This window comes from Podarcis vaucheri (genome assembly GCF_965113315.1).
Source record: "Podarcis vaucheri genome assembly, chromosome: 7".
NCBI lineage: Eukaryota > Metazoa > Chordata > Lepidosauria > Squamata > Lacertidae > Podarcis > Podarcis vaucheri.
Genome location: NC_138765.1, coordinates 75,241,159 through 75,713,343, shown reverse-complemented (window position 1 = coordinate 75,713,343; position 472,185 = coordinate 75,241,159). Strand labels below are relative to the sequence as shown.

The following is a 472,185-nucleotide window of genomic DNA, read 5'->3' as shown; positions in this document are numbered from 1 at the left end:
ACAGCACCCCAAAGAGTCAGCGTAAGGGACTGTCAGGAGGGGAAGAGGGGAGAGCTCTAGGAAATAAGTGACTCGCTTTCCTCGCGTTCCCAGTTGTTTGGGGGCTTTCTTTTCTTTCCCAGACTTTGAGCCCCTATTTACTTACTTACTTACTTACTTATTAAATTTGTATACCACCTTCCACCCAAAGATCTTGGGGAGCTTCACAGCATAAGTAAACAAAACAATAACAATAACCCCCTGTCCCACTGCCACAAACACATTTAAAAGTACAATCCACAAAAGCACACCGCGACACCACTTTAACAAGTCATGGCTTCCCCCCGCCCAAAGAATTATGGAAACTGTAGTTTGTTAAGGGTGCTGCTAGAGAGCTACAGTTTCCAGAGTTCCTTGCAAAGAGGGATTGATTGTTAAACTACGATGGGAGGGGAATAAGAGTGGGGAGAGTCTCCTGGCAACTCTCAGCACCCTTAGCAAATGACAGGTCAGAGAATTCTTTGGGGGAAGCCGTGAATGTTTAAAGCGTCATCATAGTGCTTTAAATGCATGATGTGAATGTGGTCACAGTCGAAGCACCATCCGGTTCTCGGAGGATGGCCAAACCGATGGCTATGGGAAGCCCACAAACAGGGCTTGAGAACAACAGCACTTGTCTCTACCCTACAGCTGAGTGGCTTCTGAGAGCAGAGTGAGGTTGGTGGAGCACCAATGGACTAGCCCCCGCTCTGCAGACAGAATTATAAATAAAATAGGGCTAAAGTCCTTCATAGGACGCGGGTGGCGCTGTGGGTTAAACCACAGAGTCTAGGACTTGCCGATCAGAAGGTCAGCGATTCGAATCCCCGTGACGGGGTGAGCTCCCGTTGCTCGGTCCCAGGTCCTGCCCACCTAGCAGTTTGAAAGCATGTCAAAGTGCAAGTAGATTAATAGGTACCGCTCCTGCGGGAAGGTAAACGGCATTTCCGTCCACTGCTCTGGTTCGCCAGAAGCGGCTTAGTCATGCTGGCCACATGACCCGGAAGCTGTACGCCGGCTCCCTCGGCCAATAAAGCGAGATGAGTGCCGCAACCCCAGAGTCGGTCACGACTGGACCTAATGGTCAGGGGTCCCTTTACCTTTACCTTAAAAGCCCTTCATTATGACGGGGTTTAAAAAGTCTCCGGCTCTGCCTCCTCCTCCTCCTGCTGCTGCTGATCAAAGCCCTGATTCCACTGCAGGAAGATCAGAGAGTGTGAAGAGCTGGCAATGTACTGTAGTATTTAGAGTGCCAGATTATGACCTGGGAGACCAGGAATCAAATCCCTACTTGGCCATGAAGCTCACTGGGTGTGACCTTAGGCCAGTCACTAAACTACTTCACGGGGTTGTTGTAGGGATTAAACAAGGAAGAACCATGTGCATTTCAACCTGGTCCAGCCTTGACCTCCTTGGAGGAGTAAGCGGGACAAAAATGCAATTTAAAAAACGCATCTCTGCTCCCTTTTCCTATGTGGCTGAAGTTTGGGTGGGTGGGGAGAGATCCCCACTCCTCCATCTTAGGCTTCAGATACACATGCCCAGACACAGACAGACACACAGACTGCTTCCTCCTCCTCTCAATCCAAGCCAAACCCCACTGGTGCTGTGGGGCTCATGACCGATGGTCATTTTTTTCTCATAACAGTTGGAAGACATCTGGCTGGGAGCAACGTATTGGACAGGATGGGCCTTGAGTCTGATCTAGCAAGCCTCATGGTCTTATGCCTTAGCGCACATGTGCTGTGACAGCCCACGCATGCACACTAGCCACAAGAACAGATTGCTGCCTGGCTCTCCTAGTCAAATCCTGGGACAGAGTAAAAGGGCGGGACATCATCACCTTTGCCTACTTTCAGAAGCTTCCTTGAGCCACCAGCAATCATTCACGGCCAGTAAGACTCACCCGTTGCTGAATAAGTGCATGCTTGTGTTCCATTTCCCTCTTCTCCACAGCAGAGTCGATCACCAACTGGTCCAGCTACAAGCAAGAAGAGGGGGGGGAACACAGTTGTGAGGTTTTCCCCTCTGTCCCTTGCTTCATGCCTCTCTAGGCTTACCTACATCAAGGGCTTAAAATGAGGGAAGATCGAAAGCACATTCGCTCTCCAAACATGTTAATCATACGTAAAGAGTAAGCCTGTTATACTTACCCTCTGTACCTTGTAAGTATAGTAAGTGTACTTAATAGTTATAGGTGACATCCACACTATATAGTCAAAGTACTCATATACCACTTTAAATAGTCATGGTTTCTCCCAGAGAATCCTGGGAACTGCAGCTCGTTAAAGGTGCTGGGAATTGTAGCTCTGTGAGTTGGGGGTGTCTCCTAACTGCTCTGGGCTCCTTTGGCAATAAAGGGCAGGATATAGCACACTTAAAATTGTGCGTATAAACCTAACAGTGTTTAGTTTTCCTTTCGGTTGCTATATTGATAATGTTGTTGATATTGTTTAATAAATTATAAGAGTTGTACTGATTTGTTAATCATACAATATGACTTTTGCTTCAATTGTGATGTTTAGCTTATTTTTTAGTCGTGTTTTATAGATTGTAATTGTTTTAATTATTCTATATGGTTTATGCTGTATTTGTGATATTCTATTATGTTCTATCTTCCTGTTGCTGCTGATTGTTTGTAAGCCACTTTGGAATTCAGCCGAATGAAAGGAGGCACGGGAATATAACAAATCAAACCAATCAAATCAGTTCCCAGGATTCCTTGAGGAAGCTATGATGACTGAAGCGGTATAAAAGTGCTTTAAATGTATATATCACCTGGTATTTATATACTTCCCAATAACCGGGCAGTAAACAGGTTTAAAACTATGCAAACCAGCAGACACAAACGTGAAATCTAAAACAAAATAAAACCCGTCTAAGGGGGGGGAGAGAGTAAAAATGTCTCTGGTTCTGCTGGCGAAGTAAAAAACTCATGTTAAGAATCTCTTGGCACAATACTGCACCCTTCACTTTAAAGACCCTAAATGGAGGCTGGGTAGGCAAGGCAAGGGATGCCTCTCATCTGACTCTGAGGTCACATCCACACTGCACAATTAAACTACGCTTATAGCACTGCCAGTCATGGAATCATAGAATTGTAGAGAGTCATCTAGTCCAAGACCCTGCAATGCAAGAATCTCAACTAGAACATAAATGGCAGGTGCCCATGAAATCTCTGCTAGTTGGACCAATGGTCAGATTTTGAACTAGGCAGCTTCCAATCTGACATTTCTAATGAACTGGTTCTGTATAAAGAAAGCTTCTTAGAGTCTTTTGGGGTGCAGAGCAGCTTGGTCCAATGGCCCCGATTCTATCAAAGCCAAACAATCGAGTTTGCTCCACTGCTTCCCAGCCACTTCCGCCCTCCTGAGCAAGGCCGAGGACGTCAAGAGAGACGCAGAAACCTTGCAGGGGCTGGCCAGGGCACAACCGCCACGTGAGGGCACCTGAGAGATTAGCACGCTGATGCTTTGCGACAGCTCTGAGGATTAGCTGGGAGGCTCTTATCCAGAGTTGACGTCAGGGGCACGAACGATCCCCGCAGGGGCTTGTAGCAACAGAGGCCCAGAGGTGAAGGCCTTAAAGCAAGCATTGACAGGCCTATGGCAGTCGCTGCCAGGCCTTCCCCTCACAAGCACATCCCTACACCCCCAGGACTTGAAAACTGCTGAGGGTCTTGGTGGAGAGCCCTGAAATGTTTTTTTTCTGCCTCTTGTTTCCTAGCAACTGTGCAACTACGGTGCATAGACCTATAAGAAAAGGGGTTCTGGTTATGTCATTGTTCTTTTGTGTTTCAAGTGACTCCTTCCCCCTGTTGTTTCTTCTCCTGCTTTCACCTTCCAGGAGGACCCACGGGTTTGAAGAATGATGGAGAAGCCATTACACACACACACACCCTCTAATTTACAGTGATGTAGCCATAGCTGTCAACTTTTCCCTTTTTTAAAGGGAAATTCCCTTATTCCAAATAGGATTCCTCGCAAGAAAAGAGAAAAGTTGACAGCTATGGATGTAGCCAACATTGACCTTACTCGAAGTAGACCCATTGCTGTTCAAGAACATGGCTAACTTAGGTCCATTCTTCTTCTATAAGTCTGCTCCAAGAAGGATTTAGTTGGATGCAAGCCAATGTTTCCCGTTTCGTCCCAATTCTGTGTCCAGGGCAGCTGTTTACCAGCTCCACCTGGTACGCAGGCTGAGACCCTACCTGCCCGCGGACTGTCTCACCAGAGTGGTGCATGCTCTGGTTATCTCCCGCTTGGACTACTGCAACGCGCTCTACGTGGGGCTACCTTTGAAGGCGACCCAGAAACTACAATTAATCCAGAATGCGGCAGCTAGACTGGTGACTGGGAGTGGCCGCCAAAACACTGGTCCTGAAAGACCTACATTGGCTCCCAGTATGTTTCTGAGCACAATTCAAAGTGTTGGTGCTGACCGTTAAAGGCCTAAACAGCCTTGGCCCAGTATTCCTGAAGGAGCCATTGTTCAGCCCGCACACTGAGGTCCAGCTCCGAGGGCCTTCTGGAAGTTCCCTCCCTGTGAGAAGTGAGGTTACAGGGAACCAGGCAGAGGACCTTCTTGGTAGTGGTGCCCACCCTGTGGAACAATCTCCCATCAGATGTCAAAGAAATAAACAACTATCTGACGTTTATAAGACATCTGAAGGCAGCCCTGTTTAGGGAAGTTTTTTAATGTTTGATGTTTTTAATCATTTGTTGGGGAAACCCAGCCACATGGGCGGGGTATAAATAATAAATTACTACTACTACTACTACTACTACTACTACTACTACTACAACTACTACCGGGAAACCATGGTTAGCAAGTTCAGTACAAGCCAGGGCATTTGAAGGCTCAACTCAGCCCTGGCTCAATACCCTGGCTCATTCTGAAGCTCCTTACCTTCCTATTGCTTCTTACCTCAGTGGCCAGCTTCTTCATATAGGGGTCCAGTTCGTGAAGGAGGCTGTAGCCCTGCTGGAAAAAGGTGTACTGAGCCTGCATGAAGGACAGCATCTGGAGGAGAAAAGAAGAACATGTCTATGGGTCTACTCTGAGTGGATGCCACCCATTGATATAAGTGCATTTATTTGATTTTTTTTAAAAAAATACCCCACAAATATACTGTTCGACTGCAATAAAACCTCCAAGCGCTTCACAAGAAAATATTAAAATTATAAGTAAAAACAAGTTAGAACGATTTAAAACATTTATAGTAATTAAAATTAATAGTAAAAAAAAGATTTTTCCACACCAACATTTTTAATATTCTGTTGGAAGCCGCCCAGAGTGGCTGGAGAGGCCTGGTCAGATTGTGAGTGTGAGTAATAAATTATTATTATTATTATTATTATTATTATTATTATTATTATTATTGATATTACTTGTCAGTTCAGGCTTGCCTAAACAAAAATGCTTTAAGCAGGCGTCAAAAGGAGTGTAGCAGAGGCAACTGGCTAATGTCAAAATAATTAAGGGCTTGATCAAACTAAGCCTTATTCAGAGTTCAGCCCACTGAAATGAATGGGCCTGATTAAGTCATGCCCATTAATTTCAATAGGTCTGCTCTGAGTAGGAGCAATGCTTGATACAACCGCAGATCTCCAGATCCTCAGCCTATCTTCCAATCCAGTCATAGGGTTGTATCCAATGCTAGTCCTACTCAGAGTAGATCCACTGAAGTTAACGTGCGTGACTAACTTAGGCCCATTACTCTGAGTAAGAGTGGGATGTGGGTGGCGTTGTAGTCTAAACCACAGAGCCTCGGGCTTGTGGATCAGAAGGTCGGTGGTTCGAATCCCCGCGACGGGATGAGCTCCCATTGTTCGGTCCCTGCTCCTGCCAACCTAGCAGTTCGAAAGCACGTCAAAGTGCAAGTAGATAAATAGGTACCACTCCAGCGGAAAGGTAAACGGTGTTTCTGTGCGCTGCTCTGGTTCGCCAGAAGCGGCTTAGTCATGCTGGCCACATGACCTGGAAGCTGTCTGCAGACAAACGCCAGCTCTCTTCGCCAATAAAGCGAGATGAGTGCCGCAACCCGAGTCGTCCGCGACTGGACCTAATGGTCAGGGGTACCTTTACCTTTTTACTCTGAGTAAAGCACAGTTGGATGCAACTTAAGAAGAGCCTAATGGATCAACACATTTTAACTTAATGGGCAGGAGAAAGTTGCCCACACAGCAACCTCCTTAGCAAACATGGCGTCCCTCTGCAAGGCATGCTGGGAGCTGCAATTTACCCACAGTTTGGGTGAAGCCAGGGGCAGCAAGGAGAGCTCAGAACAGTTCTTACCGCATCGAGGATTTCAAATTTCTTCTTGGCTTGGAGGACATTGATCTATAAGCAAAAGAAGAAGGGGGGGATGAGGTTTCTGGGTAGCCAACAGAGTAGCCAGCCTGCTCCCTGGGAGCCCTCCAAAAATACAAGCAAGAGCCAGTAGAGGGCTAGACTAGGAGCTGGGAGAGCAGGGTTCGAATCCCAACTTGGCCATGAAGTTCACTGGATGACACAGGGCAGGTCACGGTCTTTGCAAAAGTGCGAAACATTTTAGAGAGGGGGCGGGAAACCAAGGCAGAGTAGTTAACCTAAACAATGGCATTCATCTTCCGAACGCCAGAAACAAGAAGGAAAGTTTGCTCTCAAAAAGTTATAATGCTGGCAAACTGCAGCACCATGGAGCCACCTTGTGGCAAAATTGAGATACTACTTCTGGTTGTTCCTGGTTGCCAATATATATATATATATTTCCCAGTTTCGCATCCTGTTGCTAAAATTGCTACAATGTGGATTTTTGAAAGCAAACGAAGAACGGCTTGGCAACGGTTGAGTTTGGCAAAAGGTTTTGTGTGCGACCAATTTGTAGGAGGAAGGGCCACTTCAGAGAGGCTGGTTCCTATATGAATTGCAAACCGAGCCAGAGAAGATTTGGACCCTGTCAGGCCCAGAGGCGAAATGGTGGCCCTCTAGATCTCTCTGTCTGGGCCTCAGAATTTTCCCCAAGCTACAACCCCTCACCACAGACCCCCGCCTTGAGTGTTTTAGCCTGACTGGACCGTGTCCCTGAATTCCAATTATGCCTCTTGCTTGCAAAGATGATGAAGGGTGTTTCTAAAAACTAGCCTACAGTACGAAGGTAATATTTACATTTACAGCCCTTGCTCCGCCCACTTTTGCCTCTAGCCCTGCCCAGCACTGGGACATGGCCCTTGGGAGATTGCCCAGGAGGAAACATGGCCCTCAGGCTGAAAAAATTATCTCCACTCCTGCCATTACGGTTACATATGGGATTATTAGGTTTGAACAGCACAAGCTACTTCCTCCATGTGACCTTTTTTAAAAAAACAGCAACAGGATTAGATCATTCATGGTGGGTAGATCTATCAGAAGCCATCAACTGTGATAACAAAATGGAGCCTCCATGTTCAGTAGCAATATACCTCCGAAAACCAGAAGCCCTGGAGAAGCAAGAAGGAAAAACTGCCTTGTCCTTAGGAATGGGGAAATCTCTCAATTTAGGTTTCAATTTCCTAACTTCAATTTCTCACATTTTTACATCTGCTCGCAATTGATTGGTTGATTTCCTCATGAAAATTCACAGAGCAGATCTGAGTTGGATACAACCCTGTATTTCCATATGGAATCACAGTGGTACCTCGGGTTAAGAACTTAATTCGTTCCGGAGGTCCGTTCTTAACCTGAAACTGTTCTTAACCTGAAGTACCACTTTAGCTAATGGGGCTTCCTGCTGCCGCTACACCGCTGGAGCACAATTTCTGTTCTCATCCTGAAGCAAAGTTCTTAACCTGAGGTACTACTTCCGGGTTAGCGGAGTCTGTAACCTGAAGCATCTGTAACCCGAGGTACCACTGTATAAGGATTTTAAATCCACACAGAAGCAGGATAGACTTTTTTATCACCACCACCACCATCATTACTTATTACAGTGGTATTTCAGGTTAAGTACTTAATTCGTTCCGGAGGTCTGTACTTAACCTGAAACTGTTCTTAACCTGAAGCACCACTTTAGCTAATGGGGCTTCCTGCTGCCGCTACACCGCTGGAGCACAATTTCTGTTCTCATCCTGAAGCAAAGTTCTTAACCTGAGGTAATATTTCTGGGTTAGCGGAGTCTGTAACCTGAAGCGTATGTAACCTGAAGCATATGTAACCCAAGGTACCACTGTATTACATTTCTATCCCATTCTTGCCTCCCAGGGAGCTCAAGGTAGCATACTCACTGCTCTGCCTCTCCATTTCAACTCTGCACAACACCCCTCTGAGGTAGGTTAGGTTGAGAGGCAGAGGCTGGCCCAGCCCCCAATGGGTTCTATGGCTTCCATGGGACCATCGACCCCAGACCGTGAAATGAATAAACAAAATCAGTGGGTGCATAATTATGGTGACTCCTGGGAGCTAGACACTTTCCCAAGGCCCATTTTGTCACCAGCGGAGGCAAAGAGGACAGTTCTGACCTACGGGACCGCCTCTCCTGGTATGTCCCACAGAGGACCTTACGGTCTTCAAACAAAAACATCTTGGAGATCCCGGGCCACAGGGAGGTTAGGCTGGCCTCAACCAGAGCCAGGGCTTTTTCGGCTGTGGCTCCGATCTGGTGGAACGCTCTGTCACAAGAGACTAGGGCCCTGCGGGGCTTGACATCTTTCCGCAGGGCCTGGAAGACAGAGCTGTTCCACCAGGCCTTTGGCCAAGGCACAGTCCTTTGGTAATCCTCACAGAACTCTAGCCCAATGGTTGCCATTAATTTGATTTTGAATTGATTTTAGAATGAATTGGTTTTAGAATGCTGTGTTACTTTTATTGTTGTTAGCCGCTCTGAGCCCGGCTTCAGCTGGGGAAGGCGGGATATAAATAACAATTTATTATTTTTATTATTATTCAACATCTTCTCTTCCTCATCTCTCCGCCGCCGCCCCACCCACCCACCCTGCTCATCCCTGGTGATCAACAGGATATGACAGTGTTAGCTGTCCCAGGATGAGACAGAAGGTGTCAGCAGATGGTTTCACTATAAAAGGGTGGGAAGAGGGGGGGGAGCTAATGGAACAGCTTGGATCAATATTAGCTTTGACTCTAGTTTGTAGCACAACACAAAGCCATTACAAGCGACGTGGGAGGAGAAATCGGTCCGGAAATCGCTTCTCGGGAGAGTAACGATTCCACAATTCCCGAGGGAAGGTTGGCAGGAAAAGGCTTGATGTTGAGCAGCAGTCCAGTCCTTGCAAATACATGTCCAGTCAAGATGCTACCTTATATCAGGCCAAAGGGTTTCCTCCATCACTAGCCCTGCTCAGAGTAGTGGCATTTATTACGTTTACCTTTCCTCCAAGGCAATGTACATTGATCCTCACAACAATCCTGTGAGGTAGGTGAAGCTGAGAGCGAGTGACTGGGCCAAGGTGAGCTTCAAGGTCTCCCAGGTCCTAATCCAACATTGCAACCACTACACCACACTGCCCATGGCTAACTTAGATCCATTTATTTCAATGGGTCCATTCAGAAGTGGATTATTATTCTTATTCAAAATTTACACACCGCTTAATTTATAAAAGAAACCTCAAAGCTGCTCACAAAACTATAAAACGCAACATTAAAAGTGTCTATAAAAGAGTTAATAACAGGTATTTAGAATAATATAATTCTATAGAGTTGGAAGGGGCCCTAGGGTCATCTAGTCCAACCCACTGCAATGCATGAATCTTTACCCAACGTGGGGCTCAAACCCATGACCCTGAGATGAAGAGTCTCATGCTCTACTGATTGAGCTATTCTTGAAAAAGTTCCACTTGGGAGAATTTCAGCCTTAGCAGGGATGTCTAGGGGAAGACCTCACCTGTAAGACGTAGTCGAGGGCTAAGTGTCGGAAGCATTTCCTGGTGATTGTCAAGGTGCCAGTGGCCTCTTCGACCTCATGGGGCTTGTGCCGTGGAGCTTGTGCGTTCTTGACCAAGGCAATCTCCATGTCTTCCCGTACCTTATCAAACTGTTTTTTGGTCTCCTTGAATTTCCGGACGTCACTGCAAGGTAATTTTACTCATTTACGAAATTGTTCAAAAAAGAAAGAGAGAATCTGTTTACTTACCAATCACTTCCCACTGAAGAAATAAAGTAAAAGCATCGTGCAACAAAAAGAATTCGAAAACAATGCTATATCTAAAAGCAAGGAAAATGATAAGGAGAGCCGGGCTGCTGTATCAAGCCAAATGGCCCCTCTAGTCCAGCGCTCTGTTCTCACACTGGCCAACCAGATGCCCCAATGGGAAGCGCTGTCCTTTTCTTTCTTTCTTTTTTCCAATTTTTCCAATTGATTTTCCATATTTATAAACAGACAAATAAACGAACAAACATAAATCTCAAGTGGAGTAATTCCACTTTTGTTTACATTGTTGAGTGACTTCCTTGACTCCCCCTAGCTGAGTTTCAATGCATATCATTGTAACAGTTTTCCAAAGCTATTTTCACATAAAATTTACTTAGTCACTTAACACCTTTCTTTCTTTTCATTTTAACTTTAAACATATTATTCCATAACATCACATATTTAAATCCTAGGCCAATCTGGTACTTGCAAGTATTTCTATTTAGATTATCTTAGCATATTTAGCTAAATAGTCTTTAAATTTCTTCCATTCCTCCTGGTACTCCTCCTCCTTCTGGTCACGGACTCTTCCGGTCAGGTCAGCTAGCTCCCAAAAGTCCACCATCTTCATCTGCCATTCCTCCACTGTTGGCACTTCTTGCGCTTTCCAATTTTTAGCCAGCAATGGAAGCGCTGTCATTTTCTAGCTGCTTTACAGCGCCTGCTCTTTATTTTATTTTCACTTTCCTAGTCCTCATGGAAACATACGGCTGGAGTAGACACCAAGCCTGCCCCCCCAGATGTGCAAAGAGGATTGTGAAGGGGGCGGGGTGGCCTATTCCAGCTGCTCCAGCTGCTCTCCTAACATTATAGGGCAGCAATCATATCCATAATCTAGGTGGCATGTAACCCCATGCATACCTTAGCCTCCTTCCCCAGACAGAAAATTAAGAATGCAGCTCAGGAGGGATTATATCTGTGGAAATTATTATTTTTTTGTTAAAGAGTCCCCAAACCCAAAGAATTACGATTAGTTACATTTTTGTATTATTTCACCCTTCTTCTAAATAGCTCAAGGAGGAGCAGGCAGCAGATTTTCCTAGCCTTGGGTCAGCAGAAGTTTCTGCCTTGGACTAGATGATTCACACGATCCCTTCCAACTCTACAGTTCTATGAGTTTATGGTCTACAAACAGCCACACAGGCATGAGGGATGGGAACCAACATGCGAGATCAAGCACGGCTCCAAAAACTGGCTTTCAAATCCCCTCTTACTCATCCTTCTTGCCCCACCAAGCAGTTATGTCAGCCGAAATTTAAGCAGCTCAGAAATTTTGGGGAAGGTGAAGGCCGCCTGAACTCCTTCAGCAGCAGGGAGGGTGCTAGGAGGTCCATGTTTCCCCCCTTGTTCTCCCCCTCCCACCCACTTGATGAAGTCGCCTGCAGTGCCTGACAGGCTCCGCGTCTACGGCCTGTTCCCATAGAAACAGGCTCTTACTTAGCTGAAGGCCTCGGCTGCCTCACTGACCTATATTCTGTGGCTTACGATGTCGTCTTCGTACCTGCCCCTTTTTCTTTTATTTAAAGAGGATTAGGAGCTCAAAGGAGGTGTGTGCCCTCCACAACATTAGGAACACAGGAATTTGGCCTGTTCTGAATACACCCAGCTGAGGGCTGTCAACACTGACTGGGAGCGCTTCTCTTCCCAACCCTACCTGTTGAACCTGGGACTTTCCGCATAAGATGTCAGCAGGCCCTGCTCAGGCACTTCCAAGGACATCTTTGCAACCATAAGGACTACAAATCTGCCCATTCAGGAACATAGGAAGCTGTGATATACAGCCACTGGGCCCATCTAGCTCAACAGAATCTACACCGACTGGCTTAAGCTGTCCAGGGTTTCACAAGGGGGAGATTCCCAGCCCTACCATGAGATGCCAGAGATTGAACCTGGGGCCTTCTGCATGCAGAGCAGATGCTCCACGGCTGAGCTGCACCCCTTCCCTTGCTGCAAGAGGCTTCCTTATACTATTGGTCCATGCTGTGGGTTAAACCACTGAACCTAGGACTTGCTGATCAGAAGGTCGGAGGTTCGAATCCCCGCAACAGGGTGAGCTCCCATTGCTCGGTCCCAGCTCCTGTCAACCTAGCAGTTTGAAAGCACGTCAAAGTGCAAATAGATAAATAGGCTGCTCTGGCGGGAAGGTAAACGGTGTTTCCGTGCGCTGCTCTGGTTCGCCAGAAGCACCTTAGTCATGCTGGCCACATGACCCGGAAGCTGTACGCCGGCTCCCTCGGCCAATAAAGCGAGATGAGCACTGCAACCCCAGAGTCATCCATGACTGGACTTAACAGTCAGGGGTCCCTTTACCTTTACCTTTAGGTCAATAGTGTCTACACTGACTGGCAGAAGATCTCCGGGGTTTCAGGCAGGAGGTCTTCCCAACCCTACCTGGAGAAGCTGGGTAATGAACCCAGGACCTTCTGCATGCAAATCAGATGCTCTGCTACTAAGCCATTGCCATTCTCCTTTCCCACTGATGAAAATAAGGGTAATTATGTTGATGCGTCAGTGTTTGAGCTTCCCTGCCATACACATTGCTCTTCTGTGCTTGCTATATACAGCGGTACCTTGGTTTTCGAACGTAATCCGTTCCGGAAGACCATTCGAGTTCTGAAACATTCCAAAACTGAAAACTCAATAGCTGACAGCTAGGCCTCAGGATCTTGCATTCAGTGGAAGCCGCGTGGCACGTTCAACTTACGAGGCGTGTTTGAAAACCGAAGCATTTACTTCCGGGTTTATGGCATTCGAAAACCGAAATGTTCGTCAACGGAGACGTTCAAAAACCGAGGTACGCCCCCTTCGCAGCCCATCCTTACAGCCATCCTAACAGATCTTCCAGTTGATCTCACCTGGTTATCAGTGGCATGTGCTGTGATCCACTATGACAGATTCGACCCTCCCCTTCTTCAAAATATACACACACAAAAGAAACAAATACTCACTCTTTCACGAAATTGTGCAACTGTTGCCGGACAGACCTCTGAGCCTGGTCGAAAAGGATCTAAGGCAGAGGGAAGAGGAAGCAGGGAAGAGAAAGAAAGTAAGAATATGTGAAGAAAACTCACTTAATCAAAGATCTTAAATGTCACCAGACAGCACGGGAGCAGAGGTGCTGCTGAGAGTGGTGTTCTTCTAGGGATTGCCCCAGAAACGCTTCCCAATAGGATAAAACTGTTGAATGGTCACTGTAAAATGTGAAGGTTCATTATCGTTTCACAAGTTGTGTATGTCTTTAAGGGCCAGGGCAAATAACGAGACCCAGTCTTGCAGCTGTGAAACATAGCAGGTGCTGCTAGGTTGTGTTAATTAAGCATTTGGGCATAGTACCTTATTTTTTGCTCTATAAGACGCACCACACCACAACACGCACCTAGTTTTTGGAGGAGGAAAACAAGAAAAAAAATATTCTGAATCTCAGAAGCCAGAACAGCAAGAGGGGTCGCTACGCAGCGAAAGCAGCGATCCCTCTTGCTGTTCTGGCTTCTGGGATAGCTGTGCAGCCTGCATTCGCTCCATAAGACGCACACACATTTCCCCTTACTTTTTAGGAGGGAAAAAGTGAGTCTTATAGAGCAAAAAACACAGTATATAAGGAGCAGCACCTAGCTCTCCCATTACCCTGGGGGATGGGTTGGTGGTTGAGTCTGGTTTGTTGTTGTTATCTTTAGTGTAAAAGGAGTTTTTGTTTTGTTATTAAAACCTTGTTAAAGTTATTTTTGAGTTCCTTGTTATTTATGGTCTCCCCAGCAAGCTCTCTGCAGCGCTACTAAACTGCAAATAACCAACAAAAACCACCAAGAACATAAAACGAGCCCTGCTGAATCAGGCCAAAGTCTCAGAGACAGTAGAACTTGAGCACGACAGCACCGCTTCTCCTGGCTACTGGATCAGGCCAAAGGCCCACCTAGTCCACATTCCTGGTCTCACAGTGGCCAACCAGATGCCTCTGAAAAGACTGCCAACAGTACCTGTGAGTCCAAAATCGCTCTACCCACTTGTGACCCCCAGAAACTGGTGTTCAGAAGCAGGCTGCCAGCTAGTGCAGTTTATTTTGTAATTTTTTTAAAAGGAGGTGCTCGCATCTTGATAGAAGTGCCATGGGTGTCGGCACAAAATGGCGACCAAGGACAGCCATAGACAAGAGGCAAGGGTACTTCATGAGTGCCATCACACACAAAACTGTGAATTCAATTCAATTTCTCTCTCATTGCAAAGCAAAGCTTCATTTTAAAACTTTTTTTTTTAAGGCAATAAAACTGGTTCTCAAAGGGTGTGGTGTGTCACACTGGTGTGGCAGGAGAGGATGGCAAGCATGGCAGAATGATTCAAAGACCATCAAAGAAACATTTAAACATTTCAGTGTAGTGTAGTATCAATGTTGTTGTTTTTTAAATTTGCACAATATGGATAGATATCTTTTCAAAATGGGAGCAAGAGGGTCAAGCGATACCGAGGACAATCCTAGTTGTAGTTTGTCATTATACTTTGGGCATGATTCATGTTCTTATGTAGATGCATTGTTTTATACTTTTTGGATGCCCCACAATCATATTCTAATGTAGTTTTGTTCTATGCTATAAATCAAGCACTGCTAGGAGTTGCTTCATTTTGAATTCCAATGTATTTCTTATCAATTAAAAATCCGGTGTGGCACGAGCAAATTTTTATTCCGAAAGTGCAGCCCGGAGAAAAAAGTTCGAGAACCACTGCAATAAAATAACACTGTTTAAACCATTGTTTTCTTTTTAAAAAATAAACACCCCAAAACCTGTTGTGTTCTGCTCAGGAAAAGCAGCAAGGCCATATGGCTGGACCACGGACAGCTCCCAGCGATCCACTTGCTCTGAAAGAGATTGGGAGGAGACAGAGGCCTTTTATACCTCCTCCAGGCTCCACCCCTTTGAGAGAATTTAAAGGGTCTTAAAGGGCCAGTCCTCTGGTCTGAAGATGGACACACAAACTCGCACCTGGTGCTCTCCTTGAGCCTCTGGACTGGTGATGTGTGATGGGAGGTCAAGATGCCTCCTCCTTCAATGAACGTCTGTGTTCCCAATTCCTCCCTCCCTCTCGGGTCTTCTTGAGAGGCACTTCAGCTGCCAAATGTTTTGCGCAGAACTACTTCTCAAATGTTTTGTGCAGAACCGGGACGCAGGTGGCGCTGTGGGTAAAACCTCAGCGCCTAGGACTTGCCGATCGCATGGTCGGCATTTCGAATCCCCGTGGCGGGGTGAGCTCCTGTCGTTCGGTCCCAGCTCCTGCCCACCTAGCAGTTCGAAAGCACCCTTAAGCGCAAGTAGATAAATAGGTACCGCTTTATAGCGGGAAGGTAAACGGCGTTTCCGTGTGCTGCTCTGGTGCCAGTTCGCCAGAGCAGCTTCGTCACACTGGCCACGTGACCCGGAAGTGTCTGTGGACAGTGCTGGCTCCCGGCCTCTTAAGTGAGATGAGCGCACAACCCTAGAGTCTGTCAAGACTGGCCCGTGCAGGCAGGGGTACCTTTACCTTTACTTCTCAAATATTTTGAACAAGGTCTGTCTACAGTGGTACCTCGGGTACATACGCTTCAGGTTACATACGCTTCAGGTTACAGACTCCGCTAAGCCAGAAATAGTACCTCGGGTTAAGAACTTTGCTTCAGAATGAGAACAGAAATTGCGCAGTGGTGGTGCGGTGGCAGCAGCAGGAGGCCACATTAGCTAAAGTGGTACCTCAGGTTAAGAACAGTTTCAGGTTAAGAACAGACTTAAGGTTAAGTTCTTAACCTGAGGTACCACTGTATATTTGAATTCCTCATTTCTACCACTAGAGGGCACCATCTTCTCATGCTCCAACTTCTACTGGCGCCATATAAAGAAGGCTGCCCCCTTTTGTCAGGCAAAACTGACAAAGCCATTTGCATAGAAACATCGAACCAATAAGCGTTTAGCTAGAACTATATAATAAAACAGCCAAGACCAGTATCAAGGATTTGGGGACGGGAACATATGAAGAGCCCGGTGGCTGGATCAGGCTGCTGGCCTATCTAGTCCAGCATCCTGTTCTCCCATTGTTCAACCCGATGCCTGTAGGAATCTCGCTTTACAGGCCAAGGGAGCCGCCGTTTGTCCGCATTGTTTTCCCAGGTCATGTGGCCAGCATGACTAAGTCGTTTCTGGTGAACTAGAGCAGCGCACGGAAACGCCGTTTACCTTCCCACTGGAGTGGTACCTATTTATCTACTTGCACTTTGACATGCTTTCAAACTGCTAGGTTGGCAGGATCTGGGACCGAGCAACAGGAGCTCACCCCATCGTGGGGATTCGAACCGCCGACCTTCTGATCAGCAAGCCTTGGGCTCTGTGGTTTAACCCACCCTTGATAGCTGACTTCAATTATCTGATAAGTTTGAGCTCCTGACATGAGACCACAGCGCCACCCGCTTCCCTTATTTACTCAGAGTAGACCACTGAAATCGATGACCATGGGGCTGTTTAGAGCCATTGATTTCAATAGGTCTACACTGAGTAAAACCAAGTTAAACACACCCCTTGGACACAATGCTTTAAGAAAATCAGCTCTTTCCCCATAAGCTGCAATATTGAATTGACTACTGGCCAATATCTTGTGGAGAGGGTTTGCAGAGGGCTCCTCCATTTATTTATTTAAAAAATCAAATTAAATTGATTGGATTTTTTTTAAAAGAGCTCAGCTTACTATTTTTATTTTTATTTTTAAGTCTGATTTTTAACAACACAGTCGTTTTTTGGGCTTCCGATCCATGCTTGGAAGGGTTCGTATGAAATAAAAAGTTTCCAGAAAGTCTGTCTCGCCTTCCCACCCATCTCTCAGCCCCAAAGAAGTCATCAAGATTCCAGGATGTGACTCACTCAGATGCTGGTCACTTTGGATGGAGATTTTCCTCCGGGATCAGGGGCTAATCCTTAAAGCTTCCTGGTTGCAAAGCTAGCCCAGCCACAGAGGCAAGCTAAGCAAGAGTCTGGGGTGCCAAAATTCCAGGGGTCACCTCTCAATGAGATGTGGGAAGGCGAAGAGATTTCTTTTCCCCCATCGTTTCGTTTCCCTTCCTGAATTCTATGGAGATTCCTGTGCATGCACCATTTGCCACATCTTTTCATACACACACACACACCCGCAATCTTAATATGCTTGTCGTATCAGCAGTCCTCCTCTTGTTGTTCGACCAACATGAAGGAGACCAGGATGCATCTCAGTGGCAGAACATCTGCTTTGGATGCAGAAGGTCTCAGGTTCAATCCCTGGCTTCTCCAGGTAGGGTTGGGAATGTCCCCTGCCTAAAACCCTAGTGAACCGCTGCCAGTCAGAGTAGACAATACTGATCTAGATGCAGTTTATAACACAGCTTTCTGTGTTCTTAAACAATGCAAAGGAAGAACATTCGTGCCAACTCTGAAATACAGCCACATCAAGATCTGCCCACCCAGTGTTCCATCCATAAGCAGCTGTGAACTGGTGATTTGCTCTAAAATACAGGTGGATTTTCAACAACAACAACAACAACAACAACAACAACAACAATAAATAATGTGTTACTTATACCCTGCCAATCTGGCCAGGCCTCCCCAGCCACTCTGGGCGACTCCCAACTGAATATTAAAAACACAATAAAACATCAAACATAAGAAACTTCCCTAAACAGGGCTGCCTTCAGATGTCTTCTGAAGAGTCAGATAGTTGTTTATTTCCTTGACATCTGATGGGAGGGCGTTCTACAGGGTGGGCGCCACTACCGAGAAGGCCCTCTGCCTAGTTCCCTGTAACCTCACTTCTCGCAATGAGGGAACTGCCAGAAGGCCCTCGACATGTACTAATGTGGAAATGAACTTTTGATCGGAAACATGAGAAATTGCCAGGTTCACCCATCACTTCCTACCAGGATCTCTGCCTTGCCATTGGGAAAAGCAAGGACATTTTGCAGCATTGCAAGGAAGGGAGTTGGCCAGCCAGGGAGGAGATAGCAGTTCCACTTTGCCGTTTAATGGCCCAGAGGAAAGGTCCATGAGCTCCTGCACTGATGCGATCCCTAATGCCATTGCATTGCTGCGTTACCCTAAGCGCAGAAGCCTGAAACAGTAAAGGCTATCGATCCGTAACTGGCAGAGACTTTAATAGCTGGGAGCAAGACCACGGACTGCTCTGGCTTTTTGCAGGGATGCTTCCCAAAGCCTCAACGCCTGCATTTCTCTCCTGGGTTTTGGGCTTCCAAATGGCCCAGTCTCATTTCCGAAGCAGGAGCAAGGCATGTTTGAATCTCCCAATGTTCTCAGGGCGCCTTGGCTAACCTGGTGCCTTCCTGATGTTTTGGACCACAACTCCCATCAGCCCCAGGGAGCTGTAGTCTGAAACAGCTGGAGGTCAGTGAAGGCTTTTTCTTGGAGATGCTAGAGGAATTCATTCTTAGGAAGGAGCATGTAGAAGACCTCCTTACGCTGAGTCTATCTCTGAGGTATGACATTTCCTGCAAAGATAAAAGTAAGGCGCGAGTCCTCATGGTTTGAAGTAAAGGGCTGGTTTCAATAAACAGATAGGAAACTTTGACTGGATAGCTCAGTTGGTGAGAGCGTGGTGCTGATAATGCCAAGGTTGCAGGTTCGATCCCCATATGGGACAGCTGCATATTCCTGCACTGCAGGGGGTTGGACTAGATTATCCTATGGGTCCCTTCCAACTCTACGATTCTATGAAACTGCCTTAAACCAACTCAGATTACTGGTCTGTCTAGCTCAGTGTTGCCTACTGGGCACTCCAGAGTCTCAGGGAGGAATATCTCCCACCACTAACTGGTGATGCTGAGGATTGACCCTGGAACCTTCTGCATGCAAAGCAAGTGCACTATGGCCCCTCTTCACAAATCCCTACACGAAATGACTTCTGGGACGAAATGTGTGGCTCGGAAACTAGCCCGTACATCCTAAGGATTGGAAGCTGGAAAAATGTACTCCCAGCAGAAGGAAAACAAGCCTTTGAAATAGAGTGTGACTTGGTAAAGGTAAAGGGACCCCTGACCATTAGGTCCAGTCATGGCCGACTCTGGGGTTGTGGCGCTCATCTCGCTTTATTGGCCAAGGGAGCCAGCGTACAGCTTCCGGGTCATGTGGCCAGCCAGAGCTTCTGGGTCATCTGGCGAGCCAGAGCAGCACACGGAAACGCCGTTTACCTTCCCGCCAGAGCGGTACCTATTTAGCTACTTGCACTTTGATGTGCTTTCGAACTGCTAGGTTGGCAGGAGCAGGGACTGAGCAATGGGAGCTCACCCCGTCGCGGGGATTCGAACCGCCGACCTTCTGATCAGCAAGTCCTAGGCGCTGTGGTTTAACCCACAGCACCACCCGCGTTCCTCCCAGAGTGTGACACAGTGCCACCCTTTTATTTTTGCCAGGGTAGGCTGCCAGATTTGGGATCCAGCAAAAGTCACCCCGCCTTGTCCCTGCCACTCCCACATAACGCCCATATTGGGGGTACTTAGGCTGCCACAGAAGATGATGCTTCTCTGCAATGATACTGAAAGGCCAAACCCTCGTGTGATGCACACCCAGAGCAAGCTCTGCTTGCAGCCTCACAACTCCCTCTGACTTTACACAGGGAGCAGGGGGTGAGCCAACGTGCTAAATCCCACCCCCATGCGCACACAAGGGTTGGGGGGGACACGAAGCACAGAAACAGAAAAACCACTAAAAATAACTTTTCCTCCCCCTCCAGATTGCTCCAGGCTTCGCCGCCCGGCAGAAAGATGTTTGAGTCAATCTACAGACATTCCCCGGAGACAGATCTCCGCGCATGAGAGCGCAGGACCCTGTGTGGAGCAGCATGCCCTTGGGAAAGGAGAGTTGCAAGCGGCGGCAGTTTTGTGGATTTCTCATTTGGTGTGGAAGGCAGAAGCAGGTGCTTTTGTGAAAAAGAGCTGCAGTTCCCAAAGTGAGCAGTACTCCCCACCGCCACAGGGGGCAGTATAATTACCTTTGGGGGGGAGCTGCTAAGAGGCAAGGGGGTGGCTGGGGGTACCCTAAGAGGCTTCAAAAAGCTGGTATCGCCGGACCAAGTTCATCAGCTTTGTCAAAATAATTATACTAAATCGTTTCACTTGGATTCTGAACAAATGTGCAATGAATTGTTACAGCTTTGAATGTTATTGCCTTGTTATCTTCCTCAGTGGGTTGTGGAAAACCGCTCTTCTGAATAATGCTTTTTAAACCAGTGGTTCTCAAAGGGTGTGGCACGCCGCATTGATGTGGCAGGAGAGGATGGCAAGTGTGGCAGGAAGATTCAAGGGCAATCAAAGAAGCATTTAAACATTTCAGTAAAGGTAAAGGTAAAGGGACCCCTGACCATTAGGTCCAGTCGTGGCCGACTCTGGGGTTGCAGCGCTCATCTCGCTTTATTGGCTAAGGGAGCCGGCGTACGGCTTCCAGGTCATGTGGCCAGGCGAATCAGAGCATCGCACAGAAACACCGTTTACCTTCCCGCCGGAGTGGTACTTATTTATGTACTTGCACTTTGACGTGCTTTTGAACAGCTAGGTGTGCAGGAGCAGGGACCAAGCAATGGGAGCTCACCCCGTCGCGGGGATTCGAACCGCCGACCTTCTGATTGGCAAGCCCTAGGCTCTGTGGTTTTATAGTATAGTACACTATAAAAAAAGTTTTCATTTGCAGAATATACAAGAGGTTTATTTATAACTATCTTTTGGTTCATGTTCTTATGTAGCTGTATTACATTATAAAGTAGTTGTGCTCTAATATAACATAGAGCATATATATCAAGCACTGGTAGTTGTTTCTTTTTGCTTTCCAATGTATTCCTTAGCAATAAAGAATTCGGTTTGGTGTGCTCAAATTTCTATACTGAAGGTGTGGCCCAGAGAAAAATGTTTGAGAACGTTCAGCAAAGGCTGAAACCTGCGTTGCAGGTCTGGGAGCACTCAGGGCAGGGTACATAAAATGTTGCACACTGGTCCATCTAACCTTTTTCAAGAGAGCCTCTGGAGAGCCTAGGAGAGGCTCGCCCGGCACCCAACCTGCCAGCCTTGCAGCAAAAAGCAAAAAGCTTTTCAGGCTCCAGCAACAGGGAGCCTTCGGCCTGGCGACCAGAAGCAGAGATGGGTGCGGCCACAGATGCAGATCTCACCTTTGTCCAGCAGGCTAATTTCTAAACACAGCCCTCTCTGTCCTCCCATCCAGGCAAGCAGGAAGAGGCACGATCAGAACTAAAGGATGCTTTCCAGCTAACCACAAAAACCCCCAAAGGAGAGTTCAGAGCAGGGCTGGGGAGGGGTGTGGCCTGAGGAGAGGGGGCGTGGCCTGGGAAAGTGTCCTTAGGCTCAGGCAGAGAGGTCCAGAATGCCTCATTTGATTCCCCCAGGCCTGCTGTTGTTCCCCATCCCTGTCACACGCTAACAACTGGTGCTGAACTGAAAAATACACACACACCCCACCGTGTTTCCCTCCCAACCATCAGTAACGGAAAAATAAATTGCATTTGGAAATTATCTGCTGAAAATCTGGGGGAGGACAGATTTCGGCACGGTGCTACCAACAACTTTTCAAAAAATAATAGAAATTATCCCCCGCAAATGCCAATCCAACGCCCTGCGAGTATTTTAAGCTTGCTGCTCAGCAGGAGATGCACAAACTTGAAAGCTGAACGAACTGAAGGGTGTTTGGGCTGTGTGTGTGTGTGTGCGTGTGTATGACCTAGATTTTTTCCCTACACCGTCTCTTGTCTCTCTCCATTAAGGGAGGGCATCTAGTTTTAGAATCACAGCTAACTGCGCCCAGATGTGGTGCATTTGAAAGGATATAGAGGCTGCTGAGAAGATCTACAACAGGGGTGGGAAACCTTTTCCAGCCCAGGGGCCGCACTCCCTCCTGGGCAGCCTTCCAAGGGCCGCATGCCAGTGGTGGGCGGGGCCGGGGGCTAAAGTGGGTGGAGTGACCAATGTACATCTCACCACCACCCTCCTAGTCAGGCTAGAGGCATAAGACACATTCCAACCATGCAAGAAATATTGTGGTCTAAAACAGGACAGGTGAGGGGTGTGGCCTGAGGAGAGGGGGTGTGGCCTGGGGATAATTGGGAGGGCCAGGTAGAGACACATGGAGGGCCACATTAGGCCCCCAGGCCTGAGGTTCTCCCTGCCCCCAACCTACAAGGACCTTTCCTTAGATATGTTTTTAACAATGGATGGACCCCTTCTCAATGCCTGGCTTTACTCGGTGCCATCTCTGCACCTAATGGTCAGTGTGGTAAAGTGGTTAGAGCATTTGACTACAACACGAGAGACTCTGGTTCAAACCCTGACTCAGCCACTGACTTTGGGCCAGTCAGATTAACCTACCCCACAGGGCTGTTGTGAGGATAAAATAAGCAACTGAGGACCATGTATATGTTGCCTTGAACTCCTTGCAGGAAAGGGAGGATCTAAAAGCAGCAAGCAAATGATTGAATTCTTATCAGCGCAATCTAGACCTGCACTTCCTGTTTTAATTGCTGTGTTGTTTTACTGTTCTTGCCTATTGCATATTCTAATAACTCATGCTTATATTTTAATTGCCTGTGTAACTGGATAGAATCCTGTTTTGGGCATCAAGTGGCATATTAAATAATTAAGAATAAAAACTAATTAATATTTACTGAGGCCAAGTCCATACCACTACAGTGGTACCTCGGGTTACATACGCTTCAGGTTACAGACTCTGCTAACCCAGAAATAGTACCTCGGGTTAAGAACTTTGCTTCAGGATGGGAACAGAAATTGTGCTCCAACGGCATGGCGGCAGCGGGAGTCCCCATTAGCTAAAGTAGTACTTCAGGTTAAGAATAGTTTCAGGTTAAGAACAGACCTCCGGAACGAATTAAGTACTCAACCAGAGGTACCACTGTACTAGAATGAACGTCAATAGACCCATGGAAAAACTGAGGTCGAAATTGTATGGCCCTCGTCCTTCACCCCAGGAGTGTCATTGAGAAGGAAACCGTTTTATGCCTTCCCCTTCTGGACGCCGATTTTACAGCCCTGAGGATTAGACGCCCCTGCCAGACTTTCTCCCGGCGACTAATTTCCCCCAAAAAAAAATTGAAACATGGAGCGGAAACACAGCCTGCACCATCCCTGACCTGCTGCGGCTGGGCGGGGGCGAAAACCTTTCCTTATTTCAAAGCCCCCTCGCCCCACTCCAAAAGAGTGGCAGCCGTCCTGTGCCGTCCACTCCCTCTGTCTGGAGTTACTCTGCAGACACAGTTCCTGGCTTGCTGAAGAGCTAACTCAGCAGCTTATGTGGAACGCCCTGGCTAGAGGGATGGGTGAACTCAGATCACAGCAACGGCAGTCAGGAAGGACTATATAAATGCTATTATTAATGAGCATCGAACGAGAGCAGTATTTGAGGCAGGGGTGGGGAGATCTCAAAGCTGGGGGGGGGGTTCAAATGCAGCCCTCCAGACCTCTCCAGCTGGCCATGGGGACCCTCCCTAGGCCACACCCCTCCTTCCTAAGCCATGCCCTTCTGCTTAGCACCCTTCCTCAAGTGTTTTTGCCTGGGATAGAACAAAACAGGTGCTCCAGCCCTGAGCTGTGACCCTTTTCCTTAAATTTTAGGGCCACGGGAAGCTGCCTCACACTGAGCTGTTCCAATGTGCTCAGTATTGCCCACACTGGCTGGCAGCAGCTGTCCAGCCCTACCTGGACCTCCTCCATGGAAAATGGATGCTCTACCACTGAGCGACACCAACTCCCCTTAAGACAGGGACATAGAAAGCTACCTTATACCAAGTCAGACCGTTGGTCCACCTACCCCAGCATTGTCTACACTGGCTGGCAGCTGATCTCCAGGTATTCGGACAGAGAGTCTCTCCCAATCCTACCTCGAGATGCTGGGGATTGAACCTGGGACCTTTGGCATGCAAAGCAGATGCTCTGTCACTGAGCTATGGGCCTTCCCTTGAGAAGCAACTCCTCCAGCCCATATCTGCACTGCCTACAATCCTGAGCTGGACACTCCTGCCCCAAGACCAAAGGTCCCCACACTAGCAGTCTGGGTTCCTGTCCAGCTCTCAAGTGCCACCACCCCACCTCCTCCATAGTCACAGGAACAGAGGAGACCATGAGCCAGGCAAGAACGCCAGAGCTGCCCCACCCAAGTGCCCTGATAGTTGATGTTGCACCCCAAGTCCTGCTTGGGGGCTTCCTAGAGGGATCTCGTTGGCAGCTGTTGGAATATGATATGGTGTTAAAAGGGCCTTTGACCCGATCCAGCAGAGTTCATCTTATTTCCTTAAGAGACAGTGCTCCTTGGAACTTCCTGGACACTGGAGAGTCTGTGCTGTCCACTCTCGGAGGCAGGACAGTGGGAGAGGTCAGCCTTGATCTCAATCAGCAAGGCAGCTCAGTTGCGACCTTCAGGTCTGTTAACGGCACTGCGTGTGCAAGGCTTTTATAATGTTTACGAAACATCACTTAATGCAGCCACAGCCGCACCGCACCAAGGAACTCGTGGCAGGATGTGACTTACCATGTGGTAGTTGACCATTTCCTGCAGGCTGTCTCCAAACTTGTTCAGGCATTCCTGCAGAAGGAAGAGAGGCATGGCAGTGAGAGAAGAACAGAGGCCTGAAAGGGAGAGTGGGGGGTGGATATACAGTGGTACCTTGGGTTACCTTTAAAGCACTAAACGGCCTCGGTCCTGTATACCTGAAGGAGCGTCTCCACCCCCATCGTTCTACCCGGACATTGAGATACAGCGACAAGGGCCTTCTGGCGGTTCCCTCATTGCAAGAAGTGAGGCTACAGGGAACCAGACAGAGGGCCTTCTCGGTAGTGGCACCCGCCCTGTGGAACGCCCTCCCATCAGATGTCAAAGAGATAAACAACTACCTGACATTCAGAAGACATCTTAAGGCAGGCCTGTTCAGGGAAGTTTTTAATATTTAATGCTGTACTGTTTTTAACACTTGATTGGGAGCCGCCCAGAGTGGCTGGGGAAACTCAGCCAGATGGGCGGGGTATAAATAAATTATTATTATTATTATTATTATTATTATTATTATTATTATTATTATTATTACATACGCTTCAGGTTACAGACTCTGATAACCCAGAAATAGTACTTCAGGTTAAGAATTGTGCTTCAGGATGAGAACAGAAATTGTGCTCCTGCGGCGCGGTGGCAGCAAGAGGCCCCATTAGCTAAAGTGGTGCTTCAGGTTAAGAACAGTTTCAGGTTAAGAATGGACCTCCGGAATGAATTAAGTACTTAACCTGAGGTAGCACTGTAGATGTAAACACCCCCCCCCCATCTTAATTTAGCTCCAGTCTCAACAAGCACCACTCTACTCATCCCTCTGCTCACGTGCTCATCCTTCACTTTCTGGGTCACCTGCGGTCAGCCTCACCCACCTATCAACCTTGGGCAATTGTGGGCAGTGGGGGTGGATAGAGGAGATAAGGGTTGGGTCTGCAGGCCAGTCCCACTTCCTCGCTCCTAGATTACAAGATGAAGACCCCTCATATTTACATTGTCTTGAGCTCTTTGGGAGACTGGCTGGACGTGATGGTGAACCCCAATTTGCTGTGGTGAGATTTCTACAAGTGCTCTGTGCCAGGGGCGCCGACTTATAAAAAATATTGGGGGAGCCCGCAAAAGCTCATGAATAATAAATAAGCTCATGAATATGCAGATAAAGTGGCGCCGCCTCCTCGTGAGCGAATAGGGGAGAGCGTGCTGCGCCTATTAATCAGCTCCGAAGGAAATTGGGTGGAGCTTTTGCTCGGGAGGGAGGGCAGGAGGCATGCAGCCCGACCCTGTGCATTTTGGGCTGGGGGAGGGGCGGCGGTGGCACTCTGCTGGAGGGGCGCCCGAGATTATTGGGGGGGCAGAGCCCCCCCAAACGAATTTTTGAGGGGGCTCGGGCCCCATGGAGTCGGCGCCTATGCTCTGTGCACAGGGCAAAGAGTAGCCCACTTTTCAAAGAACACAGTGCTTCCCTGAGCAAAACGAACAGGCAAATCCATCCTGATGTTCTCTGAGGTGCAGCTCAGAACCAGTGATGCTCAAGTCTGCATTTCACTTTCTCATTCTTCCAGTCAAGTTCAGTTCCCAACACTGCCACATCAGTGTGGAATATACACATCAGCACTGCAGTGCATATTTCTCCAAATATACACACATTTGTGTGCAATTTTGACTATAAAACACAATTTTGCAAAACCATTTTGCCCAATAATGTCCAATGTTTGCATATCTCTCTCTCTCTCTCTCTCTCTCTCTCTTTCTCTCTCTCACACACAAATATATATATGTATATACAATTTACTCCAATTATATGTGTTTTTGTACACAGTGCTTGCCTGGGGCTATTTTGCCTAATCTACACACATTTGCAAACCATGTTTCTCCTAATATTTACATTTTCCCTAATACAATGTATATGTAATGTGATTTTTGCTCATATGCATTTCTATGCACACTTTACCCCAGTTACATGCATTTCTTGTATGCATGACTTGGCCAGAGCACTGAATTGCAAAAATTGGAAAAGTGCGGATTTTGAAGGATGGCTGTCTTTCAGGTCTCATATTGTTTTGGCCTGTGCAAATCAGGTAGGTCCGCCTTTAAATGCAATAGGAATTGAAATTCTACCCACCCACCCCCCAATTCGTGTTATGAACTCAAGAGGCTTCTCCCTGTCCTTCTGATCCCCATCCCAAAGGTACCGCCTCGACTCCTGTTCAGTTCCCTCTGCAACGACTTATCCTCCCTCTTCCCAAATAGCGGATGTTCGCTGACCTACTTCAGATGCATCATCTCTGCTTTCTGGCTTTTCAGAAAGAGATGCGATTCCTTGAGGCATCCAACTCCTCAGATATTTTTAGCTTGGTGTGTGTGCGAGAGAGTGTGTGTGTTGCTTAAGCTTGAGTTACCAGATCCAAACAGCTTTATGCATTTACCCTTTTCGCAAAAATACAGAAAATGGTGGGTTTGTGCCTGCAATTGCAGGAAGGATAATTTTGCACGTGTCTGATTTGGTGCCTTAATTTGCAAAAAGGAAAAACGAAAGAAACACAAACCCACAGTGTTCCTCTGGAAACGCTGAAATTCTCAGCTCTCAAATACTCAAGACTGACCTTGCTCAGAAATTGTTGTCACTGCCGCATTGTTGTGCAAATGTCACATGTATCTAATTCTCAACCCCTCCTCCAGGAACACTAATTCAACGGCTGAATCTGCTTCCCTGCATTAGATTTTACGAATAGATAGGAAGCTGCCTTATCCAGAATCAGAACATGGGCACTTCTAACTCAGCAATGACCACACTGATCAGCAGTGGCTCTCCAGGGTTGCAGGCAGGCAACATTCGAAGCAGTACCAAATGTGGGTGGACTGTGGCTTGCTGTGGATGGTAGAGGTTGTAGCCTAACAATGTATGAGGAACCAAGGTTGATGAACACTGGCAGGCAATGACTCTCTGGCGTTTCAGACAGAGATTTCTCCCTGTCCTACCTGGAAATACCAGAGACTGAATTACGTTCAGTCTACCACCAGGTGCTCTGCATCCTATTCGTCACATTAGCACAGTGGTTCCTAAACCATTGCCCGCTTGGTTCCATAACCTCATCCCCAGTGCCCCCTACCCTAAAGGTAAAGGTAAAGGGACCCCTGATCATTAGGTCCAGTCGTGGCCAACTCTGGAGTTGCGGCGCTCATCTCGCTTTACTGGCCGAGGGAGCCGGCGTACAGCTTCCGGGTCATGTGGCCAGCATGACTAAGCCGCTTCTGGCGAAACGCTGTTTACCTTCCCGCCGGAGCAGTACCTATTTATCTACTTGCACTTTGAGGTGCTTTCGAACTGCTAGGTTGGCAGGAGCTAGGACCGAGGAACAGGAGCTCACCCCGTCACAGGGATTCGAACCGCCGACCTTCTGATCGGCAAGCCCTAGGCTCTGTGGTTTAACCCACAGCGCCACCCGCATCCCTTACCCTACCCTACCATGCCCTATAAAATGTATTATCAAGAACAGCAGTTTGCACAACCCACTAAGGGAGATGGTAACACCATAAAATCCAAACCAATAACAATTAATTTCACATTTATTCAAAATCCAGTGAAAACTATTTAGTTCAATGAATTCAACAAAATGGTTGAACTTGATCCAGTGATACCAGCTTTTCCAAGTCTGATAGATTTGGGGGTTTTGTTTGTTTGCTTGCTTGCTTGCTTTTTTTACCCCTTCCTGTCACCCCCTTGCCTCTGAGCACAACACTAGGTAATCTCATTGGCCTCCCAGGGGCAATCCTGCCCTCTTTGGTAACTACTGCATTAGTAGATTAGTAGAGTTTGCCCGCCCAGGCCCACCTATGGTATTTTGCTGCCTGAGGCAGTGCAGCAAATTTTAAACACACACACACACGGTTTAAGGTGTCCAGTCTAAGCCACTTCCTCTCCCTGTCAGTAAGAATAGAGCAATAATAAATCACGCTCTTTCACGATGCCTAAAATCAGCCTCCCGAGGTGGCTGCCTCCCTCTCCCTAAGGGTAGGGCCGGCTCTAATGGCTCAGTGCTGAGAGGGCAGGCACCCTGTGCACCTCACCCTTTAGCTCCTCATAGATCTGGGTTTTGGTGGGGCAGTGCTGCATGCCGTCTGCTTACCGAGATCATTTCGTCCTTCTTGCATTGCTGTGAAAGGTCCCGGACCCCTCCGACAAAATGCTTGTTGGTGATGAGGTAGGCCTTCCCGGCATCTATCATATTACTGCATAGCTTTACCAGCTGAGAAGGAAAGAAGTGTGGGACAAGGGGCATCGGTCAGAAATGGGCACAACAATAACTGGCGCCTGAGTTTGCTTTTCCGCCTTCTTCCTTCCCTGTCTCTTTCCCCCCATGTGTGTTGTGCATTTTTAGATTGCACACCTGTGAGCAGAGACCGTCTTGTTTTAAACTGGCTACACACAAGCTGCTCTGGGAGCCTTTTTGGCAGAATGACGGAGTGCAAATGTTCCAAATAAGTAAACAGAGGGCAAGGAGAGTTGCCCAAGGCCGAGACGTAGGTGCAAGTCAGAGCCAGCACACAGAATAACCTTTGGCTGCTCCACTCATGTTCCCTCTGTTTCTGTCATCTGGCAGGGCCGAGAAATGGGTGCTGGCAAACGTCTCCGAGCTGCTGCATCCGATTCCAGGGAACGAAAAAAGAAAAACCCAAAAAGATGCAGCTGCCGGCCACATCTGGCTCCCAGATGGACACACCAGCGTGGCTTGGAGGAAGCCTCTGGAAGCGAAAGGGAGGCGTATTCTGCAACGTGGCAGTTTCTGCAACGCTGTTCGGTCCCCACACACAGCAGACCGAGCTGCATGCCATTTGCTGTGAGCAGATGCTTTGGGAGGAATTCTACCCAACCGAGCCCTACTCAGAGGAGGCCCACTGAAATTAAAGGACCCAAGTGAGTCAAGCTCATTAACGTCAGTGGGTCCAGGGCTAGTGTTAGATGCAAACCAGTGCCTTTGGGAAGGGGGCGCATGCATCCAGGGAACCCCTGAAATATTGTTAGAAACGTAACAAAGTGTAGGGAAATCTAACACAACAGCCTAAAGAAGCAAAAACGAGGCCATCCAGGGATGCAGCAGTAGGGCAAAAAAAATAATTTTAAAAAGTAGCAGCTTTAAAACTACTGAGATACAGGCCACAGTCACATAAAGTGCTATGATGCCACTTTAAGCGGTCACGGCTTCCCCACAAAGAATCCTGGGAGGATCTGCAGTTTGTTAAGGGTGCTGAGATTTGTTAAGGTAAAGGTAAAGGGACCCCTGACAATTAGGTCCAGTCGTGGCCGACTCTGGGGTTGCGGCGCTCATCTCGCTTTATTGGCTGAGGGAGCCGGCGTACAGCTTCCGGGTCATGTGGCCAGCATGACTAAGCCGCTTCTGGCAAACAGAGCAGCGCACGGAAACGCCATTTACCTTCCCTATTTATCTACTTGCACTTTGACGTGCTTTCGAACTGCTAGGTTGGCAGGAGCAGGAGATCCTTTTCCCCCTTCCAGAGCTACAATTCCCAGTGGTTTAACAGTCAATCCCTCTTCACAGGCCCTTCATGGACTCCCAACTCCCAGCCTGGGCCAATGGTCAGACAGGATGGGAGTAGGAGTCCAGAAGCATCTCGAGGGTCACATATTTGTTAACCACCTTGCCACTTGATTTGCCTGCCTCTGTGCATCTTTGTATGAGCTCCACCAACTTACCTTGTCAAGCTTGGCTTCTATTTCCACAACATCTGTTTCCACCTCATCTATGGTCGCCCTGCAAGAAGGGAGACAGAGACATAAGCTCTTGCTTGAGACTGTGTGAGATTCATTGCATACCCTCCAACGTGCCACAGAGGAAAATCAGGACTGCGTCTTTCAGGGCTGCACCCCCCCCCCCCAAAGTTTCAGGAGCGTGCTGGACAGACAGCAGCGTGCTGATTGGTGGCTGAGAGGCATGAAGAGGGACAGACATAAATATAGGGAAAGGTGTAGAGTCACAATGCAACCTAAACTTCCGGTAAACAATCTGGAAACTCCAAATATCTATGGTGCAAAATGGCGCCACTCCAGCTCTTAGCAACTCGATGATGAACCACCCCCTGTTCTCCAAGGCACACTTTTGCACTGAGAGAGTGGATATCCAATTTTTTTCTTGGAGGCTGGAAGTGCTAGCAGGGGAGGAGGAAGAGCTGGAAGTGGCACTTGTTGTGTTTCCACTTTGGGTGGGCAAGCATCAGGGGGAGGCAGGCAGGTGGGTGGGAAAAGAGAGGCACGGGAGCCAAAAAGAGACATCTCAAGATCCAATCAGAAGCTGGGATGGCTTCTGTAATTACAGGATGTCCCGGTCAAATCAGAACAGTTGACAAATATATGACTATCGGGCCCAAAGCCAGGAAGGCTGAAAGCAGGGGCACATGGAGACAGGGCCAAACGATGACCCATTTCTCCAACTTCTGAATACCTTACAGAATCATAGCGTTGGAAAGGACATCAAAAATCAACTCCCTCTACCAGTTCAGGAAAGCCATGGATACTGGTGGACATCCAGCCTCTGCTTACATCTCTAACACAACCAGTCTTCTCCTGACATGAACAGTTTGCACCATCAGGAAGTTCTTCCTAATAGCTTATGGGCAGCTAGTTGTTGTGGCTTGTTGGGGAGTGTGAAAACTTCTCTCCCAAAACACAAGGCAACAACCCTTAACTAGCAAGCAAGACTGAGATCTATATTCGGCTAATAGCATCGGCACCGCCATTTCTCTATTTGCAGTCAACAGACCATTTAAACGTTTTAGAACCATTTTATGAATATTATTTAATTAATTGCCTTCCATACATGTCCCAAATGTATGTGCTCAATATGTAATTAAAAACAGCTAAGAACAAAACACCAGTTACAAAACATTAAAAACAACAACACAGGATGAGCTTTAAAATAAATCAAAATGGACACCTGTGGCAGACTTATTCATCCAGCTGGAGTAGGATACTGAATGATCAAGCTGTTCCAAGCATCAACCCCAATGAAGATCGATCCCCACATCATCCAGCCCACAGGGCTTCCCAACCGACCAGAGAACAGACACATCGCTGCGGCACACCAGCTGTGCCGAATAGTCTTGCACTACAACTCCCATCAGCCCCAGAGAGCATGTCCAATGGCCAGGGATGATGGGAGTTCTAGTTCAGTAACATCCTGAGATTCCCCACACCTACTGCACAATATGCTAAAGTTGCTGCAGAACACCAATCCACACACTTGATAGTGTCAGAACAACCCTCCCCAAAACGGTTCAGATGTTGTTGGACTCTGACTCCTACCCTTGCTGGCCACTGGCCATGCTGGCTGGGGCGAATGGGAGTTGTAGTCCAAAACAAATTCGGAGGCACCAAATGAGGGAAGGAATGTTGGACAAGGTGGGCTATTGGCCCCGTACAACCGACGAAATGTTGATATTCTTAACTGGGAGTCGAAGAGGCTTAAAATTAAGCAGTGGGAAACATTGGCGTTCCAGTCAGTAATGTGAAGAAAGGAATTTCCAGGTCAAATCTCCTCGCAGCTCTGGAAATACAGGAAGCCCAAAGCTTCCAGCGTGTTCCTTCGGGAGAATTGGATAGCAGTTCTTTTATGGGCAACGTTCCAGGCTTTGGTAACTGCAGCATGAAAGGAGTTTGGGGGTGGATGGGAGTGGGTGAGCGAGGGAGGGAGTCTTTGCTGACAGGGGTAAGCCTGTGTCAGGACTGTACCAGTTCAGACTGCAAAGCACAGTGGGCTTCCGTGATTTTATGTTCCTGCACAGAGAGAGAGAATCCCTCCATGCAGAAAAAGAGCATGCCAGGCGAATAGCTCTAAAACAGCATTCTCCCTGAATGGCTAGCTTTCTATGTGTGGGGAATGGATGCTTCCATTGTACAGTGGTGCCTCGCAAGACGAAATTAATCCGTTCCGCGAGTCTCTTCGTCTTGCGTTTTTTTCGTCTTGCGAAGCACGGCTATTAGCGGCTTAGCGGCTATTAACGGCTTAGCGGCTTTAAGAAAAAGGAAACAAACTCGCAAGAACTCGCAAGACATTTCGTCTTGCGAAGCAAGCCCATAGGGAAATTCGTCTTGCGGAACGACTCAAAAAATGGAAAACTCTTTCGTCTAGCGAGTTTTTCGTCTAGCGAGGCATTCGTCTTGCGGGGCACCACTGTATTGTGTTGTTGTGTTGTATGGAAAAATTGAGTTATCATGGCAGCCCTCACTTGCTGTCGGAAGTGGTACACACCAGCGACAGATTTACTGCCTCGGACCACTTCCTGGTGGCTTAAGGGGTTTCCTGAGGGTGTCTTGCTCAAGTGCTTCCCCTGCCCCACTCGACCCCATAACAGCACAAGAGCCCCACAAGACTGTGGCCTATCTGGTCCAACATCCTGTTCCCACAGTGGCCAACAAGAAGCCCTAATGGGAAGCCCACAAATAAGACCTGGGTGCCACAGCAAGACTCCCCTCCCATGGTTTGCAGCACCTCCTGAGGTAAAATAACAGCATCGTGGCTAGTAGCCACTGAGAAGCTTATCCTCCATAAATTTGTCAAATCCTCCTTTAAAGTTATCCAGGTTGATGGCTGTCGCTACCTCTTGTGGCAGTGAGTTCCAGAGTTTAACTATGTGCTGTGCAACCCATTTTAAGGGACAAGGAGTTCAGAGAGATGTTTTCTCATCAGTAGACTCACTGGCGGAGGACATTTTCAAGAGGCAACCTAAGAAGACCCCCCCTCTGGATGATGCCAGCGACCCATCTGGCCTAGTCTCTGGTTCTCACAGACGCCAAGCAGACGCCTCTCAGAAGCTGGCAAGCAGGACCTGAGCTACTTTCCTCACGTGTGATTCTCAGCAATAGGTATCCAAAGACATTCTGAGGGGGGAAACATCCTTGCAGAGGCACGGCAGGCTTGGGCAGAAGCACCCACAGTGGTTGTCTCGCTGCATTTTGAAAGGAGCCAAGCAAAGCACATGCTTCCCTCGAAAGACTGGGGTGGGAAGGCACCCCCCATAAGTCTGTCCCCCATAAGTCCAGTGTTTAATTTCAACTAACTGCACACCTGCTTTCAGCCACGTGTCAGGGCCAAGGGCATCCTCAGAGGACTTTGGACAGCTTTTTTTCCTGCATTCTGAAGGTATTATTATTATTATTATTATTATTATTATTATTATTATTATTATTATTTGGAGCCAGAGATTGACATCCTGTAATATTTCTGAGCAAAGGCCTATAGGTTATATGCTATTTACACACACAAATACACAGAGAGAGAGAGAAAGAGAGCACAACCATACACACACACACAACACACACCACAGGAAAAATATACGAACATCCAATAAGCATTCAAGAGGGTAGCATTCCCAGGCCAAAACCTGTGGCCCAAAATTCACTCATCCCTGGAAATGTGGATGAGCCAAACAGACAAACCCCAAACGAATGTTTTTCCAAGAGCTCATTCCTGTGGCGGAGCTGGCCAAGCGTTCCCTTAAACTGGCACCTGAAAGGAAGTATGGGCAACCGAGCACTTGCCCACTTCTCAGTGGGGAAAGTTCTTAACCTTGTGGTCTGTCCTGGGAAGAGCAAAAGGGGCCTGCAAAATGTCTAGGCCGAGGTTTTGAAGTATCCCGGCCCCAAACATGCCCCACCCCCTGCTGGGTTCCAGCATCCCAGTTCCACACAGCAAGACTTTCCTCAAAGATTTGTGGGTTTCTTCAAGGCAACTTTAACCTGGGCTCATCACTCTCGCCGGGCCTACCTTCTGGAGCAGTAGCTGTTTCATAGAATCATAAAATCATAGAATTGTAGAGTTGGAAGGTATCCTGAGGATCATTTAATCCGACCCCCTGCAATACAAGCATATGCAGCTGTCCCATATGGAGATTGAACCTGTGACCTTGTTATTATCAGCACCACTCTCTAACCAACTGAGCTAGAATTCCGGTCCAGAGGTGCTTGTATACCAGGCATAGGGCATGGATAGGTAAAAAGCAGCAGCAGCAATAATATATTGTGGCTCTCCTGTTTTTGTTGTCCTCAGAGCAACAGCACTCTCCCCTCCTGCGGTTTCCAGGAACACAGGTATTCAAAGACATACAGCCTGCTTGAATCCCAGAGCTGCAAGGACAGAGAGGGGAAGAGAAGGAACCTCTTTTGCTGAGGCCCTTTTGCCCTCTGCTCAAGCTGAAGGGAGCTCAAAACACACACACCCCACTTCCTTTATATGCGCCATACACCTCAGCTGATAATCCCTGGCACTGAGTTACTTGCAAACACCCACCCACAGCACCCCTTGGGAAATGGGCCAAGATTCAGAGTTGCACAGCCAGAACGTCAGCAGGGATAACTCGCTAAAATAAACAGAGACTTCTGCTAGCTTCTAAGAATGTATGAACAGCCCTGCAGGATCAGGCCAGCGGACCTTCTAGCCTAGCATCCTGTTCTCAAGGCAGTCAACCAAATTCCTAACAGCCTTTTTCAACCTGTGGGTCCCCAGATGTTGTTGAACTACAACTCCCATCACCCCTAGCTAGCAAGGCCAGGGCTCTGGGGTGATGGGAGTTGTAGTCCAACAACATCTGGGGATCCACAGGTTGAGAACCGCTGCTGCAGTCAGGACCTCAGAGCAACAACACTCTCCCAACATGTAACTAATACTCAAGAACACAACTTGTTCAACCTGCCCTTCAGCAACTTGTAACAGTCAAGCTTGAACCCTGAGCAGCTAATCAGAAAAGTCAGAGAGAAGTGGGATCTGCAACAAAATGTTGCACTGCTGAATCTCCTGTTCAGGGTGCCTCTTCCAGGATTCTACATTCCATTCCCACCCCCCACCCCCGGTTTTCCATTACACATACAACATTTTGTAGTTACCAAGCGTGTTCAGTTCTTACTGGGCTGCTTAGGGGAGGCAGGAGTTGCTCCCTTAGGTTTTTATTTCCCAAATTTGTTTTCTGTACTTCTGTAAACCTTGGGATTCCCCTAAATACGCCAGCCCTTGTTTCTAGGGGACTCAGTTTTGCCTGCATAACCATTGGCACTCAGCACCAGAGTTCAGTATTACAGGGAGTGATTCCATCAGCACACACACAAAACACACATTTAATTTAAGTCATTTCAAATGAATAGGCGTCCTTGTGAAACAAGCAAAGGAGCTATTGTTGTACCTTGTACAGAAGAACGTATTCCCCATCAGATATGGCTAAGATGCTTCCACCGTTGGTTCTTGTTTGTAATCAAGATGGGCTAAGCCCCAAAAGATACCCCTGTTTCCCCACCATCCAAGAAGCTGGAGAAAGCAGGAAGAGTTGGGTCTTTCAGAGCCGTGACCTCTCCTCTCTCCCGGATCTCTGCTCCAGCAGACAAAACAATCTGCCTCGGGACAGGAGAAGACATCCTGGACACGCTCGTGGAGGTGAATCAGCACCTGAATAGTATGTGCTTCATCGCCAGCACACCAGCACCTACTGTAAGGCGGAGCCACGTGAGTGTAAATACGACATCCGATCTCTCCCTTGCGTGCTTTGAACACCTTTTCTCTTGCAACCTTGTCTTCAAAGGTTTTCTGGTTACGTAACCCCTGAGAGAGTTCAATCCAAAGCACAATCACGATTGTGAAGATACTGCCATACACACCCCGTTCTTTGAGTGGTTAGAAGTTTCAGGGGTTCCTCCACATACCCGGAGTTTGGTTTCCTTAGAACAAAGATAAAAGCGCCCTCTGGGCCTCTCCAGGCGATCTATTTGTTGAGCATTTTATGAGCTCTTTTTTATTATTTTTAGCTCAGCGGTAGAGCACCTGCTTTGCATCCAGAAAGTCCCAAGCTGAATTCTCAGCATCTCTAGATAAGGCTGGGAATGTCCCCTGTCTAAACCCTGGATAGCTGCTGCCTGTCCGTGTAGAAAATACTGAGCTAGATAGGCCAATGGCCCTGTATAAATCAACTTCCTGTGTTCCCATGTTTTCAGGGAAGGGTCACAGCTCAGTGGTTAGAGCATCTGCTTTGCAAGCAGAAGGTTCAATCTCTAGCATTTCCAGGTAGGGTGAAACCCTGGAAACCTCTGAAACCCTGGAAAGCTGCTACCAGTTAAGTGCAAACAATACTGACCCAGATGGACAAATTTTCTGACTCAGTGCAAAGCAGTTTCCTATGTTCAAGGCTGGCTGGCAACAAAAGCACCCTTTGTTTGAACTCATCTGCTGCTCGGTGACGTAATAATTTTTTATTTTTTATTTTTGCAATGTTCAGTTTTTGGTACAAATGAGAGAAAAAATCCCATCTTGAGGGCTTTGGAATTTTTTGGCAGATGTCCTGTGCTCCTCCGTCAAAAACTCATTTATCTCTGTGTGAGTTTGTGGTGGAAGCAATTGCTCACATGTTTATCACACTGGCAATAAGTGATTTGGATTAAATGGTTGAAAACGATCCTTTAAATCCTGGGCAAACAACATCATGTCTTCCAGATGTTGCTGAGAGCCAACTCACTTCGGTCCCAAGCAACACGGACAATAGCTACAGATGATGGAAGTTGCCCGACCACATCTGAAGAACACTGTGATTACCACCTTGCATTTAAACCAGAGACTGGGGACCTACGGTGCCCTCCAGACTTTGTTGGACCACAACTCCCATCATCCCTGGCCCCTGGCCATGCTGGCTGGGGCTGATGGAGATTGGAGTTCAACAACATCTGGCGGGCACAGGTTTCCCATCCCTGCTTAAACACTCTTGTTGATTGGCCTGCAATTCCCATTGTGTTCCAGGTTCTCCTTCCATGCTATGTCATGTTCTCTGCTCCTTAGCCCTACCAGGGTCCCCGCATTCTCAAAATCAATCTTCTGTTAGGTCTAATCCTGTAAAGACTCTGTGATTACTTCCCAGGAGTTCTAATGTGTCCACTATACCAGTCCTGGATGTCTGAAAACCATGTTTCCTAGCCATGCAGTCCTAGATGGACTTCACAAAAGCCTAGGCTAGCAACATAGTGCCCTCCAGATGTTTTGGATCACAACTCCCATCAGCCCCAGCCAGCATGGCCAATGCCCAGGAACGATGGGAGCTGCAGTCCAAAGGCACCATATTGTCTTCCCCTGGCCTAGCAGAATCTGGCTGGGCATTCTTTCCAGCCAGAATTGCCTTTGGCCTACTGTCTATTTCATTCCTCATCTGGTTTCCTTTGTTGGAAGGGAACAGCAGAGATCATTCTGTATGTCACTTAGAAGTTAGTTCTGTTAATATTAAAGTCAACTAGCCAAAAGGGGGACATGGTGGTGGTGTTACCTAGCAACCAGGCAGAGGGGAATGATCTTTACTGAGGTAGCACATGCTCTGATTGGCTGTGTAGTTCTGAGGAAGTTTTCCTCTGCACGTTTTAGTAGAACATCTTCCTGCCATGCACTGGTCCTGAAGTAAGAAAGACAAAACTTCTCTGTTTATTTCTCCTTGAATTACACACTCTCCCCACCCCCATTTCCTCAACAAAAGTGTTAACAGGATTTCTTTTTTCTCTGGACTCCGTCTGCATTATTTAAGTGACTCTGCTAACATCCTTGAGCGGAAGGGCCTGTAGTTTCAACATGAGGCATTCTGCCTCCCTCCGACAGTGCAAAGCCTAGATCCACAGCCCAACAGGTGGGGGCGCTTGCTCCCTGTCTGCTTCAGCGTGCAATGGCATTCCTGAGCCCCCCATGCCCCCAATAAAATGACCCTCCACACCAAAACAAATTGACTTCCTGACACATAAAGCCCCAAACATCAAAAGTGGAAGAAACACTCCGAGTTATTAATCAACGCTCTGGATTACATACGGAAGACAGGAGAGATCTGGTTTCGTTCAACAATAGCCGATTTGGAAAAGCCAAAAGCAGAACAGGGACAAGCCTTGCAGTCTAGGTGAATGTGGCCAGCCTCCTCCGTTTCGTTCCCGTAACGCAAGCGGAAGAATTCACTAACATCCAGTGAGAAAGAGAGGAAACAAGTGATTCCATCTGCTGGGCATTTATTTTAGCATCTCCTACACCACAATACTTATCTTCTACTTCTTTTCATATTCCCTGTGCTGAGTGGTTGGCTGGATTCACACCAAAACCCATCTAGCTCCTGACATTCCATGTCCAGACAGACAGATCTGGGAAGCCCACTACCAAAGCATAAAGGTGATGGCCTTCATCTGAACTATGTCTGCAGCATCTCAACACCTCAGAGGTAGACTGCCTCAGAACTGGGAGGCTCCCTCCTTAACTATCGTAGCCAACAAGTTCCTAAGTGTGGGTGCTGGGAGTAGGCACCACTGGGCAAATGCCAAGGCCCACAATCCATCCAAGGGCACCCACTGCCGCTCTCAAGTGGGAACTGCAATGAAATATGGCGTGTAATCTTGCCTCCTAATAGGAGTGCTTCCATTCTGGGTGCACGCCAGTCAGCCATGCACACCTTCGGGATATGCCATCTCATTCCCCCACCCCAATCCCACGTTTGCAACATTTAAAGTACATAGCTCCCCCCCCCCCCGGCAACCAGAGATTCCTATGAGCTGTAGTTTTCCCCCCAGAGCTATAGTTCCCAGCACCAGTAACAAACAATAGTTCCCAGGATTCTTGGGGGGAGGTCACGTGCTTTAAATGTACATTGGGTGTGCTTCGAATGCACGGTGTGGGTCTGCCCTTAAAGAGTCCCTGCCCCCCCCAAACCCCTGAGAGCCGCTGCCCACCAACGCAAGCTTATCTTGAGCTAATGGTCTGACTCTGTATAAGGCAACTTCCTATGTCTTAAGGGAAGGGCCACAGTGGTTTAAAACTCAACCCCTTTATCCAGGGAGCTCTGGGAACTATGGCTCTGTGAGGGGAATGGGGGGGGCGTGTCTCCTAACTGCTCTGAGCATCCTTTAGCAAACTACAGTTCCCAGCATTCTTCGAAGGATAAAGTGCCATAATGGTGATTTAAATGTGTGGTGCAGATGTGGCCCACCAAAATTCTATAGACATTCTCAAGGACCCGGAGAATGAGGCAGAAAGATGAGAGCCTCTTTCTCAGAAGGAAACCTTTGTGGAACTGGAAGGCAGATACTGCATGGCTGTGGTTTTTTTCTCCCTTCTTTCAGAAGAACAACCAAAAACAGTGACTCATGCTCTACGGCTTCGCCTGTTGCCCACCAGCAACAGGGAGCCACAAGCCCTGACCACAGCGGAGCCGTCCCTTTTGAAACTGCTTCCAAAAATAAGAGGCAAACAGCAGATGCCCTGTAGAAATGCGAGCTGCCTTCTTTCTCGCCCATCTCACTGGCAGGGCCCTGCACATGAAATAGAATAATGCAAGTGTTTCTCTTGGGCAGATGCCTTCTTTCTGCTATTTTTGTCCTCCCAAGCCTGGAAATCATGTGAGACGTCGAGGGCATCTCTCTCCCAGCTCATCCAGAGACAATGTTTCCACACCGTTTCATCTCGGCTGGTTTTTGAAAATCTGGAGGTGCCCACAAACAGAGAAAGACGTTTGAAGAAAACAACACACACACACAAACACCCTTCTTTTAAAAAGGAGCACGCGAGAGAGATTTGCATGCTCTGTTAAAAAAAAATGCCACAAAATAAATTACAGGCACCGATTGCGTGGGAGGTGCCACTGTCAGCTCAGAGCTGCCACACTCTCCTGCTGTGGACCGGCTGAGAGAGCATCTGCAAAGCCCTGCCCACTTTATTACATTGTCTCCGGAAAGAAGAGTGTTGCTTTTTCTCTCCATTTGGCATTTCGCTAGTTTGGATCGTGCAAGCCAAGTTCTGAAGCTCTCCCAACACTGACATGGTTTTGCAAAGAGGAAGTGTGGTGTCAGGGAAGGAACTAGAGAGAGGCAGACAAACAGGGTTGCAGGTGGTGGTAAAAGCACTGCATGGGAGCAAAAGCAGAGGAAGTTTGAAGCGTTTGCTCTATCTTTGTTTGCAAAAAAAATCCGGCACACACAGTGCCAGGTGCTTTTGAGCATGTACAGAATTCCCAATTTATTACGTTGTTATATGCAGAGGTTGTTTCAACCGGCCTCTGAGCGCTTTATAATACAGAGCAGTTAAGCCATCCAGTCCCAGAACTTTATCAATCTTCGCTTCTTTTCATTGTCTGTTCTGTTTCCATTATCAATATTGGAACATTTAGCGTTTCCACTTGTTCTTTTGTTAAATTTCTCTCTTTTAGATAGCTTTCCATTTCTCCAGCATACTCCTTCTTGCCTTGATACAATTTAGAACAATACCTACAAAATTCCAGTCTCGTCGCTTTTTCATTATATGTTGTTCTGCCACCCGTATTTATTTTGTTTATACAGTGGTACCTCTGGTTAAGAACTTAATTCGATCTGGAGGTCCGTTCTTAACCTGAAACTGTTCTTAACCTGAAGCATCACTTTAACTAATGGGGCCTCCTGCTGCCGCCGCGACGCCGGAGCACAATTTCTGTTCTCATCCTGAAGCAAAGTTCTTAACCTGAGGTACTATTTCTGGGTTAGCAGAGTCTGTAACCTGAAGCATATGTAACCCAAAGTACCACTGTAATTTTGCCTGTTTCATTTGCAACGTCTCGTATATTTTAATTTCTGCTCCATTTCTTGCATAACTAACATTGAAATCTGTGTTCGCAACATTTTAAAAGTTTGTATTGCCTCTGTGTCGTGTGGCTTTTCCAGCAGAATTTTTTTTCATTCCAGGTAGTCTCCTTCATGATCTCTCGTTTCCTTTTCTCTTTTAACTTTTTTTTTGGATGGCAAAATGAGATAAATCAGTGGTGGCTGGTCTGTCAGGGCAGGTGGGGCTTTGCCCCCACCAAGCTCAATCTGTCTTCAGCCAACCTCTGTACGTGCATCCAGTCCAGGCGCTAGCACTGCCTGCCAGCTTCCTGCTCCTTAGTCTCAGTGTTGCAGCCAAAACGATTGAGGGGATGAAGCGACTCCCCTACGAAGACACGCTGCAGAATCAGGGAATTTTTAGTCACATGAGAGACATCTGTCACGTTATCCATGGCATGGAGAAATCAGAGAAAGCTTTTTCCCCTCTCTCATAAATCTAGAATTATGGGCACCCAAAGAAGCTGAATGTTGAGGGCAATGTTGATAGGCAAATGAAATTACTTCTTCACACAGCACGTAGTTAAACTGTTGGTTTCCCTAACTTCTGCCCTAACTGTCCCAATGCATCCCAGCCTCCACTGCTGTAAAGCATGTAAGCAACATGTTCTGTTTATGAAGGAAAGGCTTCCCTGCATGAAGAGACTTCAGGCTGCTGAACTGAGCATGCTCCCAAGACTGCCAGTATTTGTGGAAGGGATTCAAATGCGCACTCTGGAACTGCAGGTTTGCAGGATTACTAAGCGCTCTGTCGCTGAAGTGCAACAAATCTGTGTTGTAATAATAATAATAATAATAATAATAATAATAATAATAATAATAATAATTTATTATATTTATACCCCACCCACCTGCCTGGGTTTCCCGAGCCACTCTGGGCGGCTTCCAACAAAGTATTAAAATACAGTAGTCTGTTAAACATTAAAAGCTTCCCTAAAGAGGGCTGCCTTCAGATGTTGTTGTTGTTGTTGTTGTTTGTTTGTTTGTTTGTTTGTTTGTTGTTTGTTTGTTTGTTTGTTTGTTGTTGCAAAGCTTAGAACAATGTGGTTAGCTCAATCAGTAGAGCATGAGACTCTTAATCCAGGGTTGTGGGTTCGAGCCCCATGTTGGGTAAAAGATTCTTGCATTGCAGGGGGTTGGACTAGATGACCCTCGGGGTCCCTCCCAACTCTACAATTCTGTGACCCATAGGAATGAGACTGGTATCCAGTCAAACCATTGTTCCATCTAGCTCAGCACTGCCTGAACTGACAGGCAGCAGTTCTCTCAGCTTTAAGGCCTGGGTTTCTCCCGATCTGGAGATGTGGGGGATGGAACCTGCGCCCCTCTGCGTGCAAAGCAGATGCTCAACCACCGAGCTATGGCTCTTCCCTTAAGACATAGGAACATAGGAAGCTGCCTTCTTCAGAGTCCATCTAGCTCAGGATTGCCTATGGCGGCAGGCAGTGGCTCTCCAGGTCTTTAGGCAGGGATTATTTAAGGGCAGGTCCACACCATACATTTAAAGCACACCTAGTGCACATGACCTCCCCCAAAGAATCCTGGGAAATGTAGTTTATTCAGGGTCCTGGGCACTATAGCTGTGAGAGGGAACTACAGTTCCCAGGATTCCTTTGGCGAAATCATGCACACTGGATGGTGTGGATCTGCATTTTCCCAGCCCTACCTGGAGGTGCCAGGGATTGAACATGGCACCTTCCCCATGCAAAGCAGATGCTCTCAGCAGGCTGCCAGGAAGAAAAGAGGTTGGTGTTGAAGAGATAAGCCTTTCTGCCTCTGGTGGGCCCTCCTTGCTCCTGCGTCCTGTTCCAGCTCCCTCCTTGACTGCTCCTTCTCAGCTCCTGCTCAATCATTAGATGCTGGTTGTGGATGGGGGACAGGGCAACCGCGACTATCTCCCCAGTTCATCAAGATGCACTCTTCCACCTCCCTTCCCTGCAATGGGATCACACGCAACAGACACATCAACTCCGGGCAAATTGCTTATGATCCCCGCTATTATGGCACTCCGCCAGCCAGCCGGTAATGAGTTAGAGCAGTGTCGGATGTGATTGCCCTTGACAGGGAGCGGCTAGGAATCGCGGGGTTAATCTTGGCTTCCTCTCCGCCCTTCCCAACCAACAAGCATCACCGAAAGAGAGAAAGGAAGGTGACACAGCGTGTTTAATCTGCCCTTTAAAACACACACAAAGATGAATTCTAAACCCAGCCGTTGCCTTGAGCTACAGAAAGCTGGGTTTTGCAATCTGTACACATTAAGAAGAGCCAGGCCAGTGGCCGATCTAGTCTGGCATCCTGTCCTCACAGCGGCCAACCGGGTGCCACAGTGGAAAGCCCACAAGCAGGGTCTGGGTTCGACAGCAACTCTACACACCAGCCATTCCCAGCAGCTGGCACTCAGGATCATCCTGCCTCCGCTGGTGGGAGGCATAACATAGCCATTGTGGCTAGAAGCCATTGACTGGCCTTATCCTCTGTGAATTAGCCTTATGCACCTTTAAAGCTATCTAAGCTTAGTTTTTTTATGTTGAGTGTCAAACCATATTTTGCGCTCTCCTCTTTTAATGAGGGTGAAAGAGGAGAGCGCAAAATATGGTTTGACACTCAACATAAAAAAAACTGAGTTCATGGCCACTGGGCCCATCACCTCCTGTCAAATAGAAGGGGAAGAAATGGAGGCAGTGAGAGATTTTACTTTCTTGGGCTCCATGATCACTGCAGATGGTGACAGTAGTCACGAAATTAAAAGACGCCTGCTTCTTGGGAGGAAAGCAATGACAAACCTAGACAGCATGTTAAAAAGCAGAGACATCACCTTGCCGACAAAGGTCCATATAGTTAAAGCTATGGTTTTCCCAGTAGTGATGTATGGAAGTGAGAGCTGGACCATCAAGAAGGCTGATCGCCGAAGAATTGGTGCTTTTGAATTATGGTGCTGGAGGAGATTCTTGAGAGTCCCATGGACTGCAAGAAGATCAAACCTATCCATTCTGAAGGAAATCAGCCCTGAGTGCTCACTGGAAGGACAGATCCTGAAGCTGAGGCTCCAATACTTTGGCCACTTCATGAGAAGAGAAGACTCCCTGGAAAAGACTCTGATGTTGGGAAAGATTGAGGGCACAGGGAGAAGGGGATGACAGAAGACGTGATGGTTGGACAGTGTTCTCGAAGCTACCAGCATGAGTTTGACCAAACTGCGGGAGGCAGTGGAAGACAGGAGTGCCTGGCGTGCTCTGGTCCATGAGGTCACAACTAAACGACTAAACAACAACAAAAGCTGGCAGCCGTCACCATGTACCAAGTATTGAATTCCATCAATTTAAAGGTGTGTTGTGTGAAGAAGTATTTCCTTTTGTCTGTCCTGGAATCTTCTGCCATTCTGCTTCATTGGATGGCTCTGAGTTCTAGTCTTACAGGAGAAGGAGAAAAACTGTGCTCGCACCATGTTTAATTGTATAAACCCCTATCACATGCCCTCTTTACTCATGACCAAAAAGCCTCAAACACGGCAACCATTTTGGATGCCCTTTTCCAAACCCTTTCCAGCTTTAAAACATCCCTTCCGGGGTGAGGCAACCAGAAATGCACATAGTTATTCCAAAAGAGGCGGCAGCACAGATTTGAAAAATCTGTGTTATTTTCAGTCCCTTTTCTAATGATCTCTAAATCTGAACTAAACTCTCTGGGAAAGGTGTTATGTGGTGATACAACATGATTCCCAGGGCATTCTGGGGGAGAAAGAGCAGCCACTGTCACTGCTATGGTGAAATGACCACAGCATCCTCTAGCCGTTGCCGCCCCCCCCCCCCCATTATCACTACCTACAAATAAGGCAGTGGGGCATTTCAGCTAAGCTATGTACCTATCTGAAGTTGCTTTTTACAGAGTCAGACCATCAGTCCACCTTTTCCAAAATCACCTGCTCTAACTGGCAGCAGGCCTTGATTAAAGGTCTTACCCCAATCACCTGCTAGCTGGTTCCTTTCTAATAAATAAAAATATTGTAACGTTATACGTAGGGCTGCCTCCGAAGACAGTTCAGAAACTTCAGCTGGTGCAGAATTTGGCAGCCAGACTGCTTACCGGGGCAAGACAGTTTGGCCATATCACACCGATCCTGGCCCAACTGCACTGGCTGCCAATTAACTTCCAGGCCCAGTTCAAAGTGCTGCTTTGGACCTATAAAGCCTTAAACGGCTCAGGACCACAATACCTCAAGGACAATACCTCTCCATATAAACCTACCTAGACCTTGAGATCATCCTCTGAGCCCCTTCTTCATGTATTTCCTCCACAAGAGGTCCGGAGGGCATCAACACAAAAACGAGCCTTTTCTGTGGTGGTTCCCTGCTTGTGGAATGTTCTCCCCAGGGAGATTCTCCTAGCACCTTCATTATTCGCCTTTAGGCAGCAAGTGAAAATATTCCTCTTCAACCAGGCCTTGGGTTGATTGACAACTGATGCCCTTTTAAATGCGTTGTGGGAGAAGGGGTTATTGGGTTGTCTTTGTTTTTGTTTTTCATTATGTATTTTGTGTTTATTTTATACAGTGGTACCTCGGGTTAAGAACTTAATTCATTCTGGAGGTCCACTCTTAACCTGAAACTGTTCTTAACCTGAGGTACCACTTTAGTTAATGGGGCCTCCCGCTGCCGCCGCATGATTTCTGTTCTTATCCTGAAGCAAAGTTCTTAACCCAAGGTACTATTTCTGGGTTAGTGGAGTGTGTAACCTGAAGCGTCTGTAACCCGAGGTACCACTGAATTTTGATTTTATGTTATGAACCGCCCTGAGAGCTATGGATGAAGGGTGGTTATACAAATTTAAAAAATAATAAAATAATTCTAATATTGAACTGCCAAGCTGTTGGACCATCTAGCTTAGTACTGCCTACACTGACAGGCAACAACGCTACATCAGTCCAGGCAGACGTCTCTCCTAGTCGTATCTGGAGATGCCGGGGATTGAACCTAGGACCTCCTGCATGAAAAGCAGATGCTCTACCACTGAGCTACAGTCTCCCCCGCCCCACCCAGGACCCGTTTTTTTCCTGCGCTCTACCACTGGGACCAAAACAAGGCCTCCTCTTTCTGAAAGCCCAGCAGGAGTCCCCATAGCAGCTGACGAGGATTGATGAGAATACGCTGCAGAAAATGCCCAGAGGGATTTGTTTCGAAACACAGTCAGGCCCAGAATAAATCTTGCTTCGAGCACCTGTACCGCTGGGGCTCTTGTGATACATACTCCTTTAAAAGCCACAGATTCTTCCTGCTCCTTTGACGTCCTGGCGTACGCCAGACGTATCCAAAAAACAATGTTGGTGGCTATTTAGAAGGAAGCAATTAAGTCTCAGGATGCCTTAGATGTGCCTGCGCTGAAGCAGCCAGTCACAAAGCCGAGGTGTTGACTCAGGCGGCAGGCACCCTCAGAGATGCAAGTTTCTCCTAATCCCCAGACAGTGCTGGATGATGCTGTCATCTCCTGGCTGGGTGCCCTTCCTGCTTCCCAACCATGAGCTGTTTGCCTTCATGCTTTTCCAGCCCTCAGGCTATTTCCATCGTGATCAGGACAGGGGCAGGGGGTGGGGAATAAAATCTACAACCAAAACACTGGAGCCATCTTTGCAAACCTAGTGCCCTCCAGACACTTTGGACTAAAACTCTCACAACTATAAACTGCCCATCGAAATGCACACCTTTGCATAAATGGCATGAATAAAAATATACATTAAATGTTTATAGTGCTTGGTCGTTAAAAAAAACAAGAACACCTCAAAGCAGTTTACAAAAAGAACAAAACAATTAAACAATCAATACACACAGTTAAGAACAACTACAGTGGTACCTCGGGTTACAGACGCTTCAGGTTACAGACTCCACTAACCCAGAAATAGTACCTCAGGTTAAGAACTTTGCTTCAGGATGAGAACAAAAATTGCGTGGCGGCGGCAGCGGGAGGCCCCATTAGCTAAAGTGGTACCTCAGGTTAAGAACAGTTTCAGGTTAAGAACGGAACTCCGGAACGAATTAAGTTCTTAAAATGAGGTACCACTGTATTTAAATAATTCAATAACAATAATTGCAGTCAACGAAGAGCTAAAAATCAGACTGAAGCACATGCCAGCATTCTACATATCTGGAGAGGCTTGCCTAAAGAAAAAACGCTTTTAGCAGGTGGCAAAAAGAGTTCAGCAAAGGCGCCTGCCTGGTGTCAATAGGAAGAGAGTTCCAAAGTGTAGGCACTACCGCACTAAAAGAGCTATTTCTTACAAGTGTTGGACAGGAATTAAACGACACATGTATGAGTGCCAGTACTGCAAATTGAAGTGGTCAAAGGGGCATGTATGGGGTAAGGTGATCTCATCTCACAGGTAAACTGGTCCCAAGTTCTGAAGGGCTTTGCATACTTATAGCAACATGCTGAAATTAGCTTGGCAGCAAATCAGCAACCAGTGCAGGTCTCTGAGCAAAGCTCTGGTTATATGCTCCGGTCATAAGAAACTGGAATTGACAAACTCCTTCATTCCCTAGACTGATACCTTGAGTTCTAACCTGCTTCAGCAGCGAATTCTGGACCTTTGGTCTGATTCGGGAATGTGACCCTTGCGCTCTATCAGAGATTTATATATTTTAAAATTACACATTCGGAATGTGAGGCACAAGGCCTAAAACAACCAAAAGAGAGTATTTCAGATGTGCATATTTAAAGTTTCTCCCAAGTATCTGCCTTCGAGAAGCCTCCCACACGTCTCATGTTGTCCTCCCCCGCTTTTTAGACGCTCCTTTGCATCTTTTCCCCTCTCCCATAGCTGCCAATGTAGGAAAACGGCACCATGGCAACAGCCTCCATGGCAACCGTCTCCATGATCACCGGATCCAGCTACTGCCACAGCATCTGCTCTGTGAGCGTTAAGAGGGCTCCCGGTTTTTTGTGTGGCCTGACAAACATGGCACCTGGCCAGCTGCATCAGGCTTGGCAGCAACCGGGAAGAGAGAGAGAGAGAGATTGTGTATTTGCCGGGAATCTTCAAGGTGGTATGACAAATTGCAGGGGAAACGGCACCAAAATGAATCACTTTTTTATTTTTAATGAAACCCGGCTTCAGAAGTTGGCTATCGCTTTTTAAAAAACCATTATTTCCTGCATGGCGAAGCAACTTTCTCTTTCAGCTGTCCTGCAATTGATTTCCAGATTTCTGAAATCAAAACTCTGAATTTCAAGGAATTGATAAGCTAATCTGCATCCTGTTCCTATATATCTTTGCTTGGAAGCAGGCATCTCTGAGATCAATCGGATTTGCTTACTAGTGTATGGGCTTATGTAGGAGTAGACCCCCTTGAGTGCAAGGGATGGAGGAATCTGCCCAGCATATTTTGCACTGTTTTAAAGATTTTTCCAATCTTAAATTCAATTTGCTCCTTATATCCTCATATACATTTCAACTGTATAAAGTCTACCAAAAGATTCGCACTCATACACAATTCTCCTAATGTAAATATTTCAACAATTTCGCATTATAGATGCATTGTCCCATGTCCTTCTCCCCTAAAAGTATGCATTTTTAACCTTATTTTCACCAATACATACATGCATTTACAGGTGCACTTTTCTTTAATGTGCACACAAACATCTCTAAATGTTCTTTGGTTTGAGAACTGTGCCACAAAATTCATAGAAGGGCACATTTCGAATGAGAGCTTTATTTTGCTGCCTGCATTAGATCAGCAACTGCAAGTTCAGGAGCTTTGCATTAACACGTAAACTGAACAAATTTCTTCTCTATCGAACATACTAGCTGCTGTGGTTTAACCCACTGAGCCTGGGGCTTGCCGATCAGAAGGTTGGCAGTTCGAATCCCCGCAACAGGGTGAGCTCCTGTTGTTCGGTCCCAGCTCCTGCCCACCTAGCAGTTTGAAAGCACGTCAAAAATGCAAGTAGATAAATAGGTACAGCTCCGGCGGGAAGGTAAACGGTGTTTCCGTGCTCTGCTCTGGTTTCACCAGAAGCGGCTTAGTCATGCTGGCCACATGACCCAGAAGCTGTCTGCGGACAAACGCCAGCTCTCTCGGCCTATAGAGTGAGATGAGCATCGCAACCCCAGAGTCATCCGCGACTGGACCTAACGGTCAGGGGTACCTTTACCTTTATTCGCAGTAAACAAGCACTGGGTTTTGGCTGACTTTGGACGCTTGCTCTAACCAGTGCCCATACTAGTCTCAGGGATCTAGCCGTAGGGATCTGCACTATTTCCCCATCCCCAGTCTTAGAAAAAGTCCAGAGCTAGATGAGTGGGGAACCATGTAGACACCACAGATGACAACAACTGTATTCTTCCTTGCCCTGCAGCCTCCAGATGGTTAATGTCTGTCGATGTGGCTGCCTCTTTAAGACAAACTCCCAGAGGACTTCTAGCCCAGGCATAGGCAAACTCTGCCCTCCCTCCAGATCTTTTGAGACTACAATTCCCATCATCCCTGACCACTGGTCCTGTTAGCTAGGGATGATGGGAGTTGTAGTCAGAAAACATCTGGAGGGCCGAGTTTGCCTATGCCTGTTCTAGCCAGAAAATATTGGTCACAAGGCTAGATCCTGGGTGGTTATTTGATTGTAGCCTGGGTGAGACCTGCTAACACTGGCTTAATCAATGACTTGTTCACCTCTGAAACTGTTATCTAAGAAATACTACCACATCCCCTTGCCCTGTCAGCTTGGCAAAGCTTGAGAAGTTCATCTTTTAAAAAAAAATGAATTCTAATATGTCCCAAAATCAATATGTCCCAAAAGGACATATTTCAGTTCAGACCTGTCCCTTTGGAAAGTAAAGTGGTCCAGATCAATTCAAGTTCATCCATAAGAACATAGGATGAGTTGGAGATCAGGCCGGTAGCCCATCTAGTTCAGCATCCTGTTCTCACAGAAGCCAGCCAGAAGCCCAAAAGAAAAACTCACAAGCAGGACTAGAGCAACAATTGGTGTGGTTTACAGCAACTGGTGGTTTCCAGAAACTGGCATTCAATTCAGCTGTGGAGGCAGAGCTACGTAATAGCCTTCATGGCTAGTAGCCTTCGATAGCCCTCTCCAAATGATCATCAGCAAAACAAAACAAAAATCAGCATCTTACAAGCTGCAGTGCTGAAGCATAAAGTATACTTCGGACAACTAAGAAAACAATGAAACACATAATGCATCGTGAATGGTTTAATTCAGAAGTTCCCAAACTGGTCCATTGGCCACCAATGGTCTACAAGATTCATCAAAGTAGTCCGTGGCATATTAAGTCCCCACTTGACCATGAAGCTCACTGGGTGATCTTGGGGCCAGTTGCATTTTCTCAGTCTGACCAGCTTCACAGGATTGTTGCAAGGATAAGTTGGAAGTGGGGGAAGAACTATGTATGCCACCTTGAAGGAAAGGTGGGATATAAATGTAATAAATAAGTATCTGTAGATTTGTGGTTGGGAATGGCACATTCAGTGGATTAAATATTCATATTTCTATTGCTTCTGTTGAATTCATATTGTAATAATATATATATATATGAAATAAAAGAAGCAATAAAAATTTGTACAGCATCTGGCACAGAGCAATTCAATTGTTAACAGCAAGCAGAAAAATCGTTCAGTGGTCCACCAAGACCCTCCACAATTTTCAACTGGTCCATGGGGATAAAGGTTTGAGAACCACTGACTGAATTTATCTCCCCCAACAATTATCTTTAAGCTTTAAGGTCCTAAGAATCTACAGAGTAAAAAAAACCCAACCAAACAATGAAAGAGAATGGATTTGAAGATGGACCAGAAAACGTTTGAAGTTTTACCCCCAAAACAAACTTGATTCATGTTCAGTTCACTTGGCAATTATGGGAACTATTTTCAAGTGTAGTTCAGAGATTTGAGGGACTAATTCAGAAACCTGAACCTGAGACCTAGGGGTAGCCCCCGGTGATGTTGGGGGTGGGGAATAGAGGGGAGGTTATTTGGTAGAGGGCAGCAGAGAAGGGCAGAATCCTTCCAGAATGTCAGTGCTGTAATTTGCAGCCAGCTCCTGCTGGCTTGCCAGCTGCATGCAGTCTTCTCTCTCTCATAATAATAATAATAATAATAATAATAATAATAATAATGAATTATTTATACCCCGCCCACTCTGGGCATCTCCCAATCGACTGTTAAAAGCAATACAGCATTAAATATTAAAAGCTTCCCTAAACAGGGCTGCCTTCAGATGTCTTCTAAAGATAGGATAGCTGCTTATTTCCTTCACATCTGAAAGGAGGGCGTTCCACAGGGCGGGCGCCACTACCGAGAAGGCCCTCTGTCTGGTTCCCTGTAACCTCACTTCTCGCAATGAGGGAACCGCCAGAAGGCCCTCAGCGCTGGATCTCAGTGTCCGGGCTGAACGATGGGGGTGGAGACGCTCCTACAGGTACACACACACACACACACACACACAGTATTTTAATTCTTAAAAAGTATATTTTTATTGGTACTAGTAAAAGCCCTCTCGCCCACCTAGGAATCCAAACTCTCCATCTGCCACTTGGAGAGGGCCAGGCAAACTTGGTGTTTTCGCATCAGACCTGGATGGAGGTCTGGCAACGCTATCGTTAAACAAAACGAATTCATTCCAAGCACTGCAGCTGGGTGCATTCTGCCACCATCTTCCTGCGCCTCACCTCACCTATGGCCTTCCTGTTGCGACACACTCCCCACCCCCACCCCCAGGGCTGACACCGATGGCTTCTGACAGCACCGGCTAAGCTGCAGAAAGTGAACCTGTTAGGAGATAAAGGGGACATGCAGTTGGGCTGCTCAAATCATCTTCATGTGACACAGAGGGCAACTGTCGTCAATTATCACGGGTTTTGCTTTTTTATGCTGGATTCACGGCAATGAGACTGATGGCAGGTTTCCTGTAGGCATCCGGCTGGCATGTGCAGAGGACAGGACGTTGGACGAGATGGACCTTCCTTGTTTGTTTAAAGGCATTTAAACAAAAGAAAGAAATCTCTAAGCAGTGTGCACATGGTAGCATTCAAACAAAAGCAAAGCCTAAAAGAGCAACATAAAAACAAATCCAATGGGCATCTGGAGAAGTCAAACCAATAAAGCTAGGTCCGATCTTATGGGTTAGAGAAAGGCTAGGCAAAAAAAAAAAAAGGAATTTTTACCTGATCCTGCAAGGCTTCTAGTTGTGATTCCTGCATTGCAGGGGGTTGGACTAGATGACCCTTGTGGGTCCCTTCCAATTCTACAATGCTATGATTCTGATGTTCTTATTCATCATGCCTTTCACAGGATTCATAGGAACCTGCCTTATACAGAGTCGGATCATCAGTCCATCTTGCTCAGTACTGACTACACTGACTGCCAGACGGTTTCCAGGGTTTTTGGCAGGGAGTCTCTCCCAGATCTACCTGGAGATGCCACTAGGGACCGAACCTGGAGCCTTCTGCATGCAGGGCAATAGCCTCTGGCCCTTCTACCAAACCTTCCCAACTCTTCATGGAAGGGTTGCAAATGGGATTAGACAAATCCACGGAGAAGGCGATTCCTTACTGAGCTCACCGTTAGCATATATGGTGATAGATTTGGGTCGCATCCATACCATACATTTAAAGACCGTATGAACTGCATAACTTTCCCCCCAAAGAATCCCGGGAACTATAGTTTTTTCCCCCAGCACTGTTCGCAAACTGCACTTCCCAGGATTCTTAGGAAAAAGCAATGTGCTTTAAACATATGGTGTGCATATGACTCACCCATAATTAGTCTCATTCTTTTAAAATGAGCCATCTGAAGAAGAAGCAGCCGCCGCCACGGTTTGCAGCAGCAAATTACATACATTTAGATTAGGCACGGTGCAAAGAAACCCTTTCCTTTCGCCTCCTCCCGACACCAGCCAAGCATCTGGGCAACTTCTGGATTTTGGTGTTGTTGACTTTGCCATTCACTTCAACAAACGCCTCAGCCTGGCAGTGTGCATTTGTGAGCCTTGCTTGCTGGGCGCTCTGCCAGGCCTCTTGAACTTTTGCCTGTCTAGTCTAGATTTCTTTCTCGAATGCTTCCTGAAGACCACATGTCCTCTCTCGGGGACTGGTGGTGATGGAGAGCATCCAGACACATGCTGCTCCACCCTTCCGCTCATGACCCTCCTTCCCGCCGCAGCTCCATTCCTTACATATCATTCCCGCTATTTCCGACGTTCAAAGGTGAGCGCCAATGCTTTTCAGCTGAGAGAAAAGGCAAGTGAGAGCACCCGCCACAAGAGTACAAATCCCCAAAACGGAAGTTTGTAAAATTACGAGTTGCATGGAGAGAGTGGATACAGACAAAGTTTTCCTCCCTCTCCCATAACAGTAGAACTCATGGGCATTCAACAAAGCTGGAAGATTCAGGACAGATAGAAGAATTCATGCAGCACAAATCAATACAGTACAATAAATAATAATCAGAAAAGAAGTACAAAACGTCTCCGTGTATTGGGGAAGGCAGGTGATCTCTGTGCCTGCTCAGCCTCCTTTTCAGGTGCCAATTGAAGGCGAGAAGCTTCTAAGTCCCTCTCTTATTCTCCCTTCTCCAAGTTAAAATAAAATCTTTCAACAGGACTTGGACCAGATACCCCTTCAAACAGAAGAATGTCATTTGTAAATTAGGGTACCCTGTTCCCAGATTAAGGTCCCTGATCAGCATCTTATTAAAAAGGAAGACTTGTATAGAAGGATCTCTCAGTCAAGAGGGGTATTCCTCAAAATATGAGATCCAAGTATGGATGTCCTGTGTGACATTTCTTTTTAGTCCCATTTCATACAAAAGCCTAGCAACCAATGTCGGGAGTGCTCCTTGTTTTGTGCATTCATCTTGACAATTCCCTGTTACACACATGCACCACAACCTAAAAGCTCGTGGATTAAAAAACTGTCCTTGCCCATTTAAAATTGCCACTACCACATTGGTATGTCCCATGGAAAATTGATTCCAAAGCTTAAAACTGGGTTTCTAGGAGAATGATCAGTTACAACTGACGTTGACCTCCAGCTGCTGTTGTACTACAACACCCATCATCCCTGAGCATTGGCCATGATGGCGGGGACTGATGGGAACTGGGAGTCCAACATTTGGAGAGTCACTAGTCCCCCACCCCTCCACTTTGACTACAGCTTTAATGAATCAAATCACTAACTTGCTGCCTCAGTTGCATAGTACTTGTTGTGGAGGGAAAGGCACTCAGGACATGCTTAAAGGCACTCTTGTTTATTCCATCCAGGACTCAGCTTTTCCTCCTAATAACTTTCATGTCTCAAATCTGCTAATTGCTAAGGCCCGTTATCTTCTATCAGCTGCTTCTGAAATCAAAAGACCTGGAGTGTCTCTTCAGTTCGTTAAGACACAACAGGCCAGCTAATTATGGGTTACTTTCTCATGCCAAGATACACAGAGCCACAACCCAGATTTCTCTCTCTCTCTCTCTCTCTCTCTCTCTCTCTCTCTAGACAAAAGGTCTCAGAAATGGATCAGACTAATGCTTGGTGTTCATTGGAGTTGGATGGGTTTCTCGTGAGGGAGGTTGATTATATGAAGCAGATTCCAAGATTGCTTCCAAAACAATGTTGTATTTGACAAATGGGGTCTGGCTGGCTTTGGGAAGAAAATAACAGGGATTTAAAAAAATTGAAGTCAACCCGAGAAAAATATTTAAACTGAATGTCTCATAAGTGACACGTTTGCCCTCACTGAAATATCTTTCTGAGAGAATTCTGGTTCTGGCATGAAAATCAAATACACACTCTCCAAAAAGCCTATATACAAAGTCCCTTTCCATATTTAGAAAATCAGACTGGCTTCCATGCCTCATGACCATTCTCAACTTGCTGAGCACATTTTCCTGGTGCACCTTTACCATAATCCTGCAAGACAGGGCAGAATTTTCAGCTCTCCACGTGGGGACAGCTAAAAGTAGAGTGGCTTGGGGGGGAAACCATGCATTTTCAGAAGGCCTGAAGTTATTCAGAATGTGCTGTTAGGGCACAACATGACTGCAAAGGTTTAAGGGGAGAAACTGAGGAGTTTGTGGAGGGGGCGGCTCTAGATGTCCCTTCCAGGAAGCCCTCCCTATAGCGCTGCGCATAACAGACACCATTAAAAATATGATCCTATGTGCATTAGATATTCCTTCATAACTGATTGGCTGAAGATTCTGTTCTGACAAAAGGAAGTACTTAGGGAACAAAGTAAGCAGATCACCTGGTCCATCTAGCTCTACACTGTCTGCACTGACTGGCAGCATCCCTGCCAGCCTATTAATGTAACTGCTCCTATACATGGCCGGCACAAACTCCAGGGTCAGGATGGTGGAGAAATTCGATTCAGCTCACACTTAAAGGCATGAGTTGCCTTTATTTTATTCCCACTTTCTGAAGCGATATGCAAACCGAAGCACAGCCATCCTTTGAAATCTGCGCTTCTCTGACTTTTGCAATGCAGTTCTCAAGCCAAGTAATGTTCTACAAAGATGCGTATAACCGGAGTAAATGCATTCTCACCAAGTAGCAGCTGTTGGTGGGAAGCAGAGCTCATTCCATCAGTTTGGTCAAAAGACCAGCTCCATTGGGCACCTCCTGCCCCTGAGTTGTCTCTATGCCAGATGATCATCATAAGAACTACTACTATTTAAGCATTTGTGCCTGACTTCACTGCTGCTGCTGCTTTTTTCCTCCTCCCTCCTTGTCCCTTTCCCCTTGTGTGTCGTGTTCTTTAGACTCCAAACCTGCAGGCAGGGACCATCTTCTTCTAATTCATTTGTATGTTAAGTCACCCTGAGAGCTTTTGCTGGCTGAAGAGCAGGGTAAAAATGCTCTAAGTGAATAGAGTGTTCATGTAAGCACATGTATTGATGCAAATGGCATAGTAAAGTGCATTATACTGGGCAAATTTGCTCTATAAAGTGATTCCTAAAGTGTTCCCTGTATCCCGCCCCTCTATAGTACTGTAGCTGTTTACACAGAGCCAGCAGCCTTCCAGAAGCTTCCTTCCCTTTCCAGGACTGCTCCACTGCAGGGTTAAGCCGAGACCCATGGGAAGGCAAAAATGCTCCACAGGAATGGAGTGTAGCCTTCCTCTAGGCTAGGGAAACATGAGGAGCTTTTGAGGAATGAATTTCCACTACATCTGAGCTTCAGTTATATAGCCCATTGCCAGTAAGGAGCCGTTTATGTTATGCTGTTGTGTTGTGTTGCGTTGCGTTGCGTTGCGTTGCGTTGCATTGCATTGCATTGCATTGCGTTATGTTATGTTATGTTATTTTTGTTTGTAGCATTTATATCTCACCGTTTTCTTCAAGGAGCTAAAGATGGCATCCTTGGTTCTTTCCCTCCTGAATAAATCCCCACAACAACCCTGTGAGTAAGGTAAGCTGGGCTGAGAGCCACTGTATGCATGGAGATTTGAACCTGGCCTCCCAGGTCCAGCACTCTAACCATTATACCACACCACTAATAAAAATAATCCCCTTTCTACATCTATCTTACCACCGTCAATTGTGCTTGGGTTATCTATTTGGACACAGCGATTGCTTGCATTAAGATGTTTAAGTGAGGGTTGATGGGTTATTTTTTAAAATTTTAAATGCGAACTGAAAAATTCCTTTTGTTATAGTTGCAAAATAAACCAAAGAAATACCATTGCAATAATGATGGGGTTCTAACTGCTCACTTTTCTCCCAAAATTTAAGTGACTAAATACTGAGGGCGAACCAAGTTAGACAACAGAGGGCCGTAAGAGCCCTTCTGCTCTCTAGAAATAATTTGCCCTTTCCGTCTCTCATCCGAGGCTATTTGTAGCTGGCATTCGCTTCGGTGGCAAACATTTCTGCCAGTTCTTTCCTGGCCTGGATCCTGCATCCTTTTTATTTTCGCAGCAGGCTGGACGCAGGGACGGTGGGGAGGGGGGAGGGAGGGAGCCCTGCCATTGATTTCGACAGCTGCAATGACAGAGTCTTTCATTTCAACTTCCTTCTTTTTTTGCAACTCTGTGTAACTGCGCTCCGGCCTCATTCATAAACTGAGCTGGCAGCTGGCACTGTCTGCCGGGGGACTCGGAAGCGTGAAAGCCAGGGAAGATGCTGGCGGAAGCGCTTTAACCCTTCCCAATCCAGCCATCCCAGCTCCATCTTGCAGGTGTTTCTACTTGGCAGAGATGGGCACCAGCCATGGACATCATAAAGCTGCACACTCCGTCGCTTGTTTTCCCCGTCAAGTCCACAACAATTGACTACAGACAAGCCCAACAATCTGCACAGAGCATGTATTTTGCAACTGATAGTTACTCATCCCTCTTGACTATATATTTTTTATTTTTAAAAAGAAGACGAGAGAGAGAGAGAATTGGATGCTAATGACTTTTTCCCTTTGTTTCCGATGAACACTGGAGCATTTTCAAGGCCCAGCAGCAGATAATATTCTCCCTTTCTCGTCTGGCCTCTGCTACAGGAACTCAATTGTCAAGCTTCAACACTGACAGCTGTGTTTTCTGCAACGGGCCTCCAACAAACCCCCCCACTGTGCAATATTTCCGCACATTGGACTATCTCACCAAGCCTTGTGGCTCCTGAATCTGCAGAGGAGATGGCAAACTGGCCACATGCACCCTTAGAAGCAGTAGGGGAAGGGGCCGAGTTTGGTGTGGCGGACTATGGCAGTCCCTCTTCTCAAGCGTTGTAAAAGAACACGACACACAAGGAAAACGGGGTAGGGAGGGAGAAGGGGGAAAAGCAGGCTCAGGGAACATTTCTCAAATTTGCTGTTCTGAAAGAGAAGCAGCAGGAGTGGAAACAGTTCAGGGAGCTGAACAGAATGGCTGAGTCTAGCAAAAGCAGGTGGTGGGGCAGCAGCAGCACTCACCTGACCTCCTGGTAGTTGAGTGCACCCTGGCAAAGGGAGGAGCATTGATGACCCAGTGGGGAGGTTGGTGTGCCGCAGTGCAAATGCACTGGCAGGAACACCTGAGTGGCTCTGTCTATGCATTTGCACCGTGCCAGCCTCCCTGCTGTCCCGTTCACTCCTGACACCCAAGGGAGCTTCTGCCAGTCAGTGTTGACTATATTGAGCTTGGTGGACCAGTGGGTCTGGTTCAGTATAAGGCAAGCGTCCTGGGTGTAGAAGGGCTGGAGCTCAGTGGCTTTGCATGCAGAAGGTCCCAGGTTCAATTTCTGGCATCTCCAGGTAGGGCTGGGAATGTTCTGTCTGAAACCTCTAGAGAGCCTATGCCAGTCAGTGTAGACCAAAGGTAGACAACAATATGACGCTTCTCCAGACCAACTCCCATCAGCCCCTGCCAGAAAGGCCAAACATCAGCACCTGAACGCGCACCACACCGGCTATCCCTGGTGTAGACAATACTAAACTAGCTAGCTCAAGGATGTGGCTTGGCATATAGCAGCCTCTCATGTTCCTTTGTGAATGGCAGAATAGATTCCAGCGCTCTTTCACTACCCTTAGTCTGAAGACTATTAATTCCTCTCACGGATTCTCCAACAAAGGCTTGGCGGAAACCCAGCTCTCTGTTCTCCCGCCTGCTGGCAGGATCGCATTGTCAGAAGCAGTGAGATAGTCTCTTATCACTTTGATTGGCTAATCCCCCAATAATCCAAATAATCCAATTTCTCCAAATTTATGCCACAGCAATACACACACACACACAAGCAAGGCTGAAAAGATGGCATCTTATCCCATCAGTAATTTCCTGAGAGGCTTACGGTCACATCTGCACCTTCCATTTAAAGCGCTGTTATAGCACTTTAACAGTGGTAGTTTTCCCCACCACCAAAGAATCTTGGGAACTATAGTTTGTTAAGGGTGCCTGGGAGTTGTTAGGAGACCACCTATTGCTGTCACAAAGCTACAATTCCCAGAGTGGTTTAGCAAACCAATTTCTCTTCCCATGGAACTCTAGGGATTGTTGCTCTGTGTGGGGAATAGGGTGCTCCTAATGACCCTTAAAAAACTACAGTTCCCAGGATTCTTCAGTGGAAGCCTTGGCTTTTTAAAGTTGTTTCCTAGTACTTCAGATATATGGTGCAGACATGGTCTGTGGGTGTAAATAGAAAGAACTACTTGATGCAAGAACAGAGAGAAATACAATTGTGTTTTCCTCTGTGTATCAGATGGTATGCATGCCATCACATCCATTAGCAAACTGAAGCTTCCAACAGCCCTGCAAGGTTAGCAAGCCAGTATTGTTATCCCCCCACAACACAAACGGGAGGTGCTGAGGCAGAAGGGCATTAATTAAATGCATTTATAGCCTGCTTTTTGTCCAAGGAACTCAAGGTAGCACAGGTGTCCCTCACCTTCGAGGTTGGTTAGGCTGAGAGAGTGCGATTGGCAAAGTCATCTGCAGCGGGAATTTGAACCTGGGACTTCTCAGTCCTAGCTTGACACGCTAACCACTACATCCCATTTTGGAGCTTGCGACTGAGGTGGAATTGGGAACTGGCAACTTCCAACCTCATCACTCCTGATCTCGGCCAGGAATTTTGGTTTAGGCCTGGTTCTCCAAACAGCCACCATGTTTCTTGACACAAGGGCGGGCATCTTTGAACATGGGCTGCCTCCTCTTCAGATTGCCATTATTGCACATGTGCCGTATAAACGAATCTCTCTGTCAGACACCCAGGTATTTTTGTTCCTTCTCGCTAAAGAATATGGGGGGAAAGGTCATCGGAAAGGGGGAGAGGGAAGCCCCCAGAACCACTTGTTCTGCCAGAGCTCTCTTTGAGTAAATCCTGAATAGCAATGGGACGCCGTCTGAGAAGGTCTCCGCCTTTTGCCAGAAAAAACAAGCCTCTTTCACTCAAAAAGCTCTCCAAGGGGGGATATAGTTAGCCTGAGGTCTGACTCCCTCTCTCCTCTTTCTTTTCCCCTCTTTCTCTCTCCCGGCTTCCTCTACCCTGCTCTGATTCATAACCAGAAACCGCAAATGCAAACATGAGGGCCATATTAGATGAAGCCTGAACGAGAGGGCCCCGTTTCCGCTGAAGTTGTGAACTCTTGTTTCCCCCCTGGCTGCCTATCGCCCCTGGTTTGGCGGATTTGAGGTGGGTGAGGTGGAAAGTCATAATAAGCTAAGGTAAAAAGTGTGCCTGAACTAGTCAGGAGACAGTGTGTGAAGAAAAGCCACATTGTGGCGGGTGATTTAAAGCACAATGGGAAAGGTGTGGGGAGCTGACATTTCAGCCCACGCACTGAACTTTTACTTGTTTGTTTATTTTTATAGGTTGCTTAGTCCTGTTGTGCCTCCGGAACCAGAAGTGAGCCTGCCTTTAAAATGAAAGGAGAAACACTGCTTTAAAAGCGGTTGCGGTTAGAAATGCGTAGGGGAGCAGGTCCAGCTCAAGATGTTTTGCCGCCTGAGGCGAAGGACAAGATGGCAGCACCTTGGCGTCCCTCGGTTTCCATGGGCAGAAGCTGGGGGTGAGGAAGGCATTCAGCTCAGCTCATATTGAATGGCAGACCCACGTAACTGCTGCTTCCAGTAACAACACCTGTGCTGAAACGCAACCACCTTTTGAAAGCTGACACAGCAAAGCAGTTCTCCAGCCAGGTAATTTGTACAGAAAGGCATATATTGGGGGGGAGGGGGGAGTGTGCATATTAGTATTAGTAATAGCTGCATTCAAAAACCCATACTATCATGGAAAACCACTTTGCGAAAAATGTGTGTATAAGGCAGACCTGCACACGAATGTGTATATAAGTAGAAATTTGCACTAAAACGCTGGTGAGTTTTCAAAATGACTTAAAAAGATAATTAAATCCGTAAAGCAATGTAGAACAACAACAACAACAACATTATCCGCCCAACAACAACAAGAACAATATTGCTGAAGTTGCAACAGTATTACCCACTCTTCAACCTAAGGTCCCAGGTCATGTTACAGCAATTAAACCACAATGTTAAAAACATCTTAAAACAACTTACAGTCACAGAAATAAGGTGGGTTCTAAAACATCTGAAGTGTCAAAAAGCCAGAGTAAAGAAGAGGAGAATTGAGCTTAAAAGGCTGGAAAAATGGGAAACAGAAAAGGCAAAACAGATTTGCCGATCCCCAACAGAAATAGGCTCTACTGGAAGATAGCTTTTACATCAGACACTGTCCACCAACAGCATATGAGCACAGCTACCAATATGTGGACTTCAGTGGCCAAGCTCTCCTGATTCAGATTTAGCCACAGCTGACATACTTCGTGGAGCTGGTATATAAGACACCCCTAGTCACAGAGGCCACTTGGTCCTCCAATGACAGAGATTTATCCAAGAGATATTTATGGGGAGACAGATGTCTAGGTGAGATCCCAGCCACACATCATCTTAATTTCCCAGGGGGATCTAGACACACACAAATTAACATAAATACATTTTATGCAGATTTGTGCCATGAACCTGTGGCCGTAGCCCTTAGGTACCTAGCAAAGCCCTTGGGATGATCCGAACAAAGGACAAAAATGCCTAGGAGGCAAAAAGCCAAAGACTTTTAAAATCCAGTATAACAGCGAACTCAGTTCTCTGAGAGCGGATCCTTCACCAAGAAGATAGGAAGCTGCCTTATACTAAATCAGAGCATTGCTTCAGTACTGTCAACACTGACTGGCAGTAGCTTTCCAGGATTTCAGGCAGGGGTTAAATCCCAGCCCTACCTAAAGATACCCAGGATTGAACCTGGGATCTTCTGCATGCAAAGCAGATGCTCTACTACTGAGCAACAGCCCTTCCATTAAGACATAAGGAAGCTGCCTTATGCCGAATCAGACCCTTGGTCCATCTTGCTCAGTACTGTCTACACTGACTAGCAGCAGCTCTCCAGGATCTCAGGCAGGACTCTTTCCCAGCCCTACCTGGAAAAATCAGTTGAACCTGAGACCTTTTGCATGCAAAGCAGACCATCTTAGCATGGAGCTATGGTCCTTTCACAAATTTATAGGAATCTACTTTACACCAAGTCGAAGCATTGGTTTGACTAGCGAAACACTGCCAACACTGGCTGGTAGCTGCTCTCCAGGAGACATTGCCAGTCCTATCTGTAGATGTCAGGTATTGAACCTGTGAACTTTCTTTGCATGCAAAGAACATGCTCTAGCACTGAGCTATGGCCCTTCCCCCAAAACCAAAACAGCACCCCCAACTACGTGGTGGGGGCTCAAGGTTTGTGAACGCTCCAGCATTTCTCCCGAACAAATCAGAATATTTCCCACCCCTGTCCCACTGCCGCTGCTTGTCAGCTCACATCCCCCATCCTGCCACCACCACTTGTCAGACCTCAGCATTCCTCTCCCACCATCCCACCACCACTTGCCAGCTTACGAACCCTCCCATCCCACTGCCATCACCGTTTGCTAGATAGCATCATTCACCCACGAGGAGGGCTGCAACTTCCTGACGTTTAACACTACAGCCCTCCTCACATGTATTTTGGTTCTGCACTCTTTTTTGTTTGTTTGTTTTATAAATTTTATTTTTTGGTTTTTCAAAAAAAATTTACAAACATGCAAATAACAAAAACACAAATTGCATACATTTCTAATACAGTGGAACTTCAGTTCCCGAACACCCCCGTTGTCGTATGTTTTGGTTCCCAATACTGAAAACCCGGAAGTAAATGCTTCCGTTTTCGAACGTTTTTCGGAACCAGAACGTGCGACGTGGCTTCCACTGAGTGCAAGAAGCTCTTGCAACCAATGGGAAGCCACACCTTGGTTTTTGAACATTTTGGAAGCTTCCGGGAAAGATTTCGTTCAAGAAGCGAGGTACCACTGTACACATATATTCAACTTCCCTCTCCCCACTTTTTGTGGTTTTTTGAATTTTAATTTTCATACTGTATTTTCCACATTACTCCATCTTTAAGTTATTCTTTAGTTTCCCATAATAATCTGTTTAAATGCTACTTTTACATTAGTCCTGCTAATGAGCTTATTTGGGTTCTGCGCTCTTTTGGTCCTCCTTGTCTGAAATCCTGGGACATCCCAGGATGGAATTAGAAGCCAAAATGGGTTCTGTAATTCTGTAATGTCCCAGTAAAAACGGGACAGTTGGGCACTATGGATTTGCAGAAGTACAAAATCATTTGTGGGAGTAGGAACAGAGTGAGAATGCTCAGTCCATCGCAGGATGCTGTCTGGTGGTTGGAAGGGGGAATGACCAGAATACTGGGCAACGGAATGGAGTGTCTTGAAAAGGGGTTTGGCGGGCTCGCTGTGACCATAAGTAGGACTACTACATGCTACAGCATTCTGTTGCAAGTCACACTGGTTGTACAAAATGCAGAGCTCTGGCAGGTCTCCAGGGACTGGATTCAGACATGCAGGTTCATTGTGGGATTCTTGGAATGATTATACCGTGGTGCCTCGGAAGACGAACGGAATCCTTTCTGGAAGTCCGTTCGACTTCCAAAACATTCAGAAACCAAGGTGTGGCTTCCGATTGGCTGCAGGAAGCTCCTGCAGCCAATCGGAAGCAGTGCAAGCCGCGTCGGACATTCGGGTTCCAAAGAATGTTTGCAAACCGCAACACTCACTATGCGGCGTTCGGGAGCCAAAACATTCAACTCACAAGGAGTTTGAGATCCAACGTACGACTGTCCAAGAAAACAAAAAAAGCAGGATTTATACAATGTAGTTTGTGTGCATTATTTTGCAGGGAGGAACAGAAAATGCTCTCTGGCTATTGTGGGGTTAACAGCAAAAAAGAGTTCGGGAGGGGGCGGCTTAGAAAACTCCCGAATGAGGATGGCAAGCAACCCTCCCCTCTTGACAGATGGCCCAGAAGCCAGTGAACTGCCCTTCTCCTCCCAGGAGACCTCCCCACCTTCTGTAATCTAATTAGATTTATATTCTGGGAAATTCAAGAAATGGTTGTGTTAAAAGAGGAGTAAATTGTGCAGGGTGGAGGGTGCTCATCCATGGGATTCAGGAAGAGGGCAATTAAATGCCAACAGGCTGCTCTAATCCAATTTGTAGGTCGACCCTACAAATTGCATCTCCATTTTAGAGGGATGAAAAAGCTGAAAAAGCTTTGCATGCCTGATGCCAAGAATACGTCTGTGTTTGGACCTAAGGATAAACCAGGAAGACCGTCATAGCAAAAGGTTAGATTATCATCTTCATTATATTGGCATTTTTATGCTGCTATTTGGCCAAAAAATGGTTCCCAGAGAGGCTTACAAAGATCAGAAGGCAGCCAGCCCTCAACTTCAGTTTCACAATCTCAGAGACACAACACAAAAGGAAAAGGGGCTGGGAGGGAGAAGGAAATAGAGGTTGACGTGGCCCAATCCAGTGGATAAAGGAGCAGCAGCTGCACGAAATTCTAGTGCCTCAATTGGGAGGTGTGGCATTTCCACCTCCCTCCCAATCCTTTTTCCTTTTGTGTTGTGTCTTTTAGATTGTAAGCCTGAGAGGACAGGGGCCATCTTATTATTGTTGTAAGCCCCCTTAGTTCCTTTCTCACCTGAAGAGTGTTCTGCCTCCACAATGAGCAGCAGTATGCCTCTTTATACCAGTTGCTGGAAAACCACAGGAGGGGAGAGTTGCTGTGGCACCCAGGTTATGCTTGTGGGCTTCCCACGGGCATCTGGTAGTCCACTGTGAGAAGCGAATGCTGGACTAGATGGACCATTGGCATAAACTTGGAGGGCTCTTCTTATGCAAAAACATAAGGGAGAATGGCTCAAAAGCCTTCACTGGGGTGGGATCTAAACCGCCTATCTTTTTGGCTCATCTTTCTTCAAGTGTTTCTGAGTTGGCCCTCCAAAGCTATCATTTAAGACGCTCCACAGTCAGCTTCCTGGCTTTGAATACAAAGGTCTGGATTGCTGAAGCTGATCTCGAGCCAGGCCTAGGAGAACAGATTTCCTTTCAAGAGCTGCCAAGATCTGTCAAAATTGCCTGAACCACAGTGGCCAAATTGTGTGGACGGTGCTTCTGTGAGGTGGAATCCAGCTGACAAGCACTGGAGAGATGGGAAAGGGATCGCAAGAGAGGGACAGCCTATCTCAGAAAAGATCACGGGGGCCATATAGTCAACTCCCCGGCTCAGTGCAGTTGCAGCAACCCTGCTGGCCATCCAGCTTGCTTCTCCACTCCCTGCTGAACCATGAGAGGCCCTATCTTCATTGGCATGCCGCTGGCATTTGCAGATGCACACGTTTTTAGACAGAGATGTGTTCCCAAGTCTCCTGTTTGAACTGCTGTACTGTTTTAATGGGATCGATTGACATGGGTGGTGCTGTGGTCTAAACCACAGAGCCTAGGGCTTGCTGATCAGAAGGTTGGCGGTTCGAGTCCCTGCGACGGGGTGAGCTCCTGTTACTCAGTCCTAGCTCCTGCCCACCTAGCAGTTCGAAAGCATGTCAAAGTGCAAGTAGATAAATAGGTACCGCTCCAGCGGGAAGGTAAATGGCGTTTCCGTGCGCTGCTCGGGTTCACCAGAAGCAGCTTAGTCATGCTGGCCACATGACTGTACACCGGCTCCCTCAGCCAATAAAGCATGATGAGTGCCGCAACCCCAGAGTTGTCCGCGACTGGACCTAACAGTCAGGGGTCCCTTTAAGTTTAATGTCCCTCTAATCTCCAAGGGATGAGAGAATCCAGGGGCTCCAGGTACTTGCCCAGGTACAGTTTCTCTGGAATAAAATGGAGGGGCTCACAGCAATAACACCCCTAAAAGATCTAGCTTCTCCACAACAGCCAAAGCCGCTAGCTAGACAAAGGAACTGGTTGGGCAAGCTGGCTCTCATACATTCTGCCACACAGATACAGGATCCCAAGAACTGGAAGGGACTCAGGGCATTATCCAGACTGATTCTCGCAAAGTCATAAAATCATTTTCATTATGGATGCTTGCTTTCATGTTTTCAGGACATTATTTTATTTCAGCTAATGTAGTGTCCTCCAGATGTTGTGGACTACAACTCCCATCACTCCTGACCTTTAATAATCCAAGTGGTTTAATTTGGGGAGCAAAAGCTCATGAGTGCAATAAGGCACTGTTTTCCGCTCTGCTCTGTATCCGTCACATGCAGCCCCGTTTCCATTCTGCTGCAGGCTATCACCTGCCAAAAAGTTACATTATTTGCCTATCTCTGGCACGCGGCCCTCAGAAGGTTTCTTAGAATGGAATGTGGCCCTCAGGCTGAAAACCAGAAAGGCAACACTGGATCACTCACACCTCACCTCTGACCTGGAGCCATATCCCATTGAGCCAGTCCTAGGAACTCCTACACAGCTTTGGTGACAGGCATCGGCTGATACACATCTTTCTTAAGTCAAAGAAAAGGAACTGCTGGTTGATCCAGAAAAACCTTCTTTCTCATTTTTCCCCTCAGCAGAGATTCCCACAGGTGGGCAGGGAGATGCCCCTCTAATGATCACACTATATCATTAACGACCAACGGTGATTAACAGGTGGGTGGCTACGCCCGCCTGTCAAATTTGGGCCCGTGAGACTGATCCTGATAAGAGTATCTGCCTTGCATGTAAAAGGTCCCAAGGTTCAATCTCCAGGCATCTCCAGGTGTTGCTGGGAAGACTCCTTGTCTGAAGAGCCGGAAGAGGCCTTTAATCAGGCCTTTGGCTGATTGACACCTGATGCCCTTTTAAAAGCTGTTGTGGGAGTGGGGATTATTGGGTTGTTTTTGTTTTTATTATGTATTCTGTGTTTTTTATATTGTGATTTTATGCTGTGAACCGCCCTGAGATATATGGGTATAGGGTGGTATACGAATAGCAATAACAACAACAACAACAACAATAATGATGATGATGTCTCTCTGGAGAGTCAGTGTACACTATACAGTGGTACCTCGGATTACATACACTTGAGGTTACATACGCTTCAGGTTACGGACTCCACTAACCCAGAAATATTACCTCGGGTTAAGAACTTTGCTTCAGGATGAGAACAGAAATCATGCTCCGGCGGCGCAGCAGCAGGCCCCATTAGCTAAAGTGGTGCTTCAGGTTAAGAACAGTTTCAGGTTAAGAACGGACCTCCGGAACGAATTAAGTACTTAACCCGAGGTACCACTGTATTGAGCTAGATGGACAAATGGCCTAACTCAGGATAAGACAGCTTCCTATGTCCCAGTGGCACAAAAGTGTTGGTTTAAGCAATCCCTTCTGCCTGGCTAGCTGGTTTGTCTACCTCTTTCATGTGGGCTGGACAGCAAAGGAATTCCCTTGTCGGAATCATCCAGGAAGTATCCACCCAGGGTCACAATGACCAGTGACAAAAGTGTAAGCTTTTGTTCAGTTCCAGCTGGTAACCTTATGTATAACAGGAAGAGAGGTCCAAGGGTAAGCAGAGTGCCTCACACAAACAGCTGAACAAGATCAGGCCCATGTAAATACCACAGAAGAGCATAGCTGTCAACTTTCAGATTTGAAAATCAGCAGCCTCACCTGTCCCGGGGACAGTCTACGGGATATCTAACAATCCGGGATAGCAGCGGGAAGCAGCGGGAAACGGCACTGGAATAAGGGAATTTCCCGCCCAAAAAGGGAAGGTTGACAGCTATGCAGAAGAGCCCTGTTGGATCTGGCCAAAGGCCTATCAAGGCCTGCCTCCTGTTTCCCAGTCAAACAGGAACATAGGAAGATGCCTTACACCAAGTCAGACCATTGGTCGATTTAGCTCAGTGCTGTCCCTACTGACTGACAGGGGCGCTTCAGGTTTTCAGGCAGGAAGTCTCTCCCAGCCCTATTTGGAGATGCCAGCGATTGGACCTGGGGCATTCTGCATGTAAGCAATGGCCCTTCCCCTATAGAAGGGGCAGGGGGCCTTTTCCCCCCTCCACATGCCAGATCCTTATCAGTATCGGTCTTGAAATCCAAATTTGACCTGACCAGCAACAGCTCTCCAATATTTCAGATGGGCAATCTTCTCTGGAAATGCTGGGAATCAGAAATGGAGAATGCGTCGTTGCATTCCTGCTTCTGGGCTTTCTATGAACATCTGGCTGGCCACTGTGAGAAGATGCTGAGCTAGATGGGCCTGATGCAAGAGAGAGTTCACCTCCACTATACTGTCCTTGGGCGGCTTTAAAGCAGCATGTGATGAATCCATAGAGGATAAAGTTAGCAAGGGGTACTAGATAAGGTGGCTGCACACAGTTCCCACTTGTGAGCTCCCATTGCCATCTGGTTGGCCAGTGTGAGAACAGGAGGCTAGACTAGATGGGCCATTGGCCTAATCCAACAGCCAGTCTATACCTTCTTGTGCTTATATCATCTATAAATCACAATACCATTGGAATTCAGCTTCCACAGTTGCCACAGGCAACAGCAGTTTCCCCTGAGCTGGCAAGCCTATTCATGTGGATCATTTGTAACCATCAGAAGAGCCGTCAGCTCTCCCCATTTGCCTCGCTCCATCTTATTCTCATCCCACCTTCAATTAACGACGAAACTGTCCTTCTGCTAGCAGGCCGAGGCAAGCCACTTACGATGACGGATCTTCAACCTGCCTGAATTGTTGCAGCTCCCTCCGAGACAGCGGACAAAGAGACAGCGGCAAGGAGGTTAACTGCAGCGAGAACCAACCTTGGGAGTGATCAGAGCAGAATCATCTTTCTAGAAGAGAGTTGTCTAAACCAGGGGCTGTGGAGTGGGGGAGGGTCTCAAGGGCCTGAATGAGAGGCCTGGGGGCCGCATTCAGGTCCCAGGCCTGAGGGTCCCCACCCCAGCAATATTATTATTATTATTACTATTATTATTACTACTACTATTACTGTCTTGCTTTCTTGCTAGACCAGGACTCAAGGCAGCTTACACAAATTAAAACAACCCAGATAAAATATAAAAAGCTAAAAATCTATAAAAGATAATCATTAAAAAGTAATTAAACTCTAACAAAACCAAAACAATATAAAAAGAAATCTGTTAAAATACAAATAATAAAAACAGCACAACACTCTTAAAAGCCATTACCATAAAAAGCAGTCAGCTCCCAAAGGCCTGTTTGAATACAACAGTCTTCACCTGCTTGCAGAAGGACAACAAGGAGGGAGCCAGTCTAGCGTCTCTAGGAAGGGAGTTCCAAAGTCTGGGAGCCACCACCGGGAAGGCCCTCTCCTGCCTCCACACAAAGTGTCCCTGCGAGGGTGGTGGGACTAAGAGAAGAGACTCCCCCAAAGATCTCAGAGATCAAGCAGATTCACGTGGGAAGATACAGTCCTTCAGATAGCCTGGGCCTAAGCCATATAGGGCACAGATGTAAGAGAGGGTTGTGTCAAAGGCTTCCTGAAGTTTTGAGAAGGGTTTTGAAGGAAGATGGCATTGCTGCTGCCCTCAAACTCCAGGGTCTGAAAGATCCAACCCTACATAGGCTTGCATTCAGTATAGGAAACAGAACAGGCTGTCCTGGTCCGCCCTACGAGGACATGCCTGACTTTGTGAACTCCCAGGCCTGGGCAGATGACAAAACTCTTAGGGCAATCATGAGGAAAGAAAAATTAAAAACTGGACCAGTGCCGCTCGAAAAGGAAATGAATGGGGGGAGTTGTATGCCAGGCGCTGCGGCCCCATCTCCTTCCCATGGAATCGGAAACAAGGGAAGCTTTATGAGTGGGCTGCACTGTGGTATGTGGAGGAAAGTTTCAGGGGTCATCACAACAAAGCCTAACCCAGAGGGCATCTCCAGAGCTCCTTCCCAAATTCTTCTCGTCTCCAGTCTGGGGTGTGGCTGCACTGCTGGACTCTGAGGAGCTTCCAAGCACAGAGCATCAACCGCTTCTCCTCCCGTTTCACGCTTGGGTTCTTCTCTCCATTTTTGGCCTGCCTTTCCCTTCTTGCGATCTGACATGGGATTCTGTGCCTACGTGAGAGCCTTCGGGAGCCCCAAAGTGGGTCTGGTTTTCTGCAAGAGTCGTTCAGCTAAGCCCCACGTCAGGTTTCGGGGACGTCCTTTGCAGTGTGCCCTGTGGCTGTGGGCATGCGGTCAGAGGCTGATTCCAGGACCCACCTATCTTGCAATGCCCCACAGCAGGGATGGAGACTGGCTACATCTTAGTGGTGTGAAACTCCCAGGTTTGATACCCAGCACCTCCAGACTAAGCTAGGCGTGTCCCTTGCCTGAAATTCTGAAGAGCCCCTGCCACTCACTGTAAACAATAATAAGGTAGATGATTCAGTGTAAAATAGTTTCCCATATCCCTGTGTCTTTAGGGAAGGACCATGGCTCAGTGGCAGAACTTCTGGTTTGCATGCATAAGGTCTTAAAGGGAAAGGGAAAGGGACCCCTGACTATTAGGTCCAGTTGTGACCGACTCTGGGGTTGCGGCGCTCATCTCACTTTAATGGCCGAGGGAGCCAGCGTACAGCTTCCGGGTCATGTGGCCAGCATGACTAAGCCGCTTCTGGCAAACCAGAGCAGCGCACGGAAACGCCGTTTACCTTCCTGCCAGAGCGGTACCTACTGTATTTTTTGCACCATAACACTCACTTTTTTCCTCCTAGAAAGTAAGGGGAAATGTCTGTGCGTGTTATGGTGGGAATGCCTACGGATGGCGGGGGGATCTGCTGCGGTCGTGAGCAGAGGATCCATGGTTCCCTTTCCTTCCCTCCTCTGTGGCTCGCTTTGAAACAGCAAAGACAGAGAAGAGCCGCTGAGTGGGGAGGAGAGAGGGACAGAGAGCCTGCTTCTTTAAAGGAGCAAAGCGGGAGAGGAGAGGAGCCGCTTACATGAGTGTAAGCGGCTCCTGTCTGGTTGGTTCCTTTAAAGCAAGCAGGCTCTCTGTCCAAAAAAGTTCTCTCTCATGACACCAGGACTTGTGGGCATTCAGTGAAGCTGAATGTTGGAAGATTTAGGACAGATTTTGAAAAGTAATTCTTCACAGGGCACAAAGTTGTACTTCGGAACTCATAGCCACAGGAGACAGCGATGGCCATCAACTTGGGTGGCTTTAAAAGAGGATTAGACACATTCATGGAGGAGAGGGCTGGCAATGACTACTAGCCGTGATGGCTGTGCTCTGCTACCACAATTGGAGGCAGCAATGAATACCAGTTGCTGGAAACCACAAGGAGAATTCTCTTGAGCTCAAATCCTCCTTTCAGGCTTCCCTTGGTGGCATCTGGCTAGCCACCGTAAGGACAGGATGCTGGACTAGCTTGGCCACTGGCCTGTTCCTGTTCCTTATCCATTTCAGTGTGTTTACTCTGAGTAGGCCTGATGTTGGATACATCCCTTACTTTTTCAGCCAGGGGCTTGGAACTGGAGAGTGATCAGCTGACAGCAGGCTGAGGGCTGCAGTCCTTGAGATTTTTATTTATCTTGTAACATTTCTATACCGCTTGATTAAGAAAACAACCTTCTGATCGGCAAGTCCTAGGCTCTGTGGTTTAACCCACAGCGCCACCCGTGTCCCGCATAAGGTCTTAGGTTCCACCAATATGACCTAGAGCCTAGATAGCTCAGTTGGTGAGAGTGTGGTGCTGATAATGCCAAGGTTGCAGGTTTGATCCCCATATGGGGTAGCTGCATATTCCTGCATTGCAGAGGGTTGGACTAGATGATCCGCAGAGTCCCTTCCAACTCTACAATTCTATTGTATATGTTGGGGATTGAACCGGAGAGCTTCTGAATGCCAAACAGTTGCTCTACCACTGAGCTGTGGCCCGTCCTGTTAAAAGCTGCTCCCTCTGGGAGCAAAGGATACCAAGGGAACTGGCTCTCCAGCAACGCCATCCTGAAAAGTAGAGGAAGTCTGGGCTTCCTTGCTGCTCTTTGAACTGCATTTCCTCCAGACCTGCTTCCAGAAGGCCACCCTGAGGCCAAAGTCTCCCGACTGTGCTTCCCCGGTTTATTTTCTTAGCCCACTTTCTGCTTCCCATCCCATCACTTCAACCCCCCTCTCCCCACCGGCTGCTCTCTTCCTCTGCCTGATATCAGCAAGTACATCCTTTCTCGGGACAGCTGTGGCATTGCAAAATGCTGAAACCAAGTCATCTATCCCACCGAGGAAGGGCCTAGCTCAGTGGTAGAGCTCTCCAGGCATTAGAGTTCAAGTATACCCACAGAGCTGGTTGGAGTGTGGGTTAGGAGTGGGTTTGGCCTGAGGATTGTCCTGTGGGCAAGACTGAGGGGCCTGGAGGACCATATTCAGAGCCCAGGCCTGAGGTTCCCCACTAGTGGAATGCAAAATGCAATTCACAATGAACCATGAACTGCAGAATGCAATTCATTTTTATATATATACTGAAACCAAAATAAAACAAATCACAAAAGAAAGAAAAGAAAAGTTGAAAAGCAAAACATTAGTTCAGGAAGTGGGGATCACGTGAGCCGGTATGGAATTCAAAGGCATCAAAGTATCCAGGCATCCTTCTCTCTCTCTCTCTTTCTCTCTCTCTCTCATACACACCAGGGATTACAATGTTCCTGCAAGTTGTCAAAACATGAGGATCCCCATCCCCTCACAAGGCCAAGGCTTCTGCTGCCCACATCCTTTATGAAGAGCAAATGCTTTTGCTAATGAATAAGGTGACCATTATCAAGTCCCGATTACTGCAAGGGAACATATTCTGCCTGTTGGGGATGGGGGAAAGAAGGGGGATTATCTTGCACGCCAGAATTACATAAATCTGTTTAGACTGGGCTAACTCTGCTTATTTAGGAGCTGAGTGATCATTTCCTCTTCGGCTCCGCCACCCCTGAATCGTGACATCACGCCCTAATCCTTTGTAATAAATATATGCTGTTATCCCAGCTCGGCCTCTGAGTATTTTGTCTCCCTTGCTTTCCACAGGCAGGCTATTAAAAATGGACCATACTTGGAAGCTGATGAGGCTCATGGGCCATTAAGGGGGAAATCGGAGGCCAATATACATAGGACACATTAGCTTGTGTGTGTTTTCCCAGATCTAAATCCATCCAATTGGCTTTCCAGACCTTCTCAATAGCAATGAAGGCATGGGGCTTCAGTCAACGAAGTCCTACTCGGAGAAGACCTATTAAAATAACCCTGACATGGTAGAAATTTATGACAGAAGTTTAAAAAATACCGTATTTTTTGCTCTATAAGACGCACCAGACCACAAGACACATCTAGTTTTTGGAGGAGGAAAGCAAGAAAAAAAATATTCTGAATCTCAGAAGCCCCAGAATAGCAAGAGGGATCGCTGTGCAGTGAAAGCAGCAATCCCTCTTGCTGTTCTGGCTTCTGTGATAGCAGCGCAGCCTGCATTCGCTCCATAAGACGCACACACATTTCCCCTTACTTTTTTGGACCAAAAAAATATGGTAATGCATGCCATGGCACAGAGAAAGTGCATAGAGAGAAAAAGTTCTCTCTCATAACACCAGGACTTGTGGGCATTCAATGAAGCAGAACATTGGAAGATTCAGTACAGATTTTAAAAAGTACTTCTTCACGGGGCACAAAGTTGTACTTTGGAACTCACAGCGATAGGAGACAGCGATGGCCATCAACTTGGGTGGCTTTAAAAGAGGATTAGACACATTCATGGAAGAGAGGGCTGGCAATGGCTACTAGCCATGATGGCTGTGCTCTGCTACCACAATTGGAGGCAGCAATGAATACTAGTTGCTGGAAACCACAGGGAGGGAGAGTTCTCTTGAGCTCAAATCCTCCTTTCAGGCTTCCCTTGGTGGCATCTGGCTAGCCACTGTAAGAACAGGATATTGGACTAGGTTGGCCACTTGCCTGATCCTGTTCCTTATTTCCATTTCAGGCCTGATGTTGGATACATCCCTTACTTTTTCAGCCAGGGGCTTGGAACTGGAGAGTGATCAGCTGACAGCAGGCTGAGGGCTGCAGTCCTTGAGATTTTTATTTTTTATTCATCTTGTAACATTTCTATACTGCTTGATTGTTTAAGAAAACAAAACCGCAAAGCAGTCTACAAAAAGAATAAAGCAATGAAATAATCGGGGGGGGGGTGAGTTTTTAAAAACTATTTAAAAAAACTATTTTAAACCTTCAAAAAAATTAAAATCAATGAGGAGCTTAAACTCAGTTTAAAACACATGCCAACATTCTGCATGTCTGGGTAGGCTTGTTTTATTTTATTTATATTTATAAAAATTATTTATTTTATTTATAAAAATATCTCTGCTGCCTTTTTACATTATGCGAATCAGCAATCTATACAACAACGTGTAAAACACTGCTTTCAAAAGGACAAAATTATCATTAAAATATTGTAATCCGCCTCCCATCATCCCTGGGCGCTTGGCCATGCTGGATGGGGCAGATAAGGAGAACCATAGGTTCACCTCTCTCTGGTCTATGCTGACTGGCAGAGGCCCTCCAGAAGTTCAGACACTGCTTCTTTTCAACCCTGCCTGGAGGTGTTGCGGATTTCAACTGGAATCTCCTGTGTTCAAAGCAGATGCTCTTCCACAAAGCTACAATCCTTCCCTCAAGATAAGGAACATAGGAAGCCTTATTGATCTATCCAACTCCATACCGTCCGCACTGACTGGCAGTGGCTCTCCAGGGCTTTGATTTCCTCCAGTCCTAACTGGTGGGGCTGGGGACTGAACTTGGTACCTACTGCATGCAAAGCAGAGAGGCTCTTCCGCCAAGCTACAGCCTATTCTAGCTTTTCCTTGCTGGGAAGATGCTCTCTGCCACCCCCTGCAGAAGTGTCCTCTGAAGCATATGCAGGAACTCCAGGTGATCGCTTGGGAACATAATGCAGCTGACAGACATGCAGAGAGGCAGCGGAGCAGCTGAAGAAGCCTCCATTAGAGGAGAAGGCTCCTGGGGTGCGGTTGTCACATTGGCGCTCTCTGCATGGCGTGAGAAGCATACGCGTTTGGCGTCTGTGGAATGGATGCTGGGCTACCTTTGAGATCTGTCCCTCTTCTAAAGCCATGGTTGGACTAGCGCCATAGTACACCGACCTACTGGCGTGGCACCAGGCTGTCTGCAAGGCTGCTTCGAGATGTTTTGCTTCCTTCCAAAACATTGATTTTGGGGAGCTTGGGAAATGAGAGTGGCTGGGGGCCCCCAACTCTTATCTTTTTTTAAAGTATAATTTTTATTAATTTTTACATATTAGTTATCATTCATACAACAGAACTTCGCATCTCATACAATCTTTTTGCACTTCCATCAGCCCCTCTGATGGTTTTCCGTTCTTATCACTTATTCTGTATTTCTTAAATTCCTATTGCCTTTAATTATCTTAACTGTCCCCCTCGTTACCTTTTTTTGTGTGTGTGCAATATTTCAAATAGTCCACCTTACAAAACTTCTCACAAACCTACAAGCGTAATATGATCATCACAATTACTCTCCAAATAGTCCGTAAATTTATGCCAGTCTTCTGTGAATCTCTGGTCCCGCAGATTTCGAATTCTTCCTGTTAATTTATCTAATTCTGCATAGTCCATCAGTTTCATCCTCCACTCTTCTTTTGTCGGTAATTCTTCTTGTTTCCAATTTTGTGCCAGTAATATTCTTGCTGCCGTCATTGCATATAGAAATAATTTACAATCCTTTCTTTTTATATCATCTCCTACAATGCCAAGTAAAAATACTTCTGGTTTCTTAATAAATGTATATTTCAACATTTTTTTCATCTCATTATATATTGTTTCCCAGAAGTTTTTCACTTTTTTACATTCCCACCGCATATGGTAAAATGTTCCTTCTCCTTCTTTACATTTCCAACATTTATTATTCACTTTACACATTTTAGCTAATTTAACAGGTGTAATATACCATCTGTACATCATTTTCATCACATTTTCTTTTAAGGCATTGCATGCAGTAAATTTTAAATCTTCTTTCCATAATTTTTCCCAGGGGGCCCCTGACTCTATCAATTAAGCTGGAAGGTATTGGGAATGCAGACAGCAAACTGAGCACTACCAGGTCTTGGCCTTAAACCTGGGTGCCAGTGTAAGAGGACCAGATCAGCCCTCCCACATTCAAAAACCAAAGAAACTTCTTCACAGAGTGCATAGTTAAACTACAGAACTCTCTTCCATAGGAGGCAGAGGTGGCCGCGAACTCGGATGACTTTAAAAGAAGATGAAGCAAATTCACAGAAGACAAAGCTATTAATGTCTATTCTCAGCCTTTCAGAGGCAATATGTCTCTGAACACCTGTTGCAGGGAACCATAGGAATGAAGAGTGCTCCTGTGATCGGGTCCTGCCCTCAGGCTTCTCACTGGCATCTGGTTGGCCATTGTGAGAACAGGATGCTGAACAATATGGACAATTGGCCTGATTCAGTAGGCTCTTCTTATGTCCTTATATTCCTATGAAAGGAGGGGCTATAGCTGAGTACTAGAACATCTGCTTTGCATGCAGAATGTCCCACATTCAGCCCCTGACATTTCAGGTGGGAATGCCCTCCCCATCTGAAATCCAGGAGAGATGAAGTGAAGTCATCATAAATGGGCCTTTTTTGTGGTGGCTCCCTGATTGTGGAATGCTCTCCCCAGAGAGGCAAAAACATTCCTCTTTACCTAGGCCATATGGCTGTTAAATAATCTATGGCCTGTGAAAAGGGATGGGGGAGTGGAGAAAGAGAGGACTGTTATTATGATGACTATTATGATAACTATTTTGTTCTTAGGCTGTCTGTCAGTATGCTTTTTATCACTGATGCTTTGTAATGTATTTTTAATGTTGTACACCACCCTGGGATCTTTTGATGAACGGCGATATATAATTTTAAAGTAGTAGTAGTAGTAACAACAACAACAACAACAATAATAATAATAATACAGTGGTACCTCGGGTTAAGTACTTAATTCGTTCCAGAGGTCCATACTTAACCTTAATTTACTTAATTTGTTCTGGAGGTCCATACTTAACCTGAAACTGTTCTTAACCTGAAGCACCACTTTAGCTAATGGGGCCTCCTGCTGCTGCTGTGCCACCAGAGCATGATTTCTGTTCTCATCCTGAAGCAAAGTTCTTAACCTGAAGCACTATTTCTGGGTTAGTGGAGTTTGTAACCTGAAGCGTATGTAACCTGAAGAGTATGTAACCCGAGGTACCACTGTAATCGACCACTGGGTTTGTATCCAACTATGGTATATGCATAGTACTGTACACCCATTGAAATTTGTAGAAATTTGTATTGAATTGGCAAAACGCAGTTTCCTAAAGTCTTTGCTTTGCATCTCTGGGTTTCCTAACTGTGCATGATGAGGAGTCAGCAATGCTTTTTGGGTGACTGAGGAACAACTGTGGCTGTATTAGCCAGGCGACAAAAGGCGTCTGTGTGCCAACTGGATGACAGCATCAAGCGGAAGGGGAAAAATGCACTCCAAACAGGTCTTTCAAGGTAATTAGGTGTGTTTACCTGAGCGCAAACTATGCATGCCTCTACAAGGTGCACAAAAGGAACTAGCCTACAGATTGGAGGTTCCAAAATTTACGGGAGCTGCGGCACACTTCTCCCACCCTGAATTAAAACCAATTGAATTAAAGTTGGACGTTCTATTGCCATTTTTACCATCCAAAAGATTTACTTTTACAGCGCCAAAGGTGCAAATGATCTACCCTTAGATGAACCAGGTCAGATCATGTTCCTAGTCTGAGTCACAGCTCTGAATGGTCTTGGTTCCTTGATCATTCCAGCTGCAAATTCCAGTGTGTTGATGTTGCACTTTGACAGCAAACTAAAATTTCTGAGAGAGACCCCGGTGTGAAGCAAAGTTTGCAAAGTTTGGCGTCATCAGAGTTGGGCTCAGCAGGGAACTGGGTGCTTGCTCATTCACAACTGAGAAGTGATTGCCCTTTTTAGAAATCTGTGTGTGCTATCTGTCGTGCTTTGCCAATTCGTATGCTTCGGGAGCAGGTCACACTCCCTGCCCCAAGCCTAATGACTCAGGTAGAAAGGCTGTAAAGCAGATTCATCTGAGGACAGGTAATTCTGCTGAGTCTTTGCAGTAAGGAAAAGAACAAAGAGCTTTGCAGCACCTTGAAAAACTTATTGTGGCAAAAGCTTTTATAGCTCTGCTTTGTGTGCTTCTTGAATTGTTAACCTCAGTGGGAATGTTTTTCCAAGGCAGAGAGGGAATGCCAAAAGGTCAATAAACCCCAAGGGATATTCCACAGGGCAGAATAAATTACAATGAGATCCAGTCAAAAGACAAGTTCCAATCAGGGTAGGTGTGGCCCGCTCCAAAAGACGAGGCAAAGATAGCATATAGAAACACCTAGAGAGGGACCATTAATTTCTGTACAGTGAGCCACACCCAGTCCCTATTGAGCCTGGGCTTGATAGCGTCAAATTTTGCAAATTATATATCCCAACTCAGCAGCTCAACTCAAGAGGCTCGCTTTGAAAAAAATTATGGATGCATATGGAAGAGAAGGTGCCTCATTTTTGCTGCAAAAGGGGAAAAGCAAAATAGTGCCCTCACCCTCAATTCCACCTGCAGAATCTGGCTGGGCTGGCAGATGAATTGTAGGGCTTTCCTAGATGGTTGCTGTTTTCAGGTGGGATCCAATCACAACCCGGCAGATTTAGGCCACACAATTCTGGTGATCTTCACACATTTAAAGCACGTGGCTTCTCCCAAATATCCCGGAAATTTGTAGTTTAGTGAGAATTGCCAGCACCCTTAACAAACTGCAGTTCGCAAGTTTCTTTGGAAAAGCCATGTGCTCTAAATTTGCGGTATAGATAGCTGATTGGGAGGTCTTGTGCAAAAACCCTGCTTCCCCCAAAATAACAGGCTTTCTGCAACAAGGAAAAAAGCAGGACTAGTACATGATTGGACACAACATTCTTTAGCTTCCCCAAAAATATATCATTAAATAGCAAACTTTATATAATCTCCCTGCAAAGAAATAAGGATGGAGGCTCAAGAAATGGACCATCTGGAAGTGCCCTTACCACACCTGAAGACTATTGTTATTATTATAATCTATTATATTTATATACCACCTTTTCTTCCAAAGAGCTCAAGGTGGTGTACATATTTCTCCTCTCCTCCATTTCATCTTCACAATAGCCCTGTGAGGTGGGTTAGGCTGAGAGAAAGTGACTAGCCCAGGGTCACCCAGTGAGCTTCATTCCTGAGTGGGGATTTGAACCCTGGTCTCCCAGGCGATATAGGACAGAATAGCTTAGGTGGGCAGCTGCCTCACTCTTAACTATGCAAGAAGCAACTTGTCTTGAGGAACCAGCTCAAAGCATCTCCACACAGTGCCATGAGCCTCTTTTTCGTGATGCAAGTCCACCTCAACCCTGACTGGTCCAACTGCGCATGACTCAGAGACACAGAAGAACGACCCTCATTCAGCAGAGGCTGATGGGAAAGGCAGCAAGACACGAGTCCTGAATTGCACAGCAGACAGGCATTTGGTCTCACCAGAGCTACAAGAGAGGAGTCTACTGGATCAGACCCATCTCTTCCAGCATCCTGTTTTCATAATGGCCAATCAGAAGCCCCTCTGGAAAGCCCACAAGCAGGACCCACACATAACAGCACTATCTCCCCACTTGTGATTCCCAGCAGCTGGCATTCAGAAGCATACTGTCGTTTCTTCCTTAACGAATTACTCACAGTGCCCAGCTTGAAATGACTTGCCACAGATCATGACATATATATGAGAGGAGGGGATCATAGGTGTACTGTTTCAGCGGGGCGATTAAAAGAAGAAATGGATGTGTTTTCACCTGAATCGGTGACACAGATGATTTAATGAGTTTGATGGTTTGTTGCTGTTTTTCCCCACCCCCTTTAATTGCACGAGATATTAAAGGATGTATCACCCCGAAAGAATGTTAGGCAGTCATCGAATTCTGAGGGATTTCCCTTTCAGTCAGCACTTGCTGGGAGAGCCAGCCCAGTATCTGTTTCCAATGTGCTGGAATGTGTGGTGCCTCTGAGAATGTGCAGAGTGTGCGTTTCTGTCACTTCTGAGTAACCACAAACAGCCCAGACACCCGGGGTTGAGAACGCCCCTGGGGTTTGGAAACGCAGGCCTCATGCCAGGAAAGGTTCTCCGTTACAAAAACCAACAGAGATAGAGAATATTGGGCCACGAATCGGACTGTGGGGATTGTGCTTGCAACAATGGGACCCTAATGAATAGCCCAGCGTCACTCCCAGCAAGCAAAGGCATTTGGCCCCAAGCCTACTCGTGCTTAGCCACTAAGTAAATAAACACGCAGACCTATACAATTCATCTTGACGTCACCTAGCAAAGGGTCACGGCCACAGGGACAGAGACATCTGGCCGGTGAAGTCACTGCTCTGGCATGATGCTATGGAGGCACTGGTGGGCAACCCCTATGTGGCTCTCCTCTGTTTGCTGGGCTAAGCCATCAGAGGCATTTGAGTGAGGCCCAAAAGAAAATGTACCATGCAGTCTAAGAGCAGCTAAATAGGCACTAAAGGTAAAGGGACCCCTGACCAATAGGTCCAGTCGTGACCGACTCTGGGGTTGCGGCACTCATCTCGCTTTATTGGCCAAGGGAGCCGGTGTACAGCTTCCAGGTCATGTGGCCAGCATGACAAAGCCGCTTCTGGCGAACCAGAGCAGTGCACGGAAACGCCGTTTACCTTTCCGCCGGAGTGGTACCTATTTATCTACTTGCACTTTGACATGCTTTCGAATTGCTAGGTTGGCAGAAGCAGGGACCGAGTAACGGGAGCTCACCCCGTCATGGGGATTCGAACCGCCAACCTTCTGATCGGCAAGTCCTAGGCTCTGTGGTTTAAACCACAGCGCCACCCATGTCCCTCCATAGGCACTAGCTGTTATTTACAGTAAATCGGCCACTTGGGTTCCTGTTCATAGTAGGAATACATATAACTCCCTGGATCTGTTGCTCCAAGTCTTTGTTCTGCCTGGGTATCTGTTCTGACTTTCTTCAAATGTAAGATGAGGAATGTGGGTCGGCAGGGTGAGACCACAACACAGTGGGTATATAAGGGATGTGGGAGACATATTATACAGTTCCCATTTAGAGCCAGTATGGTGTAGTGGTTAGAGTGTCAGACTAGGACCTTGGAGACCAGGGTTCAAATCGTCACTCAGCCATGAAGTTCACTGGGCCAGTTAGTGCTTCTCAGACTATCCTACCTCGCAGGGCTGTTGTGGGGATTAAATGACGATTGGCAGAACAATGTATACCACCGTGAGCCCCTTGGAGAGGAAAAGGCAGAACACAAATACAATAAATAAATAAAGGCGTATCTACACAAATCACACTTTTAAAAGCAATACTCAAAATGAAACAGCAGTCCCTCGAAATTTGCACTTCTCTGAATTTTGCAATGCAAAATTCCAGCCAAGGAATGTGTGAAAATAAAAAGGAAAGAAATGCATAAACTGGGGTAAAGTGTGCATATTAATGAAAATTAGTGAAAATAACATAAAGTCATTATGTTTAGGAAAATGGCTGTGCAAAAATGTGTTGTGCAAAATTTCACCCATATGTGAGAAATTTACTGGTGATTTTTTTGAGGACTAAGAGAGAGAGATTTGCAAACTTGGTTGGGAAATGTGAAAAATGGAACTTAAGGCTAGAAAAGTGAGAACCAGAGTGAGACCAAAATGGGCTGATTCACCCATCCGTAGTGGTGAAGCACATGGTTCCTTCTACTACATTAAATTTGTATACCACGCTTCATCTGAAGATCCCAGGGTGGTTCACAAAAAAAAAAAATACAAAACAAGAATAGAAAATAACCAATGAGTCCCTGGCTGAACCATTAGAGCGGTGATGTGAAAGATCTTGTTGAACTACAACTCCCATCAGCCCCAGCCAGAAATTATGGCCAAATCTACTATTCCCAAAGTTCCCTTGGAAGATGAGCTGATTCTTAAACCACTCTGAGAATTGAAGCTCTGTGCACTCTCAGCACCCTTCATAAACTACAGTTCCCAGGATTCTTGAGGAGGAGCCATGACTGTTTAAAATAGTATCATTTGGGGTTTTTTTGAATGCATAGTGTAGATGTGGCCTTCATTACTAATTTCTAAGTAGGAACGGACAAATTTTGGTTTCTCTCTGTTTCTCATTTTTCGGCGCGTACTTTTTTGTAAGCCTCTTTCAGGGTTTTGCTTTTACAATCAAGCGGTTTATAAATAAAAGTTCAGCACTCCACATTTCCATCTCAGTTTGCAATTTATTTGTTTCATTTAAAAGCCCTCCTAAGAATTCATCAACATTTTAACGTGAGTCTCTTCCATGAAATCTGTATACAATTCTGCCCAATACACACGTTTTTGCAAAGATATTTCCCATAGAATGTTGCATTTTGTATGTTTATCATCACAAATATCTGCAGTTTTGTACACATCACCACGATGCAAAATCCGGAGAAGTGAGGATTTTGAAGGGCAGCTGCATGTTGGCCCATGAATTGTGCCAAAAAAGTGTGAGCGAAGCAGATTTGCTTTTAAATCCAAACTGAATCAGATTTCCCACTGACACCACAGAGAACTAATTCCAGAAATAGAAAAGGTTACTGCAGCTTGAATTTCCTTCCATTTATTCTGGTCTTTTATTCCGCTCCTCCTTACTGATGTGCACAAGTGATCCCCAACATCATGCAGAATCGCACGAGTGCATCAAAATGGCTTTTTGTGTGTGCCGCGTTTAATCGATGTGTACAGGGGCTCGTTTGCAGCTTGGGGGGGGGGCAGGGAGGAGAAAAGCCAAGGATGAACGGAAGGAAATCAAAACTCTGGCCAACTGCCTAGACTTGGCAAACGGAGGACCTTCACAAAGTACAGAGTTAAACTATGGAATTTTCTCCCACAAGCAACAGTGAGGGCCACCAACTTAGATGAGGATGTAACCAACTCATGGAGGAGAAAGCTATCAATGACTACTAGCTGAATACAAAGCTCCTGGGAGTCAGAAGTGGGGGAAGTTGTTGTGCTTAGGTCCTGCTAGTTTGGTCATGTCCACAGAATGGAAGATGGTAGGTTCCCCCAAGGATGTGCTCTATGGGGAGCTGGCTTCAGGCCCCAGACCCGTTGGCAGACCAACTCTGTGCTACAAAGATGTCTGCGAACATCACATGAAGAAGGCTGGCAAAATCAATCCTTTGCAGTCAACCGCAGTGCCTGGAGACAGGCAGCCAAGTTGTGCATCCATAGCAGTGACCAGAAGAGGAATGACCACTGGGAGGAGCACAGAGAGAAGAAACGTTATGGTGCATCTGCAGCAGCACAACTGGACACCTCCATTTGCCCCAGCTGCAACAAAGCATGTCTCTCCCATATTGGTCTCTACAGCCACAGTAGGCGCTGCAGCCTTCCAATGGTTTGACTTCACTCCCAAAGACGCACTCCTTCGTTGTCTCCCGAGATAGGAAAGCAGGAGAAATGTTGGATATACAGTGGTACCTCGGGTTGCATACGCTTCAGGTTACAGACTCCGCTAACCCAGAAATAGTGCTTCAGGTTAAGAACTTTGCTTCAGGATGAGAACAGAAATCGTGTTCCGGTGGTGCGGCGGCAGCAGGAGGCCCCATTAGCTAAAGTGGTGCTTCAGGTTAAGAACAGTTTCAGGTTAAGTATGGACCTCCAGAACAAATTAAGTACTTAACCTGAGGTACCACTGTAACCTAATTTTTCTCATTCTTATGAGGTGGGTAGGGGCAGAATATAATACACATTTATAAAATGATGCATGGGTGGAAACAATATTTTTTAAAAGAGAGTTTTTCACCCTAACTCATAGGATTTGAACTCAGGATCACCCAATGAAGCAGAATGTTGGAAGAGTCAGTACAGACAAAAGAAAGGGCTTTTCAACGCAGTGCATAGTTAAACTATGGAGCTCGCTTCCGGAAGAGGGAGAAATGGCCACCAACTTGGATGGCATTAAAAGGAGTAGACAAATTCATGGAGAATATATAAATGACTACTAGCCCAAATAGCTATGCTCTGCCTCCACAGCTAGAGACAGCAATGCTTCCTAACACCAGTACAGTGGTACCTCGGGTTACATATGCTTCAGGTTACAGACGCTTCAGGTTACAGACTCCGCTAACCCAGGATTAGTACTTTGGGTTAAGAACTTTGCTTCAGGATAAGACTTTGCTTCAGGATGAGAACAGAAATTCCGCGGTGGCAACACAGCAGCAGCGGGAGGCCCCATTAGCTAACGTGGTGCTTCAGGTTAAGAACAGACCTCCAGAACTAATTAAGTTCTTAACCTGAGGTACCACTGTAATCCCCCTTTCCTAGGTCAGTTGCATGATGAAGCACAGATTTTTAACGAGGGTAGATGTCATGACTTCTGAACCCAGCAGTGATCTGGACACAGAGTTGGAGGATGGGAAGCCAGGTCTGGGTCCGGGCTCAGAGCTGATGGCAGAAGGCAGCGAGACCAGTGTGCCAGACCCTGGACCTTCATGGACACCTTTCCCGACCAGATGCCTCCTAGGAAGCAATAGGCCAGAGCCAATGTTGCTTGAAGGAGGTACACAAGTATACAAAGCTCACTCAGAGCTGTCTATGGTCCAGCAATCTTTGACCAGTCTTGTTGCTTTCTCTGTGGGCTCCTGCATTGGAGCAGAACATTACAGTAGACGACCTGCCTATACCTTTCCTGCTGTCGGAGCCACAAGTAGGCTTGGAGATGCCCAGAGCAAAGCACGCTTTAGTGGGCCCTCTTCCTCACCTGGTGAGGTGGACCACTAGTCAGCTTGTTGGGCCCTGGAACTCCCATTTAAATTTTGTACCCAACCTGGTTGTCAGTCAGTCTCTCTCTCCGTATATATTTCACCACAACTTCCAGCATCCCTTAACTTTTCATGGTGTCTGGAGTTGATGTGATCTGTACTCCAAAACCTCTGGAAAGCACCAGATATGGGGCTGTGCCCAGTGTTAGCCCTATTCAAAACAGACTTCTTGAGTTTGAGGTACATGGCTAATTTAGCTTCGTTAACTTCAATGAGTCCACTCTGAGTAGGACTCGGGAAGGCTGCTCTGCAGCACTGCAGGAAATTTAATTGGCACTTTCTGGCCGCAGATAGTTTTTCAAAGGCTGATACAGAGCAAGTGTCAATGGTTGGTGCTGCTGGGATACTGAGGGTCTGGCACCAGGTCTTCCCAACACCTCTGCCCCAGAGCAGGAAGTGGATGATAATCAGATGAGTACCATTATCAATCAAAAGTTGGGGGAAGAGACTTGGACAGTCCAGCCATGTTAACCCAGAAAAAAGTCCATCTTGAGTCCAGTGTCACTTACATTTGTACCACACATTTAAAGTGGTGCCATACCACTTTAACAGTCCTGGCTTCCACTGAAGAATCCTGGGAACTGTAGTTTAAGAGTGTTGAGAGTTGTTACGAGAACCCCTAACTCCCTTCGCAGAGCTGCAATTCCCAGACTTTCCTGGAAAGAGGGATTGACTGTAAACTACTCTGCAGGTCGTGGCTCTATAAGGGCAACAGGGGTCTCTTATCAACTCTCAGGATTCTTTTGGGGAAGCCATGGCTGATAAATAGTGCTTTAAGTGTATGGTACAGATTGGGGGCGGGTCGGTCTTACTCCCAAGAAAGTATACAGAGCTTCACAGCCTTAGCTGAACAGATAGACTAATCAGCTCTCTGGCAACAAATTAACCAATGAAGTAGCACATTGATTTAAATTGGATTGGACTGAATTCACTTTGCAGATTACCAAAACCTCGGTTAAAGCACCTTTTTGCAAGGTTTTGTTTATTAAATGATAAACGACCATTCCTAATGGGTTGACTTTTTAAAATTTTCTTTTAATGCTATTATTACAACAGGGCTGCATTTATAGACCCACCTACTCGGGAGTAAGCCCTGTCAAATGCAGCACCTAAGTGGATATGCTCAAGACTGTGTTGTAAAATATCTCGACCTCTTGTTTGCAGGTGTGCGGATTAAAAATTTGCCTTCGCCAAGTGGAATGGAACCTCAATCTTCATCAGCTTCTGCGGCTCTGATTGATTAGCCAAACCATGTAAACCGACTGGTGTTTTTGCAGCTCCGGTGATGAGGTCTTCAAAGGAAAGACAGCGTGGCCCAGGACTGTTATGCAGGCCAATGCGTTCTACTCAAAGGTAAGTCTCCCTGGCTTACTCCATATAAGCATCTTTAGCACTGTGGTCTGAGCCTGGGCCAGCAATTCCAGGTTTAAAGATGTAATGGACATCTTTCCTCTGTCAGTAGACCTAGGCACATCAGAAGAGCCCTGCTGGATCAGGCCAAAGGCCTACTTAGCCCAACATCCTGTTCTCACGGTGGCCAACTAGATGTCTCCGTGGGAAGTCCCCAAGCAGGATCTTGGCACAACAGCAACTCTCTGACAGAGGAGGCAGGACACAGCCATCATGGCTAGTAGCCGCTGATGGCCTTCTCCTTTGTGAATTTGTCCAATCCTCTTATAAAGCCATCCTAGTTGGTGGCCATCACTGCCCCCTATGGGAGCGAATCCCATACTTTGCACTGCCTGGAGAAATACTTCCTTTTGACAGTGATATTCAGACACACTTTGAACTTCCCAGAATACCCAAGGATGATTTTGGGTTACAGGCCTTGTGGGAAAAGGAAAGGGTGTCTTGATTCAGCTGCCCAGTGCAACTTGGACAGGGAGAGAGCCCACCAGAGGATGCTTTGCTCAGACCGACAACAAGCCCAGCCTATGGCATTTTGTGCATATAAACCTATATGTTCAAACATGTACAGGCATGCACATACAAGCAAATATTACATGCAGCAATGGGGAAGCTTATTTCAGCCCAAGGGCCACATTCCCTGCTGGGCAACCTTCCAGGGGCCACATGCCAATAGTGCGTGGAGCAACAGTTGCAAATTATGCCTTTGTACAGGAGACTAATTTCTACGCACATTTTCTCACACCCCTCTGCATCCTCCACCCAGGCAAGCAGAAAGGCAGGATCAGAGTTCAAGGGCACATTCCAGCCAGGCAAAAACACTCAAGGAGGGCCAGTGAGGCGTATGGAGGGGGGAGATTTCCGAGGGCCAGAGAGGCCTGAGGGCCACTTCTGGCCCCCGGACCTGAGGTTCCCTACTCCTGATTAAATGCATGGATGCATACAGAGATCTTTCTCAGTCTCTCTCCTCCCTAATTTAAGGTATACTTTTGCCCTTCCAGGAAATCTGCGGCTGGCGATGCTCCATTCCTGCACTCTAAGCCCGTATCACTGACCAATATCTCCACGGCTCCAAACACGAGAGCCATCACATCCTTTCTGGTGGGTGGTCTCTGCGGCATAACCCTGTCCCCCGCCATCTCAGACACACACGCGTGGCTGCAGATGACCTTGATGTCTCCCCATCCTTGAGTTCTCTCCTTTTCCCTCCTCGCTTAGTCGCTCAAAAAAACCGTCTTTGGGGAGCAGGAGGAGAAACGACACCCCCCCTCCAGCTTAATCAATATGAGTTTTCTTGCTCTCTTTATTATTATTATTTAAATAATATTTATAATGTTTTGCTTCTTTTGCCATTCCGGACGTCTTCTGGCTTGCCTTTCTAGACGAGGCTTCTTGACACCACCCATCTTTCCTTTATCTGTTCTCACGCCCAGCTGAGATCCCTCCGGATGAATGGATGTGTGTGCGTGCGTGCCCCTTTGTACAACACCAGCCGTTCAAGTCTCTGCGATTGGAGGGACCCAGCCAGACAAAACACACACACACAGTCTTTTGGTGTTTTTTTTTTTAAGGCTGGGCGGTATACCATATTTCCACTCCTTGTAGAAGAGGATGACATTGAGCCCCCATCCTCCGTAGAGGGGATCGTCAGGCCTGCATCCTAGATTCTCCTTTCCCCAAAACACTACCTATGCCGCTAGACCTCATGAGGCTCATTAAGGGGGACAAGGCTGTTTGCATCGGACAGAACCGCCTTTCCGTGGATCCATTTGATCACCCCTGCTCCCTGGATCCGTCTGTCTCTTTCCCACCTCCCTTAATGAGATTAGAGGGGGAAGAGCCTTTGTAAGGCAAGAAGACAGTCCTAGACAGGCAGTCCTAGACAGGCTTCCCTCCCTCTCCCCCTCTCTCTCTTTTTCTCTGCCAGAGCCAGCTGCTCATCTTACAGGGACTAGAGGCTTAAAAAAAAAATCATTATCAAGATGTTGAGGGGGGTGGCTTGAAAAACGAAGCCCCCCCTTTCCCTACCAAACCTACCATTATGTTCCACGGCAACTCGTGTGTGTGTGTGTGTGTGAGAGAGAGAGAGAGAGAGAGAAATCCTCCATGAAAGCTGTTGAATTCTTCCATGCGGTTTTTGCACAGACCAAACCTGAATCTCTCTCTCGCCTGCATTCTAAGGGCAGGACATCATGCATTTCGCCCCCCAAAAAGGGGGAACGCGGGGAGAAGAGGCATTTTGCTCCTTGCACAACCCAACCCAACCCAACCACGACCATTTCTTCCTTTCCCCGCCTTTAACAACGAATAAATTAAACAAACCCCTGTCACTGTGTGTGTGTGTGTGTGTGTGTGTGACGCCAACCTGCTTCCAAACCGCGACGCCGAACGCACCCCGTACAAACGCCAAAAGCAGGTCACGGTTTGGGTTGGGGAGGGGGAAAGGATGGAGAAAACCGGCTCCGAGGGGAGACCTGGTCCAGCCCCATCAAGACTGCGCCTTGTTCTTGGGCGGGGAACCAGAGCGGGGTGGGGGGCGGCTGTTGAATCCGAAGCGATTTCAGCGCGATCCGTTTTGCAACCGCAACAAGAAAAAGAGACGGAGATTAGCGAGACTCTTTCTTACCGGAATCGGGGCGAATCCTTGATGCACTCCTCGAATTCGACCGTCATCTTGGCTTCTTTTTTCCCCTTCTTCTTTTTTGGAGGGATGGGGGTAGGGGTTAGGGATTGGGAGAGGGGGGTGGAAGAGAAAGCGACTCAAAATCCGGAGAGGCGCATCTCCTGCGGCAGCGAGCCCCGCGCACAGCCTCGCCACCCGGCGCCCTGCTTGCCTCCAGCGGCGCGGGCTGAGCGCAGGAGGAGCGGCGGCAGCGCCAGTCCGTCGGCGCGCAAGCTCTCGCCTTGGCTCGCAGCTCCCTCCCTCTCTCTATCCCTCCCTCCCTTTCTCTCCTTCCTGGGCTGTCAAGGGGGTTGGCTGGGGAACGAGCCAGCGAGCGAGCGAGCTGCAGAGCTTGCCAAAGAGTTGTGTCACACATACACACCAACACACCCAGGGAGCATCTACCAATTACCTTGGAGAGCAGAGGAACACAGGACGGAATCGGAGCGCGGTTTTTTTTTGTTTTTTTTTTTACTTCAGAGAATTATAGAGTTGGAAGGGACCCCTGAGCATCATCTAGTCCAGCCCGCGGACATGCAGCAGGAATATGCCGCTATCCCACATGGAGATCACACCTGCAACCTTGGCATGATCAGCACCACCAACCAACCGAGCTATCCAGAGCTTATTTCTTTTATGGCTCCATTCATATCCCCCTTTCCTCTCCAACGAGCTGAAGGTGATGTGTATGGTTCTACCCCTCCTCCTTGAATCCCCGCAACAACCCTGTGAGGTAGAATAGAGAGGCCGAGAGGCTTCCAAGCAGGGGTGCCCATTATGGTGGGGCCATAGCTGTCAACTTTTCCCATTTTTTAAAGGAAAATTCCCTTATTTCGAATAGGATTCCTTGCAAGAAAAGGGAAAAGTTGACAGCTACGGCCCCACCCTGCATAATCACATGACATGACACTTGCACACGATTTGAATGGCAATGCCCATCAAATCTGAAGGGGGGCGGCCCCTCAAATATTTTAGGGGGGCAAAGGGACCTCAGCCCCTAGGAGTTGACTCCTATGCTTCCAAGGTCGCCGCCAGTGAGCTCCAGGGCTGAGTGGCAGAATTGAACTCTGGCCTCCCAGAGTCTTCTTCCGGCATTCAAACCTCTACTGCACCACACTGATTGTCGTTTGTCCATCTGAGCTCTGACTGGCAGCCACTCTCCAGGGTTTGGGGCAGGGTGCCTTTCCCCAGAAATGCCATTGGGGATTGGGCCTGGTTGTGTCGCAATATGAAGCAGATTATCTGCCCCTGAACAGGAGGAGTGCTGGGGCAGATAAATAAATAAAATAATGTCATTAACATGGGACCATAGTAAATAGGACAGTTTAGGACATCCTCTGCCAACCCGGTGCCCGCCAAATGTTTGGTGCTGGCAGGAGTTGTGGCCCAAAATATCTGGAGGGCAACCAGCTTGGTGCAGGCTGATTTAGAACACAATGCTGCTGCTGCAGTTTACCATATTAACTCCATCTGATTTCAGCAGAGGAGTTGAATACATTTGGCAAGACCCATGCCCTCGACATTTGTATAGTACGGTGTCTGAGAGGGTTCCAAGCACTTTCCACAGGTTAATTTGTTGCACTGCTTACAACAAGCCTGTAAGGTAGACTGAAAGGATTGGAAGGGGCCAGTTTAACAGCACCTGGTTTGCTGGCAAGATGTCCCTGGTTCATTCCCTGGCATCTCTGAGGGGGGGACGGGACCCTGAGTACTGAGATAGATCAGCGTTTCCCCCAGCGCGTCACAATCCTATGCAAGTGGGTCGCTAACTTTGTAAGTAAACCCCAAATAATAATTGATTGTAATCCCTAACTAGCAGGATGAGCGCCTCTTGCAACTTTCCTGTTTCGTTGTCATGTCGTAAAGGCTAGATGACCTTAGGTGTCTCTTCCAACTCTACAGTTCTATGATTTTATGACAACTGTGACAATAAATCAATGGGTCATGCTGCCAAGCAATTCTGGCCTTGAGGGCTGCCACACCAAAAAGGCTGGGAGCCACTGAAATAGATGGACCATTGGTTTGACTTGGGAAGGCCTATCCTTGGAGGAGGCGGTTTGTTGTGTCTCTGTAGGGTTGACTATATTATTATTATTATTATTATTATTATTATTATTATTATTATTATAAATTAATTTCTATACCACCCTTCATTCGAGGATCACAGGGTGGTTTTCAATATAAAGTACAAAAATATTTGCAATATAAAAAGAGAAAAATGCATACCATAGTAGCAAACAAAAGCAATAGCCCCCACCCTAGGCAGGGATGCACTGGAATATGATAGATCCACGCTGCATTGCTATACTTCATAAAGATGCAGTAGAAAAGTGAGATAATGAAATATACAAATGTTTCAAGTCAACTTCTCTAACTGCCCATGTTTAAAGTCCTGATATTATTATTATTATTATTATTATTATTAGATGTAGGTTTGGCCTTTTCCAATCGATCTCCACTGGCGCTGGGCAAATGCTGCCAAGTCTCTGCCACGGGTGTGCAATAGTCTTGTCCCAGCGAAAGGTGGGGTAGGCTCCCAGTTGCAGGAGTCATTACTCTGGGCTCAATTCCTCACAACCAGGAGACACTCCACAGAGAAGCAATGTGGTCTCTCTTAACGGTAGGTAGCCCACCTTCCTTCCTTCCTTTTTAAAGAGCACATTTCTAGTCATTAGGATGCCAAAGATAGGCTTGAAAGGGTGGACAGTGGTTGCTGCAATCTCTGAAATGACTTTGTCTGTGTGTGGTTTGTTGCCCTGCTGTTCCGCACTCGGAGAGGGAAGCTTTTGGGGCATCCCGGTGAGACATGCCTTCGATCGAGGCCATCAGGGCTCTACATGGCAGAAGGCAGATGTCATCATGCTCTAAACCAGGAGCTTCCTAAGCCCCCCAGCACTTCAGCAGCCCAGAAGGGACACAGAGGGCGCGCCCGTCCCTGGACTCTGTGAATGGAGTGGCTCACACACAGATCAGATTAAATTAATCTGGGGTGGCTGAAAAGTAATAAAAAGTGCTGGATGTGCTGGTTTAATCCTGATCCTCCCGCACATCATCAGCAGAAGCTGTGGGAACATTTTCTGTGCACTGAGCGACACACACAAACAGAATCGATTGCATAAGTCCTCTGGCAGGTTGCATCAAGCACATCTGTTTAAAATGCTGATATATTGGAACCTTTGGGGATGAATAGGTTTTTCTTCTTGAAAGTAGCACAGGCCTTGTGGAAATCAGACCCAAATGTTGCCAGGAAATTAGATTTCTTCCACTGGTGTATTAATCTGAGTGCATCTTGACCAGGAGTAGATTGGTACCAGAACTTTTTGTTTTTATTTATTTGCCACACTTTTTATCCTGCTAGAAGGACAATACATCCATTATCCTCCTTCATCTCATTTTAACCTCACAAATGTTGGAAGTGCAACAGCAAGGATCATTCAGTTTGTAATTTAAGGGTTAATTCCATTACGTTAAAGTCAGCCAAGAGGGAAAACAGGTGCTAAGCACTGCTTAGCAATCAGGAAGAGTGGTGTGATCTCTAGTGAGGTAGCATGTGCGCCGACTGGCTACGTAGTTCTGGAGATTTCCCTCTGTATAGTTGGTTCTATGCCTCCCTGCTATGTACAAAGGCTGTAGAGCGAAAGGCAAAAACCTCGCTGTTAGTTTCTCCTGAATTATACACTGTTTATGTTCAGTTTCTTCAGTAAAGTGTTATCAGGGTTTCTTTTCCCTCTGGACTCTCTTTGCATTATCCGAGTGACTTTGCTTACAACAACAAGACCCTGTAAAGTACCGTATTTTTTGCACCATAACACTCACTTTTTTCCTCCTAGAAAGTAAGGGGAAATGTCTGTGCGTGTTATGGAGGGTATGCCTACGGGTGGCATGCCTACGGATTTTCCTCTTCTAAAAACTATGTGCGTGTTATGGTCGGCTGCGTGTTACAGAGCGAAAAATACGGTAGGTTACTACGTGACACTGAATAGCCCATGATCACTCAGTGAACTTCATGACAGAGTGTGGATTTGAACCATAGGTTCACCCTTGATTCTCTAAGCAATACCCTTGTGCGTACTCCACATCGAGAAATTCAGATTCTCAATGCTGCACTGCATAAATTATACAATGTTGCACTCCCCTGGCATAAATTATGCAAAACACAAAATATTCAGGATAGATTCTGATCCATCCTGAATATTTGCTGTTTTTGCATAATTTAGGCCTTGTTCCTCAACCGCTGCAAATCGAATTCAGCTATTCTTGTTTCTTAGATTTCAGTGTGGCTTCCAAACATGCTGAAATCTCAAAGCGACTTACAGTGGTACCTCGGGTTAAGTACTTAATTCGTTCTGGAGGTCCGTTCTTAACCTGAAACTGTTCTTAACCTGAAGCACCACTTTAGCTAATGGGGCCTCCTGCTGCTGCCACGCCGCCGGAGCACGATTTCTGTTCTCATCCTGAAGCAACATTCTTAACCCGAGGTACTATTTCTGGGTTAGCAGAGTCCATAACCTGAAGCATATGTAATCTGAAGCGTATGTAACCCGAGGTACCACTGTACAAGAATGCAGGTGGAGGGCTTGAACCCACAGGTTTGCGACAGTGCCTATATTACACGAAGAAGACTGTATATGGCCTGCAAGTTTCAGCCCAGCAGGAGCTGGCAGCAAATTATAGTGTAGATAGTCTGTGGGATGGCCTGCCCTTCTTTATTCCCCTGTCCCAATTAATCGCTGTCTCCCAAGCCCACCCCTGTGGTATCAGATTTGGGCCCTGAAATCTCTGAGTCTGGGATTATCCTGATTTGGGGATGTCCATGGATGATGGCTGATGCGGCACAACATCTGAGGACCCAAGGCTGGGAAAGACTGCTCTAGACATATGATAATTCAAAAGAGGAAGCAACCTCTGTACATGAGCAGGGCCAATTCACCCTTGGTCCCTTAAAATGTGGGGAAGGTACCGTATTCTGCATACACTCAAAGGTCTTGAATCCAAGATGCCTTAACTTTTGAGTTGTACCACCTTACGCTGATGAGAGATCCCGTCAAGTCTGCTCTCAGGTGTTTTGGGCTTGGGAGAGATCAATGCAACGAAGTCAATTGCAAAAAAAAAGAAAATCAAAGGGGGAAAGTCTGTTTTTTGAAGGAAGTCTTTAAGCCTTAAAAAGGGGTTGGTGGGTTGGAAGCAACGCTGCATTTAAACAGCACACACACATTCACCATATTTCTCGACAATAATAATACATTATTAATAATCACAAAGGAGATTGGACGTTTTTGTTCACAGATGGGAATTTCCCTCCTATCCCTAAAGAGAATCACCGCGGAATCTCGGCTCCTCCTACCCAGCTGGCGGTGTGTCCATTTGTGGCCGAAAAAAATCGCAATCAAGTCGAGACACGGATTGCTCTAGGCCCTCGTGAAAGCGCCCTATCTCTTCAATGGCACCAATTTGAGCTGCCTAAGAAGCTGCCTGCGGAGTGGGGCGATTCAAGCCCTCTCTCAAACGGGGAAGAAGTTTTGTTTCTCCCCCAAAGGCGGAGAGAAAAAAATAATATCGCAAAATAAGAAACACTTTGGGACTCTATTAAAAAAAAAATCTCTCACTATAATTAGTTTAAGAAAAGGCAATTGGGAAGACACTCCAAGATGGGGCTTTTGTTACCAGGCACCTAAACTTTCAAACGCAGGTGAAAGCCATGCTGCATCAGGCAGGACGCTGCTGAGACCGGTCGGAGGTGCCAGTTTATCCCCTTAATTAGCATTTTTAAAAGCGGGGGGCAATAGGTGTTTTTTTTAAAAAAAAATATTGCAACAAGAGCTTTCCACTTCCAGACTCAGGCAGCTGTGAAATTTGCCAGCAGTTGTTAATAATGGCAATGTTAATTGTTCAGAGCATCATATTCATGATTCATAGCTGAAATTTCACGGCGGCTTTTGAAAAACCAACATGGTTTCTCCAAAAAATCGGTATCTACTGTTCTTTCAATACCTTGGGACCAAGTATTGGTGAGTACGGTATGTTTAGAAGCATTCTCAAATGCTCCCTGCGTGAAACTCGGGAGAGCCGCTGCCAGTCACTGCAGACAATACTGAGCTAGATGGACCAAGTGGCTTGGTATGGCATACAGAAACTTTCTGTGCTCCTGTTACAGGAAGGTCTGTCGCTCAGTGGTAAAACTTCTGCTTTGCACACAGAATGGCCCAGATTCAGTTCCCCAGCATCTGCAGGTAGGACTGGAAAAGGCTCCAAGTCTGAGGAGATTTCTCCTCAGCCTCCAAGCCTGGAGATTTACTGCTGGTCAGTGTAGACAACAGTGCTAAAAATTAGTCAAGCAGCAGGTGTGTTTTGCTACTAGTGCGGGTCCAGTTGTGACCACGTAGAGATCTCTGGATGCCAGGTGGCGACTGGTTACATACGCTTCAGGTTACAGACTCCGCTAACCCAGAAATAGTGCTTCAGGTTAAGAACTTTGCTTCAGGATGAGAACAGAAATCATGCTCTGGCGGTGCGCCGGCAGCAGGAGGCCCCATTAGCTAAAGTGGTGCTTCAGGTTAAGAACAGTTTCAGGTTAAGTACGGACCTCTGGAACGAATTAAGTACTTAACCTGAGGTACCACTGTATATGGTTCAACCCCTCCTCTGTTAATCCTTACAACGACCCTGTGAGGGAGGTTAAGAGGCTGTGGTTGCCCAAGGTTGCCCAGTGAGCTTCATGACAGAGTGGGCTCAGACTTTCTGCTAATCCAGCCCAGTACCTGGTGCACCCCACCGTTAACTGTCTAAGCGGATGAGAATTTATACAGGGCTACACAGCATATTTTAGGTGACATATTACCTATTTTAGGTACCTTATATTACCTAGTTCTCTTCGGTGCGTTTGTGACGGGCGAATGGAACCGAAGTTGATCAAAGCTGTGTCCACACCATACGTTTAAAGCACATAGCGCCCACCCCCCAAGGAATCCTGGAGTTAAAATTCCCAGAACCCTTAACAAACTATAGTTCCCAGGATTCTTTGGGGGAAGTCTTGCTCTTTAAAGGCAAGGTGCATATACAGCCCAAGTTTCTTTGGGAATGGGGGATCTTTCTCATGAGGCTGGTAAAACCATTGTTCCTACGTTGGGATCCACGCCGACAGCTGAGATTTTCCGTTTCTAGATGACACATTAGGTAAGACAATGGGAAATTGGTAGCGGGGAAGAGGGAGAGTGAAGAGAAGAGGAATAATGAGAATTAAGATTGCAAATGACATCTGTTGCTAATGTACTGATAGCTCTTGCTTTTGCACCTGCTGCTAAAATATTTTCCTTCGTCTTTAACCTTGTTAGGTTCTTTTGTTATTAATAGGGCAATTATTTCACTCAACATGCGGGTTCCTTGTGCAAGTTCTTTTTCTTTTTTAAAAGGGGATTATTATTATTATTATTATTATTATTATTATTATTATTATTATTTGCTCTCCAGATTAGCTGTGGGAACACATTTCTGTGCCTTGATTTGGCGTAGTGGCAAAGAGATTGAATCAGGAAGGGTGATAGAGAAATTCTCAAGGGCCAGTGAGCCTTTGGCCCTCCAGATGTTGCTGAACAGCAACTCCCATTGATCCCAGAAAGCATGGCTGATGACCGGGGATGATGGGAATTGTAGTTTAGTACATCTACTGGGATAAATCTTTCCCTTAGCTGCCCTACTCAATTTGATTCAGCACAATAAAAGTTAGGGCGATGGTCAATGCCTATGAACCACAGTCACCTTCCACTTTCTTCTGCTTGAGGTAATTATGTTTTTTCCTTTGCTGCAGTGGCGTGAAGGAGGTTCGCCCTGACCAGGCGGTGCTTGGAGTACAGAATCACTTGGAGGTATGTACCACAGCTAAGGTTTTCAAATTGGGTTGGGATGGGCTATAGGCAGAGGTGTGACATTTTTGCTCTCCTGGTTGGGGGGCTTCCAGGAGCCAAAGGGCTGGAAGAGATGCCTGGAATTTTATGGAAATCCTAAGACCAATGAAAGCTATTCTCTGAAGGGCAGTGGGTTGTTCAGTGGACCAGTGACAAGAGGTGCTTCGACCCGGATGTAAGTGTTCTAGGCAGCCAATCAGAATATTTTCAGATGCTGCTTTCACCTCCTTAGTGATGTTGAACTGGGATTGCACAAGAGCAAGCCAGGTCTGACCAGTTATGTTACTGCAAAAGAAGAAGGGATTGAACTGAAGACAATCTGTGTTTGGAAATTATATTTGCCTATTTAAGAGTTCCCGTAAGGCTGCCAAATTGCAGACACTGTAGGTGTCTGTGTAGATCGACATCTGAATATAGGGATTTGTCTTAATCATGAGCTCTCTCTCTGACCAAGTTTTTTTATTGAGGTGGTTAACCTGTGTCTGTCTCGGCTGTCTTAGAATGGAGCTGACAGTACAACAGTTTGCTGCATGTAGAAAGCACAAATATTGGGGTGAAGGCTAGACTGGGACCCCTTCTGCCAACACCCAGTTTTTGTAGGCGCAGACAATTTTTTGTTGCACTCGTGAACAATCCTCCATGCAGCACAGCAAAAATTCCCTTCACTTACAAAACCACTGTCAGGATTCCCGTATGGCCTTCGTCCTGATAGCCCGCCTTTCTATGGGTGGGGGAGTCTGTCAGCCACCTTAGTAGATTTGGACTTTTGAGTGAGTACCATTAACTGTCTCTTCTCTCTCCATCTTAGAACAGGAGAGCATGTGTGCGCATACAAAATTCACTTTTCCAAGGGATCTGGGTAAAAGTCACATCTGGTAGAAGCAGGCTGAGCCTTGACAGAACCCATAGAGCTGAAGGAGGAAGTGGGAAAGAGTGCCATTCTTCCAACTTCCTCCTTCAACTCTAGGCACTTTTCAAGGGAGAAAAAGGAAACTACCCTCAGCACCTTGTGACCAAGGGTGGGTGGGGTTGCTCAGAAGCTTTGTGGGCACCAGGGAAAGACCACATGGGCACCATTGCACCCGCAAGCACCACATTGGCGACCCCTGCTACCAAAGCCTCTGAGATAAGTCTTCGTTGTGGTCCACAGCATCAGGGGCGAGGACAATTCAAACACAGGGTTTTGTTAAGTGTCGAATCGGGCCAGCAGGGTGAAGCCATACTATGGAAAGGGGAAGCTGGATTTTCTGGGGAGTTGAGTACCCCTGGAGATTTCGGTTTGGACTTGGTCTTCAGTTAAGACTTGCTTTCGAGCCCATCTGTGGCAGGTCTCCCGAATGGAACATGCTGGGAATCTGCATGCCTGTTGGAATGCTGGATCATTCTTTTTCCAAGCGGGGTTGACTCACTCCCGCTGTAGTCACCCACCCTTCTGGAGCCAGACGTTGGGGATGTAAGGGAGAAGGCGGGCGGTGCACAGCTCAGAGGTGCACAGCTCCCTCCATCTGTTTCAGCTTCAGTTTTGGCCCGAGCTGCTGCAGGGCGTTTTCATGTGAGAGGCAAAAGAGTCCCCTGCCAAAGCACCTGAAAATGTGCTCAGATTCAACTCTGTATCAAGGCAAATTAGTGGATTTCTCATAAATAAAGGTTTTCATTAATTACAACATCAAAACTGCAAGCAGACAGGAAATGGCGTAATCAAAGTTCCAAAGCAGTACAGAAGTTGCATTTTCCAGAACAAATAACATGGAAAAATAAAAAGAAGCAAAACAGATAAAAGCCAAGTCTTGCATCAAGACAGATTAGTGTGTGTGTATCTTTTTCTCTCTCTCTTTCTCTGTGTACATATTTGGCCACACTGAGAAGAGGATGCTGGACTGGACACTAGGTCTCTTCTGATGTTCTTACTGTACAAAGTCTAGGTGCCATCCCACCCATGAAATTATTATTATTATTATTATTACTTTTATTTCTATACTGTTTTATATTTTAAAGAGAAAATCTGAAACACATTAAAACAATCCAGAACAGAATGAATTCCAGCTTCAATTAACATATTTCAAATCGTTTTCGAAGTGACATTTCCCTTTTCTGATATTTATTTACCTACTTAATTTATATAGCTGCCCCATAGCAGAAGCACTGTAGCAAGCCAGTGTGGTGTGGAAAAGGACCTGGGAGACCAGGATTCAAATCCCTCCCTACTCCGTCATGAAGCTCACAGGGTGACCTTGGGCCAGTCACAGCCTCTTAACCTACTTCATAGGGTTGTTGTAGTCGGGATTTACTGAGGAGGGGAGTGAACCATGTCCTCCTTGGAGAAAAAGGTGAGATATAAATGCAGTACATAAGCTGTTCTGCTTTCCAGCTTAAGAAAGCTGGAGGGGCTAGCCAGATGGAGATGTTAGTTGAAATTGGACCCGCCTCGGTAGCAAAACACACCTGGCTAATATCTAACAGTGTTTCCAGCATCTCCATGCCCATTGGGACTGGTAGGGCAGAAGGCAGGGAGCCGAACAGTAGGTGGCGCCAGAGCCAATGACAGGCAGAGCCAACTTCTTCTAGGTTTGTCCCCATCCACCTCCTCACTACCGAGTTCTCCTAGGGCAAAAGCTGAGACGGAGGAGGAAGCCAACAGGAACCGTTGTGAGTAAGAAGGCAGACAGACAGGGGCTGGCTGAGGTTGGTGGGGCAGTGCCCCATCTGTCTCAGCAGACCAGCCTCCCCTCATGGTATGTCATCATAGGAAAGGATGACTGTTGGTGGCTTTTTGAGGGGAGGAATGTGCATTCCCAGCTTGCTACTGGAGATGTGAAGTTTCGAGGCTACTCCAGAGGCAAAATTCTCTCTGTGTGTGTGACTTCACCTAGGGAAGGGAAACAGTGTGTCTGTCCTGGGGAAATATGATTTGTTTCCATCCCTCTGTTTTGCATGTTCTGCGATATCAGGACCTTCTCCCTCCCTCTCCCAAACCAGCCCTTCTGCATTTTCTCTCTGCTTCTCCTCCTTTGCAACGAAGGCTGCCCAGGGCGAAATCTTTTTCTATGCAAATTGTCTTTTTCTTGGCCCTCGAACGTGCGCTCCGGGTCCAAGAATTTCTTCCCATGCATGAGGAAACAGCAAAGGGAGTGTTACGGGACAGGCGCCCGGGACAGCTTGAGTCTTTGTTTCTCCAAAGGGAGAGAGGGGGGGGACGAGGGGGGGGGGACAAACCACGAGAGGTGGACGCGAGAGGGAAGCATCTGGAAATCCTACATGACTTGGAAAGGGTTCTTGGCGACTCGTAAGAGATATATAATTCCTCTCTTTCCCAAATCGCTCCCCCTGCATGGCTGATCTAGACAGTGGTATTCTCTTTTGGGCCTCTGCCGGCAGCTGACTCAAAAGGGTGGGATGGAGGACTTTCTGATAAACATTTGCAGATCACCGTTCGCCCCCTGATCGCCTAGGACAAGTAAGACCCCAATGAAGCGAAGGGGCCTACGTTGGTTGTGTCTGTTAACTTCAGTGGGCTGACTCTGAGTAGGGCTAACATTGGATGCAGCACTGTTATTAGTAGTAATGCTTATTTGTTATGCCCCAGCTTTCCTCCGGTGAGCTGTCGGTGGCAAACCTGGCTCTCATGCCTCTGCTGTGGTGTAGTGGTTAAGAGCAGTAGACTCATAATCTGGGGAACCGGGTTCGATTCCCCGCTCCTCCACATGCAGCTGCTGGGTGACCTTGGGCCAGTCACACTTCTGTGAAGTCTCTCAGCCCCTCTCACCTCACAGAGTGTTTGTTGTGGGGGAGGAAGGGAAAAGGAGAATCTTAGCCGCTTTGAGACTCCTTCAGGTAGTGATAAAGCTGGATATCAAATCCAAACTCATCTTTTTCTTCAACCCTGTGAGGTAGGTTAGAAATACTTTTACTGGTGCCCCTAAGGCCACCCAGTGAACTTTATGGCTGAGTGGGGATTTGAACCCTGGTCTCCTAGGTTCTCATCCACCATTCCAGCCCAGGTGTGGGGAAACTTTAGCCCCCCAGATGCTGCTGAACTGCAGCCCCCATCAGCCCCAGTGAGTATGGCCCAATGGCCCGGGATGATGATGATGATAATATTTTATTTATATCCCGCCCTCCCCAGCCAAAGCCGGGCTCAGAGCGGCTAACAGCAATCAAAGTAACACAGCATTCTAAAATTGATATTCTAAAATCAATTCAAAATCAGTTGGCAACCACTGGGCCAGAGTTCTACGAGGATCACCAAAGGAGGGGGTCAGACTGTGCCTTGGCCAAACAGCTCTGTCTTGCAGGCCCTGCGGAAAGATGTCAAGTCCCGCAGGGCCCTAGTCTCTTGTGACAGAGTGTTCCACCAGATCGGGGCCACAGCCGAAAAAGCCCTGGCTCTGGTTGATGGAATGATGGATGATGGGAGTTGTAGTTCAGCAATATCCGGAGGAACAAAGGGTCCCCAAATCATAATCATCATTATCATATTTTTTTGTTTATACCCGACCCTTCTGTCTGGGTTGCCTCAGCTACTCTTCCAACACACATATATATAAACATATAACAACAGAAATTAACAGTAACTATCTGATCCAATATAAAAAGTAATAATAACTTTAAAAGAAACAACCTATGTCAAATAAAGCAATATTCAATCATCCATTAGAATCTAATAGTGAATGCATCACATCTGGCTGTTTCAGATAGCCTAGTTAACAACCTTTGCTAGAATGACTTCAGAGTGATGGAAATATCTCTAGGAGGGGTTTACAGAACAGCCCCTTCCCTCCGGCCACATTTACACCATACATTTAAAGCACTCTGGTATCACTTCAAACATTTATGGCTTCCCCCGGAGAATTCTGGGAGCTGCAGTCTGTTAAGGATGCTGAGTGGTGTGGAGAGAACCTCCCTGCCCCCATCCCAGCCCACTCCAAGAGCTACAGTTCCCAGATGGCTTAACGGTCAATCCCTCTTTCCAGGGAGTTCTGGGAATTGTTGCTCTGCAAGGGGAATAGGGGCCTCCTCATGACTCTCATGGGACGTGGGTGGTCCTGTGGGTTAAACCACAGAGCCTAGGACTTGCCGATCAGGTCAGCGGTTCGAATCCCCGTGACAGGGTGAGCTCCTGTGCTCGGTCCCTGCTCCTGCCAACCTAGCAGTTCGAAAGCACGTCAAAGTGCAAGTAGATAAATAGGTACCGCTCCGGCAGGAAGGTAAACGGCGCTTCTGTGCGCTGCTCTGGTTCGCCATGACCTGTACGCCGGCTCCCTCGGCCAATAAAGCGAGATGAGCGCCACAATCCCAGAGTCGGTCATGACTAGACCTAATGGTCAGGGGTCCCTTTACATGACTCTCAGCACCCTTAACAGACTACAGTTCCCAGGATTCTTTGGGGGAAACCATGACTGTTTAAAGTGGTAGCATAGTGCTTTAAGTTACTGGTGTGAATGTGGACTAAGCTCACAATCTTCAAGCAGCAATTTACATGTCACATGGGGGGGAGGAATGGGCTCTGGTGCTCAGCACATCACCGCCAACAGTCAGGGGTGATGGGAGCTGGAGAACACCAACATCTGGGTGGGCCACAGTTTCCCCATTCATGGACCAAAGGTTCTTGGCAGCAGCAGCCAGAAAAGGAGGTTCCCTGCTGTGTCTCTGCACAAGTAGCCACTATGGCTTTTCTTAAGCTGCACCAAGGATTCCCTGCCCGAGCTGCTTCAGGTTGTGGCGGATATGCTCCTGGAGACACCTAGCTGGGTTGTCCTGGGGGATTTTAACATCCATGCCGACACAACCTTACAAGGGGCCGCCCGGGACTTCGTGGAAAGCATGACCTCCATGGGGCTGTCCCTGAATAAGTTTGGCCCAACTCATAGCCGCGGACATGCCTTAGACTTGGTGTTTACCTCTACGGATGTTGGTGATCTGACATTAACTAAAAGTGAAACAAAAGAAGTGCCATGGTCAGATCACTTCCTGGTGCAACTGGACTTCTCCGCAACCCTTCCCCTCTGCAGGGAGGTGGGACCGATTCGGATGGTCCGCCCCCGCCACTTAATGGATCCAATTGGCTTCCAGAGAGTGGTAGAGAATGTTTTATCCCAAGTTGATGGCCTTTCAGCTGATTCCCTGGTGGCCCGCTGGAATGCGGAGTTAACCAGGGCTATTGACTGTCTGGCTCCGAAGCGCCCTCTCCGATTGCATGGAGCCCGGACAGCCCCGTGGTTTTCCCCAGAGCTGAGGGTGATGAAACAATCGTTGAGACGGCTAGAGCGCCGGTGGCGGAAAACTCATTCTGAATCAGACCGGACACGGGCTAGAGCTCAACGTCGAGCCTACCAAGTGGCAATGGCGACAGCGAAGAGGGCCTTCTTCGCCGCCTCCATTGCATCTGAAGAAAACAGCAGCAGGAGACTTTTTCAAGTGGTTCGCAATCTATCGGAACCACCGGGGCCTGGTAGGGACCCCAAGATCTCCTGCAATGCTTTTGCAAAGTTTTTTGCAGATAAAGTCGCTCATATTCAGAAGGAGGTAGACTCCACCATGGGAGCAGGGCCAGGGTGGGAGAGTGCTAGAGTTCTGTCTAGTCCTGTTACATGGGATCAATTCCAATCTGTTACCTCTGAGGATGTGGACAGGCTGCTTGGACAAGTGAAACCGACCACCTGTCTCCTTGATCCTTGCCCATCCTGGCTGATAAAAGCGAGCCGGGAAGGGCTGGGCGATGGGCTCTGCGGGGTGGTGAATGCTTCCCTCTGCGAGGGAGCCTTCCCAGACCCGCTGAAAGAGGAGGTCATTAAACCGCTTCTTAAAAAAACATCTTTAGACCCTGCCAATTTGGCCAACTATCCCCCAGTCTCAAATTTACCATTCTTGGGCAAGGTGATTGAGCGGGTGGTTGCCAAACAACTCCAAGCACGCCTGGAGGATGCGGACCATTTGGATCCCTTCCAATCGGGATTCAGGCCTCACCATGGGACTGAAACTGCCTTGGTCGCGCTGGTTGATGATTTCTGGCAGGCTAGGGACAAAGGTGAGAGCTGTTTCCTAGTTCTGCTGGATCTCTCAGCGGCCTTTGACACCATCGACCATAACATCCTTCTGGACCGTCTTGAGGGGCTGGGAGCTGGGGGCACTGTTATACGGTGGTTCCGCTCCTTTCTCCTGGGCCGTGTCCAGAAAGTGGTGGTGGGGGGTGAGTGTTCAGACCCCTGGGCTCTCACTTGTGGGGTGCCTCAGGGTTCCATCCTCTCCCCCATGCTTTTTAATATCTATATGAAGCCGCTGGGAGAGATCGTCAGGGGGTTTGGGGTGGGTGTTCATCAGTATGCAGATGACACCCAGCTCTACCTCTCCTTTAAATCAGAACCAGTGAAGGCAGTGAAGGTCCTGTGTGAGTGCCTGGAGGCTGTTGGAGGATGGATGGCGGCTAACAGTTTGAGGTTGAATCCTGACAAGACAGAAGTACTGTTTTGGGGGGACAGGGGGTGGGCAGGTGTGGGGGATTCCCTGGTCCTGAATGTGGTAGCTGTGCCCCTGAAGGACCAGGTGCGCAGCCTGGGAGTCATTTTGGACTCACAGCTGTCCATGGAGGCACAGGTTAATTCTGTGTCCAGGGCAGCTGTCTACCAGCTCCACCTGGTACGCAGGCTAAGACCTTACCTGCTCGCGGACTGTCTTGCCAGAGTGGTGCATGCTCTGGTTATCTCCTGCTTGGACTACTGCAATGCGCTCTACGTGGGGCTACCTTTGAAGGTGACCCGGAAACTGCAATTAATCCAGAATGCGGCAGCTAGACTGGTGACTGGGAGTGGCCGCCGGGACCACATAACACCGGTTCTGAGAGATCTGCATTGGCTCCCGGTACGTTTCCAAGCACAATTCAAAGTGTTGGTGCTGACCTTTAAAGCCCTAAACGGCCTTGGTCCTGTATACCTGAAGGAGCGTCTCCACCCCCATCGTTCAGCCCAGACACTGAGATCCAGTGCCGAGGGCCTTCTGGCGGTTACCTCATTGCGAGAAGTAAGGTTACAGGGAACCAGGCAGAGGGCCTTCTTGGTAGTGGCGCCTGCCCTGTGGAATGCCCTCCCAGCAGATGTCAAAGCAATAAACAACTATTTTACTTTTAAAAGACAACTGAAGGCAGCCCTCTTTAGGGAGTTTTTAATGTTTGATGCTGTACTGTTTTTAATATTCAGTTGGAAGCCGCCCAGAGTGGCTGGGGTATAAATAATAAATTATTATTATTATTAAGATCGATTACACCATGGGGGGCAACCCTTGGCCCTCCAGGTGTTGCTGGACCCCAATTCCCATAAGCCCAAGCCCAGTGGCCAGGGATGATGGGAATTGGAGTCCAGGAACATCTGGGGGTGCACCAGCTTCTCCAGTCTTATGACCTTGGTTGAAAGCCTCCCAGAGTGACTGGGGCAACCCAGTCAGATGAGTGGGGTACAAATAATAAGATTACTATTATTATTTCAAGTAGCATTTGGCTGGCTGCTTTTGGAAAGAGGTTCCCAGACCAGATGTTCGATGCTGTTCCCCTTTCCGCACAGATGTTCTTTCGAGGTGCACCAAAGTGCCCATTCCACCACCTGCCCTCCTTGTTGGCGTGGCACACCATTAATTGGGATTATTGGGGGCCGTTTCCCCAGCAACCGGCACGCAAGCAAATTACAGCTATTCAAATGATGGGTCTCTTCTCAATCTGGCATGATTGATGCTAGCAGATTATCGTTGCGGTGGATGATAAATAAAAGTGGCAGATGTGCAGGGCAGCTCAGAGGGCACCAGGAGAGGACACAGAGAGGTCATTTGTGAACAGGGTCAGGAGTTCGGCAGGTTGCACCCGCCAGCATGTGTTGTGCGGTGCTTTTCGGCCAAACTGCTGATGGGAAGGATTCCGCTGGTTGGCTGAGTTAGGGTGGAGCCCTGCTTTTGCCTCTGATTCTGTGTTAAAAATTGCAGAATTAAGCATCCTAAAACCCAGGTCTTCATCCTAATGGGGAACCTCAGGACTGGGGGCTGAGTGTGGCCCTCCAGGCTTCTCCAGGCCACCCCCCTTCCCAAGCCACATACCTTGCCAGCTCTGCTTGTCAGTCTCCTTGAGTGTTTGTGCCTAGCTGGAAACACTGATCCTGCCTCTTGCTTGCCTGGGTGGAAGATGGAGAGGGGTGAGCTTATGCGTAGAATCTAACCTAGAGTAAAAAGGTAAAGGTACCCCTGACCATTAGGTCCAGTCGGGACCGACTCTGGGGTAGTGGCGCTCATCTCGCTTTGCTGGCCGAGGGAGCCGTACCTAGTTATCTACTTGCACTTTGACATGCTTTTGAACTGCTAGGTTGGCAGGAGCAGGGACCGAGCAACGGGAGCTCACCCCGTTGTGGGGATTCGAACTGCCGACCTTCTGATCGGCAAGTCCTAGGCTCTGTGGTTTAACCCACAGCGCCACTTGCATCCCAACCTAGAGTACAATGGGTAAAATTCACATTCATTGCTCCGCCCACTGTTGCCTCTGGCCCCGCCCATCACTGGAATATGGCCCCCAGAAGGGAATGCAGCCCTCGGGCTGGAACGGGTTTCCCACACATTCTTCAGTGTATGGAAATTGGGTCTGGTTTGGAACAAAGCTCAGTCCTCCAGGCTGAAGAGGAGATGAAATAGTGGGGCAGTGGGAAGTAAGGTTTCGGAAGTGCATTACGGGATGGTTTGGTATCCGTGGATTTATGGCTCTGTCCAGCATGGTGCGTGTTGCCGCCATAGTGTCCGTGGTACCCATGAAGGCCTTTCCTGTTCATCCCTTGGGCACGAGGTGCTGTGGTTGCTTACCTTTCACCTCCCTTGAAAAGTACTTAGAGCTGAATTAGGAAGTTAGAAAAATGAGTCTCCTTCCCACATCCTCCTTCAGCTCTATCTGCTTTTCGAGACTCAGCATAGTTCTGCCAGATCTGATTTTTACCCAGATCCTTGGAAAGCAAAGTGTGTATACATGCGCGCTCTCTCTCTCTTTCTGTGTTTTTTTTTTGGGGGGGTGGGGGAGGTTGCTGATCCAGGATAGGGGTGGGGAGAGAAGTGTCCGGAGGGGGTGCAGACTCAAAAATCCAGCTCGTTGACAAGTACATAGAGCAGGGTTGCCACAAAAGCTATTGATCTTTTTTGAGACTTTTAAAAGGAAATTCGCCAAAATCTAAACTTCTGACATGGCTTGCGATTTCCGCCCAGACACTGTTTTCCATTGCCATATTCCGGCTGTGTCCGGGAATTTCCGGATGTACAGCTGCCCTAACCGAGAGCTGAATGAAGAAGTTAGAAAAGTGACTGCCCTTCTCACTTCCTCTTGCATCTCTAGGTACTGTTTTCACTGAGAGCCAGTGTGGTGTAGTGGTTAAGAGCGGTGGACTCGTAATCTGGTGAACCGGGTTCGAGTCTCCGCTCCTCCACATGCAGCTGCTGGATGACCTTGGGCTAGTCACACTTCTCTGAAGTCTCTCAGCTTCACCTCACAGAGTGTTTGTTGTGTGAGAGGAAGGGAAAGGAGAATGTTAGCCACTTTGAGACTCCTTTGGGTAGTGATAAAGCGGGATATCAAAGCCAAACTACTTCATGACATGGATCCCTTCTACTGGATTCAACAGTTTGCTTTTCAAAGGGGCAAAGTTTGTATGTGCATGTGTGTGTGTGTGTGTGTGTGTGGTGGTTGTTGTTGTTTTAGGGCTGCCAGATCAGGGGCATCCCAGACCCTGAGATTTCAGGGCCCAAACCCGAGACTTAAGGCAGGCCCTATAAATGCGGGAGGCAGTGGAAGACAGGAGTGCCTGGCGTGCTCTGGTCCATGGGGTCACAAAGAGTCGGACACAACTAAGCAACAACATAAATGGAGGTTAAAGGGGAGCAGAGGATGGCAGACTCCCCCGCCGCCGTGCTGTCATTTGAAGCCAGCTCCCACCAGGCTGAAGCCTCATGCATAGTCTTAATATATCATTATCATTACCATCCAAGTGTCCCTATTTTCCAGAAACAGTCCCGGATTTGCAGAAGGCATTCCGGTTTCTGATTTGATCCCAGAATGTTCCGCTTTCCCTCAGGACATCCTTATTTTCATTGGAGAAATGTTGGAGGGTATGGAGTTATCCACACACACACACCCAAGCCATCTGAAGGGAGCCCTGTACAGGGAAGTGTTTTTTTAATGTTTGATGTTTTAATATATGTTGGAAGCTGCCCAGAGTGCCTGGGGCAACACAGTCAGATGAGTGGGGTATATTGGATAGATGTTGGAAGGTATGCATTATCATTGTCATTAAATACATGCTCAAACACCCGTGTGTGTGTGTGTGACCTGAAGGAGAGGCATCCACAGCACTCATTTCAAAATCCAGATGAGCCCATGGACCTAAAATGGCAACATATTAGGTGCCCAGTTCCTGGTGCAGAGAAGCTGCTTTAGACAAAGGAGCTAATGTGTTGATGAGGGTTGATGTGCAACTCAAAAGTGTGTGTGTGTGTGTGAGAGAGAGGGGGGGGGCCCTCTTTGTGCAGGCTGGGCAGAGAATCTAGAGGTAACTCCCCGACCAGCTTCTTGTAAGGACAGTTAATTACCCATTTAGCTGGAAATCTCGTCATCTTTCCCAGCAAGGGATAATTTCCAGAGCCGGAGCATCACCCGTTGGATTTGCTGCTTTCTACCCCCCACCCCCACCCCCACCCCCAGTCTTCTTATTGTTGCCAATTCTCCACGGATGGTGGAGATTGAGGGCATAAATATAGCATTCCACCCACCCCACCCCAAAAAAGGATTCTTACGTAAGTGACGCCCCCGCAAGCCCTCTTCCCTCGAATATTATTATTTCCGCCTGTTTACCACCCATGCTGGAGTTCTCCAAATGGCTTGGATTGTGTGCTTTTTTTTGTCTTATTTGTTTTGGTTCTCAAGTTTTTATTTTCTGCGTTTGAAAAAATAAATAAATGTAAGAATTGCTTTGCTGGAAGAAATCAAAGGGCATCAAGGAAATTGCCTTGCACCAAGGCAGATCGTTGTTCTATCATCTATAAGCCTTGGGAACCTTCTGAGTACCACATGCCAGTGGTGGGCGGAGCCAAACATTGGCAGAGCAACAGGTGCCCATTTTACCTGTGTGCAGCAGGCTGCTTTCTACACATGCTCACACATCCTTCTCCACCCTTCATCCTGGCAAGCAAAAGACATAGAAGCATAGCTGCTGGATAGATCAGTCGGTAAATCATTAGCCTCTTAATTTCAGGGTTGTGGATTCAAGCCCCACGTTGGTCAAAAGATTCCTGCATTGCAGGAATGACCCTCGTGGTCTCTTCCTGTGGGGAGGAGGTGTGGCTTGGGGGAGGTTTCTGAGGGCCACATAGTGAGACCTGGAGGGCCTGAGGTTTCCCAGCCCTGTAGAATTATGAGAGAGATTTTAAAAAAACCTGTTTTTTTACATCTGTAATGCTGGCAGACCTACCCATCGCTTTATAAACCTCTGTCGTGTCTCACTTCCCCTCCCCCATATCCTTTTTACTTTCTTCCTGAACTGCAAAGCCCCAGGCGTTAGTTTTGCTTCATAGGTAAGGCGTTCCAGCCCTTTGATCATTTTTTTATATATATTTTTTACCCCCCAAAAAATTTGCTATCAAAGCAATTCCATCCTCGGAACTATTTTCCAGCATGCAAAAAAGAACAAACCTGTTTAATTTGCTGATGGGCTCGTCTCGGCTTTATTTACTTCTCCTGTCGGGATTGCCAGCAGATTAAAGGTCTTACTTTAAATGTCGATTAAAGCCAGTTCTCTGCCTGGCTTTTAATCGGTTAACTCTGTTTGATTTACATGTTGCAGAAGCTCTGCAGAAGTCCTTCCCTACCCCACCCACCGCAGGATGCTTCAGGGAAAAGAGAGGATTTTCTGATAATGTGTTTGAAACGCAAAGTGAAAGGAAAACAATATGGTCCTGTCTGATGTTGTTGTCACTTTAAACCGGTGTTAGGGAGCCTCTTTCCCATAGGCCAAATGAAACTCGGTCTGCTCCCCATATTTGACTTGCCAGATGGTTTTGCCCAAGCCATGCCCACCTGCCTTGCACCTGATGTCATACGAGAGGCTGGAATGCCGGACTAGGACCTTGGGAGACCAGGGTTCGAATCCCGACTTGGTCATGAAGCTCACTGGGGGTGTGACCTTGGCGCCGGTCACTGCCTCTCAACCTGACCTACCACACAGGGTTGTTGTGGGGGTTGAATGAGGGGGTGGGGAGAACCATGGGCACCACCTTGAGCTCTTTGGAGAGAAAAATGGCGGGATACAAATGTGAATACATGGGATTAGGAGTGCATCCTGACCCTGTTCTGGACAAGCTGAAGGTTTTGATAATTGGTGATGGGGGGTGGGGTGGGGGCTAATGGCATTGGATGACATCACTCCTCTGCGGACCACTTGCCTGGCCTCTCGGCAGCCTCGTTGGCTTTAATAATTGATGGGCACTCTCATTCTCTTTTACAAGACGTTTCCCGTCAGGGATGGCAGAGGCCGTAAACCGTGATGGATGGGTGCATTGTGCTGAACAACAGTAGCCTGCCCTTGCTGGTCCTGGCAGGACGGAATCGACCTGTGACCTTCACATTCTGGATCTGGCCCTTCGCCCTTTCCTTGCAGCATCCTCAAAACGATCAGCTGCTCATACTCTTATTCTGTCGGAGAACAACATTGCAGCCTCCCGTTCTGGGCCTAAGCGCTTGATGTGGGAAGCTCCCCTTTACACCAAGTCAAACCAATGATCCGCCCAGCTCAGTGTTGCCTACACTGACTGGCAGCAGCTGTCCAGAGTCTCAGGCAGGAGGCCTTCCTAGCCCTACGTACTTGGAGATACCAGGGATCGAACTTGAGACCTTCTCCATGCAAGGCAGATACCCTGCCACTGAGCTGCGGCCCTCTGCTTAAGGCATAGGAACCTAGGAAGCTGTCATATAGGGAGGCAAACCGTTGGTCCACTTTTTCAGCTGGAGGGCTGCATTCCCTTCTGGGCAAAGAGGCTTACATTGTTTTCCCCCTCCTCCTTCAATCCCCGCAAGAACCCTGTGAGTGTCAGGCACCGTGCAGAGGAGGGCGGCTCCGGGGAGGAATGGTGGGAGCCTCCCTCCTCCCCGCTCCTAATCAGGATCCTGACTCTTCCTAGGAGCAGGAGGACAGTATAGATTTGGAGCAATGGTTTGCAGAAGGACATAGTTCAGAAGGCAGAAGTTGGGAAGAACTGGGGGGTGAACAGTTAGGAGAAGAATAACTGGGAGCGAGAGAGTTAACAGACTCACTGTTGCTGCAAAGCGTCCATCGGATCAGCCCAAGGTCAAGGAGGACAGATAAAGTAACAACACAGGCAGGACAGTGGTTGCGAGGTCAGGTTACAAGACGCGGTAGTGATGTGGGTGATGAGGGAGGAAGTGGGTGGGACCCTTAATTGGGAGCACCTTCATCCCGAGGAACAGGTGCTGTGATCATTAAAATCTCTAACTGGTGAGAGACTCCTTTCACTTTGTTCTGCTTATCTATTGCCGGGGGGGGGGGGGGAGAGGGAGGAAGCTGAGGCCCTGAAGCCTGACAGCGAGGTGGGTTAGGCTAAGAGGCAGTGAATGACTCCAGGGTCACACCCAGTGAATTTCTGAGAGCTGAATGGGGACGAGAACCCCAGACAATGAGAAAAGCCTGCTGCATAAGGCCAATGGCCCTAATCCTGTTCTCACAGTGGCCAACCAGCTGCTGCTGGGAAGCCTTCAAGCAGAACACAAGCACCACAACCCTCCCCCCCCCTGTGGTTTACAGCAACTGATATTCAGAAGCATTGCCACTGATAGCCCTCTCCTCCACAAATTTCTCCCATCCTCTTTTAAAGCCGTCCAAATTGGTGGCCGCCCTGGGGGAGAGACTTCCACAGCCGGCCTATGCGCGGTGTCAAGAAATGCTTTCTTTTGTCTGTCCCGAATCTTCCAGCTTCACTTGGACGTCCACGAGTCCTAGTGTGATGAGGGAGGAAAAACTTCTCTCTGTGCACTTCCTCCAAGCTGGGCATGATTTTACCAACTACTTCTGTGTCACCTCTCACTCACCTTTTCTCTAAACTAAACTAGGGATTCGAACCCTGGCCCCCCAGGTCCTCGTCCCACACTCTAACCACCACACCGGTTGTCATCTCATCCCATAACCAGAAGGCACCATGTTGGTCCTGTACTTAGGTGTTCCTATGTTAGAGGCGTCTGTTGAGAAACCTGCACCCAGTTCTCCCACCTGTGTCTGTGAAAATGGCAAAGGGCGTTCCACCTGTTAGAATTTCTGCTCCATGATTGCAGTCATGGGATTTTTGTCTATCACATGATGGTATATGTTTTGACTCCACGGAGTGGGAAGTGACGGAGACAGGATGTTTATGTTACTGTGTTCCGTGAAGTTGTCCTTTGTTCTTTTTTCCTTTGCTGTCTGATGCTAGAGAGAGAGAGGGAGCCATGTTGCAGTGCTCCGTGTGTGTTTATATGTAAATAAAGTAGATTAGCTAAAATGCTGAGTTGCTGAGGTCTGTTACGCAACTGCGCAAACTCTGTGGATCCTTAAGTGTGCCGGCGTCTGTTGGCATTGGTCGCTGTGACGTTCGGGCTGAAGAAAGCTCTTGAAGCTCCCGAACGAAAGACCAGGAGGGAGAGAACATGCCAGTCAGGCATGTGCCTCTGCCAGGATCCGACTCAAGTGTAGGCTGAGCTCCTGACACCACCCTGGTTAGTACACCCCCTATTTCTGCCACAGCAACCCCACACAGTTAAGTTTCTTCTGTCCCTCAGATGGCAGCAGAGAAGCTCCGGCATTCCACGCCGAGCAAGTTCACCATCTCGAGCCGCACGGACTCTGGGGTGCATGCCCTCTGCAACGCCGCCCACCTCGACATTGAGAGATCAGACGGGAAGCCGCCTTTCACAGTAAACATCCTCACCGACTCTCTCAACCACCACCTGAAGCCTGAGCCCATCCGGTGAGTTCCCTGCAGCTGCAAAGCACTCACCATGTTGTCACCAGCAAGCAGTGGCAGATGCAGAAATCCTATTTGACTTGGGTTTGTTTATTTGTTTATTATTTTTATCTATTCTATATATACACCACCTTTCTCAAGGTGGCTTGTCTGGTTCTCCTCCTCCCCATTTCACCTTCACAACAACCCTGTGAGGTAAGTTAGGCTAAGAGGCAGTGACTGGCTCAAAGTCACTGAGTGAGCGGATTTGAACCCTGCTCTCTCAGGTCCCAGTCCAGCACTCGTAACCGCTGCTCCACGCTGGTTTAAAGTCAAGCTTACCTAATTCTCATTTTCTTTCTTTTTTTAAAAAAATTGTTTTTATTAAGATTTTCTTGGGTTACAAAAGTACATGCGTCATCTCTGCTTTCAGTTCATGGAATCCTTTATATGAATCAGTTAGATTTGATGCGAGGCACTACTCTAATTCGCACTTTCTGAAACAGTTTGTAAACGAAACACACCAATGCTCTAACCACTGAGCTACAGCCTTCCCTTAAGACATCAGAAGCTGCCTTACATTGAGAGTCAGGCCAGTGGGTCCATTGTCTACACCCATCAGCAGGGCTTACCAGACATGGGTCGGATCACTCCCGCAGAGATCGCTTGCGGGCCGGACCAGTGCAGTGCGATGCCGGAAATCACGTCTGTGCATGTCCGCGGTGCGGGAAATCGCTTCTGCGCATGCCCAGACACCGAAAATCATGCCTGCGTGGAAGTGATTTTCGGCATCTGGGATGCGCAGATGCGATTTCCAGAGAAAAAAATGGCGCAGCCTGAATGATATGAATCAGAACCATGCAGCGATTTCTGGACTGGGCCGGATCCCAAACTCATTCAGGCCGGAATTGGCCCGCGGGCCTTAGGTTGCCGACCTGTGGTCTACACAGACTGGCAGCTGCTCTCCAGGATTTTGGACGGGATAATTTCCATTCCTACCTCCTGGGGACACTGGGGATTGAACCTGGGACCTTCTGCATGCAAAGCAGATGCTCTAACCACTCAGCTACAGCCCTTCCCTTTGAAGGCATGCAGGAGCGGCTCTAGTTAAGTCGGCCCCTTTGCCCTCCTGAGGTTGCCAGCTCCCCAGCGCTGGAGATTGTTCAATGATTGCACGGCGTGTTGCCAGGCTCCTGCTGGCCATCTTTGGGACCATTGCGGGGGGGGGGAGGGGAGGGAGGTCCTTATACACCCAGGGTGGTGTAGTGGTTAAGAGCAGTGGACTCGTAATCTGGTGAACCGGGTTCGATTCCCCGCTCCTCCACATGCAGCTGCTGGGTGACCTTGGGCCAGTCACACTTCTCTGAAGTCTCTCAGCCCCACTCACCTCACAGAGTGTTTGTTGTGGGGGAGGAAGGGAAAGGAGATTGTTAGCCGCTTTGAGACTCCTTAGGGTAGTGATAAAGCGGGATATCAAATCCAAACTCTTCTTCTTATTCTATTCTGACAGCCCTGAGCAAACAGGCATGAGAGGATCTTCTTGACATTTATTTTCTGTTATGCTATTCTAGCGGTTGTCATGGATCCCATGCAACGTGGGCAACAATCCTGAGTTTCAGCTCCCCTGCTCCCCAAGGCCTGCGCGTTCCTTGCGGTACGGCTCTTCTCCCTCCTTTGTTGAGATGTTGCATAAGTAGATTCACCACCCCCTTAATAATAATAATAATAATAAATTTTATTTATATCCCGCCCTCCCCAGCCGAAGCTGGGCTCAGGGCGGCTAACAACAATCAAAATAACTCAACATTCTAAAACATTCATTATAAAATTAATTAAATCAAATTAAAATCAAATTAATGGCAACCATCAAGCAAAATTTTGTGCAGATTGCCAGAGGAGGGGGTCAGGCTGCGCCCTGACAAAAGGCCTGGTGGAACAGCTCTGTCTTGCAGGCCCTGCGGAAGGATGTCAAGTCCTGCAGGGCCCTAGTCTCTTGTGACAGAGCGTTCCACCAGATTGGAGCCGCGGCCGAGAAGGCCCTGGCTCTAGTTGAAGCCAGCCTAACCTCTCTGAGGCCTGGGATCTTTAGGGTGTTTTTATTTGCAGACCGTAAATTTCTCTGTGGGACATACCAGGAGAGGCGGTCCCGTAGGTACGAGGGTCCTAGGCCGTATAGGCCTTAGACAGAGGCACCGCTAAGTCAGGGAAATGACTCCACTGTTCCAAAGACTTTTGGAGGTGGGGGAGAGGGATCCTTGCCAGGGTTTTGTGTGTATCTGAGCTCCTGCGATTGATTGATTGATTGATTGATTGATGGATGGATTTGAAAGCACACGTTCATAAAAACTCAGCAAGACCTTGTGCATCATGCAGAATGACTTTGAAATACAGTGGTACCTCGGGTTACAGACGCTTCAGGTTACATACACTTCAGGTTACAGACTCCGCTAACCCAGAAATAGTACCTCGGGTTAAGAACTTTGCTTCAGGATGAGAACAGAAATCGCATGCTGGTGGTGCAGCGGCAGCAGGAGGCCCCATTAGCTAAAGCGGTGCTTCAAGTTAAGAACAGTTTCAGGTTAAGAATGGACCTCCGGAACGAATTAAGTTCTTAACCCGAGGTACCACTGTAAATAAAAGCATCAGTAGAGACTGGTTGGCAGGAAGAAATGAAAGGGGATTTGAAAGCCTATATGGTACAATGGTTACAGCGCTAGACTAGGACCTGGAAGGCCAGGGTTCGAATTCTCACTCGGCTTGGAAAGTCATTGGGAGCGACTGCCTCTTGGCCGAACTGACCTCGCAGCAGGGTTGTTGTGCAGATAAAATGGGGAGGACAACTCTGTACACTACCTTGAGCTCACTGGAGAAAAAGGCAGAATACAAATGCAATAAGTAAATAATTGCAAAGGCCTGACAGGGTATCACAGTTTTTAGGAGGTATCTAATGCTGCCTTTCCCAACCTGTGGGTTGCGAAGTTGTAAGATACTGTCTCTTACAAAGCCTAAATAAATCAGTTGCAGGCTTTAGCAGTAACTCCTGAAATAATTGCTTGTAATTCTTAGCTGATAGGATCCATATACAGTGGTAAAAAGTAAAGGTAAAGGGACCCTGACCATTAGGTCCAGTTGCGGGCAACTCTGGGGTTGCTGCGCTCATCTTGCTTTATTGGCCGAGGGAGCCTGCGTACAGCTTCCGGGTCATGTGGCCAGCATGACTAAGCCAGAGCAGCACACGGAAATGCCGTTTACCTTCCCGCTGGAGCAGTACCTATTTATCTACTTACACTTTGACGTGCTTTCGAACTGCTAGGTTGGCAGGAGCAGGGACTAAGCAATGGGAGGTCACCCCATCGCAGGGATTTGAACCACCGACCTTCTGATCAACAAGTCCTAGGCTCTGTGGTTTAACCCACAGCGCCACCCACGTCCCACTATACAGTGGTACCTCGGGTTAAGTACTTAATTCGTTCCAGAGGTCTGTTCTTAACCTGAAACTGTTCTTAACCTGAAGCACCACTTTAGCTAATGGGGCCTCCTGCTGCTGCCGTGCTGCCGGAGCGCGATTTCTGTTCTCATCCTGAAGCAAAGTTCTTAACCCAAGGTACTATTTCTGGGTTAGCGGTGTCTGTAACCTGAAGCGTCTGTAACCCGAGGTACCACTGTACAGTATCTTTCAACTTCTTGTTTCGTTGGCTTACCATCAATGGAGAGTCAGTGTGGCATTGTGGTTTAGAGTGTAGGGCCAGGACCTTGGAGAACAGGGTTCAAATCCTCCATTTAGCCATGAAGCTCTCAACTGGGCGGCGTTGGGCCAGTCACTGCCTCTCAGCCTAGCCTACCTCATAGGGCCGTTGTTGTGGGGATTAAATGAGAAAGGGGAGAACCACTTTTGCCACCTTGAGCTCCTTGGGAGAAAAAGAGGGATGAAAATGCAACAAACAATAAATCAATGGGTCACTTTGCCAACTGACTCTGAGCTTGCGGGCCACCATACCAAAAAGGCTGGGAACCACTGGTCTAAAAGAAGGCAGGAATTGTTCCTGCCGAACCTCTGGTGGCAGGGAGTTCCATGGGGCAGGGCCCTAGCACACTAAAGGCTCAGTCCCTAGTAAAGGCTGACCATGCTGGATTTTTTTAGATTGTAAGCCCCTCTGGGCAGAGACCTGCCCTCCTGCAAGCGGTAAAATGTCATGTGTGCTGATACGGTGCTGCGTAAAAAGTGGAAGCGAGAGTTCGCTGCCTCTGTTGCGGGGGGCATTGAGCTTTCGTCTGCCTTCCGGTGGCTTGAATTTTTTATTTTTGTTTTTTAAAAAAGAAAGAAAGAAACAGAAGGCCGATTAGAGTGTCCAGTTGGCGCCTGGCCCCTGCTTTGCACAAAGAATAGCAAGTAGTTCTGATTGTCGACCCGTCCATCTTCCCTCTCCCCTCCTGCACCCCCAACTCTCTGGCTCCGGGTTTGCTTTTCCACCCTAATCCTTGTTTTGTTTAACACAACTTGGCTCAGAGGCAGATGCATCACATTCAGGTTGATAGGGCTGATGTCAGTCTTTTTTTTGTTTGTTTCGTTTTTACTCTCCAATTTTCCTCCAGGGTTTGGGGGGGTGGGTGGGCATGGAATCTAACACCTCCTGTTCATGAGGTAACAGTGCAAATATTTAAAATAGTGGTTCCCGAATTTTTCCAGGCTACCGTTCCCCACTTGGTTCCATAAACTCATCTCCAGCGCTCTCTACCCTACCCTATAAAAAGGAATTATTCAGATTAGCGGTTTGCACAGCCCACTAAGGAAAATAATAACACAATAAAATTCACAACTGTAACCATTAATAATTGCATGTTTATTCAACATCCAGTTGAAACTAAAGTTCCCTAAAAGTTTAAAGTATTTTTTTTAAGGTTCCTGTCTGCTGGGGTCGCTTAGGCTAATAGAGGTGTGTACCCAACGGATTCTTACTCAGAGTAGACCCATTAAAATAAATGGACTTAAGTTAGCTAGCCATCTCCATTCCTGTTAGTGGATCTAGGCCACACTCACACTATGCATTTATAGCACTGCGGCACTATTTTGAACAGGCATGGCTTCCCCCAAAGAATCATGGGAGTTGTAGTTTGTTAAGGGAGTTGCTGGGAGATCCTCTCCCTCCCAGAACTACAGTTCCCAGAGTTCCCTGGGAAAAGAGGGGTTCTTAAACTGCTCTGGGATTTAACTGTAGCTCTGTGGGGGAAATAGCACTGCCAAGTGCTCATTCCTTTTGGGCTTCAGAGGCCCCGATACAGTGTTCAGGCACTGTTTTTAGAAGAGGGCATCTGGAAGAGAGCCAGCATTAGGCCCCAACCCTGCTGTTACCTGCACCGCAGGCGCATCCCCAAGGAACCTTTCTTAGACCAATAGGCACATTCCCTTCAGGATGGCCCTCTAAGGGCCACGTGCCACAGGTGGGCGGGGCCAGGGCAAAAGTGGGCGGAGCAACAGATGTAGATGCTACTCTTGCAGAGCAGGCTGGCTTTTCACAATCTCTGCCTTCCACCCAGGCAAGCAGGAGGCTAGACTGTGTTCAAGCACATCCCAATGAGGCCAATACATTCTGGAAGCAAAGCAGGGTCAGTGAGAGGGAGCGTGGCCTGGGGAGCATCCCAAGGGCCAGATGCAAAGTCATGGAGGGCCCTGGCCTCAGGGGCAGGAAAAACTTTCTCAGCCTACCAGCTAAGACCTCTGAAGTTCCAGGCTCAACGCCGGATGGAAGGCCATGTTTTCTTCCTCCTATTGTTCTCCTGGCTGCCTCTCTACCCCTCTGTCCCGCACGCAAATATTTCTCTTAACACCAGAAGACAGCTCAGCTGCTTTGCATTTGAGAGGAACACCAGCCAAGAAGAGCCCAGCGACGGAGGCCTCTCCTCTCTCTAAATATTCCTGCACTGAGAAAACTACTTCTTCTGATGGCAGAAGAAGGAGACGTGGGTGGGGAGCCAGGCCCTTTCGGAGCCCTTCTTGCCGACAGAGTTTGGAGAGGGAAATGGGATCCTAGGCTTGACTCTTCTCCCCAGTTTTTACCTCTGAGCCGCCCCTCCCACTTTTCTTGGCTTTCTGTTCTCCCACTGCAAAGCTGGCTGCAGCAGTGAGGGCTGGAGGTCTCTGCTTAGGGAGGTTCGGAGACCTGTGTAGCTGCATGTCTCACCCTCCCTTCCAAACGGCCAAAGGGAGTGCAATGTGCCTCATAATCTGCTCCAAATTTAAGGATTCAAAGCCGCCACCCCTGGCCAAAATGAGGACTGGGAGTGGGGGCAATGCTTTGCACCAAACCATGCTTGGCGTCTCTGTTTGACAATCCCCCCTCGAGGCCATTAAGGGTAAGAAACAAGGGTGGAGCAGCTATTTATTTCTTCAGCTTCTGTCCTACCCTTCTTCCCAGCGCGTCAAGCATTGCAAAATTAAAAGCAATGCAATTCAAAAGAAAATTGGTCAAAGCAAAATTGTAATTTAAAAACCAGCTCGAAATATTTTAAATGCCGTCGACCATTGAAAGCTTGGAACAACGCAATTTAAAGTGAAACGAATCAGAATGATGAAGGTCATTTAAAAACTGACTCAAACCATTTTAAAAGCTCTCAGAACATAGAACTGCACAGTCGGAAGGGACCATGAGGGTTCTGCAATCCAGGAATCTTTTGCCCAAAGTGGGGCTTGAACCCACAACCCTGAGATTAAGTCTCATGCTCTACCGACTGAGGTATCCAGCAGATATCATTTAACATTCAAGTTGCTAAGTTAAAGGTCCCTATGGCCAATATCAATAAGCTATCAGATGCCCGAATGAACAGAAATGCTTTTAAATTTCTCCTATAGCCAATTATTATTATGAATAATGATAATACATTTATATCCCACTTTTCCTCCAAGGAGCTCGAGGTGGCATGCACACTTCTGCCTGTTCCCACATTTTCCTCACAGAAACCCTATGAGGTGGTTTGGGTTAAGAGATGGCAGCTGGCCCAAGGCCACCCAGTGAGCTTCCTGGCAGAGGAGAGGGGGTGCACCTCACCCAGGGAAAGCCTTTCACAAAATGGGGAGCCACCACCGAGGAGGCCCTGTCATGGGTCGACACCAGCTAGCCAGCAGCCGGGGCAATAGCCGGGCTTCCCTTTCTGAGCATAAGGCTGAAGCTGGTGGATACATCGTTTAGGTATTTGGATCCCAAGCCCTTTGGGCTTTTTTATTCTAGTTCTAACCACTGACAGGTAAAGATGCAGCTAGGCCAAAAGGAGGGGTTGCAATCACAGCCATTGAACTGCAAAAAGAGAGCCAGCCGAATGCAGGCAGGTACAGTCCTATCTAATCCTGCATCCTATTCTCATAGTGACCAGCCCAGTGCTCCCATGCGAAGCCTGAAGCAGCAATCTGCCCACCTTTGATTCTCAGCAATTTACTTTGTCATACTGCCTCCAACTGTGGTGGCTAGTAGCCATTGATAGTTTTATCCTCTGTGAATTTGTCCACATTGCAGATATTAATATTGTGCAGTTTGAAGCGACTGGAAGCGTAAGAACTGAGTCCTTTTGGAAGAAATCATTGTGCAGACCCCATAAAAATATTGTTCAAACTTTTACACAGCAAGAGTTCAGAGTGCTCTGTTTGCTTTTCTAAGGCTTCAGTGGAATCTCCCTGTATTGAAACTTTTTCACCAATACGCAGAGATTCTCATTTCATTGTCAATTAAACTTAACAGTCCAGGCCTCTTTTTAAAGCCATCCAAGTGGCAGGTCGTCGCTGTCTCTTGCAGGGGCGAGTTCCATAGCTGCAACTCACATGAAGAAGGATTGCAAAGCCTTGCAACCCCGACCATAAGCCAACCCCCTGTATTTTAAAGCCCTGATGTTCAGCTGATCATCATGACTTCAAAGCGCAGCGCACAGCTCCCTGCAGTCCTTGTGGGCCAAAACTGGCCCCCTGCCCAGCATTATGGCGACATCATCAGGCGATGGGCAGCTGGGCAGCCCCGCCCACCTGTGAAAACTCAGTCCCTGAAGGTAAAATCCAATCCCCCCCCCCATTTATACACTGTGATCTCATGGGGTGAAGAAGGTGAGTCATCCTCACTCCACCCTGAGTCTTTGGCACAGTGGAAATGTACCCACCTTTTTGGGGTGGGTGGGGGAGAGCCAATTTATGTAACATCTTAATGAAAACAAAAGACGATCTCCATCTGTGTGCTCCCCCCTGGCCAGCAGCAGTCTCTCTTAGGAGTAGGTGTGCTTGAGGCTTGCTATGTGCCCACATTAATACGGATTCCATGACAACAGCTCGGAAGCGTCATGGAGAATAAATGTCAGGCAGATCCTCCCAATCCCTTTTAGCTCGGGGCTGTCAAAACAAGGCTCTAGGGAGTCCCAATGCTCCCCCCCCCCAGCTCCATAACAGGGCCACATTCTCTCTGGGCAACTTGCCAGGGGCCACATGCCGAGGTGGGCGGGGCCAGAGGCCAAAGTAGGTGGGGCAATGGGTGCAAAGGTCATCTCTGCCTAGCAAGCTAGTCTCTGCCCAGCTGCACACACCCCGCAAGACGTTCCTCCAAGCTCAGTGTTGTCAACACTGGCTGGCAGCGGTTCCCCAGGGTTTCAGGGGATCTTTCCAGCCCTGCCTAGGAGGTGCCTTTGGGGACTGAACCTAGGACCTTCTGGTGCAAAGGAGCTATGGCCTCCTCCCAAGATATAGAAACCCAGAAGGCAGCTGCCTTGTACCAAATCCCAGACCCTTGGCCCATCTGGGCTCAGTTTTGCATGTGTGGGTTCCACTGTCATCTGGGGAGCAAACATTCCACCAGGCTGCCTCAGTGGAAGAAATACAAAGCAGAAGGCTCATTCCATCAGGTTCGCCAGAACTCAAGCTCCATCTGGAACCTCCTTGCCCCTAAACTGTGCCATCTGGTTAGTTAACTGCTAGCACATTTGCAAAGCTAAGCAGGGTACAGTATGGTTTAAAATTGGATGGGGGACCACATGTTGAGATTCCTGCGTTGCAGCGGGCTGGACTAGATGACCCTGTCGCTTTCCCCTTGGACGTCATGTCATGCTTCGTTTCACATTTTGAGAATCCCAGCCTGCAAGTAGGGCACGTCTTGCTTTGATGGTATATAAGCTGCTTGGGGAGCCTTTCTGACTCAAGAGTCCAGCACAAATGCCCTAAACAAATAATAATTGTCAACATTGACTGGCGGCAGCTCTCCAGAATTTCAGAAAGGGGGCCTCTCCTAGCCCTACCCGGAGATGCTGCGGATCGACCCTCAAATTTTCTTCCTGCAAGGCAAATGCTCTCCCACCGAGCTACAGCCTTTCTCCTTGCCCATCCTGCAACAGGTCGGCAACACTGAGACTATGATCTCAATGTCCTCAGTGGGCCCTCGTCCCCTCCATCCCCGGTCGGCGTTAACTTGGTGCTTTATCTCCTCTAAAAGGATTTTACACGGCCAGTGATCCTGTTATTCCCCAGAAGCTAATCTGGCTGCCAGGGCTTAGCAGCCGCTGCTGCCTCTCCTCCTAATGGTCCGTCTCCCTGCTCTCTTCTGCCTTCGTTCTGTTTTGTGGCTGCGATCCATGTGCTCTGAGAGGCCTTTGTGGGAGCCATTTTGTTGTCATGGCAATTTGAGCCAAGGGGGACCAGTAATCTTATCCACCTGTTTGCTCTCAGCGGAAGCTTTTTTAAAATTTCTTTTTTCTGGCATTTGCAAGGAGAGGAAAGGCTGGAACATCTGCCTGGATCCCTCTGCTTCGCCTGAACCGCTGGAAGCCTTCTTAGGCCACATTCACACCACGGACTTAAAGCACCGTGATGCCACTTTAAGCAGCCAAAAGCATGATGGGAGTTGTAGTTCATTAAGGGTGCTGAGAGTTGTTAGGCGGTCCCCATTCCCCTCACAGAGCTTCAGTTCCCAGACTGACTTATCCATCAACCCCCCTTCCAAGGGAACTCTGGGAGCCAGCTGATACTCATGCGTAATATTTCATTTCCAGATGTTTGGAGGATATTTTGTTTCACAGCTGGAGGCAGCAATGTTTCTGAATACCAGTTGCTGGAAGCTGCAAGAGGGGAGAGGGATCTAGTGCTCGATTCCTGCTGGTGGGCTTTCCGCAGGGATCTGGTCGGCTACTGTGAGAACAGGATGCTGGACTCGATGGGTCGCTGACCTGATCCCTTAGGGCTCTTCTTAGGTTCTGAGCTAGCTGGACCAAAGGCCCAGCTCTCAATCCAAGGCTCAGGAATCCTTTGTTCCTGCATTCCTAACCCCAGCATGGGATCCAAAGGTCCACACTGTGGATGAACCCTGAGCAAATGCACACCTGGCTGCCCAGGAGCGTCTCATCCTGTCTGCGATGTTTTCAAATGGCTGGTAATCGCTTCACTGCAGCAGATGGAGAGAGAGAGAGAGAGAGAGAGAGAAGAAAACTAGGTCATTCTTCCTGCCCCCCCCCTTCCCTGCTGCTTCCGACACTTGACTCCGTCTAGGGCCGGGCTGCATCCTGAGATGCCGTGAGGAAGCCGCCAGGCTAGTGGCTGACGATGCCATCCCCCTACATCCAGGGCCAGCTGCATGTTGAGCCCTGTGGTGCCCTGCACTTAGAGAGCTAGCATGTCAGGGGAGGACAGGACTCATTTCGCCCTGGTGTTCCATTATGTGTGGGTTTGTGCAAGGAATTTCAGCACGCAGATGTGTGTCAGGCAAGGAACAGGTGAAGGCATGCCTTTGCAGGTGCTGATGGATCAGCTGACCGTTGACACCTGCAAAGTGCTGGGTGCCTTCCTAGATGCCTGGAGAGCTGCCCTACACCAAGTCAGGCACATGGGCCTGCCTAGCTCAGCACAGTGCGCACACTGACTGGCAGCAGCTCTCCAGCCTTTCAGGTAGGAGTGGTTTCCCCAGCCCATACATGGAGAAGCTGGGGGTTGGACCTGGGACCTTCGGCAGGCAGGCAGGCTGGGCAGGTACTCTATCACTGAGCAGCTCCCCCCCACAAACATAGGAAGCTAACCTGTTAGGATGCTTGGCCCAGCTAGCTTAGTATTGTCTGCTCTGACTGGCAGTAGCTCTCCAGGGTTTCAGACTGGGGGTGCCTCTAGCTCTACCTGGAGATGCTGAGGATTGGACCTGAGGCCTTCTACATGCAAGGCAGATGCTCTACCCCTGAGCAATGGGCCTTCCCAGACTTCTAACCAATCACAGGGCCTGGTGCTCTTCGTGGGCTGGACAAATCTGAGGCAGTTAACAAGGCTCAGTTGCAGCCTTATGGCAAGAAGTTTGCAGACCCAATAATAATAATAATAATAATAATAATAATAATAATTAATAATAATAATAAAATTTATTTATACCCTGCCCTCCCTGGCCAGAGGGCACCAGTAAAATTGCAGTAAAAACATAATAGGGGGGAAAAAAACCAATTTAAAATACAGGTTAAAATGCAATTTAAAATGCAGCCTCATTTTAAAAGTAGCCCATAGATCAAAACCATCAGGGAAGGGAAACATAAGGTTCAGACTGAGTCCAAACCAAAGGCCAGGCGGAACAGCTCTGTCCTGCAGGCCCTGCGGAAAGATGTCAAGTCCTGCAGGGCCCTAGTCTCTTGTGACAGAGTGTTCCACCAAGTCGGGGCCAGTACTGAAAAGGCCCTGGCCCTAGTTGAGACCAATCGAACCACCTTGCGACCTGGACCTCCAAAATGTTGTCATTTGTGGACCTTAAGGTCCTCCGCGGGGCATACCAGGAGAGGCGGTCCCGTAGGTACATGGGTCCTAGGCTGCATAGGGCTTTAAAGGTCAAAACCTTCTAGAACATAAGGCCGTGACATCTGCTTATGCAAACTGATCCTGGGAACCAGACCTTTGCTATTTAAATTGCACCCACTTCCCTATCTACATTTTGGAAAACGGCCCTCCTTTCTCTCAACAGCATCCTGGGTGCTCGTCATGTCCCCAGCACCTTCCACGCCCGCTTCTCGGCCCGGTCGAGGACGTACGTCTACCGGGTGGCGACCGGGTGCTCTCATCATTTGGAGCTGCCTGTCTTTGAGCGGAACCGCTGCTGGGCAACGTATCGAGGGTGAGTTTGTGACACTGAGGGATATGTAGGTCAGGATAAAGGGTAAAGGGACCCCTGACCATTAGGTCCAGTCGTGGCCGACTCTGGGGTTGCGGCGCTCATCTCGCTTTACTGGCCGAGGGAGCCGGCGTACAGCTTCCAGGTCATGTGGCCAGCATGACGAAGCCGCTTCTGGCGAACCAGAGCAGCGCAAAGAAACGCCATTTACCTTTCCGCCAGAGTGGTACCTATTTATCTACTTGCACTTTGACGTGCTTTTGAACTGCTAGGTTGGCAGGAGCAGGGACCGAACAACGGGAGCTCACCCCGTTGCAGGGATTCGAACTGTCGACCTTCCGATCGGCAAGCCCTAGGCTCTGTGGTTTAACCCACAGCACCACCCGCGTCTCTGTAGGTCAAGGAGTTGGGTACATAAATGGCACTGGCTGCCTACTATTTATTGAGTTATTTATTTAAGGCTGATTTATATACTGCAGAATCATTAGAGGAACAGAGGAAGCTGCCTTATACACAACCAGACCACTGGCCCATTTAGCTCAGTGCTGTCTACACTGGCTGGCAGCTGCTTTTTAGGATTTCTGGCAGAAGACTCTCCCAGCCCTGCCTGCAGATGCCAGCGATTGAACCTGGAGCATTCTGCTTGCAAGGCAGATGCGCAAACACTAAGCCATTGCTTCTCAAACTTGGGTCCCCAGCTGTTGTTGGACTCCCAGCATCCCCAGCTAGCAGGACCGGTGGTCAGGGATGATGGGAGTTGTAGTCCAACAACAAATTTGAGATGTTCTTCGACCTGGGGCCCTCTCAATGTGTAGGACCACAACTCCCATCAGCCCCAGCTGAGTGATGGGAGTTGTGGTCCAACACAACCAGAGGACCCCCAGGCTGGCATAGGGCTGGCCTAGATCAGGGTTTGCCAAACTTGAGTTTCCAGCTGTTTCTCGACTACACTTCCCATCATCCCTGACCACTGGTCCTGCTAGCTAGGGATGATGGGAGTTGTAGTCCCAAAACAGCTGGAGGCTCACATTTGGGAAACCGTGGTCTAGATGATCTTGCCTTCTGTGAAGCAGCTCCCGATGTCCTTCCGCTGTTCTCCGAGTCTTTTCCCTGTCTCCCTTCAGCCATCTGAACCCGCTGGCCATGCAGGAGGCAGCGTCCTTCCTACTGGGCACCCATGACTTCAGCACCTTTCGCTCAGCCTCTGCAGAACTCCCCAAGCGAGACCCAGTTAAGAGCCTTTCGCGGGTGGAGGTCAGGCCTGTTCCTGGCTTTCTCTCGGAGCACAGCAAAGACAGGTAACATCACTGGGGGTGTTTTATGGTGGGAGGCCCGGTTCAGTGGACCCATTAAAAATAAAGTAATGGGTTGCATTCCGTGCTAGCCCTATTCAGAGTAGGTCCATTGAAATTAATGGATATGGCAGTTGGTTAGAGCATGGTGCTGATAACCCCAAGGTGGCAGTTTCAATTCCTGTATGGGACAGATACATATCCCTGCATTGCAGGGGGTTGGACTAGATGATCCTCAGGGTCCCTTCCACTTTGATGATTGTAAGACTAAGGTCCATTCATTTCAATGGGTCTTCTCTGAGTAGGTCTTAGATTGTGTGCGCACTATACATTTAAGGCCCATCTCATTAACAGCCCCCTAAAAAAGTTCCTGAGAACTGTAGTTTACTATTCCAAGTGCCAGTTTTCAGCACCCTTAACAAACTACAGTTCCCAGGATTCTTAGGTGTGCACATGCTTTAAATGTTTGGGGTGTGTGCAGCATTAGTTGGATATGACCCATTAATTCTATATCGTTTGCTTGCTTGTTTGCTGTTTTTGAACAATTTATTCCCGTTGTTTGCTAATCACTTTTGCAGGAGGAATGCAGGACATAGGATCAAAGAAAGGCCCCTTGCCTCAAGTTAGACCCTCAATCCACCCAGTTCAATAGTGTCCTTGCCATGGCAGGGTTGCAGATGTGCTGCTCTGGGTTGTTTCCAAGTAAAACAGCCTTTCTCAACCTGTGGGTCCGCAGATGTTGTTGAACTACAACTCCCATCACCCCTAGCTAGCAAGGCCAGAGCTCAGGGATGATGGGAGTTGTAGTCTAGCAACATCTGGGGACCCGCAGGTTGAGAACCACTGAACTAAAAGGATACTCGAGGATAAACCCACTGAAATCAACCAACCCAAGTTAGTTGTGTCCGTCAATTTTAAACGTAGGCCTGTCAATTCCAATGCATAGCTCTCTCTGTTCTCCATTTTAGAAGCCTCTCTCACGCCTCCCACAGGAACCCAGCAAGGCTTATACAGAGTCAGACCCCTTGATCCATCTGTCTTGGTATTGTCAACACTGACTGGCAGCGGCTCCTCAAGGTTTCAGGCAGGGGACACCCCAGTCCTGAACCCGGGACCCTCTTCATGGAAGGAAGTCAATCCATCAGTGAGCTATGACATTCTCTTATGACATAATAATATTAATAATAATAATAATAATTTATACCCCACCCTCCCCAGCCAAGACTGGGCTCAGGCTGGCTAACACCAAGTATAAAAACAATTGATTAAAATACAACTTAAAAACAAGATTAAACTACAACATTAAAATGCAGCCTCATTTCAGTGGAAACTCAAATCAAAAACTTTTTTGGGGGATGAAAACGTCAAGTCTTCACCAACTATCCAGACTGGTCCTACGTGGGCCAGAAAAAAAGCCAGAGAAGTCCCCAAATAGGAGTTCCATCACAGAAGGAGAAAGGAAAGAGGAAAGAGGAAAGCGGGGGAGGGGATCAAGTTGATTCCAAGCCAAAGGCCAGGTGGAACAACTCTGTGTTACAGGCCCTGCGGAAAGAAATCAGATCCTGCAGGGCCTTGGTCTCATGAGACAGAGCGTTCCACCAGGCCGGAGCCAGTGTTGAAAAGGCCCTGGCTCTGGTTGAGGCTAATCTAACTTCCTTAGGGCTCGGGACCTCTAGGGTGTTATTTTTATGGACCTTAAGGTCCTCTGTGGGGCATACTGGGAGAGGCGGTTCCATAGCCATCAATAGCCCACTTCTCCATTGTCTACTGATGCAGGGCTGCAAATACTAACTGGCAGTGGATCTCCAGGGTTTCGGGTTGGAGACCTACCTGGAGATGCTGTGGATTGAACTCAGGGCCTTCTGCATGAAGGCAGCTGCTCTACTGCCGAGTTACGTGCAGCTGATTGCAGCCCTTGACCTGAGAGTCCAACAGATAGATAGATAGATGCTCTAACCACTGAGCCATGACCCTTCTTCGAAGCCTTGGAACTCCCTTTCAGTCATCTTTGCTCCCCAGCTCCTGTCCCTCGACAGTGTACATGGACAGAAACAGGTGGCCACAGACAGCCCATTACGGCGCAACACAGTGCCGAAGCTCAGGATCATGGCCTCGATGCTCCTCTTGATGGGACGTTGCCAATCCCCTCTCCAGAGTTGCTTAGCAACTCCCCTGCTCGAGAGAAAAGGCCTGTTTCCAACAGATGCCCTTAAGACGCCGGGTTCGGAAGCCGCACTCCATTGTTTGAAGGGGAAGCGAGAAAGCGGGGGGGGGGAGAGAATAGGAGGATTATTTGAAACTGGAAGGACACGGAGTAATTCTACTTGGAAGCACATTGTTGGAAAGAGAAAGGAGAGGGGGGGGGAAATAAGGAAAACAAACTTGGATTACTATAATGCAGGAGCCTTTTTTCTTGCTGTGTCGAAGGATAAGTGCGTTCCCAAGGTTATCCCGCATTGTCTGCCCTGCTTTCAGAAGCGGAGGTCTTTCAAGGAGTTGTGTGGACGTGTCTGTTTTATTTGGCAAAGAAGGAGCCAGAGGAAGCAGCTGTCAAGGCAGAGAGCCTGGGAAGAGGAGTGGGGAATTGAGGGGCAGGGAGCTGTCTGTGGTGCTGAAGTGCCACCCTGCCTGCCAGCAGCCCCTGCTGAAACCTGCCTCTTAGATTCAGAGATTGAACAAAACGCTGCTCACATTTCTTCACCACGTCCCAGGACTAGGAGTTTGTCTCTACAATTAGAACCCCATGGAACCCCTGCTTTTGAAAACGTTGATATCTCTGCGGTAGTTTTTGTTATGCGAATGGTGCCACTGTACCCTTTAACATGTCCCAGAGCAAAACTGGTGTGGTGCGAGCAATTTTATATTTTTATTTGAAAGTGTGGCCCAGAGGAAAAGAGATTGAGAACCCACTAACCTAAGTGAGGGACGTGGGTGGTGCTGTGGGTTAAACCACAGAGACTAGGACTTGCCGATCAGAAGGTCGGCGGTTCGAATCCCCGCGACAGGGTGAGCTCCCGTTGCTCGGTCCCTGCTCCTGCCAACCTAGCAGTTTGAAAGCACAAAGTGCAAGTAGATAAATAGGTACCGCTCTGGCGGGAAGGTAAACGGCGTTTCCGTGCACTGCTCTGGTTCACCAGAAGTGGTTTAGTCATGCTGGCCACATGACCCAGAAGCTGTATGCTGGCTCCCTCGGCCGATAAAGTGAGATGAGCACCGCAACCCCAGAGTCAGTCACGACTGGACCTAATGGTCAGGGGTCCCTTTACCTTTAACCTAAGTAAATCGTGCCCATTAATTTCAGTGGGTCTGCTTTGCGTAGGACAACCCTTCGTAACAGATTGTCTTTCTCTCCACACCCCCCCCAGCTTATCCCATAACGTCCAATAAAGGCAGATTAATTCTTGTTCAGAATAAACAAAGAAAATTGAGCGTTAAGGGTGCCAACCGTTTGAACAGGATGCTGGAGGCGGGTGGGGAGGAGGGGGCACAGGAGGAGAGTGAGGAATCTTGCATTTTCAAAAAGAGAAAACCAACACGATTCCTATTGTTTCTCTTTCCTGGGCCCGCTGGGCCCTGCCAGGTTGTGGGAGAAAGACCAGCTGTCTCAGAGCAAAGTCTCCATGTGATCCGAAAACGGATTGAATAATAGTCATGGAATTGCGGGTGGGTGTTTACAGGCTCTCTTGTGCAACCCAGGAATTTCAGAGCGAGGGCTTCGCACACAGGTGGTGGAAGACCCTCCATGAAGGGAGAGACGCCATCCACGGTCATTGTTTCCATTATCCATTGGCATTACTGCAGGTGACACGTAACACCCGTTCCACATTTGTAAGGGCTCTGTGACCGTTTCATGTGGCATCACTTACACTTTGGAACTGCCCGCCTCATGAGATCAGGCAGTCACCTTCATTGCACTCTTTTTGGTGCCTGCTAAAATTCTAGTTTGGACAAACCTACCCAGATGCTTAGAAAGTTGATGTGGATTTTAACCCATTCAAAGTATTTTAACATTTGGAATGTTTTAAACTATTGTAATTTTTTTCTTTATTTTATTGTTGGGGGGGTTGTACATCGCTTTGAGGTTTTGGGATTGTTTTCAGCCATCAAGCTATGTATAGATTTTGTTAAATAATAAAATAATTGTTATCAGCAAACAGCACTTAACTACCAACTTCTAACTTTCAGCTGATTCAGGGCAGAAAGGAAAGGATATTTTAAAGGAGCGTGTGGTTTGCCTCACCTCAAAATAAGGATATTGTAGGGCTGGAAAAGTTTCAGGATTAAGAGAAGAACCAATCTTTTGGTTTCCTCTTTTTCTTGTAAAGTGCTTTGAGGATGTTGGTTTCTTACAATCTTAAGTGGTGTGTCATTTTCATGAAATGAATGAAAGCAAATGATCGAGGGGGTGGAGCAACTTGCTCCGATGAGGAAAGGTTGCATAATTTGGGACTTTTTACTTTAGGGAAAGGGGGAATAAGGGGCAATTAGTAGTACAAGTGTTTAAAATATTCATGGCGTGGAAAAAGTGGATGGGGAAACTTTTTTTCTCCCTCTCTCAAAGCACTCGGAACTCATGGGCACCCAGTGAAGCTGATGGCTGGAAGATTCAGGAGAGATAAAAAAGGATTTCTTCACGCATAGTGGAACTGTGGAACTCACTCCCGCAGCAGGCAGTGGATGGGACAAATTCATGGAGGATGGGACAAATTGTGGCTATTAGCCACGATGGCTATGCTCTGCCTCCACAGCTGGAAGCAGAAATGCTCCTGAATGCCAGTCTCTGGTAATCACAAATTGGACAGTGCTGTTGTTTGCACTCAGGTCCTGCTTTCAGGCTTCCCTGATGAACATCTTGTTTGTTGCTGTGAAGACCAGATCCTTTGGCCCAATCCTACAGGGATTTTCTGATGTTCTTTTTTTTTTTTTTATAAAATTTTTATTAGTTTTACAAAAGTTTTTATAACAAACAAACATAAAAAAAAACAGACAAACAAACAAATATAATTTCAAAATATCCTTTCATAGATTTCTTTCCTCGGACTTCCCCATACCTCCCCTTTCTGCATCCTCATGTCCAAATTTTATAACAACTTATAAATGTTCTTTCCCATCCTAATTCATCATAGTCCTTTCTTAATCTGATCTTATATTACTGCAACCCTTTCTCTCTGTAAAATCTCGACATTCTAAGCTTCATCAAGTTTATAATAGTTCTTAAGATAAATCTTAAATTTCTTCCAGTCTTCTTCCGCAGTCTCCTTTCCCTGGTCACGAATTCTGCTCGTCATTTCCGCCAATGTCATATAGTCAATCACTTTCATCTGCCATTCTTCCAAGGTGGGTAAATCTTGTGTCTTCCAATACTTTGCGATCAGTATTCTTGCTGCTGTTGTTGCATACATGAAAAAAGTTCTATCCTTTTTTGGCACCAATTGGCCGACAATGCCCAAGAGAAAGGCCTCTGGTTTCTTAAGGAAGGTATATTTAAATACCTTTTTCATTTCATTATATATCATCTCCCAGAAAGCCTTAATCTTCGGGCATGTCCACCAAAGATGATAAAAAGTACCTTCAGTTTCCTTACATTTCCAACATTTGTTATCAGGCAAATGGTAAATTTTTGCTAGCTTAACTGGGGTCATGTACCACCTATAGACCATTTTCATAACATTTTCCTTTAAAGCACTACATGCCGTAAATTTAATACCAGTGTTCCACAACCTTTCCCAGTCAGCAGACATAATATTATGACCAATATCCTGTGCCCACTTAATCATAACTGATTTAACTGTTTCGTCTTGTGTATTCCATTTCAACAGCAAGTTATACATTCTTGACAAGTTCTTAGTATTGGGTTCTAACAATTCTGTCTCAAGTTTTGATTTTTCCACCTGGAAGCCAATTTTCCTGTCTTGTTTGAAAACCTCCATTATTTGATAATAGTGGAGCCAATCTTGTACTTTGGGTTTTAGTTTTTCATGGCTCTTTAATTTCAGTTTCTCTCCATCCTGTTCTAAGATCTCACAATACTTTGGCCATCCGTCCTCCATATTAACTTTCTTGTGGGCCTTAGCCTCTAAGGGTGACAACCATCTAGGGGTTTTGTTTTCCAACAGATCTTTATATCTCATCCAAACATTGAACAACGCTTTCCTTACAATATGATTTTTAAAGGCACTATGCACTTTGATTTTGTCATAGCATAGATATGCATGCCAGCCAAATGCATTATTGAAACCTTCTAAGTCCAAGATATCTGTATTCTCGAGGAGCATCCACTCTTTCAGCCAGCAGAATGCTGCTGCTTCATAGTACAATTTTAAGTCCGGCAGGGCAAATCCCCCTCTTTCTTTTGCATCTGTTAATATTTTATATTTTATTCTGGGCTTTTTGCCCTGCCAGACAAATTTCGCAATATCTTTCTGCCACCTCTTGAAACAGTCCATCTTGTCAATAATCTGCAAAGTTTGAAATAAAAATAACATTCTAGGCAATACATTCATCTTAATCACTGCAATTCGGCCTAACATTGACAATCTCAAATTTGACCATATTTCTAGATCTTTTTTAATTTCTGACCAGCATTTTTCATAATTATCCTTATACAGATTCAAATTTTTAGATGTTAAATTAACCCCTAGATATTTCACCTTCTTAACCACCGTCAGACCTGTCTCTTCTTGAAACTTATTCTTTTCCATATCTGTTAGGTTTTTCCCTAAGACTTTAGTTTTTTGTTTATTCAATTTAAATCCGGCTACCTGCCCAAATTGTTGGATTATTTCCAACACTCTTTTTGTACTAGTGTTTGGCTCCTGCAAAGTCAATACAAGGTCATCTGCGAACGCTCTTAACTTATAGTGTTTAGTTCCGACCTGTACACCTTTAACTTGCTGGTCATCTCTAATCATGTTCAGCAACACCTCCAGGACCGAAATAAAAAGCAATGGGGAAATTGGGCACCCCTGTCGTGTTCCTTTTTCTATCTTAAGTTCCTCAGTTATTACATTGTTTACAATTAGCTTAGCTTTTTGTTCAGAATATATTGCACCCATACCATTCTCAAATCCTTGTCCTACCCCCATCCCATGAAGATTCTTTTTCATAAAACTCCACGAAATATTGTCAAAGGCTTTCTCCGCATCCACAAATATCAAAACTGCTTTAGTATTTATATTCACCTCTAACTTTTCCAAAATGTCTATTATGTTCCTAACATTGTCTGAGAGGTGTCTTTTTGGGAGAAAGCCTGCTTGGTCTCTGTGAATCTTCTCCATCAATACTCTTTTAAATCTTTTTGCTAAAATGTCTGCAAAAATTTTGTAATCCACATTCAATAACGAAATTGGGCGGTAGTTCTTCAGTTGAGTCTTTTCAGTCTCTGTCTTTGGTATGAGTGAGATATATGCTTCTTTCCACGATTCGGGTGCCTTTTTTCCCTCTAAGATCTCGTTACAAACTTCCTTCAACGGTTGTATTAGCCATTCCTTTAAAGATTTGTAGTATCTGGAAGTCAGTCCATCTGGCCCTGGAGATTTGCCCAATTGCATATCCTGAATGGCACCCTCTATCTCTTGTTCTGTTATTCTCTGGTTTAGCTCCACCTTGCTATGATGAGAGATTTTTTGTAATCCATATTTATTAAGGAATTTATCTATGTCCTCTTCATTTTGTAATCCTTGGGAATAGAGTTTTTTAAAATAACTCACAAAGCAATTTCTTATCTCGTTGGGTTTAGATATATTTTTTCCATCCACTTCTAGACTTGTGACTGTATTTAATTTCTGTCTTTTCTTAAGTTGCCATGCCAGAAGTTTACCACATTTGTCTGCCGACTCAAATGTCTTTTGTTTCATTTGCTTTATTTTCCATTCTATCTCTTGGTTCATCAATTCCATATATTGTGTTTGATACAACTTAATCTCCCTCAAAATCTCCTGGGACTTTGGTTTTGATCTTAATTTTTTCTCTCCTTCTTTTATCTTTTCCAAAATTTTTTCCTTTTTCTCATTCTGTTTTCTCTTCTTTATTGAGTTTTGTTGAATCAAAAATCCTCGCATCACAGCTTTACTTGCGTCCCAGATCACTCTTTTTTCCACATCGCCCTTTAGATTGATTTCAAAATAGTCCTTTAGAGTTTTTTGGGCCTTCATGTGGATCTCTCTATCTCGAAATAGGGTGTCATTCATTCTCCATCTAAACTGACCAGTTGTTGTAGATTTCATTTCCATCTTCACGGCGTTATGGTCGGAACAGGTTTTTGGGCAGATTTCTACCTTCTTAATCTTCGGAGCCATTCCACTAGTAACCCAGATTTGGTCGATTCTGGTCCAGGTCATCTTTGCATGGGAGAAAAAGGTTCCCTCTCTTTCAAGAGGGTTCCTTGTTCTCCAAATGTCTATTAAGTCCATATTTTCAGTCATTTCGAAAAAAGTCTTCGGGAGTCTCCCTTCTTTAGTAAGAGTCAGTCTTTGTGTCTTGTCCATGTTTGTAGAAACTACACCATTCATATCTCCCATAATTATCATATTGTATTCCAAATAATCCGTCAAAGTTTCATGAAGTTTTTTGAAAAATTCTGCTTTACCTTCATTTGGCGCATAGATCCCAATTATCAAAAATTTTTCTCCTTGTACCTGAATCTCCACCGCTAAATATCTTCCTTGTTCATCTTTAAACATCATTTTTGGAGCCCACTTCTCTTTTACATAAATCACAACTCCTCTTTTTTTAACTTTGTCCGACGAAATAAATTCTTGTCCCAATTTTTTATTCATAAGCAGTCTCCTGTGTGCTCTGGTTATATGGGTTTCCTGTAAGCAAATCAAGTCCAGTTGTTCTCTGTTCAAAATATGGAATATTTGTCGTCTCTTCAAAGGGCTGTTCATCCCATTACAATTCCAACTAAGGAATTGCAGGGCCATCTTGTTATTTTTCTGGTATTCCTCCAACAGCTCCCAGTTGTTGTTCCTCCTCTGTTGGTGGTGGAAGGTTCTGTCCAAACGAAAGGTTCAGGATGTCAATTACACTCCTTTGCTCAGCAATTGGGTCTACAGTTCCTTTCTGTAGGTCTTCCTGATTTCTTTGCAGGAACCTGTCTTTATCCTGTATCGTCTTTATTTTCACCTTCTTCCCTCTATAGTCAAAAGACAGTCCCTGTGGAAATTCCCACCTGAAAAGAATGGTGTTCTTCTTCAACAGGTAGACCAAATCCTTATAAGAAGCTCTCAAGTCCAAAATATGTTTAGGAATATCTTTAAAGATCTGTATCGGAGAGTTCCCAATTTGTAAGGCCTTTTCAAAGTGCAGTCTTAGAATTTTGTCTCTTTCCTCCTTCGATCTCAAGGTAATCAGACAGTCTCTCGGCGCCTTTCTGTTCTGTCTTCTGCCCAGTCTAAATGCTGTTGTGATTTTAAATTCGTCTTCCTCTAGGTCTTCCCAGAAATCAGCAAACTCTTTCGTTAAAAAGTCCGTAAGATTGTCTCCTTCGTCCTCTGGAATTGATCGTAATTTCAAATTCCTTTCTTTTCTTTGTAGTTCCCACAATGCCAGAGTTGTGTCGTGGTCATAGACCTTCCTGGCAATCGGTTCTAATTTTTCCTGGGTCTCTCCAGCAATAGTTCTGGCTTCCTCCGCAATTTGTCGTGTGGCAGAATTTTCTTGCGTAAGCCTATTTATAGATTCTGTATTCAGGTCAAGTCTTGTTGTTAAATCTGTCAATTTCTGTGAATTCTCTGTCAATTTCTTGGTATTTTCTGCCGTCTGCTTTGTTAGATTCTCCAGAGACTGGTTTATCTTAAGAAGGGCTTGCGACACTGCATCCATGGAGACTGCTGTACCTTTTTCTTGTCCTGTTGTCACTGTAGGAGTTATGCCTGAGATCGAGCCTCTTTTCTTGTGTTGCTGTAGCTGTTGTTGATATTGCCTTGTCTTGGCTCTCGTGCTTATCTCATCTGCTGGGCCACTCATATCCCAAGGTCGTTTCCCACGAGAGCCTTCTCCTAAAGGAAAATTCCACTGTCCCGAAGCGTAGCAACTTTTAATTTACCCTCTAGAGGGAGCAAATCAAAATGTCCGCAAACAAAGGCAAGGAGTATTTGAAAAGCAAATTTATCGGGAGGCTTCTATATGTATATTGCAACACTTTCTCATTAAATAAAGTCCCAGCCTTCCCTGATATATTGTGTCCACAAAGTCCCAAAACTTTGTATCAAATAAGCAATGAGACTTCCACTTTGTTACTTTCACAAGAGTCTAAAGTCAGTTCAGTGTTCCTTTGTTCTAATAGCAGTTTGTGCCAGGTTGAAGGCTGCAGAGAGTTCCCTTTCCTTTAAGTTGGTCATGCAGCTTATAAAGTCACTTATTCCTCCCCTCTGCCCTGCAAGCTAGAGGGGATAGTCAAAGTCCAAATGTCGGATTCAAGCAGTTAAAAACAATATCCCATACGGATGCAGCTCAGTAACTTTCGTTGCTTTAATTGTCATGCAGTCGGGGGAAGGCAGACTTCCTTAATTTTCGCCTTTCCCGTTTTCAGCCTAATTTCAGATAGTTTTGGCACGAATAGAGGTTCAATCTTACTCACGGGTCTTTTTTGTCCAAATTGTTCAGGAAGGGAATCGGCGCTCTCCACTAATGGCGACGCGGCTTCACCCTGCGGGCTGGGTAGCGATTCTCAGCACCGCGCTCCCCGTTGTCGTTCCGGAGCCTTTAAAAAGGCTCTTTCTGCGGTAAAGGGGGGCGCTTCAGGTGCCCACCGAATCTCCTTGTTCACAGGCTCCGTTCCTGTGATTTTAGGGGTCCCCCGCTTGCCGTAGCGGGTCAGACCCGAACTCGCAGAGCCGTCCTCTCTCCGGAGCTCGGAGAGGGAGCAGCCATTAGCGCTGGCGCCGAACCGGAAGTCCCACGATGGCTATGCTCTGCCTCCACAGCTGGAAGCAGAAATGCTCCTGAATGCCAGTCTCTGGTAATCACAAATTGGACAGTGCTGTTGTTTGCACTCAGGTCCTGCTTTCAGGCTTCCCTGATGAACATCTTGTTTGTTGCTGTGAAGACCAGATCCTTTGGCCCAATCCTACAGGGATTTTCTGATGTTCTTGTTCATTGTTCTCTCATTGGATATATTTAAAGGGGGATGATGATGATGATGATTAAAACTGATTATTCATTCTTTTTGGAAACCGCTTTGAGGTTTTAGTTTTAGGTTTTTTTAAAACTACAGTGGACGCTCGGGTTGCAAACATGATCCATGCAGGATGCACGTTTGCAACCCGCGCCTGTGCACGCGCAGGGTGCGATTCAGTGCTTCTGTGCATGCGCAAAGCGCAATTTAGTGCTTTTGCGCAAGCGCCGAAACCCAGAAGTAACCCGTTCCAGTACTTCCGTGTTTCGGCGGTCCGTAACCTGAAAAAACGCAACCTGAAGCGTCTGTAACCCAAGGTATGACTGTAAGTGGCATATAAATTTTGTGAAATACAATAAATAAATTATACTTTCCTTGTGTTGGCACGGGTAGATTTTACCAGGGTGGTGGCATCATGAAGCAACATGAAAAAGTAACAATTAGTGGAATGCCCCCTCCCCAAATGTTGCCTGTGAATGGAGTGATGAATTCAGGGCAGGGGGCAGATTTGGTCTCCACCATATTTTCTCACCCCCCCCCCATGGCGCTGCTGGAAGTGGTACAGTCCAGGCGAAGCTTTACCACCTGGCTGTGCCGCCTGCCCGGTTTCCCTGACTGCTAGAAACCCTCTGAGCTTTAAACGCTGTCAGATTTGCTGACTTTTCTGTTAGCCCACCCTAGACTGCTGAGCGAGGAAATCACATTCTTTTAAAAACCCATCTGAAAGAGTCCAGTGAGAGAGAGAGAGAGGATGGATAGCTGCCTCCCTCATGAAATCACATGCTAGGTGATTACAGACCTATTATCCCACCCTCTCCCTTGTCAGCACTATTTATTTTTGGCTGAATTGTTAGAAGCGGGAGGCCTGGAAAACAACATGCCATGGATCCTGCAAGTCGGCATAAAACGTAAACCTTTTGACTTCCATGGTGGTGGTGTTTCCGTTTTTGTTTTAAGTTCCTAGTCCTCAAGATTCTTCTGGCAAACCCTCCCCACAAATAAATACACAGTGGATTATTATTAGTAATAGTAGTGAAAATGTAACGCATCCTTAAAGATTGTTCTGCAAATAAGCAAGTGGTGGTTTTTTTGTTATTTGTCCTCAAGGGTTGTTCTGGCAACCCTGCCACACAAATAAGCAAGTGGTGGCTTAAAAAAAATTAAAACTAAAATTACTGGTCCTCAAGGCTGGTTCTGCCAAGCCCTCCATGTGGATGAAGCAGGCAGTGACTGCTTCTAGCCCCTCAGTCCAAAGTAAGCCTTGGGTTGGGAGTAAACTTGGCCAAGCTTGCTCTACAGCCTTTTTGGGGGACGGTGAACAAAAGACAAGAGCTAACAGTGACAGCCTGTTGTCTTTGTCCATGGAGTTTTCTTGGCAGGGATACTGGCTTGCCGGTTCCTGCTCCAGGTGGATCACGTTTGGTCAAAACTCTCCACTATGACCTGTCCATCTAGGGTGGCCCTGCACGGCATAGCTCATAGCTTCTCTGAGTTATTCAAGCCCCTTCGCCACGGCAAGGCAGTGATCCATGAGGCAGTGAGAGATTTTACTTTCTTGGGCTCCATGATCACTGCAGATGGTGACAGCAGCCACGAAATTAAAAGACGCCTGCTTCTTGGGAGAAAAGCAATGACAAACCTAGACAGCATCTTAAAAAGCAGAGACATCACTTTGCCAACAAAGGTCCGTATAGTTAAAGCTATGGTTTTCCCAGTAGTGATGTATGGAAGTGAGAGCTGGACCATCAAGAAGGCTGGTCGCTGAAGAATTGATGCTTTTGAATTATGGTGCTGGAGGAGACTCTTGAGAGTCCCATGGACTGCAAGAAGACCAAACCTCTCCATTCTGAAGGAAATCAGCCCTGAGTGCTCACTGGAAGGACAGATCCTGAAGCTGAGGCTCCAATACTTTGTCCACCTCATGAGAAGAGAAGACTCCCTGGAAAAGACCCTGATGCTGGGAAAGATGGAGGGCACAAGGAGAAAAGGATGACAGAGGATGAGATGGTTGGACAGGGTTCTCGAAGCTATGAACATGAGTTTGACTAAACTGCGAGAGGCAGTGGAAGACAGGAGTGCCTGGCATGCTCTGGTCCATGGGGTCACGAAGAGTCAGACACAACTAAACAACTAAACACCGAGAAACAGTGACAACAGCCTTTAATACACCTTGCCAGTTTACAGCCTGCCCCAATTTGCCCTGTGAAAAAAACGAAGACCCCAATTGGCAGATTAATCCCAAGCACTGAGGCCGAAGATAGATTTGGGGTGCTCTTTGCCGGCTCTCAGATTTGGACCCATCATTTCCCTCCCAGCTTTTAAGAAGGATTTTAAGTGGAACCATAATCCTTTTTCCTCGCAAGCGGGGAGGCGGGAGGGAGCATCCTATCGATCATGCTTTGTTGCGCCTGCTTCCCATTAAGGCTGAATCGCTTATATTTTCGGTCACTGAGAGATTTAGGCAGAGGCCTCGGGCTCTTCATGAGTCACTAAAAGCAGGCCGGAGCCCTTAATCTGGGCCGCTGTCCTCTGTTCTCGCACGCAAGCAGACTCCAGGGGGCCTTGACCCCGGCTCCCAATTCCCTCCCTTCCAAAAAAAGAAGAGCCTGTCAGTATTTTGTAATGTAATTTCATTGGGAATGTATTTCACAAGGAATAGATGGTATTGGGGAAAGGAGGTGGCAGTTGGAAATTGGCATTTGGCTGGTTATTCAGTTACTTCTATCTTGACTGTGAAACTGAGAGGTGTGGGGACTTCATGCAGGCGCCGTCTGGAGGAGTTTGTGAATAATATTTGTTGTTCAAGTGTTGCCAGCCTGACAAGTTTAAAGATTTATATTTAACTATTCATGTAAGACACACACACACACAAAGAGAGAGAGACCGTATTTTTCTGTGTATAAGACACCCCCTATTTTGGGGGACTCAAATGTAAGAAGTTTGCACTGTGCTCTACCCATGTATAAGACAGCCCCCATTTTTTAGCATAATTTTTAAAGGGAAAAAAACTAGTCTTATATACGGAAAAGTACAGTACAGTGATACCTCGGGTTACATATGCTTCAGGTTACAGACTCTGCTAACCCAGAAATAGTACCTCGGGTTAAGAACTTTGCTTCAGGATGAGCACAGAAATTGTGCTCCGGCGGCAGTGGGAGGCCCCATTAGCAAAAGTGGTGCTTTGGGTTAAGAACAGTTTCAGGTTAAGAACGGACCTCTGGAAGGAATTAAGTTCTTAACCCAAGGTACCATTGTATATAGGGACATGGGTGGCACTGTGGGCTAAACCACAGAGCCTAGGGCTTGCCAATCAGAAGGTTGGCGGTTCGAATCCCTGCAACGGGGTGAGCTCCCGTTGCTCGGTCCCTGCTCCTGCCAACCTAGCAGTTCGAAAGCACATCAAAGTGCAAGTAGATAAATAGGTACCGCTCCGGCGGGAAGGTAAACGGCGTTTCCGTGCGCTGCTCTGCTTCGCCAGAAGCGGTTAGTCATGCTGGCCACATGACCTGGAAGCTGTACGCCAGCTCCCTCGGCCAATAAAGCGAGAGGAGCGCCGCAACCCCAGAGTCGGTCACGACTGTACCTAATGGTCAGGGGTCCCTTTACCTTTACCTTTTACCATTGTATATATTATCACAAATTGCTAATGGAGCCTGGCTGCTGGTTCAGGCCTACAGCCCATCAAGCCCAGCTTCCTGTCCCCACAGTGAGCAGGCAGATGTTTCTGGAAAACCTGCAAAAGGTGGACCTGAGCATAACGAACACTCTCATGGGCAAAAGGCGGGTGGTGCCCATTGGAGCTGGTGCAGAGGAAGACAGGGAGCCCAACAGTAGGTGGCGCCAGAGCCAACGTTTGGTTCTGCCAACTCCCTGCTGAGTTCTGCAAGGACTGCACCTGAAACTTAAGGGAGGTGGAAGCGGACAAGTTGTAAGATGACAGGCAGGTGGTGGCTGGCTACGTCCAGATTGCGCTTGGTGGGGCCCCCTTTGCCCTGATGGACCAGCCTCCACTTACAAAGGTCCAATGAGTTCCTTTTCTGCCTTAAGACGGACCCAGATTTTCATTTTTATTTATTTTTTTTGCCAGAGGAGATTATACAAACACAGCACTCAAAAAATGGAGAATGTTAAAGTATTTCTTCTGACTTGCAGTTTTTTTTCTTTTTAAAGCAAAGCGCCCCAATTCATGTTTCCTGGACTTAACATGCTGGTCAGAAAGCAGTTACTTTTTAACATATGCACGTCTATGAGTTCTGCCATTACCTTCTCAGACAATATGTCAAAATGCTTGCTAAATCTGAAGTCTTGGTGTTTTTTAAATGGTAGAACGTGTGCGGAAATGTTTTTTGAAAAAGGCATACAAAAATAGTGTGAATATTAACTTCAAAAAAACACCACCACCCTTATACACAGAAATGAGATGGATCCGACCTGGATTTTAGTTACCGTATTTTTCGCCCTATAGGACGCACTTTTTCCCCTCCAAAAATGAAGGGGAAATGTGTGTGCGTCCTATGGGGAGAATGCAGGCTTTCCCGGGCTTCCTGCAGCTCTGCGCCACCCTCCTGATCCCGGCGCAAAGCCGCGTGGGGCTCTGGAGGGTGGCGCGGAGCTGCCTGAGCTCCATGGCTTCCTGCGGCTCCGCGCCACCCTCCCGATCCCGGCGCGAAGCCACGCGGGGCTCTGGAGGGTGGCGCGGAGCTGCCTGCGCTCCAGGGCTTCTTGCAGCTCCGCGCCACCCCCCAGATCCCGGCGCGAAGCCGCGCGGGGCCTCGCAGGGTGGCGCAAAGCCGCGCGGGGCTCTGGAGGGTGGCGCGGAGCTGCCTGAGCTCCATGGGATCCTACAGCTCCGCGCCACCCTCCCGATCCCGGCATGAAGCCGCGCGGGGCACCGGAGGGTAGCGCGGAGCTGCCTGCGCTCCAGGGCTTCTTGCAGCTCCGCGACACCCTCCGGATCCCGGGGCGAAGCCGCGCGGGGCTCTGCAGGATGGCGCGGAGCTGCCTACGCTCCAGGGCTTCCTGCAGCTCCGCGCAACCCTCCCGGATCCCGGTGCGAAGCTGCGCGGGGCTCCAGAGGGTAGCGCAGAGCTGCCTGCATTCTGAAGCCTGGTGCACGCTGAAGAGCGCCCTGGGCTTCGCGTACCTCTCTGCAAGCCTGGGGAGACCGGCGCAGCTCCCTAGTCTTGCAGATAGCAGGCTGTTCTGGGGGCTGGGGTCGGGGGAAGCTCGGGCTTCCCCCGCGCCTGCCCCGTGCCTGGGGAGGGGAATTTTTTTTTCTTTATCCCCCCCCCAAAAAAAAATTAGGTGCGTCCTATGGGGCGGTGCGTCCTATGGGGCAAAAAATACGGTATTGTCCACTTGGACAAGTTATATACTGCTTATATGTTATATTTGTATTATTTATTTCATAAGATTTATAAATTGCTTGAAAGATTGAAAAACAAAGCCCCAAAGGGATTTTACAAAAAGGATAAAATGATAATATTACCTATAGGGAAAATTAACAACAATAATTTCAGACTTTTGAAAATCTAAATTGATAATATAGTAGAAACAGATGAAAGTTCATAACAACAATTGGGCAGGCTTGTCTAAACAGAAACGTTTTTAGCAGGTGTTGAAGAAGGTACCGCCTGATATTAATAAGCAGGGAGTTCCAAAGTTATATTTAAACACATCTCTAAATGGTTTGTGACCTGGGTGAAAACATCCTAATCTTTCAAAACAAAACAAAAAACCAAGAGGACTGCCAAATTCTGTAAGACAGAATTACCAACTACATTGAACATCTTTAGCATCAAAACAAACACTACCCATAATAATCAGCTACGAAAAAATACACAAGGAATTCCGTATTGCGAGCCCTAGTGAACAGCTAGTCCAAATATCCTCTAATGCAGCAAGAAATAAATTGTTACATATGAAAATCAACTAAAAAGTATCAACTCCACATATGAAAGTGGCACTGAGTAGAAATCGACAGATCCATCCACTCCTACTTAAAATATGCTGCTGAAGTGGCTTCTGAGCTGCTTGGTTTATTAGAAGCTTGCCCTGCGTACATCGGATTGCCCCCAGCATGAAGGCAGTGGCTGTACCCCTGTCGCTTGTGCCCAGGTGGTCAGAAGCATACTCCCTCTGTCCCTGGAGGCTCCATTCCTGACCCTCACTGCTAAAGTGAAGGGTGCTGCTGGGTCTGCTGGGCATCAAAATGCTCTTGACTCTTCATCAGGGCCGGCGAGATGGTGGAGAAGCAGCCCCGCGAAACAGCTGGTCCGCTGCCACCAATCTGGCCTGACAACATGGGTGGGGATGCTCCAGCCCACAGTCCGAATCCGGCTTTAGCACACCCACCTGCCCCACATGCATGCATGCTTACGGTGAGCTTCTTTGTTGGAGCAAGGTGCGCCCTCAGTGCCAGTCAGCTGATAGGCAGCGAGAGCATGCCTTGTTCTAGCAAAGCAACAGCTGGGAAACTCATTTTTGAAACTGATTTTTCTTCTTTTTCTGGGTGCTATTGGAGGAAGGATGCACTACTCCTGCCTGTCAGCTGATGGGCCCACCTCCTTCTTCAGGAGGTCTTGGGAACATCCAGAGTGGTAGCAAAAATCCATCCTGCAGAAGCGAGCTCCGGAGTTGAACAGTGCACAGTGTTGAAAAAGTGCTTCCTTCTGTCCATCCTGATCATTTTATCTCTAACTCCCCCCCCCCTTTTGCTTTTTTCCAGCCATCTGAGGTTTTGGGAGATGGAGTTTACGGCCCCCTCTTTTCTCTACAAACAGGTACTGTGAAAGCTAACTCCCCACAAAAGCCAGCTTTAAACTGGCCTGAACCCAGTTTTTACACTCCCTTTTTATCTTCAGCGTTTGGTATCTTTGGGTCCTGCTCTGAACACCTTCTCCATATTGTGACCTGGTAGTTTGCACATGAAGCAGATCAGCTTCATCAGATGGTCTCTCTGTGTGGTAGCACAGCAGATCCTGCTCTGGGGAGTCAGTTGTGCTATGTGATCTTTGGATACGACTCTATGAACTGTAGAATGTTGTTGAGCTGGTATCCTGATTTGGGAATCTAAGACACGAAGGTGATAACTCACTCCCTTTGCTGCTTCCCTGTAAACTGCCTCTGAACCTGGAAGTTCTACATAGCCATTGTGACCAGTACTGCTAGACCGATCCCTCGCTGTGAATTGGTTTAATCCCCGTATCCGGTGGCTGCCACCACTGGGTCATCTAGCTCAGTCTCATTTGTGCCAACTTGGGGAAAGGCTGTGGCTCAGTGGCAGAGCATCTGCTTTGCATGCAGAAGGTCCCGGGTTCAATCCCCAGCAGCATCTCCAGGTAAGGCTAGGAGAGACTCCCTGCCTTGAAAACCGTGGGGAACTGCTGCCAGTCAGTGTGGACAGTACTGAGCTAGATGGAGCAACGCTCCAACATGGTGTAAGACAGCCTCCTTCGCTCCATTTTAATTCAGGCCTTCATTCGGAATATAAAGGACTAGAATAGTACTTTATATTTAGGAGAAAGAATGCAGCAGAGATTCCAAGTTCACTTTTTTACGTGTGTGTGTGTGTGTTAGGACTTGGAATGTGTTGTTGTAAGGTAAAGGTAAAGGGACCCCTGACCATTAGGTCCAGTCATGGCCGACTCTGGGGTTGCGGTGCTCATCTCGCTTTATTGGCTGAGGGAGCTGGCATACAGCTTCCGGGTCATGTGACCAGCATGACTAAGCCGCTTCTGGCGAACCAGAGCAGCGCACGGAAACACCGTTTACCTTCCCGCCGGAGCGGTACCTCTTTATCTACTTGCACTTTGACATGCTTTCGAACTGCTAGGTGGGCAGGAGCAGGGACCGAGCAACGGGAGCTCAACCCGTTGCGGGGATTTGAACCACCTACCTTCTGATTGGCAAGTCCTAGGCTCTGTGGTTTAATCCACAGCACCACCCGCATCCCAACAACACCTGTGTTGTTGTAGGACTCCCTAATCTTGGATTAAAGAAGGGGCCGGCGGTCTTTTGGGGGCCAATGTTTAAAGTTTTGAGAGGGTGCTGTGAGTGCCTGTTGCAAAATAGCTGCCATGTCAGGGCTGTTGGACATAACACAAACCATCAGCTTTTCCCTTTTGCAGCCTGGTAGTTTCCATGTTGAGCACATTTCATGAAAGAGTCCTTGCATGGTGGCAGCTGGTAGCTTCCCCTGCTTTCTTAGCCCAGAATAGGCAGTTCCTTAGATCAATGGCATTCGCTGTAGAAAGTTTGGGAGCTTGAAGTTGAGATGGGCATGTCTCTAGTACTCCCATCAGTTCTGCAGACAGATCCCACTGCTGCCCAACTCAAAAAAAATGTTTACTGTACCTCTTGATTGTTTCCCATGATTTGTAGGACACTAGCCTCCCTTTTTGCACTTACACGAATTTTGCACTTACACTTAGGACGAATAATACAGTGGGGTAATTTATATCGCTGATGCGGGTTGCAGAGTCCAGCTTGCCTTGGGCACAGTGTTCAAATTGCAAAATCTTCTTTTGAGGCAAGTGTCTATGCAACACTGCCTCATAGCCTCATCCAACGAAGGGCTGAGATTTATTTCACTCTTTAAATGGAACATCTACACTGGATCAGAAACTCAAGGAAACTGACAGTCTTCTCACTGCTGCCCCCCTCTGGTTTTATGCCCACGCTGTGGCATGTCAGTACTTGGTGAATGGGCATCAGTGTTTGCCCTTGGTTAGATAAAGTACAGATCCAAAGCACCCTAGACAGGAAACAGCAGATCCACACTATGTATTTAAAGTGCGCTTGACACACATTTAAATAGTTCCCAAAAAAATGCTGGGAACTGTAGTTTAAGGGCACTGGGAATTGTAGCTCTGTAAGGAGGAAAGTACTTTGAGTGGAAGCCATGTGCTTTAAATGCATGGCATGAATAGAGAGAGAGAGATTTAAATGGGAAATGTTGAATAGAAGCATCAAAGTGTAGGAGGGCATTGCCCTCTGGTGGTGAATGCTAGAAGTGCTGTTTGTGTTGCCCTGTGGCTCCCCCAAGAACCCTGCAGTATTCGGGGAGAGGGGAACCTCTGGCCTTCAAGATGTTGCTGGACTCCAGCATCCTAGAGCATCCTAGAGGTTGGGACTGCTGAAAGCTGCAGTCAAGTATCTTTCCTACCTGGTCCTTTTGGCCAGAGATGTCAGGGATTGAACCTGTGTGCTGCTGAGCTGCAGTTACTCCTGAGGAACACAGGAATCTGCCTTACACTGGCTCATCTAGCTCAGTCCCATCTGTACCAACCTTGGGGAAAGGCTGTGGCTCAGTGGCAGAGCATCTGCTTTGCGTGCAGAAGGTCCCGGGTTCAATCCCAGCTGGGAGAGACTCCCTGCCTTGAAAACTCTGGAGAGCTGCTGCCAATCAGTGCAAACAATACAGTGGTACCTCGGGTTAAGTACTTAATTTGTTTCGGAGGTCCGTACTTAACCTGAAACTGTTCTTAACCTGAAGCACCACTTTAGCTAATAGGGCCTCCTGCTGCTGCCGCACCACTGGAGCCCGATTTCTGTTCTCATCCTGAAGCAAAGTTCTTAACCCGAGGTACTATTCCTGGGTTAGCGGAGTCTGTAATCTGAAGCGTCTGTAACCTGAAGCGTATGTAACCCAACGTACCACTGTACTGAGCTTAGATGGGCCAGCTGTTTGATTCAGTAATAAACCAGCTTCCAGTGTTCCTATGGCCACCTCCAGGGGGGTCTTTCCCAGCCCTTCCTAAAGATGTGGTGGGTTGAAACTTAGGCATGCAGCACCAATGCTCCACCCACTGAGCAACATGGCGCCCTTCCTCCTTAATTACTAGGAATTTATGCGCATAGCCTTAGATCTGGCATGCTCTCCCAGGAAGCTATATTTACACTAGGTCAGAACATTTGTCCCGTGTGCTCCTTATCATCTACTCTGACTGGCAGCAGCTGTGTGGGAGTCTTTCCCAGCCCTACGCAGAGTGCCTTGTGCTCTTTGCATGCAAAAGGGCCTGCTCTTCTTCCGCCATCCGCTGTCCCCTCCTTGAACTTTTGGAGTGCTGTAATTTGGTGGCGGTGGTTGGGGTTTTACATTTACATAAAGGAAATGTTTAGTTACTGGCCACTCTGGGCGGCCTTCCCCGGGTGGAAGAGCAGAGTATATAAAGCCCCTGCAAATACACCAAAACTGCAACCTCCTGAAGGGTCCAGAAAGCTGCCGTCTCGCAGATTTCCACAGCCTGCATCTGAATGTGGGCTGCAAGGGAGGCAGATGGAACCACATCCTTTTCCTTCCAAGTTATCTCACAGAGGGGCGGCTGCTATTTTTGGTTTGTCTGAGGTGTTGTTGTTCCACACCTTCATTTCCACCTCCACAGTCTCATTCATTCATTCATTCATTCATAGGTTCATAAACCTTTCCTCCAAGGAGGCCCACACAGAACCACCATCTTGTTCCCCGTTATCCTCACAACAACCCTGTGAGGTAAGGTACGCTGAGAGGCAATGACTGGCCCCATGGTCACCCCGTGAGCCCCATGGCTGCGTGGGGATTTGAACCTTGGTCTCCCAGGTTTGTCTTGGTCTCTGTGGTTTAACCCTAAGGGATGCTGGTGGCGCTGTGGGTTAAACCACAGAGCCTAGGACTTGCCAATCAGAAGGTCGGCGGTTCGAATCCCTGCGACGGGGTGAGCTCCCGTTCCTCGGTCCCTGCTCCTGCCAACCTAGCAGTTCAAAAGCATGTCAAAGTGCAAGTAGATAAATAGGTACCGCTCTGGCGGGAAGGTAAACGGCGTTTCGGTGCGCTGCTCTGGTTCGCCAGAAGCGGCTTAGTCTTGCTGGCCACAAGACCCGGAAGCTGTGCACTGGCTCCCTCGGCCAATAAAGCGAGATGAGCGCTGTAACCCCAGAGTCGGCCATGACTGGACCTAATGGTCAGGGGTCCCTTTACCTTTACCTCCCAGGTCCCAGGCTGACACGTCTCCCTCCCTCCCTTCCCTGGGAATGGCATCAAACCAGCTGTGATGTAGTGGTTTCTGTCTCCTGGGTCCAAGAATCGCCCAATCAGCACAAAAAGAAAGGTTTTTGGGCACTGAGAAGAGGTCTTTCCATGTTTTGGGCTGATTGGAGCCAATCAAAGTGAAAGGAGGTGAGTCAGCCACTGAGGATTGGCTCCTAGAGTCCCTCTGGAGGAGGCGCGCAGGAAGAACGCCCAAGAGTATGCATGCCCCAAAGCTCAGCATTTAGGAACACTGGAAGCACAAAAGGCTTTGGTTTCAAGGGAGCAGGGGGCAAGTTCTGTTGCATGCAGTGGACTTTCGAGTTAGACACAACTTTACGTTGCTGTGAAAGAAGATGTTGGGAGACCTCCAAAACCTTTTCCCCACAAAAATAGTAGATGTAGCCGAAAGGCAACACGTGGAGATATGCGCTGATGGTTGGAATGTATCCATTATTATTAGTATTTCATGATTATAAAATCACTATAATCTTCAAAGGGGGCATGGCTTGTGACTATCAGGAAGGGACTCTGCGCTTTGCCACTGCACCGCTGCAAGTCATAGAATAAGAGAATTGTAGAGTTGGAAGGGACCCTGATGATCATCTAGTCCAGCCCCCTGCAATATGCAGCTGTCCCATATGGGGATCGAACCTGCAACCTTGGCGTTATCAGCACCGCGCTCTGACCGACAGAGCTATCCATTGATCCGAACTCCAACAAGACTGTTGCCAACTCCAGGAAGACATGTGGGAAGCTGTCTCTTGCATTCATTATTACTTCTTTATTAACTTTATTTTCTCCTGCCCTTGTTCCCAACGGAGGCCAGGGCAGGCGACATCAAAACGTTTAAGCAGTCCCAACTCAAAATGAAATAAAAACATATTTAGAAACCGCCTAAGCATCTAAAAGCATTACCCTGCCAAGGCTGCCACAGCAGGATCTTCCAGCCCTTATAGGGAACAGGAATGCCCTCATAGTTCTCCTAAGAGTCAGTGATGAGGGAGACAGATGCACCTCACTAGTGTTGCCTACACTGGCCGGCAGCGCCTCTCCACGTTCTTAGACAGGGAGGCATTCCCAGCCCTACCTGCAGATGGTGGGGACTGAATCTGGGATCCTCTGCCAAGTAGATAACTCTCCCACTGAGCCTCGACCCTTCCGTCTTTTACCCATCCGACATCCTGCTGCAGGGAAATGTTGCAGGGGGAGCCCAGCATTTTGGCTTTGCTTGTGGTCCACCCACAAGAGTCTGCAAGGGCAGAAGTCGGTGACACCCGAGGTGTTCACACGCTCACTCACCTCCGCCCTCCCTCCAAAAAGAAAGAGAGAAGTGAACTAAAGTTTCCTTTCTGAAACCGACAGGCTCGCGCTGCTGGGTTCTTTGGCCCACATGACCTTTTTATAAAAGCAGCTCTGCTGGGTCGGAGGAAAAGGCCTGTTTCTTTCAAGTTTTTCCTCCCAAGGGGCTCAAGATGGGGACTCTGTCGTTCTTCCCCACCCCCTGACAACCTTGACAACAAGCCTGCGAGGTGGGCCAGTCTGAAAGGGAGTGGCCTGGTCAAGGCCACCCACTGACCTTCTACAGCTGAGCAAGAACTGTAAAAGGCATTAAAGCCCACAAGCAGCCCCTGGAAGCAATGTCTGTGACTGTTTCCTGTCCTTGGCAGTGGCTGCTCAGGGCAGATTCTACCCCAGAGGTTTTGTTTAACCCCCTCCTTGAATCTGACCCCTCCTAGACTAGAGAGACAAATGCAGAAAACTGCTCCCAAGCATATTTAGAACTGGCAAGCTAGAACCAATGGAGGCATCTGGTTTGGTGTCGTCTAGCTCTCTTAATTGTCAGAAGCTTATTTTCTTCTTTCATCCAATGGGACAATGTCAATATTTGTTTTAATGTTTGTTGTCTTGAAGTTTTTATTTATTTATTGGGGAGATGGGGAGCCTACAGCCTTCCCAATGGTGCTGCTCTGCAACTCCCATCACCCCTGGCTGTTGGCTTGGATTGATGGGAACTAGAGTCCCATGGTGTCTCTGGTGGCTTAGAGGTTTGTCATTATTCGATGGGGGATCCTAAGAAATCGAGAACTTAGCCAAAAAAAAAAAGGTCTTAATTGTGTAAGTCAATAAAATACACATTCCATTTGCACAGCGTTCCATTGGCTGTTCATGCCCATTCACTTCCATGGCTTTTACTGATTAATATCCTACAGCCCTTCAAATATAACTGTGAGAAGGGCATGTGTGTTATTGTTCTGTTCTTTTGGTTGTAATTATTTTCTGTGTTTTATCTTGTATTTTATTCTGTGAACTGCCCTGAAATCTTTTGAATGAACAAACAATTGAATGGGTCTAGCAACTCCGACCAGGTCTAATGTTGGATATAACCCCGTGCCAGACCCATGGAAGTGAATGGACACAACTATCTTAAGCCCATTGATTTAAACAGCTCTACAGTGGTACATCAGGTTACGAACTTAATTCGTTCCGGAGGTCCATTCTTAACTTGAGGTACCACTTTAGCTAATGGGGCCTCCCGCTGCCATCGTGTCGCTGGCCCACGATTTCCATTCTCATCCTGCGGCAAAGTTCAGAACCCGGAGCAACTACTTCCGGGTTAGCGGAGTTTGTAACCTGAAGCATTTGTAACCCGAGGTACCACTGTACTTGGACAAGGACTAACAATAGATTCATCCTATTGGGTTGACTTGACTTAGAAGGGGTGCGGCCCCTGGATTTGCCCTAATGGGTACAGATTGTGGGACTCATCTGACGCCGCATTGATTTTTGACCCTCCCCTTCCTTCCCTTGCCAGGTGCGGAGAATGGTTGGCGTCTTGGTGGCCGTCGGCCAGGGCCGCCTCGAACCTCATCACGTGCAAAGGCTTTTGGAGATCAGGGACCTGATGGCTTACCCCAATAACACCATTGCACCGCCCGATGGACTCTTCCTCAAAGATGTGGAGTACTGCGAAGCTGGTTAGTCTGGGAACCCCCACTTGCTTCTGGGGCGCAGGAGGGGGGGTGCTTAGCTTAGTAGCCTTGCCTGCAGAAGGTCCCAGGCTCAACCCTCAGCATCCCAGACCCTGTGCAGCCTTGTCTAAAGGCAGATGAATCGAAAACTGAGCGTGCATCACACAACCATCAGGTTGCCCCTGTCTGAAGTGGTCCAGCTCAGGGGCAGATAGAGCGCCTCAGCCAAGATGTAGGTCCTGTGGTGCTGTCTATCACCCCCAGTGGCGTAGCATGGGGGGTGCAGGGGGCCGGCCGCACCGGGCGCAACATCTGGGGGTTAGGGTTAGGGGGCGCAAATCCATGGGTTAGGGGGCGCAAATTACTTGCCTTGCCCCGGGTGCTGACAACCCACGCTACGCCACTGATCACCCCACTTTGTTGGAGAACTGGAGTTTGCAGGGTGCAAGGAATTCTTAAAAGTTGGGATTTTTATGAGGAATTCTTTGTGTTCCGAAGGTTCTGTGGTGTGAATTAACACGGCAAAGTCAATAGGCTATTGGATGTGTTGCGTTCAGTAACACTCCCCCCCCCTTAAAACTGTCAGCCACCCCCCGAGACATAGGCAGGATCTACAGGGGAGTTTCAGGGAGGCATTTAAGCCATGCCAGCCAAATATCTGTTGGTGTGCAAGGTGGAAAATCCAAACTGTTTTTGTTCTCTGTTGTGGTGTCAGGGTGATGAATTGGATTTTAATTATCCCAAACTGCAATGTGCCTGCATTTGAAGGACGTGGGGCAGAGATCCTCTTACATGAAATAAAAATCTCCCATTAAAAAGGATCAGGTTGCAGAGGAGAGAGAGACGTCTCTGCCCGAGACCCTGGAGAGCAGCTGCCTGTCGTTAGATTATATGGAAACTTTGTTTCACCTGGTATATAAGGAAGCTTCAGTCTCCATATCTCAGAAAGGGTATTGTGAAGCTGGGAAAGGGGAACCAAATCATCAGTTGGAGGCGGCAGTACTTCTGAATGCCAGTTGCTGGACATCACAGGAGGGGAGAAGAGTGCCCTTGAGGAAAGCTAAAGCATTTCAAGATTTTTAACTTAGGAGAAAAGAAGGAAATGTTGAAGAGTGATTAAAAATGTCTGCATTGTGTGGAAAACATGGATAGAGGGAATCTTCCTTTCCCTCTTTGGCCCCAGCTGCACTATACATTTAAAGCAGTGCCAAACTCATTTTTAGACGATATTTAGATTCGTTTTTATTTGTTTAGATCATACTGCTTCAAACACTCCTGGCTTCCCCAAAGAATCCTGGAAACTGTAGTTTGTTAAGGGTACTGAAGAGATGTAGCTGGGGGGGGGGGTTCTTAAGAATTCCCAGAGTTCCCTATGGAGAATTAAGCCACTCTGAGAACTGGAGCTCTGCTTCTTTTGTCTCTGTTTTGAAAACAAGGCTGGTGGGAAAATATGCCTGAAGATTGGTTGTGATTTGCAAAATTAGGGTGCATTTGTATAGAACTTTGAACCTCTTCCTGGGCATCTAGTTGTAATAAGTTTCTACAACAATCCGGTACGGAAGGTCAGTATCCTCATCTCTCAAGCTGCAGAAGGGGAGGCTGGAGGCTTGCCTAAGGCTATCAAGCAAGTTCGTGGCAGAGCTGAGATTCGAACTGTGGACTCTGCCCAGTGCTACCAAGTTACACTGGACTTTAGGCCTGTCTTTCCCCTCTTCTTCTCTTTGCAGACTTGGAGATCAGCGAAGCAGAATCGGAATGGCAGCCTAATTGAACTCCCCATGACTGGAACAGAGAGAGGTCAGGGGAGGAGAGCACCCTCTTTCCTCTTATGTGGCTGCATGCCTTTAAACTTATTTACATACATACGTAAAACATTCTTCAATATCCCATGCCTGCAAAACAAACTATATCCAGACATTTGGGGTGGGGGTGTGCTTAGGGTGCAATTACATTTGAACCAGGATTTGAACCCAAAGCTCTTGAACTGGAACCTCAGGCTGTTTTCTGCTTAATTCTCTTAGAACAACACACTAGTCCCTAGTGATAAGCCTGGAAACACAGGACAGGGCTGTCTCGGTAACAGGAGGCGGACTGGGCCTTGCCTGGCCAGTGAGGTCTTGGCTTCAGTTTCGGGGTTAAGCTCTGCCTCTGCCAGGAACGCGCTAGGGGGTCCTTTTTGGCAGTCATTCACTTTTTTAAAAAAATGATATTTATTGAGAATTTAAAATTACAGAGAGAGAAAAAAGGAAAAGGAAAAAAAATAGACAAAAAAGGAATTAAGCAATACAAGTCAATAAAAACAAAAGAAAAAAGAAAAAACAAAACACACAGTACATCAAAACCAAAACCAAAAGCAAACAAAAAATTTAAAAACAAATCCAATATTCCCAAGTCTTTATCTTTCGTTAACTTGTTTCATCGACCTCCTCACACCTCCCTTTTTTGTATTCTAGTTATTAATTATCTCAGCAAATCCTTTCCATCTTTCACTATATTCTTTCATTAAATTGCCTTAATTTATTTTAACCTTATCTTACCATAAAAAGCCCTAAAGCTTAAAACTTAAAACTTATTTATACATAATTCCTTATAGCATTTCTACTAAAGCCAAATAGTTTCATTCCAGCATTTTTTCTAACACTCATTAATTTTACAATAATTCTCTAAATGAATTTTTAAACTTTCTTCCAATCTTCATCCATCGTCTCTTCTTCCTGGTCTCGGGTTTTGTCAGTCCTTTCATCCCTTCCATCTAGTCCATCAACCTGGTGACCTTCTATCCGAGGCTCTTAAGTCTTTTCCATGTCCCTTCCGCAGGTCTTCATGTTTATACCTGCACTTTACTTTGTCTTCTGCTAATCTTATTCTTAATTTCCTTCCTTTCTCACTGAGGGGTAGATCTCGGGGAGACTCCAACTTGACCATATCTTTATCCCTTCTTGACAGGTCAGCCCATTCTCCATAGTCAGCACTGAAATCCAAAAAATGTCTGGTTCCCACGATCTTTAATCTCTACAGCTGTAGAATTCCCCAGATCGACTCCAGCAACAGTTTCACAAGCTCCCTCTAGAGGAAACAATTTCTGTTTGTATCCGTCTTTTTGAAAGCAGATCCCGCAACAAAATTACTTTTGTTTTTCAGATTTTTTTCCCTTTTAAATGCAAAAGGAAACATTGGAATCAATATGTTTCTCTTTTTTAACTATCTGTCAAAAAACGTTTTATTCACAGTCAATGAACTTCCCCAAAGCGTCTGTCTCAGACACCCCGTTCCCAGGTTCAAGACAGTGGAAATTTATCTTTCTTTACTCTCTCTCCTGCAGGTTTAAACAGCCTAAGATTTCCCCCCTCTTCTCCTGCTTCCAAGGGGGGTTTGGTAGTTTTAGCTGATGGAAATTTAGTCCTTTACAAACGACTTTCCAGACTTTAGCTTGCAATGTTTTTGCTTCAATCTATTTACAAAAGCGGAAGGCGGACTTCCTGTTTAGACCTTCCCGCTTCGGTACCAAATTAAGATGTTTCATAGTCCAATTTTCCGTTCTACTCATGGGTAGTTGTTTAAAGTCCAATTGTCTACAGGAAAAAGTCAGTGCTCTCCGGCAACAGCAATGCGGCTTCACTCCGTGAAAAGAGCAGTCGATGGCAGTCATTCACTTCAAAGCTTTTTGTGCCTCATCTGCAGAACTGATGTGATCTTTACTGGCCTACCTTAGAGAGCCGTTATGAGGATTACAGCAAGATAGCATGCGTGAAGCCATGTGGGTGCCACATAAAAGGGCTAAATGTTGATTTTGATTGTGCAAAATAAGCAGCTACTGTTAGCATCTTGCAGAAATTGTTTTTTTATATCCTGTTTTGTCGACCACGTTTCCTGACCATCCTTTGTCTAGCAGATTGGGGGAGAAGAGATTGCCAAATTAGTTCAGCCATGTTAGATAAACTAGATTAGATAAGGTAAAGCTTCCAGTTAGAAACTCAGCACTAGCGGTTTGTGTTATCTGCGGTCCCGATTCCTGGCTTGCACAATGGCCTATTGACCCAAACACAACCTGCTGGTGAGCTACTAATAGCCCACCATGGGCTTAGTCAATCTCAGCTTTGGGTTCCTGTGCTGAGCACTGCAAAACTGATTGGAAAGAGTGTGTGTGCTTGTTTTTAAATGCCGTACACAACACTATCAAACCATTAGTTACATAAATTCAACTAACAAATATACCCACAATGTAACTGGCTGTGTTTAACTATATAAATTCTTTATACAACCACCGATTCATTTGTACATACGTGGAACACAAAAGCTTCTGTTTAGACATTACGTATATAAGAACTGATCTATTTGTATTTCCTGTTCTAAATGTTGGTCCTTAATTGCTTCTACTCAACTAGATAATGTGAAAAGAGTTATGTTTATATGATGTATAAAGAATTTATATAGTTAAACACAGCCAGTTACGTTGTGGGTATATTTGTTTTTAAACGCCTGGCAGGCCCCAGCTGCGATCTAAGGGAGCTACATTCAGCCCAGCAGCTTTGACCGAGGTGCCCTAATCTGAACAGGCACCGCTGTGCCTTTGGAGGGGGCCAGTGCCCACACCGCTTGCTGTGCATGCAGCTTGCACTTCCTGTGACTTTTCAAGACGAAACAGAGTGTGGGAGGAACTTTATTTTTCTCTTCCCCTTTGCAAAAATGCGGAGGTGCCGACTGCTCCTCTCCATCTGAGGTTCAAGAGGAGGTGTGGAGTTAGTAGGAGCCTTCAGAGAGGAAACAGTCCTTGGTGGTACAACAGCTGAAGACTGGCAGCCCAGGATAACACAGACTGGTAAGTTGTCACACAAACCCTTCACCCATTTGATGGGTTGCTTCATAAAGCAGGTGGATAGAGATAGTGATGCATTAATGTAATGCAAGTCGGACTTCATTAGAATGACACAAGGGTGGACTCTCCATAGATGTGGCGAGCTCTTATTCCTTTGGGTTTTTTTAATGCAGGTTTGATGACCCTCTGCAAGGGATTCTGAAACTGTGATTCACAGAACTCTACAGTTCTATGATTCTCTGTTCAGGTTTGCAGTCACTCTGTTCCATCACCTCCCAAAAAAAAACCCAAAAAAAACCCCCACCTAGTCAACATTCTGCAGCTTTTGAGCATCTTCAGTCCTGATTCAAGAGTTTGGGGAGTTAGGAAGATAGGAAGCTGCCTTATGCAGTCAGACCATGGGTCCAGCTGGCTCAGTGGCAGCAGCTCTCGAGGGTTTCATGCAGGGAATTTTCTGTTGGGGATTGAGCCTGGAACTTTCTGCATACAGGCTCTACACCACTTTGCCCCTTAGGATCTTGTCCCCTTCCTTGGTGGTCTAATTTTGAGGGGGGCCCCCATGCCTGCTGATAGCTCCCCTTATGGGTGAGGCTGCTTTGTCCATGTTTAAGAGCGTCACTCACCCACTGAACACCAGAACTAGAAGAAATGATCGGCACGGCCCCAGATTGATCAGACCGAGGGGTCCATCTAGCAGTCTTCAGCTTACAACTGCATTCAGCTGTGTAATGATAAGTTTGTGCTGGAGAAGGCAATCAAAGGCTACCATTCACAATGGCTGCACTGTACCTCCACTAATGGAGGAGTGACAGTTGCTGCAAACTACAGGAGTGGAGAGTCGTGCTCAGTTCCTGTTTGCAGGCTTCCCAGAGGCATCTGGTTGGCCTCTGTGAGAGCAGTGTGCTGGACTAGGTGGGCTTTTGACCTGATCAAGCTTATTCTGTAAAACTGAGATTGCAGCACAGAGCCCAAGCAGCTTAGCTTGATGCAAAGTTGCAGCCCTCTTGATAACGTCTTAACATTCTTCTCTTTCTGCTTTAACAGTTTTCCTCTTCGCTGGGTCAGCTCTGCTCACAGGCAAAAGGCTTGCACCTCTTTAGCCCACCACAAAGACCTCCTTAACTCCAGCTGCCCGCTAAAGACCCAAGGCTCTGACTTTGAACCGTGTACTACCTTGGGAAATGTGAAGGCAAAGTGACCGCTGATCTCTAGGAAAAGAGGAGACACTTCCACAGCTTAAAAGAGAGAGATGGATAACACAACTATCGTTGATGAGACCGTTGCCAATGCCAGCTTGGTAGACTGCGTCTTCCAAGCAGACTTTCAGTATTCCTTCTTCACGATTGTCTACAGTACGGTCTTTGTCCTGGGCCTCCTGGGGAATGGAGCTGCCCTGCACTTCCTGACCTGCCAGGTGATCAGCTTGCCTCGCTCCTACGTCTACCTGGTCAACTTAGCCGTGGTGGACACCCTATTTGTCTGCATCCTGCCTTTCAAGATCCATTACCACCTCAACCGGAACAACTGGATCTTTGGGGACATTGCCTGCCGGCTGACAGGGAGCATGTACTTCCTCAACATCTACCTCAGCATCGCCTTCTTCACCTGCATCTGCCTTGACCGCTACGTGGCCGTTTTGCACCCTTTTGTGTACATCCGGATCAAGGGCGCCCACTACGGGCTGGTGGCTGCGGTCCTCTGGGTGACGGCAGTGAGCATCGCTGCCCCGCTGGTCCTCGGGGGGCCCCTCAACTTCAACCGGAGCAATGCGACCGTCTGCTTCGAGAGTTTTGGGCTGGAGGAGTGGACCGGGCGCATGATGCCCTACAACGTCTGCGCGCTGATATTTGGCTTTGTGGTCCCTTTTGGGGTCATCCTGATCAGCTACCCTCTGATCGCCCGGCGCATCTCTCGCATCCCCCGCAGCGCCCGCAAGAGGAAGGCCCTGGGCACCATCTACCTCATCCTCTTCATCTGCGCCACCTGCTTCCTCCCATACCACCTCACCCACCTGCTGCACTTCCTCATGCGGGCTGGGCTGATCCCGGACTGCCGCTTTGCCGTTGTCATATACAGGATGCGCCGCATCACTCTGGCCTTGGTCAGCTTCAACTGCTGCCTGAACCCAATCTTGTACTACTTCACCTCAGCCAGCAGTCGGTGCCGCTGGAGACTTCCCTTCAGGACCAGGGCCACAAAAGTCTACACCATCTGTGGTCGAGGCGACGCTTGCACACCCGCCAACCTACGCATTGCCGGACCAAGGCGGGGTGAAAGGAGGCAGCAGGTTCAGATGATATCGGTGAGAAACCCAAGGAACTTTAACTGAAACTGTAGAGGGCTTTGTGCAGGAGGGGTTATGTTTTTTGAGAGAGGCTGCAGGGACCACATTTCCCCAGTGGCCACTTTCTGCTACCCACCCAAGACCCCTGAGAGAGATTATTAGTAGTGCCATGTTTCTGCAGGAGCACATAATGTGATACCAGATGCAGAATACATGCCCCGTGATTTTATATTTTCAAAAAGGCACGTTTCTAGTCCTTTCGGCCATGATGAGATGCTTCCAAGTGGGTCAGCAATGTTGACTAAAATTGCAGGCTGCTTTGGCTGCAGCTGAGTATGGATCTTGCCTTGGAATGGGGATCCTGTGCCACCCCCGCCCTGGCTGTTTCTCAACTGCACCTCCCATCAGTCCTAGCAAGCCCTGACCAATGCAGCAGGGATGGGCAGGAGAGGTGTTGTTTGGCAATATCTGGAGGGCCAAAGTGCCCCCACACCCATCTTGCTCCTCTACCATGGCTTTGCAAAATGAAAAAGGAAGACACACTTTTTTACGCTTCCTTTGGATGGACAGGGCTTGGAGTTGGGTGTGTTTGCTTTTGAACATGGGCATATGTACCCACTTCTGTTTTTAATATAGACCAGACATTAAACTGGTGAAGGCTGATCCATTAGGTTGAAATGAGGAACTGACACACACAGCTCAGTTTTCTCTCAGCCAGCCCCCACCTGCCTGCGAACATCTTCCTCCATAGTCTTGAATCCTTCTTGTGGGCTTCTCAGAAAAGGCAGCTAGTTGGCCACTGTGAGAACAGACTGCCAGGCTCTGATGGGCACTGGCCTGACTGGGCAGACTGCTATGGTGCCCCTGATCCTTTTCCCTTCAAGTGGGAGATGCCTGCGACAGAAGATGCCACCTTCTCTGCCCATGAAGCAGGTGCTCTACCATCAAACGGCACTCCCTTCCCCATCACAAGGCAAGAACTCACAGAAATGAATCCGAAGGTGAGTAGCCTGGACGATGCTGTGTGATTCATTATCTGAGATCAGTATGGCATTCACATTGTGATGCCGGTGTCAGACTTTTTGAGCTGCCAGTACATCAGGGCTCCCCGGCTGCTGCCAGCTCAGCACTCCTCACTTCCTTGTGCTGTCCTGGTGTTAGCTGGGGAGCCATTGGCAACTCAAATTGCCTTAACCTCTGGGCAGGATGCATCTTTCCTCATGGAGCAATGACTGCCCTGGGAGGAAAGCAGCAGTCTGCAGGAGCCTTTGCATTGCGGCTTCCTTGAACTACTCAGCTTGGAGAGCACCGATGCTTCTCCTGCTTGCGCACTGGAGAGACGTCCAGGCCCCCCCCCACCAGCTGATCAGTTTAAGGAAGCCCCTGCTAGGACATGTATCTCGGCTGCTTCTTCCTCCCCTAAGGTGGGGAGGAAGAAATAGCTGAGATACATTCCAGACATTGTGGTATATCAGAATATCGTGGTCTTTAGCTGCTGATGTATCACGATGTTGAAAACCAGGTATCGCCCAGGTGAGATGACTTGGGTTGGGGTGTGGAGCTATCAATCCTGGTAAACTGGCCTCCTTTAGAAAAAACACACAGTTTGCATTCACTGTGAAGGGACTACTACCTATTTTTGGATTTTTTAAGAAAGCCTACTACTTGGAGTTGTTACTGCAGATGCCACCTGTGACAATAAAGGCCACTAATATTAAATACTAAAATTCCTTGCATTTTAATTTGTTAAAAACACACACAGACTTAAGTATTTACATTGTTCTTTACATGTTCCAGGGTTTTAGCTCCTGGAGACTCATGCCGTGATTTGAGGCAGCGCCTTTTTCAGCAGGGAGGTCACGTAGCTACCCATTTCTTCATCCTGCAGCCAAAATCCATATTTTTTGGTTAGTAGAAGCTAAGGCTGTACATTCACACCACGATACCACTTTCAGACTTTTTGAGCTGGCAAATACATCACAGCTCCCAGCACAATGCAACTCACTCCTGTCTGCTTGCAGGCAGATGGGAGTGAGGTGCCCTGTGTTGGCAATGGGTAGGGGAGCTGCAATGTATCACCAGCTCAAATTGCCTTGAGAGGCAGGTGGTTTAAGGAGACCTGCTGCTCTGCTGTAGGGGCTGGGCGACAGGTTTTCAACATCATGATGTATCACCATGGTTGGCGATAAACCACAATGTTGAAACAAGCTGTATTGCCCCCTGCCAGAGTGAAACTGCTTTAGCTTTCACTTTTGCAGGCCAGGGCCAATGCAGCTGCTCTGAGCCTGCTGCTTGGCTGGGGGGCAAAAAGGCTCCTATCCCCCAGCTGAGCAAGCCCAAATGCTGGCAGGGGCCTTGAGGCTCCTTCTGCAGGCGTGAGGGATGGGTAAACTACCTTGCTGGCTCCTCCTATCCCCCATGAACCAGGTGGCGGCAGCCAGGCACACAGCCTTTTCCTTGTGGGGTGGAAGCAAGGAGCCCCACGCGGCAGGATGCAGGCTCTTTTAAACTTCTCCGTTGAGAAGTTCTTCTCAATGGAGAAGAATGGAGCCTGCACCTCCCCAGCCGCGATCCCACTCCTGCTTGCGTACAAGGCAGGCTTGGTTAAAATTACTTGGCCGAGGCGAGGACAGTGGCATACTCCTCAGCCAAGCAGTTTAAAGAAGTGAGGGAGGAACATGCTGTATCGCACTTTGCCGATGAAGCTTGTTTCTCTCGCTGCACCTATGAGGGCAGAGTGGGATGGTGGTTTCACTTGGCGGTATATCACTAGTGAAACTGCCATTGCTGTTGGTCCCTTCGCCCAGGCCTAATCTGCTGAGGGGCGTGCAGCTGCCCACACCTCAGTGGAGGAGTTTAACAGAGGGAGAAGCAAGCTGCCTTGTTCCTGGCCCCACGAGGTGCTGGGGTGAAACTGCCTCAGCCTGCTCAGCAAGAGCAGCAGCGGTTTCACCCCACACCTCACAGGGCTGGGGCTAATGCAGCTTGCTCCTTCCTCCGTTCCAACACTGCGGTGTATCGCCAGATTGCAGGGTTTGGCTGGTGATACATCGCAATGTTAGAAACCTGCTGTCGCCCAGCCCTAGAAGCCCGCTTGCTTGCCTTAAATTAAAAATATTGCCCCGCTATAACTTCCTGCATTCCTCCAGCTGTGTTGCAGAACCATTTTGTTTAGATGGGCTTAAGGAAATCCAGGATGGTCTGCCAACACCTCTGGGGCTGGTTTACAAAGGCTGCAGCCTGCAGGGATTGTCAAAGGGGTGCTCTCAAGATGCTGTTTAGTCCAACTCCCTTCATCCCTCTGGCCATTAGCCACACTTACTGGGGCTCAGCAACATCTGGAGGGTCTCTGGGTCTGCTATAGCCCCTTGCTAAGGTGGAAAGGGGCAAGGGGCTCTGAAAGCCAGGAGTGTGATAACGTGTAAAAAAGAAACCTCACCTGATATGTCCACGACACCAGCAGCAGTTTAGTTGCAGGATCTTCCGATTGCACTGTAACCTGGATCAGGATGGACTCGACCATTATGGAGGTGTCAGAGAGGTGTTGAACAGAATAGTCCTTCAGGAAACTGGGGGGGGGGGGGGACAACAACAACAACATGTTGAATATCACCACAAGCAGCTTCCTTTCCTCTCCTGGGGCAGCTGGCAGCTAGGAAAACAGATCCTAAAATGCATTTTGTGATTGGTCTAACAATTTTGGGGGCAAAATATTACTTAACCTTTCAAATAGCCTAAAATTATTTGGTAACCTCTTCTGTACAAACAATGAGAGTTAGAATCTTAACTACCGTATTTTTCGCACCATTGGACGCACCGGACAATAGGACGCACTTTGTTTTAGAGGGGGGAGAACAAGGGGAAAAAAATCTCCCCCTCTCTGCCCAGCGCCCCTTCAGTGAAGCGGCAGGAGGCGCTGCACAGAGAGGGAGAGAACTTTCCCCCTCTTGTTTTCCCGCTCTAAAACAAGGTGCTGTTTAAGGTGCGTTCAGGCGGCTGCCTTGGAAGCCTGGAGAGCGAGAGGGGTCGGTGTGCACTGAGCCCTCTCGCTCTCCAGGCTTCAGGTTCCTTTCGACCTGCTCTTTGGGGCTGGCGGGGGGAAGCCCACCACCAGCCCCAAAGAGCAGGTATGGGAGCAGCGGAAAGGCGCAGCGGACAGGCTCCTGCCATAGCCACGCGTCACCTCCCCAGCCGGGAGAGTGCGCGCGGGGCTAAAGCAGCCTCCCGCGACCCTCTCCCAGCTGGAGGTGACACGCAGCTATGGCAGGAGCCTCTATAGCAGCGCGTCACCTCCCCAGCCGGGAGAGCGCGCGCGGGGCTAAAGCAGCCTCCCGCGACCCTCTCCCAGCTGGAGAGGTGACACGCAGCTATGGCAGGAGCCTCTATAGCAGCGCGTCACCTCCCCAGCCGGGAGAGCGCGCGCGGGGCTAAAGCAGCCTCCCGCGACCCTCTCCCAGCTGGAGAGGTGACACGCAGCTATGGCAGGAGCCTCTATAGCAGCGCGTCACCTCCCCAGCCGGGAGAGCGCGCGCGGGGCTAAAGCAGCCTCCCGCGACCCTCTCCCAGCTGGAGAGGTGACACACAGCTATGGCAGGAGCCTCTATAGCAGCGCGTCACCTCCCCAGCCAGGAGAGGGTCACAGGTGCTTCTTTAGCCCCGCGTGCGCTCTCCCGGCTGGAGAGGTGACGTAGGGCTGTAGAGGCTCTTGCCATAGCCGCACTTCACCTCTCCAGCCGGGAGAGGGTCGCGGGGCTACGGCGTCTTCGCTCCATAGGACGCACACACATTTCCCCTTCATTTTTGAAGGAGAAAAAGTGCGTCCTATAGAGCGAAAAATACGGTAGTTGATTTTTTTAAAAATAAGCATGTTAGAAACTAAGATCAAAGCAGCATGTCTGCACTAATCTACAACCTTGGTACATTGGACAGATTACAGTACTGAGTGCAGAATTTTGGGAATGTGAGTTTTCACCTTTCTGCCAAAGAAAGCAAGCTCCTAATCTGCAAGGCTGGGAAGATGTATAGGAAACTGTGCTCAGCAGCAAACATAGACAAATAAGGCGCAATTTTTCTTTTCTTTCTTTGCTGGGGGCTGGTAATATTCAGTGCTTGCTCTCCTAACTAACAAAACCAAAATGCATGTTCAGATTACATAGTCCCTCGAGGATAAGAATTCCAACATTCCTAGCTGTGAGGTCCGAATTCTCTGTTCCTAATCCGAGGACAGGACTAGAACAAATAATGAAAATGGCAAGGAAGCAAGATTTTGGCTCAGCAGTGAAGGAAAAACTGCCCAATGGACAGAGCTGCTCAGCAAAGGGAGCAGGCTGCCTCAGGAGGCTGTTGGCTAGGCTATCCTCCACTAGGCACACTAAGCAGGAGGTCCTGAATGAGATACAGCCAACTCTGACTGCTCAGTCAACCATTTTTTATTCAAACTAGGGCTCCTCCCTATCTTGTGGCCCCACCTCCCACCTTTCCAAGGAAGCACAAAGCAGGCCTTGAGCCAAAGCATTCCTTCAAGCCATTTTGCACACAGTCTGGTGTACCTACGTCTTCAGGTGGTTGTATAAACGCAGTCCTGTCTCATGCTCTTTGCGGGGGTCCTGGAAGTGGATGCGGCAGGTGAACCTCAGCTGGTGCTCCGCCAGGCCCAGCTCTTTGAGTGCTTGTTCGGGAGAGACCAGGCGGAAGCTCTGCCCAGAGAAGGAGGAAGGGAGAGAAGTAATGCACAGGGCCTGCTTTTGGGCTTCCTCCTGAGAAATCTGGACAGCCAGGGAACAGCATGCTGAACTACCTGGGCTGTCAGTCTGATCCAGCAGGCTTGTCTTACTTTTTAGAGAGAGGCACAAGGCACAGATTTAACAATGTACTGCAGCTGGGGTGGTGGCAGTGAAGAATTCTACACAACAGGGAAACCTCCTGATCTCAGTGGCAGCACCAAAATAAAAATATTGAAGAGGGCAAGCACATTTTAGGCTTCTGAAACATCATTTCACATTAATGCTCCCATCCTAAACATATAATTGTGGAAGTAAGCACTACTGATTTTAATGCATCTTAAACCTTATTTCAACTAAGCCTTCTTAAGAGTGCAGTTTTAACTTTCCAGTTTACAATGTGGTAGTAACCTATATGTTACTTCCTGCTTGGCAGGGGGTTGGACTCGATGGCCCTTGTGGTCTCTTCCAACTCTATGATTCTATGTGAAAAGGGCCTTTCCTCCACGTAAACCATTGAGAGGTTCCAAGAATGTAGGGAGACTACTAGGCAGAGTTCTGGGTAGATGGGGGACCTTTCTGCCAAGCCCACCACAGAAGCCATTCTATCGGCCAGGAATCCTATTCACCCACCCAACCTGCCTCCACTTACATTGTCCTTGATGATCAGGGTCCCATGCATGAGCTTTGGCCTCTTGGAGTCTGGCAAGGGCCCTGGATATTGGAAACAAAGAGAGGAAGGCAGTCAGCAACCATTCAATTTTCCCCCACCACCTCCAGATATTCCTTGTTGTGTACGTCACCAGGTCCTACAGTCATTCATTTATTTACAGGGACAGGAAAGGGACCACAGCCACCCATTCTGCAGCACCCCTCTGCAAACAGGAAACAAACACCACAATCAAAAGCCTCTGCGTGTGTTACTCAGAGGTGCTAAATTACTGCACTCTTACCGCAGTGGTCCAATTTTAGCGTCACATTTCCCTTCCTAGGTTCTAATGCCAGAAGAACTGCTAGTCCCAGAAGATGTCACAGGGTGTTACTGCAATCAGCCAGCGATACCAGCTTAATTTACAGCTGGTAGCAAAAGAAGATGGTGCCATGGGGCTAGCTGGGCACTGCTAGTAGCATGGCTCCAAGTGCCTCTGTCTCCACTACCAAGGAGGGCCAGACGCTTGCACTTTCTAATCCCACCACACAACCGAAGCCATTTCAATTAAAAAAATTATGTTAGTGTAGTTCAATAGTAAGATTCTAGTCCTCATGGACTGTAGAGATGAGTTCTGAAAGAACACCAACTGCCTGTAGTCCTCTGGGTATCTCAAATACAGCACCACCCAAAAGAGGAGAGAGAAAGGTTTGCCTGGGAAGGCTGGGGCAGAGGGGAATGGTCTCCTTCAACATACATGGAGGCGGCCTAAGCAATTTGGGCACTTCCACAGGGAACAGAAAAAAGAGGGACAGGTTGGTGTCAGAACTCAAGAAGAGGACCTGTGTGGCATTGTAGAAAGGAGTTGTATGCAGTGCAAGATTATTTTTCATGCTTGCGCTCTGTCTATTAGCTTCACATCTGATGACAGCATGGGACTTACCCAAGTAAAACTGAATTACACTAGGATTACTAGCAGGATAGGGCCCATCTGCTGAGGGGTGGGGAAACTTTGACCCTACAGATGTTGCTGAACTACAACTCCCGGCTCCAGCAAGCCAGAAGAGGGAAGTTCTTCTCCCTCCCTCATAGCACTAGAACTCAGATATCCAACAAAGCGGAACCTTGGAAGATTCAGGGCACACTAATGGACTTGTCCACACAAGGCATAATTAAACTATGGAAGTCTCTTCAGCAGGAGGCAGTGATAACCACCAACTTTGATGGCTTTGAAAGAGGATTAGGGAAGTTCACAGAGGACAAGGCCACTGGTGGAAGCAGCCACACTGGCTATGTTCTACCTCCATTGTCAGAGGCAATATGCCTTCAAGTATCAGTGGCTGGGAACTGCAGGAGGGGAGAGTGGTGTTGCCCACATGTCCAGCTTGCAAGCTTCCCATTGCGCATCTGGCTGGCCCCTGTGAGAACAGAATGCTGGACTAGGTGGGCCATTGGCCTGATCCAGCAGGGCTCTTAGTAGTTTAACAACACGTGGTAGGGCCAAAGATCCCTACCCCAAGCCAGACACACATTGACTCAACACCGTACATGGAATGGAAATATCTGACCCACAACATGGAAAGCCCAACATACACAGGCTTGATAAATGGCTCTCTTGATCACCTGCATGGCTTTGCTTTCTTTGGCTTTGCCCTTTTGGTGGTGGCCCCAACCATCTTCCAGCAGCCACATGAAAACATATCAGGCCTACAAACAGCAGTGCTTGTAGGTATCTCCCCAACCCAGTATCAGTACAGCAGGGATGAGAAACCTCTGGGTCAAGGGACCAAATGCAGCCCTCCAGGCCTCTCTTAACTGGCCTTTGGGCTCCTTCCAGGCCACACCCCTCACAAACCCACCTTTGCACCCTCTTGTTTTTGCCAGGATGGGGGATAAAGAAGGGTGTATCTAAAAGAGGACGCTATGACGACTCTCATTTTAAATACCCCTACTATATGCAGGCTATAGAAGCTGTGATATATTGCTGAGGGAGGCAAGAGAAGAGGAAAGCAAGTCTTCAACCAGCAGTTATGTCAATGTCTCATCCAGAAACATTTTGGCAAATTTAAAAAATCCACCCGGACAGAAATTTTACCCTTGAAAAAGAGGACGTGTCCTGGAAAAAGAGGACACATGGCAACCCTAGCTAGCCTACTACGCAAAGGGAGGGTTCAAATCTGCTGCTAGGCCCACTTGTGTCTCTTACCCCACCCCTGCCCCAGAAGGACATGTGGTACTTGGGCTGAACCCTGCTGTACAGATTTGTAAATATGTTTAATAAATAGTATTTCTTTAAAAATGTTCGAGATGAGTTGTGCACCCAGGACTTTACCTATGGTGAGCTCCCTCTTCAACAGCCCGAGCGAAACGTCCACAGGGATGTTGGGGTTGGTGTGAACTGTCACCGTCTCCCCATTGGCAGGCATGTGGCAGGTGACATCTGCAAGAAAACATAGCCAGTCAACTTCGTGTTCACTTATTCCTAGTGAGGTAACCCAAGGTCACGCCCACGCCATGCATCTAAAGCACACCACTTTCCCCCTAAGGAATCCATAACAAAGAGCAATTCCTTGGATGGTTCTTTCTTTCTTTCAACAGAGAGGGAAAAGGATTTTCTGGAGCTGTTCAGAGAACACATGAGAACCTCGGGAGGTGAAGGAACAAGCATGGGGAAAGGCCGCAGGTCCCTCTGTGGGAAGGGTCACAAGACAGTGGGAAGGCTACGTACGGAATTCCTGCTCAATCTTTTGCTTCAGGAACTCCATCTTCTTCGCCTCCCCATGGACCAGGAGGACGTTCCGCGGCTCCGCTTGGCGGATGAGCTGCATGATGCCCTTGGCATCCGCATGGGCACTGAAGGACATGTACTCCACTTGCATCTTCACTTCCAGCTGGAGGCCAGAAAGACATGTACAGGGAATGAAGGCGGCTGCCTCAGAATGTATTCTTACTGCACGTCCCCTCAGATCCTCCCTCCCTCCCTTTCTTTTCAATCAATTAAAGTGGAGGGGCAGCTCCAATCTGCCACAGCGGAAGGTCCCTCCTGTGAAACATTTCCACTCACAATCTGCCTTCCTTCCATTTCCAGCTTCCGCTGACCGCCCAAGATTTTATGGCCGACAGTTCCTTGCACGCAATATCCTGGCATGATTACCTGGGAGACAGAAACCAGAAAGAAATTGTGCTTGTTACAGGAGCGACAAAATGGGTGTGGGGTTATTTTTTGGGGGGGATACCTAAGCACAACCAGTGTGATGTAATGATTAGAGTGTTGAGCTATGACCTGGGAGACCAGGGTTCAAATCCCTTCTCAGCCATGAAGATCGTATATAAATGTAAAAATTAAAATAATAAACAGTATCTGCATGCTTCTTGAGAGGCAGATTCTCCAGTAACTTACTATGATGATTATTACAACTAGGAAAGTAGGAAGCTGCCTTATACCAAGTCCAACCTAAGGTTCATCTAGCTCAGTATTACCTACACTGACCAGCAGCAGCTCTCCAGGAGTTAATTATAAAAAGGAACACACCAGGACTTCTGTCCTTCCTAAAGGGCTACCAATAAAATTCATACGCAAATATATTTGAGTACGACACACCTGGTCTGTTCTTAGAATTGCTGAAATTTCCACCCACAAATTCTCTCTTGGGAAGCTGTCATTCCAGAAAAATCACAAATTTCTGGTACTTAAAAGCAAAAAACAAACCAAACCAGAAGGATTGCTTTGGGGTTTGTCAAACTAAGCCCTACTGAAAGCAGATCGAATTAGTAGACCTAAGCGAGTCATATCCACTAAGTAGACCTAAATGAGTCACGTCCACTAAGTTCAATTCTGCTCTCTGAGCAGGAGCGGAATTACCTGAAAAGCAGGAAAGTTTTGTTTGCTTCTTTCAAACATGAAGGAGTGTGCGAAAAATGGCATGCGCACGACTATGCGCAGCCTAGTGTGCTACAGTCTCCTCCATCACCTTAGTGTTCTGCTGGTATGGACCTGCAGGTGTCCACATCTAGGAGACACTTTATGTGTTAGATTATTAGACATGCCTCTTCGGGTGTTGGTTGGAAGTGTACCCTTAGAAAAGCATCTTCACAAGCACACAGGCTGATATGACTGGGTCAAATTCATTAATGTTGTTGAATTAATTAAACAAAGCAGCGTTAATTGGGCTTTGAATCAATGTGCAATTAACTGCACATTTTATTGTGCTACTACCTTTCCTAGTGGGTTGTGCACACCACTATTCTGAATAATGCTTTTTATAGGGCAGTGAGCACTGGGCATGAGTTTATGGAACCAAGGGGGTTGTGGCGCTCAAAGGTTTGGGAATCCAGACTTAAACCACGGCCATGAGGAGGAGCAGCAGACCTGTATTCGTCAAGAGCATTTCCATACCATGTTCTTCTCGTTGCCGGCCCATTTCTTGAAGATCTGGAGGGACTGCCCAGCATGAAGCATGCCTGGTGTGGCAAACACAACCTTAGGAAGAGAAAAGGGAAAGTAGGTTCTTATCAAATCCAAGATGGCATTTTCAGGAAGGGTCAAAATGGAACCTGAGTGACTTGGCCCTGACCCATCATCACCTGCCCGGTTCCCTCCCTACAAGTGCATCTTCCAGCCATGCACTGCTGACCCTTTAAGTGGCTATCTGACCCTTTCCTGGCAGACCACTGGGGCGGGGAGAAAAAGCAGGGGAGAGAGAGGGGGGGAGGCCCATGTCATTGTTTATGAAATTGTACCATGGTGGTGTAAGGCACAGGTGAGAAAGCTGTGGACCTCAGCAGAAAAAAGGAGGGGGTGGAAACAGAAAATGGCATGTCAGAGAGAGAGAGAGAGAGAGTCCAGGGTATGTTTCTGTGTGTGAGAGTGAGAGAGAAGGAGTGGCCAACCCACTATTTCCCTATGATTCTACCACTGCCTGCAGCCTCTGAAAGATTACTCCAAAAGAATGCGGATCTCTACAGAAAAAGGTTGACTGCCCTGTCGTAAGCAGCCTTGAAAGGTGTATTTGCACTAGAAGGCCAGGGTATAAATACTTAAATGATTAAATCGAGCCCATCCCCCATCACACACACACGCCCCTCCCTCCACACGTACCATTGGCCCTGGGTTGTCAGCGAAGGCCCGGTCAAAGGCCTTGATGTGCTTGAACTCAAACATGTTCCTCTGGACAAACGTCTTCCGGATCTTCTGGTTGGTCCACGTGATGAAGAGCTTGTAATAGTGGTTGGCCTTCTCCGTCAGCCCCGTCGAGAAGTAGATGGGAGCCTTCAAGTTCATTCGTTCCCTTGGGAGGAAATGACAGTGGTGGCAGTGGGGAAAAAAGATCCATTCAGCCACCCTCTATAAACAGCTCTCTGGCTTCTGAAGTCTTGGCCTGTAACTCTCATTCGTTTTGAAGCATGTTTTCATCATGCCTAGGGATAGTGATTCGAGGTTGGTTTGCTTTAAAAAACAACAACTGAAAACTTGACATTCTCAGAAAGCTGAAAACAGCACTTGTGACCACACTGGGTTGCACATTATGGTAAGCTATGGTTTGATGGTTTACCAAGAATGCACAGGCCCCTGCTGCTGTGCTCCTTTTCTGCTGATGAGCAGGAGCAAATAGCTATGAACCGTGGCTTAGTGTTATTTCTGAACCAGAGATTGCAACTTGTTTCAGAGCGCAAACTGCTTTGTGTGATAAAAACGCTCATCCCTGGTTTGGATGGAATGCAGAGCACCGTAGTTTGTTGCTTTTGCTCACTAGCACGGAGCTGTTGCTGTGTTCACGTAAATCATTCGTAGAATTGAAGAGTTGGAAGAGATTCCCAAAGGTCATCCAGGCCAAGCCCCTACAGTGCAGGTGTCACAATTAATGGCTGTCCAAGCTCTGCTTAAAAACCTCCAAAGAGTGAGAATCCATCACTATGGCTTACAGTGGAGAGGGGAGGGCATCAAGGCTGGGGGCTGAATGTGGCCCTCCAGGCCTCTCTTATCTGGCCCTTGGAACGCTCCACAGGCCATGCCCCCTCACCGCAGAACACCCCCCCCCCAAACTAGCTCTGCTTAACACCTGGCTGGAATGTGCCCTTGAATTCTGATCATGCCCCCTGCTTGCCTGGATGGTGTGAGCTGGGCTTGAATGTGTGTAGAAACAGCCTACAGTACGAAGGTAACATTTGCACTGGTTGATCTGCCCACGTTTTGCCTCTGTCCCCGCCCACCTCTTGCATGTGGCCCCTGGAAAGCTGCCCAGAAGGGAACGTGGACCTCGAGTTGAAAAGGGTTCCCTGCTCCTGGCTCACCAGGACGTGTAATTGGTACTGCTGCCAGGATCACAACTTGCTCACAAGCCCAGGAAAGGGCAGAAGGGAGCATAAAGATGACAATGAGATATTGGGTGGGCGGGAGAGATTTCATTCTTCAACAAGCAAGGAGCCCTCAGGCATTGACGCAGCAAGTCATTTTTTAAATGAGAGTGAAAGAGGCTTGTCTCCTTACCAGAAAGTCTCCAATAAAATACAGAGCTCCTGAGCCCGTCCGAGAGCAAATACGGGGATAAGGACCTTTGGGAGAGGAAACAAAGGGTTCAGTTGGGAAATGGCAGCTGCAAACTATCCCCTGCTTGCCCAGGGAGATACACCTGGCACCAACCTTCTCTATTTTAGGCACCTGGCAAGGACATGGTCTTTTGGCCCTGAATTTGAACGATGGCTCCTTTAATAGGGTGAGGCCTTTAAATCCTGCCTTGTACCTGTGTTTTTAGGCTTGGTTGTTCTTAAGTCGCTTTGGGTCACTCTGGCTAAATAAAGCAGCTAACAAATTACAAACAGGATACAGGTGGTAACAACTGGGAAATGTCTCTCTCAGGGGAAGTTTGCCTGCTATGACCGATCTGCTAACTGGAAAACTTCAGCCAGGGTGTCTCGGAGGAGCCTAGAAGCTGATAGGCAGGCTGATAGTCGTACCTTCCCGCCTCGTTCGATGGCTTCGTGGACCTTCTTCAGGAAGTCCCTCTCCCTGCAGCGCTTGGAGTCTCGAATGGTCGTGGCGTAAGTGGACTCGGAAATGAGCAGGTCAGGGCGGCATTTGTCGATCCAGGCAGCTCTAAGGACAAAGCACAGGCCTTGCGTTCCAGCCGGGGTTCAACACCACCACGACAGAGCAACACTCCAGGTGAAGAGCTCAAATAAAATGCCTCCCTACCCCCTGTAAATCCTGCTCTGCTAATTGTGGTTGTTATTAGTCGTTTATACCACTTACTTACCAGTGTGGTGTAGTGGTTAAGAGTGTTGGACTAGGACCTGGGAGAGCAGGGTTCAAATCCCTGCTCAGTCATCAACCTCTCTGGGCGGGGCCTTGAGCCAGTCACTGCCTCTCAGCCTACTTCACAAAATGGGGAGGGCCACAAATGCCGCATGGAACATGGAAAGGTTATGTGGGAAGAGCTTCAAAACCCTTCTAAGGCCCTCCAATATTTTACAGTTGATTTAAAAAAAAAACACCTTAAAAACTGCCAAGAAATTTAAAGCATTCAAATTTCAAACGTTGGGGGTCAAAACACAAACAAACTGGACTATGGTTTTCCAAAATTTTTAGTTTCTGATCAAGTTGCCCAAGCCTCCTCCACCGGCCACTTGGACAAATAGAAATGAATGAGTGTCATAAAATGGCATTTGAGAAAGAGCGAATCTTAGTGCCTTGGTGTTCTCCCACACTTACCCTAAATGCCTGTCTGGAGTCATGTTGTAGTCACCCTAATTTGAGAAAGGGAGGGGAAACATTTTCAGCGCATCACAAGTAACTGAGCACGTTCAGCTGAAAAGACAGTATATGTAGATTCAGCCAGGCACTTACAGTGTAAACAACGGACTCGCAGCCAACTTTAATCTGGAACATGGCTGCCCCAAGCACATGCCCTGCGTAATACGCCTTGATCTCCAACTCGTCATCCACCTGCATAAAAAAAGGGCAAGCATTGTGGCACAATAGTAAAATGTCTGCTTTGCCTGCAAAAGATCCTGGGTTCAATCCACAGAATTTCCTGATAGGACTAGGAGACAATCCTGCCTGAAATCCTTGGAGAGTTGCTGCCAGTCAGTGCAAGCAATGCTGAGCCAGGGGGAACAATGCATTCCTTCCTGTGTAAAATGACAAGCTGCAGTGGGCGCAGAATGCAGTGGCTAGATTGCTGATGGAGGAAGGCGGTTGACAGCAGGGGACACTTCTGCTAAGACATTGCTAAGACATCTGCTAAGCACTGGCTGCCCACAGGCGACAAAGATCTTGTAATGATATGCAAAGCCCTGAGCAATATGGGCCCAGGATACCTTAAGGACCCACCTGAGTGCTTATATCTTAGCTTGATCACTCAGAAGAGCATGGCTATAGTCGGCCCCCTTGCCTCCACCAGCACTCAAATGTTTAGTGCTACTGGTCCCATCTTCCAACAGAGATGCAGCAGACACTCTCAGTAGACTTCCAGGCTTCTCTCAAAGACCTTTTCATGCCGACAGGCCAACACAGCTTTTGAATTTTTCAGCAGCTCATTTTCATTTGGTATCATTTTTACGGTGGTCATTCTACATATCAAGTGATCCAACTTTTTTTACCTCATGTCATCCATGTCATCCAATTTCCTTGATATTTTGTACACTTGTTGAATGAGCAAAACTAAGTTTAAATCTAAAATTTTAGCTTTATATGTCATCCTGTTTTTGACTTATGAGGGTTTGAAATTTCAAAATAATTAACAATTTTGGCCTTGTTGGACCACACACAAACCTTAGAAGGTCAGCCCAGCCCAGCGTCGAAACTAAAAGCACTAATCTCTTCGGAACTTCACGGGCTTTAATATGATAGGTCACATTTGTTACAAAATTTTAAATTTTAAAAAGTGATTAAAAATGATTAAAATTATTCAAAAAATATATACGATCTACCTGCAAAATTTCATCTCGGGATCTCAATGGGATCACATTAAAAAAATTATTTTGTATTATTATTTTGTACATACGTGCCTGCCTTATTGGGATAAAGGGGTCTTCTTGGAGTAAAATATAATGGAATAAAGAAGACTTCAAACAAATTATTATTATTATTATTATTATTATTATTATTATTATTATTATTATTATTATTTCTACCCCACCCATCTGGCTGGGTTTCCCCAGCCACTCTGGGCAGCTTCCAACAGAAGATTAAAAATACATTAACACATCAGTCATTAAAAACTTCCCTTCTCATGTTCATGAGATGAAGTACAAACAATAATTCTTTCAAAGTGTTAATTCTATAATGCAACAGCAAGCAATCTCTCTACTTTGGAACACATTTTTATAAGAAAAGCCTGACTAGCTTTCCAGATACCTTTCAAGGACATTCTGTGTGGTGGCCCCCAGGTTTTAGAACTCCCTCCCTGCCTGGCACCTTCATTGCAAATGCTGGTGGTGCCTCTTTACCCTGAAGACCTATTTTTAAGACCCACCTTACTTCAGTGACTGTAAGTTGTTTTAAACTACTTTTAATATTGTGGTTTAATTGTTGTACCCGCTACTGAGACCTTAGAGTGAAGGGCTGGTAATTAATAAGAATAATAAGGATTAATAATACAATTATAATAATCAGGCATGAGTCCCCATCTCCCAAGGCTGTCTCCCCCTACCTGCACTGTCTGATGAAGATGGACAGCCACCACTTTCTTCATGCAATCTTTGATCATCTGGGAGGTGAAGAAGTTGGTCTCCCCTTTCTTGTCCACGGTGATTTTCCGGAAGTCCTCAAGGAGGATGGGGCAGATGGCCTTGGTTGGGTGGGTCATGTAAATGGGCCCATCGTAGCCAACCATCTCGCTGAAGTACGGAAGGGCCCCACAGTGGTCCAAGTGGAAGTGGCTGCAAAGAGACAGGGCAAAATTCAAGGTGGCCTTTGATCCCCGCTAAGTGAGGATGGGCCTCAACAGCTATTTGAAGTAGTTGCAAAACTTTTTTTTTTTTCTGTATATGAACTTCATATACAGTGGTACCTCGGGCTAAGAACTTAATTCGTTCTGGAGGTCCGTTCTTAACCTGAAACTGTTCTTAACCTGAAGCACCACTTTAGCTAATGGGGCCTCCCGCTGCTGCCGCACCACCAGCGCGATTTCAGTTCTCATCCTGAAGCAAAGTTCTTAACCCAAGGTACTATTTCTGGGTTAGCGGCGTCTGTAACCTGAAGCGTCTGTAACCCGAGGTACCACTGTACAACTACTTGTATGTGTCTTAAAAGTTACATTTAACTTACTACATTATTAGGTGCCTAATTTACCCGTTGACATGAAACCCTCTCCCCCCAAAAATGCCTAAAACTAACCAGGACCTATTCCACTTCCAGCAACTCCTTAAGATTGTAAATGCTTATTTTGCATTCATTCATATATATATATGTATATGTATATATGTGTGTGTATATATATATATGCTTTTACAGTGGTGCCTCGCAAGACGAAATTAATCCATTCCGCGAGTCTCTTCGTCTAGCGGTTTTTTCGTCTTGCGAAGCAACCCTATTAGCGGCTTAGCGGATTAGCGCTATTAGCGGTTTAGCGGCTATTAAAGGCTTAGCGGCTATTAAAGGCTTAGCGGATTAGCGGCTAAAAGGCTATTAGCGTTAGCGGCTTAGAAAAAGGGGGGGGCGAAAAAAATCGGAACACTCGCAAGATGTTTTCGTCTTGCAAAGCAAGCCCATAGGGAAAATCGTCTTGCGAAGCAGCTCAAAAACGGAAAACCCTTTTGTCTAGCGGGTTTTCCATTCTTGTGAGGCATTCGTCTTGCGGGGCACCACTGTAATTTTAGCTTTTTCAAATTAACAACCTTTACAAACCATGGAGAGTTGGTTCAAAACCCTTGCTCAGGATTCCCTTCACTTAAACTTCAAATTGTGCAGCTTGATAGGATATATACTCAAAACCCATTGGTAACAGGTGAATCATGATGCCCTGAAACAGCTTTGTGTGTTGCAGCCCAAAGCAAGTTAACAGTGTACATGTCACTAGACAAGACAAAGGTGGTACCCACCTGATGATGACACAGTCCAGGAAGTCAGTCAGCCTTCCATTCTGAGTGATGTAGGAGAAGTCAGGAAATCGCCTCTGCAAAACACAAGAGACTTGGTGTCCCATAATGGTGGGGCTTACACCATCTGGCATGCCCAGGAAGTACCCATGTGTGCACAGAACACCCGAAGATTTCTGCTTCTTCAGAACCCACCCAGACTTCAAGATCAATTTTGGAGGCCCTCCTTGAACGTTCCAAGATCATTCGTTCATTCTTAGCGGCCAATAAACTCTAAGATCATTTATATTCCTCCACTGCAGGATTTATCACTATTATTTATTAATTTCTATACCACCCTTCATCTGAAGACCACAGGGCAATTTGCAATATAAAAACACAAAAACGTACAGTATAAAAGCAAACAGAAAGAGGTTGCACTACATGACCCTCAGGGTCCCTTCCAATTCTCTGATTCTATATTAGTGAGCAGAAGGGGCAGGGCTTTTTCAGCGGTGGCTCCCAAAGTCTGTTAACTCCCTTCCTAGGGATATAGAGTTGGCCATACTCAGTTCTGGCTTTCAAAAACACACTTTAGAAGCCATTTTATTCCAAACTGCTTTCAGCTGAGATGGTTTCTTGTTGATGTTTTCCAGCTGTGGCCTTGGGCTGCTAGGGGATGATGTAATTCACTATCTGACTTCCTTCCTCTTCCCTCTTCTTTTCTATTGTTGATATCAGGTTGTGAGTCTACAGTCATGGACTGCCTTGTGCTTTAATTGTGTGTCTGCTTTAAATCACTTAGAAGTATTTTGCTCTAGTAAGAATCATGGAAGTTTTTTGAAATAAATGAATCACCTCTGTACAGCACCTACAACATTTTATATCACCTTTACCTGATCCTAAAAACAAACAAACAAAACCAAACAAACCAGGGGACAGGGATTCAAATCTGCAACCTTCTGCAGGCACAACAAGTGTTCTTCCATGTTACATTCAGCAAAGTTCCAGTTCCCACTGTTCGTTTTTGCCCAATAAGGTCTGGGGCTGCAAGGGAGAATTCTTTGCTTGCATGCACCACCCCTTCCAAGTTAAGGGGGGGGGGGTCTCCCTGAAGTCACCAAGTGGAGTGTACAGACCACAACCCAACAGTAATCTCCAGGGAGCTATCCTACTTTGACTACAGAGTTTGGAAAGGAAAGCAATTCTTCTTGCGAAACAGTTGCTGCTCACACCTCTCTCTACAGCAGGACTAAGAGCCTTTTTCAGTCCAAGGACCCCATTCCCTTCTGGGCAACCTTGCAAGGGCTACATGCCAGGGGTGGGCGGGTGCCAGATGCAAAAGGCAGCAACAACCTATATTATGTGGCTGTGAGTTCTGGAATACTTGCTCCCTGTCCTGCAGGCTTTTTTCCACTTGGCATGGGACAGTGGGGTCCTGGTTGACTCCAGTTTAGGAAGTTTTGTGGGGGGAGTGTTGCTGCTGGGTGGTGTTGAGTATTTTTTGTATCTTCATTTTAGATCTTTGTGATTTATGTGGAAATTGTTGACTTTGGTTGTGTATTTTTTTAATGTTTTATTTATTATTTAGAATCACTTTGGTTCTGTTGCAGTTATGTATTTTTTCTCATGTTGTAAGGGACCTGGAGCATGGTTTGAATGGTGGAAAGGTGGCATGCAAATAAAATTATGCATGTTTTTCCTTGCTTCCATAGGCTACTTTCTGCACACACTGACATGACCCCCTCTATCTAACATCCAGGCAAGCAAGAGTTCAAGGGCAGGTTCTGCCCATGGAAAAACACTCAAGTAGAGTGTGAAGCAGGACCAGTGAGGCCTGGAGGGCAACATCTGGCCGCTCCTGGGTCTGCTGTTCACCACCCCTGCTCTACAACCTTCCCACACTCCAAGCTAAACCCTCCATGTACACTTTGGGGCAATGCCAAGTCAAATCTGAAACTGCCACCTAGGCCAAGGCCTGCCCATCACACTTACATCGTCATTATAGCCCATGTGCATCCCACAATCCAACATGACATTTTTCCCTGCAATGGACACGAGGATGCAGCTCCGGCCTACATCTTGGCCAGCTCCTGAAAAGGCAAAACATAAAAATATGTGAGTTGAATGACCTTCAGTCTTAACAGAGGTGCTGCATTTCTGCTGATGCACCTGCAAGGTCACATAGCACATCTTTGGTGGTCATGTCCACCTATGCAGGACTTCTGGGCTCAAATCCACCAAGAACTTCATTCAAATAAGTCTGAATCTTGAAGCCATTGTTTTGGGTCCTGGCCTCCACAGCAGGAAAAACAAGCTTACTACAGCCTCCGTGTGACAGCCCTTGAGATATTTGAAGATGGTTATCTCTTCCCAGTCTCCTCTTTACCAGGCTAAACATGCCCAATGCCCTCATCTGCACACATTACAGCTTGTGAATATCCTTCTTAAATTGTGGTGCCCAGAACTGGACACAATACTTCAGGTGTGGGCTGACCAAGGCACAATAGAGTGGTACTATTACTTCCTTTGATCAGGACCTGGCATAGGCAAACTCGGCCCTCCAGATGTTTTGGGACTACAACTCCCACCATCCCTGACCACTGGTCCTGTTAGCTAGGGATGATAGGAGTTGTAGTCCCAAAACATCTGGAGGGCCAAGTTTGCCTATGCCTGATCAGGACACTACACGTCTGCTGAGGCAGCCTAGAGTAGCACTAGCTTTTATGCTGCTGCACCACACTGTTGACTCATGTTAAGCTTATGGTCTACTACGACCCCTGGATCCTTTTCGTATTTGTTGATTGCCACTCAGCAATCTGTAGTTCAGAAATGGAACTCTTTAGAAAATTTACACATGTGATGAATAGTGGAGGGACCCACATTACCCATGCCTGACCTATACCACCTAGAATCACTGTCAGCACACCTACCATTCCTAAAAATGGAGCTCAGTGCCTCAACTTGGGCAGACTGAAGACCCTAAACTCCAAGAATGCACCCCTCCATTTTTTGGCATAAGTGCCAACATTTATGTTACTCACCCAAGGGAGTGACTTTTATTTCAGGCATCTTTAAACGGCTTGGGTTAAACCTCCAAAGTCCAGCTGCAATGGGAGCCGTTTCAGAGATCCCATAAGTGTTCCCCAATGGTGTCACAGCTTCAGAATCTTATGCAGAAGATTAATTCAAGACGTCCTGAAGGATAACAAATAAATTTGTATGGTGGCAGTGCTGCTGCTGTAACTCACCTCAGACCAAGCCATTACCTGGCATTGGGTCCTGGCCTACCAGCTAAAGACCAACGCTCTATGCCAGGGCTTTGCCAACCTGGCTCCCTCCAGATTACAGAACCATAAAATCGTAGCATTGGAAAGGGTCACGAGGGTCATCTAGTCCAGCCCCATCTTTCTCCCAACATGGGACTTGAGCCCATGACCCTCGGTTTAAGAGTTATGCTCTACTAACTGAGATATCAACCCTCCATTCAAAATCATGCCCTTCTGTACATTTCGGGCTCCCATTAGCCCCACACAAGGTTTCAGCCAGGAGATTCTTCCTGGAGGTGCCGGGGATTTCATTTATCTTGATACGTTTATTAAATTTGCATACCATCCTTCACTCAAAGATCTCTGAATAAAAAAATTCCTTCCAGTAGCACCTTAAAGACCAACTAAGTTAGTTCTTGGTATGAGCTTTCGTGTGCACTTAGTTGGTCTTTAAGGTGCTACTGGAAGGAATTTTTTTATTTTGACTATGGCAGACCAACACGGCTACCTATCTGTAACTGGAATCAAAGATCTCTGGACAGTTCACAGCATAAAAGCTGAACCTGGGACCTTCCGCATGGAAAGCAGTGCCCTTTTCAACTTTGGGGGCTTGCATGGGCACAGCACTCCGAAAACACTGGAAGGCTTTTGTTAAGCACCATAAACCGTAACCAATGCCCGATTTACATATAAGTTAAACAAGCTATAGCTTAGAGCCCCACTCTCTTTGGGGCCCCCCCAAAATTTAAAGGGAAACAACAACTGGATGTACATTTCCAAAAAAATACATATTTTTTATGTGCAAATGGCTTTAGATACCTATTAGGTCCATAAATGGCAGAAAGTGAAGAGGAATTAAAGAACCTTTTAATGAGGGTGAAAGAGGAGAGCGCAAAATATGGTCTGAAGCTCAACATCAAAAAAACGAAGATCATGGCCACTGGGCCCATCACCTCCTGGCAAATAGATGGGGAAGAAATGGAGGCAGTGAGAGATTTTACTTTCTTGGGCTCCATGATCAGTGCAGATGGTGACAGCAGTCACGAAATTAAAAGACGCCTGCTCCTTGGGAGAAAGGCGATGGCAAGCCTAGACAACATCTTAAAAAGCAGAGACATCACCTTGCCAACAAAGGTCCGTATAGTAAAAGCCATGGTTTTCCCAGTAGTGATGTATGGAAGTGAGAGCTGGACCATGAAGAAGGCTGATCGCCGAAGAATTGATGCTTTTGAATTATGGTGCTGGAGGAGACTCTTGAGAGTCCCATGGACTGCAAGAAGATCAAACCTCTCCATTCTGAAGGAAATCAGCCCTGAGTGCTCACTGGAAGGACAGATCGTGAAGCTGAGGCTCCAGTACTTTGGCCACCTCATGAGAAGAGAGGACTCCCTGGAGGGGACCCTGATGTTGGGAAAGATGGAGGGCACAAGGAGAAGGGGACGACAGAGAATGAGATGGTTGGATGGTGTTCTTGAAGCTACTAGCATGAGTTTGATCAAACTGCGGGAGGCAGTGGAGGACAGAAGTGCCTGGCGTGCTCTGGTCCATGGGGTCACGAAGAGTCGGACACGACTAAACGACTAAACAACAAAAGGTCCATAAATTACCATACAGCATATATCCAACACAAAAAACCAGTGACAATTTGTTGCTGACAAAGGACAGCTGGACATATAAAGGGCCGCATTACCTTCAGTAGCTTAGGGACTCATCAAACCTAAATCCGGCCCTGACCGTAACAAGCCACCTTTTGGAATTATTTACAATTGTACCACGCTTGAGCTTCCACTTGTTCTTCTTAATAAAACACCTTTTCCACCTACACAACCCCGCGCATGCCTAGTTATTTGTTCTACCCCTACTTGCTCATTCACACGTGCACCCGCTTTCCTTCGAGGAGCTCCAGGTGGCCTCCATGGGACCCCCCCCCCCCAGGTTCTCCTCAAAACAACCTCGCAGGGGAGGCGAGGCGGAGGGCGAGCAACCCGCCTCCTCTCACGCAGGAAACGCGCTTCTTCCGCGTTTCTGCACCCCCCCCCGGAACACCCCAACCCCTGTTTCCTTGTCTCCATGGCAACAGGAGTCGTCACCCCACCCTCCACCCCCGCTTGCCGCCACTTTCTTTGCAAACTCACCTGGCCGGTCGCGCCTACAAACGCCGAACGCAGCCCTGGGTCGAGGGGCGCATGCGCCCGGCGGTCGCACTCAGCCGACTACAACCTGCGCCAAGCTGGCATATAGACTTTTTTTTTTTACCAAAAAGCAGAGTGACGCACTCAACAGTCAACTTCCGAGGTAGAAAGTACATAGTCTCATATAGTTGGATGTGAATGCCCCCCCTCAAAAGAGCCCTTAACCTCATTTACGTGATTACAGACTAGCGCATGAAACGTTAGGTCAGAAGTTTTGGGTCTGTGTTAAAGTTCACAGACGGGCGCCGAGAGCATGCGACTCTATACTTTTTTTAATATCTCTACGGAACGCACGGGCTTGGAACTGGCGCGCATGCGCCTTGGCTGGACCACGCGGGAAGTATACCTCCGTCCCTGCGCGCCTGAATGTTACGGAAGCGTAGGTTCCAGAAGTAGCTTCCGCGCTTCTATTGGCTGGCGCGGCTTGGGAACCCTCGCCTCTGCGGAACCTAGGGATGGCAGGCGATTGGTCGAGGAGAGGAGGTAGGCGGAGACAGGTGAGCAGGAGGCGGGCTTTCATTGGCTGCGCTGAAGTTGGAAAGAAGGAAGCGGTCGCTAAGGTAAGTCAGTCTGGTTGCTGGGGAGGGGGAGAGGAGACGCCCCCTAAGGGAGAGGCCCTTCCTCTTCCAAGGAGGGCTGATATGGGGCAGAGGCTTGGGAGAAGGAGGTCGATGGGGCAGAAGAAAGAGGAACCCAGCGAACCTGCGGCTCCCAGCCCTGTACACCTGAGATTTTATTATTTTTATTATTTTATAGATCAGTTAAATGTCAAATTACTTCTATTGCCGGGGTTGTATCCCAAGTAACTTACACTTAAGAGTAGACCCATTCAGTTGCGTCCAGTGCTTGTCCTATTCAAGAGCAGGCCCACTGCAGTTAATGAATGCAAGGACATCCACCCATTGAAATGAATGAATCTTACCTTAGCCAAGTCCATTTATGGGTCTACTCTGCATAAGTCCATTTATGGATCTACTCTGGGTAGGGCTAGCATTGGAGACGTGTGTGTGTGTGTGTGTGTGTGTGAGAGTGTGTATATATATCATTTGATATTTTTTTAAAAAGAAGTTTTTACAACAAAACTATTTTATATATCTTCTAGTTGCTGATGTTTCCGTTGTGAAATCACTTCAAGGAAGTGATCTGTAAATTAAATATATGGTTTTTAAAAAATGGACTTCGAGGCTGCCTTTCAAAACAGGAACATCCTGTCAAGGCAGCGTACGAAATATTTAAACATATTAAGGTGCGTGTCGAGGGACGAATCATTCTCCTAAAATTGTGGGACAGAGTTGTTAAAACTGTTATCGGTCCAAACCAGGAATCCCATCCTAAAAATTAAAACCTAAGCACAACTGTAAAAACAGATGGGCAATTTAATTTTTTTTTAAAATAGTAGTAGTATTGGGTTGTATCCAATTATACTCAAGTATATGCACTGAAACTGATGTACCTAAGTTATGTCAACTTCAAAGGATCTACTCAACTGGTACCTAAAGCAGTTGGGGAATAGGAGGGAAAGTTTTTTGTGTTTTTTTTAAGTATCAAAACCCAGACAGAGAAGGAGGTTGCATAGTTTTGTTTTTTAGTTTTGTTTGCTTACCAAGCAATACTGCTCGCATCTGTTCAGAAGTAAGCCCCATTAAGGTCAATGGGAGTAACACCCAGATTAGGATTTTTCAGTGAGTTGTATCCAACCTGTTTAGAATAGAGCCACTGAAATGAATAGTGAAAGTTAGGTCCATTATTGTCTTATTTTTCTTATTGATAATTTTATTGTTTTACCTTTTTTGTAAATCATTTTGAGGGTTTTTGATTTGGTTTTTCTAGACAATCAAACAGTGTTAAAACCTCATAAAATAAATTAATAAGTAAATTCAGGGAGACTACCGTGAGTCAACCCAATATTTCTACACTGACTTTCAGGGCAAGCCTACCCAAGACAGTTCACACTCATAATTAAAACAACAGCTACTTCAGTATACCTACAACCACAGCTTTCCATTTAGAGGCAGTCTGATACTTGCTACTGGCTGGCTAATGCAACAGGTTAAACATGTCAGGCACCTTGTAAAACCAGGTCAAAACAACACTTACCAAGGCATGTTTAAAAGCCTGTAATGAAAGGAGTCAAACGTTTATCGCTTGAGGGGCCCACAAACCGGGGCCCTCCCAGTGAAACACGTTCCATCCCTCCATCCCACAAACCCGATTGATCTTGCTTATTATTTGCATACTACTTGATACTACTGGCCTGATCCAGCAGGGCTCTTCTTGCGTAACGATCTGATCAGGGATAAGGCAGCTCCCGATGTTCCTGCGCCTCATTTATGGTTTATCCACCAAGCAGCTGTTGACTCTTGCTGTCTGTTTCAGAGCTTCGCCATGGCCTACGGGGATGATGGACACAACCTGAGGGAAGTGCTGGCCACTTTCAAGTCCTGTATTGACGAGAAGTCGGAAATCCTAATGGACCCTTACTTAGCAGGCTGGAAAGGGCTTGTCAGGTAAGGCTGACCACCTAGTTAGGGAACCGAGCTTAGATCTGGCTCCACATCGGGAGTTGGGAACCTGTGGCTGCTCAGATGCCTAAAGGGCCTCTGACAGTCAGTGTAGACCACACTGACCTACATGGGCCAACACGGTGACTTATAAGGCACTTCCCTATTTTCCTTTGTTACTGACCAAAGCAAAAAATGGGGTCCCTGGCCCCGCTCCTGCCACCTCTCTGCAAGTGTCCTCATGGCATGGCATTCAACGTTCCCTCTTCCACCCACAAGGAACAGGAAAAGCGAGTGGGAGACCATCAGCAGATAGTCCTTGTCCCAGAAGAGTTGCAGGGAAGGCTGGTTGCTTGTCACAAGCGAAACTGTTGAAGCCTGCCCTCTGACTGTAAACTCTTTCTTGTTGAGACCGGCCCACATGGATCTAGGTGGAAACTTCTGTCATTCATTCTGTTGGGTTGCGCCTCTAAACCAAGGGTGGGGACCTTTTTTCAACTCCACGGCCGAATCTCTGCAGTGGGCAGGGCCAGAGGCAACATCGAGTGGAGCTTCTAATGCATATTTTGCCTTTCAGCAGCAGGCTAGTCTATACACGCCCTCTCTATCCTCCTTCCACACGTGCAAGAGCGTTAGCAGTGCTCAAGGGACACATTCCAGCTGGTTTATGAAGAGTAGGGCCAGTGAGGGGGTGTGGGCTGGGGAAGAGGCCAGGAGGGCTGCCTTCAAGGTTTTCCACCTTGAAGGCTCCTTGTAACCACAGGGTTCTGTTTTGGAAAGCAGGTTTCTGAACACCATGGGCACGATCTTCACCTTCGTTTCCAAAGACGCGGTGGCCAAAATCCAAATCATGGAGGAATTCCGAAGCGGCCCCCATAAGGAGAGCTACAGAACCCTTCAATCCATGGTGAGCTACGAGATGGCCAACAACCTGGTAGACATGAAGAAGAACACCGAACGCCCCGTATCGGGCTGCCGGACAATCCTGCGCCTCCACCGGGCCCTTCTATGGCTGCAGCTCTTCCTGGAGGGCCTGCGGACCGGTGGCACAGACTGCAGGACGTCGGTGGTCTGCACAGATTCATACAATGCCTCTCTGGCCAATTACCACCCTTGGATTGTCCGCAAGGCGACCACCATTGCCTTCTGCACTCTGCCCAACCGGGAAGCTTTCTTTGAGAACATGAAGGTGGGCAGCAACGAGGAGGCAGTGGAGATGCTGGGAGAAGCTTTGCCCCACATCAAGAAGCTCTACGATACCACACAGGAACTTTACAGCCGGCACAAACTCCTGGACCTCCCGTAGCAGAGCGGATCCCCACAATCAAGTGGTTCTCTGAATGCCACAGACGAAAAAGCAAGCATCGATCGTACATCTCATGCTTATCCATTTCCAGGCCTGCTTGGCGCCAAGATCTAGCTCTCTGCTTCTCAGTTCTCTCCTATAAATCAGGTTTCTTATTGCTGGAATCATTTGAGCCTTCAAACCATCCCTATTCTGGGTTTAATCAGCCAGATATCCGGAGAAACAGAACTGGCCCCAGTTCCTCTTTGACTGCGGTGGGGAGCCTACAGCCTTTCAGATGTTCTTGGGCTCCAACTCCCAACCACTGGGCTGGGGCTCATGGGAGTCGGAGTCCAAGAACCTGCTTGAACTACAACTCCCATCATCCCTGGTGGCTGGCCATGCTGGCTGGGGCTGATGGGATTTGGAGTCCCCCCCCCCCCAAAAAAAAAACAACAACCCTGATCTAAGAAGAGGCATTCCCCACTCTCGGGAGTCAATGAATGCCTCTTCCAAATAGAGACCATCCTCCATCTCTCCTTTGCAGTAGGGAATGCTGCTCCTACAGTCGGGGTGAGGAACCTGTCAGCCTTCCAGATGTAGCTGGACTCCAGCTCCCATCATGCCTGACCATTTGGCTGTGCTAGCTGGGGGGCTGGGGGGAGCCCAGCAACATCTGGAGGGCCGAAGGCTTGCCACCATTTCATCACATAGTTTTTAAGGCTTCAGTCTTCCCCGATGTGTACGGGAGATAAAACTGCATAAGCAATGAAAGTACTTAATCACAGGGGGACGGATGAGGGCCTGGAAGCAAGGGTCTCCCCAGCCTCTTGGCTCGCTTGTGCTGTCTGCCAATCAACCCTGGTTTTGTTTAATCAAGGTGCAACTGTATCTCCTCCACCCTTCAAATCGAATTAAGCTTTAAAGGGGAAAGGGGGACTTTTACAGTGGACTGGTGTATATACCTGTTTCAATGACCATGTGACAAGGGGAAGACTTTAGGGGCAAGATTGCTCAGGATTGCCATGATACATATGCCTGAAGGGAGAATCCCACCGGGGTTTTATTGAGCCCTCCCTTCCACACACAGGCGCAGGTGATGCGCCCACAAACCTGAAGCCCTTCAGGGCATCACATGCAGATCCCTACTAGCCTGTGACTCCCTCTACCCAGACTCCTCCCACTCTTGAGCATTAACAGCCTGTGGGGTTTGGGATGGAGGCAATGGGTGCAAAAACAGGGTCCTTTCATCAGTCACCAGCCAGGCATGTTGCTGTGCATTTAGTATACCCAGCTGAGGGGCAGCACTGTGTGGGTATGCGGGGACAAATAAGAATTCAAAGTGGGGAGGGAGCAGAATCTCCTTCCATACACACAGGGGAAGGCAAAGATACTGCACACTGCTACAATCTGGAAATCAACAATCTTTAGCATGCTGGAAGTGGGAACAATCTCCCTAGTAAGGGTAGGGGACCTGTGGACCCACCCAAATGTCAGTGTCTTGTGCAAGCCACCTAGAAGTTTTGTTTTGTTTTGAGTGGTGTATACACAACTTCTAAATAAGTAAATGAAACATGTCTGGAGAACCACTGGATCCCCACCCCTGATGAAACCAAACTCCTGAACTATCTTCACACCTCTTCTTTCCCTGTCATTCTCTCTCATGACAAGACTGTTCACTTAGAAAAGCTTTTTGTTTTTTTTAAAGTCACTGTGAGTTTCGAACATGCATAAGGCTGTTGACCACGCCTTTGGCTTGAAGACAATCATACCTGTGTTTTAAACGTGGCGTTATTATTTTGGGGCCGTGATACGCTGTTATGTTAAGATTCCTTTCATGTTACAAATCAATCATATCTGTGTTTTTAAAGTGGTATTATTATTATTTCTGGATCACGATATGCTGTTATGTTAAGATTCCTTTCTGGATACAAATGAGTCATGTATCTATGGTGCTCTCATGCTTCCTGCCTCGTATGATTTCTAAACTATCAATGCCTTTGTGGTGGTGGGGAGATGTGGAGGCACAATGAAAGTATTTGCACTTATGGCACTGTTTACTCCATGCATGCACTGTGATTTGTCTATATGGATATAGATATGTATTTACCTCTTATATTGCTTGGGTTCAAATAATCATCTGTCCTGTGTATACATGGTGGTGTCCTCAATTTCAGTCCTGATGGCCGCATAGGAATTTTTCACGGTTCTGCCATGAACAAGGTGCTCGAATAATAATATTAATAATAATAATTTATTCTTTATACCCCGCCTATCTGGCTGAGTCTCCCCAGCCACTCTGGGCGGCTTCCAATCAAGTGTTAAAAACAATACAGCATCAAATATTAAAAACTTCCCTAAACAGGGCTGCCTTCAGATGTCTTTTAAGGAGAAGATAGCTGCTTATTTCCTTCACATCTGAAGGGAGGCTGTTTCACAGGGCAGGCACCACTACCGAGAAGGCCCTTTGTCTGGTTCCCTGTAACCTCACTTCTCGCAATGAGGGAACCACCAGAAGGCCCTCAGCGCTGGATCTCAGTGTCCGGGCTGAACGATGTGGGTGGAGACACTTCTTCAGGTATACAGGAGCAAGGCCATTTAGGGCTTTAAAAGTCAGCAGCAACACTTTGAATTGTGCTCGGAAACGTACTGGGAGCCAATGCAGATCTCTTATGCAGCAGAAGGCCCTTAATGAGACCCAAAAGCCTCCCCCTAAATCATAACCTCCCAGCACCCCATTAGCAAACAGTTGCTAATGGCAGCAGCACCATTAGGGCCTTAATTCATGGCCCCACAGCCGGGGGAATAGCAGCAGGGGGACACAGACCACAAGCAACAACCACAGACTTTCAGATGGTGGGGGAATGACAGCTTGGCAGGAAACAAACACAGTCTTATCACCTGACACAGGTATATCAAAGCTGATGCCTGTTGCTATGACATGAGAGGGGGCCATAGATCAACGACAGAGCATCTGCCTTGCATGTGCAAAGTCCCAGTTCAATCCCTGGCATCTCCAGGTGGGGCTGGGAAGGACCCTCAGTCTGAAGCCCTGGAGAGCCGCTGCCGGTCAGTGTAGACAATCCTGAGCCAGGTGAACCTGGGGTCTGACTCCGTATAAAGGCAGTTTCCTAAAGTGGGAGTGAAGGAGCAGTAAGCCTTGGCACAACACCTTGCTCCCTCCCAGGAAAGGGTTTGGGAACCTTTTGGAGCGCAAGGGCCACATTCCCTTATGAGCCAGGGGCAAAAGAATTAGGATAGTTTCTGCACACACACCTATTATTATTATTATTATTATCCTCTGTCCAGGCACACCAAAGGTCAAGGATGCATTCCAGCCAAGCAAATACACTTGCGGAGGATGTGAAGCAGGGCCACTGAAGGATGTGGCCTTGGGAGAGATCCAAGGGCCAGGTAGAGAGGCCTGGAGGGCCACATTCAGCCTCCAAGCTTGAGGTTCCCCACCCCGCAGTGGTAAACCATAACTAATGGTTTGTTGCAAACACAAGAGCTAGCTCCCTGCAAGCAAGCAAAAGCAACAAACCACAAGCCTTGGTATAGTGTTGCCTCTGAACCAGGGACTGTGGTTTGTTTTACTCAGCCCTGTGGTGCAGCGCAGACCAGGCCCTGAGGCACAGGCAGAGGAAGGGTTGGCGTGTCAACAGCTGGGGGGGGGGAGAGAGAGAGAGCATGGGGTTCTCTATGGGTGGCATCGAGGCCCACCCCCAAATCTGGGACCAGTACCCAACCTTTCCCCAACAGCGGTTCCGAAAGTTGTTTGATCCAATGTAGGAATGCAAATATCCAGAGTGTGGGGTCAGGTGGGATTCTATGAGGAATTATAAAATATGCATCAAGCCATTGTGGCCACTATGAATCATAGAATCATAGAATCATCGAGTTGGAAGAGACCACAAGGGCCATCGAGTCCAACCCCCTGCCAAGCAGGAAACACCATCAGAGCACTCCTGACATATGGTTGTCAAGCCTCTGCTTAAAGACCTCCAAAGTAGGAGACTCCACCACACTCTGAGAGCCAATGTGGTGTAGTGGTTGAGAGCGGTATTCTCGTAATCTGGGAAACCGGGTTCGCGTCTCCGCTCCTCCACATGCAGCTGCTGGGTGACCTTGGGCCAGTCACACTTCTCTGAAGTCTCTCAGCCCCACTCACCTCACAGAGTGTTTGTTGTGGGGGAGGAAGGGAAAGGAGAATGTTAGCCGCTTTGAGACTCCTGAAGGGGAGTGAAAGGCGGGATATCAAATCCAAACTCTTCTTCTTCTTCTTCTTCTTCTTCTTCTTCTTCTTCTTCTTCTTGGCAGCAAATTCCACTGTCAAACAGCTCTTACTGTCAGGAAGTTCTTCCTAATGTTTAGGTGGAATCTTCTTTCTTGTAGTTTGGATCCAAGAATACTATCTTTGTATACAAAGCACAAAAGAATGCTATCTTTATAGCTTTAACAGTGTTGCAGGGCTACTTCCCCTTCTGTAACTGTTTTGATCTCAGGTATTAGCTGTGATACAGTGGTGCCTCGCAAGACGAAAATAATTCGTTCCGCGAGTCTTTTCGTCTTGCGATGTTTTTCGTCTTGCAAAGCACGGTCCGTTGCAACTGCGCCTCTTCAAGCGGCTTTTAAAAAAAGCGCAAGACGTTTTCGTCTTGCGAAGCAAGCCCATAGGGAAATTCGTCTAGCAAAGCAACGCAAAACCGAAAAACCCTTTCGTCTAGCGAGTTTTTCGTCTTGCGAGGCATTCGTCTTGCGGGGCACCACTGTAGTTGGCAGGGTGTCTATTCCCCTTTGCAACAGGGTTTTACTTAAATGTATCAGCCTTCATATCCACTATGAAGTAAGAGAACTAATGGAGAGAGCCCAGTGTGGACTGGACTGTACAAACACCCTGTAGCCATGTTGCTAATGAAAACAGCTGCAGCCTGTCTTTCTGTATAGCCCAGTTTAGATTTAGGTTTCTTGTGCCATTCAATACATAAAATATTATCTGCAGCCCCGTCTATAGCAATACATGTTTAAATTGCACACACTAACCCAAACAACTGATCAAGGACAATCATACTTAAATCTTTACAGCGGTGCCTCGCAAGACGAAATTAATTCATTCCGTGAGTTTTGTCGTCTTGCGATTTTTTTCGTCATGCAAAGCACGGCGTCGGGAAAGTTTTGGAAAAGCTTCAAAAATCATGAATCTATGAATGCATTGGGTTTGATATATTGACAATAATTTCTGATCAAATCCCACAGCCCTCTGCATCTCTGGCCATTTCCTCTACTGTTCCATTTATCTTTCATGACCAGTCACGTACACTGCCAGTTGCTTCGCCAGGCAGGCATCCTGGGTCATCAAAGACATTGGGCAGTTTCTTTGATGTAGCTTTTCTGATATGTTAATCCCAGGATGTTAATCTGGTTTCACATGAAGGTGATAATGATCACTGTCTTCCTGGCCATCCTTCTTATATGTATATTGCTTGTTTATCACCTCCCGGGGTTGCCAAACGCACTCCTTTGTAGTTCTGTTTTATTTACCCCATGCTTAATTAGTTTTGGTAGTTTAACTTTGTCCCCACGTGGGGTTTGTTGAAATGCTCAGAAGAAATCTAATTGGTTCTTACGAACACTCTGTAAAAGTTCTTTTGTGAATAAAATGACCTGGGCCGAGGGGTGGAGAGGGAGGCACAGATTATTATACGCACCCTTCCCAGAGTCTTGCTGGTTCAAGCCTCTGTGTGTATTCTTATTAATCAGAGTTCAATCCTTCCTTGGCTTTGGGAACGCCTCAATCCAAAAGCAAGGAAAGCCCAGCACCTGCTTGCAAAAAATCAGGAACCTCTCAAGACCACCCTGTTTGAATAAATCCCTCGGGGCAGGGAGGGCCAGATTGCAGAGGGGCCCAACTCAACAGAATGCCACAGAAGATTTGGTTAGCACGGGTGGCTAGCTATGGCTTCTTCCACACCTACACTGCTCATGCAGTGTGTGCTTTGCTAAACAAATTCTCTCAGGATGCTTCCCACCTGCTGTAAATTTTATTGAACAAAACATTTGGCTTTCTAAGGGGCTCCCCTGCGTCCTTCAAAGTTAGGCTGTCCACACACAGACCAGTCTCAGAACAGCCAAGAGACATGTCTGTTTTCTTCCTGCTCAGCCTCGGTCTGGATTGGGCCCAGGCCCAGAGCTATCACTGCATGTCTTCCCAGTTTAGAAGACCCGGAGACTACATACTGGGCGGCTTGTTCCCTTTCACGGTGCTCACCTCCAACCTGACGGAACGGACCCTGCCTGACATTTACAACTGTGAGAGGTAAGGCAGCAAAAATGGCAAGGACGTAGCGATGGTTGGGGAGGTGGCGATGCCAAAACCCCTGCCTTGTGTGTGGCTGGACTTAACTGAATGAAGAGTTATTTCCATTGCTCCACTCCCTTTTGCCTCTGGCCACCCCCAGCCCGTGGCCCCTACGCACCCTCAGGGCTGAAAGAATATCAGATCAATTGTCAATGGGAAACTGTGGAGTAGATTTGAATGCTGTCCCCAATTAACTAGGCAGCTTTTTAAAGTAAAATTATTAAAAATGCAAGTGTCAACAAGACCTTCCTGAAGACTTTCCTTTTTTCCAATGAGCCTTTTAAGTTGATTTCTTTCCCTGTATCAGAATCATTTTTAAGATTGTTCTTCAATGTCATAATAAAAGCAAAGACTGAGAATGGGAGTCGCTTTCTTAAACTGGGATTCCCCCCCCTCCTCACACATTTATACATTTAGGGTTTTGCTATTCTCTGAAACCTTATTTGCAAGTGTTTTAAGGGTCTTGTAAGCTGCCTCGGGAGGGCAAGGGGCCCTGAAAGGTTAAAAACAAAAACAAAAGTTGGCAAGGTCATTCACATCATGGATTGTAATACAGCACAAATTTTACAGCAGCAACAGTTCAGTATAGGAACCAACAGCGGAACGGATTACTGTATTGCAAGAGGTTGGACTAACCGGGTCCCTGCCAACTCTACTGCTCTATCATAATAATAATAATAATAAAATTTTATTTACCGTATTTTTCGCCCCATAAGACGCACCGGCCCATAAGACGCACCTAGTTTTTTGGGGAAATAAAGGGGGAAAAATTTATTCCCCCCCCCCCAGGTGCGCTGCGCTAATCCTGAAGCTTGGGGCGTGCGGAGCTCAGCGCGCCTCAAGCTTCTGGGTGCCGGCAAGGTCTCCGCTAGCCGTGGGAGAGCCGGGCGCCTCTCCCAGGGCTAGCAGACAGCTGCGCTACACCAGAGGCTTGGGGCGTGCGGAGCTCAGCGGGCCCCAAGCTTCTGGGTGCGCGCAAGCAGTCCTCTAGCCCTGGGAGAGCCGTGCGGCTTTTCCAGGGCTAACGGACCGCTGCGCTAATCCCGAAGCTTGGGGCGTGCAGAGCTCAGCGCGCCCCAAGCTTCTGGGTGCAGGCAAGCTCTCCGCTAGCCCTGGGAGAGCTGGGTCTCCCACAGCTAGCGGATAGCTTCCTGAAGCCTGGAGAGCGAGAGGGGTCGGTGCGTACCGACCCCCCTCGCTCTCCAGGCTTCAGCGAAAGCCTGCATTCGCCCCATAAGACGCACACACATTTCCCCTTCATTTTTGGAGGGGAAAAAGTGCGTCTTATAGGGCGAAAAATACGGTATATCCCACCCTCCCCAGCCGAAGCCGGGCTCAGAGCAGCTAACAACAATAAAAGTAACACAATTTACATAAAATCCCAATCAATTAAAATGCATTCTAAAATCAACTCATTCTAAAATCACTTCAAAATCAAATTAATGGCAACCATTGGGCTAGAGTTCTGTGAGGGTTACAGAAGGAGAGGGTCAGACTGTGCCTTGGCCAAAGGCTCTGTCTTGCAGGCCCTGCGGAAAGATGTCAAGTCCCACAGGGCCCTAGTCTCTTGTGACAGAGCGTTCCACCTGATCGGGGCCACGGCCAAAAAAGCCCTGGCTCTGGTTGAGGCCAGCCTAGCCTCCCTGTGGCCCGGGATCTCCAAGATGTTTTTATTTGAAGACCGTAAGGGGACATACCAGGAGAGGCGGTCCCGTAGGTACGAGGATCCTATGCCGTATAAGGTTTTAAAGGTTAAAATCAGCACCTTGAACCTGATCCTGTACTCCACCAGGAGCCAGTGCAGCTAGTATAGCACTGGGTGAATGAGATCCCACGGCAAAGACCCCGTAAGGAGTCTCGCCGCGGCATTCTGCACCCGCTGGAGTTTCTGGGTCAGTCTCAAGGGCAGCCCCACATAGAGCGAGTTACAATAATCCAGTCTGGAGGTGACCGTCGCATGGATCACAGTGGCTAGGTCAGGGCTAGGTCAGGGCGAGAGAGATAAGGAGCCAACTGCTTAGCTTGGCGGAGATGAAAAAATGCCGCCTTTGTTATAGCTGTAATCTGCGCCTCCATGGAAAGGGAGGTGTCGAAGATTACACCCAAACTCTTAACGGATGGTGCTGGCACTAATTGTGCCCCCAGAAGAGTTGCCCCCCCAATCCCATATCGTCCCGACCCAGCCAAAGGACCTCTGTCTTCGAAGGGTTTAACTTCAACCGGCTCCCATGTAACCATCCAGCCTATGTAATACAGGACAGGAAGAAAAGGAGCAGCAATTCAGTGATGCTTAAGAGCTCTGACCAGCCTCAAACAGACTGATTAAAAGTGGATGTAAACCGAAAAGCCTTCAGAGACAGCCAGTGTGCTGCAGAGATTATAGTGCTGGACTAGGACGTGGGAGACGAGAGTTCAAGTCCCAGCTCAGGCATGAAACTCGCTGGGTGTGTCCCTGGGGCAGTTGCTGCCTCTTGGCTTGACCTACTTCCCTGGGTTGTTGTGAGGATTAATTGGGAAAGGGAGAGGTGAACCATGGACTCCGCCTTGAGCTCTTTAGAAAGAAAGGTGAGGCATAAATTCAGTAAATAAATATACAGTGCCCATTTAAAAACAATCAACCCCTTCGGCCTACCCATATCCGTGCCCCCAACCCACATTGTTAAATAAATAAATAAATAAATATTATTATTATTTATACCCCGCCGTCCCTGGTTCAGAAAACCGGGCTCAGGGCGGCTAACAACAAATTTAAAACAATTGACGCAAGAAAAAAACAGCATAAAATACAGTATAAAACGTGAATAATAATAAATTCAGAATTCAAAAATCAATTTAGGGGGAAAATCCATTCAGTAAACATTAGGTGATCACCAGGGCTAGCTGGCTAAATTAGTCCTATTTGGGCCAGCAGGGAGACCAGGGGAGAATTAGCTGTGGGATCCCAGAGTGGGTAATCTTCATAAAAAAGGGGAGGGGGAGGGAAGGGAGGGGGATAAAAGATCAGGCAAAGTTCAAATTGAAAGCCAGGCGGAATAGTTCTGTCTTACAGGCCCTGCAGAAGGAAGTTAAATCCTGCAGGGCCCTGGTCTCATGGGACAGTGAATTCTACCAGGTCGGAGCCATAACTGAGAAGGCCCTGGATGGGTCCCTAGTCACTCTGGAGAGAGGCATTTTAGGGGGTCACGGGTAGTGGCAGGAGGATAGAATCTTAGAGTTGGAAGGGAACCCAAGGCTCATCTAGTCCAACCCCCGGCAGTGCAGGAATCTCAGCTAAAGCATCCCTAGACAGATGGCCGCCCGTCCTCTGCTTGAAAACCTCCAAGGGAGGAGAGTCCACAACCTCCTGAGAGAGACTCTTTCACTGCCGAAGGGGGAAAAGAGGGGACCAGTAACTTGCCATCCATCAGTTATCTCAAGCTAACATCCCTATTCGCCTCCTCGGCCAAAAGCAGAAGGGCACAAATGGGGCAGGGGCAGGGCCACCCCTGAAGCTCCCGGGCATGTCTTTGTGCACCTTCCTGCAATCAGGAGCCCACTCAGGGGAGCGTCTAAAGGCAAGCCAGTGTGCTCCTGATCAGGGTTCCAGCCAGCCACCTAGGCTGTCTTCCAGGATGCTCTGTTCAAGCACTTCCCCCAGTTTTATTAAACGTTTACAGTTTAACAGCGTTCCCTGCTTACTTGGTTGTTGCACATGTGTCGGGGGAGCGGGGACGTTGCCTCCTTCGGGGGTCTCTCCCCCCCCTCCAATGAGCACTTCTGTACTTCTGCGCACTCTGGGGTTTTCCCCCAAGCCTCTGACCCCTCATTGCATGGGGGTGGTGCAGTTTGGGCTATGTGAGAGATCGGCACTCAACCCTGCATGTTGCCAATAGAGGGAGAGAGACTGCCATCCCACCTGTTCTATCCTCTGTCCCCCAGGCTTTATGCTGCCGGTCTGGTCTGGGCCCTTGGGATGAAGATTGCCATTGAGGAGATCAACAACTCCACCACGCTGCTGCCGGGCATCCGCCTTGGCTATGATATCTACGACACCTGCATGGAACCGGTGGTCACCCTCCAGCCCAGCCTGCTCTTCCTGTCCAGAGCAGGCACAAACAGCATCGGGATCCTTTGCAACTACACGGACTACCAGACCCGGGTGACGGCTGTCATCGGGCCTCACGACTCAATGCTCTCTTCGGTGACAGCCAAGCTGTTCGGCTTCTTCCTGATCCCGCAGGTAGAATAACCGTAAGAGCAAATGACATCCTCATGAGAATAATGATAATAATAATTTATTATTTATACCCCGCCCATCTGACTGAGTTTCCCCAGCCACTCTGGGCGGCTTCCAATCAAGTGTTAAAAACAATAGAGCATTAAATATTAAAAACTTCCCTAAACAGGGCTGCCTTCAGATGTCTTTTAAAGAGAAGATAGCTGCTTATTTCCTTCACATCTGAAGGGAGGGCGTTCCACAGGGCAGGCACCACTACTGAGAAGGCACCAGTGAGGCCCACCGCAAAATGTTGCAGTGTAAAACGCACCTATTCCGTGTTTCAGGGTTGTCTCCAAATAAGGCCTACTCATTCATTCAATAGGTTTATTTGTTCTAGCCAAAGGACATGACCATTAGGTTGAAGCAGCGTTTCTCAAACTTGGGTGCCCAGCTGTTGTTGGACTGCAACTCCCACAATCCCTAGCTAGCAAGACCATTGGTCAGGGATGATGGGCATTATAGTCCAACCCAAATTTGAGAAACACTGCATTAAAGTTCACCCAGATACCAACATAGCAATAATATAGCGAACATCAGTAATAGAAAACAAGAAAAATCAGAAGTACCATCAGCTACCCCAACTTCAGATTAAACCTCAGAGTCCCCAGAACAATTTACAGCAATGTTCTCTAGCTCTCTCGGTCCAATCTTTCCTGCAGCCAGTGGAAAAAGAGCCACTTTACGGGTCACAAAGTTTTTAGTGGCCTGCAAAACAAACTGCCCTGTTTCATCCATGGTATTCCCGCTTCCATACATCAACAAAGGTTTCAAAATCTTGGATCTGGGTAGACCCATTGGAATTAATGGAGCTAAGTTAACCATGTGCATTCATTGCTGTGGGTCTAACTTTGAGTAGGTCTGGCATCGGCGCAAGCTCCCAAGCTGAACTTTTATACCCACTTATCTTTGAGTTGGGCTGAGAGGGAAATGTGATCCGACTGCTCAGACTGAAACACAGCCACCTTTTGCAATACACACTTGGAACAAATGTTGCAATCGAGTTCTCCAGTCAAACAATAAGTGCCAAAGTGCACGTGCTAGGATCAAGTGTGCCTAAGAATGCATAAATCAGTGAAAATAGCATTCTATTAGGGGAACAGGCTTTGCAAAAAATTGTGTACGAGGCAAAACTGCATCCAAAGATAACTTCGTTACAAAAAATGCAAAACTAAAATGCTTATGAATTTTCATTAGGATTTTTTTAAAAACCAGATGGATGTGGAAATGTGGAGAACTGAAATTAAGCTTGGGTGTGGGGAAGAGAAATGGAAAGAAACTGAAATTAACATGATTCACTTGTTCCTATCTTGGGGTGAGACATTATGAACTCTGTGGGTTCTTTTGGCAGTCAACTCAACTGTGCCTTCCCCCCTCCTTCCTTCCTTCCTTCCTTTGGGAGTCCCACAACATTGGGGGGGCAGGTTCCTGACCCTGGGCCCACACGAATCCAAACCTGCAAGAGTGCTAACGCCTTGTCAGGGGCCCTACTTATTCATACATCTGCTTAGCCCTCTCCTTCATATGGTTTCAGCAGGCTGTAGAAGGCAAAGGGGCCTTTATTTTTGTTGGAATGGCCAACTGGTGCAACTGGATTAGACCAGCCTTCCCCAGACAGGGGCCCTCCAGACATTTTGGACCGCAACTCCCATGATGTAATGATTTTATTGATAAAAAGAGTAATAAGAAGCTTTGCCACTATTCTGTGTACAAAAGCACATGGTTTCAGTTATGCACTTTCTTAGACATGACTTAGACATGGACTTTGGTCCATATAAACACTCTACCCTTCTAAATATACCCAAGCTAAATCCTCCCTCGCCATTTATCCCAAAACAATAACAACACTGATCCTACTTTCTCTCACTAACCCTGACACAAACCTTCCAAACACTCCTACCCCAAGTGATGGGAATTGCAGCCCCAAATATATTGAGGGCACCAGCTTAGCTGAGTCCAGATTACATGACGGGAAATGCGTTAATGTGTTGTACCCAACCAACTTCTGCTTTGGACCAGACCCACTGGAATTAATGGATCTCAGTTTGTCATGTCCATTAACTTCAATGGGTCTCCTCCATGTAGTATGATTGGACACAGCTCATTAATAGGGTATTGCTTGACATTCAATGTGGTTTTTAATTGTTTTTATATGCTGTAAGACAGTGATGGCCAAACTTGGCCCTCCAGCTGTTTTGGGACTACAACACCCATCATCCCTAGCTAACAGGGCCAGTGGTCAGGGATGATGGGAACTGTAGTCCCAAAACAGCTGGAGGGCCAAGTTTGGCCACCACTGCTGTAAGCAGCCGTGGGGAGTTGGTCTCTTTGGAATGGCGGCCTGCAAAGTCACCAAATAAATTAAACATTGGTACAATTGTGGCCTTCAGATCAGCTATGGAGCCACCATGGAGGCCCTGAACAACGAGGAGCTGTATCCCTCTTTCTTGCGGACTGTGCCCAGCGACAAGAGACAGCTGGAAGCCATGGTCCAGCTCCTGCAGGCTTTCAAGTGGAATTGGATCGCGGTCATTGGCAGCAACGATGAATATGGCCGTGGAGGCCTCAGCCTTTTGTCGTCCATGGTGGCCAGCAAACAGATCTGCATCGCCTTCGAGGGGCTGATCCCAGCCGATGTGTCCAACCCGAGCCTCCAAGTGAAGATGAGGCAGACGATCCAGTCGATCAACGAGTCCAAAGTCAACGTCATCGTCCTCTTCGCCAGCGACCGGCCTGTCCGGGCTTTCTTCAAGCTGTGCTTGGAGCTGAAGCTGAGCCAGAAGGTGTGGTTGGCCACCGAAGCCTGGGTGATGTCAGACGTGGTCACCTCTGTGGACAAGATCCAAGCCATTGGGACAGTCATCGGCTTTGTCATAAAGGGGGGGACAGTCCCTGGCTTCAAGGAGTACGTCTACAGACTTTTAGAGCTGACCCAAGAGGACGGCTTCTGCAACACATCCCAGGAGGAAGTGGACAAGATGGACTCCGATGTCCTGGGACCGCAATGCTGGCAATGCAACTACATCTCTCGCCGAAACATCACTGCGGTGCTCAAGCACCGGCAGACGTACGCTGTCTACACCGCAGTGTACAGTGTGGCTCACGCACTCCACAACTTGTTGTGCTCCCAGAGAGGGACGTGTCATAAGGGTAACATCAAATCTTGGGAGGTAGGCGAGAGGCAGTCAGCTGCCCATCGACTGATCATACAGTGAGGCTTGGTGACCTGTTTTCGCCCGCGTGGTTTGAAATTGTTATTATTCCTTATACTTTTTAGTAACACAAAACAACTTAAAACAATAACTAGCACATGCATTAACACCAGCTTATAACCAAACAATCTCAAACGCATTCATATTTTCAAAAGCCAGTATTAAAACATCCCACCCTCTGAAGGAGGCCACAGATCGTTAAAAGTCAAAGGCCTGGAAGAAAACAAATGTTTTTGCCTGGTGCCTAAAGATAGGAGATGATGGCGCCAGGCAAGCCTCCCTGGGGGGAGTATTCCACAAGGGGGGAGCCACCACTGAAAAGGCCCATTCTCATGCTGCCACCCTCCAGACCTCCTGTGCACATGGGAGCACATGGAGAAGGGCGTCATACGGTGATCACAGAATCAGATTGGTTCATATGGGGATATGCGGTCCTTGAGGTATTGAGGTCCTGGGTCTTTCAAGGCTTTATAGGTCAAAACCAGCACCTTGAATTGGCAGCCAGAAACTGATTGGTAGCCGGTGCAGTTGGGCCACGATTGGCGTTATATGCTCAAACTGTCTTGCTCCGGTGAGCAACCTGGCTGCCAAATTCTGCACCGGCTGCTGTCCATTACATGACTTGGCCAAAACAACCTTTGGATCAAACAGGGAATGGGTTTGCTTAATTAGGCCCAAGGGCCAGAGGTCTGCCAAACTGCCCTAAAATCTTCCTGGCAATGGGTTGATGCCCTCAAGCACACCCGAGAACAGCAGGGCAGCTTACAAGCCACAGGGCAGGCTGAGTGGCACACACAGCTTTGTCCTGCCACACTTTGCCACCTGATACGGCTGCCTTCCTTTGGCTAACAGTAGGGCCAGCCTTGCAGAGAAGTAGTTAGTGCAGGCAAGGGGACATGGGATTAGGGGTCCAAGGGTGGGGGGACATGGGAGTTAGCACAGGACCCACCCACAGCCACCTTTTCATTCCATCCAGCTGCTGGACAAACTGAAAGACGTCCATTTCAACATCTCCAACCAGTTGCACCATTTCGAAGACTACGGCAGCATCAACCTCGGCTATGAGGTCATTGGCTGGAGGTGGCAGGAGAGTGGGATTGAGCACATCACCCTCGGGAACTTCAACACAAAACTGAACATCAATACATCCTTGGTCCAGTTTCACACAGAGGATGGAAAGGTAAAGAGAGAGGGGGAGGAATGCAACAAAGGAGTACAGTAAAGCGAGTGATCTCTTTGCTTGCTTCCCACCCACAAATGTCCCCACACTAATTATCTGCCTGACCTATTTGTTTCTCAAAGTTTTATCCTGTCATTCCTCCAAGGCAACAAGCTAGATATGCTAAGGCAGTGTGCCCAACATGTATTTAAAACACGATCCCCACTCCCCCAATAATTCTGGAAATGGTAGCTTACCCCTCAGCACCCATAACAAACTCAGCTACAATTCTCAGCACCCATAGCTAATGACAGTTCCCAGGGTTCTTATTTGGGGTGTGTGTGTGATTTAAATTTGTGGTGTGCATGCAGGCCAGATACAATTAATTTGTCCATTCACAGGAACACAGGAAGCTGTCCTATACTGAGCCAGAAAAGTTCAGTATTTGTCTGCACTGACTGGCAGTGACAGACCTTAAGGTCTTAAGGTTGTGGGTTCGAACCCCACATTGGATGAAAGATTCATGTGTTGTGGAGAGTTGGACCAGATGATTCTTGGGATCCCGTCCAACTCTGTGATTCTTTGATCCAGGATTTCAGACCCGAGTTGTTCTGAACCTGTGGCCTTTTTGTATGCAAAGCAGATGCTCTACTACTGAGCTATGACCTTTCCCCCAGGAAGGGGGAGCAGGAAGATGGAGGGGATAAAGAACGGTATAAGGAGCTTGCAGAGAACAAGGGCGAAAGATGAGCAAAGGGAACAGCAAGAGAGAAGGAAAAGAAGATAGCTTTGCAGGAGGTTGACATTTCATTGGTCGCTCTCCCTTTTGCTTAGGCTCCCATCTCTGAGTGCCTTACAACATGTCAAGCTGGGCAGATCCGTCGGATGAAGGGGTTCCACCTCTGCTGCTACGACTGCATTGACTGTGAGATGGGCACTTATTGCAGTTCTCCAGGTGAGAAGGTTTGGGGCCTTGGGGTGACTTCCCTCCGTCACATTCAGAGGTCGTAGAGAATTCTGACAGGTATATGAGCAGCAATTGCTGGTGTTCATTTATCCATCCCGTATCCAGAACAGAAATCAATCCAGCAGATTCTATTGGTATTTGCTTGTTGTTTTCGGTCTGCAAACGGTACGTAATTGGCAATGCCTCCTTTGCATTGAAATGAATGATATGGAACAACATAATTCATTATGTAATCAATTATGACATCCATTGGTTAAGTAAAATTCTGCCACAGCAGACAGGGATGTGAGACACAATCATTTGTGTTGCAAGCAGAACTGCAGCAGAACAGAAACAGCCTTGCATGTGATGTAAATGGGTTGGAAGAGAAATTGATTCCTTCTTTACATCCCTAGCTACAGTCACTGTATACAGGGACAGCAGCTCTTGGTGAGAGATGAGGGTGGACAGTTCAGTTTATTCCTGATCTGTGGCAGTTCCACGTTTGTTCATTCCTGAGTCGGCTCCACCCCACTTCTGCATTAATCTGCTCAAGTTTTTGATAAAAAATAAGGTTGTATTACTTATCTTTCTCACAAAAACCACTGCTACTGGTCAAAATAGATGCTTTTCATGAAACCAAAAAATTGAGTCCAGTTAAAATTTCACTCCCCACCTGGATAAAATGGTTTCACCACCATAGGAAGCTGCCACATACAGAGCCGGAGCATTGGCTCCATCTGATGCTGTACTATCTACACTGACTGGCAGCAGCTGCCCAGGGTTTTAGACAAGGGACCTTTCCCAGGGCTATGTGGAGATGCCAAGGCTTGAACCTGGGACCTTCTGCATGCAAAGCCAGTGCTCTACCACTGAGTTACAACCCTCCTCTTAAAATATAGATACAGAGAAAGCTGTATGATACAGCGTCAGACCATTGGCTCTTTTAGCTCAGTCTACCCTGACTGGAGTGGGACGCAGGTGGCTCTGTGGGTTAAACCACAGAGCCTAGGAATTGCCAATCAGAAGGTCGGCAGTTCAAATCCCCGCGATGGGGTGAGCTCCCGTTGCTCGGTCCCTGCTCCTGCCAACCTAGCAGTTGGAAAGTACGTCAAAGTGCAAGTAGATAAATAGGTACCGCTCTGGTGGGAAGGTAAACAGCATTTCCGTGCGCTGCTCTGGTTCGCCAGAAGCAGCTTAGTCATGCTGGCCACATGACCCGGAAGCTGTACGCCGGCTCCCTCGGCCACTAAAGCAAGATGAGCGCCACAACTTCAGAGCTGGCCACGACTGGACCTAATGGTCAAGGGTCCCTTTACCTTTACTCTGACTGGATCAGCACTCCAGGGTTTCAAGCAGGAGTCTCACCCGGTTCTACCTACAGAGGATGCAAATGCAACCTGGGAGCTGTTGCATGAAAACCAGGTGCTCTGGCCCTTCCCCAGGAGGACAACCCCTTGCTTGCAAAATGTACAGCTGCTTCTCTGCTCTTTTACAGAGGACACAACCTGCACCGCCTGCCCCACAGAACAGTGGTCCCCTGGACGCAGCACACGGTGTTACGACCGCAGCGAAAAGTATCTGTTCTGGTCCGAGCCTCTGGCCATCATCTTAGTAGCCTTGCTGATATGCGCGGTGACTCTCACCTGCCTCTCGGGGTCCCTGTTTCTGAGCAATCTCCACACCCCCGTGGTGCAGGCCGCCGGGGGGGCCATGTGCCTCGTGGGCCTCCTCTGCCTGGCGCTGATGTGCCTCAGCTGCGGCCTCTACATCGGCAAGCCCAGCCCGACCATCTGCCTGATGCAACAGCCCTCCTTCGCCTTGTGCCTCAACCCTTGCTTCTCCACTATCACGGCCAAGGCCCTCCAGATCATGCTGGTGAACGACTTTGCAAGCAGCCGCCGCGGTTTCCTGCACAACCTGATCCAGAGGCGGCCGTGGGCCATCGTGGCCTTGTGCTTTCTGGGTGAAAGCGCCCTCTGCCTTGGGTACATCTATGTCAACCCGTCCACTCCAGGCAAGAACTACAAGCTCTTGCCCACCCAAGTCCTCATCCAGTGCAGGATAAAGTCCTGGGCTGCCTTTGCCATCATGCATGGGAACAACAGCCTCCTGGCCTTCACCTCGTTCCTCTGCACCTTCATGGTGCAGACGTCTCCCAAGAAGTACAACATCGCCCGCAGCATCACCTTCGCCATGCTCGCTTACTTCATCGCCTTGATCTTCTTCATCCCCACCTACGCCACCGTGGGGCTAGAGTACCAGCCCGCCGTGCAGGTGAGTGCCATGCTCCTGTGCGCTACAGGGCTGCTCGCGGCTTATTACCTCCCCAAGTGCTACATCCTGCGTTTCAAGCCGGACTGGAACACGGTGGACTATTTCCAAGATTACGCCAAAGAGGCGACGCAGGAAAGCGACCCCAAAAATTAGGGGTCGTAGCCGATGCTAGTCCTACCCACACAGGAAACCCGCTGAAGTTAAGGGGCATGGCTAACTTAGGCCTGGTCAGTTCAACGGGTCTACTTTGAGGAGGACTTGCTCAGAGGCAACCCAAGCAGAAGTCTCTGAAGCAGGAAGGGGAGTCTCTCCTTTGATGGGGTTAACAGCGTGACTTGTATCGCTGCCCTGGTATAGAAGCTTTTATTGGTGCGTGTTTTTATTTCATTGGGTTGGACGTAGATACAGATTTGTCTTGATGGGATAGACTTGTTAGAGAGGCCTTGCATTCTAGTCCTCCTGCTCAGGTTTGGCAAGCCAGAGTTAGAGATGGGGAAAGCATCCACAAACGACAAAAATGTCTCCTCTCCACTTTCTTCTTAGCCCTAGGGGATCATTGCAGAACACTCATGCAATGTTGGACTGGAACCTATATATGTCTCACAGAGATGGCTTACTCACAGCTATCTCCAACCCTGTCCTATTCTGCTCAGCAAATGGGAAGCTGCCTTAGCATCTATGCGTGGCATTTCGTTAGATTTGAAACAAGACTGCTTCAAAGCCAACGAAAACTATGTTTAAGGTATACCTTTAAACTAGCGCCTTTACAGAAAGGAGTTGCCTGCTTCAGATAGATGCTGGCAATGAAATCTTCTTTCGAAGTATATAATTTGGGCCTTGCTTAGTGGTGTCTTATGTCTAGTTAGAAATTGTTGTCCATGTTGCAGGAAAAAGCCTCTTGAATTATATCCCTGTAACGTGGAGACTAATGGATTGACAACAGAGGTAGAGATTTTATGGTGGCCAACAGATTAAGGGTTGTCTCCAACTCCAACTCAGAAGGGACCCACTGAAATCAATGGGCACAGCAAACCTAGGTGCACTAATTTCAATGGGTCTACTCTGAGTAGGACATCATTGAAGGTTGTTTTTTTTTAAGACTGCAAGGACAAACATTCCTGCATCCACTGCTCCGTGCTGAGGTGGTCTCCCTGCACTTAGCTTACATTCGTCAAATCTAGTTTAAGATGTTTATTTGGACATATGGACTGTCTTATTGATTTATACATTTAAACTGGGATTGATGGAATAATCTTACTGTTAATGTCGGCTGGCAGTGTTTTTTACCTCTTTCTGTTACATTTGCAAATAAAAAACATATTTAAAAGAAAAGTTATCTTTATACCTAATCAGGGCTGTGGCAAGTAGCTACACACCCCATCACTGCACATGCTGCCTTGACACAGTTAGCTACACTGGTTAATGAGCTCTGATCCACAAGTATTACATTTACCTGTATGGATATGCTATCTAAAACGATTTGCTGACGAACATTCATCTTCGAAACTGTTGATTCAATCCGGATATACTATCTTGGACATCATCCACTGAAAGGCGTCATGGTGTTCCCTGCCAGTAATTCATTTTGTTGACTACTTCTTGGTTATGGACTGATATATATATTATTTTGAAGCTGAGGAGTTGTAAATTTTGGATGCCATTCTACTATAATAACACAGCTACTATATTCAACACAGCTACTATAGTCACGTGTTGCGACTATATTTGAGCAGAATGACACCACCACTCCCCGGCATCTGCTCATGTGGGATGGAAGCCTTTGCATCTACGGTTGTATGTGTGAAATAGCTGTGCATCTGGCGGCTCAGCTCATACATCACACAAGGCTACTAAAGGGTGAGACTAGTCACCAGGTGTGACATTGGAGATGTGGCCATTATGCACTGGGACACATGCATGGGAACCTCTGCATAGGGGTGCAGAAGAGTTAAAATTCCCATTCATCAGTGTCAGGGGCTGGACTAAGGAGGAATGGTGGGAACCGCCCCTCCTCTCCTGACCCTTCCCAAAAAGAGGACAGTATAGATTTAGATCAGTGGTTTGCAGAAGGGCATAGTTCAGAGGCTGCAGAGGGCAGAAGCTGGGAAATATTGGAAGAGGAAGAGCAGGAAGAGGAAGAGGGAGGAGGAGGAGGAGGAGGAGGAGGAGGAGGAGGAGGAGGAGGGGAGAGACAGCTGACAGACTCAGTGTCCTTGGAAAGCATTCCTGACCAGGACCAGACAGACATTGAGAGTAGAAGAACAGAGAGCTCAGTGGCAAAAGGCTCAGATTAGCCGATGCAGGACTGGCGTAGATTAGGGGAGACTACATCCCTTTGTCTCACTCTGTGAATACTGAATAAATTACGTGGTAAGGACTTTTCGTGTTATCTGCTTATTTTTTTCTTTTTCTTTTTTGGCTGCCACCAGGGGAGGGATAGTAATCCCTAAGCCTTGACCATCAGTGATGTTCATTTGGGCCAGCACCCCTCTCTTGTGCCAGACGTATCATGCAAGATTGTTGGAAACATAAAACAGGATAACACTATCTTGGGTGCTTTAAGTGAGCCAGTGGTGCAGCAGTTTGAGTGTCAGATCAGAACCTGGAAGATCTTCATTCGGCCAGCTAGTCACTGTCTCTAAGCATAACCTACCTCACAGGGCTGCTGTGAGAATAAAGTGGAAGACAGTGAGAGCCTTGGGGGATAGGCAGGATTACATATGTGGTAACTAAAACACATTTTAATAAAATAAGGGAGATGAAATGTTGAAAGAAGATATGGAAAATAGCAATTATATTTTAAAATATGTATTTTGGGGAGGAAGAATCCTAGACATCCTACCCATTATGTTGCCCACATTTGCCACAAACCAGTTGAAGCCAGATATGTTTACGGCTTAAAGGCAGCACAAGGGGGCTATTTTCTCACAGAGATTTGAATGCGCTGGTTGAATCTCTTTGCAAAGAACATGAAAATGAGACGGGATGGTGAAAATGAGATGGAATGAAGCGAGAAAAGCCTCAGGACACCCTCCCACCATGCAAATAGTTTTGTTTCCAAGTTAAAGCCAATTCACGCTCAAAGCCTCAATGGATATACAAAAAAGAGATCAGGAAAGGGGACCAGCGATATCACTGCAAATGACAAATGACATGACAAATTACAGAGCGTTAAGACCACTGAAGACCAACTAAAACACCCCATAGTAGAAGCAAACATCAAGTTTTAATAAGGTAGCTTTAAAAGAACAAAATACCGGTACCAAACCTATTACCTCCAGGCTGGGGTTAGGGGGCTTGCTTGTTTTATACAGATGTTATTATTTTATTATTATATTTATTACCTGTCCTTACCAGCAGATCCCAAGGTGGGTTACAACTATTTAAAATTCAGAATTGAAAAGGGTTAAAACAGATTTCAGGACTTGGGAATAGGGCGGGTCCTGAAAACACAACATCTCAGGTGTCAAAGAGGCCAGAGTAAAAATATCACTGATGCAGTAACAGTGCATTAGTGGTAAATTTATACCGAACTGTCCACACATCTTTTCACTTTATTAGTTGTTCTGCAATGCTTCCCCAGTGCCACCATATTATGGCCATCTGCAGGGGCAGCTCTTGTGCCATAGTGCAACTTACGTGAAGTGAGTCCTGATATACACATTTGGGCTTGTGCTCTGCCTAATCCATGCATTACTGCTATTCCGCACAATACAATTCATTTTAATGTTAATTTTGGCTTATAAAATACGCATTTTTAAACATACTTTTCATACATAATGTGCACACATTTGTGTGCACTTTATTTCGTTGGAAAACTGTGTAACAAAATTCAGAGAAGTGCAAAACTGTATAACAAGATTTGGAGAAGTGCAAATTTTGACAGACAGCTGTGTTTCGGCTCGGGCACCATTTCAAAAAGTGTGAATGAAGTAGATGGGCATCAAAACGCAAATTTCTCTTCCCCCTCCCAAGTCCCTACCCACAAACACTCACCCACTGCACAGCTTACTGGGACGGGGCAGGTGCAGGATTAACCGACCACAGGTTACAAACAGTTCAGCACTGTAGCATTTGTGCTCGCATGTTTGCATGGCGAGGGCAGATAATACTGTTTTGTTAGCTGGATTTGGTTCATGGGCTGCCAGATGGCCACCCACTGTTTTCAGAACATCATGCAAATGATTCATTTTGCTTATGATTTGATTTAATGGCCTCCACCTGCCCTTTCACGGGGCAGAGTCGCCCAGGTACCATTTGTCATTGCGTTCCTCCGACTACTATTCAAATGTAACATATTCCCAGGCTTTAAAGCCTTTGCCTAGTGGGCATCGCCTCCAAGATCGCCACCCTAGTCAAGCATGCAAACAGGATCAAACACAAATGGCCAGAGACAGAAGGGCAGAATGCAGCTTCATGGGCTGAAAGTGAGAGCGACCACAGGTATGGATATGAAGCAGAGCAAATAAAGGAAGGTAAGTCTATTCCTCCTTTCTTATGAACTGACTCCATAGGTAAAGGTAAAGGGACCCCTGACCATTAGGTCCAGTCGTGGCTGACTCTGGGGTTGCGACGCTCATCTCACATTATTGGCCGAGGGAGCCGGCATCTGGGAAACCGCTTCTAAGTCGCTTCTGGGAAACCAGAGCAGCGCACGGAAACGCCGTTTACCTTCCCACCAGAGCGGTACCTATTTATCTACTTGCACTTTGACGTGCTTTCGAACTGCTAGGTTGGCAGGAGCAGGGACTGAGCAACGGGAGCTCACCCCGTTGCGGGGATTCGAACCACTGACCTTCTGATCGGCAAGTCCTAGGCTCTGTGGTTTAACCCACAGCGCCACCTGCGTCCAAACTGACTCCATAGCCACTTTCAAATAGCTAAAGGGCTGTCACGTGGAAGATGGAAGCACGTTTGTTCTGTCCTGCTCTGGAGGACCCAAATCAATGGCTTTGAGTTACAAGAAAGGAGATTCTGACTAAACACCAGGAAGAACTTTCTGACAGTATGAGCTGTTTGACAATGGAACAGACTCCCACGAGAGGTGATGGACTCCTCTTCCTCAGAGGTTTGTAAGCAGAGTTTGGGTGGCCACCAGTCATGTATGATCTAGTTGAGATTCCTGCATTGAAAGGGGGGGTTGTGCTGGGTGACCCCCAAGAGTCCTTTCCAACTCTACAGTTCTACAAAAAGAACTACAACACAACATTTTCTTAATACGAAGTGCACTAACCCTCTCTTTTGCAAGGAAAGCTTGTTTGCTTTATTGCGTTTATTAGTATTAAATCGCTCCATCGTCTCTGCTGTAACAGGCCAGTCCCATCAGGCAAGTCATTTCACCAGGCTGCCTTAATGGAAGAGTCAGGAGGCAGAAGGATCATTCCATCAAGCACCTCCAGCCCCTGAACTGTGCAGACTGGTCATTATAGGAACAATGGCCCGAATTCGATTCCCCCCTCTTCCTTCCATGTCTTTCCCCTCCTTGTGCCATGTTTTTTTTAGATTGTAAGTCTGCAGGCAGGGATGGTCTTGTTTTCATTGATTGTATATAAGTCACTCTTAGCAGGGCATAAATGTTCTGAATAACAACAATAGTTACCCACAATTCACCCAAAGGTCCTACAAATTTAAAATATAACATTAAACCAGTTTAAAACAGCTTACAATCATGGAAGAGGGGAATCTGAAAAATATACGCCTCAAAGGCCAGAGTAAAAATCATTGAAGGTGATATAAAGCTGTGGGCCAGATCTTTAGCTCAGGAGTCTTGTCACTAGTTGTGCCTGCCCTGTGGAATGCCCTCCCGTCAGATGTAAAGGAAATTAAAAATAATAATAATGTAATTATTTAATTATTTATACCTTGCCCATTTGGGCAACTTCCAACACCTATAACAACATAAAAAACTGCCAAACGTTAAAAACTTCCCTATACAGGGCTGCCTTCAGATGTCTTCTAAAAGTTGTGTAGTTCTTTATCTCCTTGACACTTGATGGGAGGGCCTTCCACAGGGAGGGCGCCACTACTGAGATGGCCCTCTGCCTGGTTCCCTGTAACTTTACTTCTTGCAGTGAAGGAACCACCAGATAAACAACTACCTGACTTTTAGAAGACATCTGAAGGCAGCCCTGTATAGGGAAGTTTTTAAAGTTTGATGTTTTACTGTACTCGATGTTTTAATTTGTTGGAAGCTGGCCAGAGTGGCTGGTGCAACCCAGGCAGGTGGGTGGCATTTAAATAAATTATTTATTATTATTATTATTATTATTATTATTATTATTATTATTATTATTATTTATTACCTCTCCATACCCTGCAGCCAAGCATGGCATGGACAGGTGGGCTGGATCACCTGTCAATCATCTGATGCCACCATGATATCAGAAGATTGAGAAGTGGGTGGTCCCACCCACCTATCAAAGTTGGCCTGTGAGGGTAAAGGGAGATAGTGACCAAGCTGGAATGAACTGCCCATGTGCTACCTGATGGACAGGGAGTTCAAGCCTGCTTTCCACAGGGTTCAGGTGCACACAAAAATTCATTCACGCCTGGCAGGATAAGGCAACACATCACAAAGCCGCTGGTTGGTATCCTGCTTCTCTACCAGGTGGCCTTCAGACAAGACCTTCCACCCTTCAGCCTCCCATCTGCAATATGGGAAAGTACTGCCTTGCAGGGTTTGTTGTGAATCTCACATGACAAACAGCATGTAAACACTAGGCATAAAACCTACCTTCCATTTTCCCCATCACAGGCTAAAATGGCTCTCAGTGCACTGCTTGGGCTCCTGGTTTCCATACAACTGAACGAAGCAGAGGCCAAGTCCCTGTTGACCCAGTTTAGTGCTCCGGGGGACTTTGTCCTTGGTGGGATGTTTGCCTTTCACTCCAAAGTACAGTACCTAAGCCAGGATGTGGAGCTGAAGACTCCCAAGTGTTCCGGGTGAGTAGGACCAAAAGAACCTCAGCAAAATGCACAGTCCACCAAGACTAGAGATGTAAAATTTCCAGGCATCTGAAGTTATGGAAAAGCACTTTCTCCAACATTTCTTTCAACATTGTAAAAGGAAATATTTCAATATCAGTTTCCCCAATTTCTTGACACCTCCCCACAATAATACCTAGGTTGGGAAAACCAGACCACCACACCCCCCCCCCCGAAATCACCCCCATGGCAGACTTGTTATGAGTATCTCATTCTGGGCTTCCAAACAAGGCAAGGGAGCTGTCCGGCATCAGGTGGTGCTGAATGGAAGAGGAGCTGTCCAGAGGGCACCTAGGCTAGGAACGAGCCTACGGAAGTTGTTGCACCAGCAACTTCCAGGCATCCAACTGGGGTTTAAGCATTCCACCTGTCTGCTTCTATCCTTGCCCCCCCCCCAATTATGACTTTTTAAGCCCTAGTCCCTCCTCCCAAGTAGGAAACTGACCAGGCTGCCTCATGTGACAAAGTGAGAGCTGTGCTAAGCAGAAAGAGCTTAAGTTTGGACTCCATACCAAACTAGAAATGATTGTGTGGGGTGAGCCAAATTGGGGACATAGCGAAGCTCCCAATTCTTCTGATTTTCTGGCTGAGACATTGTCTTGTGGAGGTGATTTCAGAGGTTCCTGGTCCCAGTTTATGCTGGGAGGGGGCCATGCTGACATCATTTGCTGACAGTAAGGACTCATTTTATTCCAGCACGGCAATGTCCTGTCACTGCATAGAGACATTATAGCACCTCTGAGTCAGGCATGCAAAAAGCTTGTCATGTCCAGACTGAAATGGATAGCTAACTGAGGCTGCTAACTGGAGAATCCAATCTCCAATTAGGGATGAAGAATCTGGACTTCCAGATATTCCTGGGCTCCAACTCCAGTCAGGCCTGTGTGATCAATTTATTCCAACACATCTCATCTCTGACTCAACCTTCTATTCATTTTTGTCAATCCAAGGTGCTTCAACGAAATGGTACAGTCCTAATGGGAAAGGTTGTTCCACCTCAGTAAAATTAGGAGTATGCAGAGTGTTGAGTGTGGCTTCTGAGTCTGATTAGAGATTAGATTTCCTCTGCAGCAATCACACACATAAGAGATATTTGTAGAGTAAGAAAATAACAAAGCCACTTATTATAGGAAGTGCATAGCTTGGATAGAGAGGTTTCTTTTTCTAAGCTAACTAATCTAGAGAAGACAAAGGCAGTCATGCATGCTCCTTTGTTCTCAGAGGATAGATCCAAAATGACCTTGAGGTCTGAGAGAGAAGTGTAAGAGGAGGAAGTTGTAAACAGGATGCAATCTAAGGTGTCTAAACTCCTATCTGCTAAACTGAGTTGCACCCAGACTCCCAACAAATTACCGTATTTTTCGCTCTATAACACGCACCCGACCATAACACGCACGTAGTTTTTAGAGGAGGAAAATCCATAGGCATGCCACCCGTAGGCATTCCCTCCATAACACGCACAGACATTTCCCCTTACTTTCTAGGAGGAAAAAAGTGAGTGTTATGGTGCAAAAAATACGGTAAGCACCTTTGACACCACCCCCAATTCCAGCAAAGGAACCTTTGTCATTCACCGTCCTTGAAATGATTAACTCTTTTTTAACCGCCGCCCTAAGCTTCGACATTACTGGATACAAGCGGCACCTGAGCATGCGCTTTGCCATCGACGAAATCAACAACTCGACTTCTCTGCTCCCCGGTGTCAAGCTCGGCTATGAAATCCACAACACTTGCAACAACCCAGCCGTGGCCAACAAGCCCACAATGTCCTTCCTCTCCAAGTACCCCAACCACTATGGCGTGGAGGTGCAATGCGATTATACCAACTATAAGCCTCGAGTTGTCGCCGTCGTTGGCCCCGGCAATTCGGAGCTGAGCGTGCTGGTGGCTCGGTTCCTGAAGTTCCTTTTGATCCCAGAGGTAAGATTGTAAGCGCATTGCACTGGCTCTTACGAAGATCTCTTCCTCCCTTCAAGGAAGAGTCTCCACTGGTGTGTTTTGAGTAGGATCCAGGGCGCTACATTGAGGCAGAAGGTTGAGATCCATCTGGGTGGTCGAGTAGCAGAATCAAGAATTATGATTGTGATAAATTACCTGCCCTTCATACTAAGGTCCCAGGGCAGGTTACAGCAATTGAAACACAACACTAATATTAAAAGCACAATATCACACAGTATATTTAAAAAAAAAACAAAAGGTTTAAAACAACTTAAAATCACAGAAATAAGGTGGGTCTCAAAAATATATATCTCCATTGTCAAAAGCCAGGATAAAGAGCATTCGCCAAATGCTGTATAGTGAAAGTGCTGGATACACCTCTGCCACGGTCCATCAGTGGAATGCTCTCCCCAATAAGGTGCATCTAACCGCACCATTGTTTTATTTTTCTCACAGACTTTTGGATGTGGTTATTGGGGACTGAAATAATTCATATATAATTTTCTGCTGCTTAATATGAATTGCATTTATATAGCTCTTTTAATCATTTAATTATCCTGCATTGCAGAGACTGGAGTAAATGACCATTCCAACGATGCATTTCTGTGATTCTACGCATGTTATAGGCATTAAGTATGTCTGTTCATTATGCCCCTATGCCTTGTGTCCGATGCTAGCCCTACTCTTTAAAATAAGGGACAGGACTAACTTAGGTTTACAAATTTCAGAAAGCCAACTCTGAATATAACTTAGCTGGGTTCTAGCCACAGATGCCCAGACACCCAAATCACTGTTGCTTGCCTGATTGCATCAATTCAACGGTTATTTGAATATCCCAATTTTCATAGTCTCCATCTAAGAAGATAATAACAGCCTGCTAGATTGGGCTAGTGGCCCATCTAGCCCATAATTCTGTTCTCACAGTAGCCAACCAGATGCCTGTGGGAAGCCCACCAGCAAGACCCGAGCACAAAAGCCCTCTTCCCTCCTGTGGTTTCCAGCAGTGCATATTCAGAAGCATTGCTGCCTCAATCCATGGAGGCAGAGCATAGCCACCAGGGCTACTAACCACTGATAGCCTTTATCTTCCTCCATGAATTTATCTGCTCCTCTTTTAAAACTGGTGGCCAAGTTGGTGGCCATCATTGCCTCCTGGGGAAGTGAGTTCCATAGTTTAACCATGCACCATGTGAATCTGCCGTGAATCTTCCCTATCTTCTCCCATATCCTCCCTATCTTCCATCTCTCCCCAGATCAGCTACGCCAGTTCCAGCGATAAGCTAAGTGACAGGCAACTTTATCCATCGTTCTTCCGGACCGTCCCCAGTGACCGAATCCAAGCCGACGCCATGGTTCAGCTCCTGAGCAAGTTCAACTGGAACTGGGTGGCCACTTTGGTCACTGACGATGAATACGGCCGCCGGGCCCTGCAGATCTTCGTCCAGCTGGCTCTCTCTAAGGATATGTGTGTGGCCTACGAAGCCATCCTCCCGAGCGACCCGGAGGAAAGCAAGAGGAAAGAGGAGCTGTCCAAAATAGCCGACCAGCTCCAGAGGTCCAACATCAATGCCACGGTGATCTTCGCGCAACCGAGCAGTGCGGAGGCGCTGCTGAGGGTGGTGCTGAGCAGGGGCATCACTGGCAAAGTGTGGATCGCCAGCGAGTGCTGGGCAACCTCGCCCATCGTTGCTCATATTCCGAACCTGGCGAGAATAGGAACCATCATCGGGGTAGCGATAAAAAGCGGGGAGATGCCTGGGTTCAGAGAATATGTGCAGAATGTCGTGGCAGATCCTGGTAAGGACCAGAACAGCTCTGACACCAGTGATGGGGATGAGCAGTGCTCTGATTGCAGCTCTCTGACTCTTGCCGACTTCTCCACAGACACCGGTCCCGCTAGGTTCTATAGCACATTCAACACCTACAAAGCAGTCTACATCATCGCCCATGCTCTCCACCAGCTTCTTCAGTGCAATGCCACAAGCAAGTGGTGCAACATGAGCAGAGAGGTCTACCCGTGGCAGGTGAGTGAGGAGGAAGCAGTACAGGGTTACCTGCAAGGGCTGTGAGTTTTATTGGCTTTGGTCATTGTGAAAGGACTCTACGCTCTCTCCCTCTCTCTCTCTCTCCTCCTACCTGAGTTATTGAAACCAAGGCTGAGGAACATTTTTTTATTTTTTATTTAGCTTGAGACTTGTGTTCTTTTCTGGGCAACCACCTCAGGGTCACATGGCAGTGGAAGGTGGAGCTATAAGCAAAAAGTGGGTGGGGCAACTAAATAAAATGTTACCTTTGCACAGTAGGCTAGTTTTTACGTATGTCCACAAACCCCTGTCCACCCACCATCCAGACAAGCATGAGTTCAAGGGCACATTCCACTTAGACATAAACACTAAGACCTCCTGAACCTTCACAAGTAGAGGAGGGCAGTATATATTTACAACAGTGGTTTGCAGAAGGTCATAGTTCAGAGGCTGAAGAGGGGAGAAGATGGGAAGTATTGGGAGAGAGCTAGGAGAGGAAGAAGCAGCAGAGGAGAGACAGCTGACAGACTCAGTGACTTTAGAAAGCATTCCTGACCCCCCCCCTCCCAGGACCCAGCGGGTATTGAGAGTAGTAGAGCAGAGAGCTCAGAGGCAGAAAGCACAGATGAGTTGGCGCAAAGATGATGTATTATAGGAGAGACGGTGGGGGTGGGACTTTATTTGAAGCAACACCATTATCTCTCTTTCTGAGACTATTGAATAAAAGACTTGGTAAGGACTCTTATTGTTTATCTGCTTCTTGGCTGACACTGTGGGAAGGATCGGATTCCCTGAAACCTGACAGACAGCAGCCACTCTAAGGGTTTCAATCCTCCAAACTTTGGAAGGGCTGCATTTATTCCAGTCATCTCAGAAATCCCATTAGACTCCCTGTTCTCATGTAAGCACACCTGCCCATTGGTGGGTCAGGGGTACAGCCAGCTTTATAAACCTGCTCCAGCCTCACCCCTGACTTCCCATCCCTTACAGCAGCAAGGGAAAAATGCACTTAAATTCGTTAGTTTTTATACCACCAGTTATCTGGTCAATCGAGGGCCCCTAAGTCATAAGCGCATCGTTGCCCAACCGAGGGTGGTAATACCTAGCATCCTCACCAAAGGGAAATTGCCCACACACTTGCCTAGTTTGGCTTTGCAAATCTTTCTTATTTGGAGCACAAGAGTGCAAGAACAGCCTCGCTGGATCAGGCTGAAAGTGCATCTCATCTGACATCCTGTTCTCACACTAACCAGATGCCCATGGAAAGCATCCTTAAATCATGTGTTGCATAGCAGTAAGGAGGCAGTATAGAGGAGCTTATGCTTTTAATAAATAAAAAAAATACGAGAGGCTTCGATGTGCCTCCAACCCTCTGCTGACACCTCCCTCACTTGAGGTTTTAAATAACTACACTTCTTCGGGTTCTTCTCCTTGTTTTGCAGCTCCTGGAAGAAGTAGCTCGGGTCAACTTTACCATCAATTCTCATCTGGTTCATTTCAGCAAGTCGGGAAATCCTCCAACAGGTTATGACCTGATTTACTGGGATGCGACCACACATGGAAACCACGAGTTTGTCAGTTTTGGTAGCTACCATCCCCTGCAGCCTCAGCTCAACATTAGCAAATCAAAGATCCGCTGGAACACAAAGGAAGGGAAGGTTCGCACTAAGTTGTTTACTCACTACTTACATACCTCTTGGCTTCTAAGTGAAAACAAAACAAATCCTCCTTTCTGCAAATGGTGGTCCCTATTAAGTCCAAACTCTGTTTAAACAGAACTAGGTTCTCTAGGCCTACTAAAGACATTTTCTCATCCTCCTCCAGTGCCCCTCATCTTTATCCTTAAAGGTCCACATCCTTCTCTTCCTACTGCTCCTCACAAGTCAGCTGGCTTTCTTCCAGCAAGATTTTTCAGGCATAAGGACTAGAAACTTAAGGGGGGGGAATTTAAAAAGAAGAAAGAAAATAGATCATCTCAGGCTGCTGACTTTTACTGCTCAGTATTCAGTCCTCAGTTTGGACCATCCACTAATAGAAGCTTCCCTTTCCCATGATGGTATCAGTGTTGGGCGCTAGCATATTCAGGAAGCTGTCGAGGCCCCAGAGCTCTCAAAGGGTTGCTGTCTGCTGGTTCCAACTTCTGCTCCTTGCTGCAACTTGCAGTGGTGCTCCTCCATCTTGTCACTACCTATTTGCTTCCTCATCTACTGGCTTGCGGGGACAGACGGACTGCTAGAGGAGGGGTTGCCAACACAGCGCTCCTGGGCACAATGACACCCCTTTGGTCTTCCTCTGGCACCTTTGAGGCCCTCGCTCACTGCTCCCTGTAGAGGAGCTGAGGGTGGCTACCATTTTGTCCCTTGAAAAGTACACAGAGATGGAGGAAGTTGGAAGAGTGGCAATCCTTCCCACTTCCTCTATCACTTTTAGGTATGCTTCAATGCTTAAATTCATTCTACTAGATATACCTTGGGATAAATGGAGTGTGCTTGCTTTCTCCCTGCCATTTGTGTGGTAGCTGGGTGCAGGAATGATTCAGGGGAGCAGAGAAAGAAGAGATCAGAGTGGGTGGCATCTATGGCATTTCCTTAAAAAAAAAAGTCCAAGTGTATTATGGGGCCTAAAAGGGCTGGCAACCCCAGATGTAGAGGAAGGGGGGGGCTAGCTTGTTTTGACAGGGTTTCCAAAGTGGTGGTGGGGACAGCACGGTCCACTGGAGTCGGTAAATACCTTTTGTTTGTTTCTTTCATTTCCTAAAGCCCCCCATATCAAGATGTACACAGGAGTGCAAACCAGGGCAGAAGAGATGGCTGAGAGGAGAACACAATTGCTGCTTTCTGTGCGAAGACTGTCCTGCAAATTACTTCCAGAACAAAAATGGTGAGCTGGAGTTTTTCCAGATGTGCCAAGGGGGCCTCCTCATTCAACAACTGTACATTGGCAGCAAAGTTTTGAACCAACACATTTTTCTTCTTTTTGCCTTATCAATATTTTTTTCTCCTGTTCATGTTCCTCACCCCTGTTCTGTTCTTACATTTTAAGTAAGAATGATGAAATGCATTTTTAGCCAACTAACTATGTTTGCATGATAACGAACAACAGAAAGGATGAGGGAGTAAACTTTGTCTCAGTTGGTGCATGTAAGGTAAGGTGAAAAGGTAAAGGAGCCCTGGATGGTTGAGTCCAGTCAAAGGCAACTAAGAGGTTGCAGCGCTCATCCCGCTTTCAGGCCGAGGGAGCTGGCGTTTGTCCACAGACAGCTTTCTGCGTCCTGTGGCCATCATGACTAAACCGCTTTTGGCGCAACAGAACACTGTGACAGAAGCCAGAGTGCACAGAAATGCTATTTACTTTCCCGCCACAGCGGTACCTATTTATCTACTTGCACTGGCGTGCTTTCAAACTGCTAGGTTGGCAGAAGCTGGGACAGAGCAACAGGAGCTCATCTCGTTGCACAGATTTGAACCGCCGACCTTCTGATTGGCAAGCCCAAGAGGCTCAATGGTTTAGATCACAGCGCCACCCACGTCTCAAAGCATGGGAGGCTTTGTCTTAGAAGAGGCATCTTTTAATCTCTCTCTCTCTCTCTCTCTCTCTCACACACACACACACACACAAAAAAAAAATTGGGATGCCTCTTTTGGCACCATCGTAGAAGAGGTATTCCTTCTTTTCCTACACACAATGACTGTCACCTGAAGACTGTTTTCTTAAAAAAAAAAAAAGTGCTGGCATTAAAAAAGGATCAGACTAACCAGGGAAAGGGCAACTTTTCAGCCAAACAAACTGGGTTGCATCCAACATAGTTCTACTCAGCCTCCTCCCCTTCTTGCCTAATCAACTATTCTTTTCATCCAGATCCCCATGAATGTACCCCATGCCCTAGAGAGAAATGGTCTCCTCCGCAGAGCACCACATGCTACGACAGAGCGTTTGAATACCTGGAGGTGACCGACACCCTCCCCATCAACATGGTGGCCTTGACGGTCTTGGCCATGGCCCAAATGGCCGTTGTCACCGGCATTTTGGCCAAGCACCGCGGCACCCCGGCCATGCGCTTTGTCGGTGGCTTCCCCACACTCTCCATTGTCCTCTCCTCAACCTGCTTCTGCAGCAGCTTCTACTTATTTGTCATCAAGCCCACCTCGATGGTCTGCAAGCTCCGGCAGCCCCTCTTCTTCTTCAGCTTCACCATCAGCTTGGCCACACTGCTTGGCAAGACACTCCAAAGCTCAGGGCTCGGCTGGACCTTGAAGAGGCCTAAGCTGAGGAAGCACCTGATGGGCCTCTGCATTCTCCTCAACATAGCCATCCAGGGCCTACTTTGCCTCGTATGGTATTTCTGGAACCCTCCTTCCTTGGAGGAGAGCACTGAGCTGGAGAAGACCATCCTGGTGCAATGCCGGGACAGCTCCTTCCCGGGCTACAGCTCGCTCCTAGCCCATGACTTAGGCCTGGCTGCCGTCTGCTGCCTCTGCACCTTCATGGGGAACAACCCGGACCAGAGGAACGACAAGGCCGCCAAGTCCATTAGCTTTGCAATGATCCTCATCCTCATCATCTGGACACTCTTCGTGCCCACCTACGCCACCTCCCAAGGGAAGTTTGTCTCCCTGTTCCAGGTCTTTGCTGGCCTGGCCAGCATCTTTGCCATCTTCGGCTCCTACTACTACCCAGTGTGTTACATCCTTCTCTTCGCACCCCACATGAACACGGACGCCCACTTCCGCTGCCTGCCCCAGAACCCTCCAGCAGACGGCAAGCCAGATTCTCCAGAAACCAAGTAACGTAGGGAGAATAGCTGTCAACCGTCCCTTATTTGGCGGGAAAGTCCCTTATCACAGTGCTGTGTCCCGCTGCTGTCCCTTATTGATGATGTCCCTTAAATTTCCCGGGTTTCAAAGGAAGCAGCTCTTCTCCCTCCCTCCCTGCCGGCCAAGGAGGAAGGAGGCTCCAACTGTGTTGCTTGGCTGCGTTGCTCACCCAATAAGGAGTCTAAGAACGATAGAGGGGTGGAGCTTGCATGCCTTGTGCAAATCGGCCGCGTTGCCTGGGGACTCGCCTTTGCTCAGCGCTTCCCAGCGGAGAGGTGACAGTGGTTTTCCTTGCTGCATCCCCTTTGCCAGGTTGCTGCACTGTGGGAACCACCGACTGAGGCTTCGTTTGGCTGCTGGCTGGGCTTTCTGCCTTTGGCTTGGAGGGGATCAGAAGTTGAACATACCTGTGCTCTGAAAATCCCTTATTTTGGCTGCTGATCCCTTATTTTCGAGGCTGCTGGTCCCTTATGTTCAAATCTGTAAGTTGACAGCTATGGTAAGGAGTGGGAGAAGACTGCCGGCTCCCCACTGGGGCATCCAGTCAGCCACTGTGAGAACAGGATGCTGGACAAGATGGGCCATTGGCTTGATCCAGCAGGACTCTTCTCACATTCTTATGTGCCCTCTAGTGTTTCTCAAACTTGATAAACACTGGAGGGCACCATAGGTCTCCAGCTGTTGTTGGGACTGCAACTCCCATCATCTCTGATCATCATCATCCTGCTAGCTAGAGGTGATGGGAGTTGTAGTTCAACAATAGCTGACGACCCAAATTTGAGAAACACTGCTCTAGATAGTGCTGGACTCCACTATCTTCACCCTACCCCTGATTATTTACCATGGTGGCTGGGGCCAGCATCCAACCTCTGGAGAACCACAAATTCGCCATTCCTACTGTAGGAATTAGAGCAGATATCTCTACCCTGATGCCCCCTGGGTGTTGTTAGATTACAGCTCCCATCCTCCCTAATTCCCTTGGTCAGGCTGGTTGGGGCTGATGGAATCAGGAGTCCCAACAACATCTGGAGAACCTAAGCCACAGACTCATAAGCACATTTGACACAAAACTCTGGCTCAGCGGGGACGTGAAGTGGTTCCTTGGCTACGGAGTTTCAAGGAGGTTCTCACTGCATCTATTAGCAGCCGTTCCAGCAGGCTGCAGAAACGAAGGAGAGGGAAAACAGCACAGTTTACCATCGGCATTGCCAGAGCGGGGCAAGCACAAACACTCTAAACAAGAAGCTTGCCTTAGGGCCGTATCCCCTTGTGGGCAAACTTCCGTCAGTGATGGACGGAGCCTGAGGCAAAAATGATCAGGTGAACAGGTGACTTACCTTCATAGAGCTATATTCTCTGTAGTTACATGCAAAAGTCAGTGGCTTCTCCATGTGTGCGCGCACACACACCCTCTCTATCCACGCCAGTAAAAGATATGACCACGGTTCACGAATTTGTTCCTGAGAAGGGTCCGGAACAGAGCCAGAGAGGATTGTTGCTAGGTTGTAACCCAGGAAGCAGAGACATTACCTTTCCAACAAAGGTCCGTATAGTTAAAGCTATGGTTTTCCCAGTAGTGATGTATGGAAGAGAGCTGGACCATAAAGAAGGCTGATCGCTGAAGAATTGATGCTTTTGAATTATGGTGCTGGAGGAGACTCTTGAGAGTCCCATGGACTGCAAGAAGATCAAATCTATCCATTCTGAAGGAAATCAGCCCCAAGTGCTCACTGGAAGGACGGATCGTGAAGCTGAGGCTCCAATACTTTGGCCACCTCATGAGAAGACTCTCTTCATGAGAAGAGAAGACTCCTTGGAAAAGACTCTGATGTTGGGAAAGATGGAGAGCACAAGGAGAAGGAGATGACAGAGGACGAGATGGTTGGACAGTGTTCTTGAAGCTACCAGCATGAGTTTGACCAAACTGCGGGAGGCAGTGGAAGACAGGAATGCCTGGTGTGCTCTGGTCCATGGGGTCACGAAGAGTCGGACACGACTAGATGACTAAACAACAACAACCCAGGAAGAGCCCTAAGAGCTGGATATTCTTCAACTCCGTTATCTTCTTGGATGCATTATCTATTCTGTGTTAGGCATTGCCCTTTCTCTTGTTCAGTTTTAAGCTGTTAAACTAGGCTGGTTTATTTGCATTGCTTCATACAAACTTGTACATGCTGATTCAAACTGTTGTACTTAATTCTTCATTTGGTACGTTGTGAGCTACTTTGGGCACAGTTCTGAAGGAAAGTGGCACACAAATAAATGCACAATGATCTATTTGGATGTAATCAAACATTTCCTGTCTCTTTCCTATATGCTTCACATGGTTTAAAAAGGTGTGCAATGCTGTTAACTTGACCCAAGCCTTTGGGACAGGTTTGGATGACAATGCAGGTGAAGGTGTTGGGACTTCACACACTTACATGTGTAACTTTAAAGGTGTTTCTGCAAGAGACAGAATCAGAGGTGTGGCACATACATAGCCTAATATGCCCTCTGATTCCCTAATCCATTTGGGGCAAATGGGCCACTGCTTCTCCAACTTCAGCCTGCCCTAAGCCAACCTCCACCTGACAACCTGTTGGAGGGGGTGGTCCTGCCTGTCAGTTTCCTCCTTTTTAAGCTTAGTGTTTTCCTCCTAGAACTCAGCAGGGAGTGGGATGAGGACAAAACTAGAATGAGTTGGCTTTCCTTGTCATGGGCTCTGGCGCCACCTACTGTTCGTCTCCCTGACTTCTGCCCTACCAGTCCCAATGGGCACCAGCCACCAATCCTCAGATTACTAGAAGAAGAAGAAACCTTGGGCAATGAAGAAGACTCATAACTACATCAGGACAAAGCAAGGTTGGACTGCCACCCAGGAATAAGTTATGGTGCTTGCAAAATCTGAAATATACAGTACACAACACACATACCTCTCAAAATAAAGTATCACCACAAATAAAGGAAAGACAGGAAAGTGCATTTGTCACGTAAAAATTAAAAGCTTTTTTTAGTGTTTAAAATAGCATTTACACATAAGCTGCTATATATTAACTATACAGACACTTGAATTTTAATACAATATCTACAAAAAAGAAAGAATTCAATTATGAAATAGACATGTAAAATGGGGAAACAGTACGGTTCACACTGCCCAAAAGTTGACCTTGGGAACTGAACCAGTTCTAGGACAGTTAACATTGGAGAGTGATAGGGAGTAAAGATTCTCCCCACCTCCAGTCATTACTTAAAATCATTTATTTTAAATTGTTTTCCTCTACTGTACATAAATTCTTTACACATCTTTCTAATCACTGATTAGAATTAAAATCATTCTTTTGAAGTTACTCACTACAATCCAGATAAACGAAATTTTAAAAAAGCCAAGGGGTGAGTCCACCTAGTGGATTAACAGCAGATCCACACCATTCAAAGTTCATAGATCCTACAATGCTGGCATAACAGCTAAAGAATCCCTGGCATAGAATCATAGAGTTGGAAGGGACCCTGAGGGAGTTGAAGGGGTGTGCATTTAAAAGCACATAACTTTCCCCCCAAAGAATCCCAGGAACCGCAATCTGTTACGGGTAGTGGGAATGGTAGCTCTGTTGGGAGGGAACCAACACTTCTCAGGGATGACTGGGGGAAGCCATGTGCTTTAAACAGATGGTGTGGATCTGCCCGAAAACAGAACAGGAACAAAAGCAAGACTGGCCAAAGGTCAATGACAAGACAGTGGGACATGTTTGTCCAATTACAGTCAGATTAAACAATCAGGGGCAGATCACTCTAAAAGAGTGTAGAAAGAGCACAGATCCACTGGGACAAAGCAAGTGAACCATTTTTAACATGGGTGAACCATTTTTAAGGTTGAAGACCAATGTACCCCTTAAAAAAGGGTTGGGTCAACTTAAGGCAGCTACCTCTGTTACACCTGCCATCAACCTAACAGCTATTTCGGAAGCTTCTAAAAATCCCTAACAGGTCCACACAACTGTTGCAAGGTTGCCCCCTGCTTCACAGGTGGTGCCATTTTATTATCTATGTGTGTCTATGCCTGTATCTATCCACAGGGGTGTTGCAGATCGTACGATTCACGAAGCAAATAGTTGTGCTATTCTAAACGCTTGCTCATGTGAGTTTTGCCGTAAGTACTGGAGATATAAAGTTGTAGCCAATGTTTGCCTTACTCAGGAGAAGACCCCCCCTAAACTTAATGGACAAGATGCAACATAGTTCCATCAATTTCAATGGGTCTACTCTTCAGTAAACCTTGACTGGATGTAACCCCCTTTAACTATATATCCACAAGAAGAACTGGCTGGTCTTCGCACTCCTCTTCTCCGAGATTTGCATCCTCAGAGTAAACTGACATCTCTTTTGGGATGTCTGCAAGGAAGCTGAGCTGCCTAGGAAGGAGCCCTTGGCAAGTTCACAGCATCTGATGGTAGCATCTCTGCTAGGGGGCACCACAGCTCAGTGGTCAAGCTTTGCACGCAGACGGTCCAATTTTCAATCTTTGCCGTCTCCAGTTAAAAATGGTCAAGAAGTGCTCGATGGAAAATACCACAGACCCTGGTGAGAATCATAGCTGTCAACGTTTCCCTTTTTTAAAGGGAAATTCCCTTATTACGAATAGGATTCCGCACAAGAAAAGGGAAAAGTTGACAGCTATGGTGAAAATTGCTGTTGCTAGTCAGAACAGACAGTGCATCTACTTGTTCTGACTTGGTAGAACATGGAAAGCTGCTTTATCCAGCTTAGCACTGTCTACTACACTGACTGGCAACAGCTCTCCAGGCAGAAGAACTCTCCTAGCCTTAGCTGGGGGATTGAGCCAGCAATCTGCGAACTGAGCCTGCAATCTTCATGCAAAGCAGAAGCTCTGCCACTGAGCTGCTAACCTTCCCCAGAAACCAGCTGTTGAGGAATAACCACAGTGGCAGGGAAAGTGCTTTGCAGGGTGTCCAGTCCCTTACCGATGCTGTGTTGGGAAATCCTGGAGAGCTGCTGCCAGTCAGAGCAGACAGAGCTGGGCTAGATATAGCAATGGCCTGAGCTTGAGACAGGCAGCTTTATATTATTCTGAGATTTCTCCCTGCCACTGTAAACCAAAGATGTGGACTAGTGGCAGGAAACTGACATGGGCTAGTGTAGCCATCAGAGTGGACCTACTGAGACTGACAGACCTAAGTTCATCGTGCCCATTAAGTTCAATGGGTCTACTCTGAGGAAGGCTGGCAAACGAAACAACCCATGGATGCCCTGCAAAAGCACAATTCCCAAGATTTGATTGATTTTATTGGTGGGGGGGAGAGAGTGCTTGATTTTATTGGTGGGGGGGGGGAGATTGCTATCACTGCAACTCCAAACAGTTGAAAGATGAGAGTGCAGTTGTGCAAAAAAGAAAAAGAGAGAGAGTTGGGAAGAGTAAACAGGTGATTGCAAAAAAGCAGAACCGTTCTCACGATTGTCACTATAATGTCAAAGCCTTTCTCACAAAGCATGCTGTTGCCACCACATCCAAAAGCACAGACCTGCTAACACTTTGTCATTTTGACTGGCTTGACATTTTTAACTTACACGCACAAAATGGACGGAGAGGAAACAGAAACATATAGAGGCTATTCTTCATGACCCCAAAGTAGAAGTGCTAACACAGCCTTGTCCAAATTTCTGATAGCTGTGATGCTTTCGTGTATTATTATTTTTTTTTAATACAAGCTGACAGAAAGCTGCAGTCACTCTCACCATTGCCCAAAGCTTTGTTTTTAAGTGTCTCCGCATTTGGGGTCCCCTTCCAACTCTACAACTCTATCTCTGATGTGGGTGTTCCTCCTAATTCAAAAGAAAAGCCCAGAACAGCAGCTTATGCAGATACATAAGAGGCAACCTCCCGTGACAGCGGGCCAGTTCTGCTGCCTCTCCTTTTTGGGAGCCAGACGCTGTATGCGGAGATGCACCAAAATGACATGCTCCCAATGGAGGCTATTTGGAGGGAGAAAAGCCGAGAGCTTTCTCATTCAGAGATGCAACAGGCATCCGCAGCCAAAAGCAGGTGAGCTCTGCGATGGCATTTCTCCATTAGGTGTGTGGATCAAGAAGCCACTTCCAATGCACAAGTTATTTGCCTTCAGAGGCTCCCCACCGTATCTCTGGATGAGTCAGTAGTCTTAGCTTACTTCTTTCAAATCAGCCTCCACTGGGTTTGGGCAATTGCCTCTGTCAATTAGGTGCATGGATCAATGCCCCAAGGCCAGTGGAGGCTGATGGGAAGGAAGGAAGCCAAAAGTGGCAACTCACACATAGCCAGTGAGCACCCTCCTCCTCCGGTGAGTCCTGTGGGCTGCTACAGGAACTCTCTGACAATGTACATTTGCTCATATGACGCCAAGAAACATTAACACGCTTAATTATTTTAGTTAAATTTATTTCTCGCCACACAAGTAGCCATCCAAACGGCTCCAGCCCAGTTTGGAAATTTCAGTGCTAGCAATTTTATTCTGCTGCAGAAGTTTGTTATAGTAGCAATTGCACCTTTTCCTGTCAATTTGATAAGCACAGCCATGTATATTCATTGCACTCAACTGCCAAGCAAGTGCGCCATGTTTTGTAGATCATAGAATTCTGCATTCTTGCGCAGCTTTTTAAAAAGCATTTTTAAGAGGTTTTCGCTCTCATCGCTGAGAAGCCGAGCTTGAAAACATAAGCATGTGGACTGGAAGTCAGCAAAACCCTTAAGTGATGTGGAAGTGAGGGTGGGTGGTGGGTACAGGAAAGACCACATCCACACCATACATTCAAAGCACTATGATACCACTGTAGACAGGCATAGCTTCCCCCACAGAATTCTTGGAGCTGTAGTTTTTAAGGGGTGTGTTGTTAGGAGACCCTCCCATTCCCCACTGTAGAGCTACATTTCCCAGAGTGGGAACACAAAATGACCAAGCCAAACCCGGGAGGAGGGCAGTACTGGGTTCATTCTCCCTCATGCACAGTAGAAGCTAGTTCATGAAGACATATGGGGCACTGCCCCACCAACTTCAGTCTGCCTTCATTCCACCTGCCTATCTCTCTTGCTTACAACCCGTCAAAGGACTGCAAAGGACTTTTTTAAAAAATGGTAAAGACCAACATTTCTGACACTTCGAAAAGCTTGCTGCTGTGTGCAAAACATTATCATTTCTGAAGCCCAGCGATCCGCCAGCATTTGCACCAGGCCAGACTGTGGATGCTGTAGCTCAAAGTACAGGAAAACACTCATTTAAAAATGAAAAGAGAGGGGACCTCACAGAAGACAGCCAGCAGTCCACATGAGTATTTGGGGAGGGGGGGTGGACGGATGTGGATTGAGAAGGCCGGTTCCCCCCCCCTTTCCTCCTGATGAGCAAGCTATAAGAGACAGGCCAGCTTGCACACAGTACACACAATGGGAAGTATTGCTGGCTCAGTGCTATCAACACAGCTTATACAGTGGTATCTCGCAAGACGGAAAACGCGCAAGACGAAAGAGTTTTCCGTTTTTTGAGTCGTTCCGCAAGACGAATTTCCCTATGGGCTTGCTTCGCAAGACGAAACATCTTGCGAGTTCTTGCGAGTTTGTTTCCTTTTTCTTAAAGCCGCTAAGCTGTTAATAGCCGCTAAGCCGCTAATAGCCGTGCTTCGCAAGACGAAAAAACCGCAAGACGAAGAGACTCACGGAACGGATTAATTTCGTCTTGCGAGCCACCACTGTAAAACCAATGGTCAAGTTAAGTGCTCAAATCTCAAATTGCCTGGAAGAAACAAATAGGGCGAAAACAGATAAAATACATGTGACAGAGAATGCAACAACTTGTAAACCTGGGGGTTGCATCTCACCTTTCTCATTTGCCTAGAACATGTACACTCCATGACGGTCAAATACTATATCAACACTATACCTTGTCCATCTTACTGAAGCATCAGGTGGGCATTTTGGCTCTGCAATTTATTTTTTAAGCAGCGCTCACATAACGTTCAATACCTGTCCACCTTTCACTTTATTCACCTCCCCAAAAGAGAGTCAGGAATATTTTAACAAATTTGAGGTGTGTTTGTGTGATCATGGTGTCACTAGTGGGTACTAACCAATAGGCACCAACCACACTCAGCTTTTCTCCAATGTTTCTAGAACTGGTTTGTTCTTGGTAGTTTTGTGGCCTTTGTTCATAGACGCAGGAAAATGTATGTATGTATGCTTTCATGTCAGAACCCCCCCCCCACAGGTTTTCAAAACCACTCTCACCACCCTTAAAATTTAATGTCTGTTTTTGATCTTCTTTGGCGTCAATCTTGGAAGTTTATGCCCATCATTTATAAGAAGTGCTACAACAACAGCCCAGCAGAGATGCAGAAGAAGAACGGCAGCTGGTTGTCCCTCCAGGACAAGGATGTAGCCCTCCAGATGTTGCTGAACCACATCTGCCACCATCTCTGACCACTGACCCATGCTGGCTGGGGCTGATGGGAGCTGGAGTCCAGCAACATCTGGAAGACCACAGATTTCGCCCATCCCTGCTCCAGAACGAGAAGTGAAAACAGCACCAGGGAGATGTGAAATTGTCCAAACAGTAACATGGTTGGGCAAAGTTTAAGTGGTTTCCCTCCTAAGGGAAAGCCAGCTTATTCAAGTTCATTCACTCAGTGATTTTCACTACCTCCATCTATTGCAAGACAGTAGTAACCTCAAACATCCACATACATTGTACAGGTTTTTGAAAGAGATCACGAAGAAGTGCTAACCAACCCACTTTGCAATCCTAAATTTCAAAAAGGATCCACCATTATCTAGGGCAAGGTTGCGGAACCTGAGTCCCACCAGAGTTCTTCAGAGTCTGATTCCCACCAGTCCCCATCCAGCATGGCCAACATCAGGGATGGTGGGAGTTGCAGTCCAACAATATCTGGAGGGCTGCAGATTCCCTGTCCCTGACCTAGGTCAACCACAGAGTGAAGGAAAGTATATCAAGTGACACACAACCCCTGCTTCCCATTCTCATTTGGGTGGCAGGTCTATGACACAGATATGGGGAATTGCTCAAGCCGTAAGTCCGTACTTTGCTTGGCACTGGTCAGACCACAAACAGCTACATTTGATTGGCATTTCAAGCTTCCCATCCAAGGACTGGGACCACTTGAGTCCAATGCCATCTCTAAACAGGGTATGTATCCCATGACTGGCGTACTCTGGTCCATGGGGTCACGAAGAGTCGGACACGACTAAACGACTAAACAACAACAACAACAATCCCATGACTGCAGTATTCCTGAGGGATGCCTCTCCAACCTTGCGAATCCTTCAAGGTGGTCCTGGGGTCATTCTATTCTTAACAAATCACAAGTATGTAATTGTCTCTGATGCCCTGGTGCATTTTGATGCTTAAAGTTACTGAACAGGTAACTAATTTCCCCCTCTACCCTGCGTACAAATTTGGAAGCAGGTGGTAACGGAAATTTCTGTCACCTCCACGTGACTCTTGTGTGTATCAGCTTCTATTGGTACGTGACAGTCGCTGCCGCATTTATTTTTAACAGTGCTGTCGTTGTTTTAAATTGGGTATGTAACCAGAGTCAGATTTTGCGGTTTGCAAAGGCTTAGATGAAAATCCACTGGGTGTAATGAAAGGCCAAGTTGAATTTATTCCTGCTTTCTTATACGGAAAGCAAGCTGGACACTGAATCCCTTTTCTCTGGCATCAGCTGCTTTTGCCTTCAGTGCAGGGGGAAAGTAAATGCTAGCAGCTGATGCCACAGAGAAGAGAGCAGAGCTGAGAGATGGATCTCCTTGTTCCCTTTAGCAGAGAAAAACAAGAAACAGCGAGTGTGAGCAAACAACGGAGGCAGGAGCACGACTTGCCCAAGGTGGACAGGAGACCTCTTGGCCCAGCTGCTTGTGGTAACTGGCAGACACTTCGTAGTTTCATGGTTCGGAGAAGTCCAGTGCACAATTCAAACCTGAAGACATGCATGGAGGGAGAAGCACAAAGTGCCCAACTCTCTACCAAGTGAGTTATTTCCCCCTTTCTTAGGGCAATCGCATGGTGTAGATCCAGGCACCATGTAGCGTGCAAACAAGGCCTGAATAGTAAAATGAAGAAAGGAAGCAAAACCTTGGCACAGAGCCAGATCTTCACTTATGGTTGGATACAGGACTCCCAATGGATACAGGACTCCCATAATGCACCATTTGCAGACACAGCTTAGATTTTATAGCTACTGGCTAGCACTGTCCTTTTCATAGCAAAAGAAGAAGGGTCCCCCCCACCCCCAAGATGGAAAGAAAGTAACCAGAACATTTTAAAAAAAACAAAACAAAAGAAGGTGCAAATATGCATGACTGGAGAATTGTGTGTTGTTGCTTTTTAAAAGCACTATATAAAATGCTATTTCTTGATTGAGAACACAGTATAATTGCACTGGGGAGAGGATGCCACAGATACCAAAGCTCATTAGGGTATGTGAAGAGAACACCAATCAATCACATTGGTCAGGGTAGGGGAAGCAGGAGAATTTTTAAAAAAAGAAAAAGATTCCACTGATTTGCAGATATCTAAGTTTCCAGGACTTCTGTTCCTCGTTTGCTTGCAAACATCAAGAGTCAGGAAGGCGTGACATGCAAAGGACAGTCTGAATAGTTCCCCCCCATCTCTCTGTCTCCACCCCTATTTCTTTTCCAGCGTCAATTTGCAAACTTAAAAAAGGAACCCCAAGAAAACAAACCCTCCGCACAAGAGTCTTTTGAAGGCACTTCTTGTTCACATAATGTCAACGAAGAATTCGCAAGGGTTGCCCATGGCCTTCTGGAACGACTGGCGGCTGCCGGTCAGCTCGGGGGGGACGGAGGCGAGTTCCCGCACGGGGGGACCCCCAGGGGGCCCACTTGTCCCATAGACTTTGGGGCCCAGCTTGGGGAGGCTGCAGAGTGGAGGAACGCCCGGAGGCCCGTGCGAATGGCGGCTGTGTGGGCTCCTCTCGCTGGGGGCAGCAGAGGCGCGGCTGTGGTGGCTGAGCTGGCTGAGCTGGCTGGCCGGCCGCTCGCGCCGAAGGACGCTCCCTGCTACCCCGCTCCGGGCAGTAGGATCCGATTCGCTGCCACTGCCGGCTGACTTGCGGTCCTTATCCCGAGCCAGGGTCCTCCGGCTTTTCTCGCTGTTGCTTCGGTTAGAGCCGCTGCTTTTACTTCCTGGGGGGAAGGAGGGAAGGGGGTCAGTGAAAGGGGAAAGAAACACAAGTGGCACGTCGCCCACGCTTCTGACCGGCGCCTGCCGATCAGCGGTGAAGAAAGAACAGATGAAGCAGTAGGTCCCGCACGATGTTCGCATGCGATGGATGGCTACAGGACTCGGGTGAGCACAACTGCCGGGGCAGTTTTTGTCATGCATGGATGTCCAGAAACCACACTGAAAGCCTCGTAGAAGCAACGCAGCAACATTTTCAAAAAGGAGAAGTGATAATTTTGGGGGGGAAACATGCTGGGGTAAAAAATAAAAAAAGCAAAGGCAAAGGGTGTATTCTGTTTCGTAACAATAACGAAAAGCAACCCTGCAGAAAGATTCACATGAATGTTTATTTCGAAATGTCCTGAAATCCCAAGTGGGGACCTGTAACCACAAGCTGCACTGTATTCTCCCTCCTAAAAGCCCTGCTTGGGTTCAGGGTTCCAGCCGGCCGCTCCCTCTAAGCGTGGCCTTCCACATTTCTCCAACGGACACTCTATGTTGCATGACTGCGGAGCATGCTCAGTCTTCAAGGCCATGCAAGTCTCTTGGAGGATTTGCCCTCGTAAGTTGTTTGTTTGCTTTTGATGTGTGGGGTGGCTGGTTTGGTCTTTGGTACTTCTGCAATCCTTGGGATACCTCTGCATGTACCAATACCTCCCTCTTGTTTCTGAGCGGCCTCATCTTAGCTACAGTCCTGTTGGCACTCACCATCCAAGTTTGCTATTAGAAGACTCAAAAGTGGCTTTCCAGGAAGCATAGCTGCTGACCAGGCACACACACAGTTTGTATTTGGCTGCAGTTGCTTTCATGCAGAGATTCATTGCAAGCTGCAAGAAGTTATTCTGTGTACTTAGGTATCCGAAATATTGTATTAAAACACACACACAGGCAAGGGAAGAACAATGAGTTCTCCATCTTTGATGCCTGAGATAGCAGAAGCTTATCTCAACAGTCCAACAGCCCTCAAGCTAGCCAAAGATCCAGACCATGGGAAGAGCATTCTGTGAACCATCTAGAGCAGCGGTTCTCAACCTGTGGGTCCCCAGATGTTGTTGGACTACAACTCCCATCATCCCTGAGCTCTGGCCTTGCTAGCTAGGGATGATGGGAGTTGTAGTCCAACATCTGGGGACCCACAGGTTGAGAAAGGCTGATCTAGAGAAAGAGTTTGTGTGTGTGTTTGAGTATGTACACTCCACAAGAAAGGACTCTAGCCCTTTATCGACCACCACTCCTCAATAAAGAAGAGAAAACAGATGTCATCTGGAATGTGTGACGTTTCAGAAGGTAGCATTCTGTCCCCTTAAATTCCCGCTAGCTCTCAGACTGGGAGCAGATCTAGAGCTCTAAGTTTTGTCATCTAGCTGCTCAGTTGAGCTCAAATCTCCATCAAAAGCAATGTCTGTTTCACAGTAGAGCTCTCCAAGGTCCTGAAGAACTTCAGCAATTCCTGCTTACTAACTGAACCTGAGGGATGTGGGTGGTGCTGTGGGTTAAACCACAGAGCCTAGGACTTGCCGATCAGAAGGCCGGCGGTTCGAATCCCTGCAACGGGGTGAGCTCCCGTTGCTTGGTCCCTGCTCCTGCCAACCTAGCAGTTCGAAAGCACGTCAAAGTGCAAGTAGGAAGGTAAACAGCGTTTCAGTGCGCTGCTCTGGTTGGCCAGAAGCAGCTTAGTCATGCTGGCCACATGACATGGAAGCTGTACACCGGCTCCCTTGGCCAATAAAGCAAGATGAGCGCCTCAATCCCAGAGTCGGTCACGACTGGACCTAATGGACCTTTACCTTTACCTTTAACTGAATCTGACACCCTGTAAACTGCAATCTGCTGATCAGCACTGGGGAAACTCCAGCCGAACTCTCCAGTGAAAGCTTTGCTTCCTATTCTGCAGGCTGTCCCAGCTCAGATGGCTGGGCAGCCCAGGATAATTCAAAAGGAAACAAAAAGGACAGAGGGGCAGAGAGAAGAGCATGGGAAGGAGAGACACGCTAAGAGTTTCAGAATGGGGGAAAACACAAGAATCTAGATGATCATGCTATATATGAAGCAATAATATCAGTTTTCAAGGGAGGTGTGTGAGACGCTTACCAGTCCCAGCCATTCCTTTATGAATCCTTCAGTCTAATGCTTGCTCAGGACAAAACAAGGGAATAACAGTTACAAAAGAAAAGGGGGGAAAGCTTCAAGTGAAATGACACACAACTGCAGCAGCCACAGCAGCAATGCACTATTAGGCAGAAGGTGGTGAAGAGAAAAGCAACACACTACCCCCATCATGCTCTCTGCTCCCACTTTTCCAGATATCTTTGCGCCTAATATAGCATAGCTCTTGCACCTGTGCATTCAAGAAAGGACACCTCGCCTCATAGCAACCTGCTTAGTACAGTCTCCTGCCAAGGCCGTTCTTCAGATGTTCAAATGAGGAGGTATAAATGACTTAGGTCCCAAACATTCCCTACAGACCCTTCTCAGGTGTTAAACACAGCAGGCAGAGTGAGTGTGGCTTGGCACTTCCACTGCCCTCAGAAGTTCAAGGTGGCATTGGCTTGGGAGAAGGCATTCTCTGTGGCTGCACAAATTCACCGCACAAAGTTCAAAATATTTTCTAAATGATGCAGATGCAACCTTAAAAAGCAGCCCAACTCACTGTTTCAGCAACTAAACTTAAACAAGTCTTTGTTGGACAGGAATGTGGTAGGCTGGACAGGCGACAGCCAGAATATCCAAGTTCCCTTTCTCTCCCCCCCCCACCTCACCTTTTGTTTTGTTTTTCAGAGCTGATCTGTCATTACCAAAAATAATGCTTATTTTTAGATATGAAATGTTAAATTGCTGACTCTGCTGTGAATATTTGCTTTAGATTATAATCAGGCCCATGGACAGGGACTGTTTTAATTTTTGCATGGAGCCTAACAACATATAATACTAACGCTATCAATGGGTGTTTTTTAATGCTGCTATGGTTTGTATCTGGCCATCAACGTAGGCAACACAACTCTACTCCCTCCTCCAGAAAGCTGAGACACTGACACAGTTTGCAGGTAATCTTGAGCCAAACTATGGCTTAGCATAAGCATACAAACATATGGGTTCTCTGGGCTAAGATCAGGGCCACTGAACTCCTCCCTAGTACTACTACTACTACTACTACTAATTTATTATTTATACCCTGCCCATCTGGCTGGGTTTCCCCAGCTGCTCTGGGTGGCTTCCAACAAAACACTGAAATACAATAACCTATTAAACATTAAAAGCTTCCCTAAACAGTGCTGCCTTCTAAAAGTTTGTTAGTTTTTCTACTATTGCAACAACAGTACCTGGGTCTAAGCTATGGTTTGACTTAGTGTTATGTTCAAGCCTGGGCTCATGGTTTGTTTCACTTCAGACAAAGCACAAGTGGTAAATGCCAAACAAACCTTGGTTAGAGTTTGTGGTTTGTCTGCAGCAAGGCGAACCATATACACCAAACCATGGCTTAGCTCCAGGCAGTGCAGCAGTATCAGGAGAGGACTGCTGTGGCTGGGATCTTCACTCCAGGAACCTGTGCCTCTAACTCACATATGCTAAACCACAGCTTGGCTTGCCATCTAATGTGAACCAGGTCACCGAATCTATGCAGGCAGCTCGTTTAAAACAATCATTCCTTCACGTTGCAGGAGAAAGAAACTGTTTCCATGCATGATAGACAAAGGGAGTCATGAGAAGAGGAGAGAGGAAAACCAAACCAAGGGGTTGGGGAGAGGGAAGATCTAAGCAAACGGCCAGCAGGAATGGAAATCATGGAAGGGGGATGCACACGCCAGAGAACCTACCTTCGCTTTGCTGGCTCCCTGCGCTGCCGCTCCCATAGCTGAAGCCTGGGTCCTGGTAGGCCGGCGGGAAACACGGAGGGGCAAGGGGGTATTGGTAAGGATAGCCTTGCCCCAAGGGCCAAGGTGTGGCCGGGTGCGGGAGGGGGCCCAGGGTGTCTTGGTCTGAAGCTCCGCTGGAACCATTGTTAAGGTTCAGTGCAGCCAGATCTGGAGACGGAAAGGAGAAAACAACTTCCATGATGGCGCAGACACACGGAACGATATGGCTCAGGGGCAGAGTATGTGATTTGCATGCAAAAGGTCTCAGGTTCAATCTCTGGTATCTTCAGCTGGGGCTGGGAAGGACTTGAGGCCTGGGAAAGCCGTTGCTGATCAGACCCTTCCCCAGAGGGCGTAAGGAGGGGGACTTACTGCCACAGAGATCACCAAAGACGTAGTAGCACTGCTCTGAGAACGTGATTTTGTTCACAGTGTGCCTGAGGTAGCCGTGTTTCAGCATGCTGCTGGCGTACTTCCGGGCCTCCCTTCGGTCTTTAAAGCCCTCCACGTGCGTGTAAAGCCAGTCGACCACGTCCGCTCCTGCAAACAGCAAGGGGAGTAGTCAAAGGGGGGAAAGCACCACCAATTTGGTAATTCCACACTGCCCCCCACCTATCCAACCAAACCGGCACTCCTGGTAAAAATGACAACTTGTTTATTTTACATTGCCTGTGTCCTCACTTGCTTTCAGTCCCCATTGCCCTCGCTTGCTCAGTGCGGTGTAGTGGTTAAGAGAGGTGGACTCGTAATCTGGGGAACCGGGTTTATGTCTCCACTCCACCACATGCAGCTGCTGGGTGACCTTGGACTAGTCACACTTCTCTGAAGTCTCTCAGCCCCACTCACCTCACAGAGTGTTTGTTGTGGGGGAGGAAGGGAAAGGAGAATGTTAGCTGCTTTGAGACTCCTTCGGGTAGTGATAAAGCGGGATATCAAATCCAAACTCTTCTTCTTCTTCCTTTCTCAGTGATTTCATTATGTAGCCAAATCTGGTTTGGCAGAGAGTATTCAGATTGCTTAAAGCTACTGAAGCTGGGGAAAACATGTTTCAGATAAATACACCACAGAATAAGTGGGAGTAGCAGCTGGTGCTATGTTTCCTCCTTGAAACCATGGTTTGCCAACCATACTTTCAAGCCCTGGTTACCATGGACCCCAGCTATTGTTAACCAGAGTTACGGCTGGTGCTGTGGACAAAACCATTAACTGTGATGAGGAAGAGTAGGAAGAATTCAAGGGGGAAAGGAAGAGGAGGAGGAGAAGTGGAGGCTGCTCACTACCTGTGATTAAAGGATGGGCTGCATTACATTTGCACTGCCCCATGCTCTTGTGTGAACCTGGTGCCCTCCAGTTGTTTTGGACTACAAATCCCATCAGCCCCAGCAAGTAAAGGCTGTCTCATGCTACACCGTCATAGAATCATAAAATTGTAGCGTTGGAAGGGACTGCCAAGGGTCATCTAGCCCAACTGCTATGTTGACTCCCTCCCTGTTCCGGGGAAAAACACACAAGCTGTGACAGTAATTCACAATTCCTCATCCAAGCTGGCAGGGTAGCAAAGTGGCACAAACCGTAATCCAGAACAGGAAAGGGAATATTTTGCCGCCAGAGTTGACATCACTGTATGCTGGAATTCCACTGGCCCTTCCTTGGCCTACAACTCCCATCAGCCCCAGCCAGGAATGGCCACTGGTCAAGGATGATAGGAACTGAAGTCCGGCAGTGTCTGAAGGGCACCATGTTGCTGAAACCTGGTTTGGTTAGTTCCTTCATAAGCACCCACACAAGCAAACGTCATCAGCGGCAAAAAAGAAAACCTCAATTTAGTAAGGTACCTTTTCTCCCACCCTCAGCCTCAGAAGCAGGAGTCACTCACCTATTACTGCATTGGAGATGGTGATTTTTAACCACATCCTGTCCCGAATCTCAAGGCCAGAATCCGACAACTGCATAACCTTGACAATGGTGGCCATGTCGCTTTTAACAGTTAAAGGGGATTCGTCCAGCTCTGGAAAAAAAGGAAGAGCAGACAGAGATGTTGCTATAAAGGAAACAAGGAACGGATGGAGGCCGAGAGGGAAAGCGGGGGTGGGGGTGGGGGAAGCAGTTTTACGCAAGGACAGCCCTGCCACGAGGAAAGCTGAGGTGGGCATTTTAGCGTGGATGTTGCAGAGAAAGAAAAGGACCTGACCATGAGGTAAAATCAGCCAGCAACTCCTCCTGCACAAGCCTAACTGAAATGAACTTCAGCTGAGCAAGAGAGAGGTAGACAGGGTGTGAGGAAAACTGGTCCCCTCCATTTTGTCCGCCTCATTTGGAGGCGAAAAACAAGAAAGGCATTGTTTCCGCCGTACTTTGGCTGAAATGTGAAACTCATTGCTGATGGGGGCTGATCAGGGCAGCAGGAGACTACCCATCATTACACACCCACATCATGACATGGAGCAGTTCTGAGGGGATTCTGGGAGAGAAATGATAACTGCCCGAGGCCACCATTTCCTCCCTCAGAATGGTGAAAGGGATCATTCTGGCAATACTTTGCATGAGCTGTGAAACTTATCACAGGTGGAGGCTGTGGTGGCAGGATGTTGTTGTTGTTGTTTAGTTGTGTCTGACTCTTCATGATCCCATGGACCAGAGCATGCCAGGCATTCCTGTCTTCCACGGCCTCCCGCAGTTTGGTCAAACTCATGTCCAACCATCTCGTCTTCTGTCATCCCCTTCTCCTTGTGCCCTCCATCTTTCCCAACATCAGGGTCTTTTCCAGGGAGTCTTCTCTTCTCATGAGGTGGCCAAAGTATTGAAGCCTCAGCTTCAGGATCTGTTCCCCTCATTTTCATGTTACCCATCATGATGCTGAGTTGCTTCCAACTCAGTTATGCCCAGAGGAGACTCGTTGAAATGAATGAACCTAAGGTAGCCACATCCATTAACTTCTATGGGTCTGCTCTGAGTGGGACTGGCATCCGGTACAACCCAGAGTGCATTTCTGAGGCGATTCTGGGGGAGGGACAATGGGTGCCACAAACCAGCATTTTCTTCCCCCTCAGAACAAGGCGAACAAAAAAGGAAAAGAAACGGGCCATTTTCTATTCAAAGCCACCCAAAAATCCAGTGGAAAGTTCTTGTTTGTGAACTTTCAGCCTTAGAGAAGTGAATTAGCAGCAGTTGGGTCTCCTCCTTCAGGTACCCAAACACCTCAGGCCCAGGCCTGAAGATTATACTGTTAAATCCTGCGTGGCTTCTCTTCATTTCGGCATGGCTTGTACTGAAGAACAGACAGCATGGAGGCCAGCAAGAAGGGGGCGGGTGTCATTATTTTGATCTCCCGCTACAGGCACCAAAGTCTCTTGAGCATCCAAATAAATTTAATTGAATTCTCTTGCTTTTAATAGAGAACCTTGTCCAAAAAGGAGACTGGCCGGGGTGTATGTGAGATAACTTTCAAATTGAAGTGCCTGTGCTGCAGATACTTGGTGTTTTATTGGGGAGGATATCTATATCTCTGTTTATCCAAATTTCATGTCAAGAATTCTATTGCACAACTGCATTCTGTGAATGACACATGTATCTGGCCTTTTTGTGTAATTTAGGCTTTCTTCCCATTATTATTATTATTATTATTATTATTATTATTATTATTATTATTAAATAAATTGGATGTGGATAAATTATTATTATTATTATGTGAAACCTACACTAGCTGAAGAAGTATATCTGAGATACTTCTATGTATCTTTATCACATACAGCCCCACTTTAAGGGTGTTCACAAGTGAAGTATTTCAGATTAAAAGTGATGGTGTCACTAAGGGCATTTCCTTGGTCATGAAAGGTGTGGGGACGGCATGGGGAGGGGCTGACTAGAGTCACGTCAAACTGTCGTTCTGGCCTAGGGACCTGCTCTCAACCTGCCCCCGGGCTGTACCACCTTGCTGGGCTATACCGCTTCACCTGAAGGAGAAAGATGCTCACATGTTTTCACTCTGTGCAAGTGAAAACAAATCCCTGCATATGGAAAACTCAAATGTCCGGGAGAAGAGCCCTTCTCTCTAACAGGCTAGTTTTCTATGTGGAGGAAAAAATATTTATTTATTAGGGGGAGAACCCAGAAAATGAAGGGGGGAGAGGAACAAATCAAGGATAGAAGCCAGGCAGCCAAGGCCAACCTGGCAATTGCCCAGACTAAAAAGTCAAGACTGAACCACAAGCTTTTATACCTCTATCAGGCCAGCAGGGAGACCAATGGGGTGCCAGGGTGGGTGGAGCCATCTAGGCACCCAGGGAGGCTGCCCTCAAGAATTTTTGGACTACAACTCCCATCAGTCCCTGGGGCAGAGAAGGGGGAGAGAGAAACAAACAAACAAACAAACAAATAGGAGAGAGAGGAGTTGGCAAGGGAGAGAAAGAAAAGAGGAAAGAGAGACCCTGGAGTTGATAAGAGTTGTAGTCCAAAACATCTGGAGGGCATCAGCTTGGCAAAGCTGCACTACTGGAACATGTCTGGATTTTATTTTTTAATGGAGCTACAGCACTGAATTAAGACCCAGTTCATTTCCCACAGAAACTTTGGGATCCACTTATTTTTCCATGCTTATGTCATCTGTCAGAAAAGGGGGGGGGGAAGCGTGTGGTGAAGGAAGACTTGGGAACACACAGATTCAGGCCATGCACCCCCTTGCGACACCAGAAGAACATCATCATCCACCACTTGCCGTTTTACCCACAAAGGCTCCAGGGTCCCGTTTGCAACCAATTCTCGCCAGGTGCTCTGCGGCAACGTTTGGCTTTGGCAGGAAGTTAGTTTGGTTAGTAGCGAGGAAAGCAACCTGCAGTTTGGGTTTGACAACGTTCCAATTTGAATGTGTGGGGAGCAATAAATGGGGAGAGCCCATTGTGAGGGGTTTATGTATTGGTGTGTCTGGGGTGTGTGTGTGTGTGTGTGTGTGTGTGTGCACGCGCGCGTAGGAGACTGACAAGACCACAGCAGAAACCACGTGGAGTTGGAAAGACCACAGCTGCCTGTTTTGGTTCCTACAGAGCAGCAACTGGTATCCAGAAGCATACTGCCTCTCACAGTAGCAAGAGAACAGAGCTGTCATGGCTAGTAGCCACTGATGGAATTCAAGCTGCCCTCCAAGTTGGCAGCCATCACCATCTCTACATCTTCTGGAAATGAATGCCATAGTTTGCTTGTCTCCCCCTTGGAGTCAGCTGAGAAGAGGCTTGTAAAAACCAAACAACCTATCTAAATCCACTGAAAAAGACCCTCAGAACCACATGCCAAGGGTCTCTAACGTCTGGGTGGTGTCAGCCTAAAACATTATCTGTGGGGGAAGCCTCCTCCGTCCTTCCACGGATCCCCTTTAGGAAACCTGACTGCCAATTTTTGCTGTAGATTTTTTTTTTAAAAAAAAAATCCTAGTAGTCCTTACTCCAGCAACTCGATTGTGAGAGGGGTCTCACATCGCTATCTCCCCAAAAGAATGCAAAGAATGTCACAGCAGCCAGCGGCAATCTGTCGGCAGACAGCCAAAGGCTCTAACAATCTCGAGTATGCACTGAATTGTGCATGCATGTGCCAGGGGCAGGGGACTTCAGCTCAGTGTTCCTCAACCTGGCGCCCTCCAAGCATTTTGGACCACAACTCCCAACAGCCTCACCCAGCACAGAGATCGTCAGGTTGGAGAAGGCTCCTTTGGCTAAAATAAAGGCAACGTCAGATATTTTTTGCTGATCTTCATGGGAAGCTGTCTAGCTAGCTCAGTTCAGCCTACACTGACTGGCAGCTGCTCTCCAGGTTTCTAGCCCTACCTGGAGATGCTGGGGATCAAACATGGGACCTTCTGCATGTGAAGCAGATGCTCTACCAATGAGCTATGCCCCTTCCCTTCTCTCTGCAGGATGGTACTGTAAAGGACTTTGAGGCTTCAACCAGTACCTATAGCAAGTTTTTTTGGAGTGGGAGGGAGGGTTGGGCAATAGCCCTCCAACCCAAAGTATGCCCATCTCCACACCACTATCCAGTGTAGGGTAGCAGTTAAAGTGCTTCAATAGGACCTGGAAGACCAGGGCTCAGATCCCTTGGGCATGAAGTTCACTGAGTGACATTGCTCCAGTCACTGCTTCCCATCCCAACCAACCTCACAGAGTTGTTGTGAACCATGTACACCACCTTGAGTTCCTTGGAGGAAAAAGGTGGGGTGTCAAGGGCTAGAAGCCGTTCTAAAAGGCGAAGATATTTGAATGGTAAAATGAAAGAGAAAGAAAGTTCCCCCCAGGCCTGTGCTTTGCTAATGTAAGAAGAGCCCTGCTGAGTCCTTTCTGGTCCAGCAACTCTCTAGCCACTGTGGTTAATAGACACTGACAGCCTTATCCCCAGTGAATTTGCTAGTTCCCTAGCAAATAAGCAAATGTCCTTTAATGAGGACATCAGAAGGGCCCTGAAGCTGAATCAGACCAATGGCCCATCTAGTCCAGCAACCAACCAGATGCCCAACTGAGAATCCTGCAAGCAGGTCCCTGAGAGCATCACCCAACATTCAACTCCCAGCACCTGACATTCAGAGGCCTCCTGCCTCCTACAGCAGAGGCAAATCACAGCTGCCAAGGCCTCACAGCTGCTAACAACCTTATCCTTCCGGGTTTTGGGTGGGCCATGGAGGGAAAACAAGTTTTATGCTCCCCACAGCATTGTTGTTGCTGGAGCTCTTTGGCTTTTGGGGTTTCTTTTGTGTGTGTGTCTTTTGTTTGGAGTTTTGTTTGTTTGGCTCTACACTGCCAGCCCTGCGCAGGAGGAAATAACCTGCCCGGTCCTGGCGGCAGTGTGACTTACTTTCCGAATCGGGAATTGAGCTTGTTAGTGAGGAGCTGGTAGAGGTGATGGTGCTCATGGAGGGGCTCATACCGTAACGGGGGTACGCTCCCGTCAGGGCCGTGGTATGAGAGATCCAGGCGGCGGGGTCGATCGGCCGCACGGGCTCAGCTGGAACGCGAGAGAAAACGGGGAGGGAGAAGAAAGGGTTAGCAGGCGCACTCTGTGGCGGTTCATCTCTTTCCTTTCAAAACTTACCGTATTTTTCGCTCTACAGGACGCACCCGACCATAGGACGCACCTTGTTTTAGAGGGGGAGAACAAGAAAAAAAATCTCCCCCTCTCTGCTCAGCGCCCCTTCAGCGAAGCGGCAGGAGAAACGGATCCCCTTCCATTTCTCCTCCCGCTTGGCTGAAGGGGCGCTGCGCAGCTCTCCCTCTCTGCTGAAGCCAAGAGAGACTTGCTCTCCCGGCTTCAGCAAAAGGAACCCAAAGCATTTGGAGTACAGTGCGAGGTCCCGCTGCACTCCAAAGGCTTTGAGCGGCTATCCCTGAAGCCTGGAGAGCGAGAGGGGCCTGGAGAGCGACCCCTCTTGCTCTCCAGGCTTCAGCGAAAGCAACGTGTAGCCTCCGGAGCGCTTCGGAGACTTCGTGTTGCTATTGCTGAAGCCAAGGAGCCTGCATTCATTCCATAGGATGCACAAACATATCCCCTTAATTTTGGGAAGGGAAAAAGTACGTCCTATAGAGCGAAAAATACGGTATATCCTGTCTCCCTAGAGAAGCATTCAAGGCGGCTTTAGGCACAAGAAAAAGCTGCGTGCAACATGGCCCCTGAAACCTCCCCCTCTTCCCCACCCCCAGACCTCTTGAAAATGGCTGAGGGTCTTGGCAAACCCTTAACAAATGTCTCTATAATGTACAGTGCTGGATGCTAGGTGGTTCCTAATGGTATTTGTATTGCTTCTCACATATATTTGCATTTTATTGCATTCTGCAGAATTCAAACTGTGAATACAATGAAATACAATATTCATTTTCTTTTATTGTTTCACACAATTTACACACCACTTGGTTGTAAACAGCAATAACAACCTCAAAGCAGCTTACGAAAAAGGTAGAACAATAAGATTGTCAAGAAAAACAATTAACAACAATAATTCAAAACATTCAGAGAGATTAAAACCATCAGTAAACTAAAAGCAGATGAAAACACGTATCATTGTTCTAAACACCTGGGTAAGCTTGTCAAAAGAAGGAGATAAGGAAAACACAATTAAATATCAATATTTTATATTTATGTTGTGAACTGCCCTGAGATCTATGGGTATAGGGCGGCATACAAATTTAATTAATCATCACCATCATCTTCCAAGACCATCTGACATAAAAGCTGCCTTGACTGCCCCTGCTAAAAAGGCTCTGCGTCCTGAGTACCTATTGGCCAGTTTTCTTAAAGCATAAATAACAAGCTGGGCTTTCTGCCCTTGTCTAGCCAAGAAGAGCAGGATTCTGCTTGTTTCATTTCAGGGTCCAGCTCAAATCTACACTTTCAGTTCCAGCAAATAACCTCAGGGACTCTGGGCTGGAGAACACACACCCCTTCGAGGCTGAATCCAAGGCAAGGCTGGTGGGGCCCATAAATACAGTTAGCTTTAGGAAGAGTCATAAGGTGTCTAAAGCTTTCACTTTACTGGTCCAAGTTCAGGTCAGAATAGTATTTAGTCTCATCTTCCCTTCTGTAAGAAATATGGGTCAGGTAGACTGCATGTGTAGATTGTTTTTATTTTATATCTATGTCATTTTAAATTGTTATAGATATTAATGTTGTATTTTTAGTTTTAGATTTTGTGATTTATGTGGAAATGTTTTCCATTTGGTTGCATACCTTTTGATGTTTTTATTTATTGTTTATGACTTTTGTTATGCTGGTAATTATGTAAATCTTGCCATGTTGTAAGCTGCCTTGAGCATTGTTTTAACTACAGAAAGGCGGCATACAAATAAACTGATGATGATGATGATGATGGATCCATAGTTTACAAATGCATAAACCCTGCTGCCATGTCTGTTTTACCAAGGATTTCCTTGTGCCAGTCCTGACTCTTATTTATTTCCTTCCTGCATTTACATTCTGCCCAATTAACTGCATCCTCTGGGAGGCTCACAAATTCAAAATAATTAAAATGCAAAAATGAAATAATTTAGCAAGCAAGGCAATAGAGACAAAAGTAGCACCAACATAGAATGAGCATAAAAAACTGTGTGAAGCAGCATAAAAATGGTTTAGAACAGGGGCGTCCAACTTCCAAGAGATCTACTCACATGATTAATATCTGGCAGTGATCTAAACCAGCCTTTCTCAACCTGCAGGTCCCCAGATGTTGTTGGATTACAACTCCCATCATCCCTAGATAGCAAGGCCAGAGCTCAGGGATGATGGGAGTTGTAGTCCAACATCTGGGGACCCACAGGTTGAGAACCGCTGATCTAAACCCTTTTTGGGGGAGATTCAGGTAAAAGTTGTTGAGCTTTTTAAGGGAGGGAAGTCCCGTTTTGGGGGTGGGGAGATCAGGTCAAACTTGTTGTGCTTCTTTTGGGGAGGAACATTCCATATTTTGTAGGGTTCAGTTCAGAATTGTTGAGCTATTTGGGGAACATCCCGCTTATGTGCAGGTTAAGGTCTAATAAATGAAAACAGGTGCTAAGCGATAGAGCACTAAGGACACAGTCAGCCTTGCAGCGAAAAGGCCGGATGGAGGAGCCAGCAATCTACCGCAATCTACCAAAACCTACCAGTGATCGACCAGTCAATCCAGATCGACCCAACTGGACATCCCTGGTTTAGAATCATAGAATCATAGAGTTGGAAGAGACCACAAGGGCCATCGAGTCCAACCCCCTGCCAAGCAGGAAACACCATCAGAGCACTCCTGACATATGGTTGTCAAGCCTCTGCTTAAAGACCTCCAAAGTAGGAGACTCCACCACACTCCTTGGCAGCAAATTCCACTGTCAAACAGCTCTTACTGTCAGGAAGTTCTTCCTAATGTTTAGGTGGAATCTTCTTTCTTGTAGTTTGGATCCATTGCTCCGTGTCCGCTTCTCTGGAGCAACAGAAAACAACCTTTCTCCCTCCTCTATGTGACATCCTTTTATATATTTGAACATGGCTATCATATCACCCCTTAACCTCCTCTTCTCCAGGCTAAACATGCCCAGCTCCCTTAACCATTCCTCATAAGGCATCGTTTCCAGGCCTTTGACCATTTTGGTTGCCCTCCTCTGGACACGTTCCAGTTTGTCAGTGTCCTTCATTGAATCCATTTCATTGGATGACTCCCTAGATGTGTGTTCTTCAACCTCAGGTCCCCGGATGTTGTAGGACTACATTTCCCATCAGTCCCAGCCAGCAGGACCAACAGTCGGGGATGGTAGGAGTCGTAGTCTAACAACACCTGGAGATTACATAGCCTCTCCACTAGCATCACTGCTCTAGATAAAAAGTTTCCCTCTTTCCACATCATCATCATCAGCACCACTCCTTTATAAAACCTCATGGACGATCAGTGCCATGAACTGTGTGTGCTTTAAGGCTGTTTGCAATGGCTGGATCACTCACCTCTGGGGATTGTGAAATAACTCCGGGGCGTCGGATCCCAGCATTTGGCCACTGTTAGGCTGATAGGGCTGGAGAAAAAAATATAGAAAACAGAACACTCAAAGGAATGACCTTATTACGTTCCGTCAATGGCTGCCTATCAGGCTTCCCACCAGCCACATGATTCTGGGCTCCTAATCTCACCACCCCTCCGCCCTTTGATTCTACGCTGAGCTCTTCACTCAATAAAGCTCAAGTTCTAGAGTCCATCCCAGACAACACCACTTCAAACTCACAGGGGTGGGAAGGAGAGAGACCTTATTTTGATTGCCCCGCCACGTTAAAACTCAACAACAAAAAGCGACGACACCTCACGGCATGTAGTAAACTAGTGCGCCAAGGAGAAAACTAGTCCTCTCTGTGCCTTGAGATACCAGTTTTCTACATGCAGGAAGTTTTAAAAAGAATAACTTGGAGGTTATCTGATACATCAGTGTTCCCCAACCTTGGGCCTCCAGCTGTTTTTGGACTACAACTCCCATAATCCCTAGCTAGCAAGACCAGTGGTCAGGGATGATGGGAACTAGTCCAAAAACAGCTGGAGGCCCAAGGTTGGGGAACACTGTGATACATCATGTCCTCACATCTCCTCCCTCCATGCAGCCCAGTGTGGGACAAACCCCAAAGCACTCACTGTGAGTCTCAGGGTCTGGGTTTTGAGGACTCAGCAGTCTTATTTACACAGCCCCCCGAATACACGACAACATTGTCTCTTCATAACCCCGAGCCTGAACCCAGGCTGATTTCGGGAGTCAAATCAAATGAAATCATTTATTATACAGTCTCAGACCAGATAAAACACAGCACACAAAGGATGAAAAGTATGAGCATTAAAACACACGCTTGTTTAAAATACAATATAAGACAAAGGACAGATTTGGGGAGGTTGCTCTCTGCACTGGCTTCAGTCAATGAGCTGTAGCAAGTTTTACTCAGAGTATACCCACTGAAATTACTGCTGACTCCGTTAATGGGTTTACTCTGAGTAGGACCACCACTGGATACAAGACATCAACTGCAGGAGTAACACAAACACACAGCGCCCTGGCTTTGCTACGATCACTCACCCCGGCTTGGAGACGATTTCCCGCAAGACCCGCACTGCGTCATCGTTGCTCATGTTCTCGAAGTTGACCTCGTTCACCTGGAGTGCAACAGGTGAGGAATCTGTTATCGCCAGGGGTTTCCCCTCCAAATCGTAAGAAGATGAAGAGGAGACTTGCTTTGGGTCAGATCAAAGGCCAAGCATTCCGTTCTCAATGCAGCCAATCAGAAGCAGAGGCAGATTATGGGCTGGTTTTCCCACACTGGGCGCCAAGCCAAAAGGGCACTGCAGGGGGTGCCCCAACAATGACAAGCAATGGAAGGCAAGAGGCTTGGGTGGGGGGAATTTCAGTGCTGCACTGGGTGCCGCTGAAATTCTTAAGTGCCAAAATCTGCCACTGTCAGAAGCCCAGGAGGAGGACATGAGCACAACGGCTGCCTCCCAGCTGAACACTGGACTGAACGCTCATAGCCGAGAGCCCTGCTCCAAGGGACTACATCAGGTGTGCGGATCCTGTGGTCCTCCAGATGTAGCTGGACTCCCATCAACCCCAGCAAGCATGACCAATGGTCTGGGATGATGGGAGTTGTAGTTCAACATCTGGAAGGCCGTAGGTTCCCCACACCTGGCATACAAGAATGGCTCAGTCCTCAATGTGGCCCTCTAGACCTGTCTACCTGGCCCTCGGCAATCTCGTCAGGCCACACCACCTCCCCAGCCCTGCTTAGCATCCTCCTGAGGTGTTTTTGCCTGGATGGAATGCGTCCTTCAACTCGGATGATGCCTCTTGCTTGACAAGGTGGAGGACAGAGAGGCGTGTGTGTGGAAACCAACCTGCTGTACAAAGATTAAATTTTAACTTCATTACCCCGCCCACTTTTGCCTCTGGCCCCACCCACCAGTGAGAGCATCTCCACCCCCATCAGGATGCTGGATCTGCTGGGCCTTCACCCCGATTTAGAGGCCAAGCTCTCCTTAGGAGCCTATGCTTGTGCCAACCTGTAAGAGCATGTCCCCCGGTTCAATCCTTCCGTCAGCCGCCACAGCGCCGCCTTTCATGATGGAGCCTATGTAGATGCCACCATCTCCTCGGTCATTGCTCTGGCCCACGATGCTGATTCCTAGGAAGTTGTATTTTTCTGGAAAGTAGAGAGGAGGAAGAGTGTGCAAATGTGCAATTGGAGGAGGGTCACAGGTGGCCTTCTAAATATACCCCCCTTGTCCCCTGCTGGAGGGGTCTAGGGCTCTCCCCCCCCCCGCACAGGACTTGGCCATTCAGATGGTGAAGGGAGAGAAGCAAGGTTAGCTGAGGCATGGAACTAGCAATTTTGAAAGGCAAGTCACCATGGTCTTAAGACCAGGGTAGCCAGCACGGTTGTCAGACTCCCAATGCCCACTATAACAATTGTGTTTTGAAATATATCCCCTAATTGCAACTTTTTATGTCTTTGTTTTGTTCATGTACAAAAAAAACACCCAAGCAGCCAGTCATGCAGAGACACAGCCAGGAGCCTCCTTTCTGGATATTTCTGGATGAATTTCTGCACATCCAAGAAAGGTAAGCCGCTGGGACTCCTGGTTAGTGATTCAGCTTTTTCCAGACCTGAGTACCAAAGTGGTTTCAGCGCAAGGAGTAGCAGGCAGAGCGAGGCGGCACGCGCAACGGTCTGAACAAAAACAGCAGGAAAAGAAAAGACAGCAACGGAAAACACAAAAACCTCGTCGGCACGGGTCCCGGAGCGAATAAAAAACCGCTCAGCTGGCAAGGGGAAAGAGGGCGGTCCCTGGGCGCGCCTGGCCGTAAGTAGGCTAGGCCACGCCTCCCCAGCCCGCCGATTGGCAGGCCGGGTCGCAGGCACGCCTGGGGATTCCCTGGATCTCGCGGGGGCAAAAGGCCAGCCCCCGCGTGTGTGGGAGGGGGTAACCCGCAACCCCCTCTCCTCCCAAGCTCGGAAATGGCTTTGTCAGACTCCCAATGCCCACTATAACAATTGTGTTTTGAAATATATCCCCTAATTGCAACTTTTTATGTCTTTGTTTTGTTCATGTACAAAAAAACCACCCAAGCAGCCAGTCATGCAGAGACACAGCCAGGAGCCTCCTTTCTGGATGTTGCTCCCAGTTCAGGGACAGGGAACTTCCATAAGTTGTTCCAACTCCCATCATCCCTGACCACTGGCCATGCTGGCTGGGGTTGATGGGAGTTGGAGCCCAACAAGATCTTGACGGCACCATGCCACTTCCCTTAGTTTCCAAGGTACGGAGTTACTGGTTATGCGCACCTAGCTTGCTTTGGTAGAGGCAAGATGGGTAAAGAGTCATTGCCATTGCCACAAATGTGCACATTTTGCGACTGCGTTTACAATTCCTTGTGAGCATGCCATGACATAACAGCAGCTCAGCCAATGGGGCTTACCCATGTTGAGGGTGACAGTGATGATGTTCAGGGACATGGTAGAGTCTGTGATGCTGCTGAAGGAAGACGACTGAAAAACAAAAAGAAGAAGCTGGCAATAATTTGCAGATTCTGCAGTTCAGAACGTGGTGATTGCAAGAGTTGGATGGGCAATGACATAGGAACAAAGCCAAGAAATGGTTCAAAGGCCAACTTCTGTGGCATCCTTATAAATAAGCCTACAACATGAGACTGCTAGCCCACACGTACCTATGTTAGCCTCGAAAACAGGAGGAAAAGAAGACATTTCTTTCATTGCCTGGGGATAGTTGTTACTCACCACAGGTGACCAGGCAACAGCTATTTACAGTTTTGTCTAAAGCAGGGACCTGCAGCTCTCTAGATATTTTTTGGACTACAATTCCCATCATCCTAGAACACCAGGCATGCTGGCTGGGGCTGATGGGAGTTGGAGCCCCACAGGTCCTGTCCCCCCCCCCTTACGCTCTTAACGAAGGCCGCAAACTCCAAACCACAAAGGCTTACCCGGTCGATCTGTCGCATCTTCTGTTTCCGGCGACGGCGTTTGTGTTTCCGGATGAGACGGGACGAAGTGCTTTGTTCTGTGGAGCTACTCAACCTGGGAGGGGTAGAAAGAGGGCCAAAAAAAGAAATCAAGAGAAAATTCAGAACACATGTTGACAGGTTGCAAAATTTGCTTTCTTTTGCCCTCAGAGTTGAGCCTGCTGCCGGTGAAAACACACTGTGTTGTATCCAACTCAGAATGAATGGCTAAAACTTTATTTGCGTTAGACATCGGCCATAGCAACAAAAGAGCATTGTGATATACACAGAACAAAATAAAAAGTCGATTATAATAAAACACAGTTTAGGATCCTGAATCAGCAGTCAAACAGTGGACCTTATACTGATTGCCCCAGCTAAAAAACCTTGCAACCTTTGCTGTCATCTGCCAGGAGAAAAGACACCATGGCAGTGATTGGACGACCTGGAATGGACAATAAAAGAGGGGTGATAATCTTGTTCCTCAGGTCTTTGTAAAGAGTGCACGCCAGGAGGGCATGCGCCACTGATTCAGTGCTGCCATCTCTGCAGGGACATAAGCATTTTTTGTGTGGAATCTGTTGGAATCGTCCCTCAAGTACAGTGGTACCTCTGGTTACGTACTTAATTCGTTCTGGAGGTCCATTCTTAACCTGAAACTGTTCTTAACCCGCAGTACCACTTTAGCTAATGGGGCCTAGTGCTGCTGCTGCGCCGCCGGAGCACAATTTCTGTTCTCACCCTGAAGCAAAGTTCTTAATCTGAAGCACTATTTCTGGGTTAGCGGAGTCTGTAACCTGAAGCGTATGTAACCCAAGGTACCACTGTATAGCCGAGGGCTACACATTCAGTCTTGCGAGGGTAAAAGCACGTCTATATTTTGGAATTGCTAGGTTGTACAGATAGGGTGCTCTGCTCAGAATAAACCACAGAAATCAATGGGCTTAGGTTAGTCATGTCCACCCACTTAAGGCAGCCTTTCTCAACCTGTGGGTCCCCCCTTGTTGTTGAACTACAACTCCCATCACCCCTAGCTAGCAAGGCCAGAGCTCAGGGATGATGGAAGCTGTAGTCCAACAACATCTGGGGACCCACAGGTTGAGAACCGCTGACTTGAGGGATGGTGAAAAGCTGCTGAGAGCAGAATTGAAGGGACAAACAGACCTCGTCCCTGCCTCTGGTCTTCCTACACCAGCATATCCCATAGGAACATAGGAACATGCTTTACGTGGAACCAGACCATTGGTCCAGCTAGCTCAATATTGCCTAAACACTGGCAGCCACTTCTTCGGACTTCAGACAGCTGCTACCTGGAGATGAACCCAGGACCTTATGCATGCAAAGCAGGTGCTCTACCACTGAGCTATGCTCTTTCCCCTAAGCAAAGCAATGGGGAAGATGCTTTGAAAGGCCACTAGGGAAGTCTATCTTAAGGGGAGACCCTTAGGGCAGACTAGGAAGGTGCAGTTGGTCCTTAAAGAGACTCTACTGAGAAGCCGTCACCTGCTGTCTAGTGGCTCACCACAAGGGGGAGCCGCAGGGTGATGCAGCCGTTCTCGACTCCCGAAGTTTCCAAAACAATCTCGTTTCTCAAAAAGACGGGAAGGAAAGCGGAATGGAAACAATGTGCTGTTTAAATTAGGCATCCCACAAACAATGATCTCACTCAATACGTTTATCTCACAGGGGAAGAGCTCAGGGATTGTCAGCGCTATTGCACAGACCGCATTAACTGTGGTTCACTCAAGCAACCCAAATAGGAAAGGGCAGTTCTGTTATTTGGTTGCAAACCCGGGTTTGCCACTGACTGGACCAAGCCAAGCTAAGCCAGACTGTGGGAACCTGTAATCTGTTGCAATTGATGGAGGAGAAATTCAAACTCATTTGCTATTGACGAGAAACTCTGCCTCACAAACCAATATGCAAACCAAAACATGGCTATTCTCTGAAAAGTCACACTTCTTTGATTTTTACGATGCAGTTGTCCAACGGAGCAATATGTTTATAAATGCATGTATTAGGGGAGAAGTGCATAAAAATGCATTGATTCAATAAAGATACTACAAAAATCCACTATATTAGGGGAAACTAATAACAAAAATGTGTACATGACTCAAAATTGCGCGCATATATATATATATATATATAGTGAAATTTGCACTAAAATGCTCGTTTAAAAAAAAGTCATTGTGAAAATGTAAGTCACAAATTGCTGTGGAAATGTCGAGAACTGCAAAAATGAGTAACTTAAGAGAACCAATGTAGGGAAAGAAGTTTTAAACCTGCGAACCCTCCTGGCACTGCATTCCCAGATATGAATAATTCCTTCTTCCCCCCGCCCCCCCAGAAAGCCTGCGAATTGATTAATAGCTACTTTTTGCCAAGGGAGCGCAGTGTTTGGTAGGAATTGACAGATTTCTCCATTCATCATGAAAAGGAAAGGTCTGTGGCTCGGCTGCCGAGCATCCCCTTTGCACCCAGAAGGTTCCCTAGCAGGTGTAGCATTTGATGCAACTCTACATCTATCCAGAAAAGAAAAGAAAAAAACAGAGTACTCACTCTCTGGCTGCATGCATGGCATACATTTAAAGCACACCGCTAAGAATCCTGTGAACCGTAGTTTGTTAAGGATGCTGGGAATTGCAGCTCTGTGAGGGGTAAGCGACAGTTCCTGGGATTCGAGGGGGGTGCTTCAACTGTACGCAGACGCATATTTCTCAAAGAAGAAAGAAGACTAGAGTACTCACGCACAGGTGGGGCATGAGGAATGTGCCCCCTCTCTTAACACAATTTCCAGGCCTCCTTTCTCAGCCCCACAATGCCCCCTCCTGCCCCCCCCCCCGCACAAGTTGCTGGTGCCCGACTTGAGAACACAAGTGCACTTGTGCCGGTGTGTCCTTTCGCAATGCCAGACAAAAAGCTTTGTTATTCTGTCCTCTTGCTGTTGGTGCAGAATAATCCATCCCCTTCCACATCTCAGAAGCTGCTGCCGCCGCCGCCCCCCTTCCCCAAGCTCCCCCACCGACGGAATGTCTCATCCGCTTATGAACATCATCTTTGTAATATTAAACAACATACCTTGGCACGTTCCACCCTGACGCACTGGATGGCCAGCCAGCCAGTCACTCGCTTGTGCCAAGACTCCCTCCCTCAGCTCAGAAAGGGAAAAGGGGGAAAGGGGCCCTCCATAGCAGCCTCTGCAGCCATTCGTTGTATTTTATTTATTCTTCTACGGGGAAGGATAAAAATCTGGAGCGGGGGCGGGGAAAGGGGTGTTATGAAAATGTACACTGGGGCTGGATCTAGTTGGATCCAGCATGCGACGCTCCAGTAACCCACTTTGGGCTGCTCTTAATCCAATCCCAGCATGGATCGTCCACCGCTACAGAAATATTCAACTTATTTTTTTAAAAAATGGGAGAGGAAAGTGGTGGGGGTTAAAGGTGCCGTGTTCCTTAGAGAAGCCTAAAAGGGTGGTGGGGGAGAAGAAAATGGATCAGAAAGAACCATCTCATTGGGCAAGCGGAGGGTGGGTGTTCTTTAGGAAGTTGGTGGCAGAGCACCCTCCTTCCCACGTGGAGAAAAACCCTGCCATCCCAATCTCTTGCCACCTTGAGAACAGTCCAAGTTTGGCTTTTTAAAAAATAAAAAAGGACAGGTGTGGAAGGCATCACGAAGCCTTAGTGGCACAGGAGGGACATAAATTATTATTTCTTTGGTATTTAATGCCTCCTAGGCTTATTAATGGGATGCAGGTGGCGCTGTGGGTTAAACCACAGAGCCTAGGACTTGCCGATTAGAAGGTCGGCAGTTCGAATCCCTGCGACGGGGTGAGCTCCCGTTGCTCGGTCCCTGCTTCTGCCAACCTAGCAGTTCAAAAGCACGTCAAAGTGCAAGTAGATAAACAGGTACCGCTCCGGCAGGAAGGTAAATGGTGTTTCCGTGCGCTGCTCTGGTTCACCAGAAGCGGCTTAGTCATGCTGGCCACATGACCCAGAAGCTGTACACTGGCTCTCTCGGCCAATAAAGCGAGATGAGCGCTGCAACCCCAGAGTCGGCCACGACTGGACCTAATGGTCAGGGGTCCCTTTACCTTTACCTAGACTTAATAATAATAAAAAGGTAAAGGACCCCTGGACGGTTAAGTCCAGTCAAAGGCGACTATGGGGTTGCAGTGCTCAGCTCGCTTTCAGGCCGAGGGAGCCGGCGTTTGTCCACAGACAGCTTTCCAGGTCATGTGGCCAGCAGGACTAAACCGCTTATGGCACAACTGAACACCGTGACAGAAACCAGAGCGCACGGAAACGCCATTTACCTTTCTGCCACAGCAGTACCTATTTATCTACTCACGCCGGTATGTTTTTGAACTGCTAGGTTGGCAGGAGCTGGAACAGAGCAATGGGAGCTCACCCCATCGCGGGGATTCGAAATGCTGACCTTCTGATCAGCAAGCCCAAGAGGCTCAGTGGTTTAGATCACAGCGCCACCCACCTAGGCTTAATAAGGTAACTGTCGGAAGTGGAAAGCCTTGTATACGGTGGGGTTGCCAGATGTGTGCATAACCACTGAAGGCAGTTTATTGCAGGGTATAACTTGGATTAAAGTCTTGCCATTTGTTTGTTCCATTTGACAGATGACAACAACCGTTATGACAAAGTCCTTCATGATGAATCTCTTAAGGGAAATAAGGAAGCTGCCTTATGCTGAGCCAGACCATTGTTCCATCTCAGCTCAGTGTTGTCCACGGGGTCTCTCCCTACCTGCAGAGGCAGGGACTGAACAATTGCTGAATTATGGACCTTCCCTTGAGGCACAGCAGCAAAGGAAGGTGCCTAAATTCCAAGCCAGGTCAAGCTCAGTATTGTCTACACTGACTGGCAGCAGCTCCCAGGGCTTCAGGCAGAGGGCAACCCTGAGCAATGGTGGACCCTTGGCAGACTCGCTACGAGGCATCTTCCTGCACTCCTTGCCTCGCGCACTGGCCCATTACCTGCTCGTGTTTTCGTCATTGTCGGAGTCGATGAAGCTGCTGGACTCCAACTCGCTGCTCATCATGGTGGAAGAGCTGTCGTAGCCCGGCGGGTGCTCCCGGTGTCGGTCCAGCTTTGGGTGCCCATTGATGCGGGAGACTGCAGGGGAAGGAAGGCAACATTACATTGAGAAGGGCTCTGGACAAGGAGACTCAGGTTCCAATCCACGGTCAGATGCAAAACTTGCTAAGCGACCTTGAACCCATCAGTATTTCTCAGCCTAAACAGCCACGCAGGGCTATTGTGAGACTAAAGGGGGAGGAGACCAATGTATTCGACCCTGAGCTCATGGCTGAAAGGGTGGAGTGTAAATGCGGCTATTATTCATCACTAAGAGCACTGTTGTTGTTATATTTACAGTGGTACCTCGAGTTAAGTACTAAATTCGTTCTGGAGGTCTGTTCTTAACCTGAAATTGTTCTTAACCTGAAGCACCACTTTAGCTAATGGGGCATCCTGCTGCCGCCACACCACCGGAGCACAATTTCTGTTCTCATCCTGAAGCAAAGTTCTTAACCTGAAGCATTATTTCTGGGTTAGCAGAGTCTGTAACCTGAAACGTATGTAACCTGAAGCGTATGTAACCCGAGGTACCACTGTATAGTAATATAAGTTATATGATGTATTCATTATCAATCACTCCATGATGTTTAATGGGAAGCGATTCCTAAATGGAACAAAAAAATGATTGCACCACAACACTGAGAGAGGCCTGGAAGAATCACACAAGTTAGGGATTCAACTACTTCCGTTGTTTTTTTAAAAAAGAGAATTCTTTACAGCAAATGCTATTCCCTAGCATTCAGTCACACCCCTAGTGTATCCGTCTTCAGCCTTTTCAGACTAGTATCCATCTTTCATCCAAATGTGCACAAGGACCCATTTGTTAATTTTTTCACCAGCTGTGCATAGTGGTTGTGGGTTGCGCTATCCTTGCGTTTACTGGCATGTTGCAGAAGATACCAGCAAAAACAAACACATGCCAGTACAGAGGGGTGCAGATTCAAGAACACAACTGGAGGTTTTTTCAAGACCAGAAGCTTCGCCTCGTGTGTGTGTGTGTGTGTGTGTGTGTGTGTGTGAGAGAGAGAGAGAGAGAGAGAGAGAGAGAGAGAGAGAGAATTGAGTAAGGATTAGCACCTAGCAGGAGAAAATTCTTTCCAGATTACTTCGTCATGTTCAATAAAGAGCAAACATGTTTGGGCACCTCCAAATATCTTCTGCTGACCCGGCTTCCCCTTGTCAGACTTGACTGCCAAATTCTGAACTGAAAACCTATGGGCATGGGAAGGAAGGTGACACACACACACACACACACACACACACACACACACCCCTCGGTGGAAAAGAGTAGCAAGTCCCAGGTGTCTGATATAGACCCTGAGCACAGATTCCTCATTCATTGCCAGGTCAATGATTGATCCCCCAAAGTAAACACCCCCCCATCCACTCCCACCTATTATGAAGAACTAATGGCCCACATCAGATGTTTATGTGAACTGGTTCTGAGAGATGGAGGGGAGAGGGAAATTCACACAGACAACTCTGAAAACAAGGGCGGAAGAAGAGACCCCACCCAAAAAAAGTTCACTCCCCACACCCATCAACTTGGGAAGAAATATTCTTCTGCCGCATCTCTGATATTGCTTTAGGCCAGTGAAGGGAGATGACAAGCCCTGGGGACCAAATCTGGCCCACCAGCTCTGTCTGGCTATTGAGAACCCTCCCCAGGCTGTGACCCATAGATCCCAAAGTGTGCTCCACAATAACTCTGCTCTGCTTTTTTAGCTTGAACTAGAATGCGTCGTTGAGCTGTGATACAGTAGTGCCTCGCAAGACGAAATTAATCTGTTCCGCGAGTCTCTTCGTCTTGCGGTTTTTTCGTCTTGCGAAGCACGGCTATTAGCGGCTTAGAGGCTATTAACGGCTTAGCGACTATTAACGGCTTAGCGGCTTTAAGAAAAAGGAAACAAACTTGCAAGAACTCGCAAGACGTTTCGTCTTGCGAAGCAAGCCCATAGGGAAATTCGTCTTGCGAAGCGACTCAAAAAACGGAAAACCCTTTCGTCTAGCGAGTTTTTCGTCTTGCGAGGCATTCGTCTTGCGGGGCACCACTGTATACTTCTCATTTGCCTGGATGGTGTAAAAGCATAACTTTTGCAGAGCTGGAATGTAGTCTGCTATACAGTGTTGATCTGCCACCGTTGGGCCCCGCCCCACCACTGGTATGCGGCCCCCGAAAATTTGTCCATGAGGAAACGTGGCCCTCGGAGCTGAAAAGGGTTCCCCACCCCAAGGAAAGAGAGAGAGAGAGAGAGAGAGAGATTAGGCAAACTTTCTCAAGAACGTTTCAGGCCCAAATATTACTTGCTAAAAATTGGAAAACACAAGAACTACCAACAGCGGAAGATGAGGGACTTTTGGGAGCTAGCTGACCTGACTGGAAGAATCCGTGACCAGAAAGAAGGAGATCCAAGAGGACTGGAGGAAATTTAAGGACTATTTGAATAAATATTGTAACATAAAAAATTAGAAATTACTTGAAAGAAAACAAATAGGCCTAGGATTAAATTAAGTTATAATTAATTAAATGGGATTTAGAATGTTAAGAAAAGTGAGTAAGATGGACTATAACTGGAAATTGTTTTAGTTTAATAATGATATTGGAAAGCTGTTACTTTTAGCTACAAGGAAACTCAGAAGGGAGGGGCTTGAGGAAGTCAACTAAGATGCTGAAAAGGTTCGATTTGTGAATAATTGTTTGTTGTTATTGTTTATCTGTTTATTGTTCTTTTTTTCCTGTTTTTGTGTACCACTCTGCGTTGTGGTTTTTGTTATCATTGTGGAAAATCTAATAAAAATTTATTTAAAAAAACACACAAGAACGTTTCAGGCGTGTGTTTCTTCAAGCCAAATGTTCTCAGCGCAGCACTGGGGGGAAGCAGGACTGTGTAAGCAGAAGATGGCGAGGCTCTGCAGGAAGGGAGGGATTCCTCCAGGGAGCAGCTAGCAAACTTCCCTTGCGTGATCCCCTTGCCCACTCGATCACTTCAATCTGATGAACTGATACCGTTACAGATGCTATATGAAATCTGTTCTGCGCTGGTAAGAAATCAACCTTGCAGTGTGACAGCACTTAACCCTTTGAAACTCCCTGCCTATTGACATCAGTGCCTCCGGTATACTCTTTTCGGCACCTGCTTAAAACATTTTTGGTTGAGCCAGCCCAGCCACGTGTGCAGAAGCTGGCATTTGCTTTAACCTGGTTTTAGCTTATAATAGATTTAAATTGCACTGAGATGTTTTTTTAAAAAAATACCTGATATCTGCTTTTATATATACAGTGGTACCCTGGGTTACATACGCTTCAGGTTACATACTGTCAGGGGTTCAGGAGCAGAGGCAAGGGCAAGGGAGGAAACAGAGAGCGAGGGGGAGGAGGCAGAGGAAAAGATGAGTGATGACGACGACCCGAGATCTCCGAGTCTTTCCAGTGAATCAGAAGATTCACAGAAAGGAGCACCAGTGGCCAGGGCAAGGGGGGAGCCTAGGGGGACACCCCAGGGAGATAGAGCCAGAGGGGACTCAGAGGAGAGCAGTTGGAAATCGGGACCAGCGTCACCGCCAGAGAGCAGGGAAGAGGAAGAGAGCCAGGGATCAAGCGCTGGCAGCTCACAACAGGGGGGAGGGCATGAGTCAGGAGTGGCCACACCTCCATCGGGGAGCGAAGAAACGGTCAGACGGAAAGTGGAAGGTTGGGCGCGCGCGCCAAGTTCAAATGCACAGGGAAGTGACGCAGTAGGCAGCCCTGAAAGAGAGCCAGGTCCTAAAGCCCGGCGCAAGGAGACAGGAGAGTCCGGGGGGTCGGCGTCAGAAGAATCCAGGAAGGAAGAGACCCCGGGGGGCAGAGGGACCCAGAGGAGAACAGTCAGGCGGAAAAGGTGGAGCAGGGCTAGGATATTAAGTTGGTGCGCAAGGGGCGGAGACTCAGACGGGACTTCGCCGATCTAGCCATTAGACGTAGAGTTGCACGCAGCAGCTTGAGAGTGGAAACTGTAACTCAATAAAGACTTTTACTTAATGATCGCTGGCTAGCGTGATCCTCTGTGAGCTAGGATCTGGAAGCAGCTCTGACACATACGCTCCAGGTTACACACTCTGCTAACCCAGAAATAGTGCTTCAGGTTAAGAACTTTGCTTCAGGATAAGAACAGAAATTGGGCTCCGGCAGCGCGGCGGCAGCAGGAGGCCCCATTAGCTAAAGTGGTGCTTCAGGTTAAGAACAGTTTCAGGTTAAGAACGGACCTCCGGAACGAATTAAGTACTTAACCTGAGGTACCACTGTAAACTGCTTGGTGGTTTTATTTACAATCAAGCTGTATATAAATTTAGGTTTAAAAAAAACAACGTAAAAGTGGCCCTGATAGGCCAACATTCTGTTTCCCCGCATTGACCAAGCAGTTGTTTCTAGGAAGTCTGAAGGCAGATCCTGAAGGAAACTTCGTGCCCACGTTCTTGCTCCCCGGCTGCTGTTATTATTCAGTGGTAGACTGCCTCTGAACTTGGAGGCTCAATTCAGCCCTCATGGCTAACAGACAACAGCAAGACATCCCACAGGATTATCCCCTTTCAAAGCCATCTGTCGCCACGTCTTGTGGGAGCAAGTTCCATGCATCAGTCATGCGCTGCATCACTAGAAAGTACTTCCTTTTTTCTGCCATAGGGGAGCTGCCTTGTACAGGGTCCACCTAGCTAAGTACAGTGGTACCTCGGGATAAGTACTTAATTCGTTTTGGAGGTCCATTCTTAACCTGAAACCAGAGCACAATTTCTGTTCTCATCCTGAAGCAAAGTTCTTAACCCAAGGTACTATTTCTGGGTTAGCGGAGTCTGTAACCTGAAGCGTATGTAACCTGAGGTATCACTGTACTGTCTACACCAGGGGTCAGCAACCTTTTTCAGCCGTGGGCCAGTCCACCGTCCCTCAGACCATGTGGTGGGCCGGACTATATTATGAAAAAATAAAGGTAAAGGTACCCCTGCCCGTACGGGCCACTCGTGTCCGACTCCAGGGTTGCGTGCTCATCTCGCTCTAGAGGCTGTGAGCCGGTGCCGTCCGAAGACACTTCCGGGTCACGTGGCCAGCGTGATGAAGCTGCAGCTGGCGAGCCAGCACCAGCGCAGCACACGGAAACGCCGTTTACCTTCCCGCCAGAGTGGTACCTATTTATCTACTTGCACTTAAGAGTGCTTTCAAACTGCTAGGTGGGCAGGAGCTAGGACCGAACGACAGGAGCTCACCCCGCCGCGGGGATTCGAACCGCTGACCATACGATCGGCAAGTCCTAGGCACTGAGGTTTTACCCACAGCGCCAACCTCGTCCCTTAGGTATGAAAAAATAATAATGAACAAATTCCTATGCCCCACAAATAACCCAAGAGATGCATTTTAAATAAAAGCACACATTCTACGCATGCAAAAACACCAGGCAGACCCCACAAATAACCCAGAGATGCATTTTAAATAAAAGGACACCTTCTACTCATGTAAAAACACGCTGATTCCCGGACCGACCGCTGGCCAGATTGAGAAGATGATTGGGCTGCATCCGGCCCCCGGGCCTTAGTTTGCCTACTACTGGGTCTGCACTGATTGGCTGCAGCTCCCCAGGGTTTTCAAGGCAAGGAGTCTCTCCCAGCCCTACTTGAAGATGCTATTGGTGACCTTCTGCATGCAAAGCAGCTGTTGTAGCACTGAGCTACAGCCTTTCCCTTAAGATATAGGAATGTACGCTGAGTCAGACCACTGGGTCTATCTAAGCTAAGTATTGTCTGGCTCTCCAGGGTTTCAGACAAGGAGCCTTCCCCAGTCCTACCAGGAAATGCCAGGGATTGAACACTGAACTGCCTGCATTTAAAACAGATGCTCCAGCACTGACCTGTAGTCTTCCTTATCCTGAATCTCCTGCCAATTCCATTTCATAGACTGGGTTAGAATTAAAGAGTATTATTTTTTAAAAAAAATCATTGCACTGTAGCTAGAGAGCTCTTTGGACTTAACCGTCATCTGGAAAGGGGAAGGGATGTGAGTGTGTGCGCAGCTGATTTTTGCAAGCCAAGGTTGCAGCAGTCGCATCAATGCATCAATGGAAACTCCTTTTGGAAGACAGAACCACATGCAAGTGGTTGGCACCTGCCCCCCCCCCCCGGAAGCAGTTCTTAACAAGCCCGATACCTACAGTGATGTACAGGAGGCGGAGCTTCTGGGTAGCATTTGATTGGCCTCAGAAGGCGACACCCCCAGGGGGGAGAGTGTTTCCTGCTGCTGGCGGGTCTCAGAGGGGAGCATGGACGCAGCTGTGGCACCACACAGGGTCCATCCTGCTGCGGCCGACCACGGCCCAAACATTCCCAAAACGCAGAAGTCACCATCTCGGGCAGAGGGAGCACCAGCTGTTGCCAGCTTGCGGCGTGCACCACTCGATGCAAAAAGCCCAGCAAATCCGCAGCGACCACAACACGTTGAGGTGTCAACCTCTCAGCTCATAGCCGGTGTACGTTTAAGGAAGAGAAGCCAAACGCTCTGAACAAAGCTATCCCAGGTGTATTTGGGAGGAGGAGGAGGAGACCACGTAAAGATCTTCAGCGACCCCGCTGAAGCATTAAGCAAAACTCCACACCAAAGAGACTCAGAGACTGCGCAAAGCACGCTTAGAGAGATCAGGAAGCCTCTTTGCTCCTGGAGAGAATCCCAAGAAGATATTTCGCGCAGGGAACAAAGTCTACCGCCAAGCGCCGGATCTTCCCCGAAGCTGCAGAAAATAAAACACGAATAAAACACTTTGCAGCCACAAATAAAGGGGGGTCGTTATGAAAGGGGTCACTTTCATTTTTGTAATTATTCCCAGCAACCCCCCCAAATCCTTTTAAAGACTGGGATCCTGGGATGCACAGGATAAAGGCTCTTCATCCCTAAGCCATTTCAAATTTGCATGATTATTTACAACTAACTGTGCTGGATTATAGTGATAGGAGGCATGGGGCAGTGGTGTGCTGGTGGAGAGATATTATTGAAATGTGTGCATTTTTAAAAATTGCCGTATGAAGGCCCAAAAAGTTGTATGAGATTAGATTTTCAGACCATCATTAAGGAACAAGGCAGTGGCTGGCAGGACATATATACTCAGATGGGGCTGGGATGTGGCTCCCCTCATGTCTGAAAGGGGATGGATGAATCTGTCATTTCGGTTTTCTCCCTCTTTCTAATTTTCCCCAAGCTTTTAAGTTCAATTCTCAACATTCAACGCCCTCAGTTTGTACATTTTAAAAAAGAGTCTTTCCAAAAACCCACCAGCATATTTTCCCTAATAACATGCAAGTTTATAAGCGCTTTCCCCTAATATATAGGTGTTTCCAAAGCAATTTCCTCCAAAGTAACAGATTTCTGTGTGTACGGTTCTCACAAACGAATGCATTTCTGTTCACACTTTGCCTTAATAGACACACTTCTGTATACAAAACTTGGGTCTTAAGAACCAGATTGCAAAATTCGGAGAAGTGTGAATTTTGAAGGGCTGCCGCTTTTCGGTTTGCAGACCACTTCAGACAGTACAAATGCTCACATTTGCAGGCAAACCAAATTGAATTCTGCCCCAATTTCTATCAGCCTGATCTTTTCTTGTGGGCATAGGGGGTTGATGGGAGAGGCAGTCCAGCAATATCCTGGAGGGTGCCTGCCACAATGGGTATCTCTGCAGTAGGGGATTCCCAGCCTTAAGGCGGCTAGAAAAAGCACCGCCACATCTGTGGAAATTGCTGGCAGCTGCATGTGCCACCATCCAGCTTGCGCCTTCAGTCACTTGCGTGCGAACGCCGCCTCCCTTTCGGGCAGTATTGCATTTCAGCTTCCCTGAGTTGTGCTAAGCCACTGCCGCGATCCCCTTTAGCAGACGAAGGGAGGCAGGATTTATTTGGCTCCTTGGGAATAACAAAATGGTTGCCCAAAGTGTAAAAAAAAAAATTAAAAAGCCCTTTGCAGGGCAGCTTAATCCTCAAGCCCCGGTTCAAACCAAAGCACTTGGATTTTGGATTTCAGGAAACATAAGCTTCTGTGGGATTAGACAAGAGTTAAAACCGAGTATTTCAGCTTTCAAGGATCTCGTTTGTTTGTAAGAGCGACAAAGGGGGAAAAGCAGGAGGGGAAATTGCCCCCGAGGCTTCTCATCCCTCCCAAATTGCAGCTTCCAGACAAACAACCTGAAGCACCTCCGTCCACACAGCAAAATTGTACCTGTTCATCCGGAATGGAGGACAACTTTCGCCTGCTGAGATGCCTCGAATGTCTCTTTGAACCAGCCCCCGGCCCAGGCTCCCTGTGCTAGGAGATACCTTAAGACACCCCAGCCGGCATATGCAGATTTGCCTCTGGCAAGCCACGTCCCCCTCTCGGCGTTAGGCCAATGAGGAGGGAGCTATGCAAAACTGTCTCCCAATGGTCACGTTCCCTACCATTTCCTGGCTCGCCAGAGTTCGTCACAGGCCACCGCAGGTCCGAGGCGGGGGAAGAAATTTGGTCGGTTGTTTTCATGAGAGCCTACCTAATTCACACACACACACACACACACGTAAAGCACACACGCCAAACCGAAGCGTGCGCACAAAACTCTCCTTCACGATCTGCAAGTCTCTGGAATTCGCGGCGCAGTTCGCCGACCGGAAAAACATGGGGGAGGAATCACACGGGGGGGGGGTGTCTGTCCATGAAAACAGCAAAGAAAAATGCATTCCGTTAGGCAAAATAGCTTCAACAAAATGGATAAATTTTGGTGAGGTTTTTTATTTAAAAAAAGAACATAAGGAATTGTGAGGAATTGTTTTTTTAAAAAAATAACTAAATTGTAAAATGATGCAGAAATGTGGCCAAAAGAACTTAAGGTTGGAAGAGTGAGAAGCTGAGGGGAACCAGAAGTGACAAGTTTCACCTGTCCCCACCACAGAGCCAAGCAAACGCTGCACAAAGAACTAGCTTGTTATGTGATCGGTTGCCTTCTGCAGTGAGACTGTGGGCAACGCATGGCCTTCATACAAAGCAAGGCTAATAAAAGATGTCCGAATGCAAAACCACACAGGATTATAAGCAAGCGGAAATAGGCACAGCAAGCAAAATATCAGCACTGCCACAATCGTGTATAAATGTAGGCTACAGTAGATGACTTGCCATCAAACTGAGAAGAAATGAAGAACAGGGAGGAGTAGCAGAGAATGTTCACGATGCCCCAGGGGTCAGCAGTGGGGCTACATTTTGGGATGTGAGGCTTCTTGGCAGGTGCCCCACAATTCCAGCTTCTAACACTGAACCACTGTGCACCCACTAACTCTTGTGCTGCGCAGGAGGTTGGACTAAATGGTTTCTGAGGTTCCCTTCCAGCTCTGTGATGCTACAAGTGAAAATACTGTTCCATGCATCCATCAAAGTGGGCTTTGGCTCATGAAATATAATGCTATAAAAAAAATGTCCTGGTCTTTATAAGGAGCCACAAGACCCTTTCATTGCAGCAGACCAACAAAGTAGCTGGTGCTTTTCTTTTCTTTTTTAATGTACACTTCCAAAAGGTAATGTGTGAACAGGACGAGCGAATGCTTGGGAACGTGCAGAACCATGCAAGAGTTAGGACAACTTGTAGGTCCCCATCAAGTTCAGGCCTTGGGATGCCAGAAGGCATTGTTTTCTGTTCCGCTCTGTATTTTTCGCACACAGCATTGTTTTTCTATTCCACTGAAAAATGGATCCGAACCCCAATGTCTAAAACTCCTGGTAGAGGACAAGGATGTAGAGATCACGCTAAGCGTGGCCAAATTCTGTGCGACTGCCATAAAACTTAGGGAACAAGCTGTACTACCAAAATGATTAAGGATTTAAATGATATAGTTTTAGGTTATATTTTAGTGATCAAGATTTAATGTATATTGTTAACTGCTGTTAAATCTGAATTATCTCTGCTAAACCCAATTGCAATTCAATTTATTCCCATTGTGTTTTATGATTTTTCTGATCTTGTAAGTGAGTCGGAACTGGTCTGTGACCGTAATAATAAATTCAAATATTCCACTGAAAAATTTCCACTGTGAAATTTTGTAACTCATGTAATCTACCTAAGTTGTGTCCTCTTTATACGTTATTCCGCCCTTTTCATCTCAATGCAAAGGAAACACAATGCAAATGACGGAGGGAAACGTATTGATTACCGTATTTTTTGCTCTATAAGACTCACTTTTCCCCTCCTAAAAAGTAAGGGGAAGTGTGTGTGTGTCTTATGGAGCGAATGCAGGCTGCACAGCGATCACAGAAGCCAGAACAGCAAGAGGGATTGCTGCTTTCGCTGCGCAGCGATCCCTCTTGCTGTTCTGGCTTCTGAGATTCAGAATATTTTTTTTTCTTGTTTTCGTCCTCCAAAAACTAGGTGCGTCTTGTGGTCTGGTGCGTCTTTGCGTCTTATAGAGCGAAAAATACGGTACATATCGCAGATGGGAAGCAGCAGCAGCAGCAAATTCCACTCACATTCATCCATTCCAGACAGGCGGCAAATAGGAGCGCATCGGCGATTTCCTCTCCAGTTTTTTGTCGTAGTCTTCCGACAACCCCCTACAAACCTGGGCTTGCCACCTCACAGCTAATGAAAAGGATCCACAGTCTACTTGCCGTGACTATTCGCAGGGCCCATGAGGGAGTCAACCGTGGAGCCTGGCATTTGGTTTCTGGGCACTTTGAGGAAAACGTGACCGTGTGTGTCAATTGCTCAAGAGGGCTGCAACAGAAGGGGTTTGGCTGGGGGTGGATTATGAAGGGAGATGAAAATAGCTAAGAGCAGGGAGATTGGCTGGGCCACGTTAACAGCTTAGGAGGATATGGAGGGCAGCTGGGGAGGTCTGGAATTGGTGTCCTTTAGAGTAGACGAACGGGTGAGAGGACAAGGGGAAGAGACGGCTTTGCAGTCTTCTGGTTAGGCTACACTGGAAGGGTGAAGAGCAAGGAGGAGATGAAGTGGGCAACTCCAAGTTTTGGGGGGTCACCAGATAAGGCGCCAGAGAGAGAGAACAGGTTATGCCTGCCTTTGCTCTGCCCACTGCCAGGGCAAGCAGACAGAACACCTGCTTTGCATGCAGAAGGTCCTGGCTTCAGTTCCCAGCATCTCCAGGTAAGGCTGGGAATGTCCCATATCTAAAAACCCTGGAAAGCCGCTGCCAGTCAGTGCAGACAACACTGAGCTAGGCGGGCGATAGGCAGCTTCCAATGCTCATTTGTCTCAAGGGCTGCATTTCACTGGTTAGGGCACTCGCTTTGCATGCAGAAGGTGCTCAACTCAAGGACCTCCAGGTAGGGCTGGGAGAGACCCCTGTCTGAAACCCTGGGGAGCCGCTGCCAGTCAGTGTAGACCACACTGAGCTAGGTGGGTGGGCTGGTTAGACTTGGTACAAGGCAGGTTCCTGGGCTTCTCATCAGCTGCAGCCTGTCCTGTGGCCCCCCAGCAGATAACCCCCAATGAAATGTGGTCCTCGTGTTAAAAAAAAAGTTGCTCACTGTTGCCATAAGCCTTTGCTCACACCCCAGCAACTGCCACCACTGCTGCCCACTAGCATGCCCACAGGAATTAGGATGGAGGGGAGCCAGGATCCAGAAGGCAGACAGGAAGGGAAACTCAATGGCTGGGGAAGCAATTCAGATCAGGCCACTCTCCTGATTCAAACTGCCCATCTCATCCTCACAAATGTCCCTGAAAGCCAGGTTGGGGTGAGAGGTGGCGACTGGCCTCAAGCCACTCGCGATGAGCTTAGAATCATAGAGTTGTAGGGTTGAGAGGGATTCTCCCAAAGGTTGTCTAGTCCAGCCCCCTGCAATGCAGGAATCGCAGCTCAAAGAATTCCCAAAAGATGGGCATCCAGTCTCGGTTTAAAACAGTCATAGGCAAACTCGGCCCTCCAGATGTTTTGGGACTACAACTCCCATCATCCCTAGCTGACAGGACCAGTGGTCAGGGATGATGGGAGTTGTAGTCCCAAAACATCTGCAGGGCTGAGTTTGCCTATGCCTGGTTTAAAAACCTCTGATGGAGGACCCTCTACCACCTTTTGAGCCTGAGAGCAAAAAGAGGGTTTGGGCCTGGGCCTTGAACCACTCCACTCCACAAGCTCCTGTAGCAGTGGCTTGAAACACTGTTCCTTCCGAACGAGCAAATTCTGTGATGGGAGGAATCACAACCAGCCTTTCTTCTTGGCCCCTTTGGCCTTCTTTGCTGCCCCTTCATTTTGTGAAGACAAGAGATGTCTCCATCACATTTCCCACCCTCCAAAGCAAGACAGGCGATCATTCCGCCTCCGGGGCGTCCACTTCTCCCGTACCAATTGCGGACTTCAGTCAGATTTCCCCGATAATGACCAAGGCTTTCCTCGGCCGCCTGACCTTCATCACCTCACACTTCAGCATCAGAGAATGGAAAAGGCCGCCAGGGCTCTCAGAGAAAAGGGCCTTCCGATCCGCCGTGACAATTAAGGCAAGGCATTTCTCTCCTGGGGCCGAACCGCAGCCTCTGTCGCTTTTATCGGAAGAAGCAGGGGCAGCCCGAGGGGGTCAAGGAAATGCTTCTGAGTGCGAATCCTGCAGGACCTCGGAAAGGCCAGGGCAGAGAGAAATCAAGGAAGGCGTTTCTGTTCTGAACTGACAATCCGAGTTAATTAAGATGCCAAACACAGCCCCAGCCATTTGGCAAGTGACGCCTAATTAGGAAGGACAGCCTAATGCTCCGGCTTTATAGAGGAATGAAGGCAGAGGTGTCCACAAGTCAGAGGGGAGCTGCTAGCAGCATGCTGGGCAAGGTGGAACTCGGATCTGATGCGACAAGCGCTTTGATAAGTCATGGCGGGCAACTCCATCAGCCAAGGTATCCCAATGGAACCTCCATACTTAGAGGAAGTATACCTGTGAATAACAGGTGCTACCCAATACTCAAAAGTACAGAAGAGCCCTGGCTGGGTCAGAACAGAGGCCTACTGTTCCAGCAGCCCAACCAGGTGCCCCTGGAAAGCCCACAAGTTGGAAGAAAGGCCAATGTCCCTCTCCCACCAATGCTCACCAGCAAAACTGGTTTCTCAAGAGGCATCCTGGAGTTGGAACATAGCCACCGAGAGACTTTTCCGCCATGATCTTGCTTGGAGGTCCCCAAAATGGAGCGAGCGAGTGAGTGAGTCTGTGTTTAGCATCAGGGCATTGATGTACTCAATGGGACGTGGGTGGCACTGTGGGTTAAACCCCCGCGACAGGGTGAGCTCCCATTGCTCGGTCCCTGCTCCTGCCAACTTATAGGTTCGAAAGAACGTCAAAGCGCAAGTAGATAAATAGGTACCGCTCCAACAGGAAGGTAAACGGCGTTTCCGTGTGCTGCTCTGGTTCGCCAGAAGCAGCTTAGTCATGCTGGCCACATGACCCGGAAGCTGTATACCGGCTCCCTCGGCCAATAAAGCAAGATGAGCACCGCAACCCCAGAGTCGGCCACGACTGGACCTAATGGTCAGGGGTCCTTTGCCTTTTATTGATGTAATAATAGAGCATTACTCCACTTTCCCAGTCCCAGAGAGGGCTGGGACTGTCCCCTGCCTGGAACCCTGGAGAGCTGCTGCCAGTCAGTGTCCCCTGCCTGGAACCCTGGAGAGCTGCTGCCAGTCAGTGTAGGCAATACTGAGATAAACGAACCGATGGCCTGACTCTGTAGAAGGCAGCTCCCTAGGTTCCCACGGAACGGGCCATTCTGCCAGCATCCAATCAATTACGTTAGCACTTGACACTTGGAAGGGGTGGAAACAATGAACAACACACCACACAGCAGAGACTCTAAAACTTTCTGAGCACGGACGGACGGGGAGAACCCCTCCTCTTTATTACCTCCCTAACTGAGTCCCTCTTTTCTTGCTCATCCTTAGCAAACGGAAGTGGTGGTAGTGGTAAAAGAAAAAGAAATCTTTCTCCTAGCAAGGAAGGGGTCCCAAGAATAGACCTCCCATGCTCCTAATTAAGCCCCCTCCCCCTTTTTAACAGGACCTGGTCAATTTTTCCAACCAGTAACCATCCATGTTGTTTCAGGAGGAGGCGGGACATACACACCCTTCATTTTCTCTGTGGGACAAAAGGTGTCTCTCGTTTGCATTGTCAAAAAAAGCAGACAGGGCTACAGACAGAATATCTACTAATTAAATTGAAAAGGGGAAATACATGGGGTTCCCACAAGGGCATACACTTCCCCCAATCGCTCCCCCCTCCATCTGCCTGCCCACCCCAGCTCCGTGTAATTATTTCTCTGTTGTCCAACCTCCCACCTGCTCTGTTTTGGAAACCGCTTTGCAAAAGGCCAACTTCCCTCCAAGCCGGGGGGGAGGACAAAATAAATCTTTTGTTAGCAGTCGTTGGGAACCTTGCTTTGCAGGTGAAGCCGCAGAAGGTCAACGCAAATGTGTGTATTTCAGAGGACGGCACACGCACAACAGGGAAGGGGGTTGAGAATGCAACGGATCACAGCCACAGGAATCCTTTCACTAGTTCCACTGATCAAATTGTAGAATTGTACAGCTGGAAAGGACTCCGAGGGTCATCCAGTCCCAACCCCCTTCAAGGCAGGAATCGCAGCTGAAGAATCCCTGGCAGATGGCCGTCCAATCTCTGCTTAAAGGAAGGAGAGTCCACCACCTTCTGAGGGAGTCTGTTCCACTGCTGAATAGCTCTTACTGTCCTGACAGAGCGACAGGCAGAATATCTGCTACTTAAACTGGAAAGGGAATAAAAGGTGCATGGGCAGAGTTCTTAATGCACTGTGATGGGAATTAGACACAGGGCATGCTTCCCACAATCACCGCTCTCTGCCCCGGAATGCCGGTGTGGCGTAGTGGTTAGAGTGCCGGACGAGGACCAGGGTTCATTGAGCCATGAAAGGAGGTGCAACTTTGGGCCAGTCACTGCCTCTCGGCCTAACCCACCACACAGGGTTGTTGTGAAGATAAAATGAGGAGGGGGTAGAACTGTGCATGCCACACCCTGAACTCCCTGGAGAAGAGGGGGGGGGAATAAATGTAAGAAAGGAAGTACGTAAAGGTAAAGCAAAATGGAAGCTTCTGGGCAGACATGGGCAGACAGACATCTGGGCAGACAGACATCTTGGCAGACAGATCAGGGCTTGCAAATCTTTGGGCACATAGTTGCATCTGCAGACCAATGGAATTGTTGTGGGCACCACATATACACTGCAACTCTCCCCCCCCCCAATAGCACAACTGAACTTGCAATATATCATTCTAATAATAATAATAATAATTTATAAGCCATCCTTTCTCCCAAAGGTGCCCAAGGTGGCAAACACATAAAACAATACTGTTAAAAATGAAATAAAGCCGTATTTAAAACATTTGAGAACAACAACACACTCTCCCAACTAATAATTTCAAGACCGCTAAGAGCAATGAGTTGTATCCAGTGGAGTTTGACTCTGAATAGGCCTGTTTAAATTAATAGGCCCAAGTTAGTCATGTCCATTAACTTCAAGGGTGTACTCTGAGTAGGGTTAGCACTGGACACAGCCCCAGTATCTCCCAACCATTCACCCAGCCGTCAAATTCCTGGGTGAACTAGAATGTTTCTTCATTCCTCCTGAACGTTAATAATGAGGGAGACGGGCGCACCTCACTGGGTTGACTGGGCAGTCCACAAAACAGAAAACTGCCACCAAGAAGGCCGTGTCCTGGGTCACCAGGCAGCCAACCAGGCAGCACCGGCAGTGATGTGCTATCAGCTGACCCGTCCTTGGCAGTGCAAATAAGCAACCCATGGAACGCTATGTGATGCTTGCCGGTGTGATGCAATTCATTTGTGTTTTGCAAAATCCCCAAGCCAATATTTGAGATCGGTCTCTGCAAAAGAAGCTGGCGACAACGACCGAAGGGACCCTCAAAGGGAACAAAGCAAGGAAGCGCCAACTTACTGTCTTCGTGGCCCTCTCGGTTCCTCCGCCGGTGTCGGTCCCTCCTGTGGCTGATGACGGACTCTGTCCCCGTCTCGTTGTCCAGTCCATCTCGGCTGCTTGCGGCGTTTGGGCTGTAAGAATGAAGAGAGCACAAGACGTGACCGGCGTTTGAAACAAGCCCATATACCGTTTTGCCAAAACCCTGGCGGGGTTCATTTTGATTGTCTGTTGCAATTGGATCCAAAATGGTTTCAAAAGCATTCAGTTGGGCATATGGTACAGTCCTCCCCATACAGTGCCATCTCAGGTGTGGATAGAGAATGGCAGCTGTTTCTTATAGGCGGGCAAACATATTTTAATACATATCTCGCGAGGGATGCAGCATGCTGCAGCTCCCCCAGTCCTAAAATGATGTTCTAACCCCTACAGATATGGCCCGTTTTTTCATCTCATGCAAAAAGACCAGAGTTGTTCTCTTGGTGCCAACCCTGCAACCAACCTGTCTCAGCAGAGCCATCTAGCGACCAGAAGTTGTTTTCAGGCTGGACTGGGCAGCTAGCCCTGTAGACTTGGTACATGTGGGGATAAGGCGAGTGAGCTAACCCTAACATGCAGGGGTAAGGCTTTGCAGTAGGTCAGTTTTCACAATGGTAACAAATGCATTTCTTTTTTGTCTTTTTGCAGAGGGCAGATCTAAAATTCAGTCCGTTTGGTGTAGTCAGTTTGGTGCAACGGTTAAGAATCGTAGACGGGAACCTGGGAGGACCAGAGTTCAAATCCCGTCCTCACTCAGTCATGAAACTCACTGGGTGACCTCGGGCTGGCCGCTCTTATCTCTCAGACTAACCTGCCTCACAAGGCTGCTGTGAGGACAAAAAGGAGAAGAGGGAAGAAGCCAGGTACGCAACTTTGAGCTTCCTGGATAGAAATGTAGAATAGAATAGGCATAGGCAAACTCTGGCCCTCCAGATGTTTGGGACTACAATTCCCATCATCCCTGATCACTGGTCCTGTTAGCTAGGGATGATGGGAATTGTAGTCCCAAACAGTTTGCCTATGCCCGGAATAGAATATTGGTTGCAGGCAGAAGGTCCAAAATGTGAGTTCATTGGCTCCTCCAATGTAAAATATGAGCAGGGTGGCCTGCATCTCTAGGGAGGGCTGGGAATGCCCTCTATCTCAAACCCAGGAGAGCTGCTGCCAGACAATACTGAGCTAGCTGGATGATGATGATGATGATGATGATTAAATAAAATGATCTGATTCAGTATAAAGCAGCTTCCAGGTTCCGGTATCTGAAGGGAAGAACTGTAGCATGCAGAAGGGCCCAGCTTCCATCCCCAAAGGAGAGCTGGGAACAGCTGAGAGAGATGCTACCGTTCAGTGTAGACACCAGTGAGCTACTGACGAGTGACCTGACTCGGTGTCCAGAGGCTCCCTGTGTTCCCAGGAAAACAGAGACGTGTGAGAGGGAGACAAAGAACGAGTCAGACCAGCCGATCACATGACGGCAGCTGCCCAGGCACTTGGGAGAAGGGAGAGCCACAAGGGGGCAGCAAGAGAACGAGAGGATAGAAGTCAGGCCTGGCAGCAGCAGCAGGAACACAAGCCCTCCATTTCCCTGCCCCTCACGAGGCCGGCAGAAAGTAGGCACAGAAGTGGCTGTGACTCTTTCCAGGAGAAGAAAAAGCAAAAGCTGGAGAGATGGCCAAGGAAGGGACAAAATCTCTGCGCTCTTGACTTTCCAGTTCTGCAAGGCTGAACCTTCTGTTTTTGTTTTCTAAGGGGTGACACTCAGGTGGTTTTTCTAGTCACCAATGCAATACAAGAACAACCCCAAACCAAGCATCTGTTCTTACTCTGCCTGTAAGGAAGAACAGAGGAACCTGAGGCCCTCCACAGGTTGTTAGACTTAGTAGGGATGGGGAGGGACAAATTTAGTGTGCAAAGCAGCAGGGAATGAATAATCCAAACTCAAGTAATGATCACCTGCCAGTCAGGAAGGCTCACACGGATAAGGAACTCAGGCAGAAATGAAGAAGTGAAAGCTTCTGTAAGGATGGGATATTCTTATGTCTATACCGGGGTTAGAGAACGCCTCCACCTGTCAATCACCTGACATCACAAGGGTGTCAGCTGATTTATCAGCTGATTACTGGGGCTTGAGTAGTTCTGTGGGTGGTGCTTTGCAAGCACTGACCAGCTGACTGTCAGCTGGTCCCTCAGGGTGTGTGTGCAGGGCTCTTGCGGGACCTGTGACCTGGCCCAGACATCTCTTTACCTGCTCCACACTTAACATCATACATGATGTCAGATGATGTCATCACCATATATAATCTCAGGTGGTGGTGTCATCATATGTACCGTCAGATGATGTCATCATCATAGATAATGTCAGATGGTGTTGTCACCCTATATGATGTCAGATATAGGCAGGTTTCCGTGGCCTGGCCAAAATGGCTCTGTGAGCTAAACGGGGAAGCCACAGGCTGCAAGTTCCCCACAACTGATTTATATTCTCTTTTAAAGAGCCTTTTTGTGCTTAAAAGCTCCAATTTTATTTTGGAAAGTAAGTACACCTCTCAGCCATAGCAAAAGCTTGACACGAAGTGACAGAACCTAGATCATTCTGCGACAAAGGAAAAAACATTAATAAATACATCCATATACATATATTTTAAAGAGCCGTACTGAAAGGAAGGGGGGCGGGAGTCTCCAATGCCTCCTGTTCTCTCGATGGGAGGAGGAAGATCTGTGTGGCTCTCGGTGCATTGGGAACCGGCGTCCGAATGGGAGCTCTCGGCCAGGACCAGCTGGAAGAGTCAAGAGAGGAGACAGAGTCAGAAGCAGGGGCACAGTTTGCATTTAAACCACCAAAAGTGCAACGCTTTTCTCAGTTCTTCAATTGCACCTGTTTGCAGAAACGTGGGGAAATGCTTTGTTTAAAAAAATGACACACACCCCAAACCCCCAAAACAGTAATGCATCCCTGCAGAAAAACTTAACACCGTATGTAGCCCTTTGCTTCAGTCACAGTAAAGCAGGAAAAGGAAGTGTGCAGAGGCCAGAGAAAGAACGGTGAGTGGAGGCGCGTCCCATTTGCTGAAATCCTGTAACTTTTCATACCACAGAGGTTCCTTTCTGACCTGCTTTTAAGTACAAGAATTGCCCCCTCCCAGATGGCAATAAAGCTCCTAACATTGGGGAACTACTGCAGAACAACTAATAAAGCAGAATTATATGTGGATAGCCCAGTATAAACCCACCCCAATGCACTATGCACCCACGCCTAATGCACTAAGGGACGGGGGTGGCGCTGTGGGTTAAACCACAGAGCCTAGGACTTGCCGATCAGAAGGTCAGCGGTTCAAATCCCTGTGACGGGATGAGCTCCCGTTGCCCGGTCTCTGCTCCTGTCAACCTAGCAGTTCGAAAGCACGTCAAAATGCAAGTAGATAAATAGGTACTGCTCCGGCGGGAAGGTAAACAGCGTTTCCTTGTGTTGCTCTGGTTCACTTAGTCATGCCAGCCACATGACCCGGAAGCTGTACGCCGGCTCCCTTGGCCAATAAAGTGAGATGAGCACCGCAACCCCAGAGTCGGTCATGACTGGACCTAATGGTCAGGGGTCCCTTTACCTTTAATACACTATGATTGACTTAGCAACACGTTGCAGCAGACCTCATGGGAGGTCCAATGTACATTCATCCTGATCTGCTTGCAGGGCGCTGTCATGGACTGGCTGGACAGAGAAGAGAGGAGGGCGATCAGAGGAGGAAGACTGGGAACAGGACGTATTGGAAGCTGAAGGGGTAACAGGGCTTAGTGAGCTGGGTGACTCTGTGGCAGAGAGAAGTCCAGAATCAGAGGCAGAAGCTGAAGTTGGTGAATGGGAGGAGGAGGCGAAGAGATAGAGATGTGTCAGGCTGGTGAAGAGTCACCGGTGTCTCTCCTTTCTGCTGCTCACCTCCCCCTTTTGTCTCCCAGAACCAGAAGAGGGCTGAAAGAGGTGGAGCAGCGGCAGGCTGCATGCAGGCATAGTCTCCAATTGCTGGGGGAAAGCTCTGGAGAGGAGGGGACTTGGATGGCTGTGGGAAGCCATGGACTTACAGTCTTGGCAACTGATTCACGGGGTAAGACCTACAGGGAATGAGCTGCTGTGCTCATTTAGTCCTGACACCCAGCCAAGTCTGTGAAGATCGTGTTTTTGCTAATAAAAAGTTAACTCCAACTTTGAATGGTGTGATTTACTCCCTGCTCGCTCTTTGACAAGCGCTTATACATCTTCCCATTAGTCATATGTTCAGTCCACACCTTTCAATGCACTATAATGGGTTTTTCATTGCATCCCACACTTTCCAGTGCATTTCCCAACAATAAAAATTCTGCGGGTGACACTGTGGGTTAAACCACAGAGCCTAGGACTTGCCGATCAGAAGGTCAGTGGTTCGAATCCCCGCGACGGGGTGAGCTCCCGTTGCTCGGTCCCTGCTCCTGCCAACCTAGCAGTTCGAAAGCACGTCAAAGTGTGAGTAGATAAATAGGTACCGCTCCGGCGGGAAGGTAAACAGCGTTTCCGTGCGCTGCTCTGATTCGCCAGAAGCAGCTTAATCATGCTGGCCACATGACCTAGAAGCTGTACGCCGGCTCCCTCGGCCAATAAAGCGAGATGAGCGCCACAACCCCAGAGTCGGCCACAACTGGACCTAATGGTCAGGGGTCCCTTTACTTTTACCTAGATTTCTTGCATTAGGACAACAGAGCACTTCAAAACACTTTGAACGTGCAAACCTAACGTTCTAGTACGTGCCTGAACACACACACACACCTGCAATATACTGCCATCCGGGAGGTACCCCAATGCCCACCTCCGTCGGCCACCAAGTTGCAACAGGGGAGAGGGGCTGAGCTTCTGTCGACTGGCACATTTCCCCAATTTTAATTAGTTCGTTCGGCAACCAGCTACATTCCCAAAGTGAAATCATAGATGACAGCAAGCCGTTGGGGGAAAGCTAACTGCATAAAGCCAAGGGGCAGGAAGGGATGGGGATAAGAATATATCACACAGACAAGGCAGCCACAAAAAACATGAATTATGGAGACTTTCGTTCCCCCTAGAATAGCCTAAAATGGCAATATGTTTCTCATCAGAGACAAGCCCATCTCTCAAAATAAGAGCCATCAGGGAAACAGGGAAAGAATAAGATTAGGCCGGCCCTTGGTGAAATTGGCAATCCTGTAGCTGACACAGAAGGGAACCGTTAATGGGGAAAAGGTAAGTCAAGGAGGCAGGTTGATGAGACGGATGAACAGAAAACAGGAAAGGCTGTCCCTCCCCGAGGTGCTCTTTCACTGATGAGAATAGCTGTACAATCTTTTAAAAAGAGAAAATCAAGGGAAGGATCGTGCAGGAGTCACACAAGTGACTTTCCTCCCTGTTGGGCTCATCTCAGAAACTAAAAAGAAAAACTTTTCTAAGACATCACATTCTGTTGCTTTGGAGAGAAAGACAGGCACCTTTTCCTGCTGACGTTGCCTGCCTTCGTCAAGAGCAGAAAAAGACGGAGGAGGAAGGACGAAAAGCATTGAGGCAGCTTAAAGCAAGGTTAACCCCACATGGCACTCCCCTAATGTGGTTGGACCACAACTTCCATCGGCCCCAGCCAGCAGAGCCAAATTCCCCAACTTTGCACTTTCATAAACAATTTGCAAACTGAAATTCTTCCAGAGAATACTGAAAACGCATCTCTTCACCCTAGCTTTTGAGGTGTATATTTTGAGGACCCACCTTGTTTTCGTGATCATAAGCTATTTTAAAATGTTTTTAATATTGTGTTTTCATGTTGCAAGCTGCCCTGGAAGCTTAGGTGAAGTGAAATAACAACAACCACAACAAAAATGTTGCAATGCAAAAAAAAAAAGATACAAAAATGCACAATGAGGAGAAATTGCTTTACAAAAGTGTGCATTAGGCAAGATTGCAACAAAAAATGCATTAGGATAATAAATGAGGACTTTTAAAAAAAGCAAATTGCTAAAGGAGAACTTTAAGATTGAATTTAAGATTGGAAAAATAAGAAACAGAAGGAAGTGAAATTGATCGATCCTTCCTCCTCACAGTAAGCCTGCAACATGTGCACATTTAATTTGTGCACATTCAGTTTTATATGAGTAGATTTTTTTTAAGGGGCAGAAAGGGCATGTGGTTCCAGGAAAAATGACTTTGGCAATTCCACCCACCATTGAACCCAACAGGTTTTGATTATATAGCCGTACCTTGGTTGCTGAACGCCTTGGAACAGCTCGACTCCCAAAGGATCGAAAACCGGAAGTGAGTGTTCCGGTTTTCGAACAATTTTTGGAAGTGTGGCTTCTGCAGCTTCTAATTGGCTGCGTCTTGGTTTTCGAACAGTTCTGGAAGTCAAACGGACTCCCGAAACACATCCTGTTCGAGAACCAAGATACAACTGCACTCAACTTGGGTTTCAGGTACGATCGCAGGAATGTAAGGCCCATGTAAATTGTGGCCTGAACGTACTCTTATTTCAAAAGGCACAATCATTCCCCAGTATCTCCAGGCAGGGCTGGGAAAAGACTCCTGCCTCAAATCCTGGACAGCATCTGCCGGTCAGTGTAGACAAGACTGAGCTAAATGGAGTAATGGTCACGGACTATATAAAGCAGCTTTCTGTGTTTTTACACACATAGAGAATTCACCTCACATTTTTTTCATTTTATGCCTGGCTTGTACCCAGTGCTAGTCCTAGTCTGAGTAGACATACTGACCATGACTAACCTAAGACCGATAATTTCAGTTGGTTTATTCTAAGTGGGACATTAGGCCGCATTCACATCATATATTTAAAGCACTATGACACTGGTTTAAACAACCATGACTTCACCCCCTCCCCAGAATTCTGGGAGCTGTAGTTTGTTAAGGGTGCTGAGAGTTGTTAGGTGACCCCCCTACAGAACTACAATTCCCAGAGTGGCTTAACAATCAATCCCTCTTCACAGGGAACTCTGGGAATTGTAGCTCCATATGGGGAATAGGGGGGTCACTAACAACTCTCAGCACCCTTAACAGACTGCAAGTTCCAGAATTCTTCAGTGGAAGCCGTGACTGTTTAAAGTGGTAATCATATACTTTAAATGTATGCTGTGAATGTGAGCTTAGTTGGATAAAACCCTGTATGTGGCTTGCTTTGGGCTGGGTGCTTAACATGATCAACAGTCCACGACGAGCCACAGTTTGACGTAATGTGTGTTTTGGACGTCCTTCCTGAATGAAGACTTTCACCCACCTCTTACATTGAAATACAATTTCCACAATGTGTTCGCCCAGCACTGACGCTCAAGTGATGGATTACCCAAGCAAATTTAGCGGGCCCCTCCCTGTGGCGACTCTCAATCCGATACAAAGTTGAATGGATTTTTAAAATTTTATTTTCATTAAAATCACAACCGCATGGGGCAGTGGGCCTGTTAAGCATCCATGTGCACAAAAGGAGACCACGTATATATCGTTGGGTTTTTTAAACGCCTCTGATAATGGGCATCAGAATGCCGGAGCCGGAGAAAAATGAAGCATGACATCACCACAAACCAATCGGGAGCCGTGTCAATCCCAAGGAAGCCAATCGGGGAAGAGATGCGCCGTTAATGCGGTGCCTCCTTTGGAAATAAGGCAGAATGGCCTACAATGGTCAACCCACTGTGCGCAACCTGCCATCATCAGCCAGCGACTCGGCTACTCTCAGAATCAGCACGCAGCGAGCCAGCTTAATTCTTTTCACAAGGAGAAAGAGCCGGCCCCAGCAGGGTGGCTGGGCCTGGATTGTCCGAGGAAAGAAAATGGGGCTGCCTTTTCAGGAGCTATCAAGAGGCAATGGAGGTTGTGAACAGAGCACACACACACACACACACACACACACAGCCCTCGATGATGGAAGGGCATGGTGGTCTTGATCCTGCCAGCTAGGCCAACTTCCAAAGTTAAGGAGGGCTTAACGAACTGATCATGAACTTGGTGGAAAAACAATGGAAGGTGAACTGTAAAGCTTGTGATCTCAGAATTTTTTATTGGTGAGCATCATGAATTAAGGACTGGTGGAGATATAACACTGGCTGGCTGCACGCCTACTCACGGTTAGGAGACGAGGAGTTCTCTGCAGCTCCCTTGCCCATTTCTGCACATGAATGTCCATTTTGTTTTATCCCCGCCACCGCCGCTAATAATGCTTAACATCTGCTGTGGCATTTTTCACAAACCATGGTTCGCTCTGAACCGCAGCGTGCAGTTGTAGTTAGAAGTGGGTTTGGAACTAGCCACTTGGCCTCACACCAGTGCAGACAGCATGCTAAACAGAACCAGTCCCTGTCCTTGCCTTCCCCACCCCTCCCTCCCCACCACTTCTTTCCTTAAGCCTGAGGGGCCAAGGACTATCTTGATTGTTTTCATTTTATCTGAAAACTGTTCTGGGAGCTTTTTTCACCTGATCAGCAGGGTATATAAATAGTGCCAAGAATGAAAGCTAAGGGGCAAGTTTTTAAGCGGGAGAGGAAGAGGCTTAGGAACACACACTAGCGTCTCCTAACCAAGCAAAGTTCGATCTGCACCAGTCTTCGTAGGACAAAACAATCTGTGTCAAACTAAGCTCTACTCAAAGTAGACCTGTTGAAATTGATGGACACGAGTTATTTATTTAAATATTTATAATATGCACTTTCATAAATATATCCACCCAGGGGTTTAAAAGATACAGTAAAATAAGCAAAAAGCATCCCTACAATCAATGAAACACCATTAAATGCTGAATGGTTGAAAAGATTGCAAAGAGCCTACCTAAACAACGTGCCTGGATGATTCTCTGCCAATGATCCACTGGCAGGGAGTTCCACAGGGCAGGGCCTGCTCCACTAAAGTCTCAGTTCCTAGTAAAGACCAGACCACCGAAAGCAGGCCTTCGGAGGGTCTCAGTGACTGAGGTGGAACGTAAGAAACCAGACCGTCCTTAAGGCATGTTGATGGGCTTCCTCTGAGTAGGACTAGCAATGGATACAACTCTGAGATATTTTATTGCTGACAGCAGTCCTCTGCAGGGATATTATAATGATTTTTTAAAAAAAACATATTTGTAATTGACAGAGCAGCTTTAAAAAGAAGCTGATGAAGTGAAGTGATCGAAATAAACTTACGCAATACCAAAAAAGTCCACATACGGGTGAATCGTTAAGATCCTGGGGGAAAGGGTAATTTAAAATTTAACTACAGAAGCTAGCACTCTCTTCTAGAAGTCAACTTGGCGCTGCAACGTTATGTCATCTTGATTTCTGACCCCAAGTTACTGCTTTGGACAGATGAGAAAAGCAGTTCCCCTGGAATTAGGCGAACGTTTTAATCTTTTCATTTCATTCATTGGCTCCATCTTCCCTCCCTGACGCTGCTCTGGGGCCAATTATGTTTTGGGCCTTCTTACAGAAAATAGTCACATGGGCAACCCCCAGATCTCCTCCAAAATTCCTCTTTATTGTGGGTTTGTGATTATTTGAGCACACAATGGTGCACAATCCCGCTTTCGATGCTGTTTGAGCCTGCAAATGTTTCAGGGACGACACATTGCTTTGTTTCCAGCCAGCGAATGTCCTATAATTCTCACTGCCGAAATCCTATAACATTTCATTCCACAAATCTTCTTCTTCTTCTTCTTCTTATTATTATTATTATTATTATTAGCCCCACTATGGGTGAAGGATGACACTCAGCCTCTGGCAAACCGCTTGGTCCTTCAAAACATGAAGGGAGGAGAATAAACCAAGGGCAAGGAGTCCAAATTGCAAAATGGCCTGGATGACGCCACCTAGAGCTCCTATGCAAGGCACAAACTACAGAGACAACCTGATCTTCAGTTGCAGATGCTTCTCGCCGTGAGTCATGAAGGCACACTAACTCCTTCAAGCACAGGAGGCATTGTGGCTTTGTCTGTGGTGCTGAGCAGAAGAAGAAGGAGAAGTTATCTACGATGCCAGCAGGAACTGTCATAGAACGCAAGGCTTACCAATGGCTACTAGCCATACTGGCTATGTTCTGTATCCACTGTCAGGTGGTAAGATGCCTCTGTATAACAGTTGCAGGGAATCACAAGTGGCGAGATTTGCTGTTGCGCTCTGGTCTTGTTTGTGGGATTTCGGCTGGGGCATCTGGTTGGTCAATGTGAGAACAGGATGCTGGGCTAGATGGGCCACTGGCCTGATCCAGCAGAGCTCCTTTTAGGTTCTTATGACTAACAGTGAGGGAGGGCTGTTGCCTTCATGCTATGCCTGGAGGAATTTGATTGGCCACGGTGTGAGAACAGGATCCGGGACTAGCTGGGCCTCTGGCCTGGAATAAGGCAACTTCCTTTGTTCAAAGCAGAACAGCGATGAGGAATCCATGACTCTCGCAGAAGTTGGTGGACTACAACTCCCATCATCCCTGACCATTAGCCATGCTGGCTGGGGCTGATGGGAAGCTGGGCATCATCTGAAGGACCACAAGGCTGCCCACCGCTGAAGCAAGGAGTACCAGACACAACAAAGTCCTTGTGTGCAATTGCCATAAACCACACATCAGTGTTCAAAATTCGCATTTTGAGCATTTTGCACCTGGCTATTGGCCACCTGCAACCAAGTGAAGATGCCCGGGTACCAGGATGGTGCCTGATGTCTCCTCCACCTAGAGGTGCATGCCTGGGGGTCCTTGGATCCTGACTTTTTTCACAAACTAGCAACACATCCTGTAGAATTCTATCTGTTGCATTTTATCTGCACAATCAGAACTACTTTCAGGAACCAAGAAGTTGTATTGAAAAATACGACTTTCAAGCCATCTAGCCCCAAAATGGCAACTAGGGATTCTGTGTTTGTGACTGTAACCCTGGTTTAAGGAGCCATTTGGAGCCTGGCTTATATAAACTGAGTTTCTAAAACTGCCACACGTTATTTCATAAAAGCGCTTAGCAAATGAGTTTGAAGTCTACCCAGCAGCCCTCAGTAACTGTCAAGTAATGAGGCTAGGAACAAGGGGTTACAGCCAACTAACTCCACTCAAGAGTAAACCCACTGAAATGTATGGACCGTAATTAGCCATGTTCGCTAGCTACTCTCTGAGTAGAACTAGCTAGGGATACAACTCAAGACCTAGGACAGGTCTGAAGAAATGTTTGGTAAAAGGATCCTAGAAAAATGATTATATCCACACCAAGCTTTAAAAGCACTCATAAATCCACCCCCATTTGACTTAAAGGCACGTTAGCGCTGTGAGTCACCCTCAAGAGTCGTAAAGCCATGCCGAATCGCGGCAAACCGCTCATAAACCTCCCAATACAAAATAAACGGCAAAGGACACACACACAGAGAGAGCTAAGAGCGTAGCGCCTGTAGAATCTGCCGGCAAGCATGGGAATTTTTGCAGAGTGGAATAATAACAATGATAACAATAATGATAATAATAAAAATAATAATAGTGTGATTGCAGGCTTTTAAGCATTAGAGCAAAGCACCTGTCGGCTAAAAACAAAAAAACACCATCGCTTGATTTTTCAACATGTGCCCCATGCAGCTTGAGCACACAGCCTGTGCAGAAAAACAAAGGCATATGAGGGAATGTGGAAGGTGTACCTGAGATATTTTACCTGTAATGGCTATGCGGCAGCCACTGTTAAGAGGCGAGCACACAGGTGGGAACCAGGCCCACGCCAAACAGAGAGAGTGTAGAAGCCAGGTCTTAAGATAGTACTGGGGTGCTGCAATCATAACTTACAATCTGGACATCAGAATTAGAAGCGAGGTAGGAATTGGATTCAGCTCGCACTTAAAGGTAAAGGTAAAGGACCCCTGACAGTTAAGACCAGTCGCAAACAACTCTGGGGTTGTGGCGCTCATATCGCTTTACTGGCCAAGGGAGCCGGCATTTCTCCACAGACAGTTTTTCCGGATCTTGAGGCCAGCATGACTAAGCCGCTTCTGGCGAAACCAGAGCAGCACATGGAAACGCCGTTTACCTTCCCGCCGGAGTGGTTCCTATTTATCTACTTGCAATTTGACGTGCTTTCGAACTGATAGGTTGGAAGAAGCAGGGACCGAGCAACCAGAGCTCACCCCGTTGTGGAGATTTGAACCACCCACCTTCTGATCGGCAAGTCCAAGGCTCAGTGGTTTAGACCACAGTGCCACCCACATCCAAACAGCTCGCACTTAAAGGCCATTAATTATCCGAATTCGCATTTTCCAAAGCAATGCAAGCACACATCAGCAAAACAACTGCGCACCCACAGTGGTATTCTCAGACTAGGTATGGGGCAGAAATAGTTTGGATTGGCTATCAGTTAATATCTGATGGGATTTTAATGAGAAACGGCCTAATTTTGGGAATTGTTTTGAACTGTTCTAACATTGTGTAAACGTTGAGTTTTCCAAGAGAAGGGATGTTATTAGATCTAGCAATGGCTCCTGCAGGGCCCCAGAACATTTCTACCGATCGTACAACTGAAAGGCCTCTACATACCCAAGACACGACGCGTCCATTGAAGCAGGGCAGCTTTGCATTGTCGTCTGAGATCTCTTCTTTCACAACCCTAGATGGATGAAGATGAGAGAAACAAGAAGACATCAGGAGTTCATATTGGAGAATGGCAATTTAATGTGCAGTGCTTTGAAAAGAAGGAAAGCATCTGTCTGTCTGTCTGTCTGTCTGTCTATCTATCTATCTATCCATCTATCTATCTATCTCTATCTACAGTGATACCTCCTGTTAAGTACTTAATCCGTTCCGGAGGTCCGTTCTTAACCTGAAACTGTTCTTAACCTGAAGCACCACTTTAGCTAATGGATCCCCCTGCTGCCGCCGTGCCGCCGGAGCCCGATTTCTGTTCTTATCCTGAAGCAAAGTTCTTAACCTGAAGCACTATTTTTGGGTTAGCGGAGTCTGTAACCTGAAGCGTATGTAACCCAAGGTACCACTGTATTTATTTCATAAAATTTATATACTGCTTGCTTGTATTTTTTAAAAACCCACAGCGTGGTTTACAACTAGAAGAAAACAATGAAACCATCAATAAAAAACAGTTAAAAACGACAACTTAAAATATTCAAAATAATAAAAATTAAAATCAATAAGCTGTAAGCCAGATTAAAATGCACATCAACATTCTACATATCTGGACAGGCTCGCCTACACAAAAATGTTTTTAGCAGGAGCTGAAAAGAGCACAGTGAAGAGGACAGTGTCTGATGTCAATGTGTAGGTGCAGCCACACTAAAGAATCAATTTCTTACAACTGTGTAACGAATACGATGCAGCACCAGTAACAGTGCCAGGTCTGTAGATCTTGCAGCAGTCGAGTGGGCGTATATGGAGCAAGGTGATCTTGCAGGCAAACTGGTCTCAAACTGTTTTAAAGATGCTGGTCATCAGCCCTAAGGGGTTAACCCCTCCCAGAATGCAAGTAGCCCATTTTTTAATATATATAAATGACAGATAACCTAGCAAAGATACTAAAACAGCAACACACACACACGACCAGCAGTATCAAAAGTAGGAAAAATAAAAATGACTGTATTGACAGTCTTCTTGGAAGGCTGGCATGGAAAGGGTTAAAGAGGGCTTCCCTGGTGGGCGGGACAGCATTACTTACCGGTACATTATTTAACACAATATATGCCCTGCTTGAGTGTAACAAAAGCCCCAAGTGGTTTACAAAAAACTGTTTAAAATGAGTAATCAAAAACATTTTAACAACAACCAGCAGTTAACCAGCCCCATTTGTTGGTGATGTTGTGGTTGGAAAATTCCTTCACTGGGGAGGGGGCTTCATCTATATCAGGGGTCAGCAAACTTTTTCAGCAGGGAGCCGGTCCACTGTTCCTCAGACCTTGTAGGGGGGGCCAGACTATATTTTGAAGGGGGGGGGACGGATTCCTATGCCCCACAAATAACCCAGAGATACATTTTAAACAAAAGCACACATTCTACTCATGTAAAAACACCAGGCAGGCCCCACAAATAACCCAGAGATGCATTTAAAATGAAAGGACACATTCTACTCATGTAAAAACACGCTGATTCCCGGACCGTCCACGGGCCAGATTTAGAAGGTGATTGGGCCAGATCCGCCCCCGGGCCTTAGTTTGCCTATCCATGATCTATATCACCTCCAAGGTCCTTCCCACTCAAACTATTTGCCAAGTACTGTAGCTGATCTCTCTCTCTCTCTCTCTCTCTCTCTCTCTCTCTCTTTCTCTCTCTTAAGGAACTTAGAGCTGCCAGAATTTGAACCCAAGACCTTTTGCAGGCAAAGGAAATTCCCTCTTGAGCAACGCAGTCCCCCCACACAGAGATTGAGCAGTGAGCTTTCTCTAGGCATAGAGGGAACTGGGTATGTTTTGCCTGGAAAAGACAAGATTCAGAGGGGTCATTCAAGTGATCCAACTTTCTTTCTTTTTTACCTCATGTCATCCAATTTTCTTAATATTTTGTACACTCGTTGAATGAGCAAAACTAAGTTTAAATCTAAAATTTTAATTTTTCATCTCATCCCATTTTTGAGTTATGAATGTTTGGAATTTCAAAAAACTGACAATTTTGGATTTCAGAAGGTGATAGACTCTCCTTCACTGGTTGTTGTCGCTGTTGTTTTTAACAGAGATCCGGTGGCCGCTTGTCAGGGATTCTTTAGCTGTTTATTATTATTATTATTTTTTCAATACAAACAGCAACCACAAAAAACACATACAACAAAAACCACAATAACACTAATAACACAATTTAACAATTCAGATTTGAGTACTGATATACCTATATCTTTAGCTGTGATTCCTGCATTGCAGGGGGTGAGACTAGATGTCCCTTGGGGTCCCTCTTCCAGCTCTATGATTCTAGGACTGATCCTTTGTACCCATGTGTGAGTTTAATTAGTTAATTAACTTGCTTCTGGCTGCACACCTGCAATATTTCAGCCCATATTAGTGTCTCTCTAGCCCACAAATTGAGAATTCATCTCCGGAGAGGGAAATGAGCTGCTTCTCCCCTCATAAAACAAACACAATTTTGTTTCCTTGCTTCGCTTCAGATCTTTCCATTTTGGTCCCAAGGGGGGGACACCACCAACTGGAAACCTCATCAATCTGGTGTTGTGTGGTTTGGCTTCTTGGCGTTGTTTGCTTCCTTTAAAAACACCACTCCCTCCGTTTGTTTAATGATTCCCTCCGTGGTTCTCCTGCCATGCGAGGGTGGGGGGCACAAAGGAAGGAGTGAGTCTTCAAAGCATCATCAAAAAGGTACCCTTAAAAACCCACATGCGTTTGCAGAAGGCGGAAATCAGACCGAGGACTGTGTTTCTCTCCCGCTTGCAGATAAGACATCTGAAATCTACTTGCAGAGAACCTAAGTGTAACAAGGCTTTATCAGTATTGGATCCAGATTGTAGAGCAGGTCAGTCATGATTAATAATAATAATAATAATAATAATAATAATAATAATAATAAATTTTATTTATACCCCATCCTCCCCGGTTCAGGGCAGCTAACACCAATAAAATCGCAGTAAAAACATAATAGGGGAAAAAGAGAGAGAGAGAAAAACCCCAATTTAAAATACAGGTTAAAATGCAATTTAAAATGCAGCCTCATTTTAAAAGTAGCCCATAGATCAAAACCATAAGGGGAGGGAAAACATAAGGGTCAGACTAAGTCCAAACCAAAGGCCAGGCGGAACAGCTGTCTTGCAGACCCTGCTGAAAGATGTCAAGTCCTGCAGGGCCCTAGTCTCTTGTGACAGAGCGTTCCACCAAGTCGGGGCCAGTACTGAAAAGGCCCTGGCCCTAGTTGAGACCAATCGAACCACCTTGCAACCTGGGTACAAGATGTGGGACATAATATTCAGATGGAGGAATGGGAAAAACATGGAAGAATGACATAAAATTTACAGCATGTGTGGCGATTAAAGAAAAGCATACGAAAATGATGTACAGATGGTATCTAACTCCTGTCAAATTAGCAAAATGTACAAAACTAAAGAAAGCAAGTGTTGGAAATGTAAAACTTTTTTCATATGTGGTGGGATTGTAAAATTGTTAAGAAATATTGGGAAATGCTATATAATGAAATGAAGATGTTTAAAATAACCTTTGTTTTTTAAAAAACCAGAAGCACCGTCAATTGGGAAACACTGGCCTGTGAGCGCTCCAATTGGAGAGCAGCCTTTACCAAAGGTGTCATGGACTTTGAAGACGCTCAAACTCAGGATGAAAGGGAGGAACATGCTAAGAGGAAGGCATGTTTGGCAAACCCTCACCTTGATCAACTCCTGCCCAGAAACCTATGTCCCCACTGTGGAAGGATGTGTGGATCCAGAATTGGCCTCCACAGTCACTTACAGACTCACTGTTAACACTGTGTTCACAGAAGACAATCTTACTCAGCTACGAGTGATCGCCAAAGAAGAAGATAATGACGGATATGCTCTGCTACCATGGACAGAGAGGCATTATGATTCTGAATATTAGCTGCAAGGAACCACAGACGGGGCAAACGTTGTTGTGCTTAGGTCCTGCAGGTCATGCTTCGGGCTTGAGCTCGGATCTTCCAGAGCCACTACTGGCCAGAGCAGACAATACTGGGCTTGCACTGCAAGGCCGTGTCGGTTGTTTATTTGTCCCACCAGCACACAAGCAGAATAGAATTTGAACAGCGCCTCTAATTCACACATGCTTCGGGTGGTTAGTTATTAAAACACTGAGTTCGATAGCTCCGCTCTCAATGCTCCACATTTTTTTTTATTGCATCACACATTCCTGGCAGCAATTTAATCAGCAGAATGAGTTAAAGAGAGTTTGCTCCCCCTCTGTTTTTATTTTTTCGAAGCCTTTTAAGAGTCGCCTTGGGGGAAAACAAATCAGGTTAAGATGGGGTGGGGTGGGGAAGAGAGATTGAGCAGCGAATTAGTACAGCATCATCGTCATCTCTTTCAACAGTACTTATCTCCTTTCTTACAGGTTGGCCGTGGCAAGTAGCAAATTTGGACAGGCTAATTGCCACTCGCCTGTGGAGAGTGAGGGCTTCTGCCAGGCAACCAAGCAAACAAGAGAGTCAATTTTCAGCAGTTAGGCGCTGAACCTGATTTGACTACACTCGTCTTTATCCAGAGCAGGCATCGACAAGATGCTCATCACACTGAACGTGACATGCAGCCCTCTGGCAAGTGTGATGTGACGTCAGCTTTCCATCCAACTTTGAATCCGCAGAGGTTGTCCAGGCAATGGCGCAGTGACCCCCCCCCCAACACACACACCAAATACCCAACTCCAAAGCTTGATGGCCACGTGGGCAAGAGGTCTATGTATGTGTGTGGTGTGTGTGTGTGTGTCCATGCACATCTATACACACAATCTCCTGGCTGCTGGTTTTGTTTGATGCTACTGTAGATTCTGCAGCATGTCACCGATAGTGTGTTAGTGGTGGATTTGTCCTGGACTGTCCACGTGTAATTCCACTTTATTAGTTGTTCTACAATGCCTCCCCAATGTTAGCAGATTATTGCCATCAATATTGCTACTCTGGTGCTATAGTACAATGAAAGCGGGACAACCTCCCCCTGCTCCCGTAATATTATTGATAGCATATAAAAGTTACAGGATTTCAGCAAGAAGCTACAGGACATGCATCCATTGGAAAGGAAACAATATGTTCGCCCCAAAGCGTTTGCAGTACTGAAAGTGGGATCATGTATAACCACCCCAACAGCATCACGAGGACAAATCACCATGAATGCACAATCAAGTGTGCATCTGGAGGGGCTCCATATACATACACGCACCATCTTTTAACATATAAATTCTGCAAAGTGCTTGTAAGAAAAGGGCGGGGGTCCAAAGAGAGCGGAATATCCTCACATCAAATGCTTTGGCACATCATAAATAAAAGATCTGCCGCAACCATTCTTTCAAGCTCTTCAAGTTACAACTGGCGTTATTGATCTTGTGCTGGCACATTCCATGCTAAGGAAGGGCAATCTTGTATTTAGAGTGTGGCCAACAAGACAGGAAGTGGTACCAAAAAAAAACCACGGTGTCCACTCCTGCTCCTTCATTGAGCTAAAAAGTTACCAAGGAAAAGCAGCTCTTTCTTAACCAAACTGAAGATGCACATAACGCTCAAGGCATTATCTAACGTTAATCCTGATATGTCCTAAGAACATTAAGAAGAGCTTGGCTGCTAGATTAGGCCACCTAGAGGCCCACATAGTCCTGCATCCTGTTCTCACAGTGGCCCAAAGAGTTACTCCAGCGCAACAGCCACTCTCCTCACTTGCAATTCCCAGTATGCCTGCTTCCGGCCAGTGGATAAACCTTCTCAAATCAAATAAATAAATAAATAAATAAACAGACACCCTGCAGATTTTATCATCTCATGTTTGCACTGTGAAGCTGAAACTCCTTAGGCTGGCTTAGATGGAGCGCATGCATGCATACACATGCACACTTATAGGGCTCTGCAATATCACATACTATCATGTCCCATCTTTCCATTAGCAGGCTTAGAATGGTTGACCAACCCCCCCATTAAACTAAATATTCATTTTAATCCCACTAATTTTTCCAGAATGTACCAATTTGTGCATAGCAAATTCATCCGAATGCATTTGTTTATGTTATTTCCGTTAATATGTGCATTTTCATGCACACTTTACCCGAGTATATGCATTTTTGTACACATGGCTCGGCCGGCGAATCACACAGCAGAAATTCAGAGAACCATGAGATTTGAAAGATGGCTGCAGTTGGGTTCCCATTTTGTTTCGGGAAGTGAAAATTAGGCAAGTTTGGCTTGAAATGCAATCAAGAGTCTCCCCCCTTCGTCATCTATCTCTCTCTCTTTCACATACACACACAAACACTTTAACCTCACAGCAACCTTGCAAGGCGGGATATATTGAAAGCAAGCAACTGGCCCAAGGTCAACCAGCCGACCTCACAGGACCAATGAATCCTGGTCTCTCAGGCCTGCTTAACTCCAGCACTCTCAGCCCATTTCTCTCTCTCTCGTTTCCAAGAGCAGAAAACAAAACTACTCTGGGCTGGAGGTTCTTTAAACTGCTAGGGGGCTGCGAACACCACAGCCCCCCCCCCACAAGACCCCCTAGAACAGCTGGCTTGGCTTTCCTTCTCTCCAGGGAGCAATTATGCACAAGCTGTTGGAACATCCAACTCTTAAAATAGCAAGGTTGTTTTGTTTTATTTCCCTCTGGAGGACGAGGGTTGGGCAGAAATTCCAGACAAGAGGAGGAGCTGGTTCAAAACATAAGCTGATATTTGGTCGGGACCTTTGGCACAGGAAAAAGCTAGCGCCAGTTTAAACTGGGTGGGTGTGGCTTACACCGGCTTCCTCTCCCCCGACCCCTTGCACAGAATCGTGGTGTTGGAAAGAAACCTTGCAGGAACATAGGAAATTGCCTAATATATTCATCCAACTCTGCAATGACCGGCAGCGGCATTCCAGGGCTTTGGGCAGAGATAGTGGGATTTGACCTTCTGCATGGAAAACAAATGCATTATATATTGTAATGTTTGATGTATAAATTTGGTAGTGTTGAATATGAAAAGTATTTTTTTTCCCTTTTATCTTTTGTCTCTTTTCTTTTCTAGTCTGTATGTTGGAAAATACGTAGACAAATGTGTTTACAGTGCAATGTATTGATTTTTGTTTCTATTTCTTTTTTTCTTTTTATTTTCTTGTAATATTTAATAAAAACTAAAGGGGGGGGAGAAAAGAAAAGCAAATGCTCGGCCACTGAGTTACAGTCCTTCCCTCTTGCAGGTTCATCTAGTCTCACCCATTACTCAGCGCCAGAATCTTGCAACTGCACCAGCCCTGAGGGATGGGCTACCCAGTTTCTGCATAGATACCTCTCGCGAAGGGGAGTCCATCACCATCCAAAGGAGCCCGTTCTTCTGGCCATGGTTTGCAAAGGATGCTAAACCAAACCATGGCGTAGCACGAACACATGAGCTCCAGGATAGATGACTCTGGCTTTCCTCCTACCTGGTCGTTCTGCTGCTCCACACTAGCAAGACCCAAGCGTGTTGCTCCCGGTTTAGCTTTCTCTCTCAATTAACCATGAGCCGTAACTAAGATTTGTTCTATGGTTTGTTAGTTTACAGTTTGCCTGAGAGAGCTATTGCATTGTGGCCCAACGCCAGACTTCACAGGGAAAGCATCAAGGCTAATGGAGAGCTCCACTTGCTCTGGCAGAGGTTGGGAGCAGACTGGGGTCTCTTATACCTCCTCCAGGCTCCACCCCTTTGAAAGAACTTCGGAGCCTTAAAGGGCCAGTCCTCTGGGCTGAAGAGGAACGCTCCTCCAACTTCCCATAGCTTCCCTCTTGGTTTGCTGCGGACACTGACAGACTGATTTCTTTCGGAATCCCAGAACTCACATTCCCTGGGCCACCTCTTCCTGCGCTTGGCCTATGACAGCGCTCAAATCTATGACACCCCCCCCCCAAGATCTGAAAAGAGAATTTGTGACACTAGGAACACTAAGTTATAGCTGCCTGTGCCCTATGGAAGCTGGTGCCCATTGGGACTCACAGGGCAGAACATGGGGAGTATTGCAGTATTTGGTTCCATTTACCTGTTGAATGGGATGCGGGTGGCGCTGTGGCACTGAGACTAGGGCTTGCCGATCAGAAGGTCGGCGGTTCGAATCCCCACGATGGGGTGACCTCCCGTTGTTTGGTCCCTGCTCCTGCCAACCTAGCAGTTCGAAAGCACGTCAAAGTGCAAGTAGATAAATAGGTACCACTCCAGCAGGAAGGTAAACGGTGTTTCCGTGCGCTGCTCTGGTTCGCCAGAAGCGGCTTAGTTACGCTGGCCACATGACCCAGAAGCTGTACGCTGGCTCCCTCGGCCAATAAAGCGAGATGAGCGCCGCAACACCAGAGTCGGCCATGACTGGACCTAATGGTCAGGGGTCCCTTTACCTTTACTTTATGTGTTGAAGCCCTTAGTATGAAGTAAGGCAGCAGGAATGCAACCCCTGCGTAAGTGGGGTGACACCTGATTGATCTGGATCTTCTGTCAGAAAAAGCCCTCCTAGATTTGCCATTTCCAACACACACACACACACACCCCATGGACTGGCACGCTCATATGTTTCGCAAGCGTAGCCTGCAAGGAGTTAACTCCCGTATGACGAAAGGCTGCAGTATTTTGGACTTTTCTGTTTAGGGGAAAGGTGAGCAAGAGGTGACATCAGAGAAGTTTATAACATCATGGCTGGCTTAGAGAAAGTGAGTAGAGAAAAATTTTTCTCCCTCTCTCCTAACACTAGAACTCAGGGGCATTCAATGCAGCTGAATGTTGGAAGATTTGGGGCAGAACAGGAGAAAGGGCACCCCATGTGTGCAGGTCCTGTAAGGAATCATTTGAGTTGGAAGGGACCCTGAGGATCATCTACTCCAACCCCCCTGCAATACAGGAAGATGCAGCTGTCCCATACAGGGATTGAACCCACAACCTTGGTGTTATCAGCACTGCACTCTAAGCAACAGAGCTGTCCAGGCAAAGAAAAGGCAGGCAGAGGGGGGCGGGAAGGAGCACTCTCGAAATACATTTTTTCCATTTGAAAACCGCAACCCATCAAGTTGCCCTCCGCAAGAGAATGACTCCCAGGCCTCTCAGCTGGAGCACCAAGTGCAGAAAGGCAAGAAATGTAGGCCACCTCAAGTCTGCGTTGTGGGAGTGGGGAAAGGAAGAGCACAAAATCCTTGAGAATTTTCACATTAATGTCACATTAATACTGAAAGCAATCAAGTGTAAAACAAATACTAGTAAATTATCCTTTGTGGCAACTTATTGGACCAAGATGGATGAGCATTCTACGTGTCTTGATAGGCTTGCTTAGACAAATATGTTTTAAGCAGGTTTCCGAAAAGAGTACAGTGAAAGCAGCTGCCTGGTCTCAATGGGCAGGAAGTTCCAAAGGGTACGTGCTGCCATGCTAGGAGTTTGATTTCTTACAAGTGTGGGATGCTTTACATGGCACCTGTAACAGTGCCAGTTCCACAGATCAAAGCAGTCTCATGCGGGCACATATGGGGTAAGGCGATCCCAGCTGTAAACTGGTCCAAAGCTGTTAAGGGCTTTACATACTAACAGCAACACCTTGAACTTGTCTTGGCAACAAATTGGCAGCCGGTTAAGATCTCTGAGCAGAGGTGTTACAAGCTAAGAAGATCTCCCTCTTGTTACCAACCGTACTGCAGACTACTGCACTAGGTGCAATCAGATGTGAAAGAAATAAACAACTATCCGACTTTTAGAAGACATCTGAAGGCAGCCCTATTTAGAGAAGTTTTTAACGTTGGATGAATTATCGTATTTTAATATTTTGTTAGGGACACGGGTGGCGCTGCGGTGTAAACCACAGAGCCTAGGGCTTGCCGATCAGAAGGTCGGTGGTACGAATCCCCGCGACGGGGTGAGCTCCCATTGCTCGGTCCCTGCTCCTGACAACCCAGCAGTTTGAAAGCATGTCAAAGTGCAAGTAGATAAATAGGTACCGCTCTGGTGGGAAGGTAAACAGCGTGTCCATGCGCTGCTCTGGTTTCGCCAGAAGCGGCTTAGTCATGCTGGCCCCATGACCTGGAAGCTGTACGCCGGCTCCCTCGGCCAATAAAGCGAGATGAGCGCCGCAACCCCAGAGTTGGCCACGACTGAACCTAATGGACAGGGGTCCCCTTTACCTTTACCCTTAATATTTTGTTGGAAACCGCCCAGAGTGGCTGGGGAAAACCAGCCAGATGGGTGGGGTATAAATAATAATGATGATGATGATGATGATGATGATGATTACTGGATCAAACACAAGGGAAGTCCCTCCTAGAAGTTACCAATGCCTGAATGACAGCGATCATGACTGGCACAGCTGGAAAAGGGTGCTTCCAGCCACTGAGGCTACTTGGACGTTCAAGTGAAGCATTGCTGGATTGCGCACCTGCTCCTTCAAGGAGAGCAGCAAGCAACTGACCGATTTCTCAGACACATGGAGATGGAGTTCACTATAAGCACTTAGTATTGCCCTGAGAGGTGAGACCCATCTCCAAAATACAGGTGCGGAAGATACTGGTCTTGCTGTTGCCTCATCTGCAGCTGCAGCCCCACCTTCTTTTTTCTGAGAAGAAGCCATGAGTCACAGAGCAAGAGGTTCTGCCTGCAGCTTGCGATGTCAGGGGCTGGGTGCCAAAAAAATAAATAAAAATGAGGCTCTGGAACCAAGTGGCGTAGTGCACGTTGGCAAGAGCGAGGGAGAAAGTGCTCAGTGACACATCGCCTTGCCTTGTGCGCATGTCCACGCGGGGGCCAACCCAAACAAAGCTTGCTGAGTCAGTGGCAGGAGCTGGCACCAGTTGAAAACCATTCTGGTGTGCGGTGAAAGCACAGCATCACTGCAATGCCCCTGCTGTTTTAACCCATATTCGGCTCCTAATCGCCATCTGCAGCTTGGTGAAAACTGAGGAGTGAGAGCTGAAGGGCTCTCACCAACAGAACATCCACACCATATATTTAAAACACGTTTAATGTATGGAGCTTCCACCCAAATATCCTGGGAACTATAGTTTAACCCCCCAAAGAGCTACCATTCCTGGAACCCTTAATATGCCACAGTTCCTAGGTTTGCAGAGGCGGGGGATCCATGTACAGTGGTACCTCGGGTTACACACGCTTCAGGTTACAGACGCTTCAGATTACAGACTCTGCTAACCCAGAAATAATGCTTCAGGTTAAGAACATTACCTCAGGATAAGAACAGAAATCGCGCGGCAGCAGCGGGAGGCCCCATTAGCTAAAGTAGTACCTCAGGTTAAGAACAGTTTCAGGTTAAGAACGGACCTTCAGAACGAATTAAGTTCTTAACCCGAGGTACCAGTGCACTTTAAATATGCTTTAAATGTGTGATATGGCTACTTGCCACAATAGTTATGCTCTGCTTCCATGATTGGCAACAGCAACACTTCTGAATGCCAGTTTCCGGAAAATGCAGGAGGGGAGAGGGCTCCTGTGCCTGGATCCTGCTTGTCAGCCACTGTGAGAACAAGACACAGGACTGGATGTGCCACTGGCCTGATCCAGCATTGCTCTTCTTATTATGTGGATGTGACCTGAAGTCTTGCAACAGTCTTATAAGGTAAAGGTAAAGGATCCCTGACAGTTAAGTCAAGTTGCAAACGACTCTGGGGTTGCGGCGCTCATCTCGCTTTATTGGCAGAGGAAGCCGACGTTTGTCCGCAGACGTTTGTCCGGGTCATGTGGCCAGCATGACTAAGCCGCTTCTGGTGAAACCAGAGCAGCGCACGGAAACGCTGTTTTCCTTCCCACCAGAGTGGTACCTATTTATCTACTTGCACTTTGACGTGCTTTTGAACTGCTAGGTTGGCAGGAGCTGGGACCGAGCAACGGGAGCTCACCCCGTCGTGGGGATTCGAACCGCTGACCTTCTGATTGGCAAGCCCTAGGCTCAGTGGTTTAGACCACAGCGCCACCTACCGCAGCCAGCAGCGGGAGGCAACTGAATCTGCCAAAGCACGACTAAACAGTGAGCTTTGGTACACAGTGGCATATTATCGAAAAACAAAACAAAACGTGCTGCTATTATGGCACGACATATTCCGTCGCCTTGCTTTCCTAAGCCGGTCTGGCCCTGAAACAATTTAAAACGCAAATCCTGTTTCCGCTGGCCGGACTCCCTCCCTCTTTAATGAATTGCCCAACTTGTTAATTGCCCTGAGAACACAGTGCCGTAACAGTTTTTTAAAAAATAAATAAATAAAGGACGAACCACGCAGCCATCCCTTTGCATTCAGCGGAGCCCTAAAGGTACTAGGTGGGGCACTTAACAGCCAGCTGGCAACAGGCATCTGGCTCACTCGCCTCGTTCTACTGGGCTGTTTGGTTTGAGCCTCTGCCGGTCTGCTTCGAGAAGGAGTCGTTTAAGGTGTCCCCTGGTAGCTGCCTAATGCAAAACCGACGCAGGAAGGCAGCACCTGAGAGCTCCCCGAGTTCCTTGCGGCAGGGAAGGCCGTGCCCTCATTAAAACAGCACTGCCATCTGCTTGCACTCCTGGCACACCCCAAACACACATTCCAGGCCCAAGATCTTCCGATAAACAAGGCAAGCTCCTCAGCTCGGAGCTGCAGAAGCTCTCTCATCCCTCGATTAACATTTGCCACTTTCAAGGAAGTTCGATACAGATTTTGGCAGTGGGTGAACCTGTCTGCTCCAACTTCTAATTTTTGCCTCATTTAACATTTTGGTGCACATTTTCCCTGGAGCTCTGCCAGCACTTTGACCTCATACGCTATCGTATTTTGTATGCTATCCCCAGAGCTCCCTGTGAAGATGAATTAATTGTTGGACTTCTCTGGAAGCTGTAGCTCTGCGAGGGGAATGGGGGTCTCCTAACAACTCTCAGCACCCTCGGCAAACTACACTTCCCAGAATTCTTTGGGGGAAGCCATGACTGTTCCATGTGGTATCACACTGCTGTAAATGTGCAGTGCAGATAAGGCCTCTTTCAGACTCTTGGAATGCTACATGTTCAAGGCTTTCTGGGTTTTTAAAAAAACAAACTTCCCTGCTTTGTTTACACAGCCATCACCAGAATTTTATTTGCCTTGTGCTCGCTTGAAAGCCAAATCGGCCTTCCCAAGTTCAAGAGCGCACAGGCTGGCCGATTCCCAGTGCATGCCAAGGCTTGCTAAAGAGACAGCATCAGTTTGCTGGCAGCTTGGAGAAGACACAGATTGGTTTTTCAACCAAAGGGCCGCATTCCCTTCTGGGATGTCTTCCGGGGGCCACATGGCATGGGGGGCAGGGCCAGAGGAAAAAGTGGGCAGAGCAAGGAATGCAAATTTCACCTTGGTGCAGAAGGCCAGTTTCTACACCCACTCACATACCCCTCTCTATCCTCTATCCAGGCAAAGAAGAGGCATGATCAGAATTAAAGGACGCATTCCAGCGGGAGCGTGGGGGGAGAACACTCAATGAAGGTGTGACTTGCAGAGTCTCCAGTACCAGAATATCCAGCCTTCTGGTCTGACTGGGACTGTCCACTTCAGGGAGTGTGAAGCCGTTCCTACAAAGTTTGTGATCTTTTGAGGTTGGCTCAGTAGCCTGGAGGGACGCGGGTGGCACTGTGGGTTAAATCACAGTGCCTAGGACTTGCCAATCAGAAATTTGGCGGTTCGAATCCCCACGACAGGGTGAGCTCCCATTGCTCAGTCCCTGCTCCTGCCAACCTAGCAATTCGAAAGCACATCAAAGTGTAAGTAGATAAATAGGTACTGTTCCCACAGAAAGGTAAACGGCATTTCTGTGCGCTGCTCTGGTTCGCCAGAAGTGGCTTAGTCATGCTGGCCACATGACCTGGAAGCTGTATGCCAGCTCCCTCGGCCAATAAAGCGAGATGAGCGCCGCAACCCCAGAGTCGGCCACAACTGGACCTAATGGTCAGGAGTCCCTTTACCTTTACCAGTAGCCTGGAGTCACAGACTAGGGATAAGACATCAGAGTTGACAAGGATAGCTAACCAGCCAGCAACCTCGTGTTTGGCCTGTGCTGACCAGGGAAGAGACAAACTTGTCGATTCCTCTAGTTAATGCTAGGGGATGTTAATTAATGCTAATAATTAATGCTAATGTTAATTAATGCTTCTCCCCTAGTTAATGCTTCTCCAGCCCTGCTTCCAATCGGCCTCAAGGATGCATGACTTCCCAATGAATCAGAGCAGCCTCATTACAGGCTGACCAAAAAGATTCATCCAGGAAACTGCAAAACTGGCAAGGGGTCAAGACAGGAGGACTGAAGGCTGAGTGCTCCTGGTGCAGAGAGGAAGAGAAGGGGAAACCAGAGCTGCTTCCATCCAGAGCGATGTGCCTCATTTGGGGTGGCAGCGACTGACTCAAGGCTGTCAAAACCAATCAGATCCTAAAAGCCGTCACCGGGAGTCGCTTTCCATCAGCCTGCCAAGCCTGGCAAAATCAATTATGTCACAGGCTCGTCAGCTTCACCAATCCCGGCTCTGCCGATCGGTTGCGGGCACAAAAGACACTCTCCTTTATCCAATTGAGATCTTTGTTCCAACATTCTTCAGTCGCTTTTGTCCCTCTTTATGTTTTAAAACAACAACCCACTACATGTTCCTTAAGATGGTGGGGGGAACTGTGGCACTCTAAATGTCTCCCCCACCCCACCCCGTCTTCAACACCTCTGAAATTCTTCGTACACCGAAAATAAATTCATGACTCATTAAAACGTGTCAAGACCCAACTGGATGGAAAGGAACTTTCTGGGACACATACACACAACAGGAGGAACTTAAACCACAGTGTCACAGGCTCAGAACGCAGTTTGTGTGACCCCACTCCCATCTGATTCCTGTTGCCCCTGCCCCACGCTTCCTCATGGGACGCACATTGAACAGGGTTTCAACAGCGCAAATGACACAATGGAGCCTTCCCCAGCCAGCTGAGATAAGAGCACCAGAGCTTACTGGCAGACAATGTGTTATGCGCCTGCATCTTACAACACCTGGGCCACCCCCACAATTACTGCAGGGCGAAAGGAGCGTTGAGACAAAGAGGAACCAATTAACCACGGTACACAGGGAATGTATTCCATGCCACACTCCCATCGCCCTAGATATGCCCCGAAGAGGAGGACGCGGGAGCCTGGGGCCCAGTTCCAATGTCACTCAGATGCAGTGAACACAGAGGATAATGTTGTCAATGGCCAGTGTGGTGTAGTGGTTAGAGTGCGGGACTAGGACCTGAGAAGCTGGGGTTCAAATCCCCGCTCAGCCATGAAGCTAACTGGGGTGACCTTCTCAGCCCGACCCATTTCACAGGGTTGTTGCAGGGGTCAAACAAGGAGAACCACATACACCACTTTGAGCTCCTTGGAGAAAAAGGTGGGATAGAAATGCAGTAAATAAACAAACAGCTCAATCACTATGTTCTCCCTCCACCACTGGATTAAGGAAACCTGGTAATCTCAAGTGGGAAGACTGCACCTACACTCAGGTCCTGCCTGCAGGCTTTCCATATTGGCCTGCGAAGTAAATCATTAATTTAGCTCCAAATACTGCCTTCCCATCCATGGGACCTTGGAGAGAGCACACTATAAAAATCAATCACATAAGATGCACAAAGCATTATTCACAAGCAGCATGTATATTGTGCATTTTAAGTAGCATGAGAAGGGCTCTGACAGCCCTAACCCATGTACATTTCCTTAGAAGTATGCTCTGCCGAGTACAGTGAGACTTACTCCTAGGTAAGCATGTATATGATTGGGCCATCAATCACTTAACCCTAACAACATACCTGCAAGGTGGACCACCACTATTATTATCATCCTCCTTCTATTGTAGGCAGTGAAGACAGCAGCACCTTCAGTCACTTGGTGGGTTCACAACAGTTCACTCTCTTATTTATCTAGTGGCATTACAGTCTGCCCCCCCCCCCAATAATTATTTTCAATGCTTTTCCTCTTTTTTAATTCCCTCTGCAGTCTGGTTAGTTGTGGCCAGCAGGCAGCAATTTGCTCAAAAGCCAGCAAGGCTACTCAGAAATAAGTCCTATTAAATTCAGTGGAGCTTCCTCCCAGGTAAGTGAGGTTAATAATAATAATAATAATAATAATAATAATAATAAATTATTATTAATACCCCACCCTCCCCAGCCAAGACCGGGCTCAGGGCGGCTAACAACCAATAATAAAAACAAGTTGATTAAAATACAATTTAAAAGATTAAGATACAACATTAAAACATTAGGGTGCAATCTCTTCATAGGAGGAGAAAGGAAAAAGAAAGAGGGGGAGGGAATCAAACTGATTCCAAGCCAAAGGCCAGGTGGAACAACTCTGTCTTACAGGCCCTGCAGAAAGAAATCAGATCCCGCAGGGCCCTGGTCTCATGAGACAGAGCGTTCCACCAGGCCGGAGCCAGTGTTGAGAAGGCCCTGGCTCTGGTTGAGGCTAATCTAGCTTCCTTAGGGCCCGGGACCTCTAGGGTGTTGCTATATATGGACCTTAAGGTCCTCCATGGGGCATACCAGGAGAGGTGGTCCCGTAGGTACGAGGTTAAGATGGCAGCCTAAAGCTGATTATTTTCATAATGCTGGGAGTGGGGAGCCTTTGGCCCTCCAGATATTGCTGAACCCACCCTCAGGCCATCGACCATGCTTGCTGGGGCTGATGGGAGTTGGAGTTCAGCAACATCTGGAGGGCCAAAGGCTTCCCACCCCGGATGTGATGTGTTGTGTCACACTCATTTGTATCATGGGGTACTTCATGGGGTGGTTCCTGCATTTCACCATCATAATGGGAGTAGACCCATTGGAATTAATGAGCCTTAATTAGCCACGTCTATGAACTTCTCTAAGTAGAATGAGCAACGGATACAATCCCATTATTATTATTAGGCTCAAAAGTGGGATCTGCAACAAAATGTTGCTGTACAGAGAGTTCCTGTTCAGGATGCTAGGAAGCTGCCCACGCACTTTTGCAGCATACTTCATCCGTCTCCCGTCTCCCGTGGCTATACCTTACACAACCACCCACTTCAGCGGTCGGCCAGCACCCTAGGGCCTCTGAGCATGTGACCAAAGGCAAGGACGTAGGCCTTCCATGAACATTTCACTTCTGTATTTGCTCACCAGCTTGTCGCCTCCAATTAATTGTTAAGGGGCAGACACGCGTGGATGTACCCGCACTTGAGAACAGAACACCCTTGTGCAATGAAAATATGCTGGAGACAGACAGAGCTGAGCCAAAGGCCACGCTGCTGTCCCTCCTCAACCCCTGCCAACACAGAGCCAATATTCATTAGCATACAAGCCGCTATTGACATCTTAGTGGGAACCAGGCCAAACCCTCTTTTGTGTGCCCGCTCGCCCAATGCAATTCCTCCAATAATGACCTCGACTCAGGATTATCCATTGAGGAGCCCACTGAATCATCCAGATCTGGACTCCGAGAGAAACATCTGATTTCCCAGGTCCTGAAGAGAGGGGCAGATTCCAGGGTTGTCAAGTCTGCGCTCCTCTTTTAATAAGACCTCAAATGCAACATGGTGGCACAGGAGCCACATACACTGAGATAAGCTATTTATGCGAATATAAGTCAATATCTGAGTTGATAGGAGGGCACAGATCCTCACACAAAACTCCTAACATTCATATCTCTCTATATCAGGCTTCCTCAACTTCAGCCCTCCAGATGTTTTGAGACTACAATTCCCATCATCCCTGACCACTGGTCCTGCTAGCTAGGGATCATGGGAGTTGTAGGCCAAAAACATCTGGAGGGCTGAGGTTGAGGAAGCCTGTTCTATATGAACCTGTCCAGGTGCAAAGATACTCAGGTGAGCACCTTCTCTCGATTCCACCAACACCGGAAGCATGGTTGGTGGTGACACAAGAAAGAGCCTTTTCTGTGGCTGCTCCCAGATTGTGGAATTCCCTTTCAAGAAAGGCGAGATTGGCTCCCTCTTTGCTATCCTTTTGCAGGCAGGTTAAGTCCTTCCTATTCAGACATGTCTTCTCGCAGCCCATCTTGCTTTTCCTGTTGTGAGCTACATATCCCCACATGGAAAACTCCATCCCCAGATACAAGACATGGGGAGGGGGAGTTCCTCTCACACCTAAGAGAGGAGCTGTGAAGTCTTTTTCATACTTAAAGAGGCAGGATGAAATAAAATGGTTCTCTCTCCAAAGAGCATTTATCTATAGCTGCGGAAGAGGGGAGGAGGCAAGGTTTTTTAAAAATAATTTCTGAAGTGAGGAACTCCAGGAAGCTGAGAAGATGGAGAGAGAGAGAGAGAGAGAGAGAGAGAGAGAGAGATTTAGCTCAGGGGTACAGTATCTGCTTTACATGCAGAATGTCCCAGGTTTAATCCCAGACATGTCCAGGTAGGGTTAGGAATGCCCCGTGCCTGAAACCCTGGAAAGCTGCTACATGGACCAATCTGATGCTGTATAAGGCAGTTTCCTATGAAGGTGCGGTGGGAGATTACCCCAAGATGGACAGCTAGACATTTCAATTGCATTTCAGAAGAGGCAAGCGACTGGGGAGAAATCCATTGCAATCTCAAAAATATAACATGGCCCAACTCTGCAAAAGGCAGCGAACACACCCTTCTCACACCCCCAAGTCAGAAAATTGCATGCTCAGACAACTGCGCACACCAAAAGAAAAATCAATCCGTATCGATTCTCTTGCATGCTATATAATATAAAACTCTTTAGAACTGGAGGGTGCTGAATGGCAGTTGTCAGAAGACCACCAACCGTTCCAGACTTTCAGCCCAGACTCTGAAGGAAGCCCTGTCACAGTGGTCCTTGTTTGGGCAGCTGGGTGAGGCCACCAGAGATCTCAAATGGAGCCAAAAGGATCCATGGGTCTCCTGAGGCCTCTAGGCATCGGAACATGTCTGCCCACTCTTCAGCCTTTCAGATGTTTGGAGCTATTTTGGTGCTCGAATTCTAATCACATTTTATTACTTGTAAGAGCCCTGCTGGATTGGGCCATAGGCCCTTCACCCTGTTCTCAACTGGATGTCTGTGTGGGAAGACCGCAAGCATGGCCTGAGCGAAACAGCCACTCTCCCCACCTGCCATTCCCAGTAATTGGCTTTCAGTGGCGTACTGGTGCCAACAGCAGAGGCAGAACATAGCCATTGCTGCCAGTAGCTACTGAAAGCCTTCTTCTCTCTCCCCAAATTTTCTCTAATCCTATTTTAAAGCCATCCGATCTGGTGGCCATTGCTATCTCTCCTGATGGAGCGAATTCCTAAACTTAACTTTGCACACTGCGTGTAAAAATAATCTCTTTTATCTTTCCTGAATCTTCCAACATTCAGCTTCATTGGTTGGCCAGGAATCCTAGTGTTACGAGAGAAACACTTTCTGAACAATGTGAATTATTTTATGCACTTTTCTCATGTCTCCCTTACCTATGTATTTTCTCTAATTAATTAAATGTTCATTAATTAATTAATTAATTAATTAAATGTTCAAATGTTCATTAAAGAGCCCCGAATGTTGTGGCTTTTCATCATAAGGGAGACACCCAACCTCTTGATCATTTTTGGCTGCTGTTTTCCGAAGGCCTTCCAATCTCTGCAACATTCCTTTTCGGAACATCTGATTGATTGATTGATTGATTGATTGTAATTAAATTAAATTACTACTTCGTGTTTCCTTAGGAGGTGGTATCCCCTCTTAGACAGCTGAACCAGGAAGTGGGCAGAGGCCCAGAGTTGGAGAGGCAGTCAGGAATGTAGGCCGGAGAAGTGTTTCCCAAACTTGGGCCTCTGGCTGTTCTTGGACTACAACTCCCATCATCCCTAGCTATCAGAGCCAATGGTCAGGGTTGATGGGAGTTGTAGTCCAAAAACAGCTGGAGACCCAAGTTTGGGAAACACTGCTCTATAGCAAGGGTGGGAACCCTGTAACCATCCAGATTCTGTGGGATTACAACTCCCATCATCCCTGACTGCTGCTGATGTGGCTGAAGCTGATGAGAACTGTGGTTCAGCAACATCTGAAAGACCATTGGTTCTTCTTCCCTGCTCTGCGGGCTAGTTCTGACTGGCCCCACCTAACATGCTGGATTTCTATGTGCAGGGAAGCTTGTTTGAGTGTTCTACTGGGGAAGAGGACAACCCACAGTTCTCTCTGCACACAGAAATATAGCATGCTAGGGGGAAGTGTTTGAGTTTAGCTTTCTTCCTGAGTTTAGCTTTCTTCCTTTCTAAAAGCCCAATACGAACGGGGGGTGTGAACATGAGGATTCTCCCTCCGGAGAAATCAGGGTACAGATTCTCACCTACAGCTACAGGGTGTGCTTGACCTCTTCTGCCTCTTTTGCCTGCTGTCAGCCTACAAGCACTGGAGAGAGAAGAGAGAAAGAAATATTTCTTTTCCCCGCCCTCATTACATGGGAAAAGAAAAGGTGTCTGATAGGTGCTTGGAGGTATATATCAGTTCCCCAAAGGCAGATGTTTCAAGCATTACACTCAACAGATGCTTCCTTGACTAGGATATTTTCCGAAATGTGAGCCTGCTAGGTGGTCCATCCACACACCCTTGCCTGGGGAGTGCCAGAGGCTACCGAGAGTTCACAAGAGAGATGCTCCCAGTTCCAAGTTCCCAATTCCAAGCTCATTCCCAGGCCTCTTGGATCAGACCCAAGGCCTATCTAAGCGCAGTATTCCACTTTGTAGAGTGGCCAATCCAGAAGCCTCCAAGCAGGGCAGGGAGGCAACAGCCCTCTCCTCATACATTGCTTTTCACCACGGAGTATTCACAGGGAAACTGCTTCTGAACAAAGAGGTTTCACTGGGCTGTCATGGCCAATAGCCACTGATAAACCAGTCCTGCCCGCTAAATGAACTGGCCAGATCCCTCTTTTGAAGCAGCCCAAGACATCTTGTGGCAGCCGGTTTTGTGTCTTAATTGAGTGGACTTATCGCTAACACAGGGGTAGCCGAGTTGGTGCCTTGCAAATGTTGGAGGACAACTCGCATCATCCCACGTGAGCCGTGGCTGGTGGCAGTCAGAGGGAAGAGCCACAGCTCAGTGGTAGAGCATCTGTTTTGCATGCAGAAGGTCCCAGGTTGAATTCTCAGCATTGCCAAGTAAGGCTGGGGGAGACTCCCCTTGCCTGAAACCCTGGAGAGCTGCTGAAACAGAGATAAGATGGAGAAGTCACCTGTCTCAGTAGAAGTCAGCTTCCAATATAGCCAGCTTCCGTTCACTGCAAGGAACTCAGTGGGAGCAATGAAATGATATGTGAACTGAAACACGGCTAACCCTCAAGATCTGCTCTTGTCTGAATTTTGTGATGCAACTCTCCAACCACAGAGTCATACAACTGTAGAGCTGGAAGGGACCCTGAGGGTCATCTAGTCCAACCCCATGCAATGGAGGAATCATACTGCCAAAGAATCCCTGGTACAGGGACATCCAACCTCTGTGTACAAACCTCCAAGGAAGGAGAGTCCACCACCCATGCCCTCTCCCAAGGGTTGCCCAGAAGTTTCTCTACTGCTAACATAGAGACAGAATCAAGGTTGAATCATAGAATCTTAAGAGTTGGAAGGGATCACGAGGGTCATCTAGTCCAACCCCCTTTTGCCCAGGATGGGTCTCAAACCCACAACCCTGAGAATAAGAGTCTCATGCTCTACCCACTGAGCTATCCTACTCCCTGCAGAATACCAGTAGAAGTTGTCCACATATCAGGTGCAGATTCAAAGCTGAACAAGCATCAAAGACAATAAACTGTATATTTCTCCATACATACCCGGACCTCTTCAATGCCTGGAGTTCAACCTTTTTTGCACACGGAGCTGCCTGGGAGCTCACTCGGAGGGGAGGGCCACACAGATCAGAGCCCCCTGATTCAATTGTTTTGCTTGGCTGTTCTCCACCCCCCCCCCCCGAGCACAAAAGCCACAGGAAAAAGGCCCCGTCCCCTGCATCCCCTGGCTGTGTTTTCATAGCATCCACAGGTAATAAAGGAACATGCCGCACCCAGACCACGAGAGAGATTGTTCCTGCTCAGGGCTGTCGGGGAGGCAGCAAAGGAGAAACGACTGGAAATGGTTTGCGAAGGCTAGCCACAGGCAGCAGACACACCGTCCACTTAAAGAACATGACTCCCCACTCACATACACAGAGAAGCCTGGGAAGTCTGTCATTTGTCAAGGGTCATTTGGGAACTGTAGCTTTGCAAGATCTCAACTAGAGCTCCCACAGTTCTTGGGGTGGGGGAGTTCCAAAAACTCACCCGGTCCCCATTTGTATGCACTCACTCCAACTGCCCTGGTTTACCAAGAACAGCCTCTAGTTTCTGAAGCCTTGCAAAACACAGTCCTGGTTTTCTGAGTCCCCTCTGGGCGTTTTAAGGAGAAAAGTAGTGCCTGCAACGAACTGTTGCCCTGGGGAGCCCTCCTGTTCAGGATGCCGGCCAGCCATGCCTTGCCTTCTTTCCAGGTTACATCATAATCACCTGTTCTTTTTAAACAGAGGTTGGAGGGCCATCTGTCAGGGATGCTTTGGCTGCAATTTTTGCCTTGCAGGGAGTTGGGGGGGGCCTTCCAGCTCTGCAGTTCTACAATTTTATTATTTGTATGCCACTTGTCCATAAAACTGTGCCCAAAGTGGCTCACAACATATCAAGTGAACAATGAAGTCTAACATATGCACACGCACACACTTAAAAATAACAATCAGACCAATTAATGAGAGAGAAAGAGGATGTCAGTGTTGTGTAACATTTGCAAACTCTGAGACGTACAGATGCAAAAGCAGTAAAAGAGCTACTCTGATTTAAATAGGGACACAATATATATCTCAATATAGTTGGGATGCCTGCGAACAGGTGGGTTGTGTGCCTGTTCAGTCTGTTATCCAGATACTCACTGTTGATGGGCAACTTCAAACCATCTTTAAACTAGACCAGGGGTTGTCAACCTGGTCCCTACCACCCACTAGTGGGCATTTCAGGATTCTAGGTGGGCGCTAGGGGGTTCTACGGCACAAGCTGAATCCGCCTTCCATCGCACACTGGTGGGCGGTAAGGAAACTTTACCATCCAGAAAGATGCATTAGTGGGCAGTAGGTATGAAAAGGTTGACTACCCCTGAACTAGGCAGTCCTTAAGAAGATAAGAGCCTGCTGGATCAGGCCAAAGGCCCATCTAATCCAGCATCCTGCTCTCACAGGGACCAAGCACATGCCTTGGTGGGAAAACCAAAGGGAGAACCTGAACAGCAACTCTCCCCACTTGTGACTCACATCAACATGTATCCAGAGGAGGGGAAACACAGCTGTCAGACAGAGCTGTCTTCTGTACAGCAAGGGCAAATCCACACCATATGGTTTTTAAAAAAACACTCAATGCAAATTTAAAGCCCCCGAAAGAATCCCAGGAACTGTAGTTCCAGCCTCACAGGGTTACAATTCACGGCACCCTTAGCAAACTACAGTTCCCAGGGTTCTTTGCCAGGAGGGGAGGCAAGTGGCTTAAATGTGCGTTGAATGGGCTTCAAATGTACAGCATCGAATGTGTGGCCACCCTCCTCAAGACAGTGGGCGCTGGTGGGGTTTCTAGGACTACAGCAACAGCAGCCCAAGGGTGCCAGATTATGGGGCAGAGGCCTGGGACCCCACTTTGCAGAATGAGCTGGGCGCCCCCTCCCCACACCAGTAGCAATTTTGAAGTAAGCAATTCTGACCCATCGAAAGAAGAGGGAGTCCAATAAGACCATTATGCTAGTCCCGCTCAGAGCAGGCCCACTGATTCCAGCACTGGGAGAGCTGGGAAGCAGAACTCCCTCCATCAGCTCTGCTGTGACAGGCTAGTCCCATCAGGCTTCCTCTCCCTCGACAGTCATCTGGGGGCAACCATTCTACAGAGCTGCATCAGTGGGAGACAGGAAGCAGAAGGCTGGTTTCTTCAGCTCTGCTGGAGGCCCAGCTCCATCAGGCCCCTCTTTGCCCCTGAACCGTGTCATCCTTTCTTCATTATAGGAACACATGTTTACAAACTGATGCCTGGCTTTTGCTTTTGCTTTTCCTCTTCCCTCCCTGTCCCTTTTCCCTTGTGTGTCACGTTTTTTAAGATTGTAAGGACGGTCTTTTTTGGAGTGTATGTAAGACACTGTGGGTCTTTTTGGCTGAAGAGTGGGATACAAATGCTGGAAATAAATAAATTAAATAACGGCCAGGACTAACAGAAGTTCATGATTTTCAATGGGTCCACTCAGAGTAAAACTTAGTTGGCTGCAACCCACAAAGTCCAGAGTTTGAAAACTACCTGATTGCACCACTGCAGCTACTCGGGATTCTCCCCCCCCCACCTTCCACCTGCCAAGGCACAGAATCGCATTGCTACGCCATCTTTGCCAGCGGATCAGAGCTTAGAACCGCAACAAGGACAGTTTGCAAGCAGCCAGCTCCGCAATGCTGGTTCTACGGTGTCCTGGCCAAGTATTCCGCTGAAATACATACATAAATATATTTTGGGAAACTGACACGGGGCAGTCGCTGTGCTGCGCCCAGATACTGGCCACGCTCCAGCTTGCTGCTCCACTCTCTTTCTGCCTCTCTTATTCCGGCCCGGGAGCAAACTCAGCGGCACATTTCATTCCCAAGCTGCGGGTTTATTTATTACGTCTTTCGGTTATTGTTTCAGGAGGATCCAGGAAAAGGGCCGTGCCCTTGTGACAACATGTGCGATACTGCTAAGTCAGATCCGGACAGGCTGCTCTCCCTGCAAGACTCGGTTCCCCCCACCCCACCCCCCAAAAAAGTGTGTTGCGGGAAGAGAGAGTCAACAACACCATTTGCTTCCCTGACACAAAGCTCTCACTCCCACCCCCTTCTTGTTTTGGCTCAGTGGCAAAAAGGCCGCTTGCCAAGTTGGAAACCACTTGCCAAATTACAGCCCTACACAGCCACCTTGTAAGAGAGCCAGGAACGGGAGTCTGCAGCAAGCCTGCATTTTACATTTCAAGCTGCAATGGGGAATCTAATTACCACTTACAAGGAAGAAGGCGGGCTGGGGCGGTTGTGGGGCGGAGGGAGAGAGAAAAAAATATTAAGAAATATTTTCCAGGACACTCAAGTCCGCTGGGCTTCTTTTCTTTAGCGGGAAAAGACACGCACAAAATGTCTCTGTGCCAGCAGCTTCCAAACATTGCAGGCCAGGGAGAAAGGCAGAGGTCCCCTCACTAGCTAGCACATTTGCAAAGCTAAGCAGGGTCTGGTGTGGTTTCAAATTGGATGAGGAACCATGTGTTGAGATTCCTGCGTTGCAGGGGCTTGGACTAGATGACTCTTGGGGTTCCTTCCAACTCTATAATTTCCTAATTCTATGAGTGGCTGGTGGGGCAAAAGGCAAGAAACCCAACAGTGGACAGAGCCACAGCCGATGATAGGCAGAGACAGAGCCAATGAGAAGCCAGACTTATTCTAGTTTGGTCCCCATTCTCTTCCTCCTTGCTGAGTTCTACAAGGGGCAACACTGAGACTAAGCAGGAGGAAGCTCACAGCAAACAACAAAAATCAGCAGGAACTCTCAGTCAGATGTATTTCAAACCAGCCACAAAGTCCAGATTTCTGTTTCCTTTGCTGCCTAACTTCCATCAGCTAGGCCACTGCACTCCACTTTTGCTCAGTTCCTGCCTGAGCAGATGGGAATGTGCTGAATAGCAAGCAGTTACCAGTCATCAATGCCTTCCCGCTACAGTGGTACCTCGAATTAAGAACTTAATTCGTTCCGGAAGTCCGTTCTTAACCTGAAACTGTTCTTAACCTGAAGCACCACTTTAGCTAATGGGGCCTCCCACTACCGCCGCGCCGCCGGAGCACGATTTCTGTTCTCATCCTGAAGCAAAGTTCTTAACCTGAGGTACTATTTCTGGGTTAGTGGAGTTTGTAACCTGAAATGTCTGTAACCTGAAGCGTATGTAACCCGAGGTACCACTGTACACTAATTGGCAGCAGCTCTCCATTCCTACCCAGAGATGCCAGGGAATGAACCTGGGACTGCTGAACTACATAGGCAAGAGGATCTGCTGGACAATCCTGGAGGATAAGGCTATTATTGACGGTTACTAGCCATGATGGTTCTGCTCTGCATTGTAGTCTTCCTAGAAACAACTGGTTGGCCTCTCTTGGACACTGGCCTAAATGGAGCTTGGCTCAGATCTGGAAGGCTCTTCCGATTATAAATCAGGTTGTATCCAGCTAAGTCCCATTGAAATTGATGAGCCCAGGTCGGTCATGCCCACTAACTTCAATGGGCCTACCCTGAGCAGGGCTAGCACTGGAGACGGCCCCTGAGATTCCATCAGGGAGACTCTGGTACAGGAAGATAATGACACTTTGCACGTTCAGCCTCTCTTCGCCTGACTCCAGGCAGCTGGAGGTCATCAGCAACCTAGAGCTGCCTACGGCTGTTCCAGCTGTAAATCCAATTTTTTACAGTGGCTCCCAAGTCAGTTGTAACAACGGTCTATAATCCGGCCGTTAATTAGAAATTTAAGGGTGTCTGTCTTTCCAGGCTTCTGCTTGCAGATAAGGCGTGTGTGTGTGTGTGTGTGTGTGTGTGTGAGAGAGAGAGAGAGAGAGAGAGAGAGAGAGAGAGAGAACGACTCCTGAAATCTGTACCGCCACCACATCAAATGAGATACAAGCTCCCATCTAACAGCCTTCACAAGATCCTGGCTTTTGCTAGCCTTCCAAACAACTGCAATCAAAAACACCACGGCCGCCCCTGCAAGCAGCTTAGAAAACAACCTTTGGGTCTGGACTGTGAATTTCAAAACCGCTCTCCCAAGGTGGTGGGATTTCACGCCAGACAAGGCATGGGGCTTGTTGGTCTAGGACAAGGGTCAGCAACCTTTTTCAGCCGTGGGCCGGTCCACCATCCCTCAGACCATGTGGTGGGCCGGACTGTTTTGTTTTTTTTGGGGGGAGGGATGAACGAATTCCTATGCCCCACAAATAACCCAGAGATGCATTTTAAATAAAAGCACACATTCTACTCATGTAAAAACACCAGGCAGGCCCCACAAATAACCCAGAGATGCATTTTAAATAAAAGGACACATTCTACTCAAGTAATAATAATAATAATAAATTTTTATTTATATCCCGCCCTCCCCAGCCGAAGCCGGGCTCAGGGCGGCTAACAACACTAAAATAGTGCAACATTATAAAAACATCATAAGAATTAATTAAAATCAGAATTGATGGCAACCATAAACTAAAGTATTGTAAAGATTGCCAAAGGAGGGAGTCAGGCTGTGCCCTAACCAAAGGCCTGGTGGAACAGCTCTGTCTTGCAGGCCCTGCGGAAAGATGTCAAGTCCTGCAGGGCCCTTGTCTCTTGTGACAGAGCGTTCCACCAGGTTGGAGCCGCAGCCGAAAAAGCCCTGGCTCTAGTTGAGGCCAGCCTAACCTCTCTGAGGCCTGGGACCTTCAAGATGTTTTTATTTGAGGACCGTAAGTTCCTCTGTGGGGCATACCAGGAGAGGCGGTCCCGTTGATACATGCTGATTCCCGGACCATCCGGGGACCAGACTGAGAAGGCGATTGGGCCGCATCTGGCCCCCGGGCCTTAGGTTGTCTACCCATGGTCTAGGAGGCAAGAACCTCACAGCAGGGAGATTCAAATCCTGGGATTCAAATCCTAGGCAAGCCCTGCCAGGGGAGACTGGGGGCTCTGAAGAGGGGATGTGGCTCAGCAGTAGAGCCCTGGTTTTGCATGCAGAAGGTCCCAGGTTCAATCCTCAACATCTCCACTTAAAAGGATCAGGAAGCAGGGGGTGCCCGAGATTCACTGTCAGTCATAGAAATAACCACAGGCAGATCTTCTGCTTAATCAGACCACTGGTCTATCTATCTCAGTATTGTCTGCACGGACGGCAGGAGCTGCCTAGGGCTTAAGGCTAGGGACCGTTCCCACCCCTATCTGGGGATACTGGAGCCTGAACCTGGGACCTTCTCCATGCAAGCAGATACTCTACCACCCAGCCATGGCCCTTCCTGTAAGACATAGGACCACTGAGCTCAATATTGCGAACACCGACGGGCAATGGCTGTTCAGGCAGGAGAGGGCTGGGAAAGATTGCCTGCCTGAAGCCCTGGAGAGCCACTGCCGTTCAGTGTAGACGATGCTGAGTCAGATAAATGACTTGGCATAAGACAGCTTGCCATGTCCCTAACCCCAAGCAAAGAGCAGGAACTCCTAATGACAGCAGGGCGATCCAGCTGATGCACAGAAGCAAGGCAATCAACAAGGCAACCGTCTCCTTGATGCAGGTTAACACCATCACTATCCCCCAGGGTGCTGGATGTCAGCAGGGTTAAGGCACTTTAATTGCCAGAGGGAAGGGGAAATTAAGATAAGCAGCTGCTGGGTGTGAGGATCTAACGCTCCCGGATGCTTCTGGGTTGCAACAGTTCCGCACGGGAAAGGCAGTGTGGTGCAGTGGCCAGAGTGTGGGACTAGGACCTAGGAGACCAGGGTGCAAATCCCCCACTCGGCCAGTGAGTGGCCGTGGGCCTGTTGCTGTATCTCAGCCTGGCCTATCATACAAGGTTATTGTAAGGATAAAAATTGAGAAAAAGGCCCATGTATGCAACCTTGAGCTCCTTGGGGAAAATGAAATAAATAAATAAATAAATAAATAATAAAATAAAATAAAATAAAATAAAATAAAATAAAATAAAATAAAATAAAATAAAATAAAATAAAATAAAATAAAATAAAATAGATAAATGGGGTGAGGAATTTGAAGACTGAAGGAAGTGGACAAGGGGGTTTAACTGGTTCGGCCACTGTGAATCCAAGTCTTCCTCTCCCCTCCACAACTGCTGAAATGATTCACAGCTCTAAGGTTAGGAGGAAAGCAAAACTCGCACTTACCACGGCAAGCAAAAAATAAATAAATGTGGAAGCCTGCCTTCCACTTGACAGCTAGCCTGGGAACACCTAGCAACACAGGTGTACACTGAATTACTTCACTTACTTGAACCTGTGTTGCTTTTGGGGCCCCTCCTGCCTATTCTGCTGAGGGGGGCACCCCAAAGTCTTGGCCTGGTGGCATCACTTCTAGGGTCAGGGCCTTCTCAGTGGTGGCCCCTACTGTGTGGAACTCCCTCCCAAGGGATGCACAGTTGGCCCCTTCAGTATACAAAAAGGCTCTGAATATCTTGGCTTCTGCAGTGGTTGGGGGACCTCTGACCCGTGGGATGTTGCTGGACTCCACACACACACACCCCGCCTCAGCCAGCATGGCCAATGGTCACAGACGGTGAGGGGAGCTGAGCTCCAGCAACTACTTGAGGGTTCTGAATTTTAACTGATGTGATTATATTGAATATGCTACTGTTTTAATGCTGTGGTTCATGGTCATTATTTTATGCTGGCTCATTTATATTTTTTAATGCTGTTGCTTATTCTTTGAATTTTGCTGATGGATTTCCCACAGGCATCTGGGGGTAAGAATGCTGGGGTAAGTGAGCTCTTGGCCTGATCCAGCAGGCTTTGTCTTACATTCGTATGGATCTTAAAAATCTTTAAAATGATTTTTTTAAAAAAACAAAAGTCACATACACACCATGAATGTAAAACAGCCCCCCCCCCAAAAAAAAAAAACCCCCTGGAAACTGTAGCTTACCTCTCATGGAGCTACAATTCCCAGCACCCTTAACAAACTACAATTCCCAGAATTATTGATGGGGGGGGTAAATGCACTTTAAACATATAGTGCGTGTGTGTATGCAGTCTAACATTAAATTGTTCCAGCTTTGGGGTTTATGTCGCCGTGCCCTGCCTTGAGAGGACTCTGTCCAGGAAAACACTCAGAATAAAACAAATCTGTTTTCCATGGGGCTCTCTTGCATCATTCCACTTCCCTCCGCTCCGTCTGACCTTTTTGCAGGCGACACACAACACCAAGATCGCAGTGCCGGAAATAGATACAGGTACGAGCCGTCCGACACGGAGGGGAGGGGAGGCTTGTTTCCAAGAGATTATTAGATTTCAAATGCTGATTCATGGTTGCCATCCAAAGAGCTGGAGATGATGAGGCCTGTGGCTTTTTTTCTTCCTTTTTTAATTATCTAAATGCCAACAAGTGGTTGTGTGCCAAACCAGGCAATACAGATCTTGGAGGTGGAGAGACTGGGGGGAGTGTGGGCCATCATAAGGCCTTAAGGTGGGCTTCTTACTATTTTTATTCTTTAAAAAAGGTCTGCGTCGTAGAAACGTAAGGAAAGCCTTGCTGTGTCAGCTCAAAGGTTCATCTAGTCCCTAAATGCAGGGAAGGGCCATAGTTCCGTGGCAGAGCATCGGCACTGCATGCAAAAGATGCCAGGATCAAGTTTCAAAGTCATCTCCAATTAAGGCTGAGAGGGACCCCCACATTACACCCTGGGGAGCCACTGCTAGTCAGTGTAGACAACACCAAGCTAGATGAACCAATAGCCTAACTCAATATAAGGAAGCTTCCTATGTTCTCATGTCTTAAGGAAAAAGGCTTGTCTCAGTGGTTTTAGCACTTGCTTCGCATGCAAATCCCGGCATTTCTGGGTAACACTGGACATAACCCCTGTCCGAAGCCCCGGAGAGCTGTTGCCGGTCGGTGCAGGCAACAGAGTCTGACCAGATTGATGGCATGGTTGCACATGACTGAAGTCACCTGGATGCAAAGTAATAATAATAACAACAACAACAATAATAATAATAATCCCCTGCCCCAAGAAGACCGGCATATCAGGGAGAACCTTCCTAGCCTAGTTTCCTATGAGCGGGGCTTTTAAAAAAAATGTATACAGAAACATTCAGACATGCAAGTTGCCCACCTCAAAGAGGGAAAGGCCTCTTTTTCTAGAAAGTGTGCAATTTTAGAACCACCCAGAACAGGTGTCCCTAGACTACAGATAAGTAAGCGAAAGAGACAGATGTTTCCAAAGATCAACACCTCGCGCACATGAACTATTATGCACCTCACCCGATTTCTCCCAAGCTGAGACACAGCACAAAGGGCTCTTTAATTCCCTTCCCGATGCACAAACAACAAGGGAGGCATTGGCAGAGCCCTTTGCCCTCTGGACATACCTCGGCCACTTTCTCCACAGCCCAGAGACAAGCAAAGAGCTCTTCAACCTCCTGCAGGGAGATTTTGGAACCCACCACCCAGAGAAAAGCATTGTGGGGGCGCAAAAAGGCACAGCACCCACAATACCCCTTGTTTTAACCCCCTTCGTTGGACAGGGGAACACAGACTGCCATGCTCTCGCCAGCTAACATTTATATATGTTTGTCCACTACTGCTGGTGGGGGTGGGGTGATCAATTCGGCCCAAGACAAGACGATACGCCCCCTCCTCTCAAAAACCATAAGCAGTATGGTCCCTCCTTCTACCTATCTGAGGAACAACCTCCTGTTGTTGTTGTTGTATTATCAATTCCAGTGGTTATCGGGTCCCCCAAATTGTGCACACTCTTCATCCCTCTTCTGTTCCATCTCCTGACACCAGTCAGTAATGAAACAATAAGGGAGTCCCAACCACCAGCACACCTGGAAATGTCTCCATTTTTACGGATTGGTCTAATGCAAACTACTTCTGTGATTCTAAAGGTATGCTTTAGTAGAGATCCCTACATTGCAGCGGGTTGGACTAGATGACTCTCAGGGTCCCTTTCGACTCTACAATTCTATGATTCTATATCCTGCTCCTACCCCACCCCAAAAGAGGGCAATCAGGCCCACTTCACAGAGACCCCCAGACATTAAAGGAGGACCACCGTCATATACCAGGCCTTGCAGCTGCCCAAGTGGGAGAGGATGAACAGGAAGGGGGGGGGAGCAAAAAATAATAATAGAAAGACACTCCAGTGCTTCCCGATGGAAGTCTCCCCAACTCTCAAGAGAGCCAAAATGAATTGAATAGGCATTCCCAGTTCTCCTTGGCAAGCGAAATTTAAGAGATATGCCCCCACACCAAAACATAGGAAGCTATCTTGCAACTGAGTCAGACCTTTAGTCCATCTTGCTCAGTATTGTCTACACTGACTGGCAGCAGCTCCCCAGAGTTTCAGGCAGGAAGCCTCTCCCAGTTCTATCTGGGGGTGCCACTGGGATTTGAACCAGGGACCTTCTGAGGCCAAAGCAGATGCTGTACCCCAAAGCCATGGCCGTTCCCTGGGTTACAATTTGTTCATCTCTGAGGCACTGCCAAGGCAGAAACAGTGAAAAAGGAAGAAAAAAGGACCCACCCACCAACCGCCTACAGAAATTCACACACCCCTTCCACTCCAAAAGATCTGGGAGAGGGGACACCCACAGCCTCCCTAAACCTCTATTTGTAAGCAGGAAATACCCAGTGGAGGGGCTTAGCATCTTCTTAAAAAACAGCTGACCCCAGAAGTCTACAGCCAAACACAAACCCCTACTGGCAACCCAGATTTCAGAAAGCAACACCTTTATGAGCAGGTAAAGCAAGGAGGCCCCTCACACCTTTTGGGTTGGATCCAGCGCTGCTCCTGCTCAGAGGCAGACCCATGGGAATTGATCGGCACATGGCCAGCTTTAGACCCATTCATTTCAATGGGTCTACTCCGAGGAGGGTCCGAGTTGGAGGCAACCCCTTTTTTTGCTCCCAGAACTTTTAGCCATAATCATCGCGGACCCACCGATTCTCCCCAGAGACCCGTGTTTCGGGAAATCCGGACGCCCCACAGTCATCCCCTCCAGGCTTTAAACCTTCACCAACCTAGCACTGCCCACCGCTTCCAGAACGGTAAACCACGTAAAATCGGGAGCCTTTTCCTTTCCCGGAGAGTCCCCTTTATCTGATCAAAGCCACCAGAAAGGAAGAAATCCACAATTTCAGATCCAGTTTTCCTTTGACACCCAAAGGGGAGGGTGGAATATGTCACCCCCCTCCTTTTTTACAACCATGATATTAATGTATGTCATTTCCAAACACCACCCTTCTCTTCCCCCCCCCCCCCGACCCCACAAAGGTTGACATGTATAACGGCAGAGGGAAGCCTCTGGTGTGGATTCAGGGTAGATTTGCGTAAACCTGGTGATAGGGGCGAATGGGGGCTATTTCACAAACCCCAGCAGATTTGAAAGCTCGCCACATTTTAAGAAAGGCATAAGTCACGCCGCGTTCAGGCAATCATGCAAACACACAGGAACGTGGCAAGGCAGATCTGGGTTTCCAAACGTCCTTTCCCTCCCCCCCCCCTTTTAAATTTTTTTTAACGCCAAATAAAAACAGAATGCCAACTTACCCAAAATCCTGATCCATAGATTTGAAGAAAAATTTGTAGTTATGCACCGGCCGGTTGCTGAGGACATTTTTAAAATCTGCCAAAGTGACTTTTTCCGGGGAGACGGGCAATTTCACCAGATAAGGGGTCTCCTCTTCGTCAATGTGATAGATTATTTTTGTCTCCGCCATGGACGAAGGAAGGGGTGTTGGGGGAGGTTGGAAGGGGAGGGGGGAACAGGGGAAGGTTGGGGGTGTGAGGAGATCTGCCAAGGGGGGGAGGAAAGAGAGAGAGAGAGAGAAAGGGGGGAGAGAAAGGGGGTGGGTGGGTGAGGGAGGGGGGAATCAAGGCCAAGTTCAAGGTGCCAGTCCCTCAGATCCTTCGTTTTACAATGCAAGGCTTGCTTCCAAACAGGAAGGGAAATGTCAGTGTCTGCGGAATGCTACCGTAGCGAGCCATACGCAGAAGGGTTGTCACGCCCCACACCGCCCCTTAGCGGCACAGACGGAGACAGGCACCTGGAGGTGGGCTCGCCAGAATGCATTATCCCCAACGTTGGGGGCTGGATGCTTACAGCATCAAAATCGACCTCCTCTCCCCGCCTTGCCTTGCAAACCTGCTTCCAAAATCCGGAGACCCACAAAGGAGATGCGTAAGCCTTGCCTTCCCCAACGCCCCGGTATCCGATCTCTCTCTCTCACACACACAAAATCCTGGTTTATTGCAATGACACTTAATAAGAAGAAAATGTTGCAACGGTGAGATCGACCTAGAGATCTAAAGAGCCTCTTTGGCTTGCAAAGGCGGGCTTGCTGGCGGAGAGGTATAAAGAGGAAGGGTGGCGGAATCTAGAGATCCTTCCCCAAACTGCAAACCAGAGGACTCTCCTCGGCACGCACGCACAAATGCCCTCTCTCTATACCCAAAGTCCTCTCCTCTTCTCGGCAGTCTCCTCCCAACACACGCAGCTTAAAGGGCCACGGCTCGGGTTTTGGTTTTTTTGTTGTTGCAACCGCGCGCGCCCCCCCGTCCGCGGGCAAAAGGCGCGCCCGTGTTCCAAAGGCGCGCAGGAGCAGCTGCAGCAAGCAGGGACAATTGCGCCGCGCGTAGGTGAGATCCAGCAGGAGAGGCGCCTGCCACAAAACGCTCCCGTCGCCCCGGTCGTCCAGACACGCGTTTGAGGGTGTTGTATGAAGCACCGAGCGGAAACCTCCGCGATCAGCAGGGGGGGGGCGTCATGTGACTAGCCCACCTCTTCCTGCTTCCCTCAATTGTGGGGTGCGAGTTTCTACAAGGAGCCTTAAGGTCGCCCGGTGGCTGCGGTTCTTATTTGATTTTTAAATTTTTTTTTTAGCAGGTAGGTAAGAGATCCGGGTCACATTCCCTTCCAGGCAACCTACCAGGGGCCACATGCCAGCGGTGGGCGGGGCTGGAAGCCAAAGCGGGCGGAGCAGCGGGTGCTCTTTATATGCTTTGAACAGCAAGTTCGTTTCTCTACATACTGGCACACCCCTCTCTAGCCACCATCCACGCAAGCAAAACAAGCAAAAAGCGTTATCAGAGTTCGAGGACACAGCCTAACCCCAAGGCAGGCGATTGCAAAAGAGGAACGGGAGGGGTGTGGCATAGGGAGAGGGGTGTGGCCAAAGGTTGAGGGGTGTGGCCAGGGCAAAGGGGTGTGGCGTGGGGAGAGTCCTGCAGGCCATATAGAGAAACCTGAAGGAGTCCTTATCCCTGAAATAGGTGTATCTCACTTTCTTTTGCATCTGAGCCTCTTCTCACACCCCCAAAAAGATGAAGAAAAAAAGTACAGTGGTACCTTGGGTTACATACACTTCAGGTTACATACGCTTCAGGTTACAGACTCTGCTAACCCAGAAATAGTATCTCTGGTTAAGAACTTTGCTTCAGGATGAGAACAGAAATCGTCCTCCGGCAGTGCAGCGGTAGCAGGAGGCCCCATTAGCTAAAGTGGTGCTTCAGGTTAAGAACAGTTTCAGGTTAAGAACGGACCTCCGGAACAAATTAAGGTACCACTGTAGGAGAGAGGCTAGCAGGGAAACCTACTTGATCACCCAAGCATTCTGGAACAATTCATATTGAAAAGGTGCAGATTGTCAGTTACAATGGATGCGTATTTTTTGTTATAATATATTTTTTGGTGTGTGCTATTAAATGGTAAGTCACTTTGAGACTATTTTTTGTAGTAAGCAACAAATAAATATAATAAGAATATTGTCCTATAGATTTCCTATTACCTATTGTCATTACTGCTGCTTTTATAGTTTACGCCGGCGCGTTTGTTTTTACAGTTTTACAGTTTTTGTAAATCACATGGAAATTTTAATGATGTAAAGACTGCTGAAAGAGGTTGGAACGAGAGAGCAGGTTGAGCTTTTCCTCAAATATGTGTCACATATTTGTAGATTGTGAGCCTGAAACCAGGGGCTGTGAGGTTGTTACTTTTAATTGATATGTAGGCCAGTCTGGGACCTTTTCCACTTAAAGAGTGGGTTATAAATGCTTGTATATATAAGCATTATATTATATACAGGTATAATATAATGGGCAAGTGGGGACGTGTAACAAAATTTAGTTGTGTGGCATGTCCCTGTTTCAGCAAGCCAGTCTTGCCTGTTAAGCTCATTGGGGCTGTCCTTCTCCTCTCCAGGTAACCTTAAAAGCTCCTGCTTGCCAGAGGTATGAGCTGAAGGGCAAGAGATTAAAGGAATTTGGCCTGGGGCCCATTCCCATTCCAAGGAAAGTGAGTCCAGTACACTCCTCAAAAGAGGCCGTTGAAAGCAGTTGTCTTAAATACAGAAGAAATAACATCCCATACAATCTGTATCTTCTATGGAACCTGGTGCCCCACCCCTCCAAAAACAACATAGAAATGATTTCTCTCTTTGAGAGTGGAAAAGAAGTCAAGATGAAAAATTTATTGTGTGCGGTTGCTGCACAGGATGGAAAAGGCCATTCCCAGAGAGAAAATGTCAAGTGACAAAGGGTTGCTGCTCAGCAGCCATTTCTGATATTTTGAATCACTGGGTGGGCAACTTCAACACACGCACACCTGCCCTCCCCTCTTAGCCTGGTGTCAAAGCCCCCAAATCTGTTACGCTGATGGGGTTGTTGATGGGAAGGAGGTCAGTGGAAGAGAAAACCTGCTTGCATGCAGAGAGCCCCAGGTTTCATATTACAAAATACACTCTGCACATGCTCAGGAACAGTCATTCAAGGTCAAGGGATGTGCAGGAATCAGGCTGAGGTGCAAAGTTAAGCCCAGCCTGCACACTGTGATGCAACAACCCTACGTTCAGAGGGCTTGTAAAAAACCAGTTGGCCACTAGGGTGTAGCAAAGGCATTGCAGCAAATCCTGCCTGAATCTACTGGCTGCAGTAGGTCAGGAACTACAGTACTTTAAAGAACCTAAGAAGGCCGTGGGATCATAGCTATTTCCAAAAGTCAGCGTATTTCCACAGATTAGTTGCTTGGTTAGACCCAGAGAACAATGGAGGCAGTACTGATAAGGTGACCTTTTTAATGTGCTCATTTTGTAACATGTGTCTAAGCTTGGTGTGCTATGCTTCATCAAACTCGAAAAAGAGCTCATTTCTCAAGCACATGGGAATCACACTGGAGAGTTCCAGATGGCCAGACTCCTGCACGATGAAAGGGAGACCTTCTGGTTTCCTACGTCATTTACAAGGGGAAGGCCAGAAGTCTTTGGGATTCGTGGAGCTGAAGGCTATCAATGGCTGCTAGCCCCAATGCCTATGTTCCAGCTCCAGTCAGAAGTCGTATGCCTCTGAACACCAGTTGCTGGAAAGTGCAGGAGGGGAGGGTGCTGTTGCATTCACGTCCTGCTTGCACACTTCCCAGAGAAATCTGCTCTGCCACAGTGAGAGCAGGATACTGGGTTAGATGGGCCATTAGCCTGATCCTGCAGGGCTCTTCTTAGATGTCCTTAAAGCCAATAAATCAAACTATTTTCAAAAGAAACCCAAACCCCTAATTTCAAACAACCCTTTCCTTATATGCCGCGTAACTTGTGCCCAGCTAAGCAAAAAACGGAGTATAATTTATAAATTACTAAGCATTCACCCTGATTTCCTTGCACAAAGGTAAAATTATATCCAGACTTTATCAAGCCTTCGTCCTGAATTGCTTGCAGGGCGCTTATATACCTTCCTGCTATTCATTAATCCATCTGAGACTTTTTAATGCCTTTCCGCGTTACTTTCCTAACTGCAAAAAGCTAGTTTCTTTTTTTGAAAGTGGATTTGTTGAGCGAATGAGCATCTCCCTATATACACTTGAATTCCTTCTGTAAAATACCAGCAGTCTGGAGGTATCCCCAGCAACTCATTTCGCTCCCATTTGTCGCTCAGTTGCACAGATGAGCTTTGCAAGACACTGGGTATTTGAATCCCAAACGGAAATACAAGCAGCCTGGAAACAATTGCACAAAATTGATAAACCGCTTGATTGTGCAAAAAAATGAAATGAAAGGGGGGAGATTACCAGTAAAACAACAACTAAAAGCTATTTAATTCATTAAAAAAAATAAAATCAACAACTAGCTAAAAGTCAGATTAAAACATTAAAGCATCTCTGGATAGGCTTGCCTAAGCAAGTCTGTTTTAGCAGGCACCAAAAATTGTACAGTGAAGGCACCTGCCAGATGTCAGTAGAGTGTGGGTGCTATCAAGCTAAAAGAGCAATTTCTTACAAATGTAGAACAAGTATTATGTGGCACCTGCAGCAGTGGCAGTTCTGCAGATCAAAGCAGTTGAGGAGACCTATATGGAGCAAGGTGATCTCACAGGTAAACTGGTCCCAAGTTGTCTTGAATGGGGCCCAGCAGCAAATCAGCAACCAGTTTAGGCCTCTGAGCAAAGCTGTTAGATGCTGACAGGATCTCACTCCTGTTAGCCAGTGTTGTGCAATTACAGTCAACAGAGAAGTCCTGCGCAACAAACCCACTTTCCCGAAAGACTGGGCTTTTTCCAAGAAGGAAATGAAAGTTGAGGTGCACTGGAAATGTCTTCTAATCTCCTTGCAAAGAAATCTGGATGAACGCTCAGTAAACTGGTTGTCTGGAAACACCTTGCATTCCTAGCATGTGATCTCAAAAGCATCTTTTTAATCTCCAAGAAGGAGCTTCCTTCTGTGACTGCGCCCCACGCTGTCCCTAGTGAATGCAGTGTGAGAAGACACCCACCCACAGAAAGCTCTCATCCAGATAGAAAGATACAGCAATTAACACATTTTTAATCACCCACCGGAAATAAGCACGTCCTGCTGACAAGCCACAGCTGCGCAATGGGGAAGGGCATGCAAAATATTCACATCAGATAAATGTGGCATTTCCACTTATTTCCGCACCTGCACGGGTTCCCCCCCCCCCTCCAAACAAGCTGCATCCAATTAAGCTGTCTTGCAAATTAGGCCTCTAAGATCTGGGCTGGTTTGTGGCAAAGATCAGCCTGCCCGCCTAGACTCTCGTAATCATATGAATTAATTATCCACTTCAATTCCCAACGTGGCAAAATTACGGACAATTTTGATTTGCAATTTTCACCCTACCACCCTCACCACATAATCAATCCTCACAATGCACATGCAGATAATCAAAATATAATGGAGTCTCCTGGGGCTCAAAGACTATGCAAGGGGTGGAGCCTGTAAGCAAAGGAGGTGTGCCTTCCCTAACAGAGGGGTGGAGCATAGGGATAAATTAATCTGTCAATTCCGATTCTTCTTCATTTCTCATTTTTTCTAGTCTTACATTTAGTTCTTACATTGCCACATCACTTTGATTTTATGATTATTTTTTTAAGTCCTCACAAAATTTCATCAGCATTTTTGTGGTAATTTCTCCTGATATACATTTTTATATGCAGTTCTGCCTACTTCACACATTTTCTGCAAAGCAGTTTCCCCTGATATAATGCACTGTATGTTATTTCACAAAGATATGCATTCCTGCCCCAGGATATGCATTTTTGTACACATCACTTGGCTCAAGAATGGCATTGCAAAATTCAGAGGTGTGTGGATTTCAGAGGTGTGTTTCAGTTCACGTATTGTGAATTAGGTAGGTTCTGAACTGAATTCCTCCCTCATTTCTACTGGAGCCTAATGACACTTGTGGGATCTGACGGCTGTGTCCAACTAAGTTCTACTCACGCAGTGGACTCACTGAGATTGATGGGCCTAATTTAGTTGTGTCTATTAATTTCAATAGGTATACTTTGAGTAGGACCAGCATTGGATTAACCCTAACCCTTTTTTAGTTGATTTTTTAAACTGAAAATTTATTAAAAGAGGCAAAACACACAGAAGGGGATACAAATGGATTTTACAAGCCATCACATTCACTAAAAGGCATACTTCAAGCCTGTAAGGATAAGGACTCACTATCTATGGCTTGAAGACCTAAGTTTTACCAACTCTGGTCTATGGGCACAGATCAGTTGGTTTCATTTGATGGGAAGGGAAGGACCCAGTCAACTCTTGCAGCCCTAAACTTGTGTGTGCATTTCATTTATTCCACACCTTACCATATTTACCTTTAGTACTGCTCTGGTGACCAGACGACTGTTGGAACCGTAAGGACAGCTTCATTCAGCACTACAGCATGTGCAGGAGGTCTCAAGTCCTATCCCTCAAATCTCCAGTTCAAAGGATCTGATCATAGGCAATGGGAAAGACTCCTGGATAGTGGCTGCCAGTCAGAGTTGGGCTGGATGGGCAAATAGTCTGACCTGGCATAAAGCAGGTTCCTAATGATGCTATGCCTGGCTCCTAGAATTTATAGCAATTCCGAGGCTTTGTCCCATTGATAGCAGGGGACAAGGGTGCATGGTCCCATCCCTTCCTTGACTGAAGAAGTCTCTAGTGGTTACCAGGGCCAAGCTGGAAGTACTGGCTGTTTCAACTGACCTGTTTATTGAGCATTCATTCTGATGAGCTTAAGCAGAAGTCTGGTCTTTATCGAGCATTCATATTGATTTGTTTGTGGGGAAGTTTCACAACAATGAGCATTCATCCTGATTCGCTTAAGCAGAGGTTAGACTATGGTCTTTATCAAGCAGTCGTCCAGATTGCAGAGGTTAGACCAGTGGTTCCTAACCTTTCTTTGGCCATGCCCCACCTAAGCATCTCTAAAATCCTGATGCCCACCCCCCGTGACATATAATTCTTATTATTCAAAAAGTGAACTCCTATTCATGTGGAGGAAGCCTAAAAGGCCATTAACTGTTAATAACTCATTCTCGAATTGTCCCCTTAAAAATCAAATTGCCCCCCTGTGGGGCGTGTGTCCCACATTGGGGACCACAGGGTTAAACTATGGTCTTTATCAAGCAGTTTATCAAGATTGCAGAGGTTAAACTATGGTCTTTATCGAGCATTCGGTCAGATTCGCTTGTGCAATATTCACATGTCTTCCCATTGGTCATTTGCTCATCTCACTTTCTTCAATTTAGTTCCCCATCATTTCTCTAACCACAAAAAAGCCCACTAGTGAACAAAGCAACCCACTTTCACCCATCCTAACGGAGTTAAAATTTTCCAGATTCCCTGAGGGCTGCTGCTCAAAGTCCAGTCAGCAGAAGGTCACTGCTGTGCTGTCCCGACTACACTGTGAGAGGCCAACCTTTGTGGTACTTATATACCAGGCCCGACGAATCCGAAGGCTTCGTACTGCCAGCCAATCGCTGGAGCCGGTGTTGCGTGCTCCTGTTCCCATTTATGCCAGAAGAGGGCACTGAAGCCAATTCCCTTAGTAGATTAGGCCTCTGCCTCAAATCTAGCCAAGGCCTCAAGAGGCCCTGACAAAAGCTCTATTCAGTGAAAACAGCTTCCATGCAACCGCCGTTTCTTTTCATAATAGCCTACACAGAAACAAAACTTGGGTTACTTGCTCTGAAAAGTTCAAGAGCAAAAATGCTGCTCCTTCTTTCAGTATTGAAGGTCAAAAAATCTCCGTCCCAAAGGCCTGGAATTTTCTCCCAAAGCAGGCTGCTGCTGTCAGCTCTGTTGCCAAGGCAACAATCATATATCCTGAGGAAAGGACTGCACTCTTACCAGCTATAAGCCACAGAAGCAAATATTGATTCCATAGTTCCAGATGAATTTTTTGGGTGGGTGGTTTTTTTTTAAGCCCCCCTTTTCTGTGTCAAAGAATTTCCTCCCCTCCTTTTTCTTTTTTGGAACACACGTTCTTCCGAATAGTTGAGTTATAATGACATTTAACATAACCCTTTTTTAAGGACACAGCAGGATGTAAACTGTTTCCAAACGAAAATACAGTTTTTTTCCAGAAACATTGTAATGGCTTCGGCAGATGCTTCTCACTTCCGCACTGTCAGCTAGCGGTGGAACGGGATGCAAAAAATCTCTGGGTTTTCTTTTTCAAATCAAGTTTTTATTTTTTAAAAAATAAATTAATATTTGCTTGTATCGATAGTTTTAAAGGAGCAAAATAAATAAATTTGGGTCTACGTCAATCTTCGCTGGAGAACAAGAAATCTCAATATTTACTGGGCGAAATATGCCCAACAAGCCAGCTTTACTCAGTGCAATTAATTTTGGGATGCCGTAAGAGTCAGTCCCTTTGATGTCCAAAGCAATGAGCAAGACTTACAGCTTGAGATGGGTGAACTGCCACTTCAGATTTCTCATTTCTCTAGCTTTAAGTTCAGCTGTCCACATTTCCACATCAGCCTGCCAATTTATTTTTCAAGTCCCCATGAAAATTCACCTGAACTAGCCTAATGAAGAGTTACAGAGAACCTGAAATCTTGTGGCATTTTGGTTGGCCAAATAAAGGCATTGCCCTAATGTGGGTTTTTGAATTATTTATTTATTTATTATGAATTGATTCCCCCAGTGTGAAAGCATTTCCAGCATGATATCACCATGTTGCAATCCTTACAACAACCTGTAAGGAAGGTAGGTAGGTAGGTCAGTACCCTCATCTTCCATATTGCAGTTCTGGAGCTGAGGATGGGAGAGAAAATGGCTTGTTGCTGAAAAGTCACCAGCACATGTGAAATTTGGGGCAGGCAGGAGATCCCAGCCTCTGTGAGTTGCCAGTGTTGTGTACCTCAACATATTTAGCAAGCGGGTAAGCCCTCAGCACTTTCTATAAAAAGTGACTTTCAAACTATGGTCAAGGACGATTCTTAAAGAGCAAACAGCGAAGCACATGCTCAAGAGAAACTACCCAGAATCCTTTGTAGCATGGCAGGGTTTACTTGAAAGACAGGTTTACATGAAATGGTTCCCCCTAAAACAGTAATGTATTGAACAATTAACTTGATCACGACAGGCGACCAGGGGATTCCATGTAGGCGAGAAGGCAGATTACTCTACCCCTCCTCCCCACCTCACTTGGTTTCTGAGCTAGTTGCTGAGGGGAAAAACTCCCTCCTCAATTATTGGCATGGAAACGCTTCCCAGCTTCCATGCCCTGCACGTAAGCTGTCCTTTGCCAACCTTGGCACTCTCCAGATATTTTTAGACTACAATTCCCATCAGTGCCAGCTGCTGATGGGATTTGTAGTTCAAAACCACTGAACAACACCAGGTTGGTGAAGGCTGGGATAGCTCAGTCGGTAGAGCATAAGACTCTTAATTTCAGGGTTGTGGGTTTGAGCCCTACGTTGGGCAAAATATTCCTGCATTTGCAAGGGGTTGGACTAGATTGCTCTTGTGGTCCCTCCCAACTCTACAATTCTATGAATTTATTTTGTGAACACTCATAGGAGGCTAGTAACATTTTAAACTTCTATGGGCTTATTTACAGAATACTGCCCTAAAACCAGAATTCTGGGGGCAGCAATCACTGTTCTGGAAGTTATGCCATGTGTGAAGATGACTTCGATCCAGATCTCATAGACACCTTCATTTCCTTTCCCCTCTAAGCAGCTTTGCAGCACTGGGTGAACTGAAAGACAAGTTAAAACGTGGCAGGAGCTTGATGAATAAGTGACCCCATTTCAGTCTTGGCCAGTGTGCTGTGCTTGGAACAGGCAGCTTAAACCAATCTGATTTTTGACTCACTGACATAAAAGGGATCTTATGAGATGCCGCCACCGTCCATGGCAAGAAGGCAGTTTTGGCTTCCAAGAGAGACAGAGATGATTGCCAAGTTCTTCTGAAGAACCCTGGACTCCAAGCAGCCATCTTATTTACTGTGCTATCTACCAGCCTTGGAAAGTAAAAGCTTGAAAAAACTCTCACCCTATAATCAACGAGGTCACATCTCCACTATACATTTTTAAACACTTTAGTAGCCATGTCTTCCCTCAAAGGAATCCTGGGAACTGTGGTTTGTTGAGGGTGCTAGGAATTGTAGCTCTAGGAAAGATCTTCTCTCAGTGCTTTTAATGAACTACGAATTCCAGGATTCTTTGGGGGAAGCCATGACAGTTGAAGTGGTAGAAGAGGGCTTTAAATGCATGGTGTGTATGTGAACTGACTTAGGATGTGGAATTGGGCATGTTTAGTCTAGAGAATGGGGACGTGGGTGGCGCTGTGGGTAAAACCTCAGTGCCTAGGACTTGCCGATCGTATGGTCGGCGGTTCGAATCCCCACGGCGGGGTGAGGTCCCGTCTTTCGGTCCCAGCTCCTGCCCACCTAGCAGTTCGAAAGCACCCCTAAGTGCAAGTAGATAAATAAGTACCGCTTTATAGCAGGATGGTAAACGGCGTTTCCGTGTGCTGCGCTGGCGCTGGCTCGCCAGAGCAGCTTCATCACGCTGGCCACGTGACCCGGAAGTGTCCTCGGACAGCGCTGGCTCCCGGCCTCTTAAGCGAGATGGGCGCACAACCCCAGAGTCGGTCACGACTGGCCAGTACGGGCAGGGGTACCTTTACCTTTTGGGGCTAGAGAATAGGGGCCTGTTTATGGAGCATTCATCCTGATTTGCTTCCAGAGAGATTAGACAGTGTTGTCTATTTAGTAAGCATTAGTTCTGGTTTGTTTACGGGGAGGCTTTATGATGTTTCGTCAAAAACCAATATTACCACACACTTGCCTCATTGGGAAAAGTCTATTACACCACAATAACTCCTAATCAAGTGTAACTGTACAACCTACATTTGCCAGTCTATGGTTACATCCCACTGGGAAACAGTGAGAGACTGGGCAGACCCCGGAAGACTGATGCAGGACACAACAGCACTCTTTAAAGTCCCGAAGGCTGTCACATGGAAGAAGGCAGGACTTGGGCAGAGAACCAGATCATATGGTTACAGAAGGGCAGATTTCGGAGGAACATTCGGCGAAACACTGTTTAATAGGAAGAGCAGTTTGACAGTGTAAACCAGTTACCTCCAGTTTCTCTCACTGGAGTTGTTCAAGCATAGGTTATTTTTTCCTGCATTGAATATGGTGTGTGTGTGTGTGTGTGTGTGTGTGTGTGAGAGAGAGAGAGAGAGAGAGAGAGAGAGAGAGAGAGAGAGACTAGACGGGTCACAAGGCCCCCTCCAATTCTGCAATTCTAACCACGGAATGAGGTATCAGGTATCAGGATCTGCAGGACTAGAAAGAGTTTTGGAAAGAAGATCTTGCGGGGTCCTCTACTTAACCCACACCTTATATTCTCATGCAAGGCATGATGCCTCAAGACACCCACACCCCCTCAAGTAAGGCTGCAGGAAATTTAAAGGCGGTGTGGAAACGGCAAAGGGAAGGGCTGTATCTCAGTAGTGGAACATCTCCTTTGCATGCAGAAGGTCCCAGGTTCAATCCCCAGGATCTGCAGGTAGGCTTGGGAGAGAACCTTGTATTGAGAGCCACTGCCAGTCAAGGTTGATAATACTGAGCTAGGTGGACTATTGGTCTGATTCAGTTCACTATGTTCCTTAGGAGAGCTAAAGGTGGGCCAATTCAGATCTGTTGACCCAAATGTCTGATGGAAGAGTTCTGTGTAACATGGAAGGCAGCATGTTTCAGCAACCGCAAAAGCAGCCTTAAGTCGATAGCCATCTTAAAAAAAATAAATCATTTAAATGTTGGTGCAAGAAGAAAAACTGCAAAATCTCTTCTGTGTCTAACAGTAATCCAAGCTCCTATGTTTTTTAGCTCATTTGAGAAAAAGATCATTTTAAAAAATTCTCAGAAGATATATACAAATGCAACAAAATAATTATGAAAAGGAAAAAAATTATCATTTTATAGAATAAGAAAGAGGAAGTTTTAAACAGTGCAATTCTATACCCTCGTCTTATTGAGATCCAATGGGACTTACTCCTAGATAAGTGTGTACAAAAGAAAAGGAATAAGCTCCATTGGACTCAATGGACTGTATCCAAGTTAGTCATGCTCAGAGCAGACTCATTGAAATTAATGGACCTAAGTCATAATTTATCTATCGGTCTACTCTGAGTAGGGATGTATGAAGACATCTTTTGCCCTGTACTCTTTGCAGGCAGCACTGTTTCTGTTCTGCTGCAATTCACCTTCCACCAAAAACTACATTATTTGTTTCACTGTCTGCTGTGGCAAAATTACACAATTTATGTAACTTACAGAATTTATTACATTGTCATTACATTATTCTACTCCACTCGTTCAGTGTATAAGAAACACAGTGTATTTTTTGTGGGGGAAGGTTATCAATTATGTATCATTTGGATTGATTTCTGTTCTGGGCATTCCAGTAAATATTATACTGTATATATAATTCCAGTAAGATAGTATATAAACAAGGAACTGCGGAAAGAGGGGGAGAGGAGTCAAAATAAGATATATATACAATAAACGGTTTGCTTTTCAAGCTTTTCTCTCTCTTTTTGAACTTTTGCATGTTGTAAAAGTAATCATATAAATATTATTATTATTTTAAAAAAGATTTCTGTTCTGGACAAGGGACGACTAAGCGAACACTGATAATTTCTGCTCCTGTTTCTGTTGTCATCAGAAACCTCTGGCGTCCCTAACTCTGAGTATGACTAACACTGAATACAATCCGATAGGATTTGCTTCCAAGTCGACACGTATAGAATGGCGCTGTAAGTTATCATCTATGTGTTTGCTACCACCAAGACAGGAAGGAAGTCTACAGAGAGCTCTTTGGTAACTAGAAGGATGTTGCAATAAGGAAAAACGATGCTTCTCTTGTTACATTTCAATTCCGATTGGTGCTTCTGGTCCAGCCAGCAGCTTTGCATTCTTGTTTTCATTTACAGTATTCTTTCCTGAATTCTGAAATCAAAAAGAGGAGATGGAGGATCAGGGGGATTTCATGCCAGGATTCCACTGAGCCACAGTTGCATGTATCCAAATTTGAACATATGCCCCCTCCCGAAAAAAATAGCATCAAAAGGACCATAGAGCTTCCAATAATTTAAAAAGAGAAATAACAAATATTACGTTTGAGTGAATAATAATTAGTAACAACAACAACAACAACAACAACAACAACAATTTATTTATACCCCGCCCATCTGGCTGAGTTTCCCCAGCCACTCTGGGCAGCTCCCAATTGAGTATTAAAAACAATTCAGCATTAAATATTAAAAACTTCCCTAAACAGGGCTGCCTCCAGATGTCTTAAAAGCAGGATAGTTGCTTATTTCTTGAAATTGATGGGAGGGCGTTCCACAGGGTGGGCGCCACTACCAAGAAGGCCCTCTGCCTGGTTCCCTGTAACCTCACTTCTTGCAGGGAGGAAACCGCCAGAAGGCCCTCAGCACTGGATCTCAGTGTCTGGGCTGAACAATGGGGGTGGAGACGCTCCTTCAGGTATACAGGACCGAGGCCATTTAGGGCTTTAAAGTTCAGCACCAACACTTTAAATTGTGCTCGGAAATGTACTGGGAGCCAATGCAGATCTCTCAGGACCAGTTTTATATGGTCCTGGCGGCCACTCCCAGTCACCAGTCCAGCTGCCGCATTCTGGATTAATTGCAGTTTCGGGGTCACCTTCAAAGGTAGCCCAACATAGAGCGCATTGCAGTAGTCCAAGCGGGAGATAACTAAAGCATGCAATAAATCACTCTCGATAGAAAAGCAAGCAGAATGATTCCAAAACCAAATTGAAGCAACCACGGTAGTTAAAAAGCATTTGGTTAGCCTAGAAATGGCATGGCATGTTGATGGAGTACTGCTTACTCCTGACACTCGCTATGGCTAGTTCTACGCAGCCAACATGACTACGGGTCAAGGAGGCAGGTGGTTGGCCATATTTCTCCAAGTAATTTGTCTGCATCCTCAGGCTACAAGAAACTAAACTGACCCAGTATAGATGGAGCAGACTATGCTCTAACTGTGGCATCCAACTCTAACCAAATCTGAGTGATTTGATCCCTAAAGTTCCTTGCAATGTTTTTCTGCAGGCCTCTGAGGATGTCAGAGCAACGCTCTCTTGGCCAGAAAAAGCCCATTCACCACCCAGAAAAACTCTGCCAGAGGGCTACTTGCAGACGCAATGGTAGCAGAGGAGTAAGCTTTCTTCAATGCCGCTACCACCATGCGGTAGGCACGATTGCGCAGCCTCACCCAGGTTCAGATCGCGACTTACACCACCTGCAGTCTAGCCACCGACCCTCCTGTTTCATAGCATGCAGGTCACTGGAATGCCAAGGCAACCTGCTTGCCTCACTGCAACCATAAGGACACTCAGGAGCAATTGTTTCAACGGCTCTATTTATCTCACCATTCCACAGTGAGACGAGAGTGCCAGCTGGCTTGAGAAACAGTGCATTAAAAAGTAGCAGTTTATAGCAAAAGGCAGATGCACATGGATTTTGGACAATGTCGTGTGAATGCGGATGGAAAAACCCAGTGAGTGCACGGTAAACGGCAGGGAGAATTCTCAAATGTGGAAGAAAGTGTCAAGAAGATTCTGCTAGCACATCAGAAGCCAGCATGCCGGCATTTCTCTCAAAGGGAAACAGTGACTCATCACCAGCAACCAAAAATCAATCACAGAGCTCATAATAACCCCCTTGTAAGCAAGCTGTGGTGGGCTTGATGAGAGGGTTAAAGCTATGGAAACTCCTTTTCTCCATCTGTGGCTGGCTTTGCTAACACCAGAGGGTGACACACCCTCTCCCATCATGCACTGGGGAACTTTGGCAAGGGAAACACAAATTGCCCCAACTTCACCTCCTTCTCTTACCTTTATCTAAGTCAATGTTCTTAGGTGGGAGGACCCTGTTATGTTCCGCCTTCTCCTTCAGGATATTGTTCTTGTAATCTGTAGCAGGAAAATATCTCAGTTCAATGAGCAGCACTGAACAGAAGCTGGTGGAGGTGAAACCCCAGAACACCCATCAAAGTTCCAAAGACAGTGTGCAGATTGGTTATTGGGGGGGGGGGCTAAAGACGCGGGTGGTGCTGTGGTCTAAACCACGGAGCTTCCTGGGCTTGCTGATCAGAAGGTCGGCAGTTCGAATCCCCGCAACAGAGTGAGCTCCCGTTGCTCAGTCTCAGCTCCTGCCAACCTAGCAGTTTGAAAGCACGCCAAAAAGTGCAAGGAGATAAATAGGTACCGCTCTGGCGGGAAGGCAAATAACGTTTCTGTGCGGTGCTCTGGTTTCGGTGTTTATTTGTACCAGAAGCGGCTTAGTCATGCTGGCCACATGACCCAGAAAAACTGTCTGCGGACAAACGCCGGCTCCCTTGGCCTGTAAAGCAAGATGAGTGCCACAACCCCAGAGTTGTCTGCGACTGGACTTAACTGTCAGGGGTCCTTTACCTTTACCTTTTTTAAAGAGGTCAGACCATTTGTCAACTTTTCAAAGAAAGAAACATAATATATGTGGGGCTGGTCCTTGGGGCTAGTCTGGAAGCTTTAGCTAGTGCAGAACGCTGCAGCTTGACTTGTGACATGCAATATCGAAAGCAACATGATGGCCAGAAACAATTACGGTATAGAAAACTTTATGGAATAATGCAAAACATCAAAATTATGAAACCGAAGTCTCTGAAAGTCCTTGAATAAGTCACATCAAGCTTGTAAACTTTGTATAATCGGCTATTGTCCAATTCTGATGTCCAGCTCTGAACTCTGCTGAACAGTGTTTCTGGATAGCAACTACTGTTTCGTTCAGTTCTTCATCAGCCAATTAGTTCAACAAACACTCATGAGTAGAAAGATATGGAATAATCGTATGAGCACTGTTCCAGAGTATTTTTCATTCTCATGTATATTACATCAATTCGAAAAAAGATTGGTTAATGAAGAAATTACACATCTTTGCAACACAGAGACTTGTGACAAGAACAGTCTATTGCTAACACATGTCACCCGTCTTGAAAGACCTGCAGAGGCTTCCCATCTGCTGCTAGTACAGGTTTAAGATTCTGGTACTGGTGTATAAAGTCCTGAGTACCTTAGGCTCATCTTCCCCTGTATGTCACAAGCAGATCATCCAGGGGGAGAACTACTGGTGCTTCCTCATGAACCAGAAGCACAACTCTGTGTGCTTTGAGTGCAGTGGGCTGCGTGGCACTCCCTCCCACCAGAAGTCAGCCAGAATCTTTGCTGAGTTTCACACGTCCAGTTAAAACCTTTTTACTTCAGGAGGACTTTGCATCATGAATGTTCTTTCTTTAAAATTCTGAGGTTTATGTTTTAAATTTTGTATGTTTATTTTTTTATTGCTGTTAACCACTTTGAGACCTACAGTGCATGGTGAAAAGCAGGACATACATTTTTAAAATAAACAAATAATGAATAAGAGAAGTCATGGCTGGGTATTGTTAACCCAGCTTCATAATTTGCATAATTTGTTTTACAGTGGTACCTTGGTTCTCTAACTTAATCCATTCAACTCCCGAAACTGTTCGAAAACCAATGCATGGCTTCTGATTGGCTGCAGGAGCTTCCTGCACTCAAGCGGAAGCCAGGTTGGATGTTTGGCTTCCGAAAAACATTTGCAAACTGGGTTACTTCCGGGTTTGCGGTGTTCAGGAGCCAACTTGCTCAGGAACCAAGCCGTTTGAGAACCAAGGTACCACTGTAATGTTCTTTCTGTATTTTTTTTTAAGAAACTTTGTGCAATGCAACAGCTAATTAAACACCAGTTTAAGCTATGTTGCCTCTTCTCCCCATTGTTCAAGCATGCTGGCTCCAAAGCAATACAGTGGTACCTCGGGTTAAGAACTTAATTTGTTCTGGAGGTCCGTTCTTAACCTGAAACTGTTCTTAACCTGAAGCACTACTTTAGCTAATGGGGCCTCCCGCTGCTGCCGCACCGCCGGAGCACAATTTCTGTTCTCATCCTGAAGCAAAGTTCTTAACCTGAGGTACTACTTCTGGGCTAGCGGAGTCTGTAACCTGAAGTGTATGTAACCTGAAGCGTATGTAACCCAAGGTACCACTGTACTAGTTTTCAGAGTTCAGCTCTAGAATGTTTAAAGGGCTTGCTTACCACTCCAAAACAACCTCCAACACTTACCCAACTTAATATCTTCACTTTTGTAGTTGGATACATCTGGTGTGTGGACTGGGAACTCGCTGAGATTCACTTCTTTCCTGGCAAAGCAAAAGAGGAGGGTTCTGATTTTGCATTTCTAGCACTAGATTATACATCATCACATCTGTGCAACGGATGGCAATGGACTCTGCTTGACACTTTTGAACTTTTAATCACTCAGGGTGTTATTTCAATGAGCACAGAGGCTAGAAGAAAATGTTTGCTTAAATGAACATTGATGGCCACTAGCTAATATAAACTGAGGCTGCTTTAAAATGCAACACTTTGTCAGGATGTTTGCCTGATCCCCATAAGTAAACAAATAGATGCTATTTAGATGGTAAATTGGAGAAGTGCAACATCTGGTGGTTAACTGCAACCCAAGTGAGACATTAGTCCAGGAACGGCATATCAGAACAGTTCATACTGGATTTTTTTAACAAATGAAATCCTCATGCATCCGTAATTTCAATGTTCTACTTATTGATGGACAACAAGTCCCTTTGGTGCAAGAAACCAGTTTCTACTCACTCATCAAATTTTCTCACGTTGCACTCAAAACCTAGAAAAGAGAAAGAAAAGTCACTCAAGGGCTTTGACATCAGGGAACCATTTTTTGCAGGCATGAATAAGCAGTCACAAGCTAATTCACATCTCATTTTCATGATGCTTGTTGATCGAACCAGTTCTCACTTTAGCAGCCATCCATTCTGAACTGACAAGATACTATGGGGTGTGCATACGTGCCTGAATCAGACAGGGTACTTTCTTTTGGGAAACCTCGTTCATACCTCTTGCAATCTGTGCTATAATGGATGCGAGGAATGGATTTCATTCATTACAAAATAAATGCACTCCTCTACTCAGAACTCCTTCAAACCTCAGCTCAAAACCCACAAATGGGTGAACCTTCCTAGGATGGAGAGCAGAAGGCCAAGCGGAGCTGTGCTTGTGTGACTTCAGCTGATGCAGGAAGCTAGAGAGACAGAGGCTTGTCTCACTCTGGGCTAAACTCAAATCTGTGGCTTGGGGATCGTCCTGGGAATCTAATGAGGAAGAAAGATCTATGGGTGTGTTAATGTTGTGAGCCTCTCTATCCTAGGCTCAGATTGAATATATGTGTAAATAAAACCATAAAGATACTCCAGTCTCCTGTGACCTTCATTCCAAAGAAACTGAACCCTGGGAGAGTGCAGATACCCCTGAAACAGTATTGAAAGTGGGATTGCATATAACTGCCCCCAACACAATCAGGAGCACAAAATCACAATGAGCACAAAATAAATAGGACATCAGGAGGGCTTCAGATGCCCAGAAACTCACCTCTTCTCCGGCGCTTGCGTGTGACGAGTACCACAAGGATCAGGAGCAGAATAAAGAGCAGCAGCGTTGCCAGGATGTACCCTAACTGGTGGAAGAAATGAGCACGGCTCTCAGGAATGATGACATTGATCACGTTGTGGCCACGGCCGGCGTTCGGATCTGGGTGGCAGAGAGGGAAACCGAGAAGAAGGGGTGGGTCAGTGGTTCTTCTTGCAAAGGGGAAGAAACTAACAAACTAGGTAACAGCTCAAAAAAACAAGCCAGACTCAATGGTATAGAGTACATGCTTTGCATGTAGGAAGTCATAGCCTCAGCCTCTGGGAAGCGCATAGGCAGGGCATGTTGGCAACAGACCATTCCAATGGTTGACCTTCAGCACATGATCATAGGATGCTGTCTTATCCCAAGTCTGATCACTGGTCCATCTAGCTTAGTGCTGTCATGGCACAATTAAAGTATCAGATTCTAGCTGTCTGATATTAACCCGTAGGTAACTGCAAGGGTGGCTGAACTTCTGTCAATAGTATCTCTTAGAGTGATGAATGGCACAGTTTAGCAGGAAGACACTCCAATTAAAATTTCTGTTTCTATATATCCGATATGGCTGCTTCTTTGCATATCGTTTGTGAAAATTGTATATGGATGTTTTAAGATGGTCTATATCTGCAATGCCTAATAAAGGTTTGGAGAAAGAAAGAAGCTTAATGCTGTCTACACTGACATGCAGCAGTATCCCAGGGTTTCAGGAATATTTCAGCACCTTACCTGGAGATTGAACCTGGGTCCTTCTGCATGCAAGGCAAGTGCTCTACAGGCTTGAGCTACAGCCCTTTCCTGGGCTGCACATTCAGGGATATACTGCTAAATGGAGACGCCACTTAGCTATCATGGCCAATAGCCATTGATAGACTGGTCCTCCTCCATCCCTTTGTCTAATCCTCTTGCGGCAGTAGATTCCATATATTAATCACGGGCCCTATCACTGAGAAGTATATCCCTTTGCCTGTCTCAACTCTTCTGAAAAATCAGCTTCAATCAATGAGCCTCACAGAAGAAAGGGAGGGAGAAAATAAATGTTTTCCATTAGACTGTAGGCTCAACTCTTAATGGCTGCCACCACTAACATCTATGGAACAAAATAACATAGCACACATCATACCAAGTTACGCCATTTGTCCATCTAGGTTACTCTAATCCATGGGTAGGCACACTAAGGCCCAGGGGCCAGATCCACCCCAATCGCCTTCTAAATCCGGCCCCCGGACAGACCGGGAATCATCATGTTTTTACAAGAGTAGAATGTGTCCTTTTATTTAAAATGCATCTCTGGGTTATTTGTGGGGCATAGGAATTTGTTCATTCTCTCCCCCCCATATAGTCCGGCCCCCCACAAGGTCTGAGGGACAGTGGACCAGCCCCCTGCTGAAAACGTTTGCTGACCCCTGCTCTAATCAGCAACAACTGTTTGAGCCAGAAGTTTATCAAATCACTTGCTGTTGGGGTTTTTTAACTAGTTTCTCATATTCCCAAATTTTAACTCCAGTTCTGCACATTTCCATATGGGTAAAATGGATAGCTCAGTTGGTTAGAGTGTGGTGCTGATAACGCCAAGGTTGCAGGTTCGATCCCTGTATGGGACAGCTGCTTGCAGGGGGTTGGACTAGATGGTCCACAGGGTCCCTTCCAGCTCTTATGATTCTGCAATTCTAATTCTGCAACCAACAACCCGCAAGCAAATCGGGATGAGTGCTCATTGCTGTATAACCGATCCACCAACAATTCAGAATGAATCCTAAAGAAAAACCAGGCACAGCCTATCTAACTTCTGTGTAAGCTTCCTGCAGGCAAATCAGAACGGATGCTCAATCAACAGATCGTTCAGAGGAACCTTATGTGCTTTAAACCTTACCGGGGGGAAGGAATGTTGAGGCAGGCCAAGAGAGCGAGTTTAGATAAAACAAAATAAAACCACACATGCGTGCGCACACTGAAAAAAGAACAGCAATGCAGGGAGTAAGCCAGAAATCCATTCCTCTGCAGGGCGTATGTTGAGCTGGAGAAGGGAAACTTTAGAGAAAGTCGCCAGTGCGGAATGTATCTCTCTGGACAGATTAACCAGGCAGATCATGTTTAAAAGAGAGATTTGGAGCCATTCAAAGGGGTTAGACAAATCCAGATGAGCGGCTGATAGCGGCAGTCTGGGTTTGTTTTGTTTAATTTACCTTGAGGGGCAGGAGGTTAGGGCAGGAGCTCCTTTTGCTTTGTGGAATGTCTCACTGCCCACACCCAACACAAGTCTGAACCGCAGTCCCTATCAGTGGTGGCTAGTGCCCATTGGGACTGATGGAGTGGTTGTAGACATGCAAGGAGGCTGAGATTTCTGCCCTGCCATGCCTTTCCTCCTTTCTGCTTCAGTTCTGGTTCCACTAAAACCTATGTTGCTCATTTGGCTATCCACTATGGCCGGAACTAATGCAGTAAGTACTGGGTTGCATCCAACGAATTTTTACTGGGAGCAGGCCCACTGAAATTAACGAAAGTCAGATATGCCCATTGATTTCAATGGCTCTACTAGGAGTAGGACTAGCATTGGCTACAACCCCATTAAATTAAATACTTAATTAACTTCAATGGGAGGGAAACACAGAAAGTGACAAAACGGTTTATGTTACATATACGAAGAAGAAAACAGTGATAGCAAACACAGCTCGTTTTTGCTTGCGTGATTTCCATTCCTGACCTTGGGGCAAACCTGCCGATTGTGGCAATTAACCCTCGCATTTCTGTTTCTGACGGAATTCTCCATCTTCTTCTCTAGGCAGAAGGCAAGGAAACCGACAGTAGGTGGGGACATAGCCGACTCATTTGCATTTTGTCCCCATCTGAGACTAAGGGGGAGTGCTGCAACCTGGACTGGTTATGAGTAAAAATGCAGGCAATTTTCACAGTGGCCAACCAGATGTCTATGGAAAGCCTGCACTTTTCCTGATTGTGATTCCCAGCAACTGGTATTCAGAGGCATACTGCCTCTGACAGCTGAAGCATTTATTTATTTATTATTATTATTATTATTATTATTATTATTATTATTATTATTATTATTACTACTACATTTATATACAATTTACAGAGCCATTGTGGCAAGTAGCCATGGCAAGCCTCCTCCTCTAGACAGGCGTTTGATCTGATCAAGCAGGGCTAACTCAAAATTAGGCAAAATTTCAACTCCTTTCCCACTAAAACTTAAGCTACAAGGCAGCCTTCAAGCCCAGTAAAGACACTGCAACATATGTTGAAGATGTTCTAATTGATGATGATAACGCCACGATAACCTTCCCTTTTCACAAAATATGAGCAATCCATAAAAACAGGGAACAGATGGCTTATTGCTGTTGCGGTTTTAAAAAGAAAAATGCTGGGGGGGGGGAGGAGAAGCACCTTCCACTGAAAGCCATAGAGTTAACTTCAGATTTGACGGTGAGGATCAGCCAAAATAGAACTATGCCATGTTGATATTGTAAGCAGAATAACATTTCCTGTCTAGAGAACTGTTCCAGATTTGGAGCTGCGCCCAGGATTAAGAGGATCCAAGGAAATGCTTCGTGGCTATGATTTTTCTTTATCTTTCCTTACGTGCGCATATGTGTTTTAAGGCTCTGTCCCTGTAGGAGTTTACACGGTCACACAGCGGGGGTTCAAGAGGCGGTTGCAGCAACTCTCGCTGCTGAGTAAACACAAATCTACTTCCCACTGCGCTGCTTTTTAGGGGCAGAGGAAGGGGGGCGGGGGTGCAGACAGTCCCGGGTGTCACCACTGAGGGGGGTGACAAAATCCCAGGTGGCACTCACCACAGGGCCTGCAGCGCACCTGAGCCACGCATCTCTCCTGGGAGAGACACGGTGGCTTGGGCGCGGCAGGCTCCGCGCTGCCCAAATGGCAGGAGGCTGGCAGACTCCAGAGGCCCCGCAGTGTGCCTCGCCCTTATGGGCGGCTTGTCCTGCCCCTGGCCACGCCACCCCAGGTTCCCGAGCGGCTTCCTCCACCGCTGCCTCTTTCCCCCAGTATTGGGGGAAACCGAACATGCAGTGAAGAGGGAAGATTCACGACAGACAGAAGAAAGTAAGAACATAAGAAGGACCTGGTGGATCAGGCCAATGGCCCATCCAGTCCAGCATCCTTCTCTCACACTGGCCACCTGTGGGAAACCAGCAAGCAGGTCCTTGAACACCAGAGCACTCTCCCCTCCTGTGGTTTCCAGCAGAAGCTTGCCTGCTGAGGATAGCCATCGAAGCTAGCAGCCTTCTCTGTTGTTTTTTTTTAGTACAGTGGGTGGTGCTGTGGGTTAAACCACTGAGCCTAGGGCTTGCTGATCAGAAGGTCAGCAGTTCGAACCCCTACGACGGGGTGAGCTCCTGTTGTTCGCTCCTTGCTCCTGCCAACCTAGCAGTTTGAAAGTACGTCAAAGTTCAAGTAGATAAATAGGTACCGCTCCAGCAGGAAGGTAAAGGGTGTTTCCGTGCACTGCTCTGGTTCGCCAGAAGCGGCTTAGTCATGCTGGCCATGTGACCTGGAAGCTGTACGCCGGCTCCCTCGGTCAATAAAGCGAGATGAGCGCCGCAACCCCAGAGTCAGCCACGACTAGACCTAATGGTCAGGGGTCTCTTTACCTTTACCTCTGGTTGAGAACGGGATCCGTTCTGGAGGCCGTTCGCAACATGAAAAGCCCGCAACCTGAAGTGCCGTATCTGCGCAGGTGTGTGGTGCGATTTCGTGCTTGTGTGCATGCACAAGCAGCAAAACCCAGAAGTAACCCTTTCTGGTACTTCCGGGTTGCCGCGGGACGCAACCCAGTGGCGTAGCGTGGGTTGTCAGCACCCGGGGCAAGGCAAGTAATTTGCGCCCCCTAACCCGTGGATTTGCGCCCCCTAACCCGCAGATGTTGCGCCCGGTGCGGCCGGCCCCCCCTGCACCCCCCACGCTACGCCACTGACGCAACCTGAAAAAACGTATCATGAAGCAAACGTAACATGATGTATGACTGTACTTCTTCACACAACGCAATAGTTAAACCACCAAAATTTGATCCCGCGAAAGGTAGTGCCTTATAAAGGGGATCAGACAAACTCATGGAGGAGAAGGCTACCCATGGCTAGAAGCCATTATTATTATTATTATTATTATTATTATTATTATTATTATTATTATTATTATGTACTTTCCCTTACTGTCGGAGGCAGTAAACCTCTAGGTTCTAGTTGGCAGGAATCACAAAAGGGGAGAGTTCTCTTAGCCTCAGGTCCTGCTTGTTGGCTTTCCAGGGGCATCCGGTTGACCATTATCAGAAGAGGATGCTGAGACTGGATGTAATGGGAGGATGGGCATTATTCCTAACTGTTTATTGCTAGGATTAGTGGGATGTTTGGGTGGGTGGGTGAGGAGAGCTGAGTGCAAAGGTCTGATCCAGCAGAGCTCTTCTTGTAATCTTTACAAGCCGGTGAGAACTTCCAGCTGCCTTTCCGAAGCGAAAAGACAGAAGGAAAATAAATACTGTTCCCATTGGTTCAGCAAGTTCTCCCTGTTCAGAAAAAGAAAAGAAGGAAAAACTCCACCCAGGAGTTTGAGCTGTGGAAGGGGGGAAGGAAACATCTCCCCCCAACCCCCAACCCCCCGTTTTTGTTATGCACTGCTTAGAGATATATTTCCCTCAGGATTTGGGACTATTTTATGGTTGTAATCGAAATAAATTCCACTCGTTGTTTGGGGGATGGATGGGAACGGTTTCTTCTCCTTCAGTTTCTCTATGATTGGTTTGTTTGTTTTTCAACTTTGCATGTGCAAATTTGAATTGTGCCTTCTGACTTATTCCCATAAGGCCAGCTGCTGCCATATGGCATCTGATTTCCCCCCCCCCCATTCCACCACTCGTGAACCCAACACACTGCGGTGCTCCATAAACTACCATCACCCAGCCCATTAAAAAATTATCATGCCATCTTCAGCTTCAATATTAAACAGCCAATAAATATTAAAGGCATGATAAATATTTTAAAATGTTAATAAGCATTGAGCTGTACCCTGCAGGTTTTCTTTAAAAAATGATTTCAAAACTCCACATATATTTCTCACTGTTTTGATTGGGATAGCTTTAAAAAGAGAACAAGATTGAAAGGTACCTACTTATTCTGGAGATGGAAAACATGGAATGGAGTGAAACTGAGAAGGATGTGGCTCCTTTGAGCTTTGGGCAAGCATTTTCCACATTGACCTGTTTGTCATGGAACCCCTGTTGCAAAGGATTCTGGTACGTAAGTGACGTTGCACACCTGATTCACCCTTGAATCCTCCACAACAGGAGTTCCACGATGGTGTCATGACCCTGAAGTCCACAGGGTCACCGTGGGCTGAGGAGCTGGACCATGTTCCTGGCTCTGAGCTTGATGGTGGTGAACAAGAGCTCACTGAACCTGAGACACCCCACCGCACCAGGACTCCTAAAACCAGAGCAGGAACCAACACAGGTGGAGGGGGGAAAGCCATCTGAGAAGGAATCCCTATCCTTATTGGGACGGAGGGGGTAGGAAGGTGAGCTTGAACCACCTCCCTTCCGAACTGAGGCCTACATGAGGAGGTGTCACCTCAGATACCTTGTTCTTATGAGTGGGCAAACTGTTATGATGAGGTGGTCATTTCTCTCCCCCCCACCACCCCCGAAAATAAGTATCTTACATTCATGTGGTGGAGAAATCATTGTGAGGGTAACATCCATTTTCTCGCAAGAAAGATCCTTGCCTTTCTTAAGGGGGCTTATTTGTTGTTGTTGTTGTTATTGCTGAAGAAGCAGCCATTTTCTTCAGAGCAAAGACCCTTATCTTTCACAAGGAGACAATAATTTGTTCAAGGGGCAGCCAATTTCTCTCAACCGAGTTCCTTGGGTTGTATCCAGTGCTAATCATACTTAGAGTAGACCCACTGAAATTAATACACATAACCAACTTCAGTCCATTCATTCCAATGGGTCTTCTATGAGTAATACATAGTTGGCATCAACCTCTTCTATAGATAAGATAAAGAAGCAGCCATTTTCTTCTCACAACAAAGTTCCTTATCTTTCACAAGGGGGCAAATGTTTTCCTGCAGCAAAACTGCCTCCTTTGATGCAGCAAAAAGTGCCTCCTTTGATGGAAGACCAATTTTGACTCTGTGCGTGTTGAAACTACCTACCTGCAGCCGGCGCATTGTGACGAGTGAAGTTCACCACCACCACTTTCTTTTCCGGTTCCGGCTCCACAACAGAGACCTGGAAGATCCTGCGCTCATGAAGGCCACAGTAATGATGGTGGAGGTGGCAGGAATAGGTGCCTTCATCAGCCACTTCCAAACCGGATATCCTCAAGGAGAAGTCTCCCTGGGCGAAAGCCTTGTCAGTGATATTCATCTTTTGCCGGATAAACAAGGGGCCATAAGAGCGGCCCTCTCCAGAGGCGTACAGGTCAATGAGCCGATCGGCCTTGTCATGAGGCACCCCTGGTGGCTGCCAGTCCCAGTGGACCACCTGCTGGTCCTCTTCGTCATGCCGCTCGGTCCAGATTTGGTTCCGGTTAATACAGGGGAGTAAGACGGCGCTTCCCTTCAGGGCCACGATCACAACTTTCTCCCCATCCCAAAACTTCTGCACTTCTTCGACTGTTGAAAGAACCGTGCAAAAGATACAGTGAGGGGGGAAAGCATTTGATCCCCTGCTAAATTTGCCCGTTTGCCCTCTGATGAAGAAATGACCTGTCCGTAATTTTAATGGTAGATTTATTGTAGCTGTGACAGACAGAATAACAACTACAATTAAGGAGATACCATTTTACATGTGCTGTTTGCCAAGCACTGGGAAGTTCAAAGCAACCTTTGCTGTGACAAGCCTATAAGTGCCAACTCTCCTCACCAACATGCTATGAAAAAAGACAGGCATGGAAATAGGTGTGTCTTCCAACAAAGACCCATATCTCCTAGAACTATGAGGCCATGGAGAACCTTCCCTGACCTCTACTCAGTGACTTTAGCTTTTGGTCTTCGATGCTTGGTTCTGGAGTGCTTTATTCTATTTTGACTTGACTTTGTGTTGCCTAGACCAGGCATGAGGAACCGCTGACCCTCTAGATCAGGGTTTCCCAAACTTGGGTTTCCAGCTATCTTTTTTGGACTATGGTTCCCATCATCCCTGACCACTTGTCCTGCTAGCTAGGGATGATGGGAGTTGTAGTTCAAAAACAGCTGGAGACTCAAGTTTGAGAAACCTTGCTCTAGATCAGTGTTTCTCAACCTTTGGGTCCCCAGATGTTGTTGGACTACAACTCCCATCATTCCTAGCCAGCATGACCAGTGGTCAGGGATGATGGGAGTTGTAGTCCAACAACATCTGGGGGTGCACAGGTTGAGAACTGCTGCTCTAGATGATGCTGGCCTTTCATCATCCCTGACAAATTAACCATGCTGGCTGGGAGAGATGGGAGTTGGGAGCTTAACCATATCTGGATGGCTACAGGTTCCCCATCTCTGTTTTAATCCATCTTAATAAAAGCCAGAGCAACCACTCATACCAAGACATAGGAGGGAGTCTTCTTTCTGGAGAGTGATCCCAGCTCCCAAGAACCTTCCACCCAAGGATGGGGAATTTGTGATCCTCCAGATGATGCTAGCCTACAACTCCCATCATCCCTGACCATTGCCCATGCTGGTTGGAGCTGATGGCAGCTAGAGTCCAACAGCACTTGGGGTCTCCTGTTCTACATCCCTGGCCAAGGTTCCAGCCTGTGGTTGACTTTGCTGTGTGGAATTGCCTCCAAAGATGCTCAGAAAGCAAGACTTAAACTGGCTGGTGCAAGATGCTATGTATGACTCAAGGTACTTTCCAAAGCAGCTTTAGATGTGAGCGAGAAAAGCCATATTGCCAATTAAGAACACATCTGTTGCTCCTTATCTTCTCCTCCACAAAACCAGGAGAGGAGCCATATTCTGAGCTATTGCACAGATGAATGGCATGACGGTACAAACTGAATCAAGCTTTTCCCAGCATAGTGAATCACAAGAAAATCATGACCAAGTTGCAGCGTGTAGTGAGGAGAAGGTGTCAAACTTGGACCGGGAAGAGCAGAGTTCAAATCTCCCACCCATCTGAGCCATCTGTCAGCCTAGCCTCATTCTGAGTGCCCTTTTTCTGAACCTTTTCTAACACTAACATGTGCTTTCTGAGGTGAGGCTTACTAAGAACTATACTGGGCACAAGCCCATACAGTCTTTTTGAAAAGTCCCAAATCTCCCTACCCCTAAATCAGCCTTCCCGAACCTGATGCTACCACCCGACTCCAAATGTTTTGGACTCCATCATCCTTGGTGAACTTTCTGGCTGCAGCTGCTGGGAGTCGTAGTCTGACACAAATTGGAAGACGCCAGATAGGGAAAAGCGATCCTCCTGGTTTCAAAGGGCTTGCTAGTCCGCACAGAGAGGGAGAAGCCTGGAATTATCCTAGGCCTCATTTTCGGCACAGTACAGCTGATGCTCCTCTAAGCCTTTTGATGCAGCCTTGTGACAGGAAATGCTCCGATGACCACAAACATCTTAATTACAACTCCCTGGCCATCCATTTGCTCTGTACATGTGGCTGCCTCAAACAAGACTTGTGCGAGTTTACAAAAGAGGAACATGATGGGGAGCAAAAACACTAGGCACAAACACACACACACACACATCCTCCCGCTTTCATCTTGCTGCACATCTTTTACAACAACAACATTTACCTTCTTCGGTTACATCCAGTTGTATCTTCACAATTTCGTACAGGTGACAGTAATGGTGGTGGAGGTTACAAGAGTAGATGCCTTGGTCACTCCTGGAGATGTCTTGATTGAAATGCAGTAAGGAGAGAGGGAGAGAGAGAACCATAGGTGTCAACCTTCCCTTTTTTGGGGGGAAATTCCCTTATTCCAGCGCGGTTTCCCGCTGCTTCCCGCTGCTATCCCGGATTGTTAGATATCCCGTAGACTGTCCCCGGGACAGGTGAGGCTGCTGATCCCTTATTTTCGAGGCTGCTGATCCCTTATTTTCAAATCTGGAAGTTGACAGCTATGGAGAGAACTTTGGCATCCAGGTAACAAAACCATGGGGTTGCAGCCAATGCTAGTCTTGCTCAGAGTTGACCCATCCAAGTTAATGGGCAAGACTAACTTCAGTTCCTTAATTTGCACAGGTCCACTATAAGCCAAACTTAGTTGGAAGGGACCCTGATGGTCATCTAGATCAACCCTCTGCTCGGTGCAGAAGTATTGCAGCTGCAGCAATCTTGACACATACCTGCCCAACCTCTAGTAAAATATATCCACCACCTCCCAAAGTTGGTCACATCCCTTCCCCCAAAGCATCCCGAGAACTGTAGCTTACCCCTCGGGCACTGCGCTACAGTTCTCTACAGCCTAATGAAATAAACCAACAATCAGTATCTCCTGTTTAAGGATCAGTGGTAGATGATGAAGGGCAGGGGAAGGAGCTATTTCCCTGAGCTTCATCATGTCACTTTCTAACAGGGAAAATTCACCACAAGGTGATCATTTCCACTGCACCTGGAGTAGAATCATACGATTGAAGGGGCCCTCGTGTGGTGAGAGCTGGTATTTAGCAAGCCAAACTTCAAGCTCGCTCAAGACCCCAGTTCTGGGATACTCCATTCTGTTCCCCCCTGGTTTCCCCTTACACTCAGACAAAAGACACACATGGCTGGTGCTCATGGGGACTGGTGGAGCTGCAGACAAGGAGACCAACAGTAGGTGGAGCTAGAGCCAATGACAAGCAGAACCACCCCTTGAGGGGATGTGAGGAAGGAAGGTGGGGCTGTCAGGGTAGACTGGGACTGGACCAGTCTCCAATGTACACAGCTATGCGCTCCCCCAGAACAGAATTGCAGCATTCTGTGGCCACAGAGCATGCTCAGCTCCTACTGGGCTGCTTTAGGCCCTGTTGCCAGTACTAACTAATCAGATCTTTACAAGATGGGCTACTCATTAATGCATTATATTTACACCCCTGCTTTGGCCCAAACTGGCAAAAAAGAAAATTAATACGTTTGAAATCACGAAAGGTCCTGCTTTATGATTTCTACTGATCCAGTGTTTACTTCTCTTGGGTTTTTAAAAATGCTGCTTTTGTTTATTTTTAAAATATTTATTCTCTTTGTTAACTTCTGGGTTTTTTTTGGGGGGGGAGTGCTGTAAAAGAAAAAGAAGGATTGATTTGGAACATAGGAAGCTGCCTCATAATTGAGTCAGACCACTGGGTCCATTGAATTAGGTCAGCATTGAAGGCACTGGCTGGCAGCCCTACTGAGAGATGCCAAGAATGGAACCTGATACCTTCTGTATGCAAAGCAGATGCTCTGCTACTGAGCTATGGCTCTTCCTGTCTGCTCATTTCACACCCAGGCGAAGTGTGTGTGTGTGTGTGTGTGTGTGTGTGTGTGTGTGTGTGACCATTTTGGGTCCCGGTACCTTTGACTACCAGCGAGAAGTTGCCATCCACAAATGCATTTTCCGGCATGAAAATCCGCCCTTGGTTGTAGCCGCTGTAGACTCGCTGATCCCCAGCCGAATACATGTCGCACAGTCGCTCGGCGTTGTAGTCTCCATACTGGTTCCTGTACAGATCCCAGTGGACCACACGCTGGCGGTCGTTCAGGCGGTCCTGGGTCCACACCATCCTGTAGCTCTTGCAGGAGAGGACCGTTCGAGTGCCCGCCTTGGCAGTGATGTTCTGCACAGACACTACTACGCTCTCGAGATTGGAAGCATCCACTGGGGCTGTCATATGGGAGAGAGAGGGGGGAAGAAGAAGAAGCCATGTGGGGAGATGCACCCACAATCGAAAGCCTGTCTTTCTCTGCCCACCAGGAGGCCAACCTAAGAAGAGCCCCACTGGATCAGGCCAATCTAGTCCAGCATCCTGTTCTCACAGTGGCCAATCAGATGCCCCGATAGGAAGCCCAAAAGCAGGAGCTGCTCTCCCCATATGTGATTCCTGGCTATTGGTTGTACACAGAAGCTTACTGCCTCCAACAGTGCAGCTACAACAATAGCTGTGATGGCTAACAGCCTAACCACTGGCAACCCTAGCCTAGTGCAGATCATATCTCTTTACAGCTGATACAACTCTCATACTGTAGCAGCTCATACTGTAGCATGCCTTATTTCTGAGAAGTCCCATTTGGTTCAATGGGGCTTTCTCCCAGGTAAGTGTACATGGGGTGTCAGTCCAGCTCTGAGAGCCAGTGTGCTGTAGTGGTTAGAATTGTTGGATCAGGACCTGGGAGGTAAAGGTAAAGGGACCCCTGACCATTAGGTCCAGTTGTGACTGACTCTGGGGTTGTGGCGCTCATCTCGCTTTACAGGCCGAGGGAGCCAGCGTACAGCTTCCGGGTCATGTGGCCAGCATAACTAAGCCGCTTCTGGCGAACCAGAGCAGCGCACGGAAACGCCGTTTACCTTCCTGTCAGAGCGGTACCTATTTATCTACTTGCACTTTGACGTGCTTTCGAACTGCTAGGTTGGCAGGAGCAGGGACCGAGCAACGGGAGCTCACCCCATCGCAGGGATTCGAACCACCGACCTTCTGATCAGCAAGTCCTAGGCTCTGTGGTTTAACCCACAGAGCCACCCACGTCCCCAGGACCTGGGAGACCAGGGTACAAATCCCCACTTGGCACATGAAGCTAACTGAGTGCTTTTGAACTAGGCATACTCTCTTAGCCTAACTTCCCCCACAAGGATGTTGTTGTTGCTGCTGAAGGCTAAAATGGGGAAAGAGGGAGATGCCACCTTTGGCTCCTTATAGGAAAATGCAGGTTATAAATGTAAAATAAATAACCACTATAACAATTTATAAGGATTTTTAAGGTCAAGGAGACAGATCCCCCCCACCCCAATCCACGCCAACCCCATAACCACCAGGCCCACAAATTAATAAGGTTTTTGTGCCATTCAACATGGTTTGATTGCAGTAATTATTAGTATTACTGTTATTTAGGTTTGTTGGTTGCTTGTTACCAAAAGGTTGCCAAGTGACTTACAAGAAGTTTAAAAACATAAATGCATTATTACACCTTTAACATAATTCATACAAAGCAGCTGAAGTTCATATGAAATATCTGTATTTACCTGAATAGGGATGGACAACAGACTCTGAAAGGAGAAAGAAAAAGAAAATATTAGTGACACAATAGGTGGATCTGCATTGATTAGTTGTGTTTCCTCTCAGGGATTTGACTTGGCAAGCCAGGATGCAGCCTCAAAAGGATTCAGGGACACAGATCCCCACCAAGCGGATGCACCAACTCTGTAGCCGTCAGACATGTCATCCCCAAAACTACCAGGCCTCCAACAGGACATGGGAATCCTGTAACACTAACCTGCTTGCTGATAACCTTCTGTCAAGACACCAACCCCAGAGAGCCAGCCAGCTTGGTTTCTGTTTCGCCCTGCCATTTTGGATTTGAAGAAGAAAAGTTTGGATTTGATATCCCGCCTTTCACTCCCTTTAAGGAGTCTCAAAGTGGCTAACATTCTCCTTTCCCTTCCTCCCCCACAACAAACACTCTGTGAGGTGAGTGAGGCTGAGAGACTTCAGAGAAGTGTGACTGGCCCAAGGTCACCCAGCAGCTGCATGTGGAGGAGCGGAGACGCGAACCCGATTCACCAGATTACGAGTCCACTGCTCTTAAGCACTACACCACACTGGCTTTTGTGTACTAATTGGTATCTAACATGTTTTTAACTTACTGCCATTCATTGCTTGCGAATGACATTATCTGTTATTACGGATTATGTTAAGAGTCCTTGGATGTTTTTTTTTCATGGAAAGGCAAGTTGTAGAAACTGTGGCCTTCTTCCAGACATTGCTCCCATCACCCTTGGGCATTGGCCATGCCATTTGCAGATGATGAGGGTTGGGAGTCCAACGACATCAGGAGGGCTACACGTTCCGCACCCATGATCAATAAAGAGACTAGCTGCTACCTCGCTGCAAGTTTTTCTGCAGGTCTATTTGCTGTTCAAGTAATATTATCAGAGGTAGGCCCATAGCTCAGGGGTAGAGCATCTGCTTTGCATGCAGAGGGTCCCAGTTTCAATCCCAGGCATCTCCAGGTAGGGCTGGGAGAGGCTCCCTGCCTGGAACCCTGGAAAGCTGCTGCCAGTCAGTGCAGACAATACTGAGCCAAGTGGACTATTGGTCTGACTCTGCATAAGGCAGCTTTGTCACACTCCTTTCCAGGGCACAAGGCAGGTCTGTCTGAAACCCTGGAGAATAGCTGCCAGCCAGTGTAGAAAATACTGAGCTAGATGGACCAGTGGTCTGACGCGGCATAAGGCAGCTTTCTACAGTTCTACATTCCTATTTCATTTCTTTCTTGTGGCACATTAGCAGCTCCCTCTTGCTGCACATTGCTTTGGGAATTGTTGCTCTAAGGCCTGGCATTCCATGTTTCCCAGTGTTTTCCTCAAGGGTGAATCTCCTCCCACAGCGGACATTTTGGAAAAGGAAAAGCCAACTGTATAAGCAAAGAGCTCTTACTCCCCTCTCTGCCCTTGGAAAGTCCAGGCGTTTTGGGGGTTGGTTGTTGTTTTTTTTAACAGTGCCGGCAGCAGATATGTTCCCATCCCAAATTACTGCTCCATGGAGGAGGTCAGATTGCAGCCTTGGTTTTTGCTGGAACTGGTGCCAAGAAGCAATGAGGATGGAATGCAGATGGGAATAATCACACATGGAGGGTTTTCAAGGCCTTCCTTCCTTAAGGAACTTGCTACAACACATTTTTTCTGGCGATGCTCGGACCTCCCTACTCTCCACCCCCCAAAAAAACACAAGCAAACGCATGCACACACACCCCTCTGCGAGACAAATAAAATACAAGACAAAAAAAGCAGGCAGTGCTCTCCCCCAAGAAACAGACAAGTCGCTCCCACAGCAAAAGAGCCCCCCAAACTAATTCTTAATTATATAATGGGGGGCATCAAGGGATGTTCGAAGGTGCCAATGTGGGGGTCTTGAGGGCTTCGTGTCGCCCATGGGCATCACACTGGAAATGCTGGGATGTTGTTACCCATATCCCACCCCCCACTCCTGAGGGGCTAAAAGCAGTGGTCCATCTGGGCAGATGGGGCAGTGCCCCACCAGCTTTGACCTTCCTGCTTTCTTTCTTATAAACGGTTGGCCCTGCCTGTCAACTTCCTTCTCCTTAGCTGCCCTTGCAGAACTGAACAGGGAGGAAGAAGGGGCATAGCTGGTAGCAGTTGGCTCTACCAACTATTGTGGTGCCCTACATTCTGCCCCACCACTCCCAGTGGGTGCCAGCCACCACTGGGTAAAAGCAGCCAGAGGGGGTACCAGGGGGTAGCTTTTAGTGGGGGGAAAGATGGCCTCATCCCTTCCTCTTTGGCCTCATCCCTTCCACAAGCTCAACTTTGGAATTGCCTAATTTGTTACCTTGCATATCTGCACCTCATTTCATGCCTTTTGCACACACGATTTATCCCTGTCACATTCCCAATTTGCACGCACGGATCTTCTTGAATCACAGTCGCTCACACTGCTTGCAGAATGGGCACTAGTGTCGTATTATTTACTATCCGAACTTACTAGTCACTTGCCACACGCACAAAAGGTCTCCAAGGGACTTATAAAAACATTTTAAGAGCGTAAATAAAAATAATCTGTTATAATAAAAAAAAAAAATGCAACCGTTCTTTTTCTTTTTTAAAAAGAAATCTATAGCACGAAGAAGCTTAAGCTGCAACAAAATCATCATAACCAACAAACATCCTTCTAGTCCATCAAACGCCTGGAAAGAAGAGGTCAGTTTTTCCGTACGTTTTATCCTGCGCGAAAAGCTAATGTTAATACAGTGTGCACTATGTAGTTCGGCATTGCCAGATTTACAAGCAAAGGCAAACTCTTATGTGCTGCTTGTTTCAGGTGTTGAGTGGATAGCTGAGCAGACAGCACAAGCATCAATGGGGAGAGGCAGCTGTTTCCTTCCCTCTGAGGAACTATAATCCTCAGATTCCCAGCTTTCATTAAAAAGAGAGAAAGTAACTTTCTTCCCATTTTTGTGTGAGAAACTAACTTGCTCCCCTCTTCATTCTTTGATTTTTAATTAATTAATTAAATAAATTTGTACATCACCCCTCATCTGTAGATCTCAGCATACAGTGGTACCTCTGCTTACATACTTAATTCTTTCCGGAGGTCCGTTCTTAACCTGAAACTGTTCTTAACCTGAAGCACCACTTTAGCTAATGGGGCCTCCTGCTGCTGCTGCGCCGCGGGAGCATGGTTTCTGTTCTCATCCTGAAGCAAAGTTCTTAACCCGAGGTACTATTTCTGGGTTAGTGGAGTCTGTAACTTGAAGCGTCTGTAACCTGAAGCGTCTGTAACCCGAGGTACCACTGTACTTTTTCACTTTGTCCTACTCCTGGAAGGGGTATTGAATGTGCTGCGAACTGTAGCTCTGTGTGGTCATCACCTTTTGCGAACTATAGTTTCCAGGATTCTTTTGGGGGAAGGGAAAGCAGCGACTGTTAACGTGGTATAACAGGGAAGTTGTTGGCCGGCCAGATGCTGCTGAACTACAACTCCCATCAGCCTCAGCAAGCATGGCCGATGGCCAGAGGGATGATGGGAGTTGTAGTTCAGCAACCTCTGGTGGGCCAAAGGTTCCCCACACTTGTGATATAAGCAGGGGCGGCATGGCCTTGAGATGAAACAGGAAGTGCCACCCTGCCGCTACCACCCACCTGCTCCTGCCACTGCTGCACGCCCTGCCACTGCTGCTGCTGCTGCAACTGGCGCCAATGGCGCTGCTGCTTTACCACTGGAGGAGGAGGCGGGGCACATGCAGAGGTGCCGCCTGGGGGGTTTCTGCCGCCTGAGGCAGTGACCTCACCCTGCCTAATGGCTGGGCCGTCTCTGGGTATAAGACAACTTCAAATGGATGGTATGGATGTGAACTGAGTCTCATCATCACTCCTTCAAAGTCATAGACATGGTGCCTGCCTTTTTAGATACAGGAAGCGGCAAGGCCCTTCCGCACCGCATGTGTGTGAAAACAAACATGCTGTTTCTATTTTTCAGGTTAATGCAACAAATGCCAACTCCCTCGCAGATCCCATAGATCCAATATCTTACAAATCGTTATATATATAAAAATTGGCCATGCTTCCAAAAAGCAGGAAACTCACCAGATGTGCCTTTTCATTGAAACAGCACAATCCTTGAGCCATGAATAGCATTTAACCCTGCTTCTGGGCTGTTTTATTGTGCCAGGCTTACCTACTAGCACGATAAAAGACCACCCAAGTCCTAGATCTCCTGTGGGGCTGTGGCATGCTTGCCGTGCTATAACTAGCTGCCTGCAGTTTTCAACAACTGAATCTGCTTTACTGCGTTAGGCTACAAGCACAGGGAAAGGGAGAAGCTGCAACAGTTCCCACTTCTGCCCATCCTGTTGCCCTCGCTGAGCCTCTGAGCAAGCTATATCTGACAGCTTGAAGACACACCTACTCATTCCATCCTGAAAGAAAACCACTCACCAATACAGTGGTACCTCGGGTTACATACGCTTCAGGTTACATATGCTTCAGGTTACAGACTCTGCTAACCCAGAAATATTACCTTGGGTTACGAACTTTGCTTCAGGATGAGAACAGAAATCGGGCTCCGGCAGCGCAGCAGCAGCAGGAGGCCCCATTAGCTAAAGTGGTGCTTCGGGTTAAGAACAGTTTCAGGTTAAGAACGGACCTCCGGAATGAATTAAGTACTTAACCCGAGGTACCACTGTATGTGGTATGGCTTTTTGATGTCCGTTTGGGCTTCTATCCAGGCAGAACCCAGGGCGGGTGATCAATTGTGTGTGTTTGTGGGGCTTAATCGTTTGTCACCTGCCCCCCAACTTTTCAGTGTATTTCTCCATCGCTTTCCCAACCCCCAAAAGTCTTCCTTTTAAAGTGGGTAGGTTGTGCTTGGGCAAAATAGGTCTTCAATCCACTGCTGAAATCTGAATTTTCGCTGTGCACCTGAATTCTTCATGACAGCCTGGCAATCACCAGAATATTCAGATGTTTCAAGAAAGAGGCACGCAGGAAAGGAGACGCCCCCCCGTACCGTTCCAGATGTTGTTGCACCTGGGCTCATTCATCCCAGCCTGAGGGCTTCCTTAGGCACTTGGCTGCCTTAGGCAAAGGAGGGAAGGAGCCTCACCCTCCCAGACCCAGCAAGCTCTTGTCAACTTTGATAGCATCTTTCCTGGGCTTTGCTACCCAAGTTCCAGGTAAGACCTGTCAGAAGACTGAAACTAGGTCATCTTGCATGCAGGGTGCGCTGAACCTGGGATGGCCATGTGCCCCACTGTACAGGGGAGAGTCCTCTAAAGGAAGAGCTGTCAGAGGGCACTCCTCAATTTGAAGAAGACCTTTTTTTGAAGTACACAAAATGCATGACTCTGTTTCCTTACTCTTTGCACTGTCCCCAGAACAGATGTGTGTGTTCATTCCTGGCACCCAGTGAAATGTGGGCATGTTGAAGGGGACATGTTCTATGCAGGAGAGGCTGAGACAGTGCAGTTTATCTGCAGGAGCTGATATACCTCCATATCAGTTTTGCGCTAGCAAATTGGGTTGGGTGCTCAGTGAATTGGTCATCCAGAAGAGCCTTCTCTCTCTACTGACAGGATCATGCAGAGAATCCAGACTGGATCAAGCCCATGCCCAGTGCACACTGAGTTGTATAGAGGATGGCAGTCCACCCATTCAGCTCTGCACCTTTCAGTGGCTCTCTATTTGCCAATTGCAGGAGGGAGAGTAGTTGCCTTAAACACTCCGCTTTGGGGGTCTTCCTAGAAAAATCTGATTTATTTTCAGTATAAGCTGTCCTGGAGGTTGTTCTGGATCAAAAGGCAGGACTGAAAACAAAACAATCAACTTTTGCCAAACGTAACAGTTCTAGCAACTTCATACTAGCTTCATGAGTTGCAAAAAATTGACAGGCGCCCGGGGACGGAAGATGCCAGCAACTGTTCCACACAGCTCAGTAATATATAGGGATTGGTAAATATGCAAGTTTTGGGTTCTCCATTTCTCATTTTCCCAGTCTTTAGTTCTCTACAATTTCCACATCAGTTTGCAATTTAAGAAAAGGAAGAATCCTCATGAAAATGTACTATCTGCGCTTTCTGGAAACAACTGAAGATGTTTTTGTTCCGACAGGCTTTTCCTGCTGGATAAATGGATCATTGCTACAAGTTTCCATTTGTTTGGGTTTTCAGTCTTGTTTTTAAATGTATTTGTTGCTTTTCTTTTAGAATGTTTTAAATTATATGTAAATCACCTTAAGATGGTGGTTTAGAAGGCGATTAATAAATCAGTGGTGATGATGATGATAATCCATCAGCATTTCCTGTACAAATTTCTCCTAATACGCACATTTCTGAATGCAATTTTCCCTGATAAAGACATTTTTGCAAAGCAAGTTCCCCTGATATAATGCATTCTGTATGTGGTTTATACTGATATGCCTCTTAATGTACACTTAACCCTAGTATATCCATTTTTGCACACATAAATTGGCTGGAGAACTGCATTGCAAGATCCTGAGAAGGATGAGTTTTGAAGAATGTCTGCGTTTTGTTTGTGTGTGTTGTTTTGGAAAGTGCTAATTAAGCAAATTCATCATTAAATGCAAACGGAATCAAATTTCTCCCTCAACCCTAGTAATTTTCCACTAGGCTCTCCCTAGGCAAAGTCTCTTTGCTTTGGATGTATTCGCAAAACCTCATTTTTTTAAAAAAAGGAAAACAGCAGCAGCACCACACTTTGCAGCAGAAAGAGAGGGAAAGGCTAAAGAGATTTTGGTATAAAAGAGTGTTATGTAAGACTGAAGAGTCCCTGGATTTCAAATCCCGAGTCAACTATCCGTCCCATTAAGGGATCTTGGGCCAGTAACTATTTCCATCTCCCAGAAGAATAAAGGAATGGAAAAGACAGATGCTAAAAAATCTTTTCGCAGACCAGTTTTGAGCAGACTGTAGCTATGTAAGCAAGCTTTTAGGTTATACAGAATACTTCACTGGCATGAGTAGGAATTCAGTTTAAGTCAAAACTTTGCATCCTTACACACTGACAAATATTTTCTTTCCTGAACTTTCTTTAGCAAACACTTCCCTAACCCACTCAAGCCTCACCATTTGTAGTATTATGAGAGTCTGCTCTGCATCAATCATTAGCTTCTGTTCCACCCCTGATCTGTGTGCCCACTATAGAGTATAAAAAGTTGCCCAGTTATTGTAAGGATTAAATGTGAGCTAGGAAACTCTCTGATAGAGGGAAACGCCATCAACAACAATGCCCTAAATGTTTTACCAGTGATAATTAGTGCTGCTCCCACAGTTAATCAACTGAACTATTAGTTGATTAATCTGCAAATACAAATTGTAACAGCCTGCTTTTGACTCCCTCCTCTTTTGACTTGCCATGCTTTGTCTGATTTTAAACAATATGTAAAATTTGGTAAACCTCTCTAACATACGGCATACTTTATAGATGGTTTGTTTTTACAGATGGGGAGTTGAGGCAGAAGGGGCGAAGAAAGAAAGAGAAAGACAGAGGTTCTTTTCCCCTGAGCCCAAGGCAGAAAAAATGAGACACCTTTGCAGGCAGCTCTCTATGTACACCCCTTTGCTTCCCCAGGTGTTCTAAGGTCACTGCATTATTTTATTTTTTACTGATCCTGCTTCTTTGGTTTTAACAGCAACCTAACACAGAGAAGACCCAACAAAGGAAGCCTTTTCTTACCACTCAACGCTACAACAGGAAAGGCTGCATCTGCCTGATTTTTGCATTTCGGGCTGTGTTTAATGGCATAGCAGCTAAGCCAAAACAAAAGTATTTGTAAATGAAATCCTACACAGTTTTCAGCGCAGTGATACAGGATTGATTCTTCTGTCTGTAGCAGCTCCATAGTGTGTGCAGAAATTAAACTGGTGCAGCATCCCCAAGGATGCAGATGCAGCGGTGAGGTTTGACCTGTGGGATTTCTGCCTGCTGTGCTTCCTCCAAAATATTCCTAATACAAGCAGATAGGGCTGGCTTTTCTGCAAAAACAAAACAAAAACCCTGGCCTATATGGAATTTTTCCTAGCAGGCCACCTGAGCAAAACTATTATCTTTCAAAAAGAATTTGCTTTGAAACTTACCTTGCAGCAGCAACAGCAGCAGGCCCAGGAGGAATCTGGTTACATGCTCCATGTCTCTTGCTTGCTCTCCCTTTCTTTCTTTCTTTCTTTCTCCCTCCTTCCCTGCCCAAAAGACAACCTCTTTCAGTTTGCTCTTCCCTGCTCTCCTTCCTTGCTTGAAAACATGATCTCATCAGTTTACAGCCCAGCGAACATGGGCATGCAGCAGTCCTGCCCCCACCTACAGGTTTTTCACTTCTTGCCTTCTTTCTCCATTCCCCCCTCCTCTCTTCTCCCCAACACTTCGCTGCTCAGCTTCAACTTCTACATAACACGCGGGCTCTCTGAACAACACTTCCCCCTGCAAGGAGCTCCCAAGCCCCTTTTGATGTTAACAGAGCGAGTTTTTGCTGGCCCCAGAGTTCCAAAAACAACCGCCCACCCCACCCACCTCCCTCCTGGGTATGGGATTAATTTTCTCGGGCATTTACAAAATCCAGCTGTTCTTTCCTCGCCTTGACATTCCGCCAGATGTCTGCCTGGGTTCTGTTCCTGTTTGCTTTTCTGTATTCCCCTCTCCTTGCCTTCTGCGGTTCTTTCCTTTCGCTATTACAAGATCGCTCGGAAAACACACACTTTTGCCGCCCTAACAAGGCCTTCCTGAAGCCAGGGTAGCCACCGCGGTGACCTTCAGATGTTTTGAACTACAACTCCCAGGAACACCATTTGGCACAGCCAACGGTCAAGGGCGCTGGGAGCTGTACAGTGGTACCTCGGGTTAAGAACCGGAGGTCCATTCTTAACCTGAAACTGTTCTTAACCTGAAGCACCACTTTAGCTAATGGGGCTTCCCGCTGCTGCGCCGCCGCATGATTTTGTTCTCATCCTGAAGCAAAGTTCTTAACCCAAGGTACTATTTCTGGGTTAGTGGAGTCTGTAACCTGAAGCATCTGTAACCCGAGGTACCACTGTAGTCGAAAACATCTGGAGGGTGCCACATCTACTATTCTGGCCCCAGGCATTTGTGAAATAACAGTGCCCCTTCACTCTAATATTGTTTGACACACACACACAACAGTCTTTTACAGCTGGCCAGACCCCTCCAGAGACCCAAGTTCCTTGTGATATGAGAGTGGTGGAGAGACTGAGGGTGGTTTTGTTAATACTGGTGTGTTTTGAAATGAACATTGATAGGTGGCAAGCGAGCGCCTATGTAATGGAATCCTGTACAGTGGTACCTCAGGTTAATTCGTTCCGGAGGTCCGTACTTAACCTGAAACTGTTCTTAACCTGAAGCACCACTTTAGCTAATGGGGCCTCCTGCTGCCGCCATGCCGCCGGAGCACGATTTCTGTTCTCATCCTGAAGCAAAGTTCTTAACCTGAAGCACTATTTCTGGGTTAGCGGAGTCTGTAACCTGAAGTGTATGTAACTTGAAGCGTATGTAACCCGAGGTACCACTGTATCTGCCAGGGACCTCCATTACAGTAGAACGACAGAGGGCCTGTCCACACCTCGGCTTAATGTGGCTTGTGAACCCGTTGTATGTCCTTTAATTCCCCCTTGTCCATGTGGCATTTTCCTCCAGTTACTGCTATCCCACACTTTCCTCTTCTTAAATCCGCAGATTCCATGTGCAGTTGACGTAGCTCTCCCATTTGGGTTTTCAAAGCATAGGCAATCTCTTGCTTTAAGGAGGAAAAACTGTGGGACAGTAGCAGTTGGAGGAAAACAAGGGGGAATCAAAGGGGTTCACGCAGTGGCGTAGCGTGGGGGGTGGAGGGGGGGCGGTCGCACCGGGCGCAACATTTGGGGGTTAGGGTTAGGGGGCGCAAATCCACGGGTTAGGGGGCGCAAATCCACGGGTTAGGGGGCACAAATTACTTGCCTTGCCCCGGGTGCTGACAACCCACGCTACGCCACTGGGTTCACGGTCCACATTAAGCTGAGGTACAGACGGGCCCAAATTGCATTGTGACAGCCTTAAAAGCAGTATCAGTTCCTGCTCCCCTGCTCTGCCTCAGAAGAGTAAACAGCATGCCTTCCCCTCCCTTGAAAAGCTTCTTCTCGGCCACCAGCTGCAAGCTCAGACTTCTGTCTCATCTCCTTGTTACGTTCCAGATGTCAAAACAGTTCTCTCACCAAGCCTGCACCAAGGAAGCTGCTAGTAGCCACCAGCCATTAAAAGCAACAGCCTTCCGCATGGTTGTTAAATCACTCTCATTTCACATAAATTGCTTAGAAGGTGCATTTTGCTCCACAGCTTTCTTTCCAAGAGGGATAAAGACTTAGGACTCAGCTGGATTGGTAAAGAAAAAGCTTTTTATATGCATTGTATATGCATTATAACACTGTGACACCAGATGGCGTTGTGGAGTTCCATTTTTCCCAATGCGATTCTCATACAAAGTTCACAACGCGTTTTCCTGAAACGCTTCTCTTGATATGTCTAGATCCAGCCTTATTCTTATTCTTTTAATGAAGGAGAAGACTATCAATGGCTCTTTTTCTTCATGCAGGAGAAGGCTGGCAATGGCTACTAGCCATGATAGCTATGCTTTATCTTCAGATAGAGGCAGCACGCATGTGAATATTGCAGAGAGAGTGCTCATCTGCTCAGATCCTGCTTGTGGGTTTCTCATAGGCACCTGGTTTGCCACTGTGAGAACAGGATGCTGGACCAGACTGGCCTATCTAGCAACCAGCCTCTTCCTATATTCTTCTTTGTCTTGGATGTGAGTTGATTTTACGCGTGGGCTGTTGATGTTTTAAATTTTCTATATTTACAACCTGCTTTTTAAAGAAAATTATTATTAGTAGTAGTAGTAGTAGTATTGATTCAATTGTTTTAACTGTTTTTTATACCTGTAACTAGGGACGCGGGTGGTGCTGTGGGTTAAACCACAGAGCCTAGGACTTGTTGATCAGAAGGTCAGCGGTTCAAATCCCCGCGACGGGGTGAGCTCCCGTTGCTCGGCCCCTGCTCCTGCCAACCTAACAGTTCGAAAGCCCATCAAAGTGCAAGTAGATAAATAGGTACTGCTCCGGCGGGAAGGTAAACGGCATTTCTGTGCGCTGCTCTGGTTCGCCAGAAGCGGCTTAGTCATGCTGGCCACATGACCCGGAAGCTGTACGCTGGCTCCCTTGGCCAATAAAGCAAGATGTGCACTGCAACCCCAGAGTCGGCCACAACTGGACCTAATGGTCAGGGGTCCCTTTACCTTTTTATACCTGTAACTGCTTTATATATGTTATTATATTGAAAATCATGCTTCTTCACGTGCTGCAATTCATAAAAGGCACCAATTAGTTTTCGGGGGGGGGTGTCTCGTTGATGCGATAGGTTCCTTAGGGTAGTGATAAAGCGGGATATCAAATCCAAACTCTTCTTCTTCTTCAAAGTGAAGCCATAAAACAGGGGTTGTAGCCAATGTTAGTCACCACCACCACCACCATTATTATTATATTTATACCCCGCCCATCTGGCTGGGTTTCATCAGACATTAGGAACATCCCAATACAGGGCTGCCTTCTTAGACTAGACTCATTCAAATTAGTAGGGTAACCTAGGTCCATTAACTTCAATAGGCCTACTTTGAGTGTGATTTAGTAGGACGCAGCTCTAGGTTTCTACTGCACATGCCAGCTGGGTCTGAGCAACAACAGATGAAGGGGACGAGTGGGAAGTTCGATTCTGTCTCCCAGCATCTGGTTCTCAAGAACTGGATCCAGGCCATAATGTTTTTTGGAGTGGGGAAGAGGAGAGGAACTGTATCTGCAAACTCTTGGCCATGTTGCATACTCTCCTGTTCAGGGAAGTTCTTGTTTAAAAAAAAAAGATTTGCTAATCTAGTGAAAACGATTCCATGTGAAAGGGTCCCTTCTCCAGGAGCAAGCGTTTCTCTACTAACTCTTTGCATGATCACCAGGAGGCCCCAAGAAGAGGCGGCAGCGGAGGTATAGGAAACATGGGATGACTTGAGTGCTCCTGGTTTCCAGAAGGCTGGCTGGGTAATTCTCCCTGGAGGAGAATGAAAGGCAGAAAGGCGGAAGTAACACCAGGATAAGCTCTGGAATCTATAAGCACTGCTGGCTACATAGCAGGCTGAAGGGGCCCTTGCTTTGCTTCACTGCTGCTGCTGTAGGTTTTCATGCTGTTCTTGGCCAGCAAGGCCATTCGGGATGTATGTCAGAGGAGAGGCCCTAGGATCATGTTTGGAGAGGATGCAAGACAGACACGCTGCAAGGTCTGAAAGGCAGAGCAGGCCTGTCTTTCCATGCATTCAAGAGGAAAATGCAAAAAGACAAGCCCAACCCAAAACAGGGTATGTTAAAACATTTGGCTGCATAGCCAACTAGGTTTTACTCAAGAGTAGTCCCACTGAAATTAATGGACTTAAGTGGGCCATGACTAGCACTGAGTGCAACTCGTTTGTGAAAATATTTACTCGATACTGACACAGTGTTTTGCAAAATACAGAGTGCAGTGTGGTGGGTAAAATGTTTAGATCTAGACACATCAAAAAAAGCATTGTAAACTTCATAATGGGAAATCACGTTGCTGAAAGATGGCACTCCACAGCGCCATCTGGTGTCACAGTTTTATAACGCATATAAAATGCTTTTTCTTTCCTAATGTAGCTGAGCCCAAGGGCTAAGGCTTTCTCAGTTCCAGGGCCGCAAATCCTTCTGTGCAACTTTCTGGGAGCTACATGCCAATGAAAGGTGGGACCAGAGACAATTTTTAGCTTTGTGTGGTAGACTAGTTTCTACACCCAGACCCCTTGATCCTCCATCTAGGGCAAACAAGGGGCATTATCAGAGTTCAAGGACACATTCCAATCCTGCAAAAATGTGCAACTGCTTATGTGTTTAAAACAGTTTCTCCAACCTGAGTCACCATTTTGCTCTGGCTGCTGAATCTTTGGAGTTTTACTGTAGGTCCGTCAGTGAATTCCATCAGAAATGGAAACGGGAGGGGAAATTGCTGCCACTGGCATGTCCTTCCAAGGCCAGGAACAGAAGCCACACAAGCAATCCCATGTGGTATTCACTATTGTTCTCCTCTTTGTCTGTGAATGAGTACAGAAATAATGGCATTACTTTCCACATGGTTTTTGACATTTTCCTTCCACTGAAATTCACAGAAATCGATTACGTTATTAACTACATTAGTGTTGGCCATAGCAGATAGCAAGATGTAGGTTTAAGTGGAAGCCAAACTGTAGCTAATTGGGATGAACAGGAGGACAGGAATCACTGCCTCCTTACAGTCCTGAGTTTTAGCAAGCAGTCGATCCAACTAGCCCATATTTCATACAGATGATTCTGGGAGATGAGATGGAAACAGTGGTGTGGTGGTCTAGGATATGGGGGGCATAAGACTCATTGCTATTTCTGCAGTAGGGTCCCTCTCTCCAGCATCCTAGAGTCGCCCAATCAGCATAATAGGTGCACTTTTTAGCTATTACCATATGCTCCAAAGCACAGCATTTAGGAACTTCAGTTTCAAGTGACTGGGATACAAGTTCTGCTACATACAATTGAGCTTCAGAGAAAACACAACCTGAGTCACTCCGAAAGAAGGTATTGTAGCCCTCCAAATCATCTGCCCATGTACGTGCACAGAAAATAGCAGATCTAGCTGAATGGCAGCATGTGAGATCTGCACCGATGGTTGCAATGCACTCTTTATTTATTATTGTTGTTGTTGTTGTTGTTGTTGTTGTTGTTGCATAATTGTAAAATTATAAGATTATTGCATAATCTTAGAAGGGGGTGGCTATGAGGGGTCAATAGTGTGAACGTCATGAAGGGATGCTGCACTTCTGAATTTGCCACAACACTACTGGATGGAAGCAACGCAGAGCACAGTTATGCTCTGTCCACACACATTATTTCACATGCATTAGATATAAGGCCATCCCAAGACATTTGGCTGCCTGAGGCAGAACAAGAAAAGGGCACCCCTTCAATCAAAGAGCTGCATAGCAGCCAAGGCTGACCAAGGAATTTTGGCACTTGCCGCCGAAAAATCCCATAAGCATCTCTTCCCATAAGTAAAAATATTGTAATAAGAAGTTTTTAAAGCACCAGTTTTCTGCTCTTTTGTGACACCCATAATCAACTGTCCCGCCTCACTCTGCCCTATGGTTGAGCCAGCCCTGTTCTAAGCCAGTGTGGTGTAATGATTAGAGTGTTGGACTATTACCTGGAAGACCAGGGTTTGAATCCTCACTCAGCCATGAAACTCACTGGTGAGCTTGGGCCAGTCATTGCCACTCAGCCTAACCTACATCACAGGGTGGCTGTGAGGATGAAATGGGGAAGAGAAGAACCAATTTTGCCACCTTGAGCTCCCTGGAAGATAATGGTAGCACTGTATATAAATGAAATAAATAAATAAATAAATAATAACCCAACTCAAAGAGTTAACTTCTAGAATGCCAGCATTTCTGGAAAAGGCAAAACAAGCCTGCATATGCACTGTACAATGAAAGCTGAGAATCTTGCTCCCTCCCCAAGAATCTTGGGAACTGTAGTTTACCCAGAGTGAGAGATTTTACTTTCTTGGGCTTCATGATCACTGCAGATGGTGACAGCAGCCACAAAATTAAAAGATGCCTGCTTCTTGGGAGAAAAGCAATGATAAACCTAGACAGCATCTTAAAAAGCAAAGACATCACCTTGCCAACAAAGGTCCGTATAGTTAAAGCTATGGTTTTCCCAGTAGTGTTGTATGGAAGTGAGAGCTGGACCATCAAGAAGGCTGATTGCCGAAGAATGGATGCTTTTGAATTATGGTGCTGGAGGAGACTCTTGAGAGTCCCATGGACTGCAAGAAGATCAAACCTATCCAATCTGAAGGAAATCAGCCCTGAGTACTCACTGGAAGGACAGATCCTGAAGCTGAGACTCCAATACTTTGGCCACCTCATGAGAAGAGAAGACTCCCTGGAAAAGACCCTGATGTTGGGAAAGATGGAGGACACAAGGAGAAGGGGACGACAGAGGACGAGATGGTTGGACAGTGTTCTCGAAGCTACCAGCATGAGTTTGACCAAACTGCGAGAGGCAGTGGAAGACAGGAGTGCCTGGCGTGCTCTGGTCCATGGGGTCACAAAGAGTCGGACACGACTAAATGACTAAACAACAACAACAGCTTCCAGTGTTCATAACAAGCTACAGTGCCCAGGATTATTTGGGTGAAGTCCTGTGCTCTCAAGGCCCAAAACAGAGGGAGTCCTTTATCAGACCATAGGGACAGTCGGAGCAAATCTTAGGACTGCTTGCTGGTGTCACACGCCATCAAGCAACATCTTAAATTGAATACAGCTAGCAGGGCTGACACAGTCCAGAAACTGGGGGGGACCTGGTTCCTTGAGCAGCAAAGGCAAAATGACATGTAGCCACAATTACAGGCTTGCAAGCTGCAACCCTCTATTATTCCCATGACTTCACCAGGCCTGGAATCCCTGATGGACACCGTGTTACAGAGTACTTTCTGTGTTCTAATTACCATCTACTACAGCCCCTGATTAGCCCTGCACAAATGAGCGCCCCCTCCACATGGAAGCCTCCCCGTGGCAGAACCAACAATGCAGATGTACGCATGCCTACTCAGAAGTCAGAGCCATAGACTTCGGCTAGTGGAGCCATATTTATACATAAGTACATAGAAGGGAAGAGGAACTGAGATGTGGCCCTCTGGGCCTCTTCACCTGGCTCTCACAACTCCCCCCAGGACATACAACACCCTTCACCAGCCCCAGCTTCACATCCTCCTGGAGTGTTATTGCAGAATGTGTCCTTGAACTCTGATAACGCTTCCAACTTACTTGGCTGGAGGACAGAGGGGGGTGTCAGAGTGTGTGCAGAAACTAACCTACTGAAGAAGGGTAAAAATTGCCTTCTGTGCTCTTGTCTCTGGCCCCAGTACATTTCCCCATGACTTTCACAACAGCATAAAGTCCTTTAAAAAAAAAAAAAGTGGAATTGGTGTGCTGGGGCAGGAAGTCACTTTAATCTACTTTAACCGTGCAAACCTAAAGTTCTGGCATACTCTTGAATCCCTCCTGGCACAAAATACTGGCATAGTCTTGAGATCTTGCAGCACTGAATGCTGCTTAACTATTGTTTATTATCCCCCATCAATTGATTCCACAGTCCAGATAATCATTTTCATTTATACACCTTGGGATGGAACAGCACACTCAAAATTCACTCTTCTCCCCCTTTTGGCAAGCGTCCTCTTTATGAATTCCTGGAATTCATAACAAAACCATTAATAGGAACCAGTTAGAAAAACAGAAGACTTGCCCAGGAAAGCAATTTTTAAAACACTTCTAAAAGAAAGGAGTTATATCCAGACATTAGACATTAACTTAGGAAATTGTCTCTCCCCTTCCCCACACAGACTTGTGTGGGTGCATAAAATTAAAAAGATATAAAGAAAAGTGCCTGGTTGGTGACTGCTATAAAAACCTATACTGTTATATAACCTTTTTAAAAACAGCTGGGAGGAAAGGGAGTTACAGCAGGGGAGTTTGGTATTTGCTTTACTATATTTCGGTCGCATACCATTTGCAAGAAATGCTGTTTAATTTAAGGCCAAGGGCCCATCCATACCTCTCCATAATGTGAACCCTTTGGGCTTCGTGCTTTGAGAATCCGAATATGAGAGCTACATCAGTAGCACTGGGAATCTCTGCTTTTAGGAAGGAGAAAGTGTGGGAGAGCAGGAGTTGCGAGGAGAATGCTGCACGGACAAGGTTCACAATCCACATTAAACCAAAGTATGGTCTCTCTCTCACACAAACACACACACTGCACCGGCCACCACTGCAAAAGGACATTTGTTTTTTTTTAGTAGAAGGAACAACCCTTATTAGACAATATTTCATCCTCAAATAAGAGGGTGATTAGTAGCTCCACAGTTAGAGGCAGTAATGCTTTTCCATAAGGTAAAGGACCCATGGGTGGTTACGGTAAGTCCAGTCAAAGGCAACTATGGGGTTGCAGAGCTCATCTCGCTTCAGGCCACGGGAGCTGGCATTTGTCCACAGACAGCTTTCCAGGTCATGTGGCCAGCATGACTAAACCGCTTCTGGCACAACGGAACACTGTGATGGAAGTCAGAGCACATGGAAACACTGTTTACCTTCCTGCTGCAGGGGTACCTATTGATCTACTTGCACTGGTATGCTTTCAAACTGCTAGGTTGGCAGGAGCTGGGACAGAGCAACGGGAGCTCACCCCGTTGTGGGGATTCAAACTGTCGACCTTCTGATCGGCAAGCCACAGACCACAGCGCCTCCATACCAGTTGCTGGAAACCACAGAAGAGTTTCCTGTGCTCAGGTACTGCTTGGCTGCTGTGAGAAAAGGATGATGGGCTAGATGGACCGTCTAAGCTCCATGTAAGCTTTGTACAAGGAACCTGTTACCCAGTAACAAACCCAGGAGGAATGCTTAATTAACAGGTTGCCCGGAGGAGCCTAAAGTGGTAACTGTTGAGAGAAGCTACAACTCAATAGAAGAGAAATCATAGAGTTGTAGAGTTGGAAGGGACCACAAGGGTCATTTGGTCCAACCCCCTGCACTGCAGGAATATTTTGCCCAATGTGAGGCTCGAACCCACAACCCTGAGATTAAGAGTCTCATGCTCTACTGACTGAGCTATCTTCGTGCTTCTTGTTGTTGTTTAGTCGTTGAGTCGTGTCCGACTCTTCGTGACCCCATGGACCAGAGCACACCAGGCACTCCTGTCTTCCACTGCCTCCCGCAGTTTGGTCAAACTCATGCTGGTAGCTTCGAGAACACTGTCCAACCATCTCGTCCTCTGTTGTCCCCTTCTCCTTGTGCCCTCCATCTTTCCCAACATCAGCGTCTTTTCCAGGGAGTCTTCTCTTCTCCTGAGGTGGCCAAAGTATTGGAGCCTCGGCTTCAGGATCTGTCTTTCCAGTGAGCACTCAGGGCTGATTTCCTTCAGAATGGAGAGGTTTGGTCTTCTTGCAGTCCATGGGACTCTCAAGAGTCTCCTCCAGCACCTCCAGTCACTGCCAATCAGTGCAGACAGTGCTGAATGGTTTGATTTGGTAGAAGGCAGCATCCTATGTTCCTATCCTTAACGATTCTGCGGAGAAACGTTCCTCCAACTCCTCCGTTCGGGTTGGATCACAGACAGAGGACTGGGAGGAAATAACAAAGAGATCAAATCAGCACCCAGAGGCCTTGCCCAGTCTACTCGCTCTCCAAAACTCAGTACAAAAAGCCAGAAAGTGACATTCCTTGCTCTGTTACTCATCTGTGCTGGTCAGCGATAGAGACGATCTCCCAGAAGAGTCAGGCAAATGAGAAAACTGTGTTTAAAACAGAGGGTAGGGAACTATTTTTTGGTCCAAAGACCACATTCCGTTCTGGACAATGTTCCAGGGGCCACATCCCAGTGTTGGGGGGCAAAGGTGGATGTAGTGTTTAGGCTGCTGGGAAATCGTAGATCTGTGAAGGGTAAACTACAGTTCCCAGGATTCTGGGATGTTTGCTGTAAATGTATGGTGTGTACACAGATGAAGATAGCCATGTGGCAGGGTGGAAAGATGCTACTTTGCTAACCTAAGGCCCTCACACTTTGAACTGCGCCATCCCCACCCACTCCACCCACAAACCACACCAGGGTTGCTGCAACCTTTTGAAGGAGAGCATTTATTCCCTCCCATAATTGTACCCCACCTTCCAAACCCGCCCATAATCATGGCCCAGCTGAGTCCCAGAAATGCAGGAGGACAGAAAAACTCTACAGGGAGCAAGAGGGCCTGTATTTTTTCTCCTGATCGCGGCACACCAAAATTGTTTCTTAACACTTGCCTGGAATTTCCAAGCCGCTTCAGGCTTTATAAAAAGAGGATCTTTTTTAGGTTAAGAAAAAGGCTGTGCAAAGTATGCTTTGGTTGGTAGAAGACTATCCCACTGCCAAATTTAGATGCATGGAGACAGAGAATGGCCAGTTTCTCACATCTGGAGTTGCTAAGCTAAAGGAGAATGATAACAAGGAGAAGTCTGAATGATAACATTTCGACTGAGAATTAGTACACAGTGATCACATCCACACCAAGCATCTGAAGCCCTCTTGCACCACTAGCAATCATGGCTTCCCTCAAAGAACCCTAGTTTGTTAAGGGCTGTTGGAAGACCTCTCGCAGACCCATAGTTTTCTCATCATCTTTAACAAACAACAGCTCCCAGGATTCTCCAAGACCTTAAAAGTGGCACAAGAGTGCTTCAACCGTGTGGCGTAAATGTGAGCAATGCACCCTAATTGAAATTAACCTTGAAGATAAATCTCCTTCCTTCCTCATAATATTAGAAGTCGGGACCATCCAGTTAAGCTGAAGGTTGGAAGATTCAGGAAAGATGAAATACCCCTATCAGACAATTGAGAGGCATTATTGGAGTTCAAGGACACCTCTCGCCTAGGCAAAAATCACTCAAGGAGGCTGTGAAGCTGGGCCAGTGAGGGCTGTGGCCTGGAAAGCGTTCCAAGGGCTATATAAAGAGCCCTGGAGGGCCACACATTTCAGTGGTCCTACGTCACCCCCATAATTTATTTGTCTGGCTGGAATCGGTCCTCCAACTGTAATAATGCTAGTTGCTGGTCTGGATGGAAGATTAAGAGGGGTGTGTAAGTGTGTCTGCAGAAACTAGCCTACTATGCAAAGGGGAAATTCACAACCATTGCCCTGCACCCACCATTGGGATGTGGCCCTCAGAATGTGGTCTAGAAGGGAATTCGGCCTTTGGGCTGAGAAAGGTTCCTGACCTCCGCTTGAAAGCCAAGTCTGTTGGAAGGCTACAAGGGGCACTATTTGCTGCTCTGCCTCAGACAGCAAAATGTCTCCAGCCGGCTTAGGGGAGCTTTGCTGGGGTGACCTCACACGGGCTGGAAGGGAAATGGATTTGACTCAGAGTTACTCAAGGAGCTGATCATTCTTGGATGAGAGAAGCCCAGTCACCACATCTGTACATTTGCAGGGTGTCCTCACTTTCTGATCGCACTCCAGCCCAACCCAAACACACTCACATCATCATCCATGACTTTCCCTCTTTAGTCAGACTCTTCCCCAGATGCAAAAGCTTAGCCTTCTGTCCCACTCACATTGCAACTTTTGGTGAGAACTTTAAGCAGTTTTTTTTCCACAGAATGGGTTGGACACACATGTTCCTGAGAAAATAGACACTTACAAGCTGTGAGGAATTGCCTTACCAGTGGAGTCAGGTAATATTAGGCTTTGGGCTTTAGTCACCGTACAGGCCCCATCACCCCACTTTCGGGGTAATTTTAATTCCCTCAATATGGCTGCACTGGGAAAGTGCCATAAGCTCAGTGGTACAGCATCTGTCTGGCACAGAGAATGTCTAAGGTTCAATCCCCTGTCTGACATCCTGGAGAGTCACTGTCAGTCACAGCTTCTGTCCCTGTATACCTTTAGGAGCATCTCCATGCCCATTGTTCAGCCCGGACACTGATGATATTGTTTTAGCAATATCATCTCTTACACCCAGTTCTAGTTCCTGGTAACCCTGAAATCACTGGTCAATATAATGTGTTTAGCTGTGCTAAGTTGTAGTCGTACTAATACCATATTATTATTATTGCTGCTGCTACTGCTACAATAGCATTAATAATATTAATTTTCATCATGGCTCCAACAATGGATGGTTCAAATTCAAGAACAACCTAGCTGCCCCACTGTTCAGAGAGCTAAAAGGTAGGAAGCCAGCATTGGGTTGGCTTTATTTTATTTTTATTTAACCGTACAAAAGAACGGTAAAAACCGTTCTTTTAGCTCACGACTGTAAAGGCCCCTTTTGTTCCCGTTAATAGAACATAGGGCAGCTGGGGATCCTGGGGCGCTCCAGACGAGAAAGCCGGCTGATCCACAGCAGGAGAGCAAACCTGTCTGCTTCCTTTTTGAAAGGCTGCTTTGTATCCCAGGTGCTTGTAAAAAGTGGGGGAGCGAAACGGCAAGGAAAACTGGCATGCAAAAGCAGGTGAGGCGAGGTGGTAGGAAAAGCCTCTTGCTACATGTCAGTTTTTCCACAGTTGTCCCTGGATCACAGTTGCCGATTTGCCCAAGTCCAGGGCTGAGGGTCTTGTGGGCCTCCAGGTGCTGATGTCCCATCAGAGCCAGTCAGTGTGGCCCATGGTCAGGAATTCTGGGAGTTGTAGTTGAACCATGTTGCTAGACTGCAGCTCCCATCAGTCCCAGCCAGGGATGGTGAGAGTTGTAATTTCATCATGTTGTTGGATTATGGCTCCCGTCATGATAGAGTGAGCAAGCCCCATGGGTCAGAAATAATGGGAAATGTAGTTTAGCCATGTTGTTAAGATTCCAGATCCCATCAGCCCCAGCCAGCATGGCCAATGGTCAGAAATGATGGGAGATTCAGGTCAACAGCATCTGCAGATCCACAGGTTCCCTACATTTGCCTTAGTCCATGGCAGGAAGGTTTGTTTGCTTGCTTGCTTGCTTTGGCCAAAGCTTCCCAGCCTTGTAAAAATGCCAACACGAAGAGAAAGGGCTTCTGGGCCATCTCCTCCCCAGTGAAAAGAGCACCAAGGCATTTTCACAACTCTTGAGAACTTGCTGTTTTGCACTACAGCTCCCATTTGCCCAACTCTGCACAGCCATATAATGCAAGTTGTACATAACCCGGTGTGCTTCAGGTGTTCTGGATTACAACTCCCATTAAGGTCCCTTTTACTCATGGGTTGGCAAACTAAGGCCCGGGGGCTGGATCCAGCCCAATCGCCTTCTAAATCCGGTCCACGGACGGTCTGGGAATCAGTGTTTTTACATGATGAGAATGTGTCCTTTTATTTAAAATGCATCTCTGGGTTATTTGTAGGGCATAGAAATTCGTTCATCCCCCCCAAAAAAATATATAGTTCAGCCCCCCACAAGGTCTGAGGGATAGTGCACCAGCCCCCTGCTGAAAACGTTTGCTGACCCTTGCTTTTACTGGTCAACTGCAGCATTGAGAGATTTTCTCAATTCTTGCTTGGGATTCTCATGCCAGGTAACAGAAAATAAAGGAAGCTCTCAGCGTACCCCATAAAGCCTTCCTGTGATTGCTTTGCATACACACTCCCTCCTTTGCAGACACTTGTGCATGAGATTCAACATTTGTGCTGGCAAGCCTTCGCCACCCTGGTGCCCTCCATCTAGATCAGTATTGTCTACAATGTAGACAATAAAGGTGCATGCTGCACAAATGCTCACTGGGTGGATCTACACACAGGGGGGAAATGATATAAATAAGTCAGAAATTAATCGTTATAACAAAAGGGGGGGAAAAACCCTTTGGAAATTCGCGTAGAAAAACTTTCTGCTCTCTGGCGCCATCTGGTGTTGCATGTTTATAATACATTCAAATTGTTTCTTTACTAATGTACATTGGTGCCCCACAAGACGAATGCCTCGCAAGACGGAAAACTCGCTAGACGAAAGGGTTTTCCGTTTTTTGAGCTGCTTCGCAAGACGAATTTCCCTATGGGCTTGCTTCGCAAGACGAAAAACGAAAACGTCTTGCAAATTTGTTTCCTTTTTCTTAATACCGTTAATACAGTTGCGACTTGACTTCGAGGAGCAACTCATAGAATGCGGTGTGGTAGCCTTTTTTGAGCTTTTGGTGATTTTTGAAGCTTTTCCAAAACTTCTTTTAAACTTTTAAAACTTTTTTTTTGGGGGGGTTGGATTTTGGGTTGGGGTGTTTGGAATTCAAGGACTTGGTGTTGGGGAGGGGTTTGCAAGAATCTGGAAGCTTGTTTTTTTTCTTCTGCATTTTTATGATTTTCTGTGACCATTGGGCCACTCTGCTGTTTGTTTTTTTTAAAAAAATCTGGATTTGAATTTCTGTGTGGTGGGTGGCTGGGGGAACAGTTGAGGAGGGGGTTCTTCAGCAAGAAGCAAAGAGTGGAAGAGGAACCTTCTTCGAGTGGTCCCCCAGAGTCTTAGAAAATGTACTGTACACTTTGTTGATTTTTAAATGTTTTTCTGTCATGTTTAGAAACTTAATTTATTGTTCCTTCAATTTTTGGAATGCTCTTTACAGTATGTATGACTTTAAAGAGCACTTAATAAACTCTTGTACCAAATTTGGCTTTGTTTGGCCTTTTTTTGACCATAGGAACGCATTAATTGAATTTCAGTGCATTCCTATGGGATTTCGTGCTTCGCAAGACGAAAAATTCGCTAGACGAAAAAACTCGCGGAACGAATTAATTTCGTCTTGCGAGGCACCACTGTAGCTGAGTCCCAAGTCATATAACTGCCCCATGAACCAATCAGAACTAATGTTCAGTAAGGACTAGACTACGGGTGCTTCCAGAAGATCTGTTTTGAGCATTGATCCTGACCCTTAGGGTCCCTTCCAACTCTGTAATTTTTTTATTCTATTACCGTATTTTTCGCACCATAGGACGCACTTTTTCCCTCCTAAAAAGCAAGGGAAAATGTGTGTGCGTCCTATGGAGCGAATGCAGGGGGGAGGCAGGCGGGAAAAGCCCCCAAGAGCCGCACACAAGCTTCGTGCGCTCTTGCAGGCTTTTCTCTAGGAGGGAGAAGGGACTGACTGGCCGCATCAGTCCCTTCTCCCTCCTGGGGGAAAAGCCCCCAAGAGCGGCACCCTCTTTAAAGGCTTTTCTACGAATCCCCCCACCTCCCAGAAAAGCCAGGAGAAGCCGCACAGCCCCTTTAAAGAGCGCGCGGCTTCTGCGGGAGGTGGGGGAAGCTGCAGCAGATTCCCTCCTCCCGGGCTACCTTTGAAGCGGCAATGTGGGAGGGGAGCAGCTTACACTCGTGTAAGCAGCTCCTCTCCCACTTTCCTCCTTCAAAGCAACCACGGAGGAGGGAAGGAAGGGGACCATGGATCCTCCGCTGCTCACGGCTGCAGCGGATTCCTCCTCCTTGATTGCTGGGAGTTTCTCTGGGCAAGAATTCCCTCAGCTTAAGTGGGGTGGGGGAAGTGTGGCAGGTAGGGGGGTACTGAGAGACACATGTCTCTCAGATGAAAATTGGGAGTGGGCATTGTGTGAAGTGGCTGTGGATCTCCTGCCACAGAACTGTAGGACTGTATAGAGTTGGGAGGGCCACCCAAGGGTCATCTAGCCCAGCCCCCTCACAATGTAGGAATCACAGCTAAAGAACGCCAGGCAGATGGTCCCCCAACCGCTGCTTAAAAGCCTCCAGTGGTGGAGACCTCAAACACCTTCCGAGGTCATAGAATTGCAGGGTTGGAAGGGAACCCCAGGAGTCATCTAGTCCAGCCCCGGTGGACAGCGGGCGCAATCCATCCCGTTGCGCAAGACTAAAGATGCTGCGCAAGGCTAAAGAAGAAGCCAAGGCAGTGAGCGGGATGGATCGCGCTTGCTGCCTTGTCTTCTTTAGCCGCGCTGGAGAGGTTTAGCTCCTGGCTGGAGAGGTTGCGCGGCTATGGATCCCGCACGCTGTCTTGGCTTCTTTGCTCTTTGGGGCTGGGGGGGGGGGAACCCGGGCTTCCCCCGCAGCCCCGAGAAGCTCTGGGAGAAGTGGACAGGCTGCATGCAGCCTGTCCGTTGCTCTTTGGGGCTGTGGGGAGGGATAATATTTTTTTCCTTGATTTCCCCCTCTAAAAACTAGGTGCGTCCTGTGGTCCGGTGCGTCCAATAGAGCGAAAAATACGGTATTTGGAGATTAAACAACTCTCTACCATGCATTTTCTCATCACTTTCCTTATCACAAAAAGTTCAATCTTTGGGAGAAGCAGATTTGTTGTGCGAGCATTGTCGATGAGTGATCATAACCAACAGCCAGAAATAGATAGCAGGAATGTTTATATAGAGAGAGAAAAAATCCAAACAATTCCACTCTTTTACCTTTTATCACTACTTTGACAATGTGTCAATTTTACTACACTATTTATTTATTTTTATTTATTAAATTTATACACTGCCCTTCATCACAAGATCTCAGGCTTCTTATATACAAAGTAGACTTTTAGAAGGGAAATTCTGGGTTGATTTACCACACCACCTTAACCTATGCTTCTGGTTTCATAGTTGTTCTTCTCCAGACCCAAGGCCCTTTACATTCACCATTCATTCATTTTCTTTTTCATTGTTGCAAAAAATAATAATAATTCTCAAACACTGCACACCCTCCAACATGATGCGTTGAAAAACCAAGACTCCACCTTCCAGGGCTGCATTTCCACGTGACTCATGTGATCCACAGAAGATCATGGCCCTGAAAAAGTGCTTTTTCAGGCACAGCGCCCAAAAAACATGTGTTTTGGGGTGCCTTGCAAGACTGGGGCCAGATAATGGCGCCTAAAATGGCTGTTGTGTGCTCGTGTGAAAAAAGGGATGTCCCAGTTTTATCGGGATGGTTGAGAGGCATGCACTGTTCTAGGCTTGTTGCCAGTCTTTATCATCTTCATATTCTGCAACTATTCAAAGCACATTTGTTCAGCTTTCTCACGACAACACTACAGCAAATATTTTTAACCCCTCTCTTCAGCCTCATCAAATGAAAAACGGCAGGCTTCAAACATCTGTACACCATTTCCACATCATAAATATTATGTGCCTGAATTTGCCAGTATGCAACTGAATCACATCAGAAATTATCAAGAGCCTTGAAGGGCTTATAGTCTAGCCTACAAAGCAAATCATGATAAATGCTCAATAAACCTGCTGTCTAGAGGATCTCTTCGAAGGCAACTTCCAGATTATCCGCTGTTGGATTCCTTGGACTTTGGCTCCCTCTGCTGCCCATCCTAAGCCCTTCCTTATATCGCTTGTAAGGATGGCGTCGTCAGCGATGTGGGGAATTATAGTCCAACAGCATCTGGAAGGTCAGAAGTGCCTTTGATCTGAGCAATTATTTATTTCATTTTATTTCTTAAAATGTGCATACTGCTGTATGATAATGATAAAAAAAGTTATATTGGTTGGCAACAATAGAAAAAACACAAAACCAGACAACAAAACCATAAAAAGTTAAAAGCAAAATGAATGGATTTTCTCCCCACTCAGCATCACCACCCCAGTTTGCAAACAACAAACTTGAAAGACCTATATTGGCTCCCAGTACATCTCTGAGCACAATTCAAAGTGTTGGTGTTAAAGCCCTAAACGGCTTTGGCCCAGTATACCTGAATTCTCCTGGACTTCTAACCCCACTTCTCTTCGTGTGTTGCAAGGCAGCAAATATTTTGCTAATTACTTGCTAAGGTTACTTGGCTTAGCTCTGGGACACTTCATTCAGCTCTGTAAGCTACCTGTCCTCTAAGGAGGTCAGGGTTAGGGTACAGCTTTGCACAAAGTTTACCCCATTTTATCTTCCCAAAGACCCAGTGGAGGTTAGTTAGGAGGGTGGCTGTCCCAAAATCATCTAGCCATAGCACAAAACTTAACGGGCCATCCTCTGGAGCAAGAATGCAGAATCTGTTATTTTAAATATTTTTTAAATAACTTTAAAAAAACAAAACAAAACAAAGCTTTTCTTTTAGGAATTCTAGGTGCCAAAATCGCAAAGGGACTGGCCCGCAGATGGAAAGAAGATACAGTCTCTTCCAGAGAAGAATGGCAGATGGCTAAAATGACTGGAAGAACCAGATATCGGGAGGACCAAAATTTTAATAAGGAATGGGGGAAATTTGTAATTTATCTTAAAAACCATTGTAAACAGTTAAAATTGTTAGTAGGATTGGAATCTAACGGTGAATTTTGGACATAACGGAGATGTAAAAGATTTGATTATAAAAGAACCAGGAGGGAATGATTAACAATAGGACCCACAAAGGGGAGGAGATTCTTTGGAATCTTTTTTTTATGTTGTATGTTGGATATGTGATTGTAAAACTTTAATATGAGAAATCAAAATTTATTTATTTATTTATTTGGTGCAGAATCTGTGCCTCTCTAGATATGGTCTGCCTCAAAAAACAAAAAAACCCAAACCCCTCAGTCACAGCTAGCATGTCCAATGGCAGGGCCTGATGGGGTGCTGTGATCCCATCAACATCTGGAGGGCCTAAGGCTCCTCACCTCTGCTCAAAGGGAACCCTTCAAAACTCCTCAAGGATTCATGAGGTAATTAATTTTTTTAACTGTAGCCATTTGGAAGACCTAACTGGGGTTTTCTTTAATTGTTGCCTCTAGGGAATGCTCCCAAATATATATACTACAGGGCTGCCCCTTATGGGGATGAACCCTTTTCAAATCTTCGTGAACTCCTGAGGTAATCCTTATTTATCTAAACTGCGGCTGTTGCCACTGGAAATGCTTCCCCACACCAGCAAAATCAGGGCTCCTGAGACCGGAGGGGCAGCTCCACAAGCAGAAACCTTCTGGTCCTGCTTGCCTATTGGCCACAGGCCAAAAAGAGCGGGAAAATCCTCTTCTGCTATAGGGCAAAAAGAGCGGGGGAAACCTCACTAGACAGAGGGGCGCTCCCTTGTCAAAGCTCACCAATCCTGTCAGCCGCAGAAGGAGGAGTCTTAACTTCTCCACAGAAAAAGTCATTAAATTATTTTCAGGGGTGTGGGAGCCAGTGACCCTACACCAAATGTCGGTGAATCTCCCCAATTCCCATCACTGGCTGGGGATAGTGGGAGTTGGGACTCCAGCAACATCTGGAGAGACCACAAGTTTATAGTCATCTATCACTTCCCTCATCTTACTCACCGTTTTTCTAAATGAAGAAGTTCCTAAGTAATGAAACTCACCGCTAAACATGGGGTTTTATGCTTCATTTCCACCTTTCACACATGAACTTAAAAAATGCAGATGCAGGACACTGAGTCGGCAGCTTTCAATACAAATGTGCTTTGGATACTTACCACGAATGCTCCTTCTGGGGCGAGGGTGGCAGGCTTCCAGTACAACCATGGGTTGAGGCCCCCACTGCCAGGGAGAGGCAGGTCCCATGGTAAACAGAAATCAGTTTTTTTAAAAAGACTAATTTATAATGTAGAATTGCATTGGGGTTTGTTACAAAATGTTGCGGTGTGATGCACAGCCAGCCAGCCATGCTCTCTTCCAGCATACTCCATTCCGTTCACCCTCCTCCATTTTATTCCTGTCCCATCCATCCCACCAGCATTCTGTGCCCACAGAACACGCTCCGTCCTTGTCAGGCTCTTTTGGGCTGTCCCCTTCCTACCTTAGGTTTTTCCTAAATATTTCTTGTACTTCTGCAAACTCTGGAGGATCGCAAAGCCTTCTGACAGCATTCCTCTTCTATCTAAGGATCCACACTTTGAGAACATGTGTGGTACAGTGGTACCTCGGTTCTCAAACGTCTTCACTGACGAACATTTCAAAACCTGAATGCCAAAAACCCGGAAGTAAATGCTTCCATTTTCGAACACGCCTCAGAAGTCAAACAGCTTCTGCTGTGTGTTTTTCAATTTTCTCAGTTGAAATTGGAGATAGCCCTTTGCGCCTCGGTTTTCGAACGTTTTGGAAGTTGAACGGTCTTCCTGAATGGATTACGTTCGAGAACTGAGGTACCACTGTATTTGCATACACAGGTGGGGCCCTCCAACCAAATGCTGCTGTGTGGATGTGCTTCTGTTCAAGGTCACAGACTGCCCTGTTCCAGAGTTGTTATTTTATTTATTTGCAGATGTTGGATGGACATGCCGATTGCCCAATCCCAGCTAGATTTCTTCACTGATTCTGGAAAAAACAGCCTACTCCATTCAGATTTTCCAATTCCCCCCACCACAGGGGACACATCTTGCCCTAGGAGGAGGGGAAAGAAGGCAAGGGGACAACAGGGCCTGCTCTAGTCAGACTACCCCCATCCTACTTTTATATGTTATATCATTTGTCTTAATGCTTTAAATTGTAAACCACCTTGTGTGTCTTGGTAGTAGGAAGATATATAAAATATATATAAAGATATATAGAAACAACAAATGAATAAATAAGGAATTGCCCTTCTGCTTTAAATATTGTTTAATTAAAAAAACAAAAAACCTCATGGCGACGTCAATCGGACTTCACATTCTTGAGATATATCTTGGGTGCCGTCCATCCCTCAGGAGCCTTCCTCAGTCCGGCTCTCCTCCAGACGCGTTCCAGATCTCGTTCAAACCTTTTCTGTAAAGACAAGACATAAAAAACCAAGATCTAGTGACATCTCCCCTAGGATATTGTGTACTTTGGGGCAGCAAGTCCTGGATGGCCGTGATGCGATCCATTAATGTGCAGAACTAGGAATTGCAGAATTACATGTGGGTCCAGAAAATGATGAGGAGACATCAAAACTGAAATAGGTGGTCCATAGGAAATTGACAACTGGATAAGGGGGTATGGTGTGAAGAACCAGTATCACACAGGAACAGAGAGAGGCACAGGTTCATATCCCACTTCTGACACATCTATTTGCACTATAGTGGGAAATAGCTCAGTCACTAGAGCATGAGACTCTTAATCTCAGGGTCATGGCTTCGAGCACCAAGTTGTGCAAAAGATTCATGCATTGCAGGGGGTTAGACCAGCTGATCCTTGTGGTCATTTCCAACTCTACAATTCTAGGATTCTATGATAATGCTCAACCTTGGGACTGGGCACAATCAGAAAGTGGTTAGGTGTGAACGAATTCAGGCCAAGGGCCACATTCCCCTCTGGGCAGCCTTCCAAGGGCCACATGCTAGTGTTGGGCAGGGCCAGGAGCAAAAGTGGGTACAAATGTAATTTTTGCCTTCATTCTGTAGGCTAGTTCCTATACGCACATGCAAACCTTTCTATCCTCCATCCAGATAAGCGAGAGGCTGTATCAGAGTTCAAGGACACATTCCGGCCAGGCAAAAACACTCCAGGGCGAGAAGCAGGGCCAGTGCGAGGTGTGGCATAGAGAGAGGAGGTGCAGCCTAGTGAAAGCACTAAAGAAAGATGACTGGAGGGCTACGTGTCAGCACCCAGGTCAGATGTTCCCCATTCCTCAGCTAAACAGACTATGCCAGCACCAGTCCCCAGAATCTCCCCTTCCCACACTCACTTGTTTCCTCCGGCGCCGACCTTCCCTGACCTTCTTCCGCAAGAACTTTGTCCGCTTCATCAGCTTCCTGTACTTGTGTCTGTTCATCTTCCTTCTTCGGATCTTCAGAACGTTCTTGCATTCCATTTTGCCCCGGTTCAGCTCGCCTCCCCCCTCTTCGCTGTCATCCTCAGCCTCTGTACCCCGGGAAGATGTGGGGAGCTCATACTGATGGTTGGGTTCATAGCCTAGCTTCTCATAAACATTGATGGCGCCTCCACCTTTAGGGAGGACATACTGGACCGTCAGCCAGCTTTCAAGGGGGGAGATCGACATCTTCCTTGGCACCAGGATTTCTTCCAGCTCAGGGTCCAGTGCGTACCACTGCTGGGGTTGGGCTCCATTTCTGTTTGAGGGAAGTGTGCTGTAATTTGCGGAAGCTGCAAGTCTAGGAACCGGAAGCGAGATGGCCGATCTCGACAGAAAGCGTTCTGTGTGGAAGCACAGTTTGCAAATATGTGAACATTCATTATTTTTTAAAAAATTAATGCATCAGCTACTGACTATTTCAATAATCTTTCCAATGCTTTCAAACGCCTTTTTAAAACCATTTTTAATCAATAATTTTGACATTTCGTGTTATATTTTTGTGAACCGCTTTGAGGTTCTCTTACAAGCGATATATAAAGTTTGTTAATATATTAAATAAAGAAAAATGACTAAATAAAACAAATTCTGCAGGAAACATTTCATGTCACAGAAAGGGCATGATGACTGGGTCCAACATAACACACTCCAGAGGTTTTGGGACTCCAACTCCCATCATCTCTGACTGTTGGCAGTGCTAGCTGGGGATGATGGGAGTTGATAGTCTAACATCTGATGGACACAAAGTTAGGGGAAAGTTGGTTTAATGCCCACATGGAAACAAAATGGCTTACATAATGACAGGCTGTGTATATAATTAAGATGCAGTTGTAGCTTGAAAGTTAAATGAAAACCGTTCCGGAAGTATGTCCAACTTCCAAAACATTTGAAAACCAAAGACAGCTTCTGATTGGCTGCAGGAAAGTCCTGAAAATGGTGATGTGAAAGGTCCCTCTCTGTCCAAATCCCTGGAGAGCCTCTGCCAGCCAGGGTAGACTATACTGGTCTGGATGGGCAAATAGTCTGACCTGGTGCATGGCATCTACTTGACATTCCCAAAGAATGGCTGCGCTTACCTGCAAATCGAGAGGCCCTCGCTATCTGAGACGTCAGCCGTGGTAGCAGCATACTGGAGGACCACTCTAACAGAAATCAAGACAGATTTTTTAAAGGGAAAAACAACCTTTATACGTTATAGGACTGTGTTCCCTCCTTCCTCAAATACAGTGCCCATAACCACACACCATCAGAAATCATGGGCTGTAGCTCAGTTTCAGAGTATCTTCTTTGCATGCCTGCCATCTTTAGGAAGAGATGACGCAGTCCCCCTGTCTGAAACCCAGGACTTTCTGGCTGTCCGTTGGCATAGACTGGGTGGCACAATGAACCAATTGCGCACAAAGCAACGTCCTGTGTCCCAAGTTAAAAGTTAAGCACCTGAACAACATACCGAGTAGGCAGGCATGCAGGTTACAGAGCCAAAATCTTCCCCAACCCACTGCGATGTATGTATAGCACCTCTGTTTCAAAATTAGCAGGCGGATTTTGATACACATCTCATTCCCTACCTACGTTTTTGGAGATGTGTAAGGAGCTGCCCTATGCAGATGTGTTAAAGGTCACATGTTTAGGGAACTTTTTAATGTTTGATGTCTTATCGTGTTTTTAATATTCTGTTGGGAGCTGCCTAGAGTGGCTGGGGAAACACAGCCAGATGAGCAGGGTATAAATAAAAAATTACTACTACTACTGTACAGAAACGCACCCAGAAACATCATTTCTGATGGTGAGTCCCCCACTGCCCAGTCAATCCCCCCAGAATTAGACCCTCCCTACCGCAGGCTACCATAAACCACGTATTACTGGCGACCCCTTAATAAGGCAGGGCCCCAACGTAGCCTCTCCCCGCCTCTTAAAAGCTTTTCCGTATATACAGTATTAACAGTCACTCTTATTAGCACTCTTACCATAGATAACACACTAATGTAGCCTCCAAAATGAATACACGGCTTCTATCAAAGTCAATATTTCCTACTTCCGGGTGTAGGGAGAGAAGAAGCGCTGCTCATTAATCTTAATTTACCACCCACAAGGGCTTACCATCCCGTTCACGATGAAGGGGGCTGTTTGAACGGGTAACTTCCGGCAGAGCAGCTCGGTCCCTCCCGGTCATCCGGAAGTTCCGGTGCAAAAAAAGTTCCTACATTTCTTTCCCCATTTGCCGCTGCTCCCCTCTGGCGGTAGTCCGTGGGATAGCAACGCAGCGAGCTTAATCCCCGCCCTGGCAACCAAGCAGGAACGCCGCTCAGGAGCAGGAGAGGTATTGCCAGTCTGGATCCTGCCGATGTTGCTAGACTCCAACACCCACCATCCCTGATTCCATTGGCTGTGCTGGCTGGAGGTGATGGGAACTGGAGTCCGTCAACATCTGGAGGGTCACAGGTTCCCCATCTCATGGCTAGATTGATGAAAGGTGTGACTCATTATACAGTGGTACCTCGGATTACAGCATCTTAAAAAGCAGAGACATCACCTTGCCAAGAAAGGTCCGTATAGTAAAAGCTATGGTTTTCCCAGTAGTGATGTACGGAAGTGAGAGCTGGACCATAAAGGCGGCTGATCACCGAAGAATGGATGCTTTTGAATTATGGTGCTGGAGGAGACTCTTGAGAGTCCCATGGACTGCAAGAAGTTCAAACCTCTCCATTCTGAAGGAAATCAGCCCTGAGTGCTCACTGGAAGGCCAGATCCTGAAGCTGAGGCTCCAGTACCTTGGCCACCTCATGAGAAGAGAAGACTCCCTGGAAAAGACCCTGATGTTGGGAAAGATGGAGGGCACAAGGAGAAGGGGACAACAGAGGACGAGATGGTTGGACAGTGTTCTCGAAGCTACCAGCATGAGTTTGACCAAACTGCGAGAGGCAGTGGAAGACAGGAGTGCCTGACGTGCTCTGATCCATTGGGTCACGAAGAGTCGGACACGACTAAACAACCTCGGGTTACAGATGCTTCAGGTTACAGAAGCTTCAGGTTACAGACTCCGTTAACCCAGAAATAGTACCTCGGGTTAAGAACTTTGCTTAAGGATGAGAACAGAAATCGTGCAGCGGTGCAGCGTCAGCAGAAGACCCCATTAGCTAAAGTGGTACCTCAGTTTAAGAACAGTTTCAGTTTAGGAACGGACCTCCAGAACGAATTAAGTTCTTAACCCATGGTACCACTTTATAAAATGGACTTATGGGAAGAAGTCCAGGGCTCCCCTCAGCAGAAAGGTTTGTGTGTGTGCAGGCACGCATGCTAAATGGCAGGGTTGACTGCTTGCAATGCTTTGAAGGAATCCCATTGAAAGATCACACTCCCCAGACCATTAACTCCACAAACTAGGGCTGCCATGCGTCCAGATTTTCCTGGACACTACCGGAATTTCAATGGCAGAATTGACATCTGGGGGGAATTTCTGAAAGGCAGCGTTTCGCCTTGGATCAACTTTCGGGGTGTCCTGGTTCTTACTTTTTGAAATATGGCAACCCTATAGTTACCAAACAGCACCACTGTATGAAGTTGTGGTTGTCCTGTTGCTTTGTTACTCAATGTTGTTTATGAAGAATGAACTTGAAATCGTCCAGCACATCCCCCGATTAAAGGAAATCTTGGATGGGCTGATTAAGGGCCTCTCCAGACTGGGTTTCTTTCCCCTTTACTCCAGCGTGTCTTTCGCAATAGGTCATTGACACAATAACAGTTCATTAGTGGGAGATCATCACAGGAAGGCTCAATCCCTGCCTCCAATTCGGTTAAATATTTTTGCAGTATTTTCAGTGGTCAGTCTGGTCAATCACATGCACTAATAGCATGTAAGGATTTCCCTACCGACCTGAATAGCAGCCAGTCTGCTGTAATAAGATAAATGTCCTTATTTCCTGCCTGAAATCAAATAAACTTCCTGGAGATTTGCTTCTGCCTGTTCTATAAAGAATACATAGAATGGTGGATGCCTAGCCTGCCTGGTTTATTTACCACTAAAACAACACAGGCCAAATGCCCTCTGGATGGTATGAGTATCATTTCCCCAATTTATAAGAAGGGATAGGAATGACCCACAAAACTATTAGCCAATTAGATTGGGGTCAGAGGAGGACAGGGTAACATTGACCAATGCTTTACTTGGAACCACATGATAAGGAACTATACTAAGAACAGCAACCTCTAGAACAAACTTCCTAATTTAGATATCTCTGGGTGTATTGAGTGAAACCCTCTCTTGGCAGTGACATATGGAGGCAGTGAGAGTCAACACAAAGCAAACTATGGAAGCATTGATGAAGTTTTATTACAAAAAGGGAGGGCAGCTGATTGAACCCTAAAGATATTTGGTAGTAAAGTGCTTACTCAAATGCTCTATGGTGTTGAGATCTGGTGCTCCGAATCAAACTCCATTTAAATTTTGAATACTGTGCAGAAAACACTCTACCATCAGGACTATATATCAGAATATCTTCTTCGTACAGAATCCAGGTGGCCAACAATTAAGGCAAGAGCGGACTGTGCTTAGTTAATGTGTATTAAAAGAATTTCTACCATGCCAATCATTCCCCCCCCTCTGCTGTACAATATAGAATTGTGTGATAAGCAACTCTGTAAAGCACCTTGTCAAGATGTTTCAGACTATTATTATTTTCCAGAACTGAGCTCTGCATTGACTTTAAGTGTCAGCTACGGGGTTGGAACTTCTGGATAGAATTTTGAAGGGACCCGCAACTAATTACAAACACCAGATTCCCCCCTTGGCATCTGCTCTTGAGAACAGAGCATTTTAGAGATAGTTATCTGTAGGGATAATTGCGGAGTGGGGAGTGAGGTCCAGAGGGAGCACATTCCCCACCAGCAGGCAGTCACAGTCTGCCTGCACGTGTGACCCTGGGGTGCGGGGTACACCCCCCCCAGACAAGCCACGGCTGTTGGAACATCGTTCCCTCTGTCTGACCTTTTGCAGTCTCAGTAGTCGGCGGTGTCCTGTCCTGACCTTTGCCTCCGAGACCTTTTGTCTCCTTCGTCATACACTGTGCAAGGGGGAAATGACACTGTGGAAACAGGTGCCAAAATAACTTTGTACCACCCCACAATCTCGGGACGGAAGATGTGTAAAGGTCACGGCCCAAAATGTATCTGCCTAGCTTGCATATTTGTCTCAATAAAAGGAGGCTCCACAGGACTGGCCAGCAGCTCGCTTCAGCCCACCTGTGCGCAGCTCACATGATGATCAACACCTGTATTGTGCCTTCACTTCAGTTATCTGACCAGACTCTCACCAATTTCCTTAAGAAATGTATTTATTGAGCTGCGTTTCCAAGTGATTCCCACTGCAGTTTGGGATGACTGCTGCAAGGTCCTGTACGCAGATAGACTTTGTATTTGTGGTCAGCCTCAGGTGGAAGACATTCATTATCTGTTAGCCTGCACCTTATATAGACCCAAGATCACGTTCTGAAACCTTTGTTCACACAATCAAGCAGGTATACCCTGACAGAAATGTTTCCATTTCTTATGAGTGACAATAATAGCTTTGCAACACACAGAGTGGCCCTCTGTGCACTGGATACAAAATAAATAAGGAAAAATGAAATAGATGAAATCACTATAAGTTGTGGTGGTGATTCGGAGGTTTAATCTGAAATCAAGCTAGATTTAAGCTTTTTGGTATCTCTGCTATCTTGCCTCTGTTACATCATAGACGTTGGCCTATATTATAGATGTGTGTTCTGTATTATTTTATTAATACTATTGCTACAAGTTTGTCATGGCCTCTGGCCAGAATGATAAACTTATGGACTATATGTTGTAAATTGCTTTGTGATGCCTTGTGGGAAGCGACTAATAAATGATTTATTTATTTTTTTGTATTTTTACTACCAGGAAAGAGGAAATACACCAGTGGGATTTTCTGTCTTGAGTATCCAAATTAATCTGAGCCCTCTTGGACACTATTCACCACGACCTTGTTGGGAATACAATAGCAGGGATCATTCAGTTAGTAAGCTAAGTGTTCACTATTGACAGCCAGACGAACTCTCAGAGTGGAGGTGTTGCCGAGCAACTAATCAGATTGGCATGATCCTTGCTGAGGTAATCCATGCTTTGATAGGCTGAGACAGTTTTCTGATTGCTTGTGTGGTAGAATACTTGTCCCAGCTATGGATGCAGCCTGGCCTAACTCATACCGAGGGCTGGGAATGTCCCATTCCTGAAACCCTAGGGAGCTGCTGCCGGTCAGTGTAGACAATACAGAACTAAATGGACCAATGTCTGACGTGATATGAGGCAGCTTCCTATGTGGGAGGCCTGTCAAACAGCTACTAGCTACGATGGACGGAGGTGGATTTTGGACCACATTCAATACAGCTATTGCTACGTGTATGTTAAAAACACAGTGAGGCGGAACACCAGTGAGCAAATCAAAGTCCATTCCTGTTAAAATGTGTATATCCAGATTCAAGCTGTTGCTTCAGGTTCTTGGAATCCAGGAGCTACTGCTACCAGGGCAAGGTTTTCCCTTCCCAATCCAGGAAAGCACCATTGTCTTTTTCGCTGAGCTGAGCTAAAAGAGAGATGATTGATGGGACAGCATCTTGCACCTTCAACGGAGCCTAGGAGAACAGAGGAGAAGGGTTGAGAGAGAGAGAGAGAGAGAGAGAGAGAGAGAGAGAGAGGGCAAGCTTATTACAGCAGCAGTGTCCTTCAAAATAAAATAAAGGAGACCCACACATAAAACACATAACACCGGTTCTGAAAGACCCACATTGGCTCCCAGCATGTTTCCGGGCACAATTCAAAGTGTTGGTGCTGACCTTTAAAGCCCTAAATGGCCTCAGTTAGTAGTCCATTGGTAGCCAGTGTTAGAAACTCAGATATATAAGCTAGGCACCAAACGGCTCCTTAAACCAGGGTTACAGTCACCAAAACGGAATGCCTAGTTGCCATTTTGGGGCCAGGACAGTACTGGAAGGCAGTGGCAACTGGTAGGGCGGAAGGCAGGGAGACCAACAGTAGGTGGTGCTAGAGCCAGCAATAGGCAGAGCCAACTCATTCTAGTTTTGCCCCCGTCCTCCTCCTCGCTGAATTCTACAAGGGGCAACAGCTGGCAGGCAGGGCCACCACCTAGACTGGTTGTAAGTTAGTAGGCAGGCGGGACCTGGCAGAGGGCAGACTGAAGCATTGGGGTCCCCTGCACCCCAATGTGTCAGCCTCCCTTGATAAATGGAAGGATGAAAAATGGGCTGGATCAGTGCAAGGCAATGTTACGTGTTCATAAGACACTGATCAGTCTGCCCCTTTCCTTTTAAAAAAATATATATTATTAATGCACAGTGAAAAAAGCCATACATCAAAACTGAACAAAAAACAAGTAGAAATAATAATAAACCAAGTAAAACAAAAAACACAAAGCATTATAACAAAAAGAAAAGAGGTCTTTTGACTGCAGACCTGACCTCCCGTCTACTCCTTAATTCAATTACATATAACTTATTGCTGGTAAAAACTATTATCATGGTTTAACTGATTCTTAGTTTTTCTTTGATCTCACACCATTCTTGATACTACTACTGAAATTAGCCAAATGCTGCAACAGAGTTTAAACTTCTGCAGTTGTTTTTGAAATATATTTTAAAGACTTCCCATTTTGAAACAAACACCTGTTCTGGTTTATTCTTTATTTTTTTCAGACAAGTTTTATCTAACTCCGCATACTCAGTCGATTTTTGGATCCAATCTTGCGTAGATGGAAGTTTGTCAGATTTCCAGTTTTTTAAGGGAAAGGGAATTTGTGTCTTTGGCACACACCACCCTGCAAACAAGCTCAAGGAATGGCGACGTAAAGCATCGACACTCACCCCACCCCACCCCAAACATCAAAAACGGAGGGAATTTTCCGTACACCCATGTACAGCCCACGCCTTCAACGCCTGCATGTACTGGGTGTCGGGAGCACCTTCTCTGACCTTCCGATCACAGGAATGCAGGAACAGAACACAGCATTCCCGAGGAGTAGGTTCTGGTGCTGTGGACTCACATTTGCTCATGAGAGCACCTCAAATGCAGCAGGGTAACGGAAGCAAAGCTGTGGAGGTTTTGTTGCATACCTAATTTATTTCTTCTAATTAAACAAATAAAAGAACATAACAAACGTGGGATGCGGGTGGCGCTGTGGGTTAAACCACAGAGCCTAGGACTTGCCGATCAGAAGGTCAGCGGTTCAAATCCCCGCGATGGGGTGAGCGCCCGTTGCTCAGTCCCTGCTCCTGCCAACCTAGCAGTTCGAAAGGCATGTCAAAGTGCAAGTAGATAAATAGGTACCACTCCAGCGGGAAGGTAAACGGCGTTTCCGTGCGCTGCTCTGGTTCGCCAGAAGCGGCTTAGTCATGCTGGCCACATGACCCGGAAGCTGTACACTGGCTCCCTTGGCCAATAAAGCGAGATGAGCGCCGCAACCTCAGAGTCGGCCACGACTGGACCTAATGGTCAGGGGTCCCTTTACCTTTAAACATGTACGAGAGAAACAGCTCTCTCATACTGCCATCTTGTCTCTAGACAAGATGTTTAGGGAAGCTTTTAATGTTTAATATATTATTGTATTTTGATATTCTGTTGGAAGCCGCCCAGAGTGGCTGAGGAAACCCAGCCAGATGGGCAGGGTATAAATAATAAATTATTATTATTATTGACAGATCAAAGAAAAAGCCACACAGTACTGGAGATGGAAGTCTGGAAAAGTAGCTTCTGCCCCCTCCTTTCTTTCTCACAAGGATCTGGTGAGCCTTGCAATGGGAGGGATGAAAATACCGTCAGGAACAACAACACATGGCGGGCAAAGAACTTACTTAAACAAGAGTGGGGGAGAAAAGATTGACTTTACTGACCTTTGTCCCTCCCATATCCGTTTGGATCCAGCCTGGGTGGAGGGCGATGCAGAGGATCCCTTCCAATTTCAGGTCTGTAGCAAGGCACTTCGTGAGCATGTTTAGTGCCGCCTTGGAGGGAGGTCAGGGGGAGAGGTGGAAAGAGTTAGATGACATGAGGCTTTTAACCTCTGGGTGGTGGGTTTGAGCCCCACGTCGGGCAAAAGATTCTCGACAATTCTATGACAACTCATCTTTTTTCTTTCCGCAAAATTCTTTTACTATTGAGCAATGAACCACTTTTAAGCAACAAACAACACGTCAGTAATATCAGGAATTTGAAACATCGGGTCAAAGCCAATGCTTGTCCTACTCAAAGCAGACTCATTGGAGTTAATAGACCTAACTTCGTCACGTTCATTAATTTGAATGAGTCTTCTGAGTAAAACTTCATTGAACGCAACTCGTAGGAGTTCCCACTGATAATTATTCTTTTTTTAAATTTCTAATAATAGCAATTGTGCATTAACACTCCCCCTACACACATATCTTGATATAGAGTTATAGCTAAATTTTGCTGAGATAAGACACATCCAAATTAATGAAGCTAACTTAAATCCTGCCCATTAATCTGAATGGATCTACTCTGCGTAAGACTAATGTTGGCAGCAGTCCACCGCCTTTTAAAAAGAACTCAAAATAAATTATTATAAGGAGGTTATGTGGCATTTCAGCTAATGTGAACCAATTCACTCTCTGCCAACTTTTATCCCAAACTATCAAGATCAGACAGAGTGTTTTCATTTAAAATATAAATAAAACAAAGGAAGAAAGCATAGTTTCAAGTGGCGACTACTGATCTCTTCCTAGAGATAAATTCTATCATAATTTGGATGGAATTTGGTATCCCAATGAAGTCCTTGCATCAGCATCAGCAATCTTCTATCAATCCTTGTCTCAAGGACAATTATGACTGAGTGAATCAAAAGCTGCTGAAAAATCAGGATCGATTGACAGATTGCATTTCTATGCTGCTTTTCATTCAAATGAATCCCAAAGTGGCTTACAAACCATAAACAACAACAGCATAATAAACCATAACAGAACATCACAAATACAGCACAAATCATATAATGTATCATATCTAGAAGATACACATGTGACAAAACCCCAAGACCATACTTTAGCAACCTGTGGGCAGGTATTATCCAATAATTAAACCCCTTCATATTAATGTCAGTCTGGTCCAAGCCAATCCTGGTTTCTTGGAGGCCGGTCGTGTAATATTTCTTCAAAGGGGTAACCACCTCATCAGTTATTTTGTTAGCTAGTCCTGCCACATTCCAAGAGATTTACCTACAATAAAAGTCTGAAGTGATGCCCCTCCATAAAAGGCTGAAAAATACCGGGGATTCCTATCTGACCCTAAAATCTCACGTTGCGTCAAGAGGCGATAAGAGCGCTCAGATCTTTGTCCTCTATTCTCTTCATACGTATTTTAATCCAGCTCTTAAATTTGCAGAGGGTGTGCTGCAACCTTCCTCAACTAATACAATATGATTCCTGTCAAGGCAACACCTAATATTTGAATCCCTGGCTGGCTAGGGAATGTTAGGTGTTTGTTTGTAGCTGACTTGCTGAGAACGCATCAGGAGGAATGATTTTGTTTGCCTCTGAAAATCTCATCTCCGCCCTAGAAGAGCTAAAAAACCCTTAATGGCCCTTTGGAGATAAAAACGGGTGTCAAATTAGATCTGTTTGGTGGGAACCCAGCTCTGCAGATATAACCAGAGGGATGATATCAACTGGAACCACTATTTGGAAATCAACTTTTACTGGCTGGGCAGAGGATATCAAGCTATGGAAATACGCTAGCTCTTTGGAATTTGAGATGATCTTTTGTGCAAACCCAGTCACCTCTGTATCCTGGTTCACTACCTTCTACCTTGCCGACTTCCTTTCTTATTGTGCAGTTAGGTTCCCATCCCATCGAGAACATAAGAAGAGCCTGTTGGATGAGCTCAATGGCCCATCGAGTTCTGTATCCTCTTCTCTCACAGTGGCCAAACAGATGTACGTGGGAAACCCACAAGCAGGGTTTGAACACCAGAGCCCTCTCCCCTCCTGTGGTTCACAGCAACTGCCAGCAGAGGGATGAGCCAGGAGGGAACCAGTCCAGGTTCTCTAGGGAAGGAGTTCCAAAGTCTGGGAGCCACCACCAAGAAGGCCCTCTCCCGTATCCCCACCAAGGGTGCCTGTGAGGGTGGCAGGAAAGAGAGAAGGGCCTCCCCCTGAAGATCTCAGAGCCTGATCAGGTTCTTACGGGAGAATATAGTCCTTCAGATAGACTGAGCTGTATCTAAAGCTACCTTCAGAGCTATATTCCAATTTTCTTCCCAGTCAATAGGTGAAATAGGTCCAGTTACCTCCTGCAGATTAATAAGGTCTGTCCCATCTCTTCCTGGAAATGGTGGGGACTGAGCCCAGGGACTTTCTGCATGCAAAGCAGATGCTCCAACACTGAGTTAGAGCCCATCCATTCTAAGGATTCATGGTTTGGAGCACTGCTGAGTAGATCCATTAACTTCAACAGGTGTACACCAAGTTAGGAGTAGCATCACTTTGAAAGTTATCTTACATCTCTTCCCACTCCCCCCCTGCCCGCCCCCTCTCCATTCTCCCAATATAATTACCTACTAAGAACACTCACCTTCGAAATTCTGTAAGGGTATATCGTGTGGTAAACGTCATTGGATTTTGCAAGCCCTATGGAGGCCGAGATGGATGACATGTTGACAATTGCAGCACGGTGACACCCCATGGTGGCACTTTGCTTGGTAGCTTTCTTCAAAAGCGGCAGAAATGCCTAAAGGAATTTATTTATTTTTAACGGGGAAATCGGAAGGTGATGTCTGCACAGGCAACGTATTTTTTAAAAGAGCACACGGTTAGCATTTCCTTAAAACAAATAAAAACATAACCTTTCAGCAAGTTAGCAAATCCTACAAAAGGGCGAATACACTCTGCAAGTTAAAGCAAGTTTGCATATTCTCTTATTTCCTATCTCCTGAGAAATCTTATTTGGAAATTCTTCCAGCTTCTGAGATTCAGGCAGTTCTGAGATTCAAACCGATCCTCCGGGTCCAAAGGAATAGAAACTCGATTTATTTATCTATATATTAATTTATGGGGGGGGGACAACGACGACTGAACATAAGGACTAGAAACTTGATTTAAAAAAGCAACGATCAAAAGTTGTGATTTCTCACTGAAGTGAAATTCTGCAGCCAATTTCACAGTGGACTGTTTCTCATGACCACCTGTGTGAAACAGAGCTGCAATGAGGAGTTCCCAAGACATCAATGACTGACTGCCTCTCTGCTAGAGCCCCAGAGTCCATCTACAGGAACCAGGTGTGGAGGCAGACGCAAAATCTGTGCCAAGCCAATATGAGTGATACGCTGGGTACAGACTGAAGTGCAACTTTTATCTGAGCTCTCGTGTATAAGGAATTCTAGGAACATACTTTAGATGAGTGGGGTGGGGGAGGGAAGACAATAATTGTTTAGAGCGACTTGGGAGTCAGAAACTCTTGCCAGTCACAGACATGTAGGACATGTGTTGCACCAGATCAGACCATTGACTCAACTAACCAGTATTGCCTGCATTGATTAGAAGCAGCGTTTCAGGGTTTCAGATAGAGAATATTTCCTAGCCTGGCCTGGAGATGCTGGTAGAGATTGAACCAGGGACCTTCTGCACGTAAAGCAAATGTTTTACCACTGAGCTACAGCCCTTCTTCTACCAGAGCAAACCACCTGCGGACCTACATCTACCTTCTTCCCAAGCCATCCCATGTTAACTCAGCCTTAAGGCTGCAAAGCTGACAGGTCCACATACAGGTTCGAGCACTTTTGAGCTTTTTTTTAACACTCTAGCGATATATAAATCTTACAAAATAGGTTAAGCAACAGGCAGCTTAGCAACCAAACAGAAGAACTACTGTTGGTTAAATGTCCCTGGCTGTTTGCCTGCGGCAGAGGACTACTTGTCCCGGGCGAACATGGTAGATGCCAGATTTACCGACTTTGTTCTTACCTTGGAGAGCATTAGCTGGGCAACAGTGTTGGTCTCGAAGGTCCTGAGCATGGCTTCCGTGGTGACGTCTTCCAGAGAACCGAAGACATTGATGCCAGCGTTGTTGATGAGGCAGTTCAGCCCTTTTCCCCCAACAATGTCTTCCACCTTCTTGACCGTTTCCTTGATGCTGCTTTCGGAAACCACATCTGGATTCGAGAACACAGGAGAAGATGATGCATGTTACGATATTGAAGCAATGCAGCCACGAGCTGCTGGTAGCTTGAAAACAAAACATAATGGGAATGTTGGGACTGTTCACTGGGAAACAGAGGGACAGTCAATTCACAGTGCAGAGGGCACCGGAATTAGCTCAGAGTGTAATATGAGCTGAACAGGAAGTGTTTGTTCTCTCTCAACTGCTAGAGTTTGAAGAGAGCAGTCATGTTTTCTGTAACGCTGCAAAGACAGAAATAAAGGCATGTAAATACGTTTCTGTCTATCTCTTTCCCCTGCCCGGGGGGGGGGGGCAGGAAAGAGGGGTGTGTTCTTCTCACACTGAGAAGGATCGCCTATCGCGACCTCTGCCTGGATCTTGCCGTTAAAGCAGACAGAGAGGTCAACAGGAGACCAAGCCGGGTGCCTGGGAGAGTTGCCAGTTTCTCCTGATAAAGGCTTGATTTCCAACAGCATAATAGAGAGAGTCAGACTGCCGGTCTATCTAGCCCAATACTGTCTACATTGACTGGCAGAAGCTCTCCGGGCTTTCAGACAGTAGACATCCCCAGCCCTACCTGGGGACTGAACCTGTCAACTTCTGCATAGCTCTCTCACCGAGGTGTCCAGAGCGGGTGGGGAGGAGAGCAGTTAAGGAGTAACTGCTCCAGAACAATGTCAGCCTTGTCTATAGTGACTGGCAACTAGGGATGTCAGAGAATTCTGCAGAGAAACAAAGTAGAATTTGCTGCAGTTCACATGCTGGTCTGTGTGCAAGAATGGAAATCGGTCAACGATTGGGATTTGTTCTCTTCGTTGTTGTTCTTTGCATTTGCAAATGATGTGCAATTCATGGCCTTTCTCCCACGGTTGTTTGTAACCAATGTTTTACTCAAAGTAGACCCATGGAAATTAATGGGCCCGTCTTAATTATGCTCAGAACATAAGAAGACTCTGCCGGATCAGGCCAGGTGTTCATCGAGTCCAGAGCCCTGTTCTCATAGTGGCCAACCAGCTGACCCCAAGGGAAGTCCACAAGCAGGACCCAACTTACAGCCATCCAAGTTGGTGGCAGGCCATCGTTGCCTCCAGTGGCAGTGAGTTCCATAGCTAAACTATGCACTGCATGAAGTAATATATTCTTTCACCTGTCCTAAACCTTCCAGCTTTCAGCCTCATTGGACGTCTCCAAGTTCTCGTGTTACGAGAGAAGAAGAAAAGACATGCACTCTTTCTGAATAAGGGAGGGAAACATTTCCTTATCCACTATCTCCATGCCATTTTGTAAATTTCAGTCCTGCCACCTCTGATTCACCTTTCTCTCAAATAGAAAATCCCATACTTCCTAACAGGGGAGTCGTCACATCCCCTCGTCTTTCAGTTTCAACAGGTTTACTCTGAGCAGGACTAACACTGGATACAATCCTATTTCTTTCGGTGTCTCTCAAACTCGGGTCCCCCCAACTGTTGTTGGACTATAACTCCCATCATCCCTAGCTGGTAGGGCCAGTGGTCAGGGATGATGGGAGTTGCAGTCCAGTAACAGCTGGAGACCCAAGCTTCAGATATTTTCATGGGGGCCGTCAGGCGCAGAGCAGAAGAGGAAACTTTTTGCTTACCAAGCGGCAAAACCCTGATGTTGCTGTACTGCTTGCAGAGTTTCTGTAGCTCCTAGAAAGAAAGAACAAGACCAACATTTGTGGACATCCCATCTGCCTAAATGAATTTTAATGGCAGCGCTCGCCAGCCTTCCTCCACCCAAAGGATAGCAATAGTATTATTATTATTTGTCTTTTTTATTAAATGTATTTACCGTCCTTCTTCCATAGATCCCTGGCAGGTTCACAACATAAAAATACAATATAAAAACCACAAAATACATAATAGAAATGCTTCTTTAATCTCCTCTCTCCTCCTCTTCTTTTGCTTTCTCTCTCTTTCGGTCTCTTTTCCCCCTTTGCTTCTTTCTGCCTTTGCTCTTTGCTATATTAAGCAGCTGTTTTAATTTCAGCGTATTGTAAAAGTACACTTTGTAATGGGTACGAACGTCTGTACATTTATGAACAAGTATCAATAAATAAAAAGGGGAAAACAAACAAAAATTAAAGGATGAAAAAGGAAAACCATAAAGCAGGCATGTGGAATGAGCCCAGTTGCAAAGATCTGAAAAATAATATGAGTCCAAGTAAAGAATTGTAGTGTTATCAGAGCATAAAGTCTCATTCCAGGATTGCCAGGTTTGGGATGAGGCTTGTCTTGAAAAGGACGGTTTTGGGGTATATGTCATAAACACAGGCAACTCTCGTTAATTAAAGGTGGTGTAGTGTGGTGGAGTGGTTAAGAGTGGTGGACTCGTAATCTGGTGAACCGGGTTCGCTTCCCCGCTCCTCCACACTCAGCTGCTGGGTGACCTTGGGCCAGTCACACTTCTTTGAAGTCTCTCAGCCCCACTCACCTCACAGAGTGTTTGTTGTGGGGGAGAAAGGGAAAGGAGATTGCTAGCCACTTTGAGACTCCTTAGGGTAGTGATAAAGCGGGATATCAAATCCAAACTACTACTACTTCTTCATAAAAGAGCACCAATCCAACCCTGCAGAAAGTAACGCTGAAAGCGCCCCATGAGATAAGCGGCATTAACCAAAGTGGGTGACTCACCTGGGGGTGGGTTTTCTGGGCTGGCAGGCTGGATCCCCTCAATGCTCAGCCAATGGGCTGCGAGAGAAGGGGGGAACCAATAATCCCCCCACCCACCCACAACACATTTCAAAGGGCATTGGGTGTTAATCAGCCAAAGGCTTGGTTGAAGAGGGGCATTTTATAAGGAAGGTGCCAAGTAAGCCTTCCTGGGGAGAGCATTCCACAAGCAGGGAGCCACCACAGAAAAGGCCCATTCTCATGCTGCCACCCTCTGCACCTCTCATGGCAGAGGCACACAGGAAAGGGCCTTAGATGATGATCTCAGGTTTCATATGGAGAGAGGCGGTACTTACGGTATTGCAATCCTGACATAATGCAACAGGACCCCCAATATGCTGCATGTCTGTATGGGGCAGCGGCAAGGGACTGTAACCGCCTGCCTCTCAATTTTTATCTGCGTCTGAATCCAGCCTAGGTAAGACCGTTCTTCTCCTGTCGATGGTTTAACTGGGCTGTAGCCTTTCCACCCCCTAGGGAAAATTATACTTCTCCCAAATTATAGCTTCTCCCAAAACTATCAGCATAAGAAGCATGATTTAGGATGCTCTCTCCAGATCTGAGATTTGGGGAGGGGGGAGAGAGAGGAGGGTCTCAATATTTATTTATATTCTCCCTTTCCTCCCAAGGAACTCAAGGCGGTCTCCGCAAATCTCATCTCCTCCCGCCCTCTGTTTCATCCTCACAAAACAGCCCTGCGAGTTAGGCTGGTCTGGCAGAGCCTGTGACTAGTCCAAGGTCGTCCAGTGATCTTCATGGCGGGAGGGGGGTCAGGATTCGAACCCCCGTTGGCCGGCGTTGCCTCTAACCACTACACCACTCTGTTACCTGGCCGGCCACTGGGAGGGATCAGGATCCTGGTCCAGGTGGGCTTGGGGGGATTCGGGTGCGTGCAGGTGAAGGGAAATGCGTCCGCCTTACCTGAGCGCTTTCAGGGCACCGGCAGGTGGCGATGACGACTTCTGGGCAGGGGGAGGCAGCCAGGAACCCCTCGACCAAGCCCAGGCCGATGCCCCGGTTGGCGCCGGTGATGAGCACGGAACGGCAGAGCGCTTGATCCATCCCAGCGCGCAGGGAGCCTCCACTTTTGGGAGCGCCGAGGAGGTTTTTTTAAAAAGCAGGGCCACGCCCCCTCCCGCGAGGCCCCGCCCCAAACCACGCCCCTCCGAATCTTGACGCCGTTCGGTGAGCCAGGCGAGAAGAGGCTTTTGTTTATTTACTTATTGATGCGGCAAAAAAGTCTCTCCGCTTCCGCCTCCTGATCAAAAGGGAGTCCTACAAAAAAGGGATCCCACGTGAGCTCTGGTTGATGCCTTTATGCACTCTGCATATGTAGGCGTGTCAGACCCTCCAAGTGTTCCTATTTTCCCTGATTTAGAGAATCCCTGATTTCTGATCTGATTCCAGATTGTCCCGCTTTTCCATAGGATGTCCCTCTTTTCAATGGAGAAATGTTGGAAGGTATGGAGTCATCCAGTGCTTTTTTTCTGGCGGTACGCATACCCCTAGACATTTTTTGAATCTAAGTTTGGCCTCATTGAGAGGCAGTATTTCAATATGAGTAGGAAAATGAGAGTACCCCTAAACATTTTTTAAAGAAAAAAAGCACTGGAGTTATCTGACCCCCCCAAGCCATCTGAAGGCAATCCTGTGTATAGGGAAGTTTTATTCATGTTTCATTGTGTTTTTATATATGTTGGAAGCTGCTCGGACTCAGAGTGGCTGGGGCAACCCAGCAAGATGTGTGGGGTATAAGTAGTAAAATTATCATTATGGAATGGGACATCCCTATTTTCATGGGAGAAATGTTGGAGGGTATGGCGTGTGTCCAAAAATATAAACACCACCAACCCCCTTCTGAGATATTCATTTTTTAATCATCGTTTCGTGCGATGTGATTGTAAAACAAGCAAACCTCAAAACGGTTTACAAAAAGAACAGTGAAAAATTATCGGGGGAAAGAAGTTTTAAAGTATTTGAAATTGAAATCACACTGAGAACCCAACTCATCCTTGAGATATCTATCGATACCCATATCCATATTAATATTAATATTGATACATAATTTCAGAGATAGACATATAAAGATATTAAAGATATTTAAAAAGTTGATATTGAGTTCTGTACAGTGGACACTCGGGTTGCAAACGTGATCTGTGCGGGATGCACGTTTGCAACCTGCAGCGTTTGCCACCTGCGCACGCGCAGGTTATGATTAATTGCTTCTGCGCATGCACAAAGCACGATTTGGCTCTTCTGTGCATGCGCGACCGCCGAAACCCGGAAGTAACCCGTTCCAGTACTTCTGGGTTTCGGCGGTCCGCAACCTGAAAAAACACCACCTGAAGTGTCTGTAACCCGAGGTATGACTGTACTTTGCTTTATACTCTCTCCCCCCCCCCCCACTTTTTGTAAAAATCCAACTGGCATTGCCAAAAAAAAATAACTGTCCTCACTCTGCACAGTTCACAAACAGTGACACACCCATGGGAAAGGGCGTCTGGCATGCAATGCCAAACACCTTGCCAACTCCGAAAGGTCTCGGCCCATAAAGACAACAATTGGCAGGAGTCACCATGGCTCTTTATGGCTGCAGATCTGTGCTTATCCACCCGAGAGCAAACCCAGGGTCAACGAAACGGGGAACCTGCTGGAGCATAGTCCCTCTTGGCATGGCAACTGTGGCAGATCCCCAGAATTCCCCCTAGCCCCAGAGTCTGTTCAGCAGTCTCAGCCTGGGGCAGATTTGCATGTAGTAAGTTCTAGGTTTGATCCCTAGCATGCTCTGGGTAAAGGTAAAGGGACCCCTGACCATTAGGTCCAGTCGTGACCGACTCTGGGGTTGTGGCGCTCATCTCGCTTTATTGGCCGAGGGAGCCAGCGTACAGCTTCCAAGTCATGTGGCCAGCATGACTAAGCCGCTTCTAGCGAACCAGAGCAGTGCACGGAAAAGCCGTTTACCTTCCTGCCGGAGCGGTACCTATTTATCTACTTGCACTTTGAGGTGCTTTCGAACTGCTAGGTTGGCAGGAGCAGGGACCGAGCAACGGGAGCTCACCCCGTTATGGGGATTTGAACCACCGACCTTCTGATAGGCAAGTCCTAGGCTCTGTGGTTTAACCCACAGCGCCACCTGCGTCAGCCACAGAGCCACCTGCCACCCAGCTCTGGAAGAGACGATTAAAACCCCAGAGAGCCACTGCCAGTCAGTGTAGGCATTACTGAGCTTGATGGGCTAACTCTGACTCAGTATAAGGCAGCTTCCTTATGTTCCTATTATATGTTATTGTTATTTATTGAATTTGTAGACCCCCGCAGGTCTCAGGATGGTTGCAACATGAAATCACAGTACAGAAACACAAAATACATAACCAAAACAAAAACAAAGCAACCCAATAACACCCCCCCCAAACACATTTTAAAAGGGCACTGGATGTCAATCAGCCAAAGGCCTGGTTAAAGAGGAATGTTTTCTCCGGTGAGCAACCTGGCCACTGAATTCTGTACCAGCTGAAGTTTCCAAACCATCTTCAGAGGCAGCCCTACGTATAACGCATTGCAGGAATCTAACCTTGAGGTTACCAGAGCAAAGATAACATTCGTTAAGCTATCCCTGTCCTGTGGCTGGGACTGTGGGGAGCTGAAGTCCAAAATACCTGTTGGGCAGCAGGTTGGCCAAGGCTGAGGGTGGGGGAACCTTTACCCTCCAGATGTTGCTGAAGTGCAGCTCCCATCAGCCCTTGCAAGCAGGCCCAATGGCCGGGGATGATGGGAGTCGTAGTTCAGCCACATATGAAGGTCCACCATTTCCTCGCACCAAAGCTAGATCCTACATAACAACGGAAACCCCAGCCTTCCCCACGTCGTCGGGCTGTTTTGGTGACAGCTTTTGCCGCCTTGCCAATCGGAGCATTCATTAATGGCTTAAGACGCCTTTGAATCTGCTCTTTGCTTAATCCTGGCTGTCAGCACACCAGTCAAGCTCTCTGGTGCCAGACGCTCTGGCGTTCTTCAAAAGTCTGTTGACACAACAGGAGCTGTTCAGGGATGCCAGCTGCTGGAGAGTGTTGCGTGCTCACACATGTTGTGTGTGCTTGAGCTCAATCCGGACAGCAAAACCAATAACAGGGAACATGGCGGACCTGTGGTTTGAGGGAGAGGCCTTTCCTGCGCAAGGGATCCTCTCCCAAAGAAACAAGAACCACAAGGGTACCCAGAGGGCATATCTCCTACTTGAGCAAGCACTAGACATCTCGCTGCAGGGATGGAGTATCCAGTGAGACCCCTCTGAGGAAGACCAGCACTGGATACAACCCAGTATATGGGTGGCGCTGTGGTCTAAACCACTGAGCCTCTTGGCCTTGCCGATCAGAAGGTTGATGGTTTGAATCCCCGCGATGGCATGAGCTCCTGTTGCTCTGTCCCAGCTCCTGCCAACCTAGCAGTTCAAAAGTACGCCAGTGCAAGTAGATAAATAGGTACCACTGTGGTGGGAAGGTAAGCGGTGTTTCCGTGTGCTCTTGTTTCCGTCATGGTGTTCCCATTGTGCCAGAAACGGTTCAGCCATGCCAACCACATGATCCGGAAAGCTGTCTGTGGACAAACGCCGGCTCCCTCGGCCTGAAAGGGAGATGAGTACTACAACCCCATAATTGCCTTTGACTGGACTTACCGTTGTCATTTCAAACCTCGAATTGGCTATCTTTTCCTAGCTGCCTGGCTAGTTGTTTGATGTTGAAAAGACCTAAAGGGCGCCATGTTTGTTAACTGGTATAAGATGGCTTGGCAAGTCGGAAAAAATCACAAATAATCAACCTCTGACTAAAAGAATGCAGTATAAAGATTCTTTTGTGGCCTGGTGTTATTGTTTACATGAGCTAAGATGAAATACAAAGGCATCTCCCAGGTGACACAAAACTTTCTGGCTGCTATGAACATTGTGGACTTGAATTTTGATACTTCCTGATGGCTCGTACTGACGGATTAATATTTCGGGCTTGCCTTTTTTTTTACTTTAGACTCTCCTCTATGAAATTTGGAGGAGATTGTTCTGTACTATTAAAATTGTGTTAATTTAAAAGCAATCACAACCCTGCCCATGCTCCTAAAGAACCCACAATAAATTAAGCACCAAAGGATGGCAACTTTACAGGACTGGTTTTGTACTTTTTAATCCCTCATTCTCTCACTTCATGCTCTATAAAAACAAAGCAAGGGAAATGGCGTCACCTCCTTGCAGACACAAAGGGAGACAAAGGAAGGTGACCCAGCTATAAAGGCAAGGTGCTTATAGAAAAGGACAGGGGGGGGGAGTAATTTAACAAAGAAACTGGTTCCGCCAGTTCTGCAGTTCCCCCTACTACAAACTACACTCTAACCAAATACTAAATCACTGGCTTGGTTGGGACCCACAGGCATCATCCAAACCAACCCTCGGTCCTATAATGACACAACACACCAAATGTAAAACAAGTCAACCCTTCACAATTTTAAACCCCTGAAATTTAAAATCTCAAAAAAGAAAAGAAGAAAAATGGTGGCTGGAATAAAACACGCAAGAAGCAATTCAGGTCTCCCAAAATAAATCAGTTTTGACCAGACACCTGGGGGGGGGGGAGTTGGCCCACACCAACTGGCCTGCAGCCTGGAGACTTATCGTGCACAAGTAGAATGAGCGTTCACACTTCTCTCCATCCTGTTTGGATACCACAGATTTCAGGAAAGAATTACATGTCCTGTGGCAAAACTGATAAAGACCCGGGCAGGTTAGCTAGTACAGGAAGCCGATCACTTAAAAGATGATGTCTACATCCAAGGGGGTACTGTATATGGACTTTTTAAACTATATAGTTAGCTGTAATATTTGGTTTCTTTTGTTAAAGTTATAAAGGAAAGGTGTGTCCGTGTTATGTAGAACTACGTAAAAGGATTAGGAGTTAGGACAGTAGTACAGTGGTACCTCAGGTTACAGATGCTTCAGATTACAGACTCCACTAACCCAGAGATAGTACCTCAGGTAAATAACTTTGCTTCAGGATGAGATCAGAAATTGTGTGGCAGTGTCGGGGCAGCAGCGGGAGGCCCCATTTGCTAAAGTGGTACCTCAGGTTAAGAACCGTTTCAGGTTAAGAACGGACCTCCAGAACGAATTAAGTCCTTAACCTGAGGAACTTCAGGGCTCTGCACACTTACATTTTGCTCTGCGTTTTGTCTAGGTCTGTGTCTGAGTGTTTTTCTTTCAACTGTCCACTTTCCCCAGTAAAACCCAATCTCTACCGCTGAATCAGAGCAAGCAGCATTGTGGGTTTTCCACGGACTACTCTTTGTTCCAGTCCAGCATTAAAGAGCGGATTTTTGCAGGGGAAACAGCAGAGGGTGGGGGGTGGGTGGGGAATAAGCGCTTGGACACAGACCTGAAAATCCTAGACCTCTTCCTAGAAATGTAGAGCAAAGGCAAGCACATGTGAGTCCCAATGAGAGAGAGCACAGGTTAAGGGAACAGCTTCCAAGAAGTGATTCAGGACTTAAAGTACAGGGAGAGAGCAGGAGGGTTCGTGAGAATTAGCAGTTAAAGAAAGCTTGTATAGATAGTTTATTGTTTTATAAGACTTCTGACTGATCCTTGAAACAACTGCCAGCAGCTTCTGCAATCCTTCCTCAGCTCACATGCTTTGACAATTTCACACACATCTCTGCTTCCCAAACGCCTTCCAGCAGCTTCCCATCAAAATATTACCCTTGATGGTTATGGTGCTTGATGTGCCTTGAAATATTTGCACACACACATGTGCTGAGAACTGGCACTCAGCACCCATCCCCATCTGTGACAGGTACTGATTCTCTACTGGAGACTGTTGGGAGAAGAAAGGGAAGCGGGGAGGAATTTCACATGAATAAGGAAGGATTTGTGAAGACGCCTGACTGAGTTCTGCCTCAGAAGCCCTTTCCCTGGCTTTTGCATGCACCGAAATAGATAACTAGAAGGAATGCAAATCTAAAAAAAATGTACGGTAATATGAACACTGGCAACTGGAAAACAGTGGCCTGCGAGCGCTCCAATTGGAAAACAGCGTTTACCAAAGGTGTTATGGGCTTTGAAGACACTCAAACTCAGGATGAAAGGGAGAAACGTGCTAGGAGGAAGGCACGCTTGGCAAACCCTCACCGTGATCAACTCCCACCCGGAAACCTTTGTCCCCACTGTGGAAGGATGTGTGGATCCAGAATTGGCCTCCACAGTCACTTACGGACTCACTGTTTTTTTTTTTATATATTTTATTAAGGATTTTCTTGTTTTACAGAAGTGTAGTGCCTCATATATATTTTTTCCCCATGTAACATTTTTACAAATCTGTTTCATTTGTTGAGGCATTAGGGGGAGAAGAAAATAAAAATAAAAATAAAAATAAAAATAAAAAAGGAGAGAAAAAAGAAGGGGGGGTGGAGAGAGGGAAGATGGATAAGGGTGGGATTGGGTGGCGGTGTTTCTATTATGTTTAATGTATGTAGAGTTTGGTGTCAGCGTGCTTTTGTTGTTCACTTGTGTTCCTTTGGTGGTGAGAGAGGTTGGGGTTGGCCTAGGGTGTGATTGTTTGCTTGTGATTGGCTGTGGTGATCTTTGTTTTCGTGTGTGAGTGAGGTGGGTGGGTGTTTTGGATCAGGTTAGCCATATTGATTTGTATGCTGTTGGTGGATTATTGTCATTGTCCTGTTGGGCTGTGTGTGTGATAAAGGGGAGCCATACCGGGGTGAAGGCATCTTCTTCTGTTTGTCCCCGTGTCAGTTTCAGTTTATTAGTTAATTTTTCTAGTAGGGCTGTTTCCCATACTATTTGATACCATTGGTCCATGCTTACTCCTGACAGGTCTCTCCAGTGTCTGGTTATGGTGTTTCTGGCTGCTGAGAGCAGGTGGGTTATGAGTTCTTTGTGGTGTAAATGGGCATTGTTGTCTTGGAAGATGTTTAGTAGGGCCAATTCTGGGGTGGTGTCTATTACTTGCTTAGTTATTTTACAAATTTCTTGTATGGCTGTTGTCCAGAACAGTTGGATTTTGGGACACTCCCACCACATGTGGAAGTATGTGCCTGTGGAGGTGCACCCTCTCCAGCATTTTGGTGAGGTTCCTGGGTGTATTAGCGCTAGTTTCCTTGGTGTTAGGTACCACCTGTAGGTGAGTTTCAGTGTGAGTTCTTTTCTTTTCGTTGATATGGATTTAAAGGGGGGTTTAGACCACATTCTGGTCCATTGAGTGGGGTTTATCTCATAGCCTATGTCATTCTCCCATTGATTTTTGATTGCGTCTAGGGGATTTGCGAGATTTTGGAGTAGTATTTTGTATATTGCGGATACCATCCCTTTACCGTTTCCCTTTGTTGTTAGAAGGAGGTTTTCGAAGGTTGTCAGGGGCCTAGTTGCTGCTGATTTTACTGTTGGGTTGTTTAAGAGGGCATGTAGTTGGTGTTGTGTTAACCAGGGCATTTGGGTGTCTTCTAGTTTGTCTTGTATTTCTTGTGTTGACAAGGGTTTGTTATTTTTATAAAAGTCTATTAGGCGATACAAGCCTTTGGTTCGCCAGGTTTTTATCTTGAGGTTTTGTGCTGCATGGTGGAATAATGGGTGGTATGCCAGGGGGATTAGTGGGGATGGGGTTGGGGATAGTTTGCCTATTTGTGTTTTCCATGCTTTGAGCATGGTCTGTGTGTACCTGTTAAGTGTTGTGGGAATTTTCTTTAGTTTGTTTGGGAGGAGTGGGTATGTTGTGGTGCAGGTGTTTTCAATTGTGTCCTTCTCTAGGTGTACCCATTGTTTTGTCTCATCTTCTAGTATATATGGGATTATATGGCGTATTTGGTTGGCGTTGTAATATGCTTCTATGTTGGGGATTCCCCATCCTCCTTCTGAGGTGGGGAGGTGCAGGTATTTGGGGCTTATTCTTGGTTTTTTATGTGAGAAGATGAAAGAGTGTAGTTTTCTCTGCCAACTGTGAAGTTGGGTTGAGGGGATCCAGATTGGGAGGGTTTGGAATAGGTAGGTTAGTTTTGGGAGTGTGATCATTTTGATCATGGCTATTTTGTCTGAGAGAGTGAGGTTCATGTTATTCCATCTCTTTAGGTCTTTGTTAATTTGTCGCCACAGGGGCTTGTAGTTGTGGAGGTACAATTTATTGAGGTTTCTGGTTATTTGTACCCCTAGGTATCTGAACTTGGTGTGGCAAAGTTTTATTTTGGTGACCTTCGTGAGTTCTTTTTGGGTGTGAGGAGGGGTATTGAAGCACATAGCTTCTGACTTTGTGAAATTTACCTGTAGGCCCGACACCATTGCAAATGCGTTGAGTTCTCTGATTAGGGAGGTTGCTGTGCTTACGGGGTCTGGTGTTGTGACCATTAGGTCATCTGCAAAGAGCCCTAATTTATAGGTCCTGCCTTTTATTTCCACTCCCTTGATGTCTGTGGCTGCTCGGATGCGGATTGCTAGGGGTTCCAGAGCCAGGATAAATAAGAAGGGAGACAGTGGGCATCCTTGTTTCGTGCCTCTTTGGATAGCTATAGTGTTAGAATCCATATTGTTAGTTCTGCATTTTGCTGAGGCTTGGGAGTATATTTGTTTGAGGATTTGTAGGAAGTTGGGGCCAAATTTCATGTTAGTTAGTACTGCTAGTATGTATTTCCACTCCAAGCAATCAAAGGCTTTGAGGATGTCTAGGGACATAATTGTCAATGGGAGTTTGGTTGCCTTGCTGTGTTCGATGAGGTTCAGTAGTTTCCTGATGGGGTCTGTTATATTGCGGCCAGGGACAAAGCCAGTCTGGTCTGGGGCTATTAACTTGTGTAGGAAGATTTTTAGGCGGTTGGCCAAGATTGATGTGAATATCTTGTAGTCTTGGTTTATTAATGAGATTGGGCGGTATGATTCTACTTTGAGGCTGTCTTTTAGTGGTTTTGGGATGGAGACTATTTTGGAGTGGGTCCAGGTTTTGGGGATGGGGCCCCCTTTTATGATGTCGTTGAATAGGCGGGTCATGTAGGGCATCAAGGGTTCTTTGAATTTCTTATAGAATTCTGCTGTGAAGCCGTCTGGGCCTGGGGCTTTGTGTGGTTTCAAGTTTTTGAGGACCGCATCTATTTCCTCTGGGGTGATAGGGCTATCCATGAATTCCTGTTCCTCATCAGTTAGGGTAGGCATGGTCAGTCCTGCTAGAAATTTTTTGATTTCCCTCTCTGGTGGGTTATGGGAGGTGTATAGGTTGGAGTAAAATTCTGCAAATTCTGAAATTATTTCTTTGGGGGAGAATGTTATGTTGCCGTCTTTTTTGGTGATGCAGTGTATTCTTGTTTTGAGTGCTTTTTTCCTACATCTATTTGCTAGTAATCTGGAGTTTTTCCCTCCATATTCATAGAAACGTTGTTTAGAGTATAGAATGTTGATCATTGTTTTGTTGATTTCTAAGGAGTCTAGTTCTCTCCTTTTCTGTTCTATAAGTTTGAGGAGTTTTTTAGATCCTGTTTGTTTGTAGCGTGATAATAATAATAATAATAATAATAATAATAATAATAATAATAATAATAAATTTTATTTATATCCCGCCCTCCCCAGCCGAAGCCGGGCTCAGGGCGGCTAACAACAATAAAAATAGTTCAACATTCTAAAACATTCATTATAACATTAATTAAATCAAATTAAAATCAAATTAATGGCAACCATCAAGCAAATTTTTGTGCAGATTGCCAGAGGAGGGGGTCAGGCTGCGCCCTGACAAAAGGCCTGGTGGAACAGCTCTGTCTTGCAGGCCCTGCGGAAGGATGCCAGGTCCTGCAGGGCTCTAGTCTCTTGTGACAGAGCGTTCCACCAGATTGGAGCCGCGGCCGAGAAGGCCCTGGCTCTAGTTGAGGCCAGCCTAACCTCTCTGAGGCCTGGGATCTTTAGGGTGTTTTTATTTGCAGACCGTAAATTTCTCTGTGGGACATACCAGGAGAGGCGGTCCCGTAGGTACGAGGGTCCTAGGCCGTATAGGGCTTTAAAGGTTAAAACCAGCACCTTAAACCTGATCCTGTACTCCACCGGGAGCCAGTGCAGCTGGTACAGCACCGGATGGATATGATCTCGCAGCGAAGACCCCGTAAGGAGTCTCGCTGCGGCATTCTGCACCCGCTGGAGTTTCTGGGTCAGTCTCAAGGGCAGCCCCACGTAGAGCGAGTTACAATAATCCAGTCTGGAGGTGACCGTCGCATGGATCACAGTGGCTAGGTCAGGGCGAGAGAGATAAGGAGCCAACTGCTTAGCCTGGCGGAGATGAAAAAATGCCGCCTTTGTTATAGCTGTAATCTGCGCCTCCATAGAGAGGGAGGTATCGAAGATTACACCCAAGCTCTTCACGGATGATGCTGGCACTAATTGCACCCCCGCAAGAGACGGGAGTTGCCCCCTCAATCCCATATCGCTCCGTCCCAGCCAGAGGACCTCTGTCTTCGAAGGATTTAACTTCAACCGGCTCCCACGTAACCATCCAGCCACAGCTTCCAAGCATCTGATCAGTGTGTCTGGGGCCGAGTCAGGATGGCCATCCATCAACAGATAGAGTTGGGTGTCATCGGCATACTGATGGCAACCCAGCCCAAAACTCCGGACAAGCTGGGCGAGGGGGCGCATAAAGATGTTAAAAAGCATCGGGGAGAGAATCGCACCCTGAGGCACTCCACACACCAAGGAGTGGCGCGATGACAATTCCCCCCCAAGCGCCACCCTCTGTCCCCGACCGGAGAGAAACGAGCGCAGCCATTGAAGGACTGTGCCCTGGATCCCCACGTCAGCAAGGCGGCGGTCCAGGAGTTCGTGATCGACCATGTCAAAGGCTGCTGACAGGTCTAGAAGAATCAGCAGCCCCGACCCGCCTCGATCCAGCTGCCTGCGGAGATCATCTGTTAGGGCGACCAGAGCCGTCTCGGTCCCATGACCAGCGCGGAAGCCGGACTGGAATGGGTCGAGAGCAGATGTTTCATCCAGAAACCTACCAAGCTGTTCAGCAACCGCTCTCTCAATCACCTTACCCAGGAATGGAAGATTTGAAACCGGGCGGTAATTGGATAGATCTAAAGGATCTAATGATGTTTTCTTTAAGAGCGGACGCACCACTGCCTCCTTCAGTTCCCCTGGGAATACTGTGATGTCTTGTTCTATTTTGCTAATTTTTGAGGAGGTTTGTTTTTTAAGGAATGTTTTCTCTTTTATGCAAGCTCCTCTGGTGACCGCTTTCATTGCGTCCCATAGGAGGGGGGTTGTTGTATTGTTTACATCGTTTTCTTTGAAGTAGTTTTGGAGGGTTTTTGTGAGACTCTCTCTAATTTGTTTGTTTGTAGTTAGGATGGGACTGAAGGACCATGATGGGGTGGTTTGTGTTCCTTCTCCTATTTTAACAGTGACTTCTACTGGGGCGTGGTCTGTGATTTTAATGTTACCTATGTTTGTTGATTCTACTGAGGGGATCAGACCCTGTGTGAGTAGAATGCTGTCCAGTCTGGACACTGTATCATGGCGTCCCGATTGGAATGTATGGCTGATGTCTCCCGGGTTTTGCTCACCCCAAATGTCGTAGAGACCCCTGTTTTTTAGCATTTTTAGTAACTTGTAAGAGTTCCTGGTTGTTGGGGGTTTCCTTCGGAGGAAGGTTGCCCATGGGGTTGTGGGGTGGATATCTTTCAGGGATATACCTTTCATATTTAGATTGAGGTCCCCTCCTAGGATTGCTTCCCCTTCAGAGAAGGAGAGGAATTTGTTTAGTGTTTTCTGGAAGAATTCTAGTTGTTTCGTGTTTGGGGCATATATGGAGCCGATTGTCAGTTTGATTTTGCCATCTAGTGTCCCTTTAGCGAAAATGAATCTGCCTTTTTTGTCCTTGAGGACTGTTGTGGCAGTGAAGTTCAGGTCCCTACTGAGTATTATGGCTACACCACGGGCTTTCCCTGAGCCTCGTGCGACCCACTGTTGACTAAAGCGGGGGTCGCTCAGGAGTTTGCTGCCTTTGGGTGGGTTGTGTATTTCTTGTAGGAAGGTGATGTGTGGTTTCATGGTGTTTATGTATGAGGTGATGCGTTTTCTTTTGATGGGGTTTCCCAGCCCCCTCACGTTTAATGTAATTGCTTTTAGGTTAGCCATTTTGTTTATCTATTATGTGGGGCGATTCCCTGCCAACCCGTTCGGGTTGTCTTGTGTCTCTCTCTTTGTGTTGTTTAAAGAGCCAGTGGGGTTGCGCTGACCTAGGGTGTGGTGGGTGGGGGGCTAGTAGGATTAGAGTGAGATTTGGGTTAAAGAGTAGGGGGTAAGTTGTAGGGAGTTTCCTATATGTAGTCATATAGGTGTTTGTTTGGGGTATTTTAGGCCATCTGGCATTTAGCCAGTTGGTCCTAGGTCTCAGCTGGTGTGGAAGGCCGTGTTCAAGGACAGGCCATCCCCCCTGTTGTTTGCGATAGGGGGTGATCAGCGAGACAGTGTGAAGTGACTTTGTAGTGTTGCTGTCAGGTATAAGGTTCATAAGCAATGTTGCCAGTGTTATAAGCAACATTGTTGGTGTGTTGGGGTGGGGATGTGGGTGTTGGTACGCTCTGGTGCCACCATAGTGCTGGTTGGGTATCAGATTTTAGCCTGATTGTGGATTGTGTTATTAAGGTTGGAGTTGTTTTTCCTTAGTATGGAGTATGAGGATGTTGAAGGTGTGGGTGATGGGGAATGTGGTTGAGGTCGTCTGGACTGGTGTTGGGGTGGGGATTTCTGTGGGGGTGCGGGGCTGGGGGGGATGTTGATGGTGTTAACTAAATCTATGTTTTTTTGGGGGGAAAGGGGGGGGGAAATCACCAGTCCTTCAGTTTGTGGTTTTTTCCTGGTTGCTTCTTTCGGCTGGGGTTGTTGTTGTTGTAGGGTTGTCCATCTGCGATGAGTTGGTTTGGTTGATCTTGGTCTGGTTTCTTGTGTCGTATGGCCGGCGGGACGGTTCTGAGCATGATGCTTGCCTGTATTGGTTTGCGTTGTTGCGCCGCTTCTGTTGTATCTTTTTCTTCTGTACCGTTGTCCAGCTGTTTGCTGTTGTTTCCTTGTGGTTGGGGCTGTCACTTGGTGGGTTTGTCGGTTTCCATTCTGGCGGGAGGTCAAGTTCAAGGTTCTTTAGTAGTTGCAGGGCCTCAGGTATGTTGGTAGCCATGTGTTGTGTTGTGTTCGTTGTTACAATGAGGCGGAAGGGGAAGCCCCATCGGTATTTGATCCCTGCTTGTTGGAGACGCTGGGTGCATGGGCGCAGGCTTTTCCTCCGGTTTAGGGTATCCTGAGATAGGTCCTGTAGGGCCAGAATGGGGGTTTCTCCATATCGAAGGTTGCTTGAGTTTCTGAGTCGGTGCCATATCTCTTCCTTCTTTTGGTAGCGTGTGAAGCATACAATGATGTCTCTTGGGGGGGCGCTGGGTTTTGGCATAGGTTTTAGGGCTCTGTGAGCCCTCTCCAAGTCATCTGCCTCAAGTTTCAGGCTTGGGATTGTGTTTTTCAGCCAGCGTATAATTAGGTCTGCTGGGCTTTCCTCCTCTGTTTTTTCAGGAAAGTTGCGGAAGCGGATGTTACAACGTCTATTGCGGTCTTCAAGGTCGGCTTGCTTAATTTTCATCTCGTTGTGTTCTGCTTCCATTTGGTTTACCAGTTCGTCCAGTTTCTTGTTCACACGTGCATTCTCCTCCCGGTATTGTTCTATTATTCTTTCTTGCATTTGGTTCTTGTTCTCTAGAGCTTCCACTTTGGAGGTTAGATTGTTGATTAGTACCTGCATGGGAGCCATTGTGGCCTTCAGTGTTTCTTCTAATCGTGCTTCCATTTCCCTTAGATCTCGTTTCGTTATTGGGTGGTCATCATCTTGAAGGGGAGTTACCATCTTAGCATTGTTTGCCATCTCCCTGGTTGGTGTCATCTCGGTCTCCCTGATGGTTTTGGTTTGAGGTTGGCTTGGCATCCTCTTGGGGTTGGGCGTGTGATGGTTAGGAGTTGTGGCAGTGGTGATTCCTGGGTATTGTTGGGTCGCTGAGCTGATCAGGCTTTGTTGGCTGGTGGCTTTTACAGAGCGTTTGGATTAGGTGGTCATTTGTGTCACTTCTAGCCTGTGTTTTAAGAACTTCTCTAGGGCTTCTGTAGATGCCTCAGCGGTGCCGCCGAGGCGGGGGGGGGGGGACAGGTAGGCAGAGATGGGTAGACTAATGGACAGACAGTTCATATAAAGGGAAGGGGGTTAGCAGGTAGAGATGCAAGAGATTAGAGGGTATATGTTTAATTTTCCTCCATTTTTAATTACTTTCCCACAAACAAAAAATAACAACAATAACCAGGGGAAAATATTATTCTTAAGAAAAACAAATCAAACAAAACCATACAATTATTTTTTATTCTCCAAATGGGTATATGGAGGAAATTTTTGTTTTAAAAGAGAGTGGTGGTCGTAGCTGGGGGCGAAAGATTCCCCCCTCAAGAACAAGCCAACAAGAGCTTTAAAAAGAGAAAGAAAAGAAGAATAATTGTATGGCTCTGCTCTGTCTTTTAAAAAATAATAATACTATTTCCCCCCAACCACCGCCACCACTCTCCGTCTGCAAAAAAGCAACCAAAAGTGTACGGGTAAAAGATAAAAATGAGAATTAAAGGTAAAAAAAAAAAGGGGGGGTTGTCTTTAGATAGAGCTTTTTATTTTTTTAAAAAAATGAGTAAAGTATAGGTAAAAGAGGGTAGGTAAAAGAGAGTGGAAAGTCTGGGGCGAAGTGGCAGTCCCAGGAAATGGCCTGTGATGGTTCAGGGCTGTTTTCTGGGTACTGCCATTTTAAATCTTAAGAGGGGAGTTTGAGGTGGAAATAAAATGAGGTTTAAATTGAGGATGTGTGTGTGGAAAAGTGTGTCTTTAAATAGTGAGTAGAAAAGATAGAAATAAAAGTAAAGATTCAAATAAAGGGTGGCTGCAGCAGCAGTGGCCCCTCTTTTAAAAAGAAAAATGGTAAAAGTAGGTATATGGGGGGGGGAGGGATAAGAAAGATGTATATATATATTTTCTTTAAAGGGAGGGAGGGAGGGGGAGGGAGGGGTTAAAAAAAGGGGGGAGTTAAAAAAAAGGGGGGAAGGTTGTTTTTTCTTTTCTGTGATCTCCTTTGTTATGCAGCTTCTCTGTGTTTTTCTTACGGACTCACTGTTAAGATTGTGTTTATGGAAGATGAAATATACTCGGAGTCGAGTGTGAATTTCATGCTCTTTATTCAGCTCGTAGCAGCAATGCATGAACCTTTCCCCCAAACGTCTAGCTATATATACATTATTTACACAATGGGCCCCGTGTGATTGGCTAATTCCAGGCTGCTCCTGTAGGCCAATCAGGTTGCGGATTCACCTCCTCCAGAAGCCTGATTAGCTGCAAGCCACTCATGTGGTTGATTCACTTCCGCCTGGAACTGGATTGGGTGGCTCCTGCGGACCAATCAGACTGCTGCATTCTGGATCCTATTGTTCATGAGCTCAGTACATAACAGAAGACAATCTTACTCTGACAGTGGAGAGAAGGCTCTTAGCATTCACATCTCAAGATGGTTCTTTGCTCCTTTCATAGGAGCAGGCAGGCATAGGTCTACAGAGGAGCCAGCCATTCTGGCTCTCTTTGTTACTTGGAAAATGCCACAATTTTCCTTCAGCCTACACGTGGGTGGCGCTGTGGGTTAAACAACTGAGCCTAGGGCTTGCCGATCAGAAGGTTGGCGGTTCAAATCCCCACAACGGGGTGAGCTCCTGTTGCTCGGTCCCTGCTCCTGCCAACCTAGTAGTTCGTTAGCACGTCACAGTGCAAGTAGATAAATAGGGACCGCTCCGGCGGGAAGGTAACCGGCTTTTCCGTGCACTGCTCTGGCTCGCCAGAAGTGGCTTAGTCATGCTGGCCACATGACCCGGAAGCTGTACGCTGGCTCCCTCAGCCAATAAAGCGAGATGAGTGCCACAACCCCAGAGTCGGTCACGACTGGACCTAATGGTCAGGGGTCCCTTTACCTTTACCTTTACATCATCCTAGCTGAAAACCTAAACCTGTCTTTCCCTGCCCACGAACACACATGGCTGAAGGAGCCGCCTCACCCGTCCCTGTCTCTCACAGGCTTAGACCATGAGGACTTCCTCTAAGAGTTGATGACTGGTCTCATCAATCTTTGTTCCAACCTAAAGGCTTATCTCCCAGCAATGTCTTGTGGTCCAGAAGGTCTGGTGGGGTTCTGTCCTGGGCCTGTTGCTGTTCAACATATTTATCAATGACTTAGATGAAGGAATTGAAAGGGTGATCATGCATTTTGCATATGACACAAAACTGGGAGGGGTGGCCAGTGCTGTGGAAGACAGAATCGGGATTCAATATGACCTTAACGGATCCAATTTGAAACCGCACTGGTTTGCATAGCTTTGCAAATATCCTTGCAGTTTTATTGCATCTCAATATGTTCCTAGATCACTGGCCCTAGCCATCAAACTGGCTGGCAGGTGTTTGCCCTGGCTAGTAGCTCCTAGCCTTCAATTTCCCTCTGGGTTCGCTAGATGACAAAACCCATTTCAAGGAAGCATCTTTTGAGTTGTTCTTAGCAAAACCGAAACCACCAGAGGAGTTTTATCTTCATTGAACATGACTTAAAAAAACAAATATGCGGTGGCATTAAGCAAAATAATCAGGTATTTGGCATGCCAGCAGCCTGGTTCAAATCAAAGCATTCACATAACGCACCCCAAATCCTCCGGTTCAAAGACAAATAATATAGGCTGGATTTCCCTGAGTCACAGCTGGGTAATCTCCTGGATAAACTGTGCCTTTGTTAAGCACTGAAGACAGAAAGAACAAGAACAAGCCCTGACTACCATCACTAGAGAGAGGCCTACTTTGGCCTGGTGGTGGCAGAATCAGCACACAGACCTTTCCCAGTCAGAGGCCACATACCCCCCTGAGCAAGCTTTTGGGGGCCACATGCCAGTGGTGGGCGGGGTCAGAGTCAAAAGTGGGTGGAGCAACTGAGATGAAGTTTACCTTTATAGAGTAAGCTAGTTTCTGCACATATCTCCCCCTGTACATTCAAGCGAGCAAGAGGCACGGTCTGAGTTCAAGCAAAGCAAAAACAACTTTTTTGGGGTGTGTGTGTGTTAAACAGGACCAACAAGGGTCAGATAGCAAGGATTGGAAGGCTGCATTCAGGCCTGAGGCCTGCCGTTCTCCCACCCCTACATAGCTGTCAACTTTTCCCTTTTCTTGTGAGGAATCGTATTCAGAATAAGGGAATTTCCCTTTAAAAAAGGGAACAGTTGACAGCTATGCACCCCTATGACAGACTTTATGGCTGAGTAGGGATTTGAATCTGGGTGTTGCATCCAGCTAAGTCAAATTCAGAGTAGTTCCATCAAAATTAATACAGTGGTACCTTGGGTTAAGAACTTACCGGTAATTCGTTCTGGAGGTCCGTTCTTAACCTGAAACTGTTCTTAACCTGAGGTACCACTTTAGCTAATGGGGCCTCCCGCTGCCGCCGTGCGATTTCTATTCTCACACTGAAGCAAAGTTCTTAACCCGAGGTACTATTTCTGGGTTGGCGGAGTCTGTAACCTGAAGTGTCTGTAACCTGAGGTACCACAGTAAACCCAAGTTTGTTGTGCCTGCAAACTCTTGGTGTAATGTGAACACTAGGTTAAATCACACGGTGCTTGGCTTCATCTTGAAGAGCACATCCTCCTTGTCTGGATGTTATGAAATAAGGGTGTCAGGTGCACTAGGTTACCATAGCAACAGAGCTGAGGTCGATTGGAAATCATTTTTACTTTATTTTACAAGCGCAAATTAGTTACAATACCAAGTGCATATCCATAAGATGTGATTTCTCTGAATCTCGCAACTGAATCCCCTCCATGGGTCTTATTGTCAACATATTATTTCTGCATATTATTTCATAGTCTGTGTTTTGTACCTATCCATATTATCCATAATATTTGTTACATTACAAGTGGTATTAAAATCCTGCTAATGTTTTCATCTGCCTACAATGGTCTTCTAAATAAATTATAAACCTTCTCCATTCTTTCTTGAATTGCTTGTCTTCTTGTATCCCAGTCAGTTTTGCCATTTCAGCGTAGTCTAACAGCTTAGTTTCCCATTCCTTTTTCTTCTTTCCATCTCTGGGCTAGCAGCATCCATGCTGCTGTTGTCGTGTACTTAAAAAGTCTTTTTCTGTTCCTTTGGGATGTCGGTGCCTATAATTCCTAATAGAAAGGCTTCTTTTTTTAAAAAAATTATTTTAAAAATAAAATATGTTATTTTAAACATATTTTTTTAAAAAAAATTCATTATATATCATTTCCCATAAAGCCTTTATTGCTTTACAAGACCACCACATATGATAAAATTGTGGCATATTCTGTTTGCTGCCTGGGTCTGACTCTGAATCTGTGAGAGTCAGGGGAAGAGGCTGCGAGTTTTACATAGCAGCATTAGCTAGCATGGGGATAGTTTTTGAGGATCTCTCTATACATATGTCTCTTTAGTTCAAAGACCAGAAGAACTGTCTATAGTAGATTGCAGTGTTTAGCTCCATCTTGTGTCTAGAACCAATAAACATTTTGCTGCTTTGAACTGTGTGGAAGAGTTTTCCTCTTAACCGGGGACTCTGGAAGAAGTCGCTTTGCTGAGAGCAGGAGATCTTTGAAGACTTTGCTGGGTCTCCGCATCCTCTGTTCACCCACCGCCCTGGTTGTGGTGCAGCGAACTACCAACTGACTTCTGCAAGTCTCCAAAACTAACGTCGAAGGAACTACATCAAGTAGAACTCATGCAGAATACATTCCTGTCACTCTCTAGCCTTTACTTCAAACATTTTATCCACTTACTCCAAGCCCGGGTAGCCTTTGGCCCTCCCAATGTTCATGAACTACAACTCCCATCAGCCCCGGCAAGAGTGGGCAACTTGGGATGGGATGGGAGTTGTAGTTCAGCAACATCTGGAGGGCTGATGGTCCTCCACCACACCAAACAAAACAAAACAAAACAAAACAAAACAAAACGGTGTCAATGCTACAGTCAAGCTCCAGCAGAAAGAAAAATGGGAAGCAGGACCCCTCTATCAGCTGTGGAGTCTATAGAGTTGCCAGCAGCTATTCTTTCTTGCAGAGGGCAATAAAGAAATAAACACACGTTTATTACAAAAAAATGTTTTAAGCAGGTGCTGGAAAGAGTATATTGAAGGCTCCTGCGTGGTGTCAATAGGCAAGGAGTTCCATAGTGTATGTTACAAAGCCAATTTCTTACAAGTGCAGAATGAGTATTTAATAATAATAATAATTTATTTATTATTTATACCCCACCCATCTGGCTGGGTTTTCCCAGCCACTCTGGGTTGCTCCCAACAAAATATTAAAAGCATGATAAAACATCAAACATTGAAAAACTTCCCTAAACAGGGCTGCCTTCAGATGATTTCTAAAAGTCAGATAGTTGTTTATTTCCTTAACATCTGAAGGGAGGGCGTTCCACAGGGCGGGCGCCACCACCGAGAAGGCCCTCTGCCTGGTTCCCTGTAACCGCACTTCTCACAAGGAGGGAACCACCAGAAGGCCCTCGGAGCTGGACCTCAGTGTCCGGGCTGAACGGTGGGGGGTGGAGATGCTCCTTCAGGTATACTGGGCCGAAGCCATTTAGGGCTTTAAATATCAGCACCAACACTTTGAATTGTGCTCAGAAACGTACTGGGAGCCAATGTGGCGCCACTTCTGCAGATCGAAGCGTTTGAATGGGCATGTACGGGGGGGAGGAAGGCGACCCTTCAAGTAAGCTGGTCCCAAGCTGTTTAGGGCTTTATATACCTTTGATAACACGTTGGACTTGGGTTGCCACTGCAGATCTCTTGAGCAGAGGTGCTATATGCTGAGAGGGTCTCATGCCTGTCAGCAACCGTGACGCAGCACTCTGTGCTACCCGCAGCTTCTGGACTGAGCGCAAGGGAAGCCCCATGCCCAGAATATTGTGGTAATCCAACCCCGAAGTCCACATTGCCAGAACTACCGCTTGCCACAGGTATGTGACAAAGCTTGGGAGCATCTGCTTTGAGATGAGTCACCTTTCTTGTGACACTGTGTTCTGCCAAGCACAATTACATGGTGAGATTCAACACCTGATAAAGGTGGAGAAAAATGCCCAACCACAATAAAGAACAAAACAAAAGGCTATCTAAGGATAACCAAGGCAAAAGAACATAGGGTCTGGATTGGGCACAGCTAGGGGTGGGCAAATCTGTCACTTTCAACTTCCCTCAGTTCCTCATTTTTTCCAATCTTTAGTTCAGCTCTCCAAATTTCCTCATCGCTTTGCTTTAAAAAAATAAAATAAAATCCTCCTGACGATTCATCAGTATTTTAATGCGAATTTCCACTGATAGGCACATTTTTGTATGCATGTTTGCCTCATGTGATGTGCTTTCGTGTGTTATTTTGGCTTACATGTATTTAGATGCATGCTTTACCCTAGCATAAGCATGTTGGCAAACATTACTTGGCCGGAGAATGGCACTGCTAAATTCAGAGCAGGGCAAATCTCAAAGGCTGGCTGGGTTTTGGTTCACGTATCGTTTTGGGAATTGTGCATTAAGTAGGAACTGAATCAGTCTTCCCGCAACTCATAGACATGGAGAACTTGTGGGCCTCCAGCTCCTATTAGCCCCTGCCAGCACATCCCTCTTGATGGCGCTGTTGCTACCTGGTTAGTGCTGATCATTGACAGGGCCTCCTTAGTGGTGGCTCCCCATTTTGTGGAATGTTCTCTGGTGAGGTATATCTGTAGGAGACTCTCCCCATGTTATTTCATCTCTGAAACCATTTTGCGCAGTTAGAGCTGTACAGTTACTAAATGTTTCCTAAGAGAGCAAGTGAACTGTTTTTAAGTGAAAGTATGCACAAGTCCATGTGCTCTTACAGTTCCCAGAGCAGCAGAAAAGATGAACGAAACACGAGATCGTAACTACACTAAGTCAAGCAGAGAACAAGATATCACACAGCGCAATTGCCTCATTACGTAAATCATGTTTAGAACACCACCACACACACGTAACTGGCTGTAAAGTAACATAACATTATATGTAATAAAACTGTAATTTAATTGTCATATCAAAAAATGGCAAAGCACAGTTCCTGATGGCAATAACATATCATATTACTATTAACCTTCTATATGTACCGTATTTTTCGCTCTATAACACGCACCAGACCATAACACGCACGTAGTTTTTAGAGGAGGAAAACAAGGAAAAAAATATTCTAAACGAAACAGTAGATGCATGTATGATTTTTGTGGTTCATGCTGTGGCCACAGACATGTGATCTGACAGTGAGTTTGGAGTAGCCCAATGCAAAAATCCTGAGGATCCATGTGGATCCATGCTTTGTAACCACGGAGGAGGGAAGAAAGGGGAACCATGGATTCTCTGCTCACGACTGCAGCAGATCCCCCCCGCCACCCGCAGGCATTCGCTCCATAACACGCACAGACATTTCCCCTTACTTTCTAGGAGGAAAAAAAGTGAGCGTTATGGTGCAAAAAATATGGTATTTATTGTCGTAAAGCCCAAGGATTGTCAAGTCCAAAGATTGTAAAGTCCAATGATTACAACATACAGTTCCTCTTGGCAATGCCATTTCATACTAATATTTCCCTTCTGCATCATCCTATGTCTTAAAAGTGTAACAAACGAAACTTCCTTCTGCATCGTCCTATGTCTTGAGAGTGTAACAAACGGAACTACTTAGTAACAACAAGGTAGTTCTCAGGATACACCCCCGTTTCTCCCATTGGGCTTCTTCAGTGACAAGGTTTCCAGATTTTTCAGGTTTTTTCAGCCGAGAGTAGCCCACAGGAACGCAGAAGTTGCCAGTCAGAGTCGCTCCGTATCAATGACCATTGAAACTAAGCTATATAAGAGCAACCCCTGCAATGGAGCAGGTACATTAGGTGATTAGCTGTAAGGCTGTTTGGCTATTTTAAAAAATACTAAAAAACCTATTTTTAGATATTCTTAATGCTTTTATTTTAATTGCAGTGTTTTGCTACATTGTTGTGTGCTGTCATGGGCTCCTTTGGGAGAATTTTAAAACCAGCCAGTACGATGTGGAAATCGTAGTCCCAAACAGGATCTAGAATACAGTCTCTCAATCTGCTCGCTGGATCATCATCTTGCTTTCTTTGCAGTGATGCTTTGCGCTACTTAAAATCCTTTTTCAGGTGGAGATGGCAGAGGTCAAATTATAGGATTAGAAACATGTGCAGACGGACATTAACTCCTGGGACAAGATGTTCTCTTTCCCTCCCCACAACTTGTCCAATCCTTTTCTTATGGGAACCACCAATTATTGACACACATGTAAAGGCAGGTTTTAGGCTCCGGGGGCTTGGGGTTTTATTTTGGCTAAAGCGTCCTAGAGATCCCACAAGTCCCTCTGTTCTCCTGAATCCAACAGCTCCATCTGCAAGCTGACTGAGGCTGCAGAGACCGGGCTGTCCACAACCAACACACAGCTGCCACCATTAAGGGTGAGCCCTATCAAAGAACCCAGCAATTATGTGGATTCCCTGGTTTGTCCTGAAAGCTTCCGCTTTTTAAAGCACTCCGTGAGCCGGCGCCAACAACCGCTGGGACTGAGCCATAACCTACTATTGTCCCAGGATGTGTGGGGATCAAAAGGGAAGGTTGATTATCGAGTTAAAAATAAAATAAATAGTACACACTAGGACAAGTCTATTCTCATTTCCCGGCCCCCTGAAACCTGGAAGGTCTTTGTGCAAACAGTGCACCAGCGTGATCATTAGCTTAATTGGGCTGTTGTTGTTGTTTAGTCGTTTAGCCGTGTCCGATTCTTCGTGACCCAATGGACCAGAGCACGCCAGGCACTTCTGTCTTCCACTGCCTCCTGCAGTTTAGTCAAACTCATGCTGGTGGGTGCCCTTTAGGGTGCTGAGAAAGCATCATGGGTGCCAGTCACAAAACGGCTGCCAGAAGAGAATGGCATGTGACAGAAAGAGAAAAGACCGCAAGATGACCGCAACAATTTGCTGCCAAGGAGTGTGGTGGAGTCTCCTTCTTTGGAGGTCTTTAAGCAGAGGCTTGACAACCATATGTCAGGAGTGCTCTGATGGTGTTTCCTGCTTGGCAGGGGGTTGGACTCAATGGCCCTTGTGGTCTCTTCCAACTCTATGATTCTATGGTATGGGCATGTCTGTCCACAGGAAAGGCACTGACTTCAGCTACCATGATCTCTAACAAAGAGAAGCTCTTTGCATCCCTCTTCCGTTTGGAACAGAAAGGCAGATGGATGTGCAGTCCTGGTAGCCAATGAAAATGTGACCGTGTTCTGTGCAGGAGACTTTGAGCCTGTGCAAAGAGGAACTCAAGAGCAAAGGCTAACATTGTGGATTTTTGAAGGGATGTTTACAGAGACCTTTTATGGGCAAGGTGGTACTGCTCAGATTTGGTCCCCCTTATTCTGCACCTCAGCCTCAAGTACAGGAGAGGGCCACTCCCAAGTTGTTACAATGCGGATCCCACTGGGATTCAAGCCCATGTTTTTGGCCCACCTTGTGGTGGCAAACTGCTTGGATCAATGCTGTTGAAGAAATTTATGGTGCAACTCCCATATTGTGTCCAGTTCTGGAGGGCTCACCTCTCATAGCAACATAGGTAAAGGTAAAGGTAAAGGGACCCCTCACCATTAGGTCCAGTGTTAGGATATAGCTCCATTCCACCTTAAAAGGGTCAGGCATGACTGTTGTGTGTCACATGCCTATTTACTTCCAGCTCTCGCTGGGAACTTCAGTTTTTGTATACAGTGGTACCTCAGGTTACATACGCTTCAGGTTACAGACTCCGCTAACCCAGAAATAGTACCTCAGGTTAAGAACTTTGCTTCAGGATGAGAACAGAAATCGTGCGGCAGCGGTGCAGCGGCAGCAGGAGGCCCCATTAGCTAAAGTGGTGCTTCAGGTTAAGAACAGTTTCAGGTTAAGTACGGACCTCCGGAACGAATTAAGTACTTAACCCAAGGTACCACTGTACTGTATAGCTTTCATGTTACTGCTGTTTTGCTGGACACGAAGGGATGCAGACATGTTTTCCTTTGTTCCTGAACTATGCTGAATAAATGCTGTAAATAGGCTTGCACATCTGCCTCTGTCCGCCTTTTGCTGTGAGGTGATTTACACACTCTGCTGACAAGAGCGTGCACGGGTCTGTAAATGTATCTGAGGCTTGTGTCACTGACTGACTGATGCTGTTCCACAGGAGACTGCTGATTGTCCGGAGCCAGCTGGGGGCCTGCCTGATGCCCCCGTCTCCCTGGCATATCCCAACATCCAGTTGTTGACTCCTGGGTTGTGGTGCTCATCTCACTTTACTGGCAGAGGGAGCCGGCGTACAGCTTCTGGGTCATGTGGCCAGCATGACTAAGCCGCTTCTGGTGAACCAGAGCAGCACATGGAAATGCCGTTTACCTTCCCGCTGGAGCGGTACCTATTTATCTACTTGCACTTTGATGTGCTTTTGAACTGCTAGCCACATACCAGGCTTCAAATCCCCACTTCATCATGCAGCTCACAGGATTATGGTTGTGGGGATTAACCAAGGACAGGGTGAACTATGTCTACCACCTTGAGTTCCTTCAATAAAAGGGTGAGGTATAAATCCAATAAATAATTATGGCAAGTCACTTTAGAGTGTACTGACCTTGACTGACCTGCGCCAGCCATGGAATAACATTTTAGAATTTCTACCCTGCCGTTTTGACCTTTGGGCTCCAAACGCCTATATAAATATATAATTCCTCTGCATGGTGACTGAAACAGCCACTACTACATCCCAGCTTCTCCTTGCCAGGCTCCCTTTCCAATCTGCTCCTTGCAGCAGCATCAAGATCCACTGTAGGCAGTTTAGAAGCTCAACAGCGGCCACTAGTGCTCATTCCCTGATCGCTCATCTCAATGCTGTGGTTGTAGAGCAGTTGAAACGCTGCTCCACCAGTTAAGATGGAAACCAGGACCTACTAGTGCCTCACCTGGCAGGTGAACCTGGTTGCTGCCAGCAGCTCTTAACAGTTCTTCCAGTTGCAAACAGAGGGTTGGAGCCAACTAAGTTTTTTTTTAAACAGTGCACCCATTCAAATTAATGGACCTAAGTTAGTCATGCCTGTTAATTTGAACCCGTCTAATCTGAAGATGACTAGCATTGGATTGTAGAACCCAAATATTCCACAGCTATAGCTAGAAACACTTGGGGTTATTTTTAGCCAGCTGTCTCATTTTAAATATACTGTACAAACAAAGCTATCCATAAAGGACTCTTTGCTAAATATATAGCCTAAGCAATGACTAGCTCAGCTGCCAAATGGGTCAGCATGCATTTCAAGGCAAGCCAGAGTCACAACTTGCCCTCTAAAGCAGGTCAATCAGGTGAGGGCTTCTAGAGAAGGCGAGACTTTTCATTTTCAGAAATTTCTTAGAGCTTCCATTTTTCAGCAGAACTTTAGGAGGCAGAAGCTAAAATGGGGGGAATCCCATATTAAAGCAGACTGCCTTAAAATTTCAGAAACCAAAGCCTCACCTATAACTAGAAACCCTCTCCACAAACGTCAGCAAAATGGTAGTTGGAACCAGGAGCAGAATCCACTTCTACTCCGCTGGTGTAAATTTGGGACCAAGAAAAGCCACTGCTAGCAATCCATAAGGAAAGCTCCCAATAATACTGGCAATGTTACTCACCCACCACTCACTGAGAGGTCCACCTTTCCATGCCTAGGGATTCCTCCCATCTGACCCCACCCATTCCCTTTTACTGCCACCCTCCCCAGCATGTGAAATGGCATGTGGTGTCACCTGCCTTCCATTCCCACCTCCCTTTAAATGCCTTTGGTTTATCCCTCTTAATCCTCAATTTACAAATGCAATAGAGTTTTAAAGTCAGGCATGGAGAACCTCTTTAGCATCACAGGCTAGATCTTTTATCTCCCCTAATGGGCCAATGTTGACAAGTGGGCAGTCCCGCCCCATCGCCTGACCTGATGTCAGGATGGTACCTGGACGGCAGTTCCATCAGGCACCTGTCAGAGCTGACATGTGGGAATGGCTCCTTCAGGTGCAGTCCTTCAGGGAACCCATTAGCAAAGCAGATCCCAGCAGGATTGAACCCCATCCCTCCAACATCAGCCACTGACAACACTTGGGACAGGTGGGCATGGTTTTGGGAGAAATGGCCTTACCAGCCAAGAATGGCCTACGGGTCAGAGGTTCCGCAATCCTGCTCTTATGCAAATGGCATTAACTGTCCTCCAGAACTTTGAATCTCAGGTCAGTATTCAACTCACTTGGTGACCTTAGGCAATCCACACACCCCCACAGCCCCCTGCTTCTCTACACCCCCTTGCTGATTTCGTGGAGTGGAAAATTCATTTTCTGCCTATGCACTCAGACATTGCTACATAAAATAAAAGCAGGCTATAAAAGGAGTAGAGATGTACAGGAAGCCAAGTTCAACACCGCATACAGTGGTACCTCTGGTTACGTACTTAATTCGTTCCTGAGGTCCATTCTTAACCTGAAACTGTTCTTAACCTGAGGTACCACTTTAGCTAATGGGGCCTCCCGCTGCTGCCTCGTGATTTCTGTTCTCATCCTGAGGAAAAGTTCTTAACCCGAGGTACTGCTTCCGGGTTAGCAGAGTCTGTAATCTGAAGTGTTTGTAACCAGAGGTACCACTGTACTGCATTCTTCACCTGTCCACCAGTGGAGAAACTCTTATTAACTATTCCTTAGTTAAGAGTTAAGCCCCCTGGGGTTGTGCACAGGCTAAGAACAAAGCCGTCTTGTTTCCAATGCTGATACTAAACAACCATCCTAGGCGAGGACAGAGGCAGAAGGTTTTTAAATATAAAATCAAATACTTTAATGAAAATCTGGGAACAGGAAGACAGCTCAGATATACCACTAAAACGGATATTCCTGCGCTGCATACAATTTCTCTCTTAATATAAACAACACCTTCTTATAAGCAAGCAACGGGAGGGCAAACTATCAGTTCTTCAAGAGTTTTTAAAGATCCTGAGTAGAGAGTTTATCTAAACCACATAAAATGTTATATTATATGAAAGCATCCAAAGTCCTGAGCTGGTGGCCAGCACCAGGCATTTCACCACGTTTTAAAAAATAGACAACTTCCAACACACTGAATCTAAATACTTTCACATTTCCACAGAGTTCTTTATGCAAAAAGAAAGAAGGGGGTGAGGAGAAGTCTTTAGTTGAGGAATTTAAATTTCTCAATATTCAGTATGCAGGTTACAAAGCCCCCCCCCCCATTTAATTCAATGCATTTGCACTTTGTGGGTGAAATTCAACAGGTTAAGGCCTTTCTCTGTCCTTACTGTTCCAACACCAGATATATACACACACAAAAAGGCCGCCTAATATAGGCATTGATTCTTATAAAATTAAAAAAAAAAAAATCACCTTGTGTTCTACAACGCAATCAAGTCCACTGCGAAATAAACGAACAAGGACTGCTGTTAGCACCAAGCAACGCTGTATGGTCTGAGTGTCCAAAATCCTTTGGGGCTGGGAAGGGCAATGCCTGAACACTCTGACCAGCCTCATAAGGCAATTCTCTCCACAGAGTCCAATATTATTTGGAAACAGTCCTGCTTCTGTAGCAGCAAAGAAGCATCGCCTGTTGAACACAGACAGGTGATCCAGAAAGAGAGGGAGGCTCTCCCACATTATGAGGAGACTCAAAAGACACCCGCCCCTCCAAAGAAACCCCAACCATAGTAAATGGGACATGTCACAATTAAGTCCTTCTAACTATCCTTCCTTGCACCAAGCAGGCACCAAGAGTTTTAAGTCTGTGAGCCCCCGGAAGACAAGAGCGAGAGCTCGTGTAGTCTGTTCTCTGGTCCTGCTCATCTGCGATGCCGGCTGTGGCCTGGGTGCTCCCTCTCATAGCGGTGGCCTGGCCTCTCGTAGGAGTGGGGCCGCTCGGGCCTCTGATCCCTGTAGTAGTGGCTCTTCTTCTTGTACTTCCCAGAGTGGTCCGAGCGTTCTCGCGAGCGGCTCCGGGACCGTGACGAGCTCCTGCTGCGGGATTTCCGCTGCTTGGGAGAGGTGTATTTGTACCCCTTGGCCTTCTTGTAGCTCCTCATCTTGGAGGCTTTGTAGCTCGAGCTGCCATGGTTGAACTGCCGTGGGGGGGAGTCACTTCGGCTCCTCGAGCGGCTGTGGGATTTGGAGCCGCTCGATGGGGAATAGCTTTCACTCTTCCTGGCGGAGGGGACAAGAGGGAAAAGGCTTCAGTTTGCTAGCAAATTTGAGAAAGAACACCCCACAGGGACAACAACATTCCTAGGCAGCTGTGGATGGGTGCTCCAGGTCCTATCACAGAGCTTTGCTGTAGCTTAGATCAGGCACGTTTTGACATTAATGATGTCGTCATCATCATCCTCAGGTGCAGCAGAAACATTGAAATGGCTGCAGAAATACTGCTGTGGCTCTGGCAACAGTAGGGCTTGGGGAAGAGGGAAGCAAAATCTCTGGGCTTAATGTGGTTGGCCTGTAGATCACCAAGCAATTGTGCCTATCGCCAGACATGTTCCCCATGATTTCGGGAAATGAAGACCAGGTGTTTGCCAAGCTAAGATCTCCCCTCCCTCACAGCTTTTAAATCCATGCTGGAAATCAAAATGCCTGTTTCAACTTCTCCTTTTATGTCTACATTAACGGGTGAAGCAAGCAATGCTATGGTCTTGTATGACCGAATCAAACACACGGAAAACTAGCAGGTCAAGGAAAAGTCTAGGATAAATCTCTTTCCCCTGTGACATTTAACAGGAATGCTTTTCCCTAAATGCAGAGATTCTGTGGTGGAATACAGAGCCAAGTGTTGCAGCCTCTGTGAGAACAAGGCCCCAAAATCATCTGAAATGCCAGAGACAGAGTGCTGGCCAATCACTACCACTACATTCAACTGAGACGCTGCTCTAGAGAGGTACTGGGTTGCTCTCTTCCCAGCTTAGGTATCGGTAGAGTTGGAACTCTAGTCCCTTTCAGAGCACACTGCAGTACATACCTCTGCTTTGGAGATGGTGACCTTGAGGGAGACCTGGAATAACTCTGGTCTCTACTTCCGCTCCGACTCCTACTGTCTCGGCCTTTCTGAACGCTGGAAGATTAAAGCAAGAGAATTTGATGTCAAAGCAACAAGTGGCCCAGTCACCCCCTCAACCTAGGTACACATATGCCCAAGGCAAGAAATCAGGATAACCCACTTCTGGGGCAACACTGTCACAATAAGGCTGGGATAAAGTTATCAGAAGCAGGTCACAGTTAATGGACTCAATATGACCTAGAGATGTGATGACCTGGGTTTCCAGAAAGCGTGTCCCAAATCCTTAAAGCTACTTTAGCCTGTGCTAATATCGCCCCAAAGAGGCTCAGAGACCCCTTTGCCCACAATGTAATTTAAGTCAGACAGGAGGCAGTAGCTATGCCAAAGCCATGCCTATAGTCCCTCATGGCCTTATGGAGCAGTGCTACAGACCTGCACTGCTGCAAAAGCATTCAAAGAAATAGATACCGGGGGGGGGGGGAGAGAGACAGAGACCAATTTATCGTGCAAGGCCCTTACCCATTGACGGGGCTGTTGGATTTCATCCGCTTCGTCGCTTCCATTTTCCGCTTGGCGTTTTTTACCACCTGCACAGCAAGTGGGGAAGGCTTGGTGCCTTTATTTTCCTTTGGAGACTCTAGAGATGCGTAAGAGGAAAGTCCAGTCAAAACTTAAGGGATGACATGCTTCTATGTACCATCACCCACAATGCACTTTTACAGATAGGGGGTCATATCCAAGCAAGTTCTACTCAGAGTAGACCCACTGAAATGAATGGACCATAGTCAACCATGTCCAGGAAATTCAGTGGGTATATTCAGCGTAGGGCCAGCACTGGAGATAAGCCAGGGCCTTCAGATTACAATGTTCCATGTCCAGAAAAACCCTGGAAAAATTAAAGTCAGGAGTGCTGACACAAATCTGCAAGTTCACCATAATGAGAGCTTTGATCAGAAAGGCTGACAACTACTATCAAGACAACAACAGGTCCTACTTTACTTAGCGTGTTAGGGTGCAGCGTACATGCTAAATGGGATACAACTTCAAATGGGATCCTGCATGTGTAATTTACCTGTGTGACATTCCATGTAGCTGACAGCTCCTGTAAAACTAGGTTGCCGCCACCCATTTGTTTACCATTACTCTAGCCTGGGAAGGCATTTCATTTTGCATGTGCAGCTGCAGAGAACCAGATTTAAATGAGACACCAACCAATGGAATGCTGTACCGGCTTCCTACATGCCCAGCCATCAATTTCAATTGGGTCACTGTGCTGATGTGAGGCCTAAAGTCATCCTCCTCCTATAAAAGGCAGCACATGTGAGCAGACATCTAATTTGGTACAATTACAGCCTAAACCTTAATAAGGATGGGAGGATTCGTCCCATATCTAGAGAATTTAGGCCTCACCAACACAGAGCAGGTAGGCAGCATAGGTTTAGTTTGGGGGTCTGTTTCTTAAGGCTCTACCCTAATAATTCCTTGCAAGGAGAAAGCAGCACTGCATAGAAAGAACTAGAACTTTCCCAGTGATAGGGTAGTTTTCCATTTGCAAGGAGTTTTGTTTTGATGGTGGGAGGGCATTCAAAAATGATATTGCACCCATATTCCTGGCTATACTGAGATAGTGTGAGGAACTACACATACAGGACCAGGGATACCAACCAGTTTTGGGAGCAGGAGAAAACCCCGACACGGTATCCAAATTGGGTGTTCCATCTGGTAAGAGGCCTTTGGCTTGCGCCTTTGCCTCTTCGATGGCGAGCTTTTTCTTCTCTACTCGGCTTTCCAGGATAGCTAGATCAACCTGTGGAAACGGTGTGTGCTTTAGCAAAATATTGATCTGGCACCTACATAAGAGCATTGCATAGACAGGCTTTCCCCCAAAGGCTTACAATGGAAAATGCAAGGTAAGGCAAAGGAACAAAACACCAGGCACTTTTATGAGACGTGCTACTGGCAAGGTTCCCTTCTTTATTAAGCAATATTGCTATTATTATGTGCACAATTTGGGCTGCAACACAAATCTGTGTGGCAGGGAGGATGGAACAAAATTCTCAAGGTACTCAAGATGAAAAAAAGAAATTTAGATTCTAATCAACAGAACTTTGAAAATATGTGTCCTGAAGTCTTAAAAACACGCCAGTGTGCTTTCCCACCCTGTTTGAAAAATTCAAAAGAATAAGCAGGACCAACCTTTTTACGTGTATATAATTGCAAAATTTTCGTGCATATCTCCTGGATTTCCTCTTCCGTAGCTCCAAACAGCAGGAACCAGTGAGGGCGGTTTGGAAGTGGAATCTGTGAGCAAGACACCGTTCACCATTAGTCACCAAAAAACCCCAACCCATTCTAAATCCCTCTAAAGATCACTTCACCTTTCAGACAATAATCACTCTCTTAGCCTTTTACTGTTTATAACCAAGGAGATGGGTGGTTGTGAAGGAGTTTAAGTGGTGTGATTTACATCAAGGCAACCTTTCTCCTTAGGTCTGAGCTCCCACTTTCCTTCTGTGTATGAAGGAGGATACTGAATTGGGAAAGGGGGAAATGTCTACTTGTCACCATTTTCCTTCTGCACATGAGAGCAGAAATAAAAAGGCAGCCACTATTAAATCCTCCACATTTGTTCATTAAACACACTCATTGCGGCAGTAAAAACTCCACAAGGAAAACAAGAGCATCTTATATAGCATGAGCCAGGTTAACACCAACCTCCAGGGTCCTAGCAGCAAGGTAGATGCACGCGCAAGCGATGCTCTCAGGGTGGAACCTTACAAAGACATCTGTACGCAGACTGTCATTCATGTAGTTCCTGAGAAGACAAAAAGGAGAGGGGAAAGTTGCAGAAGTCTGCTGAAATCCCCTGCTTTGGCTATGCTGTTTTTAAGGCACACTGTAGCTAGCTGTCTAGGGCATTCTACAGCTGTTTGAATCCTAGATAATCCTGTGAAACCTGACAAGAAGTTGGAGTGCACAGATTTGAGAGGGAAGGACAACTGGCAAGTATTTATTAACTGGATGTTGGCATTTTATGAAAGAGAACCAATTTTAACTTCACTTTTCTCCCTGCTATGAGCTACTGGCCTGTTCTCATGCAAAACAAGATCGCAAATTCACTTTATTTTACGGTAGGCACAACTTTTGAAGCATAATTTGAAGAATTCTGTCAAAATCTACGTTTTATCCCGTCACGCAGAGCGACATGCAAACTTGAAAACGGACAGTCTGAAGTCACAGGTCCGGCTAGAAGTTCTTTGTCGAAGGAACGGGGCTTTTTCCAAGCATTCAGAATCTTCTGTTGCAAGCTTCTTTTGGAGTCTCCACTCAGGAAAGCATCCGACTCACAAATTGCTTTTAGAGAGAGCAAGAGAGCGCCACAGATATTCAGTCCAGGTGTCTGGTATTGTCACTGCTGAAGGACCAAAGTTCTTCAATGGGTGGTCATTGGGCCGCTTCCAGACTGCCCCACTGTAACAAGGTTTCTCAACACAAATGTTCACAGAATGAGGCAACTGTAAAAAATATTGCACTGTAAAAATATTGCACAAAGTCCAGCCAGAACATTTCACGCATTTCTGTGACCTTAAAATAGAAATATGAAGGATAATTCCTTACAACACACCAAAATGCACAGTGGACAAAACCCAGAACAAAGTTTAATCAGTTGTAAAATGGAATGGGCCTATGGTTTGTGCCTGTCATAAAGGTGCAAATTAATATGTGACCAATGTCACTATACCAAATCAGGCTATGCACATAATTCCTACACAATTTGTTCAAAACCAAAGCAGCTGAAGAATATGGGGACTCTGGCTTTGGGTAGCAATGATTTTCAGTCTTCAATTAGCAGGTTTTGAAAAAATACTATGGTTAACTGGATCCAAAATGTTTCCATTGCCATTTAGACTAACCCAGATGAGCTGGGATTTTGAAGAGTAGGCCAGCCCTTTAAAGGCTTACATCATTCTTTAAAAGTGTTTCAAGGACCTTGAAAGTCCTATTTAGGTGCAACCAAAGAGACTGCCTGGGTGGTCCTGTATTTATTTCCCCACACTGAACTGCAGTTTCGCACAATATAATCCAAGTTCCAAAAGCATTTGTTATGGAGGAAGGAACCTGCTGCAGAAATATATCCGAAGTTTTACTGGATATACAGAAGTAGATATGTGCAGGACCCCAAAACACACAGTTTAAAAAGTACAACAGAAAAATTTGAGGTGCTATGAAGTAACATATCTTCTTATTGCAATGCTTATGCTTTCAAGTATGAATTAAGTTTTTAAAAACCCAACCCCACAAAGATTTTAAACCCAAGTTTAATAAAAGTGTCTGTGGGGTTTTTTAAAGGACATAAAATGGGAACAAAGCATCCTGACAGTAACACAAACTTATCTGAAAAAACGCACAAATAAAATTTAACAAGTTAAAAAAAAATCACAAGCAGCAGTCGGCCAGTTTTAACTCGACTTGTGTACGCATACCACCTGTCTAGAGCCAGCCTTCTCTCTGTGGAGCCTGCTTGGGTTTGACTGAAGACGGCAGTTATCCCTGCACCATAGCGCTTGGGCAGCAGAGGAGAAGTCTTAGTCACTTACCCTCAGAGGCTACCCTTTGATCAAAAGAGTACAGAAAAGAAGAGTCAAAAGAGGTTCTCTTTGAAAACAGCCAGACAGTTTTAGTTAGTAGAAACACAAACTTTGCTTTCAGGTCAATTTTTACATCATGTCAGTTTTCACAGGTTACCATTTGTCAATGTATGCTTTCTTGGGAGCGAGGGGGGGGATATTTAATATAAACCCATACCAAGAAAGGGGAAGATAGACTACATAGGGACATAATACATTTCATAACCAATATCAAGAAGCTGAAACTGTATGAGCAGGGTTGTTTTTACAATAATTTTCAAGTAAAATGATGGCATGGCAGAAGTGACCACCTCCCCACACTAGGAATGAAGGGGGTATATCTATGGTTAACACCTTATTCAGAGGCAGCATACTTCTGAAGGACACATGCTGTTGGGCAAACAGGGGAGGGCGGGTGCCTTCACGCCCTGCTCCTGAGCAGTAACTTGAATGGGCAGGAGTAAAAGGAAGAAAGAGCAAAGGGTGCATTTGTGAGGGTTTAAAGCTCTCTTACCATTTAAGACAGTGTCTGAATCTTTAACAAAGAGGCCCGTCAACTTGGGGTGATAGAAGCGGCATTCCAGGCTAAGACTGGAACCATACTCATGCCATGAACATGGCAGTGGAGGAGAAAAGTACTGACCCCGCACATGACATATTTTTGCCACTGCCCCGCTGGCCTCAATAAAAACAAGAAACATCAACTTACCATGAGGTCTGGACCAGGTGTTGGTTACGTTCACATTCTAATACCTGAAGGTACATAACGATTATCTGGAAGATACGGGTGATTGAGTTATACAGGTGATCCAAGTGGTGGAAAGAGGTTTTCATCTAGACAGAGGAGGGTACCCATGCAATGCAGGCTATTCTACTCTGGATCAATGGCCTGATAAGACTCCAGGGTGTGAATAAAATGTTAAGAATATGTTTTAGGATGTCAGAGAAGTGGTACTCTTGAGAGTAAGTGTGCAGCAAAGCTTCTTTCCTCTGCACTGCTGTGCACTGCTCACAAGTGTCTCTTATTTTACCCCAATATTATTTGGCAGCTTTCCTTCTTCAGTGCTTGCTTCGAAGATATCGGAATAACAAAGAGGGAAATGGTGGAAGCACTTCTATACAAAGATTTGTTGAAATGTATTAGTAACACAGGTCAGATTTTTGGGGGAGGTAGAGAGAAGAATATATGATCTACTGACTCAAGACCCAGAACCACAAGTTTTCATTTTTTCAAAAATGGAAAATACAAGAAACACCAACGAAAGAAGAGAGGCAGATGAAAATGATGGTCTCTGGAACTGGCAAAGCTAAAGGAAAAATCCGAAACCAGCATGATCAAGTATTCCAAAAAGACTGGAGTACGTTTACAGGATATTTAAAAGATTAATTGTAAGCCATTGACATCACTAGCAGGGTTGTCTGAAAACTTGTAATGAGAAATTTTCTCCCTTTTATATTTATTTAAATTTTGAGTTTTTTGGATAAGGAGTTTATTAGAATTTGAAAATATACAAAATGTGATAATATTAAGGTTAATTATCAAAGCCACAAGGCAGGAGGGAAGGAAGTCGAAGGGCTCTAAAGAGCCAGAGACGTAAAGTGGATAATAATGGTGTGGTTGTATATTATTAAATGGAAAACTAATAAAAATTATTAATAAAAAAGACCCAGAACCACCAGGATGTTCCAACAAATGAAGGCAAAAAGATCATAAAGGATGGTGCAGATCTGAGGACTGAAAATGTCAGAGAAGATGGGAGCCTACACTACTGGGTTATCATAAGGTCCCACTCATGGTAACCCCACCTACTACTGAAGGGTTCACATTTCCACAGCTGACAGGTGTCAAACCAGATTGAATTAACCTTAGAAAATGCTACAGTGTATCCTGCCCATTTTTAAATCCTGCCCTTCCTTTACAGGGCAGAATTCAATCTTACAATCAAGACTTACAATCTTGTTAGGTATGTCAGGTTTTGTAGCATGCCCTGTCCAAGACGATCCAGCAAACCTAAGACATCATCTGGGCTTTAACCTCTTGAACTTCCTGGGGGAACCAGCCATGAGTGGCTAATGCTGAAGTAATGATGTAAATGGCATAGCTATAACATGAGCACCAAGGGCAGCTGAGGTAGAGGAAGAGAAGGGGATTGTGCCATGCCTGAATGGAAAGAGGGAGGCCTGTAAGCTTCAGGTGGGCACAGAACTGGGTCCATACACCTGATTACCTCTCCAGCGCTGCCTGCTTATTGGCACAGTTAATCAGACATAAAACTCAAGAGATGCTAGAGTGGTGCCACCTATGAAGTGGGATGTTGTAAGTGACGTACCAGCCGTGACTGCGCAATTGGGACAAAATAAATTGAAAGCGGCCAATGAAAACTGTCTCCCTGCTTCTTTAAAGTGATAGAACATGTCTCAATTATTTTCAGGGCAAAAAGCCAAACAGTAAAGCATACAAAGTGGGAGGAACAGAAGCAGCCACCAGTCCCCTCTCTGAAGTAGGAACATCTTAGCAACACAAATGTAGTTCTGTACTGTGCCACTTGTAGGGCTGACCCGCCAAAGTCTTATCACACACTACCCAATAGATACACAATGGTGTTGTTACCTGCTTGCACAAGAATAAGCTGCTTTCATGCCAAGGACTTTGAATGGAGAACTCAAGCATAGCTAAGTCTAAGCAGCACCTAATATCTGAAGCAACCAGTTTTCATTCACCAAATGAGACGGGATAAACTAGCAGGCAATTCTTGAAATGAGAAACAAAGACTGCCAATGGTTTGGCTACATTAAGAACAGGCTAATTTCTTATCCACTGCTCAGAGGGCAAACTTAAAAATACAAAAGAAATACAAACCTTGTGGGGATGCTTCACATGTACGCAAAATCCCAACTCCTTCAGAACTCTCCTCTCAGCCTTTATAATTTGGTTCTTCAAGTTAACGTACTCTTGATCCAGTATCAAAGGTACAGGTTTCCTGGGGTTTTTTTAAAGGGGGGGAATAGGAAAAAAATCAGTTTAAAGCCCTTCTACAAAAGTAGAGCAACAATGGGCATTCCTCAACTTTGGTGTCTCATGGGAACAGCATGAGAAGATTAAATTTGGACCAAGTTATCCAAGGAACTGGAGAAATGACTGTGGCGACTTCCAAATCTGTAACTGTCTAGGCAACACTGGCAGTGCTCTCCTTTTTGAACCCCAAACTTCCCTTTGGAACAGCCAACTCGTAGGAGTCGTGCAAACTTACTCCAAAAATGACCCCTCCCAAGAAGAAACTACCAAAATCTCAGAGAAGAAACACCCACCTAAGCAATCTTTCAACCCTCTGAAGTTATCTTATTACAATTTGAAATTATAAAATTTCACCCAGATGACAGTGAATGATGGCCACTAGTTGAGGATGCAACGAGGGCTGGAAAAGTTGGAACTCACTGAAACTTTATTTCCAATTAGGTTTTTTTGGGGGAGGGGGGTTCAGGGACATTCTTTGGGGTTGCATGAAATCCTCCAGAGTTTTGGGAAGGGGATAATGCAAGTCACAAATGGCCCTTGAGTAACTGCCATGATCCTTGGAAACAGATACTGTGTGAAGGCACACAGTTGGAGTTAACAGTTGACTTACTTTTTCTCTCTCAGATACCGAAGTCTGTGGAACACATTAATGACATCTCTTATCCGCCTTGGGGCTTCTTCAATTTTAGATGCCAAGTGAACACAGGCCATCGACACATGCTGTAAAAGAATATGGAACATAGCTAAGTTTTATGCTGATCTCTTACTATCTCTTAACAGTTGAAGGAGCAATAACATGCAGAATATGGCCATCAGACTAGTGTAAACATCTTGTACAAGGAGCTTCACCATGCATTTATGGGCACACTGAGAAAGGGATATGCATTATCTTTGAAAGCCCTGAACAGCGTGGAACCAGGGTGCTTGAAAGACCATCAGTTCAGATTTGACCTTATCAGGGACGCTCCTTCAGAGAGCTTCTTTACTATGGCTGAGTCCCAACTGTGGAACTCCCCTCTAAAGCAGAGACCACAAATAAGATTTCTGGAACTTTTTGCCTCAAGTGCAAACTATGGCAGAAAACCATTTTTAAAAAAAGTTTTCTAGAATCTCAGGATTAAGAATCACTATGTTACAGAGATGGCAGAATAGCTTGCAGAATACATTTCAATGACAAACTAACACTTCAGCACACTTGCTTGGAATAAGTACAGCTGAGATCAATTCAATAGGAATTATTTGCAAATCAGTGTGCTAACACTGGGCTAACATGCAAGAAGCTCAGCAAACTAGTTTACCATGCTTAATCAATAAAATCAAATTGATACCAATTATTAATTGCATAGAACAAATCCCATACCTCCATGGAATGCTTCACAAATGATTTTGTATAAAAGAAACGCTGGAATAACACCTGCCCCGTAGCCATGGCCACCTAAGAAAGAAAAGTGAGAATATATATTAATATGACAGTAAATACAGTGGTACCTCTGGATGCAAACAGGATCAGTTCTGGAGCCCCGCTTGCATCCTGAGTAGAATGCAACCCGTGACTGTGCGTGTCGCGATTCGCCTCTTCCGTGCATGCACACAACGTCATTTAATTAAAAAGGGGTGGAGTGAACTCAAAAGAACTTCTCAGTGCTCTGACAATTGTAAGATGGGAAGGTGGGAGTCACAAGTATTTTTAGGTACAAAAATATCCAAATTGTAACCATCCTCATCCAATGACTCTAACATGGCTAGTGAGTTTGAAACATTTGCTTGGTGTCAATACAGGTCTTCATACCATACAAAGTTTACCCGCCCACATTGCTTTGCTCATCTAAGCTTCCCCCCAAAGAGCCAGCTGTTAAATTTAAGAGCTAAATGAAAGAGTTCGTTGTTCCTCCTGAAAACTAGGCAACACAGTCCTTTCAAAAGCCAATCAATGAGCACAAAACATTTGATCACAGGCAGTCTGGAAGTAGAAATCAAGAGCAGATTCCCCTAAAAACATGATAACAAAAACAACTCGCTAGATACAAGGCAAGATGAATCAGCCACAGTGAATTCGTCACAGTTTCAGCATGAGAGAAATGTTACAAAAAACTCTTCTAGTTTGAACAGAAAAAACAACACCACATCCTCCTCAAAAGGGTGGTAACCAGCAGGCTTGCCGGAATGTCTTGGCAAACATACAAGACTAGCAAGGGAGGGGATAGCGTCATTTCCGGGCAAGACCTGTTACATCACTGATTTCCTGGAATAGAACTACGGGCTTGAGAACCTCCTCCATTAAACAGGGTTTTCCCCTCTGCCTTCCTCCTTTTCTTGGGACACTGAAATCCCCATGCCAGGGTGGGAAGGGGTCCTTATCAGAATCTTTAAGATCTACTCATGCTTGGCAGCCTTGGGTCCTCAGTTCTAGGGCTCAACTGTCCCGGAGGAAAAACAACCTCCCCTCCAGTGCTAGTGAGGGAAACTGAACAAAGCAGCAAATCCAATCAACCACCTTTCTCCTATTCTCCAAACATTTACATCCAAAACATGGAGTTCTAGACAGCAGGCTTTCCTTTATCTAGACCAGGTCAGAAAGTCTCAAACAGTGCTTCTCCAAGTTGTTTTCCTTGCTTTTGGAAAAGACCACCTACTCTTCTTTTCCCTTAAAATACAGCAGCTTCTTAGGAACCCTCCCAACTGAAGCCACAGCATAAAGCACAATTATAACAGTACATTATCTCTACTGCATCTGTGTATTATATAGCTTATATAAAAAATTACACAAACATATTACACACATAATGCTAACTTGTTTTCTCCAGAAAGCCATCAAACTACTCTTCCAAATCGTTTCTGCTTGGGAAAATGTGTGTTATAACCCCTGCCCCAACAACACAATTCTACCACCTCTCAGCAAGCTTTAAAAAAGGCCCTATGTTCAATTTTTAATGTAAATCCTACCTCATTACACAAACACACACTCCTCCCTATAGAACTCTTTCCCTTTAAGATCATCCTGCCCCAATCCCAGATCAAAGCATCAGTGAGTCCATGTCTTACAGCATTATCCTCCCAACAATATCTGTCTAGTTTATAGTGAAAACCATTATTTGTAAATTGGCATCCAGCTCTTAGTATCCAGTTATACTGCCTCTGGGCATGGAGGTTCCACTAAGCTATCAGTGCCAAGAACTAACGACAGACCTGCACACCATGTATCTATCCAAATCCTTACCCCCCAGCAAAAAATCTAGATGTGCCTTGCTTTGCCAGCCCAATGGTCCATTTAGTCTAATGTTCTGTTTGACACTGCAGTCAGCCAGCTGCCCATGAATTCGTCCTGTTCATGAATCCAGCCTTCATAATTTTATTTAATCCATTACAGGAAACAGTCTTTCTGTATCTGTCCAAAGATCCACCTAGTTTGGTAGCCAGTTTCCAACTGTGACCAATCAAATACTTCCAGAAACTACATAAGCAAGGGAGAGCAAGAGTCCTCTCCCCTGGGGGCTCCACTTTGCTCTGGATGCAAAAGCCCCACTTTTGCTTCCATGACTTTGATACCACTTACGAACCCTGAGAGTTTTGATGCAGACATCATGACTACCAGGCAAATTCATGAAGGTTGCTTAATGCTATAAAATAAGTTGTTAAATTACCACAGACAGACTTATCCTCCAAAAGTCAAAAATTGCCTTGATGAATCAAGCCAGGGGTCCACTTAAATCCACTCTCCTTCTTGAATAAGCCACACTCAGAAAAGGGTGTGTGATGGTGTACTATTCCAGTCCAGAATGGACAGAACAACCTGGTATATGACTATTTTCTTTGATGAATTCAACACCAATGTTAACAACAAAGTATTGTATTGTAACACCTTAAATGGTAAATATTGGATCCAGATGAAATGAGTTGTGCTTAGGTTCCAACTGATTTCAATGGGAACTAAGTTCTGGATCTAACTCCAGAAATTCTACGAGAATACTTTTTCTAGTCTTTAGAAGTGTCACAGGTCTTTGTTGCTTTTGCTGCAACAGATTAACAAGGCTACCCCTCTCAAAAAAGCTCATTCTGTTGCCAGGTACATTCAGAGGATCAGAGGAAAGCTGAGGTGCCCAGAAAGAGAAGTGGTGTGGGGAATAAAAACAGAGAAGCTTGAACTTTATTGGCACCATGCTTTTATTGCTCTCTATAAAAACAGGCTTCTCCACTTTTTACTGGGTATGTATCAATATATTTGGACACAATGGAGAGTCATGCTTTTTAATTATATATATAGATAGATATAGATATATATATATAGATATATATAGATATAGATATATTATTGTAAAATAAACTAGCTGCAATAATTAACTAAAAGAGATCCAGTGTGGTGGTATAGTGTGGCTGGAGTATTAAACTTGGACCAAGCCAGAAACACCCAGGCTCTAATTTCCATTCAATGAAATCACTGAGTGACCTTGGGCCAGAAACTTTCTAACCTACCTCATTTTACTGTTGTAAGGAGGCAGCATAGAAATGTAGTGAGCAAGATCTTCCCTCTGTAGAAATAATTCTTTATCTAAAGCTGTCTGTATCTTCCCAGGAAGAATGGAACTTTTTCACAGCTGTATAACATACTACTAACACCGACCCAGGCTTTTGAGAACACAGAGCTTTAGATGCTAAAACCAGAGCTAGGCAATATCTATGTACTATCTAAAAACTCACCAAATAACACTGCAGCTTTTCAGTTTGGCAGAACACTTTCCATAAAGTGAGATGGTATAAAAAGCAGCAGCTTGGGGGAGGGGGAAGAAAATGAATAAAGAAAGGAGGGCCGGGATGGGACAGCACCTAGAGTTTCATTACGGAAGGAAAAAAGAATTCACCCTCCATAATTCTTGTACACTTCCCCAACTTTTGAAGACGCTAAAGAAAATAGCTTACTTTTTATCATATACATGCATACATATGTACAAAAGGCACAGTACATTACCTTTACCTGCAATTCTCTTACACTGACTTCTGGATCGACTTGTGAAGCTACCTGAATGGCTCAAAGGCAAGATACAAATTTTTTTTGTATGAACTAAATACGAACTAAGTTATAAAAATAAAAGCGCTGGATCCAGAAGCCTCGATGTCTAGATTCAGATAGGACAAAAAACAACACCACGACAAATACACGCTCAGAATCTGTAACAGGTTCTTTTCCAACCGTCTTCCAGAACCTTCCAACTGCCCTCAACCGCCCAACGAAGCCCCCTCCCGGTTCTCTCTGACCTTTTCTCTCCTTTTTCTTCCCCGTCCCTGCTTAATCCCATTTCAAGGCCTCCCTTCCACAGGGAGTGCGGCCTAGGCCTTAGGTTTAGGCCTAGCGCTCGCTCGCTCCTTCCGCACCTGAGGAAGCCGCAACAGGATCCCGGCGGCCTGGATGAGCTCACAGCCGGTGACTCGGAGCTGAGCCTCGGTCTCGGCGTCTAGGCCGCTGCTCATGGAAGGCGTGAAGCGGAGGGCGTCGGCCGACAGAAGGCAGTTCTCCAGCGTGATGAGGACTCCCGAGTATAGCCGGTCGCCGATGCGGACCGCGCCGGGAGGCGGAGGGAGAGCCGGAGGAGGAAGGGCTGGCGGGCAGTAGCCGCCGGAGGACGACGACGAGGACGACGACGACGCCACCGCTGAGCCGGCGAGGCCGGCCCCTACGGTCGCCAGCGCCGCTGCTCCTCCCGCGGCCGCCATTATCGCCGCCATCTTGTCTCGACGTCGCTCCCCTCAGACTGACTCACTTCGCCGCCGCCTCCAAACCCCCGTCCGCGCCTACGTCACACGCAAGCCTTTTGTCTCCCCACCTCCTCCTCCTCATTGGCCAGCCGCAAAGACGTGCGCCCTCCTATTGGGCGAAAGCGCCGGCTTTTTCCGTTGTGACGCAACGGTTGGGAATTCAACTGTCTCAGAACGAGGCGGGTGAAGGTACGTTAGGGAGATGGAAGAAAGGCAAAGGTTTCCCGGCATGCGCTACGCGCACTCTCTGGCACGGATGGCTCACGTTGGGTTGTACCACTTCAAAGTGAAGGGGGGGAAAGAGTTTAAATAATTACGGTTTTTATCCTCTTTTTAATTATTTTTTTTAAAAACCCTCCGATAGAAAACCACCATGTCAGGAGAAAGCCCTGGCACTTACTTTTAAAAAACACAAGTGAGATCCCATCTCGTACTTTGAAGTGGTACAGTCCAGGATACGTCAGGCCAGAGAACAGGGCCGAAAATGCTCCCTTGCCTCAGTTGCGTCAATGCCTGAATCGACCACTCTGGACTCGAGCTAAAAACAAAGGAAGCTTAGGGTTGTACCCAACTAAGTGTTATTCCGAGTAGACCTACTGAAATTGGTGCGCCTAAATCAATCATGTCCATTATCTTCAATGGTTCTGCTCTGAAGAGGACTGTTTGCCACAAGACTGGTTTTCCTGCCCGGTCCTCAAATTTGTTTTAACACAGAAATTGAACCTGTTTCCAACTTCGAAATTTGGAGAGGGACCAAAGTTCCCCTTCGTTTTCCCTTTGGCTTTTAGACAGCAGACACTCTTACTAGGGAGGAAATCCTACCAACAGGAGTGGGATTCTTGGAGCGCATGCCTTTAAAAGCTGCACTCTTAAAATACTCCCTACTAGTAAGGTTGCAATCCTATACACATTTAAGGGCAAGCCCCTACTCAGCACTGGATTTATTTATGGTGGTGTGGGCAATCCCCCCCCCCAGGTGCTGAGCCGAGGGGGAGCATCAACATAATAAATAATAATAAAACCAGTAGTTCTACTGGTACCTACTGAGAAGGCTCATTAAAAAAACACAACTGCACCTAGTTCCTACCAGAGAGCAATGGCAAACTAAACTGTCAGATTGTGCCAGAATAGCAAAACTGACTGGAAAGCTCAGGAACCAAGAAGACAAAAACTTCCAGAAAGAATGAGAAAAATTTACAATTTATTTAGGAGACTGCTGTAAGCAGTTGAAAACATTAGCAGGATTTTAATCTCACTTGTAATGTAACAAATACTATGAATAATATAAATTATATATATATATATATATATATATATATATATATATATATATATATATATATATATATATGCAGGTTTTGGTGTCTTCGGGTGTCTTCCCGTGTAAGAGTCGGGGTGTCTGTGCGACGTTTCGACGAGGTCTCACTCGTCATCTTCAGGCTGGTGCTTTCGGCTTCTTGTTACTGGAACAGAGCAGAATCTGGTGTTTGAGTTCCTATAAATACTGTTGAGGGGTGTGGTGTATGGCCTCCAACGTTCTGGGCAGAGAGGAGGCCATACACCACACCCCTCAACAGTATTTATAGGAACTCAAACACCAGATTCTGCTCTGTTCCAGTAACAAGAAGCCGAAAGCACCAGCCTGAAGATGACGAGTGAGACCTCGTCGAAACGTTGCACAGACACCCCGACTCTTACACGGGAAGACACCCGAAGACACCAAAACCTGCATTCCTGTACCCGTGAAAATCTACGAAAGCATATATATATATATATATATATATATATATATATATATTTGCTTTCGTAGATTTTCACGGGTACAGGAATGCAGTGAGATGACGAGTGAGACCTCGTCGAAACGTCGCACAGACACCCCGACTCTTACACGGGAAGACACCCGAAGACACCAAAACCTGCATATATATATATATATATATATGCTTTCGTAGATTTTCACGGGTATAGGAATGCAGGTTTTGGTGTCTTACACTCTTACACGGGAAGACACCCGAAGACACCAAAACCTGCATATATATATATATATATATATATATATATATATATATATATATATATATATATTATAGATATAAAATATAATTATAATATGCAGTTGAAAACGCCAACATTAAGACCTGCAGAGATGGAGGGAAGTCTTGAGATTCAGAGAAATCTCTGTATATGGAAATGTATTTGGTTTTGTTATAAATTTATATTTGTAAAATCAAATAAAAATGATTTTTTAAACAAACAAACAACCAACTGCACCAGAAGGAATTATTCTGAAAATAAGAAATAATTAGTGGGCATGCCAAATATTGCCCTTGCTCAGGGTGCCATATTACCAAAGTCTGCCTACCCCTGTCTTTGAACTCAATGTAGGAAAAATATGACTTCCAAGAACAAGGGGAGTAAGGATTGCTGCACTCTTACCCATTGGGTAGTGTTATGAGAAAAAACCTGCTCCTTTTCCCTTATGGGGTACCCAAGAGCCCATATAGAGTCCTTTTGTAGGTTCTCTATCAGTAGGAGAAAATAACAGACCAACCAGTGAATATTGAGAAGCAAAGCAGCTAGCAAGCCTGATTTTTTTAAACTGTTGCAACAGGGTCCTCGCTCACCACAAGCAGGAAAGAGGAGGAACCCAAAACAAAGGTGTGCCCGCCCTCATATAGACTTGCCACCCTCAAACTCCAGACCACCCCCAGAAACATCATACATACACCACAGGGAGTGGTCTAAAACAGAATCCTGAGTGTTTTATCTCCTGTCTGGCAGGTTACCTGATTGCATTATCTGGGTTTTGGCCACTCTTTTGTTATTATAACTACTTAATTCCTGAATCCAGGTCACAGTTCACAGGCTCACCCTATTCACATTTTAAATGTGCCCTTGAGGAAGGATTTGTGAGCACAGAGACAATGGTGTTTTTTTTTTCATTTCCTTTGATCTTGCAGAGACATATTTGAGGTCATTTTGGGAGAGAGAAAACGGTTTCAGGACTTTACTGTGATTTTCAGACATGTTTACATATTTGTATGTGTTTGCTTGGCACATTTATGAACATCTATTTTATATATATAAGACCTTAAAATTCTTATAACAGTAGATTGTTTATTTCTGTCATTTATTTATTTGGAAAATGTAGATGCACACACACATGCCCTTCCCCAATGCATATGCAATCCCTAAAGCACCTTAAAACAGCAATTAAAACAATCCCAGAAAAGAAATCAATTAAAACAACCCCAGAAAAGAAATCAAACACCTTAAGATTAGAAACAGTCTTGTCAGATACAAACAACGTTCGGATTTTGTGTAACAGGAACGTTTTAACCAATCTGTTGTAAGAGGATGTCAGATGGATTTCATGCGGAAGGCGGAAAAGATGCATGCATGTAACAAAGTGATGAATGAGAGGTCACTCTAAAGAAGAAATGTATCTCCCCCCCCCCCAATAGGGCAGATCTGCATAAAATTAGCACTAGCTAATTTATATGTATAGATGCAAATTTAGAAAACAGGATGGAATTTAAGACTGCAAGGAACAGTATCTCACCATAGTGTTAGAAGACCATGCCCTGCTCATCTGTGTTAATTCATTGCTGACAGGCAACTTTGAAGTCCGCCTTCCTTGAACCCCTTTACTCTTTATTTCTTCAGCCGGACAAACCTTCAAATAGAGGAATGTCCTACATAAAGTAAGGCCCATGCCTATCTTAATTATGTCTCAGTCCCAGGCAGGACAGTAGACCTTAGCTGGAGGACAGGTCAGTATGCAATGAGATAAAGGTATCCTGGATCGAAGCAATTTACCTTTAAAGCTCTTTTCACTAATGAGAAGTACAGTGGTATCTCGGGTTACATACGCTTCAGGTTACAGACGCTTCAGGTTACAGACTCCACAAACCCAGAAATAGTATCTCGGGTTAAGAACTTTGCTTCAGGATGAGAACAGAAACAATGCTCCCGCGGCGCAGCAGCAGCAGGAGGCCCCATTAGCTAAAGTGGTGCTTCAGGTTAAGAACAGTTTCAGGTTAAGAACGGACCTCCGGAATGAATTAAGTTCTTAACCCGAGGTACCACTGTACACCTTTATCAGCTTGTGCATTAAAAGAGCAGTAAATTCAATATTCATTGGGTAAACTTCAAAACAAAAATCAATTTTCTGCAACATTTTTACATACCCCCACACTGGCAAGAATTTGACTGCCCCAGGTAGAAACTCAGGCCCCAGTCTAGCTACCAAAGAAAATTAAGAACTTTGATTAATTTATGTTATTCTTTTCATGTGAGGCAGGGAAATCAGAGGACCGTGGACCACGGAAGCTTACACCATAAAACCAGTTTTTAAGGGGCCACAAGTCTCTGGTTTTTGCTGCACAGAAATTGTTAGAGGTTTTGTTTGTGTAATGTGTTGCTTATGAAGATCGTGACCCTCCAGAGCAAGGCATTATGCACATTTACGACGGAGTCTCACGGCCCCTTAAATACCAGGGGACGACAAAGTTATACAACTTTGTTGAGAATAAGTCCCACTGAACTCAGAAGGACCTACATCTGAATAAAAATGCAAAAGGTCAGGTCATAGCAGAATCTGCTCATCTTTTAATGTTTCTCATGAAATACTAGATTTATTTTTAATGCAAAGAAGCACTATGTCTTTAGATGGGTTTATTTTAAACCCTTTTTTAAAAAAGATTTTTAAAAAGGAAAGGTGCTGTGCTCATAAATCACCAAGGCCCAGTGTATCTGTTTAAAAACATATGCTTAGAAATAAGTTGAGGTGCTGTATCTGTTACAGATATTTTGGAAAGTTGTTAGACACCTCTTAAGATACGGTAATGAATTTTGCAAAATGGCTCCAAAGATCAAGGAGCAGGTAAGAGGATCTGCCGTCCATGCACAAGGTCCCAGGTTCAATCCCCAGCATTGACAGACAAGATGGGGAAGAAATCCCTGTCTGAAACCCTGGAGAGCTGCTGCCAGTCAGTGCAGACAACACTGAACTACACTGACCAATCATCTGATTCAGTATAAGGCAGCTTCCTACGTACTGAACTGTCAGTGGGCAGAGCCTCACACTCCACTAGCCTTTTGCTCAGTTGAAAACCAAGGCAACAATTAAAAAATTAATTGCCAGGCACAGGTTCTTCATACACAAACACACAAATGACTTCTGCAGACTGGGTTATAATCCATGCACCTTAAAACGCAACGAAGAGAATCTCTGTATCGCCTCAACAAATCACAAATCCAACTGGGTTGATTATGAGGGTTTGGAAAGAACTAATTTTGGATCCCGCGGGATGCGGGTGGCGCTGTGGGTTAAACCCCAGAGCCTAGGACTTGCCGATCACATGGTCAGCGGTTCGAATCCCCGCGGTGGGGTGAGCTCCCGTCGTTCGGTCCCAGCTCCTGCCCACCTAGCAGTTCGAAAGCACTCTTAAGTGCAAGTAGATAAATAGGGACCGCTTTATAGGGGGAAGGTAAACGGCGTTTCCGTGTGCTGCGCTCGTGCTGGCTCACCAGCTGCAGCTTCGTCACGCTGGCCACGTGACCCGGACGTGTCTTCGGATGGCGCCGGCTCACAGCCTCTAGTGCGAGATGAGCACGCAACCCTAGAGTCGGACACGACTGGCCCGTACGGGCAGGGGTACCTTTACCTTTTTAAATTTTGGATCACAGATTGAGACAGAATATTCTTTTTTTTTAGTATAAATATTCCTGTTTTAATACTAGCACAACTCCACAAGCCAGCAACAGCCCCCTGCTTCATGTACATCTCACAATGCGTGAAAATATCCCTTCAGGTTCCTTTCCACCTCCCCGGGCGGCAAGAAGGCCTTCTAGTCCTCTCCTCTTGGCTAAAGAGGCTAAGGACTTGAACGTCTTTGGCTCGTAGATCGCCAGGTCGGCCAGCGTTTTCCGGTTCAGTTCCACTTGGCACTGAAATATGGAAAAAAAGAAGAGAAGGGAAACTTAAGAGGCAACTCAACCTTTCTGGAAGTGGATAAAGTGGATAAAGTACGGCAGGAAGCTGTTGTTACGGGTTTATACCACAGTTCCTCCAAGGAGCTCAAGTTGACAATACATGTGTCAAGGATCTGTTTGCAGGGGAGGGGGGAGAGACAGGAACGTACAGAGAGCCTCCTCCTCTGTTGAGCAGCTGCACTTTCTCAGGGTCTGGGGAGGGAATGTGCAGCTTCCGTCGCATAATAATAATAATAATAATAATAATAATAATAATAATAATAATTTATTATTTACACCCCACCCATCTGGCTGAGTTTCCCCAGCCACTCTGGGTGGCGCCCAATCAAGTGTTAAAAACAGTACAGTGTTAAATATTAACAACTTCCCTAAACAGGGCTGCCTTCAGATGACTTTTAAAGATAGGATAGCTGCTTATTTCCTTCACATCTGAAGGGAGGGTGTTCCACAGCGTGGGCGCCACTACCGAGAAGGCCCTCTGCCTGGTTCCCTGTAACCTCACTTCTCGCAATGAGGGAACTGCCAGAAGGCCCTCGGCGCTGGATCTCAGTGTCCGAGCTGAGCGATGGGGGTGGAGACACTCCTTCAGGTATACAGGACCGAGGCCGTTTAGGGCTTTAAAGGTCAGCACCAACACTTTGAATTGTGCTCGGAAACGTACTGGGAGCCAATGCAGATCTCTCAGAACCGTAAGATCTTCCACGTAAGGAAAAAAGGCAGAGAGGGGGTTTTCCCTGTTTTCTATGCTGGAGGGAAAATAGGTCAACCAGAGAGCATTATGGCCGTGTGGAGGTTTGAACCCTGGTCTCCTGGGTCCTAGGCCAACGCCCCAGGCATTATCCATCACTCAGCCTAGCTGGAACGCGGTGTGAGCAGCAGAAAGAGCCTGAGGCAATGGTACCACATCTACTTTGTTGGAACAAGGCCCCGGTAAGCATTTTCCAGGTAAGGGAGGAAGAGGCTCCCTGTCTGAAACCCTGGAGAGGTGCTGCCAGTCCGTGTAGACATTACTTAGATGGGCCTATGATCTGACTCAATATAAGGCAGCTTCCTATGTTTCCCAAAGTGTGGGAAACTAAAAAGCAAATTTCATTTATTTTATTTTATTAAAAAAGGTTGTGGGGAAAGGAGAGAGGGAAACACACAGAACTTGCAGATAGCAAATTAAACGCAGCCTGTTATGGCCCAATAGGTGCCTAGCAACTCATGCATTTTTGCACAACACCATTTTCATTTTTGCAGCTCCGGCTTGCTGTTTATCAAGCCCAGGGGTTTGCAGACTTTTTCAGTAGGGGGCCGGTCCACTGTCCCTCAGACCTTGGGGGGGGGGGCGCTGGACTATTTTTGGAGGAAAAAATGAACGAATTCCTGCGCCCCACAAATAACCCAGAGGTGCATTTTAAATAAAAGCACACATTCTACTCATGTAAAAGCACGCTGATTCCCAGACCGTCTGCGGGCCGGATTTAGAAGGCGATTGGGCCAGATCCAGCCCCCGAGCCTTAGTTTGCCTACCCATGATCAAGCCCTTTGCTCAACTGTCATTTGTGGCTTTTGGGCTCATCAAGGGAGGTGGTGGTGGTCCAAAAGAGCTATTACAGAAGCAGGCTGTATGCTAAGGAAGGGGTGAGGTAAAGCCACTTACCTGGGAGAGACCGCCACGGAAAACGTGGTACTTCAGACCATGCTCAAGTGATGCTGCTTCAATCCTGGTTTGCCAAAGCTGAAAGCAGAAACGGGAGCGTTCAGAGATACGTTTACTAAGGCAGCCATGTTTCTCTGGGCTGATCTAATGCGGATGTGGGGGGACTTTTTCCAGCCTGATGGGCCGCATACCCTTCTGGAAAACTGTCCAGGGACCACATGCCAGTGGTGGGCGGGACCAGAGCCAAAAGGGGGCGGGGCATCAAATGTAATTTTTACTTCCATGTGGCAGGCTACATACACCCCACCATCCATCCAATCAAACAAGAAACATTATCAGGGTTTAAGGACACATCCCAGTTGGCCAAAAGCACTCAAGGGGGGTAAAAAGTAGGACCAGTGAGGGGCGTGTTCTGGGGAAAGGGGGTGTGGCTTGGGAAGCGTTCCGAGGGCCAGATAGAGGTACAGAGGGCCACATTTAGCACCCAGGGCTGTCCAGTATTTTAAAAACACCTTCAATTAAGTAAAAAAGAAACCTGTTCCGTCAAAGTATATACCGTATTTTTTGCTCTATAAGACTCACCTTTTCCCTCCTAAAAAGAAAGGGGAAATGTGTGTGCGTCTTAAGGAGCGAATGCAGCTGCGCAGCTATCCCAGAAGCCAGAACAGCAAGAGGGATCGCTGCTTTCGTTGCGCAGCGATCCCTCTTGCTGTTCTGGTTTCTGAGATTCAGAATATTTTTTTTCTTGTTTTCCTCCTCCAAAAACTAGGCGCATATTATGGTCTGGTGCGTCTTATAGAGCGAAAAATACGGTATTTTGCATTTCTTTCAATAAATGCAATTATTATTCACTGAATTTATACACCGCCCTATACCCAGAGGTCTCAGGGCAGTTCACAGAAAAGATCAATGTAAAAAACCACAATATATAATCAAAATAAAAACAACAACCCAATAACACCCCCCCCCCCAAAAGGAGCCACATTTTAACAGGATGTCAATCAGATCAACCAAAGGTCTGGTTAAAAAGGAACATCTTTGCCTGGCGCCTAAAAGTGTATAATGAAGGCGCCAGGTGAACTTCCCTGGGGAGAGCATTCCACCACAGAGAAGGCCCGTTTTTGTGTTGCCCCCCCCCCCCGACCTCTCAAGGAGGCTGCTACTGATTTGGACTGGTAGGTGAGAAGGCCAGGATGCCGACAGTAGGTGGCGCCAGAGCCAAGGGCAGGCACAGACGGAGATGAGAATGCGGGGAGCCAACTCTTTCTGGTTTCATCTCCAGCCGCCCTGCTGAAATCTACAAAGGCAACACTGAAATGGTGGTGGATGAGACACAGGCCCATCCAGCCCAACAGTTGCCATTAATTTGATTCTCAATTGATTTTAGAATGTATTTTAATTAATTGTGATTTTATGTAAACTGTGCTATTTTTATTGTTGTTAGCCACTCTGAGCCCAGCTTTGGCTGGGGAGGGTGGGATATACAGTGGTACCTCGGGTTAAGTACTTAATTCGTTCTGGAGGTCCGTTCTTAACCTGAAACTGTTCTTAACCTGAAGCACCACTTTAGCTAATGGGGCCTCCCGCTGCCACCATGCCGCTGGAGCACAGTTTTTGTTCTCATTCTGAAGCAAAGTTCTTAACCCGAGGTACTATTTCTGGGTTAGCGGAGTCTGTAACCTGAAGCGTATGTAACCTGAAGTGTATGTAACCTGAGGTACCACTGTAAAAAAAAATTATTATTATTATTATTATCCTCTGGGTGGGTGGTGAGTAAGGAGGCAGGCAGGGGCTGCTGGAAGGCAAACCGAGACTGGTGGGGCAGCCCCACAAGCTGCTCTAATGGACCAGGCTCCAATGAAGGACTGTGCTATAGTTTCTCACCTATGGAGAGAGTGAACACAGCAAGCAAACCACCCCTTAATCGGGCCTGCGCAAATTTCGCCGTGTTACGGGAACGTGCAAACCTCACAAACAGAGCAGCATTTCTAGTCGCCATCTTTACCATTCTCATGTCGCTCTTCTTCCGCTGTCTGGCCTTTGTGGCGTACATGAAAGCCCTCTGGACGGCGCGGACGGCCAAGCTGTAGCAACGGTTCTTCCGCCCACGGAAATGCTGGAAAGGCAAAACACACAACACACTAAAAACAAAATACCCAAATGGTCTTCCGTTAAGGGAAGAAGGTTATCTCCTCTCACCTTGCACTTCCCCGTTGCAGAACCCTGAATATTCTGCAATTCCCAGATCTTACAATTTCCACCCCGCTTAACAAATTACTGTAAATTCCCAGGATTCTTGGGGAGAAATAAGGAGCTCTGGGTGTCATGGCCGTTGCAGGACACCAAATGTTTTGACGTATCCTAATAGGAGAGGCGGTTCTGGTTGCCCTCTTAGGATTCGCCTGCAGAATATTGTGGAGGGGGGCATTTTTCAACTTCCTTTTGGGGAAAGAAAACCATAGGGTTGCAGCCAACGCTAGTTGACCCACTGATAGGAAGGAACCTAAATCATGTCTGTCTATTAGCTGGTTTTAGTATTTAAATGGTGCTTCTACGTTGCTTTGGGTGACTTTTTTTGAGCAAGATGACTAATAAATATAAAGCATAGTATTATTAACTACAGTGGGTCTTTGAGTAAGGACTAGAATTGGATACTGCCCATGTTTTATTATTTTTTTAAAGAAAAAATGTCAAATTCTATGTCATCACAAACTGGATTAAAATAAATTACCTCCACCCAAAAGCTGCCTTGGAAAAGGCATTTTTAGCATGTGTTGCTAATCTCCTACATCCTTTTTTTGAGCATCTCAGTTCTTTTCAATAGAGAAGGGACTGGTGGAAGAAATATTTAGGACTCAAGAAAAATGACAACACCATGCAATGAGTGAAATAAATAGGCAAAAACACTGAAGAATTAAGAAAAAGATATTACTGTACAATGTCCTATATTATCTGGTGCTTCTTGCAATGTGAACTAAGCCTCCAATGCTAATGCTAATAATAATAATTAAAAATGCAATAATAATAAAGCAATAATAATGAAGTTTGTTGTTTTGTTGTTGTTATTAAAACAGTCCTGCGAGGACGGCTCGGCTGAGAGGCAGTCACCGGCCCAAGGTCACCCCCCAGGGATCTTCCGACACTCCCGTTAATTTCGATGGGTCTACTCGGAGCAGTGCCTACTCGAACCAGGAAGCAGGCCTACCCACCGCAGAAGCTAGAAAATGAATGGATTCACGTGGGCAGCGAGGAAACAGGCTGCAAAATGGCAAAGGAGCTGGGGAGGGCAATAGGGTGGGCGTTATGGGGAGGGGGGAGCAGGGCACCGATCCACAGTTCTTACCCGTGCATGCTTCAGCACCTCCTGCTTCCGCCAAAAGCGATCGGTCAAACGGGCCCGGACCCAAAGGCTGGCCGTTAGTAAAACCATCCCAGCCCGCTTTCCCCCACCGTCTCCTCCTCCTCGGATTTGCAAAGGAGAAGAAGCGAGGGCGGAAGCCACGTGGTGCAAACTGCAAGGCTTCCCTTCCGGGCTTGCAAACAGCGGCGATTTGCAACGCTGTGCAAAGGGAGAGTCGAAGAGGCTGAAGGCAAGCGCGCCCCCCCTGCCTTCCGCTTCTCTTTGGGACTCCCTGTTATGGGGTGAGGGGTATGGCGCGGGTCTCCATCGAAGTCAAAAGAACAGAAAACAAGACGCACCCTACCTTTGGAGCACCAAAGAGCGCCCCCCAAATATAGGAACGGTAGTTTTGTTAAGGGTGCTGGGAACTGTAGCTCGCTGAAGCTGCTGTTCTCTGCGGGTTTTGTTGGCAGGGAAAGGAACGTGTTCTAAATGTATTTTGTTTTAGGCTGCCAAGAGTCTTATAATACTATGCTTTATCCCACCTCAGTCAAGGGGAACTGTAGTTTACCCGTCCCAGAGCTACAGTTCCCAGCACCCTACAATTTCTAGGATTCTTCGGGTGGGGGAAGTACTGTGTACTAAATGTATGGTACAGTGGTAGCTTGGGTTATGTACGCTTCAGGTTACAGACTCCGCTAACCCAGAAATAGTACCTCGGGTTAAGAACTTTGCTTCAGGATGAGAACAGAAATCGTGCTCCAGCGGCGTGACGGCAGCAGGAGGCCCATTAGCTAAAGTGGTGCTTCAGGTTAAGAACAGTTTCAGGTTAAGAACGGACCTCTGGAACGAATTAAGTACTTAACCCGAGGTACCACTGTATTTAGGGAGTCAAGCGTCTCATAATGCTATGCATTGCCCTAACTCCGGCCCTGGGAACTGTAGTTTACCCCCTCCCAGAGCTACAGTTCCCGGCACCCATAGAAACTACAGTTCCCAGGATGTGCTTTAAACACATGAAATGAAGTTGTTGGGGCATCTTAAAGACTAAGGGCTGTTTCCAGGTCATTGAGGCAAAGATTGTATGCAGCACCAGTAGACCCACTGAAATAAAAATAATAATATCTAAAAAGGAAACAAATAAAATTATTATCTATACCCATTTAAATCAATGGTCCTGACATTAATGTCAATTAATGTCTACTCTAGGCAGGATTAATTTTGGGCATAGCCCTAGCCCCACTTACCTGGGAGCAAGTCTCGCTGGATTAACAAGGCTTTCTTCTGAGTAGACATAGGAATGCGCTGCAAGGGTTGCAAGCCAGCGTTTGTCAGAGCAGCTACACTGAAAGGACTGTCTGGCGTAATGTAGTCCGAAGTGTGTCTTGTTGGGGATTTTGCCACTTACACACCCATTTTTCCTCAGATTATGGTTGCCTCCCAGCTATCATGGCTAGTAGCCACTCATCTTCTTACCTTCCATGAAAACCTTATGCTTTTGGAAGAGTCAGGACATAGGCAGCTGTGGCAGTCATGTTTTCGCCAAAATTCTGACATCGCCTGATTCACTCGAAAACAGTGCCAAAAACCTGCAATTCGGCCCCTGCATTGTTTGGCGGTGTTAACCCCATGTTTCACAGTAGGCCATAAAATGAGCCCTCAGTGCCCTAACCCATGGGGTCACTGTTTCGCCAAAAACCCGACATTGTCCAATTAACTAAATGGACGGAGGGGTAAACTATAGTGCTGTACTGACTGAGTTATCAGACATAGTTCATATATGACCAATCCGTCCATTTCCATCCTCCATTTCCCATCTCCCCAATCTTAAATTCAGTTTTCCACATTCATGCAGCAATTTCCTACTTATTTATGTGTTTATTTTTAAAATCTTCGTGGAAATTCGAAAGCATTTTCATGCTAATTTCTCCCAATAAACACAGTTTTGCTAAATTTCCCCTTACACATCTGTGTATGCTGACTTCGCTAACGCATTTTATTCATATATATTTTCAAAAATGCATGCTCTCCCGTAATGTCTGTGTTTTTGTAAACATTGCTCGGTTGGAGAACCGCATGGCAAAATTCAGAGAAGTGCAAATTATGAAGGATGCCTGTGGTTTGGTCTGCGTATTGTTCCGGAAAGTGTGAATTTGGTAAGGTAAAGGTAAAGGGACCCCTGACCATTAGGTCCAGTCGCGAACGACTCTGGGGTTGTAGCACTCATCTCGCTTTATTGGCCAAGGGAGCCGGCGTCCAGCTTCCGGGTCATGTGGCCAGCATGACTAAGCTGCTTCTGGCGAACCAGAGCAGCGCACAGAAATGCCGTTTACCTTCCCGCCGAAGTGGTACCTATTTATCTACTTGCACTTTGACGTCCTTTCGAACTGCTAGGTTGGCAGGAGCAGGGACCGAGCAACGGGAGCTTACTCCGTCACGGGGATTTGAACCGCTGACCTTCTGATTGGCAATTCATAGGCTCTGTGGTTTAACCCACAGTGCCACCCGCATCCCTTGTGAATTTGGTAGGTTCCCCTTTAAATGCCAAGTGAATCAATTCTCTTCCCCAAACTCCACCAGGGAATCCCTTTGCTATCATCATAATCAGCACAAAAACCAGTTAGAGAATTTAACACATCTCCATAGGAAACTGCCATATACTGAGTCAGACCACAGGGTCCCCACTGAGTGGCAGCAGCTCGCCAGGATTTGTGTTGGGGGTGTTTTGTAGAGCCCTATCTTTTGCCCAACCTGGCAAAACAATCACCAGGGCCACAGATGGGTGTAGCCTGAGGAGAGTATGTGTGGTTAGTGAGGGGTGTGGCTTGAGGAAAGAGGGCGTGGTCTTGGGAGGGACTCAATGGCCAGCAAGAGAGACTTGGGGGCAGGTGTGCTGTGCTCCACCTCCAGAGGTTGCCTAGGACTACGCAAAGCTATTTTCTCTCCCTTACATTTCTTCATTTATTACAGGCTTCCTCAAACTCGGCCTTCCATATGTTTTGAGACTACAATTCCCATCATCCCTGACCACTGGTCCTGCTAGCTAGGGATCATGGGAGTTGTAGGCCAAAAACATCTGGAGGACCGAGTTTGAGGAAGCCTGATTTATTACATTCACACTCTAGGAGGCCTACACAATTCTCTTCCCATGTTATCCTCACAACAGCCCTGAGAGGTAGGTTAGGCTGATGGACTGGTGACTAGCCCAAGGTCACCCAGTGAGTTTCATGCCCATGAGGAGATTTGAACCCTAGTCTCCCAGATTCCCAATACCAGAAGGAGCATCTCCACCCCCATTGTTGAACCCAGACACTGAGGACCAGCTCTGAGGGCCTTGTGGCGGTTCCCTCACTGTGAGAAGTGAGGTTACAGGGAACCAGGCAGAGGGCCTTCTTGGTAGTGGCTCTCGCCCTGTGGAATGCCCTCCCTTCAGATGTCAAGGAAATAAACAACTATCTGACTTTTAGAGGGCATCTGAAGGCAGCCTTGTTTAAGGAAGTTTTTAATGTTTGATGTTTTATCGTGTTTTTAATATTCTGTTGGGAGCTGCCCAGAGTGGCTGGGGAAACCCAGCCAGATGGGCAGGGTATAAATAATAAATTATTATTATCATTACATTTTAACTGCTATACCTGACTGGCTCTCATACACCCACCCACCAGTACTGTACCGATGTTACAACTGAACCACTGTACATCAAACCATACATAACAATACTAAAAAGGCAAGCATTTAATATGTGATCAGACCAGGCAGAGGGCTGAGTCAAGAGGCTATAGAGTTACAGGATGTGGGAGACTGAGGTGGCCCAAGGTCCTCCAGGCTAGGGATGCCTCCAGGACTTGTCCTCTCTGAGACCAGCTCCTGTGCTGTCTCCTTCCACTGAGTCCTCCGGAAAAGGCTTGCCCCCTTTGCCAACAAGAGTTCCATCAAAGGGAAGTGCCCTTTCTCTGCAGCCAGGTGCAAGGGGGTTTTGCCCATCCAGCCAGCGGCGTTGACGTCTGCCCCCTCGTCCAGGAGGAAGCTGACGACGGGGACGTGGCCGCGGCTGGCAGCCCGGTGAAGTGGAGTCAGGTTGAGGTGGTCCCTCCCATCGATGCTCGCAGCACCTTCCCTGACCAGGGAGGAGACAACTGGCAGGTGACCCTCAGTCGCAGCTTTGTGGAGGGCAGTGCAGCCGTGGTGGTCAGTCAGGTTCACAGCTGCTTGACTCTGCAGCAGAAGCTTCACCATCTAGTGAAAGGGAGAGGAAAATACAGTGGTACCTCGGGTTACATACGCTTCAGGTTGCATACGCTTCAGGTTACACACTCCACTAACCCAGAAATAGTGCTTCAGGTTAAGAACTTTGCTTCAGGATAAGAACAGAAATCAGGCTCTGGCGGCGTGGCAGCAGCAGGAGGCCCTGTTAGCTAAAGTGGTGCTTCAGGTTAAGAACAGTTTCAGGTTAAGTACGGACCTCTGGAACGAATTAAGTACTTAACCTGAGGTATCACTGTACAGCAAACAATGAGGGACTCACGTAAGCTCCGGACACCACTTTATCTGTAAGTTCTCTAATGTTTCAGGGGCCCCTGAGCTGCCATAACTGGCCTGCACGATAGGGGAAAGACTAAGGGGGCAGGAGTAGGAGGGAAGCAGACACAGAGAGACGCAGGCAGAAGAAAAAGGCTGGAATGGGCCTGCAGCTTCTGCCTACATCTCTCTCTGGAAGCAGCTCAAATAGAAGCTGCAGGTCCATTCCAGCCTTTTTCTCCTGCCTTCATCTGTCTCGTCTCATCACCTTTTTGCTCATTCTCTAGGACAGGAAGATGAAGAAACCTTGATCTGCTTTGGTCAGCTGGGGTGAGCTCATTATCTGGTTAGATCATGAACATTGGCTGTATCTTTGTAAAGTCCTGGCAAAAAATTTGGTGCTTTCTGTTTCATTTTTTAAGTTTGTATTTTTTAAATTAAAGTTTAGTTGTTATTTCTTTTTCTGGAAAAAATAATCAATAAGCTAATTTAAGTTTTAGCTTCTTTGATGAAGAAAAAGAATGTTCTTTATGATTGAGTATGTACTACATGTTTGGCTTAAAAAAAAAAATCTCCCCCAAAGCCTAGGTGCACACCTTAGCACATGGGTAGGCTAACTAAGGCCCGGGGGCCGGATCCGGCCCAATCGCCTTCTAAATCCGGCCCGCAGACAGTCCGGGAATCAGCATGATTTTACATGAGTAGAATGTGTGTTTTTATTTAAAATGCATATCTGGGTTATTTGTGGGGCATAGGAATTCGTTCATTCCCCCCCCTCAAAATATAGTCCAGCCCCCCACAAGGTCTGAGGGACAGTGGACCGGCCCCCTGCTGAAAAGTTTGCTGACATCTGCTTAGCGAAATGCATGCTTATGACTTTTCCACCATACTGTAGTGGCAAAACCAAAGTGCAGGATCCTTCAATGATAGCCATGCTTCCTGACCGCCATGTCCCCTTCAAAGATTTTCCTGCCTTAGAAGGGGACAAATTCTAGCTCTCATCAGCCCCAGCCAATGTAACCAGGGATCATGGGAGTTGTAGTCCATTAACATCTGGAGGGCATATTCCAATATTTGTGGAATATTGATTTATAACCAATTATTTTTGTGGGCTGACAAAGTGAAGAGAAACTCTACTTGATATTCTGAGAATATGTAATACAGTGGCACCTTGGTTCTTGAACTTAATCTGTTTCGGGAGTTTGTTCGATTCCTGAAATGGTTTGAAAATCAAGATGCGGCTTCTGATTGGCTGCAGAAACTTCCTGCACTCAATCAGAAGCTGCAGAAGCCGTGTTGAACGTTCAGCTTCCGAAAAGCGTTTGCAAACCGGAACACTCACTTCCGGGTTTGCGGCGTTCAGGAGCTGATTTGTTCGCGAGCCAAGCCATTCGAGTACCAAGGTACCACTGTAGTTATGTAAAAGTCTAAGCAGAAATTGAAATATGTACTGATGGGAAATGAAGAAGGGGGAAAATGAATGATAAAATGTTAAAACATTTTAAGTATTGAAATGGAATTAGGAGAAGTACGTAACATTCAGCAGGAAGGGAGGAAAGAGAAACATCATGGAAGCAGCGTAGCAAGTCAACTTAAAATTTGTATTAAATTTGGATTAATTTGCTAAAATCTTTGAAAAGCAATAAGAACTCATTGGCTAACATCTGGAGAACACCAGAGGCTCCCACACGTGGCTGTATAAAGACAACAAACAAACAAATAATCTAACCTCGTGATGGCCGTTATTAGTAGCAATGGAGAGCGGCGTTCTCCCTAGGCCGTCCTGAGCATTCACGCTGGCGCCTTTGGCAAGCAAGAACTTCAGAGCTTCCGTTCTTCTGCTCTCGGCTGCTACGTGCAGTGGTGTGACACTCCCTCCGTTTCCTAAATCCGGGCTGACGCCCTGCGATATCAGCAGGTCCACAATATGCAACCGGTTGTTGGCCGTCGCCCAATGCAGGGCCGACCACTGGCGACGGTCAAGGCTGGCCGGGTCCGTTCCGTGCCGCAAGAGGAGCTGCACCACCAGGGTGTGTCCGTTGGCAGTGGCGAAATGGAGCGGGGTGAGGCCTCCTTTGGTCGGCGCCTCCGCCGCTGCACCCCGGCGCAGGAGGAGCTCCGCCACTTGGCTGTGGCCGCTCCAAGCGGCGCAGTGGAGAGGCATGTAGCCGGAAGCGTCGCTGGCGTTGGCCAACGCTCCACGCTGGATGAGAAACTTCACCAACGCGGCACTACCGTTCAAGGAGGCGGCGTGTAATGGCGTCCAGCTATTCTCATCTCTGAAAGGGTGGTTTCCCATTACTTATTTGTTTTGTAAGATTTATATACTGCTTGGTTGTGAAACGGAATGGAACAGCAACCTCGACGCAGTTTGCAAGGAGAATGAAACAAACCGTTGAAAACACTGAAAACAACTATAGTCAAACCTCGGTTGTCGAACGTACCGTATTTTTTGCTCTATAAGACGCACCAGACCACAAGACGCACCTAGTTTTTGGAGGAGGAAAACAAGAAAAAAAATATTCTGAATCTCAGAAGCCAGAACAGCAAGAGGGATTGCTGCGCAGTGAAAGCAGCAATCCCTCTTGCTGTTCTGGCTTCTGGAATAGCTGTGCAGCCTGCATTCGCCCCATAAGACGCACACACATTCCCCCTTACTTTTTAGGAGGGAAAAAGTGAGTGTTATAGAGCAAAAAATATGGTAATCTGTTCCGGAAGCCATTCGGCTTCTGAAATGTTTGACAACCGAGGCGTGGCTTCCGATTGGCTGCAAGAGCTTCTTGCACTCAAGCGGAAGCTGCGTCGGACGTTTGGCTTCCAAAAAATGTTCAAATATGGGAACACTTACTTCTGGGTTTGGGGCGTTCGGGACCTGAAATGTACGATAACAGAAGCGTTCAGGAACCGAGGTTTGACTGTATTTAGAACATTCAAAAATTAATTGACACTAACGTTAAGCTTTAAAACCAGGTTAAAACATTCACCCACATTCTATGTGAATAGGGTTCACTAAGCTAAGACGTTTTTAAGCAGGTGAGGGAGCCTGCCTGGTGTCAATCATTTGACGCTCCCTCTGCAGCCCTTGCACTGCCTTCTCAAAGCTGGGTAAGTGAGGCACTGGGCTTTGGAAAGGAGGCCTACGGGATCTGACAGAGTCCTCCTGCCTCATTCCCAAAGCCTGGTTAGCACTTCCCCAGCTTTGGGAAGGAGGTGGGAGGGTTCTGGGACCCTGCCAGAGCCTCATGCCTCCTTCCCAAAGCCAATTCCTCACTTAGCCAATTTTGGGAAGGCTGTAAGAAGGGTTTTTTTTGGGGGGCGGGGGCGAATTAGGATCCCACCACCCCCATGAAACAAAGCAGCGTGTAGCCTGCAGGTTTCGTGTCAAATTACTGTTGTGGCCCCCTTGGTATGAGAAGTTCAGATCCTCCAAGTGCCCCTATTTTCCTGGATTTACAGCCAGTTGTCCTATTTTCTGATTTGATCCTGGAATGTCTCTCCCCCCACTCTTTGGAAGTCCCTATTTTCATTGGAGATATGTTGGAGGGTACAGGATTATGCGACCCCCCGAGCCAAGGGAAGTTTTAAAATGTTTGCAAATGCTTCATGTTTGATTACATATTTATATATGTTGGAAGCTGCCAACAATGGCTGGGAAAACCCAGTCAGATGAGCGGGATATAAATATAAATATACAGTGCTTTTTTCTGTGGGGACGCAGGGGTACACATACCCCTAAACATTTTGTGATTCTTTGTACTTTTGTCCATTTACTGTATTTATTTTTCCCAATTTGAACTATAAAGTGGTGATTTTCTTGAGTCAAAATGAGAGTACAGTGGTACCTCGGGTTACATACGCTTCAGGTTACAGACGCTTCATCTTACAGACTCCGCTAACCCAGAAATAGTACCTTGGGTTAAGAACTTTGCTTCAGAACGAGAACAGAAATCGTGTTCCGGTGGCATGGCAGCAGCAGGAGGCCCCATTAACTAAAGTGGTGCTTCAGCTTAAGAACAGTTTCAGGTTAAGAACAGACCTCCGGAATGAATTAAGTACTTAACCCGAGGTACCACTGTACCCCTAAACATTTTTTAGAAAATAGCACGGAATATAAATATAAATAATACAGTGGTGCCCCGCAAGACGAATGCCTCGCAAGACGGAAAACTTGCTAGACGAAAGAGTTTTCCGTTTTGGAGGTGCTTCGCAAAACGAATTTCCTATGGGCTTGCTTCACAAGACGACAATGTCTTGCGAGTTCCTGCTGGTTCCCCCCCCCCTTTTCTAAGCCGCTAAGCCGCTTATCAGCTGATCCGATCAGCAGATAAGCCGCTAAAAGCCGCTAATAGCACTAATAGCGCTAATAGCGCTAATCCGTCAATGGGCTTGCTTCACAAGATGAAAAAACCGCTAGACGAAGAGAATCACAGAACGGATTCTTTTCATCTTGCGAGGCACCACTCTATAGATCTAGATATAATACTATAGGACGTCCCTATTTTCATCAGAGAAATGTCAGAGGGTATGGAAGTTGGACTTTCCTGTTCTTAACTAATAGCGTTGCTGACTCATAGGCAGCGCTACCTCAGGCCCAGTGCTTGCACTTCCTCCTGGACACCAGAAGGGGCAGCAGAGGGCCCTCTTCTCTCACCTCACCTGCTCTCTGTGTCCGCCCCTTGCTTCAACAGCTGCTTGACCAGGTGCGTGTCCCCATTCCGGGCCGCCCGGTGCAGCTCCTTCCAGCTCGGTTGCATAGCAGTCGGGATCAGGTGATTCTCGGGGATAAATTTGTGGCTGTGCTCCCCAGTCAGGGTCCCCTCCTCCTCGCTCAGCACCATCCATTTCCTCGCTGCCTCGGCCTCGACTCTGGTGCCTCTCAGGAAGAAGGACAAGTAATCCGTTAAGATGCTCTCAATCCTGACAATGCATATTTGGCCATAATATAGACATGGGAATGATTGTGGAATATAGATATAAAAATTCCAGCATGTTACAGTTTAAGAGCAAATTACAGTGGTACCGCTGGATGCGAATGGGATCCGTTCCGGAGCCCCGTTCGCATCCTGAAGTGAAAGCACCCCGTGTCTGCGCGTGCGTAGGTCGCGATTCGCCACTTCTGCGCATGTGCGTGACGTCATTTTGAAACATCATACATACATCACAGAAGGGGTGTAACCTAAGACCCTCCCCCCAGATACATCATACCTACATCACAGAAAAGGCGGTCTAAAACAGAAATTTGAATGTTGTTTTTCCTGTCTGCCAGGTTATCTGATTGTCTTTCCTGATAGCCTGTCCCCCATTAAAATGCTGATTACTCAATTCCTGAGACAATGGGAAGGCTCCCTGACCCCCCCCCCACCTTGCAGGGAAAACATTTGGTCAGTTTGGGAATCAAAATGGTTTCAGGTCGGTCGTGCTGTGCTGATCTATGTACATGCTTGGTGGGTACACTTATGAACATTACCATATATCTAAGACCTCAAAATTACTATCACAATATTAGCCTCTTGTACATGGGCAAAATTTACACCCATTGCTCCACCCACTTCTGCCTTTGGCCCCACCCCATGCCTAGCATGTGACCTTCTGATATCCCAGGGCATCATACTGGATCTAGAAAGTGAGGGGGGTGGGTATCACATCTCTGCACATAGCAGCCAAGAGTGGAGGAACTGAACCTCTCTTTTGAGAACATTGTCACTTAATGGAGAGAGCGAGAGAGAAATATCTTTTTCTTACCAGTCATTTCTCTTCCACGGCCGACTGGCGCTCTTTTATTTATTCTGAGGTTGCTCCCGAACAAAACATGGGCGGTTCTCTTATCCCGTGGGTTCTGAGTGCGAGGAGGCGCGTACAGTTGTTTGCTCCCCAAAATTCGGTTGTCCTCATGCCCCAAGGTCGTCTCTCCTGCTCCTTGGAAGGTCCTCAGAGCAGCAACTCTCAGATTTGTTTGCGCAAGCAAAGCTTCAATCGAACACACAAATGGACCATTCCTATGGAAAGGAAACCGGCTACCAGACCATATTTTAACCCCGAAAGCCTTTGCCCCCCGTTAATATCCAGCCCGTTCAGAAGCAGAGCCAGCCAGCCAGCTCCCTTCGCCTCCTTGTTTTGTTACGATCCGTGCATTCTGGAGTGTACCCAGAGCTGTTTATTTAATGACTAAATGGATTCTAAGAAGAGGGAGGGGTGCCTGACCGCTAATGGTTAATAGGATATTGGCCTGACAGACTTCTTGGCTCCCTGCCTAGGGCACATTTGTGAGCTCTTCCAAGTCGAAGTTCTGAAACTGTAGATCAGGGGTGGGGAAGCTTTTTCACATGGAGGCCCTTAAAAAAAAAAAATCCTTCTCCTCATAACACTAGACCATGTGAACATCCAATGTAGCTGAATGTTGGACTGTTCAGGACAGTTAAAAGAAGGTACTTCTTCATGGAAAGGTAAAAGGTAAAGATAAAGGACCCCGGATGGTTAAGTCCAGTCAAAGGCGATTATGGGGCTGCACCACTCATCTTGCTTTCAGGCTGAGGGAACCGACGTTTGTCCACAGACAGTTTCGGGGTCATGTGGCCAGCATGACTAAACCTCTTCTGGTGCAACAGAACACCGTGATGGAAACCAGAGTGCATAGAAAAGCCGTTTACCTTCCCGCCGCACTGGTACCTATTTATCTACTTGCACTAGCATGCTTTCGATCTGCTAGGTTGGCAGGAGCTGGGACAGATAACGGGAGCTCACCCCATCGCGGGGATTCGAACCGCCGACCTTCTGATCGGCAAGCCCAAGAGGCTCAGTGGTTTAGACCAGTGTTTTTCAACCTTTTTTGGGCAAAGGCACACTTGTTTCATGAAAAAAATCACGAGAGGCAGGAGGGAGGCAGTGGAGGCCACCAGGCTATATGGCCCTAAAAGAGGATTGGACAAATTCATGGAGGGCTGGTCTAACGAAGACTAATAGCCATGATGGCTATGCTCTACCTCTGTGATCAAAGGCAGTAATTGATTTTGAATGGGCTCTTCTTATGTTCCTGTAACCGAATCCTGAAAAGACAGAGGTGTCATGTATACTGAGTTCTCGTGCCCAGGAGGTGGGGAGATGGCCTGCCCTGGACAGTGTTGCGTCCCATGGAAAGCGCAGGTGAACAGCTTGGGGATGCTCCTCCCAGAATCAGTACTGTCACCAGAGGTGCCTTGCTTCCCCATGCTTTTCAGGCAGAGATGGTTTGGCCACTTTACTCCATTCTCTGCTAACTTCCAGATCGGATTACTGCAATGCATTCTACATGGGGCTTCCATGAGTTTCCCCCTCACAGTGCTGCATTTCCCAGTACCATAAGTGAACTACAGTTCCCAGGATTCATGTCTCTGTGTGTGTATATGAGAGAGAGAGAGAGAGAGAGAGAGAGAGAGAGAGAGAGAGAGAGATATGCTTGGATGTGTATTGGATGTGCTTTAAACATACTGTGGATCTGCAGGGCCACTCCTAGTCTAGCTGTAAGTAAGAAGGCTGGCAGGGGGCTGGGTGGGCAGACTAAGATTGGTGGGGCAGTGCCCTGTTTGCCCTAATGGACCATCCTTCACTGGTTCAGAAGCAAGAGGGATTAATTATAGCGTCATCTGTGGAAGGCTGGTGGATTCTTTGGAAAACCTGGACAGAGGAGGAACGGGATGGAGTATCCTGCCAGAAGAAGAAGAGTTTGGATTTGATATCCCGCTTTATCACTACCCTAAGGAGTCTCAAAGCGGCTAACATTCTCCTTTCCCTTCCTCCCCCACAACAAACACTCTGTGAGGTGAGTGGGGCTGAGAGACTTCAAAGAAGTGTGACTGGCCCAAGGTCACCCAGCAGCTGCATGTGGAGGAGCAGGGAATCGAACCCGGTTTACCAGATTACGAGTCCACTGCTCTTAACCACTACACCACACTGGCTCTTTGTGGGCTCTATGCTGGAACACTGAGTAGCAGGTCCTGCTTTGACTTGCTAATGGTGTAGGATGCAATCCAGCTTTCATGTTGCACCTGGTTCTGCCTTCTGATTTTGGTGTGGACAGGGGCACCAAAGGAGGAGGGGGGGTCAAGCCATTTCCCTGGTCTTAATGACTCTCTTGAAGCTGCTATATTCATCCCACTGGGGGAGGATGTGGGGCAGATGGGAACTGAGGCAATCAACAAAACAAGCAACTTGTTCCACCTGATTGCTGGTAAGTTGGCAACAACAGCAGCAGCAGCAGCAATAACTGAGCACTGGTGAAGAGGACTGGAAAAAGTTTAAGGACTACTTACAAAAACATTATAAGTTGTATGAATGTTAAGAAAATGCACGATAGAAAACAACATGGCATCAGCAATTTAGTTGAAAGATATTATGAGAATAAGTGATGTTTAAGAAAAAGATGAAATTTGAAGCAATATTATGTTTAAACTAAGCAGTTAAGTACTTGATAAAAATATTTAAAGTCTGAGACATAATATTTGAGAATTACAAAATAAGAACTGAAACAAGGCAATAAATTGCTGTTTATAACTTTATTATTGAGAACGCAGGAAAGGGAGATGTGAGGAAGTCCAAAGGTTATGGAAATATGATTTATGGATAGTTGTTTTCATTGTATCTTTTCTATTCTATGTTTATCCTTTTGTTTTTCTCTGTTTTCTTCTGATTGTTATTTCTTGGTGATGGTATTTTATATGTTTGATGATTTTTTGTTTAAAAATTTGCAATAAATATCTTTAAAAAAAAAATAACTGAGCACTGGTGCTCAGAATGCCAGAAGTTACTTTGTTGGGCCCCAGTGGAAAGAGGTTTGTGATTTAAGTCCCTGCTATTGCATCCCTGCACCCGAGCCCTGACGCACGACCCCTCTGAGAAGATCAAGTGCTGTGAGGAATAGCAGGTCGCTGCGCAACAGGACGAACCTCGCCGAGGAGGCATGTCGGAGCATGCCAGACTGTCTGTAACAAGATCTCCTGGTGTTGTTTTGTTTCGTTCTGCTAAAGTTGGCATCTCTCTGGTCCCAGGTCACCCACCAAGAGCTTTCTGGGAGTGACAAGACATAGCCTGGCAGATCAAGTCTGGGCTACGGAGGTTGTTTCGTAGTTAGTGGTTTAACAAACAAACCCTCAGCACCGTCAACAAACCACCGTTTCCCAGATTTTTAGTGGGAAGCCATGACAGTTTGAAGTGGTATGATACGACTTCAAATCTATAATGCAGACAGGGATACATAGAAGAAGCCCTCCATAAGACTCCCTTCTCAGCAGAGTTAACAAATGGCAGCAGTTCCTAGGATTCCTTCTGTTGGGGATATTTCAGACAGAAATTCCCAGGTGTCAAAAAAGGTTATTTACTGTGGTCTGTGTTTTGTTAGCCTCCAAATGGAAAACGAGCGAGGTCCCAACTGAAGAAGAATGGCAACTTAAGCTGACGGAATATGCCCAGCTTGCAGACCTAACATATAGAATAAGAGAACAAGAAGAACATACATTTGGAGAAGATTGGAAAATGTTTATTGAATATGGGGGGGGGGGATTTTGTGCACTTGAAAACGTTGGCAGCATTAAGATAAATCCAAACAGTGTAAATAGGTTTTGATGGATGTACTAATGGGATACTGAATGGTTTCATTTATGTAAAATATGCAGGTATTTGTGGTATGCAAAATGAACCACGGAAAGAGAAGAAGGCAAGTCATTGATATTTTAAGGATGTTTCAATGACTATTCAAAATTGTAAAACAGAAAATTTAATAAATTTACACACACACACACACACACACTGTGACATCATAGAGCTTTAAGTGTCTGGTGCGAATGGCGCCCGAGTCATCACCATGCCCCTGTTGTAAAAATAAGGACCATTTCTCCAGCTGCCCACAAGATGGTGCTCTGAGTACAAGTGAGGAGGAGTTGCTTAAGAGCAAAACCCGGTTTCTAGAAGGGTTGGTGGTGTTAGCCTATTGTGATGAGGATGGTCTTGCAGCACCAGAAAGACCGGCACATTTATTATGCAATAAACCTGTGCATCAGAGCCCACCATCAAGTTGCATGAAGAGTTACCCACAGTAGGCAGGTGCGTATACAGAACCATAGAATTGTGGGCTTGGAAGGGACCTTGAGAATCATTTGGTCTGACCCCCTGCAACGCAGGAATAGGCAGCGATCCCTTATAGGGATCAAACCTGCAACCTTGGTGTTACCAGCACCACACTCTTACCAACTGAGTGATATATAAAATATGTGCACCTAATTCAGGATCTCAGAGTTGCAGCCCGGTCAGAGTATACACATTGAAGTTAACAGACAGGACCAACAGAGGTTCATGCATTTCAACAACTTAACTGGATACGACCCCCAACAATAAGCCTCAGAGGTTGTCATGCGTGGGCGTGACACTCAACGGTGCATCATGTTTTGTTTAACGACAGCAGCAGAACTGTAATCCCTTTCTTTTCAAGATTTAGATAACCTGGTTAAGCTTTAGATGAGCTGTCAAGAGTCTTTAATTTCTCCCGGCTTTGGTCTGGTGCAAAGCTCTTTCTCTGCTCTGCATTATGCTGTGACTCCCTTCACCTGTTCCTGATTTTATTGTATTTGGAGCTGGTTTTTATTGCATTTTAATGTGTTGTTTTTTTATATTGTGATACTCTTTGAGGGCTGCTTTTATGGCTGAGAAGCTGCATATAAATGACTTTATAAGTGAGCAAAAGCAATCAGTAAGATCCACATATACTGTAGTTGCTTTGGAAGATGATAATCAGGCACCCGCACAACATGACCAGTCCAATGAAGCTGATGTTGAAGAACCATCGCTTCAAAACTGGTGATCTTTGCTTCTTCCAGTACACTGCTATTAGTTCACCTGTCTTCTGTGATAGGAATTTTGAGGTCTTAGATATATGGTAATGTTCATAACCGCACGTACATACATCAGCACAGGAAGACCGACCTGAAGCCATTTTGATTCTTAAACTGAGCAAATGTTTTCTCTGCAATGTCAAAGTGGAAAAGCCTCCCCATTGTCTTTTCCTTCACAAATCCTGTCTTAAGGGTATGTCTGTGTTTGAATAGGGTGTGAGCCTGTGACATGGCCCAGGAACTAAGTATTTATCATTACAAAAGAGTGGCCAGGCTCCCCAGGCAATCCAATCAAGTAACCTGCCAGACAGGAGATAAACAAGGACAGGAGAAAAACAACATTCAAATTTCTGTTTTAAGACCACCTTTTTTGTGATGTAGGTATGATGTATCTGAGGGGTGGTCTTAGGTTACACCCCTTCTGTGATGTATGTATGATGTTTCTGGGGGTGGTCTTGATCTACAGGGTGGCAATTTCAAAAGTCTTTATAAGGCCTTGCGGCCATTTTTCTGGGTCTTTCCTCTCTCCCGCGGGTGAGGGGTAGACCCTGTGGCAACAGATCAGTAAAGATCAAGCTTACTAGCTGCTTTGCTTCTCAATATTCTCTGGTTGGCCTCTGTTATTCTCTCCTACCAATAGGGAACCTATGTAAGGACTCTATATGGGCTCTTGGATACCCCATAAGGGAAAAGGGCAATTTTTGTTTACAACACTTCCCAGTGATGTGTAAAAATTTTCAGAGACACCCTTGATGGATTCTTTTGAGGAGTTGGAGATGGCGTTTATAAGTGGTCCATGTTTCATAAGCATACAGTAAGGTTGGTAGTACAATAGTTTCGTAAACAAGCATTTTGGTTTCCCTGCGAATGTCCCGGTCCTCAAACACTTCAATCGGGAGAAAGCCGCACTCAGAGCGCTCAGAGAAAAATCTCTCTTCTTGAGCCATGCCTCTGGAGAGGGTGGTTGTTTTCTCCCAATGCATGGAACAAGCTTCAGAGGAGAGATCTTATTTAGAATTGCAGCCGGGGGAAGAAAGTGTTAAAATGCCCCTTGATGTATAATGTGATAGGAATTTTATGGTCTTAGATATATGGTAATGTTCATAACTGCACATACATAGATCAACACAGGAAGACCAACCTGGAACCATTTTGATTCCTAAACTGACCAAATCCTTTCTCTGCAAGGTTAAACTGGAAAAGCCTCCCCATTGTCTCTTTCCTCACAAATCCTGTCTCAAGGATATGTCTGTTTGAATAAGGTGTGAGCCTGTGACCTGGCCCAGGAAATAAGTATTTTACCACTACAAAAGAATGGCCAGGAAATAAGTATTTTACCACTACAAAAGAACCCCCAGGCAATCCAATCAAGTAACTTGCCAGACAGGAGATAAACTGTGACAGGAGAAAAACAACATTAAAATTTCTGTGATGTAGGTGGGATGTATCTGAGGGGTGGTCTTAGGTTACACCCCTTCTGTGATGTATGCATAATGTTTCTGGGGGTGGTCTTGATCTAGAGGATGGGAATTTCAAAAGTCTTTATAAGCCCTTGCACAGCAATTTTGGGGGGTCCTCTTTCTCTCCTGCGTGTGAGGGGAGCACCCTGTTGCAACAGATTAATAAAGATCAAGCTTACTAGCTGCTTTGCTTCTCAATATTCTCTGGTTGGCCTCTGTTATTTTCTCCTACCAATAGGGAACCTATGTAAGGACTCTATATGGGCTCTTGGATACCCCATAAGGGAAAAGGGCATATTTTTATTTACAACACTAAGAGATCCATATTGTTGTTGTTGTTTAGTCGTGTCCGGCTCTTCATGACCCCATGGACCAGAGCACGCCAGGCACTCCTGTCTTCCACTGCCACCCACAGTTTGGTCAGACCCATGCTGGTAGCTTCGAGAACACTGTCAAACCATCTTGTCCTCTGTCGTCCCCTTCTCCTTGTGCCCTCCATCTTTCCCAACATCAGGGTCTTTTCCAGGGAGTCTTCTCTTCTCATGAGGTGGCCAAAGTATTGGAGCCTCAGTTTCAGGATCTACCCTTCCAGTGAGACTCAGGGCTGTTTTCCTTCAAAATGGATAGGTTTGATCTTCTTGCAGTCCATGGGACTCTCAAGAGTCTCCTCCAGCACCATAATTCAAAAGCATCCATTCTTCTGCGATCAGCCTTCTTTATGTTCCCATATTACCTGCAAGAAACCGCCTCGCCCCTAGTTATACCACCGGTGCAACATCCACTCAAAATGCTGACCCATGCCAAATTTCCTCTTCCAGTCCCACCCCCATTAAGGTTGGCACTATTCCATCACCTTATGAAGGACCCGTGGAAAAGAAGCTCAAAACAGACCCAACCCATCTGTATAAAACTTGCTTCTGGAAATGCTCATGGAGAGATGGATCTTATCAGCCTTTGAATGTATTCCACTAATCTACATTAATGATTACCCTTGTCAGCCAAGAATCCGGTTACGTTTTCAAGGGAAGGTAAACTCACTGCTGTTTACAACTCTCCCAGCCTCATTTGCAATGCTAAAAGGCAGCTGGGAAGGTAATTAAACGATCAGTCTTCCCTCCGAGGCGCATCAGTGTTGTTGCGGGTGGGAGGTGTCAGGTATGAAAGAGGGGGAAGCTGGGCTGTTAATATTATCTCTTTGCCTTCATGAGATCCGGTCTAGTGGTGCGGCTAGTAAGCCTGATCTTTATTCAAGGAACTGTTGCAACAGGGTCCCCACTCACCACATAGAGGAGGGAGGAGAGAATCCAGAACAATGGTGTGCATGCCCTTATGTTGACTTTTGAAATTGCCCGCCCTGTAGCCCAAGACCACCACCCCAACATCATCCATACATCACAGAAGGAGGCGGTCTACAGCAGAAATCCTGTCTGCCAGGATACCTGACAATGGTCACTGATTGCATTACCTGGGCAGCCTGGCCATTCTTTTGTGATGGTTAATGTTTTAGTTCCTGAATCCAGGTCACAGGCTCACACTATTCATACACAAATACGCCCTTAAGACAGAATTTGCAAGCAAATGGCATTGGGAAGGCTTTCCCCATTTGCCTTCCTTTCTGCAGAGGAATATTTGAGGTCACTGGGAGAGTCAAAATGGTTTCAGGATTGCTCTCCCGTACTATTTCAGACACATGGTTCATATAATTAGATATGTGTGCATTTATGAATATTTATTCTACATTTGAGACCTTAAAATTCTTATAACACAGGGTTCCACTAGGACAGGGGTCTGCAACCTTTAAGACAAAAAGAGCCACTTGGACCGAAGAAGAAAAAACTGGGAGCCGCAAAACCATTGCGACATTTAAAACAGTGGGGAGTGTCGGGGCACACAATGTGCCTCCTCCCCTCACTAGTATCCGCCCCGGAGCCGCGGCAAAGGTGTAAAAGAGCCACATGCGGCTCCGGAGCCGCGGGTTGCTGACCCCTGCACTAGGAACTCATTCACCCAGTCGATCCAAAAGGGGTTGAATTCGCCACCCAGGGCATCAGCTCTGACCCCATCTGCATATCACATTTAAAGCTGTATTATAGAATCGTAGAGTTGGCAGGGAACACAAGGGTCATCTAGTTCAACCCCCTGCGACGCAGGAATCTTTTGTCCAGCGTTGGACTCGAATCCACAACCGTGAGATTAAGAGTCTTAGGCTGTATCTAAACTAGGCTGCAACCTGACAATTTGAGTCTAGGTGTCCTGGTTGGGAGGGATGGGTATTCCAGGAGAGTGATTTATACAGCATTATAAAATATAATTGACTTATACGTTTGCCTTCCACAGCTGTCAGCTGCCATTCCAAGCCGGGGAGGTGGGGGCTGGCTGAGCAAAATTGATTCAGAGCCGAGGGTTGGGGGATCGCTCTCTGTCTAAACACTAGATAAGGTTCATTACCGCTTATCCTTTTTCGAAAGCCACCTAAGGGAATGAAAGTCTTTATTACACAAGCTGGTGGCTCGTTTTTCTTTCCTCCTGAACATTCGGCTCTGAAATGTCCTTTCTTTTACTTGTGTTCCGGCAAAGAGCATTCATCATGCCTGCTTTTCGTTACAGAGGTGGTGCCATGGGGGGCCAGGGTGGGTAAGGGCCCCTGCCCCTCAGAGAAGCCGGTTGCCCTCTGTCTCCACCCCGTGGCTTGAAGGAAAAGCCACTTTCCCATATAAACCATAACTGAATTGTAAACTACCATGGAGAATAAGGTTATCCATGGCTACTAGCCACAATGGCTAGGTTCTCCTTCCACTGTCAGAGGTCGTTTGTGTCTAAATTGCTGGGAATCACAAGTGGGGAAAGTCAATGGTGTAGGAAGGGGTGTGTGGTGGGTGCAGGCCGCCCCGGGTGTCATCAATGAGGGGGTGACAAAATGGCAAAAATATGTGTTTAATTTTTTTTTTAATGGGCTCATGACACTTTATATCATTGCATTTTGTATATTTTGCAATTCTAATTACACTCATTACAAAATAGCTCAAAATTTAAAAAAACAGATAAAGGGACCCCTTACCATTAGGTCCAGTCGTGGACAACTCTGGGGTTGCGGCGCTCATCTCGCTTTACTGGCCGAGGGAGCCGGCGTACAGCTTCCGGGTCATGTGGCCAGCATGACTAAGCCATTTCTGGCGAACCAGAGCAGGGCATGGAAACACTGTTTACCTTCCCGCCGGAGTGGTACCTATTTATCTACTTGCACTTTGACGTGCTTTTGAACTGCTAGGTTGGAAGGAGCAGGGACCGAGCAACGGGAGCTTGCCCCTTCGTGGGGATTCGAACCGCCGACCTTCTGATCGGCAAGTCCTAGGCTCTGTGGTTTAACCCACAGCACCACCTGCGTCCCTAAAAACAAACAGACATAGAAAGGTAGAAAACTTCTCATTACAAGAGAACCCTGCTAGTGATGCTAATTGCTTATGATAATCTTTCAGATATTGTATAAATTTACTCCAGTCCTTTTGGAATACTTGGTTTCGGATTTTTCCTGTCAGCTTTGCAAGTTCTGCAAAGTCCATCATCTTCATCTGCCACTCTTCTTTCATTGGTACAGCAATGTTGCTTTTGAACTCGAGTCCTGCTTCTGAGTTTCCCCAGGCATCTGGTTGGCCACTGTGAGAACAGGCTGCTGGACCCGTTGGGCCACTGGCCTGGTCCACCTGACTCTTCCTACATTATTATGCAGCCACTTCCCCCTCTGGCCTAGGCTGGTCATGGCCTAGGCACTCTATGGATTCCAGTCACGCAATGAGACCAGGATAAACTCCGGGAAGCGGTGGCATCAATCTTCTTGCAATAGCAGCTGCTGTTGACAGCCGCCGTTTGACAAGTTTGACTTTTCTACAGTAGGCTAGTTTCTACAAATACAGTGGTACCTCGGGTTAAAAACTTAATTCGTTCTGGAGGTCCGTTCTTAACCTGAAACTGTTCTTAACCTGAGGTACCACTTTAGCTAATGGGGCCTCCCACCACCTCCACACGATTTCTGTTCTCATCCTGAAGCAAAGTTCTTAACCTGAGGTACTATTTCTGGGTTAGTGGAGTCTGTAACCTGAAGTGTCTGTAACCTGAAGCATCTGTAACCCGAGGTACCACTGTACTCGCAACATACCTTCTATATTCTCCACCCAGGCAGGCAAGAAGCACCCCTCAGAAAAAAGTGTTAGTGGAAGAGATTCATAAAGATCAAGCAGGCTTTCTCCCGGGTAGACACTTGTCTGATAATATGAGAAACATAATCAATATTTTAGAAAAATTACAAGTGAATATTAATACCAAGGCAGTTTTTATATTTGTGGACGCGGAGAAAGCTTTTGACAACATTTCCTGGAGTTTTATGAAGAAGAATCTACAGGGGATTGGCGTAGGTCAAGGCTTTGGAAACGGTATAAGAGCAATTTATTCAGAACAAAAGGCTAAATTAATTGTTAATAACGTGGTGACGGAGGAATTTAAGATAGAAAAAGGGACACGACAAGGTTGCCCAATCTCCCCATTGCTTTTCATATCGGTCCTGGAGGTCCTGCTGAATATGATTAGAAGGGACCAATTGGTTAAAGGTATACAAGTCGGAGCTAAACAGTACAAATTGAGAGCATTTGCAGATCACTTAGTATTGACATTACAGGAGCCAGAATCTAGTACCAAAAGAGTTTTGGAACTGATTCAAGAATTTGGTCAGGTTTCAGGATTTAAACTGAATAAGTTAAAAACAAAGGTCTTAGAGAAAAATTTAACAGTGATTGAGAGAGAGAGGTTTCAGAATGAGACAGGTTTAACAGTAGTTAAGAAAGTGAAATACCTGGGGATTAACATGACAGCTAAAAATGGGAATCTATTTAAAGACAATTATGAAAAATGCTGGACTGAAGTGAAAAAAGATTTAGAAATCTGGTCGAATTTGAAGCTTTCATTGCTAGGCCGTATTGCTGCGATAAAAATGAATGTATTGCCTAGAATGTTGTTTCTGTTTCAAACATTGCAAATTTTAGATAAAATGGATTGTTTCAAGAAGTGGCAGAGAGATATTTCTAGATTTGTCTGGCAGGGCAAGAAGCCTAGAATAAAATTTAAAATATTAACGGATGCAAAGGAAAGAGGTGGATTTGCCCTGCCAGACCTTAAACTTTATTATGAATCAGCAGCTTTTTGCTGGCTGAAAGAATGGCTGCTTCTTGAAAACACAGACATTTTAGATTTAGGTTTTAATAATGTATTTGGATGGCATGCATATTTGTGGTATGATAAGGTCAAAGCACATAAAGCATTTAAAAATCATATTGTCAGGAAAGCATTGTTTAATGTCTGGATAAGATATAAGGATTTACTTGAAAATAAAACCCCAAGGTGGTTGTCACCGTTGGAAGCAAAGGCTCAGAAAAAGCTCAATATGGAGGCCAAATGGCCAAAATATTGGGAAATTTTGGAACAAGAGGGAGATAAATTGAAATTGCAGAGTTTTGAAAAACTAAAAAATAAAGTGCGAGATTGGCTTCATTATTATCAGATAATGGAGGCATATAATTTGGACAAGAAAATTGGCTTCCAGGTGGAAAAATCAAAATTGGAAACAGAACTGTTAGTACCCAAAACCAAGATTTTGTCAAGGATGTATAACTTGCTGTTGAAATGGAATACTCAGGATGAAACGGTGAAATCTGCTATGATTAAATGGGCACAAGATGTTGGACATAACATAATGATGGCTGACTGGGAACAGTTATGGACCACAGGTATGAAGTTTACGGCATGTAATGCCTTAAGAGAGAATATTATGAAAATGATATACAGGTGGTACATGACACTAGTCAAGCTTGCAAAAATCTATCATTTGCCCGATAATAAATGTTGGAAATGTAAAGAAACTGAAGGTACATTCTTTCACCTTTGGTGGACGTGCCCAAGGATTAAGGCTTTCTGGGAGATGATTTATAACGAAATGAAAAAGGTATTTAAATATACCTTTCTGAAGAAACCAGAGGCCTTTCTCCTGGGCATGGTTGGCCAATTGATGTTAAAGAAGGATAGAACTTTCTTTATGTATGCTACAACAGCAGCAAGGATACTTATTGCAAAATATTGGAAGACACAAGATTTACCCACTTTGGAAGAATGGCAGATGAAGGTGATGGACTACATGGAACTGGCGGAAATGACTGGTAGAATCCGAGACCAGGGAGAAGAGTCGGTGGAAGAAGATTGGAAGAAATTTAAAGATTATTTACAGAAATACTGCAAAATTAATGAATGTTAGAATGGTGTTGGATTGAAGTTAAGTGGTTTTTAGCAGCAATACTATAAAGGAATATGTAAAAATGGATTGTTAACAGGTGATAACCTAAAGTTATAATATATTAAGATAAAAGATTAAGATAAAATCAAAGGGGGAAAGGATTTGCTGAATTAACTAATTGAACTGGAATACAAAAAAGGGAGGTGTGAGGTGGTCAGGGAAACAAGCAAATGAAAGATAAGATAGGGAAAGACTGATTTGTTTTTAACTGTTGTTACTTTGTATTTTTATTTTTGTTTTTTTTTCCCTTTTACTTTTTTCTTTTATTTTTGTAATATGCTGAAATTTTAATGAATATCTTTTTTAAAAAAAGCACTCCTCAGTTCAAAGAAACCTTCTGGTCAGTCAAAAAGCACCCTCTGAATTTTGCAATGCTTTTCTGAAACTAAAGGATGTGTACAAAGACACGTATATTAGTGCAAAGTGCATACAGAAAATACATCTGAGGGCAAACGGTGCGTAAGAATGCCTTCTACTAGGGTTCAAATAGCTTCGGGGAAATGCAAACAGTGCAGATTGTCACAAAGATGGCATGCCAACCCTCCACTCTCTGTCGAGTTGCAGCAAGATTCCAGGAGATTTCCAGGTGCTCACCCAGGATCTGTATTGAAAACTGCCGTAGCTAATAATAATAATAATAATAATTTATTATTTATACCCCGCCCGTCTGGCTGGGCTTCCCTAGCCACTCTGGGCAGCTTCCAACAAA

The 472,185-nt window shown here is 46.8% G+C and overlaps 14 protein-coding genes and 6 long non-coding RNA genes across 31 annotated transcripts in view; 9 read left to right on the top strand and 11 right to left on the bottom strand.

Moving 5' to 3' along the window:
- The window catches only part of ACAP3 (ArfGAP with coiled-coil, ankyrin repeat and PH domains 3), a 115,012-nt gene extending 25,683 nt beyond the window's left edge, over positions 1-89,329 (bottom strand). The window contains exons 1-9 of the mRNA XM_082230737.1: positions 89,079-89,329; positions 30,434-30,491; positions 28,848-28,967; positions 24,712-24,765; positions 13,129-13,187; positions 9,875-10,058; positions 6,316-6,360; positions 4,945-5,040; positions 1,925-1,999 (exon numbers count right to left, since the gene is read on the bottom strand). Of these exons, the coding sequence (XP_082086863.1) occupies positions 1,925-1,999; positions 4,945-5,040; positions 6,316-6,360; positions 9,875-10,058; positions 13,129-13,187; positions 24,712-24,765; positions 28,848-28,967; positions 30,434-30,491; positions 89,079-89,125 (738 nt within the window). The 5' untranslated portion in view covers positions 89,126-89,329. The remainder of the gene's footprint in view (positions 1-1,924; positions 2,000-4,944; positions 5,041-6,315; positions 6,361-9,874; positions 10,059-13,128; positions 13,188-24,711; positions 24,766-28,847; positions 28,968-30,433; positions 30,492-89,078) is intronic.
- Positions 59,695-69,102, top strand: LOC309536533. Of its 2 annotated transcripts, none has more exons than XR_014221586.1 (3): positions 59,695-60,015; positions 60,616-60,942; positions 66,273-69,102. It is a non-coding gene; the product is annotated as an uncharacterized lncRNA (long non-coding RNA). The 2 variants fall into 2 exon arrangements; XR_014221587.1 differs by lacking the exon at positions 59,695-60,015 and adding an exon at positions 60,026-60,436.
- Positions 89,330-94,810: 5,481 nt separating the features above from the next.
- Positions 94,811-171,886, top strand: PUSL1 (pseudouridine synthase like 1). 2 transcript variants are annotated; one of them, XR_014221507.1, is made up of 9 exons: positions 94,811-95,122; positions 96,919-96,976; positions 112,839-113,026; positions 124,945-125,094; positions 126,216-126,389; positions 144,230-144,284; positions 151,323-151,485; positions 153,207-153,648; positions 155,112-156,090. XR_014221507.1 is itself a non-coding variant. In XM_082230511.1 (9 exons), exons 1-8 carry the CDS (start codon positions 95,064-95,066, stop codon positions 153,248-153,250), a joined length of 891 nt encoding a protein of 296 aa, XP_082086637.1. In that variant the 5' UTR covers positions 94,811-95,063; the 3' UTR covers positions 153,251-153,276; positions 171,805-171,886. The 2 variants fall into 2 exon arrangements, 1 of the variants encoding a protein (XP_082086637.1); XM_082230511.1 differs by lacking the exon at positions 155,112-156,090 and adding an exon at positions 171,805-171,886 and having other exon boundaries at positions 153,207-153,276.
- On the top strand, positions 156,101-167,684 carry LOC309536298 (lysophosphatidic acid receptor 6-like). 2 transcript variants are annotated; one of them, XR_014221505.1, is made up of 3 exons: positions 156,101-156,298; positions 157,340-159,580; positions 167,547-167,684. XR_014221505.1 is itself a non-coding variant. In XM_082230390.1 (3 exons), exons 2-3 carry the CDS (start codon positions 157,545-157,547, stop codon positions 167,586-167,588), a joined length of 1,095 nt encoding a protein of 364 aa, XP_082086516.1. In that variant the 5' UTR covers positions 156,101-156,298; positions 157,340-157,544; the 3' UTR covers positions 167,589-167,684. The 2 variants fall into 2 exon arrangements, 1 of the variants encoding a protein (XP_082086516.1); XM_082230390.1 differs by having other exon boundaries at positions 157,340-158,597.
- Positions 160,294-181,486, bottom strand: INTS11 (integrator complex subunit 11). Of its 2 annotated transcripts, XM_082230105.1 has the most exons (18): positions 181,369-181,486; positions 179,009-179,162; positions 177,960-178,057; positions 175,989-176,062; positions 174,599-174,827; positions 172,792-172,890; positions 172,657-172,691; positions 171,903-172,041; positions 171,436-171,500; positions 170,047-170,236; positions 169,345-169,428; positions 168,013-168,102; positions 167,677-167,839; positions 167,281-167,388; positions 164,952-165,013; positions 164,133-164,275; positions 162,019-162,148; positions 160,294-160,461 (listed from the first exon to the last, which is right to left on the bottom strand). In XM_082230105.1, exons 2-18 carry the CDS (start codon positions 179,034-179,036, stop codon positions 160,396-160,398), a joined length of 1,803 nt encoding a protein of 600 aa, XP_082086231.1. In that variant the 5' UTR covers positions 179,037-179,162; positions 181,369-181,486; the 3' UTR covers positions 160,294-160,395. The 2 variants fall into 2 exon arrangements, with proteins under 2 accessions (XP_082086231.1, XP_082086232.1); XM_082230106.1 differs by lacking the exons at positions 160,294-160,461; positions 162,019-162,148; positions 164,133-164,275 and adding an exon at positions 164,831-164,883 and having other exon boundaries at positions 164,930-165,013.
- A 334-nt stretch (positions 181,487-181,820) lies between these two features.
- CPTP (ceramide-1-phosphate transfer protein) lies at positions 181,821-185,650 on the top strand. 2 transcript variants are annotated; one of them, XM_082230569.1, is made up of 3 exons: positions 181,821-181,985; positions 183,802-183,932; positions 184,710-185,650. In XM_082230569.1, the coding sequence occupies exons 1-3, from the start codon at positions 181,881-181,883 to the stop codon at positions 185,230-185,232; spliced, it is 759 nt and encodes a 252-aa protein (XP_082086695.1). In that variant the 5' UTR covers positions 181,821-181,880; the 3' UTR covers positions 185,233-185,650. The 2 variants fall into 2 exon arrangements, with proteins under 2 accessions (XP_082086695.1, XP_082086696.1); XM_082230570.1 differs by lacking the exon at positions 181,821-181,985 and adding an exon at positions 181,992-182,144.
- A 553-nt stretch (positions 185,651-186,203) lies between these two features.
- DVL1 (dishevelled segment polarity protein 1) lies at positions 186,204-315,915 on the bottom strand. 4 transcript variants are annotated; one of them, XR_014221495.1, is made up of 16 exons: positions 315,683-315,914; positions 282,304-282,373; positions 272,451-272,572; positions 269,778-269,890; positions 253,722-253,860; positions 248,714-248,807; positions 248,189-248,258; positions 246,772-246,911; positions 245,795-245,871; positions 244,689-244,756; positions 241,089-241,238; positions 236,131-236,262; positions 234,627-234,794; positions 234,216-234,422; positions 215,839-216,000; positions 186,204-188,342 (listed from the first exon to the last, which is right to left on the bottom strand). XR_014221495.1 is itself a non-coding variant. In XM_082230035.1 (16 exons), the coding sequence occupies exons 1-15, from the start codon at positions 315,850-315,852 to the stop codon at positions 232,520-232,522; spliced, it is 1,731 nt and encodes a 576-aa protein (XP_082086161.1). In that variant the 5' UTR covers positions 315,853-315,914; the 3' UTR covers positions 230,262-230,363; positions 232,492-232,519. The 4 variants fall into 4 exon arrangements, 3 of the variants coding, with proteins under 3 accessions (XP_082086159.1, XP_082086160.1, XP_082086161.1); XM_082230035.1 differs by lacking the exons at positions 186,204-188,342; positions 215,839-216,000 and adding exons at positions 230,262-230,363; positions 232,492-232,530; XM_082230033.1 differs by lacking the exons at positions 186,204-188,342; positions 215,839-216,000 and adding an exon at positions 225,586-230,363 and having other exon boundaries at positions 315,683-315,915.
- On the top strand, positions 189,614-443,473 carry LOC309536539. Its single transcript, XR_014221595.1, has 3 exons — positions 189,614-189,725; positions 255,588-255,877; positions 443,462-443,473. It is a non-coding gene; the product is annotated as an uncharacterized lncRNA (long non-coding RNA).
- TAS1R3 (taste 1 receptor member 3) lies at positions 190,419-204,750 on the top strand. The gene is made up of 6 exons (XM_082229971.1): positions 190,419-191,527; positions 195,488-195,788; positions 198,215-198,994; positions 200,013-200,216; positions 201,030-201,150; positions 202,640-204,750. The coding sequence occupies exons 1-6, from the start codon at positions 191,349-191,351 to the stop codon at positions 203,569-203,571; spliced, it is 2,517 nt and encodes an 838-aa protein (XP_082086097.1). The 5' UTR covers positions 190,419-191,348; the 3' UTR covers positions 203,572-204,750.
- On the top strand, positions 205,877-221,179 carry LOC309536107 (taste receptor type 1 member 3-like). The gene is made up of 7 exons (XM_082229970.1): positions 205,877-207,893; positions 210,173-210,360; positions 212,019-212,322; positions 213,594-214,364; positions 215,807-216,022; positions 217,124-217,244; positions 218,223-221,179. Exons 2-7 carry the CDS (start codon positions 210,179-210,181, stop codon positions 219,149-219,151), a joined length of 2,523 nt encoding a protein of 840 aa, XP_082086096.1. The 5' UTR covers positions 205,877-207,893; positions 210,173-210,178; the 3' UTR covers positions 219,152-221,179.
- On the bottom strand, positions 222,143-224,478 carry LOC309536574. The gene is made up of 2 exons (XR_014221636.1): positions 223,889-224,478; positions 222,143-223,765 (listed from the first exon to the last, which is right to left on the bottom strand). It is a non-coding gene; the product is annotated as an uncharacterized lncRNA (long non-coding RNA).
- On the top strand, positions 224,493-229,708 carry LOC309536513. Its single transcript, XR_014221547.1, has 2 exons — positions 224,493-229,189; positions 229,245-229,708. It is a non-coding gene; the product is annotated as an uncharacterized lncRNA (long non-coding RNA).
- LOC309536501 lies at positions 322,238-327,681 on the top strand. The gene is made up of 2 exons (XR_014221530.1): positions 322,238-322,779; positions 323,055-327,681. It is a non-coding gene; the product is annotated as an uncharacterized lncRNA (long non-coding RNA).
- MXRA8 (matrix remodeling associated 8) lies at positions 326,956-356,023 on the bottom strand. The gene is made up of 10 exons (XM_082230261.1): positions 355,703-356,023; positions 347,616-347,639; positions 345,954-346,262; positions 344,214-344,315; positions 341,649-342,110; positions 334,428-334,586; positions 333,636-333,666; positions 333,087-333,163; positions 330,803-330,880; positions 326,956-328,884 (listed from the first exon to the last, which is right to left on the bottom strand). The coding sequence occupies exons 1-10, from the start codon at positions 355,752-355,754 to the stop codon at positions 328,859-328,861; spliced, it is 1,320 nt and encodes a 439-aa protein (XP_082086387.1). The 5' UTR covers positions 355,755-356,023; the 3' UTR covers positions 326,956-328,858.
- Positions 360,213-373,488, bottom strand: LOC309536586. The gene is made up of 2 exons (XR_014221649.1): positions 373,412-373,488; positions 360,213-360,753 (listed from the first exon to the last, which is right to left on the bottom strand). It is a non-coding gene; the product is annotated as an uncharacterized lncRNA (long non-coding RNA).
- On the bottom strand, positions 376,670-380,052 carry AURKAIP1 (aurora kinase A interacting protein 1). 2 transcript variants are annotated; one of them, XM_082230642.1, is made up of 4 exons: positions 379,942-380,052; positions 378,935-379,000; positions 377,733-378,202; positions 376,670-376,831 (listed from the first exon to the last, which is right to left on the bottom strand). In XM_082230642.1, the coding sequence occupies exons 2-4, from the start codon at positions 378,984-378,986 to the stop codon at positions 376,721-376,723; spliced, it is 633 nt and encodes a 210-aa protein (XP_082086768.1). In that variant the 5' UTR covers positions 378,987-379,000; positions 379,942-380,052; the 3' UTR covers positions 376,670-376,720. The 2 variants fall into 2 exon arrangements, with proteins under 2 accessions (XP_082086768.1, XP_082086769.1); XM_082230643.1 differs by having other exon boundaries at positions 379,826-379,985.
- Positions 383,171-394,839, bottom strand: LOC309536377 (C-signal-like). The gene is made up of 6 exons (XM_082230568.1): positions 394,661-394,839; positions 392,665-392,716; positions 390,851-391,038; positions 389,463-389,618; positions 386,774-386,884; positions 383,171-384,502 (listed from the first exon to the last, which is right to left on the bottom strand). Exons 1-6 carry the CDS (start codon positions 394,799-394,801, stop codon positions 384,389-384,391), a joined length of 762 nt encoding a protein of 253 aa, XP_082086694.1. The 5' UTR covers positions 394,802-394,839; the 3' UTR covers positions 383,171-384,388.
- CCNL2 (cyclin L2) lies at positions 421,699-437,368 on the bottom strand. Of its 3 annotated transcripts, XM_082230155.1 has the most exons (11): positions 436,949-437,368; positions 432,942-433,016; positions 432,192-432,301; positions 431,426-431,546; positions 429,275-429,339; positions 426,653-426,752; positions 426,134-426,238; positions 425,603-425,744; positions 424,457-424,574; positions 423,899-423,991; positions 421,699-423,093 (listed from the first exon to the last, which is right to left on the bottom strand). In XM_082230155.1, the coding sequence occupies exons 1-11, from the start codon at positions 437,297-437,299 to the stop codon at positions 422,736-422,738; spliced, it is 1,638 nt and encodes a 545-aa protein (XP_082086281.1). In that variant the 5' UTR covers positions 437,300-437,368; the 3' UTR covers positions 421,699-422,735. The 3 variants fall into 3 exon arrangements, with proteins under 3 accessions (XP_082086281.1, XP_082086283.1, XP_082086282.1); XM_082230157.1 differs by lacking the exons at positions 429,275-429,339; positions 431,426-431,546; positions 432,192-432,301; positions 432,942-433,016; positions 436,949-437,368 and adding an exon at positions 428,425-428,550; XM_082230156.1 differs by lacking the exons at positions 429,275-429,339; positions 431,426-431,546; positions 432,192-432,301; positions 432,942-433,016; positions 436,949-437,368 and adding an exon at positions 427,163-428,418.
- MRPL20 (mitochondrial ribosomal protein L20) lies at positions 442,995-448,537 on the bottom strand. The gene is made up of 4 exons (XM_082230695.1): positions 448,315-448,537; positions 446,977-447,087; positions 444,972-445,049; positions 442,995-443,281 (listed from the first exon to the last, which is right to left on the bottom strand). The coding sequence occupies exons 1-4, from the start codon at positions 448,399-448,401 to the stop codon at positions 443,108-443,110; spliced, it is 450 nt and encodes a 149-aa protein (XP_082086821.1). The 5' UTR covers positions 448,402-448,537; the 3' UTR covers positions 442,995-443,107.
- Positions 448,538-452,028: 3,491 nt separating this feature from the next.
- On the bottom strand, positions 452,029-458,979 carry ANKRD65 (ankyrin repeat domain 65). The gene is made up of 4 exons (XM_082230287.1): positions 458,569-458,979; positions 457,483-457,699; positions 454,556-455,105; positions 452,029-452,544 (listed from the first exon to the last, which is right to left on the bottom strand). The coding sequence occupies exons 1-4, from the start codon at positions 458,573-458,575 to the stop codon at positions 452,077-452,079; spliced, it is 1,242 nt and encodes a 413-aa protein (XP_082086413.1). The 5' UTR covers positions 458,576-458,979; the 3' UTR covers positions 452,029-452,076.
- Between the last annotated feature and the right edge of the window lie 13,206 nt (positions 458,980-472,185).

Bases quoted from the DNA above. Each gene is read 5' to 3' on its own strand.
- PUSL1 (XM_082230511.1), top strand. From the start codon at position 95,064: ATGGTTTCTCCAAAAAATCGGTATCTACTGTTCTTTCAATACCTTGGG. The intron at 95,123-96,918 runs GTGAGTACGGTA...CCTTTGCTGCAG, and splicing joins TACCTTGGGACCAAGTATTG to TGGCGTGAAGGAGGTTCGCC. The intron at 96,977-112,838 runs GTATGTACCACA...TCTGTCCCTCAG, and splicing joins GAGTACAGAATCACTTGGAG to ATGGCAGCAGAGAAGCTCCG.
- LOC309536298 (XM_082230390.1), top strand. From the start codon at position 157,545: ATGGATAACACAACTATCGTTGATGAGACCGTTGCCAATGCCAGCTTG. The intron at 158,598-167,546 runs GTGAGAAACCCA...TTCTTTCAACAG, and splicing joins AGCAGGTTCAGATGATATCG to AGAGGGAAAAGGATTTTCTG.
- INTS11 (XM_082230105.1), bottom strand. From the start codon at position 179,036: ATGCCTGAAATAAAAGTCACTCCCTTGG. The intron at 178,058-179,008 runs GTGAGTAACATA...TTGCCTTTTCAG, and splicing joins AATAAAAGTCACTCCCTTGG to GAGCTGGCCAAGATGTAGGC. The intron at 172,891-174,598 runs GTAGGGGGAGAC...TTTTTTATGCAG, and splicing joins ATCTTCATCAGACAGTGCAG to GTGGATGACGAGTTGGAGAT.
- CPTP (XM_082230569.1), top strand. From the start codon at position 181,881: ATGGCAGGCGATTGGTCGAGGAGAGGAGGTAGGCGGAGACAGGTGAGC. The intron at 181,986-183,801 runs GTAAGTCAGTCT...TGTCTGTTTCAG, and splicing joins AGAAGGAAGCGGTCGCTAAG to AGCTTCGCCATGGCCTACGG. The intron at 183,933-184,709 runs GTAAGGCTGACC...TTTGGAAAGCAG, and splicing joins GGCTGGAAAGGGCTTGTCAG to GTTTCTGAACACCATGGGCA.
- TAS1R3 (XM_082229971.1), top strand. From the start codon at position 191,349: ATGTCTGTTTTCTTCCTGCTCAGCCTCGGTCTGGATTGGGCCCAGGCC. The intron at 195,789-198,214 runs GTAGAATAACCG...TGTGGCCTTCAG, and splicing joins GCTTCTTCCTGATCCCGCAG to ATCAGCTATGGAGCCACCAT. The intron at 200,217-201,029 runs GTAAAGAGAGAG...CCTTTTGCTTAG, and splicing joins TTCACACAGAGGATGGAAAG to GCTCCCATCTCTGAGTGCCT.
- LOC309536107 (XM_082229970.1), top strand. From the start codon at position 210,179: ATGGCTCTCAGTGCACTGCTTGGGCTCCTGGTTTCCATACAACTGAAC. The intron at 214,365-215,806 runs GTGAGTGAGGAG...CTTGTTTTGCAG, and splicing joins GAGAGGTCTACCCGTGGCAG to CTCCTGGAAGAAGTAGCTCG. The intron at 216,023-217,123 runs GTTCGCACTAAG...CATTTCCTAAAG, and splicing joins GGAACACAAAGGAAGGGAAG to CCCCCCATATCAAGATGTAC.
- DVL1 (XM_082230033.1), bottom strand. From the start codon at position 315,852: ATGGCGGAGACAAAAATAATCTATCACATTGACGAAGAGGAGACCCCT. The intron at 246,912-248,188 runs GTAAGCCCCATT...TCTACTTTCCAG, and splicing joins CACTGTCACCCTCAACATGG to AAAAATACAACTTCCTAGGA. The intron at 230,364-234,215 runs GTAGGTTCTCTG...CCTTCCCCCCAG, and splicing joins AGGGAGCCAGCAAAGCGAAG to GAAGTAAAAGCAGCGGCTCT.
- MXRA8 (XM_082230261.1), bottom strand. From the start codon at position 355,754: ATGGAGCATGTAACCAGATTCCTCCTGGGCCTGCTGCTGTTGCTGCTG. The intron at 342,111-344,213 runs GTAAATGTTGTT...TTCTTTCAACAG, and splicing joins ACTGGATGTAACCGAAGAAG to TCGAAGAAGTGCAGAAGTTT. The intron at 330,881-333,086 runs GTAAGTGTTGGA...TTCCTGCTACAG, and splicing joins AAGTGAAGATATTAAGTTGG to ATTACAAGAACAATATCCTG.
- AURKAIP1 (XM_082230642.1), bottom strand. From the start codon at position 378,986: ATGCTGCTACCACGGCTGACGTCTCAGATAGCGAGGGCCTCTCGATTT. The intron at 378,203-378,934 runs GTAAGCGCAGCC...GCTTCCACACAG, and splicing joins GAGGGCCTCTCGATTTGCAG to AACGCTTTCTGTCGAGATCG. The intron at 376,832-377,732 runs GTGAGTGTGGGA...TTGTCTTTACAG, and splicing joins GTCGGCGCCGGAGGAAACAA to AAAAGGTTTGAACGAGATCT.
- LOC309536377 (XM_082230568.1), bottom strand. From the start codon at position 394,801: ATGGATCAAGCGCTCTGCCGTTCCGTGCTCATCACCGGCGCCAACCGG. The intron at 391,039-392,664 runs GTAAGCAAAAAG...TCTCGAATCCAG, and splicing joins CATCAGGGTTTTGCCGCTTG to ATGTGGTTTCCGAAAGCAGC. The intron at 384,503-386,773 runs GTCAGTAAAGTC...CTGTTCTCCTAG, and splicing joins CGGATATGGGAGGGACAAAG to GCTCCGTTGAAGGTGCAAGA.
- CCNL2 (XM_082230155.1), bottom strand. From the start codon at position 437,299: ATGGCGGCGATAATGGCGGCCGCGGGAGGAGCAGCGGCGCTGGCGACC. The intron at 426,239-426,652 runs GTTGGTGTTAAC...TCTTGCTCACAG, and splicing joins TTGCTGCTAGGACCCTGGAG to ATTCCACTTCCAAACCGCCC. The intron at 423,094-423,898 runs GTATGTACTGCA...CCCCTCCGCCAG, and splicing joins TCACCATCTCCAAAGCAGAG to GAAGAGTGAAAGCTATTCCC.
- MRPL20 (XM_082230695.1), bottom strand. From the start codon at position 448,401: ATGGTTTTACTAACGGCCAGCCTTTGGGTCCGGGCCCGTTTGACCGAT. The intron at 447,088-448,314 runs GTAAGAACTGTG...TTGCCTTTCCAG, and splicing joins AGGTGCTGAAGCATGCACGG to CATTTCCGTGGGCGGAAGAA. The intron at 443,282-444,971 runs GTAAGTGGCTTT...TCCATATTTCAG, and splicing joins TCCGTGGCGGTCTCTCCCAG to TGCCAAGTGGAACTGAACCG.
- ANKRD65 (XM_082230287.1), bottom strand. The intron at 455,106-457,482 runs GTGAGGTGAGAG...CCACCCTTTCAG, and splicing joins GGGGCGGACACAGAGAGCAG to AGATGAGAATAGCTGGACGC. The intron at 452,545-454,555 runs GTTAGATTATTT...CCCTTTCACTAG, and splicing joins CTAATAACGGCCATCACGAG to ATGGTGAAGCTTCTGCTGCA.